General features: G+C 43.8%; 14 protein-coding genes and 1 non-coding gene across 26 annotated transcripts; 7 read left to right on the forward strand and 8 right to left on the reverse strand.

Moving 5' to 3' along the window:
• Window positions 1–1,537: 1,537 nt before the first annotated feature.
• Window positions 1,538–64,445, reverse strand: vit (vitrin). Of its 4 annotated transcripts, XR_013886972.1 has the most exons (21): window positions 46,878–47,270; window positions 40,518–40,657; window positions 37,894–37,953; window positions 32,824–32,980; window positions 31,468–31,601; window positions 30,108–30,185; window positions 27,503–27,718; window positions 24,859–24,921; window positions 24,701–24,763; window positions 20,928–20,996; window positions 19,435–19,497; window positions 15,232–15,282; window positions 14,674–14,739; window positions 13,666–13,722; window positions 12,798–12,854; window positions 9,166–9,313; window positions 8,658–8,761; window positions 5,445–5,671; window positions 3,098–3,611; window positions 1,741–2,254; window positions 1,538–1,672 (listed from the first exon to the last, which is right to left on the reverse strand). XR_013886972.1 is itself a non-coding variant. In XM_080191902.1 (20 exons), the coding sequence occupies exons 2-20, from the start codon at window positions 40,549–40,551 to the stop codon at window positions 2,076–2,078; spliced, it is 2,340 nt and encodes a 779-aa protein (XP_080048028.1). In that variant the 5' UTR covers window positions 40,552–40,657; window positions 64,352–64,445; the 3' UTR covers window positions 1,538–2,075. The 4 variants fall into 4 exon arrangements, 3 of the variants coding, with proteins under 3 accessions (XP_080048028.1, XP_080048026.1, XP_080048027.1); XM_080191902.1 differs by lacking the exon at window positions 46,878–47,270 and adding an exon at window positions 64,352–64,445 and having other exon boundaries at window positions 1,538–2,254; XM_080191900.1 differs by having other exon boundaries at window positions 1,538–2,254.
• Window positions 64,446–71,370: 6,925 nt separating this feature from the next.
• Window positions 71,371–71,562, forward strand: LOC145345815 (U2 spliceosomal RNA). The gene has a single exon (XR_013887192.1). It is a non-coding gene; the product is annotated as a U2 spliceosomal RNA (small nuclear RNA).
• A 3,123-nt stretch (window positions 71,563–74,685) lies between these two features.
• On the reverse strand, window positions 74,686–89,514 carry opn6a (opsin 6, group member a). The gene is made up of 6 exons (XM_080191903.1): window positions 89,250–89,514; window positions 87,482–87,687; window positions 84,772–84,871; window positions 83,665–83,769; window positions 77,510–77,733; window positions 74,686–75,479 (listed from the first exon to the last, which is right to left on the reverse strand). Exons 1-6 carry the CDS (start codon window positions 89,368–89,370, stop codon window positions 75,087–75,089), a joined length of 1,149 nt encoding a protein of 382 aa, XP_080048029.1. The 5' UTR covers window positions 89,371–89,514; the 3' UTR covers window positions 74,686–75,086.
• A 35,073-nt stretch (window positions 89,515–124,587) lies between these two features.
• On the reverse strand, window positions 124,588–181,045 carry spast (spastin). Of its 2 annotated transcripts, XM_080191904.1 has the most exons (17): window positions 180,696–181,045; window positions 175,027–175,110; window positions 166,517–166,600; window positions 160,218–160,313; window positions 155,144–155,331; window positions 148,329–148,468; window positions 146,728–146,821; window positions 143,592–143,666; window positions 137,717–137,788; window positions 136,923–136,998; window positions 136,696–136,787; window positions 134,631–134,710; window positions 132,956–132,998; window positions 131,946–132,025; window positions 130,210–130,280; window positions 127,686–127,726; window positions 124,588–127,383 (listed from the first exon to the last, which is right to left on the reverse strand). In XM_080191904.1, the coding sequence occupies exons 1-17, from the start codon at window positions 181,024–181,026 to the stop codon at window positions 127,255–127,257; spliced, it is 1,776 nt and encodes a 591-aa protein (XP_080048030.1). In that variant the 5' UTR covers window positions 181,027–181,045; the 3' UTR covers window positions 124,588–127,254. The 2 variants fall into 2 exon arrangements, with proteins under 2 accessions (XP_080048030.1, XP_080048031.1); XM_080191905.1 differs by lacking the exon at window positions 160,218–160,313.
• A 14,764-nt stretch (window positions 181,046–195,809) lies between these two features.
• Window positions 195,810–203,913, forward strand: dpy30 (dpy-30 histone methyltransferase complex regulatory subunit). Of its 2 annotated transcripts, XM_080191907.1 has the most exons (5): window positions 195,810–195,888; window positions 200,524–200,570; window positions 200,676–200,723; window positions 202,008–202,150; window positions 203,615–203,913. In XM_080191907.1, exons 1-5 carry the CDS (start codon window positions 195,879–195,881, stop codon window positions 203,685–203,687), a joined length of 321 nt encoding a protein of 106 aa, XP_080048033.1. In that variant the 5' UTR covers window positions 195,810–195,878; the 3' UTR covers window positions 203,688–203,913. The 2 variants fall into 2 exon arrangements, with proteins under 2 accessions (XP_080048033.1, XP_080048035.1); XM_080191909.1 differs by lacking the exon at window positions 200,676–200,723 and having other exon boundaries at window positions 195,822–195,888.
• Window positions 203,914–204,711: 798 nt separating this feature from the next.
• Window positions 204,712–234,752, reverse strand: psen2 (presenilin 2). The gene is made up of 11 exons (XM_080191906.1): window positions 234,576–234,752; window positions 231,592–231,780; window positions 229,836–230,071; window positions 226,170–226,311; window positions 222,561–222,628; window positions 222,246–222,466; window positions 220,364–220,462; window positions 217,866–217,943; window positions 216,088–216,222; window positions 209,430–209,548; window positions 204,712–208,564 (listed from the first exon to the last, which is right to left on the reverse strand). Exons 2-11 carry the CDS (start codon window positions 231,721–231,723, stop codon window positions 208,409–208,411), a joined length of 1,386 nt encoding a protein of 461 aa, XP_080048032.1. The 5' UTR covers window positions 231,724–231,780; window positions 234,576–234,752; the 3' UTR covers window positions 204,712–208,408.
• A 13,975-nt stretch (window positions 234,753–248,727) lies between these two features.
• Window positions 248,728–258,465, reverse strand: fam89a (family with sequence similarity 89 member A). Its single transcript, XM_080191910.1, has 2 exons — window positions 258,065–258,465; window positions 248,728–251,423 (listed from the first exon to the last, which is right to left on the reverse strand). Exons 1-2 carry the CDS (start codon window positions 258,323–258,325, stop codon window positions 251,139–251,141), a joined length of 546 nt encoding a protein of 181 aa, XP_080048036.1. The 5' UTR covers window positions 258,326–258,465; the 3' UTR covers window positions 248,728–251,138.
• Window positions 258,466–272,742: 14,277 nt separating this feature from the next.
• trim67 (tripartite motif containing 67) lies at window positions 272,743–319,674 on the forward strand. 2 transcript variants are annotated; one of them, XM_080191911.1, is made up of 10 exons: window positions 272,743–273,595; window positions 289,076–289,171; window positions 292,713–292,835; window positions 294,778–294,888; window positions 298,853–299,006; window positions 301,857–302,014; window positions 305,992–306,130; window positions 309,555–309,858; window positions 311,328–311,490; window positions 311,855–319,674. In XM_080191911.1, exons 1-10 carry the CDS (start codon window positions 272,792–272,794, stop codon window positions 311,936–311,938), a joined length of 2,136 nt encoding a protein of 711 aa, XP_080048037.1. In that variant the 5' UTR covers window positions 272,743–272,791; the 3' UTR covers window positions 311,939–319,674. The 2 variants fall into 2 exon arrangements, with proteins under 2 accessions (XP_080048037.1, XP_080048038.1); XM_080191912.1 differs by having other exon boundaries at window positions 301,869–302,014.
• A 694-nt stretch (window positions 319,675–320,368) lies between these two features.
• Window positions 320,369–330,436, reverse strand: fsaf1 (40S small subunit processome assembly factor 1). Its single transcript, XM_080191913.1, has 7 exons — window positions 330,340–330,436; window positions 328,948–329,315; window positions 326,539–326,595; window positions 325,288–325,383; window positions 323,532–323,612; window positions 322,264–322,283; window positions 320,369–320,549 (listed from the first exon to the last, which is right to left on the reverse strand). Exons 1-7 carry the CDS (start codon window positions 330,401–330,403, stop codon window positions 320,423–320,425), a joined length of 813 nt encoding a protein of 270 aa, XP_080048039.1. The 5' UTR covers window positions 330,404–330,436; the 3' UTR covers window positions 320,369–320,422.
• A 302-nt stretch (window positions 330,437–330,738) lies between these two features.
• On the forward strand, window positions 330,739–365,973 carry gnpat (glyceronephosphate O-acyltransferase). The gene is made up of 16 exons (XM_080191914.1): window positions 330,739–330,920; window positions 334,105–334,296; window positions 337,915–338,091; window positions 340,628–340,757; window positions 340,900–341,027; window positions 346,884–346,959; window positions 349,053–349,204; window positions 349,300–349,430; window positions 350,865–351,088; window positions 353,456–353,701; window positions 357,170–357,249; window positions 358,632–358,772; window positions 361,920–362,022; window positions 362,693–362,786; window positions 362,886–362,947; window positions 364,336–365,973. The coding sequence occupies exons 1-16, from the start codon at window positions 330,864–330,866 to the stop codon at window positions 364,377–364,379; spliced, it is 2,037 nt and encodes a 678-aa protein (XP_080048040.1). The 5' UTR covers window positions 330,739–330,863; the 3' UTR covers window positions 364,380–365,973.
• sprtn (SprT-like N-terminal domain) lies at window positions 358,684–382,553 on the reverse strand. Of its 6 annotated transcripts, none has more exons than XR_013886975.1 (8): window positions 382,261–382,553; window positions 380,637–380,736; window positions 375,615–375,743; window positions 373,210–373,456; window positions 368,756–369,602; window positions 362,476–362,572; window positions 361,404–361,597; window positions 358,684–358,789 (listed from the first exon to the last, which is right to left on the reverse strand). XR_013886975.1 is itself a non-coding variant. In XM_080191915.1 (5 exons), exons 1-5 carry the CDS (start codon window positions 382,527–382,529, stop codon window positions 368,833–368,835), a joined length of 1,515 nt encoding a protein of 504 aa, XP_080048041.1. In that variant the 5' UTR covers window positions 382,530–382,553; the 3' UTR covers window positions 368,487–368,832. The 6 variants fall into 6 exon arrangements, 1 of the variants encoding a protein (XP_080048041.1); XR_013886973.1 differs by having other exon boundaries at window positions 358,779–358,928; XR_013886974.1 differs by lacking the exon at window positions 362,476–362,572 and having other exon boundaries at window positions 358,779–358,928.
• A 348-nt stretch (window positions 382,554–382,901) lies between these two features.
• On the forward strand, window positions 382,902–386,669 carry exoc8 (exocyst complex component 8). Its single transcript, XM_080191917.1, has one exon. The coding sequence runs from the start codon at window positions 383,004–383,006 to the stop codon at window positions 385,167–385,169; it is 2,166 nt and encodes a 721-aa protein (XP_080048043.1). The 5' UTR covers window positions 382,902–383,003; the 3' UTR covers window positions 385,170–386,669.
• A 3,782-nt stretch (window positions 386,670–390,451) lies between these two features.
• Window positions 390,452–411,478, forward strand: selenol (selenoprotein L). Its single transcript, XM_080191918.1, has 9 exons — window positions 390,452–390,586; window positions 391,582–391,660; window positions 393,224–393,277; window positions 394,362–394,407; window positions 398,737–398,861; window positions 400,747–400,861; window positions 404,762–404,884; window positions 407,388–407,525; window positions 409,802–411,478. Exons 1-6 carry the CDS (start codon window positions 390,487–390,489, stop codon window positions 400,817–400,819), a joined length of 477 nt encoding a protein of 158 aa, XP_080048044.1. The 5' UTR covers window positions 390,452–390,486; the 3' UTR covers window positions 400,820–400,861; window positions 404,762–404,884; window positions 407,388–407,525; window positions 409,802–411,478.
• Window positions 411,479–412,917: 1,439 nt separating this feature from the next.
• epm2a (EPM2A glucan phosphatase, laforin) lies at window positions 412,918–429,363 on the forward strand. Its single transcript, XM_080191919.1, has 4 exons — window positions 412,918–413,219; window positions 414,221–414,395; window positions 419,392–419,633; window positions 425,881–429,363. Exons 1-4 carry the CDS (start codon window positions 412,979–412,981, stop codon window positions 426,159–426,161), a joined length of 939 nt encoding a protein of 312 aa, XP_080048045.1. The 5' UTR covers window positions 412,918–412,978; the 3' UTR covers window positions 426,162–429,363.
• A 1,295-nt stretch (window positions 429,364–430,658) lies between these two features.
• On the reverse strand, window positions 430,659–462,743 carry tbp (TATA box binding protein). The gene is made up of 8 exons (XM_080191920.1): window positions 462,620–462,743; window positions 460,949–461,134; window positions 451,268–451,596; window positions 443,626–443,713; window positions 442,730–442,821; window positions 439,080–439,247; window positions 436,977–437,071; window positions 430,659–433,722 (listed from the first exon to the last, which is right to left on the reverse strand). Exons 2-8 carry the CDS (start codon window positions 461,003–461,005, stop codon window positions 433,643–433,645), a joined length of 909 nt encoding a protein of 302 aa, XP_080048046.1. The 5' UTR covers window positions 461,006–461,134; window positions 462,620–462,743; the 3' UTR covers window positions 430,659–433,642.
• Window positions 462,744–522,299: the final 59,556 nt, after the last annotated feature.

The raw sequence follows: 522,299 nt of genomic DNA on the forward strand, positions 1-522,299 counted from the left end.
GCTGGAATAGTGTCCCCAGTTCCAGGGATATTGGTCACCCTCCTGTACCTTCCCAAATTGGCCTCATTCAGCTGTAGTACCCTGTTGGTGAATGGCATAGGGGTCTTTGCAGAGCTATTGATCCTGTTCTAATATCCATGTCCAGCAGGTGGGTTGCTGAATGGTGAACTGGAGATGGAGGTTGATTTCCCCACACCTATGCTTACTTGAAACACCCAGCATGTTTGCTGCCCATAAGGTTGAGCTGTGTGTTTCCATAACACTCACTATGTTTCACTTGCCCCATTGTGCCCAGCCTGAAGTGTCTGTTCAGGCCTGACAGTAACTCAGCACAGACTGAGGACAGAGGCTGGGCACATCTTTGACTCAGTACAACATGGAAACAGGCCCTTTGGCCCAATCACTCCATGCCAACCATGGTGCTCTCCCAGCTAATCCCAATTGTCCGTGTTTGGCCTATATCCCTCTAATCCTTTCCCATCCACATACTTATCCAAATGCTTTTTAAATATTGCTATTGAACCTCGACCAGTTTCTCTGGCAGCTCATTCCATACACGCACCACCCTCTGTGGGAAGAGGTTGCCCCTCAGGCCCCTTTTAAATCTTTCTCCTCTCACCTTAAACGTATGTCCTCTACTTTTCAATTCCCCTTCCCTGGGAAAACAACTATTTTACTGCCCTGCCCATCATGAGAATGGGAAAGGTCCATGGATCTCGAGCAGGCTTTTACAGTTTTGGGACAAGTGAGGATGTAAAATTGAACCCTTGTGTTCATCCTATCGATGCCCCTCACGATTTTATGAATCTCAGGAAGGTCACCCTTTGTTCTCCTACGTTCCAAGGAATAAAGTCCCACCCTATAACTCAGGCTGAGTAGTCCTGGCAACATCCTCAGAGATCTCTGCACACTTGCCAGTTTATCAATGTCTTTCCTATAACAGGGTGACCAAAACTGTACACAATACTCTAATGACTTACACAACTCTACAAGTTATTTAATGGATAACTTTGCTATTCCATCAATTTCTTGATCTTTCTCCACAGTACATTGTGCACACTTTCCTTTAAAAGGAAGGGGAAGTTGGATGAATATTTTAGAAAGGAGGTGGAGCCATTTCTGTTGGGAGAGAGTGCACCGAGCACCAGAATCTCTGATAGTGAACTGGTGATTCTGGTTTGGTTTAAGGTGAATTAAAGGAAAGACTGAGCACCTTCCCACAAGCTCAGGGCGTCCCAAAGCATTTTACAGCCAATGACATACTTTGGAAGGTCCTCACTGTCCCAACGTAGGAAATGCAGCTGCCAATTTGTGCACAGCAAGCTCCCACACATGATAATCACCAACAAATACTTTCCTGTGTTGAGTGAAAGATTAATATGGAGCAGAACATGGGTGGTTCCACCGGGTGCCTCTGGCAGGAGATGGTGAGGAGGACAGTATCATAATGCTCACTCCAGTTTTGGGGAAGGGGGGGAGGGAGGAGGAGGGAGGGGAGGGGGAGGGGGGAGGGGGGGGGGGAGGGGGGGGGGGAGGGAGGGGGGTAGCAACCTGGTTTCCTGAGCGAGTCCATGAATGCTGCCCTTGTGCTCCCAATTGGTTCCAATGCAGCAGAGTTAGCACGTTCCCCCACACCAGGCCTCACCCAGGGGGTGGAATGCGAGCTACCCACCTTTCTCGGATGGACGGGGTCTGCTTGTGGACCCGGATGGACCCGCTGCTGCTCTGCTTGTTCCCTACAGTGAGGGGGTGAAACAGAGAGCAGACAGGCTATCCTGCTCTGCATAGGTTGGAGCCCTCCAGGAATTTCAGGATGTGGTTAAGAATCAGATGGGCAGTTTGGGACAGTCGCTCCCAATGGACCAATGGGGAATTGGCTGCTCACACATGAATGGTCCCAGTAAAAACCCTCACATCTACGAAGCCTTTGGAAGTCTACAAGAAAAGCTGAAAGTTTGGAACATGTCCTATCCCACATGCCGGACAGGTGGGCGAGATTGAAGCTTGCCTTATACACAGTAAATAGATATTGAGCGGCTACTGACAGTGACTAAAGTCTGACTCTCCAGCTTTGCTCAGTTACGTGGCTGCGAATTAAATTCCTGACAGATGTTGTGCACAATCCGGGCCACAAATTGATGCAAGTTGTCGAACTCGTCAACAAAGAACAAATGGTCCTGGTCCGGGTCTGTCGCAATGTACGCCAACTCATCCATGGCTGCCCAGGCAATGCCCACAGCGTAGGCAATCACACCTGCAAAAGAGAAACCAGCCACAGGGATCAATAACACAGAATTTTACCGCACAGAAACATGCCCAACAGGCCCACACCGGCACTCACTGACACTAATAAATAACCTTACTACTCCCTCTTAATGCTTCCGCTTCATCTAGGATGAGAGATCATAGTTTCTCCTCAACTCTGTTTTAAATTTACTACCCCTTATCCTAAGACTATTTTTCCCAAAGGGTTGTGAATCTGTGGAATTTGCTACCCCAAAGTGTGGTGGCTGCTGGGACAGTGAGTAAATTTAAGGAGGAGTTAGACAGATTTTTAATTGGTAATGGGTTGAAGGGTTATGGGGAGAAGGCAGGAAAATGGGGATGAGGAGCATATCAGCCAGGAGCAAACAGCACAGCAGACTTGATGGGCCGAATGGCCTGATTCTGCTCCTATATCTTATGGACTACCTGTGGGATGTGGGTATCACTGGCTGGCCAGCATTTATTGCTCATCCCCAGTTGCCCTTGGAGGGTAGTTGAGAGCCAACCACATTGCTGTGGTTCTGGAGTCATGTGTCGGTCAGACCAGGTAAGGACTGCAGATTTCCTTCCCTAAAGGACATTAGTGAACCAGATAGGTTTTTCCAACAATAGTTTCATGGCCATTAGTAGATTCTTAATTCTAGATTTTTTTTTATTGAATTCTAATTTCACCATATGCTGTGGTGGGATTCGAACCTGGGTCCCCAGAACATTAGCTGTGTTTCTGGATTAATGTTCTCGTGATAATACCACACAACCACTGCCTCTAAACCACACACTGTCCCAGTGCCCAGTACACTGTCAGTGTGCACTCTCTCCCCCGTGTCCTTACCATTTCTCTGAGCAGCCAGTGCTGGAACCTGAACATCATCGTACGACCGTCCATCTGTGATGAGAATCATGAGCTTCCTTTTGTTGTCTTTGGACTTGCTGAAAAGGTGTTTTAGTGCGTAGCTGATGGCCTCCCCGGTGCTGGTTCCGCCACTCCAGTACCTGATGTTCTTGATGGCAGTGGTGACGGCCTCCTTGGTGCTGTGCTTGTCGAAGCCAAACTCCAGCCTCTGCTCGTAGGTGTACTGCACGGCCCCGATCCGCGTGGCCGTGTCCGAGATCTCAAACGCCTGGCTGATGTTGGCTACAAACTGCAGGATGGTGTGGAAATTGCCAGTGCCCACGCTGCTGGAGCCATCCACCACAAAACCAATGTCAGCAGAGTTGAGGCAGGTCTTGCTGCAGGCCAGCCTCTCGGTGTTACACACCCGTTTGACCAGGGGACTGACCGCCTGGTACAGCTTGAACCAGCTGGGCACATTGATGGAGAAGTAACCGCTCATCCTACACACAGACTGGGAGGAAAAGAGAAGAGATTTAGCTCATTCGCCAGCGTGGAAGAGTCAGTTACCAGGGGGCATGGGTTTAAGGTGCGAGGGGCAAGGAGATGTACAAGGCAGGTTTTATTTTTACACTGAGGGCGGTGGGTGCCTAGGACTTGTTGCCGGGGAAGGTAGTGAAAGCAGATTCAACGGTGACTTTTAAGGGGCATCTTGACACGTACGAGTTGGATGGGAATGAAGAACAAAGAACAGTACAGCACAGGAAACCCTCCGAGCCTCTGCCACTCATTGGTCTAACTAGACCATTTGTTTGTATCCCTGCATTCTCAGTCTGCTCATGTGACTAGAGGGAATATGGTCTCCAAAAGGGTGGGGGGGGGGGGGTTTAGTTCAGTCAGGCAGCATGGTCAGTGCGGAGGGCCGAAGGGCCTCTTCCTGTGCTGTCATTTTCTTTGTTTTATTTGTTCTATTTAAAAATGGGGTTGAAAAGTGGCATTGTGTCCACACGGTTTATCTGCCTTCTTCTGTCCCAGTGCAACATCCTGCTTCCACCCTCACTGCTTAACTGTTGTGTAGTTTATCTATCAGTATCACAAGTAGATTTACATTAACACTGCAATGAAGTTACCCCTCGTCACAATCCAGAACCTGTTCGGTTACACTGAGGGAGAATTTAGCACGGCCAATTGTGGGCTCCACTGTATCGTTTGCCCAGTTAAAAGGCTTCATTTTACAGTATTTCTGCCTAATGTAATTCGTGCTTTAAGCTAACGCAAGCTAATTTGGCCACATCAGCTTGGAATTCTGGGTTCAGCTTAGAAAATTGGCTATATTTGAAAGTGATCCATCTCATAAACAGTCTTCCTCATAAGCTAAACAGCATCATGGTCACAGATGCCAATTCTTTATGCAGCTAGCGACTGCTTGAACCCAGCTCTTTAAAAACACAGATAACCAAAAAGCTATATTGTTAATAACAGCTATATATTCAGTTGCTGTTTTGAATGCTGTACAAGCTTTTGAGGCAAGATCTTTCTCTCTCTTACCAATAAAATTAATCTCATTTGCTTTCTATAAAATGCTAATTCTAAAGGATGCTTAATAAAGAAGTTTCTACATCGAACCAGTCATGCTCAAGTTTATTCCAAAGATGAAAATAGACCCTACACCAGTGCACCTAACCAGCACATCTTTCGGACTGTGGGAAGAAACTGGAGCACCAGGAGGAAACCCACGCAGACACAGGGAGAATGTGCAAACTCCACACAGAGTCACCCAAGCCTGGAATCAAACCAGGGTCCCTGGAGCTGTGAGGCAGCGGTGTTAACCACTGTGCCACCCTCTGCATCTAAACTTAGAATTATAATAACTCCATTATAACTATTATAATAACTTATATATGAATTATAATAACTATTAAGTAGCAGTGCTTTATTGCACAAAATGAAGTAAAACAAACACCACACGACTGTGGTGAACACAAACAGGTCCCAACTGGGACAGTGGAAATAATGGACCCACTCAGGGGCTCGCCTTATACAGAGCTCAGTACATCAGCCCTACCTGGTGAGTTAATTACCAATCCCCAAGGAGCTCGTATTCAATGAGTCCAACAGGGAGGCCATTCAGTGATTCCCCCTAGAAGTCCTGGGGATTATTACAGATATGCCACTGTATTGATCGATTGATTCATACAGTAAGAAGCTGAGACCCCCATCTAGATCTCAATAAACATAGACACTGATAAGTGAGAGAAGTCCATAAACTGCAGTGAGCATCAAGTGGATTTGGAGACCATTCCATCACACTTTTCACACTATCCCAGAGATATGCTACAGACTTCACCTTGTCCACAAAGTCTGCCTCAACCATGTTCTGCCTCTCCTGCTGGTCTGCTCCTTCCACAGTGATGAAGAAGATGTTGATGCCAGATTCCCGGGCAAGGCGAGCGGCCTCTTCGACCTTGTCTGTGGGCCAACCATCGACCAGGATCACCACCACATTCGGGGCTCCACCGCGGTTCCCCTGCTCATTGGAAAAGAAGTTTCCAACAGCATGACTGAGGGCCCTTCCTGGAGAGAGAAAGATTAACAGCTTCAAATTATTGCCACCGTGCCATTTGCAATGCAATAAAGTTCAAAGTTTATTTATTAATGTCACAAGTAGGCATACTGTAATAAGTCTTCGGAGACAGAAGTCCCTTCACCAAAATCCCTTTATTTACGAACTCTAACAGCAGTACACACAGACTGCTGATTGATAGCACTGTCTCCGAGGGTGCCAGAGGAACTGACACGCCCTGTTAAGGACAAGGCAAAGACTCCCTGATTGGCCCATTAATTGGATTCTTAATCAGGGAGTTCATATTCCAATAGGCCAACCCCAATGGCCTGATTGAAGCCATTACATTTACATTCACACTGCAATGAAGTTACTGTGAAAATCCCCTAGTCGCCACACTCTGGTACACTGAGGAAGAATTTAGCATGGCCAACGCACCTAACTACCCTGTGGCGTAAATTACTGTTGCAGTGCATTGAAGCATATCCTGTAAAACGCTAATTCAAAAAGATGCTTAATAAAGAAGTTTCTACTTGAGTCATGCTCAAGTTTATTCCGAAGAAGAAAATAGACCCTACACCAATCCACCTAACCAGCACGTCTTTCAGACTGCGGGAGGAAACTGGAGCACCTGGAGGAAACCCACACAGACACAGAGAGATTGTGAAGACGCCACACAGACAGTCACCCAAGCCCAGAATCGAACTGGAGTCCCTGGCGCTGTGAGACAGCAGTGCTAACCACCATGCCACCCTCTGCATCTAAACTTGGAATTATAATAATTCCAGGAGCCAGCTGTTAAGGAACAGTGCTTTATTGCACAAAATGAAGTAAAACAAAGACCACAAGCCTGTGGTGAACACAAACTGGGTCAGTGGAAATAATGGACCCACTCAGGGGCTTGCATTATACAGGGCTTAGTACACTAGCTCCACCTGGTGAGTTAATTACCAATCCTCAAGGAGTTAAACCAGTTGACATTGACATGGGACTGCTGAATGAATGGAAGGAAGTCCAGCTTTCTATCCTTTGCACACAAAATCTCTCTACATTATTATAGTTCAGAGGAGGTTCACTGGAGATTCCAGAGATGAGGGGTTTGTCGTGTGAAGAGAGATTGAACCGTTTTGGCCTTTACTCTCTGAAGTTTAGAAGAATGAGGGGAGATCAAATTGAGGTATACAAGATGATAGAAGGTATGGATAAAGTAGACGTGGAGCAGACGCTTCCTCTTGTGGGGTATTCTAGGACGAGAGGTCATAGTCTTAGGATAAGGGATAACAAATTTAAAACAGAGTTGAGGAGAAACTACTTCTCCCAAAGGGTTGTGAATCTGTGGAATTCACTACCCCAAAGTGTGGTGGGTGCTGGGACAGTGAGTAAATTTAAGGAGGAGGTAATGGATTGAAGGGTTATGGGGAGAAGGCAGGAAAATGGGGATGAGGAGCATAACAGCCATTATTGAGTGGCCTAATTCTGCTCTGATATTTTATGAACTTGTGTATGTGAAACTTTAACATATATTGATATTGTGTGCGTTTAAACTGGAACTGGGTTAGATGCCATCCAGGAAGAATTGATTAGGGGATAGGGTGAGCAGAGTCAGAGTGGGAGAGGACTAGTCTGAAATGAAGTGAGCTGTTCTTATTTATTTTGATGATTAGCCAAGAGAGGTGATGGCCTAGTGGTATTATTGCCAGCCTATTAATCCAGGAACTCAGCTAATGTTCTGAGAATCCGGGATCGAATCCCACCATGGCAGATGGTGGAATTCGAATTCAATAAACAAAATTTGGCAATGACAACCACAACTCTCACCAACTTTTACAGATGCACCATAGAAAGCATTCTCTCTGGTTGTATCACAGCTCCTGTCTGCCCAAAGCTGCAAGGAACTACAAAAGATCGTAAATGAAGCCCAGTCCAACACGCAAACCAGCCTCCCATCCATTGACTCTGTCTACACTTCCCGCTGCCTCAGGAAAGCAGCCAACACAATTGAGAACCCACGCACCCCGGACATTCTCTCTTCCACCTTCTTCCATTGGGGAAAAAGATACAAAAGTCTGAGGATATGTACCAACTGACTCAAGAACAGCTTCTTCCCTGCGGCTGTCAGACTTTTGAATGGACTTACCCTTATATTAAGTTGATCTTTCTCTACACCCTAGCAATGACTGTAACACTACATTCTGCACACTCTCATTTGCCTCTCTATGAATAGTATGCTTTGTCTGTAGAACACGCAAGAAACAACACTTTTCACTGTATGTTAATACATGTGACAATAATAAATCAACTCAAAATATCTGGAATTAAGCATCTACCGATGACCATGAAACCACTGTCCGAAAAACCCATTTGGTTCACTAATGTCCTTTAGGGAAGGAAATCTGCTGTTCTTACCTGGGCTGGCCTACATGTGACCCTGTGATGGGGGATTAGGGTTTTGTTGTAATTAGGATACTATACCTTTGAAACCTAATGACAGAAGCCAGTTTTCAAAACTATTATTGTTAAAACATAGTCAGGGTTACTTAGACAGTAAATCAGTACTAAGTGATTATTTTAAACACAGCTAACGGTTTTCCCTGGGCTGAGAGATCTGCGTAAAACTCCAACAGTTACCATAGAATCCCTACCATGCACAAAGAGACCATTTGGCCCATCAAGTCTGCTCCGACTCCCCTTCCCTCCACCCTATCCCCATAACCCCCGTGCATTTACCCATGGCTAATCCCCCTAACTTTTGGGCAATAAGGGGCAATTTAGGATGACCAACCAATCAAACCTGCACATCTTTCAGACTGTGGGAAGAAACCGGAGCAAACCCACACAGACATGGGGAGAATGTGCAAACTCCACACTGACAGTGACCTGAAGCTGGAATTGACCTGGGTCCCTGGCGCTGTGAGGCAGCAATGCTAACCACTGTGACAACAGCTGGAAGGGAATGGATTGTTAATGTGAAGAGGTCATGAAAAATGAGGAACTTACCCACATTGGAGAGGCCACCTCTCTGTGGAATCTTTTCAATGGCTAATCTAAGATCATGCGGGTTTTGATAAGTCTGGAGGTTAAACTCTGTACTGGCGTTGTTCCTAGGGATAACAAAAAGTCAGTGTTCTCTCACATCTGGTAAATAATGGAAAGAGCTTGTATTCTATTGGAAAGGCGATGACCAAGAGATATTATTGCTGGGCTATTAATGGGGACCCAGGAAACCCATGCAGACACGGGGAGAATGTGCAAACTCCGCACAGACAGTGACCCAAGCCAGGAATCAAACCCAGTCCCTGGCACTGTGAGGCAGCAGTACTAACCACTGTGCCACCATACCATCTTATCTGGTCTACATGTGACTCCAGAGCCACAGCAACTCCCCTCAGGAGTTGCAATAAATGCTGGCCAGCCTGCGACGCCCATGTCCCATGACTGAATTAAAGAAAATATAGCCTCTTTCACAGTCTTTGTGCCCCTAAGTGCTCTTCTTCATTTTACTTACCCAAATTGGATGATGCCTATCAATGGGCCTGCTACTCCAATATCGAGGGCTTCAGCAATATTCATCAGAAACTTCTTCTGAATAGCGAATCTCCGCCTTCCAATGCTCCAACTTCCATCCATCAGAAACGCAAGGTCAATCTTGCAATCTGTAACAGCAGGAAAAGTCCCTTATTCCAAGGCTTGACAACTGGCTGAAAACTACACCGGAAAAGTTTCATTTCCTTCCTTGAGTTCTGGACACCATCTCCTCCCTCCGGCAGCACCACCATGAGCTGTACAAAGACTTAGATAATAAGAGAAGATGCTGAAAATAGCCGCAGCAGGTCAGAGGGCATTGGCAGAGAGGCAAAAGGCATCGGAACTCCAGTGAACTTATCGAGACTTTTAAAATGTAAAAAAAAGAGTTGAGAGGGTAGATGCAGAGAAATGATCTCCAGAGGGGAAAGATTTAAAAGGGGGCTGGAGGGACAACTTCTTCACACAGGGGGTGGTGCGTCTATGAAATGGGCTGCCAGAGAAAATGGTTGAGGCAGGTTCAGTAACAACATTTAAAAAGCATTCAGGTAAGTCCATGGATGGGAAAGGTTTAGAGGGCCAATGCGGGCAATTGGGACTAATAAATAAACTTTAAACCTTATCTAAAAGCTCCTTAAATGCCCCTATCGTATCTGCCTCTGCCCTGGCAGTGTGTTCCAGATATCTACCACTCTCTGTAAAAAAACTTGCCCCTCACATCCCCTTTGAACTTTCCCCTCTCACCTTGAGCATATGCCCCCTAGTAGTTTATTTATTTATTTATTAGTTTATTTATGCATATTCATGTCACAAGTAGGCTTACATTGACTTCTTTACAGTGTTACTGTGAAAATCCCCAGTCGACACACTCTGGTGCCTGTTCGAGTACACTGAGGGAGAATTCAGCGTGGCCAATGCACCTAACCAGCACGTCTTTTGGACTGTGGGGGGGAAAACCGGAGCACCCAGAGAAACCCACGCAGACACGGGGAGAACATGCAGACTCTGCACAGACAGTGACCCAAGCCAGGAATCGAACCCGGTTCTCTAGCATTGTGAGGCAGCAGTTTTAACCACTGTGCCACCGTGCCACCTGTTTTTAACTCTGGGAAAATTATTCTGACTGTCAGCCCTATCTATGCCCCTCAATTTTATAGACTCCCGTCAGGTCTCCCCTCAGCCTCCGTCACTCCAGGGAAAACAACGCTAGTTTGTCCAGCCTCTTCTAATAGTTTATACCCTCTAATCCAAGCAGCATCCTGGTAAACCTCATCTGCACCCTTTCCAAAGCCTCCACATCCTTCCTGCAATGTGGTAACCAGAACTCAGAACATTTTACAGGGATGATATTAAATCCTAGATTTAAATCTCTGCTAAATGCTAGACTTCACACAGAGCTTTCCATACATTACCAGCACAAGCAGTTACTTCCAAGCCAGTGGGATTGCTACAAGACAAAGTCATTGGGAACCATTACTGTTGCCAACTCTAGTTCAATCTTATGCTGGAAGTTTCATCACATGACTACCCTCCAACAGTTCCGCCCCCGAACCTCTCCCATTGGTTATCAATCCTCATGATGCCTTGCTCTCTACACCAATCAAAAAGGGAATAGACTGTTAGAAGAACATAAGAACTAGGAGTTGGTGTAGGCTATCTGGCCCCTTGAGCCTGCTCTGCCATTCAATAAGATTATGGCTGATCTTTTTGTGGACTCAGCTCCACTTACCCGCCCGCTCACCATAACCCTTAATTCCTTCACTGTTCAAAAATGTATTTATCCTTGCCTTCAAAACATTCAATACGAACATAAGAAATAGGAGCAGGCATAGGCCACCTAGCCCTTTGAGCTAGATCAATAAGCTTTCCCGCTTTCTCCCCATAACCCATAATTCCCTTGTCTATCAGAAATCTATCTACCCGTGACTTAAATATATTCAACGGGGTAGCCTCAACTGCTTCACTGGGCAGGGAATTCCATAGATTCACAACCCCTTGTGTGAAGAAGTTCCTCCTCAACTCAGTCCTAAATCTGCTTCCCCTTATTTTGAGGCCATGCCCCTTAGTTCTAGTTTCACCTGCCAGTGGAAACAACTTCCCTGCTTCTATCTTATCTATTCCCTTCATAATCCTATATGTTTCTATAAGATCTCACCTCATTCTTCTGAATTCCATTGAGTATAGTTACAGTCTACTCAGTCTCTCCTCATAAGCCAATCCTCTCCAGAATCAACCTAGTGAATCTCCTCTGCACCCCCTCCAGTGCCAGTATATCCTTTCTCAAGTAAGGAGACCAAAACTGTACACAGTACTCCAGGTGTAGCCTCACCAGCACCTTACACAGCTGCAACATAACCTCACTATTTTTAAACTCCATCCCTCTAGCAATGAAAGACAAAATTCCATTTGCCTTCTTAATTACCTGCTGCACTTGCAAACCAACTCCTTGAGATTCCTGCACAAGAACACCCAGATCCCTCTGTCCTAATTCTGTGCAGAGATTTTCTTACCAACTCCGAGATTTTTATAACTCAGAATCAAAGCTATTGGAAGAAAATGTTTAAAGTCTCCCCATGACTTGTCTCTTAGTGATTTTCTAAAGATGAATCTTTTAATTCCTGAAAGACCCCAGGACTGTCCAGGGAGAGCTGGCAACCCAACATGCCTAACCCGCAAAAAATGGCAGACTCCCATAGGAACCAAAGTGTCCTCGCCCATCCATCCCTATCTGGGAATGTTCTCCATCTATTCCTATCTCTGGGTGACTCTATATTCCGGTTTTACTGAAAAGGCAGGAAGACCCCCTCCCCCAGCCAGCAACACCCCCACGTCCCGCAAATGAATAAAAAAAAAATTCCAACCAACTAACAAGAACACATTCACGGGACAAACCCACACCACCGGTTTGCTTGTAAATTGACATATGACTGATTGAAAAATCCAATCAGCTCATCATTTTTGCTGGATCAGATCATAGATTCCCTACAATGCAGAAGGAGGCCATTCAGCCCATCGAGCCTGTACTGACAACAATCCCACCCAGGCCCTATCTCTGCAACCCCAAATATTTATGTTAGCTAGTTTCCCTGATACTAAGGGGCAATTTACCTTGGCCAATCCACCTAACCAGCACATCTTTGGACCGTGGGAGGAAACTGGAGCACCTGGAGGAAACCCACACAGGCACGGGGAGAATGTGCAGACTCTGCACAGACAGTGACCCAAGCCAGGAATCAAACCCAGGTCCCTGGCACTGTGAGGCAGCAGCGTTAACCACTGTGCTGCCAAGAAGGCTGGTATGGGCCCCAATACATTGCCCATTTCAATGCTTAACCCCCCATCTCCATTCTTATCAATGGGACTTTTCACAGATGATGAATTGGTGACAGGATGGTAAAATTCAAGTGGAAGCTCTCAAACTGCAGGACGATAGAGCAGGATAGAGATCAGTGCACGCAATTCACTTGTCACCCATTTAATTGGACATCTCTCCTGTCACCCGGAATCTCCGGGTTGAGAGCATTTGTTTGTAAAACTGATCTCGTGACTTCTGCAATAAGTTTCACCCTATCCTTTTACTCTTCACTGTGTCAAGAGGTAAGAAAGTGGCAGTACTTGGATCTCCGCGGGAAATCGTTTCCTCGATGAAGTCTTGGTCCTTTGTGTTGAAACCTGTGTAGGAAGGAAATCTCACATCAGTGCATCTGCCAACAGCAATTCCACTTTACCCACTAGACACAAATAGATGTCATCTTTCATCATCACATCCTCACTGCTAAATGCAGGATACCAGAACATCTCTGTGGTTCTTTGTCAGGACATTTTGACGATCCCGTGCACTCCCAATCGAGATTGAATCTTTACTCCTGCAACAACTGGGAACACATCCAGAACACTGCAGCCTGGATCCTAACCTCCTGGCCTTTGTGCAACCCCAACTGGTGGCCATGCCTTCAACTGCCTGCCTCCTGAATTCTGGACTCCTCTCTGCACACCCCCTTATCTCTTTGCCTCTCCTTTCCTCCTTTAAGACACGCGTTAAAATCTACAGTATAGAAAGAGGCCATCAACAATCTGGGTGCTCTGGTTTCCTCCCACAGTCTGAACGATGTGCTTGTTCGGTGCATTGGGCCGTGCTAAATTCTCCCTCAGTGTACCCAAACAGGCGCCAGAGTGTGGCGACTAGGGGATGTTCACAGTAACTTCATTGCAGTGTTTATGTAAGCCTGCTTATCAAGGTTCACAGCATGGAAACAGGCTTTTTGGCCCAACTTGTCCATGTTGCCCAGTTTCTAACACTAAGCTTGTCCCAATTGCCGGCATTTGGCCCATATCCCCCTGTACCCATCTTAACCATGTAATTGTTTAAATGCTTTTTAAAGGACAAAATTGTACCCGCCTCCACTACTTGTGACACTAATAAATAAACTCTGAAAACTGCAGCATTAGAAATTGGAACAACAGGCTTAAAAGTTAAACTCACCCCTCGTGTCAAAGTCAGATTTCCAAAAATTAATCTCGGTTTCATCTGTGTTGTAATCTGGATGTAACAAAACAAAATGTTGAGTTTTAGAGCAAGTCTTTGAAGAAGAAGATGAGTTGTGATAATTGTATTGACATTGTGTCCCCAGGGAGGGATCAGTGTGGTTCCCCTCCCGTATCAATGAGTGCAGGCCCCAAGGTTGCACTTATGACTCCAGTGCGGAGGGTCTCGCCCTGAGGTACTGGAGGTCACCCAAACTTTTGGGAATTTTCCCATCCCACTCGGCACAGGAATTGTAGCATGCGGACGGAGAGTGGACCGTGCAAAGCTTCGTTGGCACTGGGGCAGGATTTTCCAGACTTGGGGCAAACGGGGCTGGAAAATCCCACCCACTGACTCTAAAACTGTGCAGAATCTGGAGGGTTATGTTGGGAAACTTCAAAACAAGTAAACTGGGAGATGGAACATTGCCCTCTGTCAGTCATCCAGGAAAACAGCACCCACTCACACTCACATTCACATAGTTCCTTCATCCAGGTGAGGAAGAGATAACCAACAGCAGAGCCTATTTGGGCCGAATGGTCTGATTTTTTTTATGCTGCAGTTTTCTTTGATTCGTTGCTGTTCAAAGAAACTCTCAAACAGCTCCTTCTTTCTAAAAGGTAGGAGAGACACAGCACTGCTAATGGCAGCACAATGGTTAGCGCCAGGGATCCGGGTTCGATTCCCGGCTTGGGTCACTGGAGTTTGCACATTCTCCCTGTGTCTGCGTGGGTTTCCTCCGGGTGCTCCAGTTTCCTCCCACAGTCTGAAAGATGTGCAGGTTAGGCGGTTTGGCCCTGCTAAATTGCCCCTTAGTGCCAGGAGGTCTAGCTGGGGTAAATGCACGGGGTTACAGGAATAGGGTCTGGGTAGGATTGTGGTCGGTGCAGACTCCTTCTGCACTGTAGGGATTCAATGAAGTACTTCACAACCCATTAAATGGAATATTGTAATTATTGTACGTACTTTGCATCTTGATTGAGTCTGGGCTGGGTCCCCATGTCCTGCTTCCTCTCAGCCCAAGTCTTTGACCTTTGACAAAATAATGGAGACATTTATTAAAGATGTAGCTTCCCGGTTATTCCATGCGCCATGTTGAAGTGAAGAACATGCCCCTGTCTACATCAACAGAGACGAAGTAGAAAGGGTCGAGAGCTTCAAGTTTTTAGGTGTCCGGATCACCAACAACCTGTCCTGGTCCCCCCCACACCGACACTATAGTTAAGAAAGCCCACCAATGCCTCTACTTTCTCTGGAGACTAAGGAAATTTGGTATGTCCGCTACGACACTCACCAGCTTTTACAGATGCACCATAGAAAGCATTCTTTCTGGTTGTATCACAGCTTGATATCACTGCTCTGCCCAAGACCTCAAGACCACCATTCATTACATATCACAAGATGTTGTTCCCAAGTTGGTTAACCATTAGAATCATGGGAATGCGCTCATTATCTCCTCGTAAACAGTGATCTCGACCCTCTGCTGCAAAAGTGGGCCAGTATCAATGACTGAAATATACTTACCAGAGGCTGGAGAGTCAAACTTCCATGAAACCGGATCCTGGACTCTGTGGCCTACCAAATTAAACAGAGGTATTGCTCGACTGAAATAAATGACCAGCGTCTATCGAGTTCATCTACTACCGTCCCTGTAGTCACACAATACATTATTGTATACGTTATACACAATACATTATATAGAATGTATGCATACAGTGTAATTATTGGGAAGCTACATCTATAAAGGCCTAGACGGAATTTTTAAGTTTAAGTTCTAAGTTTATTAATTACAAAGAACAAAGAACAACACTGCACGGGAAACAGGCCCTTCGGCCCAACGAGCCCACGCCGCCATCTTAACAATGTATTTTTCCTACACCTCCCTTGACCCGTGTCTATGCTTATGGTACCCCCATTGGAAACCAGATTCAGGGGAGAATAATTTAGGGACAATTTGTTACACCAATCAGCCTAACAGCACATCTTTGGGGTGTGGGAGGAAACCGGAGCACCCGGAGGAAACCCACGCAACCACAGGGAGAATGTGCAAACTCCCACAGACACAGGCCCAAATCCATGTATCTGCACAGCTAGCAGTGATAGTCACTGAGCTGTTGTGGTGCCCATCTGCTGGTCCAGTTTTAAGCATACACAAATGACGCGAAGTACTAGGCCACTCTTGAAACATCCAAGAGCAGCCCACGCACAACCCACCGTGTGCATGCCCCTTGTTAGACAACAAGGTGGACCGACACACCTGCGGAGTAAAAGAGACAAAACATCAACACATGTAGCATTAGATTTCCAGTTACGTCCCGAGGCTCTGACCCTTATTTAAAACCGTCTCCTATAACCCTCCATCCCTGTTTCGCTTATGTGCTTATCTAAGTAAATCTTAAACAAGTCCAGCATGCCTGCCTCCACCACCTTAGTGTCACAAGTAGGCTTACATTAACACTGCACTGAAGTTACTGTGAAAATTCCATAGTCGCCATACTCCGGTGCCTGTTCGGGTACACTGAGGGCAAATTTAGCATGGCCAATGCATCCAACCAACACGTCTTTCAGAGCAGATGTGGGGAAGATGTTTCCATTAGTCAGAGAGACTAGGATCTGAGGGCACAGCCTCAGAGTAAAGGGACAACCCTTTAGAACCAAGATGAGGAGGAATTTCTTCAGCCAGGGGGTGGTGAATCTGTGGAATTCATTGCCACAGAAGGCTGTGGAGGCCAGGTCATTGAGTGTCTTTAAGACAGAGATAGATAGGTTCTTGATTGGTAAGGGGATCAAAGGTTACAGGGAAAAGGTGGGAGAATGGGGTTGAGAAACTTATCAGCCATGATTGAATGGCAGAGCAGGCTTGATGGGCCAAATGGCCCTAATTCTGCTCCTATATCTTATGGTCTTATGTACAATACACTCCCATTAACTTAAGTAAATTACTTTTCATCAATAGCATCAACTATTCTGTGGCAAATAGGAGCTCTATCAGAATATAAATGATAATATATTTTCAGATGTTTAGGACAGCTGTTACTGATCATTTTAAACTTCTGTCCCAGATGTGATAGCATTCACAACTTTGTAACACTGCTGCTTTAGTATCCTTAGGTGATGCAGAAACTCTGGTCCCTAAGAAGTGAACTACGAGAGACACAAATTCTTGGAACTATACATAAAAAAACAGAAGCAGGAGTAGGCCATTCGGCCCTTTGAGTCCGCTTCACCATTCATTATGATCATGGCTGACCATCAATACCCTGATTTCCACCCCTTCCCCCCATACCCCTCGATCCCTTTAGCCCCAAGGGTTATATCTAATTCCTTCTTGAAATCATGCAATGTTTTGGCCTCAACTACTCTCTGTGGGAGTGAATTCCACACATTCACCAACCTCTGGGTGAAGAAATTTCTCCTCAGTTCTAAAAGGTTTTACCCCTTATCCTCAAACTGTGACCCCCTAGTTCTGGATTCCTGCACCATTGGGAATATTATTTCTGAACCTACCCTGTCAGAATTTTAGAAGTTTTTATGAGATTTCCTCTCATTTTTCTAAACTCCTGTGAATATGATCCTAACTGACTTAGCCTCTCCTCATATGACAGACCTGCCATCCCAGGAATCAGCCTTGTAAACCTTCACTGTACTCCCTCTATAGCAAGGACATCCTTCCTCAGATAAGGACACCAAAACTGTACACAATACTCCAGCTGTGGCTTTACCTATGCCCTACATAATTGCAGCAAAGCATCCCTATCCCTATACTCTCGCTATGAAAGCCAACATACCACTTGCCTTCTTCACTGCCTGCTGTGCCTGCATGCTTACTTTCAGCGACTACAGCATATGGACACTAGGGTCTCATTGATTATCCAACTCTCTCAATTTACACGCATTCAAATAATAATCTAACTTCCTATTATTGCTACTCACATTTATTCACATTATACTGCATCTGCCACGCAGATGCCTACACATTCAGCCTGTCCAATTCATGCTGAAGCATCCCTGCATCCTCCTCACAGCTCACCCTCCCACCCAACTTTGTATCATCTACAAGTATGGAGATAATACATTCAGTTCCCTCTTCCAAATCATTAATATATAATATGAACAGTTAGGGTCCTGGCACAGATCCCTGTGGAACCCCACTTGTCACTGACTGCCATTCTGAAAAAAGACTCAATTAAGCTAACTCTTTGCTTCCTATCTGCTAACCAGCTTTCTATGCATCTCATGACACTACCCGCAATCCCATGCACTTTAGCTCCAGAGACCCAGGTCCAATTCCCAGTTTGGATCACTGTCTATCCATAGTCTGCACATTCTCCCTGTGTCTGCATGGGTTTCTTCTGGGTTTCCTCCCATGCTCTGAAACACGTGCTGGTTTGGTCCATTGGTCATGCTAAATTCTCTTAACTTTACATAGTACTCTGCTCTGTGAGACCTTGTCGAAAGCCTCCTGAAAGTCTAAATAAACCACATCCGCTGGTTCTCTTTGGTCAATTCTACTAGTTACATCCTCAAAGAATTCTAATAGATTTCTCAAGCATGATTTCCCTTTTGTAAATCCATGCTGACTTTGTCTGATTATACCACTGCTTTCCAAATGTTGCAATGTGGAGATGCTGATGTTGGACTGAGGTAAACTCCTTCATCAGGTAAGAAAGGAGCAGCTCTCCAAAAGCTTGTGATTCCAAATAAACCTGTTGGACTTTAATCTGGTGTTGTGAGATTTCTTACTGTCCCAAGTGCTGAGTTATGAAATCCTTGATAATGGACTTCAGCAACTTCCCCAGTACTGACATAAGGCTCAAGGGTCTATAGTTCCCTGTTTTCTCTCTACCTCCCTTTTTGAATACATTAGCTTACATTAGCTATCCTCCAATCTGTAAGAAACATCCCAGAGTCCAAACAATTTTGGAAAATGACCGATTCAATATTTCTGAAGCCATTTCCTTAAGGAGCAGGGCTCTGAAATACATTTCATAAATAACTTAGTAGTGGATGTTTTCAATATTTTTCTACAGGAGGAAGGAGACATTTAAATCCTCAGTAAGTGAAATTTGTTGAGTTGATTTCATTTTGTTTTCATAAGGGCCAAAGTTTCACTCACAAGAATAGTCCAAGGGAAAAGCACAGAAATGGCAGAGTAAAATCTAAACAACAATTTAATACCCAATATCAAATGCTAACTCCTGCTCTTTATGCTTGAGTCTTAATATTTTCTAAGGTGGGGTCACATTACCTAACATTGTAAGGAAGCTGATTTAGTGTCAGCATTGGAGAATAGATGAGTGAAAATCCCCTAGTCGCCACACTCCGGTACCTGTTCGGGTATACTGAGAATTTAGCGTGGCCAATGCACCTAACCAGAACGTCTTTCAGACTGTGGGAGGAAACTGGAACAGCCAGGTGAAACCCATGCAGACACGAGGAGAAAGTGCAGACTCCGCACGGTTACCCAAGCTGGGAATCGAACTCAGGTCCCTGGACACTGTGAGGCAGTGATGTCCCTGGCATTGTGCCGCCCTCAATATTTCAGTCAGCACTTCAACCTGGGCAGGATTTTCCTGCAGCTCCCCATTCCCAAAACTGGGATGAGGATGGTCAGGGAAAAGGGGGGCGAGTTGTGTGGAGCAGCCTACTTGCTTGGTTCCTGCTCCAAGCTAACTTTAAGCTGTCTTTAACAAGCAAGTCTAGAAGAAAAGACTCAAGTATACTTACTGCTCTCCCCAAGGCTGAGGATCCACTTCTCATAGTCTGAGGGCCCAGGCTTAGAGCTGTAACCTGAGGAACAAAAATTCACTTTAAACTTGGCCGTGATTGCATAAAGCCGCTGACAAGAACACCTCCGAGTTACATCAGAGCATTAAACCACTCATCCCGGTTGGGGCACATGTCCTCGTGAGCCCAACACAGATCAACAATGCCACCCCTAATCCCACACACCCTGAAACCCACACATATACCTGCAATGAATGGGCACCCGGGGAGAAGGTGCGTGAGTAGAATATTATCTGCTGTTTGGACAACACCAAATTGAGGGCACATCCCTCCGGGGGTTACAGAAAAACAAGCCTTTGTCCAAATTGTAAACATTTGCTGATAGAATATTGAGCTTGAGGGACTTCAGTAATGTGGAGGGATCAAAGAAGTTCTCTACAGAGCAGAGAATATTAAGGGTAGATGTGATAGAGGTGTCCAAAATCATAAGGGGCTTTCATAGAGTAAATATGGTTCAGTGCATTGTGTGTGAAGTGCCTTGGGATGTCCTGAGACTGCAAAAGGTACTATAAAAATACAATGGGTAGCACAGTGGTTAGCGCTGCTACCTCACACACTATATTTGACTTTACAACAACAATCAGCATTCACTTGGCACCTTTAACATCCCAACACAATTGATAACAGGGTTAGTGGCGGCACAGTAGTTAGCACTGCTGCTTCACGGCGCCAGGGACCTGGGTCACTGTCTGTGTGAAGTCTGCACGCTCTCCCTGCGTCTGCGTGGGTTTCCTCCGTGTGCTCCGATTTCTTCCCACAGTCTAAAAAATGTGTTGGTTAGGTAAATTGGCCATGCTAAATTCTCCCTCAGTGTACCCGAACAGGCGGTGGAATGTGGCAACTAGGGGATTTTCACAGTGACTTCATTGCAGTGTTAATGTAAGCCTACTTGTGACACTAATAATAAACGTAAATAAGGAGAAACTTTATTTCACAACAGGACAGAAGGTAACCAGAGGACACAGGCAAAAGGTAAATGAATCAGAAGGGAGATGAAGAAAAATCAGTTTAAGCAGTGAGTTGTTGTGATCCGGAACGCACAACCCCAAATGGGAAATTGAAGCCAGTTCAATTACAACTTTCAAAATGGAATTTGATAAATATTTGAAGAGCAAACATTTGCAGAGCAAAAGGGGGAAGAATAAGAGAGTGGGACTAATTGGATAGCCCTACCAAAGAACCAGTACAGTCCTGATGGGCTGAATGGTCTCCTTCTGAGACGTAAAACTCTGGATTAGATGTTGAAATTTGGTGAGGTTTTCCATACCATATCTCCGGCTGAGAATTGGTAGAATCAATGTGAATTCTAGCCTCCCTCCCTGTTCCTCTGATTGCCAGTGGAGTGGGGTTGGGATCGGGGAGGAGGAAGGGGTTGATTGGGGAAGGTTGTGGAGCAGATCACATGCTTTTGTTCCTTTGGCTGCATCCCTGACCTGGAGTGTCGTAGGTCTCCACGTCTGTCCAGGCATAAGCAGGGTCAGTCTCCAGCTCACCGTTAGCTGCTGCAGATACAAAAAAGCATCAGTGGTTTAAATATCATTCTGCTTCGCAGTATAGCTTATTTTAGCATATATGCTAAAATCCAATTCTTCTTTTATTCGCACCCCAACCCAGCCCATCCCTCCCTGCAGGAGTTCCCTTATCTTACAAAATTTGGAGGTTCATTCACTTTTAATTGGAACCAACTCAAAAGCATGCCACAGCCCTCTGGAATTCAATTTAATTTGCCCTCAATATTCCCACTGTAGTCCAAGGTTTTGAAACTTCATGGGGATTGTTGCATTAGCTTTTCGCTGAGTAATCCTTGAACTTCTCTTCAAAACTTCATAACTCTGGACTTCTCAACTCTATTATGTGGAGATGCCAGCGCTGGACTGGGGTAAAACAGAAAGAAATCTCATAACACCAGCTTAATGTCCAACAGGTTTGTTTGTAGCAAATGGCCCAAGCTTTTGGAACACGTTGTTCCTTTGTCAGGTGGGTGGGAGTTCTCTAACTCTAACACAGGCTTCCCTGCGTTCTCCAAACTAACTGCTGGTTTTCACTGTCTGGGTTATTGTGGTTTTCTTCCTCTAACTCCAAACTAGGCAACTCTTCTAACCTCTTTCCTATCACAAACTCCATCTCTAAACTGAGCATAAGCTTCCACCCACATTCCACAAGATGAACAATAAGGTCAGTATTTTCTCTGCTTAAGGTGCAGTCCTGACTAACACCTTTCTCCTTTTGCTCCCCCATCTCTGCAGCCTACCCCAAACCAAATCTACAGTAAGAAACATCCAGATCTGAACATAGATTAGCTTGCTGGACTGCATTTGCTTCAAGGCTGATGGGTTAGTTTCTCAATCAGATGTTTCCATTTAACATTTAAATTTCTAAAATTGAAAGTTGTATTCTAAACATTTAAATTATGAACTAGATATTCACAATATTTTCCTTCAAGATGAAAATGCACCACCCTCATGATGTGCTTTCAATGATCCCAGTTTAAATATAACAACTTATACGTCTATCACACCACATACATTGCACATACTAATCATCCCTCCATTGTCCGCATATCAGTCCCCCAGTTTGATAATGTGACTTTGTTGACTCTGTAGCCAGGATAATTTAGGATGAAAGATATTGGGCCGGATATTCCAATCTCCAGAGGATTACATTCGCTGGAGTTTGACAAAAGTGAGACGGGATCTCAGAGAAACTTATAAATATCTAACAGGGTTCGACAGGGTAGATTCAGAAAGAATGTTCCCAATGGTGGGGGAGTCCAGAACTAGAGGGTCATAGTTTGAGGATAAGGGGTAAAACGTTTTAGAACTGAGGTGAGGAGAAATTTCTTCACCCAGAGTGTGGTGAATGTGTGGAATTCACTATCACAGAAAATAGCTGAGGCCAAAATGTTGTGTGTGATTTCCAAAAGAAATGAGATATAGCTCATGGGGCTAAAAGGATCAAGTGATATTGGGGCGGGGGGGGGGGGGGGAGAAACGGGACATTGAATTGGATAATCAACCATGATCATAATGAGTGGCAGAGCAGGCTTGATGGGCCGAATGGCCTACTTCTGCTTCTAGTTTCAGGTCAACGAACAAAAGTGCACATCAGGATTCCGTGGAAGGTCAGATGCGCGGGTGTCTATGGGAATTGCCTGAGTAATTCTCCCCTGTTGCCCAGACTCCTGCAGGAATTTGTCCAACTCTTGAGTCAAAGTTGGAGTCTTCAAGCTGTTCCACGCTGTTTAGCTGGGATGTTATCCAAAGACGTGCAAGTTAGGTGGATTGGCCATGCCAAATTGCCCCTTAGTGTCCCAAGATGTTTACGTTGGGGGGCTTTGTGGGATAAATACGTGGGGCTACAGGCCTGGGTGGGGGCTGTGTCTGCGAGTCAGTGAGTGGCGAATGGCCTCCTTCTGCGCTATAGGGATTCTTTGATTCTATGAAATGTTAGACAAATTAAAAGCCCCTGGGTCACGACAGTACTGACATACCCTCCTCTACCCCGCCCCCCCTCCCCTTGACTATCTCCCTAACCATCCAACTACATTACTGGCCAGACCTGATTACCCACTACCCCTCCCGAATACCCTACTGTTCCCCCAAACAAACCACCCCACCACCTGATTACCCTCCCGACCTGAAGCAGCCTGACTTTCCACCTCCCCCCACCAGGCCCAAGAACCCCTCCCAATCACCTGAATACTCCACCAGTCATTTGCAAAGTCTGAATTACAAAACTCCGACACAGCTGTACCCAAATACACAGGCTCCCTTATATCACAGGAATTAATAAGGATTCAAAGCTTGAGGATATTTTCAAAAGCTTATTATTTTCTCACCGGTAATGATCTAAGATTTCCTTGTTTATTTATAAGTGCCACAAGTAGGTTTATATTAACATTGCAATGAAGTTACTGTGAAAATCCTCTAGTCACCACACACTCCGGCACCTGTTCGGGTACACTGAGGGAGAATTTAGCATGGCCAATGCACCTAACCAGCACGTCTTTCAGACTGTGGGGGGAAACCAGAGCACCCGGAGGAAACCCACACAGGGGAGAATGTGCAGACTGTGTACAAAGCCGGGAATCAAACCTGGGTCCCTGGCACTGTGAGGCAGCAGTGCTAACCACTGTGCTACAACCAGCGTCTCCTCACAATGACTGAACTGGCTTGAAATGGGTTGAGCAATTTTTACAATTTATTTGAGTGATGCGGGCATCGCTGGCCAGGCCAGAATATATTGCCCTCAAGTAGGTGGTGGTGAGCTGCCTTTTTGAACAGCTGCAGTCCCTCTGGTATAGTGGGTGCACCCACAGTGCTGTCAGGGAGGGAGTTTCAGGATTTGGACCCAGCGACAGTGAAGGGATATATTTCCATCTCAGGATGGTGAGTGGTTTGGAGAGGAACTTCTGGGTGGTGGAAAGAATAGCAAGAATGTTTATCTGAAAGAAAGACTTGCATTTCTATAGCGTCTTTCCAGCTCACAAGACAGCCCAGAGCGGATGAGGCCGGAAAGAGTTCTGGAATGTAGGAAATGTAAGTAAGTTTGAGAAGAACACGGTCGGACTAAACTATTTGCCCTTCATGCTGGAATGGCTTGTCTGGCTTCCCTGAGCAATGGTCTCTTGCCAGAGATGTTGCAGTGGCCTGCGTCACTCAGTGAGGAAGAGAGGAGAATTTGTACCAGTGGCTTACCCAACCATCCCAGCCACTCCGATCCTAGGCTATGCCCCACCTGAAGATGAAAGTTACGTCCTAAGAGCAGATGGGTAAGATTTTGCAGCCTCTCCGCGGCGTGTTTCTTGGCAGTGAGAGTTGGCTCACCGTTTGCCGGCGCCCTGGTCTCCCGATCCTGCCTCTGTCAATGGGATTTCCCATCGAATCCACTCCATGCTGCCAGGAAATCCCTGGCGGGGGACGGGGGCTGGAGGGGGGCTAGTGGGCAGCATCAGCGTGGATGGCTAGAAGATCTCGCCGATGTTACTGGGTCAGGACTTCTCCGTAACGACGCAATAACATAAAAATCACTCAGGGTTGACGTGGCTGTTATCAGAACGGACAGGAGCGCGGAACAAGAAGAACAAGGGAACGCGCGATTAAAAATAAAGGAAGGATAAATGAGAAAAAGAGGGGAGAAAGACCTCTGGAGTAGCAGAAGCAAGAAGTTGTCTGGTGTGTAGTTAAAGTGTGCGGATCCAACGTACCCAGACTTGCACCCAAACTGCCTGTCCTATGGACCGCAACGGCTGGCATCTGGCGGTGGACTCCTGGTGGTGACAAGAAGCAAGGTTTAGTGTTACACAGTGCGATCCCAGGCAAATGGCAGAAAGGAGAAGCGGGTAGGAGTGAGCGAGCCAGGTACCTGTGTTTGGGGGAGGATGATAGTCCCTGTTGGTGAACTCTGACACGGCCGAGCCTCGGAACGCTGGAAAGGAAAACGTCACTCTGTCAATCGGGATTTTTTTTACCTGCAGCTCATACTTTTTAAGAAACACTGCCCCGGTAGTTTGACTAACTGCCTACCTGATTGCTGTCCTCTGTCACGTGGAGAGAGGAAGTGACCTGGAATTGACACAGTTTATTACACGCCAATAGATATGGCACCAACAGTGAGTTAGCCACTGCCACCTCTTAAGTCAAGAGGACGAAAGCAATTCTCTATTCTGCCTTCTAACCAGCAAACCATTCTAAATTTAAAAGAACTCACAGAGAGGGAATCCACAGAACAACTCCAAAAGTTCCCGAAAGCCACAAAACCTGGTTATACTTCTTGCGTGTGATGGAATTCTATTATTATATTCTTGGTTATTGAATGGATATTGTATTTATTTGAAACAGCATTCCAGTAGAATCTTATTTTATTCGGTATGTTACTTGTTTAATTAAAGTTCCCTGTTAGTTAAATAAATAAACAAAGTGTTCATTTTCAAGCCACTGTCATTTATATCTGTTGGTTATATCTGCTAAACGTTACTGAAGGACAGTTCACACCTTCCCACACACTTTTAACACATTACGAGGTGAGGTATTCCTCTTTAGGGGATTCGGAGTTACGTCTTAAAGAGGAAATACCTCTGTGTTGTAACAATAGTCTGTCCATCGCCTCCTCTTAAACAGGATAAATAAAGAGGATATATCCTCAAACTATAAACCCAGGTCCCTGTTGGGAATCACTTTCCAATCACTTTACTGGAGGTCACGTTGGCAAAAGGAAATGTGACAGCCTCTTGTGCACAGCAAGATCCCATAGCCAGCATAATCTGATAATGACCAGATATTCTTAATCAATCTCACAAAAACAGTTTAAGCATTAGATAAGACTCCAATAAGAATAGAAGTAGCTTCTTCAGAGCAGTAGCCATGGCATATTTTGAAACTACTTTATAGGGCAAGCAGGGCCTCAATTTAATATCTCTATTTCTGACAGTGCGGCACTCCCTCAGCACTGACCCTCTGACAGTGCGGCACTCCCTCAGTACTGACCCTCTGACAGTGCGGCACTCCCTCAGCACTGACCCTCTGACAGTGCGGCACTCCCTCAGCACTGACCCTCTGACAGTGCGGCACTCCCTCAGCACTGACCCTCTGACAGTGCGGCACTCCCTCAGCACTGGCCCTCTGACAGTGCGGCACTCCCTCAGCACTGGCCCTCTGACAGTGCGGCACTCCCTCAGCACTGACCCTCTGACAGTGCGGCACTCCCTTCAGCACTGACCCTCTGACAGTGCGGCACTCCCTCAGTATTGTACTGAGGGTATCAGTCTAGACTACATGCTCAAGTCTCTGGAGAGAGAGTTGAGTCACCACCTTCTGACTCACGCTGCTGATTCCAATGTTGAATAGTTTACAGGTAAAAATCAATTATGTGCCTTTGCTACTATTCCTGACCATTGAGAGGTTGGGTGGTACAATCTTTGGCCTGTGACCCAGGGAGGGAGGTCAAATCTGACACACCACAAAATGAATGTGAAATGACTACCTTGAGATTTATATCATCCTTATACTCACTCTGACCCTTGACCTTGCTACAAGGGGAAATAACCAATCAGAATGCAAAAGCACTGATGTACTGTTGACCAGGCTCTGGTCAGACCATAATTGGAATATTGTGAGCAATTTTGGATGGAAGGAAGGATGTGCTGGCCCTGGAGAGAGTCCAGAGGAGTTTCACGAGAATGATCCCTGGAATGAAAAGCTTGACATATGAGGAGTGTTTGAAAACTCTGGGTCTGCACTCGATGGAGTTTAGAAAGATGAGGGGGGAATCTCATTGAAACTTACTGAAAGGCCTGAATTGAGTGCAGGTTAAGTGGATTGGCTATGCTAAATTGACCCTTGTGACAAGGGGTGAGCAGGGTAAATGGAGGTTGCGGAATAGGGAATAGAGCCTGGGTGGGATTGTGGTCAGTACAGACTTGATGGACCGAATGGCCTCTTCTGTACTGTAGGGATTCTATGATTCTATGAGTGGACGTGGGGAAGATGTTTCCATTAGTCAGAGAGACTGGGATCCGAGGGCACAGCCTCAGAGTAAAGGGACAACCCTTTAGAACCGAGATGAGGAGGAATTTCTTCTGCCAGAGGGTTTGGTGAATCTGTGAAATTCATCGTCACAGAAGGCTGTGGAGGTCGGGTCATTGAGTGTACTTAAGACAGAGATGGATAGGTTCTTGATTGGTAAGGGGATCAAAAGTTATGAGGAAAGGTGGCAGAACGGGAATGAGAAATTTAGCAGCCATGAATGAATGGCAGGGCAAATTTGATGCGTCGAATGGCCTAATTCTGCTCCTATATCTTATGGTCTTACAGATCTATTGTCCATTAACAAAACCTGACCAGACTGCCATCAGAGCCAAGACTTTTGGGCATACAACCTCTAGCACTTAACCAATCTTTCAGGATCCTCAAACCAACTTATAAAGTAGTGACAGTTTTCCGGAAACATTTCCCCCCCTCCAGCATTCACCGCCCCCACCCCCACCCCCCGGTTCCCCAGTGCCACTAACCTGCATCCCTAACTTCAAACTGGAATGGCTGAGAGGGGGCAGCCTGCCTGAAGGTGCTGGTCGGTTTGACGATCTTTGGCTCAGGAGATTTGCTGCTGGCGGCTTCGTGTATAACTCGCTGAGCTGGTTCGGCCTTTGGTGTGGTCGTACTACTGGTTCGTTCCACGGTAACAGCAGCGGTGGTGGGAACAGGGGGACTGGTGGTCTTCACCTTCCCTGTGTAAAAAACCCCAGTAACCAGGAAAGAAACTGATTCATAACGTGTCCATCTTGCAAAGTCAGCCATAACCCAAAAGGCCATTTTACCTCATGGTCTTGTTCAACTTCCTCCCTCCCCATCACATAAATAATCCCCCCTCCCCGTCACATAAATAATCCCCCCACTCCGTCACATAAATAATCCCCCCACTCCGTCACATAAATAATCCCCCCTCCCGCCATGTAAATGATTCCCCCTCCCCATCACATAAATAATCCCCCCACTCCGTCACATAAATAATCCCCCCTCCCGCCATGTAAATGATTCCCCCTCCCCTTCACATAAATAATCCCCCCTCCCCTTCACATAAATAATCCCCCCTCCCCTTCACATAAATAATCCCCCTCCCCGTCACATAAATGATTCCCCTTCCCTGTCACATAAATAATTCCCCCTCCCCGTCACATAAATGATTCCCCCTCCCCGTCACATAAATAATCCCCCCTCCCCTTCACATAAATAATCCCCCCTCCCCGTCACATAAATGATTCCCCTTCCCCGTCACATAAATGATTCCCCCTCCCCGTCACATAAATGATCCCCCCTCCCCGTCACATAAATAATTCCCCCTCCCCGTCACATAAATAATCTCCCCTCTCCGTCACGTAAATGATTCCCCCTCCCCGCCACGTAAATGATTCCCCCTCCCTGTCACATAAATAATCTCCCCTCTCCGTCACATAAATAATTCCCCCTAGCCCATGACATAAATGATCTCTCCCTCCTCGATCACATGGTATTTTTCAAATGCTCCCCCTCCCATTATGGGGATTAGTGGAATTGAGGATAATCGCATCAGATCAGTCGTGATATCATTGAATGGTTGAGTAGACTCAATGGTTCGAATGGCCTACTTCTGCTCCTATATCTTGCGGTCTTTTGCAGAACAGTAGGCCATTTAGCCCATCATGTCTACTCAAGGTCACAAGCGGGAAATATTGATGCTACTTCTTTGATTTTGATCTGATTTGATTTATTATTGTCACACGTATTAATATATTGAAAAGTATTGTTTCTTGCATGCTATTCGGACAAAGCATATTGTTGACAGAGTACATGGAGGGGAGAAGGAAAGAACAGGGTGCAGAATTTAGTTTTTCCAGTCATAGCTAGGGTGTAGAGAAAGATAAACTTAATGTGAGGCACCAAGAGAGAAAATGCTGGAAAATCTCAGCAGGCCTGGCAGCATCTGTAAGGGGACAAAAGAACTGACATTTCCAGTTCAGATGACGCTTTGTCAAAGCTAAAAGGCATAGAAAGTGGAAGATATTTATACTGCAGGATGAGGGAATGAAAGATGAGTCATAGCCACAGAAACAAGGGGAAAGGCTACTAATGACACTCCATAGAGAGAATAGAAGGTGTGGATGGCCAAATGGCAGAGAAGCTGAAATCAGAGAGTAAGCTGTGACAGATGAAGATGAGAGGAGGAGAGGAGAGATGGGTGGGAGAGAAGTAAAATTGAGAAAAGGGGGTATTAGGTAGGTAATATGATATAAAGTAGGTCCATTCAAAAGTCTGATGGCAGCAGGGATGAAGCTGTTCTTGAGTTGGTTGGTACGTGATGTTAGACTTTTATATCTTTTTCCAATGGAAGAAGGTGGAAGAGAGAATGTCCGGGTGCGTGGAGTCCTTGATTACACTTGCTGCTTTTCTGAGGTAGTGGGAAATGTAGATAGAGTCAATGGATGGAAGCCTGATGGACTGGGCTTCATTCACAACCCTTTGTCGTTACTTGTGGTCTTGGGCAGAGCAGAAGCCATCCCAAGCTGTGATACAACCAGAAAGGATGCTTTCAATGCTGCATCTGTAAAAGTTGGTGAGAGTCTTGACGGACATGCCAAATTTCCTTAGCCTCCCTTTCTACACAAAGGGGCTCTAATGCACCCTCCTCACCCATAAACCACACTCCCCCAGTCTACATTTACCTCACCCAGCAAAGACCACGGCTGACTCTAAGATCTGAGCTCTAGCCCAAATAACTGCATCCATTAGTGGCAATGTATAGGCCAAAAATTTCCCAACCTGCCCGCCATGGGAATTGCAGTGGGAGGGGGGTGTGGGGGACAGACCATGCAAAGCTCCATTGACCTCGGGCAGGATTATCCGGTTTTGGGGTGAGTGCAGCGGGAAAATCCCACCCATTATGTATGTGTCTAATCCATTGGAGACATAGGAAATATGGCTGATCTCTTTGCCTCAGTACCATACCAGGATTCAGCAACTTCAGGACACTTCCCTGAGTGAGATTATATGAATGAAGTATGGACGGGAGTGTTTAAGCAGTGCAATGCTTGTAACAGAGCTCATTGACCCACAACACCAGCTCCGCACCCAAATACTTACCAGTCCTGATTCTTGAGGCCCTCGAGGGCAGAAATTCCAGGATTGATGGATATGTCACTCCTTTCTGTTGTTTGATCCCTAGAGGAAGCGGCAGAAGGAATGTTTGTAAGCATTGACAGAATAGGAAGACAGAGTGCAGTTGGTACATTGAGAGCAGTTCAGGTTATCATAGACTCAGAGAATCCTACAGTGCAGAAGGAGGCCATCGAGTCTGCACTGACAACAATCCCACCCAGGCCCTATCCCCATAACCCCACACATTTACCCTAGCTAGTCCCCCGACACTCAGAGGCAATTCAGCATGGCCAATCCACCTAACCCATACATCTTTAGGCTGTGGGAAACTGGAGCACTCGGAGGAATCTCACACAGACACGGGGAGAACTTACAGACTCCACACAGATAGTGACCCAAGCCGGGGATTGAACCCGCGTCAATCTTGTCTTTTAAAAAGCATTTAGACAGTTACATGTGTGAGATGGGTATGGAGGGATATGGGCCAAATGCGGGCAATTGGGATTAGATTAGGGGTTTAAAAAAAAAGGGCAGCATGGACAAGTTGGGCTGAAGGGCCTGTTTCCATGCTGTATATCTCTATGGTTCTAGTTGGGGAACTTCACCCGCTTGTGTTGCCAGTCAGGGAAGAAGGATTTGATCCCCGATTTCCCTCACATCGATGATAATGATGGGACAATTCAGGGCTCTGTTTGACCTTTGCGCCTGCCCCTTTGATTGACTTTCCCATTGGGTGAGGCTTTACAACAGGAGTTTCTGAGCTGAACAACTCGCAATGCTCTCTACCCTTAATCTTACTTCCCATGCAGCCAAATTGACAAGATCAAGGGTAGCATGGAACAAGAGTGTTCTTCTATCTGAGCTTGCGAGTTAATGGTGGCACGGTGGCAGAGTGGTTAGCACTGTGGCCTCATACCGCCAGGGACCCGGGTTCGATTCCCGGCTTGGGTGATTGTCTATGTGGACATTCTCCTGTGCACATTCTCCCCGTGTCTGCATGGGTTACCTCCGGGTACTCCTGTTTCCTCCCACAGTCCAAAGATGTGTGGGCCAAGTGGATTGGCCGTGCTACATTAACCCTTAGTGTCAGGGGGATTAGCTAGGGTAAATGCATGGGGTTATGGGGAAAGGGCCTGGGTGGGATTGTGGTCAGTGCAGACTCAATGGGCTGAATGGCCTCCTTCTGCACTATGCTATAGGATCTATGATTCTGTACCCGAACAGGCACCGTAGTGTGAAGACTAGGGGATTTTAAAATTAACTTCATTGCAGTGTTAATGTAAGCCCTACTTGTGAGATTAATAAATAAACTTTTTATAAAAATGTGAGGCTCGGAAATATTTACCTGACACGACAAAAGACTCTCTCCACCTGGGGAGCGACAGGGACCGAACACCGTAGGCAAAAGTCCCTTTGTAACTGGAGCTGCTGGGGACCTTCCGCACATGAATCTTCCCCCCGCTGTTATCAATGACGCCACTGCAGCAGACCATGGACAAGTTAGCGCCTCCTCTTCACATTCCCATCCTCACTCTCAATCCCAGCCCTCGCTGTGTGATCTCCTCCAGCCCTACAACCCTCTGGGATCTCTACACTCCCGATTTCTGTCCCTTTGCAGAACACTTAATGCACTGAAATACCCTGAGGCACTTTGTAAAGACATTATCAAACTCAATTTAACACTGAATCACATAAAGAGATATTAAGATCAGGGCCCAAAAACTTAATTAAAACTATAGGGAGCATCTCTAAGGAGGGAGAGGTAAGATGGAGGAAATTCCAGAGGTTTATAGCAATCTGAAGACATGATTCCTGAGAGATCCTATGTATGCTTAGTCCTGATTGCTTCAGTCTATGCAAAGACTTCATTTTAAGATATTTCTGCCCGTGCAACTAACTGCTAAGCCGGACAATTGTGGCTAACTTGACTACCTGTAGAATTAGGAAACTAAAGGTTAGCTAAAAATTGACCGCATTCCTGAAGGGTACACAATGCAGGCAAACAACACAATAACCGCAGCTGCATGGATTGTTTTTCTAAGACGGAGACAGACTGCGAAAAACATTTCCAATAACGAAATAAGGGTTGAAATATAGTTTGGATTTTAGCGTGCGTGTTTTTCAGTTTGGAGATCCGTTCAGTGCGGTCAGGTTCAGAGGCTGGCCTGATGACTGTGAAATCATTATCGGAAAAACCCATCTGGTTCACTAATGTCCTTTGGGGAAGGAAATCTACTGTCCTTACCCGGTCTGACCTACATGTGGCTCCAGAGCTGCAGCACTGTGGTTGACTCTCAACTGCCCTCTGAACAAGGGATGGGTAATAAATGCTGGCCCAGCCAGCCACACCTGTCCCACGAATGAATAAAAGAAAACTCTCCAGCCAGAAGAGACATACTCTCAGAATCTGCTCTGCTGAGGTCACTGAGAATCTTCTATGTTTCAATGATGTTACCTCACATAGTTCTGAACTGCAGAGTGTCTTCATTCTACTCAATCTCTCCTCATAGGACAACCCTCCTATCTAGTGGACTGAAGAGGTACATAAAAACATGGGCCGAATGGCCTCCTCCTTCTGGCTTATTCTACAATTCTCAGCAGGTTGAGCCCAAGACAAGATAGTCAGTGTTGCCAGGACAGGAAATGAACACTTGTAAACTCTTACACAAAGCAGGCATTACGAAACTGGAGAATGATGTACCTGTGAATAGCTGCTCCACACACACTAGAAATGGATGCATAGATGTCAGTGCCCCACACGGCCTGCTTGGTGCCCAGGCACCCTGGTGGGCAGCGAGCCACAAATTCAGACACCTTTATCTTGCCCGCTCTGATATCACAGTCTATCTGAGGCACAGCTGGAGACGTAAAAACACACACAGGTTTTTCTCATTAACTCACCATTAACATGTTAGAATGTAACCGGTGATGACATCGGATCTGTTGTAATGTGACCAATGGTAACAAGCTATAAGGGTCAGCTGACCCAGTAAACCAATGACAGGACGATGTGATGATCAGCTGACTCAGTGTAAATAAGAACCTGTTGGGAATTGTGAGATAACTTGGATTGGACCAGGGCGAGGCACCAAGTGTTGGAGTCATGAAGTTTCTTTATTAAACCCTTTCTTTGAATTATAAGTTGGAATAAGTTTTGTTATACTTTTATTGTCTACACTGGAATTATTCTTTCTCGACTAACAATTTACACAATGAAAATTGGGCCTTATTTTGTTATAGTTGAACCTCCTCCTCCATCAGAGACCATGTCCTAACAAGATGACTACCCTGGACTTCCATTGGATTGGTCCATGATTATGTTTGGTAAATTATTGCAGTGGTTTGCCATTAGAATCATAGAACGCCTATAGTGCAGAAGGCAGCCATTCGGCCCATCGAGCCTGCACCGCCAACAATCCCACCCAGGCCCTATCCCGGTAACCCCACACACTTACCCTAGCTAGTCCCACTGACACTAAGGGGCAATTTAACATGACCAACCCACCTAACCTGTGCATTTTTGGTCTGTGGGAGGAAATTGGAGCACCTGGAGGAAACCCACGCAGACATGGGGAGAATGTGCAGGCAGTGACCCAAGCCAGGAATTGAACCAAGGCCCCTGGTACTGTAAGGCAGCAGTGCTAACCGCTATGCTACCATTGGCATCTACTGTATGACTGACTCTCACATTTGCCACCTGCCTTCAGGGCGTATTAGAAGGAATTACAGAGCAATAAACTAACCTGTTTGAGTATTTTATGAACGCACTTTCCATAATGACTTTATCCAGGTGGACCTGTTAGAATATGAGCTCCCTGACTGAAGCAGGTATATCTGGGAGGTATATCCTGCAGAGGTATATATAAGGGTGACTGGCACTCAGTGTTACTCTGTATGCAAAGTATCTGTCTGAGCATTATTAACACTCATAACCCAACCTGGATTTGGTGAAGGGGCACCGTGGGGGTGATTTCCCTCACTGTGGCCATCAAGCCCTGAGGTGGAAAGCCGGACCTCCTGGCCCAGAGGTAGGGATACTACCCACTGCCCCTCAAAAAACCCCCAGAGTCAAACCCAGAGTGAAAACAGTGATGGACCAGACAGAAGGATTCCTAACCAACCCGTACACAACATTGGTCAATTCACACCTGGAGCCTGCGTCCAGTTCTGGTCAGTCCCACCTCGAACACTGTGTCCATAGAACTATAGAATACCTACAGTGCAGAAGGAGGCCAGTCAGCCCATCGAATCTGCCAGCCTCTATGAAAGACTGTCTCACCCAGTCCTAACGCCACCCCAACCCCCTGCACCACCACCACCCGGCATTCACCTTGGCTGACCCATCTAACCCACACATCCTTTGACATTAAGGGGTAATCTAACATGACCAATCCACCTAACCTGCACATCCTCGGACATTAAGGGGTAATTCAGCATGGCCAATCAATCTAGTCAGCACATCTTTGGATTGTGGGAGAAAACCGGAGCACCCGGAGGAAAACCATGGGGAGAATTCCACACAGACAGTGACCTGAGGCCGGAATCGAACCCAGGTCCCTGGCGCTGTGAGGCAGCAGTGCTAACCAATTTGTGTCACCGCGCTGCCCCAGGTCTGGTCAGTCCCACCTTGGACACGGTTTCCAGTTCTGGTCTGAGTGGTAATAGTACTGATAGTTAAGAAATTCACAGAAAGTGTGTTCAACATATGAGGTAGGATTTTGGGGCAGGACCCCATTTTGGGATCAAATGGGGTTCACGGCCCTGCAGGAAATAAGGATTGTGGTACAATTAGCGGCCAGGAGGTAGATTCACCATCCTGTTAAGGATGGGCAAGAGGGCCAATAAGAGGTTGTACAGTTTGAGAGGAGCAGCGGTCAGCAGTTCAGGTTAAAGGGCGCGAGAGGAGGAGACCTCCACTTTAGTGCGTTCTCTCTCCAACTTTTAAACGTTGTTCATTAGAAGTTATCATAGAGACAATTGGAGAGGCAGGAACCTGTGTTCAATTCCAGCTTCCGGTCACTGTCTGTGCGGAGTCTGCACATTCTCCCCATGTCTGCGTGGGTTTCCTCCGGGTGCTCCCACATTTCCTTCCACACTCAAAAGATGAGTAGATTAAGTTGATTGGCCACGCTAAATTGTCCCTTAGTGTCAGGGGGATTAACAGGGTAAATACATGGGGTTATGGGAAAGACCTGGGTGGGACTGTTGTCTGTGCAGGCTTGATGGGCCAGATGATCTTCTTCTGCACTGTAGGGATTCTATGTTTCTATATGATTTATTCATGGCACAGAAAGTAGCCATGCCAGGTCTGAATATAAATTGTCCCATTGGTAAAACGCAGCGTGGGTTCACGAAGGGGAAGATCATGTTTGACTAATTTGGTGGAATTCTTTGAGAACATTACATGTGCAGTGGACAATGGGGAACCTGTGGATGTGGAGTATCTGGATTTCCAGAAGGCATTTGACAAAGTGCTGCACCAAAGACTACTACATAAGATAAAGATGCACAGTGTTCAGTGTAATGTATAAGCATGGATAGAGGATTGGTTAACTAACAGAAAGCAAAGAGTGGGGGTAAATGGGTGTTTCTCTGGTTGGTGATCAGTGACTAGTGTTGTGCCTCAGGGATCAGTGTTGGGACCGCAATTGTTTACAATTTACACAGATGATTTGGAGTTGGGGACCAAATGTAGTGTGTCAAAATTCGCAGATGACACTAAGATGGGTGGAAGAGCAAAGTGTGCAGAGGATACTGAAAGTCTGCAAAGGGATATAGATAGTCTAAGTGTGTGGGCGAGGGTCTGGCAGATGGAGTACAATGTTGGTAAATGTGAGGTCATCCATTTTGGTAGGAATAACAGCAAAATGGACCATTATTTAAATGGTAAAAATTTGCAGCATTCTGCTGTGCAGAGGGATCTGGGTGTCCTTGTGCAGGAATCTCAGGGAGTTGGTTTGCAGATGCAGCGCGTAATTAAGAAGGCAAATGGATTTCGTCCTTCATTGCTAGAGGGATGGAGTTTAAAAACAGCGAGGTTATGTTGCAGCTGATTAAGGGGCTGGTGAGGCCACACCTGGAATACTGTATACAGTTATTTGAGAAAGGATATACTGGCACTGGAGGGGGTGCAGAGGAGATTCACTAGGTTGATTCCGGAGTTGAGAGGGTTGGCTTATGAGGACAGACTGAGTAGACTGGGGCTATACTCATTGGAATTCAGAAGAATGAGGGGAGATCTTATAGAAACATATAAGATTATGAAGGGAATAGATAAGATAGAAGCAGGAAAGTTGTTTTCACTGGCGGGTGAAACTAGAACTAAGGGGCATAGCCTCAAAATAAGGGGGAGCAGATTTAGGACTGAGTTGAGGAGGAACTTCTTCACACAAAGGGTTGTGAATCCATGGAATTCCCTCTCCAGTGAAGCAGTTGAGGCTACCTCATTGAATGTTTTTAAGGCAAGGATAGATAGGTTTTTGAACAGTAAAGGAATTAAGGGTTAGTGGTGAGCGGGTGGCTAAGTGGAGCTGAGTCCACGAAAAGATCAGCCATGATCTTATTGAATGGTGGAGCAGGGTCGAGAGGCCAGATGGCCTACTCCAGCTCCTAGTTCTTATGTTCTTATATTCGCAGAGCCATCTGTCAATCCCACTGTCCCCTCTGCTCAATCCTATAGTTCATTTCCTTAAAGAGCCAATCCAATTTCCTTTCAAAATCATTATTGTTGTTGCTTCCACCACCCTCTGTGGGCAACAGGTCATTATCGCCCACTGTATAAAACATTCCTCCTTCATATTTCCCCCTCCATCATTGTTCAAAATCTTCAACCTGTGTCCCCTAGCCCTTGCACACTAATGGGAACAACTTCTTCCTGCCTACCCAATGCAAACCTGTCTGAATCCTGTACACAGCTAATAAATCTCCCCTCAATCTCCTTTGCTCCAGATTTTCCAACCTTCTCTGATAACTAGAATCCCTCATCCCTGGTACCATTCTGGTAAATCTCCTTCCGCACCCTCTCAATGACCCTAATTCATCCGGATACGATACACTAGTCAAGGCCTAACCGGAGCTTTATAAATATCCAACATGACCTCCCTGTTTTTTATTCAGTGCCTCTATTTGTGAAACCCACGATCCCATCTGCTTTGCTAATCAGTCTCTCTGTGTGTGGCATAGTGGTTAGCACTGCAGCCTCACAGTGCCAGGGACCCAGGTTCGATTCCCGGTTTGGGTCACTGGCTGTGCGGAGTCTGCACGTTCTCCCCGCGTCTGCATGGGTTTCCTCCGGGTGCTCCGGTTTCCTCCCACAGTCCGAAAGACGTGCTGGTTAGGGTGCATTGGCCGTGCTAAATTCTCTCTCAGTGTAACCCGAACAGGCGCCGGAGTGTGGCGACTGGGGGATTTTCACAGTAACTTCATTGCAGTGTTAATGTCAGCCTACTTGCGACACCAAAAAAGTTTGAGTTTAACGTGACTTCTGCATTTTTCTGTTGCTCTAGAGCCCAGCCTGCTTGTTCTTTCCTGGTAGGAATCATTCCTGCTTTCCAGGAATGAATCCGGTGTCAGTCTGCCTGGTGTATGTGAGACGATTTGGGTGGATTCGCTCCGAATTTGCCCTCTGCTGGGATTTTCCAGGCCCGCTGCAGCGAACAGGAGATTTGGCTGAGCGCCTGATTCTCCGTTCTCTCAGGCAGCGATGGGAACAGGGCGTGAACGGCTGGCAAATTCGGGCCCAGGTGCCTGCTGGACAGAAAGATTCACCCACGCGTTCGCTTGCTCTTCCGCGTCTTCTCCCTCACGCCATCTGTAAAAGTCAGCAACAGGACTGTGAAGGAAAGAGAAACAGGGAGAAGGTGAGACAGCATTTATTTACATTAACTTACATTAACACTGCAATGAAGTTACTGTGAAAATCCCCTAGGCGCCACACACTCTGGTGCCTGTTCGGGTTACACTGAGGGAGAATTTAACACGGCCAATGCAACCTAACCAGCACGCCTTTCGGACTGTGGGAGGAAACAGGAGCACCCGGAGGAAACCCACGCAGACACGGGGAGAATGTACAGAATCTGCACAGACAGTGACCCCAAGCCAGGAATCGAACCCAGGTCCCTGGCGCTGTGAGGCAGCAGCACTAACCACTGTGCTGCAATGGGACCACCCTGTCCCAGCTAATCCGTCATGCTCCAGCAAATACACATGCAGGATCCCACAATCCCGGCGCCACTCTCTCTGTCTCTCTCTCTCTCTCTCCTTCTGCTCATCTTAATGTGTGAAAATCTACCAGGGAGTAGTACTGGATCACAGCCCCGCAATCTGCCCAGGAACACCTCTGGGCACTAGGATTCCCGGAATGCCACCACAAGTCCCACAGAAACGGCGCAAATTGCGAGTTATGTCCCTGGCTACGGATAGGAATTAGGAGCAAAAGTTGGCAGATTCAGCCCTTCGAGCCTGCTCCGCCATTCAGTCAGATCATTGCTGATCTACCTGGTTCAAATCTGCCTCCCCACCTCTTCCCCATGTCCCCTTATCCCATTTCCTTGTTAGAAAACGTGCCCACAAAATCCGAAATTTCAAGAGCTCTACCAGAACGCGTTGGGGACTGATCATCGAAGTGATTCAACGTGACTTGAGACTGAACAAAAGGAAGGTTCTTCTAAGAATTGTAATTCCTATTGCACCTTTCACCGTTGGGTAAAACACCAGAGGCAATGTAATGCTGTAATGTAACATGAGGTGTGAACTGATTTGGAGAAAGAACCTGCGGTTGGTGGTTCATTTTTTTTTCTATTTGTTTATCGGATGTGGGTAACACTGGCTGGGCCAGAATTTATAGCCTTCGAACGGGGGACATTTAAGAGTTAACCACGTTGCTGTGACTCTGGAGTCCCATGTCGGCCAGGCCAGGTGAGGACGGCAGATTTCCTTCCCCAAAGGACACGAGTGAACCAGATGTACCCTTACGAAAATCACCAGCATTTGGGGCAGGATTTTGCAGTCGTTCCTGCCGGGGAGATCTTCTTGTCCCACTGACGACAACCCCCTCCACGCCCCACCCCCGTCGCAGGCTCCCTGACAATGGAGGGTGCGACTAACAGGAAATCCCGTTCAGCGACCTCCAGCTCCACAAAATACACGGTGGATGGTGGTGGTGGTGGTGGTGGTGCGGTGGAGGCTGGGGAGGAGGTGGGACTTTAATTGCAGATCTTTACTGAATTCAAATTTCCCAAACTTGTTACAACGCAGTGGTCGATCCCCTTTTGAGAAACCATGCTGAATCCCCCAAAGAGGATTCGTAATCCTCCCTCACTTCGTAAGCTGATAAAAGTGTTTGGGAAAGTATGAACTGTTCATCATTTTTAACATTTGGAGTTTCATTAGTAGAAATACTTGACATTCGCTTTAAGTGAACAATTAACAAGTTATTTAACCAACCGGGAACTTTAACTAAACAAGTAACACATCGATTAAAGTCACGTTCTACTGGAATGCTGTTCAAATAAATACAAGGACCATTCAGTGCCAAAATAAATAAGTGAATAATAACAGAATTTAGCGCTCTTAAAAAATATACAAACAGATTTTGAGGCTTTGGAAAAACCTTTGGAGTTCTTCTGGTGATCCTGCTGTCTGTAAGCTCTTCCTGATTTGGTACCCTTTTATAGATAGATGGAGAGTTCTCTTAAGAGATGTTCTAAGCTGGCAGGGAGCTGCTCTTTCCTCTCTAGGTGTTTAGAGGTGGCAGCTCTTCAATTGAACTCAACTGTAGGTAGTTGAGTTTCTCTCTACAGCTTTGATGATCTAATCAACTTTCCTACACCAGGATTAGTCTGATGTTGTCAACAACAGCAAATTCAAATCTGATAGGTTCCTGATAGCTGAGTGCCTTCTCTAAACTGTCAAAATTCAAAAGCTTGCAAAGCCTGTTACCAAGGCAATCCTGATGTTTTGTCCCTGTTACAAATGTTGCAGTCTGTGTACCCCATATGCCCCTGTATTTTAAACATCCAGGCACCGACACAAGACCAGCTTTTAAAGGGACCACACATTACAAACTCAACTTCACAACTATCTATTGTGGTGGATTCACCAGAACACTACCCTGGGTCTCTGGATTACTTGTCCACTGGCGATTCTAAGAGATATGGCGCTGACCACAAAAGAGACCAGAAAGAACAAGATTTAATTTCTTCACGCTCTTCCTGGTGTACTCGTTCTCTACGATCTCAAAGAAAAACACTGCGTCCTTCTGCAGAACGAGAACGCCAGCAAGAGCGTGAAGAAATCACATCTTGTTCTTTCTGGTCTCTTGTGTGGTCAGCGCCATATCTCTTCACAGGCATCAACTTAGACCGATGATTGGAAAGCTTCATTTCAGCTACCTACCCAAGGTGAAGGCTCCTACAGCGGATGAACACATTGCGAGGCTGAGGTGGGGTCACAAGGCACCCTGGAAGACTTGAGATAGAATCAATTCACGAACACTGGCGCCGTTGATTATTTGCAAACACGCATTGCATCGGCATCTGAAAAGAGAACGATAAAAACTGTTACACGCTTACCACAACAACCAGTTGCATTTATGAACAGGGCAGCACGGTGGCACAGTGGCTAGCACTGCTGCCTCACAGCTCCAGGAGCCAGGTTCAAATTCCAGCCTCGGTCACTGTCTGTGCAGAGTCTGTACATTACAAAGAACAAAGAACAACACAGCACGGGAAACAGGCCCTTCGGCCCAACGAGCCCGCGCTGCCATTTTAACATTGTGAGTTCCCTCTTCCACCCGTGACCCTTGTCTACTCTTATGGCACTCCACGTTGGAAACCAGATTGAGGGGAGAATAATTTAGGGACAATTTGTTACACCAATCAGCCTAAGAGCACATCTTTGGGGTGTGGGAGGAAACCGGAGCACCCGGGGAAAACCCACGCAAGCACGGGGAGAATGCGCAAACTCCCACAGACACTTGCCCAAATCTATGTATCTGCACAGCAATCAGCGATAGTCACTGAGCTGTCGTGTTGCCCGTCAGATGGTCCAGTTCAAGCGTACACTAACGACGTAAAGTACTAGGTTACTCTCGAAACATCCAAGAGCAGCCCTCGCACGACCCATCGCGTGTATGCCCCTTGTTGGACAACAAGGCGAACCGAAGCACCTGTGGATTAAAAGAGAAAAACATCAATACCATGCACATCTTACGCAAACATTCAAGGGAATCCCCAGAAGCTCAAAAGTAAAACAGAAAATATGTTGGAAGGTCCATAGGAATCAATTGATTCCCAGGAACGTCCCAAGGCCCTTGATCCTTATTTAAAACAGTCTCCTATATCCCTCCATCTCTATACCGCTCATGTGCCTATCTAAGTATCCCTTAAGCAACTCCAGCGTGCCTGCCTCCACCGCCTTACTTGGCAGTGCATTCCATACCCCCACAACCCTCTGTGTGAACCCTCCCCGTTTCTGCGTGTGTTTCCTCTGGGTGATCTGAAAGATGTGGTGGTTAGCTCAGTTGGTCAATTGCTAAAGTGCCTCTTATTATCAGGGGGACTAGAGAGGGTAAATGCGTGGGGTTAAGGGGATAGCGTCTGGATGGGATTGCGGTCGGCACAGACTCGATGGGTCGAATGGCCTCCTTCTGTACTGTCGGGACTCTATGATCCAATGATTCTATGATCTAGGGAAACACTCCAAGATATTTTAACAGAAGCATAAACAGACAAACAATAACACTGGGCCACCTTGGGAGATTTGAGGGCAGATGAGGTTATTTCAAAAGTCTCAAAGCAGGTTTGGGAAGGGCAGAATTGGAGAGGTTTATGGCCGGAATTCCAGAGCTTTAAGCCTAGGCAGCTGCCAATGGTGGAGTAATTTAAAGGCCAGAACTAGAGACTGGATAGGTGAGAGACTAGTCAGCCTTGAGAAGGTGGTGGTGAGCTGCCTTCTTGAATCACTGCAGGCCACGTGCTGTGGGTTGGCCCACAAAGCCGTTCGGGAGGGAATTCCAGGATTTTGACCCAGCGACTGCGAAGGAACGGTGACGTATTTCCAAATCAGGGTGGTGAGTGGCTTGTGGGGTGGGGGGGGACTTGGAGGCGTTCCTCATGTATCTGCTGTCCTTGTCCTTCTAGGTGGAAGTGGTCCTTGATGTGTAAACATGGGGAGATTGGTTCCCCTGGCTAGGGAATCCAGATCTCAGGATGAGGGGTTGATTATTTTGGACTGAGGTGAGGAGAAACCACTTCATTCAAAATCTTTGGGATTCTCTACCCCAGAGGGCTGGGATAGACAGATCTTTTTGTCTCTCAGGGAATTAAGGGATATGGGCAGGAAAATGAGGTTGAGGCCCAAGATGATGATGAGTACATGGGATGAGTACATGATGATGATGATGAGTACATGGGATGAGTGCATGATGATGATGATGATGAGTACATGAAGCCCATGATGAGTGCCTGGGATTTAATGGGATTGAGGGTTATAGATAGGTCTGGTAAGTAGGGGTATGATTGGCGCAACTTGTGGGCCGAAGGCCCTGTTTGTGCTGTAGTGTGCTATGTTCTATGTTCTAATAACCACAATTGTACTCGTTAAATCTGAGACTACTGGGGGAGGTAGCTTCCAAAGAACACAGTGGCATAGAGGGCACAGCGGTTAACGCCACTGCCTCACAGCACCAGAGATCTGGGTACGGTTCCCGGCTCGGGTCACTGTCTGTGTGGAGTTTGCATGTCCTCCCCATGTCTGTGTGGGTTTCCTCTCAGTGCTCCAGTTTCCTCCCACAGCCCGAAGATATGCAGGTTAGGTGGATTGGCCATGCTAAATTGACCCTTAGTGTCAGGGGGACTAGCTAGGGTAAATGCCTGAGGTAAGGGGGGGTAGGGTCTGGGTGGGATTGTGATCAGTGCAGAGTCAATGGGCTGAATGGCTTCCTTCTGCACTGTAGGCATTCTAACGATAAACTCACATGGAGGAAAACCACAGGAGCAACAGGGTTTAGTGAGGAGCTGTTCTTCTCGCACCTTAACTGTTCGTTGGGTGGAATCCTGAGCAGGTCACCCCTTGCCCCAGGTCACCTGACCATCCTCTTAAAAGGGCTATGCCCCACATACATAACAGTGCTCAATGGTGGAGTAGGCTCAAGGTCATATAGCCAATTTCTGCTCCTATTTCGCATACTGCTGGAGAGGATTACGGAGTTACAGAGTGTAATAAGTCCTCGGATGTGGAAGTCCCTTCCTTTATTTATAGGATCCAACTACACGATACAGGATGCTCTCGGTGTGCAGTCTACATCTGGAGCGCCAGAGGAACTGACACTCCTGTTTCAGTACAGAGCAGGGGGTCTCCCTGATTAGACCATTAATTTGGAGGGAGTTCATATTCAGGCAGGCCAACCCCGACTGCCGGATTAAAACGGTTAGCGAGAGCAACAAAGCAATGGGGCAATTTGGAAACAAGAATGAGAATTCGGAAATCGCGGTGTTTTAAATTGTGGCAATCACTCGATGAGTGATGCGTGGTTTGAGATATGTGTCACACTTCGGGTGTCACGAAGTTTTGTGTCAGATTTTTTTAAAAAAACAAGGAAGGACATATTTATATTGAGTTTTTTATGTTCCGAGGGCTTGATGTTGGTTGAGGGACACTTCTCAGGACGGGGGTGGGGGGGGGGTAGAATTCTCTTGCTCTTCTTTGCAACATTGCCCTTCATTGCAACATCTCCTTGACAGGGATGTTGGGGCCTTGGGTTCATCATCTATCTACAGCTGAGAGACAGGACCTCCCGCAGGACGGGCACAATCTACTTCCCTCCCATTCCAAACTTCCAGATTCCGACAGACCATTTTGAAGTTGGCGATATTATTGGAGAATTTAGTTTTTAATTAGCTTAAAGCTGCGCTGTTCCCCGTGGGTCATTTTCTCACTCATAGAATCCCTACAGTGCAGAAGGAGGCCATTCGGCCCATCAAGACTGCACCAAGCTTCTGACAGAGTACCTTACCCAGGTCCTATACCCGTAACCCAACGTACTTACCCTGATCATCCCACACGTCTTGGAACATTAAGGGGCAGCTTAGCACGGCCAACGCACCTAACATCTTTCGGATTGTGGGAGGAAACCGGAGCACCCGGAGGAAGCCCACGCAGACACGGGGAGAACGTGCAGACTCCGCACAGACCCTGACCCAAGCCGGGAATCAAACCTGGGTCCCAGGCGCTGTGAGGCAGCAGTGCTAACCACTGTGCCACCGCAGTCAATCACAACTTGAGACTCTTTATATAAGTACAGTAACAATTGCAGATCCAATTGTCGCTCAGTTTGTTGTGAGATTTCTCACTTCCAACAGAAACCAAAGCCAACATCATCAAGTCATACCATCCAAAATGTCAGTGAGCTGGTTGTATCTGTGTCCCTGCAGCAGGTAAAAAATACTTCATCATCTCATAACCAAGCTCAAAACTCTGCATTAAAACCACCAGCATCCCTAGTGGCACAGTGGTTAGCACTGCTGCCTCATAGTGCCAGGGACCCGGGTTCGATTCCTGGCTTGGCTGACTGTCTCTGCGGAGTTCGCACATTCTCCCCGTTCCCATGCGGGTTTCCTCTGGGTGCTCCAGTTTCCTCCCACCGTCCAAAAGACGTGCTGGTTAGGGTGCATTGGCCATGCTAAATTCTCCCTCAGTGTACCCAAACAGGTGCCGGAGTGTGTGGCAACTAGGGGATTTTCACACTAACTTCATTGCAGCGTTAATATAAGCCCCCTTATGACACTAATAAATATACTTTAAACTTTAGAAAGGGGTTTAAAGGCTGGTGTTGCGGGGTGGTAGTCATGATGTGGAGATGCCGGTGTTGGACTGGGGTCAACACAGTAAGAAGTCTCACAACACCAGGTTAAAGTCCAACAGGTTTATTTGATAGTAAAACCCACAAGCTTTTGGGGTTTGCCCCTTCGTCAGGTGAATGGAGAGCTCTGGTCTCTGGTGAGAACTCTCCACTCAACTGATGAAGGGGCAAACCCCGAAAGCTTGTTGGGTTTTACTATCAAATAAACCTGTTGGACTTTAACCTGGTGTTGTGAGACTTCTCACTGTGTTGCAGGATGGTCCTGTTCTCGGCTGCAGTACCCGCTGTCCCCAGCGGATGGCGCTTCTTCCCCAAACTAACTCAACATCCAAGTTCAACATTACCAAACTCTCAGTAAAATGCATGGCTCTAGGCAATTTCCTTCGTGTTTGTACTGGTTTTGCAGGCTCAACTCTCAGAGTCTGTATGGATGCATGTATTTCTCCACACATATTCTGCTACACATGTTCTCCTACAGACACAATGGAAAACAAATCCGAGATGAAGATTTCACACTATCCAGAGCAAATATAGAGGCACCCATAACATACAGACTGCACTGACACACATAACAAACACACAATACAGACACACAGAATATACATTCACCCAGAAATAAAGAGGCACCTAGAAATAGAGACACCCAAAACCATAGAGACAGCCAGGAACACAGAGACAGCCAGGAATACAGAGACACATAACACACAGACTACACTGACACACAGATACATAATACAGACAGACACAATATACATACACCCAGAAATATGGACACCCAGAAATACGGAGACACCCAGAAATACAGCGACACCCAGAAATATAGAGACACACAGGAATACAAGGACACCCAGAAATACAACGACACTCAGAAACATAGAGACACCCAGAACACATAACATACTGACTGCACTGACACACATAACAGACACATAATACAGACATGCAGTATACGCACACAGAAACATGCAGAATACAGAGACACACAACCACACATGATTCGTAATCATAGAGACACAACACAGACACACAATACACGGGGACAGAAATACACTCACCTTCAGTGAAGTACAGAGATGAAGACAAAATACATACATTCACAGACACGCAGAAAGGGAAAATACACAGAGATAGAAATATGGAAAGTACAGCAATAGATAAATACACAAAAATAGGGAGGCAGATAGATATAAACACATACTCAGACAGCCACCAACAGAAATACAGACACACAAAGAAGATAGAGATGCGCCAAGAAATATACTGAAACCACAGAAATACACAAAGAAATACTTACACAGCGAGAAGCATTGAGAAATAGTGACATACAAGCAAACACACACGCACACACAGATATACAGGTACACACACACAGATACACGGACACACATAAATACAAAGGCAGACATACACATAGATACACATGCAGACACATAGATGCACGGACACACACACATATAGATACACAGACACATAGATACACACACAGACACACAGACACATAGATACATAGATACACACACATAGATACACATACGCACACACATGGATACATACACAGACATACATAGATACACAGGCAGACACATAACTACAGACACATACACACATAAACGCACACACATAGATATACACACACACATATAGATACACATACAGACACATATAAACACACACACATAGAGGGATATCGAGTAGTTCAGGCAGCAGGTGTATCACTGAATCTCCGCACTGAAAAGTCCATCCTGAACTTACTGACTGGCTGCAGAGGTTCAAGGTGAAGGCTGAATATTATAAAGTTGCGGGATGCTGTTTGAACTCAGGTCCCTCTAACGAGATAAAACACAGCCAGGCTGCAGGGTGGTCAGAGAGAAGGAGGAGAATGAAGCCAGACTCACCGGTACAGGGTGCCAGCTCTGTGTCTCAGAGGGTCCTGTCCACATGATCAGACGGCCCGGGCTGGACACATTCAGCTCTGCTCAGCTCGGCACGATTGGCAGCTCCCAGAGCCTGGGAGTGACTGAGAAGGTGGGGAGAGGGCGGGCTACAATTCCCTGCTCCCTCCAGCCCGGCTCCTTCTCCACAAAGAACAGAGGCAGTATCCAACTCCAATAATAGCCTGGGACAGGAGGGGGGCTGACACCAGGAACTGTAACAGCAAAAAAACCCCAACAATAACACCAGCAATACACAACACCGGGACTGGAAGGGTTAAAGGAATGAGATCAGCACAAAGAGACAAGACTTGGACTCACTCCCTTGAGCATGGGAGACTAAAGAGTGATACAACTGAGGTGTTTGAGAGGATTTAATCATTTGAAGGGGTAGATACAGTGCAATTAGTTCTTTGTTCCAAATAAAGATGGTAACCCCACCCCCAGCACCATCCCCTGACACCACATCACATACCCTCATCTGAATAAACAGTACATTGAAAGATAAAACACAGGAGGCCATTTGGCTCACGGCGCTTGTGCTAGCCCTTAGAAAGAGCTGTGGAAATAGCCCTGCCCCCCAGGCTATTCGCCAATAATTCGGTATTTTGTCTTCAAGCATTTGCCCCATTCCTTTTGAAGGTTATTATTGAATCTGTTTCCATAACTCCTCCAGACAATCCATTTTCCAGACTCTAACACCTCCCGGTGCAAACTCCAACATCAGAGCAAAGCTCAGGGTGTGGGCAGCAGACTCACACCAACAAAACAAACCCTTCTTTATTATCAGACCTGTCGCTGTAACATCCCAGATCCAGCAAACAAGTGACCCGACTCAGCGAATACACTTTCACAAGTGAGAATAAATCTCAGAATGTACATCCAGGGGCTCCACCTGAGAACACGACATGACAGTAACACCATAATCCCTCAACTACAGCAACCCCATAACACCTACACTACAGTAACCCTATAATCCTGACACTACAGTAACCCCATAACCCCTACAGTAACCCCATAACTCCTATAGTAACCCCATAACCCCTACAGTAACCCCATAACTCCTATAGTAACCCCATAACCCCTACAGTAACCCCATAACCCCTACAGTAACCCCATAACTCCTACAGTAACCCCATAACTCCTATAGTAACCCCATAACCCCTACAGTAACCCCATAATCCCTACAGTAACCCCATAACCCCTACAGTAACCCCATAACTCCTATAGTAACCCCATAACCCCTACAGTAACCCCATAATCCCTACAGTAACCCCATAATCCTGACATTACAGTAACCCCATAACCCCTTCAGTAACCCCATAACCCCTACAGTAACCCCATAATCCTGACACTACAGTAACCTCATAGCCCCTACAGTAACTGCATAACCCCTATAGTAACCCCATAATCCCTACAGTAACCCCATAACCCTTACAGTAACCTCATAATCCCTACAGTAACCCCGTAATCCTGACACTACAGTAACCCCATAATCCCTACAGTAACCCCATAATCCCTACAGTAACCCCATAACCCCTACATTACAGTAACCCCAGACCCCCCACAGTAACCCCATACCCTCTACACTACAGTAACCCCATAACCCCTACAGTAACCCCATAACCCCTACACTACAGTAACCCCATACCCCCTACAGTAACCCCATACCCTCTACACTACAGTAACCCCATAACCCCTACACTACAGTAACCCCATAACCCCTACAGTAGCCCCATAACCCCTACAGTAACCCCATAACCTCTACAGTAACTGCATAATCCCTACAGTAACCCCATAACCCCTACAGTAACCCCATCACCAATACAGTAACCTCATAACCACGACAATAACCCTGTAACCATTAAAGTAACCATATAACCACTACAGTAAACCCATAGCCACTACAGTAACCCCATAATCCCTACACTACAGTAACCCCATAACCCCTACACTACAGTAACCCCATAACCCCTACACCACAGTAACCCCATAACCAATACACTACAGTAACCCCAAAACACCTACACTCCAGTAACCACATAACCCCTGCAATACAATAACCCATAACCACTGGAGTAACCCCATAACGCCTCCATTACATAAACCCCACAACCACTGCAATAACCCCATAATAATTGCAGTAACCCAATGACTCCTATACTACAGAAGCCCCATAACACTTACATACAGTAACCCATAAACAGATGGTATAGTAACCCCATAACACCTACACTACGCTAACCCCATAATCTCTAAACTACAGTAACCCCATAATCCCTACAGTAGCCCCATAACCACTACAGTAACCTCATAACCCCTACAGTAACCCCATAACACCTACACTATAGTAATCCCATAACCCCAAGACGGCAGCAACCTCATAACGCTACAGTAACCCCATAACCACTAAACCACAGTGAAGTAGGGAAAGGGTGAATGCATTTTATATCTGAAGGGAAAGGGTTAATGGATTTTGTACCTAGAATATGTCACAAACATAACCCTTCATCTGTATTGATTTTCTCAAGTTTTTATTGCTCCTGGCATTAATATAAGTTATTTGTTCATGTCTTACATGCTTTAATTCTCAAGGCAGATAGTTTAATGTGGCTGTTATTTTGTAGACTTTGCAACTCTTAACTATTTGTGTTAGTTGGACATCGTTACACAGATGGTAGTTTACGATACCGGCTTTTAACACCTGCTGATGGCAGATCGCGATATCGGCTTTTAACAGTAAGAGTCCTGCTGGGACAGCCGCGATCACACAAGTAACTTCAAAGACAGGGATGCCGGTACTGCTGCAGAAGGGTTTTGAATCGTGACCGGATTGAAGACTATGTCATGACTGCAGGACTGTAATTCCTGATTGAATCTGGGGCTGTATCACGACCAAGGAAGGAAAACCTGGAAATCTGGCAGGAATTAGAACTTTGAATTGTGATTCCTGCTGGCGCTCATAATGTATAAATGCCCACTTGTGTTTGTGTTCTATGAGAAGTCTGGTAGTCCCCGCTTCTCCCAAAGCTCTTGAATAAACACCAGAATTTTGAAATAAAAACCACTGTATTTTGACTCACTAACAGTCTCAGAGATATTATTTTACCTACAACATTTGGTGCCGAAACCTGGGATCTGTTCGCAGGCTCAGGTTGAACGGCTACAATCTGGGTACTGGGATAGATCACCGGACTTAATAGGGTGAGTCAAGCTACAGTGAGGGAATCATCTGTGATGAGAGTCTGTGATGGGAGACTCTGAGAGTGAAAGAGGTCTGAACTGAACATACACAGACAAGGAGGCATTTGTCTTTAAAACACCAGCCTGAGACCAGTTGTTGAGAGGGGAAATCCCCCACGTGATGGTCAGGAATTTGAAGTGGGTGTAAGAGACTGGAGAAAGATGCCTGGAGTGTGATGTTCAGATGTGAGTGGGAAAGAGACTGTCAGTGATCACCGGAGTTGAAGGAAAAGTCGGTTTAAAGGTTTAAGCTTATTAGTATAAGCGGTGATACGGAGGGCACTGATCACTCTTGACAGGTATTACTGGACTCTGATAAGAGCAACCTAGGAGTGGGAGAGCAAGATGGGAGAATAGAAGACTCCAGGTGGTGAGTATAAACTTATCTGTGTTATGACGGGATCACAAGGACAGTGGGAACCCCTGGGATCCCTGATTGAGGAATATATGACTGAGAGGGTCAGATTCATTAAACAGATGAAAAAAGCAGGTGGGACTCATCTCATCCATTAGACCAACAACGAAAATGGTTGGAAAGGAAAAGAAAGACAGAACTAAGAAAACTGGAGTTCTCTTGGTTCACCAATTGGCTGGCTTAATTGAACAAGTCTCAGTCTTGGATAAGAAATGGGCTGATGACAAAGCAAAAATCAAAACATTGGAATCACACAATAGAGAACTAGAAAAGAGAAACCAAATTTTTGAGAAGCATCTGAAATTGGGGAGCGACTCTTTAGAGTGTATCAAGAATGTTCGGGAATGCCCGAACAGATAGAGCCTTTTTACAAGTGTTTAAAGACAGGCTGTCACCAGATCACCAAAAATTCCTTCAAATGGGAATTCTTAGTACGCAGAACTATGATGAATTAGTAGAATGGGCATCTGGAATTAAAGATGGACCAGATGAGAAACCCTCTGGAGAAATCTTAGCTTTTGTATTTCAGTGAGTTTGTGGGATCTGGTTGCTTGTTGAATGTAGGTGGTTGTTGTTGTATTAGATTGAGAGCAGGAGTTGTTTGCTCTTGTGGAGTATTTATTGCAGGCAATATATGCAATGCTTTACACTTTGGTTTAACTTCAATGGGGTCGAGGACGTGTTAAAACTATTAAATTTTAAGCATAAGATTTCTTGAATTTATTTCTGTTTTGAGTTTAATTACAGTTTGTAAGAAAGAACATAAGAACATAAGAAATAGGAGCAGGAGTAGGCCATCTAGCCCTTCGCGCCTGCCCCGCCATTCAATAAGATCATGGCTGAACTGGAATGGATCAGTTCCACTTTCCCGCTTTCTCCCCATAACCCTTAATTCCCCTGTCTATCAGAAACCTATCTACTCGTGACTTAAATATATTTAGAGAGGTAGCCTCCACCCCTTCAACGGGCAGAGAATTCCAGAGATTCACCACCCTTTGAGTGAAGAAGTTCCTCCTCAACTCCATTCTAAACTGCCCCCCCCCACCTTATCTTGAGGCTGTGTCCTCTAGTCCTGCTATCCTTTCTAACCGGGAAGAATCTCTCCACCTCTATTCTATCCATCCCCTTCATTATCTTATACCTCTCTATAAGATCCCCCCTCAGCCTTCTAAACTCCAATGAGTACAGACCTAGTCTATTTAGTCTCTCTTCATAGGCCAACCTCCTCATCTCTGGTATCAGCCTAGTGAACCTCCTCTGCACTCCCTCCAAGGCCAATATATCCCTCAAGCGCAGCGACCAAAACTGCACACAGTACTCCAGCTGTGGCCTCACCAGTACCCTGTACAGTTGCAGCAAGACCTCCCTACTTTTATATTCTATCCCCCTCGCTATAAAGGCCAGCATTCCATTCGCTTTCTTGATCACCTGATGCACCTGCAGACTGGGTTTTTGTGACTCGCAAAGAATGAAGGCGACTGTCTTAATCTGTTTTTTTCTGTTTCTTTCAATGTTTTATTTTCATCCCAGTTTAGAATGTTGGATTTGAATAAAGGATAATGTGGGATGAATGTTGGAAGCTTCCATGTGTGTCTGTGTGTGTTTAATAAAGTGGTTGGGACGTTTATGTTTTCGTTTTTGTTGTTTAATGTTTTAATGTTCTTTCCCTAATTGTGATTTTACATCAGTGGGTTTGATACGGAGTTTAAATAAAAATTGGAAAGAATTTCAAAATCAAGGTACATAAATTGAAGTTTGAGATAACCAGTTTGAATTTTGAATAATCCTGGGTTCAAATTTTGTTAGGAAGAGATTTAAACCTTGAAGGAACCATGTGCTCTTTATTTTGAAGAAGTTGTTTGAGATTAAGTTAATTCCTTTGGCTCCTAGCCGAAAATATTTGTGTTTTGTTTTAAGTAGATGGTTCGTGAATGACATGCAAGATTGTTTGTCACAACCTAGTGATAATTGAGGCTTGAAGAGTTTCTCATTGTTAACTTTTAAATTAAAGTGATTGGTTACGCTTAAATGTTACAGTTTCTGACATTTAATTGATAGAGTAAATTGAGTGCACAAAATAACCAACTTATAAATGGGAAGTTGCCTGAACTTGTAAGAGGTAAATAAGTTTAATTTTGACAAATAAAAAGGTAATGGAAATAAAGTCTGTATGGGTTTTGTGTTTCAAAGAGGGATGTATTGCAACATGTTCTCAGTTTATGATGTAACTATTTGAATGTGGGACAATGTTACAAAGTGATATCTGTTTGTTTTGTGACTTTCCTATACTGAGTGAATGTTATCTGTGGTAATCATCATGTTCACACATAAAGTTTGTTGATACAGTGTATGCAAATGCTAATATGTTTTCTGAAAAGCTAAGGGCTCTGGAGAATGTCAATGACATTACAACAGATGATGGGATTTTTCCTAGTACTTAATAATTTGGGGTTATAAGAGATAAAATGCTTAAAGGGGAACAAATAAACCATTTGTACAAATTATGTTATTCATAAATAAATTGATAAACTAGACAGAATGATGGAGGAGTTTCCTCTATAATTTGTTAAACTGATAGAAAAACATGTGAATTACTTTTAGCTTGTACTTTGGTTACATTGTGTTAATTGAGTCATAGACAAACATAGTATGTGTATTCCAGAAGGGGATCGATTTTGAGCTGTGGCTGTGGAAGTTTAAATCTAAATGTGACAAGAGGTGTTTATTATGCAAATTTGGATCAATTTTAAATGACGAATACTTTGGAGAGTTAAACCTACCTCTTCAACACTTTTGGGTGCAAATTTAAATGTTATTTTCTTTTGCATTTGTATCAATGATTTATTATTGTCCTATGCATAATTCTGAACCTAAAATGATGTTTAGAATATGTGATTATTTGTATTCGTAGCGTGTTGTTGTCTGTGGCTTCTGGAATATCAATATATTGTGGGGATGTATTATTACTGTACATGCCAATGTCTAGGCATTGCTTGACTGTTGAGTGACTGGGGAATTACAGACAGACACTGGACCTGAGTTTGTGATCCGTTATGCTTCACGTTCAGGATGGAAGGGAGATGTGTGACCTGTGTGCCTCCAGTGTCTACAGACATGGCCGATACCCAGAGATCGGTGTGGCAGCACCTGACTGGACTCTTATCGATCAGGCGGATCAAATCCTGATCGCTTGATTGGCAATGACCAAAAGGGACGTGAAACTCAACCAGGAATGAATTACAAAAATGGTCACCATCGCCAACGATGACCAGCACAAGGAGAGCCACCACACCCGAGAAGGAAGGAAGGAAAACCAAAGCCAGAGAACGACCGAGACCGATGCACAGGTAAAGGCCAGTGTTTGCCTGGGTGTTTGCCGGTCACGCAAGGTTAAGTCAAGGTCTTGTATTGGATTTGAACTTTGGTATTTTCCTGTAAGATAACTTATTGTTGGTTGAGTGGGTGCTGATTGATTGTGTGGGCACAAAGAACCCCAAGTTGTCTTTTGTTTTTTTTGAACAGGGGGTGGGCCCATATGCTGGTAACATTTGGCTTTGGATTGGTCATGGGGCCATGCTGGGGCCTGGCCCAGACCAAAAGGGGGGAGTGAAGTGGGGAAAAGGTGAATGCATTTTGTACCTGAAGGGAAAGGATTAATGGATTTTGTATCTAGAATATGTCACAAACATAACCCCTCATCATTACTGATCTTCTCAAGCTTATATTGCTCCTGGCAGTAATATAAGTTAATTGTTCATGTCTTATGTGCTTTAACTTTCATTTTTATAAAGACAGATAGTTTAATGTGGCAGTTATTTTGTAGATTTTGCAACTCTTATCTATTTGTGTTAGTTGGACTTTGTTACACAGATGGTAGATTACGATTCCGGCTTTTGACAGCTGCTGATGGCAGATGGCGATATCGGCTTTTAACAGTAAGAGTCCTGCTGGGACAGCCGCGATCACACAAGTAACTTCAAAGACAGGGATGCCGGTACTGCTGCAGAAGGGTTTTGAATCATGACCAGATTGAAGACTGTATCATGACTGCAGGTCTGTAATTCCTGATTGAATCTGGGGCTGTATCACGACCAAGGAAGGAAGACCTGGAGGTCTGGCAGGAATTGGAACTTTGAATCCTGATTTCTGCTCAGTTCGTAATGTATAAATGCCCACTTGTGTTTGTGTTCTATCAGAAGTCTGGTAGTCCCTGCTTCTCCCAAAGCTCTTGAATAAACACCAGAGCTTTGAAATAAAAACCACTGTATTTTGACTCACTAACAGTCTCAGAGGTATTATTTTACCTACAACACACAGTAACCCCATAACCACTACAATAACACCCAAACCCCTGCACGACAGTAATCCCATAACAGCTACACTACAGTAGCCCCATAACCACTACATTACAGTAACTGTATAACTACTACACTACAGTAACATCATAACCACTACACTACAGTAACCCCATAACCACTACACTACAGTAACATCATAACCCCTGCACTACAGTAACCCCATAACCACTACACTACAGTAACATCATAACCCCTGCACTACAGTAACTGCATAACCACTACACTACAGTAACCCCATAACCACTACACTACAGTAACCCCATAACCACTACACTACAGTAACATCATAACCCCTGCACTACAGTAACCCCATAACCCCTGCACTACAGTAACTGCATAACCACTACACTACAGTAACACCATAACCCCTGCACTACAGTAACCCCATAACCACTACACTACGGTAACCCCATAACCACTACACTACAGTAACCCCATAACCACTACACTACAGTAACCCCATAACCACTACACTACAGTAACACCATAACCCCTACACTACAATAACCCCATAACCACTACACTACAGTAACACCATAACCACTACACTACAGTAACCCCATAACCACTACACTACAGTAACATCATAACCCCTGCACTACAGTAACCCCATAACCACTACACTACAGTAACACCATAACCCCTGCACTACAATAACCCCATAACCACTACACTACAGTAACACCATAACCACTACACTACAGTAACCCCATAACCACTACACTACAGTAACATCATAACCTTTGCACTACAGTAACCCCATAACCCCTACACTACAGTAACCCCATAACCACTACACTACAGGAACCCCATAACCACTACACTACAGTAACATCATAACCCCTGCACTACAGTAACCCCATAACCACTACACTACAGTAACCCCATAACCACTACACTACAGGAACCCCATAACCACTACACTACAGTAACCCCATAACCCCTGCACTACAGTAACTGCATAACCACTACACTACAGTAACACCTTAACCCCTGCACTACAGTAACCCCATAACCATTACACTACAGTAACATCATAACCCCTGCACTACAGTAACCCCATAACCACTACACTACAGTAACATCATAACCCCTACACTACAGTAACCCCATAACCACTACACTACAGTAACCCCATAACCCCTGCACTACAGTAACTGCATAACCACTACACTACAGTAACACCATAACCCCTGCACTACAGTAACCCTATAACCACTACACTACAGTAACCCCGTAACCACTACACTACAGTAACCCCATAACCACTACACTACAGTAACATCATAACCCCTGCACTACAATAACCCCATAACCACTACACTACAGTAACATCATAACCCCTGCACTACAGTAACCCCATAACCACTACACTACAGTAACACCATAACCCCTGCACTACAGTAACCCTATAACCACTACACTACAGTAACCCCATAACCACTACACTACAGTAACATCATAACCCCTGCACTACAGTAACCCCATAACCACTACACTACAGTAACCCCATAACCACTACACTACAGTAACCCCATAACCACTACACTACAGTAACATCATAACCCCTGCACTACAGTAACCCCATAACCACTACACTACAGTAACATCATAACCACTACACTACAGTAACATCATAACCCCTGCACTACAGTAACTGCATAACCACTACACTACAGTAACATCATAACCCCTACACTACAGTAACCCCATAACCACTACACTACAGTAACACCATAACCACTACACTACAGGAACCCCATAACCACTACACTACAGTAACATCATAACCTTTGCACTACAGTAACCCCATAACCCCTACACTACAGTAACCCCATAACCACTACACTACAGTAACCCCATATCCACTACACTACAGTAACACCATAACCCCTGCACTACAGTAACCCCATAACCACTACACTACAGTAACACCATAACCCCTGCACTACAGTAACACCGTAACCCCTGCACTACAATAACCCCATAACCACTACACTACAGTAACCCCATAACCACTACACTACAGTAACACCATAACCTCTGCACTACAGTAACCCCATAACCCCTGCACTACAATAACCCCATAAGCACTACAGTAACCCTATAACCACTACAGTAACCTCAAAACCACTACAGTAACCCCATAACCACTACAGTAACCCCATGACCACAACAGTAACCCCAAAACCGCTACAGTAACCGCACAACCACCACAGTAATCCCATAACCACTACAGTAACCCCATAACCACTACACTACAACCCTCCCCTTCCCTGCAACCTCCTCCATCTCAGTAAGAAGTCCCACAACAACAGGTTATAGTCCAACAGATTTATTTGGAATCACGAGCTGATGAAGGAGCAGCGCTCTGAAAGCTCATGGTTCCAAATAAACCTGTTGGACTTTAACTTGTTGTTGTTAGACCTCTTATTGTGCCCACCATAGTCCAGCGCCAGCATCTCCACCTCTTGTCCTCCATCTCATACAGCCCTCTTTCTCCACAGATCCTGTTTCATTCACCACATCCCTCCCCCTGTCTGTAACCTCCTCTAACTCTTATAACTCCCCTTTTCCCTAAACTCCTCCAATGCTTCAACCCACCTGCTCTCTGTAACCTCCTCCAGCCCCTATAACCTTCCCTCTCTCTCTGCAACCTCCTCCAGCACATACAACCCTCTTTCTCTCTCTCTCTGCAACATCCTCCAGCCCCAACAGTGTTCCCTCTCACTGTTAACTCCTCCAGAACCTAAACCCTCCCTCCCTCTGTAATCTCCTGCAGCCCCTACAATACTCCGTTTCTCTATAACCTCCTCTAGAATCTACAACCTTTCCTCTCTCTGTAACCTCCTCCAGCCCCTACAAACCTCCCCCCTCTGTAACCTCCTCCAGCCCCTACACCCTTCCCCCTCTCCGTAACTGCCTCCAGCCCCTACACCCCTCCCTCTCTCTGTAACCTCCTCCAGCCCCTACACCCCTCCCTCTCTCTGTAACCTCCTCCAGCCCCTACACCCCTCCCTATCTCTGTAATCTCCTCCAGCCTCCAGCCCCTACAACCCTCTGAGAAATCTGCGCCTGTCTGATTTTGACTTGTTGCCCCTAAGCTCTGGCATTCCCTCCCCAAATCTCTCTTTTGACATGCTGCTCGAAACCTGGTTCCCCTCTCCCGATATCTCATTAAGTGGCTTACTGTCAAACCTTTACCCGATAATGAATCTATTCATCACCTTGGGACCTTCTACCAGTTTACAGGCGGTGTATGAATGTAAACTCGTTGTTGTGAATGAAGTCCACATTCCAGGATTGAGCAGTCAGTAGAATTAAATCCACACCCCCATTAGGACAGACCACTATGATCCAGATGTGGAAAGGGTAACTCACTCTTGGAAACCTTTGACAACAACAACGGTTCCTAAAAACTAATATTTAAACTCCACACTATATATTTTGCTACAAGGAGCCAGTCCTGTGCTTTTATATTTTTTTACCACAGCCTGTTATTACCAAGCAATATATTTATAGAATCCCTACAGTGCAGAAAGTGGCCATTCAGCCCATCGAGTCTGCACTGACCACAATCCCACCCAGGCTCTATCCCCACACATTCACCCTAGCTAATCCCCCTGACACTAAGGGGCAATTTAGCATGGCCAATCCACCTAAGCCACACAGCTTTCAGACTGTGGGAGGAAACTAGAGCACTCAGAGGAAACCCACGCAGACATGGGGGGAACGTGCAGACTCCACACAGGCAGTGACCCGAGGACGGAATTGAACCTGGATCCCTGGCGCTATGAGGCAGCAGTGCTAACCACTGTGCCACCACATTATATATATATATATATTTAGTGTACTTTGCATTCAGCAAAGTAACTTGGTAACCTGTAACTTGGTAACATAGTTCAAGCATTTTCAAACAATTATTTAAAATGCGTTTCAAAATAGAATCAAGTATGTGTGAGAGCAGTTGGAGTGTATCACCGTACCAAATAATGATTTCAGGATTTCTCTTCAGAAGTTGGAAGAAAATGCTTTCATTTAGTATTGAGCCCTTCAATTAAATCTATAAATAAAAACATAACATTCTTTAGCTATTTCTCAGCCAGCGTGTGTGCTGAGAATCAATGGATTTTACGTCTTTGAAAAATGGCACAGTGGTTAGTACCGCTGCCTCACAGCGCCAGGGACCTGGGTTCAATTCCTGGCTTGGGTCTCTGTCTGTGCGGAGTCCGTACGTTCTCCCTGTGTCTGCATGGGTTTCCCCCAGGTGCTCCGGTTTCTTCCCACAGTCCAAAAAAACGCGCTGGTTAGGTGCATTGGCCATGCTAAATTATCCCCCAGTGTACCCGAACAGGCGCCGGAGTGTGGTGACTAGGGGGTTTTCATGGTAACTTCATCATACTTTGGAATTTAGAAGAATGAGGGGAGATGAAATTGAGTAAATAAGATGATAAAAGGTATGGATAAAGTAGACGTGGAGCAAGATGCTTCCGTGGGTGGGACATTCTAGGACGAGAGGCCATAGTCTTAGGATAAGGGATAGCAAATTTAAAACAGAGTTGAGGAGAAACTACTTCTCCCAAAGGGTTGTGAATTTGTGGAATTTGCTACTCCAAAGTGCGGTGGATGCTGGGACAGTGAATAAATTTAAATTTTTGATTGGGAATGGGTTGTAGGGTTATGGGGCAAAGGCAGGAAAATAGGGATGAGAAGCATATCAGCCACGATCGAATGGTGGAGCAGACGCGATGGGCTGAATGGCCTGATTCTGCTCCTATATCTTATGAATTTATTGCAATGTTAATGTAAGCACACTGGTGACACTAACAAATTTTTAAAAAAATGAATGAACAGTGAGATGTCTGCATTATCCAGCTCCCAGCCTGCGAGCCTTTCTTGCTCAGTTATCAGGTGGGAATGGGGATATTCATTGACCCGGAACTCCAATCACTGTGGCCCAGGAACCTCCAGCCTCCATTGTGAGGCCATTTGTCTAGACTCCCGGGCTGAAAGAATCTCCCCGTCCCATGCCCGCGGAGAGAATCATTTTCCTCATTAACTCAAAGGACTGTTGGCAGTGACTCTGACAGGACTGCTTCATAATGGGATGGCACCATGGGCGGCATGTTGGCACAGTGGTTAGCACTGCTCTCTCACAGCGCCAGGGGCCTGGATGTGATTCCTGGCTTGGCTCACTGTCTGTGCGGAGTTTGCATGTTCTCCCTGTGTCTGCGTGGGTTTCCTCTGGGTGCTCTAGTTTCCTCCCACATTCCAAAGATATGTGGGTTAGGTGGATTGGCCGTGCTAAATTGCCTCGCAGTGTCAGGGAGACTAGCTAGGGTAAATACATAGGGTTATGACTAGTAGGGTAAGTGTGTGGCATTGCAGGAATAGGGCCGGCGTAGGTTTGTGGTCGGTACAGATTCGATGGGCCGAATGGCCTCATCTGCACTATAGGGAATCTATGATCTGGCTTGATAGCAGAAAGTTGACAGTGAAACACAAATCAACAAAACCCAGCTCCCAAATTAATGCACCATAGAATCCCTGTAGTGGTCATTCAGCCCATTGAGACTGCGCTGACAACAATCCCAACCAGGCCCTATCCCCGTAACCCCTCATATTTACTCCGCTGACACTAAGGGGCAATTTAGCATGGCCAATCTACCTAACCTGCACAAATTTGGAATGTGGGAGGAAACTGGAGCACCTGGAGGAAACCCACGCAGACACTGTGAGAAAGTGCAGTCTCCACACAGCTAGTGACCCGAGCAGGGGATCGAACCCAGGTCCCTGGTACTGTGAGGCAGCGTTGCTAACCACTGTGCCACTGTGTTGAAAGCTGATGGGAGCTGCTGCAAAATTCCTCCTGGCCCATTCAATGCCTCCTGTTAAATGTATGTTTGTTTTCAGTCTCCAGTGTGACAGATGAATATAGTCCTATCCAAACACGTCAATCGTTAGCGATGCAAGAATAGCTTGAGGTTATAACACGCTGCCAGCCTTGGCTGACTGATCACACTCTCCGCTTCTGAGTAGGAAGTTGCTGGATTCCAGCCTGAATACAAAACCCAGGCGGCGTTCCCAGCGCTGAAGGAATGCTGCACTGTTGGAGGCGCTGCCTTTTGAATGAGATGTTAGATCCCTTTCTCTTCCCTGAATTCAAAGATCCCATGCCATTCCCTATTAAAGAGAAACTTGGTCCTGCTCAATCACTGGCACTGAGGCAGATCGTCTGCTTACTGTCTCCCTGCTGTTTGTTAAAAACTTCACTGTGAGCAAAGCAGCTGCCAAGCTGCTGAGGGCAGCAGGGTGGCTCGGTGGCACAGTGGTTAGCACTGCTGCCTCACAGTGCCAAGGACCCGGGTTCGATTCCCAGCTTGGGTCACTGTCTGTGCGGGGTCTGCACGTTCTCCCCGCGTCTGCATGGGTTTCCTCTGCACTCTCCCGTTTCCTCCCACAGTCCAAAGATGTTCAGGTTTGGCACATTAATCATGCCAAATTGCCCCTGGATGTCCCAAGATGTGTCGGTTAGAGGGATTAACATGGGGAAATGTGTGGGGTTACGGGAATAGGGCAGGGGAGAGTGGCTGGGTAAGATACTCTGTCGGTGAAGACTCAATGGGCCAAATGGCCTGAGATCGTGAAAAGTACTATTAAAAATACAGTGGGTGGCATGGTGGAACAGTGGTTAGCACTGCTGCCTCACAGCGACAGGGATCCGAGTTCGATTCCCGGCTTGGGTCACTGTCTGTGCAGAGTTTGCACATTCTGATCGTGTCTGCATGGGTTTCCCCTGGGTGCTCCAGTTTCTTCCCAACGAGGTGCTGGTTAGGTGCATTGGCAATGCTAAAATTCTCCCTCAGTGTGCCCGAGAGTGGCAACTGGTGGATTTTCACAGTAACTTCATTGCAGTCTTAATGTAAGCCTACTCATGATACTAATAAGTAAACTTTAAAACTCTGTTAAAAGCAGCTTGTGTGAGAATGGAATGCAGACTACATGTTAAAATGTAATCTCTCTCTACTAGACAAAAAACCATGGCATGTAAAATCACTGAGTTTCAGTATTATATAAAAAAAGACATTCCCACGTAAATATGTAAGGTCAACAACAGCCATGTAATGTATAGACCATCCTGGTTGTTCAAGGGAAGTGTCCTCACTCAGGATACTAACCAGGATTGGGATGAAGGAGGGAGCCAGTGGATAACAGCCAGAATAAAGAATGCCTTGAATTTGCATTCTTTATGGCAGAGAGAGAAACAGAGAGAGAGCGAGGGAGAGCATTGAGAGACAAGAACAAGACAAGGTCAGAGACACGGGGGAGAGACAGAGGGGGAGCGATGTTAAAGACCTAAAGACAAGGCTGTGAGAGAATCTATTCTGTGCCTCCTGTTGTCCAGATGTTGATGCGGGAGTTTATTCCGTAGATTTGTTGACTCTGTTTTATCTGAGAAATTACTAAACTTGATTTGGCTTTCTCTCACTAAAGTCCACTTGCAGCAAAGCATTGCTGGCAAGTTTGTTCCTGTTGTAAAGGGGTGAAGGGCCTCCAACACTCACCAGTCCCTCCCTCCAGGCCTACCATTCTGCCCTGTGTATCAGCTAAGTGCTTCTTGTTGGGTTTTGTGCAGTGAATTTCTGATAGGAGTTTGCTGGCATCCAGGATAATATCTGCCTTCTGCTCTTTGAAGCACAAGTTGTGTTGTCACCCGACCTTTACCACCTACAGAGTTGCTGGAAACCCTCATGAACTATTCTGCTATTCCTTTGTGTATGTGCGTGCATGTGGAATGAATGCTTTAGATGACTTGATTTTTCACTAAAATAAGTCAGAACCAAACAATAAGAGCCCCTGTGTGTGTGTCTAGATCTTTAATGGTGGCAAATTTCATGTGTAAGTAACCCTTCGAGTGCTGAGGGGATGGCACGGTGGCACAGTGGTTAGCACCACTGACTTACGGTGCCAGGGACTTGGGTTCGATTCCCGGTTTGGGTCACTGTCCGTGCGGAGTTTGCACGTTCTCCCCGCATCTGCATGAATTTCCTCCGGGTGATCCAGTTTCATCCCATAGTCCAAAACACATACTGGTTAGGTGCATTGGCCGTGCTAAATTCTCCCTCAGTGTACCCGAACAGGCGCCGGAGTGTGGCGACTAGGGAATTTTCACAGTAACTTCATTGCAGTGTTAACGTAAGCCTACTTGAGACACTCATGAACAAACCTCAAAACTCTAACCCAGAGAGCCCTGGAAGCTCAATCATCAAGCATGTTCTGGACAAAAATCAATAGATTCTGGAGAACAATGGCATCAAGAGATATGGGGATAGCAGGGGTTGATCCACCATGATCTGTTTGAGTGGGCCAAATGGCCTATATACCTGCTACTGTGTACAATGTTCTTAAGATATTTCAAAGCCAATTAATTACATTTGAAATAAATAAGTGATAATGAAGGGATAGTCAGTTTTTAGTGATGTTGGTTGGGGGATAGATAATAGTCAGGATATTGAGGAGAAAACTACTTCTCTCCTTCAAAGAGTGTCACCATGGGATCTGATACATCCATCTGAAAGGGGAGGCTCGGCCTCAGTTTAACACCCCGTCTGAAAGACAAACATTGGAACGCACAAACCCATGGGGGAGTATTGTCACTGGAGTAATAAGACAGAGACCCAGAACAGGACCTGGGGACCCAGGTTCAATCCCTGATTTGATTTGATTTATTATTGTCACATGTATTAGTATACAGTAAAAAATGTTTCTTGCGTGCTACACAGAGCATACCGTTCACAGAGAAGGAAAGGAAAGAGTGCAGAATGTAGTGTTACAGTAATAGCTAGGGTGTAGAGAAAGATCAACTTAATGCAAGGGAGGTCCATTCAAAAGTCTGACAGCTGCAGGGAGGAAGCTGTTCTTGAGTCAGTTGGTACGTGACCTCAGACTTTTGTATCCTTTCCCTGATGGAGCAAGGTGGAAGAGAGAATGTCTGGGGTGCATGGGGTCCTTAATTATGCTGGCTGCTTTGCCGAGGTAGCAGGAAGTGTAGACACCAAGGCAGATGGTGAAATGTGAATTCAATAAAAGTCTAATTTATTCATTCATAGGACATGGGTGTCACTGACTGGCCAGCATTTATTGTCCATCCCTAGTTGCCCTTGAGAAGGTGGTGGTGAGCTGCCTTCTTGAATCGCTGCAGTCCACGTGCTGTGGGTTGACCCACAATGCCGTTAGAAAGGGAATTCCAGGATTTTGACTCAGTAACTGTGAAGGAATGGCCGATATATTCCTAAGTCAGGGTAGTGAGATACATTCCCCACGTATCTGCTGCAATGCTGACCATGAAACCATTGTCAATTGTTGGAAAAACCCATCTTGTTCACTAATGTCCTTTAGGGAAGGGAATCTGCCATCCTTACCTGGTCTGGCCTACATGTGACTCCAGAGCCACAGCAATGTGGTTGACTCTCAGATGCCCTTTGAGATTGAGGGCAGTTAGTGTTGAGCAATAAGTGCTGGGCACAGCTAGCGAGCATTTTGTCCTGTAAAAACGAATAAAAAGAAACACCAGTTCCAAGCTCACATTACTCTTTGAGTAGAAGATTTTCCAACTCCATGAACAAATATCCATGAAATATTCTGATTTTTTTTTCCCTCACAAGTTAAACAGTCTGATCATGACTCCTTTGTTCATTGGTCAACAAACCCGGTGGATGTGTGAATGTTTTGGAATTTAAATATCCATCGTGACCTTTACAAGTTGGAACAGCTCAAATAAATAACAAGGCCATGATTAAAATGTGGGAAGGATTTGATTAGGGTGACTACAGAGAGGCTATACACAATAAAGGGACATCAGTTTACAGTTAGAGGCAGTCCCTTCAGCCTTGCAATCGTAGAATCATAGAATCCCTACCTTGCAGAACGAGGCACCACTGACTTACGGTGCCAGGGACCTGGGTTCGATTCCTGGCCTCGGGTCACTGTCTGTGTGGAGTTTGCACGCTCTCCCAGCGTCTGTGTGGCTTTCCTCCGGTTGCTCTGGTTTCCTCCCACAGTCCAAAAGATGTGCAGGTTAGGTGGATTGGCCATGTTAAATTGCTCCTTAGTGTCAGGGGGACTAAAGTAAGGTTTATTTATTAGTCACAAGTAAGGCTAACATTAACACTGCAATGAAGTTACTGTGAAATTCCCCTAGACACCACACTCCAGCGCCTGTTCGGGTCAATGCACCTAACTAGCATGTCTGGGAGGAAACCAGAGCACCCGGAGGAAACCCACGCAGGAGAATGTGCAGACTCCGCACAGACAGTGGCCTGAGCTGGGGAATCAAACCCAGGCCCTGGCACTGTGAGGCAGCGGTGCCAACCACTGTGCCACCGTGCCCCCCGGCTAGTGTCAACAAGCTAGGGTAAATTCATGGGGTTAACGGGCTACAGCCTAGGTGGGATTGTGGTCGGTGCAGACTTGATAGGCCAAACGGCCTCCTTCCACATTGGGATTCTATGAAAATAAAACTGAGAATTGGCTATAGGAATACAGAGTAAAATTTGGAAGTTTGGTGTTGACGCCAGCCTTGGAAGAGCAATAAGCAAGCAAGGACATATACCAGTAAACTGCAGCAGAACATGGGCAGGCTCGTGGGGTGGGCAGACAGATGGCAGCTGGAGTTTAATAGAGAGAAGTGCGAGGGAATACATTTTAGCAGATGGCACAGGAAACGCAACATAGACTTAATGGCACAATTCCAAAGAGTGTGCAGGCACAGAGGATAGGGGAGGGGTACAGATGCATCAATATTAAAAGTGGCAGGACATATTGGGAGAACAAATGGCATAGTGGACGGCACCCTGAGCTTCACAAATAGAAATACTGGGTGAGATTCGCCGATCTCCCAGCCGCGTGTTTCCTGCCAGTGGGAGGTGGTGTTGTTTGCTAACAGCAGGATTCTCTGGTCCCGCCACCGTCCATGGGAATTCCGATCAATGTCATGTCAACCCGGTGAGAAATCCGCAGGCGGGGGGTGTGGTACCGGTGGGACGGGAGAATCCCATCAACATGAACAACCAAAGAATTCCAGCCATTGGTCAGAAGAGTGGGGAAGTTCTACTGAACCTTTACAAAACTCCGTTTAAGTCACAACTAAAACATGTAGACCAAATGTTTCCTCTTGGGGGCAATCAACAAGAGGTCACAGGGTACAGGTGGAGAAGCGGTAGATTTAATACTGAGATGAGGAGGAGCTACTTCTCACAGAGGGTGGTGAATTTGTGGAACTTGCTGCTCCCTAGTGCGGTGGAGTCTGAATCATTGAGTGGTTTCAAGAAGGAGATAGATATATTTCCAATAAAATAAACAGGATAAAGAGACATGGGGAACTGGTGGGGAGGCCAGGGAGAGATCAGCCGTGATCTAATTGAATGGTGGAGCAGGCTCGAAGTTCTGCTCCTATTTGCTATGGTCCGAATGAGAATATTGCATCCAGTTCTGGTCACCACACTTTGAGAAGGGTGCAAGGCTCCTTGAGATGGTGAAGAGGAGATTTTCCAGAAGGATTTTAGTCATAACCAGTGAGGTTGGAGAAGTTCTTCACCCAAACAGCCAGCAATGTCTCCAAATTCTTGCAAAGGACGTGAATTCACCCCCTGCAGTCGCACCCCCCCCCCCCCCCCACTCCCCACCACCCAACCCCCGCCCGCACCCCCCCACCCCCGCCCACCCTCACCCCTGGCACAATCTCCTCTCCTTCTCACTTCCATGAAGCAACCTGGGGCACTTCCCTATACTGAATAACCACAAGTCATTGTTGTTACAGGGCTAGCATCATTACTGGAATGCTGGGCTGAATGGCCTCCTCCAGGAGGATGCTCAACAAAAGCTCCCCGTGACATTCTTCATACTTCACCTTGTATACTTCCAATCATGGAGAAATACGCTCGCCCCGAAACTGGAAAACCTTGTCCGAGGTCAACAGACCTTCCCCGTGTCTGCTCCGATTCCCGTGGCAGGTGGGTCGGTAAACTTCACCCCATAAAATACCCCAGCTCCAACTGGAAACTTTCATTTTTTTCTATTAATTTGTAGGACATCGGACATCACTGGCTGGACTGGTATTTATCACCCATCCCTAGTTGCCGTTGAACTGAGTGCCCACTAGGCCATTTTCAAGGGCAGTTGAGAATCAACAACATTGCTGTGGTTCTGGAGTCACATGTAGGCCAGGCCAGATGAGGATGACAGAATTCTTTCCCCAGAGGGACATTAGTGAACCAGATGGGCTTTTCTGACATTCGACAATGGTTTCATGGTCATCAGTAGATTCTTAATTCTAGATATTATTTTTTATTGAATTCAAATTCCACCATCTGCCTTGGCGGGATTCGAACCCAGGTCCCCAGAACACTAGCTGAGTTTCTGGATTAATAGTCCAGCGATAATACCACTGGGTCATCGCCTCCCCTTCTAAGTCTGAGGTCACATTCCAACCAATTCATAAGAACATAAGAATAGGAGCAGGAGTAGGCCATCTAGCCCTTTGAGCCTGCCCCGCCATTCAATAAGATCATGGCTGATCTGTCGTGGCTCAGTTCCACTTTCCCGCCCTCTCCCCATAACCCTTAATCCCCTTGCCTATCAAAAACCCATCAACCCGCATCTTAAAAATATTTAGCGAGGCAGCCTCCACCACTTCAACGGGCAGAGAATTCCAGAGATTCATCACCCTTTGAGTCAAGAAGTTCCTCCTCAACTCCGTTCTAAACCGCCCCCCCTTTATCTTGAGGCTGTGCCCCCTTTCTGAGCGGGAAGAGTCTCTCCACCTCTATCCTATCCATCCCATTCATCATCTTATACGTCTCAATGAGATCTCCCCTCATTCTTCTAAACTCTAACGAGTACAAGCCTAGTTTATTCAGCCTCTCCTCATAGCTCAACCCCCTCAATTCCGGCATCAGCCTAGTAAACCTCCTCTGCACTCCCTTCAAGGCCAAAATATCCTTGCGTAAGTGCAGCGACCAAAACTGCACACAGTACTCCAGCTGCGGCCTCACCAATGCCCTATACAGCTGCAGCAAGACCTCCCTACTTTTATATTCAATCCCCCTCGCTATGAAGGCCAGCATCCCATTAGCCTTCCTGACCACCTGCTGCACCTGCAGGCTGGGTATTTGCGACTCATGCACAAGGACCCCGAGGTCCCTCTGCACCGTCGCCTGCTGCAGTTTTTCGCCCCGTAAGTAATAGTCCTTCCTACCATTATTCCTACCAAAGTGGACCACCTCACACTTGCCAACATTAAATTCCATTTGCCAGTTCCTGGCCCATTCGCCCAGCCTATCTAGATCCTTCTGCAGACTCTCCACACCCTCCGCGCAATTTGCCGTTCCACCAATCTTGGTGTCATCAGCAAATTTCGACACCATACACTCGGTTCCCTCCTCCAGATCATCTATATAAATGGTAAAAAGCTGAGGCCCCAGCACTGACCCCTGGGGCACTCCACTAGTCACTAACCGCCAATCCGAATAGCACCCATTGACCCCCACTCTCTGCCTCCTATTTGACAGCCAATCCTCTATCCACGCTAACACCCTACCCCCAACTCCATGCCCCCTTACTCAAGAACAGCTTCTTCTCTCCTGCCATCAGAGTTTTGAATGGACCTACTATGTGATCTCTCTCTACACCCCAGCTGTGACTGTAACACTACAATGTGCAACCCCTCTGTTCCTTCTCCCCTATGTACTCTATGAATGGTATGCTTTGTCTGTATAGCGCGCAAGAAATTATACTTTTCACCGTATCCCGGTACATGTGACAATAAGAAATCAAATCAGATCACATATCATTTCAACTTGCCCTCAAACAGCATCTTCACATTCTGAGGGAAATGGTCTCAATAGTCTTTTACTGGTTGTGTTTTGGGCTTTTGCTGAACTGGAGGCCTCCACTTGATGAATTGAGTGATATTTACTCAAAGTTAGATTTGGGAATTAAGGAGTTAACCCCCAGCGGCAGTAGATCTATCAAACCTTTATCATACTGTTTGTAGTGTCTATAAGCTGTGTTTGGCCTTCTAAAAGCTTCTAAAGTCTGGGATTTGAACCTTTGAAAGGGAACTGTGGGCTGGGCTTCACAAACGCAGTGTTGTGTTGGTCTACACACAGGCATTTAGCCTTGACAAGATGCTTGTTCAAACATACTTGCTCTGAAGGCAGAATAAACAGTGGCTTGTCTCAATTTGCTGTGTGGGATCTTGCTGTGCACTGTGTGAATACAATATTGCAAATTACAACAGGCAGTGCGTCTTAAAAGTACTTCATTGAGTGCAAAGTACTTTGAGAACGCAAGGAAGTGAGAGGTGCTACATAAACGCAAATGGCCCATTCCCTCCCTTCTCTCACACTTGTTAAAGTGGGCATCCTGGGAACAGAGTGGGATATTGGGGACAGAGTGGGATATTGGGGACAGAGTGGAATATTGGGGACAGAGTATGATGTTGGGGACAGAGTGGGATATTGGGAGCACAGAGTGGGATATTGGGGGCAGAGTGTGATATTGAGGACAGAGTGGGATATTGGTGGCAGAGTGGGATATTGGGGACAGAGTGTGATATTGAGGACAGAGTGTGATATTGAGGACAGAGTGGGATATTGGTGGCAGAGTGGGATATTGGGGACAGAGTGTGATATTGAGGACAGAGTGGGATATTGGTGGCAGAGTGGGATATTGGTGGCAGAGTAGAATATTGAAGACAGAGTGGGATATTGAAGACAGAGTGGGATATTGAAGACAGAGTGGGATATTGAAGACAGAGTGGGATATTGGTGGCAGAGTGGGATATTGGTGGCAGAGTAGAATATTGAAGACAGAGTGGGATATTGGTGGCAGAGTGGGATATTGGTGGCAGAGTAGAATATTGAAGACAGAGTGGGATATTGAAGACAGAGTGGGATATTGAAGACAGAGTGGGATATTGAAGACAGAGTGGGATATTGGTGGCAGAGTAGAATATTGAAGACAGAGTGGGATATTGGGGACAGAGTGGGATATTGAAGACAGAGTGGGATATTGAAGACAGAGTGGGATATTGAAGACAGAGTGGGATATTGGGGACAGAGTGGAATATTGAAGACAGAGTGGGATATTGGGGACAGAGTGGAATATTGAAGACAGAGTGGGATATTGAAGACAGAGTGGGATATTGAAGACAGAGTGGGATACTGGGGACAGAGTGGGATACTGGGGACAGAGTGGGATACTGGGGACAGAGTGGGATATTGGGGACAGAGTGGGATATTGGGGACAGAGTGGGATATTGAAGACAGAGTGGGATATTGAAGACAGAGTGGGATATTGAAGACAGAGTGGGATATTGAAGACAGAGTGGGATATTGGGGACAGAGTGGAATATTGAAGACAGAGTGGAATATTGAAGACAGAGTGGGATATTGAAGACAGAGTGGGATATTGAAGACAGAGTGGGATACTGGGGACAGAGTGGGATACTGGGGACAGAGTGGGATACTGGGGACAGAGTGGGATATTGTGGACTGAGTGGGATATTGGGGACAGATTAGGATACTCGGGACAGACTGGGATATTGTGGACTGCGTGGGATATAGGAGGCTGAGTGGGATATTGGAGACAGAGTGGGGTATTGGGGACAGAGTGAATGAGATGCACTGTGACAGCAGTGTCCCATCTACAAGTTGCGCTGCAGCCACTCACCAAGGCTTCTTAGACAGCACTTTCCAAACCCATTTCTTCTCCCAGTTGCAAGGATATGGACATCAGATGCAGGGGAACACCATCACCTGCAATTTACCCTCCAAACTACACTCCATCCTGACTTGGAAATATATCGGCCGTTCTTTCACTGACACCGGGTCGAAATCCTGAACTCCCTCCCTAACAGCACTGTGATTGTACCTACAGCACATGGACGGCAGCAGTTCACAAAGGCAGCTCAGCACCACCTTCTGGAGGGCGATTAGAAATGGATAATAAACGCTGGCCCAGCCAGCAATGCCCATACAATGTGAAAAAGTTTTAGAAATCACAAGCTTTCCTGACTGCGGTTCAGAAATAGGTTTGCTGATTTCCAATCCAGAATCAAGCTGCAAAAGGTCTATTGTTAGAGCCCAGTGTGAAAAGGAAATTGAATGAAGCTTTTCAATGGAGTAAAATGAGCAAAACACAGTGGATGCTGGAAACAAGAACAGTAAAAGCTGCAAAATCTCAGTAAGTCTGCCAGCATCTATTGGGAGAGAAACAAGAGTTAATGTTTTGAGTGATGGACCCTTTGTTTGAACTGAAAGGAGAGAGTATGTGTTAGAAGTGTGAGAGATCGCAACAAATAGCAGCAACATTAAGAACAAAAGATAGAGCGTGAGAGGGCGAGGACGTGTTTTGCATTGAGGCAAATACACGTATGGAAGATGCTTCTTGGCCTTTTGGCTAAGATCAAGTGTAGTATCGACATGCTGTACTTGGTTGAAGTCGTTAGGTTACATTTCAGCTTCATTTGAAGCAATTTTTAAAAGCGGCATCTGGGCCTTTTGGCTAAGATGCAAATTAGATCAAGCCTTGGAGGAGGAGCTACACCTACTCCAATCAGCTTGGATCATGTAGATCAAGCCCAAGACAGGAGGTGAGAGCCCTGTCTTGTCAGCTTGGATCGGGAATGTCTCAACTTGTTGAGACTCTGAATTGGACTGGATTGGATTGAATTGGAATAGAACCAAAACAAAGAAAGCAGGGCTTTAAGTCAGAGGAGAAGGTTGACAAGGAATTTTGAGGGCTGCACTGCTCTCTAATGGAAGATAAGATCTACAGCTTGCCCAGGCTCCACTGGAGCATTGCAACAGGCCAAGGACCGACATGTGGATGTGAGATGCGGGTTGATGGGTTTTTGATAGGAGAAGGGATTAAGGGTTATGGGGAGAGGGCGGGAAAGTGGGACTGAGCAGCGACAGATCAGCCATGATCTTATTGAATGGCGGGGCAGGCTCGAAGGGCTGGATGGCCTACTCCTGCTCCTATTTCTTATGTTCTTATTATGTTCTTATGAGAGCTTTTAAATGGAGATTGGTCTGGGCATTGAGCATTGTCCGGTAAAGTTAGAACGGAATAGACGGTCCTGGGAACATGTGACAGGTTAAACTTGATCGGCTTTTTAAAAGAAAATAAAGCAGAAATGGTATTGGAGCTAATGTCTGTGTATTGTACATGCTGTCTTCAATAACTGGATGTCTAGGAAAGCAGAGAGGTCATGTTGGTGTTGTATAGAACTCTGGTGAGGCCACAGCTGGAGCACTGTGTGCAGTTCTGGTCGCCACATTATCAGAAGGACGTGAATGTACTGGAGGGGGTGCAGAGGAGCTCCACCAGGATGCTGCCTGGGATGGAACATTTAAGTTATGAAGAGAGGTTGGAGAGGCTTGGGTTGTTTTCAGTGGAGCAGAGAAGACCGAGGGGCGACCTGATCGAGGTGTACCAGATTATGAGGGGCATGGACAGAGTGGACAAGGAGCAGCTGTTCAACTTAGTTGAAGGGTCAGATACGAGGGGACACAAGTCAGAAGTGAGGGGTGGGAGGTTTAGGGGGATTTGAGTAAAAACATTTTTACCCAGAGGGTGGTGACGGTCTGATATGCGCTGCCTGGGAGGGTGGTAGAGGCAGGATGCGTCACATCCTTTAAAAAATATCTGGATGAGCACTTGGCACATTATAACTCTCAGGGCTATGGGCCAAGTGCTGGCAAGTGGGATTAGCTATTTCTCACGTGATGGTGCAGACGCGATAGCTGAGGGGCCTTTCCTCCACTGTAGTATTCTGTGATACTGTGATTCTGTCTTAATTATGTTGCCAACTCTGGCTACAACATATTCCAGGAGATATCATCACTTGACATTGAAACATAGAAACTGGAAGCAGGAGTAGGCCATTCAGCCCTTCGAGCCTGCTCCGCCATTCATTATCATCATGGCTGATCATCAAATTCAATATCCAGATCCCCCCGCCCCCATATCTTTTGATCCCTTTAGCCCCAAGGGCTAACTTTCTTCTTGAAATCACACATTTTGGGCTCAACTACTTTCGGCGGTGGTGAATTCCACACATTCACCACCCACTGAGTGATTCTCCTCACCTCAGTTCTAAAAAGTTTACTCCTTATCCTCAAACTATGACCCCCTAGTTCTGGACTCCCCCACCATCGGGAACACTCCTTCTGAAACTACCCTGTCCAATCCTGTTAGAATTTTTGTAAGTTTCTATGAGATTCCCTCTAATTCTTCTAAACTCCAGTGAATATGATCCCAACCGACTTAGTCTCTCCTCATATGACAGACCTGCCATCCCAGGAATCAGCCTGGTAAACCTTCACTGTACTCCCTCTATAGCAAGGACATCCTTCCTCAGATAAAGACACTAAAACTCTACACAACACTGTACACAATCCTAACCAAATTAGTCTCTCTTTATATGACAGACCCCAGGAATCAGCCTGGTAAAACTTGAGGTCTCCCTCATCTGGTGTTTGTGTCTCCTCCAACCCACACACTCCTGCAATTGGTTGTCCAACATGTCAATCACCATGCAGCATTCATTCTTAAGGGTGAAATGTCACCGTCCCACCCACCACGGGAATCGTAATGGAGGGGAGGGTGGACCATGCCAAGGTCTGTTGGCCTTGGGTGGGGTTTTTTGGTCCCTCGGGGCGAGCGCAGCTGGTAACTCCCGCCCCAAGGCTTCTCAATGTGGATGGATTCTGGCGAACCCCTGCCCCAGGCTTTGGATCAGGGCCTGAGCAGTCGGTGAATCCACACTAATCGTTCGTGTGGGTGACATGGGATCAGCAGCAGCAGTGTGACAGGGAGAGTTAATGATGGAGACTGATCATTGCCAAAACCAACCGTGTGACTATTGGATCCATCGCTTTTATTCCACTACAGATTAAACAGCACCAAGATTTTTTATTCATTTGTGGGACATGGGCATCACTGGCTGGGCCAGCATTTATTGCCCATCCCTAGTTGCCCTTGGAGGGCAGTTGAGTGTCAACCACATTGCTGTGGCTCTGGAGTTACATGTAGGCCAGACCAGGTAAGAACGGCAGGTTTCCTTCCCTAAAGGACATTAGTGAGCCAGATGGGTTTTTCCGACAATGGTTTCATGGTCATCAGTAGACTCTTAATTCCAGATTTTTTTTTATTGCATTGAAATTCACCATCTGTCGGGGTGGGATTTGAACCTGGCTCCTCAGAGCATTAGCTGAGCTTCTGAATTAACAGTCTAGCGATAATACGACGGGCCATCGCCTCCCCAACGAAGTGAAAGGAATGAAGACAAGGCAGGCAAAGGGTTAGAAAATGGCAGAAGGTTTATCCTTCATCAGACTGGATTATAGCAACAGATTACAAAAACATATCACACAGGCATCTGTTGGTCCGGGATTTACGGTTAGGTTTTACAGTGATTGACCTTCTCCCCCCCAGTGCAGTGCTACATGCTATCTTGCATCAAGGTCTCCATGTGTGAAGCTGGTCTTCACATTAAAAATGATGAAATTGTTACTTTAGCAGTGTATCTATCAAATGTTAATCAAGGTAAATCTAAAGATTGTATTTATTGTTCTGATGGGGCCTCACATCAGGGAAGTTTTCCCTGAGGTCTATGCTTACATCAAGCACTCACTGTGCAAGGAATAGAACAGCGTTAAAAAACCAACACTCCTGGCTAGTGAGTTCTTTAACCTTATCCCCATTCCCAGTATAGAATGGGTTCTATAGTGTTATAACCCTAACCCCATTCCCAGTATAGAATGGGTTCTATAGTGTTATAACCCTATCCCCATTCCCAGTGTAGAACGGGTTCTGTAGTGTTATAATCCTATCTCTATTACCAATATAAAACGGATATAGTTTTAACCTTGCCTGTCATCCAGTGAGTCTCAGTTCCAGTAAAAGATCGTTACATATCCCTTTGCCTCATGAATAAATAAGGAACAGATTCCTGGGTTGACTGTAGCAGTTGGAGACGGGTTTCCATCTCCCAATATATTGTGTGCGAAGGAGGTTTCGCAGAGTGCACTTTGAAATAAACAGCGCACTGTGGCACCTGTTGTTGGGCCTTTCTGTGCCAGCCCTCCCCTACAACCTGTCACATTCATAGCCGGAATTTGCACTGTTGGGAAAGTACCACAATTCGGGCTCCCCGTTATTCGGGCTCTGTAGCCCCGACATTGGGCTGTCTCCCACAACCTCCGCCGCCCACTCCTGGTCCCTTTCTGGCCGCTGTTTGATCCGTTTGAGTCTCACGCTGTCCTTATCGCTGGCGCAGAACAGGAGCACGTTGACATCACGGCGGAACCTAGCACTCATCCCAAAGTAGATGGCAGGGTTGTAGAAGCTGGCAGACTTGGCGAAGAGGCTGGCGAGGATGCTGGTGAGCTTCGGGACGTGCCGACCACTCGCTGACCACATGGAGATCACCGCGTACGGTGACCAGGCGATAATGAACGCAGTGCAGACCACCATGGAAACCTGGCAATGGCGGAACAGGGTGAGGTTAGAGAACAGCCCCTAACTGGGCACCATCCGCATCAGCATTCCCTCCCCATTTGTCCACAGCCTATTCAGCCTCGGGCTAAGTGGCAGGTTACATTTGACTCGCGGCATTGCCAACCACGGAGATTCCAAATGTCTCGATGTGACAATCAATAGCATCTCCATCGCTGAATCCCCCACTAACAACATCCTTGGGGTTACTGTTGACCAGAAACTCAACTGGACTCACCACATAAGCACAGTGGCTACCAGAGCAGGTCAGAGGCTAGGAATACTGTGGTGAGTAACTCACCTCCTGACTCCCCAGAGCCTGTCCATCATCTACAAGGCACAAGTCAGGAGTGTGATGGAACACTCTTCACTTGCCTGGATGGGTGCAGCTCCAACAACACTCAAGAAGCTCAACACCATTCAGGACAAAGCATCCCACTTGATTGGCACCACATCCACAAATATCCACCACTGACACTCAGTAGCAGCAGTGTGTACTAGCTACAAGATGCACTGCAGCAATTCACCAAAGATCCTTAGACAGCACCTTCCAAACCCATGACCACTTCCATCTAGGAGGACAAGGGCAGCAGATACATGGGGAACACCACCTGCAAGTTCCCCTCCAAACCACTCAGAGGGTGGGAGTGTGGAACTGAGCCACGACAGATCAGCCATGATCTTATTGAATGGCGGGGCAGGCTCGAAGGGCCAGATGGCCTACTCCTGCTCCTATTTCTTATGTTCTTATGTTCCATCCTGAAATGGAAATATATCACCGTTCCTTCATAATCACTCAATCAAAATCATGATGCCTCTGACAGCATTGGAAGTGTGGCCACACCACAAGAAGGCAGCTCACCACCAACTCCTCAAGGGCAACCGGGGATGAGGAATAAACACTGGCCACTTTCCAGTGTCACAGTCACACTCAACCAGTCCCACGCTCACCCGGAGCCACACTCACACAGCGTCGCACTCACCCGGAGCCGCACTCACACAGCGTCGCACTCACACAGCGTCGCACTCACACAGCGTCGCACTCACACAGCGTCGCACTCACACAGCGTCGCACTCACACAGCGTCGCACTCACACAGCGTCGCACTCACACAGCGTCGCACTCACACAGCGTCGCACTCACACAGCGTCGCACTCACACAGCGTCGCACTCACACAGCGTCGCACTCACACAGCGTCGCACTCACACAGCGTCGCACTCACACAGCGTCGCACTCACACAGCGTCGCACTCACACAGCGTCGCACTCACACAGCGTCGCACTCACACAGCGTCGCACTCACACAGCGTCGCACTCACACAGCGTCGCACTCACACAGCGTCGCACTCACACAGCGTCGCACTCACACAGCGTCGCACTCACACAGCGTCGCACTCACACAGCGTCGCACTCACACAGCGTCGCACTCACACAGCGTCGCACTCACACAGCGTCGCACTCACACAGCGTCGCACTCACACAGCGTCGCACTCACACAGCGTCGCACTCACACAGCGTCGCACTCACACAGCGTCGCACTCACACAGCGTCGCACTCACACAGCGTCGCACTCACACAGCGTCGCACTCACACAGCGTCGCACTCACACAGCGTCGCACTCACACAGCGTCGCACTCACACAGCGTCGCACTCACACAGCGTCGCACTCACACAGCGTCGCACTCACACAGCGTCGCACTCACACAGCGTCGCACTCACACAGCGTCGCACTCACACAGCGTCGCACTCACACAGCGTCGCACTCACACAGCGTCGCACTCACACAGCGTCGCACTCACACAGCGTCGCACTCACACAGCGTCGCACTCACACAGCGTCGCACTCACACAGCGTCACACTCACACAGCGTCAACACTCACACAGCGTCACACTCACACAGCGTCACACTCACACAGCGTCACACTCACCAAATGGGATCTTGGGGCTTTGTGCTTCTCTTGTGGGCAAAGTGTTGGGAATTAAATTGAACCCAGGACCGTGTTAGGAAATCTCACCCGGGTCACATCCTTCTCCAGCTTTCTTTGGCGTTCTCCCAGCTCAATCTCTGCGGTCAGGTTGCGATTTTGCTTGACGGTGTTAATGATGGAGATGTAGGAGAAAAGCATGATGGACATTGGCAGGAAGAAGCAGCAGGTAAAGATGGAGACAATGTAGGACTTGTGGGCAATGGAGAACACTGCCCTGGCCCAGTCGATCTCACACGTCCCATACATCCGTTCTGAGGGAGGGAGAGAGCCTGTTAGACATAGGTGGAGAAACGGATAGACTAGAACCATACCATCCTAGGCTGGCACGATGGCACAGTGATTAGCACTATTGCCTCACAGCGCCAGGGACCCGGGTTTGATTCCCAGCTTGGGTCACTGTCTGTGTGGAGTTTGCATATTCTCCCCGTGCCTGTGTAGGTTTCCTCCGGACGCTCCAGTTTCTTCCCACAGTCCAAAGATGTGCGAGTTAGGTTGATTGGCCATGCCAAATTGACTCTAGTGTCAGAGGATTAGCAGGGTAAATATGTGGGTTAACCGGAATAGGGCTTGGTTGGGATTATGGTTGGTGCAGACTCGATGGGACGAATGCCCTCCTTCTGCACTTTATGGATTCTGTGATTCTTACAGTACAGAAGGAGGCCATTCAGCCCATCAAGTCGGCACCAACTCTCCAAAAGAGTTTCCCACGCATTGCCCCACTAATTCTCTTAACCTTTAAAGTTTATTTATTTGTGTCACAAGTAATTGGGTGGTGCTACAGGTCCCCAAATAGTCAGCGGGAAATAGAGGAGCAAATATGTAACGAGATTACAGATAGCTCCAAAAAGAATAGGGTGGTAATAGTAGGGGACTTTAACTTTCACAGCATTGACTGGGACAGCCATAGTATTAGAGGGTTGGATGGAGAGAAATTTGTTGAGTATATTCAGGAAAAATTTCTCATTCAATATGTGGATGGCTCGACTAGAGAGGGGGCAAAACTTGACCTCCTTTTGGGAAGTAAGGAAGAGCAGGTAACAGAAGTGTTAGTGAGGGATCACTTCGGGACCAGTGACCATAATTCTATTAGTTTTAAGGTAGCTATGGAGAATAATAGGTCTGTCCCAAAAGTTAAAATTCTAAATTGGAGCAAGGCCAATTTTGATGGTATCAGACGGGAACTTTCAACAGTTAATTGGGGAAGTGAACGGCAAGGTTTTTTAGAGTGAAGGTTGGTAGAAGTAGGGAACCCTGGATGACTCAGGATATTGAGACCCTGGTCAAGAAGAAGAAAGAGGCACATGACATGCATTGGCAGCTGGGATCAAGTGAATCCCTTGAAGAGTATAGAGTATGTAGGAGTAGAGTTAAGAGAGAAATCAGGAGGGCGAAAAGGGAACACAAAATTGCTTTGGCGGATAAGGCAATGGAGAATCCAAAGAGCTTCTACAAATACATAAAGAGCAAAAGAGTGACCAGAGAAAGAATAGGGCCTCTTAAGGATCAACAAGGTCATCTATGTGCAGATTCACAAGAGATGTGTGAGATCCTAAATGAATATTTCTCATCAGTATTTACTGTTGAGAAAAATATGGATGTTTGGGAACTTGGAGAAATAAATAGTGATGTCTTGAAGAGTGTACATATTACAGAGGAGGAGGTGCTGCAAGTCTTAAAGTGCATCAAGGTAGATAAATCCCAGACCTGATGCAGTGTATCCTAGGACACTGTGGGAGGCTAGGGAGGAAATTGCTGGTCCCCTAGTAGAGATATTTGAATCATCGATAGTCACAGGTGAGGCAAATGTTGTGCCTTTGTTTAAAAAGGACTGCAGGGAAAAGCCTGAGAACTATCGGCTGGTGAGCCTCACATCTGTGGTGGGTAAGTAGTTAGAAGGTATTTTGAGAGACAGGGTCTACAGGCATTTAGAGACACAAGGACTGATTAGGGACAGTCAGCATGGCTTTGTGAATGGAAAATCATGTGTCACAAAATTTGATTTTTTTTTTGAAGGGGTAACCAAGGAGGTAGATGAGGGCAATGCAGTTGATGTTGTCTACATGGACTTTAGCAAGGCCTTTGACAAGGTACCACATGGTAGGTTGTTGCATTAAGTTAAATCTCATGGGATCCAGGGTGAGGTAGCCAATTGGATACAAAATTGGTTTGATGATTGAAGTAGGGAAAGGATTAATGGATTTTGTACCTAGAACGTGTCACAAACATAACCCTTCATCATGACTGATCTTCTCAAGCTTTTATTGCTCCTGGCATTAATATAAGTTATTTGTTCATGTCTTACATGCTTTAACTCTCATTTTTATAAAGACAAATAGTTTAATGTGGCTGTTATTTGTAGACTTTGCAACTCTTATCTATTTGTGTCAGTTGGACTTCATTACACAGATGGTAGTTTACGATACCGGCTTTTAACAGCTGCTGATGGCAGATCGCGATATCGGCTTTTAACAGGAAGAATCCTGCTGGGACAGCCGCGATCACACAAGTAACTTCAAAGACAGGGATGCCGGTACTGCTGCAGAAAGGGTTTTGAATCATGACCAGATTGAAGACTGTATCATGACTGCAGGTCTGTAATTCCTGAATGAATCTGGGGCTGCATCACGACCAAGGAAGGAAGACCTGGAAGTCTGGCAGGAATTAGAACTTTGAATTGTGATTCCTGCTGGCGCTCATAATGTATAAATGCCCACTTGTGTTTGTGTTCTATGAGAAGTCTGGTAGTCCCTGCTTCTCCCAAAACTCTGGAATAAACGCCAGAGCTTTGAAATAAAAACCACTGTATTTTGACTCACTAACAGTCTCAGAGATATTATTTTACCTACAACAATGATAGGAGACAGAGGGCTGCTTTTCAAACTGGAGGCCTATGACCAGAGGTATGCTTCAGGAATCGGTGCTGGGCCCACTGTTATTTGTCATTTATATTAATGACTTGGATGAGAATATAGGGAGCATGGTTAGTAAGTTTGCAGATGACACCAAGATGGGTGGCATAGTGGACAGTGAGAAAAGTTATCTAGGATTGCAACAGGATCTTGATCAATTGGGCCAGTGAGCGGATGAATGGCAGATGGAGTTTAATTTAGATAAATACATTTTGGTGGATTGAATTGGGGCCAGGTCCTACTCAGTTAACGGTACGGTGTTGGGGAGAATTATAGAACAAAGAGATCTAGGGGTACATATTCATAGCTCCTCGAAAGTGGAGTCACAGGTGGACAGGATGATGAAGAATGCATTTGGCGTGCTTGGCTTCATCGGTCAGAACATTGAATACAGGAGTTGGGACGTCTTGTTGAAGTTGTACAAGACATTGGTAAGACCACACTTGGAATTCTGTGTGCAGTTCTGGCCATCCTATCATAGAAAGAATATTATTAAACTAGAAAGAGTGCAGAAAAGATTTACTAGGATGCTACCAGGACTTGATGGTTTGACTGAGATTTTTTTCTCTGCAGCATAGGAGGCTTAGGGGTGATCTTATAGGAGTCTATGAAATAATGAGGGGCATAGATCAGCTAGATAGTCAATATCTTTTCCCACAGGTAGAGGAATCTAAAACTAGAGGGCATAAGTGAGAGGGGAGAGATACAAAAGGACCCAGCAGGGCAAGTTTTTCACTCAGAGGGTGGTGAGTGTCTAGAATAAGCTGCCAGATGTAGTAATAGAGGTGGCTACAATTTTGACTTTTAAAAAGAATTTAGACGGTAAGATGGGTATAGAGGGATATGGGCCAAATGCAGGCAATTGGGACTAGCTTAGTGGTAAAAACTGGGCAGCTTGGATAAGTTGGGCTGAAGGGCCCGTTTCCATGCTTTAAACCTCCATGACTCTATTATTAGGCTTATATTAACAGTGCAATGAAGTTACTGTGAAGATTCCCTAGTCACCACATTCGGCGCCTGTTCGGGTACACTGAGGGAGAATTTAGCATGGCCAATGCACCCTAACCAGCACATGTTTCAGACTGCGGGAGGAAACCGGAGCACCCAAAGGAAACACACACAGACATGGGGAGAAGGTGTAAACTCCACATAGACAATGACCCAAGCCGGGAATTGAACTCGGGCCCCTGGTGTTGTGAGGCAGCAGTCCTAACCACTGTGCCACCATGAAGAGAAAGAATAAGGGAATGCAATGAAATAAGATACGGAGAAAGAAAGATTTGGAAAGACAGATCAGGAGAAGGATGCTGGACAGAGTTCACAATCGAGAAAGAGATAGTTAGAAGTTAGGGGAGGCAATGACCTCGTGGTATTATCGCTAGACTATTAATCCAGAAACTCAGCTAAAGTTCTGGGGACCTGGGTTCAAATCTCGCCATGGCAGATGGTGGAATTTCAATTCAATAAAAAAAAATCTGGAATTAAGAATCTACTGATGTCCATGAAACCATTGTCGGAAAAACCCATCTGGTTCACTTTAGGGAAGGAAATCTGCCATCCTTACCTGGTCTGGCCTACATATGACTCCAGAGCCACAGCAATGTGGTTGACTCTCCAACTGCCCTCCAAGGGCAACTAGGGATGGGCAATAAATGCTGGCCCAGCCCATGTCCCATGAATAAAAGAAACAACTCAATACTACCCCATGTCCTTGCCTCAGCTGAAATGCTGGACAATCAGGTCCATTCCCTCATCAATGATGAAAAGCATAAGCAAAGTGAGACCATGCATTATTTACACTGCAACTTCAGCACACTTGAAGTGGCCTTCCCACAGTAAACCAGACAGCAAATAGACCCAGCCTCAATCAACTGATGAGTATTGGCTTCCCATTAAACAGGCATCACCCCATCTCAAGATATTTTTAAAATGAATAACAAATTTGTCCAGAGAATTTATTTTGAAACACAGTTCTTTAACATCTGCCAGGATTTTCCTGCCTCCCGTTTTTTACCAACAGCAGAGTCCTGGAAAATAATGTTTACTTCCTGAAGATTCCAGGATATAACTGGAGCCTGGAAAACTTGTCTCACTCTATGTAACAGAGTCCGGCTGTGCGTAACGGAGTCGCGCTGTGTGTAACGATGTCTCGCTCTGTGTAATAGAGTCTCACTCTAAGTAACAGAGTCTCACTCCGTGTAATGGAGTCTTGCTGTGTGTAACAGACTCTTGCTCCCTGTAACGGAGTCTCATTCTGTGTAATGGTGTCACGCTGTGTGTAATGGAATCTTGCTCTGTGTAATGGTGTACCGCTCTGTGCAACGGTGTCGCACTGTGTGTCACGGAGTCTTGCTCTGTGTAATGCAGTTTTGCTCTATGTAATGGACTCTTGCTCCCTGTAACAGAGTCTCATTCTGTGTAATGGTGTCACGCTGTGTGTAATGGAATCTCGCTCTGTGTAATGGTGTCTCGCTCTGTGTAACAGTGTCTCGTTCTGTGTAACAGTGTCTTGCTCTGTGTAATGGAGTTTCGCTCTGTGTAACAGAGTCTCACTCTGTGTAAGTGTCTCGCTCTGTGTAATGGAGTCTCATTCTGTGTAACAGTGTCTCGCTCTGTGTAATGGAGTCTCACTCTGTGTAATGGAGTCTCGCTCTGTGTAATGGAGTCTCGCTCTGTGTAATGGAGTCTCGCTCTGTGTAATGGAGTCTCGCTCTGTGTAATGGAGTCTCGCTCTGTGTAATGGAGTCTCGCTCTGTGTAATGGAGTCTCGCTCTGTGTAACAGTGTCTTGCTCTGTGTAACAGAGTCTCACTCCATGTAATGGTATCTCGCTTTGTGTAACGGAGTCCCGCTCTGTATATTGGTGTCTCGCTCTGTGTAACAGAGTCTTGCTCTGTGTAATAGAGTCTTGTTCTGCATAACAATATCACACTCTGTGTAACGGTGTCACACTGTATGTAATGGTGTCTTGCTCTATGTAGCGGAGTCTTGCTCTGTTGTAACAGTGTCACACTCTTTGTAATGGTGTTTCGCTCTGTGTAACGGAGCGCCACTCTGTGTAATGTAGTCTTGCTCTGTGTAACGGAGTCTCACTCTGTTATAACAGTGTCTTGTTCTGTGTAACGGAGTCTCACGCTGTATAACGGAGTCTCATTCGGTGTAACAGTCTCACACTCTGTGTAACAGTGTCTCGCACTGTGTAATGGTGTCACACTCTTTGTAATGGTGTCTTGCTGTGTGTAATGGTGTCACACTCTCTGTAATAGTGTCTTACCTGTGTAACTTCCCCATCCAAGCAGAGGTGATGCGGACCAGAAGAGTGCTGCAGCCCAGATCAGCGTCAGCGCTAGGATGATATTCTCTCGGCCGATATATTGTGCTGCAGGAACATCGGGAAGGTGTTAGATGGAGGCGCAGATTCTGAGACTCAGATTGACACTTCCTCTTTCTAACAATCCCACTGACATTGAATCCAGCCATGGAGCACTCCCTGGTGCTGCCCACATTAGGCAGCCTGAGACTCTCGGAGCCGCACTCAGATGGTTACGTCTCAAATCTATTTCTGCGTTCCCTGGGTAATTTGACCTTCTTCTTGCTTCTCTCTCACCCATCTCCATCTCAAGGAGCTGGTTTATCCCTCAGTCTGGCAGCAGCTCCAATCTCAGATCCACTTCCACCTCCCCATCCCCTTCCCATATCCCTCCCCTTCAACACCTTCTTCCTTCCCCTTCCGCCTCACCATCCCCTCTCCCCTCAACCCTCCTTCTCTAAACTCTTCCCTCCCCACACCTCCCCCTCACCCCCTAAACCCTCCCCTCCTCATCCCACCCCCTCACCATCCCCTTCATTCCACTCTCCTCATCAACACCCCTGTGATTCCCATTTCTCTCCCCCCTCGTTATCCAGCTCTCCAGCCCCTCCTCTCCCGCATCCCCGCTGGTGGTGGGTGTGTGGTGAAGGAGTGGGTGGTGGATGTGTGGGTGGGAGTGGGTGTTTGGTGAAGGAGACACTGTGTAAGACAGGACGGGACCCGTCCCACACTCTGTTCAGCCCCCGTGTGTGAGGGTGAGTGTCGTGCCCATCAGCCTCTAAGGGCTGGTCTGGATTTTAACCTGCACTCGGGGATTTATTTGTGAGCGTTTAGCGAGAGTGCAGACTCCTTACAAAGCCAGGCGCTGTAACCAAACAGGAAGATGCAGTGAGGAGTCACAGAGCTACTCTGCACAGAACATCTCAGGAAATCCGTGGGAACAAATTCACCTTTCCTTTTCACGGACAAGTTCCTGCGGGAAGTGTGAGTCGGAGCGACTGCTGCACTTTCCTCTCGGTGGGAATCCAGGATGGAGGAATGTTGACTTAATTTTAACGGAAGTAGATTTACCTGTGTATGGGTGGCAGCCTTTAATATACCGAATGACGCTAATCACTGTCAGGGTATAGATGCTGGCCAGGCCAAAGAGCAGAGTGAAGAAACCATCAATCTGAAACAAACAAGACTCACAATCAATCAGATCTCAATGTCACTAAAGCGGTGAATTCCCAGGGTAATGCTCTGGCGACACGGGTTCGAATCCCACCATGGCACACGGATGGAATTTAAATTCAATTAATAAATCTGGAATTAACAGTCAGGGTGGGGTTTTCCAGCTGGAAAACCGGACGCGCCCCAAAACTGGAAACTCCCTCCGGAGCCCAGTGGGTTTTAGTGTGATCTGCACCCCGCCCGCTGTGGTTCCCATGGCAGGCGGATTGGGAAAACTACCCCCCCGCCTTAGTCTCAGTACCATCAACCGTAAAACCACTGTCGATTGTCATAAAAACCCATCTTTCTTTTAAAAATCATTGCTGGGAAGTGAGCATCGCTACATCACTTCATTGCCCGTCCCCTAATTGCTTTTGAGAGGGAGCCTTCTTGAACTGTTGCCATCCATGCAGTGTAGATACACCCACTGTGCAGTTAGGGCAGCAGCCCCAGGAATTTGACCCAACAGCGAAGGAACGGTGATTTATTTTTAAGTCAGGATGGTGAGTGACTTGGAGCTGCACCCATCCAGGCAAGTGGGTAGTATTCCATCACACTCTTGACTTGTGCCTTGTAGATGGTGGATAGGTTTTGGGGGGTCAGGAGGTGAGTTACTCCCTGCAGGAATCCCAGCCTCTGACCTGCTCCAGTAGCCACAGTATTTATACGGCTGGTCCAGTTCAGTTTCTGGTCAATGATAACTCCAGGATGTTGATAATGGGGGAATCAGCGATGGTGATGCCATTGAATGTCAAGGGGAGATGGTTAGATTCTCTCTTGTTGCAGATGGCTGCCACTTGTGACATGAATATTATGTGCCACTTACCCCCAGCCCAGGCCTGGATACATTGTCTGGGTCTTGCTGCATTTGGACATGGACCACTTCAGTTTCTGAGGAGTCATAGAATCCTGCAGTGCAGAAGGAGGCCAATCGGCCCATCAAGTCTGCACCGACCACAATCCCACCCAGGTTCTATTCCCATAACCCTTCATATTTACCCTGCTAATCCCCCCGACACTAGGGTTAATTTAGCATGGCCAATCAATCTAACCCGCACATCGTTAGACACAAATGATACTGAACATTGTGCAGTCATTGGTGAACAACCCCACATCTGACCTTATGACGGAGGGAAGTTCATTGATGAAGCAGCTGATGATGGGGTGGGTAATTAGCCAGATTGGATTTGTCCTGTTTCTTGTGGCATACAGAGGCTGCAGGGACATCACTGCCTGCAGAATCAGTGGCACAGTGGTTAGCACCACTGCCTCACAACGCCAGGGACCCGGGTTTGATTCCCAGCTTGGGTCATTGTGCAAACTCCGCACAGACATTCTCCACATGTCTGTGTGGGTTTCCTCCGGGTGCTCCGGTTTCCTCCCACAATCTGAAAGACTTGCTGTTTAGAGTACATTGACCCGAACAGGCGCCGGAGAGCAGCAACTACAGGATTTTCACAGTAATTTCATTGCAGTGTTAATAATAAATAAAACACTGTGACTAATAAATAAAAGTTTAAACTCTAAAAGAACAGCCAGCACTGGAAGACACAGCAGGCGGGAGAGGAGGGGAGGGGAGGGGAGTTCGGGGAGTCAGAACGAGGTCAGCAGTGTCCAGAGAAATTCAGACTGTGCTGGAAGTAACACAGAAAGCAGGCTCTCAAAGTTCCAGAACATTGCCCCAACTCACTCTCTGAAACTCCCAAAATCTCAGCCAGCATCTGCTTCATTCCCCTTTAATCCCACCTTGAATCCAGTTAGACCTCCTGCCCGTGTTACACCCCCAGGTTGAGCTTGGAACCGCACAAGGGGCACAAGATATAGAGTCATAGAGGTTTATAGCACGGAAACAGGCCCTTCAGCCCAACTTGTCCATGCCGTCCCCTTTTCTTTAACCACTAAACTATTGACATTTGGCCCATATTCCTCTACACCCATCTTATCCATGTAACTGTCTATCTTAAAAGACAAAATTGTATCCCAGCCTCTACCACTACCTCTGTCAGCTTGCTCCAGACACTCACCACCCTCTGTGTGAAAAAATTGCCCCTCTGGACCCTTTTGTATCTCTCCCCTCTCACGTTAATCCTATGCTCTCTGGTTTTAGACTCCCCTACATTTGGGAAAAGGTATTGACTATTTAGCTGATCTGTGCCCCTCATTATTTTATAGACCTCCATAAGATCACCCCTCAGCCTCCTACGCTCCTGGGAAAAAAATTACCAGTCTATCCAGCCTCTCCTTATAACTCAATCCATCAAGCCCCATGTAAAATCTTGGCCAGTTGGGGGTTTAATTCCCTTGCCTGGCAGCATAACTGTGGGTGGGCGCACCGCCAGTCCATGCCTGTGCCGGCTGACTGGAATACCATGTGAGTGCACGATGATAGGTGCCTGATGTCACCGCGCGCTACTTAACGTGCTTCGGAGATGGGCACGCACCCACCCAGCTTGAACATGAAGCTTTCACTGCGTTCTTCAGGCTCATTGCTGACAGTTCTTCTCACTGAGTCACCATGCACCAGCTGAGGAAGATCATTATGATTGCGCTACCTGTCAGTACACCTTACCTGACAGGTCCAGATCGATGTGATCAGAAAACCATCATCTCGAAATACGTTGAAAATCTCGATTATTCCACGGGAGTATCCAAACAGAGAAATACTGGCATCCGACACGGCCAGGTTAAAGGTTAAATAATCGGTCACTTGTAGTGTAGTCCTCTGCCTGAACAGCACGAATATCACCACGCTGTTTCCAAACCAGGAGAACCAGCCTAGAGAGACAGAAATCGAGATAGACAAGATAGATTACCAATTCTAGGCCTCGCCTCCAATCAGCTTCCTGCCCTGTACTTTCAAAGAGACAACACCCAGAAGAGGAGAATGTGGCAGGCACAGTGGCACAGTGGTTAGCACTGCTACCTCAAAGCGCCAGGGACCCAGGTTCGATTCCTGGCTTGGGTCACTGTCTGTGTGGAGTCTGCATGTTCTCCCCTTGTCTGCGTGGGTTTCCTCTGGGTGCTCCGATTTCCTCCCACAGTCTGAAAGATGTGCTGGTTAGGTGCAGAGGCCATGCTAAATTCTCCCTCAGTGTACCCGAACAGGTGCCAGAGTGTGGCAACTAGGGGATTTTCACAGTAACTTCATTGCAGTGTTAATGTAAGCTGACTTGTGACACTAATAAATATGTTTTAAGACATTAAAAGAATATGTTTGACTGCAACTCAGTCTGGAACATCCCTCCGATCTCCAACACCGCCCCCTCCACATAAAAAAACTTCAACATCGGCTCAATAGTATAAACTACAGCCCCTTCCCCTAGCGAAGGCTGAGGGGGATCTGGTCGAGATATTTAAAATTGTGAAGGAGCCCCTTGGGTAGTTGTAGAGATGTTCCCAATTTGAATCCAAAATTAAGGGGCCATAGCTTTAAGATGGCCACAGGTAAATCCAATAAGGAATTCAGGAGGAACATTTTATCCAGAGAGTGGTTACAATGTGGAACTCACCTCCACAAGAGGAGGAATTGAGATGATTGCACGCGTGCATTTCAGCAGGAGGTGGATATAGACATGAGGGAGAAAGGAGATGTTAATGGGGTGAGGGGTGAGAGCAGCCAGTATAATTAAGGACCCCACACACCTCAGACATTCTCTCTTCCACCTTTTTCTGTCAAGAAAAAGATACAAAAATCTGAGATTGCGTACCAACCAACTCAAGAACAGCTTCTTCCCTGCTACCATCAGACTTCTGAATGGACCTACCTTATATTAAATTGATCTTTCTCTACACCCTAGCTATGACTGTAACACTACATTCTGCACGTTCTCCTTTCCTTCTCCCCCATGCACTCTATAAATGGTGTGTCTATATGGCACACAAGAAACAATACTTCTCACTATATACTAAGACATGTGACAATAATAAATCAAATCAAATGAAAACATCAGCTTGGGCTATTTCTGTGCTGTGCATTCAATGTAATGTGTATAATTCCGTATAAAATCTTACGTAATGCATGTAATTGTACGTGTTGTTTATGATTCAGAGGCACGGTGACACAGTGGTTAGCACTGCTACCTCACAGCACCACAGACTGGAATTCGATTCCTGGCCTCGGGTAACTGTCTTTGTGGAGTCTGCACGTTCTCCCTGTGTCTGCGTGGGTTTCCTCCCACAGTTCGAAAGACGTGCTGGTTAGGTGCTAAATTCTCCCTCAGTGTACCTGAAGAGGCACCAGAGTGTGGCAACTGGAGGATTTTCACAGTAACTTCATTGCAGTAAGCCGACTTGTAAACTTTACAACTTAATGTAGAGCGTGAAGCATTGCTACATACCAAGACTCAGCAGGTAGATGCCAATAATAGTCTCCCCGTGCTCTGAAACGGGGGTCTCCTTTGGCTGGAAAGTGCTGTTCTGATTCCTCCACTGACTACTGACGAGGTTGCGGAATGCCATTTTTGTCAGAGCAGTCACTCCCGGAGCTCTGTCTGGCCAGCGGCCACAGTGCAGAGCAGATCCACCGAAATCCACTCAATGGAGCGGGGCAGACAGAGAGTGGGATCCTCCGGGAAGCAGGGAGGTGCTTTTCCGGGAACCTATCTCTTGGTGCGATCTTACTCCTTAATCCGGCCTAAGAGCAGATTTAGAGCAAGCGTCAGCCCAGTTAATCGGCTAGGGCAGGGCGAGGATAACTGGGCAACGGGGAGGTTATCTTTAACCAAGGATTATGACATCACCTTGTAGTAAAGCTAGAGTGTGCGCGGAATGATCCGGGCCAGAGTGGTCGCCTGGCTCACTCTCATCCGGAAGGGAACTTCCCAGATTTTTCTTCCAATTTGGCAGTCTTTTTTTCCTCTGTTTCCTCACTTCTTTGCAGAGATGACATTATTTTTGCTGGGGAGCGCATAATCGTGATACACAAAGGTATTGCAGCTTGTGTGGGACTACCTGACGGGGCCAGAGAATTTTTATCAGTTTAAAATTTATTTATTAGTGTCATAAGTAGGCTTACATTAACACTGCAATGAAGTTACTGTGAAAATCCCCTAGTCGCCACACTCCAGCGCCTGTTTGGGTACACTGAGAGAGAGAGTTTAGCACGGCCAATGCATCTAACCAGCATGTCTTTCATGTCGACTGTGGGAGGAAACCGGAGCACCCGGAGGAAACCCACGTAGGCACGAGGCAACCTCTTTCATAGGGAGTCATCCTGGGTCACACTGAACACTTCAGCAGTGTGGTTAGCCTCAGGACATCCCAAAGCACATTACAGCCAATCAGGTCATCCCAAAACATATTACAGCCAATCAGGACATCCTAGAGCACACATTACAGCCAATCAGGACATCCCTGAACACACTTACAGCCAATCAGGACATCCCTGAGCACACTTACAGCCAATCAGGACATCCTAGAGCACACTTACAGCCAATCAGGACAAGTCAAAACACATTACAGCCAATCAGGGCATCCCTGAGCATATTCACAGCCAATCAGGACACCCCTGAGCACACTTACAGCCAATCAGGATATTCCTGAGCACACTTATAACCAATGAGAAACTTACTGAGGTGAAATTGCTGATATAATTGTTTGAAACCTGGCAAAAATTTGCGCACAGGAAGGTCCCAAAATCAGCAATTAACAAGCTATTTCCTTTGCAAGTGTGTTTGGTTGTAGGGTAAGTGTTAGCCCTGGACACTGGGGAGAACTCCCCTACTCTTCATTGAATAGAGGCATGAGAGCAGACAGCACCCAATGCCTCACTGAAAAGTTAACCTGGCATAAATCTATCTTGGGCAGTAACGCAGAGAATGGGCAATGGGGAATCACCTTTTACACTCCACTCATTTCCTAGGTAGAATCATAGAATCCTACAGTGTAGAGGAAGTCATTCGGCCCATGGAGCCTGTACTGACCACAATGCCATTCGGGCCCTAACCCCGTGCATTTACCCTAGCTAATCCCCCTGACACCAAAGGGCAATTTAGCATGGCCAATCCGCCCAACCCGCACTTTCTTGGCCTGTGGGAGGAAACTGGAACACCTGGAGGAAACCCAGGCAGACACGGGGAGAACGTGCAAACTCCACTCAAACAGTGACCCAAGCCGGGAATTGAACCTGGGTCCCTGGCGCTGTGAGGCAGCAGTGCCAACCACTGTGTCACCGTGCCCTTCATTAACTTTAATTGGGTGCAGAGGAGATGCTGCCAGGGATGGGATATTTAAGTTATGAAGCTAAGCTGCGTAGGCTTGGGCTGTTTTCTCTGGAACAAAGAAGACTGAAGGGCGACCTGATCGAGGTGTACAAGATGATGGAGTGGATAAGGATCAGCTGTTCCCCTTAGCTGAGGGGTCAGTTACGAGGGGACAGCAGTTCAAGGTGAGGGGCAGGAGGGTTAGGGGGGAATATGAGGAAAAATCTTTTTACCCAGAGGGTGGTGACGGTCTGGAATGCGCTGCCCGGGAGGGTGGTGGAGGCGGGATGCTTCACATCCTTTAAGAAGTAACTGGATGAGCCCTTGGCACGTCATAACATTCAGGGCTCTGGGCCAAGTGCTGATAAATGGGATTCATAGAATCCACAGAGTCCCTACATTGCAGAAGGAGGCCATTCAGCCCATCAAACCTGCCCCAACAACAATCCCACCCAGGCCCTATCTCCGTAATCCCACATCTTTATCCTGCTAATCCTCCTAATCTACACATCTTGGGACACTAAGGGGCAATTATACATTCATAGAGTCATAGAGGTTTACAGCATGCAAACAGGCCCTTCAGCCCAACTAGTTCATGCCGCCTTTTTTTTTAAACCCCTAAGCAAATACCAATTGCCCGCATTTGGCCCACATCCCTCTATACCCATCGTACCCATGTAACTATCTAAATGCTTTTTAAAAGACAAAATTGTACCCGCCTCTACTACTGCCTCAAGCAGCTTGTTCCAGACACTCACCACCCTCTGTGTGAAAAAATTGCCCCTCTGGACTCTTTTGTATCTCTCCCCTCTCACCTTAAACTTATGCCTTCTAGTTTTAGACTCCCCTATCTTTGGGAAAAGATATTGACTATCTAGCTGATCTATGCCCCTCATTATTTTATTGACCTCTATGAGCTCACCCCTCAGCCTTCTACACTCTAGTGAAGTCTATCCAATCTCTCCTTATAACTCAAACCATCAAGTCCCGGTAGCATCCTGGCAAATCTTCTCTGCATTCTTTCTAGTTTAATAATATCTTTTCTATACCAAGGTGACCAGATCTGTACATAGTACTCCAAGTCTGGCCTTACCAATGTCTTGTACAACTGCAACAAGATGTCCCAACTCCTGTATTCAATGTTTTGACCAATGAAACCAAGTATACTGAATGCCTTCTTTGTTACTCTGTCCACCTGTGACTCTATTTTCAAGGAGTTATGAACACGTACCCCTAGATCTCTTTGTTCTGTAACTCTCCCCAGTGTCCTACCATTAACTGAGTAAGTCTTGCCTTAGTTCAATCCACCAAAATGCATCACCATGCACTTACCTAAATTAAACTCCATCTGCCATTCGTCAGTCCACTGGCCCAATTGATCAAGATCCCATTACAATCCGAGATAACCTTCTTCACTGTCCACTATGCCACCAATCCTGGTGTGATCTGCAAACATGCCTCCTAAATTCTCATCCAAATCATTAATATAATTGACAAATAACATTGGACCCAGCAGTGGTCCCTGAGGCACACTGCTGGTCATGATGTGGAGATGCCGGCATTGGACTGGAGTGAACACCGTAAGAAGTCTCACAGGTTAAAGTCCAACAGGTTTATTTGGTAGTAAACACCACTAGCTTTCAGAACGCTGTTCCTTTGTCAGGTGGGTGGGGAGTTCTGATCACAAACAGGGCATATAAAGGCACACACAGTTTACAGAATACTGATTAGAATGCGAGTCTTTACAGCTAATCTGCTATTCAAGTCTTAAAAGTGCAGACAGTGTGAGTGGAGATAGCATTAAGCATAGGTTAAAGAGATGTGTATTGTCTCCAGACAGGACAGTAAGCGAGGTATTGCAAGCCCAGGCAAGTCATGGGGGCTATAATACACAGGAGGTTGATTTAACTTCCACTAGAATTAACAAGACTCCCATTTGTAATCCTGGCCTCTTGGTCACATTTTTTTTATTCACTCATGGAATATGGTCATGGCTGGGTGGCCAGCATTTATTGCCCATCTCTAATCACCCTTGTTCAGAGGGCAGTTGAGATTCAACCGCATTGCTGTGGCTCTGGAGTCACATGTAGGTCAGACCAGGTAAGGACAGCAGATTTCCTTCCCTAAAGGACATGAATGAACCAGTTGGGTTTTTCTGACAATCGACAATGGTTTCATGGCCATCAGTAGATTCTTAATTCCAGATTTTTTTTATTGAATCCAAATTCCACCATCTGCCATGGCAGGATTCGAACCTGGATCCCCAAAACATTAGCTGAGTTTCTCGATTAATAATCCAACAATAATACCACTAGGCCATTGCCTTCCCACGTATCTTTTTGTGGCTAGGTTTGTTTGATAAGTTTAAGTTTGTTTATTAGTGTCACAATTAGGCTTACATTAACACCGCAAGGAAGCTACTGTGAAAATCCCCTAGTCACCACACTCTGGCACCTGTTTGGGTACACTGAGAATTTAGCATGGCGAATGCACCCTAACCAGCACATCTTTCAGACTGTGGGAGCACCCGGAGGAAACCAGCACAGACACGGGGAGAACGTGCAGACTCCACAAAGACAATGACCTAAGCCAGGAATTGAACCCAGGTCCCTGGCACTGTGAGGCAGCAGTGCTAACCATTGTCCCACTCAGCAGGCGGAAAGAACAAAGAACAACACAGCACGAGAAACAGGCCCTTCGGCCCAACGAGCCCGCGCCGCCGTCCCATTGTCTCAGTGACCTATTCATGATTTTAGTCTACGCCTAATGTGCGAGGATCAGGGAGGTCCAATATAGGGACAATTTGTTACCCAATCAATCAGCCTAAGGGAGAGGACAAAAAAAAATTAAACATTTCAGGGGGCCGAGAATGGGTGGTGAACCTCTCATTCCCCCCCTCCCCTCCCCTCCAAGCCCGGCAGATTATTGCTGCTACTTTCCCTGCCCACAGTCTTCTCTTTAGACCAGGAGGCAAGATTTTGTTTTGATTTATTATTGTCACATGTATTGGGATAAAGGGAAAAGCATTATTTCTTGTGCACGACACAGACAAAGCATACCATTCACACAGAAGGAAAGCAGAATGTAGTCATAGCTAGGTTGGAGAGAAAGATCAACTTAATGCAAGGTAAATCCATTCAAAAGTCTGATGGCAGCAGGGAAGAAGCTGTTCTCGAATCGGTTGGTACGGGTTCTCAGATTTCAGTATCTTTTTCCCGACAGAAGAAAGTGGAAGAGAGAAGGTCCAGGGTGCATGGGGTCCTTAATTATGCTGGCTGCTTTTCCAAGGCAGCGGGAAGTGTAGACAGAGTCAATGGATGGGAGGCTAGTTTGCATGATGGATTGGGCTACATTCACAATCTTCTGTAGTTTCTTGTGGTTTTTGTCAGAACAGGAGCCATACCAAGCTGTGATACAACCAGAAAGAATGCTTTCTATGGTGCATCTATAAAAACCTGAAGCTCGACCCTTTCAATAGAATTCATAGAATTCCTACAGTACAAAAGAGGCCATTTGGCCCATCGAGTCTGCACTGACCACAGGCCCTACCCCCATATCCCTACATATTTTACCTACTAATCCCTTTAACCTATCATCTCAAGACACTAAGTGGCAATTTTAGCATGACCAATCAACCTAACCTGCACATCTTTGGACTGTGGAAGGCATCCAGAGGAAACCCACGCAGACACAGCGTGAATGTGCAAACTCCACACAGACAGTGACCCAAGCTGGGAATCGGACCCTGGTCCCTGGAGCTGTGAAGCAGCAGTGCTAACCACTGTGCTACCGTGCCGCCTTATCGATTTGATAATTCAATTATCAAATTTTCCAAACAATTTAACAGTTAAAAATCTTCTTGCAGCCTCAGTAATTTGGGAAGCTCTGTTTATTAAAAGTGAGACAGAGACAGATGGAATCCATAATTAGTGACTCTGTTTTTAGTGAATACGCAGTCCAGCAGCACCAGGGGTGGGGAGTGGATTGAGTCTCATTCTGAGCACTAATGGCCCCTGGCATTAAGCAAATGGCACCACAAAGTATCCACCCTCTGCCAACAGCCAGCCCTGCACTGATACCCAGTCATCATCCTGTGGCGATGTGGCCACATGCCACACATGGCTATATTCAGACTCAACCTCCACAGTCTAGGGTCGTTCAGCTATAAAAAGCAAACTTCGGCTGAAGCGGTGAAGTGGAATTTCTTCAGCCACAGGGTGGTGAATCTGTGGAATTCGTTACCACAGAGGGCTGTGGAGGCCGGGTCATTGAGTGCACTTAAGACACAGTTAGATAGGTTCTTAATTGGTAAGGGGGAGGGGGGGGGGGCCAAAGGTTATGGGGAAAAGGCGGGAGAATGGGGTTGAGAAACCTATCGGTCGTGACTGAACGGTGGAGCAGACTCGTTGGGCCGAGTGGCCTAATTCTGCTCCTATGTCTTATGAGTCTGCACGCTCCTCTGGAAAGCTCATGTGTGGACTTAAGCAGCTTATCCGCGAATACAGAGCTAATATTGGTGGGGAACTTGGGTTGATTGGGTGGGTGGGGAGGAAGATGGAGGTGCAAAAATCGAGCTCAACATTTGGACCTACTTGGCAGGAAGGGGAAGATCAAAGCCAGGCTGGGAAATGCACAGGATCTCAGCTCAAACCCTGGAATAATGACAAATTCCACTGACAGTCAAACCAAAGTATCCAGAAATAAAAGAGTCAGACCCCGGGTACTACAGCAGGTACACCCAGGAAAGGATCCATAGGGGCATGAAAGAAATGGTGTGTTTCTATGAGACCCACGAGCAGGGAGGAAAGAAATTGGCTTTGTCTGGATGAGGGATTTGGTGAAGACATTACAGGGCACTGCTACCTCACAGCGCCAGGGACCCGGGTTCAATTCCCGGCTTGGGTCACTCTCTGTGTGGACTTTGCATTCTCCCCATGTCTGTGTGGGTTTCCTCCGGGTGCTTTGGTTTACTGCCACACTCCAAAGATTGGGCCACGCTAAACTGACCCCTAGTGTCAGGGGGATTGGCTAGTGTAAATACAAGGGTTTAAGGGAATAGGGCCAGGGTGGGATTGTTGCCAGTGCAAGCTCCTTGGGCTGAATGGCCTCTTTCTGCACTATGTCATGTGATAAAATCACTAGCCAGAGTTGGCAACCTGATTGATAGAGGTTTCTGGGAGTGAAATAGAGGTGCATTCTCCAAAGTGATGTTGACCGAACCCAACATGATTGGGAAGAAGGAACTTCCCCTGAAGCCTCCCCAGCGGCTCCATAACCACCTTGTTTTTCCTGTCCTCCCTCCTGCAGGCATTTGAAGCCTCTGAACTCCAGGCCCTAGGCCTCCTAACTCCAGGCTCCAGGCCCTAGGCCTCCGAACTCCAGGCCCTAGGCCTCCGAACTCCAGGTCCTTGGCCTCTAGGCTCAAGGCCTCCAAACTGTAGGCCCTAGGACTCTAAACTCCAGGCCTCTCTCCTCCTCAGCAGTATTGTTGAGCCCCTCAGTTGGTCTTCCTGGGGAGAGAGCACTCCCAGTTCTAGAGCAATATTCAGGCAGAGCCAGAAGCACAGGCAGCAGCACACAGCTCCAGCTCCTCAGCTACAGGATGCAAGTGTTCCCAATTTCCTTCCAACAAGTGAGCAGGTGAAGGCAAACCACATAAAATGAAATCAGCTAAACTGAAGGACAAAGTGAAAGGGGCAGCCACTTTAAAAAGAGGGCAAACTGCCCCAAACCAAATAAACCAAAGTGTAAAGCTTTAAACATCAAATCAAAACGTGGTTAAAAGAGTTGATAATACGCCCCTTTGGAGCCCAGCGAGGATGGAAGGCCTCAATGGTGCCCACAGACACTGCACGCTCACTCTCCAAGAACAGCCGGCCGCGAACGTAGCCACGGTTAGAGAGGCAGACAGTTGGGTCAAACGACCCCTTCAGTCGCCCGCTGCCTGGGCCTGTTCATCACACATTGCACTCAAAGCAATGCCCTCAGTCTGCCTTCCTTGGCTCATTAATGGTGCAGAGGGGACAAAGCGCTGTTAGTGCAATACAGTGAGCAGGTTCAAACCTGATGGAATGCTGGCTTTTAACACAGAGGGTGGCATACAAACAACCAGATGTTTGTCACAGCTATACAGAGCTCCAGTTAAGACTCTAGCAAGAGGACTGTATTCAGTTTTGCACACTACAACTCAGGAAGGAAAATTTGGCCTTGGAATAGAACAGTACTGGGCTGAAAGGAGTTATGAGGCCAGGATGCTTAGACTAAGTTCCCATGGCTAGAGCAGATTAAGGGGTGATCGAACTAAGGTTTTAAAGAACAAAGAAAATTACAGCAGAGGAACAGGCCCTTCAGCCCTACAAACTTGCACCGACCATGCTACCCGTGTGAATTAAAACCCCTTACCTTTCCAGGGACCATATCCCTCTATTCCTATCCTATTCACATATTTGTCCAGATGCCCCTTAAAACTCATTATCGTGTCCACTTTCACTACCCACCATCCTCTGTGTAAAAAACTTGCCTCATACATCTCCTTTAAACTTTGCTCCTTGCACTTAAACCTATGCCCCCTAGTAATTGACTTTTCCACCTTGGGAAAAATCTTCTGACTATCCATTCTGTCCATGCCTCTCATAATCTTGTAGACTTCTATCAGATCCCCCCCTCAACCTCCGCCATTCCACTGAGAACAAATCAAGATTATCCAACCTCTCCTCGTAACTAATGCCCTCCATACCAGGCATCACCCTGGTAAATCTTTTCAGTACCCTCTCCAAAGCCTCCACATCCTTCTGGCAGTGTGGCGACCAGGATCGAACACTACGTTCTTTATATAGTCTTTAAGATGATTAACGGATTCCCAGGATTAATGGAAAGAAACTTGTTGAAGGAGGCCAGAACTGCGAGACAGCGAGGCCATTCAGAGACGATACCGAGAAGTACACACACAATGGGTGGTGGAAGTCTGGAGCTGTCACCCCCAGCATGCTGAGGTTCGAGCTCAGACAGATAGATTTTTGTCAGCTAAGAGTATTAAGGAATATGCAACCAAGGGGAGGTAGTGGCACAGCAGTACTGTCAGTGGACTAGCAATCCAGCGACCCCGGTAATATTTTGGGGGCCTGTGTTCGATCCTGCCACGGCAGATAGTGAAATAGGAATTCAATAAAAGAAATCTAGAATTAAAAGTCTAATCGTGACCATAAAACCATTTTCTATTGGTGAGGAAAAAAACCAACTGGTTCACTAATGTCCTTTAGGAAAGGGCACAGTCAGAAGTTTCACAATACCAGGTTAAAATCCAACAGGTTTATTTGGAATCACAAGTTTACAGAGAGCTGCTCCTTCATCAGGTGAGTAGAGAAGTAGGTTTCACAAACATGGCAATATACAGATAATGTTTGGAATGCAAGTCTTTGCAGGTAATCAAGTCTTTACAGGTACAGACGGTGCGAGTGGAGAGAGGGATAATCACAGGTTAAAGAAGTGTGAATTGTCTCAAGCCAGCACCTTAGGGAAGGAAATCTGCCTTTCTTACCTGGTCTGGCCTACATGTGAATCCAGAATCCACAGCAATGTGGTTGACTCTTAACTGCCCTCTGAAATGGGATGGGCAATAAATGCTGGCCCAGTCAGCGACACCTACATGAAAGAATTTTTAAAAAGGGCAGGTTGATGGAGTTAAGAGACAGATCAGGCAAGATCTAATTGAATAATGGGGCAGGCTGGAGACACTGAGTAACTGTGCTCCTGTTTTTATGTTTACACTTCTTCACAATGAAAGCAGTAAGTGTGGTTTGCAGACTCTTTGAAGTGAACTTGGAGGTTTCACATGCCCGGTACAGGATTCAAGCCTGTGCAATCTTTTATAAGCAGACTGGTTTCTGCCGTTTTGCCAAGAACGCTCATGTCAAGAGTCATGCAAGATGGAACAGATCGCCACACCTTCATCCTCAGCATCAATGGAAGGAACTAAGCTCCAGGGTAGAATGCACCACTGCTATCAAATATTGCAGGAGGTAACCTCCCCTCTGTGTATTTAAATAACATCTTGAACATCAAAATGTAAAGTTTAAAGTTTATTTATGAGTGCCACAAGTAGGCTTACATTAGCTACCGGAAAATGTTGTGAGGGACAGGATAGTGCTGATAGGACAGACAGATGGTTAAACGTTAGGTTTAAAGTTCTTTAAAGTTTATTTATTAGTGTCACAAGTAGACTTACATTAATACTGCAACAAAGGTACTGTGAAAATCCCCTAGTTCTCCCTCAGTGTTCGGGTACACTGAGGGAGAAATTAGCATGGCCAATGCAACTAACCAGTACATCTTTTGGACTATTGGAAGAAACTGGAGCACCCGGAGGAAACCCACGCAGACACAGGGAGAACGTGCAGACTCCACACAGATAGTGACCCAAGCCAGGAATTGAACCAGGGTCCCTGGCACTGTGAGGCATCCATGCTGAACGAGGTTTTAGAGCAACTCAGTCAAAGAATCTTTTAATCCCATTTCTATTAGCCAATAAAAGCAAGTGTTCAAAGAATTGATGAATGCTGGTGTTCAATTTCCACATGAGACTTCGCTAACCCTGCTTCACCTCACTTCATCTTCCCACATCCTTTCTAATCATTTTGTTTATCTAGTTTTGTTTCAAGTCAATCAGGATTGGGATGTGGAAATGAGAACAAAGCACTGTTGCTAAAATACGATCAAACGATTTCCTTGTGGGTGTCTCATTGTCTTCTCTCAGAGGTTAACCATCAAGTAGCTGACACGTAAAACACAGAGCTCAAAGGAATGTTTCATTGCCCCATCCCCCACATCAATTATATTATTACTGATGTCAAAGTTGAAATAATTAATTACTGAATATCAATCTTGGAATGGCTCTCACTATGCTGACATTCAGTTGGGTGGCTCGGTTGTAGCTTTCTCTTACTCAAGGGGAAATTTATCATGGCCAATCTACCTAACCCACACATCTTTGGAGTGTGGGAGGAAACCAGAGCACCAGAGGAAACCCACGCAAACATGGGGAGAATGTGCAGACTCCACATAGACAGTCACCTGCAGCCAGAATTGAACCCAAGTCCCTGGCGCTATGAGGCAGCAGTGCTAACCACTGTGCTGCCCTAAGGGAGGTGATGGCCTGGTGATATGAATCGCTAGACTATTAATCCAGAAACACAGCTAGTGTTCTGGGGACCAGGGTTCGAATCCTGCCACGGCAGATGGTGGAATTTGAATTCAGTAAAAAAAAAAATCTGGAATTAACAATCTACTGATGAACATGAAACCATTGTCAGAAAACCCCATCTGGTTCACTAATGTCCTTTAGGGAAGGAAATCTGCCGTCCTTACCTGGTCTGGCCTACATGTGACTCCAGAGCCACAGCAATGTGCTTGACCCTCAACTCCAAAGCTAACTAGGGATGGGCAATAAATGCTGGCCCAGCCAGCCACACCCATGTCCCATAAATGAGTCAAGAAAAATTGCAACGTTAGAAGTGTTATAAAAGTACACATTATTGCTATGGCAGCAGTATTTGTTTGCAGTACTGTAGTAAGAAGATGGCACTCATGCCAACATCCCAGTCCTTAATGTGTGTGAAAATCTTGGCAGCAATGTCAATGCAAGGGTTAGATGTGATATACACCCATCTACAGTTACAACTTACAAACAATCTATTCATAGGGACTGAGCCATCCAACCCTTCACGGCCTTGTTTTATAAACTAGGGAATGGAATTCCCACACTTGCAGTTTGAGAACAGAGGACAGACTGGTTAGCACCACTGCCTCACAGCACCAGGGACCCAGGTTTGATTCCCGGCTTGGGTCACTGTCTGTGTGCAGTCCACACGTTCTCCCATGCCTGCGTGAGTTTCCTCAGGATGCTCTAGTTTCCTCCCAGTCCGAAAGACGTGCTGGTTAGGTGCATTGGCCGTGCTAAATTCTCCCTCAGTGTACCCGAACAGGTGCGGGAGTGTGGCAACTGTATGTTCTTAACTAGGGGATTTTCACAGTAACTTCATTGCAGTGTTAATATAAGCCTACTTATGAAACTAATAAATAAACAAATATTTTTTAAAATTCTGGTATTAAAAATCAAGCGTCACTAAACAAGCATAATTCTGTCAGATTCTTGTGAAACCTGACTAGCTCACTCAGTTTCTTTAGGGAAGGGAACCTGTCATCCTCAACTGTTCTGTCTATGGGGTGAACTTTCCCATTTTATCCACCACAATAATCATAGAATCTCTAAAGTGCAGAAGGAGGCCATTCAGCCCACCAAGTCTGCATTGACAACAATCCCACCCAAGCCTTGTAACCCCACGTAATCCCCCTGACACTAAGGGGAAATCTCACTGTGACCTTTTCCTCATAACCTCAAATATTTATCCTGTTATTCTCCTTAATCTACACATCTTGGGACACTAAAGGGCAATTTAGCACAGCCAATCCACCCAACCTGCTCACCTTTGGACTGTGGGAGGAAACTGGGGCACCTGGAGGAAACCCATGCAGACAAGGAAGAGAACGTGCAGACTCCACACAGACACTGACCCAAGCCGGGACCCGAACCAGGATCCATGGTGCCGTGAGACAACAGTGCTAACCACCGTGCCACCATGCGCTCCTTATTCTGATTCTTAGCCGGGATCTTTGTTCACCTCTCAGGGACAACAGAAGAACTTTTTGTTCTTTTGGTGGATTTAATGTTAATAGGTTCTGATGTGGTTTCACTCTTGATTCCTTCAGTATAACTTTCAGTTTCCTGCAAGACAGAGTTCCAAAACTCACTTAGCCCACCTGAGGATACAGGTGAGGCACCTTGCACATGGCAGCAACCCATTCCTGCCCTCGTTGATTGTAAGGCATTGGTTGGAGCTGAAGAAAGCTTACCTCCTGCCCAGGAGTGGATTTAATGAGTATAAACAAAACAGGATCCAAGGTCTTGAAAGAAAGATTTTAGCCGGTAATTCTTTCTGGAACATTTATTTGGTCTCTCTATAAATCTTGTGCTTTTACATACACATGGGCATACTTTTGATTTGATTTGATTTGATTTATTATTGTATACCAATATACAATGAAAAGTATAATTTCTTGCATGCTACACAAAGCATACCGTTCATAGAGTACATAGGGGAGAAGGAAACGAGAGGTGAGAATATAGTGTTAGAGTCATAGCTGGAGGAAGATCAAATTTATATAAGGTAGGTCCATTCAAAAGTCTGACAGCAGCAGGGAAGAAGCTGTTATTGAGTCGGTTGCTATGTGACCTCAGACTTCTGCATCTTTTTCCTGACAGAAGAAGGTGGAAGAATGTCTGGGGTGCGTGAGGTCCTTAATTATGCTGGCTGCTTTTCCCCGAGGCAGCAGGAAGTGTAGACAGAGTCAATGGATGGGAGGCTGGTTTGTGTGATGGACTGGGCTACGTTCACAACTCTTTGTAGTTTCTTGCGGTCTTGGTCAGAGCAGGAGCCATATCAAGCTGTGATACATCTAGAAAAGATGCTTTCTACAGTTTCATTGGTATCATTAGTAGGCATACACTAACACTGCAATGAAGTTCATAGAATCATACAATCTCTACAGTGCAGAAGGAGGCCATTCAGCCCAAGAAGTCTGCACTGACAACAATCCCACCAAGGCCTTATTCCTGTAACTCCACATATTCACCCTACAAATCCCCCTGACATTAGGGGCAATTTAGCATGACCAATCAATCTAACCTGCGCATTTTGAACTGTGGGAGGAAACTGGAGGAAACCTATAGCCACAGGGAGAATGTGCAAACTCTGTACAGACAGCGACGTAAGTTACTGTGAAAATCCCCTAGTCGCCACACTCTGGCGCCTGTTTGGGTACACTGAGGGAGAATTTAGCATGGCCAATGCACCTAACTAAAGTGCCTTTCAGGCTGTGAAGGAAACTCATGCAGACACAGGAGAAGGTGCAGACTCCGCACAGACAGTGACCCAAGCCATGAATTGAAACCGGGCCCCTGGCGCTGAGAGGGAGCAGTGCTAACTACTGTGCCACCCTGTTAATATATGTATGATACATATACATGTTGCAATATAAATGTACAATATTCTTCTTGCACACACTCTATCACATCGAATACAGACTGATGTAACCTGATAGGATGGGAGGGTAACAGTACACAGAGAAAGTTCACATTGCCAAGGTTAGCTGTATGGTCTGCGCTGTGACAGGTAGCAAAAGCCTAGCTATGATGAACTGTGCCTTGAGGCACCAGGCAATTGGAGGCTGCGTCTGAACGGAGGTAAGTGAAGTGGATGACTGATAGCTGGAGCTGATGGTGCATTTACCCAGGGAGGGAGGCGGTGTGAGGCAGAGGTGATTGCTGAGGCGGCTGACAGCACAGAGATGAATGGGCCTTTTATAAACCCAGGCACTGAGAAAGCCAGTCAGAAAGGCACTGCCACCGGGGAGAATTGTGGACAGGAACAATCGGTTTCGCACGCTTCTTGAATAAGCCACTGCCGTAACATACCTCTGTCCAACATCCCACCTCGACTCAGCTGCCTGTAGAGTCTTTCATTCTGTTATCCCCATCAATCTAGCAAAGCAGCAACCCTGTCAGCAAGTGAAAAATGTTAACACCCTCCCGCCCCCACTCTGCAACTCCAGCCCCATCTGCCTGGAAAATATGACAGTGCTGTTTCAAATTACCTGTCACCTACGTTAACTGGTGTGCCCTGAAACTGCACAACAGGGCTCCCTCAATCCTCATAAATCCCATTTGAGAGAGGGGTGGGGAGGCAAAGGGGGAAGATGGGCCTAAATTATGCAAACCAAAGCAGCCAGAGATTTACAACATTCCAGTACAAACACGGTTCGCGCAAAAGAATTGGTCACACAATTAACCAACTTTCTGCTTTCATTTAACTCCCAGGTGGGGGGGGGGGGAGGAGAGAGAGATACATATCGACTTGTCAAAACTGCTGTGAGTAATGTCAGGCATTCCTGGGGGGTGGGGGTTACACTAACTATTAAAACAGCCCCAAGGTGAATTATAACATTCATTGGTGCAGTTCCCTGTTATGAATTTATGGTGCGAAAGAGAGTTCACAGCAGAAATCTGGCCATAAGTCAGCACTGGGAGACAGCTGGACGGACAAGGCCAACCCCAGCCCTCGCCCTTGGCCTGAACTGCCTCTAACTGCCCCCTCTGGTGTCCCTCTCCCCTCCTGCACCCGCCCCTGATCTTTTTTTTCCCTCCTCACCTACGTCTTTCTTTTCATTTATTCCATTCTACTCATCATCATTTTATTTATTTCACACGAGATGATCTCACTACACCTGCATTGTTACGTCTTTTAAACATCGTACAGAGCTCTGCGCTAACTTGATCGCGGGGCGACATTTCAGCTGATTTCTTACTGTCTGTTTCATCCTCCCCTGTTAATGCTGAAACGTAAGAATCCTCTTTCTCCTTCACATTCTGCTTTTCTAATTTTGGACATGCACATGATGATTTTGTGGGCATTGCAAGCAGCATGTTGAGCACAAGTCTGAGTCACCAACTCGACATGTGAGCCAGGCCTCAGGCTCCCATTAAACCTGACCTGTACTGATGGTGGATGCCTTTAAGAGGAGGTCCAGGGGCCCACACATGTGGCACAATCTTGGCACTCAGTAAGAAAGAGATATTTGTACAGGTGATCAAAAACTTGGTCAAAGAGGGAAGCTCAAAAGGAGCATCTAAAGGTGGTGAGAAGTGGTGGGGTGCTGGGAGGAGAATGAGAGCTGAGGTTCTGAGGAGCAGCCACCAATGGGTCAAATCAAGGCCAAAACTAGAGAAATGTAAGATTGGTTAGGGCAGCTGGCCCCCCTCCTCCTACACTGCCCACTCCCTCACTCCCATACTACACTACCCAGCCCGTCACTCCCCTCCTATACTGTCCACTCCCTCACTCCCCTCCTCCTACACTGCCCACTCCCTCTCTCCCCTCTTCCTACACTGCCCACTCCCTCACTCCCCTCCTCCTACATTATCCAGACCCTCACCCCCCTCCCCCCCACTACACTACCTCACTGCTGTCCTCCCACTCTGATTCAGAACAGTTCTTCACTGTCCTTGTTCCTCACTCCCACTCAGACCAGGTGCTGAGTAGGGTTACTGCCTGGAGATGCGATTACAGTGCAAGTGGCTGGGAGGGATGTCAATCATCACTGCAACAAGTTCCAACATCACCACTAAATACAGTCAATTATAGCATCTATATTTAACACTGGTCAAAATACTAACTGTCAGAATAACAAGCCATGAGGAGGGAAGGTATGTTACAATTCTCAATCTGTCTAACAGCTCTTTATAACTGGGGCGTGAGGAACTAAATGAAATGAATAACTCACTCAGACGCTGAACGATGGAATATTCACCCATTTAACAATAGCTTTGAATGTCTCTCCATTGAGCAGGTATTTCAGAGGAGACTCCTTGTACACAAAAGAACATTAAAGAAAACCTTATTATGTGTCCTGTTATTTGACACCATACACATGGAGATTCAACGTGGAAACAATTTTTTACAAGTTAAACTATGACAAAGGGAAATCTAATTGAATAAAAAAATACATACCCCAGCGCTTTCACCCTCTCTACCCCGTCCCTCACTTCCCTTCACCCACTCTGTGAGGTTATCCATTTTGGAAGGAAAAATACAAAGGCAAATTACTACCTTAAAGAACAGAAAATGAGGGTGGCATAGTGGCGAACACTACTGCCTCACAGTACCTGGAACTCAGGTTTGATTCCCGGTTTGGGTCACTGTCTGAGCGGAGTCTGCACATTCTCCTCGTGGCTGTGTGGGTTTCCTCTGGATGCTCCAGTTTCCTCCCACAGACCAAAAGACATGCTGGTTAGGTGGATTAACCCATACCAAATTGCCACTTAGGGGGATTAGCCGGTTACGGGGATAGAGCCTGGGTAAGATGCTCTGTTGGAGAGTTGGTGCAAACCCAATGGGCCAAATGGCCACCTTCTGCACTGCAGGGATTCTATACTTCTAGATTCATGATTCTAGTTGAGAGGGGAGAAATGCAAAAAGGGTCCAGAGGGGCATTTTTTTCCCCACACGGAGGGTGGTGAGTGTCTGGAACGAGCTGCCAGAGGTAGTAGTAGAGGCGAGTTCATTTTGTTTTTTGAAAAGCATTTAGACAGTTACATGGGTACAATGGGTATGGAGGGATATGGGGCAAATGCGGGCAACTAGGACAAGCTTAGTGGTTTAAAAAAAGGAACAGCATGGACAAGTTGGGCCGAAGGGCCTGCTTCCATGCTGTAAAACTCTAAGTAGGGTGGGAGGAAGGTTGCATAGACACCAGCAGAGACTAGATGGGTTAAAAAGCCTGTTTCTGCGCTATAGGTTCTACATAATTCTCTCAAAGCACATTTAAAAGGCAGTTCTTATCAAAATGGTGTAAAAGCAAGGCCTGACTCTGGCTGAAAATGAAGTCACAGAATTAAATGCACATTTTTTTTTCTCTTCCTCCCTCCCTCTCTCTGTGTACACAGATATTGCGTGTGGGGTTGAAAGCAATTAATTTACTCAGCTGCAGACTGAGGTCAGAATATTACTCCCAGAGAGAACATCAGACAGACAGCTGTTACACTGTTCACATCACACTCGCCTGTCACTCTTAGGTCATCCTGATGATTTAGAATCCTTTGTACCTTATCCACATGGGGCAATGTGAACACTTCTTTCAACATAAAAGTGAAATATAAGAATCTACATGCATTACATTATTCAAGTCCGTGCATCACTTAACAATGTGATGCAGGCGAGGCGATGGCCTAGTGGTATTATCGCTAGACTATTAATCCAGAAACTCGACTAATGTTCCGGGGATCCGGGTTCGAATCCCACCTTAGCAGATGGCAGAAGTTGAATTCAAAAAAAAATATCTGGAATTAAGAATCGGCACAGTGCTAGCACTGGTGCCTCATGGCGCCAGGGACTTGGGCTCAATTCTGACCTCTTTGTGGAGTTTGCACTTTCTCCGTGTCTGTGTGGATTTCCTCCAAGTGCTCTGGTTTCATCCTACAGTCCAAAGATGTGTGGGTTAGGTTGATTGGCCGTGATAAATTGCCCCTTATTGTCAGGGGGATTAAGAGGTAAATATGTGTGCGGGTTACGGGGATAGGACTTGTATGGGATTGTTGTTGGTGCAGGCTTGATGGGCCAAATGGCCTCCTTCTACACTGTAGATTCTATGATTCTGAAACCATTGTCGGAAAAACCCATCTGGTTCACTGATGCCCTTTGGGGAAGGAAATCTGCCATCCTTACCTGGTCTGGCCTACATGTCAATTTATTTTTATCAACCACAGCAGTGTGGTTGACTCTCAACTGCCTTCTAAACAAGTGCAACTAGGGTTGGGCAATAAATACTGGCCAGCCAATGGCACCCATGTCCTACAAACGAATAAAAAAAATTCTCAGATTTAACTGTTTCTCAGACCCCGCTCTAAACATAATATTTCACTTTATTCTTACTTCATACTTAGAAACATTAAATGATTTACTGATGAAAGTCATTTATATTACATATCCTTCCAAAGAATTTCTAGGAAAGGTCAGACTTGCGCCAGCGATAAAAATAAATTGGCATCAAAATCATTTGATTTATTTTCAGAATTCATATGTTAATATAACTTCTGGTTTTAGGAACCTGGGTTTTTTGATGTAGGTAAACAATTAAGAATCTCGCAATCAACTCTAACGTATTGTAGCTAAAAATGTGCTCTGCAGCTAATAAAGTTTATTTGTTATTACAAATAGGTTTACATTCAAGCTGCAAGTTATTGTGAAAATCCCCTAGTCGCCACACTCCGGCACCTGTTTGGATACCATAGGGGAGAATTTAGCACAGCCATTGCACCTAACCAGTGTGGTTTTTCAGACTGTGGAGGAAACCAGAACACCAGGAAGAAACCCACAGACACGGGGAGAACATGCAGACTCGAAACAGACACAGGGAGAACGTGCAGACTTCGCACAGTGACCCAAGCTGGGAATTGAACTGGTATACCTGGCGCTGTGAGGCAGCAATGCTAACCACTGTGCCATCATGCTACCCTGACAAGGTTATAGTGAGAAAACCTAAATAGTGGATGACCCATCTCTGGACCTCTTGGTAGAGCCATGGTTTCTGTTGTTATCTCAATAAAAGGCTTAGATTATTTATGTCATTCCAGATGAAATGAAGTTAAAAGCAGTTTGTAAATAAAGTAGTTCCTTTATGGAACCAGGGAATCTGGAGAGAGGACGATTATATCTACTAGAGATATAATTTGGTCACATGGGTCACGCAGTCAAAGGTGTTCTTTTGCTGAATGTTTCATAATTGTTAGCCTCAGTTAGAAATTTTGTCATGGAAGTTTGAAATTACTATATCTCAGTGAACGCAGAGGTATTAACATTAACAAAGAATATGGTTCCCTCTGATGATGAGAAGTGTACAAGATGCAGTAAGTTATTTTTTGATGAAACTAGAGGCAATGAAATCACTTTTAAAAAGAGAAGATCATCATTGAGACTGTCATGTGCAATTGCAGGGTAGAAGTGAATCTCTGAAGAAAACTGTTGAATTATTTTTCCTGCTTTTCAACAGAGGTTTGGATGAAAATGCTAACAGCCACTGTATCAAGAAATTAACTGAATTCTATTGAGAGGACATTCACACAAATCCGTTTGAAGATGAAGTAAAATGATTCATTCATTTAATTGATAATGATGAGCTCTGTGCTTTGAGGTCATCAACTGATTTGTATGGATCTGTAATGTGATGGTTTGCAGGCAACCTTTCCAAATGTGGGAAGCAGTCTGAAAATATTTTTAACAACATGTCACAAATGCTTCCGATGAACATTCTTTACCTGTATTAAAGAGTTAAAAATTATCTGTGAAGTACAATGAGTCAGGAATAGTTGACAAGCTTAGCAATACTGACGACTGAGAATGCATCCTGACAAAATTTTACCATTGATAATGTTATAGATGATTTTGTGAAGAAAAAGTGCAGAACAGAAGAAACAAGAAAATCTTCAAATTATGTCCCTCTTCCATATTCACTTAAGAACATAAGAAATAGGAGCAGGAGTAGGCCATCTAGCCCTTCGAGCCTGCCCCGCCATTCAATAAGATCATGGCTGATCTGTCGTGTCTCAGTTCCACATTCCCACCCTCTCCCCATAACCCTTAATCCCCTTGCCTATCAAAAACCTATCAACCCGTGTCTTAAATATATTTAGCGAGGCAGCCTCCACCACTTCAACGGGCAGACAATTCCAGAGATACACCACCCTTTGAGTGAAGAAGTTCCTCCTCAACTCCGTTCTAAACCGCCCCCCCTTTATCTTGAGGCTGTGCCCTCTAGTCCTACTGTCCTTTCTGAGCGGGAAGAGTCTCTCCACCTCTATCCTATCCATCCCATTCATCATCTTATATGTCTCAATGAGATCTCCCCTCATTCTTCTAAACTCTAACGAGTACAAGCCTAGTTTATTCAGCCTCTCCTCATAGTTCAACCCCCTCAACTCCGGCATCAGCCTAGTAAACCTCCTCTGCACTCCCTCCAAGGCCAAAATATCCTTGTGCAAGTGCAGCGACCAAAACTGCACACAGCACTCCAGCTGCAGCCTCACCAGTGTCCTGTACAGTTGCAGCAAGACCTCCCTACTTTTATATTCAATCCCCCTTGCTATGAAGACCAGCATCCCATTCACCTTTCTGACCACCTGCTGCACCTGCAGGCTGGGTTTTTGCAACTCATGCACAAGGACCCCGAGGTCCCTCTGTACCATCGCATGCTGCAGTTTTTCGCCATGTAAGTAGTAGTCCTTCCTACCATTATTCCTACCAAAGTGGACAATTTCACACTTGCCAACATTAAATTCCATTTGCCAGTTCCTGTCCCATTCGCCAGTTCCTGGCTCATTCGCCCAGCCTATCTAGATCCTTCTGCAGACTTTCCACACCCTCCACACAATTTGCTGTAACACCAATCTTGGTGTCATCAGCAAATTTTGACACCATACACTCGATTCCCTCCTCCAGATCATCTATATAAATGGTAAATAGCTGAGGCCCCAGCACCGACCCCTGGGGCACTCCACTAGTCACCAACCGCCAATCCGAATAGCACCCATTGACCCCCATTCTCTGCCTCCTATTTGACAGCCAATCCCCTATCCATGCTAACACCCTACCCCCAACTCCATGCCCCCTGACCTTCTTAATAACCTCTTGTGCGGCACCTTATCAAACGCCTTCTGAAAAATCAAGAAACACCGCATCCACCGGCTCTTCTCTATCCACTGCCCTAGACACATCCTCGTAGAACTCCAATAAATTTGTCAGACACGACTTCCCCTTAACGAAACTGTGCTGCGTCTGCTCTATCAAACAATTCTCCTCAAGATGCCTCGCTATTTTCTCCTTGATCACGGATTCTAACATTTTACCTACAACAGACGTTAAACTAACCGGCCTATAATTCCATGCCTTTTGCCTGCCACCCTTCTTAAAGAACGGCGTAACATTAGCCGTTTTCCAATCTTCTGGCACTTCCCCGGAATCCAGCGACGTTTGGAAAATAATCACCAAGGCATCCACTATCACTTCTGCCATTTCTTTCAGAACCCTTGGATACATTCCATCCAGTCCTGGGGACTTGTCCACAACCAGTCCCTCCAGTCTTTCGAGCACTGCCTCTCTAGTAACAATAATGTCATTCAGGCCCTCCACTCCTACCATCTTTCCATCGCTAACACCCAGCAAATTGTTCACGTCCTCCTCCGTGAAGACTTGTTTAACTTCTGTTCTTTTCAGATGGGACTATTTGTTGGTCTAATATCATGGCTGTCACATGCAGCACAGCAGTTAGCACTGCTACCTCACAGCACCAGAGACCTGGGTTTGATTCCTGGCTTGGATCACTGAGTATGTGGAGTATGCACATTCTTCCCACGTCTGCATGGGTTTCCTCCCACAGTCCAAAAGATGTGTGGGTTAGGTGCATCGGCCACACTAAACTACCCCCCCCCCCGCTTAGTGTCAGGGGGCAATAGCTCGGGTAAATGCCTGGGGCTATGGGAATAGGGCCTAGCTGCGATTGTGGTTGAGAAACTTGATGGACCGAATGGCCTCCTTCTGCACTGTAGGATTCCATGCAGACAGTTATAACCACTGAGTATTCGCCCTTCCCTCATCGCTGTCAATATTGGCCTTCAGAAAGTCTCTTTTGGACAAAGAACAGAATCCTGCCAGACAATTGTCAGCGAAGCCACTGATATCGGACTTGGACTCACTAAATTGAGAGTATTTGCTCCTGCACTGGACATTTTCCTGGCTCATTCTGCCCTGTACTGCGCTGGAGGCCTATCAGCTGATTTCTCCACCTCATTGTTTGCCGACCAGATCCGTGTTTGCTCGCCTCAAGGCGCACAGATCGTGATACTGGCCATCTCTACCGTCATGCTGACAACAGGTAGGCCTCAATTTCAATTGATGAATTACAGGCTTGTTTGCATCAGTTAACAAGCATTGAAGCAGTGATGTGTACTTTTCTACATTTTTGTGGCTTGTATTGTGTGAGCTGAGGGTGGGTGTGGAGCTTAGAAGGGTAGATACTTGAAGCAGAAATAGGCTATTTGAGCCTGCTCCACCATACATTATGATCATGGCTGATCATCGAATTCAATATCCTGATCTCCTCCTGCTCCCCCATATCCCTTGATCCCTTTAGCCCCAAGAGCAATATCTAATTTCTTCCTGAAATCGCACAACATTTTGGCCTCAATCACTTTCCGTGATAGTGAATTCCACACATTCGCCACCCTCTGGGTGAAGAAATTTCTGCTCACCTCAGTTCTAAAAGGTTTTACCCCCTAGTTCTGGATTCCCCTACCATCAGGAGCATTCTTTTTGAATCTTATAGCTTGATATCATGTGGTTGGGGGAGGGGGGGGGGGGGGGGGGGTGGTGGTGTGCAGCATAGGGGGACGTGTGTGATGGCACAGAGGCGGAGTGCAGAACCCTCAAAATTGTTAGTCCACTCTGGATCTTACTGCGTGCATATTGGTTGTCACACTTCCCGCAGCAACGACTGCACTGCAAATGGCTCCATGAGTTACAACATAGGGCAGCACGATAGCACAGTGGTTAGCAGTGCTGCTTCACAGCTCCAGGGACCTAGGTCACTGTGTGGCGCTTGCACATTCTCCTCGTCTGCGTGGGTTTCCTTCCACAGTCCAAAGATGCGTGGGTTAGGTTGATTGGCTATGCTAAAATTGCCCCTTATTGTCCTGCAATGTGTAGGTTAGAGGGATTAGTGGGTAAATGTGTAGGGATATGGGGATAGGGCCTGGGCGGGATTGTGGTCAGCACAGACTCGATGGGCCGAAGGGCTTGTTTCTGCACTGTAGGGTTCTATGATTCTACAAAAGAGCAAAGAAAATAACAGCACAAGAACAGGCCCTTCAGCCCTCCAAGCCTGCAGCGGCCATGCCGCCCAACTGAACTAAAACCCCCGACCCTTCCAGGGACGATATCCTTCTATCCCCATCCTATTCACGTATTTGGCCAGACTTAAAAGTCACTATCATATCTGCCTCCACTACACCTCCTGAGCAGCAAGTTCTAGGCACCCACCGCCCTCTGTGTAAAAAAACTCGCCTTGTACATTTCCTTTAAACCTTGCCCCTCGCACCTTAAACTTATGGCCCCGAGTAATTGACTCTTCCACCTTGAGAAAAAGCTTTGACTATCCACTCTGTCCATACCCTTCATAATCTTGGAAACTTCACCCCTCAACCTCCACCATTCCAGTGAGAACAAACCAAGTTTCTCCAACCTCTTGGAGTTGTTGTGAAGCACTTTGGGAACATCCTGAGATCATGAAAAATGCTATACGATTTTTTTTCTGCACTGCAGTGTTTCTACAAACCCTGTTCTGGTTATCGAATTCTTGCTGTTGATTTTATGCTGTTTAGCGGGGTGGGGAGGTTTGATAACCTTTCACACATTAGGAGCCTATCGGTCAACTAATTTAATTTCAAATCTGGAAGCTATACATCATCACAGAAAGAACTGGAAAAAAATCTATTATGGTTTTGCTCAACTAGGAATTCAGACAGGTTTGAAAACTGAGATATCACATCCTTTCGAGTCTCATAAATCACCTGGCCTTATGCATGGGCTGCTGGTATGGCTTACATTAGGACTAAGTCAGAACATGCCTGCGATTTTCATTGAGGGCTTAGCAAGTAATTGCTCAAGAATTCACTCTCTAATCTTAAAATGCTGAAATAATAGCAGCGCCTGGCAACTCCTTGAATATTCTGTTCAACAAATTGTGGCGCGAAGGGAATTCTGAAGTTACACAGACCCAGATTCTTATTGTTGGTTTACTGTACTCTGATCACATGGCCCACAGAAAGCCTTCATTAATTAATGTCTGAGCTCAGCTAATCTTTTCTCAAGCTCAAGTCAGTGTAGCTCCCAGTGTAGTCGTGTTTGGGGAAGGGGTGGGGGATGATTGAGAGGAGAGTGCAGTGGGGGGGGCAGGGTAGAGAAACACATGCACAGAGACAGAGAGAGAGAGAGATAGAGAACGGATATACACACACACACAGGCAGAGAGAGAGAGAGAGAAGGGGCGGCAGAGATAGAGAGACAGACAGAGGGCCAGAGAAAGAAAGAAAGAAAGAGAGAGAGAGAGAGCGAGAGAGAGAGAGAGAGAGAGAGAGAGAGAAGGGGCCAGAGAGAAAGAGAGAGACAGAGACCACACAGAGGGGGCACGAGAGCAAGAGAAAACCCAGCTCAAAAAAACCTGGCATGAGGGTTCTCAACTATTGTTTCATCCGTTCCTGGAGATTTATTCATATGACCACCCACCCCAAATGCTCTGGCATTCAAACATCATCACTTTCTTCTCCATCTCCAATTATTTTAGAATCAATAACTGAAAGTGTTCAAAGAAATTGGGGCAAAATATGATTTTTTCTTAACACTGTAATTTTGTCTCTTATTTTGCTTGGAGCAGTCTGAAGATTAATCTTCAGTTTGTGGAGTTTCCAGGTTTATCCCAACTGGGAACCAAAACCATTCCATATGGAGTGTATTTAACCCTAGAGGCTGTTGAGATGATCAGGGTATGCATAGCCATAAGGGCCACAGAGGATAAAATATTCATTTTCTAGCATCTCTAACTTGAATTAGTGATTAACACCACCGCCTCACAGCAACAGAGACCCGGATTCGATTCCTGGCCTGGGTCACTGTCTGCATGGAGTTTGCACATTCTCCCTGTGTCTGCATGGGTTTCCTCCAGGTGTTCCAGCTTCCTCCCACAGTCCGTAAGACGTGCTGCTTCAGTGCATTGACCATGCTAAATTCTCCCTCAGTTTACCCGAACAGGCGCCGGAGTGTGACGATTAGAGAATTTTCAAAGTAACTTCATTGCAGTGTTAATTTAAGCCTACTTGTGACACTAATAAATAAACTTTATTAAGATGTAGGTATTGTATGACATGAAGCAGGGTCACAGTGATACTTTACACAGGTTTGGATCAACTAAAGGGATCAGAGGAAAAATTTCCCATACTGTCCTGGGTTTTAGTTTAACCTTCTCCCAGGATATTAAGAATTTGCATTTCTATAACAGATATCATCTCAGGAAGTCTCAAAATGCCTTACAGCCAATTTTGAAACATAGTCCCTTGTAATGTAAGAGGCAAGGCGGCTAATCTATCCTACCTCCAGCCTGTGTACACCTGCTTCGTATCAAGGCCAGTAGAAAGTGTCCCGGTTTACCCGCGAGGCTGAATGACCCCATGCCTGACAGCTGGAATGTCAGGCTACTTCCTCCCACTGCTGTTAGGATGGAAGTGGAATGGTTTGAGATGGGCTTTTGGTAAGGGAACACACAGGATCCGCACTGAGAGGGATTCCCAGTGAGGGGGTCTGCTGTGCTGTCCCGTAAAGCCAAAAAAAGGCTTGAACTTGAGTGCTTTTCACAATTTCAGTTTTTACAACTATTGAGCTGTACTTTTGAACAGTAGTCACTGTTGTAAAGATAGAAAATGTGGCAGCCAATTTGTGCACAGCAAGCTCGAGGGACGAAATTTACCATGTCCACTACAACGCTCACCAATTTTTATCGAAGCACCATGGAAAGCATCTTTTCCAGACGTATCACAGCTTCTTCTCTGCTGCAGTCAAAACTTTTGAATGGATCTACCTCATTAAGTTGATCTTTCTCCGTTCCCCAGCTGTGACTGTAACACTACGTTCTGCACTCTCTCCTTTCCTTCTCCCCTATGTACTCTATGAATGGTGCGCATTCTGTACAGCACACAATGCTTTTCACTGTGTCCCAAAACACATGACAATAATAAAATCAAATGGTATCAAAGCACAGTACAGCACGGGAACAGGCCCTTTGGCCCTCCAAGCCTGCGCTGATCATGATTCTGCCTAAACTAAAACCCTATGCACTTATGGGGTCCATATCCTTCCATTCCCATCCTATTCACGTATTCGTCTAGATGCATATTGTGACCAGATGAATGGCTTTTTATTAAATGCCAGGATATTAGGGCAAACCCCCCTTTCAAACAGTGCTAAGCCGCCTTTCACATCTGACGAGAAGGAGCAGCTTTGATTCAATAAAAGCAAGTTACTGTGGATGCTGGAATCTGAAACCAAAAGAGAAAACGCTGGAAAATCTCAGGCTTTGACAAAGGGTCATCTGGATGCGAAACATCAGCTCTTTTCTCTCCTTACTGATGCTGCCAGACCTGCTGAGATTTTCCAGCATTTTCTCTTTCAGCTTTGATTTAATGCCTCATCCAAAACTTCAACAGTACAGCACTCCCACGGTACTACATTGGACATATATACATCATCCTGGATTTTGTGCTCAAGTCCCTATAGTGGGACTCAAACCCACAGCCTGCTGACTCAAGAGGCAAGAGTGATACAAATAATAGAAGCAACAGGGTATCGAGGGTGAAATTAGCTTGCGAAACATTGGATTCCTTTTGCATGGGTCAAACATCAGCTCTGTATCACTGGACCAAGTTCTATTATAGAAACAGGTCAGGCTACACCTTAGCGCACTTGTTTTAAAGGAAGATCTACTTATCGCAGAACATCCCAAAATGCTTCACAACCATGGTGGCACACTGGTTAGCATAGCTGTCTCACAACACGAGGGAACAAGGTTCAATTCCCAGCTTGGGTCACTGTCTGTGCAGAGTCTGCACATTCTCTGTGTCTGTATGGTTTTCCTCTCAGTCCAAAAGACGTGCTAGTTAACTGCATTGGCCATGCTAAATTCTCCCTCAGTGTACCCAGACAGGCGCCAGAGTGTGGTGACTAAGGGATTTTCACAGTAACTTCATTGCAGTGTTAACATAAGCCTACATGTGACACTATTAAACATAAAAGACTTTAAAAAGTGATTTACCATTTTAAGTGTTGGCAACATTGGTACAGAAGCAAATACAGCAACAATATGTAATCAGAAAGGCTCTGCAACGGTGGCATTTATCTCCAGTTACTCTGTTTGTAACTGGAGTACAAACAGTTTGAGTTGCACATAGCCACAGTCAGATCCTATCTGAAGGGTTGCCTTCAGTTTGGGGTGGTGTACTGAGAAAGGATATATTATCACTGGAGGAGCTTATGGCACAGACACATCAGGATCTTATCTGAGCTCAGAGTTAAATTGCAAAGCAGAATTCTATAAGCTTGACTTGCATTCCCTTACGTTTAGGAAGTTAATCTAATTGATGTGCTTAAAATGTTTAAGTGATGTGACGTGATTGGGGCAATGCAGAGAAGCCATTTCCTCTGATGGATGAATCAAGAACAAGGGGGCATAACCTTAAAATAAGAGCTAGGCTGTTTAGGAAAGAAATCAAGACGTATTTCTTCCTCCAAAGTGTGGCAGAAATCTTGAATGCTCTCTCCCTTTGCCCTTTAGATTGGACACAAAAGATCAGTAACGTCCTTTAGGGAGGGAAATCTGTCATCCTTACCTGGACGAGCCACATTTCATTCCAGAGCCACAACAGTGTGGTTGACTCTCACCTGCCCTATGAATAAGGGCAACTAGGTTTGGGCAATAAAAGCATGGCAATAAAAGCATGGCTCAGCCATGCCCACATCTCACCAATGAATAAAAATTGTACTTAGAGTCGAGGTAACTAAAGACACAGTCTCCAAGGCTGGGATGAAAATCTCTCTCAAATTTCTTCCTCTCCATCTTGCCATTTTGCTCTCTCCTCCACTAAGATACTTCTTTAGACCTATATCTTTGACAAGTATTTGATTTATTGTCACATGTATTGGTATAAAATGGAAAGTAATGTTTCCTGGGCATTTTGCAGACAAAGCACACTGTTCATGGAGTACATAGGAGAGGAGAAAAGAAGGTTGCAGAATGTAGTGTTACAGTCATAGTAGCCTGGTCTACAGGCTGGCATAGGCTCGGTCAGAGCAGGGGCAATACCAAGTGTGGTACAACCGGAAGGATACTTACTATTTTTGTTATTCATTCATGGAACATGGGCGGCACTGACAGGCCAGCATTTATTGCCCATCCCTAGTTGCCCTTAAGGTGCTGGTGAGCTGTCTTCTTGAAACGCTGCAGTCCAATGCTGAGATTGACCCACAATGCCATCAGGGAGGGAATTCCAGGATTTTGACCCAGCAACATTGTACATCTATAGAAGTTGATGAGTCTTAACAGGCATGCCGAATTTCCTTAGCCTCCGAGAAACTAGAGAGGTTGGTGGGTTTTCTGAACTATAGCATCAGCATGGGAATCTAGTTGATGACCTAGAAATTTGAAGCCCTCGAGAATTTCCACTTCATCCCTATATGGGGATTATTACGACTATCCTCATTGAACTCTTCTGCCTCAGTTGTAATGGGATTTCCCTAGAGCTGGCTGATGTGTTAAAGCTTTGAGGGAACTAAAAGGTAGGCGTAAAGAATCTACTTCTACTCATGGGCTGCGCTCAGAACAAGGAGAGTGTAAATATATGGTAGTCATTGACAGAAACAATCAAGAACACAGGAAGAATTATTTTAGCTTGAGAGTGGTGAGAATCTGGAACTCAGCTGACAAGCTGTTCCCATCATGAATCTGTAAGCAGGTTGCATGGAGGGCAATCCATTCTGGTGAAGCTGGAATCTGTCACTGGCAACCCACCAATTTCTGCACTTTCACAGCACTAACCCTGCCTCTTCTCTGGCCTGGATTGCAGATGCTCACTTCCCCTTCCACTTTGACTGAATGCCATCTAGTGAGGCTCATATCTTAAATTATGAGCCAATTTGCATATAACAAAATCCCAGTAAGTGGCAAGATAAACAACCAATTATTCTGAGCGAAGTGTTGGACCGCAACACTGGGCAAATCAATAAATAATCTACAAAGTGCTTTACGAAGGTAGTAAAACCTCCCAATGTACTTCACGAGTGTTATCAGACAAATTTGATGCCAATCCACATACGATGTTAAGACAGGTGGCCAAAATCCTGCTGTGACCAAGACCACAAGAAACTACAAAGGGTTGTAAACATAGTCCAGTCCATCACAGAAACCAGTCTCCCATCCAACAACTTCCCACTGACTTGGAAAAGCAGCCAGTATAATCAAGGACCCCACGCACTCTGGACATTCTCTCTTCCACCTTTTGTTGGGAAAAAGATACAAAAGTCTGTGGTCATGTACCAAACGACTCAAGAACATCATCTTCTCTGCTGCCATGAGACTTTTGAATGGAGCTACCTTGGATTAAGTTGAGCTTCCTCTACACCTTCGCTGTGACTAACACTACATTCTGTACTCTCTCTCTCTCACCTTCATCCATTGGGAAAAAATACAAAAGTCTGAGGTCATGCACCAACCGACTCAAGAACCATTTCTTCCCTGTTGCCATCAGATTTTTGAATGGATTTACCTTAAGCTGATCTTTCTCTGCACCCTAGCTGTGACAGTAAAACTACATTCTGCACTCTCTCCTTTCCTTGTCCCCTATATACTCTATGAATGGTATGCTTTGTCTGTAAAGTGCGCAAGAAACAGTACTTTTCATTTTACACCAATTCATGTGCCAATAATAAATCAAAGATTTGTCAAAGATACAGATTGATAGAAGTGTCTTAAAGGAGGAGAGCACAAAGTGGTGAGATGTAGAGGGGGAAATTAGGGCTGAGGTAACTGAAGACACAGCCTCCAAGGTTGATGAGATGAAAATCTCCCACAAAGTAGGATGTGATCTTTCATGTCGAACTTAAAGGGCAAAGGAGGAGAACATTCAAGGTTTCTGCCATACTTTGGATATCACCAATAGGCAGCTTATAGATGAGGCAAAGGGAGCAAAGAACAGATCTGCAGTGGGCTCCTGATCTAGTGGTGCCAGGATGGGAGAAGTCATTACTGGAGATTCAGTGGTCACAATCAGATAGGAAGAGCAAAAGCAAGGTGGATGGTCCCACTAGGCTAGAAAATGGAGGGCTAATGGAGGCAGTAAATGTGGCTGACAATGCCAAAGGCTTCAAAAGAATGATGAAATTTTCAAGTCAGAGAGTGGTATTTGTGACTTTGATGAGGGTTGTTTCAGTGGTGGGCTCAGAAACTTTACTACTTTGCACAATAAATTACAAAAATGTGACTTCTGAAACCTTGCATTGTGAACAGAAACATTTCCAGCAATTCCAGGGAATTGTATCTTTTCTCCTCCCCCTTCTCTATCTTGACTGTCAATGTATCCTTATTTCCTCAAAGGGGACAATCTTACAATTAGAAGTAGGTCATTCAGGAAGCACATTTTCACACTAAGAAATATGGAAATATAAGATTCACTCCCGCGAAAAAGCTGTAGATACTGGGGTCAATTAACACTTAAGATTTGAATTGATAGGTTGTTATTCATCAAGGTTCACTAGATTGAGTCCAGAAATATGAAAAGCAACTGAACAGTTTAGGCCTATACTCTCTGGGATTTAGAAAAATGAGGGTAGATCAAATTGAGGTATACAAGATAAAAGGTGTGGATAAAGTAGGCGTGGAGCAATCAAGGATGAGAGGTCATAGTCTTAGGGAAAGGGGTAACAAATTTAAAACAGTAGAGGAGAAACTAGCTCTCCCAAAGGGTTGTGAATCTGTGGGATTTGCTACCCAAAGTGAGGTGGATGCTGGAACAGTGAATAAATTTGTGGAGTTAGACAGATTTTTAATTGGTAATTGGTTGAAGGGTTATGGGGAGAAGGCAGGAAAATGGGGATGAGAAGCATATCAGCCATGATCGAATGGCAGAGCAGAGTTGATGGGCCGCATGGTCTAATTCTGCTCCTATATCTTATAAACTTATGAACCAAAGGTATCAAAAGATGTGGAGCAATGGTGGATAAATGGAATGTGGTACAAATGAGCCATGATCTGATGTTCCAAAGCTCCTTATGTCATCATCATCATCTGCTTTTTGTTTCATATTCCCAGCAGTTCTGATTTTCTTTAAAAGGCAACGCCACTTTTCCCATTTGAGAATATACACAGTGACTGCAGTTAGCATTCCTGTACAGCCTGCTGTGTTGCTAATCCCAGTCACAAAACCCTAAAAGTGAGTTAACACTGTACTTGGAATTGTTAAAACAATCTGGGAGGAATGCAAGTTACGTGATCAATCGTACACATGTCTTGTCACAGGGCAAAGTCTCCAAAGGGGCAGCAACCTATTTCACAAGGACTGTTCTTTTAAATTAAATAATTGCAATCAGTTTTTAGGATTCAAGAACTGTTTTAAAGAGAAATGCTACGCGTTTTGGCTATCTAGTATCGACATGCTGTGTTTGGTTGAATTCATTAGGTTACACTTTAGCTTCACTTGAAGCAATTTTTAAAGCTTCATCTCGGCCTTTTGGCCAAGATGAAAATGAGATCAAGCATTGGAGGAGGAGCAATGCCTACTCCAATCAGCTTGGATCATGTAGATCAAGCCCAAGACAGAGGTGAGAGCCCTGTCTTGTCAGCTTGGATCAGGAATGTCTCAACTTGCTGAGACTCTGAATTAGACTTGATTTGATTGAATTGGATTAAAAACAAAACAAAAAAAGTCTTTAAAATACAATTCACAAGAAGAGCCAGGCATTCAGGAGAGACATCAGGAAAGAACTTTTCCATATGAAGGTAAGTGGAAACCGGGAACTTATACCCCTCAGAAAAATGGGTACAAAACATAGATGCTGGTGGAGGAGTTTGATTGGGGCTTTTGAGACTGAGATTGATGAATTTGTGCTGGGTAAGGGAATCAAAAGAAATACAAAGACAGATAAATGGAGTTGGGGATCACCCTTTGGTCTAACTAAATGGTCACGCAGGCATGAGGGGCCTCTTCCTGTTCCTTGGTTTTGGGAGGAGTTTTCTCATAGGTTCAGATTTCATGCAGCTCTATCGGGGAGGTTAAGGGGGACTGGTGAGCCCAAACTAGTAGCCACACACAAATGGCTGAAGGCACTCGATACTGAAGTGCCTATGGGTCCCTGACAGTACTGTGGACATGTGCTCAAGAACTTGCCACGCCCCTAATCAAGCTGCTCCACTTCCGTTACAACACTGGCATCCACCCAGCAATGTGGAAAATTGCCTAGGTGTGTCCTGTCAGAACAAATCCAACCCGGCCAATTGCTGCAACATGAGTCTACTCTTGATCATTACTGAATTGCTAGAAGGGGTCACCAATAGTGCTTTCAAATGGAATTCACTTAGCAATAACCTGCTCATGGATGCTCAGCTCAGTCCATTTGGCTCCTGACCTCATTATAGCTTTGGTTCAAACGTGGGACAAAACAGCTGATGGGGATGAGAATAACTGCTTTTGACACAGGCAGCAATTGAGTATGGCATCAAGGAGCCCCAGAAAAACTGGAGTCATAGGATCCCTACTTCAGAGATACAACCTCAAGAGAGAACATGAAAGCGGTTAGAATGAGTAAGAGACAATTAATTTCGGCAGACTGTGGATGGATTCAAATTGCACCAGCTCTAAAAGAAATACAGAAAACTGTTCCTTTGGATGTTTGCAAACCTGATGGATCAGTTTGGAGCTGGTTAGGTACATATTGCTGTTCACACAACAGAGCCTTTTCCCTACCTTCTCCCAGTCACTGAAATTGCTGCACAGGAGGCACCTATTCATACCATGCCAGCTCTTCAAATGATTTCACTCCCTCCTACCCTTTCCCCTCTTTTGTATTCTTCCCTTTTCAGATTATTTATTCAATTCACTTCTCAGTGATGCATCTGCCTCCACCATTGTAGCAAAGGATTAGACTGTTCTAATAACCCAAGGAAAAACTTTCTTCCAACTATCCCTTTCATGCTTCTTGTGAGAATCCTCAGCCTACACCCCATCACAGGATCAGTGAGGGAGAGGAGGCAGAGGGGCAGGGTAAAGAAGTGTTAAAAGACCGGGTTAAAATCCACAGTGCATTTCCTCACTTTGAAAATGAGAGGAATGACGACATCTACAGGGGAATGTGTGGCAGTGCGGATTATTTTAAAATAGAACAGCACTTTAACTGCTTGCTTGTCAAATCTGAAGCTTGCAGCATACGTTGCTGGAAGGCCAGGAAGCAATTCAGTATCACATTTACCCATATCCACCCCATCACCAAGAGTGCCATCTCTGTAATACTGCCATCAGTCCCTGCCATTAAAATCTGTTACTGACACCTTCTGTTAATCTCTAGGCTGGGATCATTCCAGTGGTTTCCTGGCCAACCTCTCACCTCCCACTCTCTAAATTTGAGCAAATCCAGAACTTTTACAGATGCATCACAGAAAGCATCCTTTCTGGTTGTATCATAGCTTGGTATGACTCTGTCCAAGACTGCGAGAAACCACAAAGGGTTGTGAAGGCACACCAGCCTCCCATCCACGGACTCTGTCTACACCTTCCGCTGCCTCAACAAAGCAGCCAGCATAATTAAGAACACCATGCACCCTGGACATTCTCTCTTCCACCTTTTTCCGTCAGATATAAAAGTTTGACGTTATGTACCAACTGACTCCTTTCCTGCTGCCGTCAGACTTTTGAATGGACTTACCTTGCATTAAGTTGATCTTTCTCTACACCTTAGCTACGCTCTGCACTCCTTTCCTTCTCTACGAACGATATGTTCTGTCTGTATAGCACACAAGAAACAATACTTTTCACTGTATACTAATACATATGACAAGAATAAATCAAAACTCTGCCCTTAGTGCCTTAACTTGTGTAAAATCCTGTTCACCCATCACCCTGTGCTCACTAAACTACATTTGGTTCCTATCCAGCAACATTACTGTGATTGACATGACACTCCCAGCTCAGCAATATCCTCCAGCCCTGCAATGCTCAGCAATCTCCACGTTCCTTCAATTCTGGTCCTTTGCACATTGCTGATTTCAAAATTGCTCTGTCATTAATGGCTGTACTTTCAAATACCAAGCCCCTAAGCTCAGGAATACCCTCCTTAATTCTCTCGACCTTTAAGTCATGAATTAAATCTATCTTTGGCCAGACTTTTGATCGCAGTTCTAGAATAGATCTATGCAGTTTGGTGTGAAATTTTCAAAAGTGTGAGTTTTTGTTAGGAATTGGTTACCAACCTTCCAATTAAGTCCTAATTTGATGTCTAAGTCACGGAAATATAAAGGGGCTGCAGATGGCACTGTTGGTTGAAGGAGAATGGTGTGTGGAATTGGATCAAAGAAATAAAGGTAATTCATGAAGAAATTGAACATTTGTCTCCTTTACTTAAGGGTGGCACAGTGGCTAGCACTGTTGCCTCAACACCGGGCACCAGGGTTCAATTCCAGCCTTGGGTCACTGTCGGTGTGAAGTTTGCACATTCTCCCCATGTGGGTTCCTCTTGGTCTTCCAGTTTCCTCTCTCAGTCCAAAGATCTGCAGGTTAGGTAGATTGGCCATGCTAAATTAGCGTCCCAAGATGTGTAGATTAGGGGGATTAGTGGAGTAAATACTTGGGGTTATAAGGTAAAGGCCTGGGTGGGATTGCCCCTTGGTGTCAGGAAATGATGTGGGGTTACAAGTATAGGGCCTGGCTGGGATTGGCAGTGCAGAAGTGATGGGCCAAATGGCCTCCTTTTGCACCATAGGGATTCTATGATTACTGAACTACAACCGAAAGGCTCAAACGTTTAAGAGACTAAAGGGATCGTACAAATGCAAGGTTTTGTCAAATTTAACACTGGGCCATTTTCTCTGCTGTTTACCAAGGGTGCAATGTTACTTGTATTATTAACCTAACTGATGCAGACATTCTCACAACCCTTGCTAGTTCTGATGCCTGACAGGCCTCTTGGGTTCTGCAACAAGAAAAAAAATCACAAATTTCAACTTCCAAACATCGAATTAAAAGTTTTATTTACCAATATATTAGACACGAAAAAACAAATGGATCAAAATAAATCGCTCATGCACGTGGATACAAAAAATAAAAAGTGCCAAAAATACAATATTTACTAGTTGAAACATTTTACCTTTCCCTAAACCGGTTTCAGCAGTACCAGGGCACTGGAAGGACAGTGCTAAAATAAAACAAACAGAATCGCTGCCTACTCCTGAACACCATGCTCATATTTAAACTTCCTACTCACGTCAAGTTCAATGCAATGATGTACAAATCTGTTAAAATGTCAAAAAGTTATCAAAGTTAGAAAGAGACCACACATATCAATTCATTGCTCTCTGCTAGTTAATGGTCATGTTCACAAGAATGTTGGCAGCATAGGTTTGCAGTCAGCAAGCTTACTGCTGGAAAGTTGGAAATAGAAAAAAGTTACAACTTTCAAAGCACAGATTAAACCCAATAGCAAAAGGTACAAGGTAACAAAAGGTACCTTTAGGTTGTTTAATATTTCAGTGCTCTCTGAATTCTAGGACACTTACCACTCCAGCTCTGTAATCGCTCTCACTACCTTTGGCCGCGGGTCCTGCATTCGGACGTTCTGAAGCACAAGAGCTTTCAAAGATTACCAAAAAAATAAAAAGGCCTTTGAAATTGTTTGGTCTGGAGTTTCACAGGAAAGGGACCAACTGCTCACCGCATGATCAAAGGTACAAATGGGTGGTAGCTGCACGGTTTAGGAAATTACAGCCATTTTGTGAGGTAGAGTTGGTACAAAAGTCCTTTAAAACTGGCAAACCTACTCCAGGAAACTCCCCAAACTTCCCAGCCCAGTTCACACTTCCCCCTGATCAGGATCCCCACCCATTCAAGTGCAATTGTAAAGTTATCAGAATGAAGGTACTTCTGCTTGGAAAGACTGATACCACAAGATGTTTGTTAAAGGACAAATGGCAAGGGTTCTGATAATGTCACATTAATGCTTTACTAACAAGGTCACCAGGAACGTTCACAGAAATGAAGTGGGTAACCTGTTACCAATTCTTTAAATGGCCAAAGTCAGGTAAGTATTACTGGTCTAGGGTTAGGGAACCGTTTGGTCTGTACATTTTAGATTTCAGAGTAATGCCTTTCTGGGAAAGAAAGTCTCGCACTTATAACGTGCCTTTCATTCTATCAGTGCGCCGCAAAGCACTTTGCAGTCAATTGAGTATAGTCACTGTTGTTACACAGGGAATTATTTGATACTATTAAGAAGTGTGCCAACCAATTTTGGAATCATGAGTGAACCACCTGTGACATGATTCACACAAGGCTGAACGTGTGGCCTGTTTGATCAGGGGCATCACACTAAGTCAAGTGATTTTCAAGGCTAAAGAATGGAATTACTCACAAGTCTTCGTACAGGAGATCAATAAAAGGGACTGTTTTAAAAAAATGACACTGGTAGTTTCATATAAAGGTTCATTAAAGGAAATGGACGCAGACTGTTTCTGGAGTCCTTCCTCCATGTATCCATTTTTCCTGAGTTGCAGCAGAGGGTTGACAGAGACATGGAAGCGTAATGGGTAGGAAACCAACACCAAATGTGCTTCTTAAAAATAAAATGTGTGGCAAATCCCCTATTGAACTGCTTGCAATGTGTTACAAGGAGGAAAATTATACCAAGCATCACATTTATATTAAAGATAGACATATTGAAGGGTTGAGTCTTTGCCTCAGTATTGTGAAATCCTTGTTAGGAACATTTAATCCACCCCACCCCGATGAAAGTGTTTTCAGTGGGTTCAGTTACAAGAAGAAATTATTTACTTAGAATACTAACTGAAGTATTAGTTTTGATAACATTGAATTTTTTAATGAGCTGTTTATCATGTAATGGTAGGGAAACTAGAAGTTTGAACGTAATCATATCTTGCTATTCCTCCAGCACCTGTTTGGTTTTTTGTACCAAGTCTACCAGAGAACAGCTGCACTGAAATACCGAACAACTGAAGCAGAATGATTTATCTTGTTCTGAAATCAAGAGACCAGCTACTTGATATTAGGGGAAGAAACACTTTCAGCACCTGGCAAGCATTGCAAATGGTCTTCTTTCAAAGAACCCATTTCCAAGTGTGCAACCAGCAACTTATTTGGCACTGCTGAACAAGACATCAGTTAGGAATTAATAATGCCGTTACACCTTTCGGAGTGAATTAGGCATAGGAGCAAAGGGACCAAACACACTAGGGCAAGCAAATGTACGGCAAACTTAAGGCACAAGTCTTCCTACGGTTGTGCTTCTACTGTGTATACTCTGAACAGGGACCGACTTGTTTACATCAGAGACAAAATATACAAATCAAATATTTTTCACCTTGCTAGACCCTAAACTCCACTTTCACTGACAGCCAGCTACATGGTCCCAGATCCAGAGGCACAAAGATTCCTGAAACTCAATTTTAAAAAGGATATAGCACGTCATAGAAAGGGTTCCGTTTTGTAAACTTGTCCCGTCAGTTCTAGTGCTCCAGATTCTGCATAAGAATCGGTGATGAAACAACTCTGGGTGCTCTGTTGAAGGCCAGAGGAGGAGCGTGCCAGTTGGTGCTGACAACTGATGTTGCACTCTGATCAAGAATAGTCCCTTACAGCAGTGATCAGAGCCCATGCTGGTTTGACACCTCATGAATTAACAGCAGTGTCTCCATATTCCTCATTCCAACGTTTGTATCCCTCCAGAGTCTGAGGGCCCACACTACGTTTGATCTTCCTCCGTGAATCTTCAAAATCAGATAACCTAATCTTTCTCACCTGGACAGGCAGAAGAATACAAGGTACAAAGTCAGGTCTAGTTAAGCAGCATGTAATGATCAACATTCCCTTGGTCCTCACTAATGCGACGCCATCTGAATCTCATCTTTCGATCTCCTTGTAAACATACTATGAGCATCAATAACCAAGAGCTGTTTACTAGTAAAGGAACAACATGATGAAAATCCCTGTCTTTGAAACGCTGCTGCAATGAAGCAATCTACTGTGTAGAAAGGCAAGTTAACATCAGCAATTTTATACGCGGGGAGTGGTTTAAACATTGGAGTCAAAGTGAGCCTTACCTCACTAGCAGCCATATTCCTCACTTCCTCTGGCTTCAGTTCTGAAGGAAAAGGAAAACATGTCATTTTGACAGTTCAAAAATAACATACATAACCAGCTCAGCGCTAAGACTAAACAAAGTGACTGTGACTGACGGGTGGCATGGTGGCAGTGGTTAACACTGCTGCCTCAGGGACCCAGGTTCAATTCCTGGCTTGGAGCATTGTCTGTGCAGAGTCCTCACATTCTTCCTGGTGTTCCAATTTCCTCCCGGTTGGCAAGACATGCTGGTTAGGTACGTTGGCCATGTTAAATTCTCCCTCAGTATACCCAAACAGGTGCTGAAGGGTGGCGCCTAGGGGATTTTCACAGCAAATTATTGCAGTGTTGAAGTAAGCCTACTTGTGACACTAATAAATAAACTTAAAAATTTTAAAGCTGTCAAATTGTCATAAAAACCCAGCTGATTCTTAACCTTGTGGGGCTGGAAACCTGCATTTTTTTACTCAGTTTGAGCCTGGTGAGACTCCAGTCTTGTAGAAACATGGTTGACAAACTAACCTCTGAAATGGTCTAGTAAATATCTGTTGTATGAAACCATTAGCCTCAGCTTGTCACTAAGGATGGCCAATAAATGCTGGCTTTGTCAATAAATCCCAGAATTCAGGAAATTGATTTAAAAAATGTTTATTGACACACTGCATCAACCAATGAGCTGCAAGTGGGGCATGATTGAAGTTTTCAAAGTCAAAGTGATAACTTTTTTTTTCAGCATACGCAGCAATCACCAACCCACGCAATAGCTTCTGCAGTGGCTGAATAGAGGTCTGAGCCCTCTGAACTTGGCCAGGGTGCAGTCTTCAAATTTCAAGTCACTAACTGGATGGCAGCACAACTGCAGTCTGGATTCTGTATTAGAGCTACAACAGTCTCCCACGTACAGCACTGTGCATTTGCCAGCAAAATATAATGAGTGGGGGATAGTTACATAATAGAACAAGGTAAAATCTATCCTTGCCACTCATTAATGTCACTAGTCTCTTTTCAGTTAGAGCCTTATTTAGCAAATCTTCAGCTGCCAGAATGCTAGAATAAAGGACTGTGAAGGAGGAGGAGCGGGCAATTCGGCCGCTTGAACTTGCTCCACATTTCATATGACATTGGCTGATCTGATCTTGCCCTCACTTTCACCTTCTTGCCCCTCCCCATAACCCTTCATTCTGCTAGTATTAAAAACCTGTCTATATCATTAAATTTGTTTTGTGTTCTGACATCCACTGCATTCTGAGGTAGAGAATTGCACAGATTCACAACCTTTTGAGTAAAGTCATTCTTCCTCATTTCTGTTTTAAATCTGCCACTTCAGACTAAAACCATGGCCTCGCGTTCTAGAATGTCCAAAAAAGGAGAAACATCCACTCAATCCCCTCAGCATCATATATACCTCAATTAAATCTCTTCTAAACTCCAGCGAGTACAAGCCTAAACTGCTCAATCTTTCTTCATAAGACAAGTCCATCATGCCAGGAATCAATCTAGTGAACTTTCTCTGAACCATCCATAATGTATTTACAGCCTTACTCAAGTAATGGGACCAAAACCGCATTCAATACTCTAGATGCAGTTTCACTAACGCCCTATACAGTTGCAACACTTAATTTTATACTCTATTCCATTAGCAATGAACTCCAAACTTTTGTTTGCCATTCTTATTACCTTACCACTTGCATACTAACTTCCTGCAATTCATGCACAAGGTTCCTCTGCACCAAAGCACTTTCTTCATTTAGATAAAAAGTTGCCTTTTTATTCCTTCAACCAAAATTGATAACCTCACACTTATGCACATTAAGTGGGCCCACTCACCTAAACATCCATTTGTAAATTTCCTTATTTCGTCATTGCAACTTGCTTTCCCACCTGTTTTAGTATTATCTGCAAATTTGGTAACAGTAGATTCTATCCCTGCATCTAAATCTTTAACATGGATTGCAAATAGGTGGAATCCAAGGACCAAACCCTGTGGCACACCAGTTGAGAAAATGACTCATTTCTCCCCACTCTCTGCTTCCTATTGGTTAACCAATCCTCTAGTTAAGCTCATGTATCATCCCCAAACCCCTGGAATCTTACATCGTGTGGCACAGAGTCATACAGCCTTTTCCATGCTGTAAGCCTCTTCGACCTAACTTGTCCATGCCGCACTTTTTTCTTTAAATCCTTAAGATAATTTCAATTGCCCATGTTTGGCCCGTATCCCTCTATACCCATCTTACCCATGTAACTGTCTAAATGCTTTTTAAAAAACACAAAATTATACCTGCCTCTACTACTACCTCTGACAGCTTGTTCCAGACACTGTCAATAAATTTCCAAAGACAATGGAGGATAGATACTTAAAAGGAAACTACTTGCTGGGTTTGGGAAAAAACACAGGCATGGGATTAAGTGAATAGCTCTTTGAAAAGGGCCAGTGTGGGCACAAAGGGTAGAATGGCTATTTTTCATGCTGTATCTTTTTTATGCCTCTGTTACACAACCTACCTCGAATTGGACCCAATGCTGCGTCCTTCGCCAATGCAGTCAGGTCACTCCCTGAATACCCTTCTGTCTGTCTGTAAGGAGGAGAGGAAAGATGAAAAATATGTACGTACAAACATACGGACAATGAGATTCAGCACATGTTGAAAATATTCAAGGCCCATTGGATTAAACAGAGAGCAGTAAAGGCTAAAAAACTTTTTAACTCACGCTGCCATAGTGTTGAGTGTGAAACATTGGGCCATAACCCAGCAGTCTGAAGTCATGGCAAAGTAGAATTACAAGAGCACTTATCTGCTCTGGAAAACTTTGTTGAAACCTCAGCTGGCTGGAGCTGCTTGGAGCTTGCAGCAAAAAAGAGTTCTCAAAAACCACATCGCACTGCCACACCACTGGGCACAAGGAGGCCACATCCCCTTTTTTCAATGCACCGGTTGCCATGAAGCAGGAAGGTTTAAAGGCTGCAGTGAAACTGACAGACCAGGGAGAGATAAGTGGATGGAATTTGGCTGGTCAGGTCCGAGGCAGGTGCAGGGAGAGGGAGAGAGTCAGGCCTGTAAATTGGAGAGGAGTGAACCGTGTTGGTTCCCAGTCTGGACATTGACAATAATGCTGAGTTTGAAAGAGTGAGAAGGAGTAAAACTATTTGAGTAACTATTGGTATAAAACTGGCAAGACCAAAATTAGTGATTTAAATCCCTTTTTTGGATTGGTTTCCAGTGCAATCCAATTGTCCAGGGAAAGTTAGTGCTTTTGGACATTGGCACTTAAAGCCTTACCTGGAAACTTCCAAGGGAGATTCCCCCAGCATATCTTTGGGATAGTCAGCAACTCCAACACTGGGGAGCCACGAAGGTAGGGGTCATTATTTCAGTCCAAGTTTGTGGAAGGGGGATGAAAAGAAGTACAATCAACTGCTAGCTCACGTGCACTACAGCCCTTCGGAGAATGAATAGATCGATGTTGGAAAACATCAGTGGAGGAGTTGCACAGGAAGGGGCGTAGCCAGAAGCTTAAAGCACATTAGCTACATTTACATTCAACGGGCACGATCTTACCTGTGGTTCATGCCACGCTCCCACTGCTACAAGGTCAGAGATTTGGCAGACCGCCAAACCGCTGTTCACCACAGCAGGATGAGAAAATCCCGCCGGCATGATAAGTGGTAAGATTGCAGCCGTTATATCTCATTAGGGCATCTTGCAATTGTTTTGGACATTGACATTTTTAATGTTCAGCCACCTTGCCATCTGCACGTGTCATGCATTACCAGATACGTCATCTCCATCTCCCTCCCCCACCCCCCATGTCCTTTGACAGAGATATATATTAAATTTGTACATGACACTGTACATTATCCTGGGAGAAGATACAAAGCAGATTTACTTGAATGACTCTAATTACTGGTTTAGGCCAGATACTCAAACGAGATGAGAAAAGGTTGCATACACTTTGGCTTCTCTCGACTCAGGTTTAGATAGCCGATGGCACCCCAAATCGAGATTAATGAGTAGGCATAGACATTTTACTTTTTCTAATGGAGAAATTTAGAACAAAGGGCCACATTAAAGCCACTTAAGGTGAATATAGGATAGCTTGATATTGAGTCTCAAGAAACTCAGTTATGGGACTGTCACCCCCCGCCAAAAATCAATGCACGAAACAAAATATAAATACTCCAAAAATGGTTTATCCAGGCTGCCCACTTCAACAGTTTAAAGGGATTATGAATGACTTACTTGGCCAGGTGTTCACGGTCTCTTTGGCTCAGTGGATTCCCATGTTTGGCCAAAAGATTTGTAATTAGCAACAACCGTGTCTGGGGAAGAGGATGACAGGAGAAAGATAATGAAAGTTACACTGCAAAATTCTTCAGAAACTTAAACACGTTGTGTTATGTATCACTTCTGTGCTTCTTCTGATAGAGTATTTGTTTGGAGAATTTATGTAGAGAACCCGAGCAAAGTGGATTAAAATAGAGATTCCTATACCCATGAACACTTAATGGCTTCCATAATGTTACAAACACGTAATGGGCCTAAATAATCAAAACAAATGCTCCAGGGAAGCCTGCTCTTCAGTCATCCAGATCACCCCTAGGATCGAAATCCACGGCCCTGACAGCTACCCAATCATAGAATCCCTACAGTGCAGGAGGCCACTCAACCCATCCAGTCTGTACCAGCCACAATCCCACCCAAGCCCCACTCCTGTAACCCCACGTTTACCCTGCAAATCTCCGGACGCTGGAGACAACTTAGCATGACCAATTAACCTAACCTGCACATCTTTTGCGTGTGGAAGGAAACCAGAGCACCTGAAAGAAACCCACGCAGACATGGAGAGAATGTGCAAATCCCACACAGTGACCCAAAACAGGAATTGAATCCAGGTCCCTGGCGCTGTGAGGCAGCAGTGCTAACCACTGTCACCCATAATGCAGCTTTGTAAGTTCATATTTGCTAGAAATAAAGTGCACAAAATAGGAGACTAAAATGAGCTAACAAGGTGAGTGCAAATATAAGCATTTGCAAGCGTTTACTCATGAGTGCTGCAATACTTAAAGCTCATCCTGATATCTAACATTACAACATTAGGGTTAGTCACAGTGAGAACATAAACCCATTAGTCTAAGGATCCTACAAATTCTGTAGCATATGTGAGGAGAGTTGACAAATTAACACTAATGCACACAGATAAATACACTGTTTAAAACTAGACTGAAAATGTTCCAATGTAGTTCACATACCTTTTCATTTGGCAGTGAGACAAACACCCTCTTCGTAAAACGTCTGTAAGAGAAAGGAACAGAAACTGAAGATTGCTTGAATAAATAATTACACTTCTATGAAGATCACCAAGTGCTTTTAGAATGACTTGATATAAGGCATGCTTACCAGGATTACATTAGGCATGGACTAACTCATCTAAGTTATCTTCTTTATAAATTTGAGCATTCATAGAAACATAACAGCTAGTGGTAATTTGGTCTATTGTGCTTGTATTTTTGAAAGAACTACCAAGGAGTCCCACTCTCCTGCTCATTTCCCATTATGTGGGGATGCCGGCGTTGGACCGGGGTAAGCACAGTAAGAAGTCTCACAACACCAGGTTAAAGTCCAAGAGATTTACTAGGTAGCACACGCTTTGAGTGTCACTCCTTCTTCAGGTGAGTGAAGGAGCAACAGTCTGAAAGCTTGTGCTGCCAAATAAACCTGTTGGCCATTTCTCATTGGCCAGCAAATATTTCCCTTCAAGTATTATACAGGTCAGGGGCATTAGCCATGGTATCTGCTATACTGTGTACAATTACTTTACAGCAAGGTTATATAAGCAGTGTTCACAATGCAGATTTGGACAAACAGGTATAGATATCTTGCTTATCTTCTGTTTTAGTATTAGTAAAGTTTATTGATTAGTGTCACAAGTAGGCATACATTAACACTGCAGTGAAGTTACTGTGAAAATTCGCTAGTTGCCACAATCCAGTGCCTGTTCAGATACACTGAGGGAGAACTTAGCATGGCCAATGCACCTAACCAGCACATCTTTTGGACTGTGGGAGGAAACCAGAGCACCTGGAGGAAAGCCATGCAGACACAGGGAGAACATGCTGACTCCCCACAGACAGTGACCAAAGCCAGGAATCAAACCCAGGTCTCTGGCGCCGAGAGGCGGCAGTACTAATCACTGTGCTGTTGTCTCACCACATAAAAGTAGAAAATGAAGTGCATTTAGAGTCGTCATAAAATCCCTACAGTGCAAAAGGAGACTATTCAGCCCACCAAGTCTGCACTGACTCTTCAACAGAGTATCTTTACTCATTTCCCTATTTGTTTATGCCACTAATCTTCCTAACTTATACAACCTACACATTTTGGGACACAGAGGTAATTTAACATTACCAACCTACACATCTTTGGAAAGAGTGAGGAAATCCTTTGAAATATGGGGAGAAAGTGCAAACTTCACACAGACAGACAGTCACCCAAGACTGGAACTAAATCCAGGTCCCTGGCACTGTGAGCCAGCAGTACTAACCACTGCCTCACCCTGCTGCCCCATAACTTTGACAGTTTTTGAATGAATGTCAAAAACACAGCCTTGTTAGCCAAGTTACTACAATAGAACCTTTTAACAAAAAGTTTTGTTTGCCAGAATAAAAAGGTCAGAGTTGCTCAAACATTCGCTGGCATCTGATTAAAGTGCACTTTCTCCCCCAGTTCACGCGTAACTCATTGAGCCAGCAAATTCCTAACGCTTAAATTCTGCCAACTTCAAAGAAAATGTCATTACAAAAACAGATTCCTTGGCTTCATCAAAATTCCACCCAGAATGGTCAACTGTGCATCTACAACAGAGCAGGAAAGTCTGCCAAACATGGCATTCCTCACCTCAGTGCTACGGAGACACAGGCTACTCACCTAAGGACAGCCTCATCCAGCTCCTGCGGCCTATTTGTTGCTCCCATTACTAAAACTCTGTCATCCCCACTGGATTGTACCTAAAAGTAAGGGAGATCTTGTCAATGTACAATATGCCAAACATATTCATAGGGTGTGACCTTACTGGCTGTTCATGCCACGCTCCTGCTGCAGCGAGATTGGAAAATTTGACGCCCAGCTAAATTCCTGTTCACTGAGCGGGACGGGAAGATCTTGCTGTTGTGAACTTTGGTAACATTCCAACCATCATTTTTCTTATGAAAAGGGACATTAATGTTGAGCAACAAAAGCAACTAAAAAGCTGTCTTGAGGAGATGGCGATACACCATTGGTAGCTGTTGGATACAGCTGTGGGATTTGTTAGGTCACTTTGGAAAGCAGTGAAGGGTCAACTAGGTTGGCACAAGGCACAAATCATCTACAGACCCTGACCAGGCAAGAATGGCAGATTTCCTTCCTTAAAGGACATTAGTGTGCCAGTTAGAGATTATGACAATCTAACAGCCTCCATGATCATTTTTACTGATACTAGCTTTTTAAAATCACCAGATTATTAAAGCAAAATTCAAATTCACAAACTGGTGGGATTGGAATTCTCATTTTCTGGATCACTAGTTCAGTAGCTTTACCACGACACTATGCTGCTCGTAAGTTCCATCAGAGGAATGAACCTGGAGGACCATCTCTGTGAGAATAACCACGTCAAGGAGTTTCAAGAGCCTCTGGTTGAACATTGTGGGGAATAAGGGGACGTGGCTTGCACTTGAATTCAAAAGTAATCTGAGACTAGCCAATCTGTGGAATAGTTTCTCTATGGAAAATGGTGCAAGCAGATAGCTTTGATTCATCCAAACAACATTAGATAGCTAGCTCACTAGATTACTTGCAGTGGTTTATTTTGCTTTGATTTCCTTTAATTTTACAGGTTTAATATTATTTTTCTTAATTTGATTCAGATGTTTTAGGGGACCAATCCCTTCCTCTATATTAGTTAGATCATCCACACATTTGGACTTCACTGGAAATAAAATGTGCAAAATGGAAGGCTGATCTGCACACAGTCACCTCAAATCAAAATTAGGCCTGAGTTAATGTTACACCAACAAGGGGTTTGGAAATATGGATTTGATCCAACACTGGTTGCAGTGGTCAACAAAACTGTGCTTCTCATATCTAATTTCTGTTTGAAATAACAGAGTTTGTTCACGCATTCCAGAGAGGAAACTGAATGCAGTGTTAGAATGGCTTCCTTTCGCTGAGGTCAACAGTATGTCTTGGTTGAATAGGACACAGAGATGCCACCGCACAGAGGAGAAATGTCTCTGATTCAAAGTAGCAGTTTTGATTGGCAGCCCCAACCCCAAAGTAAGGAAAAGGTTAGAAGCCAAGATACTTCGTCCCAACAGGAATAAAAGTAGGCTACAGTAAGATAAAGTTGAGGAGTCAAGGAGGCAGAAAACACACCATAACTGCAATGAGAAGAACTACTACTTGTAATAACAAGGTTGCTGGTCTGCAAAAATGAATTTGACGCATTGAAAGGGTCACAGTGGCATCCTTTGTTATTGCTTAGGTGATTCGCAGTACTGTGAAATAGACAAAATTTTACTGAAATATTCTGTACTGTGCATGAAAGCCAGCAGTTTGATTAAAAATTGACCATATCTCACTAGTGTTTAAATCAGATATGCATTTGCAAGCTTGTAGTAAGTTGTACACACAACGACGGGTCTTCATAATCACAGCCTCAATCATTTCACTGGATATTGGGCAAACTATGTGACAGGAGAGTTCAGTGATGCTGAACCTAAAAGTACACTAAAAACGTACACCAGTAACATCCATTGTGACTGCAATGCGCAGAATATTATGCCTTCTTGTGCTCCTCAATATTTGGCAAAGTCAACCACTCGCTGACTATGTTCCTATTGTCCAACTTTGGTCAGATTCAAATCTAGTTCTTGGGATGAAATCAATATTATAATCCTTACCAGCCTACCCCTAAAGAGTCAACACATGATAGAGTGTGGCCATCTGTACTCACCCCATCAAATTCTATTAAAAACTCTGTCTTTAAGCGTCTGCTTGCATCATGCTCTCCTTCTCTCCTTTCACACAGGAGGCTGTCTATTTCATCTGCAAGGAGGATCAACACATGGGTAAATAAGACAAGATCGCAGGCCCAATAGGCAGAACTTGCAAAATGCCAGCACTGCAGTAGCATAGTGTTTCCAGAAACAATGCCTCACCAAATGTTGGTATTGCACTCACCAATGAAAATGATGGATGGCTGAAGCTCTCTGGCTGCTGAAAAGAGAGCTCGAACCAACTTTTCTCCCTCTCCAACCTAAAACAGAAACACAGTTCCTTAGAAAGTGATCAAACAATTCAGCACTCCTATTAAAATAATTGTAAATTCCCAAAACGTCATTAGCATCAAAAGCCATTCTTAACATAAACTGCAATTAGAAGGCTGAATACCTAAACATTTAATTAAATTCAGAATCCTTACAACACAGGAAGAAGCGATTTGGCCCACTGAGTCTGCACTAAACATAATCCCACTTGGGCCTCATTCCCATGACTCTAAACTCTTGACACTAAAGGGAAATTTAGCATGGCTAACCCGTACATTTTTGGAGTGGGGAGGAAATCGGAGCACCCGGAGGAACCCCATGCAGACATGGAGAGAACGTCTGTGGAGTTTGCACAATGACCCAAGCCGAGAATCGAACCCAGATCCCTGGTGCTGAGAGGCAACAATGCTAACCACTGTGCCGCTTCAAAAGTTACAACAAAATCTATTTCTTAGTCTGATTTCTCTGTTTCAGCCTCCACGAGATATCAAAAATCTGGCATAAGTGAACAGCTATTTTGTTTTAAGACAGGGTGTGGTATTTTCCTGCCAAACCCACTGTGTTTCAGTTTCCATGTCACATACAATCCCCAGGTGAGACATTTCATCCTTCCTCCCCGCTTTCAGTTTGCAAAGAGTCAAAAACAGAACCAATAAGCAAAAGCTAACAAAGTGTTCCTAAAATTCACAGACTGTCATGGTTACTCACGTATTTGGAGGTTAGGCTCGCAGCACTGATATTGAAGAACGTTGCATTGGATTCAGAGGCCACGGCCTTTGCCTAAATTGAAACAATGGGAAACAATAAATGCTTAATACATAACACATCTTTTAAGATGCACACCAATTCCTTTTAATCGGAACCTCTGACCAAAGACTCCAAGAGCCAGGCCATTGTGACACTGTTACTGTCAACGTAACAGAAATCAATGGTAACGCGCTTGAAAGCATCTTGTCCTATGACCGTGTTAGAAACTTACCGTGTGGTACATTACCCCAGCTGGACATCACAGCACTGCCCGTAATTGAGTGCGAACAACTTGGATTTATCTTGTGTCTCAAGATGGTTTATGTTCTACAGATTTCTTTGAAGTTTATGACTTATATGAACAAATGCACACAGCAAGATCTCCCAAACAGCAAAATGATGCATGACCTGTTAATCTGATGAACAATCTTGGAGACCATCTGCCGGGAGCACGTAAAGGACCTGAACTGAAATGGCAAATGCCTGCAGATAGGTCATAAACCCAGTCACTACTGTGTGTTGCTAGCACAGTAATGACTAGACAAATATTCTTTTGGCTTCCAAGGTCTCCCAAGACCATGAGAGGTGCTGCTCATTAGCCTAATTTTTACAGTCATTCTATCACAATTAAACAGATCTGTACCTTTATACTTAGAGATATGAAATTATACCTCATGCACTGTAAACCATAATACACAGATGATGAATATATAATTACGATATTGCAGATTTAAAGGACAACTGTTCTAAAAGGTACATATCAAACTTCTAAATTGAGTTTAGAAGTTTTGTTTTCAAACTGTAAGTGTGGTTAGACTAGCACGTTTCTGTGTTCGTTCAAAACTTGTCAGACTCATCACCAGAGGCGGCAATGAAGAATCATTAAAACACAAAAGGCCGGAAATTTCCAGCTATTCTCATCAGCAGGATCTTCCAGTCCCGATGGCAAATCCTTGGGGTGCATTGCATGAAGCTACTGTGCCTTTAAGAAATGTATGCGTCATGTTTCTTTTGTACAGGATCTGTTGTAGCAGTTCTATGCACTCATTCTATGCACTTTTGTCTGCATCTGGCAGCACTCTGTTGTTACTGCAGCAATATAATTAATCTTAATTACGAGACAGTTTGTTTTAATCTGGACTAACGCAGGGTGGTTATTTTAACATTATCTCCTGGACTATTTCAGAGTTGGGTTCGATTAGGTCGACTGATGTATAACCAGGTGACTGTGTGGAGTTACGCTTACACAGAGATATCAAGTCAGTCTGCCATTGGGATCTTTAGAGAAAGGTCACTTTCTCCGTCTCTCTTTCTCTGTCTAGAGGCTGAAACTGGAATCTGTCAGGAAACAAGTTGCTTTCTCTGAGATTCTGCTGTTTGGGAGTAGATCTTTCTCTGGTATGAGAATCAGAAGACAGAAGTCTGTCTGAATCCCTGTCTAGGGGTGTTAAAAGGCTGGAAACCAACACCATGTGAGCATTTTTGTCTTTTCGGATCTAATTCTGAAAATGGATGTATGTCTATCGGTTGCGGGGGGGGGGGTGCATTGTTTTAAGTTGGAATTATAAAGATTGCTAGTTGTTAAATATCACATTGTCACGTTGAAATATTTGAATTTGTAAAAGTTAATCTAATTATTTTTGTTACATTCTGTGTTCTTAAATAAAGTTTTTTTTCAATAAAAGCTTCTGAGTGGGTCAACTGAAACATACCTGAAACGTAACACCTTATGCTCACTCCAACGTCAAAATCAGAAGGAAAAATTAGGGTCTAGGCTAACTTCATAACATACCTTGGAGATTCTAATTTGGTCCCTAACAATAGAACAGGAAACTCTGATGACAGCAGCAGGGATCAGAAAAACCTGCCTCCAGCCAATGGCAGGCTGACTCAGTCATTGTAAAACACACATGTCCACAATCTTCTAAAGAGTGAAAACCCTTCGGTTTCTAAGAGAACAGGAGATGGGAAGGAAACTTCAAAGGATCACAACATAATTAACTTTCTTGCTCTTTTGAAAGAGTGACTTCTTAAAATTTAACATAGCCATTTTTGCATTTTTCAATTATACAAGTTAAGCAGCAAGAGGGCATTTTGCGTGGCAATGTGCCGAAAACCCGAATGAGTCAGTTGCAGCTCATTGCTCCGAGCTGACCCAACTACACTGCATGAAACAGCTATGTTTCTCTCTGCCGCCTGGAGTTACAACCCAGCAAAGCATTTAGAAAATCCTCCCTGGTTTGCTAAGAGGAAACCAAGCCATCTTTTAAGTGTTGTTACCTACAGTTTCCACTGAGGAAAGGGGACTATGCTCTCCTAGAATCTGCTCTAACTATTGAATCCACCTACAGAGCAAAAAAAAAGACCTTTTGTCTTCACAAGTCATCCCTTCTGCTGAATCGAGCATTACCCCTCCAATTCAAAAAGAAATCAAGCAATCGACCCCTGCGATGATATCTCAGGGACCATTCTGACATCTCATTTTGAAGTAATTTGATGTATGAAGCAAGTTTTCTTTACACAGAGGATAATGGGTACCTGGAACTTGCTGCCGGGGGTGGGGGAGATAGCGGAAGCAGATACGATAGTGACTTTTAAGAAGCGAATACATGACAAATACATGAATAGGATGGGAAGAGGGGGATACAGTCACCAGAAGGATAGCAGCTTTTAATTGTCAGGCAGCATGGTCGGTGCAGGCTTGGAGAGCCAAAGGGCCTGTTCACATACTGTAACTTTCTTTGTTCTAATTTCTGCAATGGTTTTAAATGGAGCCACTCATCAATTAAACCACGCACACACACGTCTTTATGTGATTGATACCTAAACAGCATATTTTTAAGTTTAATTCCAGTCTGTGTTTAAGAAGTAATGAATAATTTTGCTCTTCCCACCAACTTGAGCAGGTGTCACAATCACCTAAAGTTTCTTTACCTTCTAAAGACTTCCAGACGTAGTGCGTGTTTGATTTTGCAGTGTGTCGTTTGTACGTACAGCAGCTGGTCACCACCAATCACGCTGTCAACAAGCTGGTTTGCCAATTCAGCAGCACCACGGAGGCACGGCTGACACTACACAATAACATTAGCCAACACATGGACCAGAATTCTACCGTCCCACCCGTCACGGGAATCGTGACAGGCAGGACACAGATCATGCAAAGGTCTGTTGACCTCGGGTAGGATTTTCCAGCATTGGGGTGAGCACAGCCAGAAACCCCACCCCATGGTGTCCCACATTTCCCAGATGTTAGAATTGCCATAGAACCAATAACTTTTAAATGATATGATGTGGAGATGCCAGTGTTGGGTTGAGGCGGGCACAGTAAGAAATCTTGCAACACAAGCTATTCACGAGCTTTCAGGGTGCTGCTCCTTCATCAGGCGGATGAAGAAGCTGACGGAGGAGCAGCACTCTCAAAGCTACCAATTCTAATAAGCCTCTTGGACTTTAACCGGATTGAGATTTTTAAGTGATAGCAACTGATTGGAAGTATCACAGAATAAGATTTCAAGTTAAAATTTTTAATGTGTAACAAACTAAAAGCAACATTGGGTAAATACTGTTTCAGTAGGCAAATTATACTCTTGAAAGTTAAATGGGGAAAAAAAAGTTTAATGACTGAAAATAACCACACCCCCTATATGGATATACTCTGTTCCTTAAGCAGACACTTCATATTCCAGTAAGCAGTTGAAAGCTATTCTCATCTCCAGATGGTTCATTTTCTTTCTCCCTTTTCCAGCCAGCTTCTGAATTGCCTTTCAAGTTGAGCATTACTTTTGGAGATTTTGTTCTTTAGCCAAAACTAGGTGAATCTTCCAGCCTCATTTTTCTTTGTTTGTCCTATTTGAATACTCATTAACTTGGTCTCTACAACCCAAGTAAGAGCTCCCATCTATATTCTATGTGGTTGCCTCCATCTCTCTTGCTTGCTCTCGCTCTCAAATTCTTGCATACTTGCCTGAGTTTCAGGAATATCTTAAAAATCTGCATGCTCATACTATAATGGCTTGCTTTGTACTCTTCCCACTTCAAAGCCTATCTCTATGGCAGCATGATTTACATGGGCATTGTATCCAGGTAGAAATGCAAATCCAATCTATCTTGGAATTAAACTATAATCATCAACAAAATCTGACTATCCTAATAGCTCCTTGAGAGACTTGGAGCTAAAGTCTATCCAATGTGGTAACATTCGTTATTTTCAGGTGCAAACATCTTCCCAGTTGGACAACGTGGGCCCCCTTTCACCACCAGGTCGCCCAAACTTGTTGGGTAGACACCTCCCACCCCCATTTCATTTCTCCACTGTACGCTAATTTAAAGAGACATACCCAAAATATACCAATCTTACAAACTTCATATTTGTAAGAGTCACCAAGGGGTTCACAATCTGCAGCTGCAGCTAGACCCATAAGGAATGTAAGCTATTTTGTGTTTTTGATTTCCATGGCTGTTGTTTTAAAGGAATACCGTACAGTGGTGGGGACACAGTGAGACTGTATTATCAAACAGCATTTCTAAGTGTAGGCGCATTTGGATCCACTCAAGATTATTGAATACAAGCCAGCAAATCTTTGTCTGCAAGATCTGCTGTTGTATATACAAGCTATAAAAAAACAAACACAAATTACACTCAAGCTGAAAGCTTACAAAAAGCAAGGAAGCCATGGATGACTATACCACCTGTTCAAGCTACTGAAAGCAAGGAAGAAGAATCTAATCATCAATCCTTGGACAAAGATTGGTATTAAACTTAAAACAGATTATCCCTTAGAACAACTCATTTTAACAACACCTTAAACGTAACACCTTTGCTGCACAGGGAAGAACCCCATAGTTATATAGCATCTGTGAGATCTTCTGTATGGTTTGCCCAGTTAAAAGGCTTCATTTTAAAGGTATTTCTTCCTAACGTAACTAATTGTGCTTTGCTTTAAGCTAGTTTGGCCACATCAGCTTGGAATTCTGGGTCCAGCCTAGTAATTTAGCTGCATTCTCTGCAAATACAATGTAAGATAAACAAGCTTGCTCATAAAGGTAAACAGAAGCTTTCAGGGCCACAGAAGCAAGTTGTTGGTGCAGCTGGAGACCACTTGTACCCAGTGTTTTAACAATGTAAGTATTCAGTTATATTGTAGACACAAATCAATGTTTAGCTGGTTCAATCCAGATTACTTTCCGAGTGGTTTAATCCAGCGCTGGCTTTTGATTGCTCTCTCTCTCTCTAGTAATCCTTATTTCACTTTCTGTAAAATGCTTATAAAAGATGCTTAAATAAAGGAGTATTTACTTCAGATCAGTCGTACTTAAGTGTACCTGAGGTATTAAACAGGCCCTACAGCACCCTTCACGTACTTTTTGAAGTGCAGTCACTGTTGTAATGGAGGACATGCAGCAGCCAATTTGTGCACAACAATGTCACACAAACAACAATGCGATAAACGATCAGATAGTTTGTCTTTGGGTGTTGCTTAAGGGATAAATATTGACTGGGAAGCAGAGATTTTTTCTAAAAATCACATCCTTTTTGAATTAGTGCCATATTACATCCACCCAAGGGAACCCTAGTTTAAAGGTCTTATCTTGGAGGGCACCTCTACTTTAGCTTCCTCAGTGTGGTGTTAGTGTGCCAGCTTAAATTATACATCAATTTGTGGAGAGGGCTTGAAACCACAATCTCCTGATTCAAAAGGGAAAAGTGCAGCCCACTTGAGACATGGCTGAAGTAACTTATGCATTTGGATAAGTTAAACTAAAACCAGGAAAAGGATAGTGTAGTAGCAAGGATGCATTAATGCTGTACATTGAAGTATATTTAAAACGTACATACCAGCATTGTCTTCCCATTCCCTGGTGGGCCAAATAGCAACAATCCTCGAGCAGGAGCTCTCAGTCCAGTGAACAACTTACAGAAATAAAAAGGCAGAGGGGGAAAAATGATTAGAACACAGACCATTGCTTAGATCAGAAATCTCTAAGAACAGGCATTGTGAATACAGGAACAGGAATGTGTTGTTGCAATTATATACAGCCTTGGTGAGGCCACACCTAGAATATTGTGTGCAGTTTTGGTCTCCTTTTCTGAGGAAGGATGGTTTTGCTCTAGAGTGTGTGCAGTGAAGGTTTATCAGGCTGATTCCAGGCATGGTGAGACTGATGTATAAGAAGAGATGGAGTAGGTTAGGATTGTTTTTGTTGGAAATCAGACAAATAAGGGGGGAAATCTTACAGAGACTTATAAAATTCTAACAGGACTAGACAGGGCCGATGCAGGGAGGATATTCCTGATGGTGGCGGGAGTCCAGAACCTGGGGTCACAGTCTGATGATTTGAACTAGACTATTTAAGACATAGATGAGACATTTCTTCACCCAAAGAGGAGTGAGCCTGTGCAATTCATTACCACAGGAAGTAGCTGATGCTAAAACATTGAATGTTTTCAAAACATGGCTGGATATAACACTTGGGGTGAACGGGATCAAAGGTTATCGGGAAAAAAACAGGATTAGGCTACTGAGTTGGATGATCAGCCATGGTCATGATGAATGGCAGAGCAGGCTCGAAGGGCCAAATGGCCTCCTCCTGCTACTAATGTCTATGTTCACTAATGGAAGAACTTGCATTCGAAAGAAAATATTTCACATGATACGAAAATGAGACCCTGCAGCCAATAAATTGTTTCTGAACTGCAGCAAAACGTATGCTTATTGTGCAAACCACTTCATTCCATTGCACAACCAGTACGATTTCTCAGTCTGGACAAGCTCTCAAGGTGAGGCCCTTCCCATATGCAGTCACTGGAATTGTCCCAGAACATAGTGAATGAGAGCACACAGCAGCCTAACACAGAGAAACTTCACCCCTACAGGAACTCCTAACCTGATTCAATATATAAACACACAGTAATCCCTAACCAGTCCAACAGAGAATTCAGGAGGAACGCCTTACCCAGCACTCAGAATGTGGAATGCACTGCCACAGTGGTTGTAGCAAAGAGCACAAGTTGCACGTAAAGGGAATTTGGAGAAGTACATGAGGGAGAAATGAACAGAAAGATGTGCTTTTAGAGTTGGATGAATAGGAATGGGAGGAGGAACATGTAGAGCATAAACATTTAATGGCCCGTTTTTGTGCTGTAAATTCGCTGTAACTATCTGTAAAACTGGAATTTTTTTTAAAAGTCTGAGAGGTTTGAGAATGCCTTCCTTATGGAAGTGGACAGTACTCACTTTCCCCCTTAATGGGAATGAGGGCTGTAAAACTCCATTAGAGATTTAAATTATTTGTATGGGTTGCAGAATCAAAGTTATTGTTGAAATAAAAATAGTTTTGTTCACAATTCTGCTCGAATCTTCTCAAAGCACGTTACCATCGAGACAATGGTTTAGGGTGGATTCTTAATTAGATCTTATTAATCTATGCGTGCTTGCAGAGAAGTTTAATGGGAATAAACAGAGGCAGCTGTAGCTTTTCTGAAGGCTACATCCATAAGAACATAAGAAATAGGAGCAAGAGTAGGCCATCTAGCCCCTCGAGCCTGCCCCACCATTCAATAAGATCATGGCTGATCTGTCGTGGCTCAGTTCCACCTTCCCGCCCTCTCCCCGTAACCCTTAATCCCCTTGCCTATTAAAAACCTATCAACCCGCATCTTAAATATATTTAGCGAGGCAGCCTCCACCACTTCAAAGGGCAGAGAATTCCAGAGATTCACCACCCTTTGAGTGAAGAAGTTCCTCCTCAACTCCGTTCTAAACCGCCCCCCCCTTTATCTTGAGGCTGTGCCCTCTAGTCCTACTGTCCTTTCTGAGCGGGAAGAGCCTCTCCACCTTTATCCTATCCATCCCATTCATCATCATATGTCTCAATGAGATCTCCCCTCATTCTTCTAAACTCTAACGAGTACAAGCCTAGTTTATTCAGTCTCTCCTCATAGTTCAACCCACTGGATTGTGTGCACTAACAGGAGATGAGAGCGAGTAAGATCTTAAAATTAAGCAGAAAAAATATGACCATCATTCACCAGATGAACTGCAGGTGAGGCCATCTCAATTTGGATTTCGTGAGGAGAAAAGCAACTGGAAGATTGGCATCATCTTTCAGATAGTGGAATAAATCTAAGTGGCCCCTCAATACCATTGGGGTATAAAGCAAATCAGCAGAGTTAGTTTGGAAGCTATGGGAAGGTTTTTATATCTGTCTGCATCCTTAACGAGGAGCTGAGTCATCCATAGTCACAAGATTGCAAAGGAAAAAGTGGAGGCTCACTTAGCCAAAGCGCAAATGTAAGGACACCGATTCAGCCTTACCTCGGAGGAATAGATGAAATATCAATAACTAAAGTGAATTCTGGAAGACTGTGGCATACCTTTTTGGGTTGGTCCCAGAACAATGAATGAATCTTCAGGATTTCTTAAAGTAAGGGAACTCTTGTATAAGAATTAGAACTGAATTTGTAGCACAAGTCTTTATATGCTTTAGGGTTGTTTTAATAGTAATTACATTTATTTAATTTTTGATGTAAAGTTGTTGTTTACATCTGGTGATGTAGTTCTGGTGATGTAGTCTCATCTGTTAATTATCATTACACTAAAATCTCCTCACGACTAATGGCCTGTAAGAGTCAGTCACAGAGATGATTTTGTATAGATTCAGCTTAGTTTTGGGTGGGAATGAGAATGAAATGACACTCATCATTCTATCTCAAGACATTGGGACTTGTGTGGGAAGTAAAACAAAAAAGGCCACAGGAGCGGTTAGCAATTCTAGGATTGGGCTAATAGGAAGGGAGTATCATTTCCTTCTCCAAATCATTTACTTCCTCCGAATCTTTCCTAACAGATAGCTCAAGTCGGAAAGTTCAAGATGGTTGATGTTGAAGCAAAATTTCAACAAAATACAAATCCAAAACAAGGCAAAAAGCAACAAGCACTGCAAAGATTCTCGGATTGATGAACTTTGCTTACCTCGGGCCTGAGAGACGGAAGAATGACTATCTCCTGCAGTGCCTGCTTTGCCAGCTCCTGCCCAGCAATATCTTCAAAACGGACAGATGGCGCACTGTTTAAAAAGAGACATTTATACTTTCCTCCAATTCATCTAGAATCAGCTGGGGCCTTACTGACATCTTTGCAATTATTTGTTGCAGTCAGGTTTGCACCTACGTCTCTGGAATAACAGGCCCAATCATCTCCCTTCAGCCACCCCGAGTCCCAAAACATCCACAGAAATATTAGCATCCACATTCTCAGGGAACAAATTATTGAATTGTGTAAACAAAGCACATGTTGCAAGATTTTGTAGCAAAATAAATCCTCTATTTGTCACACTGCTTTACAATACAGTACATGCACCCTGCTAATCACACTCTATACTCACAGCAGCAACCATTGATATAAACAGGCTATTAAAATACAAACTAAAACCTGCAGGGTTCTCAATGATCAAAGGGGTCAATGCACAAGAGGACACAACCCAGCTATGCAAACAAGCAAAATCCCATGATCAACGACAGATTCAAAAATCAACTACCAATGGGGTCCATTCAGCAGGTTTCTGTTCTCCCAGGCTAGTAGGGAAGGTTGGGGGAAAACATGAAATTGATCACAAATGTTATGATTGCTCTAAGAAAGCATGAGTGCACAGACGCATGGGCAAAGACAGGAAGGTGATGTTTCCTTGATAAAAAGGTTGCGATTTGATCAGGTAAATTCATCCACAAAGTTCACAGAGCACCTGCAGGTACACCTTGAGGGGAAAAAAAAATCTCAAACTCAGGTTTGTATCTGATTCGCAGCCCAGTTATAGTGGAACGCAACATGGAGATAATTTTGTAGAACTTGTAAAAAAGTATTTTTTAAACAGGTTTATCAAATGGTATTTTCAAATCACTGGGAAGTCAAACTGGAGCAAACATTGTGAACAGATTATTTTGAGAAGAAATGCTTTTGAAGGATAGATAAGGGAGGTGTAATAATGTTACTGGACTAGTAACTCAGAGCATGAATTCAATTCCCACCAATCTGAGACTAGGCAATAAATATCAGTCTTGCCTACAACAGCTTCATCCTGGGACTACATTATATTCAGAAGTATAAAATACCTGGCATTGCCAACACAAGAGAAAAGCTCTTCCTCTTTTCTGAAGAGTGCTACAGCAGCTTTATAACTACTTCTGAGGCTAAGCAGGGCCTCAGTTTAACAGCTCATCAAAAGATGGCATATCTGCCAGCGCAGCATTCCTTCAGCACTGCATTTAAGTGCCAGTCTAGCTGATATGACCAAGTCTCTGGAGTGATGTACTGTAAAAAAAAACAGACATGGCCAAAGTTGGACCTTTCATTGGATGTCAGAGTAAAATCCCTACAGAGTAAAAGGAGGCTATTTGACACATCAAGTCAGCACCAACTCTCCAAAACAGCATCTTACACAGGTCTCTTCCTCCTCCCCACCCCCCTCCACCTTTACTAGCAGTAGCAAGGTTTCTCCGATGCAAATGCAGTTTTTTGTGCCTTCATGTACAATGAAGCTCAAATTGTCATCATATGGCACACAGTTAGTTAGTTACCTGTCCACCACTTCGTTCAGGATGAGGTTTGCCAGCTTACTGTCGACATTTCGAAAATTTTTCAAATCCTTCTTCTTCCGAGGGGTTGCAACAGGAGTGGTGGGTTTGTTTGGTCTGGCGGTGTTTTTTGTACCCGTAGCCTGTAAAAAGGCAAATCTTTCAGCACATCAATCTTCAAAGAAAAAGCACGTGAAACTCTCAAAAAGCTGAAAGAATTAGGCTTCTAATTGCACCCTCCCAAATCCCATTTCTGTAGCCTCCTTCAATGCTTTATATAATCTTCCCTCTCTCTAACCTCTTGTACCCTTACAACAACCCTAACATCATTCAGTACAGCCAACACAGTTTTGTGGGAGAGAGAGAAATAGCATTTCACAAATGAATTAGCACTCAGGATGTACAAGCAAGGGGGATAAAGGGGAACCAGTAGATGTAGTACATTTGGGTTTCCAAAGGTCATTCAACTAGGTGCTGTAAAAAAGGTTGCTACATAGGACAACAGCTTATGATGTTGGGGGTGATATATTAGACTGGATAAATGATTGGCTAACTGGGTCAATTTTCAGGTTGGCAAATTCTAACTTGCCACAGGAATCAGTGCTGGGACTATTTGTGATCTATTAATGGATAGAATGAAGAGACAGACTGTATTGTAACTCAATTTGCCAATGATACAAAGATAGTTGGAAAAACAAATTTTAAGGAGTACGTAAATGGATATAGATAGGTTAAGCAAGTGAGTAGAAGATTAGCAGATGGAATATAACGTGGGAAAAGGTGAGGCTGTCCACTCTGGCTGGAAGAATCGAAACGCAGATTATTTAAAATGGAGGGGCTGCAAACCCTGCAGTACAGAGTGTCCTTGTGCATAAATCACAAAAAGCTAACATATAGATACGGCAAGTAATTAGAAAGGCAAATAGAACATTGTTCTTTATTGTACAGGGGTGAGGTACATGCGTAGGGAAATCTTGCTACTACCATATAGCACTTTGGTGAGACCACACGTAGAGTACTGTGTACAGTTTTGGTTTCCTTACTGAAAGGAGGATATATTTTCATTGGAAGCACACCACAGAAGGTTCAATAGGCTGATTCCTGGGATGAAGGGGTTACCTTAAAAGGAAAGACTGAACAGGTTAATTTGAGGTTAAGAGTATGAGAAGTGAAACATATATAGGACAGGTGAAACATCTATTAAAACATAAAATTCCGAATGGGTTTGACAGGGTAGATGCTAAGAGAATATTTCCTCTCATAGGGGAATTTGATCTGGGGCACAGAGTTTAAAAATAAGATCTCTCTCATTTAAGATGGAGACAAGAAAAAAGAAAATTACAGCACAGGGACAAACCCTTTGGCCCTCCAAGCCTGCACCGACCATGCTGCCCCACGTGAACTAAAACCTTCTACCCTTCCAGGAACCATATCCCCCTTTTCCCATCCTATTCATGTATTTGTCCAGACACCCTTTAAAAGTCACTATAATACCCGCTTTCACCAGTTCCCCAGCAGCAAGTTCCAAGCACCCACCACCTTCTGTGTAAAAGAACTTGCCTCATAAATCTCCTTTAAACCTTAGCCCTCGCACCTTAAACCTAAGCTCCCTACTAATTGACTCTTCCAAGGAGGGATTTCTTCTGAGTCATTAACCATTGGAACTTTTTCAGATTGTGATAGAGGCTGGGTCATGGAATATATTCCAAGGCCGGGTTACACAGATTTTTATTAAAAAGGCAGAAAAGTAGAGTTAAGATCTTGGCTGATCTGATTATCACCTTATCAAATAGAGCAGATTCAATGGGCTGAATGGTCCATGCCTGCTCTTATTTCTCATGATCTTACGAATCCTCTTTCTCTCTAACCTTACAGCCCCCTCCATCATAGCATTCATCCAAATCCGGGCTTCATGTATTGCTGCATTCCTTCATCCATCATTAGTGGCTGTGCCTTTGGCTATTTATGTCCTGAAGTCAGGATTCTTTCCCCAAATCCCTCAATCCTTCTCTCTCTGCCCCTCCCTTAAAAACCTCCCTCTTTGACCAAACTTTGATCACCTGCCCTCACGCCTCATGCAGCTCGATTTCAAATTTTGTCTGATAACACACTTGTGAAACACCTTGGGGCATTTTATTATGTTAAAAACTTCCCAAGGCATTACACAGGACTGTTATCAGCCCAATTATAACACAATGAATGTTATTCTATTGACGCTTAAAAAAAAGCAGATTTTTCAGTTAATCTTGGGAAGTATAAAATTAGAAAAGAAGGTTTAGCACAGGATGTAACAGCACCTTCTTGCCCGGACCAAAATCCCTCCTCGCATGCCAATCTAACACAGTCTATTACTTCCTTCTCAAATCCAGGTATATATTACAGTAACTGGCCAGAACCTTTCCGAATTCTGCAATCAACTTAGCATTAATTACCATTCATGGTGAAGCATTCGTCATTTCGATAAAACCAAATTTTTCATTTCTCTTAAAAAATCTAATATTTAAACTTGAAATCATTGCCCCTTCGATTTATTCATCAAGTGTAAGCCACCGACATCAACCTAGTCTATTTCCTATAACATTTTGAGCACCTGTATAAAATAAGCTCAGTATTAAACATGTTGACAAAAACTGTCAGCGGTAGCCCAGTTAGTGGCACATTTGGCTGTGGGTCATAAAGTTACGGACTTCGGTCCCAGCCCTTTTCTAGGGGTGGCAGTGATTAGCACTGCTGCCTCACAGTGCCAAGGACCTGGGTTCGATTCCCAGCTTGGGTCACTGTCTGTGTGGAGTTTGCATGTTCTCCCCGTGTCTGTGTGGGTTTCCTCCAGGTGTTCCGGTTTCCTCCCACAGTCCAAAGATGTGCAGGTTAGGTCAATTGGCCGTGCTAAATTGTCCCTTAGCGTCCTAGAATGCATCAGTTAGAGAGACTAGTGGGGTTAATACGTGGGACTACCAAGATAGCACCTGGGTGCGATTGTCGTCAGTGCAGCCTTGACGGAAGGAATAGCTTCCTTCTGCTCTGTAGGGATTCTACAATTCCAGAATCTTCAGCAAGTAATTCAGGCTGAAACCTAGTGTATGCTGCACTCGAGTTACATCTTTGCGATAGGCTGCCTTCAAGAACACTTATAACCTTCAAATTATCTTGCAGCCTGTGCACCTCCTTGCTGCTGAGAAGGTACTCCAGTATGTTTTAGTGAAGTCTGTTCTAGATCAATAAACCTTCCATTACACAGATCCTTCCTTCCATTCTCAGTCAATCTGATTTTCTAACCAAGCCTATCAAAATAAAAAAAAATTTCATCCTGTACTCAAATTAGTTGTCCTGTTTGCCTACATGATACCATTTCCAAATAGAGTATTGCAAGAGGAGCATTGATGTTTTGAGGCAGAGTGAAGTGTGAAAAGGAAATCTTTCTGCAAGTCAAGCCAGGATCCAAGGGTTTGCAGAGGTTTGAATGAAAAAGTTTTAAATGTTTATTTATACTAGTCACAAGTAGGCTTACACTAACACCACAGTTGCTGCGAAAATCCCCTAGTCGCCACACTCCGGTGCCTGTTTGGGTACACTGAGGGAGAATTTAGCATGGCCAATGCACCTAACCAGCACGTCTTTCAGGCTGTGGGAGGAAACCAGAGGACCCGGACGAAGTACACAGATACGGGGAGAACATGCAAACTCCACACAGGCAATGACCCAAGCTGGGAATCAAACCCATGTCCCTGGCGCTGTGAGGCAGCAGTGTTAACCACTGTATGACTGTGTAATGGTAAGTGCAAGAAAGTAACCCAGACAGCAACTGTTAGCCATGCAGGAGGGCACAATGAATCTATTTTCTTTTAGTTGGCTTTGACTTCTTGCAAAGGATTAGGGTGAACTAAACTCAGGAAGGACAAATGCTAGAGCAAGGAACCTGTAGCAGATATGCCAGGAAGGAAAGGAAATTGTACCTACTCATATCATCGGAAGTTTTCAATATTTCAAAGTAAAAAAATTGAAGCTTGGACCATTAAAGGGGAAGTAATGTTCGTGCCACGCAAGTGAATCTTCAAGAGAGCGTCTAACCATTTTCCACTGGCATTCAATAGCATTACCACCATTGAATCCTGACAATCAACATACCATTGAGCAGAAAGTGAACTTGCCATATAAAAACAGGTCAGAGACTAGGAATTCTGCATCAACCAACTCATCTCCTGACTTCCCAAAGCCTGTCCAGCATCTACAAGGTCATAAGTCAGGAGTGTGAAGAAATACGCTCCACTTGATAGAATGAGTGCAGCTGCAAGGAAAAGTACCCCATCGGATTGGCACTCCATGCATAATCTAAAAAGGTTCGCTCCCTCCACCAACAATGCACAGTGGCAGCAGTGTGTACCATCTAATAGATGCACTGCAGCAACTCATTGCAGCTTCGACAGCAACTTTCAAACCCATAACCCCTACCACCTAAAAAGACGAGGGTAGAAGATTCATAGAATATCAACACTCACAGGTTCCCCTCCAAGCCAAACACTGACTCAGAACAACGTTGCCGTTTCTTCAATGTTACTGGGTAAAAATCTTGGAATTTCCTCCCTAATAGCACTGTGGGTGTACCTACACCATATGAACTGCAGCAATTCAGAAAGATGACTTGCCACCATCTTCTCCAGGGCAATTAGGGATTGACATTAAAGGCTTGCCTAGCCAGCAATACCCACATCCTTTCAATGAATGGAATAAAGAGACCCTTTCTAACAAGAGGGTTAGAAACAGGAGAAAACAGTGGCTGCAATTCAAAAGAGAAGCATTTAGATGTCCTGAGGTTGTGGTGACACCATAGAAATGCAAGTCTGGGTTTTCTCTTCTAACTCAATCTGTGATAGGTGCAAAATCCATAATTTAAAATTAAGAATTCTGCAGAAAGTAACCCTTAATTCAGAATTCCTGCTGAGCAGCTTGAGAAGGCACTGGAAAAGAAAAAGAGCAACCAGGGGAAGTTAACTTCATTCCTTTAAAGTACAGAGGCAGCATGGTGGCTTAGTGGTTAGCATTACTGCCTCAGTGCCAGGGACCTGGGTTCAATTCCCACCCTGGATCTTAGTGACTGTGTGAGTTTCCTCCGGGTGCTCTGGTTCCCTCCCACAGTCTAAAAGACGTGCTGGTTAGGTGAATTGGCCATGGTAAATTCTCCTTCAGTATACCTGAACAGGTGCCGGAGTGTACCGACTAGGGGATTTTCATGGGAACTTCATTGCAGTGTTAACGTAAGCCTGCTTGTGACACTATTAAATTAAATTAACTTTAAAGTATAAGTTATTCCACGTTAGTACCTGCAGAATTATATGCTTACTGATTAGCTCTTCTGTAGGTCACAACATAAGACTACCAGAAATTCCCCAAAGATTTGCAGCACTAAGATTGCAATTTCCAATGATAGGTGTCTTAAAGCAATCCCAGCCTGTATTCCAATCATAGTTGATAGGACAAGGTGCCTGTGGTTTGCTTTCACAGTTCATGAGGGCATCTGAAGCCTGACTTACAAAATTAGCTGTATCCATCTATTATGTTTAAAATGGAGCAGATCAAATATATAAATGCATTTCAGGCCAGCAAGGACAAGACTGAAATTAGCACAAAGCTTGACCAGCTGGATATATACTTTAGAAAGAAAGAAGTAGGGATAGAAGGAAAGAACAGAGTGACAATATTCGAAAGCTCTCTCAAAGAGCCAACACAAATAGGATGGGTTGAATAGCACTTTCTGTGCTCTAAAACTCTGAGCTCACATAATTAAACTGAACCGGTCACCTAGTTAAATTCACAGTTCAGCCAAATGAACGATGCCTTTAAGACCTAACAGCAGTCAAATATCAAAGCAGGTGACTGATTCAAAGTAAAGAATCATGAAGCTGAAGAGAAATTTACATCTGCGATGAAAGGAGCTCAAAAAAAAAGTCAAAATTTGGAAGTGTGGCCAAACAAGTGAACTTTAAAAAATTTAAAGTCAACTTTAAGGCTCAAGGCTGACAAAGCATTAACACTGCAGTGAATCTGATTTACATCCAACCCATCACTCAACGTAAATAAATCAAAATAGGCCATGGCTCATTGCTCAGCAGCCTGAGGATCTCAGAGCGTATCCTTGTACACTATCAGAGATGAATAAACTGAGCATCCAAGCAGACGCCACACTGGCACTGCAAATTTATTGGTAAGAAATAAATAAAACAATTAAAATCAATTAAACATAACAGAGGAATAAACAAAACACTGCATTGTCCACTCCTCTGGCTGTCTCTTCCAAGTGTTCCTTCCTGCTATCTGCTCCCACAAACTCTCTCTTTCTCCCAGTTTATAGCCTGTCTCCTTCTGGACATGCCATGCACCCACTCACTGTTCCAGAGACAGCAGCTCCACTAGCCAGTGTTTCTTCTATTGTCAATTTACTCAATTAAGTCTATTATCAGAAGACCTTGTATTATAATCAAATGGTTTTGGTTCAGTCAAAGCTGCATGTTTGATCCAACCTGGTATTTGCTAAAGTATAGTTCTAGAATCCACTCTACTGCTTTGCACAACTAAAATGTGAAGTTTACTCATACAAAGAACTGTTAAACCGCCTGCCACTAATGCAGCCAAGCACATCTCACAAACTTGGAATTACAAAGTTCCCTGAATCCAAGCAGAAAATAATTCTACTCCCAGGAATTCTGTCAACCATCATGGATCTCATAAATGAATCAGGTTGACTGGTCAATCAACAGTATATATATTGTGGACGTGTATGACCAGGACAAATACAAAGCAAAAACCGTGATCCATTTTGTTACCTTGGCGGTTGAGGTGCTGGGTTGAGATGTCCGTGAAGTCCCAGCGCCATTGGAGATTCCACTGTGGCTCTGAGCCCTCTGATGACCTCGCTGCCCTGGGGAAGTGATTTTTGCTGTATACTTGGAACGAGGGAGGGAATTGCTCGCGTGGGTCAAAGGATCCTTTCTCTTCGGGACAGCTCCGCTTTCTAGAGTCAAATAAAGGCACAGTTGGAGTCAAAACAAGAGACCATATGACCAATAAACAGAAAATAATCAGCTACAATTACCCAGTACAGAGAAGTAATAATGTTCATCATTTTTCAAGGGCATTTTTAAAAATGCTGAAATGTGTTGCAATACAATACTATGGCAGCAGATGGCGGTGTTGGCTGCTCTTGCTTCTTAGCAAAGAGAAAAAAATTCATCATTTATTCCTACAAATGGCAGATTTCACTTAGCTCTTTTTAAAAGAAGCCTAGGTAGTCAAATACACCAAGAAAAATTAAATCTCGCTCTGGATGGTAGTAATCCAAAGCCCACAATTCAGTATAGATGTACACCCAAGCATTTGACTAACAACTGCTCAACTGCCCAAGGTCACAGCAACAGGATTAGGCCCTTCGGCCCCTTGAGCCAGTTTCAACAATCATTTAGATCATGGATGATGGCTCACACCTCTGTTTCATGGGCATATGAGAGCTCTGCAGGAACTTAATGGCCTGACACGATTAATATGACAGTGAAGATAACGAGAAATATTTCCTTTTTAAACCAAATCAAGAAAAATCATAAGCATAAAAATCAAAACAAGGGCAAGTCTCAACAGCAACACTACCTACCCACCAAACTGAATAACAGTGTGCACTAGAGGTTTGCAACTCACTAATACTGGAAGCTAAAGCTGGTGCTGGCAAGTTTATCTTCAAAGACTGGGCATAAAAATGCACTAAGGACTAAAATAAAGGCAAGTGGGACCACCAATTAGGAAGACACTGTCACTTAAAATATAACACAGCTAGCCGGGTAGACAGACAAGTGGCAGGTGGAATTTAATACAGATAAGTGTGCAGTGATGCATTTTGACAGGAGAAACAGGGAGAGGCATGTACCTGAATATGCAGAGATAGTGTTACCTGAAAGTTCACGTGCACAGGTTTCTGACAGTGGCAGGACATACTGACAGAGTAGTTAACCAAGTATATGGGATCCTAGGCTTCATAAATGGCTGGAACTTTCCAGCTGTTTAGGTTGGTGGGTTCTCCCTGTTGCACCAATGGCAGCAAGGGATATATTCAACAGGAAATCCCACTGACAATGGCGGAAGACCCCACGGCTAGCTAATGGTGGGCCACCTTCACTGCCCTAAAATGCACAGCAGGTCCAAAAGCAGGGAAGTTATACTACACCTTTACAAAGCTCTAGTTAGGCCACAACTAATTACAACAAGTTTTGATCACTACACTTTAGGAAGGAAGGGACCTCGAGAAGGTACTGAGGAGGTTTCCCAGAATGGTTCTGGGGTGAGAGATTTTAACTACAAGGTTAGGTTGCAGAAATTGTGGTTGTCTCCTTGGAACAAAGGGGATTGAAGGGAGATTTGAAAGAAGAAATTGACTGGTTTGGATACGGCAGATAAAGAAGAGCTATTCCCACTTGCTGACGCCACAAGGTCTGGGGACACCAATTTAAAGTTTTGGGCAAAGGAATCCAGGAAACGTGAGGCAGAATATTGCTATACCATGACATGGAATTCCACGTCCGTAAGGAAATGGGGGAAATAAGCTTACAGGGATGGCCCCAGTGAGTGGGACTGATTTGATTGCTCTGCAGAGCCAGCATGGACTCTATGGGCCAAACACTCTTTCCGTGTTCTAACAACTCTACAACTGCATATGGCTTTTGCACGTTGAAGTATCCATGATTCAGTCCCTCTCGCTCCTTGTTTGTTATTGTCCAGTCATAAACTAACAATAAATCATTGTCCTATGCAATGTCAAATTATATGAAGCTACACAACTACATCAGAGAGAATGGAATAGAACAACAAAAGTACTTCAATGGCTGTAAAATGATTTGAAATATCCTTAATTCATGGAAGATGCTAGATAAATGGAAGTCTTTGCTTTAATTAAAATTGGACTTGCATGATTTTGCATACAAAAGAGAAAGGTGTAATAGAATACAACCATGCAGACTGGTTAAATCACTCACATATTGTCATACCATTTCCAATGCCCTTTTTTTCCCTAGAATCCCTACAGTGCAGAAGCAGGCTTTTCAGCCCATCAAGCCTGCACCGACAAACAATCCCACCCAGACTCTATCCCCATAACTCCACGTAGTTACCCTGGTTCCTTTGACACTGAGGGGCAATTTAGAATGGCCTAGTGACCTAACCCGCGCATCTTTTTAAATGAACCTAGTTTTAAAAAAATGTACTGAAATCAGGAAGGGTCTTTTAACCTGTGAAAGCTGCTGTCTTCATTGATCAGTGTGCAACATCCATTGCCATGACTTCAATCACTACCCCAGTGAAGAAAGGCCTATCCCAATGACAACCAAGTGAAAGCAGCAGCAACTCGCTTTTACGTCTTTCGCGCTTCGGAGAAGAAAGGGAAATGATTCATAGTCTCTTCCTGAGGGTTAAGAGACAGGATTAAGCATGGTTGAAGATGTGAATCTCTGAAGGTGTTAGAAGGGAAGGCAGTGAAAAGGGAGAAGTTTAGTGAAAGAGAACAAGATTCATTGATGCTGCCATGAGGGAACCTGCATCTGCACAGAACTGCAGTCAGCAACAGCAGGGGAAATGGAGCTGCATGGCTGGAGGAGCCTGCAGTGGGTAGGACAAGGTTAAACCTTGTAAAGATCCGTAAATGACAACAAGAATTTTAAGTGTGATCAGGGAGGGAGGGAGGCAAGGCAATAAATCTCAGCTAGGATGTTGGTAATTGAGGAGTTGGACACAGTGCAGAGGAGGATACACACTGTTGGGATTTCAAGTTTATGACATGAGGCTGTCAAGAGGTGGGGAAGGGAAATGTTGGCTCAGAATTTCACAGGATAAGGTAAGGAGCAAGCCAGCTTGGGGATCATTAATACTGTAAATAAAAACCATTGTACTGCAGTCAACATTAAAGTCTACATTATTCAAACTCTGGTGACCAGGATTATAATTTTGTTTGTAACAGCACTGAATTGTCTGGATGTCTCCAAGGATCACTTATTGAGAGCGCTTACCTCCCCACTTTAAACTCTGCCAGTGGACATCACCCAGCTACATGCCCTTTCTTACGCAGCTGGATGAGTTCAGTAGCACTTGCTGTTTCAGCACATACTTGTATCCTCTCTTTCCTGACAGCTGGCCAACAGTCTTTTAAACCCATTTCCACTTTAATGACCTTTCCTGGCAATTTAACAGCAACAATTTTGTTCCAACAGTATAATCTAGCCATGTAGCATCGTCCTGGAACCCCCTCACTTGTATTTACTTTGCAAATCACAAACTGCCCCAGTTAGAGGTAAAGACTTTCTTTAGGTTATAGAATGCAGAAGATGTTTATCACTTGTAAACGATACAGGCTGAGAGGTCTAGTTAAAAGTGTGGCTTTAAAAACAAAGAGGCTTTAGCTACACATGCAGTTGTTGGTGAGTCTGTGGAGCTTTTTCAGTAATGGTCAACACATTCAAACTTGTATACACATGCCCAAAAATGTAGAATACAAAGTTCTGGGAAAGCAGAAATTGCTGTGCCGAAAATTTAAGTACAATAGAATAACAAAATGGTCACATACAAAATCTGTATTTTTGGATAACTATAATCTAGATAGCTTTAGCACTTATAACATCAAAATGCAGAATCATTAAAACTTGTAGCTCAGGAGGAGAACATCTGGATTATTATGCTTGTGCAAATTCTTTTTATATCAATTAGTCAAACCACTCTGCCCCTTTCCTGTAACCCTACAATTTTCTCTCCTTTAAGCATATATTCAATTACGGTGTGTCAATGGCAAGGCCAGCATTTATTGCAAATCCCTAATTGTCCTTAACTGAGTAGCTTGTTAGGCCATGTCAGAGGTCAATTAACAGTCAGTCACAAGGTCAGACCAGTTAAAGACAGCAAATTATGTTCCCTAAAGGATGTTAGTGAACCCGATGGGTTTTTCATGACAATCCAGTAGTTACATGGAGTTATTAACTGAATTTAAATTTCATGGCTACTATGGTGGGACCTGAATTCATGTTTCAAGGTAACTCGTCCAGGTCCCTGGATTACTAGTCCAATAACATGACCACAACACTACCATCCCCTTTTGAAATTTACCGCTGAATCTGCTTCCACCATCCCTTCAGGCAGTGGATTCCAGATCATGACTCGCTCTGTAAAAATAATTCTCCTCACCTTAAATCAGAATCCAGATTTCCGAATCTTTGCCACGGGAAACAATTTCTCCTCATTTTGAATCATAGAATCCATACTATACAGGCGGACATCAACCTAACCCATCTCTGGACCGTGGGAGGAAACCCATGCAGGCATGGGGAGAATGTGTGGGGTCTGCACGATCACCCAAGCCAGGAATTGAATCCGGGTCCTTGGCACTGTGAGGCAGCAGTGCTAACCACTTGTGCTAAACTAGGATTTAGTGCTAAAACCCTTCACAATTTTGAATGTACTGAATCTCCATAAACAAGTCTTTCACACGAGCCATCACAGAACCTTCAGACCAAGGGAGTAAAAGCCATCTGGTTTTCTGGCAACCGTTCATCCTCACAATACTTGAACTATGAAGGTTAATTTGTTGATCCAATTTGCCAAGTACAGTGCCACAGGCAAAGGAATAGCGGCTGGGAGAAAATTAGCACAACACTGTATCACCATCATTCACTTTGGGCCTGACGACACTCCTTTTGAGCAGGCATTGGCAAGTTGACCCAAGGGAGTCATCCCTTAACCATGGAGCACTTTGTATACAACCTATTCAAAAGGCAACTGCAATTTCTAGGAAAATATATATGTATATATTCTTCATTAAATCAAATGGTTTGCCATCTAAAAAAGCCAATGTTTTGTTGAGCAGAGGAAACCCACCTGACTGGATCCGTGCACTAGGGCACGGCAGGCCTGGGATGTCTCTACACACCTCCCTCTCGGGCTTGGAAAACCTCGCACATGCTAGCATCTGCTCTATACAACACAATAAGTGGGCACAAACAACAACAAAAAAGAAAATAAGTACAGACAGAGCAAACAAGTTAAATAGATTGTGCTGTAGAATTTTAAACTGCGAGGATATTTTATATCAAATTAAAGAGCAAATTTGGGTATGTGCTTTCACACAATTCTTGTCAACGACATGCACTTTTTGAAGAATATCATCCATCCAGATTTTGGAAAAGGTGCAAGAAACATATGTTGGAACAAGGTAAGAAAATCAAAGGATGTAAAAAGATTTTCATTTCCAAACCCTCATTATATCCTGACTGTCTATTCCACATAGGCTCCTGAAATCTAAACACAAAGGGGTTTTAATCACAGTTCCAGGGCTAGTAAATGCTGGAAGTTCCTCTCAAAGTTTACCTACAAGCATTTACTTTGGAGGTCAACAAGCCCCATCCATCCTTGAGTTGACTTGGTTCTGCACCATCTCCCACAATTCTAAGCACACTGGTTAGAATTCAATTAGTTGTTGTGAGGTCTAAAACCTGAGCTCCCTATCAGAACTTGGACTGCAGTAGTTCATAGCGGCCCATTACCAGCTTCTGGAGGATAATAAATGCTGTCCTTGCAAGCATCACTCACAACCGTTGGGAGTCCTGGTTCAGGACTCTCTCAAGGACATGCAGATTCAGTTGGCAGTTAGGAAGGCAAATGCAATGTTAGCATTCATTTCTAGAGGACTGGAATGGAAGAGAACGGATGTACTGTTGAGATTGTGTAAGGCTCTGGTCAGACCCCATTTGGAATACTGTAAGCAGTTTTGGGCCCCATTCCTAAGGAAGGATGTGCTGGCCTTGGAGGGTGCAGGGGAAGTTCGCAAGACTGACCCCAGAAATGAATATAGAAAAATGATGGGGGGCCCGGGAGGGGTAATTGAAACTTAAGATTACTGAAAGGCCTGGATAGAGTGCATGTGGCGAGGATGTTTCCACTGGCAGGAGAGGGCATAACCTCAGAGTTTGAAAGTGAGATGAGGAGGGATTTCTGCTAGAGGTTGGTGAATCTGTGGAACTCACTGCCTCAGGGGGCTGTGGAGGCCAGGTCATTGAGTGTACTTAAGACAGAGCCAGATAGATAGGATCTCAATCAATAAAGGGACCAAGGGTTATGGGGAAAAGATAGGGAGAAAGTCAGGATTAAACGGTGGAATAGACTCATTGGGCCAAATGGCCTAATTCTGCTGCTATATCTTACGTTCTTATCCCCAGAATGGTCTCTTGGATGGAACAGGAAATCAGGGCACTTGAGGGGTCAAAACTTAATTCACGTGGAAAAATAGCTGCACGCCACTTCATTTTCAGTCAAAGGCAAAGTGGAAAAAAAGGAATGAAACATTGCATGTTAGTCAAGCAGTTCAGGAAGTGGCTGAAAATTTTTTTCTTTCATTTTTGAGGAAGTTACTTCAGAAATCCAAATCAGAAAGAGTGCCGGGAAACAAAAGCTCACATTGCAATTCAGCAGAAAAGCAGCATTCGACAGTTAAAAAGGTCCTACAACACCCTCGCAGTCTTCTGCGCACTTATTACAATCAAATTTAACAAAACGGCCGACAATTGATTTTCAAAAAGTAGAAGCAACACCAAGCTTTATTGCATGCTTCAATGCTTGGCTCATTAAAACTTTAACCACCTTTCATCTTCATTGACTTGTTAAAAACCTGGGCGAATACACTTTGCTACAAAAACCCCAACGATTAAATGCAATTCTTCCACTCTCATCCCCCACTAAAAATTCATTTCCTGCTGAAAATGGCCAAACATCCTGAAATGTGACAGAGCTACTTGGTAGAAAATGGAAACATGTTAATGTAGTGATGATCTGCCACTGGATTGCTAAGTTTAATTGCTGACAATGGATAAATAAAGCAGCCTGAGGAAATTGCTCCTCTTCAAAGCACTGCACAGGGGCCTATATACCAGGAGTTATTACTTGACTTGAGTACACTTCTTGACGTACTAATCTAAGTGCAAGTTTCCTGGTGCCTCTAAGTGGGGATGGGGAATTAGAGCTTTATTTGTTAAAAAAGACTTGTCTTTAATACAAATTCCCCATCCTCTTTTTACTTCAGCCACCCTTGCCTGAAATTTTGGGGCATTTCTCACCATGGAAAGAACAGTGAATGACTAAGGATGTTTAGCCACTATTGTGAAAATCTACCCACAAAATGAAATTGTTTGTCATTTGTATCGGAAATATGTTCCGCCACACCACTTTACCTGCACCCCACAAGTCAATAGGTGAAGATTTGGAGAAAGAATATTCACAATGCTGGGGTAAGGAAGGGGGTCAACATTTTCACACTCAACCACCGGTGTTGAGATATGGACCCAAATCTGGATTGATTGCAGAGTTTTGCCATTCTGCTGCCTTGCAAATTTCCCCAACCTTGGTTGCAAAGCACTCTGGGATATCCTGAGGCCATGAAAGGCACTACATAAACAAAGGATGCAAAGTCCTTCTGAAGTGGAGTCACAAGTCGTAATGTAAGAAACACAGTGTACAATAAGCTCCCACTAACATTTTGTTATGACCAGATAATCTGTTTTAGTGATGTTGACTGGAGGGGTAAATACTGGCTCGGACCCCAGTAAATATACAAAGCATCAAGATTAACAAAATTAAATTGCTATCAACTGACAAAATTTTGATTACTGAATGTATTTTTAAACTGATGTTCAGCATCTAATTACTTCAGCTAGACAGCAGTAGGATGTTTTGATGATTCAAAAACACATCAATTTCCATGTGTATGCTGATGACCCCCAGTTTCATCTCACTAGTTCTTTGTTTTTTAATTCATTCATGGGATGTGAGTATCACTGGACCAGCTTTTATTGCCCATATCTAAGTGGCCTTGAACCGAGTGTCTCGCTTGGTCATTTCCGAGGGCAGTTGAGAGTCAACCACATTCCTGTGACTCTGGAATCACAAATAGACCAAATCAAGCAAGGACAAGGACATCAGTGAATTTTTACGACAATTAACAATGATTTCATGGTCATCATTAGACTATTACTTCCAGATTTTTACTGAATTCAAATTTTATCATCTGCCATGGTGGGATTCAAACCCAGATCCCCACAGCTCTACCCTGGGTTTTTAGATTACTTGCCCAGTGACAATATCACTGCCTCCCTGTTGTCTCTCATACATTCAGTACTAGATGAGCAGAAATGTCCTTCAATTAAATATTGGGAAGGCTATACGCAGACCTCACCACAACTCCAAATTCTTGTCACTGACTCCGATCACTCCCCCTAACTGGGAAAGGCTGAACTAAGTGTCTGCAAGCTGGGCATTACATTGGGCCTTGAGACAATCACATTTCAGTGTTGTCATTAAGACCAACATTTTCATCTGTTATCATCCAACTTTGTCCATCTCATGTGTCGCTTGTTACCTCTGGATTGGCCTCTTTTACTGTATTGATGGCCAGCTTCCTAGATTCTACCCTGCATAAACTTGAGGTTTGCTGTCCTACTCGCACTAATCCCATCATCCCTGTGCCTGCTGACCTACACTGGTGCCTAATTAGGCAATACCACAATTTTATAATTCTCCTCGTTTTCCAATCTTTCAGTGGGTTGACCCCTCCCTATCTTTGTAATGCCCTGTCATACCCCATCCTGTCTGACCTGAGTATCCGTGGTTTTAATATCTCCACCATTGATGCCTTTAACTCTTTTGAGCCCCATGCTCTATAATTTCCTCTCCAAGCTTCCCATCTCTACTTTGCTTTCCTCCTTTAAGACAGTCCTTGAAGTCTATTTCTTAGATCAAGCTATTCACCACCTGGCCTAATATTTTGACATTTGGCTCAGTGTCACGGTGTCACACTTTTTTTTATTTGTGTTTTTTTCAACACAGACAGAAAATATTGCCAACATTGTGACTGTGATATCCTAAAATCAGAACAGACTTCCTGCAGAATATACCCCCAAAACATAGGAGAATTACCTGCAGTGTCAAGTCAGAAAGGTAAAAGGTCTGGAAACAAACTAAGGAAATGTGGGGATGAGGTGAAAAAAAGTTTAACAAATATCTCATTCTTCAGAGGGGACAAAGGTCCTGAAGATTAAGGTGCAATATAACTGATGTGTTGCATAAAAGATGCAAGAAGTTAATAGGATATATAAGACAAAAACTATTTTCTCTGGTGAGAAAGTCAGAAAAAAATATAGAACCTTAAATACAGAGCTAGGCTCTTGAGGATGTCAGGAAGTAATTTGTCACGCAAGGATTAGTGGCAATCAAGATGGACAGATTTTTCTCAGGCAAAAGGTTTAAAAGTTATGGAACTGAGGCAGGTAGATGGATTTATGATTCAAAAGAGACAAGGTCTAATTAAATAGTAGAACGGGCTCAAAAGGTCTACATTCTTTCTACATTCCTAACAAACATTTGGACTTCAGTCTTGAAAGCACCAGTTGCCATTATAATTTGCAATGCAGTCAGTGTTGTATGCTGTGTATCGCTGATATCACCAAGCAAATAATTTAGCACAGTACAACAATCTCTGCAGTTCCGACACTTGACCACACAAAGGATTAATTTACTACTTTTTCATCAGTGTTTTTGTGTACACAATTCTGAAGGCAGTGATACTGACTTATTGGGCTGCTAACTGGTGGGAAATGAAGTGTTCTGCAAAAATAATTGTGTAATCCCACACATGATCATTCAGTTTCAATTTCTCTTCTTACTCAAGTTAATTTCAACCCACAGATCAATGTTCCCTTTAATAAGCAACTTCCTATCATTTTTACTTTTGCTTCAGACAGCTTGTTGACTTAAAGCTCATGACTTGATTAACAAATAATTCGGGGAACTGACTAAGGAAAAGTTAATCGTGGCCATCGTAAAGCTTTGCCTATTCCCTTTGACTGCTGGTCACAACAAGGAGAGACAGGAGTCAACTATTCTTGTTCATCTTTTACGCTTCACATCTGTTTTGAGATGCAAGCTGTTGAGATATGCTGGAGGGTTTTATCTTGCATATCTTGGGGAGTTAAGGGTTACTTGTAAGCTGAAGCACAGGCTTGCCAAGATAAACAGTGTTAGAATGTAACCGGTGACAACTTTGTATTGGATGTAACGTGCCCAATAGGAACAAGATATAAAGGTCAGCTGGCCCAGTAAACCATGGAACCAATTACAGAGTGATGTAATGTAGAGTTGTGGAGAGCTTGGGGTGGCCCAGGGCAAGGCTCCAAGTTTGGAGTAATGATGTTTCTTTATTAAACCCTTTCTTTGATTTATAAGTTGGAGTAAGTTTTGTTGTATTTTCATTAGCTGCATTTTGAAGAGTTCCTTCTGAAGTAACAAACAGGATGGCTTAAATGCCAACAGAAGAATGTGTGGCTGGCCTTTTTCTTTCAATGTGTTATCTACAATAATTGGTTATGTAAGGAAATACGGAACATTAATGAAGTTTGGCACAAATTAAGGTATAATTGTGGGAACTATAGTAATAAACACAGGTACAGGAATTTGTAACATCGAAAGATAATGGCTAAGAAAGCCAATTTTCATTCAAAAGATTCAAGAACAATTAAGTCAGGAAGTTTAGTCTGAGGGATATGGCTTTGGAGCCAACAACAACTTTTTATGCAAGTAGGCCATTTTTGAATGAACAGGTATGCCAATATGGTCCTATCTGAGACAAGTACCTACAACGTAGGCGAAACACGGTGTATAAAGGAGCATGGTTTGCAACACTTCTCCCCAGGGCACAGATGATGGAACTAGAGACAGAATCATTCTCAGTGTACAGGGTAGGTTGAATATCCAAGTTGTGTTGCATATGAAAAATCTGTTCTGGATACGCAATCATCAAATGCTTGCTTTGATATATTGAAAATCAAAGAAGAAAATAAGATAACTAATAACTGAACATTAGCGCAAGCACACTGCTGGGCCATTTTGGTGTGTGGTTGAGAGTTAACCACATTGGTCAGGCATTAGATAAAGATGCAAAAAGATCAAGTGGATAAATTTTTCAATAGAGGAAATAGTTTCTCTCCATTTATCCTAGCAAATCCATTAATCATCTCAGTTCTACACCTTTAACCTATCCTCAATTAAACCCACGTATAAAGAGAATCCTATTTATAACTTGCAATTATTGACACAATTTTTTTTTTACTTTTAAGCACACAAGTAGTACACACCCAGCAACTCCAGGCGATCCTTGGCCATAATCAAGTTGGTTGTCATTTTGCTCTGTAGCCGTCGGGCTCGTTCAATCTGCTCACCTGCAAAGTAGGAGATTATCAGAGGATATTTAAAGACAAAAATAAAACATGTTAAGAATTGCTATCATATAACTCTCAGTTACTGTCAGTAAATAACCCATGCAGAATATACCTTGATCATTCAAATGTCAAAATTAAATACAAATTTTAGACAATTGGGAAACAAATGTGTAACTGACCAATTGACTGGCTCTGAAAGGGCATTTTGGCTATTAAAAAAGACAGCTCAATACTAGCTACCACTGCATCCCATTTCAATCTACTCTTTACATTCCATGACTTCAATCACCTTCCTAGAACAGGGGGCCCGTAGCACCACACATTCCTCCCAACAAGGTGTGCAGTGGTTAGCACTGCTGCCTCTCAGTGCCAGGGATCGATTCCCAGCTTGGTGCAGACTCCGAATAGACATTCTCCCCGTGTCTGCATGGGGAGAACACCTTCCTCTGGGTGCTCCTGTTTCCTCCCACAGTTCAAAAGACACGGAGGTTAGTGCATTGGCCACACTAAACTCTCCCTCAGTATACCCAAACAGGCACTGGTGTGGCCTCTAGGGGATTTTCACTAACTTCATTATAGTGTTACGGTAGACTTTCCTTGTGGCACTAAGATAACTGCAGCCCAATTAAAATAGCATATAATTCAAAACGCCCAGCTTACTTTCATATACTGTGTTCTAAGGACACAAAACCAAAGTTCTCTTTACTTCACCTTTAAAATCTATGTATTGGAATAACGTATCAAAGAGACATCCTTTACCCCTTATCCTTTACCTTCTGCTCTCCAAGCATCTCAATCTGTGTTGGCCGCATTCATCTTAATTCCTCATGGCTTCTTAGCAAACGATATTTAAGAGTATATAAACCACACCCACTGCATAACCTGCATTCTCCATCCCTCCCTTAGTTCAAGAATTCTATGAGGGGTTGGTCAAGGGTGAATTTGTCTTAGAAATCCAAGACTAACCTGGATTAGCTTCCATCCCTTCAATTTTTTAGTAATTTCATCCTGTATCAAGTCACGTAATTTATCAATATCTGAAGAAAGACCAAGACTTCTATAACTATCCAAGTCTTTCTTACTTTGAACAGATAAGTAACACATGTAATTTTCTAGTCTGTTGACACAATTTGCTTTTCAGTGTGATTTTGGAAAAACTACAAAACCTCCATTATTTCTACAATCAGAATTTCAAAGCATCAGGTCCCAGTTTTATGTTGACCTCCCGTTCAAGTAGCTTCTTTACTACCATTTCTTTGAACTCCCTCCATCTGGTTCACATTTTACAACTAATATCCATATGCAGGAGTTGATACGATAACCGATCGACCTGCATTTTATTACCTGCCCCATGAGCACATTAATTGAAGTAAAGAATATGGAGTTAGAACACAAGAATGTCAGAAATAGGACAATCGAGCTCGCTCTGCCAAAAGTGCATCCAATTTTGATTTGAGCATATTTACTGAGTGTGCAGAGTTCTGAAGTAAAAGTTAAGATTCACAAACCCATGAAGGAAGAACTTTCTCATCTAGGTACTAAATTACTAACCCCTTATTCTACTATTCTGATCTCCAGTTCTGAACTCTCAAGGGAAACATCCTCACAGAGTTAATCAAACCCTTTTGAAATTTTACACATTTCAAAAGAGATGACCTCTCATTCTTCTAAACGCCAAATAATTTAGGCTCAGTGTTCAACTTCTCCAAAACAGCATCACTCACTCAGTAAACAACCCAACTCCACAATATGGAATGATGTAACGCTTTCAGTCACATGTCATGAAGCAGAGAGCTGAATTTGTTCAGTAGAACAGCAGGAAGAACTGAGGATAAACCCCAATGGAGAATGCTTGGGGAAAAGGTAGCAACATTTTCAAACAAAAAACAACTGGGACTCTACTCCAAACTATGGGCATACTCCTGGGTTCAAATAACTAAACAAAGTCATGTTACTCACATAGTGATAGGCTGACCTCACCTTATTTATTCTTTTGCAAACATGTTCCACGTTATTCATGTTAGGTGATCATTTTGCCCAACATCCATCTATATTCTTGCTTATGACGTCTCATTCATCATTCCCTGTTCCCCTAATTTTTGACCTCCAACTAATCTCATCACAAACGTCAGGAACATCTTTATGCTGGGCACCTTGTGGTGTTCTGATCTGAACAATTATCATCTTTGAACGTTAGCCATTATCCCAAGCATTTCTCTGGTGCACGTTTCACTTCACACCTCTTCACTTTGAAGCTGCCATTCCAACATCTTTATCAAGTCTGAGTTGAACCATGCAAATCAGTACCTTTCTTTTAGCCCCTCATCAGTGCTGTTATTCAAAAAGTTATGATTGGGCATTATACTATTACTTCTTTCTCTCATCTGAATTAGCATACCTGACTCTTGGTTTTTACTTGTGAACACGAAATATTCACACTCGCTTTCTTTCCATTGTTAACAGTGACATTCTAGAAACTTCTCTATTTTGACTACTTCCAATATTGGGAACTCAAACTAAAGAACTAACCACCCAAATCGACAGTCAGCATAACAGGCCACTAGGCAATCCCCTAACGAACCAAATTAGTCACAAAATAGTTGCATCTGATTGTATCACAGCTTGGTATGGCTCCTGCTTTATCCAAGGCCACAAAAAACTACAGAGTTGTGAACGAAGCCTAGCCCATCACAAACCAGCCACTCATCCGTTGACACTTCCCACTGCCTCGGAAAAGCAGCCAGCATGATTAAGGACCCCATGCATCCCGGACATGTTCTCTTCCATCAGGAAAAAAATACAAAAGTCTGAGGACACGTACGAACAGACTCAAGAACAGTTTCTTCCTTGCCGCCATCATGGACCTACTTCACATTAAATTGATCTTTCTCTGCACCCTAGTGTGACTGTAACACTACATTCTGCACTGTCTCTTTTCCTTCTCTATGGACGGGATGCTTTGTCTGTATAGCGTGCAAGAAACAATACTTTTCACTGTATCCCAATACATGCGAGAATAATAAAATAAAATCAAAATTAAAAAGGCACGTTTAAAGTGGCTGACCGTCTCATTACATGCCATAAAGAAGTGACAAATGAGAAACATGAGTTTGACAAAGATTTAGTGGAAGGTTGGGGTGACTAAAGATAGAGGGGAAGAGTTCAGCTTTGATGAAACTTGTGAAAATAGGGAGAGGTCTAGTAAAGCAAATAATTCCAGACTGCAGAGGTCATGACAGCAAAATGCACTAATTGTTGGATGGAAAGACTGGGTTAAGCAGAATAGATAAGCAGAAATAGTGAGACTGGGGTATAGGATCCAAGGAGGTTGCAGAGACAGGCAAGAGTTTTCTCTGCTTAGGAGCAGCAGGTAATCAATTTCTTCCACTGTTGTCTGCTTAGACCAAGATATCTAATGCCAGAAGATTAATTTGCCTTAAACCCAGCAGCTGGTGAGCCTGCAGCACCCACACCAGTTCCACTCAGATAACAGCTTAATCTGGGCAGGACATTCAATTCAATTATCACAAAAGGTTGTGGAAATTTAAATGCTAGGGGCTAGCGCCCAAAAAAAAAATTTCATTCTCAATCATCGTATAACTTCACATTAGCAAAACTAGTGCATCAGAGATTGCAATTATTTGAAAGCAGTAACTCCAGGCATTTTAATGTTTATATTTGCAAGTCTCCAACAGACCTATCTTGTCCAAGCTCTTTTGGTAACAAAAAACATTTTATGTAATCAGGCCAATAAGCCTGATAAGCTCCCTACCAGGAGGAATGGCCTTTAGTGTGGCTCGACTTTTCAATCTGCCTGACTGTGGGTGGACCCACCAGGAATTACAAACCTGTCAGCGTAGCTTGAGTCATAGGAGCATAAACCTTCCAACCACACTAGTGTAATCCCTTGAAAGGGTGGCAAAGGGAGAGCCACAAATTCAAAGAGGGTCTGCATTTATATAGTGTCTCTCATGATCCAAGTCACTTCACAGGAACGTTATCAAATAAAATCTGACACTGAGCCACGTAAGGAGGTACTGAGATAGGTGGCCAAAAGCTTGATCAAAGACGCTGGTTTTAAGGAGCATTTTAGAAAAGGAGAGAAAGGTAGAGAGGGAAGAAATTAGAGAGCCTACAGCCTTGTCAGCCTAAGGTCCTGCTGTCAATGGTGGAGAGACTGGCAGTAGATGAATGGAGGCAGGGGAATAGATGGAAATGTTGCAGAGGTGGAAAGAGACAGTCTTAGTGATGGGCTAGATGGGTGTCTGGAAATTCAACTCTGAGTCAAACATGGTTCAGCCTCAGATGTAGCCAATGAGGGGGAAGAATCAGTACCGAACGAGTTTGGGGTCCTTCCCAATATAAGAGATATTGGAAGTAAACTTCTGTTCATCCAGTACTGAAAGTTGGAAAAGCAGTATGGTAATTTAAGGACAGTGAAGGAACAGAGTGAGGTATTGGGGTGGGTGGGGAGATACGACCGATCTCATCAGCATACATGTGGAAACTGGAGCGTTTTAAGATAATGTTGCAGAGCGGCAGCATGTAGATGGGAATTAGGAGGAAGTCAAACAAATCCTTGGGGGACATCTAACGTAATAATGCAGGAGTGAGAAAAGAAGCCACTGCAGGTCATTCTCTGGCTTACATCAAAATAGAACCAGATGTGGTCTCAAGGTCCTATACAAGTTTTGGTCAATTGAAACTTGATCAAGATCAGAGTGCAGAAATTCAGAACATGAAGTGTGGCTGATCACAGTTCCGATGCAAGACCTCTCCATTAAGTAATAAGCCTAATGAGGCTTATAAGGACTGTACCATCAGCAAAAAAATGGAGAGAGTAAGCTATCTTTCAATAATCAGGTTGGTGCCTAGAATTTCTCCAGATTCTGTTGTGGCCCCTTCAGGCAAACTTCCAAAGGGGGCAATCAAACACAATTCAATACCAGGCCTCATAGGATAGCGTTAGAATAGGTTTTAAGGATTGTCTTAAAAAGGAGAAAGAGAGACAATGTAGGAAGGAAATTCCAGCTCTTAGGACTCAAACAGCTAAAGGCACAACCGCTGATATTTGAGCAATGAAAATTGGGGTATACATTAGGCCAGAGAATTGTATGACAGGCCACAGTGCATGGGATACGAGGGGACAAGGACATGGAGGAATTTGACAAGAGAATGAGAATTTTAAAATCAAAGCATTGATGGGTCAATATTCAACGTAAATCAGTAAGCACCCCCGGGATGCTGGATGAACAGGACTCCATGCAAATTACGGTAAAGGCAGGAAAGCTTCAGATAATCTCACATTTATAGGTCAGCCAGGAGAACACTAACGTTCTAGAGATAACAAAGGCATGGATGAAGTTTTAACAGACAGTGAGCTGAGGCAGGACAAAGACAGGCACGTTACTAAGGTAGAAGTAGACAGTCTTAGTGACAGAGAGGAACAAAGTCAGAAGCTCAGTTCAAGATTAAACAGAATGACAACGTTGTAAACTGATTCCACCTGAGGCAACGGCCAGGGGAAGAGTGGAATGAGTTTTTGGTAGGGCTAAAGACCATGGCTTTGGTCTTCCTGATATTTAGTTAGAGGGATTATTTGCTCACTCAGGATTGGATGTCAGGCAAGCAGCATGACAGAATGGGATGGTGAAAGTAGATTTGCAGGGTTGGGGGGAGGGGGGCACCCAGAATGGTGGAGGAAGGAATAAGAGCAAGATCTTTGAAGGACTCCAGTGGTAATGGTGCTGGAATGGAAGGGAAGGGAATGACAGTGATTGCTTTTCACAAGTATTTCAGAGGCTGCAGAACGTTTTGGGGTGTCCTAACATAGCAACATTATCTAAATGCAAGTCCCTTCCTTCTTTAGGCTTGCCAGTTCCTTCAGGACAAATATTTAATTACTTACTCAATGAAAAAGAGCTAATCATCTTGACATAAACTCTTAAAAACATTAGACACTATATATTTTGTATTCTTGCTTTTACAGTCCAAGCTGGCAAAGATATAATGTGTCAGAAGTCTATTTTAGACAAAACTTCAAGTTTGCAGCATTTTGCCATGACTGCAATCCTTTGTAATTAATAGATCATGGAGCCATTAAATCTGGAATTCTTTTCCCTAAACTAATGATGGGTCAATTAAAGTTTAAGCCTGAGCAGGATAGATTTTTATTACAAGTGGCAGAAAATATGGATTTAAGCAGAGCGGAGATACAGATCAGTGATGCTCATTGAGTGGAGTGGAACAGGCTCGAGGGGTTGAATGACCTACTTCAGTTGTGTTCCTTTATCCATAGCAGTGAATTACTGCATCAGAGTGTGTTTACTGGGGATGCTGCTTTGCCATGACCAGATACTTAGAAATGGAGAATGGTCAAATGACATGACCATTTTCATTTACAATCATGGGTGATCATTCAACCTTTTGTATCATGTTCTAACATTCCACATTTTTCTGCATCTCCCTCTAACTACCTGCTTTGGTTCCGCGGCCCTTAAAATCTATCAATCTCCATCTTGAAATTTTCAATTGATCCCTTAATTTTTGAGGAGAGTTCCAGCAGCAAGCCAAAGGATCAGGGAAGAGAGGCAGTGAGCCAGAGGCAACTAGAAAAAGTTAACATATTTCTTTTATATAAAGCCAAAATAAATTCCATTTCATTTATGAACGTAAGAATTTAGCTGTGTAAAGCTTTTCAACTTATAGCATATAACATTTTAACATTTTTTCCTGATGGGAAAAGAATACAACTTTTACATGGAATCAGATTTTCCCATTGTAACTGCTTAACGTTACTTCAAAGTTGGACTTCCTATGACAAAGTTAATTAGCTCTGCTGCCTCACAGCACGAGAGGACCCAGGTTCGATTTAAGCCTCGGGTCAGTCTGTGCAGAATTTGCACATTCTCCCCGTATCTGTGTGGGTTTTCTCTGGATGCTCTGGTTTCCTCCCACACTCCAAAGATGTATGGACTAGGCTGATTGGCCACGCTGAAATGACCGTAGTCTCAGCAGATTAGCAGGGTAAACATGTATTACGGGAATAGGGCCCCAAGTGGGATTGTGGTCAGTGCAGGCTCCATGGGCCAAATGGCCTCCTTCTGCACTGTAGGGATTTTATTAGCACTTATTGCATTGTGCAGGGAAGGGAGCTTCCATACATGAACGATCATTGTATGATGAATTCCGTATCGAGTTTGAAAGGGATTTAGTCAAGTCCAAAATTAGGATCTTAAATCCAACAGAGCAAACTATACGGGATGAGTTGGGATAGAGAGATTGGTAGACTAGATTAAAAGATTGTGATGGCAGATAAGCAATGGCTTGCATTTAAACAATTAGTTCTTACTTTGCAACAAACGAGCGTGGCAAAATTATACATTCCCTGAAGGAATAAAAATCCCATGGGAAAAGTGGTCCACCATGGCTAATGAGTTGAGGTTTATAACATTGTCAGAAATAGTAATCCTGAGGACTGGGAGGATTTTAGAATTCAGCAAAGGATGGTCAAACTGATAAAGAAAGTGAAAGTAAGGTAATGAGAGTACACCAGCTAGAGACATAAATATAGTAAAAAACGAATGGATCAAAGATTATGGAGAAAGCAGGATTATGCTACTGAGTTGGACGATCAGCCATGATTATGATAAATTGCAGAGCAGGTTCAAAGAGCCAAATGGCCTCCTCCTGCTCCTATCTTCTATGTTTCTAAAACAAACCAGAAAATATTAGCAAGAGGAAACTTGGGTCCCTTATAGGCAGTGGCAGTAGGAAATGGCAGAGGTTTAAATTGTTTGCTTTGCCTTCATTGTGGAAGATCCACAAAACATTTTAGAATTGCTGGGAGTTAAGGATCTAGACAAATTAGAAACTTAAAAGAATTTAGTATTAGCAAATAAATAGTGCTGGAGAAATTAATGGGACTGAAAGCCATCAAAGAGTTTCCTGGGCCTAACTGTCTTCATCCTAGAAGTTTTAAGGAGGCTGTTACAGAGGTAATGGGTCAGTTTTATCTTCCAGAGTTTCATATTATTCAAATTAAGAATCAACCCTGCAGACTGGAAGGTAGCAAACAAAGCCTCACTATTCAATAAATGAATGAGAGAGAAAATGGAAAACAGTCATCCTAACCTCAGTGGTTATACTAGAAACTATGTGCATTGACATGGAAAACATGATTAATAAAAGTGTGTTGATTCCACCTGAAAGGGAAATTATTTTTAACAAATTTTGAAATCATCACTGATTTTGTTATGAGCTTTTTCCCATAGTTAGCCATTCACTCACTACCTATTCCCTCAATTCTCACTTTCCTTGCTCTTGCTCCAAAGCCACCTGGGTGGGACAATGCAAAGCCTTCCAGTTTGTCTGCAACCTCATCCATTACAGCAACAGAACAGCATTTGTTAATACACATGCCTTACCTGATCCAGAGATCTGGATTGCAATCCCATGCTCCAATTCTGCAATCCCCTTCTTGTACCACTCCACAGCTTTTTCCTTCTGTCCTGTTCAAACATAGGACCAGGATTACAACCATCACCCATAAACTACTGAAACAACATAGCACAATGCCCTAACACAACTCAAAACAGTGTGGTTGAATTTAGCTTAACCCTTTGAGGACTAAAGGCACTCTGAGGTTTTTCTACCATCGGTGCTGTCACCAGCATTTCAATAAACTGTATGACAGCGGACATTTCCATATCTTGTTTTATTTGAACAGTAAAAATAATCGAGTTATACAGTTACTGCATTGCCTAATCAAACCCAGATGTTTGCCTGGAGCATGCACTTGGAGAAAAACAGGGTCAAGTATTCTTGGTATGAAAACGATAGAAAAGGAGAAATTGAGACCTTACTCAAAGGACACCCAAGTGCATACATATTACTTAACTGGTGCAAATCATCTGCTAAAAGCAAAAAAGAGATGCAATGCAACCATCAATTGTGTCAATCTTTGTGTACTCTTAATCAAAATTACAATTCCCACAGCCTGCTCAAAGCAGCTTACAGATTTTATCTTATTCAAATTTCATGAACCTGGATATTTGAAAAGTGCTGGCGCCTTGTTGGTGGATACGTCAAAACACTCACTGCATGCAGCTCATGACACTCCGTGGTATGAACAAGAAAAACACACGCCCAACAATTCACTGCCAAGTGTGAAATATCAAGATGCAGAAAAAGTTGGAGGGAAGGGGAAAGAAGGGAGAGAATGAATGAAACAGAAGAGGCATTGTGGTCAACATTCTTCATGCCATTTTGAAATTATTTACGCGCGTTTGATTTTTTAAAATTTCCGATCTATATTCCTCTCCACAGCCATAAAAGTTTTACAATGTTGCAACATGGGCAGAGAGTTTAAAACAAAAAGCTATTTAACAAAACAAACTAATTTCAATATAAATGGTGTAGATAAAGACAGAACCTCATGCTCCAGCTTAGGTTCTGATTACAGCTCTGAAGATGAGGTTACAAGGGAGTCAGTTTCAATGAATTAGACAACATGCTGGTTAATCTGAGGAAGCCGCACACAAGAGTTAAGAAAATTGCAATTTTCAAATCAAGTTTCTTACTTTGCCCATGGAATGTGCCTGCTACTGGCAATGGCACCATTTATTCCCTATTACTAACTGTGCTCCAAGAGGTGGTGGCAAGTTGCCTTCTTGAACCACTACAGTCAATGTGGCACAGTGGTTAGCACTGCTGCTTCACAGTGCCAGGGGCCCAAGTTCAATTCAATGCCTTTAGACATACTATCCACATAACCCCACGTGTAAAGAAATTTCTCTTCTTCGCGATCCTTGAGTTTTGAAATTGTGCCCCCTGGTTCCAAACTCCCCTACAAGGGAAACATCTTACCTGCATCTACCCTGTCCATTCCTTAAAAGTATTTTGCAGGTTTCAATGAAAACAATTCCCATTCTTCAAAACTCTAAAGGCCCAGTTTGTCCAATCTCTCTTCATAAGACAGTACCACTATCTCCAGAACAAGTTTCAGATTTAGGAGGATTCAAAACAATAAAGAAATGATATATCACAAAGTTAGAATGGTCTGTAACTTGGAAGGGAAGTAAATTAGGAAGGGGCTGCTGAAGGAGCATCAGTAGGCTGCAGTGCATCTTGTGGATAACAAACACAAGTAGCTACTGTGAGGCTAATGGTGGAGGCAGTAAATGATTAGTGAGGTGCGTGGGGGGGGGGGCAGCAATCACACAGCTTGCTTTGTCCGAGGTGCTGTTGAGATTTGACTGTAGTTGGAACTGCAATTATCCAGGCAAGTGGAGAGTATTCCATCACGCACCCTGTCCATGTCTCATAGATGGTGGAAAGGCTTTGGGGACTCTGAATAGAAAGATATTTACAGAATCCAAACTGAAATAGGATTAGATGGCAGAGGATAACTCAACCAACCAATCTGCTCAGATATAACCCGACTTCTATTTACATAATTCCAACTGGGAAACAAGCCATTCGGCCCAGCCAGTACATGCCAGCATTATCTTTCAAAAAACAAATAATTCTAATCATGTTTACACTCTAATCTCCATATGCCCCCAAATCCCTGTTCCTTCATTGACTTATCTAACACTGAATATCAATACAGTTTCTGGTGTCAGTCATACATACCCTAACTTAATTCCAAAGCCTCGGAAACCCGAGGGAGGAGCACTATCTTTCTATCCGTTCTAAAGCTTTACTCCCTCCCCCCACTTACTGGAAATAATCTGTTCCTGTCTACTTCTCCCATCTTCTCAATTTCAAACACTTCCATCATATCATAATCTGCACTGTTCCAACAAAACAAGTCAAATGTTTTTTGTATTTATATATTCTCAAAGCCAACAGAACTGTGCTGTTAGCTCACTTGGCTTCCTCTTTTCCATCAAAATCCTTTTCCTACTTCCATTACAAATTCCTGTGTCCACACTGATCTGTAGTAGCACTGACAGGGGTTAGTTATTGCACCTAAGCTGTTTCCATAATAAATGTGGAATAAGTACTTATAACAGAAAATCCTGGTGAGAAAAGCACATGGATACTTTAATACATTTAAAACGAGATGATGGTATAATCACACTTGCACTGTACCTGCGGCAAAATAGAGATCAATGAATATCAGCACCTCTATCATCATCATCATCTTATTAATTACAAAAGTGCTGTAATCAGTTACCACAAAAAAAGAAAGGACTGCCACTGCTACAGCATCTTGCATAACCTCTGGATATCCTAAATCACTAAAGGCACTCAAATACTTTTGGAGGACAGTCATTATTGTAACGTAGGAAATGAGGTAGCGAAGTTGCACACAGCAGGATCCTGCAAACAGCAAAGAGATAAATGAGCAGGTCATCTGTTTCTAGCGTTGGCTGAGGGATTAAGTTCTGTCCAGTAATTACAATGAAACGCTTGTCCAGTTGCATAGTGTGGTGAGCTGCCACACAAAACAAAAATTCAGCACAACCTTGTCAGCTTTTATCAGGTCTTGCCCAGCTTACTAGGTGGAGTTATTTAGGAACAGACCACTGCATTGGGAGACAACGTAGAAGGCACAAAGTTGAGGCACAGAAAGTCAGCAGCAGCCTGTACTATCCACTTCTCACAGCTAAAGCATGAGTTGGCACATTAGCAGCAATATTTTTCACTACGACCTCAGGACAGTAAAACAAGTTGACAACCAAGGACATATTTTCAAGTACTTCATACTGTTGTAAAGGGATGTTATACCAGATAACTAAATAGTAGACTTTAACAAAACAATAATAGACTGGCAGCTTTTTGTACGTAATCACACAGTCCAGCAAGTTAAACTTCTGTTTTCAGCACTTCATATTCATTTTCCTCGATAATCTTTGACAGAATAAGCATCTGTGTGCTAATTTAGTTACGATGTGATGCTGCATTGGAAACTGGAAGAAAGGGGTCGCTGAGATTACTTGACTTTAATTCTATGAGATTTTGTACACAGTAAAGCTGCAAATTTATATTGTTTCATCACATCATACTATTTAGTTATCTGGTGCAACTTGCACAGCATCACTGATTGGATTCCTAGACGGTGATACATGCACCAGACCACAATGCACAGTAAAAGTGATGCATGCATTATGCCAAAACAGTGGTGCAGTAACAAATTACAATGGCATGCAGCACAAAGTAACACATGCACATTTGAAATCAATGCAGCAACGCATACTTAGACAGAGTGTACCACAGCAGCACAGTAATGGGTGGGGTGCAGTACAATGCAACACAGCAGTGCATAGAGACAATGCAATACAAGATGACAGAGCCCAATGTATGCACAGTGTGAAGTAACATCAACATGGTAATAAATGCAGCACACTATGAAGCACTGAGTGACATAGTAATAGCATGCTTTGACATGATGCAATGCAGCAAACAATAATGCATGCACATTATAATGCAACCACAGATGTATGCACTGGAGTAACGTGCCATGCAGTGAGCAAGTAATACATAGTAAAGCATGCATGACATTAAAATGCCTCACCATAAAACAATACTGAGAACTATATGCACTACATTGCAACTCAACAATATAGTAATTCCCAGATTTGCAATTCAAATGACTACAAAGCTGTCAGGATTCACCATCATGACACTGAATGTGACAGCAATTTCTGCCATCTGCACATGCGTGATGAAACACAAAACCAGACAGTTGTCAGGAATACCCTGCTTCGTACAGCCTTCTCAGGCACAATTAGCACAAAAATCATTGAGTTGACAAAAAAAATTCACTTTATTATGCGTTATTCTTGCTATTAAAAAACTGAATGTTAAATCATAGAATCTTGTTGAATTAAAAGTAACCATCTCATTATAGTTGAACAAACCCTCCTGACAAACTAAGTCATTAATTACATTCATAATAACAAAACCAAGGATTTTTAAAATAACTTAAAATTTAATGATATTTCAGCTTCTGCCATAATCCCATACATCTCTCACTGTAAAAATAATAAGTGAATCACAGCTTTTTGCTTTACTTTTGGAATTCTCCAATCTGACCGCCTGCTCAGCCTGCTATTCCGGGGGGGACATCATAGATCCCCTACGGCTGGCCCCAGAACGAAACCATCACAGAACTCACTTCTTTCACATCAGTGGCGAGCACTGCCACATCATTGCTGATCGCAAAATCTAAGCCAATGTAATGTCACAACATAGTAATGTAACATGCACATTACAGTGCAATAGCACATGACACAGTGAGACATGCACTATCCAAAGTGCAACATCACGTGATATAGCAAGGTATGCACTACGTTACTGTGCAGTGCTATATGGCAAAGCAAGATACTGACACGGGGGCATGCATTACATTACTGTGAAACATAAGACACAGTAAGGCACACGTTAGTGCAACATGATACAGCAAGACATTACAATGCAATATGACAAAGGCATACATCACATTACAGAGCAACATTCACATTACAGTTCAACACTGTCATGCACGTTCTACATCATGACATGTAGTAACACCAACTACACAGCACAGTGGTTAGCACAACTGCCTCACAGCACTAGGCAATCACGTTTGATTCCCAGCTTGGGTCACTATCTGTGTGAAGTCTGCACATTCTCCCCATGTCTGCATGGATTTCCTTCAGGTACTCTGGTTTCTTCCCAAATTCCAAAGATGTGCAGGTTAGGTGGATTGGCTATGCTAAATTGCCAATTGTAGCACCCCCGATAATAAACTGGCAATTTGGCAGTTAGAGAGGCTATCAGGGGTAAATAAATGGGGATATGGCCTGGATAGGATTGTTGAGTGTGCAGGCTCGATGAACCAAATGGCCTCCTCCTGTCATGTATGAATGATTCCAAGTGATGCAGAAATATGCCTGTACTACATTATAAAAGCAATGTTATAGAAATTCAACATTCTCGTAGGAAACATTAAAAAACAATGTCAGGCAGTTACAATGCGCATTGTGCATGAAACAACACCGTCCTGTCAGGCCTTCACCTGCAGCAGAGGGGCAGGGCACTGACACAACAACCCTTACAATTGTCCAACAAAAGCCTCCCTCCTTCTGACCCGAACCTCGCTCACCTTTGTCGTCCTCGTCGATCTTGAGGGCGGTGGAGATGTAGTCGAAGGCCAGCTTGTGGGAGTGGCGGATCTGCTCGGGCTCGGCCGTGGCCACGGACGGGGCTGCCTTGCGCGAAGCCATCTCGGCCAGGCGCTGGCACACATAGGCGAAGAAGAGCCAGAGGTGGAAGGCCAGGAAGCGCAGGAAGCTAAATGCGGCCACCAGCGGGTAAGCGAAGTAGTAAAGATTCCGCTTGTGGAGTGAGAGTCTGTCGCCGCTGCTGCTGCTGCCTTCTGGCGGAGCTCGGGCCGCTACCTTCTTCTTTCTGCCGCGTCCACCCGGAGAATTCATCCACCCACCCTCTCTCCGCCATCCCCCACACAGCGCGCCTGCGCCGCCGCCGCCACTCCCCCATTGTCCAGCCCTCCGCCAATCACAGAGCGCAGTTGCCGGCCTCTAGCCAATCGCAGAGCCCAGCTGCCGGCCTCTAGCCAATCGGGAGGCAGCTGCACCAACCTGCCGGGCTCTGCTCCAATCAGCGCCCCGTGCTCCGCTGTTCCAGGTGTAGGCAACAGCCAATCAGAACTCGGCGGGTTCCGGGCGGGTCCAATCAGGCGGCTGGTTGGCTCCTCATTGAAAACAAACCATTGCTGGTGCTGAAGATGCTCAGCAGGTCAGGGAGCATCCTGATGAAACATATAACATGTACAGCACAATACAGGCCCTTCGGCCCTCAATGTCATGCCAAGCTATGTCCAAACCCAAGATCAAACTATCCCACTCCCTATCATTCTGGTGTGTTCCAAGTACCTATCCAATAACCACTTGAAAGTTCCTAAAGTGTCTAACTCCATTATCACAGCAGGCAATGCATTCCACACCCCAACCACTCTCTGAGTAAAGAATCTACCTCAGGCATCCCTCCTATATCTCCCACCATGAACCTTATAGTTATAAGAACATAAGAAATAGGAGCAGGAGTAGGCCATCTAGCCCCCTAGTAACAGCTACATCCATTTGAAGAAATACTCTCTGAACGTTCACTCTATCTATTCCCCTCAGCACCTTATAAACTTCTATTAAATCACCTCTCATCCTCCACCGCTCTAAACAGAAAAGCCCCAGCTCCCTCAACCTTTCCTCGTAAGACCTACCCTCCAAATCAGGCAGCATCCTGGTAAATCTTTTCTACACTCTCTCCAATGCTTCCACATCCTTCTAGAGAAAAATGGAGATAAAACAGGCCGGAAAAGGAGCTCCAGTGTTTGGGTGAAGAGCAAATAATGATTAAATAGCTAAAGAAAGGCAAAAGAAAATAAAGACGTGGAAACGCAGTTGACCCGAACTCGCATGCAAGGATATGTTGGGAGTGTCACTGCGTCGTCATAGAATCATAGGGCTGAATTTTCCCATTCTTCCTGCCACAGGGATCGTTGAGTGGGACACAGACCAGGTAAAGATCCGTTGACCTTGGGTGGGATTTTCTGACTTTAGGGTGAGCCCGGCTGGAAAATCCCACCCATTGAATCCTTACAGTGCATAAGGAGACCATTCAGCCTATCGCGTCCACACCGACTCTCTGACAGAGCATCTGACCCAGGCCCTATCCCTGTAACCCCATATATTTAGCACACTAATCCCCCTAACCTGCACATCTTTGGACTGTGGGAAGAAACTGGAGCATCTGGAGAAAACCCATGCAGACATGAGGAGAACAGTCAACCAAGGCCAGAATTAAACCTGTTGCTCTGAGGCAGCAGAGCTAACCACTATGCTATCATGCCACCCATCATGAAAAGGTGGCTCATGACCCCATTTCAACACCCAAGGACAGAAGCAGAAGACAGATACAATAGAAGTCATGCATCTGCAAAGGGACTAATTGAGAGGAGTTTTGGGCTACTCAAGATTAAGTTTTGTTGCCTGAACTGCTCAGGGGAAGCACTGCAATATCCTGCAATATGCTCAGGGGAAGCACTGCACTGGGACAGGGGGAGAGGGGAGGAAGAGACAAGTAATGTCTTTATTGTCATTGTGTGCTGCTCACTGCACAAACTGGCTCTGTCAAGAGAGGATCCATTGGAGGAAGGAAGCTCCACAGGCTACAGAGGAAGACTCAAATGATGGGTCTGATGAGGAGGCCGAAGGTGATGATGTGGATGCAGAAGTGAGGAACCTTCTTGGAGGCAAAGAAACCAGAAAGGCCTTGATTCTCTATGTTTTTAGCTTGGCAACCAAGGCATAGCTTGGAAGTGAGGGCAAGCTGAGCATTCCTGAAGAGGCCACCCTGTCACCCTTATGTCAAGTAACAAACTCCAAAGTTTTTAGCTCTTCCCATATGTCACAAATCATTCCCATGCTTAGCACTTATGAAAAACATGAAGCACTTTCAGGCCACGACACCTAATGACGTTTTTGTACAATTTGAGCACATCAACTGTTATCAGCCTGTCTTCTGTCTTTATTAACACAATTTGAACATAGAACACATATCAACTGAAGTTATACCACATGACAACCCCTCTAGACTTAATTAGACATTAAGTCTAATGCCTTAAACTCCATATAATTAGACTAATGGTCTAATTAGTCTAATGCCTTAAACTCCATTTCTGAGTGCTGGGTGTGGGCCCATGAGCACCTGCTTCCCCCATTTGCTGGCAGCAATAGTGAAGGCAGCCTACTAACTGTGATGCCCTGTCAGCTCCGTTGACCTTGGCAGACATTCTCTGTCTGGTATGGCAAATGCAGGCACCACCTGGGAGGGAGTGTCCAGTGCTATGGCTGGATACTCCTCAGTACCCAGGACCTTGTCATATGCCCTGGGCACTGGCAGAGGGCACTGCAAGATGCAGTGTAGCTGCTGCCTTCATATGGAGTGCCCTGAGAGGAGGCCATAGCTGTGACACGAAGATTGTCTGTTAGTGTGAGGTTGATTTGAAACAATCTCGCTCACCATCAATGAACGGACACCCAGCGGGGAGGCTAAGTGCCTCTCACACAACCTACTGAGGTCACTGCTAGTATGCAGGCTTGCAGCTCCAAGCACAATCACAGAAGCCCTGATTCTGTTCCTGGAGCTTTCTCTCCATGACATTGTCCCTCTGTCAATGGAGAAGAGCGTGCACTAGGAATTCCAGGTCAATGCAGTGCTCAGGACTCCTCCAAGACAGAGACCATGGTACTCAGACTCCTAGGATCTCTGCCAGATCTTCACATGCATCCCACAGGACATCAGCATCTGTCATATAATGGATGAATCTAGGGGCTCATCATGTGCCTTGGACTCACTCCGACTGCCAAGTTCCCTTGGTACTCTCTGCCTCTGTCAGCTCTTCATATGAGTGTGATGTGTCTTTGCCATTGTACACTACCACATGAACCAACATGCTATTACCCACCAACATGCCTGCATTTGCACCGGTGCTTTGTGCAGGGAAAGGATGTGACAGAAGTACATTTGCCCACAGCTCCTCTTTGGGTGTCAAGGGGCAGTCCTCAGGATCTGAAAGACATCCATACAAAGTTCCACGCAAAGTTAGTAATCGCCCTTGCAGATTGCAGAAGATCATTGAACCTTTTATGGCACTGGATCCATGTGAGGCGTACAACATTGTGTCCAATCACTTGGACAGCCACCTCCATCCAGGCTTCTTTGTGTGGTGGGGTAGCCTCGTCTCACCATCACTGCCTCCACAAGAGTACACAGGCACTCATCAGAGAATTGAGGGGCAGAGTGCCAACTGGCATTGCTCTCCTTCCTGGCAATCCCAGCATGTGCTGCCAAATATTAGACTTTCTCCCGGACAACTCCATGAGGTTCCTCAGGAACTTCTGGCAGCTTCCAGGGAGCTGTGTGTGCAGTTTGTAACACCCCTCTCCCCTGCTGACAGTACGATGTCAATGTCCAGTTGCAGTTCACAATTTAATTGGCCAGCCAGCTTGAAATTGTCAGCTGTGGTCGTGGCCACAAGTGGATATTGCATCCACCTCCGGACTGGCCAATCATGCGTACAAAAGGAATGCAAAATTCAGGCCTTTCATTTATATAGCAACTTTTTCCAATTACACTAATTAGCACGTTCTTGGAACATTTTAGTATATTAAAGCTGCTATGTACACAAGCTGTTGTGTATAGAAAGGAATTTTATTTGAATTCACTGTCACTGTCCATTCCCAAAATTGGACTATGCACCATCTATGAACTGTAATGTAGCTTTTCCTGCTTATTACTCAAGTAAATGAGGCTCTGGCATCGGTCAGCCAACCCCTAACATGATGCCTGTTTCATGAAAAGTATCAGACACTACCATAAAATTCCTTTCTGTTCATTCTGTAGATTCACAGGCTCTATCAGTCCAGAATGCAAGCTAGAAACCAACAATTCACTTAACAAAGGCCTGGCAAATCAATAGTCAATGTATAATAGAATATATACAGAAACTTTTATTTATTTGTTAGTGTCACAAGTAGGCTTACATTAACACTGCAATGAGGTTACTGTGAAAATTCCCTTACTCACCACACTCTGGTGCTTGTTTGGGTACACTGAGAGAGAATTTAGCATGGCCAATGCACCTAACCAGCATGTCTTTCACACTCTGGGAGGAAACCGGAGCACCCAGAAAAAGCCTATGCAGACACGGGGAGAATGTGCAGACTCCGCACAGTGACCCAAATCGGGAATCGAATCTGGGTTCCTGCTGCTGTGAGGCAGCAGTGCTAACCATTGTGCCACTGTGCCACTCACAGTACAATTTTGCCAATGATATATTAAAACAAGAAAGATATTTATCTCCAGGTTATCTACAAACCTCCAATTATTAATTTCATACATGAAAGTATCCTGTATGGAATCAGTAATTTAGGTACCTCTGCTAGCTTCAGACTGATTGATGATCATTATCCTACATAAAGTGATACTCTAGACTTCTAGCCACAGAGCTGTCAATCAAAGACTACAGTCAATCATTGATCCAGCTGCTGTTCTTGTATCGCAGACTCAGCTATCAATTAAAACCAGAACTTCAAGCTTGCTTGTTTCTCTGCTCTGATGCAACAGATCCGTCTCAGGAAGCTCAATGATAATAGTTGATGTATTTGCTGAACCAAAATGTATATTTCCACTGCTAGCAGAAACTACTGTATGTACTGTCACTAGCGATACCAAAATTACGGCTGCAAAATCAGGCGGTTTCTCAGCTGCAAGAGGTGATACACTGTTCACTAGCGGCAGGATTTTCTGGTTAGGGTTAGGGTTAGCCTCCCCACGCAATAGCGAAACGAGCAGCGGGGTCGCACTCCCAATACGACCAAAGAACATAAGAACATAAGAAATAGGAGCAGGAGTAGGCCATCTAGCCCTTCGAGCCTGCCCAGCCATTCAATAAGATCATGGCTGATCTGTCGTGGCTCAGTTCCACATTCCCGCCCTCTCCCCATAACCCTTAATCCCCTCTTTTATCAAAAACCCATCAACCCGCGTCTTAAAAATATTTAGCGAGGTAGCCTCCACCACTTCAACGGGCAGAGAATTCCAGAGATTCACCCCCCTTTGAGTCAAGAAGTTCCTCCTCAACTCCGTTCTAAACCGCTCCCCCCTTTATCTTGAGGCTGTGCCCCCTAGTCCTACTGTCCTTTCTGAGCGGGAAGAGTCTCTCCACCTCTATCCTATCCATCCCATTCATCATCTTATATGTCTCAATGAGATCTCCCCTCATTCTTCTAAACTCTAACGAGTACAAGCCTAGTTTATTCAGCCTCTCCTCATCGCTCAACCCCCTCAACTCTGGCATCAGCCTAGTAAACCTCCTCTGCACTCCCTCCAAGGCCAAAATATCCTTGCGTAAGTACGGCGCCCAAAACTGCACACTGTACTCCAGCTGCGGCCTCACCAATGCCCTATACAGCCGCAGCAAGACCTCCCTACTTTTATATTCAATCCCCCTCGCTATGAAGGCCAGCATCCCATTCGCCTTCCTGACCACCTGCTGCACCTGCAAGCTGGGTTTTTGCGACTCATGCACAAGGACCCCAAGGTCCCTCTGCACCGTCGCCTGCTGCAGTTTTTCGCCACGTAAGTAATAATCCTTCCTACCATTATTCCTACCAAAGTGGACCACCTCACACTTGCCAACATTAAATTCCATTTGCCAGTTCCTGGCCCATTCGCCCCGCCTATCTAGATCCTTCTGCAGACTCTCCACACCCTCCGCACAATTTGCCGTTCCACCAATCTTGGTGTCATCAGCAAATTTTGACACCATACACTCGGTTCCCTCCTCCAGATCATCTATATAAATGGTAAATAGCTGAGACCCCAGCACCGACCCCTGGGGCACTCCACTAGTCACCAACTGCCAATCCGAATAGCACCCATTGACCCCCACTCTCTGCCTCCTATTTGACAACCAATCCTCTATCCACGCTAACACCCTACCCCCAACTCCATGTCCCCTGACCTTCTGCAATAACCTCTTGTGAGGTACCTTGTCAAACGCCTTCTGAAAATCAAGAAAGACCACATCCACCGGCTCTCCTCTATCCACCGCCCTAGACACATCCTCATAGAACTCCAGTAAATTTGTCAGACACGACTTCCCCTTAACGAAACCGTGCTGCGTCTGCTCTATCAAGCAATTCCCCTCAAGATGCCTCGCTATTTCCTCCTTGATGACGGATTCTAACATTTTACCTACAACAGACGTTAAACTAACCGGCCTATAATTCCCTGCCTTTTGCCTGGCACCCTTCTTAATCAACGGCGTAACATTAGCCATTTTCCAATCTTCCGGCACTTCCCTGGAATCCAGCGACGTCTGGAAAATAACCACCAAGGCATCCACTATCACCTCCGCCATTTCTTTCAGAACCCTCGGCTGCATTCCATCCGGTCCTGGCACTAGCAAAGAATCTGCCACTAGCAAACAGCTGGAGAATTCCGGCCTAAATCAACAAATGATCACAGTCAAAGTTGCTTAATTTTGGTCATAACAAAACTCAGACATTCTCCAATTATAATACACTAATCAGATTTACAATTCTTTCAGGTTTAAAGTTTGCTGACAACACCACCGTAGTGGTCAGATCTCAAACAATGACAAGACAGAGTACAGGAATGAGAGACAGAATCTCGTGAACTGGTGCAGCAACAATAATCTCTCCCTCAATGTCAACAAAATGTAGGGGATAGTCATCAACTTCAGGAAGCTTAAAGGAGAACATGCCCCTGTCTACATCAATGCGGACGAAGCAGAAAGTGTCGAGAGTTTCAAGTTTTTAAGTGTCCAGACCACCAACAACCTGTCTGGTCCCCCCATGCCAACACTATAGTTAAGAAAGTCCACTAATGCCTCTACATTCTCAGAAGACTAAGGAAATTTGGCATGTCAGCTACGACTCTCACCAACTTTTCAGTTGCATTATAGAAAGCATTCTTTCTGGTTGTATCACAGCTTGGTTTGGCTCCTGCTCTGCCCAAGACAAGAAACTAGTAAAGGTCGTGAATGTAGCTCAATCCATTACGCAAACCAGCCTCCCATCCATTGACTCTGTCTACACTTCCCGATGCCTCAGCAAAGCAGCCAACATAATTAAGGACCCTATGCACCCCAGACATTCTCTCTTCCACCTCTTCTTTTGGAAAAAAGATACAAAAGTTGATACATGCCAACCAACTCAAGAACAGCTTCTTCCCTGCTGCTGTCAGACTTTTGAATGGACTTACCTTGCACTAAGTTGATCTTTCTCTGCACTCTAGCTGTGACTGTAACACTACATTCTGCACTCTCTTGTTCCTTCTATATGAACGGTATGTTTTGTCTGTTTAGCGCGCAAGAAACATTTCACTCTATGTTAATACATGTGACAACAATAAATCAAATCAAATCAAATTCTTCAGTTACATCTACACACTAAGCAGAGTTACCATTTTCCAATTATACCATTCTATCTCTTCATGAAATGTCTTCAATTATAAACAAGGCTAGCAGCAGATCGCAGAAGTCAATAAGCTGAGATTTGTCAATTCTTTTCCCTCTAGAGAATCTTAACTTGGCAATTTGGATCAAATAGAGACAGCTTACTCTTAAAGAAATGTGTTTTCCTTGAAATAAATACCATCAGAAAGAAAACACTTCAGTTAACGGATTGTCACCACTCTTTGAGAGTGTATGAGCAGGTTACTTTGTAGAACAGCTGTATAGAAAAATCCTTTTGAAGTTGTTTTCCTGGCTCTAACAGTGAGTTTACCAAATTTGACGACTGATTGTTTCAAGCCACAAACATATTTTCAAAAGATTGCCAAATTATTTTATAAATATTGTATTTAATTTCTATCATGTGGCAAAAATGGTGGTCTGATCACTTCAGTTTTGTGAGCATCAAATCCTATCATATAGCACTGATCTACAAGTGTCTCATAAGAACATAAGAACATAAGAAATAGGAGCAGGAGTAGGCCATCTGGCCCTTCGAGCCTGCCCCGCCATTCAATAAGATCATGGCTGATCTGTCGTGGCTCAGTTCCACTTTCCCGCCCTCTCCCCATAACCCTTAATGCCCTCTCTTATCAAAAACCCATCAACCCGCTTCTTAAAAATATTTAGCGAGGCAGCCTCCACCACTTCAACGGGCAGAGAATTCCAGAGATTCACCACCCTTTGAGTGAAGAAGTTCCTCCTCAACTCCGTTCTAAACCGCCCCCCCTTTATCTTGAGGCTGTGCCCCCTAGTCCTACTGTCTTTTTTGAGCGGGAAGAGTCTCTCCACCTCTATCCTATCCATCCCATTCATCATCTTATACGTCTCAATGAGATCTCCCCTCATTCTTCTAAACTCTAACGAGTACAAGCCTAGTTTATTCAGCCTCTCCTCATAGCTCAACCCCCTCAACTCTGGCATCAGCCTAGTAAACCTCCTCTGCACTCCCTCCAAGGCCAAAATATCCTTGCGCAGGTGCGGCGTCCAAAACTGCACACAATACTCCAGCTGCGGCCTCACCAATGCCCTATACAGCTGCAGCAAGACCTCCCTACTTTTATATTCAATCCCCCTCGCTATGAAGGCCAGCATCCCATTCGCCTTCCTGACCACCTGCTGCACCTCCATCCATCTTCATTTAACCCTATCAGTGTAACCTTCTATTCATTTCTCCCCCATGTATTTATCTCAGTTCTACTAAATTATATCTGTGCTGCTCATCTCAACTGATTTGGAAGTTCTGCATTCTAACCACACTGTGTAAAAATATTTCTCCTAAATTTCCAATTGGATCCATTAGTCACTATAATCATACTTACGGCCTCCAATTTTGGTTTAAATGTCTTCTCTACAATTTATCCTGACAGACACTTTCCTAATCTTAAAGATTTCCATCATGTCACTCAGCTTTCTCTTTTTGTAATGCATCAGGCATTGCAAGTGTATGGAACAAACAAGAGGGATCAGTTTCCTGCTTGTGATTTTTCATCTGGTCATGTGTATGTAAAATACATTACTCCACTGTAACTCTTGGCCACGTTAGACAAAATCTTAAGGGGTCTAAAGTTGCCTGTTGGATTAAATTTCAGGAGCATTCACCAAGGTTCCACTGATTTTTATAGTCCGATTGGCAATAAACAGAATGTTGATCAATGAATACAGTTTGACTTTAAAACAATTATATGTCATCAAAGTCTGTACCACGCTGTCAATATTCTGGACACATTCCAACAGCTTTCTAGAGGCTCTGAACAGAGCCAGAGTATACTACTGCACCAGATTGTACTGCACAGCATGAGGCAGTGGAAACCTCCTGTTTGCTAGATTTGATAGCTCAAAGAAGCTTATTAATAATCATTATAAACAATACTTGGTTATAAACCGATACCACTACTGAATTATAAACTAGATAAATGAACTCAGAACTTACGCCTATTTGATCCTATCTACCTTTTGACCTGCTACAGCCTAGGAAAGGATATATATAATTGCCATAAAGGGAGTGCAGCCAGGGTTCACCAGCCTGATTCCTGGGATGGCAGGGTTGTCATATGAGGAGAGATTGAGTCAACTGGGGCTGCATTCACTGGAATTTAGGAGAATGAGAATGGATATAATTGAAACATACAAAATTCTAACAGGGTCAGGCAATCTAGACGCAGAGATGTTGTTTCTAAATGTAAAAGGTCATCAGTATGCTATTACAGGGCCTTGTATAAAGTTTTGATACAGCTGTCTGAAATAATGAATGTTGCAATTGGTGATGTGAAAAACATTTGTCTCCCCTTTAACTGAAAGGTAACCTTACAGGTTCAGCAACATGCTTGTTGAATACTTCACCACATGATATCTCCCTTCTTTTCCTGGAGTGGGATTAGTCTTATTGCCTCCTGTTGAGAGTTTCAGGTGTAACCTTCAACCATCTGTCTACTCACTGGAAAGCTGCTGAGTGTACCAGGGATGTTTCCCACCCCCTTTGCTACTTCCTTACCGTGGAGGTGGCACGGTAGCACAGTTGTTAGCACTGCTGCTTCACAGCTCCAGGGTCCTGGGTTCGATTCCCGGCTTGAGTCACTGTCTGTGTGGAGTTTGCACGTTCTCCTTGTGTCTGCATGGGTTCCCTCCCGGTGCTCCGGTTTCCTCCCACAGTCCAAAGATGTGCGGATTAGGTTGATTAGCCATGCTAAGAAATTGCCCCTTAGTGTTCTGGGATGCGTAGGTTAGAGGGAGTAGTGGGTATAATATGTAGGGATAAGGGGGTAGGGCCTGGGTACGATTGTGTTCGGTGCAGACTCGATGGGTCAAAGGGCCTCTTTCTGCACTGTAGGGTTCTATGGTCTATGATCTATGGGGCAGCATGGTGGCACAATGGCACACTGCTGCCTCACAATACCAGGGGCTCAGTTCAATTCCAGCCTCGGGTGACTGTCTGTGCAGAGTCTACACATTCTCCCGTATCTGCGTGGGTTTCCTCCGGGTGCTCTGGTTTCCTCCCGCAGTCCGAAAGATGTGCGGGGTAGGTTGACTGGCCGTGCTAAATTGCCCTTTAGTATCAGGAGATCAGCAGGGTAAATATGTGGGGTTACGTGGATAGGGTCTGGATGGGATTGATGTAGGTGCAGACTTGATCAACAGAATGGCCTCCTATGCTTATGAATCTACCCCTGCTTCAACTCATCAGCTGCTGTAATCCTAAGGCATGCCTTTGTTATCTTTAGACTTGACTATTCCAACACGTTCCTGGCCGACCATACATTAAATCCTCCATAAACCTTTGCTGTCTGTGACCTAACTCAAATCTAATCCCATTCATCTCTCACTACTGTACTTTCTTACCTAAAATAGCTTCCAGTTTAACAATGCCTAGATTTTAAAATTGTCATTCTTGTTCTCAGCTCTTTCTATGGCCTCACGCTTGCCTGTTTCTATAATTTACTTCACTCCTCAATGCTCCCTCTAATATTCCTTCACCGTGTGCCCATTTATTGCAATGCATAGTCCATTTAAAATTTAAAGTCCATCTTAAAGTGAACACAGCTTGCGCGTGGCCTGTTTCTCCGCTGTGTAGTACAATCCCAGTTGCTGCATAGTTGTGCAGTCACTCAGCCTAGAGGAAACATGCCTACTGCAAGATGTTGGCAGTTCTACTAACTTTTAGAACTTGTAATATCTATGGATTTTAATCTGTAACCACATTTTAAATTAAATGCTTCGGTTTGAATTTCTGCTCCTTGGAATATTTTGCAGGAGACAAGTTGCCTGAAGAAAAACAAAATTGTTTTATTGTTTTGTGACTAAGTTCCTCCAAGCCTAGAGCTGAAACAGCTTTACGTCTTAATAACTCGCAATACAATTTGGTGTTTTTGAAAGCCAGTTTGAAGGAATAGCTAAAAGTAGTCTGAAGTGAAGATGACACAAAGTTTAAACAAACCACACATTGCTTTAAATGATCTGTACCATATGTTGCGAGATTGGGTAGAGTAATTGTAGATTGGGAGGTAGGCAGCTAGAATTTTTTGTTTATAAAATTGTAAAATGCTGGGGTGGGAGGGAAAGCGTTGTGTGGTCCCGTTAAAAGGTAGTCTTTTTCTGTGCTTAGGGATTTAAAAATACAAGTGCACAGAGAGCCCAAACTGAAACATTAGTATTGAAAGGTCAAGCAGCAGTTTTACCAAGACAACAGGCTTTTGATTTTAGTCAATCAATGTGAAACAGGCACTTAGATACCAAAAACCTATTATTTTTAAATCTGATGTTTTGACAACCTACAGCCAATCCAATTGTGGGAAATATTGATATGACATCATGGGTATAAAAGAAGGGGACAGAGGGCCAAAGAGAGGAGAGCAACTGCCACAGCTTACAGTTCTCAGCTCTCAACTCTCGAGATAGAGAGAATCGCTGGCTCTCATTGCTGTGGGCAGCATGATAGCACAGTGGTTGGCACTGCTGCCTTACAGCACCTGTGACCCGCGCTCAATTCCAGCCTTGGGTCACTGTGTGGAGTTTGCACATTCTCCCCGCATCTATGTGGGTTTCCTCCGGGTGCTCTGGTTTCCTCCCACAGTCCAAATATGTATGGGTTAGGTTGATTGGCTATGCTAAATTGATTCAAGTGTCAGGAAGATTAGCAGGGTAAATTTGTGGGGTTAAGGGAATAGGGCCTGGGTGGGATTGTGGTCGGTGAAGACTCGATGGGCTGAATGGCCTCCTTCTGCACTGTAGGGGTTTTATGATTCTTCATCTATGTCATAGAGAAAGCACCATTTGGATAGCAAAGGTACCAAAGAGGAAAGAAGTTGCAGACAGGAGAATCAAGAGAGAAAACCCAGAATATTTCAGAAGACACAAAACCTGGTTGTAATTTAGAAAGTGACTAAATTATATTTTGTTAATGAGTGGGAATTGTATTTAATGGAACAGCATACCATTCAAATCTTCTTTTATTCGGGAATAGTTAATAGTTAGAAGGGATTTGTTCAGTTTGTTAATAGTTTAGTTAATTTGCTCACTGTTAGTTATATAAATAAATTGTTGAGAGAGAGTAGCAGGAATTTATTTTGTATTTAACCACTAGAAGTTGCTGAAGAACAGGTCACACCATTTCATACATACTTTTTACAGATTATAGGGTGAGATACTCCTCTTTGGGTGTTTCAGTGTTAGTTCTCAGAGGGGGCATCAACTTCCACCTTATCAGAGGAAAACCTTTATTTACTGATATTTGTAGATTTACGTTAAAATATGTTGACAAAAGAATGTGACTTTATTGATGGCTTCTCTGTATGTGGAAGAAGTGTGCATTTGTGTGTAATGTAAACTCTGAGGAAAAGGGATGAACACTTGTCTTTAGTCTGCATGGAGCTAGTTACATGGTGGGCTGACATGATGATTTCCATTCTATAGCCAACAGAAGAGGTGAATCTCCCAAAACATTTTTTGGAACATCTCCCAAAAATGAAGGCAGAATGAGGGATGAAGAGATAAAAGTTGGGGAATCAGTGTCTTTGTTGGCAAACTGATGCCATGGCTTCTGGAGTATGACTATTCTGGACACGATTCAACATCACCACAAAGACAAAGGAAAGACATTGGCTGTGCTGGCAACACCAAGAGTTCCTAGGATCTTGAAAGATTTGAAACCTCTGATAAAGGGTCATCTGGACTTGAAATGTCAGCTCTTTACTTCCCTTACAGACATACATTGGATCTTCCAGCATTTTCTCTTTTGGTTTCAGATTCCAGCATCTGCAGTAATTTGCTTTTATCCAGCGAGAAATCTCTGTGTTGTCTTCACTGCTTCTTGTTAAGTATACGTGAATCTTTTCTTAATAAATTCTACTTGATTCATAAACATTAGTTAATTTCTACCTTGTAGGTCAAGCACAACTGAGACCCTCGTGTTAGAAATTAAAAATCCAGAGCTTCGAGGGTTTTTTTTAAATTAAAAGGATTGTATATCTTAAAACCTTAAATCTTACACTACAACCCTCTGAGAGCTCTGCACTTCTTCTCTAATTTTAATTAGCCTGTCACTAATGATCTTGCCTTCAGTCTTCAGTGTTCCAGGCTCCACGCCCCAAACCTCTCCAATTCATATTAACTTGATTGTTCTCTATATCCTAACTATGATTGTAACACTACATTCTGCACCAACTCCCTTCCTTTTCCCCATGTACTCTGTGAACAGTATGCTTTCTCTGCATAGCATGCAACAAACAATACTTTTCATTGTATCCCAATACATATGGCAATAATAAATCAAATCAAATCAACTCACTTTCCACACTTAACCTACCTTTAGACCAAGCATTTGGTTATCTGACCTAATATTCTCTTATGTGTCTGGGTGTCAGATTTTGCTCAACAGTTTTCCTGTGAAGTGCCTTGGAACTTTGTAGATGTTTCGGGGACACTGTCTAAATCCAAGTTACTATTGTTTTGCACGCTAGCACATTGTGATTGGGCCAAATGGCCTAATTCTGCTCCTATCTTTTATGGTCTTGTTGATATAGAACAGGTCTGAGATGGTTGGAAATCATTCATATATTCAGCCGCACTAATGGTAGTTCATGATGTTAAACTAAAATTGTTCCAAGGCCGTTTTTTAACCCAGTTAATAGTGGTTTCCCCAGCAGCACAGTAGTTACAACTGCTGCCTCACAGCACCAGGGACTCAGGTTTGATTCCCGGCTTGGATTACCATCTGTGCGGACTCTACATGTTTGTCCCGTGTTTGCATTGATTTCCTCCAGCTGCTCCGGTTTCCTCCCATAGTCCGAAAGACATGATGGTTAGGGTGCATTGGCCGTGCTAAATTCTCCCTCAGTGTAACCCTAACAGGCGCTGGAGTGCGGCGATTAGGGGATTTTCACAGTAACTTCATTGCAGTATTAATGTAAGCCTACTTGCGACACTAATAAATAAATTTAAACTTGAGCACCGCGACACTGAGGGACAACACCATGTCGACAACACCGCCCCCTCACCTCCTCCTCGCGGCCAGCATTGAGCATGCGCCTGGCGGGTCTCAAACGTCACCAACCGCCACGCCCGCGCGCAGCAGGAACAGCTCCGCCCACCCGCCGGCCGCTCAGCCAATCGCCGCCTCCCTCGCCTAACGTCATGGCCAGACCAATCGGCGCTGGCGATCAATGCACCTCGGGGGCTGACCAATCAGCGAGCTCCTCTCAGCGGGGCAGCGCGTAGAAACGGACAACAAACATGGCTGAGGGTGAGTCCGAGTCTTTGAAGTTCGTTGGCCTTTCTTTAAACTAAAACTGTCCGGCTGCTTATCATTAATACCCAAAAAGGGGCTGGGGTGGAAGAGGAGGGGATGATGGTGACCCGCGCTAACGGCTCAAGTGCTTCCTTGAGAGGAAGGCGCTGAAGCGGCGCTCGCTGAATGAGGATCCCGCACAAAGTGCGGCCAGGCCGCAAAGCCGCTCCTGTTTTCAGCTTTCCTTACCAGCTTGTTGGTTAGCGTTCGCAGCTGTTTAGAGTTTATTTATTAGTGTCACAAGCAGGCTTACATTAACACTGCAGTGAAGTTACTGTGATAATTCCCCCAGTCGCCATACTCCGGCACCTGTTCGGGTACGCCGAGGGAGAATTTAGCACAGCCAATGTACCTAACCAGCACGTAAATACAATTGGGGGCAACGGGTAAGGGTTTCCAAGGGAAGAGCAACTGCTAAATATCAGCACAATGATCTCGTTATAGACAGCTTGGACTCCAATCACAGTAAAGTACTGCTGATGCCAGAAACCTGAAATACAAACAGAAAATGCTGGGGGGAGGGGACCCCAATCCAGAGTTTTGAGTTCTTATGACTTGTCTTCAGAGCAACATTTTGACTCGTTGGTTGCTGATTTCCCTCAGCTACTTACAATTTAAGTTGTTAGATAAAGACTAAATACTGTGGATGCTGGAACCTGAAATAAAACCCAAAAATGTTGGAAAATCTCAGTAGGCTGACAGCATCTGTGGAGAGAGAACAGAGCAGTAATGAAGGGTCATCCAGACGCACAACATTGGTTCTATTCTCTTTCCACAGATGCTGTCAGACCTGCTCAGATTTTCCAGCATTTTCTGTTTTTGAATTGAAGTTCTTGCCCATGTGCTTAAACCCCTCACAACTCTCTTATCTCTAAATTACTCCAATTTCACTTGTCACCTCCTTGTACCCCTTGTACTATCAACAAGCTTACGTTCCAGTCAGGAATTTGTCCTACCTTAGCTCTGCATCCTTTTAAAGATCTATTTTAAACCCATCTCTTTGATAAAACGTTTGGACACTGTTCTATATTAATCCTGTTGCTTATTGCCCAGTATCTTTTCTGCTCTGTTGGTTAAGTGCCTCAGAATGTTTTCAGACATTAAAGATGTTATTGGAAAGTTAATTTAATACTTGAAAGTAGCCCCTGAGGTGTTCTTTGGAATTAATATTACTATCTACTCCTGTAGTAGCATACTGGTATTGTCACTGGACTAGTCATGAAGGAACCAAGGGTAGGTTACGCTCTGGGGACCAGGGTCCGAATCCCACCAAGGCAGATGTTCAAATTTGAATTCATGGAGAAAAAAAAGACATTTTAAGACAAAAGCATATTTATGTAGCGTGCTGGGGCCGTCTGTCCCGACTGTCTGCCCCTCTACTGCGGCTACGTTCGCGGCCAGGTGTCCCTGGAGAGGGAGCACGCAGTGTCTGCAGGCACAGTCGACGCCTTCCACGCCCGTTGGGCACCGCAGGGACTGAGGTGCCTTATAGACCCCAACAATCACATTTTGATTTGACGTGTCTTAAGTTTCCTTTGTACTTTTTGTTTCTGTTTGGGCCGTTCCCCTCCTTTTGGGGAGCCACCCCCTTTTTCTTTGTCCGAATGTAATTTGAGTTTGTTTACTTGGTGCGACCCGAAAGACTTGACATCTTACTTAAGTGATATCATTTCTTCAGTTTGGCTGTCTATCACTACCCCACTGTCATTGTACACGTTGTGTCCACATTTCTGGAAGCATGCATGAACCTGTTAAATAAGAACATAAGACTTAAAATATACAAGTGGAAGTAGGCCATTTGATCCTTTGCATCTGCATAATTATCCAACTCCACTTTTCTGCACAAACCCTGTGACCACCTAACATTGGGCCACAGCTAAAGCAAAGCCCTGTGACTTTCAATTCATTTGCTGATTTCATGTTGGTTCTTCCTTGAAATCAACCCAAATTGAATATTAATTTTGTCAGTCTTCATAGTAAAGAGCAATGGTAATGTACATATTTTTGGGAAATTAATGAGTCAAGGACTGGAACTTGCTATGGTTGATATAATCAAGGAAATGGTCTTAGAACAAACAATGGGATGAAATTATGGAAATAATGTGGATGGAAACATGAAATTATGAATAGACAACTGTGACTTCCTTGATTTTATTTACAACAGTATCTCCATCTATGAGCCATCATTACCTGCAACCAGCCCTTTTCTTTAATAAAAGGTTTTCACTATTTATTCAATCGTAGAATCCCTATAGTGCAGAAGAGGCTATTCAGCCCATCAAGCCTGCACCCACTCTGACAGGGTATTTTACCCCTGGCCTTATCTTGTAATTTCTCATGACTGAGCCACCTAACCTACTTGGGACACCAAGGGGCAATTTAGCTTAGCCAATTCACCTAACCTGCACATCTTTGGATTCTCTAATCATTAACCCTTGCAGGTTTATTTTTGTATTCCCTATTTACAGTGCCTGTTCTTTTTTGTCTTCCATTGGCAAAATGGCTCAGATTTTGCAGTCATTGACAAAGGACCAGCATTTGACATTTATTATGCAGGCAGCTGTCACCGACTTTTTGTGGATTTTAAGTGCAACTTGAGATTCACAGAGATCATTTCCAGCATAATGGGGTTAATGGGGTTTCTGTGGCATATGTGAGCAAAGCAACCAACAGCATATTTCACAAACCCATCTGATTGAAAAGCCCTCACTGAAACAAGCAGTGTAAATCAGGAAATATAAATTAGATTTAATTCATTACAAAATCACATACAGAAAGTGAAATAGAGAGGAAAGAAAAATGAGATTAAATAACAACCTGTATTTGTATAGTGTAATAAAAAGTCCTGAAGGACGTCCCAGGTCCATTACAAAACCATATATGATAAATGAGATGTTAGAAACAAGAATTGAAAGGAATAAAGTAGAGAGACCGAGAAGTTTAGAGAGGGAATTCCTGCCCAAGGCATATGAACATAGTGAGTTAACAGGTGTCGGCCATTCAACCCTTTGAGCCTGTTCTGCCATTCAATAAGATCATAGCTGATCTGACTAATATTCTGCCTAACATCAGTAACCCTTCACCTCCTGGTTTATGAATCTATCTGCTTCAAAATCTTTCAAAGACTCTGCTTCCACTGTGAGAGTGGTGTATAGGCTCCCTAATTGTAACTACGTGATTGGATAGAATATAAAGGAACAGATAATGGGTGCTTGTCATGGGGGATTTTAATCTACACACAACCCACAGCCTAAATACATTTGTAGAATGTTTCCAGGGTAGTTTCGTAGAACAACATAATCTGAAGCCAACCAGAGAGCAGGTATTGTGCACGACATGGCCACTAATGGTTGAGTGATGTCATAGAGGCCAGAAAGGTATGGACTGCCCTTTTGTTGGTTCTGAAAACATATTGCTTCAGAAAATAATATGAATACACTCAAAAATTCACTACCTTTCTGACTTGACCTTTTTAATCTAAATGAAAACAAAAGTTTCCATTAAAACAACTCTGCTTTTACCACAAGCCTCTCTAATCTTTGAACCAACACACTGCTGCTATCAGGTGGCCTGTGGACAATTCCCTATACAGTTTTAAGTCCTCTCTTTTAGATTGCTTTCATTTATCTATATCCTCTCATTAATGTTGTAATAGTATTTTGAATCAATAGGTCTTCCTTTTTCTACCAATTTCCATATACTTTCTGAAGACCTTGTACCTGGAATATTTAATTTCCAGTCATGATTAACTTTTGCCATGTCTCTGTAATGTTCAGCATGTTATACCCTCCACACTCTGTTTTAGCCTCTAATTTACTGTTTATTTTCATTCTGTTAGTATATAAATTTGGCTAAAGACCAATATTTGTCTTTCTTATTTGTTTCTTATTTGTTACTTCCACTATAACCCCTTTAATTATTTTCATATTCTATTATCTGGGAGGATCTATATCATCTTTTGTGACCTGATTCTGATCTTGTCTTTCTTTATCTTCTCCGTCCCACTTTTAAGTCCTATTTGTCCTATACGCTAGGATCTTGGTCCCAACTAGGTTCAGGTGCAGTGAGTCCCATTTGTACAGCTGCCTTCTGACCCTGTACATCAGTGTCCCATGAAGTGGGACCTTTCTTTCCCAAAACAATTTATTTTGCCGCATCTTCACCTTCCTGTGTGTTCCAGTGCCAATTAGCATATAGCTCAAATAATAACAGGTTACTGCCCTTGAACCCTACTGTTATTTAGCATCTAGCTCCTGGCATTCCCTCAGCAGGATTTCCTCCAATTTCTTCCTCCAAGTCATTGGTCCCGACATGAACCACGCAACTGAATCTTTCCTTTCACGTTGGGATATTTCTTATCCTGGCACCAACTTGGCAACAGAGATTCTTGATTGTGGTTCCAGAGAATGCCATCAATACCCATAACAGTTGTTTGTCAATTTATTTAATGCATAATTTACATAATTCAGAATTGATGGACCATTCAGTATTGCAGGAACTCCCTCTAACCCCCTGGGTGTTATGCGGATAAAGAGCCTTTCTGAAATGTTCCATGTTATAATTTTAATGCCAGTATCTTTATTTTCCTAGAGCATGGCGACACACTTGCAGAACCAAACCTGGAAGGACAGATGCAGGTAATACCAGATTGGAATAAGTGAGACACAAGAACATATATTTCTTGGTTTTTGCTTGGGTAGGACAAAAGTAGTATTGTTCTCAGATGAAGTATTTTTTTTCAGATATCAGAAAATCCTCATGCGGAATATGGTCTCTCTGAGAACGTGCAGGTACTGAACTGAGCCATGTGGCAGTTTATTCCAGGGGCAGGTTCATGTACAGTCAAACCTACGTGCATGCAAGTTATCTTCAATATGTATTTGCAATGCCCTATATAACCACACGTGCTTGGTAAACCTTTCTTAGCCTTCCTTAAAGGTTTCCTAATCTTTATAGGGCTTTGTTTGTGGCCAGTTTCTTGAGTCATCAGTGAATATGATATAAAGCTAATATGGCATGGGATTTTAAAATACAGTTCACAATGAATACTACAGGAAAATATAATTATTTTATGCTCTCGGTCGTTTCTTTCTGAATGCTGCTTAGCTCTTCTATTTGCCAGTAGCATTTGTTTTCCTTAACTATCTACCATCTGTGACCTTTTGTCCGATTTTGTATGTAAATAGGTTTGACTGTGCAGACTATAACCATTTACAAGAAGTGGCATTATATTGATGCTTAAAATTCAATAGTGAGCTTGCACATATGGCTGAGTTATGGACTATTATAAATCATGCAGCACCTCCTGGTTTATTATTTTTCATTAAACCTTTCCTAACCTCTTTAGAGCTGTCTGGGTGTGTTACCATTTCAGGCAGCATCCAGTGAGTCAACATCGTGAGTCATAAAGAGCTGTTATGGTTTGGGATTTGAAAATAGTTTTTCTGTGAACGCTTGGAGAAAGTATATTAACTATTTACTATTTTTTTTAAGGTTCTTGGCTATTCTCTTCGTCAGCCTTACCTGATGCTTATTAAGTTACTCTTCTGTTGTAAAGTACATTTGGGCGGGGCAATGCTCTGTTGTGAGGCGCTTACATTGAAATGGCCATATAAATATGTTGTTTGTGTTGAGATATGAGCAATGGACACTTCAGTGAGACAAAGGTGGATGACAAAGAATTTCATGTAGCGGGCTTGCATTCAGTTATACAGCATTATGCCATAGATTTGTTCCCCATCGCACAAATAATTTATGACCTCTAGTACATTGCGGTTGAAGGTGTTTCCCACAAGAGTTGCCCTGAATCCTGCTGGCTTAATAAAGCCAGGTCTAAATGGTGTTTGTCGTAGATCATTGGCTGTCCTCTTGCTTATGAAAGTGGAGTAAAAGGGTAAATAAAGTTGGATAATTATATAATTGTACTTTTAAGAAATGTTCTACAGAAGAAACTTCATTTGTATTGATCATTGGTAGTTATCCTGTTTGGTATACAAACTGCATTGGAATACTTTGGTTGAAGATGCATTGTGAGGATTAAAGTTAAAGCTGCACATTTTTCTTGAATGGTACAGAGGATAGTTGAAAATGAAAAACTGAACGCGGAGAAAACATCTAAACAGAAAGTGGATCTGCAGTCCCTTCCAACCCGGGCATATCTGGATCAAACAGTTGTACCCATTCTTTTGCAAGGCCTTTCAGTTCTGGCAAAAGAAAGGTAAGATGTTTATGGAAAGTGAGTCTATACTGCTGTCAGGGCTGTAGGATGGCTATGTTGGGTTAAATCACCTATTATATAAATTGTCACGAGGACAGTGAGGATTCTTTCAAAAATTACAGGATGAATGGACCTTATATTTCAATGCTATTGCTCTGTGCTTTGTCTTGTAATATGAGGTGAGAAGTGTTAATGTAAAGAAACATCAAGTGTCTGTGAATTTATTAATGTTGTGACTGTCACTCCTGGTAATGTGGCAATGGTCGTAGTTGCTATTTAGCAATTCAATAATTTGTATATTGTTCAGAGTCTGCCTATCAGTCCAGGATTCCCACTGTCCTCATTTTGGTAATCTTTACCTTAGTAATTACAATCCTAATTTCAAAATGGGTTCAGTAGCTGTGATATGAAATGCATTGTTGTTTGTATCAGAATATGTATACAAGCAATGGTCAATTAGGTCATTAAGGAAAAATAATGTAGCTATGTCCTTTTGAATAGGAAATATAATCAATAAAATATACATGTTGAGGTCTGCATGGAGCAGCAGTTATATCCACAGTAATGTGCTTTATTTTGAAAAATGTGGTATAGATGTTGATACATTCCTCTCGGATCAGATCCATTCTAGACTTAATGCAATGGAAATTCTTGTTCTCGATTGGAAGGGTTATTGATAAATTAGGCGAATCAAATTAGTAACAATACCATAGAGGAGGTATTCCTGGAGTTGAGAAACCAGAGAACAGGTCATCTTAGACTGGATATTGTGCAACGAGAAAGGAATAGTTGGCAGTCTGGTTGAGGCTTCTTGGGGATGAGCAATCATAATATGGTACAATTCTTCATCAAGATGGAGTTGATTCTGAGACTAGGGAGAAATTGGGGATAGTATTCAATCCAAGGAAGAGACACGCAAATTGGCCAGAAATAAAAAGCAGCAGACTTGAGGCTTGGGAGCAGTTTAGAATTCAGCAAAGGAGGGTAAAGGAATTGATTAAGAAGGGGAAATGCGGGGGGAGGCAATGGTACAGTGGTATTATCGTCAGACTATTAATTAAGAATTCTGAGCTTAACAGATTCCAAAGGAGCCTTTCCTTCATATTTCCTGTGGTTTAAAGCAAATGAAGTTAATTTCTTAGCAAGTGTGACCAGAGTCAGCAGGTTATACTTTAAGATTAATCCATTGCTATGTAATCTTAACAATCCATAAATTATATATGAAAGAGGCACAAAACTTTTGAAACATTTAAAGTGTATTGTTAGTAACCCTACAATGCATAGCTTGACGTGCCTTCATCTTATATTGCTCCTGTTTTTAAAATGTATACTTGCATGTTTTGTTTTTTAAATTACGTAAACTAACTTCTACACATGAGATAAGATTCACACAATTTATAAAAAGTTAAACTTGGTTTACTGTAAAACAACATGACTGCTAACTCAGTGATTTCTGTTTTCCAGACCTCCCAATCCTATTGAATTCTTGGCTGCTTACCTTCTGAAGAACAAGTCACAATTTGAAGAGAGAAACTAGCTTGCACAGAACTGAAGACTTCACCAGTCCCATGCAGTTGAGAAGGGGAAGCCGACTGAGAATATCACGGTTTGTAAAAATGAAAGGAAAAAAAGGAGCCAATGCAAAAGACCAGAATGTGCATGAAGTGGCCCATTATCAATATAAAGAATGGTAACTGCATCGTTCTTCACCATTTTCTGTTATTTATGTAAACATTATGATAAATAAACCAATTGTGTTTTTACATTGGTTCAAAAATAGTTATTTGCTTCATTCAATATTGAACTTCCAAAAATACTACTCTACTGTAATTTTCTTTCGCAGAGAACACCCAAGTAAATTTCATAAGTGTGGCAGTGGTATTTGAGGGCTTAAAGGATTAAGTTTAAGCAATATGGCAAAAGGGTGCACATGAAACAAGATCTGGCTCAAATTATCTACACTGGGCAGAAAACTAAATAGGACAATAGACTAGTAATAGGGAATCTTCAACTGCAGTGTACTCCTACAGTGAGAATGATAGAATTCTGTGGGTGAATGGAGATTAAGTGAGGTGGTGTAAGAGATATGAAAACACCAGGAGGTAGCATAAAAGCAAAATACTTATAAAGATACTAAAAATAAAATGAATTGGAGAGCAACTAAGACCACTGAGATGAAGAAAGGTCCAAGTCACAGAGGATGCAGGGATAGTGAAGCTATATGAGTTTATGTTCTGACAAAAGATGATGAAAGTAACCAGGTAGGTTAGGACACAAATATCAGGGAAAACAGAAAAAACATTAATTATGAAAACATTAGCAGTACTCAAAATTGATGTAATTGGGTCTAAATGGAATGCATTCCTTGGATGTTGAACAAAATGAGTGGACATAGAGGCTTTGAACACAATTTTTCAATCTTCTAAAATATAGAATGGTGTCTGAACTGGTAGGTAGCTAATGCAATGCTTCTGTTCAAGGATGGAAAAGACATAAACTGGGTAACTATAGATCAGTTGCACAGATGTTATGGGCATCTAAAAATGCATGGCAGACTCATGGTCAGAAAACATCTTTTTAATTAAAAAGGAAAATCCAGTTGTGTTTGACATTTGAGACACTGGATAGATCAAAGGAATGCAGCAGACGTGGAATGACCTTTCAAATGGTAACAAATAAATCGTCAAAAGTTAGACATAAGTAATGAACTGCAACATATCAATGGAAAGCTAGTTACCAGTAAACACAAGTTAGGTATTTCTCAGTTTGGAGATACTTTTGTGAACACGGCCTTATAGCCGGCTCTTGGGAATATAATGTTAAAATTGATACAAAAGTAAGGAATTTGGGGTAACAGTGAGGAAAGCTGTATCAGGACTGCATAATAGGCAAGTGTCACAAATTTATAGTCCACCATTGATTCCTTTTCAAGTTCATTCCTATGTTCTGGAGTTGACACTCACTGGTTGATTTCTAAGAGAATATCCAACAAGATATATCTATCCATCCCATTGACATATAAACTAGATAAGTTCCTCATACATGACCTCGCATGATGGTTGAGTCATTGGACTGATACATTTTGATGAGATGAGGCCAGAACCCAATATTATTTCTCAGGCAGCAACTAAGCACCTGTTGTTATTGGACAACAAATTTTATGAAATTGGGCACACAATATGGAGCAGACTAAAGTTACACTCAGAGCCTCTACACTAAAAATCACAAAGTAACAGACACAGATTAGCAGGCAAGAGCATGCTTTTAGAATGCAAATGAGGGCTAGCACACAAGGGAAGCTGGACAGGATGGCACCTACAGGAACTAAATTAAAAAACACATCCCCATCCCACCAAATCAGCACTTCTAAACCAGTCAAACAACCTATGGAAACACCTAAAGATCAGCATAGCTAAGGAGGCATCCCTGGCCCCTCAAATTTCCTGAGAATAATCACACACCCATTGTTCAAACCCCGGAGATTCTAGACCATTAATAACCACTCAGACAAAAACGATTAACGCACACTTAAAACAATCATCCCAACACTTGAAAACATCGAGACAGGATGGCTAAAGTCGAATACTGTAAATAAAGTATTAGCATTTGAATCACATACTACACCAAAGCTCAGGTATAACTGTAGCCCGTTGCGGCGGGTCTTTAGAGTGCTTTCGGGACAGTTCGATTGTACATTCTGACTGCACCTCCTTCGACTTAAAAAGAAAATAAAGCTGTGCCATTATTGAACTACACCCTGGGTCTGTAGTGGTCGTTTCGCCCACTCACGCTAATACACCTATAGCGAGAGTTGATTTGTTTTTATACTCTTGTGGGATGTGGCATTGCTGGCCTAGCCAACATCTACTGTTCATCCCTAATGGCCCTTGAGAAGATAGTGGTGAGCTACCTTCTTGTACTGATGCAGTCCCTGTGTTGTAGATACACCCACAGTGCTTTTAGGGAAGGAATTCAGGATTTTGACCGTGAAGGAACAGCCATATATTTCTAAATCAGGATAATGAGTGACTTGCAGAGGAACTTCCAGGTGGTGATGTTCCCACATATTTGCTGCTCTAGATGGTAGTGGTCATGAATTTGCTTCATTCAGTTAGGGCAACTTATTCATTTAATAATACAAAATAAATATGCTACATTTCCCTTAAACACATGATCATTTCATTCTACCTAAGGTCACTTCTAATTTACGCTGCATCTTAACCTGAGGCAGGACAAAATAAGCCTTCTGTTTAAAAGCCTGACCCTCATTCTGCATCTACAGGTCCAAATTATTAGCATTAGATGAATCGAAAGTCAATTTTTTTTGCACGGAAGTAATGAGTGTTCAGCTCCAACTACCGCCCACGTGGAGGAGAATGGACAGATCACGTATATGTTCTCAGGTGGAATCTGAATCCACAGCCTGTGAACTTGCTGAGCTATGCTGGGGTGGCGGGGAGAGGGGTACTTCCAGAAGGTCACGAATGAAAGACCTTAACTGCATTACATTTTCTGCATAATGTATTGTTATGAATCTTGGAATAATATCAGTCCAGATCGATAGCACTACTGCCCCACACAGTGTTAGGGGATCTGGGTTTAATCACTGTCTGCGTGGAGTCTGCGTGTTTCCTCCCACAGTCCGAAAGACGTGCTGGTTAGGTGCTTTGGCCGTGCTAAATTCTCCCTCAGTGCATCCAAACAGACGCCAGAGTGTGGCAACTAAGGGATTTTCACAGTAACTTCATTGCAGTGTTAATGTAAGCCTACAGGTGACACTAATAAACAGAAGGCACTCACTTGGTCCATTATGCCTGCTAGAGGTCTCCGATGGAATTATCCAATCAGTTCCTTTCCCTTGCGCTATCCTTAATGCCCTGCAAATCTTCAAATATTTACCCAATTCTCTTTTGTATGTTATTAAATAATTACTTCCACTACCCTTTTAATCACAATATTCCAGATCATAACCTACTCTCAAAGACGACTCACTGGTGCGCTTTGATCTTCCTGCCATTGCAACCAATTTCTACCCTTTTTCTCATTCTTCTAATGTGATGTGAGGGTGATTTTTGTTTTAAGCTGTGGCACGTTGCAAGGTACTTTTATGTGAATTGCCAATATAGATTTTCTCTCTCCTGAACCCTAGACAACCAAGATCAGTTTTGCGAAGCTTCAGTCCTGGTGCTTGTCCTTGTTAGACTGGAACATGAGCTGCAGTGTTGATTGGGTAATCATATAGCCCTATCCTAGGGCTATGCGTCTGTCGGGCAAAGCTCCATCCAGGGAACAGGATATTGCAAAATTTACCACTCATTCTAAGCTTTAAAAAAACTGCAATTTATACAATGCATTTAGTAAAACATTTTATAGGGTACTCTCCAAATAACTATAACTGAGATTATCGTGAAATTCTATTTTACTTAGACTGTACAAAAACCTGAGGTAATGTTTTGGTGAGATTGCTGGGTACATATCACTTCCTTATACAAACAGTATTGGCAATTTGGTGCAAATAGTCCAGAGAGTGATCACGTTGTCACAGTTCTAGTGCCATTAAACGTTTGTTTTAAAGTTATTTTAAAATGCTCAAACTGAGCTTTTCTCTACAAAGGTGGTTCATCGGTAAACTTAACATGGAGGTGACTCTTCCTTCATTAACCTGAGGGTCACTGGTTCTGCAATATTATATAATTCACACCAACAAAGTGCACCATTCTACCTTAATATTCATGATCAAAAAGGGATAAATTAACACTGAGGTAATAAACTCAGTTCACTGTTAACTCTGCTCCACCAAACACTCTCCCCTCCACCTCATATTCAAAAAACAAAATTCCTCATTGACACAAGATAGAAAAGTAGTTTCTGTATTTTTCAGTTTGAAACCACCCTCTGCATTACACCACATTTTCCATCCCCCTCTCTAGTCTTCCTCCTCTATTCACCTTTCCAGCTCTTTACATCACAGACACTAAACCCTTGATGGGAAAGGTGGAGTAACATAATTAAACATGGGTTTTTAAATTACTGATAAACCTACTTTATATAGATAATTTCTATAAAGACACTTTGCAAAATTCAATCTTGCACACTTTGCTTGTCAGACTCAAAATGGTTAGAACAATTGCATCATTAATTTATGAATATATAAATGATAATTCTTTTCTGTAACATCAGTGCTCCTGTTTCCCTAGCACATGGCTACCATCTGTTCGAATGAAGTGGGGTTTTAAATCGAGGGGGGTCCTTTGCTTCCTAGATATAAAACTGGTGGAAAGCAAGCCGGTCCATGAAAGGCCGCACCAGGTTGTCAGTGGAGAAGTAGAACACCAGGCCAAAGGTGATTGAGATGGGGAGCGCAGGCAAGGCCTTCTTGAACACCGCCAGTAACAGGAGGGTGAGGCACAGTCCCTGTTGAAAGCAAAGAGAGAGGGCATGACTTTGCCGCTACCAATGCACCTAAACGAGACAAAGATAGGATTGCCAATGAAGTTTATAGTTGTTTATTAGTGTCACAAGTAGGCTTACGTTAACGCTGCAATAAAGCTTCTGTAAAAACCCCTAGTCACCACACTCCGGCCTGTTCGGTTACAGTGAGGGAGAATTTAGCATGGCCAATGCACCTAACCAGCACATTTTTCGTTCTATGGGAGGAAACGAAGCACCCGCAGGAAACCCACGTGGACAAGGGGAGAACGTGCAGACTCCGCACAGTGATCGAAGCCGGGTCCCCTGGCGCTGTGAGGCAGCAATGCCAACCATTACATAACTGTGTTGCCCACTCTGCTGGGAAGTATTCCCGGAGCAGTCATCCCATGACCCTGTCCTTACTTTCCCATCCATTGGTCACCCCACGTCTGTTCTTACATCAATCAACCAATCCTCCCAGTCTGAAAAATGTGCTGGTTAGGTGCACTGGCTATGCTACATTCTCCCTCAGTGTACAGGCACCAGAGTGTGGCAACGAGGGGATTTTCACAGTAATTTCATTGCAGTGTTAATGTAAGCCTACTTGTGCCACTAATAATTAAATGTTCGGTTACATTGCCCAATTGGATGATTCTTGACTTTTCAGAGTTCTTCCCCCACCCTCCCATGTCCAAACTCTTTATATCTTAGAAAAGTGTTCAAAAAATAAATTTAAAACTTTTTAACAACTTCTTCAATTTCACTCCTGTATTTTCTGCTTGCAGCTGCCTCCCTGGGATATTAACCTTTAGTTCCTGGAAAGTCGTGAACCTCTAATGAAACATTAGAATCGCTCCTCTTAACTTACGATCAGAATGGCGATGAAGCAGGCCAAGGTCGTGTTCCAATCTCCGCTGGCACCCGCTGCGGCCTTCCCCACTAGGACACTGTAGAAGATGAAGTCCCCCAAGCCAAGTTTCACACCCTCTGTGAACAGATTTAAAAGGGTACCAGAACTGAGAAGTTATAACTATCAGGAAAGATTGAACAGGTTGGGCCTTTTTGCTCCAGGAAAGAGAAGATAGATAGATAGAACAGTACAGGCCCTTTGGTCCTTGATGTTGTGCCGAGCTCTGTCCAAACCCAAGATCAAGCTATCCTACTCCCTATCATTTTGGTGTGCTCCATGTGCCCATCCAATAACCGCTTGAAAGTTCCTAAAGCGTCCGACTCCACTATCACAGCAGGCAGTGCATTCCACACCCCAACCACTCTATGAGTGAAGAACCTAACTCGGACATCCCTCCTATATCTCCCACCATGAACCTTATAGTTATCCCCCCAGTAACAGCTACATCCACCCGAGGAAAGAGTGTCTGAACGTCCACTCTATCCCCCTCATTTTCTTATAAACCTCTAATAAGTCGCCTCTAATCCTCCTCCGCTCTAAAGAGAAAAGCCCCAGCTGCCTCAACCTTTCCTCATAAGACCTACCCTCCAAACCAGGCAGCATCCTGGTAAATCTCCTCTGCACTCTCTCCAATGCTTCCACATCTGTCTTATAATGAGGTGACCAGAACTGCACACAATATTCTCAATGTGGTCTCACCAAGGTCCTGTATAGTTGCAGCATAACCCCGCGGCTCGTAAATGCAAACCCCGTTAATAAACGCTAACACGCGGCTCTATCCATTTGAGTGGCAACCTTCAGAGATCTGTGGATATGAACCCCAAGATCTCTCTGTTTCTCCACATTCCTCAGAACCCTGCCGTTGACCCTGTAATCCGCGTTCAAATTTGTCATACCAAAATGAATCACTGAAAATGAATCAAATGAATCAGAAGGCCTGATAGAGGGCTTTGAAATTATGAAGGGATTTAATAGGGTTGACATTCTGCTTCTGAGGAGTCCAAAACTAGGGACCAGGAAGATTATAGTCCCTAATAAATCCTCTCTGGAAAAGCTTCTTTGCCCAGAGAGTGATTTAAAATGTGGCACTTGCTAGCTACAGCATAGAGCAGGTGGTGCAAATAGATGCGTACATTTAAAGGACAGCTGGGTGAGAAAAGACAAGAATGATTTTTAAAATGATTTCACAGGATGTGAGCCTTGCTGACGAGAGCAGCATCTATTGTCCATCCCTAATTGCCCTCAAGAAGCTAATGTTGGGCCATCACCTTGAACTGTCCAGGTGGTTTAAGTGCACACACACATTGCTATTGGGGAGGGAGCTCCAGAATTTTGACCCAGTTACACTGAAGGAACAGTGATATAATTCAAAGTCAGCATTGGATGTGGTTTGAAGGAGAACTTGGAAGTGGTGGTGTTCCCGTGTATCTGCTGCTTCCGTCCTTCTGAACATAAGAAATAGGAGCAGGAGTAGGCCATCCAGCCCCTCGAGCCTGCCCCGCCATTCAATACGATCATGGCTGATCTGAAGTGGCTCAGTTCCACTTTCCCATACCCCTTAATCCCCTTGCCTACCAAAAACCTATCTACCCGTGTCTTAAATATATTTAGCAAGGCAGCCTCCACCACTTCAACAGGCAGAGAATTCCAGAGATTCACCACCCTTTGAGTGAAGAAGTTCCTCCTCAACTCCGTTCTAAACTGCCCCCCGCCTTATCTTGAGGCTGTGCCCTCTAGTCCTGCTGTCCTTTCTGAGCGGGAAGAACCTCTCAACCTCTACCCTCTCCATCCCCTTCATCATCTTATACGTCTCAATAAGATTCCCCCTCATCCTTCTAAACTCCAATGAGCACAAGCCCAGTCTATTCAGCCTCTCTTCATAGTTCAACCCCCTCAACTCCGGTATCAGCCTAGTGAACCTCCTGGCTGGTAGAAGTTGCCAATTTGGAAGGTACTGTCAAAGGAGCCTTGGTGAGTTCCTGCCGTTCATCTTGTAGTGTCAGTGGTGGAGGAAGTAAATGTATAAAAGGTGGTGACTGGGGTGCCAACCTAGCAGGCTGCTTTCTCCTGGATTGTGTCAAGTTTTTTTTGAGTGTTGGAGCTGAATTCATCCAGACAAGACTTGGCGAATGATGAATCGGGGAAAGGATGTGTAGATAGTTTGAGTCATGTAGAGATCGAAAAGGAGCTGGTATTGGGGTTCTTGAGAAAAATTAAGGTAGACAAGTCCCCAGGGCCTGACGGGATATACCCAAGAATAATGACAGAGGCAAGGGAGGAAATTGCTGGGGCTTTGAGAAAAATCTTTAACTACACTACCAGAAAGATGTGGAGACTTTTGAGAGAGTACAGAAAAGATTTACCAGGATGTTGCCTGGTATGGAGGGCATTAGCTATGAGGAGGAGTTGGAGAAACTTGGTTTGTTCTCACTGGAACAACAGAGGTTGAGGGGTGACCTGATAGAAATCTACAAGATTATGAGGGGCATGGACAGACTGGATAGTCAGAAGTTTTTTCCCAGGGTGGAAGAATCAATTACTAGGGGCATAGGTTTAAGGTGCGAGGATTAAGGTTTAAAGGAGATATATGAAGCAAGTTTTTTTTTACTGAAGGTGGTGGGTGCCTGGAACTCACTGCCAGGGGAGGTAGTGGAAACAGATACGACAGTGAGTTTTAAGGGCCATCTGGACAAATGCATGAACAGGATGGGAATAGAGGGATATAGTCCCTGGAAGGGTAGGGGATTTTATTTCAGTCAGGCAGCTTAGTCAGTGCAGGCTTGGAGGGCAAAAGGGCCTGTTCCTGCATTGTAACTTTCTTTGCCTTGACTCCTGACTTGTGCCTTGGACAGGCTTTGGAGAGTCAGGAAGTGAGTTACTCACCACAGAATTCCCCGACCTGTGCTTTTCATAGAATCCTTACAGTTCAGAAGGAGGCCATTTGGCCCATCGAGTCTGTACCAGCTGCAATCCCACCCAGGCCCTGTTCCTGCAGCCCCACACATTAATCCTGCTAATCCCCCAACACTAGAGTCAATTAAGTACAGTCAATCAACCTAACCTGCACATCTCTGGAGTCTTTTCACTGGTTCAGTTCGTTTTCTAGGCAATGATAATTCCCAGGAGATTGATAGTTAGGGATTCAGCAATGGTAATGCAACTGAATGTCAAGACACGTGTGGTTCGACTCTCTCTTGTTGGAGATGGTCACTTCCTGTCACTTGTGTGACACAAATGTACTTGTCACTTCCCAGCCCATGCCTGGATGTTGACCAGGTCTTGCTGTATATGGAAATGGATTTCTAGGTAACTGACGAGTTGTGAATAGTGTTAACATTGTACAATCACCAGTAAACATCCTTACTTCTGACCTCACGATGGGAACACAGTGGTTAGCACTGCTGTCTCACGGCACCAGGGACCTGGGTTCAATTCCCGGCCTCGGGTCACTATGTCGAATCTGCACATTCTCCCCAGGTCTGCGTGGGTTTCCTCCAGGTGCTCCAGTTTCCTCTCACAGTCCAAAGATGTGGTTAGGTGCATTGGACATGCTAAATTCTCTCCACGTATCCGAACAGGCGACTAGGGGATTTTTACAGTAACTTAATTGCAGTGTGAATGTAAGCCTACTCATGACTAATGAATAAACTTTAAGGCCATTAATGAAGCAGCTGAAGCGAGTTGGGCTGAGGACACTGAGCCTGAGGAACTTCTGTAGTGATGTCTAGGGACTGTGATGATTGATCGCCAATAACCACAACCATCCTCCTTCCTGATAGGAAAGGCACAAATTAATGGAGAATTTTCTCCCTGATTCCAGTTTTGCTAGGGCTCCTTCGAATGTTCTTTTGAAGACAGGGGCAGTCACTTTTGCCTCACCACTTCAGTTTGTTTCAATTGTCTGTGTTTGGATCATGGCTGTGATGAGGTCAGGAGTTCAGTCATAAGTTCTACTTGATAGCACTGTCGATGACACCCTTCATCACTTTGCCGACAGTCAAGTATAGGCTGATGGGGTGGTAATCAGCTGGATTGGACTTGTCCTATTTGTGGATGGGATAATTTTCCACATTGCCTGATAGATGCCAGTGTTGTCGCAGCTTGGAACAGCCAGAACTGATTCCAAAACACTTACTGTCACAACTGATTCATAACATTGTCTTCTGGCTGGGACCTTAAAGCAAGATTGGACATCAAAGATCTCCCTGCCTCATTATTGGACAAAAAGCCAGAGGTATTATCCTGATATCCTGGCCAACATTCCCCCCTCAAACAGCTTGGTATCAAACAGAGCAACAGTTTGGCTAAAAATGCGGCTAGTTCCAGAGACCAGGTCTTCAGAGGTATTGGCAAAACAATAGCCCTTGCAGCATTCAGTGCATTCAGCTATGTCTTGTTGTAGAAACTCAAAAAATAGAAGCAGCCATTCGGCCCTTCGCGCCTGCTCCAGCATTCATTACGGTCATGGCTGATCATTAAATTCAATATCATAATCCCCCCTTCTCTCCATATCCCTTGATCTCTTCAGCCCCAAAAGCTGTATCTAACTATGACCCTTAGTTCGGGAACATTCTTTCTGAATCTAACCTGTCTAACCATGTTAGAATTTTCTAAGTTTCTATGAGATCCCCTCTTACTCTTCTAAATTCCAGTGAATGCAATTCTAACCAACTTAGTCTCTCCTCCTATGACAGGCTCGCCATCCCAGGAATCAGCCTGGTAAATCTTTGCTGTACTCCCTCAATAGTGTTAGGGTGAAATCTAAGTGATGGACACAAAATGGTTACCTGGCACACAAAATGGACTCTGGGAAGGGACATTAAGAGGCACTGACTTTGGGCACAGACATTTACACAAATAGTTAAAACCTGTATTGTTTAAATCACTGCAGGAAACTGGTCAGACCTTGAAGCGCCTTAAAATTTGAGATAAGAGTAGACCCAGAACAATGAGTTTGATAACGAGATCAGACACTGATGGGGACATAAATATATATAACAAAACCACTGATAGAGGACAAAGCTGCATAAATGTATCTACTCTATGTACAATGATGTGTTAACTAACAATGTCCGTATCTATCTGCTTATAACCATGTGTTAACTGTCGATGTCCGTATCTGTCTACTCAACTTATAATGATGTGATTACTGTCGATGTCCGTATCTGTCTACTTAACTTGTAGCAATGTGCTAACGGCTAATGTCCGTACTGTCTATTCTCTAATAAGTATAAAAGATGCTCAACTGCCAGTTGAGAAGATGGCTGTCAGTACTGCAGAGTACCAGCGCTTCTCCCAAAGCTTTTTCTGAATAAAACTGTTTTGTTGGACCTCCAAGTCTGACTCTGAAGTGGTGAATTTCCCACAACAATGGCAAGGACAGGAAAGGACACCAAAACTGCACACCATGCTCCAGGTGTGGCCTCACTAACACACTGCAGTAAAACATCTCTATCATGTGGAGTGAATCAAATTGGCTGAAGATTGACACAGGCAATGCTGGAAATCTCAGGAGTCGGGCAAGACCAGCATTCACTCAGCACTTCTGGATCGAAACCCTATTAAAGTGAGATGTAGATGGATGGGACTGGTCCAATCTAGTCGTGGGGATTGAATCAATAGTCCATTGGACCAACAAACCATCAATGGCCCATTCATATATATTATAGACATTTTCTGTGTATAGTCTACTTAGCAGCTGTACAGGTGAGCTGAAATTTCAAATGTGTATTTATGTTTATATTTTTGACAAGGCAAACTTGCTTTTTATAGGACATAGTGGGGTGAGGAATTGTTTCCTTAGAACCCATAAGGGGCAATTTAGCACGGCCAATCCACCAAACCCACACATCCTTTGGACTGTGGGAGGAAACTAGAGCACCCGGAGGAGACCCTCAGAGACATGGGGAGAACATGCAAACTCCACACAGGCCGGAACTGAACCCGGGTCCCTGGCACTGTGAAGCAGCAGAGCTAACCCCTGTGCCGTATTCTGTTATTGAAGTTATATGGGTGAGGGTGCTGCAACTGCAGCGCCAACGTGACGTGGTTTGGCTGAACCCGATGTGGTTTGATCCATGGTCAGGGTCAAATCTGTTAGCGATGGTTTGGAATCAGTTCTGGCTTTAACATCTGTTTGTTTAATCAGCTGTTTGAGAGGGGAATGTTGGCTGGGATAGCAGGATAACTCCTCTGGCTCTTTGTCCAATTACGCCAGTGGGAGGCAGGGAGATCTTTGATGTCCAATCCTGCTTTAAGGTCTCAGCCAGAAGACAATGTTATGAATCAGTTATGACAGTGCTATTGGCAGAGCCACGTGGGGACTTTGGTAGATAACAAATTGCTTTTCCATCATACCTTTAACACAGGAAAATGAATCATAGTGCTTCACAGGAGCATAGTCAAACAGTAAGTACATCAAAGAAGGGGGTATTAGAAGGTATGACTTGGTTAAAGAGAAGATCTTAAAGGAGAGAAGGAGGGGAAGAGATCCTAAGGAAGGAATTCCCGAAGCTATACATAGACAGTTGGAGCCAATTATCATGCAAAGTTGGAGATGAAAGGGGTGTGGGGGCTGGGGGAAGGATGGATAAATAAGCAGCACCAAGTCACATACTTTCTTCCTCTAGTTCCTCTGCTCCAGCACCCAAATGACGCACCCCTTGGATTTGCGTCTGAGGCAGATCAGAAACATCATCCAGTCCTCGGGCAGCATGGTTATTTGTCTCAATCTCCACATCAGGATAATTGTCTACACACCAGAGAAACAGAAAGGAGTCAGCACCTAAGCTGAATGGAAGAATGCAAGCTTAAAAACTCCAGTAAAAATAAGACTCCACATGTACACAGTCAAATTACAGTGAGAGAGAGTGTGTGTGTGCGTGAAGGTGAAGGAGGACTGGCTGATATTTATCCAAGTTAGGAAAATGATGGAAATATAACTGAAGTACTGTGATGACCCCTCATGACTTGCATGGGGGAAATCACTGATTGTCTTCCCTGTAGAACTGGTTCAATACGAGCTCCCTGGGGATTGGTAATTAACTCACCAGGTGGAGCTTGTGTACAGAGCCCTGTATAAAGCAGGACCCTGAGAGGGTCCACTGTCCCAGTTGGAACTTGGCTGTGTTCACCACGGGCTTCTGGTTTTTGCTTTATTTTGTGCAATAGAGCACCATTGTTCTCCAGCCGACTCCTGGAGTTATTATCAGCGCTATGAAGAAACAGCGGGGGAGTGAGACGTCTCTCAAGTGACTAGAATACAAAGGGATAAAGTAATGTTACAGCTTCACAGCGAGTTCAGTTAGATCTCCACCTAGGAGCATGGCATCCCAAAATATATATGGATTTTGGAATGGATACTGTGCTGATTCACCAGAGAACAATGTTAGGACTGATAAGGTTATGTAACAAAAGTTCAAAGTCTAGGCTTCTATTTTCCCTAAATTTGTAAGATTAAGAGTGAACTAATCAACATGTTTTATGGTGATTAAAAATGTTGACAGGGTGGATAGTGAGAAACTATTTCCTCTGGGGACAGAGATCAGAACAGGGATCATAAAATTGGAGCTAGGCCACTCAGGGGTGATGTCAGGAAGCACTTCTTCATACAGAGGGTAGCAGAAATCTGGAACTCTCTCCCTGACAATGAGCTGATGAGGCTGAGAGTCCAGTGAACGTTTCAAGCAGATTGATTGTTGGGTAAGGATATTCAGAGTGCAGGAACAAAAGTGGGGGCATAAAGTGAAAATAGAGAGCAAACATCATTTAACTGAATAACATATAGGCTTTGAAGGGCTGCATGGCCTCTTCAGTGGGGAGGTGGTACTGTCGCTGGATTAGCAATCCAGAGGTCCAGAATAATGATCTGGGGACCCGGGTTCAAATCCCACCACGTCAGACGAATTGAATAGAAATCTGAAGTTAAGAATCTGCTGATGAAACCACTGAAACCATTGTCGATTGCAGGAAAAACCCATCTGGTTCATCAATGTGCTTTAGGGAAGGAAATCTGCCATCCTTACCTGGTCTGGCCTACACGTGACTCCAGAGCCACAGCGATGTGGTTCACTCTCAAAAGCCTTGGGCAGTAAATGCTGGCCCAGCCAGTGACGCCCACATCCCATGAACGAATAACGAAAAGCATCTTCACCACCCAGTTTACAGCAATGGCTCACCACCACTTTCTTAGGGGTATTTCGAGACAGTCATTTCAAAAAGCCAGCACAAGCAATGTGGGCTGAAGGGTTACCCTCGAGCTGCCAGCATGATTAGAATGTGATGACTGAGATAATTTATATAGCAATAGTCTGGTAGCTGCATTCTACAAACTGTTCACCCTGCTGGATTCTTAGTGCCTCACTGCAGTTCCTTCAACGCCAGTCTAACACCCACCTGTATTACAGGTATTGCTCAGATGTTCCTCAGTGCCCAAGTCTCGTTTTGCCATCGTCACCAACCAAACCATGGTGGCTGCAGAGAAAAGGAAGCTGGTTATGACAGTGTTCACTTCAAGTCAAAACATGTTTGACTTGTCCTCATTCTAGTTATATTCCAGACTCCGTAGGTTGGGTCTGTCACCTGGCACTCCTGAACAGAATACCTCGTAAATGTCCTTCACTGGGAGCCTGAATTATAGAATCGACCTTGGAAATGTGGTTAAGCCAATGGATCCACACAAAGAGACCAATGTATTGGAGCTGACAAAATCAGTTGTTCAAACCCCAAACAAGCACTCTTGTTACTTTTCTGTGCGGCCGTCACAGTTATTCCATCTCGATTACACTCAACCCCCAACTCAATCTCTATTACACTGAACCCCAACTACCAATTACACTCAACCCCAACACCCAACTCCATCTCCAGCTGTTACACTGAAACCCCGACCCCATCTCGATTCCACTGAAACCCCGACCCCATCCCGATTCCACTGAAACCCCGACCCCATCCCCGTGACACTGAAACCCCGACCCCATCCCCGTGACCCTGAAACCCCGACCCCATCCCCGTGACCCTGAAACCCCGACCCCATCCCCGTGACCCTGAAACCCCGACCCCATCCCCGTGACCCTGAAACCCCGACCCCATCCCCGTGACCCTGAAACCCCGACCCCATCCCCGTGACCCTGAAACCCCGACCCCATCCCCGTGACCCTGAAACCCCGACCCCATCCCCGTGACCCTGAAACCCCGACCCCATCCCCGTGACCCTGAAACCCCGACCCCATCCCCGTGACCCTGAAACCCCGACCCCATCCCCGTGACCCTGAAACCCCGACCCCATCCCCGTGACCCTGAAACCCCGACCCCATCCCCGTGACCCTGAAACCCCGACCCCATCCCCGTGACCCTGAAACCCCGACCCCATCCCCGTGACCCTGAAACCCCGACCCCATCCCCGTGACCCTGAAACCCCGACCCCATCCCCGTGACCCTGAAACCCCGACCCCATCCCCGTGACCCTGAAACCCCGACCCCATCCCCGTGACCCTGAAACCCCGACCCCATCCCCGTGACCCTGAAACCCCGACCCCATCCCCGTGACCCTGAAACCCCGACCCCATCCCCGTGACCCTGAAACCCCGACCCCATCCCCGTGACCCTGAAACCCCGACCCCATCCCCGTGACCCTGAAACCCCGACCCCATCCCCGTGACCCTGAAACCCCGACCCCATCCCCGTGACCCTGAAACCCCGACCCCATCCCCGTGACCCTGAAACCCCGACCCCATCCCCGTGACCCTGAAACCCCGACCCCATCCCCGTGACCCTGAAACCCCGACCCCATCCCCGTGACCCTGAAACCCCGACCCCATCCCCGTGACCCTGAAACCCCGACCCCATCCCCGTGACCCTGAAACCCCGACCCCATCCCCGTGACCCTGAAACCCCGACCCCATCCCCGTGACACTGAAACCCCGACCCCATCCCCGTGACCCTGAAACCCCGACCCCATCCCCGTGACCCTGAAACCCCGACCCCATCCCCGTGACCCTGAAACCCCGACCCCATCCCCGTGACCCTGAAACCCCGACCCCATCCCCGTGACCCTGAAACCCCGACCCCATCCCCGTGACCCTGAAACCCCGACCCCATCCCCGTGACCCTGAAACCCCGACCCCATCCCCGTGAACCTGAAACCCCGACCCCATCCCCGTGACCCTGAAACCCCGACCCCATCCCCGTGACACTGAAACCCCGACCCCATCCCCGTGACCCTGAAACCCCGACCCCATCCCCGTGACACTGAAACCCCGACCCCATCCCCGTGACACTGAAACCCCGACCCCATCCCCGTGACCCTGAAACCCCGACCCCAACCCTGTGACACTGAAACCCCAACCCTGTGACACTGAAACCCCAACCCTGTGACACTGAAACCCCAACCCTGTTACACTGAAACCCCAACCCTGTTACACTGAAACCCCAACCCTGTTACACTGAAACCCCAACCCTGTTACACTGAAACCCCAACCCTGTTACACTGAATCCCCAACCCTGTTACACTGAATCCCCAACCCTGTTACACTGAAACCCCAACCCTGTTACACTGAAACCCCAACCCTGTTACACTGAAACCCCAACCCTGTTACACTGAAACCCCAACCCCCATCTCTGTTACACTGAAACCCCAACTCCATCCCTGTTGTTACACTGAAACCCCGACTCCATCCCGATTCCACTGAAACTCCGACTCCATCCTGATTCCACTGAACCCCAGCTACCAATTACACTGAACCCCAACACCCAACTCCATCTCTATAACGTTGGAGTCCACTAGTATTTGTCATGTTCTCACGTATTTAGAGATGTTTCCTTGCTTTACAATCAAATGTGTTGTTCGGTTGAAAGATCATTCAAAGTGTGATGTTGAGATTGAAAGGTGCCCTTACATGAGTATATTAAGGCTGGGAATATTGGTTCATTCCTTTCCTGGGCTGTTTCCACTAGCATCCTCAGGGGCCCTTTGGGACATAGCACTGCTATAAGATCTGCAGGAAAACAGAAAGAATGAAGCATCAAATCACAGTTAACTCATAATCGAAACTGATTCGGGCAATAATCATCAAATCGCTATCATGCTCACATGCTACCCTCAGTGCAATTAATGCTGATATTAACAAATATGCTGCTTTGATTTCTATGCTCCAGACATTGTGTGACCAATAAATAAACAACTTCTGTAAAGTGATCGCAAAGTGTTCCCAGCCAAAGAAGTATTTTGAAACGTAGTCCATGATCATCCTCAACACCGGTGCCCCACAAGGCTGTGTCCTCAGCCCCTTACTATAGTCCCTGTACATCTATGACTGTGTGGCCAAATTCCAACCAATTCGATTTTCAAGTTTGCTGATGGCACCACCAATAATCTCTCCCTCAATGTCAACAAAAAAGGAGATTGTCATCAACTTCAGGAAGCATAGTGGAGAACATGCCCCTGTCTACATCAACGAGGATGCAGTAGAAAGCTGATGAAAGCTTCAAGTTTTTAGGTGTCTACATTACCAACAACCTATCCTGGTCCCTCCATGCCGACACTATAGTTAAGAAAGCCCACCAACTCAGAAGACTAAGGAAATTTGGCATGCCAGCTACAAGTCTCACTGTCTTTTACAGATGCAGCATAGAAAGCATTCTTTCTGGTTGTATCACAGCTTGGTATGGCTGCTGCTCTGCCGAAGACCACAAGAAACTACAAAAGGTCATGAACATAGCTCAGTCCATCACGCAAACCAGCCTCCCATCCGTTGACTCTGTCTATACTTCCCACTGCCTCAGCAAAGCAGCCAGTATAATTAAGTACCCCACGCACCCCGGACATTCTCTCCTCTCTTCCACCTTTTTCCATCGGGAAAAAGATACAAAAGTCTGAGGTCACGACTCAAGAACAGCTTCTTCCCTGCTGCCATCAGACTTTTAAATGGACTTACCTTGCACTAAGTTGATCTTTCTCTACACCCTAGGTATGATTGTAACTTTACATTCTGCACTGTCTCATTTCCTTCTCTATGTAAAGCATGCTTTGTCCATATACTGCGCAAGAAACAATGCTTTTCACTGTATTCTAATACATGTGACAATAATAAATCAAATCAAAATCAAATCTGTTGTTATGTAGGAAATGCTGCAGTTTATTTGTGACAGGCATTAATGGTTAGCACTGCTGCTGCACAGCTCCAGGGACCCAAGTTCATTTCTGGCCTTGGGTGACCGTTTGGAGGTTGAACGTTCTCCTCATGTCTGTGGGGGTTTCCTCCGGGTGCTCCAGTTTCCTCCCACATTCTGAAAGAGGTGCTGGTTAGGTGCATTGATCCAGACAGGCACTGGAGTGCGGCGACTAGGGGAATTTCACAGTAACTTCATTGCACTGTTAATGAAAGTCTTACTTGTGACTAATAAATAAACTTTACTTTAACTAACCTGTGGCGACATGTTGGCACAGTGGTTAGCACTGCAGCCTCACAGTGCCAGGGACCCAGATTCAATTCCCAACTTGAGTCATTGTCTGTATGGAATTTAAAGAATTCTTTGCCCTTTGCCTGTATGGGTTTCCTCCAGGTGCCCTGGTTTCCTCCCACAGTTCAAAAGATGTACTGGTTAGGTGCATTGGCCATGCTAAATTCTCCCTCAGTGTACCCGAACAGGCGCTGGAGTGTGGCAACTAGGAGATTTTCACAGTAACTTCATTGCAGTGTTAATGTAAGCCTACTTACGACTAATAAACAACTTTACTTTTACTAACCCGATCATGTATTTTGCAAGTTTTACACGTACCATAAACAGATATTGCACCAAGAATGACCCAGGCTGACCATTCAGGGAGGTACTTAATGAAAACCAGGGCCATCAGTGCACTGATCATGATGAGGTAAGCCTGCTGGAGCTGAAGAGGTCCCTTCCAGTGGATGCACACCATTCCTACTGCTCCAAAGTTCCAAATAATTAGGATCAGAGTGGGATAGTCCATGGCCACATTGTATGTCTTAAACACTTCCCTAGACAGGAGACAAACTGAGCTGTAATCACAGAAAAGTGCAACAAAGCGGTGAAAGTTGTAGAAGATTTGGGAGCAAAAGTGCAAATACATACCCCAGGTAGATGTACGTGAAGAGGAAAAGCAACAGAAGAGAGGAGAGAATCAGCCATCCATGAATAAACTAGAAAACATGAACACAGTGGTTAGGCAAGAGTTTTGGGGACATTTAATCCGTCTGCTTCCGAATCGGGAGAGAATCTTTGAGGAAAATCCTCCCCTTTTTCAACCCGAGTGTGACCTGTACCAGCTGAGGTTATTCACCAACATTTACAGATGGACTATAGAAAGCATCCTTTCTAGCTTGGTGTGGCTCCTGCTCTTCCCAAGATGGCAAGGAACTCCAAAAAGGTTGTGAATGCAGTCCAGTCCATCACACAAACCAGCCTCCCATCCCCAGACTCTGTCTACACTTCCCGCTGCCTCGGCAAAGCAGCCAGCATAATCTAGGACCCCACACACCCTGGACATTCTCTCTTCCGTCTTCTTCCATCAGGAAAAAGACTGAGGTCACGTACCAACTGACTCGAGAACAGTTTCTTCCCTGCTGCCATCGGACTTTTGAATGGACCTACCCCATATTAAATTGATCTTTCTCTACACCCTGGCTATGACTGTAACAGCACTCTCTCCTTTCCTTCTCCCATATGCACTCTATGAACAGTATGTATAGCGTGCAAGAAACAATACTTTTCATCATATACTGATAAATGTGACAATAATAAATCAAATCAAATCTCAACCTTGCCCCTCATCTCAAGTTGAATCACCAGCAGTCAGCTCTCTCCCCTCTGGTCATCTGGGATGATGGTGACTTTATACAGCCCATCATATCACACAATATAAACACAGCTCTGTATGCACCAATTAAACACGAAAGAATTTCAATTATATAGCACCTTTCACAACTTCACTTCACCCCAAAGTGCTTTACAGTCAATAAAGTCACCTTTGAGGTGCAATTACTATTTGTAACATAGGAAACACAGCTGTCAGGTTGTACACAGCAAGTCCCAGAATCAACAATGTGCCGATGGTTAGATCATCCGTTCATTGGAAGATAAAATATTATCAAGACTTGGAGATCCTTTCACATTCATCTGAGAGGATAGATATAATGTCTCATCTAAAAAAAGATACCTCTAATGGCACAGCATTCCTTCAGTACTGCACTGGGAGCATCAGCCTGTACACGTGTTAGTGTAAAATATTGCATGTTACAGATGGGGTGTGTATTTAACTGTGTAATGACTACACTGTATAGGCAACCACAGGGAGCTAGGCTGAAACTGCTATTCCTCTTGGCAGACCCAAACCTGCCCTTCCTCTCTCTCTCTCTCTGCCAAATCTGCTACCGCCTTCTCCCACCCTACAATGTGCAGTGGCATTGAGTCTTCCAATTCTGGCACCATTAAGTGGATACTGTGAATCCCTGGATATAAGACATAGGGGCAGAATTAGGCCACTCAGCCCATCCAGTCTGCTCCCCTGTTCAATCATGGCTGATATTTTTCTCATCCCCATTTTCCTGCCTTTTCCTCATAACCCCTGATCCCCTTATTAATCAAGAACTTATCTACCCCTGTCTTAAAGACACTCAATGATCTGGCCTCCACATCCTTCTGTGGCAAAACGTTCCACAGATTCACCACCCTCTGGCTGAAGAAATTCCTTCTCATCTCTGTTTTAAAGGATCGTCCCTTTAGCCTGAGATTGTGCCCTCTGGTTCTAGTTTTTCCTACTAGCGGAAACATCCTCTCCACGTTCATGCTATCCAGGCCTTGCAATATCCTGTAAGTTTCAATAAGGTTCCTCCCTCATCCTTCTAAACTGCAACGAGTACAGACCCAGAGTCCTCAACTGGTCCTTATATGACAAGCTCTTCATTCCAGGGATCATTCTTGTGAACCTCCTTTGGAGCCTTTCCAAGATAGCACATCCTTCCTTAGATATGGGGCCCAAAACTGCTCACAATACTCCAAATGGTGTCTGACCAGAGTCTTATACACCCTCTGAAGTACATCCCAGCTCTTGTATTCTAGCCCTCTTGAAATGAATGCTAACATTGCATTTGTCTTCCTAAGTGCTGACTGAATCTGCACCTTAACCTTAAGGGAATCTTGAACAATGATTTCCAAGTCCCTTTGTGTTTCTGATTTCCTAAGCATTTTCCCATTTAGAAAACATACTATGTTTCCATTCCTCCTTCCATTATATTCCATTTGCCACTTCTTTGCCCACTCTCCTAGCTTGTCCAAGTTCTTCCGCAGCTCCCCACTTCCTCAATACTACCTGTCCCTCTACATATCATTGCAAACTTAGCAACAGTGCCTTTAGTTCCTTCTTCCAAATCGTTAATGTATATTGTGAAAAGTTGTGGTCCCAGCACCAACCTCTGAGACACACCACTAGTCACTGGCTGCCATCCTGAAAAAGACCACTTTATCCCTACTCTCTACTTTCCGCCAGTCAGCCAATCCTCTATCCATGCCAGGATCTTACCCTTAACACCATGGGTACTTAACTTATTTAACACTCTACTATGCAGCACCTTGTCTAAGGCCTTCTGGCAATCTAAATAATCACATCCATAGGTTCTCCTTATCTAACTTCCTTATTACCTCTTCAAGGAACTCTAACAGATTTGTCAGACATGATAAAGCTGTGCTGACTCAGTCTTATTTTATCATGTACTTTTCATCTTTAGTAATGGACTCTAAAATTTTGCCAATGACCGAAGTCAGGCTAACTGACCTATAATTTCCCATCTGTTGTCTGTCTCCCTTCTTACACAGTGGTGTTACATTAGCCACATTCCAGTCTTCTGGTATTCTCCCTGCCTCCAGTGATTCCTAAAATATCACCACCAATGCCTCCACAATTTCTTCAGCTATCTCTTTTAGAACCCTGGGATGTAGTCCATCTGGTCCAGATGATTTATCCACCTGAGAATGAGCCAGCGGCAGACAGGCTCTACTTGGTCAAGGAGCTTCTCTATGAGCTTGTTCTTGTTCAGCTGCTAGAGACCCTGTAAATGCCTTAAAAATCTCTAGATCCCTACAGGACCACAAACCCCCAGTTGAGATCCTGCTACCCTATCATGTTAGAGCCCTATCTCCAACTCCTAACCCCGTTACTGAGACTCCACTCTGCAGATGTGGACAAACTAGATTTGCCCTACAATTTGTTTAATTTTTGCATTCCTTCATAGGACGAGGCCACTGCTGGCTGAGAAGGTGCTAGCGAACTAGCTTCTGCAGTCCACATGCTGTAGGTACATCCACAGTGCTATTAAACAATTCCAGAATTTTGACCCAGCGACTGCGAAAGAATTGTAATATATTTCCAATTTGGGATGGTGAATGGCTTGGAGGGGAACCTCCAGTTGCCGATGTTTCCCAAGTGTCTGCTGCTCTCGTCCTACCGGAGGTTGCAGGTTTTTACAGTTATGTCAAGAGGGCCTTGGTGAGTTGCTGCAGTGCATCTTGTAGATGCTACGCACTGCTACCACTGTGCATCAGCCGTGGAGGGAGTGAATGTTTAAAGTTGGTGGATGGGGTTCCAATTTAGCCACTCCTTTGTCCTAGGCTCTTAAAATTAAGGGAATTCTACAAACCTGTCTCTTCTTGTCAAATGTTTAACGATTTCAAATTAAAAACCCCTACCTTGTAACATCGATACTTGTAGAGAAGGACAAGAATTATCGTCATTACGACAATGACACTGATCATTATTAACGTGTTCAGGATGGAGTTGAGGATACGTTGTCCAACAGAGTCAGTATCCTCCGTAAAAGGCGTGTAGATTCTGTCAAAGAAAAAGTGGAAACAGAAGTTAGTGGGGCTTAACGTGTCCCGATCCATTACAGGTTTTCCCGAGCAGCAGCACCAACAATAATTTGCATCGCTATAGCGCCTTAAACATGATAAAACATCTCAAGGCACTTCACAAAAGTCTTCCAAATATGGCACCAAACCATGTAAGGAGATAATAGCAGAGAATGCTGGAAAATCTCAGCAAGTCTGACAGTATCTGTGGGGAGAGAATAGAGCCAACATTTTGAGCCAGGCTCTGAGCTCTGACAAAGTGTCATCCGGACTGGAAACACTGGCTCTATTCTCTCTCCACAGATGCTGTCAGACTTGCTGAGATTTTCCAGCATTTTCTGTTTTTGTTTCCGATTCCAGCATCCGCAGTATTTTGCTTTTATCCAAGGTGATAACAGGACGGGTAATTAAAATCGTGGTCAAAGGGGTAGCATTTTCAGCAGCATCTTAAGAAAGAGAAGCAGAGGGATTTAAGGAGAGAAATCCAAAGCTTAAGATCCAGCTGGTAGTGATAGGTCGATAGATATATCTGCAGATCCATGGACATTTTGTTGTGCCAAGTACATGTATGTTGCTGTTGAAGAGCCTAAACTAGGAAAACTTAACAGCAGCTGATGGGCAGCACGGTGGCCCAGTGATTAACATTGCTGCCTCACAGCACCAGGGTCCCAGGTTCATTCCAGTCTAGGGTCACTGTCTGTGTAGAGTTTGCACATCCTCCCTGTGTCTGGGTGGGTTTCCTTCGGGTGCTCCAGTTTCCTCCCACAGTCCAAAGATGTGCAGGTTAGGTGGATTGGCCATGCTAAATTGATTCTTAGGGAGAGGGAGATTAGCAGGGTAAATATGTAGAGTTATAGGAATAGGGCCTGGGTGGGATTATGGTCAGTGCAGACTGGATGGGCTAAATGGCCTCTTTCTGCACTGTAGGGATTCTATGATTAATCAGCTGACCATTAAGGAAGACTTTTTCATGCAACGAACAATCTCCCTACAAGTGGCATTCTTGGGGAGTTTTTTTTCTACCAAACACACTGAGTTAGCTATTACAGACTCTGAAACAGGGCCAGAGTTTTAACATTTTGTGGAACTCAGCACTCACAGAGAAAATCATCTGAGTTTACTGGACTGTGAGAGACTAAAATTGGAGCTATTCCCAAGAAGTTTCAGACTCGGAGATGCCCATTCATAGAATCCTATAGTGCCAGGGGGAGGCCATTCGGTCCATTGACTCTGTACCAACCACAATCTCACACAGGCCCTATCCCCCTAGTCCTATGCATTTATTCTGCTAGTCCCCCTGACGCTAAGGGGCAATTTAACACAGCCAATCCACCTAACCCACATATCTTTGGACTGTGGGAGGAAACTGGAACACCTGGAAGAAACCCACGCAGACACAGGGAAAATATGCTGACTCCACACGCTTATGCCAAGAATCGAACCTGGGTCCCTGGCGCTATGAAGCAGCAGTGCTAACCACTGTGCCACCGTGCCGCTCTGAACAAAGAATCCATTTGAAATGGGTAGCTCTCTACGCCCGGGGGTCTGCTCCTTCCAGACTCCATCTGCCCTACCATGGCCTGAGAACCTGATTCAGGATCACCAAGGTACCTGATACTCCAACCATCAAGTCATAACCATCAAATCCGAAAGACGTGCTGGTTAGGCGCATCGGCTATGCTAAATTCTCCCTCAATGTACCCGAACAGGCGCCGGAATGTGGCGACTAGGGGATTTTGACAGTGACTTCATTGCAGTGTTAATGTAAGCCTACTTGTGACACTAATAAATAAACTTTAAATTTTAAAACTTTACTTTTTAACTCTGACTTTCAGCTGAAGCTGGCATATTTGGACTACATTCATGGACAGTGATTAATTATTGTTAAGTCTTGTAGACTCCTCTATCCTCTCCCAGATCAGGCACCTGAACACAATGAGTTATGAGGATAACAGGTTTCCATGTCTGAAGGATTACACCAGCTTGACCTATGCTGGGATCTTCAGAGGAGGCAGCAGCCTGGGTAACACTGACAAATCGTTGTAAAGAGCCTTTCGCTCAGCTCTGTATGATCAGGTGGGGCAACTGGGAATCATACAATACCTTTGAATCACTGTGGACAAGAGAAATGATCTTCCTTTTAGAACCATAGAACATAGGATGCTGGCCTTCATAGTGAAGGGGATTGAATATAAAAGTAGGGAGGTCTTGCTGCAGCTGTATTTCTTATGTTCTTATGTTCTTATTACAGCACAGAAACAGACCTCTTGGCCCTTCTTGGCTGTGCCGAACCATTTTTCGGCCTAGTCCCACTGACCTGCACCTGGACCATATCCCTCCGCAACCCTCTCATCCATATACCTGTCCAAGTTTTTTCTTAAACGTTAGAAGTGAGCCTGCAACAGAAGATTTTCTAATAAAGTAAAAACAATTACGTTGGCTTGCCCCAGTATCGGTTAAAAAAAAACTTGTACCAAACTTGTTCTGACCCACACTTAGAGCACTGTGCTCAGTTCTATTTTCTAGTTTGTAAAGAAAGGACACAGAGGCTCTGCAGATGATGCAAGTATGAAAGCAGAAGTGGGAATGGTTAGCACTGCTGCCTCACAGCGCTGGGGACCCAGGTTCAGTTCCAGCTTCGGATCACTGTCTGTGTGGAGTTTGCATATTCTCCCCATGTCTGTGTGGGTTTCCTCCTGGTGTTCCAGTTTTCTCCCACAGTCCAGGTCCTCATCCCCATAACCCCATGCATTTACCCTGCTAGCCCACCTAACCCACACATCTCTGGAACGTGTGAGGAAACCAGGGCACCCGGAGGAAACCCACGCAGACGTTGGGCGAACGTGCAAACTCCACACAGTGAGCCAAGCCAGGAATCGAACCTGGGTCCCTGTTGCTGTGAGACAGCAGCACTAATCACTGTGCCGCCCCTGTTGGAGTAATTAAATTTCTTTATTAAACCTTTTACTTTGATTTTTTGGAGTAAGCGTTGTTTCGTTTTATTGCCTATAACTGAACAGTACCTTCTGTTGGATGAACAAATAGCATTGATGTATTTAACAGGAAGCTAGAGAACCACAGGAGGATGTAAGGATGAGAAGGAAATGTTACTAGAGTTAAATGAAGATGATGGGAGGGGATTTGTGTGGATCATAAACACCAGCACGGAGCTGTTGGACTGAGTGGCCTGTTCGCAGGCTGTAAATTCAATTCAGAAGATTTACCAGAGGGATCCTCAAATGAGGAATCACTTTTGCTGCCTCCCAGTACCGGGGTTCAATTCCCGTGTCTGCTTGGATTTCCTCCTGGTGCTCCGGTTTCCTCCCACAGTCTGAAAGTGCTGGTTAGGTGCACTGGCCGTGCTAAATTATGCGTCAATGTACCTGAACAGGCGCCTGAGTGGGGCAACTAGGGGATTTTCACAGTAACTTCACTGTGGTGTTAATGTCGGCTTACTTGTGATTAATAATTAAACTTTAACCTTTTACTTGGTGGGACACTTACAGCTGCCCATCCTTCTGCGTGTAGAAGCTGACGGACTTGATTGTCACCACCACCACTGCCATGCACAGCGTGACAGGCACAAAGAGCATGATGACGTGCTTTGCCCCGTACTTCAGGATCAGTTCCTCCTCTTCCTCCTCCTCTCCTTCTCCACCTGCATCTCTGCTTGCGGGCCCACCCGCTGCGCCAGTTCTCCCCTCCACAGGATTTGTGGGCTGGTTGGCTGCCGATCGGTGCTATGCAGGCAAAAACAACACAAGGCATCATTAACAGCTGTGTTAAACTTACACAGAACCTTGTACAGGGAACCACACTTACAGCATACAAATCCAGTCTTCACAATACAAAAAAAAACTTAACTCAGCTACTGAGGGAACTGCAAATAATGAATGATAAGAAAGGGGGCGGCACAGTGGTTAACACTATTCAATCCCGGCTTTGGGCAACTGCGTAGAATTTGCACGTTCTCCCCACATCCATGATGTGGAGTTGCTGGCATTGGAGACTAGGGTGGGCACAGTAAGTAGTCTCACAACCCCAGATTAAAGTCCAACAGGTTTATTTGGTAGCACAAGCTTTCACAGCACTACTCCTTCATCAGGTGAGTGTCTGCGTGGATTTCCTCTGGATGCTCCGGTTTCCTCCCACAGTCCAAAAATGTACAGGTTAGGTTGACTGGCCATGTTAAATTGTCCCTTAGTATCCCAGGATATGTTGGGTTGGGGGGATTAATGGGGTAAATACGTGGGGTTACAGTCTGGGTAAGATGCTCTCTCTCTGAGATAGTCAGTGCAGACTTTAGAGGCTGAGTGGCCTGCTTCTGTACAGTAGAGATTCTATGATATCAGACTGAGAGGTTAGACCCATAAGGGAAAATTGAATGGGGCACTTCCTCTAGAACGTGAGGGCATCCGATAGGGGTCTTTAAAATTATGAAGAGGTTTGACAGGGTGGACGCAGAGAAGATATCTCCATTTGTGAGTGAAACCAATCGATGGGCCATAAACATAAAAGTTACTAACAGGGAATTTGGGTTTACTTAGGCATTGATAAGAACGGAGAACTCACTATTAAGGAATGGCTGTGGCAAATAAAAGAGATTGCTTAAGGGGAAGCTAGAGAAATACATGAGGGGGAAAGGAATAGAAAGATATAGAAACATAGAATCCTTACAGTGCAGAAGGAGGCCATTCGGCCCATTGAGTCTGCACTGATAACAATTCCACCTAGCCCCTATCCCCATAACCCCACATATTTACCCCACTAATCCCTCTAACCTACGCATGCCAGGACACTAAGGGGCAATTTAGCCAGGCTAATGCACCTAACCCACACATCTTTGGAGTGTGGGAGGAACCCAGAGCACCCGGAGGAAACCCACACAGACACGGGGAGAATGTGCAGACTCCACACAGACAGTGACCTGGGACAAGCTGGGAAATTGAACCCGGGTCCCTGGCGCTGTGAGGCAGCCGTGCTAACCATTGTGCCGCCCTGCTGATAAGGTATGCTCAGAGGGGTAACAGAAGCTACAAGCAGAGAATAACAATAACATAGACTAGTTAGCAACTCTTTATGATGTGTGTAATTCTGTGGTAATGGATGTAATTCTGTCATGTATGTAATTCTACAAAATGTATGTAATTCTGTGTCGTTCCCTGTAAATATATCCACGCTATTAGTCCTGAACTTGCACAAAGACTGGCATCGGCCTGTACAGGAGGGATGGCTCCCTCTGGCCTGTTGGTGTGCTTACCGGGTTAGCCTGTATGTTGGCGGAGCCAGGCGCCCCGTCCCTATCCTGGTAGGACGGCATCGTAGAGGTGTTGGCTGACATCAGAGCCGTCCTCTCAGTGTACAGTTCGTCTTCACTGTCTGATGAAATCATGAACGAGCTGTGGGCGAGCACGAGTGGGTAATCTCGCAGATGCTAGCTGGGTTATCTCTGAAAAAGACCAAGGAAACATGTGCAATCAGCTGGAGAACACTGCAGTCAAACATTACCCCCAGATGTTAGTTTTGCTCATCAATCTGTATTCCCTCCACCATGGTATCCCTCCCGTGGAAGGAACTGTTTGCGGTAATATAACAGTGAGAGGATGGATTCAGTAATGCACCTACAAGAACTGGCATTGGAAAGCTGGCCACAAGGAGTTGATGTGGGGGGAGACTGGGATATATGTGTGTGTGTGTGGGGCAATATCAGTAACGTAACCACAATACTGAAGAGAAAGAAATAGACACTCTTGTTCATCATAGATCTCCAAGAGTGGCACGGTGGCACAGTGGTTAGCACTGCTGCCTCACAGCACCAGGGACCCGGGTTCAATTCCCAGCTTGGGTCACTGTCTGTTGGAGTTTGCACATTCTCTCCGTGTCTGTGTGGGTTCCATCCAGGTACTCCGGCTTTCTCCCACAGTCCGAAAGATGTGCTGGTTAGGTGCACTGGCTATGCTAAATTTCCCTTAGTGTCCTGGGATGCATAGGTTAGAGGGATTAACGGGGTAAATATGTGGGGTTATGGGGATAGGGCCTAGGTGAGATTGTTATGGGTGCAGGCCTGATGGGCCAATGGCCTCATTCTGCACTGTAGGGTTTCTATAGAAGATGCTGTCTGACCTGCTGAGAATTTCCAGTACTGCCCTATGAAGAGAGAACAGAGCTGACATCTTGAACCTGGGTGACCCTTCATCAGATAAAAGGAAACCTCTACTTGTTCCCCTCTAGTTTAGAGATACAGTGTGAGCATATATGTTGAGGCACAGATTGGTTCACAGCGGTAGGAAGCTTTGAGCATTGGATTACTGAATCTAACCTAAGTGGGTTGCCAACCCTCTTGGGTATTTTCCTGAAGGCTTCTCGATATTTTCTGGATGGAATTGACGTGGGGAGGGGGGGGACGTTTAGTCGGAGGGACTTGTATCTGAGGGCACAGCCTCAGAGGAAAAAGACACCCTTTAGAACCCTGAGATGAGGAGGAATTTCTTCAGCCGGAGGGTGATGAACCTGTGGAATTCATTGCCACAGAAAGCTGTGGACGCCCGGTTATTGAGTGTATTTTAGACAGAGATAGAAAGCAGCCAGCATAACCAAACACCTCACACACCCCGGACATTCTCTCTTCCACCTTCTTCCAAAGGGAAAAAGATGCAAAAGTCTGAGATCATGTACCAACCAACTCAAGAACAGCTTCTTCCCTACTGCCATCAGACTTATGAACGGAACTACCTCGCACTAAGTTGATCTTTCTCTACACCCTAACGATGACTGTAACACTACCTTCTGCACTCTTTCCTTTCCTTCTCTATGAACGGTATGCTTTGTCTGTCTAATGCACCAAGACATTTTTCACTGTATCCCAATACACGTGACAATAATAAATAAAAAAAAGGTTCTTGATTGGTAAGGGGATCAAAGGTTACACGGAAAAGGCAGGGGAATGGAGTTAGAAACTTATTAGCCATGATCGAATGGCGGAGCAGACTCGATAGGCCGACTGGCCTAATTCTGCTCCTATATCTTATGGTCTATGGTTTCATCATGGGACTTTCCATCCTCACCACTGAGTTCCCAACAGGGAATTTTCACAGTGACTTCACTGCAGTGTTAATGTAAGCCTAATAACACTAATAAATAAACTTTAAATTTTATATCCATTCTCATGACAACAGCACAGCCAAGTAGAAATCAAAAAGAAACTTTTCATTATTAAATTGAGTGACAATTTCACTATCAGTCAGACTACACTTTATTCCCTATTTCCAATATTTGTCAATGTAGAAAAAAAAAACCCGATGATTTTTCTCCTGGGGCTTTAGTTTATTGGCAGGAATGCGTACAAGAGTTTAATCGTTACTTCCTGCACTCTCCAGGACAATCCTGTGGAGTGGTTAGCAACCAAAAAAAAAGACATTCTGAAACAGTAACGGCACCTCCTCATTATTTACCAACCCTAGCACGGTGGCAACAGTGGTTAGCACTGCTGCCTCACAGCGCCAGGGACCCAGGTTCGATTCCTGGCTTGGGTCACTGCCTGTGTGGAGTCTGCGTGGGTTTCCTCCAGGTGCCCCGGTTTCCTCCCACAGTCCGAAAGACCTGCTGGTTAGGTGAATCGGCCGTGCTGAATTCTCCCTCAGCGTACCCGAACAGGCCCCAGAGTGGGACGACTAGGGGATTTTCACAACAACTTCATTGCGATGTTAATATAAACCTGCTTGTGACAATAAATAAACTTTAAACACCACACCATTCCTCCCTCACCCCCGAAAAAAAATCTCAGCGGAGAAAATTCATTTCCAAAATCATTGCAGCCCCCAATGAAAATCTGGCCTTTAACCTGAATTCAATTATTCAGTGATTGAATAAGCTGTTCAATCACTTATTATTGCAGAGGCACCACTGCCTAATTATTTGAAGCATTCACTGCTCTCAAATTAACAGCCTTCAGTCTATCACTCGATGAAGGGGCAGCAGAAAATCAGTGACAAACAAAAGGAATCACAGCCTGCAGCTTCCAATGTTTACAGACAAGATGAGGCCTCCCGGCAAACTCTGGCCCAGTTGCACAGGCTCCCGGTAAGCTGTGTGGCTCCATCTCTCGCCCCCACGGGAAATGAGGAAGTGCTTTAAAAAAAAATTAATCAAATCAAAACAGCAGCCTTGAAGTGTCGACAACAAGCACCGAGAGGCCCAGCTCCCAGCCCCACTACCGTCCCCCCCCCCCAGCCCAGTCTCCCTTACCTGCTGAGGTGTGTGTGGAGTGAGGAGGGGGGGGGGCGGGGTGGTGTGAGGAGAACCTGCTGAAGCTCAGAGAGTGTCTGTCAGACAAGCAGCCATCCTGTCAGGGCTGGGGGGGGCGGTGGTGAGAGGAGGTAGCAGAGAGCAAAGCAGCTGATCCGACCACAACAAGGGCAGAGTCTGCTCCTTCCCACAAGCCCAACATCTCATGAGACTTGGACGTTGCTGAGCTGTAAGCGTGAGACTAACCCCATCCTCTGGCTGTACGGTAGCAACTGTGCTACACACACACACACACACACACACTCTCTCTCTCTCAACCAGCCTCGCAACAACAGCTGCAGGATTTTTAAAATCCTGTCCCATCTGCCTGAGGCACCTTTCAACTTCAAGTTTAACTTTAATAATAAATAAGTAATAAATAATAAATAAATTCACGTTTAACTTTAATAATAAATAAACTTAGTTATTTATTACTATCACAAGTAGACTTACATTATTTAGTATTATTAATTAGTATACAGTAAGAAGTATACATATATTTGATTTAATTTATTATTGTCACGTATTAACATAGTGAAAAGTATCATTTCTTGCACACTCTACAAACAAATATTTGATTTCATTTATTGTCACATGTATTGATATACAAAGGTATTGTTTCTTGCACATTATCAGACAAATATTTGATTTGATTTAATTTATTATTGTCACATGTAGTAGCATACAGTGAAAAGTATTTCTTGCACACTACAAATAAATATTTGATTTCATTTAATTTATTGTCACATGTATTGATATACAGTGAAAAGTATTGTTTTTTGCACATTATATAGACAAATATTTGATTTGATTTAATTCATTATTGTCACATGTATTGGCATTGTGAAAAGTATTGTTTCTTGTGTGCTATACAGACAAATATTTGATTTGATTTATTGTCACATGTACTGGTATAGTGAAAAGTATTGTTTCTTGTGTGTTAAACAGACAGATATTTGACTTGAGTTTTCAACGGTTATTTATGGAATTTGCTTTCAGCACCTTTCCAAATACTGTTCTAGATCCCAAGATCTGAAAATTATTCTCTTCATTTACCCTCTGGATCTTTGCCAATGACTTTCAATCTGTGACTTGTACTTGATGATTCACTCGACAGAGGGAATAATTTTCCTCCACCCACTCTTATCAAAACCTTTCATAATTCTGAAAAGTTCTATTTTGTCATCTCTTAATCTTGTAAATTCCCTGAAGTTTTAACTCTGGGTGGAATTTTCCACCCATATTGTTATGCTGGTGAAGATGGTATAAGCTCTTTAAAACTCCCTGCTGTGTTGCATATGTATGTGGTTTTGGCGTATGATAAATATAACCATTTGCAAATTACAAATTCATTATTCTCTTGAACTTTTAATGTGATTGATCTTTACCTGCAGCAAACAGATTGAAATGAATCTCTTTTTCTTCATGTTAGTCCTTCTCTACAGTAATCGTATCAAAGACAAAATGGAGCTTTTTATTTTTTAATGGAACACGGGCCTTGCTGGCGAGGTGAGCATTTGTTGCCCATCCCTTAGCTCAAGGACAAGTTTAGCTATTGTTTTGTGCATCCACTAATCATTGGCTGTGTCATTTCAAATATCTTTATTATTTACAACCCATCCCTAAAATTTCCCAATTCATCATTATTTCTAAATCAGCTCACCTGAAATATGGAACGTATTCATTTTATTTTCCTTTTGTCAGAATGTTCAATCCAATGGTAATTTTTTGATTTGATTTATTATTGTCATATCTACTGTGCTACCGTGGGTGGCACGGTAACACAGTGGTTAGCACTGCTGCTTCACAGCTCCAGGAACCTGGGTTCAATCCCGCCTCGGGTCACTATCTGTGTGGAGTTTGCACATTCTCCTTGTGTCTGTGTGGGTTTCCTCCCACAGTCCAAAGACGTGCGGGTTAGGTTGATTGGCCATGCTAAAATTGCCCCTTAGTGTCCTGGGATGCGTCGGTTAGTGGGATTTGCAGCTAAAATATGTGAGGATATGGGGGTAGGGCCTGGGTGGGATTGTGGCCGGTGCAGACTCAATGGGCCGAATGGCCTGTTTCTGCACTGTAGGGATGCTATGATTGTCACATGTATTGGTATACAGTGAAAAGTATTGTTCCTTGTACATTATAGACAAATATCTGATTTAATTTATTGTCTCATGTATTGATATACAGTGAAAAGTATTGTTTCTTGCACATTATATAGACAAATATTTGATTGATTGCATTTATTATTGTCACATGTATTGGTGTAGTGAAACATATTGTTTCTTGCATGCTATACAGACAAATATTTGATTTGATTTATTGTCACATGTACTGGTATAGTGAAAAGTATTGTTTCTTGCATGGTATACAGACAAATATTATTTGATTTGATTTATTATTGTCACATGTATTGGTTACAGTGAAAAGTATTGTTCCTTGCGTAATATACAAAGCATACATAGAGGAGGAAAGGAGAGGGTGTAGACTGGTCATAGAACCCCAACAATGCAGAAGGAGACCATTCGATCCATTAAGTCTGCACGAATCACAATCCCACCCAGGCCCTATTCCAGTAACCTCACATGTTTACCCTGCTAATCCCCGACACTGGGGTCAATTCAGCAAGGCCAATCAACCTAGCCCGCACATCTTTGGAGTGTGGGAGGAAACCGGAGCACCCAGAGGAAACCCACGCAAACACAGGCAGAATGTGCAAACTCCACACAGACAGTGACTCAAGGCCAGAATTGAACCCAGGTCCCTGGCGCTGTGAGGCAGCAATGTTAACCACTGTGCCACCATGCTGACCTGGTGTTACAGTCACAGCTAGAGTGCAGAGAAAGATCAACTTAATTTGAGGTAGGTCCGTTCAAAAGTCTGATGGCAGCAGGGAAGAAGCTGTTTTTGAGTCGGTTGGTACGTGACTGCGGACTTTTGTATCTTTTTCCCGAGGAGGAAGCTGGAGTAGAGTATGTTCGGGATGCATGAGGGTCCTTGATTTTGCTGTCTGCTTTGCCAAGGCAGCAGGAAGTGCAGACAGAGTCAATGGGTGGGAGACTGATTTGTATGATGGACTGGGATATGTTCACAACGCTTTGTGATTTCTTGTGGTCTTGGGCAGAGCAGGAGCCATATCAAGCTGTGATACAACCAGAAGGAATGCTTTCTATGGTGCATCTGTAAAAGTTGGTGAGCGTCATGGTGGACATACTAAATTTCCTTAGCCTCCTGAGAAAGTAGAGGTGTTGCTGGGATTTCTTAACTATATCATCAGCGTGAAGGAACCAGGACAGGTTAGGAATGTAGGAATTAGGACCAAAAGTGGGCAAATTCGGCCCTTCGAGCCTGCTCTGTCAGTCAGTCAGATCATGGCTGATCTCTCCCTGGTCTCAAATCCACCACCCCACCTGTTTCCCATATTCCCCTTTCTTTTAATTTATTATAAATATATCTATCTTCTTCTCAACCATTCAACAATTCAGACTCGATGGGACAGCGAGTTCCACAAATTTACCACCCTCTGCAAGAAGTAGTTCCTCCTCATCTCAGTTTAAAGTCTACCACCTCTCAACCTATACCCTGTGACCTTTTGTTCCAGTCCTCTTGTTAACACTGCAATGAAGTTACTGTGAAAATCCTCAAGTTGCCACACTCTGGCACCTGTTTGGGTACACTGAGGGAGAATTTAGCACGGCCAATGCACCTAACCAGCACATCTTTTAGACTTGTGGGAGGAAACTGGAGCACCCAGAGGAAACCCACGCAGACACGGGGTGAATGTGCAGACTCCACACAGACAATGACCCAAGTTGGGAATTGAACCTGGGTCCCTGTCTGTCTGAGGCAGCAGTGCCACCAAAGTTTCTGGGTTTTTTAAATTTTAAATCATAGGATCCGCAGAGTGCAGAAGGTGGCCATTTGACCCATCAAGTCTGCACCGACAACAATGCCACCTAGGCTCTGCGCCTGTAACCCCATATATTTGCCTTGCTAGTCCCCCTGAAACTAAGGGATAATTTAGAATGGCCAAACCACCTAACCCGCACATCTCTGAACTGTGGGAGGGAACCGGAGCACCCGGAGGAAACCCACACAGACTTGGGGAGAAAGTGCAAACTCTGCACAGAAAGTGACCCAGGTCAGGAATTGAATCCCAGTTCCTGGAGCTGTGGGGCAGCAGTGCCACCCGTGCCACCCCCTCCCCCCACCACAACTCTTGGAGGATCCTTCAATTTGACGAAAAAAATGAACCCCAAAGAAAAGACCAGCTGTTGTACAGAACCCCAAACTTGTGTTGCCAGCAAAAACGTTTCAGTTTGTTTTCCACAATGCAATAGGCCCTTTAGGTAAGATCAACCATCTGATCAAGCCTAAGATTCAGTGCAATGCCTCATCTTGTCAGCTTGGATCTCGTTTGTCTCCCTTGTGGGGACCTTAAATTGGATTCAGTTGGATTTTGAATTTGGTTTTTGGAGCAAGAAAGGAACTGATTTGGGTTTGTCCGGTCCATTCTGACCATTGGCTCTGTAACTTTAAGAATGGAGTAAAAATATATATTTTTAAAAATACCACACTGAGACTCTTCATAATGCTAATTTCTGTGCGTTGCTACAGCACCATCAAATTCCCCTTTTATTTAAGATAATGTTTTTGTCTTGAGGCATTTCTTTATTCCACTTTCTACAGAAATAATCCCAAATAATGGATCCAGGAATGAGGGCCTTCAGTTATGAAGATGGAATAGAGCGATTAGGTCAGTTTTCCTTGGAGAAGAGGAGGCTGAGAGATTTGGGAAAGGTATCCAAAATCATGAGGGTTCTGGACAGAGCAGATAGGGAGAATTTATAATCATAGAACACTACAGTGCAGAAAGAGGCCCTTCAAGTCTGCACTGAACACAATCCCACCCAGTCCCTACCCCCATATATTATACCCACTAAACCCTCTAACCTACACACCCCTGGCCACTAAGGGGCAATTTCTTAGCATGGCCAATCAACCTAACCCACACATCTTTGGACTGTGGGAGGAAACCGGAGCACCCAGAGGGAACTCACGCAGACATGAGGAGAATGTACAAACTCCACACAGACAGTGACCCAAGCCGGGAAACGAACCCAGGACCCTGGAGCTGTGAAGCAGCAGTGCTAACCACTGTGCTACCGTGCCACGATCCAGAACAAGAGGGCACAGGTTTAAAATAATAGGCTAAAGAAGCAAAAGTGATATGGAGGAAAAATAACTTTTACACTCAGCACAAGGTTGAGTTCTGGAATGCACTTCTGAGAGTGGGGCAGAAGCAGGTTCATTCAAAGTTTATTTACTTATTAGTCACAAATAAGGTTTACATTAACACTGTAATGAAGTTACTATGAAATTCCTCTAGTTACCACAGTCCGGTGCCTGTTCAGGTCAATGCAGCTAACCAGTTTTTCGGAATGTGGGAGGAAACTGGAACATCTGGAGGAAACCCATGCAAACGCTGGGAGAGTGTGCCGACTCTGCGCAGACAGTAACCCAAGCCAGGAATCAAACCCGGATCCCTGGCGCTATGAAGCAGCAATGCTAATCACTGTGCTACCATGCCGCCCCATGCCAAATGAAGGTATTCGAGGGAATTAGACTGTTATCTGAAAAGGAAGATTATGTAAGGGTACAGGGAGAAGGCAGGGCGGCACGGTGGTACAATGCTTAGGACTACTGCCACACAGCACAAGAGACTCAGTTTTAATTCCCAGCTTGGGTCACTGTCTGTGCAGAGTCTGCGTATTCTCCCTTCGTCTGCGAGGGTTTCCTCCGGGTGCTCTGGTTTCCTCCTGCAGTCCATAGGACACGCTGATTAGGTGCATTGGCCCGAACGGGCGTCGGAGTGTGGTAACTGGGGGAATTTCATAGTAACTTCGTTTCAGTGTTAGTGTAAGCCTACTTGGACACTAATAAATATGGAAGAATGCAGGAGAATGTGATTAAGTGAATTGTTCATTCAGAAAGCCAGAGCAGACACACTGGGCCCAAGGGCCTCCTTCAATGCTGTAATTCACTGAAACATATGTCAGGTACTGTCAAAATTGTAGTTGTTTGGCCTAACCAGTCATGTTTGTTTGCCCTCCAAATAACCAGTGTCCTAATTCCTACATGCCCCATTATCTTGCTTTCTTGGATGAGAAGGGGGATTTAGTGGTAGGGGATGGGGATATGACTGAAGTCCTGAATAACTTTTTTGTTTCTGTCTTCACGGAGGAGGACGTGAATAATTTGCCGGGTGTTAGAGATGGAAAGGTGGTAGGACTGGAGGGTCTTAATGACATTACTGTTACGAGAGAGGTGGTGCCCGACAGACTGGAGGGGGCTGATTGTGGACAAGTCGCCAGGACCGGATGGAATGCATCCGAGGGTTCTGAAAGAAATGGCGGAGGTGATAGTGGATGCCTTGGTGGTTATTTTCCAGACATCGCTGGATTCCGGGGAAGTGCCGGAAGATTGGAAAGCGGCTAATGTTATGCCGTTGTTTAAGGGTGCCAGGCAAAAGGCAGGGAATTATAGGCCGGTTAGTTTAATGTCTGTTGTAGGTAAAATGTTAGAATCTGTCATCAAGGAGGAAATGGCGAGGCATCTTGAGAGGAATTGCTTGATAGAGCAGACGCAGCACGGTTTCGTTAAAGGGAAGTCGTGTCTGACAAATTTACTGGAGTTCTATGAGGATGTGTCTAGGGCGGTGGATAGAGGAGAGCCGGTGGATGTGGTCTTTCTTGATTTTCAGAAGGCGTTTGACAAGGTACCTCACAAGAGGTTATTGCAGAAGGTCAGGGGACATGGAGTTGGGGGTAGGGTGTTAGCGTGGATAGAGGATTGGTTGTCAAATAGGAGGCAGAGAGTGGGGGTCAATGGGTGCTATTCAGATTGGCGGATGGTGACTAGTGGAGTGCCCCAGGGGTCAGTGCTGGGGCCTCAGCTATTTACCATTTATATAGATGATCTGGAGGAGGGAACCGAGTGTAGGGTGTCGAAATTTGCTGATGACACCAAGATTGGTGGAACGGCAAATTGTGCGGAGGGTGTGGAGAGTCTGCAGAAGGATCTAGATAGGCTGGGCGAATGGGCCAGGAAATGGCAAATGGAATTTAATGTTGGCAAGTGCGAGGTGGTCCACTTTGGTAGGAATAATGGTAGGAAGGATTATTACTTACGTGGCGAAAAACCGCAGCAAGCGACAGTGCAGAGGGACCTTGGGGTCCTTGTGCATGAGTCGCAAAAACCCAGCTTGCAGGTGCAGCAGGTGGTCAGGAAGGCGAATGGGATGCTGGCCTTCATAGCGAGGGGGATTGAATATAAAAGTAGGGAGGTCTTGCTACGGCTGTATAGGGCATTGGTGAGGCCGCAGCTGGAGTAGTGTGCAGTTTTGGGCGCCGCACCTGCGCAAAGATATTTTGGCCTTGGAGGGAGTGCAGAGGAGGTTTACTAGGCTGATACCAGAGTTGAGGGGGTTGAGCTATGAGGAGAGGCTGAATAAACTGGGCTTGTACTCGTTAGAGTTTAGAAGAATGAGGGGAGATCTCATTGAGACGTATAAGATGATGAATGGGATGGATAGGATAGAGGTGGAAAGACTCTTCCCGCTCAAAAAAGACAGCAGGACTAGGGGGTACAGCCTCAACATAAAACGGGGGCGGTTTAGAATGGAGTTGAGGAGGAACTTCTTCACTCAAAGGGAGGTGAATCTCTGGAATTCTCTGCCCATTGAAGTGGTGGAGGCTGCCTCGCTAAATATTTTTAAGACGAGGGTTGATGGGTTTTTGATAGGAGAGGGGATTAAGGGTTATGGGGAGAGGGCGGGAAAGTGGAACTGAGCAGCGACAGATCAGCCATGATCTTATTGAATGGCGGGGCAGGCTCGAAGGGCTGGATGGCCTACTCCTGCTCCTATTTCTTATGTTCTTATGTACTCGTTAGAGTTTAGAAGAATGAGGGGAGATCTCATTGAGACGTATAAGATGATGAATGGGATGGATAGGATAGAGGTGGAGAGACTCTTCCCGCTCAGAAAGGATAGTAGGACTAGGGGGCACAGCCTCAAGATAAAGGGGGGGCGGTTTGGAACGGAGTTGAGGAGGAACTTCTTCACTCAAAGGGTGGTGAATCTCTGGAATTCTCTGCCCATTGAAGTGGTGGAGGCTACCTCGCTAAATATTTTTAAGACGCGGGTTGATGGGTTTTTGATAAGAGAGGGGATTAAGGGTTATGGGGAGAGGGCGGGAATGTGGAACTGAGCCACGACAGATCGGCCATGATCTTGTTGAGTGGCAGGGTAGGCTCGAAGAGCTAGATGGCCTACTCCTGCTCCTATTTCTTATGTTCTTATATCTGTCCAGCCTTGTCATTGCTGTTTGCAGGACCTTGCTGTGAACAAATTGGTTGCCAGGTTTCAACAACAATTTGCATTTATACCATTAACGTAGTGGTCTCCTTCTGCACTATAGGGATTCTATAGTAAAACATTCCTAAAGCTCCCCACTGGAGCATTATAGAACACAACTTGTCATGAGAACCCCACGTCACGAGGTATTAGGGTATGTGATCAAATTCTTGGTCAGAAGTAAAGGAACTTAAAGACAGATGAGATAGTTTAGGGACAGTGGCACAATGATTAGCACTACTGCGTCACAGCACCAGGGACCCTGTGATTAGTGGTGTGCCCAGTGGTATGCCTCAGGGATCAGTGTTGAGACTGCAATTGTTTACGACTTACATGGATGATTTGGAGTTGGCGACCAAGTGTAGTGTGTCAAAATTCGCAGATGACATTATGATAGGTGGAAGAGCAAAGTGTGCAAAGAATGCTGAAAGTCTGCAAAGGGATATAGATAGTTGAAATAAATAGGCAAAGGTCTGGCAGATGAAGTACAATGTTGGTAAATATAAGGTCATCCATTTTGGTAAAAATAACAGCAAAATGGAATATTATTTAAATGGTAAAAAATTGTAGCATGCTGCTGTACAGAGGGACCTGGGTGTCCTTGTGCAGGAATCTCAAGGAGTTGGTTTGCAGATGCAGCAGTAATTAAGAAGGCAAATGGAATTTTATCCTTCATTGCTAGAGGGATGGAGTTTAAAAACACTAAGGTTATGTTGCAGCTGTATAAGATGCTGGTGAGGCCACACCTGGAGTACTGTGTAGTTATTTGAGAAAGGATATACTGGCACTGGAGGGGGTGCAGAGATTTACTAGGTTGATTCCAGAGTTGAGAAGGTGGGCTTATGAGGACAGACGGAGTAGACTGGGGCTATACTCATTGGAATTCAGAAGAATGAGGGGAGATCTTAGAAACATACAAGATTATGAAGGGAACAGACAAGGTTGAAGCAGGGATGTTGTTCCCACTGGCAGGTGAAAGTAGAACTAGGGGGCATAGCCTCAAAGTAAGGGGAAGGAGATTTAGGACTGAGTTGAGGAGGAACTTCTTCACAAAGGATTGTGAATCTGTGGAATTCTCTGCCCAGTGAAGCAGTTGAGGCTACCTCATTTTTAAGGCCAGGATAAATTTTTGAACAGTAAAGGAATTAAGGGTTATGGTGAGCAGGCGGATAAGTGAAGCAGTGTCCACAAAGATCAACCACGACTTTATTGAATGGCAGAGCAAGCCTGAGGGGCCAGATGGCCTACTCCTGCTTCTAGTTCTTATGTTCTCACGACCCAGGTTCGATTCCTGGCTTGGGTTACACTCAGTGCGGAGTTTGTACGTTCTCCGTGTCTACGTAGGGTTCCTCCGGTTTCCTCCCAAAAGGTGTGCTGGTTAGATGCACTGGCTATGCTAAATTCTCCCTCAGTGTACCCAAATAGGCACTGGAGTGTGGCAACAAGGATATTTTTCCAGTAACTTCATTGCAGTGTTAATGTAAGCCTACTCGTGACACTAATAAATAATAAAAAATTCTATGGATTAGGCAGCTGGAGGCACAACCACCAATAATGGAATGTTTAAAATAGAGGATGCACAAGAGGCTGTAACTGGCGGATTCAAAGGCTGGAGGCAGTTGCAGAGGTTAGGATGAGCAAAGGCCTGGAGGCGATGTAAGCACAATGAGAATATTAAGATCAAAGCTGTTTAAACAGGAACCAGCATTGGTCATCAAGCATAGGGCTGATGGGTGAACACGGCTCTGTGCAAATTAGGGCAGCAGTTTTGATGAACTCAAGATTACAGAGGGTGCAACGTAAGGGAACAGATAGAATAGTTGCGTCTATAGGTTGAAAAATTCATACATGAGGATTACAGCAGCAAGTTAACTGAGACTGGAGTTAGATGGTGTTAACAAGATGGAAGTAGATAACCTTGAAGCAGTTATGAGGTCAGACGCTCATCTCATGCTCACATCGAATACTGGGCTGTGAATGATCTGGATCAGCTTCAGACTGTGACCAAGGAAAGAGTCTGTGGCAGAGACCAAAGACAAAGGTTTCAGTCTTCCCAATATTTAGTTGGAGGAAATTTCTGCTATGTTTGACATATACTTTTAACAAATTTAGGGAAGGCGATGGCCTCAAAATATTATCACTAGACTATTAATCCAGAAACTCAGCTAATGTTCTGGGGAGCTGGGTTCGAATCCCACCACAGCAGATGGTGGAATTTGAGTTCAATAAAAATATCTGGAATTAACAATCTACTGATGACCGTGAAACCATTGTTGATTGTTGGAAAATACCCATTCAGGTTCACTATGTCCTTTAGGGAATGAAATCTGCTGTCCTTACCTGGTCTGGGCTACAGCAATGTGGTTGATTCCCAACTGCCCTCTTAAATGGCCTAGCAAATCACTTACTCAAGGGCAACGAGGGGTGGGTAATAATTGCTGACCAGCCAGTGACACCCATGTCCCACAAATAATTTGAGGTAATAGGAGGTCAAGAGTTAAAGGTAAAGTAGAACTCATTGATATCAGAGAACTTGATGTCATGTTTTGGATGATGTTGTCAAGAGGCAATCTGCTTCTTTTGATTAAAACCCACAAGAAGATTGGGTTGCCCCAATATCAATCAAAATATCTAACAAAAGTGGCTTCTTTTTAAAGAGTGCACAAACAATAGAAACCCGAATTGGAAACTTGATTAATGATAATTTTGTCACCCACATTGGCACCACACACAGATCGGGTCCTATGAGAGGCCTCAAGCATACTGACTAGCATCACGTGCTTCTTCAGAGCCACCCAGACACAGGATATAAAGGCAGGCAGCCAGAGAAAAGGGGCAGTTTCTAAGTCCAAGATCTTCAGACTTAAAAGCTATGCAGAAGTGGGAATATTTCCCGTTTTGTGCCTCGGAGATATGTAGAGATGACATACCAATTTCTAGTTCTAAACAGAGGCCTTATTCAATGCTTTGAAATGTCTATGCAGCCACAAACGTTTAGTTTGTCTCACCACACTCAAGTTTGACCAACTGTACAAAAAAAGTCAACAAAAATCAGTCAAATACTTAACATATGAATACTACATTTCCCTACATTAACAGTGGCTACACTTCATTTGCTATAAAAGGATTTAGAAAATCCAGAGATCATGAAATGCAAGTTATTTTTTAAAATCTATCCTTAAATGCTGACTCTGTCCACTTTAATCACTAACTCTGGTTCCATCCCCTCTACGATCTTTGCATTAAATGAATTGCTTCTGATCTTTTTATCTAGTCTCATCCCATTGAAACGCAGAAAATCTCAACCAAATTGTCCAGGGATAGGCAGAATTCCTGCGATATCTTGCAACAACCCTCAAGCGAGTCCCTGGTGCTGTCTGTGGGATAAGCACAGACAGCTAAAAAGTTCAGCCTCTCCTCACTAACTAAAATTTCAGAGCTGAATTTCACAGATCGCTACCCTTTCCCACCCACACCAGATTTAAAACTCTTGACTTGCGAAGTTTGCCAGAACCGTATTAATGCACCCAACAGGAGCACACCATAACGTCAAAAACATACTGACCACCCACAGAAAACAACTTGCCACAATTAAGCTTTTTAACTCTGGATATTTTGATCTATTATGCTCTACCTCTGTTACTAAAAACTACAAAAAAAACTTCCCTCTCCATCATTTTTTCCTCGATAAAGGATGAGCCCGGGATTAAGCCAGATTTATTTTGTTTAATGTGATGGGGTTTTCAGCTTCAATCTCTGATTCCGGCTCTTGAGATAATCTGTCAATTTATCAGTTTAGATCAAGGAAGACAGCAGGGATTTAAGCAAACAGGAAATTGAAATTCAGCATTTATAAAATAAATACACCAGCAACTCCCAACTATATACCGTGAGTTGATCCTAATTTTGCAAGTTTGTTGGGTACATATTGGTGAGTTACAATGATTTTCATCCTACAATTCTTGGCCTGCTGCACGAGTGCTCAATTCATCAAACGCTTTGCTTCTCTGTAGAGGAGTTTTGAATTTGGATGTAAAGAAAACCACCTCAAAAGGTTACTCATGACAAAAGTTGGGAGTAGCAAGGAGGGTTTAAAAAGTCAAGACAACAAATTAGCAGAATGTGTAGAGATAAACACAAGAATGACGAAATGGAAGCCATTCAGCCCCTTGAGCCTACTCTAACATATGAAAAGAACATGGCTGATCCAATTGTGGTCTAACTCCGCTTTCAATCTAACTCAGCCTTGAATATATTAAGTAAGCCTGCTTCACAGTTCTCTGGGAGACAGAATGTCACAGATTAACAGCCTTTTGGGAGAAAAACTCCTCCTCTCTATCATAAATGAGACACCCTAGTTCTGGGCTCCCCACAAAGGGAAACATCCCTTCAGCTTCCACTTGCTAAGTTCCCACAGAACCTTACTTGTTTCACTTAGATTCACCTCTTGGTGAATCTAAGCCTTTTGGCTCATCTTTTTCCTTCATCCCAGTAATCAGTCAAGTGAATCTTCACTGAGCTGCTTCTAATGCAATTATATCTTCAAGACCAAACTGTACACAAATACACCAGATGTTGTCTCATCAAAATCTTGTAGCAATACTTCCCTACTTTTATACTCCAGCTTCTGCTGCCTGCAATAAATCAACAATTTTCCATTTGTCTTACTTACTTGCTTTACCTGCATGCTGGCTTTGTAATTCAGGTCCCTTTGTACCTATGTCTTCTGCAGTCTCTCTTCCATTTAAATAACGTACTGCTTTTCTATTCTTTCTGTCAAGTGGACAATTTTATATTTTCTCATATTTACTCCATATGCCAAATGTTTGTCCACTCAACCTAAATTACCTTCAATTTAAGACAGAAAGGGCAAGAGATGCTTTGGAAGGAGTCAGAGGATAGAGAAGATAATACTCCACAGAAAGACCCTGATTGTGCAGCTAAACAAGGGATCTAGATATTCAAATACAACTCCTTGAAAGTGTATAGATAAAATCATGAAAAATGCCAACAGAATTTGGGGATTTTAGATAAAGTGGGCAAAGAAATTAGTGATGATAAAATTATACAAAAATGGTTAAACCACTCTTTATAGTTTTAAGCATCCTGTTATAGAATGCAGGAACTCAACATTCAAGCAGACCATTCATGGCCAAGGACTCTACAATGGGCTCTGGGCTACTGTTACAAAATGTGCTCAGTTTGATCTATCGAACTATAAACAATGAAATATGTGACTTGCACTGAATTAGGGAATGTTTATTATTGTCACAAGTAGGCTTGCATCAACACTGCAATGAAGTTACTGTGAATATCCCCTACTCGCCACACTGATGCCTGTTCGGGGTACACTAGGGAGAATTTAGCACGGCCAATGCGCCTAACCAGCACGTCCTTCAGACTGTGGGAGGAAACTGGAGCATCCAGAGGAAATCCACAGGGAGAACATGCAAACTCCACAGACAGTGATCAAAGCAGGAAATGAACCTGGGTCCCTCTTCTTGTGAGGCAGCAGTACTAACCACTGTGCTGCCCTAAGATCTTGGGCCTTCTGACACAAGCAAGAGCTTGCAACTGTGGAAGATATGGAGGTATATACTGATTCTGCAGGACCAAAATACACCCTTCAAATTGTCCAAGCAGACCAAGGAATGCACACGCACACAGAATTACACCTAAAAAGCACTGGAGTCCAAGAACAAATGACCTGTTAACAGTTATTTAGTTTTATTATCCTTTAGGAAAACATGCCTTTTTCAATAGTGTTGTGCATTTGGTCATTGCACACAAGAAAATAAAGATTTCTTTAAAAAAAATTCACTGCAAAACTTAAAAAAAATGAAATGCATTTAAAAGTTTGTGTACAGAACTTCAGGCTGGGCATCCAAAAGTATTTTGTTTCTTCACTAACAGATGTAATGATATAAAGTTCTTCTCAGGTATGTTTGAACCATTACAAAGTGAGGCACCTTACAATGCATGCAGACTGTGTCTCTCAAATAATCTATAACAGCAGCAAGAGAAACTACTGTTTTAAGAACTAACATTTGGAAATGCAGGTGCAAAGGACAAAAAAATGTTTTATATTAAAAGTTTTATACTAAATGTCTCAGCTGCTTTCTCTGGGTACATATTTCTGTAATAGCAAATTGGAAGACTTATTGATTTTGCAGTCTTTTGATTACACTATAAATTATACATGTTAGCCAAAATTTTAAAACGATGCCACAAAGTATCTAAATCAACTGGTTGGTTGGGCAGGAAGCTAGACTAGACAGTGTACAAGTGTTAATATCCTTTTAACACATTCTAATGGTCAGTCCTGTGATAAAATGATGTTATATTTCCCTGCAATGCTCCAGAATCCCAGTTATTCCCACTGAGATGGTGCACTGATATTCAGTCTTAACATCTGATTCAGGACAACCATAGAGCTTGAAATGTAGGTGCAAAACCAGGAAAAAGGCTTGTGCAAAAGATCTCAAATTGTACATCTATCTTCTTATAAAAGTGACCAAAATATTTAAATACAAGTGTTTAATTAGAATTCTGCACCAAACTTTTATAAATTAGAAATAATGTTCAAAAATACAGCTGTATTGACAGTTCAAGGTACCGAACCTCATACAAAAATCAGTCATTACAAAGATTAATAAAACATGGAAGAAATAAACCAAATGCATTCTCATTATAGAGTTCTGTACAGTTAAGAAATTGCACTTTTATTTTGAAAGTGCTAGCTGCATATTTATCTTCCATGTACAGTATAATAAAACTAATTTAATTCAGAGATTATAAAAGCTATTGATCTCCCCAGTGAAGCTTATACTTTTGTTGGGTTTTCATTGTGGATAATTTTACCTTTTTAACCACAAACCTCAACAAGAAGTTTATAAAAAAAAATAAATAAATAAAGTTCATAATAAATGCTACATATGACTGGGGAGATTAGTTCCTGCCAACAATTCAAGTAGAGTGCTACATTTAGGTGATAGGATTTGGTTCTTTCCCATTTAACACGAGGCTCAAACTTAATGCAGATTGTTCTGCAGTAAAATATTGCTGTTAAGTTAATAAATGCAAATCGCACTCCTTTAGTCATCACAATTATGTGTTGGTAGAAGAGTCACGTTTTAAATCAATTAGATTTTGGTAGTACTGAAACTGTTCTTAACTATACTTACCAATTCTCAGGAATATTTCTCCAAGAGATTCATAACTCCCAGACCATCATCTAGTCTGCATATCACTTGCATTCGATCAGGTAATGAAAAATCAACTGTACTGGATTAGTGTGGAGGCCAGATCTGTCAGTCATCAATATGAATATCTTAATTTAATAACAAAGAAATTTTTACTGCAAGTCATTTGACCAGCTAAATACACTACATATTGACAACAACTTAACCATTATCAGTTTACTGGGATCCAGATTGTTGGACAGCTCTTTGAACAGGTAGCAAGAGTGTCTGGCATGCAGATTGGCATCAAACTCTTAGCCAATAGCATTAATAGTCAGCACAAAGTATTAATAGTTGGCTGGGACTGGTCTTTCATTCTAGCGTAACATGATTATTAAGGATCAGTCCTATGTCACTGTGATATTGCTCATCCCACAAAAGGGATTATTAGGGCAAAAAAGTGGTTGCTTTCAGTTTACCGAAGGCAGTTTTATAAAATTACTTTATAATTTCTCAGCCCTTAATGAAGTAATCACAGTGTTTTGCTTGATGACCAGATCTGCCACTGTCTCTTTAATTGCCCATTGTGGCCCAACAAACACTAGTTTCAGCATCTAGAAACATTGGGCATGTGCAATCCCACAGGAATTTTAAATACCTCTTGCGATCTGCAAAAAAAAAGCCTGTCTCAAAAAAACTGACTTTTTCTAAAAAGCATTTTTAAATACCAAACTGCCAAAAGATTCAATGTATGGTGTTTAAAAAACCATAAATTAGCTTAATTAAATCTGGTTACTAAAAGATTATTGTCCCTCTTTCCATCCACCCACCATCTTTCAACCCAAACAATGCTGACCCTCACTGGAATCAGTTTTAAAATCTACAACAGCACAATGTCAGAAACAGTGTAAAGGTCAAAGCTGTATATAGTTACTATATAGTGATATGAAAAGAATCCTGCATCCACTGGTCTCGGGAATTGAGAGTTTTAGGCACTGCAAGATTTGTTTCCAATTTGTCAACCTTCCCATTTTCGACAGTGCTCTGCTCCTGGAAATACTCCTCTTCTTCATCAAAGTATCCATTTTCCAATCCATAAGAGCAATCAGAATTAGCTGCAGCTGACAAATCCTGGCATGTTCCTTTATATTCCTGAATGGATTCATAGAGAGACCACAGCTGACACAGCAATGACATATCCAACTGGCGCAGACCAACCTGTTTTTTTTTAAGGGAATAAGAGGCAAACTTTTAAATCAGCGACACAGCAACTTGGTGCACCACAACCACTAAAATTCCAAACTAGCTGAAATTAAAATTTTCAGTAGATGCATGAATGGATCACAAAATCCCCACAGTGCAGAAAGAGGCCATTCAGCCCTGCACTGAACAATCCCACCCAGACCCTGTCCCCATAACCCACGTTTACCCTGCTAATCTCCCTGACACGAAGGGGCAATGTAGCACGGCCACTTCACCTAACCTGCACATCTTAGACCGTGTGAGGAAACCAGAGCACCTGGAGGAAACCTATGCAGACGTTGGAGGAAATTCCACAGACAGTAACCCGAAGCTGAGAATCAAACCTGGGTCCTTGGTGATGTGAGGCAGCAATGTCCACAATAAATTTATATCCATCGAGATAGAATTTCAATTTTAATTTGAAGCTAAATTTTGAGGGGTGCACGCTTTGGCAGAAAACTATATCATGGCATAGTTGGGGCAGATCCAGGCAATTGTTCAAGAAACAACATTACCAACCCTAATTGATCACTTTTCTAAATGACTGGGGCTAAAACTTACTGGTCATTCCAATACACTCCTACAAGTCTGAAAGGCTTGCAAAAGGCAGCCAAGAATAAGACTGAATCCCTGGCTTTTCCATCAGTTTTTGAAGATCTTTCTTTGGGATTGGAATTCTATCTACTCCCAATATCTTCCCCCTTCCCATCCCAAATCAAAGGGAAAATAAAAACAAAAATGCTGGATAATATCAGCAGATCTGACAGCATCTGTGGAGAGAGAATAGAACCAAAACACTGTCTGGACGATCCTTTCTCAGAGCTCTGACAAAGGCTCATTCTCACTAAAAACATTGGCTCTATTCTCTCTTACATATGCTGTCAGACCTGCTGAGATTTTCCAGCATTTTCTGTTTTTGTTTCAGATTCCAGCACCCACAATATTTTGCTTTTATCACCGGGAAAATAGCTGGACAAGAGAAATTTTCTGGATTCAGTCTGGGGATCTGCATGTCAATATCACTCATTTTTCAACATGCTTATTCTCCTCCATGTTTGATTCCATGGTCATTCATTTAAAATAGGTATACCAGCCTGCTGGTTAATAATGCATGTGGGACCCAACTGAGAAATAGCACCATGGTTTGTGCCATCACTAAAATTGCCTATTTGCATCTCTGTAACACCTGACAAGAGCAAGTCTTCTGCTGAAACACTCATTCATGACTTGTTACGTCTGGATTTGACTTTTCCAATGCACTTCTGGCTGGTTTCCCAAGTTCTAACTCCAGAAATTTGAGGTCATCCAAAACTCAACTACTACTTCTTAATTTGCAGCAAGTCCCATTCATCTATCACCCATGTCCACTGACATACACCAACTCCCAGTCAAGCAACAGATTGACTTTAAAATCATCCTTCCATGATTTTATAGCTCCCCAGCTCTGCAATAGCTTTGGCTGGTCCAAGTTAATGGAGCAGAAAAGGTAAACAAAACAGCAAATCAGTATGGGAGGAATTTTTAAATGCAAAATGGTGAGGGCACTAAAAGTTTTACTCTTGGATGGTATAAATTTTAGTTTTCTGTGGATAAAGTAAAATTAAAACTTATGGGAAACTTAGAAAAATAGGGCCAGCAATACAAATAAAATTATGAGCAACACAGAAAATCTACTGGGGGAGTTAAAGAGATTAGAAGTGCTAAAAGGGAACATCCTCTGGAATAAATCTTTGTACTCTGGCCATCTCACAATTAAAATTCCTCTCATATTGATTTGCTGTTTTTAACTTTTCTGCTCAATTAATCTGGACTAGGTAAAGCTATAAGCAGTAGAGAATATTAAAGGAAATAATAATAGTCTCAATACAAGTAAATATTGTTCAGGATATTTTAGGGCCACTGAAGAATTAAGGAATGGAGCATTAAATACCCAGCATCAGATTTTATTCAACGGTACAAGTTAGAACATGGGTCTACCAGAGGAGGATATGTAACAATCGGTGCAGGAAATTGTAGGAAGTGTTGATTCTAAAAATAAGTTAGTAGAACACAAGATGGACGAATCATTAGGCTCTGACAACATGCACTCTGGGCTGATGAGAGAAATCAGTTGAAAAGGAGATAGAGGCTCTGATCATAATTTATTAATCTTTCTTGCAAATGCAAATTGCAAGAACTCTGAAGTGTAGCTAATAAGGGAAGAAAAGGTTACAAACTTTATGCATTCTCAGACAGTACTGGTCATTCCAATATGTACAAGGTGGACTAATCCTGGGATTTAACATTAATACCCACTGGTGATCTGAATTGGATATTCATGTCTTTCACACACCTCCATTTGTCTTATCAATTATTTCCCAAGCTGGCAGAAGAAACATCAAAATGAACTTAGAATCAAAATGGAACTGCTTTATTTCAAAGCGTGAACAGGCCGAACACTAATAAAATTACAATGAATACAGCTTTATGTAATAATCACACCCTCTGCTACTAAAGAGTGTTTATTAATACCCGTTAACAAGCCTCTCTAAAAGTGGCATAGCTATCATATATAACACAAGTCAGACAATAATGTCAGGGGAAACTGTTTTAACCAGGGTAGATCTCAAGATCAGCTACCCAGAAATTTTACCTTTCTCCACTTTTAGGGAGATATTTAAAGAACCGGACTTGTTATATTTATAAGTGCCACCATCTCACATCAAGTAGTGGAAAACTTGGATATTTCATTTAGTTACAATTTGGACTAAGGAAAACAACTGAAGGATTCTGCAGACAAGATCAGCAACCCAATCCCCAGGAAGACTGCAATCAGTAGGAATTAGGTTGCTAAGCTGCAAAGAAGAGCCTAGTTCCTATTACATGAAGTGTCTGTCGAGAACAAGTAGTCAAGATGAATATGTTTTGTCTTTAACTCTTTCGTAGGCTGTTTCTTGAAAATTTAGAAGGCTCCATCAAACTGGTTTGATAATTCAGTGTAGTATGGGCATCTAACATGAATCAAAATAAAATTTAACAAGGCACTTCACAAACAGGTACATAGAAACTGATGGCAAAACAAGAAAGGAGAACACAGTCCAAAAATTTGGTGTGGAGATGCCGGCATTGGACTGGGGTAGACAGTGAGTCGTCGCACAACACCAAAAAGGTTAAAGTACAACAAGTTTATTGAGTAGCATGAGGTTTTGGAGAGCTGCTCCTTCATCGGATGAGTAAAGAGTTGTGTTCAAAGTTTGGATAAGGAGAATTTTTAAAACTGGACAGATTAAGAGCTCCAGATAGTGGCACTGAAGCAACTCAAGGTTGTGCCAGGAAATGGAAAATGAGTCAAGGTATAGAAGATTAAAGGAATGGACCATTCAGGAAGGGATGCAAAGCTGGAGCAGATTGCAGAGGAAAGATGTAAAAGGGCCATGGAAGGACACGTAAAGAACTTTCTTTATTGTATCCTCTGAAGTAAGATGGACGCATAGTGGAAATCCTAAACATAAATACAAATGTGGGGGCAACAATGCAACAATTCTCTGGATAAACAGGTTGTTGTTTGTTAAAAGAATACTATTCCATTTTATTGTACACATTAGGTCACACTTTGGCTTACAGCCTAAGGGAACTGACTTTTCACTGTTTATGAGAAATGCATCTGGTGAAAAGCCCGAGAGGCACCAGGGGACTGGCAGTCCATCTTTGTTTCTGTGGCAGAGAGAGTTGACAAAATATAAAACAATATCTCATTGGGGAAGGTGGGTGGGGAAGAAGCAAAAACAAAGGACAATCTGAGAATACATCTGCAGGTTCAAACAACTTGGCATTAGTCAATGCCAACAGGACACTTTTACACCTTTCCCAAAGTGACAACAATGGTTGAAATTTACCCCATCAGAAATCCTATGAACAGATGAAAATCTTTAAAGATTACATGGTAAGAATTAGGTTAAGTGTTAGGCAATTATTTTCTCAGCAGAATGCAGGCAATTCTTTTCACAGCAGACCTATGGAACCAATGCTTTGCATGGCTGATTTACTGTCTGCTTTCGATAAGGAGCTGGACCAGCGATCACATTGTACAAGCGACAGTTGTGATGAAGATCAACATGAGATGATAGCTCTTTCTCTCTCCACAGGTTTTGCCTGACTGCGGAGTACTTCTAACATTGCATTTTTGTTTCAGATCCCAGATCTGTTGTACATTTCCCTTATACATGATATATGCCCCAAACAAAGTGTCATGGTCAATGCAATAGAGGATTTCGGTTGCCCAGAGGGATAGATGTACATATCAGAATTTCTTATTTTGCTAAAAGGCCTTAAATCTAGTATTTTGCCTCTTCCATTAAATTATGTGACTGGCACCTGAAGGTAATGAAAGGGGAATCACAACCATATCTGACAGGCTAAATGGATCTGATTTTATCTCTGTGCAAATATTTTGTACATCCTTAGATAATGGAAATTTCCTTCACCATCTAAGCTTTCAAATGCAACTAACAACTCAGCTTAAGTAACAACTGTTTCAATTTGGAACACGGGGGCGGGGGGTTCAGTTGAATCCCTGCCCCACACTAACATATTAGCAATCCCAGGCAAGATTAGCTAGTAACCAGCACCTCTCCCCAGTGTCTGTCAGGGCATTCAGACATTATGCTCACTCCCAGTGCAACAGACTATCACAATAATGTGCTCTACCCCATGTCTGACAGTGCACTGTGCCTCTCCTCATTATCTGAAAGTGCACACAAATATTGCACCCCTACCCCAACTGTACATCAATATAGTGCCTGCTTCCCCAGCCCAAGTACTTCTGAGTACTACCCCAATATGGTGCCAGTGTACCCCAATATGTACTCCTATACTGCACCGCTACCCAGCCTGACAGTCTACCCCATTAGTGTCCACGCCACAGCCTGTGTACCCCAATAGTGCCCCTCCCCAGCTTGTGTACCCCAATATAGTGCTCCTCCCCAGCCCGTGTACCCCATTATAAGAACATAAGAAATAGGAGCAGGAGTAGGCCATCTAGCCCTTCGAGCCTGCCCCGCCATTCAATAAGATCATGGCTGATCTGTCACTGCTCAGTTCCACTTTCCCGCCCTCTCCCCATAACCCTTAATCCCCTCGCTTATCAAAAACCCATCAACCCGCGTCTTAAAAATATTTAGCGAGGCAGCCTCCACCACTTCAACGGGCAGAGAATTCCAGAGATTCACCACCCTTTGAGTGAAGAAGTTCCTCCTCAACTGCGTTCTAAACCGCCCCCCTTTATCTTGAGGCTGTGCCCCCTAGTCCTACTGTCTTTTTTCAGCGGGAAGAGTCTCTCCACCTCTATCCTATCCATCCCATTCATCATCTTATACGTCTCAATGAGATCTCCCCTCATTCTTCTAAACTCCGAGTACAAGCCCATTTTATTCAGCCTCTCCTCATAGCTCAACCCCCTCAACTCCGGTATCAGCCTAGTAAACCTCCTCTGCACTCCCTCCAAGGCCAAAATATCTTTGCGCAGGTGCGGCGCCCAAAACTGCACACAGTACTCCAGCTGCAGCCTCACCAATGCCCTATACAGCTGCAGCAAGACCTCCCTACTTTTATATTCAATCCCCCTCGCTACAAAGGCCAGCATCCCATTTGCCTTCCTGACCACCTGCTGCACCTGCAAGCTGGGTTTTTGCGACTCATGCACAAGGACCCCAAGGTCCCTCTGCACCATCGCCTGCTGCAGTTTTTCGCCCCGCAAGTAATAGTCCTTCCTACCATTCTTCCTACCAAAGTGGACCACCTCACACTTGCCAACATTAAATTCCATTTGCCATTTCCTGGCCCATTCGCCCAGCCTATCTAGATCCTTCTGCAGACTCTCCACACCCTCCGCACAATTTGCCGTTCCCCCAATCTTGGTATCATCAGCAAATTTCGACACCCTACACTCGGTTCCCTCCTCCAGATCATCTACATAAATGGTAAAAAGCTGAGGCCCCAGCACCGACCCCTGGGGCACTCCACTAGTCACCATCCGCCAATCCGAATAGCACCCATTGAGCCTCACTCTCTGCCTCCTGTTTGACAACCAATCCTCTATCCACACTAACACCCTACCCCCAACGCCATGTCCTTCGACCTTCTGCAATAACCTCTTGTGAGGTACTTTGTCAAACGCCTTCTGAAAATCTAGAAAGACCACATCCACCAGCTCTCCTCTATCCACCGTCCTAGACACATCCTCATAGAACTCCAGTAAATTTGTCAGACACGACTTCCCTTTAATGAAACCGTGCTGCGTCTGCTCTATCAAGCAATTCCCTTCAAGGTGCCTCGCAATTTCCTCCTTAATGACAGATTCTAACATTTTACCTACCACAGACGTTAAACTAACCGGCCTATAATTCCCCGCCTTTTGCCTGCCACCCTTCTTAAACAACGGCGTAACATTAGCCGTTTTCCAATCATCCGGCACTTCCCCGGAATCCACCGACGTCTGGAAAATGTCCCCCAGCCCGCGTACCCCATTACAGTGGCCCCAAGCCTGTGTACCCCATTATAGCGTCCCTCAGCTTGTGTACCCAAATACAATGCCCCTCCCCACTCTGAGTGTACCCAAGATTTCCCCCCACTTCTCTCACCATCTCTTTCCGGAGCAGGGCCAATGCAGCGTCCAGGTTAGCGGGTTTGCTGGGGCGGTTACTGTGGCGGCTGCTGGCGGTGCGGGCCCGGCTCAGGTCCTCCTGGATCATGCAGCGCTTGGCGTACACCCGCTCCATGTCGCGCCACGAGCCGCCGCTCGAGTTCAGCAGCCCGCTCAGGCTCTTGGGCAGCGGCGGCAGGCCCTCCAGGCACGTCGTGTTGGGCACCGAGCCGCCGCCGTTCACCAGCTTCCCCGCCATGTCAGCTGCTCGCCCAGACGGCTCTGAGTGGGAGAAGGGAGTAGGGGGATGGGTAGGGAGGGTCTAAATCTGACTGGGCGGCACTCACATTGCGCGGCCCTGAGCAACAGCCGTTAACAGGCACCCTTAGACACTGCGCACGCGCGGCTCTGAGCGGCAGCCGTTAACTCGCTCCCTCAGAAACTGCGCACGCGCGGCCCTGAGCAACAGCTGTTGATCCGCACCCTCATACGCTGCGCACGCGCGGCCCTGAGCAGCAGCCGTTAACTCGCACCCTCAGACACGTGCGGCCCTGAGCAGCAACCCTTTAGCCACACCCAGCCGCCTTGCGCAGTTAACCGCCTCCCCTTCCAAACGTCACGTGGGCCACCGCAGCGAAAATCCCGCCATCTCCCTGTCCTGATCCCGCCTCCAGTCGGTCCGGACCGCTATTCCGATTGGTCCGAGTGCCTGCCAATGGAGCCGGCGCCGTCAAATGGCCGGCGCATACTGTTTTGGGGCGGGATTTTCGTGCCATTGCGGGGTGGGTGGTGGCGGCTCTGGCGCTGGAGAAAAGGTCGCTTCAATATCTTTGTAAAGATTCAGTGTACTCTTACTGAACTCAGATCTCAACTGTGCCCTTAACATAACTTCTAACGGTGGCTGACCAACTGTGCTTTTTAAAAAACATTATTTTAATTTTGATTTATTGCCATAAGTATTAATATACAGTCAAAAGTATTGTTCCTTATGTGCTATGCAGACAAAGCATACCAACCATGTCCTCTTAGGTGAGCACAAATGATCCAATGCCACCATTCCTGAGGAAAATTTATCCCTCAACCAACAATTCTAGAAGAGATCATCTGGTTATTATCACATTTTTGCAGAAATTTGCTATGCAGACTTTGGATGCCAATTTGCCTACGTGACCACATCTAAAGCCCTTTTATTGTACGTAAAGTGCCTTGGGATATCCTAATGTCAAGGCACTATATAAATGCAAGTTTTTGTTACATCCCACCCCTCCTAGGTCTATGTTGTTCCATTCACACAACACAGTTTAATATTCAGCATGGATAGCCCGGGAAATTACCGACCGGTGAGTCTGACCTCAGTGGTTGGTAAGCTGATGGAGAGGCTTCTGAGGGACAAGATTTACGAACATTTGGAGAGGTTTGACATGATCAGGAATAGTCAGCATGGATTTGTCAAGGGCAGGTCGTGCCTTACAAGCCTAGTTGAGTTCTTCGATAATGTGACTGAACACATTGACGAAGGAAGTGCCGTGGACGTAGTGTACATGGACTTCAGCAAGGCGTTTGATAAGGTCCCCCATGCAAGACTTCTTGAGAAGGTGAGAGGGCATGGGATCCAAGGGCCTTTGGCCTTGTGGATCCAGAATTGGCTTGCCTGCAGAAGGCAGAGAGTGGTTGTGGATGGGGCTTTTTCTGAATGGAGGTCAGTCACCAGCGGAGTGCCTCAAGGATCTGTTCTGGGACCCTTGTTGTTTGTCATTTTCATAAATGACCTGGATGAGGAAGTGGAGGGATGGGTAAGTAAGTTCGCTGATGACACGAAGGTCGGTGGTGTTGTGGATGATCTGGAAGGATGGCAAAAGTTGCAGCAGGACATAGATAGGATGCAGGACTGGGCGGAGAAGTGGCAGATGGACTTCAACGCGGATAAATGTGTTGTCGTCCATTTTGGCAGAACCAACGGGATGAACGAGTACACTATTAAGGGCAGAAGTCTGAGTAGTGTTGAGGAGCAAAAGGATCTTGGGGTCCGGGTCCACAGGACTCTTAAATCGGCCTCGCAGGTGGAGGAGGTGGTCAAGAAGGCGTATGGTGTACTGGCCTTCATTAATCGAGGGATTGAGTTTAGGAGTCGGGAGGTAATGCTGGAACTTTATAAGACCCTTGTCAGGCCTCATTTGGAGTATTGTGCGCAGTTCTGGTCGCCTCACTATAGGAAAGATGTAGAAGCTATTGAAAGGGTGCAGAGGAGATTTACAAGGATGTTGCCTGGACTGGGAGGCATGCCTTATGAAGTTAGGTTGAGGGAGCTGGGACTCTTTTCCCTGGAGAGACGAAGGTTGAGAGGCGACCTGATAGAAGTTTACAAAATGTTGAGAGGAATAGATAGGGTGGACTCTCAGAGGCTATTTCCCCGGTTTGAAATGGTCGCTACGAGAGGACACAGATTTAAGGTGCGGGGAGGGAGGTTCAGAAGTGATGTTAGGGGTAAGTTTTTCACTCAGAGGGTGGTGAGTGAATGGAATCGGCTGCCGTCAGTGGTGGTGGAGGCGAACTCGCTGGGGTCTTTTAAAAGACTTCTGGATGAGTATATGGGGTTTAATGAGATTGAGGGTTATAGATAGGTCTGTAGGTTGGTAGGTGATGTGGTCGGCGCAACTTGTGGGCCGAAGGGCCTGTTTGTGCTGTAGTGTTCTATGTTCTATGTTCTATGTTCTATGTTCTATGTCTGCTAAGACTCCCCAATTTTTACAGATGCACCATCCTTTCCAGATATATCACAGCGTGGTATGATTCCTGTTCTGACCAAAACCACAAGAAATTACAAAGGGTTGTGAACATAGCCCCAGTCCATCATGCAAACCAGCGTCCCATCCACTGACTCAGTCTACACTTGCCACTGACTCAGAAAAGCAGCCAGCATAATCAAGGACTCCACTTACCCCAGACATACTCTCTTCCATCTTCTTCCATTGGGAAAAGATACGAAAGTCTGAGATCATGTACCAACCAACTCAAGAACAACTTCTTCCCTGGTGTCACCAGACTTTACATCAGACCTTTTGATGGTATCAGGCAGGAACTTTCAAAAGTTAATTGGGGGAGTCTGTGGAAAGGCAAAGGGATATCTGGTAAGTGGCACGCTTTCAAAAGTGTGTTAACCAGTGTTCAAGGTAAACACATTCCTCTTAGAGTGAAGGGCAAGGCTGGCAGAAGTAGGGAACCCTGTATGACTTGGGATATTGAGGCCCTGGTCAAGAAGAAGAAAGAGGCACATGACATGCATAGGCAGCTGAGATCAACTGAATCCCTTGAAGAGTATAGAAGGAGTAGGAGTAGAGTTAAGAGAGAAATCAGGAGGGCAAAAAGAGGACATGAGATTGTTTTGGCAGAAAAGCAGAGAATCCAAAGAGCTTCTACAAATACATAAAGGGCAAAAGAGTAACAAGGGAGAGAGCAGAGCCTCTTAAGGATCAACAAGGTCATCTGTGTGTGGATCCATAAGAGATGCGCAAGATCCTAAATGAATATTTCTCATCAGTATTTACTATTGAGAAAAGCTTGGATATTAGGGAACTTGGGGAAATAAATAGTGATGTCTTGAGGAGTGTACACATTACAGAGAAAAAGGTGCTGGAAGTCTTAAAGCACATCAAAGTAGATAAAACCCCAGGACCTGATGAAGTGTATCCCAGGACATTGTGACAGGCTAGGGAGGAAATTGCAGGTCCCCTAGCTGAGATATTTGGATCATCGATAGCCACAGGTGAGGTGCCTGAAGATTGGAGAGTGGCAAATGTTGTGCCTTTGTTTAAAAAGGGCTGAAGGGAAAAGCCTGGGAACTACAGGCCAGTGAGTCTCCCATCTGTGGTGGGAAAGTTGTTGGAAGATATTTTGAGAGACAGGACCTACAGGCATTTTGAGACGCAAGGACTGATTAGGGACAGTCAGCATAGCTTCGTGAGTGGAAAATCACGTCTCTCAAATTTGATTGCGTTTTTTGGTGAGGTAACCAAGAAGATGGATGAGGGCAGTGCAGTTAATGTTGTCTTCATGGATTTTAGCAAGGCCTTTGGCAAGGTACCACATGGTAGGTTGTTGCATAAGGTTAAATCTCACAGAATCTAGGGTGAGGTATCTAAGTGGATACAAAATTGGTTTCTTGACAGAAGCCAGAGGGTAGTTGTAGAGAGTTATTTTTCAAACTGAAGGCCTCTGACCAGCAGTGTGCCTCAGGGATCAGTGCTGAGTCTACTGTTATTTGTCATTTATATTAATGATTTGGATGAGAATATAGGAAGCATGGTTAGTAAGTTTGCAGATGACACCAAGATTGATGGCATAGTGGACAGTGAAAAAAGTTGTCTCCAATTGCAACGGGATCTTGATCAATTGAGCCAGTGGACTGACAAATGGCAGATGGAGTTTAATTTAGACAAATGCGAGGTGATGCATTTTGGCAGACTGAACCAGGGTAGGACTTACTCAGTTAATGGTAGGGCACTAGACACAGTTACAGAACAAAGAGATCTAGGGGTACATGTTCAGAGCTCCTTAAAAATGGAATCACAGGTGGAAAGAGTGGTGAAGAAGACATTCAGCATGCTTGGTTTCATTGGTCAGAATGTTGAATACAGGAGTTGGAATGTCTTGTTGAAGTTGTACAAGACATTGGTAAGGCCGCATTTGGAATACTGTGTATAGTTCTGATCACTCTATTTTAGAAAGGATATTATTAAACTAGAAAGAGTGCAGAACAGATTTACTAGGATGCTATTGGGACTTGATGGCTTGAGTTATAAGGAGAGGCTGGATAGACTGGGACTTTTTTTAATCTAGAGCGTAGGAGGCTAAGGGGTGATCTTATAGAGATCTATGAGGGGCACAGATTAGCTAGATAGTCAATATCTTTTTCCAAAGATAGGGAAGTCTAAAACTAGACGACATAGGTTTAAGGTGAGAGGGGAGAGATACAAAAGTGTCAAGAGGGGCAATTTTTTCACAAGAGGGTGATGAGTGTCTGGAATAAGTTGCCAGAGGTAGTAGTAGAAGCGCGTACAATTTTGTCTTTTAAAGAGCATTTAGATAGTTACTTGCATAAGATGGCTATAGAGGGATATGGACCAAATGCGGGCAATTGGGATTAGCCATGATGTGGAGATGCCTGCATTGGACTGGGGTAAATGTTACTGTATTGGGATTAGCTCAGGGGTTTAAAAAAAAGGGTGGCATGGACAAGTTGGGCCAAAGGGCCTGTTTCCATGCTTATATTAAGTTGATCTTTCTCCACATCCTAGCTATGGCTGTAATACTACATCTCTTCATTCCTTCTCACCTATGTACTCTATGAAAGGTATGCTTTGTTGGTATAGCACACAAGAAACAATGTATACTATTTATATATGTACTGAATATATATGCATATATTATGTATATATAATTTCACTGTATATCAATACATGGGACAATGAATCAAATGTGGATGTCACTGGCTAAGTCAGGATGGTGAATGACTTGTAGGGGAAGTTGCACATGGTGTAGTTGGTTCCTGTGCATCTGCTGCCCTTGTATATCCAAGTGATAGACATTGTGGGTTTGGAAGGTGACGTTAAGGGAGCCTTGGTGTTTTGCTGAGTGCATTTTGTAGATGATACACATGGCTGCTACTGTCCATCTGTGGTGCAGGGAGTGAATGGTGCATGGGTGCCAATCAAGCAGGCTGCTTTGTCCTGGATGGCGTTGAAATTCCTGTGTGCTGTTGGAACTGCACTCATTCAGGCTAATTAAGAGAATTTTGTCACATTCCTTTCAGCCCTTTGAGTCTGCTCCACCATTCACTAAGATCATGACTGATCTGGTTGTGGTCTCAACTCCACTTTGCTGCCAGCCACCATTAGATAAGCCCCTCATCTCAGGAATGAGTCAAATGAGCCTGCTCTGTACTGCTTCAAATGCAATTTTTTTTTGCAAACAAGGAGACAAAAACATTCTAGATGTGGTCTCACCAAGACTCTGTACAACTGCAATATAACTTATTGACTTTTATATTCTATATGTCTTGCAATAAACACCAACATTCCATTTGCCTTCCTAATCACTTGTTGTACCTCCATGCTAAATGTGTGATTCATGTTCAAAGACAGCCACATCCTACTCTGCCACTGAGTTCTGCAATCTGTCTCCATTTAGATAACATATTGCTTTTTTATTCTTCCGGACCAAATTGACAAGTTCACATTTTCCCACATTATATTCCATTTTTCCCCATACACTTAATTCGTTTATATCCCGTTGCAAACTCTCAACCTCCTGTCAACAATTTACTATCTTGGTATCATCCACAAACTAAGCTGCGATACATTTGGTCCCTTCATCTATAACATTGACGCAGATAATAAATAGTTTAGCTCTCAGTACATTTTAAAGCGGGTCAACCCAATAAAGACCCATTTATCTCTATTGTCTGCTGCCTGTTAGCTAACCAACCCTTTATCCATGCTGGTATGTCCCCTTCCCACAAACACACACTTGTGCCTTGTACATGGATGAACAAGTTTGGGGAGTCAGGAGGTGAGTTACCCTGTGCAGAATTCCATGCCTCTGACCTGCTGTTGTAGCCACAGTATTAATTTGGCTGGTCCAGTTCAGTTTCTGGTTAATGGTAACCCCAGGATGTTGATAATGGGGATTCAATAAAGGTAATGACATTGAATGTCAGGGGAGATGATTAGATTTACTCTTGTAGGATATAGTCATTGCCTGGCAATTTTGTAGTGCGAATGTTACTTGCCACTTGGCAGTCCAAGCCTAAATGTTTTCCAGGTTTTGCTGCAAATGGGCATTGACTGCTTCAGTATCTGAGAAATCACAAATGGTGCTGCACATTGTGCAATCATCAACAAACATCCCCATTTCTGACCTTACGATGGAGAGAAAATCATTGATGGGGCAGCTGAAGATGGTTGGGCCTAGGACTCTAACCTGAGGAACCCTTCAGCAATGTCAGCCTAGGATTTGTGTTTAAGCTCTGAAGTGAGACTCAAACTTTTTAATTCAGAGACCAGAGCATTACCAATAGAACCATTACTGACCCAGTGAGTGATATCTTAGAACAAAGAAAGAACAAAGAAAATTACAGCACAGGAACAGGCCCTTTGGCCCTCCAAGCCTGCATGAACCACGCTGCCCAACTGAACTAAAACCTCCTACCCTTCCAGGGACAATATCCTATTCATGTATTTGTCCAGACGCCCCTTAAAAGTCACTACCATATCTGCTTCCATTACCTCCCCTGGCAGCGAGTTCCAGGCACCCTCTGTGTAAAAAATTTGCCTCTTACATCTCCTTTAAACATTGTCCCTTGCACTTTAAACCTATGCCCCCTAGTAATTGACTCTTCCACCCTGGGAAAAGGCTTCTGACTATCCACTCTGTCCATATCCCTCATAATCTTGTAGACTTCTATCAGGTCACTCCCTCAAGCTTCATCGTTCCAGTGAAAACAAACCAAGTTTCTCCAACGTCTTCTCATAGCTGATGCCTTCCATGCCAGGCAACATCCTGGTAGATCTTTCCTGTACCCTCTCCAAAGCCTCCAATTCTTTCTGGTAGTGTGGCGACCAGAATTGAACACTATATTCCAAGTGCGGCCTAACTAAAGTTCTATAAAGCTGCAACATGACTTACCAATTTTTAAACTCAATGCCCCAGCTGATGAAGGCAAGCATGCCATATGCCTTCTTGACTACCTTCTCCACCCACGTTGCCACTTTCAGTGGCTTGTGTACCTGTACATTCAGATCCTTCTGCCTATCAATACTGTTAAGGGTTCTGCCATTTACTGTATATTTCCTATCTGTATTAGACCTTCCAAAATGCATTATCTCACATTTGTCCGGATTAAACTCCATCTGCCATCTCTCTGCCCAAGCCTCCAACCAATCTATATCCTGCTGTATCCTCTTGATAATATAGGCTAGCTGCATTGTCATAATTATCATTGATGATGGAACCCTAGTTTCTATTTTTGTCTGCTCACTTTTAGACTCTTATTTTCCAAGCAATATGTGTCCTAATACATCATTTCACACTTGTCTATATTTAAATTAATTTGCCAATTACTTCCCCTTTCTGCAAGTTTATTAACAGCTTGTATTTTGTTGCATTCTTCTCTTAGCTTTCGGTCTTGAGTATTTTTCACCTATGACCTTTTGCAGTTGAGTTTTGAGCACTGCTATTTAGGTATTGCAGCCTCTATCTCTTCACATAACTCTGAAGTGTCCCTATATATTTATTTTCTTTTGATTTATTATTATCACGTCTATTAGTATATAGAGAAAAGTATTGTTTCTTGCATGCTACACAAAACATACTGTTCATAGAGAAGGAAATGAGAGAATGCAGAATGTAGTGTTATAGTCATTGCTTTAGTATAGAGAAAGATCAACTTAATGTGAGGTAGGTCCACTCAAAAGTATAGTGTCAGCAGGGAAGAATCTGTTCTTGAGTCATTTGGTACGTTAACTCAGACTTTTGTATCTTTATCCAGACAGAAGAAGGTGGAAGAGAATGTGCGGGGTACATAGGGTCCTTAATTATGCTGGCTGCTTTGCTGAGGCAGTAGGAAGTTAGACAGTCAACAGGTGGGAGACTAGTTTGCGTGATGGATTGGGCTACATTCACGGCACTTTGTAGTTTCTTGCGGTCTTGGGGACAACAGGAGCTATACCAAGTTGAGACACAACCAGAAAGAATGCTTACTATGGTGCATCTATAAAAGTTGGTGACAGTCATAGCTGACACGCCAAATTTCCTTAGTCTTCTGAGAAAGTAGAGGTGTTGGTGGGTTTTCTTAATTATAGTGTTGGCATGTGGATACAGGACAGGTTGTTGGTGATGTGTTCATCTAAAAACTTGAAGCTCTTGTTGTAGGTAAAATAATACCTCTGAGACAGTGAGTCAAAATACAGTGGTTTTTATTCCAAAGCTTTGGGGAGAAACTGGCTCCGATTAAGGCTTACCAGACTTCTCATAGAACACAAACACAAGTGGACATTTATACATTATGAGCTCCAGCAGGAATCACGATTCAAAGTTCCAATTCCTGCCAGACCTCTAGTTCTTCCTTCCTGGGTCGTGATGCAGCCCCAGAATTAATCAGGAATTACAGTCCTGCAGACAGGACACAGGAAATCCCTTCTACAACAGTACCGGCATCCTTTCTTTGAAGTTACTTGTACGATCGTGGCTGTCCTAGCAGGACTCTTCCTGTTAAAAGCCGGTATTGTGATCTGCTATCAGCAGCTGTTAAAAGCCGGTATCATAAACTACCATCTGTGTAACGATTCCCACTAATACAAACAGGTAAGATTTGCAAAGTCTAAAAAGTAACAGTCACATTTAACTATCAGCCGTTATAAAAGTTTCACATACTTTAACATGAACAAATAACTTATATTACTGCCAGGAACAGTATAAGCTTAAGGAGATCAGTCATGAGGAAGAGTTATGTTTGTGACATATTCTAGGTAGCAAATCCATTAACCCTTTCGCTTCAGGTACAAAACGCATTCATCCTTTTCCCTACTTCACTCTCGACCATTTCTACTTTGTCCTTGTCTCTGTCCATTTTGGAGACTTGGATCGTTGAACTTCTGAATTGTCTTGTGCTGTTTCTCTGGATCTTTGATTTGTGATATCTGAATTAATATTTTCTTGTTGATGGCCTATTGGTATTATTGCTAGGCTATTAATCCAGAAACTCAGCTAATGTTCTGGGGACCCAGTTCAAATCCCACCACAGCAGATGGTTGAATTTGAATTCAATAAAAAAAATCTGGAAATAAGAATCTACTGATGACCACGAAACCATTGTCGATGGTTTGAAAATCCCATCTGGTTCATTAATGTCCTTCAGGGAAGGAAATCTGCCGTCCTTACCTGGTCTGGCCAACATGTGACTCCAGAGCCACAGCATTGTGGTTGACTCTCAACCAGGGATGGGCAATAAATGCCGGCCAGCTAGCAACACCCATGTCCAATCAATAAAAAAAGTACCCCATTCAACCTGACCTCTGATTTAAAATTTCTATCGTAAATACCCGGAACCTGAGTGCAATACTGAAACCCTCTTTTGTTTAGTAATTGTTCATTTAGGCACAGATACTCCCAACCCCCACCTTCCATTATCTGCAAAGGGATAGGCACATCCTCAGGTGCATTCTGTTTCTCTGATCTATAAGTATTCTTAGGATAGCACCTCGTCACAAGAAGTGACAAGCCTTTTCCGCTCATTTTATAATTAAGTTAATTTTTCCCTGTATGTAAGAGGCTCAGTTCTTGTTTTCAAAACAGAGTTTGATAGATCCTGGATATTAAAGATATTAAGGGATCCAGGGACAGTGCAGGGTAATAATGTTGAGGAATGAAAGGTTATTACAAAACACTTGGGCAATCTCCTCATTATCCTCCAATTGATTATCTCTTTCCCTACAAAATATGTACACCACAGTCTCCCCCTCAGAAAAGGTTCTTGGGTCTTCATACTTAGACTACTTGGTCTGAAATCAAGTTATAATTGCATCACCTATGTCGCAGCGGTATCTTATTAACATTGTACGTGATCATTCCGCTGGCTACAACCGGTGATTCATATATTCATAGCATGACATCGGAACATAGGAAGTACATGCAGTAATAGGCCCCTTGAGCCTGATTCACCATTCAGCTAGATCATGGCTAATTTTCTATCTCAACGTTATTATCCTGCACTGTCCCTGGATCCCTTAATATCTTTAATATCAGAAATCTTTCAAACACTGTTTTGAAAACATTCAATAACTGATCCTTCACAGCACTCTGGGGTAGAGAATTACAAAGATTCACCACTCTCCAAGTGACAAACTGGTAGCAATGCTGCCTCACAGAGCCAGGGACAGGGTCGTGAATGTAGCCCAGTTCATCACTCAAACCAGCCTCCCACCCGTTGACACTTCCTGGTGCCTTGGAAAAGCAGCCAGCGTTATTAAAGACCCCACGCATCCCAGACATTCTCTCTTCCACATTCTTCGATCAAGAAAAAGATATAAAAGTCTGAGGACATGTATCAACAGACTGAAGAAGAGCTTCTTCCCTGCTGCCATCAGACGTTTGAATGGACCTACCTTGCATTAAGTTGAACTTTCTCTATACCCTAGCTACGACTGTAACCCTACATTTTGCACTCTCTCCTTCCCTTCTCGATGAACAGTATGCTTTGTCTATATCGTGCAGAAGAAACAATACTTTTCACTGTATACCAACACATGTGACGATTATAAATGAAAATCAAATCAAAATGCTTTGAGTAGGGATTCCCTATTTTGGCAATAAATATGTCATAGGTGAATTGTGAAACCCCCGATAACTAGTAAATTGTTAACCATTTCAGAAAGCCAGATTTGCACGAGCCACAAAACTATTAGCCATCATACAGCCAGTCATGCAACAAAGATGGCTGCTCGTTGCGTGGCTCCCAGATTTTCAGAGGCAGACCAGGAGCACTGCTAGATGCTGTGGAGGAGAGACATGACAAAGAAATAGAAGATAAAAAGAAAAAGAACTATTAGTCTTGTGGTAATTATTTGTTGTGAGATGATGCAGAGAGGATACAGGTTCTCCAGCTCTATCTGTGAGGGTTCCTTCACTTTGTCCACTTGTAAACAACCATGAAGCCAGGGTAAAATAAAGGACCATCACTGAAGGCACTTTTGTCATGTTAGCAAACAAACATTAATTCTTGCAAACCTGAATGTGCATTATTTCAGAAAAAATAAAGAGAGATCAGAGCAAAAGATTTACTTTAATTCAATCTTCCAGGTTTTAGAGTCAGCATATGGGAGGTCACGGATACCAATGTTACCCAGGGGAAGCACATTTGCAGTGTGTTCGGCTTAGAATCGTAGAATCCTTACAGCACAGAAAGAGGCCATTTGGCCCATTGAGTCTATACTGGCTCTCCAAAAGCGCATCCTACCCAAGTTCTCCCTCCCCTCTGCTCTATTCCCATTAACCATGGCATTTAGCATAGCCAACCCACCTAACTTGAACATCTTTGGACTGTGGGAGGAAACTGGAGCACCTACACAGACACAGGGCCAACGTGCAAACTCCACAGTCATTCAAGATCGGAATTGAACCCAGGTACCTACTGCTGTGAGGCAGCAGTGCTAATCACTGTGCCACAATGCTGCCCTTACTGAGGAGCTTCAACTAAGAGTCACTAAGCTGAAGACTGAGCTGTGGACACCCCAACGTATCAGGGAAGCTGACAGCTTTCTGGACGTTTTGTTTCAGGAGGCAGTCACACTGCTTAGGATAGAATCTTATGGTTTGTAAAGTGGTCAGGGACAGAAGGGTGAGACTGCTGCTGAGGCAAGCAAGGGGACTCAGTGGACAGGAGTGTCAACCTCTGCAATTGCTCAACAGGTTTGAGGTTCTTTCAGCTTGTTTGGGTGAGAATGGAAGCTGCAAGGTAGATTGATCTTCTTTTCTGTAGCAAGGAGCAAAAGTTCAGACAGCTGTGTTACCTGCCCAATGCTAGGGCTGGGACATTTGCTCAGGGCTGGAGAGGAACTTGCAGTGGCAGGAGGAGGATCCAGTACTCATGATCCATTTAGGGACCAATGACATAGGCAGGACCAGGAAGGAGGTTCTGCATAATTGGCATGAGGTGCTAGACATCAAATTTAAGAAACAGAACTTCAAAGGTAATCATTTTGGATCAGTACCTGAGCCATGTTTAAATTGGCGTAGGACACATCAGATTAGAGAAATTTATACGTAGCTCAAAGACTGTGTGGGGAAGGGGAGTTCCAGTTCATGGGACATTCACACCATTTCAGGGGAAATTGGGATCTGTACCATTGGGAAGGTCTATACCTGAATCTTGCTGGGGCTGATGTTCCAGCGAGCCATATAACTGGGGAAGTAGAGAGAGTTTTAAACTCAATAAGGGGGCAAGAGATCAAATTTGAGATGTGGCATATCAAAGAGTAGAGACAAGGCAAAAGACAAAATATGGGAAATGACAAACAGAATATGACAGGAAGGAACAGAGAGTACAAATCTAAGAATAAATCAATAGGTGAGGCTAATAATACAAAAATAATAAAAGGTCAAAACTTAAGGTTTTGTATCTGAATGGACATAGCATTCAAAACAATATCAATGAATAGATAGTGCAAATAGAAATGAATGAATACAATGTGATAGATCTGGAAGATGGAAAAGGGCATGGAATGCTGGAAGTGGTTGTACTGCTCCAGTAGAATCAAAGCCAACAGACAGAATCACAGAATCCCTACAGTGCAGAAGGAAACCATTCGGTCCATTGAGTCTGCACCAAACACAAGTCCACCCAGGCCCCATTCCTGTAACCCTCATGCCCTAGTTAGTCCTCTTGACACTAAGGGGCTATTTACTGCGGTCAATCCACCTAACCTGCACATCCTTGGACTGTGGAAGGAAACCAGAGCACCCAGAGAAAACCCACACAGACAAGGGGAGAACATGCAAACTCCACACAGATACTGACCCAAGCCAGGAACATGCTCATTTTGCACAGTTTATGGCAGCATTGTCTCTGCCAAGACAGGGCAAATGTACACATGAGCCTTGAGTGCTGCTGCACTGTTCCTCCCAGGGATGAATGAACATTGCTCAAGAATCATCCGGCAAGACTGTTCTCTTCCTGTTGGCGAACATTTCAGTGTTTACCAGCATTTGGCCTCTGATCTTTGTGTAAGCATTCTCCAAGGCAGCCTTCACAAAACATGACAGCACAGAGTCACTGAGCAGAGACTGATAGTCCCGCACACGAGGACGGCCTCAACCGGGATCTTGGGTTCATGTCACCCTATCTGTAACCCCCATGATTTGCTTGGGTTTGCAAAATCTCACTAACTGTCCTGGCTGGAGACAATACACATCTCTTTAATCTGTGCTTAACACTCTCTTCACTCACATTGTCTGTACCTTAAGACTTGATTATCTGGAAAGACTCGCATTCCAATCATTATTTTGTAATTTGAGTTTGTGTCTTGATAAGACCTGTTTGTGAACAGAGCTCCCACTTACCTAGTGGCGTTTGCTACCAAATAAACCTGGTGTTGTGTTTACCCCAGTCCAACGCCGGTAGCTCCACATCACGACCACCAATATGGCCAGAGTGCACATACTGCCGGTCACTACCCCCGATCCTCGGAGGAATGCACATGCGCAGTAAGCCGCGGTGCTGCCTGTCCTCCGGACGAGAGTGCACGTGCCCCTTGAGCGGCAGTGCTGCGGAGGAGGTGCACATGCGCATCGAGCACTGGCGCTGGCGGAGGAGTGCATGCGCAGTGAGAGGAGGCGATGGTGGAGGAGTGCACATGCGCAGTGAGAGGCGGCGCTGGCGGAGGAGTGTACATGCGCATTGAGCGGCGGCGGCTCTGGCGGAGAAGTGCACATGCGCAGTGAGAGGTGGGACTGGCAGAGGAGTGAACATGGACAGTGAAAGGTGGAGCTGGCGGAGGAGTGCACATGCGCAGTGAGAAGTGGAACTGGCGGAGGAGTGCACATGCGCAGTGAGAGGTGGAGCTGGCGGAGGAGTGAACATGCGCAGTGAGAGGCGGCGCTGTCCCTGGTGCTGAGCGGGGGTCTCTGAGCCTCGCTTCCCGCCCACTCCCCCCTCACCCCCGGCCCCCGCTGCATGGCTGACATGGAAGAGGAGCTCAAGTGCCCGGTGTGTGGCTCTTTCTACCGAGACCCCATCATCCTGCCGTGCTCACACAATGTGTGCCTGCCCTGTGCTCGCACTATCCTGGTGCAGACCCCCGAGGCCGAGCCGCCCTCCCCGCAGGCCCGGGCCCGGACCTCGGCCTCGGACTATGACTACCTGGACCTGGACAAGATGAGCGTGTACAGCGAGGCGGACAGCGGCTACGGCTCGTACACGGGCTTCGCGCCGGCCACCCCCAGCCAGAAGTCGCCGAACGGGGTGCGGGTGTTCCCCCCGGCGCCGCTGCCGGCGCCGCTCCGCCACTCCAGCCTGACCTGCCCGCAGTGCCACCGCAGCGCGCTGCTGGAGGAGCGGGGGCTCCGCGGCTTCGCCCGCAACCGCCTGCTGGAGGCCATCGTCGGCCGCTACCAGCAGGGCCGCGCCGAGGCAGCCCAGTGCCAGCTGTGTGAGCGGGGCCCGCAGGAGGCGGCCGTCCTGTGCGAGCAGTGCGACGTCCTGTACTGCGAGCCGTGCCAGCGGCGGTGCCACCCTGCCCGCGGAGCCCTGGCCAAGCACCGCCTCATCCCGCCCAGCCAGGCCCGCCGGGCCCCCGGCCCCGCCAAGAAACAGCTGTCACCTCCACGCAAGATCTCCACCTGCACCGAGCACGAACTGGAGAACCACAGCATGTACTGCGCCAGCTGCAAGATCCCCGTTTGTTACCAGTGTCTGGAGGAAGGCAAGCACTCCAAACACGATGTCAAGGCACTGGGGACCATGTGGAAACAGCACAAGGTAGGAGGAGGAACTTCTCACTCACCTGGAGGGGAGAGGAGCTGAGGGATGGACCCTCGGCTTCAAAATGATTAGTTTATTAGTTACTGTGAAACTCCCCTAAGAAGGGTGAACAGTGATAATCATCATAGGATGGCACATTGGTTAGTATTGCTGCCTCACAGTGCCAGGGACCTGGGTTCAACTGGGTGGAGTCTACACGTTCTCCTCATGTCTGCGTGGGTTTCCTGCGGGAGGTGCTCTGGTTTCCTCCCACAGTCCAAAGGTGTGTGTGTTAGGTGATACTAAATTGTTCTGTAATAGCTCAAAATGTGTAGGTTAGATGAATTTCAATGTTAAATTTGTGGGGCTACAGGGATAAGGTGGGGAGGGGGCCTGGGTAAGATGCTTGGTCATAGTTGGTGTGGACTTGATGGGTTGAATGGCTTCTTCTGCACCATACGGATTCTATGATTTCCACTGGGGAGGTTATAAAACATTTTACACTCAGATTTTTATAATGTAGCTGATAAAAGTGGTTCATGGAATCAGTTTCTTTGCTTGGTTGTTAAACAGAGATCATTAACTCTTCTCTGTTAATAGACAGGATGGGGGCAGAATGTAGTTGGTTTTTGAAGCAGTATCTTGTTGGTGGCACAGTGGTTAGCACTGCTACCTCACAGTGCTAGGGACTCAAGTTTGATTTCCAGCTTGGGCCACTGTCTGTGTGGAGTCTGCATGTTCTCCCTACGTCTGCATGGGTTTCCTCCAGGTGCTCCGGTTTCCTCCCATCGTTCGAAAGACATGCTAATTAGGTGCATTGGTCATGCTAAATTCTCCCTCAGTGTACCCAAATAGGCATCAGAGTGTGGCAACTAGGGGGTTTTCACAGTAACTTAATTGCAGTGTAATTGTAAGCCTATTTGTGATACTAATAACTAAATAAAATCTAGTTTGGCAGCTGTTGGATGCCCTAACACCCATATTCGCAAGTGGACATGATCTATCAGAATTGGCATTCCCTTATTATTAACATCATGTGGAAATGAAGAGAATGAATTTGAGAAGCATCTGTCTCTCACTGCATGAAGAAATGCTGACTTGTCTCTTCCCTGTCTCATCCCCCTTCCAATTCTTGATTAGAATCGATGTAACTGTACAATTTTTCACAGTTCAATCAACAATGACCTTGGCTCTGGAGGATTTAGCAAGCCAGCTTTTATTTGTGAAATTAATCTATCAATTGATTTGCTGAGAACATGGTTCATGTGGTTAGAAGTTTTGCTGACTGCATCAAGATATAGTTCAGATCGGTTTCTTGAATTCTGTCTTCGGACAGAAATCTGTCTGACGCGAGATTCTCAAGCCATCTAGTAGAGAAGACAGTGCTTTCCTTGAATCTTTTATTTTCCAAGTACCTTCTAAGTAGATTGCAATCACGGCTAAAAAGCTCCACCTACCCTTTAAAAGGAGAGGGCCAGTGCATATCAATGCAAGTATCCCATGCTGGACATCAATCCAGTATTTAGAGTCAACACTCATGTCTTTGCCCACCCGGGTTGGAGCCTGGACCCTTCATCTTCTGACTCAGAGGTTGGAATATTCCCACTGTGCCAATGGTAATTTGTCTAGGTATTAATAGGTGGTTGGATGCCAACACAGTGTACGTCATATTTTCTTGGTCTAACAGAAATGGAGTTTGTCCAGCAAATTGTTTATTTGCTTGCAGTGGGCCGTGACAGTGAGCCTGAGCTAAACGTGCTATCCATTCTCGAGCAAGTTGATGTGTCAGCTGCACTTAACTTTCCCTTTGCACATTCATACTGAGTAGGTTCCCATCGGGGGAATGGTTTGAGATGAGAAGAAGTAAGGAAAGAATAAATTGAAGCACAATATAAAAGAGAAAATGTGGCTAACTTTAAGTGACTTTTGGGGACATTGTAGCCCAAGAGGTGATGACTGTAGTTAAAATCCTTTAAAATGTTGCTTTCCTTGAATCATCACCTCAAGCAGCCTATGTCTGGTCCATACCAGTGATTTTGTGTTTGAGATTTTTACCCTAATGGTCTATATCTCAGTCTAATTTAGTCTATTGCCGCGAAATTAGATTTGTTTTATCATAGATTTCCGGTTTGATAGCAAAAAGCCTCGACATGTTGAGCAAAAGCTGGTTAAGAATTTTGATGTTCTGTCCAAGGGGAAATAAATTACCTCTTAAAACTGTTGCACATTAGATAAGAAACGATGAGATGTTGCCCAATACATTCCAAGATGACTTTCACCCCTCTGTATTGGAATGCTTTTCATTCTTTGTGATCAGGAGTAGGTGTAACTAAACAGACAATATGGTTGTCATTCCTCCCACCTAAAATTAGGAATTGTATATTTAAGGCAGTAACTTTGGCAGCCCTTGACATGTAGCTGTCAGGTGTAGAGCCCAAACACTTCTCCTTCTGACTCAAGAGTTGAGAATATTACCACTACACCAATTGGTTCTCGTTCTGACATGAGTACCCTGCTGGATGTCATCTCAGTATTTAGGGACTACGTTCTCATTTCCACTCACCAGGGCTGTTTAGAATGGTGTTTGAACTCTTCACCTGCTGACTCAGACGTGAGAATATATAGAGAGTTGAAGAAGAAGTCCAGCTTTCTCCTTGTTTGGTTTCATAGAATCATAGATTCCATACATTGCAGAAGGAGGCCATTTGGCCCATCGGGTCTGCACTGACCACAGTTCCAATCAGGCCCTATCCCCACAACCCCATGTATTTACCCTAGATAGTCCCCTTGACAGTAAGGGACAACTTAGCGTGGCCAAATTCACCTAACCAGCAGGACTGTGGGGGGAGTCTGGAGCACCTGGAGGAAACCCAAACAGACACAGGGAGAATGTGCAAACTGCACAGTTAAAGTTAAAGTTTAAAGTTTTATTTATTAGTCACAAGTAGTCTTACATTAACACTGCAATGAATTTACTGTGAAATTCCCCTAGTCACCACACTCCGGCATCTGTTTGGGTACGCTGAGGGAGAATTTGGCATGGCCAAGCCACCTAACCTGCACATCTTTGGACTGTGGGAGGAAACTGGAGCATTCGCAGGAAATCTACGAAGACACGGGGAGAATGTCTGTATGGAGTTCACACAGTGACCCAAGCTGGGAATCAAACCTGGGTCCCCAGTGCTAACCACTGTGCCACTTTGCCACCCCAACTCTCCAGCGTTAACGAACTTACACTTTGTGTTTGGCATTGGTATAGCGAGACAAGAGCATCTTGTATTCTAAATTAAAAATCGTACTTAAATTATTAGAGGAAGTGGAATCAGAATCTATATATTCTATCCTCATGGTAGCACAATCCACTTCATAGTTCATCTGAATCATAAAATCCCCACTGTGCAGACGAACACAATCCCACCCAGGCCCTATTCCTGCAACCCCATACATTTACCCTGCCAATCCCCTGACACTGGGGTCAATTTAGTATGGCCAATCAACCTAACCAGCACATCTTTGGACTGTGGAAGCTAACCGGAGCACCTGGAGGAAATCCAGGCAGACATGGGAATGTTGAATTATATTTGGAATGCAGCCATTGTCATCTAGATAAATGTAGCAGCCAACTTTTTTTTATTCATTTAAGGGTTGTGAGCTGCAAGGGTGTGGCCCATCTCTAATTGCTGTTCATTAATGGGCTGCAATAGCATATTTTGTAATCTTCAATGTTGGAAGAAGCAATGATTGGTAGATGCATTTCACTAGAAAACTGCTATCAGTTCACTCGTGTATTGAACCAACCTGCTGGTGTATAATTGACCATGTCAATCCAGTGTTTGTCAGTGACTTTCTCTAAAAAAAGATAGGGTAGAGCATATACTGACAAGTGTGAAATCAGTGTCCTCTACACACAATGAATGCTCATTGTTTCAGACCCTGGACAACACTTGTCATTTGATCAGATATTGAATGCCAAGGGGGCTCTCCAGATAGGAAAGGATGTGACACAGGGTCGATTTAGAGGAGTGATCACTGATGCTGACCCTGAAAGAATATGCAGAACCAAAATTAGTAACAACTCTGGAGAATTCTGAATCTCAGTTATTGACATCATTAAAATTTTTCCTGAACTGCCCCCAATGGATTTGACAGGGGAGGCACAGTAGCACGGTTGTTAGCACTGCTGCCTCACCATGCTAGGGACCCAGGTTTGATTCCCAGCTTGGGTCGCTGTCTGTGTGGAGTCTGCACGTTCTCCCTGTGTCTGTGTGGATTTCCTCCTCGTGCTCCAGTTTCCTCCCACAGTCCGAATGATATGCTGGTTAGGTGCATTGGCCGTGCTAAATTCTCCCTCATTGTACCCGAGCAGGCGACAGAGTGTGGCGGCTAGGGGATTTTCACAGTAACTTCATTGCAGTGTTAATGTAAGCCGATTTGTGATTAATAAATAAACTTTAACTTTAGTATTTGCTTGAGATAGAAGTATAGACTTTTTTTAGTGCAGGAAGGAGGCTTATTGCAGCCCACCATTTCTCTGAAAGTGCCATTGATTTAATCCCGACTTCTTGCCTTTTCTCGGGACCGTTTTTAAAGCTTTTAAGATGGAATATTTAGCATTCCTCTGGATGGGTGCAGATACGACAGTACTTGTGAAGTTTAGCACAATCAAGGACAAAGCTGTCCATTTGATAGGCACCCCGTCCTCGTAGTCAGTATCCACCCTCTCCTCTACTGGTGCATTATGGCCACAGTGTGATCCATCTTCCATATGCCCTGCAGCAACTCTTCATGCTTACTTAGACCTCTACAACCTAGAAGAAGAAGAGCAGCAATGTAATGGAAAAATAATCACCAGAATATTTTTCTCCTAATCGCACATAATCTTTCAAAAGATATGACTCAATAGACAAGCTATTCAAGTTATTTTCACCAACCACCTACATAACTGTCACCATGCATTGCACTCAGATGGTAAAGTGGTTGAGATGGTTATTGTTAGTCTGAATATTTTATATAATACAGAGCAACAAAGCCTTACTGTGAAGTTATGCATATCAGAAATCCTGCTTTTAACAGACTTGCTATAATGGGTACTTAATATAAAGGATTAGTTGTTTCATTTCATTAGGGGAGGCAGTGGCATAGTGATGTAGTCGCTGGACTAGTAATCCAGAGCCCCATGTAATCCTCTGGGGTCCCGGGTTCAAATCCTATACAGCAGATGGTGAAATTTGAATTCAATAAAAATCTGGAATTAGAAGTCTAATGCTGACCAAGAACCATTGTCAGTTGTTGTAAAAACCCATCTAATTCACTACGTCCTTTAGAGATGATGTGGAGATGCTGGCGTTGGACTGGGGTGGGCACAGTAAGAAGTCTCAAAACACCAGGTTCAAGTCCAACTGGTTTATTTACAGGCTTTGAAAGCTCGTGATTCCAAATAAACCTGTTGGACTTTAACATGGTATTGTGAGACTGTTTACTGATCTTTAGAGAAGTAAATCTGCAGCCTTTACCTGGTCTGGCCTACATATGATTCTGAAGCCACAGCAATGTGGCTGACTCTTTAAAGGGATGGGCAACAAATGTTGATTTGTTATCATTAATTATAAATCCATGACTGAATAAAAAAAAATTAGCACATTAAAGCAGGAAGCAGTTGTACTGAATTATTAGAGGAAGTGGAAGCTTTATCCTATCCTCAGGGTAGCAGAATCCACTTCACAGTTGTTGAATTATATTTGGAATGCAGCCATTGTCATCTAGATAAATCTGCAGCCACTTTTTTTTATTTATTTAAGATATGTGAGCTTTGATAGTGAGACCCATCTCTTATGAGAAGGTGGTGGTGAGCTGCCTTCTTGAACAATTGCGAACCCATGCGGTGCAAGTACATCCACAGTGCCATTAGGGGAGTTCCAGGATTTTACATAAGAACATAAGAAATAGGAGCAGGAGTAGGCCATCTACTTCGAGCCTGCCCCGCCATTCAATAAGATCATGGCTGATCTGTCGCTGCTCAGTTCCACTTTCCTGCTTTCTCCCCATAACCCTCAATCCCCTCTCTTATCAAAAACCCATCAACCCGCGTCTTAAAAATATTTAGCGAGGCAGCCTCCACCACTTCAACGGGCAGAGAATTCCAGAGATTCACCACCCTTTGAGTGAAGAAGTTCCTCCTCAACTCCGTTCTAAACCGCCCCCCTTTTATCTTGAGGCTGTGCCCCCTAGTCCTACTGTCTTTTTTGAGCGGGAAGAGTCTCTCCACCTCTATCCTATCCATCCCATTCATCATCTTATACGTCTCAATGAGATCTCCCCTCATTCTTCTAAACTCTAACGAGTACAAGCCCAGTTTATTCAGCCTCTCCTCATAGCTCAACCCCCTCAACTCCGGTATCATTCTAATAAACCTCTGCACTCCCTCCAAGGCCAAAATATCTTTGCGCAGGTGCGGCGCCCAAAACTGCACACAGTACTCCAGCTGCGGCCTCACCAATGCCCTATACAGCTGCAGCAAGACCTCCCTACTTTTATATTCAATCCCCCTCGCTATGAAGGCCAGCATCCCATTTGCCTTCCTGACCACCTGCTGCACCTGCAAGCTGGGTTTTTGCGACTCATGCACAAGGACCCCGAGGTCCCTCTGCACCGTCGCCTGCTGCAGTTTTTCGCCCCGTAAGTAATAGTCCTTCCTACCATTCTTCCTACCAAAGTGGACCACCTCACACTTGCCAACATTAAATTCCATTTGCCATTTCCTGGCCCATTCGCCCAGCCTATCTAGATCCTTCTGCAGATTCTCCACACCCTCCGCACAATTTGCCGTTCCCCCAATCTTGGTGTCATCAGCAAATTTCGACACCCTACACTCGGTTCCCTCCTCCAGATCATCTATATAAATGGTAAAAAGCTGAGGCCCCAGCACCGACCCCTGGGGCACTCCACTAGTCACCATCCGCCAATCCAAATAGCACCCGTTGACCCCCACTCTCTGCCTCCTATTTGACAACCAATCCTCTATCCACGCTAACACCCTACCCCCAACTCCATGTCCCTCGACCTTCTGCAATAACCTCTTGTGAGGTACTTTGTCAAACGCCTTCTGAAAATCTAGAAAGACCACATCCACCGGCTCTCCTCTATCCACCGCCCTAGACACATCCTCATAGAACTCCAGTAAATTTGTCAGACACGACTTCCCTTTAACGAAACCGTGCTGCGTCTGCTCTATCAAGCAATTCCTCTCAAGATGCCTCGCCATTTCCTCCTTGATGACGGATTCTAACATTTTACCTACAACAGACGTTAAACTAACCAGCCTATAATTCCCTGCCTTTTGCCTAGCACCCTTAAACAACGGCGTAACATTAGCCGTTTTCCAATCATCCGGCACTTCCCCGGAATCCAGCGACGTCTGGAAAATAACCAGCAAGGCATCCACTATCACCTCCGCCATTTCTTTCAGAACCCTCGGATGCATTCCATCCGGTCCTGGGGACTTGTCCACAATCAGCCCCTCCAGTCTGTCGAGCACCGCCTCTCTAGTAACAGTAATGTCATTAAGACCCTCCAGTCCTACTACCTTTCCATCGCTAACACCCAGCAAATTATTCACGTCCTCCTCCGTGAAGACAGAAACAAAAAAGTTATTCAATACCTTAGCCATATCCCCATCCCCTACCACTAGGTCCCCTTTCTCATCCTCTAAAGGACCAACATTCACCCTAGCCAGCCTCTTCCTTTTTATATATTTATAAAAACTCTTGCTATCCTTTTTTATATTAAGCGCGAGCCCAGCTTCATAGTTTCTCCTACCCTTCTTTATCAACTTCTTTGTCAATCTTTGTTGACATTTAAACCTCTCCCAATCCTCTTCTCGCCCACTACTCTTAGCTACTCTAAATTCCTCCGCTTTTAGTTTAACACTTTCCTTCACCTCCTTCGTTATCCACGGCTGATTACCTCTCCTCCTACGGTCCTTTTTGACCATCGGAATAAATTTCTGCTGAGCACCAAGAAAGATCTCCTTAAAGATCCTCCACTGCTCCTCAGCAGACCCTCCCTCCAACGCGCTCCCCCAGTCCACATTCGCCAATTCTTCTCTCATCCTACCGTACTCCCCTCTATTCAAACAAAGGACGCGTGTCCGGGAACCCACTTTCTCCTCCTCCATCTGCACCAGAAACTCCACCATACAATGATCACTCTCCCCAAGAGGATCCTTCACCGCAAGGTCCCTAATTCTACCCGCCTCATTACATAGCACCAGATCCAAGATAGCTTGCTCCCTCGTCGGCTCCAACACACACTGTTCGAGGAAACTATCCCGGCAGCATTCCAAGAACTCTTCCTCGAGCCCCCCGCGTCCAACATGGGTCGACCAATCAATATGCAGATTGAAATCCCCCATAACTACGGCCGTCCCATTCCTGCACGCCGCACTTATTTGCACGTTAACAGCCCGCCCCACCTCCAGATCATTATTCGGGGGCCTATAGACGACACCCACCAGCGTCTTCCTCCCTTTGCTGTTCCTAATCTCCGCCCACAACGATTCCACGTTCTGCTCCTTGGCTCCAATATCATCCCTTGCTACCACCTTGATGCTATCCTTAATCAGCAGAGCTACACCACCCCCCTTTTCCCTCCTGCCTATCCTTCCTAAACACTTGATAGCCCTGTACATTCAGCTTCCAGTCCCTGTCACCCTGCAGCCACGTCTCTGTAATGGCCACCAGATCGTATCCATTTGTGTCGATCTGCGCCACCAGCTCATCCACTTTATTCCGAATGCTTCGTGCATTCAGATAAAGTGCCTTCATTCCAGCCTTCACCTGGACCCTATTTGCCGTAACGCCACCAACTATACTCACGCCCCCTACTCCCTCTATTATTGGGACATCCTCGGCCTCTTCCCTTACCTGTACCCTCTCCTTAACTTTAGACCTCATAACATCACCTACCCTCGCACCCTCCCCCCCCCCCCCAATTAGTTTAAAGCCCCGTCTACAGTCCTCTTTACTCGATTCGCCAGCACTCTGGTCCCAGCACGGTTCAGACCAACTCCATCCCACCCGAACAGGTCCCACCTACCCCAATACTGGTGCCAATGCCCCATAAATTCAAACCCATTCCTCCCACACCAGTCCCTGAGCCACCCATTCACTTCCTTAATCCTGTCAACCCTACTCCCGTCTGCACTCGGTTCAGGCAGTAGCCCAGAGATAACCACGTTGTCGGTTCTACTTTTTAATTCCATTCCCAGCTTTTCATACTCCCTCCCCAGATCCTCAGTCTGCATTTTGCTTACGTCGCCGGCACCCACATGTACCGCAACGACCGGATTCTCACCCTCCCACTCCAGGTTCCTCTGCAGCCCAGCTGCGACATCCCGTACCCGAGCACCAGGCAGACAACACACCCTTCTGTGCACTTTGTCATTGTGACAAAGGACAGTGTCAATACCCTTCACCCCACTATCCCCAATCACTACTACGTTCCTTTTCCCCCTCTCTTTGCCTATGTCCTGCTGCATCACTGTACCGTGTGCAGTTTGCTCACCAACCTCACCTGCCTCATCCTCATCCAGCCTGGAAGCAAGAACCTCAAACCTGTTATGCAGATTAAGAGGCTGAGGCCTCCGCTCCTCACCCCTCTTCCTCCTCCCAGCAGCCCCCTCTTGTCCCTGACCCTTAGAGTTAGCCAATCTAGGGGGGGTGGATGTCACTTGCACCCCATTGACAATGGCACCCTCTCTCCCCTTGATGAGCCTCAGTGATTTTCAAAAATTCATTTGTGGGACGTGGGCGTCGCTGGCTGGTCAGCATTTATTGCCCATCCCTCATTGTCTTTGGAGGGCAGTCAAGAGTCAACCACATTGCTGTGGCTCTGGAGTCACATGTAGGCCAGACCAGGTAAGGACAGCAGATTTCCTTCCCTAAAGAAAGGAAATCTGCTGTCTGTTTGATCCGGCAACTGTGAAAGAACAGTGATATATTTCCAAGTCAGCATGGTGAATAGTTTGGAGGGGAATTTTTTTGTCCGTGTTTGAAGGACATGGCTGTAATGAGGTCAGGACATGAGTGGCCCTGGTGGAACCCAAACTGAGCATTCGTGAGCAGGTTATTGCTAAGCAGGCGCCACTTAATAACACTGTTGGTTACCTCTTCTATTAGTTTACTGATGATGGAGAGTAGATTGATGGGGCAGTAATTTACCAGGTTGGACTTGTCCTGCTTTTAGTGTAGAGGATATACTTGGGCAATTTTGCATATTTCAGAGTGTATGCTGGTGTTGTAGTTGGAATTGACTAGGAGTGTAGCAAGTTCTGGAGCATAAGTTTTCAGTACTGTTGCTGGAATAGTGTCAGAATCCATAGTCTTTGCTGTGTCCAGTGCCTTCAGCATTTCTTAATATCACATACAGTGAGTTGAATTGGCTGAAGACTGGCACTTATAATGCTGGAGACTTGGGGAGTAGGCCAAAATGGATCACCTCCTTGGCGCTTCTAGCTGAAGATGCTTCAGGGGCAGCATGATGACACAGTGGTTAGTACTGCTGCCTCTCAGTGCCAGCGACCCGGGTTCGATTCCAGGCTTAAGTCACTGTCTGTGTGGAGTTTGCACATTCTCCCCATGTCTTCATGGGCTTCCTCCAGGTGCTCTAGCTTCCTCCTGCAGTCGAAAGACGTGCTGGTTGGGTGCATTGGCCATATTACAATCTCCCTGAGTGTATCCAAACAGCTGCTGATTGTGGCAACTCGGGGATTTTCAAGTAAATTCATTGCAATGTTAATGTAAACCTACTTGTGACACTAATAAATAAACTTTTTTTTCTGCACAATGCAATAACGTTATAACTCAGAAATCCGTCCCTTGGCCCAACCAGTCATATTGGGATTTATCCTTCACCCATTCCTATATCCATTAAACTTGTGTTCCATCATCCACCGATCTAATCTAACCTTCGTACTGACTTGGCTTCTCTCTCGCTCGCTCATTAACTCGAAGTCAACTTTGTAGATTTGCAATTATGTGTGAAGAACTCTGGGTGGAATTCTGCCAAAAAAATTCTAACTGTTCAACACGTGGGAAAACTGGAGTAATTCACACTGGTTGTTTCAGTGGGAGTTCACACTAGAATCTCCCACGCTCTGTGCACTGCAGAGGCAACCAGTGTGAATATCATTAGATTTCATGGAGCTGTCAGCCTCACGTTTGCTGGTCAGCTCGATGACTTGCCAGCCTGAGACCCCAGCAGCGCTGCGATCCCAACACCCTCATGGCCTGATCATGGCTCTCCTGACCATGCCTGGGCCAGCTTCAACGTCCCCCCCACACACCCACACCCACACCCACACAGTCCTCTGCCCCCATTCCCGGACAGCCCCAATCTCCAGGCCTCCCCTCCCTCGCAGTGCAAACACCCCGGCATGCAAACTCCCCCTCCCCCAACAGCCCGCCCCAATTATTGGCCTCCCTACTGCCTCTATCGATCCCAATGGCAGGGTGGGAGCAGGACCACTACCCCTATTGTTTGCCCTTTTGGCACTGCCCTATGGCAGGGGACACAGGCTAGAAGTGCCAGGGTTCCTCATGCCCACACAGAGCATCACTGCCCGACCTCCTGGGGGGAGGGGGGTGGGGGTGATTGCAGGCACCCCCTCTCCTCCTTCACTCCAGCCTGGTTGGGCCTCTAGCTCCTGGAAGGTGGGGAGCTACTATAATCCCCGCTGGAGTGAAACACCCTGGTGGGGTTCGAGTTGCTAGCGCGTTCGGAGAATTCACTCCCGAGCCCAATAATAGCATTTAAATAGATGAAGAAGTGGAGGGCTGGGTCGGTAAGTTTGCTGATGACACAAAGGTTGGAGGTGTTGTGGATAGTGTGGAGGGATGTTAGAAGTTGCAGCGAGACATTGATAGGATGCAAGACTGGGTGGAGAAGTGGCAGATGGCGTTCAACCCAGAAAAGTGTGAAGTGGTTCATTTTGACAGGTCAAATAGGATGGCAGAATATAATACTAACGGTAGGACTCTTGGCAGTGTGGAAGATCAGAAGGATCTTGGGGTCTGAGTTCATAGGATGCTCAAAGCAGCTGCGTCGGTTGAAGCTGTGGTTAAGAAGTCGTATGGTGTAGTGGCTTTCATCAATCGAGTAATTGAGTTTAGGAATCGAGGGATAATGTTGCAGCTATGTAGGACTCTGGTCAGAACCCACTTGGAGTACTGTGCTCAGTTCCGGTTGCCTCATTACAGGAAGTATGTGGAAGCTATAGAAAGGGTGCAGAGGAGATTTACAAGGATGTTGCCTGGATTGGGGAGCATGTCTTATGAGGATAGGTTGAGGGAGCTTCGTCCCTTGGAGGGACGAAGGATGAGTGGTGACCTGATAGAGGTGTATAAGATGTTGAGAAGTATTGATCGAGTGGATAGTCAGAGGCTTTTTCCCAGGGCTGAAATGGTTGCCACAAGAGGACACAGATTTAAGGTGCTGGGGAGTAGGTACAGAGGAGATGTCAGGGTAAGTTTTTCACTCAGAGTGGTGGGTGCATGGAATGGGCTGCTGGCAACGGTGGTGGAGGTGGATTCAATAGGGTCTTTTAAGAGACTTTTAGATAAGTACATGAAACTTAGTAAGATAGAGGCTTATAGGTAAGCCTAGTAACCTCTAAGGTAGGGACATGTTTGGCACAACTTTGTGGGCCGAAGAGCCTGTATTGTGCTGTAGTTTTTCTATGTTTCTATGTTCTATTCAAATACTGACCCCACCTCCCAGCCGATTGCTTGTGTGGCACAGACGCTGTCAAAAATCCAGCCCTGGGCGAGGCAAGTGTGATGTGAACTCTCGTGAGAACCCCATGAATCGGCCGATGCACAGTTCTTTCTCCCAGCCCTTGCCCTAAAAAATTAGCAAAGTGGGATGGGAGAGTCACGGGCTCTATTTCTAAACCCCTTTCATTTAATCTTGTATCTCTGAGGCCTTTTTGTTGACCTTCTGACTACAGAAAGCAGTTTCTTTCTATCAATCACATCCTGCCATAATTCTATGATGAAAGGAAGGATTGGGGGGCGGGGGGGTGGTGGTTTATCCCATGAGGAAAGATTGGACAGGTTGGGCCTTTATCCATTGGAGTTTAGAAGATTGAGAGCTAAACTTGTTAAAATATATAAGATCTTGAGAGAACTTGTCAGGGTAGATGCAGAAAGGATGTTTCCCCTTTTTGGGAGAGACCAGAACTAAGTGATATAATTTAAAAACAACAGGCCTTCCATTTAAGATAGAGATCAGGAGAATCTTTATCTGAGGTTTAGTTCTCTGAATCTCCTTTCTCCAGAGAGCAGTGGAGACAGTGTCATTGAATATTTTTAAGGCTGAGTTAAATAGATTATTGATTGACAAGGGGAGAGTGGAGATAGAAAAAGTAGAAGTTATGGGGAGAAAGCAGGAAAGTGGAACTGATCCACTTCAGATCAGCCATGATCTTATTGAATGGTGGTGCAGGCTCGAAGGGCTAGATGGCCTACTCCTATTTCTTATGTTCTTAATTGAAGCCACAATCAGATTCAGAGTCACAATCAGAGCTTATAGGAAGGTACACTTCCTGCTGCGTCAGCAAAGCAGCCAGCATAATTAAGGACCCCGTGCATCCCAGACATTCTCTTCCATCAGGAAAAAGGTACAAAAGTCTGAGGTCACGTACCAACCAACTCAAGAGCAGCTTCTTCCCTGCTACTGTCAGACTTTTGACTGGGTGTACTTTGCATTAAGTCACCTTTCTTTGCACCCTAGCTATGATTGTAACACTACATTCTGCACTCTCTTGTTTCCTTCTCTATGAATGGTATGCTTTGTCTGTAGACCGTGCGAGAAACAATACTTTTCACTGTTAATACATGTGACAATAATAAATCAAATCAAATCAGGTGGTGGAGCAAGCTCAAAGGGCTGAAAGGCCTACTCATACTCCAAATTTATATGTTCATAATGCTGCCTTTTGTATTGTTCTTTAATTTGAGATGTTCTAATTTAAAGTTTATTTATTAGTGTCACTAGTAGGCTTGCATTAACCACTGCAATAAAGTTACTGTGAAAATCCCATAGTCGCCACATTCCGGTGCCTGTTCTGGGGGTTCACTGAGGGAGAATTTAGCATGGCCAATGCACCTAACCAGCACATCTTTCGGACTGTATGAGGGAACTGGAGCTGGAGCAACCGGAGGAAACCCTCGGGGAGAATGTGCAGACTCGCCACAGACGGTGACCCAAGCAGGGAATTGAACTCGGGTCCCTGGAGCTGTGAAGCAGCAGTGCTAACCACTGTGGCACTCTGCTGGTTAATGATGAAAGCTCCACTTTTCAAGTGTTTCTTAATAACTTTTTTTCCCATTCAGCAGCATTCTCGTGAATCAGTGTTGTACCCTCTCAAAACACTCAAAATCCTTCTTGCATTGTGAAGCCCAATACTGAACGTGGTACTCTAACTAAGGTCTCAAAGTTTTATATCTGATCACTACCTCTTGAGATTAATTCTGTTTTTCAACTTCAGGTCTATATTCTGTGCACCTGCATCCAAGTCTCTGTACTCTTCCGTAGCATCCTACCTGCCTCCATTCAGAGGGTTATTGCTCCCTCTTTTTTTGTCAATGCATCCCCCCACTCTGACTGACATTGAATTACATCTACATTGCATCAAGCTTTCTTTGGTTTTACAGCAAATTAATTGCATCTTCTATTTTGATACCGCCTACAAATTTTGTGTCACTCCCTCTAGGCCTATATCTATTCCTGCACAAGCAATAAATCAGAAAAATGGACGTTTAATTTGTTTTTGATGATGTTAGTTCAGGGAAGAATGCTGGCAAGGATGCAGAAGAACAGTTTGCTCTTTAAACATTGCCACTATTCATTCAATCCAGCTGAACATACGGAGTGTTGACGTCTCATCCAAAAATTGACACCTCTGACAGTGCAGCATCTCCTGGCTTTTCAGTGATGTGTGAGCCACACATTGTGTTCATATGTGCTGGCCCCCAAGGGCTGAAACTGTAGACTTCTGATTCAGGAGGGGAGACTTGTGGGCGGCACAGTGGTTAGCACTGCTGCCTCAGAGCACCAGGGATCCAGGTCTGATTTCTGGCTTGGGTCATTGGCTGAGCAGAGTCTGCATCATCTTCCCATGTCTGCATGGGTTTCTTCCAGGTGCTCCAGTTTCACTCCACAGTCTGAAAAACGTGCTGGTTAGATGCATTGGCCATGCCAAATTCTTCCTCAGAGTACCTGAACTGGTGCCGGAGTGTGGCAACTAGGGGATTTTCACAGTAATTTCATTGCAGTGTTAATGTAAGCCTACTTGTGAGACCAATGAATAAATTTAAGCTATCAATAGAGCCAACCTGATGCTTCCATCTATAACATAAAGGCAAGGTTAACAAGTGACTTTGAAAGATCTAAATTGGAATTTATTGATTTAATGCAAACCTTTGTTTTCCTTTTCTGTAGGCCCAGCTGTCTCAAGCATTAAATGGTGTGTCTGACAAAGCGAAGGAGGCCAAAGAGTTTTTGGTGCATTTGAAAAGCATGGTACAACTAATTCAGGTAAGTTGATTTTAAGAATTGTGGCATCCTGCGCATGGCCTCATTGTGAAACCACAAAGCTTTCTAGAAAGGAAATAGTCAAATACTCATGTTTTCATTCATTGGATTCTGGGTGCTTCATTTCCACAATATGAAAATGGCTGTTACCTTTCTGGGAAGATGTGCTGTGAATGAGCAGTTTGGATAGCTGGATGGGGAATCAAGGAAATGCTCACATCTTTGAATTAAGGTTCCTGTCTGTTCGATTAGCATGTAAGTTCTGATCCCAGTCGTATCTGTATATGGATACTGTAATGCAAGTTGGCCGAGGTGAGTGCGAGATCGACATTGGGTGTAGATTAGGAAGCTGGTATGGATGGTGTTAATTTAATTCAAGGAGTTGCAATAAAGTCAAAGGGTGCAGCAGATCTACCTCTTTCTTTAATGGGTGATAGTAGTAGAGATGTAGATGGAGAAAGGAGTGCTATGATTAGCCAAATAAGAGAATAAAAATAAAAGTTTAAAATATCTTCAGAAAATAAAATCCAGATTTGTAGGCAAAGGTACTGTAACTGTGAGCCAGAGATGAAAAGAATCTGGACACAAACAGAATTCTATTACATTTAAGCGCTGAAAATTATTTTACAGTGTAACTTCATTTATTGTTAAAATGTCATTTTTAAAATTTAAATTCTTTCAATAGCGCTGCTTTTAGTTTCTTTTTTTTCACCATATCAGGCCCTGGTCAGGTGGGCAGAGATTGGAGAATTCCTGGCTCTGCGAATCTAAAGTGGCTGCCCGGAGAGGGAGTGTAGGCTGGATTAGAAGTCGGGCAGGCAGTCCCAGAAGAGTTGGGGAGGCTGCCAGGTGCAGAGGCGGGCTGAGCAGAAGGCCTGCCTTGGGGATCTGGCAGTGTCCAAAGTTTTAAAAAAAAAGGAACAGAACTTGAAACATCCCTTCAGCCCACACCTTTCATCCTCCTCACATCCCACACACTCCTCATGCCCTATCCATGCCAACTTATGCTGCCTCATGGCCTCATCCACCCTCATGCACCCCCATTCCAAGGTATGCCATCAAAACATTCCTCTCATGCCTCCTTTGCCAAGATATACCCTCCACTCCCCCATGCCTAGGTATGCCTCCCACCCCCCCCCTTGGCCCTTCAAAGCTTCTCTGGACAACTTCCCTGGACTGATGCTTCTGACCCTTTGGATTTTCCAGCCATGCTCACCTCAAGACCGGAAAATCCCACCCAAGGTCAGTGGACCTTTGAATGGTCTGTGTCCCACCCGCTATGATTCCTGTACGATACCCTGCCACAAAGGGCACCTGACCTCCGCCAAAGTGTTCTGGAACCAGATCCAAAGGTGTAACTGACCTCTCTCAAGGGTACCCTGACTATTCAAATTATTACAAAGTTTATATCTGTTTTTACTGTTTAATCTGTAAACTTTGGGGATTTTCACTTCAAGACTACCAAAATAGGCTGCACAGTGGTTAGCTCTGCTGTTTTTCTGCACCAGGGACCTGGGTTCATTTCCCAGCTTGGGTCCAGAGTATGCATGTTCTCCCTGTGACTGCATGGGTTTCTGCTGGGTGCTCCAGTTTCCTCCCACAGTCGGGCTGATTAGCTGCATTGGCCATGCTAAATTCTCCCTTCTCCCTCAGTGCACCTGAACAGGCACTGCCAGAGTGTGGTGACTAGGGGATTTTCACAGTAACTTCATTGCAGTGTTAATGAAGCCTACTTGTGACAGTAATATATAAACTTAAGCTTAAAACGTAAAAAAAATTCCCACTGCAGTGGAGGCAGCTGATGAATTAAATGGTCAGCAGTCTCTATAAAACATACATGCATGGACGCACACCTCCCCTATTGCCACCACCGCAAAAATGGGAAGTGTCATTGTAAAGTTTTGATAACAGTAAAATGTTTCTAGGAACTTTGTTTAAGGTTGACAAATGTTTATGAAGTTTTAAACTAGCCATTTTTAAAGTGGTCAGTTTGAATTTCTGTTGGACAATTAACATTCAAGGGTAATCGGGCAATAGGAAAGCAGATGTTTATGGGAAGGTATACTTAATGTATTTATGACTCCACTGGCGTTGCTTAATCTGAAGTATCTTCAGAGAGTATTTTAGAATGTTAGTGACACTAATCTACCATCTATTACAGAATGTACACAATTAACAATGTGTAAATTTAATTGCAATTGGATTAAATCTTTTCCAGTGAGGAGAAAAAAAGAAACAAATATACTAATTACAAATCCAGCAATTTCAATATAGTACAGCTCCATCTTCAGTAATCTGTATTCAAAGGTATTTCAGTTTTGAAGGATTAAGTTCAATAGTGTGAACTTCGGATGACACACAAGGCAGGTTTGTACAGCCTTGATCGTCCTGACACTGTAAAATCCCACCTGAGGTCAACAGACCTTTCCACGGTCTGCCCCTCACCCACTCCGATTCCCATCATGGCTGGAACAGGAAAATTCCAGCCATTATGTTTAAGCAGACTTTAATTAATCTGTATAAGTAGTAAAAATTCATTCTCTGATATTATCGGAAGTGGTTTTAACTGTTGATTTTAATGTGGAGCTTGGGTTAAGATATTTTGACAAGAGGATGTGACTTTATTTATGACTGTTTGATATCAAAAAGAATGTAAACTTCTGGAGTCTGAAGAAGTATGTGATGGAGCTGTGTCTCAGTTTATGACCCGTAAAGCTGTGGTAATATGAGATGAATGGCACCTGATAGCCTATAGAGGAGGTGAATTTGGACCATTTCCAAAATGGAAGACTCGAATAGTGAGTAGTGGGGATCAACATTGGAGAATTATGGTCCATGTTGGCACAGTTTTACCTTGCTTCAATGGTACATTTCTTCTGAGACATAGTTCATCATTACTTCTGAGACTGAAGCAAACAGACAGCTGTGCTGCCAGCATTCAAAGAGTCCTAGACCCTTGAGGATACAGTATTCAGGCTGTCCAGGCAGCACGGTGGCACAGAGGTTAGTACTGCTGCCTCACAGTGCCAGGGACCAGGCTTTGATTCTCCCCATACATGCATAGATTTCCTTGGGGTGATTTGGTTTCCTCCCACAGTCCAAAGATATGCAGATTAGTTGGATTGGCCATGATCAATGCATGGGGTATGGGGATAGGGTGTGGCAGTGGGCCTAGGTAGAATGCTCATTTGGAAGGTCAGTGCACACTCAATGAGCCAAATGGTCTCCTTCTGCACTGCCAGGATTCTATAGTCTTCACTGCTTCTTGCGAAGTATATTTACATTTTACTTAATCAATTCTGCTTCATTTACAGACAGCAGTTTGTACTTGTTAGGTCAAGCACAATGGAGGCCCTTGTGTTAGAAATCAAGAATTTGGACCTTAAGAGTTTTTAGTTAAAAGGGTATGATTCCTCAAAACTGTCAAGTATTATACCATGTTCAAGGGTGGGAGTTGGGATTTTGAGAGGGGCTCTCCACTATGGTGAAAATCTGGGCCATGTTATTTCTAACCCTCACTGTAGTTCTATTTGTTCTTTTGTAGGAGAATGGTGTGGAGGTCGAAGCTTGCCTTGTGGCACAATGTGATGCACTGGTTGATGCATTAAATCGTCAAAAAGCAAAATTGCTTACTAGAGTTACCAAGGAGCGCGAGTTCAAATTAAAGGTGAGTTCTGGATAAAGTGGTGATTGTGGCAAATGACAATTGTTATGAAATAAGAGATACAAGTAGCACAAATGAAGCTATTCAACCCATCATGCCGGTTTGCTCTTTGAAACAGGTCCCCAGTTAGGATCATTCTGCTGATTTTTTTTTCTCTCATAGCAATCACTGTAATTTTTTCCCTTCCAAGTAAATATTCAATTCTTTTTTGAAAATTAATGGTGAATCTGTTTCACTACCCTTCATGATCATAATGCTTTGCTGTAATGAAAAATACTTCGCCTCATCTCTTTTGATTCTTTTGCCAATTATATTAAATCTGTGTCTTCCAGTTACTGATCCTCCTATCTCTCTTCCACCAAAATCCTTCATAATTTTGAAAACCTTTATTCAATCTCCCCTTAACGTTCTCTGCCTTGAGAACAATCCCAGCTTCTCCAGCCCTCCGCATAACTATGGTGCATCCTTTCTGGACATATCACGGTTTGGTATGGCTTCTGCTCCAACCGTGATGACAATAAACTGCAAAGGGTTGTGAAAGTAGCCCAGCCCATCACTCAAACCAGCCTCCCATCCATTGACTCTGTCTACATATCCCACTACCTCGGGAAAGCAGTCAGCATAATCAGCCATACTGTCTTCCACCTTCTTCCATTGGGAAAAAGATACAAAAGTCTGAGATCACGTACTAACTAATTCAAGAACAGCTTCTTCCCTGCTGCCATCAGACTTTTAAATGGACCTACCTTATATTAAGTTGATCTTTTTCTGCACTCTTGCTGTGACTGTAACACTACATTCTGCATCCTCTCATTTGCTGTTCAACATCGTGGGTTCAATACCCGTACTGAGGTTGTTCGTGAATGCCCTGCGCTCTCAACCTTGTCCCCTGCCTGAGATGTGGTGATTCTCAGGTTAAATCTTATGTTTGATTCCCAGCTTAGATCACTGTCTCTGCAGAGTTTGCACATTCTCCTCATGTTGGCATGTGTTTCCTCTGGGTGCTCCGGGTACCTCCCACAGTCTGAAAGACATGCTGGTTAGGTGCATTGGCCATGCTAAGTTCTCCCTTGGTGTACCTGAACAGGCGCCAAGTGTGGCGATTCGGGGATTTTCACAGTAACTTCATTGCAGTGTTATTGCTTGTCACACTGATAAATAAAAAACTTCAAGTCACCATCAGCCAGATCTCTCTCAAAGAAGAGAGTATCCTATGGTCCTCTGGGACTATGGTGACATTTCACGTCATTCTCACTTTGTAATACGCCATGTTCTATCTTTCTCTACGTACCTACCAGTTGGGTTTTATGACAGTTCAGCAGCTTGTGATCAGTTTGCTGATACCAGTTCTTTATCCCACAGTTTTTAAAACTGAGTTCAAATTATAAAGCTGAATGGTGGGATTTGATCTCTCTCAGCCTCTAGATTGTTAGTCCAGAGCTGGGGGATTACCAGTGCAATAACAAAATCATCTTACATATCACTAATTTCAGATATCATAGTTTCATACAAGTGTGAGTGCTCAGAGAAAATGAGGAATAGAAGCAAAGCTTTCTTTTTTTTCCCCATAGGAAGCACCCTTGCTTCACCATGAGCAGCACTGCAGAAGCTATGCCAATGTTGGGTAAAAGGAGGTATTCATTATGGTCTTGGTTCTCCAGTGGGGTTGCCTAAACACATTCATTAAGTCTCTCCCACTGTCCTGAGTGAATGCTAAATGCTTGCAAATGAGATTTTTATGGTAGTGGTGTTCGCACAATTGATTTTTTTTTGCATGCTTTTATTCTTTCACTCCCCAAGTAAATATTGAGAAATGGATATGAACACACAAGACCCGTTTTAAGCTAACAAGCAAACATTATGCTGTACAAATTTCTGTTTTTCCAATCGTGTATACTTTTAATGTATTGAGTTAGATTATAAATATCGTACCCACGCTTTACAGGTTGTTCGGGAACAGATAAGCCACTGCACGTTGAAACTTCGCCAGACAACTGGTCTCATGGAATATTGTCTAGAAGTATTAAAAGACAATGATCCCAGTGGATTCCTACAGGTATGTAGTGTGCATCTATTTGTAATTATGCAGCAGAAAGTCTTCCAACATTAACCTACCAACATTAACATTTATTTCAAAGACACACATGGAAAGAGTAGAAACCTATTTTTGTGCAAGACAAACTATTTAAATTTCTATGTAGAAGGAAATCCTGAATGATCTTTCTCCATTGGAATATCATGTATTTCTCACAGGTGCACTTGTTCAGTACTTTGGCATTTGTTCACTTCTAATAAATTAGCACCTTATTTTAAAGTTTAATCTATTTGTAATTCAAAAGGAAATGTTAATGGAACAAGGCTTGTAACACTAATCCTCCATTTGAATCACAAAGGAGAGGCATCAGGATTTTGTAGTATATGAGTGGGTCTTGTAAGAAGGGCATAGAGTGCAATAATAAAAAAGAATAATGAATTTGTACAAAACATTGACCCACAGGACTACTGTGCAGCTTTTGCGCTCTCTGCTCTAAAGAGAGAGTGTACGGTGTGCGTTCACCTAGGTGATGTCAGGGATTGAATATGAGGAGAGGTTGATCATCTTCAGAATATTTCCTACAGGAGCAGCGGAAGCTAAGTGGAGATTTTAATCATATTTTTGAAAATATAAGAAGCAGTTTGGTAGGATGAACAGGGAAAGGCTGTTCCATCAGTTTTGGAGGGGATTGATAGAAATCAATTTGAAATTGTCATTTGAAGGAATGACAGGGGAATTCCCTTCTGAAAAGGGTTGTTGAAATGTTTAGCCACAGGGCGTGGTTGAAGCAGCAGCCACTTCATCTTCTGAAATGAAATTGAATGAGTATTTAAGCAGAGAGATTCAAGCTGCAGGGAAGGAGCAGAAGTAATGGGATTCATATTGCATATATTTTGCAATGAACTTGCACAGACACAGAAGGAATCATTTTAACTTTGGTCAATGGTGTGAAATCAATGATCGCACACATTAGTTATACATTATACTTTGTCTGTATTGCTTTGTGATGAAGTCACTAGAAGAAAGAATCCAGTGCAATGTGTAATGGCAGCCAATTCAATATCACCCATTCTACACCATTGAGTTAGAAACAGGAGTAAGCCATTTGCCCCTTTGAGCTGCTCTACCCTTTAATAAGATGATGACTGATCTGGTTGTGATCTCAGCTCCATTTTCCTGACTGTCCCCCATTACTCTTGACTCCCTCCATTACTCTTGACAACCTTGAATAAATTTGAAGATCCAGCCTCTTCTACTTTTTGGGGAAGGTAATTCTAATGACCCTTTGAGAGGAAAAATATTCTTCTCATCGCTGTCTTAAAAGGGATCCCTCTCATTGTTAAACCATGTCCTCCAAGTTCTAGTTACCACCACCACCACCGCCCCCCCGCCCCCCCTAAAGGAAACATCCTTCCGGTATCCACCCTAACAAGTCCCCACAGGATCTTGTATGTTTCAGTAAGATCACCCCTGATTCTTCTAAGTTCCAGTGGTTAGAGATCCTAACCTGTTAATCTTTCTTCATAAGATAAGCCCTTCATCCCAGGAATGAGTCATGTGAACCTTCTCTGAACTGCTTCTAAAACAATTATATCTGAAGTTTAATGGCCTCCTTCAGTAATATTAGCACTGACAGAAAGAAAATGTATAGGTTCACATTTCCTTTTTAACCATTTCGTTCATTCCCAGTCTCAGATGTACCATTTGGGGAGATGTGAAATGAAAGATTTGATTCTATTTGTGGGTTTGCAATCCTTCCTCTTGCCGTTCCCTGCCGGTTATCAAATTCAATGTTGATTATTTCTTTTTTAATTCTCCTACAATTTTTAAGCTAATTCTATCAATTCTCCTTAGTGCTCTGAAGATGTCTTTATTTTTCACTGTAGTTTCCTGGCACCAAACTGGTCGTCACTGAAATGAGTTGCTTAAAAACTATTATATCTCTATCGTTTTCCAGCTTTGTTGAAAGTCACTGATCTGAAACATGAACTCTGTTTCTCTCTGCATAGATGCTGCCAGACTTTTTTTTAAATCTTATTTATTAATCACAAGTAGGCTTACATTAACACTGCAATGAAGTTACTGTGAAAATCCCCTACTCACCACACTTTGGCGTCTGTTTGGGTACACTGAGGGAGAATTAAGTATGGCCAATGCATCAAACCTGCACATCTTTCGGGACTGTGGCAGGAAACTGGAGCACCCGGAGGAAACCCACACAGACACAGGGAGAACATGCAGACTCCGCAGAGACAGTGACCCAAGCTGGGAAGCAAACCAAGGTCCCTGGCGCTGTGAGGCAACAGTGCTTTATCAGACCTGCTGATCGCTTCTAGCGTTTACAGTATTTTTGCTTTTGCAGCATCCGTTGGTTATGTTGCAGTTTTATAGAATCGTAGGATCATAGAATCCTTACAGTGCAGAAGGAGGCCATTCAGCCCATCAAGTCTGCACCAACAACAATCCCACCTAGACTCTATCCCTGTAACCCCACATATTTGCCTTCCTAGTCCCCCTGAAACTGAGGGGCAATTTAACATGGCCAATCCACCTAATCCGCATGTCTTTGGACTGTGGGAAGAAACCGAAGCACCCAGAGGAAACCCATGCAGACATGGGGAGAACGTGCAAACTCCACACAGACAGTGATCCGAGACTGAAATTTAACCCAGGGCCCTGATGCTGTGAGCAGCAGTGCTAACCACTGTGCTACCATGCCACCCACAAACTCCAGTTATGAGTTAGAAAGAATGACATTCTCGAACAATGTTTGTACTTTTTATTTAATATTAGGAAGCATTATGCATTTGCATAGAAAAACAAAAGACTATGAAATAATGATATAATTTTAAAGGATGTGTGGGAAAAGAGAGACTGGGGTATATATACATACACACACACACACACACACACACACACACACACATCTTCGAAGGTGACAAGTGAATTTGAGAAGCTGTTTAAAACAGCAGATGGTCTTTATCACCAGAGGAATAGAGAAGAAAAGCAAGGAAGTTATGATAAACCTTTGAAAAAATACTGATAAGACCTCAGTTGGAGCACTGTGTTCACTTCTGGGCACTGCACTTTAGAATAGATACCAAGGTGTTGGAGCAGGTGCTGAAGAGATGTCCGAGAATGCTACCAAGTATGAGGGGCTTCTGTTATGTGGCCAGACTGAGAAGTTAGTGTTCTTAGAGTGGAGAAGGTTGAGCTGATTTGATGGAGAAGGTTGAGCAAGAATGATTTTGATAGAGTAAATGGAGAAATTGTTTTGAGTTGCAGAAGGCTGGGTAACCAGAGGACACAGAAGTAAGGTGATTGGTAAGAGAACTGGAGGTGACATGGAAAAAAACATTTTATACCTTGAATTGTTATGATCTGCAATACACTTGCCTGAAAAGGTGGCAAATGCAGCTTCAATAATGACATTCAAAAGAAAATCGGATAAAATATTTGAAGGAAAAAAATATAGGGCTATTGGATTAGAAAAGAGGAGTAAAACTACCCGGATAGCTCTTTCAGCACTTGGTCCATAACCTGTATGCTATTGGCATTTCAAGTGCTCATCTAAATGCTTTTTAAATGTTGTGAGGATTCCCTCCTCAATCACTCTTTCAGACAATGATTCCCCCACTCTCTGGGTGAAAAAGGTTTTCCTCAATTGCCTCTAACTCTCCTGCCCCTTACCTTTAATCTATGCCCCCTAGTTATTGACCCCCCCCCCCCCAATTAAAGGGAAAAGTTTCTTCCTAGCTATGTCCATCTTAATTCTGTACACCTTAATCAGGTTCCCCCTTCAGCTTTCCCTGCTCTAAGGAAAACAACCCCGTCCTAACCAGCCTCTCTTCATAGCTAAACTATTATCTGAATTGCTGCATCCTATTGCCAATTCCATATTTGAACATTCACCTTAAAACAAATCTGAATCAAAAACTTCACTGTTAAGCTTGACGATGCATTATATTAAGTGCTGTGGTTCTAGATTTCAGATGCTTTAATCAAGCGTGTGCAAGTGTCTCAGGAGCAGTGGGTTAAAGGAGCTTTGGAGCCCAAAATAAACCCTGAATTTGACCTGACACTCGACAATGGCCCATTACTGCAATCAATTCACCAACTTGATTTTATTCAAATGAAAAGTAAGTAACAATGTATGAAGCAATAATGCAATATGACTTTAGGTTAAAATTTGCAAGCGAGCCTTTTGGTTTATGGCAAGAACGTTATATGATACACTCAGATTCACAAGCCGTTGTGGTTGTAAGACATTTTGTTACACACAAGGTTTGAGGTTTCACATCACATCTGATTCAAAACTTTTTCCAAAATATTTTCCTTAAATTGGAGTTTTATATTTCCTTCAGTCTAGCTGTGTCCTGTAACAAGAAGGAACAAATTTAAGAAAATCACAACCAAAAAAATACAATGGAGGCAGCATGTCCTTGGAGTTTTATGTAAAACCTTTGAAATGTTTGAGAATGTGAAGGGCAATTATATTTGTGTTGCTTTGGTTATGATATTGTACAGGACTGATAGAGTCCATTATTTCTTTAAGTACATCACAAAGCAGAGAGAAAAGGGACAAAGACCATCATGGTGGCACAGTGGTTAGTGGGACATCATGGTGACAGTGGTTAGTACTGCTGCCTCACAGCACCAGGGACCTGGGTTTGATTTCCGGCTTGGGTCACTGTCTATGTGGAGTTTGCACATTCTCTCCCTGTCTGCATGGGTTTCCTCCAGGTGCTCCATTTTTCTCCCAAAGATGTGCAGGTTAGGTGGATTGGTCATGCTAAATTGCCCCTTAGTGTCAGGGGGCCTCACAACACCAGCTTAAAATCCAACAGGTTGGTAGCATGAGCTTTCGGAGTGCTGCTCTTTCATCAGATGAATGGAGAGGTGGGTTCACAAACATGGCATATATAGGCACAAACTCAATTGCAAAGTAATGGTCGGAATGCAAGTCTTAATAGGTACTTGATTACAGGTATAGACAGTGTGAGTGGAGAGAGGGATAATCACAGGTTAAAGAGATGTGACTCAAGCCAAGACAACTAGTAGGATTTTGCAAACCCATGTCAAATGGTGGGGGTTACATGTAGTGTGACATGAACCCAAGATCCCGGTTGAGGCTGTCCTGATGTGGAACTTGGTTATCAATTTCTGCTTGACGATTCTGCGTTGCCATGTGTCGTGAAGGCCACCTTGGAGAACGCTTACCCAAAGAGATATAGTAATATTGTAGAAGTTGATGTGCCTGTCTTCTCACTTTCCTGGGTTTCTGCCCAGTAGACAAACTGAAGCTGTCAACAGCCTTCTGCTGCTTCCAGATAGGGAATGCATGGAATCATGCTCAGTCTATCTGAAGCAGGTATTACTCCTGCACCCCCACCCAATTTGTCTGCATGCTTCAAGTCAATTCTAATGGGGTTTAAGGGGGTAGGAGTGGGGATATTGTCCTCCTTGGGGGCAAAAAAACACTGGTCATGGTAATAAAATGAACCTGCAAATACTGACAGTTTTGGGTTCCATATTTGAGTTATGTTCTGTCCAATTTCGACTGACCTAGGGGCAGTGGTTGGGGGTGGGTGGTGTCGTGGCGGTGCAGGAGGAAATCATGTTGAGAAGTTGAGGTCAGGGACCTATTTAAAGCCCTAGCAACATCGAGCATTGATTTTGCGCAAGTCATTAAAGGCTGGATTACAGAACAGTCACATTAGCAATATTGTTCCTTCTTGTTACAGGACACAGCTAGACTGGAGGGAACATAAAACTCCAATTTATCTTTAAGGAAAATACTTTGGAAAAAGTATTTGAATCAGATGTGATGTGAAACCTCAAACCTTGTGTGTAACAAAATGTCTTACAACCACAAGAGCTTGTGAATCCAGCAATATAGTTCCAAGTCAGGGTGATATGTAGTTTGGAGGGGACCCTGTGGGTGGTGGTGTTTCCATACATCTGCTGCTCTTGTCTTTCCAGGTGGTGGAGGTCACGGGTTTGGGAGGTTTTATTAAAGGAGTCTTGATGAGTTGCTGCGGTGCATCTTGCAGCTGGTACACACTGCTGTTGTTGTGTGTCAGTAGAGAGGGTGAATGTTGAAGGTGGTGGATGGGGTACCACTCAAACAGGTGCTTTGTTCTGGATGGTGTTGAGCTTCTTGAATGCTGTTGGAGCTGAGTTACTCGCTTCAGAATTCCCAGCCACTGACCTGCTCTCATAGGCACAGTATTTATATGGTTGGTCTAATTCAGTTGCTCACATCTGACCTTCTGATGATCAGATGGTAATTGATGAAGCAGCTGAAAATGGTCTACAGAAAGAAGAGCAGAGAATCCTCTTGCTAACGTTCATCCCTCAAGCACTACAATTAGGCAAGTTAACCTGTTGTGAGTTTCAGTACTGTTTGCAATAACTCAGCAAATTGGGTGCTTTATAAGAATTCCCAACAATGCAAGAGGCTATTTGGCCCATTGAGTCTATACCAACTCTCTGACAGAGGATCTTTCCCAGGCCCACCACATTATCCCCATAACCCCTCACATTTTACCAGGCTAATTCACCAAACCTACACATACCAGGACACTAAGGGGCAATTTAGCATGGCCAGTCCATCTAATCAGCATATCTTTGGTGTGTGAGTGGAAACTGGTGCACCCAGATAGAACACACGCAGACACGGGGAGAACATGCAAACTCCACACACAGTCACCTGAGGCCGGAATTGAACCCAGGTCCCTGGCTCTGAGAGGCAGCAGTGCTAACCACTGTGCCACCATGCCGCCCACAGAATGGTGAATGCTTATACACATTTCTCGCGATGTGACAACGCATTTTTAAAATATATATTGGTTCCTGGGATGTGAGTGTCACTGGCAAAGCCAGCAAATACTGTTCATTTTTTTTGTGGAACTTTGTGGAATTGGGAACTGATTGTAGGTTTATTAATGCTATTGTACAAAGGCAGAGTTAGACTGAGGTGTGCTTAGTTCCTTCTGCAGTGCCACCTGCGCCAATACTACAACTGGAGAAATGTTGTACTCACAACAACAATGCCACACTTGCATGGAAGGCACCAGCACTCAACCAGACACCGATCGAAGGCTATATCCTTGAACTTGATGATGGAAATGGTGGACGTTTCCAGGTAAGTATTTCACTTTTCATGTGGTGACAATATATTGGCAGCTAAAAAGAAAAAATTGATTTTCAGAATTGTTAGCAGTGAATGTTAAACTTGTGCAAAGCTTCCTTTGAAAGTCAGCAAATTCATCCTTTTATAATGATGTTTGACAGAAATGTGAAATATTTTTATGCTCACCGATTCTTTCTCAATCTGAAATCTACCTCATTCTCCCCAAAAATTTCTAAGTATTGAATTTTTTTGAAAAGTGGAGTAATTCATGCTTTTTTTTCGGTGAGTGAATCTCCCACACACTGTGCAATCAGAGATCACTAGCGTGAATATCATTAAATTTTAAGGGGCCCAGTGGACCCCCAGCCATTCCTGGGCCCCCACCAATCACCCTTAGACCCTACACCAGTATACCCCATGCCTGGTGGAGAGTGCCAAGATGCCCCCTGGGAATTGGCACTTTGCTTCTTGGGCAGTGCTGGGGATAACTGCCAGGGGCTTATGCCCAGGGGCACTACCACCCGGACCTGAGGAGCGGGGCCCTGATTTGCTCACCCCCTTCACTCCAGTCAGGCCACTAGTTCCCCGTAAATGGGGAAATAGTGTAATCCCTGCTGGAGTGGAATACTCTAGTGGGTCAGGAGAGGGCTAGCAGGTCCAGAGAATTCAGTCCTGGGCCCTCTAATCTCATTTAAATTAGAGGGAAATGATTATTTAAATCATTTCTGCGTCCCCTTGCTGATTTCTGGCGTGGAACAGATGCCGCTGGAAATCTGACGCTGGGAAACGTTATCATGGCAGGAACGTGAATCCTGCGCGTCGCCTTCTACGAGATTCTCACAGCCCACTGAGCCAATTTTTTAGTGCAGTGGGATCGGAGAATCTCCCCCGGGGTCTGGCTCGACTTTTCACAAAGGGAAGATTTTCCCTTGGTTGCTGTTTAGAGAGAAATCGCGGATGTGTTCTTTAAGAACGCATTTTAATTCACCAGAACAGTGCATTGAGTTTCTTCCCTTTGTTTGATAAGTGCACTGAGCCATGATGATCATTTAATGAATAGAGCTATCAACTTTATTCTCTAATAAACATCCAGTTACAATCTTTTGGAATTATGGGATTTTCAATAGCTCAGAAGTTTGCCCTGGGCTGGTTTCCATTTCATTTTTATTAATGAATTCACATCCATTCATCATCAGTTCTTTCTGTTATAGAAGAACAGTAAACAGACTCCAGTTCTGTAACAGGAGACAGAGCAAATCTAAGGGCCATAACATAATTATTGCCAGTTCTTTCCCACAAAGTTATCACATCATCATAGTTCTATACATTGGGTAGGAATATTTCAGGTTATGAGCTGAACATATTTGAGAATTGCACTTGTTTTAGTAGTTATTATGAGCGATGTATTTGGGTTATATGTCCCTATAACATTAGCAAAATTGAATCTTTTGTCATTTCAATTCTAATTGCAGGGTTTTGATTGCAAAATTGGCTGTCACTGAATATTATCAAAACCACTACAGGCAAATAAAACTTGTTAAAAACACACATTTTCCCTGTAGCTCCAGCTTGTGTACCCAGTACCTGGTAGCAAAAGCTAAATTGTGTTTCAAGGCTGTCAAACACCTCTGTGGTGAGATGTTAATGAATTATTGTTGCAGCTTGTTACCAACACATCTGTGTTCAGCCAAGTAACACATTTGCCTGTGTAATGTTCCACATGAATGAATGGATCTTGGCCCTTCCATATGTTGTTTCAAGTAATCAGAATGCTGGACATGAATGGCACAATTATTAGTCATTCAGTATGGATTCCAACATATTAGCCCTACTGATTGACAGCAACTGCACAGATTGCCTGCAAATAAACCTTAAAACTAAAGGAAATCTCACTGAAATCCATGGTAATGTATTGGATTCCCAGACTGATACATTTTGTGTGTAATGTAATCTGTAACTAACATTTAGATTTATCTTTAAATGGCTGCTGTCCAATGGAAAGATATATTAGTTAGAGTTCCTAGAGAATATTTTGTTTAATTGATACTCAAGCATTAGAAACCTTTATGGCTAAAATTCGGTATTCTCCTGATTCTCAGATGTAAAACAGGAACAATGTGCACCAATATTTGGGCGTGAGGACTTGTGCTTGATCTGTACTGTGAACCATAATGGTGCCTGCTGTTTCTACTGAGCTACTAAATCACCATTGGATTAATCTAAACATGTAAAGCAGAATTTGTGCTTGTTTCAGACTCTTTCTATGAAATGCATGAAAACCTAGGTTAACTATCTGTGGGATTCTCTGGCTGTGCTCACCCCAAAACCAGAGAATCCCACCCAATTTCAATGGACCTTTGTGTGGTCTGCCCCCCTACCTGCTATGATTCCTGTGGCGAGTGGGATGGGAGAATTTCTTCCCTCTATTGTAGATTCTCAGACTAACATTCCCTGTAATGTAGCATCTCACCTGAAGAAGGAGAGACACTCCGAAAGCTTGGGACAACCAAATAAACCTGTTGGACTTTAACCTGGTGTTGTGAGACTTCTTAATCTACAGCATCTTAACCAGCAGTTGGGGAAGTTGTTGGTTTCATCCAGTCTGACACCTTCTCCCAGCATTATAGCCCTATTCCGGTTTGCTGTTAGACCCTGCTTGCCTCCTATCCCTGTTCATTCCCCTCTATCCCTGGATTTAATAAAGTCCCCCCGGCTATCAGCCATCCCAAATTCTGAATTGTTATTGGACAAGCTGTCATGTCAGGTAGCAGCAACTTCTCATTAAAATGAAGCCCAATATCTAATGTCAGGTGAGCCTCAGGGCTCCAACTTAAGCCCAAGAACAGGCACAAATTAATCTCCGCTCAATATGTTTGACTGCCCCATCCTCTCTGAAGGAGAGTGATATGGGAAGTTGCCACATATGTGAGATCCAGAAGGGATTTTTAAAATTTCTTTTTTTTGGCTAAGATAGGTGGAATTAATTTTTGCACTCGATTTGTAACATAAAATATTGTGAGCAGGATGGTGGACAGTGGTTAGCATTGCTGCCTCACAGCCAGGGACCCAGGTTCAATTCCTGGCTCAGGTCACTGTCTGTCCAGAATCTGGAGCTTCTCCCCTTGTCTGCGTGGGTTTCCTCTGGGTGCTCCAGTTTCCTCCCACAGTCCGAAAGATGTGTTGGATAGGTGCATTGGCTGTGCTAAATTCTCCCTCAGTGTACCTGAGCAGGCGCCAGAGTGTGGTGACTAGGGGATTTTCACAGTAACTTCATTGCAGTGTTAATGTAAACCTACTTGTGACTAATAAATAAAATATTGAAATCACAGAATGATTTTTTTTCTGTAAATTTGTTGCCTGATATGGCTAAGAGATGACTTAAGAGAGGCATATAAAATGATCAGAGGATTAGTGAGAGCCTTTTTCCTTGGATGGAGATGGCTAGCATGAGGGGACATAGCTTTAAATTGAGGGGTGATAGATACAGGACAGATGTCAGAGGTAGGTTCTTTACTCCGAGTAGTAAGGGCGTGGAATGCCCAGCGTGCAACAGTAGTGGACTCGCCAACATTAAGGGCATTTAAATGGTCATTGGATAAACATATGGATGATATTGGAATAGTGTAGGTTAGATGGGCTTTAGATTGGTTTCACAGGTCAGTGCAACATCAAGGGCCGAAGGGCCTGTACTGTGCTGTTATGTTCTATTGCGTGCAATATTAATGTACGACCACTCACTGCTGAAAGAAAACTGGTTACCATCTTCATTTCAGAACAGCAGATAAAAATGCCATAAAATGAACACTTTAAGCATTTGGACGCTATATTTCCAAGTAATTTCTTGACTGGTGTCACGGATGATGCTCTATTATATGATAATTGTAATTTATGTGTCACTTGTGCAACAAGGAAACTAAAAGCCCGAAGTGCTGTTGTTCTGATCTTGCATTGCCATCCTTAGCTAACTACCAGTATACTTGCAATTTCAGGAGGTGTATGTCGGCAAAGAAACTGTGTGCACGGTAGATGGACTCCAGTTCAACAGTGCTTACAATGCAAGAGTAAAAGCCTTTAACTCAGCTGGGGTTGGACCTTACAGTAAAACCGTCGTGTTGCAGACATCTGAGGGTAAGGAATAGCCAATAGCAATTTAATCTTACAATGTTAATAACGTCTGTGTAATTGTTGTTTGACGCATCTGTCAGAATTTTACAGTATTATCCCCGAATTGTTTTAACTGTGTGTTGGACATCTTAGGTTTTATGTCATGAAATGATCTTGATTCACATCTGAATTTATAAACAGCATGTCCCTACTGCTGTTCGCAATGAGCAAGGTACAAACTGTACCCAATGGCCCATGCTTAGAAAACACAGTTTTTACCATCCCACCCGCCACGGGAATTGGAACAAGCATGGGGCAGAGCATGGGAAGATCCATTGACTTTGACTGGGATTTTACAGTTTCAGGATGAGCAAGGCCATAAAATCCCACCCAGTGTTCAACATTAGATGGGATTCTGTGATTGGAAAACATTTCCTAACTAATCGTCAGTGTGCTAAGAATTATGACAACCAATTTAAGATGGTCAGCCAGGTTTCCAATGTGGCGCACTGGTGTGTAATGGAAGCTTCATATGTGAAGACACAATGCCATGTTCTTTGAGACAGGAAGAACACGTTCACACATTGTGCCTGTTTCAGCTAAACAAAATAAGTGACAGCCATTCGCTAGTTCAATTTTCAGGGCAATTGCCTTGGCCAATTAAAGTCAAGCTGCCTGGTTTAAATTTAAAACAATACTTGTTAGTTAACTGTCAATCATCATCAAATGGTGTATTTTCCATGACAACTCCTCTAACAATAGGGTCCACTTACCAACAATTAGCATTCTCTTCTCGTACAGTATAAAGTTGTTACTTCCCTTGGATTTGTAAAGATAACTGCAAGATGAAAAACTTTGACAAATTATATCTCCTTTTTTAGCAATACTCAAATTCTGTACTACGAAATGACTGTTATAGGAGTTGTTAGTGTTCAAATCAGAGCTCCATGTAACAGGCCAAGAACTATTGAACTATTGCTATTGCGTTCAAAATTAATCTGAAAAGTCACCTTGGAACAGAAGCAATGAAGCCTCAAAGAAATCTTGCCTGTGGAATTATAGCCCTTGCAGAGATTCAGATGCAGAGTTTGCTAATTATTGTCCCTGAAATGTGTGCAAAAATGAGGTGAAGGAGAACGAGGAGATGCTTTTATTGTTCCAGTAATTGCTCTATATATTTTATCCTTTATTGTGTTCTTCCTCTTACTGTTCAAATGATTAAAGGCCAATGTGAAAGAGCAAAAATGTAATGGGCAGAATTTTACAAGAAGAATTCTTAGTGTCTAGCTAGTGTAAAAATGGGAGAGTTGCAGATCTGATTTTTGGGCAAGATTTTACTCCCAATCTAATGCACTGACTGCGTGAAAAAATGGGCTGTGGATGGGCTTAAACTCACCAGCCAGCTTGATCAAGCAGCAGAGGGAGCTATTGCACATGTGCAGACCTCTGTGGCTGCACATGCTCAACTCCGTAAAAAGTCTGACAACACCAGGTTTTAGTCCAACCGATTTATTTGATAATATACTCACTAGCTTTCGGGTTAGCCCCTTCGTCAGGTGAATGGAGAGTTCTGGCCTCAGACAGAGCATATAAAGCACAGACAGTTTAGAGATTACTGATTAAAATGCGAATCCTTACATCTAACCTGCTGTTCAAGACCTGAAGTGGCTGATAATGTGAGTGGAAGGAGCACTGATCACAGTTTAAAGAGATGTGTATTGTCTCCAGACAGTACAGTAAGTGAGGTTTTGCAAACCCAGGCAAGTCACGGGGGTTACAGATAATGTGACATGAACCCAAGATCCCTGTTGAGACCGTCCTCATGTGTGCGGAACTTGGCTATCAGTCTCTGCTCAGCGACTCTGCGCTGTCATGTGTCGTGAAGGCCGCCTTGGAGAATGCTTACCCGAAGGTCAGAGGCTGAATGCCCGTGACCACTGAAGTGTTCGCCAACAGGAAGGGAACAGTCTTGCCTGGTGACTGTCGAGCGATGTTCATTCATCCGTTGTCGTAGCGTCTGCATGGTCTCCCCAATGTACCATGCTTCGGGACATCCTTTCTTGCAACGTATCAGGTAGACAATGTTGGCCGAGTTGCAAGAGTATTTACCATGTACCTGGTGGATGGTATTCTCACGTGTGATGATGGTATCCATGTCGATGATCCGGCATGTCTTGCAGAGGTTGCTGTGACAGGGTTGTGTGGTATTGTGGTCACTGTTCTCCTGAAGGCTGGGTAGTTTGCTGCGAACAGTGGTCTGTTTGAGGTTGTGTGGTTGTCTGAAAGCAAGAAGTGGGGGTGTGGGGATAGCCCTGGCGAGATGTTTGTCTTCATCAATGATATGTTGAAGACTCCGGAGAAGATGTCGTAGCTTCTCCGCTCCGGGGAAGTACTGGATGACGAAGGGTACTCTGTCCATTGTGTCCTGTGTTTGCCTTCTGAGGAGATCATCAACTCCAACAGCAGAGGCCTGACAAACAGAGAGAGAGAGCTGTCAGGCCTCTGCTGCTGAAGCCAGCTTCAACTCAGTCGTTTCCCCTCCCCGCCCCCCCGCCCAAAACCCCACAAGGGTTTGGCCAATCGCAAGCTCCACACCACCACCGATGGGCAAGACATGGTAAAATTGCGGACAGTGAGTCAGCGTTTCCATATCATAAAGTTTTAGGGGGAAAAAATGTGTTCTCCTTTTAAAATTGCTTGCTTCCTGCATTGGAACTTCCCTGCAAAATACAATAGCACCCAGAGAGTGAGCAAGTAGCCTAATCACATGGCACTGCTCATGTTGCTTTATAATAGATTGCTGGGGCTGTGATATATTTAGAGGAAAACTAAAGCAACACTCTGCTATCTCCTTCGTTGCGCAGTGAATAAAACATTACCCAGTGTAGCACTCACCTTACCAGTCAGAAGGTTAGAATTTGGATTTTTTTATACTTTTTTTGGAGTGAGGGGTACTACAGTTCACCTTGACATCCATGTGTTGGGCAAGAATATGATCAGTCAGACTTCCTACTCATTTTAAGTATGTTTACATTAACACTGCAGTGAAGTTACTGTGAAAATCCCTTAGTCACCACACTCTGGTGCCTGTTCGGGTATAGTAAGGAAGAATTTAGCATGGCCAATCCACCTAACCAACTCATGTTTCAGACTGTGGGAGGAAACTGGAGCACGCGGAGGAAACCAAGCAGACACAGGGAGAATATGTGGATTCCACATAGACAGTGACCCAAACCGGAATCGAACCCAGGTCCCTGGCACTGTGAGGCAGCAGTGCCAACCCTCTGGATTAACCTGCCATTGTCACCTGTTAGGCTCAAATAAACAGTAGCCACCTTCATAACTTGGCATAATTCTGCAGAAGAGGAGGGACTGAGATGGAGAAGCAGGGTCTGTCAGAATATGTTACTCGCTGTTTTGAAGTTGCTGTTCTATTATTCCATTTCAGTGGCTTGGTTCACCTTTGACCCCACTTCTGCCCATCCGGATATCCTTCTGTCTAATGATAACCTGACTGTTACGTGTAATAGCTACGACGATCGTGTCGTACTGGGATCTGTCGCACTCTCCAAAGGAGTCCATTACTGGGAACTGTCTGTCGATCGTTATGATAACCATCCTGATCCTGCTTTTGGAGTGGCGCGAATTAATTTAGTAAAGGATATGATGTTAGGCAAGGATGATAAGGCCTGGGCCATGTATGTCGACAACAATCGCAGCTGGTTTATGCACTGCAATTCCCACACAAATAGGTAAGTGGTTTATTTTATGACTATACAATATTTCAGAAAATAATTCAGAAAAGGTGGTTATTTGTGTTGTCTCACCAGGAATTAAAAAAAACACTAATTAGTTCATTGGTGATCTTCCTGCCAATTTAGCCTATGTACAGCTCAAACCCACCATGTGGTTGGTTCTAAATGCTCTCAGGGCAACAATAGCTGAGCAAATCCCAAGAACAAACAATTTAAAACTTCTAAAAAGTGCTGTTCTGTCATTTTCATTCCATAATTTAGTCGATTATCAACTGCACTAATTGAAAATTTTCTTTGGCTCACCTGAAAGAAGTAATTACTTGGGTGATTCAGTTGGGATGGCACAATAGTTAGCCGAAAGACGTGCTGGTTAGGTACATTGCCCATGCTAAATTCTCCTTCAGTGTACCCGAACAGGCACCAGAATGTAGTGACTAGGGGATTTTCACAGTAACTTCATAGCACTGTTAATGTAAGTGTACTTGTGACACTATCAATAAACTTAAAACATCTCAGTCCACGTTGTCATATTTAACACAGTTGGACTGCACAGGATTCTCATCTAGCTTAGTCAGGGTGGGAGGTCTCGACCACGCTGTGCATGTCAGTGGAACTAAGGATTATCATATCAGATCAGTCATGATCTCAGTAACTAGTGGAGCAGACTAGATGGGCTTAATTACCTACTTCTGTTCTTATGTCTTCTGGACATGCTGCATTGAGGGAAACCTGAGCTCAGGCTGTGCCGGTTGGCACACAATCCACACTGTCACAGGTTGAAGTGCTCCTGACTTCTGATGGTCTGTATGCTTTTCAATCCTTATTGGTTGTGTTGAACTGTTTTCCTGCCAAAGGTGCAAAGGGCATCCTGCCAGTTAATAATAAGAGGTTGTACTGGGAGCAGGACTTTATCAGCTAGAATTTTTTGTAGATCCTTTAGATTCCTCTCCCGGATGTCAGATTGAAAATCCCTGATGGTATAGCATTTGTTCTTTTTTTAATTGGCACATTTAAAACACAATTTTCTCTTTCAATTGTGTTTATTGTTTGTTCTTTGTTTAGTGATTAGTGTCACAAGTAGGCTTACATTAACATTGCAATGAAGTTACTGTAAAAAAAAATCCCCTAGTCGCCACGCTCCAGCACCTGTTTGAGTACACTGAGGGTGAATTTAGCATGGCCAATGCACCTAACCAGTGTCTTTCAGACTGTGTGAGAAAACCGGAGCACCTGGAGAAACCCACAGAAACATGAAGAACGTGTAGACTCTGCAGAGACAGTGACTCAAGTCGGAATTGAACTTGGATCCTTCGCGCTGTGAGGCAGCAGTGCTAACTGCTGTACCACAGTGTGTGACACTAGTCTCAATGCAGTGCAGTAATAGAAATATCAGATGGGAAAGTTGTTTAATTCAATCAAAACAGTTTATGTCGGCTTGAATAGAATATTCATTTTACATATTCTAGGACAGAAGGTGGGATTTGTAAAGGTACAACAATTGGAGTTCTCCTGGACCTAACCAAGCATATCCTCTCATTTTACATCAACAATGTGCAGCAAGGCCCTGTGGCCTTTGAAAATTTGGAAGGTATCTTTGTTCCTGCTATCAGCATCAATAGGAATGTCCAGGTAAGATTGGATCACGATGCAAGATGTGCCTTTGCTAGACTCCTTTATTCCGGTGTTAACAAGAGAAGGTTTTCACACTTCTAGATCTGACTGAAAATTCCTAACTGAGCTGCTACTTCATTCAAACCAAAGAATATTGTAATTTACAATTACTGGGGTCATTTTGGGTCCAAAAATGTGTGGGTTAGGTTGATTGGCTATGCTAAATTGAACTTAGTGCCAGGGATTCACAAGGTAAATAAGTGGGGTTGTGTGAGTAGAGCTTGAGTGGGATTGTGGTGGGTGCAGACTCGATGGGTCGAATGGCCTCATTTTGCACTGTAGGAATTCTATGATATTTTAAGATGTGTTTTTCTTCCAACAGGTGACTCTTCATACAGGATTGGAAGTTCCAAACCATATCAAACAAGGGAAATCCTGTAGCCCCAGCAGCAAGTCTAAGTATTGACTACCAACAGACTGGCAGTCCATACGCATATTAAAAGTTTATTCCAAAACTCCCAGTCCCATATATAAAAAACAGATCAAAAAAACCTTAAAATAAAATCTACAATTCCTGTAATTACAAATGAACCTCTGTTACTTCACACTAGTGAGACATGATACTCAGCGATGTAACATCCTAAATGGTTTTCACTTTTTAATGGTATGTATTCTAACGGTTGTGTTCAAGAAGCTACAGGAGTTACAGCCAAACAGGAACTCCAGTTTCTTAGCAAAAGAAAAGCTTTCTAAGTAGCAGTTGTGCAACAATCTCTGTTACCTTTTTTAAAAAAAGTACTTCAGATTGTGAGACCAGAATTTTCTTCAGGTGTGCAGCATGAAAACAGTTTGGATGTATTTGGATAAAGGGAATTAGCTCTCTTTTAGCAGCAAAGGACATTATTTGAATGGTGAGCTATTCCCATCCCTCAAATCAAACCATCTGCTTCCTGCTTTCCTCACAGACAATGTCAACCAAAAGAATCAAAACGTACAGGTTGACGGACAGACCTGAGACACGGGTATCTAACCTGGTTAGGAATGGACAGGCTCTGTGTGCCTTGGGGAGTTCTATAAAACGTCAGTGCCCTGGCATGCTGCACATTGTCCACAAAATGGATGATTAAGCAGTTTGCTCTAGCAACCAGTGCATCTGGGATTTGCTGAATGCATCTGTGCACAGCTGACTGACAACACCTTGTGAAGTCTCCAGTAACTACCTGGAATCGCTCCCTATCAAACATGTGCCGGGGCAATTTTCACAGCAGCTGAGTTTCAGCCTGCCTTCCTACAGTAAAAACCAGACAGGAGAATCATTTGTGCACTTGTCTAAAGATAAGCGTCCTGCAGCAGAAGTTTAACTAGCAGAAATAGAGCAAACAGACAGTCTAGAAAAGAGAGTTGTTTCTGTACAATTCTTCCCATGGTTTCATAGCTTAGTTGCCAGGGGCTGAGAGGAGATGGGAAGATGCCTGCCAGAGCATCAGTCCTTGAGTCCAGGGTAAACTACATGTATAGAAAGGTTAACTGGTACATGGGATGGGAACAGTTGTGGAGAAAATAGAAGGGGAAATGGAAGAGAATTTTTTTTCCCAAACATTTTTGGGCTAACCTTCAATTTCAGCAGGAAGCTTGTAATGCTTCTTCCAATTTTCCTTTAATGATTAAGAATTATAAATAATCAAATGATATTGTGTTTTCATTACCACTTTCATGTAAAGCAAATTCTTAAAAAGTTAGAGTGCCAGGACTATTGTTTCTAAAGATGAACAGTTTATACTTCTCCAGTGCAAACTGACATATTTACTTTGACATTTGCCAATACAAAGATATAGCTAGTTATTAAATGAATGAACTAGCTTTATACTGGTCTGTACTGACATCTCTATACCACTGATGTATGTAATCCTAATTTATTTTTCTGATTGCTGAGGTGGTATCCTCTTGTTTGCCTTCGCCGATATAAGTATTTTCATTGATGGAGGACAGCTGAATGGGAAAATCCCAAACTTGGTGCCGATTCTCCAGGAGTGGAGAGGAAGGGACATGTGAATGGGCTGCTGCTGAACATTTTCCAGTGCCTGGTGCAGAACAGAGTGAGCAAACACTTACATCCCCCTGCCCAGTCTTGGTCTGCGAGTGGCCTAAAGGACCTTTTTAAATTAAAATCACTGAAACATTTTAGCACCAAAATCAATGCACTTGTTTCTTTTTCAGTTTGATGTATAAAGTATTTACAATATGGGAAGAGAGTTTATGGAAAATAATATGCAAGAAAAACTCTTGCAAATCTGTATGATGTAAACTAAATGTGGAAGGTTGTAAAATTAATAGGTGTTTTGTGATTGTGCTGGTGTCTGTTTTGTTAATGTATCATTTTGTTTGGTTTCAAAGGTGGCAGCCACCTGAAGTGTTTAAAAGTGTTGTGGAAGATTGTTGCTTTGCATGTATAGTTGAACAGAATTCGCCAATGTTTGTGGATATTTCCTCGATTATGCACTTTGTGGCACTACTTAATTTGGCAATGTTCAAAATTTAAAAGTTTTAAATCGAATTACATTAACTTTAAAAGTTAAAAATTTTAACATTCAACTGACCATGGCCGATCACATTATAGCAATCGGCACTGCCACCTTTTACTTCAACGATAGGTCTGCATTCTAAAGACCCGAGGGGCAGATTTTCCATAGGAATTCTCACCATTTTCTGCAGATCATCAATAGAAATGCTGGAAAAAGAGCAGGGATAGTCACTTGTGTCAAGGTTGGGACAGGAGATCGTGGAAAACTCTCTGGTGTATTCTATGCCTTGGCCGATTTCCAAGAAGCAACATTCCCTCCAGAACCCACTCTCCCAATCCACCAAAAGGTTTGCCCATGTTCCCTTTGCCAAGTGATGCCAAGTTCACCACTTCAGGGAAGTCCTCAGGCATGGCAGCTAGTCAACTGCCTTAACCTTTAAGTTTTGTACATACTTAGTGGACCCTATACTCGGTGAGACCATTTTTTTTTGAGTGTGGGAAATGACATACCTTTGGCAAAGAGTTCCAATTTTAATCCCTTTCAGGTTATGATTTTGTCGGTGAGCTGATTTGACTATTTTAAAATTTGGTTTCTTAGATGTGCAAAAAAAAGGAAATATTCACTGCACTTTATTCTTTAGGATTTACTTTTTCTGCCAATAGCCTGCACCTTGTGAGTTAATTTATGAATAGCTTTGTGCTACAAGTTTGAAGTGTATATTCCTCTTATTGGAGCAATTCTGCTTATAAATTACTGAAGAGCTATTGAATGAGTATCAGCTTGCACAGTGAGTTCCAGCCTTATCTGGAGTTAGCAAATTGTGAGTTCATTCCCCATATTCAGTGGATAACCCAGCCCAACACTTGCTGGAGGGGCGATGGGTGACATGATGAACCCATAGCTGGAAGGTCAAACTCCTCATTAAACTCAGTACCATTAAAGGAACAGAATGACTGGTCAGTTATTGATTTAATTGCTATTTGTGGGTTCTTGCTGTGCAAGTTGGCTGTTTACCAATTTAATGATTATGAATTGTTTTGATAAAATGTTACATAAAAGCAAGTCCTGTTCAGCATCTCTCATCTTATCTCAGAGAAAAATGATCCCAAAGGGTGTCCTGATCCGTCACGTCTCAATATCACAATGGTATTTCAGATACAAAGTAGGATGCTATGATTCACCGTTAAGCTCAGTTTAGACCTGCTACAATCACTTGTCTCATTTGAGTTCACTAATGGTCTTCATATAGTGTGGAATTGCTTCTATGAATGACCTCAAAGCGTTGTGTTACCTTTTGTATCATCTTTTTGATTTTTGTCGGGTAGCAACAGTTGTCTCTGTTGTTTGACGTGCAACAAATTCAGGAGACAAATTAGCAGAAGGGTTTTTTTGCCAGAAACAAATTCTTCCTCCCATCTCCAGGATATCTTGTGGAATCAGAACAGAAAGAAAGAGCTCCAGCTGTGGAATCATCCTTCTAATCTTGCCTCCCTGAAGGAACGGGACTGCTCATTGGGTCAATATCTTCACTTAAACTGAGACAGATTTCTGACATCCTATCTATTGAAGTAATTATTGAATATTCTTAGATCAAGATCTTCCCCTAAACGGGTGGATGTCTCCCAGGCATTTCACAAACCTTCCACTGATTAGTTCTCTAACACGAAATGGAAAATAGCTGTAGAATGAATTTATTCACAAGGAGTTTGACTGCTCCCCACGTGCCCACCCCCCTTCCTCTTGAAGTCTGCTATCTTGACTTACCATTTCAGATGTCTGCTCCAGTTTCCCTCAAATTCACTAAGTACTCTCTCACAAGTGAATCAAATGATCCTTGCAGTCTGGAGTATTCCTTTGCAACCCTATGTCAATCAAATGACAGCACAATCCTGGATAATAACAAACACTTCACTACCTGCACCAGACTTGTGATTTTACGAGTGTGCCTGCATGCGTTTGGACCAGGCAGTCACAGACAAGTTGGCAGAAGACCCATCTTGTCAGCTGCAGTTAGATATGTTCCCTATTTCTTAATGGTCATTATTGTTGGTCTCCTCTGTGCATAGACAATACATGGGACGGTGAATAACTCTGCTCTCCAGCATTCTCAAGACAATGTTTTGGAATTTCTGAAGTTATGGTGTATGGTATGGTCCTTTAAATTCATAAGGGAAGCCCCACCCCCACCATTTGTCTCAGAGGCAGTATGTGCAGGCCATCCATCTTTCAAAAGTAGAACAAAGTAAAAATAGGGAAAGGCATGCACTACTAGTCTTTTCCACAGCCTCCAAACATACTTAAACCAATTAATTACTTTAAGTGCAATTACTGTTGGAAATGTGGTAGCCAATTTGTGCACAGCAAGCTCCCACAAGATAAATGACCAGATCGTCATCATCATCATTTTAGTGATGAAATACAAATATTAACCAGGATAAAACTGGAAACATAGTATACAAGATTGTAGGGATTATAGAATATGAAAACAAAAGGGGTAGCACTAAACCCCACACCAATCATTGCTTAGGCCACAGCTGGAACATTGTGTCCAACTTTGGTGCCTTAAAGACTCATTAGGATCATACCAGGAACGAGAGGCATTGGGTAGGAGGAATGCAAGATATTTTTTTCTTTGAAACAGAAGTTAGGATATCTGAGAGGAGTTTAAAATTATGCAAGGTTAATAGGAAGAGCTATTTCTATGGTCTCTGAGTAGATAACTAGAGGTTTAAAAAATTGAGTCATCGAACAAAGTGAGAGGGTAAAAGATTTGAATGATGGAACAAAGTATCAGAGTAATTTCTTTATGCAGAAAATTGTTAGAGCAAGGAATGCCCTATCGGAATCAGTGGATTTATAAAAGCTTTTAAAAGGGAAATACATGAAAATTTAAAAGATGAGAATATAGCTAGCTGGAGAGCTTAGAAAATCAAATGGAGTGAATGGGCTGAATGGCCTCCAATACTGTAACATTTTACTCTATGATTCCATTGTTTGAAGAATAAAGTTCCTGTGAGGTTCAGAATTTTTTATTTCACACTTTTTTCTACTGTGGGAATGTATTCCGTGGATGTTGTGTGAATAAAGTCCACAGCAATGAATTGACGTGAAACACATCAGTTAAATGCCAGGGTAATTCCCTTCAATTGATTATTTTAATCCTTTATGAAGATTTTTTTTCCCCTCAGCTCTTTTTTTAAAATAAAATTTCTGATGTGGTTGAACTGTGATTTTTCAAACAGGTTGCAGCCAAGTATTAGTTACTTGAGAAGTGATGTGATGAGCTAGCGATCCAAAGCGTTAGGTAGTGAGTGGCTCCTCACAAGAAACCTTTCCCACTTGCACAATATAAACGTTTGACTGACTCGGAATGCAGATTAATGCTGAAATCACAAAAGTGATAGGTTTTTAAATTTCATTCTTTATGAAGCGAGTTCATTATGTGAACCTATTTCAAATGCGGTTTTCTTAAAGCAGAGCTGCTGAACTCTTTATTGATGAGTATGTAAACTCAGATTTTTAAACAAGTAAAATAGTCAAATTTTTAATATTGCAATTTATTTTGTAATAGTCTGTTTTGAATGTATTGTTATAAATTGAGTGAACCATTTTATGTATTTACAAACTATTTGTAATCTGTATTACCTTTTAAAAAAGGCACACTATGCAGCAGGATAGACAGCACTAACGGGTACAGTGGCATGTTTACCAGCTGAACCACTGCCAGCCTTTACAATGGTGACGAATACACACTTCTCTGAACATGTTTACTACATAATGGCGTTTGCTAAACTCAAATTATAAAGATTGTAATACAAAGTTTTATATAATAGTCCAATCTATTAACGAAGCAGTATTGAACAAATGGAATCTTTACATATTTAAGCTTTTAGTTAGTGTTGATGTTAACTATTGTTGATTCTGTGGTCACCCAGTTCTGGGTACAGCTCAAATAGCAATGGAGGATGGTAATTTAGTAATCATTTAAGTGAAAGTTTAATTCTTTATTGTTCTGTTGTCATTCTCTCTTTTCTTGTGATGTGCATCTTAAGCATTTGGAACTAGTCACTTATTGGTACTTATTTAAAACGTCAGCTTTTAGTAAGAAACATTTAACTTACTTCAGCATTTTAACTGTTATGAACTGATACTCGTGTTGGTTATTAATGTTTTTAAGTGTTACTATTTTTAAAATAGATTTGATAATAGCCTCACTGTGGAATAGGAAAGTATCTATTCACGGGCAGGCTTAGTAAAACAAGGTTTCAGACACAGCAGAAATTCAGGCAAGTTATCTCTCCCTGCCTGTGCTTTTTGGCCTTGAACGTAAGAAAACCTGTCTCAACTACAGCTGTTAAAACTGTATGACACAATTGGTCTTACTTTTAGAAATGTTGATTAAAGAGCTCTTTAATTGCTCCATTCTATAAAATTAGATTGAATGCAATAAAGTCCTCATTCAGAATTTCCCCCAAATGAAATCAGCAATTTATATGCTGAATACTGAACTCTCACAGGCACTTTGCTGAAACTCTTGAACATATGCTTCCCTTTGGAGAAATCTTTCTATTCATAACTAAATTACTTGGGTAAAAGATAATGACAAAATATTCCCTTTAAGTTAAATGCAGTGACAAAGACTCTTATAAAAAGTGCATATTTTGCTCCCTATTAAAAGCACTAGACAATGTTCTTAACTGGATTGTCTGATGTCTGATATCTGTAATCATGTGTTCCATACAGTGCAGCTACTTCCTGCAGATTTACTTTTCAGAATAACATTTACTTGATTTGATTATGCTCATCTTGACAAAGTGTAACTGTACACTTTAACTTCAGACTGGAATCTGGTTAAGCATAATACCTGTGTGAGGGTCATCCATCAACAGACCTTTGCTTCTCTCAATCAACTTAACTATCTGGATGTACCATATTCACTTTCTTTCGTCAAAATACTAAGTGAAACACATTCAAACTCAATTTATTTTTCTCTGTTTCTGAAGTGGAATGTGTTTTTTAAAAAACAAAGTATTCATGAAAATAGCATTGTTTTATGCAACTCTAAATTGCAACACTACATCATTTAAACTAAGGTTTGGAACTGCAGAACTAATTTGTTCTTAAACAGAGTAAAAGCCTCGTGCACAAATAATGTCTGAGGCAGCTAGGACGTTTATGAAATATCCTCCCATGCATAGATGGAAATTCTTGAAACTATGAGAGCACAATACTTGTCTTTGAGAAAGTATAGTTCAGTACTGTGTTTTATATTTTACCGTCAGTAGCTTGGGGATGCTCCAGGTCACACTGAAGTTAAAAACTAATGAGCTCTCTCCACTAATGATTCCATCTAATGTATTAAAGACCTTTAAATGAGAACCCAGTCGTCAGGAACTTTAGCGGCTGGTCCGCTGATTTGTTTTGTTGTGACTAGTGGATATTTCCTCAGATTTAAACTTTTTTTTATGTGCAATGGATAGTTTGGTATTTTTTTCCCCGTTTTTATACATAATATTCTGTTACTGTCTACTCATTGCTCTCAAACTAGGTATTACATAAATAGTGGATGTCTGTCCTGTATACTTATAGTCAGTCGCATGTTGATGTGCCAAAAATAGTGTGTGTAGTCTGTATAAATGTTAATTGAATAAATCTGGTTGTTACAGTTCACATTGACTCACGTTTCATTGGAGAATTGAGATTTTATAATAAACTTGCTGTCAGATTTACAAATCAGGATTTTTTTTTGATGCACTCAATAAAGAAGAAACGCAGGAAAACAGGAATAGAGAGACCACTGTCTTAACCCAAAGATCAATAATTCTCAATTGCACCCCCCCCCCAGTAACCTATTCAGTTTTTTTGCCATCTTGGATGATCAACATCCTCTGAAAAGTAATCAAGTGCAACCTAGTTCAGGATTAAACAATCTGAGGCTCTTTAATTTCTCCTAGCTCAGAACCCTGTGGTTTGGTAGTCTGCACTTCAATGTCCATCATTTGCAACATTTAACAGAAAGGACCCAACTCAACTTACTCCATAAGGATAATTTAAGATATTGAAGCCCATATGCCCTCTGCTAATGAAAGAATGGGCAGATTTCAAGCTTGCAATTCCTGACACACTCATTCCATCTGGATGATCAACAAGCCTGCATTGCGAGCAAGATTTCCTCAGTTATTCATCTACACTGTTGGTCCTCTCCAATTTTTACTGTTTCCAAAACAAAAACTTATTCAAAACTGTCTGTGAGCTGGAGGTGGTTATTTGATCACATCTACTGGAGGTGAAACAAAACTTAAATCTCAAACTTGGCAAATTTGATGCCTAATCCCCGTAACCAAACAGTGCACCCAAAACAGACAACTGAGCTGCAAACAAAACATTTGTGACTAGAATGGAATTTATTTTTGGAAATTGCAACAAGTTTACATGCGTTTTGATTTGCTTTGGATTCTCTTGATGTCACTGCCCCTGAGAATCAGTCTTCCATTCTTAAATCGTCCCATCAGCCCAGTAGGGATAATTTCGGACCTCCTCTTCCTCCTGCAGGAACTAAATACCAATTAATTTTAGAGGGACGCTTCACACAATCTGACACTCCTATCCAGTAGAGGTTATTGGTGAATGGTCTCACCAATTCGGGTTAATTAACGTGCATTTCGAGAGAGACTAATGTAGAAAAGCATTTCATGGAGGTGCAAGAGAAAAAGAAAATGCAAACTGAGCAAAAGGAGGAGGGATCAGAAAGGTGGCCATCAGCCTGGTCTGTGTGTTTGATTTTTGAGGTCACAGAAGTGGGGCAACCAAGAATTTTAAGAGAATTCCAGGTTATGCGGCTGAGAAAGCTGAAGGCACATTCACTAATGGTGAGGAAAAGATCAAGGTACAGTAGGGATAAAACACATGTTACAGAAAGGCCATGGGGGCAGAGACAAGGACGAAAACTAAGACTTTGGGAGACAAAGTACTTCAATGAGAATGAAAGCAATGGGGGATCAAAACTTGGTGCACTGGAGTTTTTAGCCAGTTCATGTGAAAGCATCCCATTTTCCTGAGAACAGTCAGTGGCTAAGCATATCATTGAAAAACAGCACCTCTAACTCTGCAGTACTCTGTTATTATAACATCAATCCTGCTCGAGACTCTGGAGTAGGGCTTCTGGGACTAAGAGACAAGTGTGCTATCTATCAAACCATGGGCCACAGTAGCACAGTGGTTAGCACTGCTACCCCTTAGCGCCAGGGACCTGGGTTCAATTCCTGGCTTGGGTCATTGTGCAGACTCCACATAGACATTCTCCCCTTGTCTGTGTGGGTTTCCTCCAGGTGCTCCAGTATCCTCCACACTCCAAAAGACACGCTGGTTAGGCGCATTGGCCATGTTAAATTCTCCCTCAGTGCATCCAAACAAGCACCAGAGTATGACGACTAGGGTATTTTCACAGTAACAGTATTAATGTAAGCCTACATGTGACATTAATAACTAAACTTAAAAGGGGATATATGTCCTACAGGGATATCTGCCAGACTAGTCCAGTAGCAGTTAGTGAGACCACCAATAAGAGGGCAAAAACTACTTGACCTCATTCTCATGTAGCCATCTGGGCAATGGATCTGTCTGTAACAGTATTGTTAAGCATAACAAAATCCCATCTTCTTATAAAGGATACACACCATCATTTTGTATGGCACTACCATTTGCTAAATAGGATAACTTGGAACCATATCCATGCTCCTTCACTATCCATTTACTGGAACTCCTTCCTAACAGTACTGTGGGCACAGCTACACCAAATGGATTGCAGTGGTTCAAGATTGCAGCTCACAATCATCTAAAGGTCAATTAAGATGGCAATAAATACTGGTTTGGCAATTTCACATTCAGTCATCAGAACGTTTCATTGGAAAAATCTGCACTCTAACAACATAGAAATAGAGCTGGCTGCTAACAACATATCTGTGTAAGCAGATTGATAATGGGAATTCTGGAAAGGGACAACACTGCTTGAGGCCAGTTAGCGAGCCACTGACATGAGAGAAAGAAGCTTCAATGATCCGTAGTTGAGTGACAATCGATGGAACAAGAGATGAATTCTTGGATGAGATGTGATGAATTTTAAGAGGGCATGGGGTCAGCACAGAAGAAAATTAAAAGCGCACAGGCAACGAATATTAAAATTTGCAGGAAACCTGAGACTGAAGTCGATAGTTTTAAATGAAAGCATTAGAGGCTCAAGCTCTCTCAGTCTACTGGTTGTATAACTCACCTTTCTTCTTTCTTTCTCTTCTAGAGTGAAACAAAAGATTGGAAAACAGGAGTGAATAAACGTGTCACAAGATGTCTGTTAACCACAAACAGTACAAATAATACAAACATACCAAATAGGAGCACAAATAGGCCATTTGGCCTCTTGCACTTGCTCTGCCATTCAATAAGATCATGGCTGATCTGCTTGTGTTTTAATTTAGCCCCCAATAACTTTTCATTCCCTCGCCCAACAAGAATCTATCTAACTGCGCCTGAAAAATATTGATGAACCCACTTCAACCACCTGAGACCCTCTGAGGAAATACTTCTCATCTCTGTCCTAAAAGGGTGACCCCCTAATTTTAAAACATTGCCCTCTCGTTCTAGACTTGTCCACTAAAGGAAATATCCTTTCCACTTGCACCTTGTCAGGGATCTTATTTACTTCAATCAAGTCATCCCTCACTCCTCTAAACGCAAAGAGAAACAAGCCCAGCCTGTCCAACCTTCCTTTGCAAGACAACTTAACCTGCACATTCCAGGTACCAATCGAATAAACCTCCTCTACACTGCCTCGAATGCATTTACATCCTTCCTTAAATAAGGGGAACAAAACTGCACAGTATTCAAGATGTGGTCTCACCAATGCCCTTCGTAATTGAAACATAACACCCTTACTTTTATGTTCAATTCCTCTTATAATAAACAAAAGCATTCAATTACTTGCTGTACGTGCATACTAACTTTTTGTGATTCATACACTAGAACACCTTGATCCCTCTGCACCTCAGCATTCTACAATCGATCTCCATTTAATTAATCTGCTTTTTATTTTCCTGCCAAAGTGAACAACTTCACATTTTCCCACAATATATTGCATCTGCCTGATTTTTGCCCACACTCAACATATCTGTATCCACCTGCAACCTCCTTACGACCTCTTCATGATAAACTTTCCTACCATCTGCGTCATCTCCAAATTTAGCTACCATGCCCTCTCTCTCTTAATCTAAGGTCGCTGATATAAATTATAAAAGATTGAGGCCCCAGCATAGACCCCTGCGTAACTCTACTTGTCACATCCTGCTAAACAGAAAAAAAAACATTTATACATAGTCTGCCAGCCAGTCTTCTATTCATACTGATGTTACCCAATATGTTAAAATCGTAAGAGTTGTTATTTAACTATGCTCTGAAACTTGTGTCACAAGTAGAACAATGTCTGAAAAACATTACATATAAAAAATACTTGGCTGAAATAGCGTACTTTGATGAAACAATACTAACCGTTTCCTTCGGTTTCATTGCAGCTTTACTTTTTATCATTTCCTGGTAAATTTTGTAATTTATATATTCACGTTTTGGGGGCTGGAACAGAAGCAAAACAGGGAAAAAAGATGGTAAACATCAGGATGTGATTTTCAAATTCTAACAGTTACTACAATTGCAATGTGTCATTTACATGTGAATTTCTGACGTAAGCATTTTGTGAATTCATAGAATCCATACAATATAGAAGGAGGCCATTCAGCCCATTGAGTCTGCACTGACATAGATCATAGGGCCCCTTTCTGCACTGTAGGGTTCTTCGGCCCATCGAGTCTGCACCGAACACAATCCCACCCAGGCCCTATCCCCATACCCCTACATATTATACCCACTAATCCCCTCTAACCTATGCATCCCTAGACACTAAGGGGCATTTCTTAGCATGGCCAATCAACCTAACCTGCACATCTGTGGACAATTCCACACAGGCCCTATTCTTGTAAGCCTAGATAATCCCGCTGACACTAAGGGCAATCTCACCCAGACCTGTTCCCCATAACCCCAAGTATTTACCCACTAATCCCCCAAACTACACATCTTGGGACACTAAGGGAGAAATTAGCTCGGCCAATGCACCTAACCAGCATCTCCTTAGAGCGTGGGAGAAAACCGGATCACCTGGAGGAAACCCATGCAGACAGGGAGAATGTGTAAATTCCACACAAACGGTTGTGCAAGGCTGTAATTGAACTGGGTCCCTGGCGCAGTGAGGCTGCAGTGCTAACCATTGTGCCACTGTGTTCTACATATATGAATAAAAATAAATACATTAACATGTAGGATCCTATTACACAGGACAGCGGGGAGATCATCTTTTCCCTTTCTTTGAATAGTATTATGGGATCAGCGATAGAGCAGATGAGGTTGCTGTTTAACATTTCCAAAAAGGTGACACCACTGACAGTGAGACATTCCCTTGGTATTGTACTGCTAAATTTAGTGTTAATTTATTAGTCACAAGTAGGCTTACATTAACACTGCAATGAAATTACTGTGAAAATTCCCTCATCGCCACACTCCTGCGCCTGTTTGCATACACGAGAAAACCTAGCATGGCCAATGCACCCAAAAAGCATGTCTTTGGACTGTGGGAGGCAACCGGAGCACCAGGAGGAAACCCACTCAGACACAGAGAGAACGTGCAGACTCTGGAATGTCATTCTGGATTGTGTGCTTAATCATGCATCTAACTTGAACCCAGCTAACAGAATAAGTACACACAAGCTTTGTATAGATAACTGCTAGCACTAATGGTGGGGGGGGGGGGGGGGGGGGGGGGTGGAGGGGGAGCGTTGTGCAAGCTTTGTCTCTCTATATGCTACCACTATAGAACCTTAGGGCTGTACTTAGTGGCAAAGACTTGAAACCCATGTTCCCATTTGCTCATATTCCATTACTAAAAGATATTGTTTAATTTGTCATTCATCTGCTAATAAGGCCACAACTCTTTGTAAAGCTCTGGGCCCATGAAATTCATTAGAGAGCAAAGCAGCGAGTAGGAAAATAAACAGAAATAGCTGTCTGGGTTCAATGAGCTGGAATGCCAGGGTAAAGGGCAATACAACCTCTACTCTGTTCTGTAAGAACTGGATGAAGAACAGAGATCAACAGATAAATACATCAATCTTTGAGGCAAACTTTATCCAGGAGGAAAGAGTCAAGGTTGGAAACCACAGCAGATTATTTACAAACATTTATTCACAAAGTGACCTACTATAGCCCCAAGCATAATAGCTCGCTCTCGTTCAAACTCTCGTTGCTGTTCTTTTCTGTATCCTGAGAGACCAAATCTGTGCACTTCCAGACGAGCCTGTAAAGAGAAAGGCATTAACAATCAGTCTCCATTTTATTTACTTTAACGTTGTCTTCCCTGCTGAATGACAGTGATTTCTACTGGGATAATGATCTCAGGGTGCCTGGCACGCCTTTTCCCCAAACGGCTGTCATTCTCATGTGAGCCTAGGTGGACGAGTCAACAATGAGGTGCAAAGCCAAGTAAGTACAATGCTATCTATACCAGAGAGCGATCGGTTCAAGCAAGATTTTCAAAGTAACACAGCTTTCAGGAAAAGGTGCTTTTTTTTTTAATTCATTCATGAGACATGGACTTCACTGGCTGGCCAGCAATTATTGTCCATCCCTTGGTGCCCTAGTTCACAGGGCAGTGAGAGTCAACCACTTTGCTGTGGCTCTGGAGTCACATAAGGCCAGATCAGGCAAGGACGACAGATTTCCTTCTCTAAAAGGACATTAGTGAACCAGATGGGTTTTTTCCAGACAATGGTCATTAGCAAATTCCAGACTTTTTTTATTGAATTCAAATTCCACCATCTGCCGTGGCAGGATTCAAACCCATGGCTACAGAATATTAGCTGAATTTCTGGATTAATAATCTAATGATAATACCACTAGGCTATTGCCTCCCCAATCCAAAATAACCACTCTGCCACACCCACAAGAGCTAAGAAGCTAATTGCGCTGTTGTTTGAAAGCAGCAAATCTATCACAGGCCTAGAAGTAAACCTGGGACCTTGGTACAACCACAGAGATCTCTACTAAAGCAGTCTTCACGAAGTTTATTTTACGTCTCTGTCCATTAGCCATTATAGAATCATAAAGCACAAAACATTACTGTTAAACCACCATACCTATGTGATCCTACATCTCTGCTCTTTCCCAATAGTCTGGGGATTCTTTTTCCTTTGAAGTTATTCGATCTACTTCCACCACTCCTTCAGGCAGTGAATTCCAGATCATTAAAACTTGTGGCAAAATGAATTATCTTTATTTCATCTCTGTTCACCTTCCATCCCAACCAACGTCCCATTCCCCCGTCACCAATTATTAGGTTTAAATACAACAAAAGGTTCAGAACACAGAGCTGCTAATCACCATTTTTCTGCAGAGGACAATGTTCTAGTGTAGTCTGTATTCTAGAATAAAAAGGAGCTGAATCAAGACTTACCGTCTCCAAGCTAAATACTTTTTGTTGTGTATTGTTCTGCTTAACATTTTTCTTCACCTGAACACATGAAAATAAAAATAAATGAACTCAAAATTTAAATGCACCCAAGCAGAAGTCCACCATTGCAATAGCGATCACATCAGTTTAGAAAACGGGGTAAACCTTCTCCCCACAAATCCTGTAAACAAAAATTTACGTGACAGAGAGAGTAGAGATGGAAGGAGAGGTTGGGAGAAGTGGCAGGATGGATAGTGAGTGAAAGAGAGAGAAGCAGTTGGGTAAGATATTAAGTGGGTCCCAGAAACTTAGTCAATGTCAACCATTTTACCCTTAAGGGGAACCAGCCATCAACCCAGTTGTTGGAGAAAAGTTGAAGTTTATTTATTAATGTCACAAGTAGGTTTACATTGACATTGCAATTACATCACTGTGAAAATCCCCTCGTTGCTACACTCCGGCACCTGTTCGGGTATACTGAGGGAGAATTTAGCATGACCAATGCACCTAACCTGCAAGTCTTTTGGACTGTGGAAGGAAACTGGAGCACCCGGAGGAAACCCATGCAGACACAGGGAGAATGTGCAGGCTGCACAGTGACCCAAGCCAGGAATCGATCCCGAGTTCCTGGCACTGTGATGCAGCAGTGCTAACCACTGTGCCATCTAGGAAGTAATTAAAGGTCAAGTTAGAGAAGCACCAACATGATCCCAGGGATCATGTCTTGCTGCTGGAAGAGATGGTCTGCCAGGTGTCATTTCTATTTACTCACAGTTCTAGGAGCACAAGGACCCCAAAAAAAACACAAAGCGTAAGGAATTTTATCTCATCAGCCTAAAGTAATGCATGAAATGGTGCGACACAAGGACTGTACATAGACGCAGGCACAGCTCTCTTTGTGCCTGGTGCCATACAGTAATGGTTCATATCACGCTGCAATCAACAGCACAACAAGCTGGAAATCCACAACACTGGGAAGCACTGGCTAAGACTAGACAAGACACATAGTGTTACAAAGTTAGGTAGAGTAATTGTAGACTGGGAGTAGGCAGTTAGAATTTGGTGTGTGTAAAATTGTAAAATGCTAGGGAGGAAAACATTGTGTGGTCCCGTTAAAAGCTGGTGCTTTTTCTGTGCTTAGAGATTTAAAATGCAAGTACACAGAAAGCCCAAACTGAAACATTTGTATCGGAAGGCCAAACAGCCATTTTTAACAAGTCAACAGGCTTTTGAATTTAGCCAATAAATTTGAATCAGGCACTTAGATATCAACAATCTATTAAAATTAAATCTGATGGTTTTGACAACCTAGGACCAATCCTATTGTGGGGAATTTTTATATGTCATCACGGGTATAAAAGGTGGCAGTAGGACAAACTGGAGGAGAGCAACTGCCACCTGCCACAATTAACAGCTCTTGTCTCAGTTCGAAAGCGTCAGTCAGTCACTGGCTCTCATAGCTTCACAACTGTGTCTGCGTGGGTTTCCTCTGTGTACTCCAGTTTCCTCCCACAGTCCAAAGATGTGCAGGTTAGGTGGACTGGCCGTGCTAAATTGCCCCTTAATGTCAGGGGGACCAGCTAGGATAAGTGTATAAAGATAGGGCCTGAGTGGGATTGTGGTCGGTGCAGACTTGATGGGCCGAACAGCCTCCTTCTGCACCGTTCAATGTTTAGAGAAAGCACCACTTAGATAGCAAAAGGTACCAAAGAAGAAAGAAATCCAGACAAAAGAATCAGAGAAGGCCCAGAAGGTTCCGGAAGACACAAAACCTGGTTGTAATTTAGGGTGACTAAATTCTATTTTGTTAATGAGTGGGAATTTATTTTTTTTTGAATAGTGTACCATTACAATCATGTTTTATTCGGGAATAGTTAATAGTTAGAAGGGATTTATTCAGTTTGTTAATAATTTAGTTAAATTGTTCGCTGTTAGATAAATAAATTGTTACATATTTTAGTGTGAGTGACAGCAATTTATTTTTCCTTTAACCACGAGAAGTTGCTAAAGAGCAGGTCACACCACTTCACATGAGGCAAGGTGCTCCTCTTTGGGTTTTCGGCATTAGTGCTTGGGGAGGGGGGGGGGGTGAAATCAATCGCCGCTTTATAACAATATCAATGAGTGAGCCTGCCCAGAAGAAAGGCAAGAGATCTCACGCTCCTTCCAAACTCCTTCTCCAAACCAAGACCGTGGGTTGGGAGCCTATTTTGTACTGGTGCAGATTTACCATTTAAAAGCAGGCAGAAATGGTAAAGGAAAGACAGGAAACAACTGGCACTCGAGATACAGAGGAGAGAAAGAAAACAAATATGCAGGAGGAGGTTGCACAGATTGTCTAGCACTGTTAATGTAGCTGAGAAAACTTCCAGTATTTTAAAATGATGTTTAAAATGAAATTCAGAAGCTTACTTTGTTTTTTTTCATAGCCGGCTTCTTTCTCTTGCGAGACTCAGTAAAGGTTACGACTTCTACTGACCCCTGTTTGCTGTTGGTGACACTTCCGTTGTTTTCTTCCTTTGCTGTTGCCTGCACCGCACAGTCAGCCATAGAATTGAGAAGTTCAGCATGCAACTTGACAAGACACTTTGGAACCCTGCGTGCTGAGTTGGCTACTGTCTTTGCAACTGACTGACTTGTTGTGGGTAGTGTGGTGTTGCAAGGCACAAGCTGGACCTCTGAGCAAAGTGTTTGCTCTTCATTCTTCTTTTGCTTGCATTTTCTCCTTTTCAGCTTTGCTTTTCCTTTCCTGTCCGTCGTTTCATTCACTGTCGTTTCTTCTACAATAGTCAATTTGAAAAATACCATTCAAAGAGGTTTAAAGCAAAATAGCCCTGCAGTTTCCCAAATGCACACGGGGATTATGTTTCACAAAGTCACCCACTGGTGGTGAAGCACTTTGGTACTTGGCCATCAGCAGCAGCTCTCTCCTCTCATCCACCCCCTGGTTACAGATCACCAGCTCAAGTCTTACTCCAGACACTTAACCTCATATCCCAGGCCAGACAGTAACTGTTTTGATGAACTGTTGTACCAATCAGAAGGCTCATCTTTCAGATGAGATCACAGAATCATAGAATCCCTACAGGAAGAGGCCATTTGGCCCATCAACCTGCACCAAAAACAATCCCACCCAGGCCCAATACACATAACACCACATATTTACCGTGGCTAATCCCCTGACAACAAGGGACAAGTTAACATGGCCAATCCACCTAAACTACACATCTTTAGACTGCGGAAGGAAACCGGAGCACCCAGTGGAAACCCACACACTGGGAGAATGTGCAAACTCCACGCAGTCACCCAAAGCCAGAATCAAACCCAGGTTCCTGACACTGTGAGGCAGTAGTGCTAACAACTGTGTCACTGCATTACGCATGTTAATCTGAGGCCTTTCAGTCTTCACCTGTAGATGCAAATGATGCCATGGCAACCTGTTGATAATGCCAGGACAGCCCTACCAATTACTCAGTCACCATGGCACAGAAGGAGGCCTTTAATTCCAATCCACGTTGGCTTTCTGTAGATCAATTCAAAGAATCCTATCCATCCACACTCCAAAAGCTTAGTCCCCTTCAGCACCCATCCAATTCCCTCCTAAAATACTTCATCGCTCCTGAGTTCCAGCTCATTACCACTCATTGAGTAAAACAGGCTCTTTGTCACATTCCCCCCATGACTGGGAATTGGTCAATCTCCTCCCCACCGTCTGGCCGGGGGTAAGGGAGCCTAAAGCAGAGGGAGTTTTTTTTCCCCCTATTCTCTCTCTCTCTCCCATACACAGCGATCGGCCACCCTCACCGCACTGGTAAAGCCGACTCAGAAACACATCCAGCGACAATCCTTCACTCTTCTCCTCCTCCATGTTGGCTGTCGCAAGGCCACGGTACGTGCCCAACGTCAGACGTCGGGAGGCGGATCCTCTTCACGTCACCGCGCTGCGCGCTCGAAGCGTTCTTGAGCACTTGGTGGGCGGGGCTCCCTGGTCGGCAGATTTGGCAGTGGGCGGGGCTTCACCGCAGACGGAGGCTCACGCCATGCGCGGTGGGCGGGGCTTCGGGATAGGTGGGTCTCCCTGTGGCGGCGCTCCCGTAGTGGCTGCTGAGAGGGGGGCGGGGCTTCACCACGGCAGGTGGTGGGCGGGGCTGTGGCTGCCGTTGAACGGCAGGCGCGGCTCGCGCTGATCGCGGTCACTCCCTCTGTCACTATCTGAGTCGTCCGGGCCTGGTGTCGGTCTGTAATGTCGGCGCTGAGTTGTGCCGGGCTCTGGACCTCAGTCTCTGTTTCTAGCGGAGGCCGCGGGCAGGTCTTATTATGAGACGCAGATGTCTCATTTGGCCGCAGTCAGCATGGCGAGCCCGGCCGTGGAGTCTCTGTACCCGGTGAGTGGGGGGTCTGCCTGGGTCGTGGGGCGATGCTGAGGGCCCCCAGTGACTGGGGAAGGGCTTAGTGCTGCTATCACTGGGAGGTGACAGGCACATTCTCTGCACCTTGTTTGTAAGCGTGAAGGGAGGGTTGTACCGGGATGTGAACATGAGGTATCTCCTGGGCCCTGACTCCAGGAAGTCAGAGGTTAAGGCAGTTGCTGCAAGGAGATAGCAAACCCCTGGCAGTGATGAGCTAGTGAGGGACTGAGGCAGGAGAGGCTGTGAGATTGCAGGCTTTAATATGAGAGATGGAGATCCTGTACTAACTTCAAAGGGCTGAGAACAAACATCCCTCAGAGGGACAGGAAGTACCTGTCGCAAGGAATTAAGAAATACTTTTTATATTTGTTTAATGCTGAGACAGTCACTGATTGGGATCGTTAGAGATCAGCTATTCTGATTCAGTCCTGACAACCCAATCTTGGAAATTAGATACCTCTTCGTCTTGGATCAATAATGAGGCTAAATATGGAAGCTGTTTTCAGGATTGAATTTGAAGGTTGTCTTTGGGACACTGTAACTCAGTTACTCGTACCTCAGTAATAACGCTCCTCTGATTTAAAAGGCTGTGGATTCCCTTGCTACTCTACGGCACAGTGGTTAGCACTGCTGTCTCACAGCGCCAGGGTCCTGAGTTCAATTCCTGGCTTGGGTCACTGTCTGTGTGGAGTCCGCATGTTCTTCCCATGTTTGGGTTTTCTCCAGGTGCGCCGGTTTCATCCCACATTCCAAAAGGTGTGCTGGTTAGGTGCATTGGCTGTGCTAAATTGTCCCCCAGTGTGTGTGGCGACTAGGGGATTTTCACAGTAACTTCATTGCAATGTTAATGTAGGCCTACTTGTGACATTAATAAATAAACTTTATACAGAGACACAAAATCGGGACTGACACTCAGTTCTGAGGGAGTGTTGAACTGTCAGAGGTACTGTGCTTTGGATGAAATGTTAAATCTGTTCTCTTAGGTGGATGTAAAACATCATTGCGTTTAAGAACCTAGGAACTAGCTAGGGACAGGAGGAGGCAATTCAGCCCCTCAAGCCTCTGCCATTCAGTATGCTCAAGGCTGATCTAAACTCAGCCTTAATTCCTCTTTCCTGCCCATTCTCCATAACCCTTCAACCCTTTACTAATTAAGAATTTGTCTATCTCCTTAAATTTACTCAGTGTCCTGGCATCCACTGCTCTGGGGTAGCGAATTCCTCAGATTCATAACCCTTTGCGAGGGGTAATTTCTGTTTTAAATCTGCTACTCCTTCATCCTAAAACTGTGACCCTTCTAGATTTCCCTACAAGATGAAACATCCTCTCTACCCTATCAATCACCTTTATTATTTTATATACCTCAGTTACATGTTCTCTCATTCTTCTAAGCCCTAGTGAATATACACCTAAACTGCTCAATCTCTCTTCATAAGACAAACACCTCAGCTCTAGAATCAATCTAACGAACCTCCTCTAAACTGCCTCCGATGTAACTATATCCCTCCTCAAGTAAGGGACCAAAACTGTACACAATACTGCAGGTGCTATCGCACTAATGCCTTGTACGGTTGCAGTAACATTTCCTTGCCTTTATACTCTATTCCTTTAGCAATAAATGCTAAAACTCCATTTGCAAAGTTAAGCCACTACTGTGTGGCATCTCTTTACCATTAGCAAGGTACCAAAAGTGTGCACTTATTTGAAGTGTGATTTACAAGGATATGAGAATAAACTCTTGTGTGATTCTGTTTAAGAACTTTGCCTACTTTTGATTGCCAATCCAGAATGAGCTAATGGTGCAATTCTGTAAATTTACCCTTCATTATTTAGAACCATGCAGTGCAGCAATTAAAAAATATTTATTCTACAAATGTATGATTGCCTGAACTCTTAGATCACAGAATCACAAAATTTTTACAGTGCAGAAAGAGGCCATTTGGCTTGTATGATTTTTGCACTGACTCTGAGTAGTTCACTTACTGCCATTCTCCTGTCTTTTCCCCATAACCCTGCACATTCTTCCTTTTCAAATAACCGTCTTAATTTCCCAGGAATGTCTTGATTGAACCTGGCACCCATCACATTCTCAAGCAGTGCATTCCAAACTTTAACCACTCACTACATGAAAAATGTCTTTCTCATATTGTTTCTGCTCCATTTGCAAAATACTTTAAATCTGTGTACTCTCGTTCTTAATCCTTCCAAGTTTCTCCCTATCTATTCTGTCCAGATCGAGGGGGATTGAATATAAAAGTAGGGAGGTCTTGCTGCAGCTGTATAGGGCATTGGTGAGGCCGCAGCTGGAGTACTGTGTGCAGTTTTGGGCGCCGCACCTGCGCAAGGATATTTTGGCCCTGGAGGGAGTACAGAGGAGGTTTACTAGGCTGATACCGGAGTTGAGGGGATTGAGCTATGAGGAGAGGCTGAATAAACTAGGCTTGTACTCGTTAGAGTTAGAAGAATGAGGGGAGATCTCATTGAGACGTATAAGATGATGAATGGGATGGATAGGATAGAGGTGGAGAGACTCTTCCCGCTCAAAAAAGACAGTAGGACTAGGGGGCACAGCCTCAAGATAAAGGGGAGGCGGTTTAGAACGGAGTTGAGGAGGAACTTCTTCACTCAAAGGGTGGTGAATCTCTGGAATTCTCTGCCCGTTGAAGTGGTGGAGGCTGCCTCGCTAAATATTTTTAAGAAGCGGGTTGATGGGTTCTTGATAAGAGAGGGGATTAAGGGTTATGGGGAGAGGGCGGGAATGTGGAACTGAGCCACAACAGATCAGCCATGATCTTATTGAATGGCGGGGCAGGCTCGAAGGGCTAGATGGCCTACTCCTGCTCCTATTTCTTATGTTCTTATGATTTTGAATATCTCCTTCAAATCTCCTTTCAACCTTCCATGGAAAACCATGCTAACTTTTTCAATCTAGTTATTACTTGAACCAGTAACTGGACCTACATAAGATAAGGGTAAAGTACTGCGGATGCTGGAATCTCTACTCTTACAAAGGGTCATCCAGACTGGAAGTGTTTGGCTGTATTCTCGCTCCACTGTTGCTGTCAGACCTGTTGTGATTTTGAACATTTTCTGTGTTTGTAACTGGATCTATATGTTTCTTTTACCTCTTTAATTCAAAATCATGTTTTTTGCATGATAGCAGAAGGATATGACACTGAATAAAAGAGATGGATTTGAAGACTTGATGGAAGAACGCAGACACAGCAGCGATCTGAGATATGCTATGCGTTGTTACACTCCAGTCGTTTATAAGGACCTTGTGCCCCGTACCCCTAGTGCTCTCAGGAGTATGGTACTGAAATCTGACCAAGTGCAATATGTCATCAAACAGGTAAGGGTCTGCACTGAATTTCAGTGGATTCCGTTGTATTAACAAATGTGAAATTTAAATAAGGTTTTAGCAGTACATCTGTTTTGTCTTCCAAAATCCAGCTACATTCAAAGTAATCTTGTTAATTAAGGTAATGTTGGAGCTGTACAGAGTGTTGTTAGACCACAGCTGGAATACTGTGTGCAGTCCTGGTAACCTCACTACAGCAAGGATGTGATAGGGTACAAAGGAGGTTCATCAGGATGTTGCCTGGAATGGATCATCTGAGTTATAAGAAGAGACTAGACAGGCTTAGGTTGTTTCATTTAGAGCAGAGAAGGCTGAGAAGGACAGGACTGATGTGTATAAGATTGTGAAGGGCCTGGACAGGGTGAGTAGGGAGCAGCTGTTCCCCTTGGTTGAGGGGTCAATCACGAAGGGGATTCAGAGGTGATTTGAGGAAAATACTTATCACTCAGAGGGTGGTGGGAATCTGGAATGCACTGCCTGGGAAAGTAGTGCAGGCCAGAAACCTTACAACCTTTAAAAAATATTTGGATGAGCAGTTGAAATATCATAACATTCAAGGATATGGGCCAAGTGCAGGAACATGGGATTAGCGCACCTTTGGTTGTTGTTGGTGCAGACTCATATAGGTTTACAGCATGGAAACAGGCCCTTTGGCCCAACTTGTCCATGCCACCCTTTTGTTTTTAATCCTTAAACTAATCCCAATTGCCCACATTTGGCTCATATCCCTCTATACCCATCGTATCCATGTAACTACCTAAACGCTTTTTAAAAGACATAATTGTACCTGCCTCTACTACTACCTCTGGCAGCTTGTTCCAAACACTCTCCTCCTTCTGTATGAGAAAATTGCCCCTCTGGACACTTTTGTATCTCTCCCCTCTCACCTTGAACCTATGCCCTCTAGTTTTAGACTCCCCTACCTTTGGGAAGAGATATTGACTATCTACCTTGTCTATGCCCCTCATTATCTTATAGACCTCTACAAGATCACCTCTCAGCCTCCTATGCTCCAGAGGAAGAAATCCCAATCTATTCAACCTCTCTTAATAACTCAATCCATCAAGTCCTGGTAGCATCCTAGTAAATCTTTTCTGCACTCTTTCTAGTTTAATAATATCCTTTCTATAATAGGGTGACCAGAATTGCACACAGTATTCCAAGTGTGACTTTACCAATGTCTTGTACAACTTCAACAAGACATTCCAACTCCTGTATTCAGTGTTCTGATCGATGAAACCAAGCATGTCAAATGCCTTCTTCACCACTCTGTCAACCTGTGACTCCACATGATCTTTGTTCTGTAACTCTCCCCAGTGCCCCACCATTAATTGAGTAAATCCTGCCCTGGTTCAATCTACCAAAATGCATCACCTCGCATTTGTCTAAATTAAACTGCATCTGCCATTCATCAGCCCACTGGCCCAATTGATCAAGATCTTGTTGCAATTGGAGATAACTTTCTTCACTGTCCACTATGCCACCAATCTTGGTGTCATCTGCAAACTTACTAACCACATGTCCTAAATGCTCATCCACATCATTAATATAAATGACAAACAACAGCGAACCCAGCACTGATCCCTGAGGCAGGTCACTGGTCACAGGCCTCCAGTTTGAAAAACAATTCTCTACAACCACCCTCTGGCTTCTGTCAAGAACAACAAGTTTATTTGATAGTAAACCCACAATCTTTCGAGGTTTGCCCCTTTACCCCAGTCCAATGCCGGCATCTCCACATTCTGTCAAGAAGCCCATTTTGTATCCATTTAGATACCTCACCCAGGATCCCATGAGATTTACCAACCTACCACGCGGTACCTTGTCAAAGGCCTTGCTAAAGTCCATGTGGACAACATCAACTGCACTGCCCTCATCTACCTTCACCTTACTTCAAAAAACTCAAATCAGATTTGTGAGACATGATTTTCCATCACAAAGCCATGCTTACTGTCCCTAATCAGTACTTGCATCTCTAAATACCTGTAGATCCTGTTTCTTAAAATATTTTCCAACAACTTACCCACTACAAATGTGAAGCTCACTGGCCTGTAGTTCCCAGGCTTTTTCCTTTTTAAACAAAGGCACAACATTTGCCGCTCTCCAATCTTCAGGCACCTCACCCATGACAATCAATGATTCAAATATCTCGGCTGGGGGACCCACAATTTCCTCCCTAGCCTCCCACAATGTCCTGGGATACACTTCATCAGGTCCTGGGGATTTATCTACTTTGATGTGCTTTAAGACTTCCAGCACCACCTCCTCTGTAATATGTACACTCATAGAACATAGAACATTACAGCGCAGTACAGGCCCTTTGACCCTCAATGTTGCGCTGATCAGTGGAACCAATCTAATGACCTTCTAACCTAAACCATTCCAATATTATCCATATGCCTATCCACTGATCATTTGAATGCTCTTAAAGTTGGCGAGTCCACAACTGCTGCAGGCAGGGCATTCCACGCCCTTACCACCCTCTGAGTAAAGAACCTACCTCTGACATCCTTCCTATAATTATCACCCCTCAATTTAAAGCTATGCTCCCTCGTGTTCGCCATCACCATCTGCGGGAAAAGGCTCTCACTGTCCACCCTATCTAATCTTCCAGGATGATTGATTATCCTGGCACATCACCCATCTACCTGTCAGAACCTGTGGTGACAACTTCCCTGTAACTAGTGTCTGTCACACTCTCTGGATGCTCTGCAGTGCATCCACCTGCTGCTCAAAGAGAACACTGCAGTATGAGAGGAGCTGCAACTGGATATATTTCCTGCAGACAAAGTTGTCAGGGAGACTAGCTTGCTCAATGACCTTTTCTGCGCTGCATGACTCTGACTGTTCCTCCATTGTTGGACCTTAGTCCTGTCTCTGGATTTCGATTATATTTATATTAAAACCATGGCATCCGTACACAGTGATGTCACTTTGCATTAGTGCTACAGTCGTAGATCATTGCATCCATACAAAACTGTCAGTGCTGCAGTAGAATTTGAGATATTCCTGCCTCCGTGCCATCCTTTTGCTTTCACTCACTGGGGAGAGTAGTTAAGAATCAGGAACAGTGTGCACATGTGATGGGTGCCTGGAATGTACCGTCAGAGGACGTGGTGGAAGCAGGCAGATTAGCAACGTTTAAGAGGTATTTGGATGGGTACATGAATAGGGAGAGAATAGAGGGATACAGACCAAGTAAGAGCAGAAGACTTTTAGTTTTGTTACAGCATCATGATCGGCACAGTCTTGGAGGGCCAAAGGGTCTGTTCCTGTGCTGTACTTTACTTTGTTCTTTGTATTAAAAACTAACTTTAGGGCAGTGGATCTTCCACTGAACGTGGCGGAGTTGATATATCAATAGTTGTCTGGAACAATTACTGTGAATCATTAGTAGCTGTGAATTTAGAGAGACATCTGCATACATGAAAGCATCAGCAACATTGTTTTATCAGGTACAAAGCCATATGTTTTGTGGGTTTGAAGCTGTCTTTGAAACTTGCAATGTTAAATGCTATGTAGCCTGTTCATGTGGATACTGTTTGAGGGGACTGGAAAATTACTTTTATTAAGCTCTGTAATTGCACTTTTTATGTTGTATTTGATCAGTTGTCAAAAGAAACTGGTGAATCTCCAGATATCATTAACGATGAAGCAGCTGACATTTTGGAGAAGATGGGCCATGGCCTTCGGTTAAGTGTAGTCCGATTCTTTGCATTTACCCTGAGCAAAATCTTTAAAGCCCTATTCCAGAAAGTGCGTGTGAACGAAGAAGGAATTCACAAGGTTAGTTTCTATCTTCTATGATCTTGTTTTTCACTAATCATTTTGTTCACATTACTGAAAAAGTGATTCAGATATTACTTTTGTCTGCAAAAATGTACTGAATGTGGTATTGCACTTTGGAAATAATATTTCTAAAATTCCCTGAATACCCCCTGTGTTTCTGTTCCCTCTGCTTTTCTGTTTAAGATAGTTATGTGCTGGGTACATTTTTATGAGTGGCAATAGCCCTATCTTTCTGAAGTGGCTTTTTTCCTAACATTAGTAGCTGCACCTTTTTGCCCAGGCCTGACAGTCAAGAATTCACTCCCTCAATCAGTCCCCTTCATCGCTCCCTAAAGCTCACCTTTAGCTGAAATTTGGTTACCCTTCTTAATCTGTCTTTGTTTGGTACTGTTTCCATTTTCTTTTCTATCTAATGGAACTACATAAAAGTTTAAAATTTATTTTATTAGTGTCACCGATAGGCTTACATTAACACTGCAATGAAGTTACTGAAAATCCCCCTAGTTGCCATACTTCAGCGCCTGTTCTGGTACACTGAGGGAAAATTTAGCATGGCCAATGCACCTAACCAGTACATCTTTCAGACTGTGGGAGGAAACCAAAGCACCCAGAGGAGACCCACGCAGACACGGGGAGAACCTACAGACTCTATTCAGATAGTGACCCAGGGCAGGAATCGAACAGGGGTCCCTGATGCTGTGAGGCAGCTGTGCTAACCACTGTGCCTGCTGGCAATGAAAAAATTATCTCTCTCCTCTAAATGGTGCCTGTCTCTGGCTTGCTGGACAAGTGAATCCTGCTCATGCTATGCTGAAAGTAGTGGTCAGCTTCCTCACTATTGCTCCACAGGCCAGAGTCTCTGACTTTAAGACTTACCCTCCTGTACAATGTTCTCTGATGCAGGAAATCTATAAATGCAGCTTTAATAGTAAATGCTATAGGATAGCAAAGAAAATAACACTTGAACATAGAATCATAGAGGTTTACAGCATGGAAACAGGCCCTTTGGCCCAACTTGTCCATGCTGTCTTTTTTTTTAAACACCTAAGCTAATCCCAATTGCCCGCATTTGGCCCACATCCCCCTATATCCATGTAACTGTCTAAATGCTTTCTAAAAGACAAAATTGTACCCGCCTCTGTTACTACCTCTGGCAATTTGTTCCTGACACTCACCATCTTGTGTGTGAAAAAATTGCCCCTCTGGACACTTTTGTATTTCTCCCCTCTCACCTCTCACCTTAAACCTATGCTCTCTAGTTTTAGACTCCCCTACCTTTGGGAAAAGATATTGACTATCTAGCTGATCTATGCCCCTCATTACTTTATAGACCTCTATAAGACCACCCCTCAGCCTTCTATGCTCCAGAGGAAAAAGTCCCAGTATATCCAGCCTCTCATTATTCAATTCATCAAGTCCTGGTAGCATCCTAGTAAATCTTTTCTGCACTCTTTCTAGTTTAATAATATCCTTTCTATAATAGGGTGACCAGAACTGTGCACAGTATTCCAAATGTGGCCTTACCAATGTCTTGTACAACTTTAACAAGGCGCCCCAACTCATGTAGTCAACGCTCTGAACGATGAAACCAAGCATGCTGAATGCCTTCTTCACCACTCTGTCCACTTGTGACTCCACTTTCAAGGAGTTATGAACATGTAAACTAGATGTCTTTGTTCTGTAACTCTCCCCAGTGCCGTACCATGAACTGAGTAAGTCCTGCCTTGGTTCAGTCTACCAAAATGCATCACCTCACATTTATCTAAATTAAACTCCATCTGCCATTTGTCAGCCCACTGGCCCAATTGATCAAGATCCTGTTGCAATCAGAGATAACTTTCTTCACTGTCCACTATGCCACCAATCTTGGTGTCATCTGCAAACTTACTAACCATGCCTCATTCAAATCATTAATATAAATGACAAATAACAGTAGAGCCAGCACTGATCCCTGAGGCACACCACTGGTCACAGGTCTCCAGTTGGAAAAACAACTGTCTACAGCCACCCTCTGGCTTCTGTCAAGTATTTTGTATCCATTTAGCTACCTCATCCTGGATCCCGTGAGATTTAATCTTATGCAACAACCTACCATGCAATACCTTGTCAAAGGCCTTGTTAATGTAAAGCAAAGAACATGAGAGGGCTTTCAGCACCTTGAGCTTGCTTCGCCATTTAATAAGATAGTCGTTTATCTGGCAGTAACTTCAAATCTGTGTCCTGCCTACCCCCAATAGCCTATCACCCCCTTGCTTACCAAGAATATATCCACTTCTGCCTTAAGAATATTCAGATTCTGCCTTCGCCGCCTTTTCAGGCAGCAAGTTTCAAAGACTCACGACCCTCTGAGAACTAATTTCGTCCCATCTCAGTTTTTTTTTAAACAGCAACATACAAAGTTTGTCAAGCTTTTTCCATTCCGATGGATGGTGCACAACTTGCAATGCTTAATTTTGTAAGGACAGATACTTTTCTTTGAAGTGGAATTTATCTGTATTTAATAAGAATCTGTAAATGTGTTTCCTTATTTCAGCTACATCAGGCTATCCAAGAATACCCAGTTGTTCTGCTGCCAAGCCATCGCAGCTACATAGACTTCCTCATGTTGTCATATATTATGTACACCTATGACCTTTGTTTGCCGGTCATTGCTGCAGGAATGGGCAAGTATCAATTTTCATGCAAAAGCTGGGTATATTTAGTTTAATTACTGGAGACTCTGGAATCTGACATCACTTGATAACAAAATCTGTTTTCTTTCTAATCTTAACTTTATGCACACTAATGATTTTGTTTCCTTCACAGATTTTATGGGAATGAAAATAGTGGGAGAGATGCTGCGAATGTCAGGTGCTTTTTTCATTCGTCGTTCATTTGGAGGAGACAAGCTATACTGGGCAGTTTTCTCTGAATATGTGAAAACAATCCTGCGGGTCAGTCTTCTGTTTATTATGATACACTAAGAGATGAATCGGTATTCTTTTGGAGTTGCTGACATGTTACCACCTTGTTGAATCTGTCTTAATGTTTCAATGCAACTGTCGTACTGATGCTGTTGGGCTGTTCGGTGATCTTATCCTCCTGTATTAACTTAAAAGTACTAATTGCAGCACAGTAGGAAGCCATCTGGCCCGCTGTATCTGTTGAATTTTTGCTAGAGCAATCTAAAATGAATCCCAACATCCACTCTTTTCATGGTTTCAAATTTTAACCACCTTTCCCTTAAAGGATGCAATCATCTCCACCTCAGCTCCTCTCTATGGTAAAGCAATCCATGCTCCAACTCATCTCTATGCAAATATGTTCTGGCAATTTTCAATTGATTATCCCTTCTCATTGTGCTTCTAACCTGAGCAAATAATTTTCCTTATTCATTTCATCAAAACTCTTTGGAATTTAAAAAATCTGTAATATGTTTCTTAAATTTAATTGAATTATCTAAGTAACATCCTAATGGAGCGGTACTCTTGTTTATTCTACAAAATGGAATGCAGATGAACAGAGTATTGCACTTTTTAAAGTGCTGTTGCTATGCATCAGTGATGATGTAACTGAAAATTTATTTGCATTTGTCCAGCACTAACCAGAAATACCATTTTTAACATCAGGTACGTTCTCACTTGCAAAAATAATGGTTGAGAAAATTATTTAAACTACAGCCTACATTAAGTATAGATGTCTGTCTCTGGTGTTTTACAAGTAGTAATAGATGGAGAAGGGAGAAGAGGAAGAGGGGCAAAGTGGGGGGAGCACTATCATGGTTAAAGAAGAGTCAAATGGGTTTTGATTGCAGTAAGACAAATGGCAAGGTGGAAATGCTCAATGAGGAGGTTAGAAGGCCTGGGACTAAGGTGCATGAAAATTTAGCTGCCAAATTGTGAGCAGCAAATGAACAGCAACTTATTTAGTCCCTTTAGGATAGCGTGGTGGCACAGAGGTTAGCACTGCTGCCTCACAGTGCCAGGGACCCAGGTCAGTTCTGCCTTGGGTGACTGCCTGTGTGAAGTTTGCACATTCTCCCCATGTGAGTGGGTTTCCTCCAGGTGCTCCGGTTTCCTCCCACAGTCCAAAAATTTGCGGGTTAGGTGGATTGGCTATGCTAAATTGTCTCTTAGTGTCCCAAGATGTGTAGATTAGGGGGAGAAGCGGGGTAAATATTTGGGGTTATGGGGAACAGGTCTGGGTGGGGTTGCCCCTTAGTGACAGGGATTACATGGGGCTACAAGGATAGGGCCTGGGAGGAATTGTTGTGAGTGCAGCCTCAACGGGCCGAATGGCTTCCTTCTGTATTGTAGGGATTGTATGATACTTTAATGTATTGAGACGTCCCAAGACACTTGCAGGAGCATTATAAAACAAAGTGTGACGAGGAACCACATGTGATATGACCAAAAGCTTGGTCAAAGAAGTAGCTTTTAAGGAATGTCCTAAAGGAAGAAAATGAGGCCGAGAGGCAGAGTGGTGTAGGGACGGTATTCCAGAGTTTAGGGTCTCAGTAAGTGCTAAGAGGCTTGGTGAGTGTGTGTAAGAAGTAGGTGGAGGGAGGGATTTTTGATAAGAGAGGGGATTAAGGGTTATGGGGAGAGGGCGGGAAAGTGGAACTGAGCCACGACAGATCAGCCATGATCTTATTGAATGGCGGGGCAGGCTCGAAGGGCCAGATGGCCTACTCCTGCTCCTATTTCTTATGTTCTTATGTTCTTATGATTTGTGGAGAGGTGTGAAGGTATAACTAAAATCTTAAAAGTTAATTCTTTGTACAAATACATTGGAATTCATCAAAGATAAGATTAGAGATGCAGGAGGTGAACATAGGCCACAGCATTTTGGATGAATTGTAGCTTATGGAGGATAGAACTGGGAAGACCAGAAGTAAGAGTATTGGAGAAGTATAGTCAGGAAGTGATAAATGTGTAGATTAAGGTCAATGGCTGCATCCAGAATGGACAGGACAGAAGCCTGATTGTAATGATTCATACATGAAGTAGTGGGTAAGTAATTGAAGGAGTGATGCATTTCTGAACTTCAGAAAGATTCAGAATGTGGAGGATGGAGAGCAGTTGGGAGGGTTCAGAGCATTTCATTTGATTATGGGGTGTTAGCAGATTTTAAAGTTATAGCAACAGAGCAGAACAGAATATGAACAGGTTATTGATGCCAGTGATAAGGGCTTGCTGCAGTTATACAGAGTCTTGATGAGACCACATCTGGAATATTGTATGCAGTTTTGGTCTTATCTGAAGAAGAATGTTCTTGCTATGGAGGGAGTGCAGCGAAGGTTTATCAGACTAATTTCTGAGATGGGAGAACTGACATGAGTTTAGAAGAATGAGAGGAATCTCAGAAATCTATAAAATTTTAACAGGACTACAAAGGTTAGATACAGGAAGAATGTTCCCAAATGGCAGGGGAGTCCAGAATCTGGGGTCACAGTCTGAAGAAAGAGGATAAACCATTTAGGACTGAAATGAGAAATTTCTTCACCCAGAGAGGGATGAACTTGTAACATTCTCCACCATTGAAAAGGTCAAATCACTAGGGCTAAATGAATCAAAGGATTTGGGGATAAACAAAAAAAAAGGTTACTGAGTTGCATGACCAGTCAGGATCATAATTAATAGCAGAGCTGGTTCAAAAGGCTGAATGTGCCTGTTTTCTACATTTCTAAGAGAGGGAGAAAGTGACTGGTCAGGAACTGGAACATGAAATAGTCATTGACAATACGAATAAGACTGGGGGAGATGGAGAAGAATCTATTGAATAAGAAGAGTCAAGTGCCTGGAGGAGGCAATAAAATGTCAGGATTTTCACTTTTGATATCTGAAATAAAGATGGAAGATACATTGGGAGGAAAGACAATTTGTCATGTCTAAGCAAATTTAGAGCGTTTCATTCTCTGCAGTATTCTCAGACTTAACAGGGCAGAGGTAAATGGACTGAGACCTTTCCACTTCACTTGTATAGAATAGGAGTTTTCTATTGGTAGTGAGAAAGAGCTAAGAAACACACATGAACTGAACTCAAATTACCACCCTCCCACCTTGAATTATTCCTTCATTTTTAAAAGCAGTTCTTCTGCCACTTAATTGGGAACATGAATTTTTCTGTGATTTGCAGCTGACTATGGTACATGGCTAGAGAGATCTGTGGGTGCAGCTCTCCCAAAAAAATTCTAAGGGCGGTTTTCCCATTCCGACCCACTAATTTTTTGACGGGTCGGGAGACACGCGTGTGCCAATTCACGGGATTCGCGCGTGCATGCACATGGCCTACTGCCAGAAATTCTGCATGGTCAGGATCACACAAGAAATCGGCAGCAAGACCAAGTAAGTCATTTAAATCTATTTTTAATGTAATTTGGATGTGATTATTGGGCCTGGGACTGAATTCTCAGGCCCGATACATCATTACAAATTCGATCTGGCAAGGTTTAGAGTAGCTCCCCCAGTTTTGGAGTGAAGGGGCAGCAAATGGGGTCATCCCCAGGAGTTCAGGTGGTGGGGGGTTGGTGCCCCCTCGGTATGGGCACCCTGGCAGTGCCAGCCTGTGTCCCCTGGCACTGCCCAAGGGGCAAAGTGCCCATGCCAAGCGCAGCACCTTGGCATTGCCCATCAGGCATCGGTCAGTGACAAGATGGTAGCGCCCAGGGGCACGGCCTAGGAGACAATTGGCGCAGGTGAGGGAGGGTTCCGCTGCCACTCTGCATTGGGATCCGGTCAGAGCTGGTGGGAGGCTAGAGTTCGGGGTGGGCTGGGGAGGGTGGGAGTTGGGGCTGGCCCGGGAATGCTTGTGGGGACTATGATCAGACCATGGTGGGAGCTGGGGGACAGCATTGCAGGGGTCCTCGGCTGGTCAGCAATTGAGCTGGCTAGCAAACAGGATGTCTGACAGATCAGGGCCACTGCGCATATACAGAGTTCCAAAACTGTCAGAGTCCAGCGCAAATAGGCCCCGCCTCCTAATTTTTCCAATTTTGACCTCTGCCCTGCACAGAGTGGGGGAGCTACTCTGAACCACGTCAAAGTGAAATTGTAACGGTGGGGTGGAAGATGCTATCGGGCCCGGAGAATCTCATTTAAATTACATTAAAAATAGTTTAAAATGACTTAGCTGATCTTCCTGCCGGTTTCCTGCATGGTCCTGACCACACTGGATTTCTGGTGGTGGGTGAAGCGCAAGCATCATGAACGCCTGCAACGACTCCCGTGAGTCGGCACACACTCGCGTCTCCCAACCCGACCTGCCAAAAAATTAATGGGTTGGAATGGGAGATTTGCCTGCAGAATGTTTTTGGGAGAATTGCCCCCTAAGTGTCGAATTCGCGTGAAAACTGGAATAATTCATGTTAGGTTTTTTCAGTGGAAGTTCAGGGAATAATCTCCCACACTCTGTGCATTGCAGAGGCCCTTGCGCTGGCCCCTGGGCCCAGCCCCGAACCCCCCTCCCCTCCCAGTCTGTCTCCACCGATTTCTCCCTCCTTGTCCCCAGATGGATGATTTCCCTCTCCCGGCTTACCGCACTCCAGCCTGCCCTGATCGCTGACTTCCCTCCTTCCTCCACGCTGCCAACTGCAGAGTGGCAGCGGGACTCCCCCACAGCCACCAGTCACGCTCCTAGGGCCACCCCCATATACCCCACCTCCTTGGCACTGCCCCAAGCCTGATGGGCAATGCCAAGGTACCCCATGGAAATTAGCAGTGCTCAAGGGCAAAGTGTCAATGTGCAAGTGCCCAGGGGACACACTCTTCCCACCTGACCCTATGGGGGGCCTGGATTGCCCCCTCCCACTTCAGTGGGGTCAGGCTACTAGTTTGCCATTAGTGACGAGCTTGTGTAATTCCTGCTGGAGTGAATTATGTTGGCAGGGTGGGAGACGCTAGCATGCCTGGAGACTTCAGTCCTGGGCTCACTAATCACATGTAAATGAAATTGAAATAACCATTTAAATGGCCTGCATGTTTCCCCACCGATTTCCAATGCAGAGCAGACATCGCCAGAATTTCAGCACTAGGAGACAGGATGCTTGCGCAAACCCCGCAATGGGATCCTGTGATGGGATCCTCCCGGCCCACTACGCTAAAAGATTAGCACAGCAGGATGGCAGAATTGCGGCCTGCATTTTAAGTTCCATCAGAATAACATCACTGATAAAACTATTTCATTCCACCTGCTGTTCTTAAATTCTTTCTGTAGCCATATTCAGTATTTTTTCAGAACTTACATCCTTGAAAAAATGCTCTCAGATTAAGTAAGAATTGAATTGCTTTTAAAAATAGCTTAATTCCAGTTTGGGGGAGTAATTTTGAGTGTAGTTAACGTGTATCTGAGCTCTTTCTCATTACCAGTAGAAAACTCTTTACTTCTATACAATATAAATGTATGTGTCTATTTATGTCTGCCCTGTAAGTCTGGGATAGTCCTTTCTACTGTGACAAAAATGCATAGTGATGATGGAACTGAGGAGATATAGTATTTTCAGTCATAGGAGCCATTTGTTCACCAATCCTGCACGATCATTGTAAAGCCTTGCTCAATGAGAGCACTGGTATTAGGATCATCACAAGAATGTTATTGTACTTCTGGTAGTGTTGAATTGCTGAAGGAGTCTACAATGTGAAAAGTCCAGGTGAAGTAAACACCTGCCTTATTATCCTCTGCTTACTGCATTAGAGAGAAAAGTTCTGTGGGGTTCTTTTTGTCTCTGGGAAAAATAATTATTTGCTGCTAAATGGACTACGTTTTTCTATACCAGTGCAAGCCGGTATGTTAACTGAACACTCATTTTTCAGAACGGTGATGCTCCTGTTGAATTTTTTGTAGAGGGGACTAGAAGTCGTACCGGAAAATCTCTGATTCCCAAATTAGGTGAGCTTGGGGGTATATTTCAGTGGGGTTGAAGGGCTGCTATGTCACTGAAATTTTCTGGTCATGCAATCTTAAACCATACAGGTCCAAAATGTTGTGATCTTTGCACTGTTTTAAATATCTGTTATCGTTGTGAAACTAACAAGAAGTGTCTGGGACCACCTGGCAATCCTCTTCCGCTTTTTCCAAGAGCCCTGCTATTGTGTGCATGCCTGCACCATTCACAATGCAGCACTGTAGAGATGGCCGGTCACTTGCCACAGATGAACTATAAATTGATGTAAAACCTAGACCATAATTTATTGTATCCAGTTTAACAACTTGCCATTGTGGCCTTTGAATTCATAACCTTGGGTTACTAGTCCCAATCTAGAACCACTACTAATGTATCCTTGTAAAAACTGTATGTTTGAGCTAGAATCACTACAGTACAAAAGGAGGCCAATGTATGAACCATAATCCCACCCAGGCCCTATTCCCATAACCCTCATTCACTCTGCTAATCCCCCTGGCACTAGGGTCAATTTAGCATGGCCAATCAACCTAACCTACACAGCTTTGTAGTGCGGGAGGAAACTGGAGCACCCGGAGGAAACCCACGCAGACACAGAGAGAATATGCAAACTCCACACAGTGACCCAAGCTGGAATTGAACCCAGGTCCCTGGCACTGTGAGGCAGCAGTGCTAACCACAGTGCCCCCACCAGCCCGGCACACCCTTGCACAATTGTCACTTCAGATTTTGGGCTTTCTGTAGACTATGAACCACAATGCTTGGAGTGCCCTTTATCAGTGATTTCATTAGAGAAATAAGAGGAAGTGATGGAACTTTCCACAAAGCATCACTACCTCAAATATTTCTGCCACAATTCAACTAGACATGGTAAACTTTTAAGAAATATTATTATCTGTTTCTGAAGACGAATGGAGATGTGACAAAAAAAGACGCGCAGGATCAGCAAATGATCCTTGGTGATTGCTGAAATTTCATGCTTTCTGGGTTTTTAAGTTGTCTCCAACTTAGTTCATGGAAAGAGAATTGAAAGTTCTGTTTAAAATTATATTGGAGTACCACTGTTGTTCAATGCCATTTTAACAACATTGAGTATTAAATAGTCATGAATATATACAACAAAAACAGAAAATGCTGGAAAATCTCAGCAGATCTGACAGTATCTGTGGGGAGAGAACAGAGCCAGCGTTTCAAGTCTAGGGCAACTGCGACATTCCTCAGACAGCCCTTTAACAATGTGTACCTCTGTTCTGCCATTCATGCGTTCTGACTACTTAATGTTCACTTTTACCACCACCTCAGCCTTCTGCATCCTCATTTATATCCCCTTTGTCCCATTTTAACCCTCCTCCGCCCACTCCTCCCTCACAATATAAATCTCTGTTGATTCACTTTGCTCTCAGCTCTGACAAAGGGATATTTAGACTTGATCCGTTGGCTCTATTCTCTCTCCACAGATGCTGTCAGATCTGCTGAGATTTTCCAGCATTTTCTGTTTTGTTTCAGATTCCAGTATCTGCAGTATTTTGTTTTTTTTTTGAATATATACAACATTTATTCAGACATAACTAGTACTTACATTAGTGTTGTGAGAAATGAAAAAGCATACAAGAAGAGGAAAGAAGCAAAATGTGTGTACGTTACTTGAAACTCCCTGGAGTAACACAGAAATCTGCCAGAGGTCACTCCATAATGTACTTCAAGTACTTAGTAAACAAGTACCTCAAAGACTGAGTCAGCTAAACTCCGATTAACTGCGGTATAGTTTTCAATTTGTAATGGTGCTGCCAATCTGAATGTTCTTGAATTTTTTTTAAGCAGTCAGTATAAAACTCTCGGCATCACAACCTTAGCTGACGTGCAACTGCTGCAGGATTTTTAAATAGTGTGCTCTTTAAGACTAAAAAGTCCACCCATACCCTGGTATCCATGGTCCGGGCAAGCTAGAGCAAGTCAATGTTATTGGTTTAAGGCTGTAGTATTTGTAAAACAATTTGATAACTATTTTATGACTGCTGTGATATTGTCCATATAATTTTCAGTACTCTTGTATCAATTCTTAAGATGTTCTTGTTTGTAGGATTATTGAACATTGCAATTGAACCTTTCCTGATGGGCGAAGTTTTCGACATGTACTTAGTTCCCATAAGTATAAGTTATGAACGAATCCTGGAGGAATCCCTCTACGCGCATGAGCTTTTAGGAGTACCAAAGCCAAAGGAATCAACTTCCGTGTGTACAGGTTTCTTACTGTAATGTCTCCGTTTTCACTTTTTCTAGTAACAACATGATTACAAATAAATGATCAAACTGATTTTCTATTCTAGGGTTTGTTGAAAGCCAGGAAGATCCTGAGTGAAAACTTTGGAAGCATACATGTTTACTTTGGACAGCCCGTGTCAGTGAGATCACTAGCAACCGGGACAATCAGGAGATCTCAGTACAACTTGGTCCCCAGGTCTGTTCTCAATACTTAGAAACACAGAAAATAGGTGCAGGAGTAGACCATTCAGCTCTTCGAACATGTACAATTGATTTAATATGATCATGGCCGATCATGCACTTTCAGTATTCCACTCCCACTTTCTCTTCATACCCCTTGATCCCTTTAGCCGCAAGGGCCATGTCCAGCTTCCTCTTGAATGTATCAACGAAGTGACCCCAACAGCTTTCTGTGGTAGAGAATTTCATAGGTTCACAACTCTGAGTGAAGAAATTCTTCTTCATCTCAGTCCTGAATGGCTTACCCCTTATTCTTAGACCCCTCAGTTCTGGACTTCCCCAACATCAGGAACCTTCTTCCTGCATCTAGCTTGTCCGTTCCATCAGAATTTTATATGTTTTTATGAGATCCCCTCTTATTCTTCTAAATTCCAGTGAGCACAAGCCAAATCCATCCAGTTTCTTTTTGTATGTCAGTCCTGCCATTTCAGCAATCAGTCTGGTGAACCTTTGCTGGACTCCCTCAATTACAAGAATGACCTTCCTCAGACTAGGCTCTGTATAACTGCAGCAAGACATCCTTAGTCCTATACGCAAATCCTCTTGCTATGGAGGCCTTAGTAGGAAAGAATAGTAAAAGTATACCTTGTGTCCTTGCAAGATAAAAGATTTTGGGTGGAATTCTCCCAAAAAAATTCCAAGTGCCAAATCTGCGTAAAAACTGGAGTAAATCCTGCTGCTTATTTTTAGGAGGAGTTTCAGAATGAATCTCCCAGACTCTGTGATGCACAGAGTGCACAAGCGTGAATTGTGATGAAAAGTTGGGGGCGATACCTATTCGCGCTGGCGAAGTGCTGAGCTGACCACTGCGCATATGCTGATCTGTCAGCTTGAACAGTTGACCTGATGTCTAGCAGAAGAAAGGCTTGAGAATATTATGCAAAATAAACCATATATCCTAATCTACAGAGTGCAGAGGTATGATAAATAGATAGCACAGATTATAATTACAGCCTGATGTGAGTCACCCACCTCAAAGAAAAACTGCTGTAACATGAGAATGGGATCTCCTCCTGTTTAACGTGGGAAATCATTACCATAATACGATAAATGCAATGCATTACTTTAATAAGATCTGTTGGTTTAATCTGGTAAATATATTCATTCCAAGTTCATAACCACTCAAGAAGCCAAACCAAACATATATAAATCTCTTGAGTATATAGCGCACATGCACTCATTTCTTGAGAGAAAGTTTGACCACTGTATACGTCTGACCTGTTTATACTTTATTTTTGTACACTCATGTTAACTAAGGTGCTAGGAAGAGGAAATTAGAGGAGGGCTTGTATGAGCAAGATGAATTCCCAATAAGAAGCCAAGTGACATTGTGCTGTTTGACACTAGTAAGAAAGACCTTATTTGTATGTTAATTTTGACATTTATACAGGCATATTCCTCGGAAACCATCTGGAGATATCTATAGGTTTCTCGATGCTGTTGGCCATAGAATGGTGATGTTGCAGCAGAAAAACATGGTCATTAGTCCCTGGACATTGTTGGCTACAGTGATCATTCAAAATCTGCCCAGCCTGCCTCTTTCTGATCTCATCCGGCAGACACTATGGCTCAAAGTGATTGCAGAAACATTTGGTGCTTTTATTGACTGGCCCAGTAAGTAATAAAAGTTTGCTTTAGAAATATTTGTTTTGATGACACTGTCTTAAGTCATTTCTAACCTCTACCTGTCTCACCAGGGTTTTAATACTGTTTTACGGGGTCATGTATCTGCTCCACACAAAATGTTTTCCAAAAATTTACAAATGATTCATTATCTAAACACATTTCCAGCAATCATGAGTAGCTCTTGATTTAATTTTGTTAGAGACGAGAAGATAGTGGGATTATTTTACTTTCTCCTTGCCTCTAAGTTGTCTGCTGCAAGATGTGTTTTCGAGGGAGTATTTTAAGTCTTTTTGAGTGTTGTGATTTTTTAGGAACAACCACGAAACAGGCTTTCAGGTAAATTTAAACCAGAAGAAAGATATGGGCCCTGTTTTAACATTTTGATTCTAAGTGTTGGGAGGACTTGAAACTGGGAGTGTTTCAGATCTGACTTTTAGACCCATTCTCTAGCACCCTCTTATGTGCTCTGCCTGCAAAAATATGAGCGATTCTGAATCATGCTGCACAAGCCTGTGGGTGGGGCTTCAGTGCCCAAAATCCTGCAACTCCAGTCGGTGTCTCCAACTGTGCATGTGCAGAAAAACAAAATGATAGAACGTGGCTCCCCTGTCACATCACTCCCAGGCTGGATAATGCCTCCCTCTGGCCCCCACAGACATTGCTCCAATCCCACATTGTAATCTCAGGCAGAGTGTCAGCAGACCTCCCTTCAGCTCTACTGATCTCAGGCAGAGTGTCAGCAGACCTCTCTTCAGCTCCACTGATCTCAGGCAGAGTGGCAGCAGACCACCCCAGATCTGAAGCAGAGAGCCATCGGCACCTACCTCCTCCCTAACTGGAGTACTTAAATCAGATTTCTGTGGAGCATGTCTGTTTCGCACTGACTCCCTTTGGGTAAACGTGGTGGTAAACAGAGAAGTGCCGATAAGGTTGGGCGTGCAGTCCATTATAAGCATGCAAATTCATTTAAATGGCCGTTGAGCCCATTTTGGGCACAGTCCCGATCGCGGCCACTTTCGGGCCTTGGTAAAGGGGAAACTGGTATAGAGGCGGGTGTGGATTGCGCTACTGGCCTCATGCCTGATTTTTAGTACATTTTTGCATCCAAAAATGGGCACACGCAATGGTAAAATAAGGCCCAATGAGTGGAATTCTCCCCAACATATTCTAAGTGTTGATTTTGCAGGAAAACTGGAGTAAATCACACTAGTTTTTTCAGTGTGAGTTCACACTAGAATCTCCCACACTCTGTGCAGTGCAGAGGCTGCCAGCGTGAATATCAATAAATTTCAGGGGTTAGGGCCTATTCACCCTGGAGAGGCTGAAACCTGTGGGCCTCTGTGCATGCACAGTGGCCCCAAACTGTCAACCTTCCCTTTTGCTGGCCAGTAGCACTGCCTGATGTCCAGTAGGCAGTGCTCCTGGCATGGGTACTTTGCCTCTTGGGTGGTGCTGGGGGCATAGGCGGATAGTGCCAGGGGGCCCATGCCCAGGAGACACCGTCCAGCCCTCTGGGGGGCCTGATTGCCCATTCTTCACTCCAGCAAGGATCAGACCACTAGTTCCCCAACTAGCTAGCTTGAACCCCATTGGAGTGAAATACTCCTGGTGGGGTGGGAGATGCTATCGGGCCTGGAGAATCCAGTCCCAGGCCTGCTAATCACATTAAAATAAGATGTAAAGTACTTACCTGCCGTTATGCTGGTTTCCAGCACGAATCAGATGGCACCAGAAATCCGACGCTGGGAGGAGATGCGCATGCAGCAGGAATGCATGAGCAAGTCCTGCACTTAACCTGACGTGAGATTCTCCCACCATGCTATGTTGAAAATTAGCACAGCGGGGTGGGAGAATCTCTCCCAATGTTTATTCGAGCACCCTGAGAGGTAAACGCAATGAAACTCACTCGTACGCAGAAACGTACAGAGGAAAACCCTCCCCACCTCCAATCTACCTCACCCCCCCACCTGCTCTACCTCTCTCCTACTCTACCTCTGCCTTTCTGCCCTCACTCTCCCTTTCTCTCTCAGACTAGTTGTTCAGGCAGGATTCTATTCTTGCTGCAGTTATGGTTCATTTTGTCCTGTTGGTTTTCTGTCTCTCTCTCTTTGGCCCTTGAATTAATCAGATTTGTTATCGTCACTTTTTATCTTTACATTTCAAAGCCTCTTATTCCATCTAAGAGTCGCTGCCCAGCAGGCCTGGCAGCACCTGCAGCATTTATTGAGAGATGAATACTGCACTAATGCTCAAGTGTTCTTACAGTTATTGATATGCATTTGATGCCATTTTAGCAGGTATCCAATTTTTGTTGTTCTACGTGTTTAGATTCAACTGAATTTTGTTGTATTCTAGGAAATGTAACAAACGAGAAAGTAATTCGCTCCAATCTCGCCCTACGCCACAACATAGTAAAGACGGTCAAAGACCAAGTTGTGCTTTGCCAAGAGGGGACCCCAGCTGAGTTCACAGTTGAAAATATTTTCAAGTACACTGTCTCAGTGCTGATGTGTGCATCCTATAGAAATCAGATACTACATATTTTTGTGCGCCCTGCCTTGGTGGCAATTGCATTTCAAAATGCACACAGTTGCAGGAGAGGTAAATCTTTTTTTTTAAATGTTTATGGTCACGTATCTCAGATTGGTTGGCACAGTGGGTTATCCTTTTACCTTTGGAATCTAGATTCAAATTCGCTTCGGGCAGATAGGATGAAGGCCTCTATTTGTTAGCGATGACGAATAAATGTGAAATAAACTTGAGCTACTTTCTGTTGTGGGTTCACAGCTCAAATCCCGCAATAGTAGCACTGAATCCCAAGACAAGTGGCATAGAGTTTGGTGAAGTCTAGAACTATGGTCAGAGGTTGGGTAAAGACCCATTGTTGGTGTGGGGGAAGATGGTGGGAAGAGTTCTGGTAAAAAGCTGAATGTTTCTTTTTATTTGAGTAAGTTGCTACTGAAAAACAACTACAAATACTTTTACCCTTCAGCAAAGAAATCAGTTTACAAGTGAATTGGTTTAACAGATTGATTACCTGCTTATATTACTGTACTCGAACATCTGTGCTGATTTTCAAAGCACAAAATGTTTTGAATCTGCTTCCATGCACTTGATTGGCTTCCTTCTGCTACCATACCTCGCTTGTTACTTCCCCTTCAGCCATTTTCCAGTTCCCAGCCTGACCCCAAAATCCACATTATTCTGCATGGTTTCACTGAATTTCAGCATCAGAGATAGCCTGTTTCCCAGCCAAAGAGTTTGCCTCTGGCAGTGACCATCCATTTGCCTTTCTTCTCTGCAATCGATTCTGCGTGCCACCTGCATCTTAATTTATATGAAAATACCTCTTATCAGTGCATCCTTTGACATTCTGCCCCTCGAACAGTTGTTGGGCTTTACCGGTTCGCCACATCTATCCCCAAACTTAGATAACTTATGGGTTTTAGTAAGGTGTTTGATAAGGTTCCCCATGGTAGGCTGATGAAGAAAGTAAAGAGGTGTGGGATAGAAGGAAATTTGGCCAATTGGATAAGTAACTGGCTATCTCATAGAAAAAGTCTGACAACACCAGGTTTTAGTCCAACCGATTTATTTGATAATAGACTCACAAGCTTTCGAGGTTTCCCTCTTCGTCAGGTGAATGGAGAGTTCTGGCCTCAGACAGAGCATATAAAGCACAGACAGTTTAGAGATTACTGATTAGAATGCGAATCCGATTCGCATTCTAATCAGTAATCTCTAAACTGTCTGTGCTTTATATGCTCTGTCTGAGGCCAGAACTCTCCATTCACCTGACGAAGAGGGAAACCTCGAAAGCTTGTGAGTCTATTATCAAATAAATCGGTTGGACTAAAACCTGGTGTTGTCAGACTTTTTACTGTGTTTACGCCAGTCCAACACCGGCATACCCACATATCTCATGGAAGACAGAGGGTGGTGGTGGAGGGAAAGTTTTCAGACTGGAGGCCAGTTACCAGTGGTGTACCTTAGGGATCAGTGCTGGGTCCTCTGTTACTTGTGATTTTTATCAATGACTTGGAAGAGGGGCTGAAGGGTGGGTTAGTAAATTTGCTGATGACACCAAGATTGCTGGATTAGTGGATGAGTTGGAGGGCTCCTTTAGGCTGCAAAGAGACATTGATAGAATGCAGAGCTGGACTGCAAAGTGGCAGATGGAGTTTAACCCTGGTAAGTGTGAGGTGATTCATTTTGGTAGGACAAACTTGAATGTGGATTACAGGGTCAATGGCAGGGTTCTGAGGAATGTGGAGGAACAGAGAGATCTTGGGGTTCATATCCACAGATCTCTGAAGGTTCCCACTCAAGTGGATAGATCCATGAAGAAGGCTTAGTGTGTTAGTGCTTATTAACAGGGGGTTTGAGTTTAAGAGCCGTGGGGTTATGCTGCAACTATACAGGATCTTGGTGAGACCACATTTGGAATATTGTGTACAGTTCTGGTCACCTCACTATAAGAAGGATGTGGAAGCATTGGAGAGAGTGCAAAGGAGATTTACCAGGATACCGCCTGATTTGGAGGGTAGGTCTTATGAGGAAAAGTTGAGGGAGCTGGGGCTTTTCTCTTTAGAGCGGAGGAGGATGAGAGGTGACTTAGTAAAAGTTTATAAGATGATGAGGAGGGTAGACAGAGTGGACATTCAGAGACTATTTTCTTGGGTGGATGTAGCAGTTACTAGGGGGGATAACTATAAGGTTCATGGTGGGAGATATAGGAGGGATGTACAAGGTAGATTCTTTACTCAGAGAGTGGTTGGGGTGTGGAATGCACTGCCTGCTATGATAATGGAGTCAGACACTTCAAGAACTTTCAAGGGTTATTGGATAGGCACGTGGAGCACACCAGAATGATAGGGAGTGGGATAGCTTGATCTTGGATTCGGACATAGCTTGGCACAACATCGAGGGCCGAAGGGCCTGTACTGTGCTGTACTGTTGTATGTTCTATAATGATATATCAGTACTCCACACTGATTTCCATCTTCCTATGCCGACTTTATCTCCCTGCAAGATCTCTGACTTCAAGTATGGATCACTCCTATTGTCTCTTCCCTAATCCCTGGCACGGTGGCAGTGGTTAGCATCGCTGTCTCACAGTGCCACAGACCGGGATTCGATTCCCAGCTTGGGTCACTGTCTATGTGGAGTTTGCACATTCTTCCTGTGTCTGCATGGGTTTGCTCCGGGTGCTCCAGTTTCCTGCCACAGACCGAAAGACGTGCTGGTTAGGTGCATTGGCCATGCTAAATTCTCTCTCGTTGTACTCAAAAGGTGCTGGTGTGTGGCAACTAGGGGATTTTCACAGTAACTTCATTGCAGTGTTAATGTAAGCCTCCTTGTGACACTAATTAATAAATAAATAAACCAGATATGTCTATCCTGATAATGATTATGTAACCAAGCCAAAGTAACTTTAATTCTCCTTGTGCCTGTTCACATATGCATTTTGGCTGCCGCTCTGGACTTCTTTCTTCACTTATCATTCCACCCCTTTTTTACTTTTCACTTTATCCCTTCCAGAACACACACTCCGGTCATCATGCCTCCTTTTATTGCTCCCCTCTTAGGTCCCCTGCCTTCCCAAATCCCTACCCCATCACTTCAAACGTACTCCTCTAACCATCTAAGACTTGACTCTGACCACCCTTCTGCTCACCTAAGACTACATTTGTTTACAAACCCCTTGCCACCCATGAGGTCATTATGGATGATTGTATCAACATGACAGCTTTGATTGTATCTGGCTAAGAGCTAATGACACCTATCTCCTAAAGGAAGCCTCCATGCCTGGGAATATCTTCCGTCAGCTGTCCCATCCACACTAGTGCCGTGGAGACTTGGTTCTTGCACCATATTAATATATCTTTTGACTGTTCTCTATCCCCCTCGCACTTTCTCCTCTTTTGAACATCCCATCTTATTCCAACCCTCTCAGTCTTTAAAATTAGATTCCTCCTTGCACACCATTAAGAGAAAGTTCAGCATGTCGCGCTTTAGATTCTAAATGAAAATGACAGGTTGCAGGTAATCTTCTATTCTTTCTTTCAGAGGATGTCTACAGCTGCTTCAGCTATCTGCATAAAGTATTCTCTGACGAGTTTATTTTTTTGCCAGGAGATCTCGTCAAGGTAATGTGATGTGCCATGTGTGATGTAAAGCAAGGCTAAGAATAACTTGTGTAAGACAATTTGCTTCCAAATGCATTTCCCACACATTCACTCCCCAACACAGAGTTTAGAAATGGATGTTTCTCATACACATGCTGAATGCTGGGGTGTCAGGTGGCTAATCTCACCCCATTGCCAGCCTCCCCATTGCTGGCCCCGGCCTCCAATCCCCAATCCCACCACCAGCTCCCACTCCCCCAAGCACAGTACACCCTATTCCCTCCCCACGTTCCTCCTACCTGGTTTCACCCTGCCCCTCAGGGTTTGCTCCCTTGTAACTGCCCTATGCCCAGTGGGCATTGCCAGGGTCCTGGCAGACATGCCCAGGGGGCACCCACCCTGCCCCAACCTCCTGGGGGTTCTCAATGGCCTCTGGTCGCACCAGCGAAGCCATCATGTCTGGTCTCTGTTGCTAGTGATCCATGCTGGTATGGACCTCCACCGCAAGGTTGGCGGCGGTCAGAAACTTAAGCAAGCCTGGACAATTGCATATCAGGCTCACTAAATAAATGGAAATCAGCAGTTCCATATTGTAATCAGCCTCACGCTGTTCCCCAGTGCAAGGCTGATTACATCCAAAAAATGGACTGGGAAGATCGGCCAAACGCCAATCACATTTCCTGTTTTTTTTCCCTCCCACTGACATTTCCCAGCCTGCTGTGCTACTCGAGCAGTAAGAAGTCTGACAACACCAGGTTTAAGTCCAACCGATTTATTTGATAGTAAACTCAAGCTTTCGAGGTTAAACTCTTTGTCAGGTGAGTTTAATCTCGAAAGCTTGTGAGTTTACTATCAAATAAATCGGTTGGACTTAAACCTAGTGTTGTCAGACTTCTTGCTGTGTTTACCCCAGTCCAACACTGGCATTTCCACATCATGACTACTCGAGCAGCGCAGCAGGCTGGGAAAATCGTGTCCCTGATAATTACAATCCCGTAAAAGCAAATTACTGCGGATGCTGGAATCCAAAAACAAAGAACAGAGGTAACAAAGAGCTGGCAATTCTGTCAAAGGATCATCCAGACTTGAAACATTGGCTCTGTTTTCTCTCCACAGATGCAGTCAGACCTGTTAAGATTTTCCAGTATTTTCTGTTTTTGTTGTTATAATTAAATTGTCTTGTAGGTTTGAGTTACTTACTGCAAAAAAGATCTCACAAAAGAACTTGAGAATGTAATAGCAAAGTCTTTTAAACATTTACATACGGTGAATGTTAAACGATTAACTGTGAAATTACAGAATTTGAGAGTCAGATTTTGTCATGGGTGACCTCTTGTCTTGCTCACTTGTGATCAAGATTCTGTGCCTCAGCTTAGTATTGTCACTATTTTGTTTCACTGCAGGACTTTGATGAAGGGCTGTACTTGCTGGTGAAGAGCAGTGCCATTCAGGGCTCCCACACAGACCTCTACATTTCTGAGAAGGGCAGCGTCACCATTTCCTTTTTGTCAGACATGTTCAGACCTTTTCTGGAAGGTTATCAGGTCAGCTGGTGAATTTTCTGTTGACATATTTAATTTTACTTTTTAAGGTTCACAATATATTCCTTCTCCTTTGACTTTTTTTTTCAGCTTGAGAGCCAGATACTTCTAATAATTAAATTGGATTCCTTTAGATTTCTGTGGTCACATTCAAATATCCTGTCATAAAGAAATCATAAACAAGTTCCACTGGTTTTTCATAATCTCTTTTATATTCATCAAATATTGTGAAATAATTGCAACAGTTATTGCAACAATGATTGTACCTTGTGGTACTTACTGTATTATTTTTATTCATTCGTGGGACATGGGCGTCACTGGCTGGGCCAGCATTTATTGCCCATCCCTAGTTGCCCAAGGGCGGCTGAAAGTCAATCGTATTGCTGTGGCTCTGGAGTCACATGTAGGCCAGACCAGGTAAGGACGGCAGATTTCATTCCTTAAAGAACATCAGTGAACCAGATGGGTTTTTCCAACAATTGATAATGGTTTCATGGTCATCAGTAGATTCTTAATTCCAGATTTTTTTAAAATTGAATTCTAATTTCATTGTCTGCCATGGCAGGATTTGAACCAGGATGCCCAGAACATTAGCTGAGTTTCTGGATTAGTAGTCCAGCCATAGTATCACTAGGCCATTGCTTCTCCTATTAAAAATGTATAAGTTAGAATTAAGCGAACAAGTCAGCCAAAACGTGTTCACTCAGGGTAGTGAGTAATCACTTTTCGAACATGAGACATTTTTCCAGTACCTTTTCCAATTTCGGGACATCCCAAAGTGCTGCAAAGTGAATTAAGTGACTTTTGAAGTGCATTCACTGTTTTGATGTAGGGAATACGGCAGCCAAGTTGCATAGAGCAAACTGGCACAAACAATATGATAATGATGAGTAAATAATCTAAGTGATGTTGATTCAGGGATAAATTGTGACCAGGATGTTGACTGAGCCACAGCCAACGTTAACAGCTGTAAAGGCAGGTGCTGACATAATGTGAAATAGCACCAATACTGGGATAAATTCACAAGCTCCAGTGATGTTAAAGTAGTCTTTCCCAATGTTTACTAGGCAATAACACGAACCAATGCAAATATAAGTCACAACAGGAGTTATTTAAAGAAAGGATTGAGAATGAGTGTGAAAGAGAAAAATGTAATGTGCCCAGGATAACAGGGAGCCAAAGAAACATCCCTAATTACAGATTAGCATTCATCCAATTTGTATGTGAACATGTCTGCCCACACTCAGTCATCTGGAATTAAAAGGTCATGTCTCTCAAGTCAAATAGGTTTTATGTTCTTTCTACAGCAGAACAGATACAAATGTGATTACCATGTTCCCTGTAACATTCTTCCCCCATATTTTGCATGATGGTTAATAGAAGCATAGAATCCTTAAAGTGCAGAGAAGCCACCATTTGGTCCATCAATTCTCTGAAAGAGCATCCCACCCTAGCCCTCCTGTCTGCTCAATCCCTGTAACCTCACACATTCACCATGGCTAATCCACCTAACCTACACATCTTTGGACACTAAGGGACAATTTAGCATGTCCAATTTCCTCATTCTTACGTGTCTTTATATGGATATCACCAAAAGAATCTGCCAGAGTTTCAATAATTTAAGTTAGTTTCAGTCATTGCTATCTACTTCTCAACATAAGACCTCCCAATAAAGACGTAATGTTCATACCTGCTCTGCTGCATACCTGGTTTTTCAACATCCTGCTTCCCATGTATTAAGAAAGGATCAGCTTAAGGAGTTGCTCAGTCTTTATACACTGCATGTCAAATGTTTTTTATTTTCTCATTTGGCTTCAGCCAATGATGATTAATCTTTGATCCATTTGTGTCTATTTCCTCACTTAGAATTCTGTCTCGTTTTTACACCTTACACAGTTTATTTCTGCAGCGGTTGACATTATCCATCCTTTTCCTTAAGTTCACAATACTCACTGCCCCAAATAGAACTAACCAGGGGCTTAGCTTTGTTAACACTGAGAGATCATTTTCCCAATTAACTGAATGCTACTAAAACAAACCCACTTCACCTTGTGAAACCAACCTGTTCTTTTTTTGGTAGTTGGTACTATCTGTAACACTGCCCTTATTTTATACCAATAACACAGATCTGTGTTAATCGCATTAACTGCGTGGGGTTACAGAATCACAGATTCGTTAGTCATTCGACACATTATGTCTTCACTGGCTGTCCTAAGCAGCAGTTTACCCAGTACTACATCATGGCCTTTCCTCTGTAGCCCTGCACATTCTTCCTTTTCAGGTAATAATCCAATGTGCACTTGAACCCCTCAGCTGGACCTGCCTCCATCAGAATTTCAGGCAGTGTATTCCAGCTCCTTGCCACTCTCTGACGATGTTTCTCCTCATGTTACCATTGCTCCTTTTGCCAATTACTTTGAATCTGTGCTCCCTTTTTCCTGATCTTTCCACCAGTGAGAACAGTTTTTCTCAAACTACTCTGCCTGGGTCCCTCCATAATTTTGAATCCCCTGTCAGATTTCTCCCCAGCTTTTCTCCTCTCCAAGGTTAATGTCAGCAGCAACATTCAATCTCTGTTAACTTACTTCAGATGGTGTTCAATGCTTTCCAGGCTTATTACTGATCTCGACTTACCCTGAGATGGTGCTGCCTTCTTGTATTGATGAAAGTGTAGGGTTATTGCCCACCTGTGCAGTCTGCAATCTTCTGACTATTCTTGGATCTAGTATGTCGCTGAATGTGTATTGAATGTGTATTGGTGTTTTTGGAGCAGGCAAGGAGATGGATTAGGGTTTGCTCCTTTCACTCTGCACATTGCCTTTGTGACTCTGAGAAAAGAATAAGATTTTTAAAGATTTAAATGAATCCTTAAAGATGCTGGAATATACAGCACTTACTAATGTAATTATTCTGTAGTGCTCCATAGTAGGTTTTGCAAGTCTTATGACATGGAAAGATATTTTCAACTTTAATATTTTTTATTTTTGCTATATTTTAAAGTTTGACTTGCAACTTAAATACTAGTTTTTAAAATATGAGGTTGAGTTATTTTATGCTAAACAGTCTTCTGATCCACTACAAATTCACAATTTTTAAATTTAAAAAATATCTCACAGTTCTCTCTCTAAATAGAAATATTTCTATCTGCAGGTTATTTGCAAATATCTGCAATGCACAGAATTCTCTGACCCCTTTACTGAGAAGAAGTTTATCTCTGAAATACGAAGCTATGCAGCAGAAAACATTTTAACAGGTATTTCACCTTAAAATATGTTTGTTTCAACTGTGATTTTCCTTTTAGTTGGCCCTGGAAGATCTGGATTTCCCCTTCAACAGGGAAAATGATAACCTGAGTTTCATTTGTGGCTACAATTTAAAAGTGTGTTTTTAAGTTGCATTTAATTGTGCTGAGGGTGACTGTTGGGTGGAAGGAGATGTGTTGGCTTTCACTGCAGTGTTCTTCTCAAGCACACCTTAGGTACTGATAGGACAGATACCTTAAAAAGCCAATTAATGTGCCTGGTCTCAAGTGCACCAGTGTGAAAGACTTTGTTTGGTGAGATTACCAATTATAGGGAGCTCGACACTGTGGATGCACCTTCTGGTTTCCTTGTCTGTTGTGGCTGGTTAACTTGGATGGTTAGCATGTGGTGCTAATAATGCCAAGGTCGTGGGTTCGATCCCCATACTGGCCAAGTATAATTACCTGTGTCTGTGCTGTCCAGGCTGATTTGAATCAAAACAAAATGGCTCACGTGCCTACAAAGTGTGTTTCACTGTTGAGTATGACTTAGTATAATAATCTGTCAACAACAACAACAAGTTCTTGGTTAAAGGGTGAGTCATCTCATGGAGATGATGAGTGTATTAAAGCAGGATTGTGTATCTATTTCCATTATAATCTGAATCTTTCTGAAACATAGGTGCCATAAAACATAATGAGGTTCTTTCGGTGGATATGCAGAAAAACGCACTGTCTGCTTTGGTCCGGCTCGGTGTCATGGAGAAACTGAAGATGTACGTATTAGAAAAACACATTACTTTTGAACAGTACTACTTGAGAATGTGCGGTGTCTTTGCGAAGATCTAACCTGACATTGGTCTGATCCTTTACAGAGCTAATGGCAATGTCTATAAGGTGAATAAGCAAGCTGTCACTAGGGTGGCGAACATGTTAGGTAAGGAGGGCCAAATTTTTGCTTTCACACCAAAGATTTTTGTTTTTTAATCTCTCTTTGAATAACAATGTTAAAGATTTGTGACATTTCACATATGTGGCAACATGTACATAGGATTAGAGTAGGCCAATTCGCCCCTTGAGCCAGTTTTGTCATTCAGTACATTCATCTTTTCCCAAATTCCTTAATATCTTTGAATAATTAAAATCTGTCAATCCCTCAAGTTAAAATTAGTAATTGATCTAGCATCAATTATTGTTTGTGGAAGAGTTCAAAACTTCTACCATCCTTTAATTATAGTCGCGCTTTCTAATTTCATTTCTGATGGGGCTAATTTGTAGACTGCCATCTTGTTTTAAAAGCCTCAACCAGCAGAAATAATTTCTAGCATCCTTATCAGTTCCCCTTAATATCTTGAAAACTTTGTTCAATTCATCCCTTAGCTTTCGAAATTCAAGAAAAAGAACCCTAATTTGTGTAATATTAACCTTGGAGGCGAGGTACAATTCTGCTAAATCTATTCTGCAATCCCTCACATCAATATTCATAGAATTTATGGTGCAGAAGAGGGCCATTTGGCCTGTTGAGTCTGCACAGCTGGCACAGCGGTTAGCACTATTGCTTCACACCAGGAGCTCGGGTTCAATTCTGGCCTCGGGTGACTATCTGTATGGAGTTTACACGTTCTCTGTGTTTGCGTGGGTTTCTTCCGGGTGCTCCAGTTCCCTCCCAAAGATGTGTGGGTTAGGTTGATTGGTCATGATAAATTGCTCCTTAGTGTCAGGGGGATTAGGAGGATAAATATGTGGGGCTGGGTGGGATTGTTGCAGACTTGATGGGCCAAATGGCCTCCTTCTGCACTGTAGATTCTGTGAACATATTTCCAAGGCAGGGTACTCAGAACTACTCCAGCTGTGGTATAACCAGGACTCTGCATAGCTCAAGGATATGAAGTAGAATTTCTCTGTCATTGATGAATAGTTGTTTGGATTGGAGACAGTTTTGACCTTTTTGAATTTCTAGTGTAGGACCTGATTTAGGTGTGATGCTGTGTTCCGCTAAATGTTATACTTGAGGCAGCTTATTACATTATCCTCGCCCAATTCCTGACACACTGTAGGGGGTCAGTTTAGTAACTGCAGTATGCAGACATTTCATATAAAGGTTCAAACTCAAGTCACTCTCACCTGGTGGGTGAGGTTTGATTTCTTGATGCACCTCCATCACTTTAGAAAAGCTGTTTATGCTAGACTTTCTGTAAAGTTAGACTTCAGTCTTTTTTGTTTCATTGAAGTTAGCTAATGCAGGCACAATGAACTGAATGATCTGTGCTGTATAATTCTGTAGTAATTTAGAAGGCCCTGTAACCATGTGATTTTTATTTGCAGCACCCACCATTCCAGTAAAAAATGCAACAGCAGCCAGGCTTTGAGTGCAGGCAAGTTGCTGTGTGGCAATTTCCAGGACAGCTGCACCTCCATTCCTCTGGTGGCAGGTGGGAAGATCTTTTATTTTTTGCATCCATGAAACCTGGGTGCCAGAACCCAGCCCATTGGAAGGAAAAGGCACAGGAAATGAATGGTGAGCTGACTGCTGGCTTGGGAGTCCAGGGTCAGGAATTATTGCTCTGCTCCAAACAGCAGGAAGTCCCTGTAATGATGAATTCTTAATGCTTACGCTTTGAATTGCCTTCACCTATGGTATCTTTTTCCCTTTTTTTAAAGAAAACTAAGTTGTGCAAGTGGCGATTTTGTTACATGTAAACATTAATATACTCATCCTAGCACCGAAATGTGTTCTTAACAGTTTTCACAGTTACAAGTCCAACAAAACCTAAATGGAAGAGTTTACAGCTCAGTTTTTCATGTCTCAGAGTAATATCACATTTATTTTAATTTCTTTGAATGCCCATATATAAATCCAGGGATTGCTAGAGACATCTGAGATACCATTGTGGGCAAAAATGTTCCTGTTGAAATTTCTTAAACAGCCAAAGTAAAACAGTAATACCGGCTTAAAAAATTCCTGATTCATATTTCAGTCCAATTCTGTTTTTAAATTGACAAATGGTGGAGTTTCACATCATTTACAATGTTAAAAGACCAATTCAAATGGAAATTGAATCATTGAGTAATAAATTCCTTTAAACTTTTGTACTTAGTATACAAGATAATGCAACAACAGAAGCTTTAGCAATGCAGAAATAGCAAAGACAGTGATTTAACCTCATCTAGACAGTGGGAATCATCAATATTCATACTTTTGGAATTCCATCTAAAAGCAAATGGAAGTCTCATATTTCATCTTCATGTGGCAAATGTCAGTCTACTTTTAAACAATTTTATCAGTCACCGTCCCATGACATATGAAACATACGAGAGCCATTGAAAATGTCCCAAATGCAAAGTTCTTCCTGTTCAGTTAAGGCCAGTTTAGTGGATGTATCAACTGTTAGTAATCCTGAGGATGTGAAGAAACAAGATGACATAGTCAATCTCTATATACATCTGAGAAATCACTCCAGTATTGGAACTGTAATGTTAGGAGGTTGAGCAGATATGTGGTTACTCCAGAAGTGAGGGAGTGTGATAATGTCACTGAATTTTTGGATTGCTTCTGAAATAGAGTTACATAATTGCTCCAAAAATTTGATCACTCCTGAAAAAGGGCCATGTAGTCACTCGAAATTACAGGTTATATGGTCACTCCAACAATTGGATCACTTCTGAATTTTTAGTCACTCCAGGATTTACATGCACACACTTAGATAACTTCTGGAGGCCATGTGATCCCTCAAGACTTGAGGGCAGTAGCTTCACATGGTCACCTCAAATTGGTTTCCCATGAAATAGGGTGATGGGCACGCCAGTGAAGTCATTTTTTTTCCCGTATAATGAAACCCAACTGTTTCAATGAAAAACCTGTTCTATGAAAATCAGTTTGTTAAAGAAACTAAGTATGTTTGTTTGGATGTATAACGTCCCTTAATAAATTAACAGTGCTAATCAAAACATGCATTTTATTGATATTGTAGTCACCTTGTTTTTTTTTTAAATTTTGGTTTAGTATGCCGTGCCCAAGGGTTTTCATTTCATGGTTTGAGTTAAGAGAGAAAATGCTGGAAAATCTCAGCAGGTCTGGCAGCAGCAGTAGGAGAAAAGAGAGCTGACCTGTCAAGTCCAGATGATCCTTTGTCAAAGCTTTGGACAAAGGGTCAGCTGGACTAAGGGTCAGCTGGACTCAGTGTCAGCTCTTTTCCCTCCGTACAGATGCTTCCAGACCTGCTGACATTTTTACAGCATTTTCTCTTTTGGTTTCAAATACCAGCATCTGCAGTAATTTGCATTTATTCATAGTTTGAGGTATTTGTGCTTACATCTGAATTTTCTTGCATGGTCTCTTCATCCAGCGAAGTGAAACTTCTGAATTGCTTCTAATACAATTATATCCTTTAAGGAAATTGAAGCAACAATATTGCAAAAAAAGGTCTCATTCAAGTGCTAACAACTGTAGCAACACTTTTTATACTTGACTCCCCTTGCAATAAACACCACTCCATTTACCTCGTACTTACATTTTTATCTTTTTAACTTTGTATTTAGTATCAGCGTTTTGCTTCATGAACATGTTGAAACAAGAATAATACAATAAGCTGCCTCATTGTCTCACAAGCAATCTCAGCAAGTGCCCAGGTACTGGCAAGAGATTTTGTCACTTGTCATTGACATTTTCTATGTTAACATTACCTTTCTAGCCACTTTTTTTTCCACCTCAAGTTACATCAGAAAGAAACATACAACCAAAAGAACTCTCTTGGCTGTGAAACTATGCAGCAATGTATAATGTTTGAAGCAAGAGCTCTGTCTTTGGAATTGTCCCATTAAGTGCACAGCATTGGATCAGGTGAGAAAAGTTGAGGAATTCAGTTTCACAGCTGGCAATTCTTGCCTGATTTAACTGCATCAAAATACTGGTGAGGATCACAACCAGCTGGAACAGTGGTGCCAAAATACACCTGCAACATGAGATCTGGGCACCCTGATCTGTTTAATGAAGGGACCCCCCTCCCCCCACAACACTATCCACTGTCTCTCCACTACTGCGTGGATAACCTCAGTGCTGTTTACTGTACAGTTCTCAATTCTATACTGCTATCACACTGACCTTACAGCATCCACAGCCTTTTGGGAGAATTCCAAAATTTACTAACCCATGTGCAAAAGTAAAGTTTATTTATTAGTCACAAGTAGGCTAACATTGCAGTGCTAATGAGTTAGTGTGAAAATCCTCCAATTGCCACACTCCAGCACTTGTTTGGGTGCACCGAGGGCAAATTTAGCCTGGTTAATGCACCTAATCAGCACATCCTTTGAACTTCCTGGACAGACTGAGTCTAAATCTAAGATGGTGATGACTGAAACCAATTAGACATGGTCTTAGTCTTTTCACAAGGCTATGACAAAGCACTGCACAAGCAGGTTCTTTGGTATTGTTGATTGCATTGAGAACTGGTTGGAAGGGCACAGATTTGTTTGGAGACTTGTTACAAGTAGTGTCGCAGTGGGATGTGTGATGGGAACACTGCTGTTTATTTTTTATGATCCAGAGGTAGCATCGGAAGCTCGAGAGTTTGCAGCTGACACTAGGATCTGCCTAGGTGTTAGGATACTCAATGCAGGCAGATCTTGGATGGGCTGGAGAATTGGGCTTCTGACTAGGGAGTGGCATTTTATTTAGCAAGCTATACACAAACCAGAACAAATGCTCAACATACATATACCCTTCAAAGAAAGATAATAAAGTTGAAGACAAAGATATGGGCACACTGATGCAAAATGTTGAGTGCATTCACAACTGACCCTCAGTCAACACATCCAATTTTGTCTTTGGAGATGACCTTGATTAGGCCTCAGTGGAATAGTGTGTCCACATGGTGTGATATTCAGTCTGTGTGAAGAGTGCAGAAGGAAAAGCATAAGACCATCATAAAGCACCTTAGTTATCGTGATGAGATGGGAATCTAGACTCAAGCATGGACTATGGGGTGAATTGCTCTATAACAGGTGGGAATAATTAATTGTAATAACTAATTGGGACACCATTTTAACAAATTGGGAAGAACCAGGAATCTCAATTTCCAAGGCCAAATCTCAGGTGATGGTTTTCCAAACCCCCAAAATAGAACACTGGACTTTCTGAAATCTTTCTGTAGCAAGAGCCAAGCCTGTTTCTAGCTGGGGGGCTCTAACCAAAGTTAGGTAATGATAGTAATAATGTAAATACTAAACAAGGCCAGCGTGATCTCCTGACCTAGATGAATCAAAGAGATATTTCCCACCCAAATGTAAATGTGGAAGAGGCTGCGTGGGCAAGAAGGCCTTTTGTTTGCAGCTTCATTATGGCTTTATTCTCGATACTTACCAGAGAAACCATCTGTGAATCCCTTCATTATAAACATGTTGATCAATTATCTAACTGAGGGATTACAAATCAAATTTTGCAACCAATCCTCAATTCAAATATTCCAAATACATCAATCTGGAATCAGAACAATCAACTTTATTAGTGCATAATTTAAAAAGTATTTTCCAAATTGAAAAGGTTACAAAATCTGCATAATATTAAATGTTCTGCAGTAAAGTGTAAAAGCATAGTTTACATTATTCATTAAATTTCACTGGCAACATCTTTCAGAAATAATTACATTGAGTAAATAAATATAACTATCTTTAAACTTCTTACTAAGATATACAGTTAGTACAGAGGGGCATAAGAGGGGAGGGTTTAAATGCGTAAATATTAACCTACCCCTTTTCCTGGAGATTTTAACTGACATTGACAACATTGAAATAAAGCTCGTGATCCACATCTTCACATTCAAACTGTCACTGGAGACAGGAATCCAGGTGTTGGTTAATTTCAGATGGCAAGACAGCAGACTGACAGACAGGGCAGTTAACAGGCACACAGCTGGTGCTGGTATTGCCAGCTGGGCTGCCCATCTGTGATCCCATGCCATTCCAGCTGTGCCAATTATGGGAGTCTGCCTCACCAGACATGCCAGCTGTAACAGATTGGCTGCCCGGTCTGTCTGCCGGTGATCTCTCAAAGGCGCGAATGATCGACTCTCCAGGGAAGGACAGCTCAGTGCAAACTTTCTTGCCAGTGGCAGACCAGCCAGACTGTTGAGGATTCCTGTGCAGTTCAGAGCTGGGCCTTTTTTGGCTACTTTTAGGCACTGTCACCTTTGCAGAGTTCGTTGGTTTTTTCCTGCTGATCTTAACAGGTGAGCCATTGATACTGATAAAGGCCTCAGTGTTGCTGACAGACCTTTTGGGAGCTCCTGAACCGATACGGTTGCTAGGACTTTTCAACAGCCACCCTGTGAGGGCCGTGGGCGATCCAGCACCCAAGCGGACAGGCTCAGACAAACTTGCAGCAGCCGGCAGAGAAGTTCTCTGCTGATTAGATCCAGCAGGCCGAGATATTGGTTCATGACCTTGGGAAACAAACTGGGAGCGCGGACTTAGCAAATTGCTGCTCTCAGGAATCCTCCCCAAGGGCGTGCGTGGTGAGTTCAAGCTCTTGCCTCCGAGGACATGGCCTTTTCCGTTGAACGGAATGACTGAACGAATGTCCACAGCTGGAGATTTATCTGATCAAAAGAGGACAAAAGATAAATGCTTACTGACTTTGGCTGGTCACATTTTTACTGAGTAAAAATCAGAAGCAAAGCATTGAGATCGAGGCCATGCAGTTGTCTTCAGGGAATAAAATACAAGGTATTACAAACTATTATTGAAATCACTGGCCATCAATCTGCACCATTAGTTTCAGTTTTGTGTAAATTATGCTATAGATTGTGCATTATATTGATTGTAACAATGGAGGTTTAATAAAACTAGTGGAGGCATTAATTGTATGATTACTACAGCATATATATGACCAGCAAATGTGGGTTGTGAGAGGAGGAATATACCTGTACTGTTTCAGTCTTAAATGAATCTAATCCCAGTAAATATTGGCCCTTGTTTTCTTCTTCACCAACTGACTATCAGGTATAGAACAAAGTAGCAGCTGCTTAAAGGTTGAAGACTAGGGAAATTTCTTTCCATCACAAGAAAGATTACAATCCTATGGACATTGTGGAAAATGGCAAAAAGCGTGAATAAATTGTCAAGATATGATTACCCTCCACAATATTCTCAGACTCTGAAACAGAGCCATCATGCAAACCAGCCTCCCATCCACTGACTGTCTCCACTTCCCGTTACCTTGGAAAAGCAGCCAGCATAATCAAGGACCCCACACACCCAGACGTTCTCTTTTCCACCTTCTTCCATTGGGAAAAAGATACAAAATTCTGAGATCACGCACCAACCAACTCAAGAACAGTTTCTTCCCTGCTGCCATCAGATTTTAGAATATTAAGCTAATGTTTCTCTACACCCGAACTATGACTGTAACATTACATTCTGCACCCTCTCCTTTCCCTCTCCCCTATGTACTCCATAATGGTATGCTTTGTCTGTATAGTGCAAGAAACAATACTTTTCACTGTATCCTCATACATGTTAGGTGGACTGGCCATGTTAAATTGCCCCTTAGTGGCAGGAGGACTAGTTAGGCTAAAAATGCATGAGGTTATGGGGATGGGGCCTGGGTGGGATTCTGGTCAGTGCAGACTCAAAGGGTCGAATGCCAGAAGGAGGATTCTATAATTCTATGTGACAATAATAAATGAAATCAAATCAGTGGAAGATTTAAGTGGCTGTGTAGACAGGGGTTACATTCCTATTATGGAGGAAACAAGGTGCAGCCTTGCATTGTTGCCTCTTACCAAAAGTAAAAATCAGAAGCAAAGCATTGAGATTGAGGTGATGGTTAGCTAGACATTGATAACAGTATGGATATTTGTCCTGATGGATGAAATTTACAAGCCTTTGATAGATTTTGAAAGACAGAAGGTGGTTCTATGGAAGAATTAATCATGAACTTTAACAGCCAGTACAAAAAGTTAAAAAAAGTCAATTTAGAGATCCCACGTTCAGTGTTAGCATTGGAATTGCTGGTTAGTTCCAGCATGTGACATATAGTTAGACTCCTGCCACTAACTGAGGTTCAGATCTCAGATTTCCTTTGGGAAGCTGCTTTGGAAAAATTCCTGTGGAAGCAGCAGACAAATGGCATGTTCAATAGAAGATTCAATGATTGCCATGTTCAATATCACCCAGATACTGGACTTGGGCAAATGAGGGCAAGAGGATCTTTTGTAGATATGGATATTACAGAACAATAACAATTAGGCAAAGGAATCCCAGGAACGCCTGGAGAACAGTTAACAGATCAGATCGTTGTGATGGACTGCCTAAAGCAGGAAAGCAAGATCCTCAAACTGATGAATCAAACAGTTCATTGTTGGATATGCTTCCCATGAAAACGAACAAGTGAAATTGGGCATTGAGCATGATACGGCAGTGTTTTTGGATCTGCAGTTTCCTCAATCAGGGCATTATTTCATCCCTCCAATACTTCTTGTGGCTAATACAACTCATTATGACTGGACATCTTCAGCTTTGGAGTTCTGTTTCATGTGTCAATTTGAACAGCCTGTATTTATGATTTGGGCAGTCCAACACATAATCCTTATTTGGAATAGGTTAATTGTCTGTTTTTTCCCCTTCAAGTGGAATGCAGGATGGAATACATCAGGGTTAAGGTGGGGATTGCTCCCATTCTCAGGATATGGACGTCACTGGCAATGTCAGCATTTATTGCCCTTAAGGTGGTGATAAAACCTTCCTGCAATGACCATGGTCAACATGATAAAAGTGCTGCCCTGGTAGTATAGTGGTTATGTCATTGAACTAATAATGCAGAGGCATGGACTAAAGATCTAGAGATGAGAGTTCTAGTCTCACAATAAATTTTACATGAAGTTTTAAAAATGTTGTAATTAAAAAGCGGGTTTGTTGGAAACAACCACTTTCCTTTAGAGCAGAAAACCAACTTGCCATCCTCACCCAGTCTGGGTCTATATGTGATTTCTGTCCCACACTTAGATCAATGCTCTGAGGGGTGGGCCAGCCCTATGAGAAAGGTAGCTTGCAGACAGGAGAATCAGGTCCCTTAAACATATATATGGGATATAGTGTGCCACATGGAAAACAGTGCCTCGATTTAGTGTCCTTTCTGGATAATTGCTAAAAAATACAGCAAGCAGTATGAACGAGACTGGAGATAGGAGTCAAACCAGTTAGACCTTTGAGTTATTTTTAAGGACCTCAAAAGAAAAAGGACAAAGATGTACGAAATAAATCCCATAAACCAAATCTCAGATTAACTTCTGTGTTCTTTCTGTCATGTGTTGGCACAGAGACGTGGTGAGTTACAGTAATTCCAGCAGTCAGTCCTGATGAGATTCCGGGTTAAATTCACCATTGATATCAATCAATCCAAAATAATGGGTCAGTCGGCAAGTTCAACATTTTAGCATCCCAAGCACAAGAGTTAAACCAGCTGAACACCATTTTAAACTCTGAAAATAAGAAACCAGAAACAGAACATCTGTTTTTATTCACAGTAACCATAATCATTTTCCCTTAAAATGAATAAGCAGATAGTGTTATAGAGACAGAGGTTTACAGCATGGAAACAGGCCCTTCAGCCCAATTTGTCCATGCCGCCCCCTTTTTTTTTTAAAACCCATAAGCTAGTTTGGCCCACATTCCTCTCTACCCGTCTTACCCATGTAATTGTCTATAGAGATCTAACTGTCTGAAAAGTAAAGTTTTAAAAAATGCTGCAATTAAATTGGACACAATTATATTGGTCCATTAGTCAGATAGTACAATTTTTTTTATTCATTCATGGCACGTGGGCATCGCTGGCTGGCCAGCATTTATCACCCATTCCCAGCTGCCCTTGGAGGGTAGTTGAGCATCAACTGCATTGCCTCGGCTCTAGAATCACTTGTAGGCCAGACCAGGTAAGGATGGCAGATTTCCTTCCCTAAAAGATATTAGTGAACAAGATGGGTTTTTCCAACAATCGACAATTGTCAGTAGATTCTTAATCCCATATTTTTTAAAATTAAATTCAAATTCCACCATCCGTGGGATTCGAACCCAGATCCCCAGAACATTAGCTGCGTTTCTGGATAAACGATCTAGTGATAATCCCACTAGGCCATTGCCTTCCCTGCCACACTGTCAGACAGTATAAATTTTGTTGATGCTGCCACCCACCCAGAGACCCATTACCTCCATGTTGTGGCAGTTTTGATGGCTTCCCTTTCTTTGCCTTGTAGTTCTCAGGCTCTTTGACTTTGGTATAGGTTCCACCGCAAGTCTGCTGATGCTCAGCCCACCAAGGATCGCGATCCGACGGTGCTCTGTTCATCGCCCGCTTAACATAACCAAAGTATGGCCGCCTCTTTTGACAGGGCCCATCACAGCGCCACCAGTGTTGTCGGTATTCATCCACCTCATCGTGGAAATTGTGATAAATCTGAAAGAAACCCGCTTTTCTAACACTGAAAAAATGAAACTGCGTATCTATCAGTTAATTTGTGGTTTCACTTGTGGCCAATGTGAAGGCATAAAGATAGTTTTAACAATTCAGTCATTAAACCAGCAAAGTATTACAAAGCACTTTCATCTTAACACCTGTTGCAAAACGTGCTGTTTAAACTAAACAAACCTGCACACATGCAGAGTTCCAAACCCCACAACTACAGATAAATTATTATAAGTGCAATTAAATTAAATAACGTCCATTCCCAGCATTTAATAAATTGCACCAACTATCAAAAGTTGGAGCTTTAACTCAAGTTTTTAAGTATTAAATGTACAACCTGCAATTTTAAAGTCATTTCATGCCAGCATTTGTTGCATCATCCCCATTGTCCTTGAGAAGGTGATATAAAGCTGCTTTCTTGAACTGCTACAGTCCATAGTCATACAGCACGGAAACAGGCCCTTCAGCCCAACCAGTCCATGCCAGCCATGGTGCCCTCCCAGCTAGTCCCAATTGCCCACATTTGGCCTATATCCCTCTATGTACTTTCCCATCCATGTACTTATCAAAAATGCTTTTTAAATGTTGTTATTGAACCTGCCTCAACCACTTTCTCTGGCAGCCCATTCCATACACACACCACACTATGTGTGAAGAAGTTGTCCCACAGGCCCCTTTTAAATCTTTCCCCTCAAACTTCTACCCACTAGTTTTCAATTCCCCTTCCCTGGAAAAAGACTGCGTTCATCCTATCAATGCCCCTCATGATTTTATAAACCTCAATAAGATTACTGCTCATTCTCCTACGTTCCCAGGAATAAAATCCCAGCCTGGCCAACCGCTCCCTATAACCCAGGCCCCACTAGTCCTGCCAACATCCTTGTAAATCTTCTCTGCACTCTTTCCAGTTTATCAATATCTTTCCTATAACAGGGTGAGCAAAACTGCACACAGTACACCAAGAATGGCCTCACCAACAACTAAAACGACTGTAACAATGTCCCAGCTCCTTCCTTAATGCCCTGAAAGTGGCCAGTGTGCTAAGTGCCTCCTTCACCACCCAGTCTACCTGCAATGTCATGCAGTAAGGTACACACAGTGCTGTTAGGAAAGGAGTTCCAGGATTTTGAGTGGGAAAGAAACAATGATATAATTCCACGTCAGGATGGTGTGGGGCTTGGTGGGAACCTGGTGACGGAAGTTGCAAGTTTGGACAGTGCTGTCAAAGGATTGCTGAAGCACCTCTAATATATCGTACACATTCATGATGAAGTTGGCAGGTGGGGTGTCAATCAAGCGGACTGTTTTGTTCTGGATGGTGACAGATTTTTGGAGTCAAGCTGAGAATATTCCATCATAGTCTTGACTTATGCCATCTAGATGGTGGACAAACTTTCGGAGTCAGGTGGTGGGTCACTTGCCTCAGAATTCCCAGCCTCTGCGCCGATTTTGTAGCCACAGTATTTATGTGGTTGGTCCAATTCAGTTTCTGGTCAATGGTAATGCCCAACATGTTTATGGTGGGGGTTTCAGTGATGTAATTACATTGACTGTCATGGAGAGATGGTTAGATTCTCTCTTGTTGGAGATAGTCTTTGGCACTTGTTTGGCACAAATATTATTTCCACTTGTCAGCCCAGGCCCAGATATTGTCCAGGTCTTGCTGCATTTCAACATGAACTGCTTGAGTATCTGAGGACTCATGAATGGAGAACATCGTGCAATCAGTAACACGCCCATTTCTGACCTTATGATGGACGGAAGGTCATTGATGAAGCAGCTGAGGGTGGTTGTGTCTGGAACACTGTTTCTGCTGGATTGACCTCCAACAACCATAACCATCTCCCAGATGACAAAAATCTTGGTCAAAGAGGGAGATTTCAAGGAGCATCTTAAATGGAGAGAAAAAGGAAGAGAGGCAGCAGTGCTTAGAGATGGAATTCCAGAGCTTAGGCAGCTGAAGATATGTTCACCAATGGAAATCAGGGCTGTACACGAGTCAGAGTTGAGAAAGCACAAAGAACTCAGATGGTTGCACAGCTGGAGCAGCTCACAGACAGATAGAGGGGTCAGAGACGACTTAAACATTCACAACTGGCACGGTTAGCTAAAGAATAAATATGGATCAGAACTCCCTCTGGGTACTTACGGTCACCTTAGCTCCACTCATCCTGTTGACCCTCCTCATGTGTTTGCAGAACTCAGGGCCATGGGACTCATGGTCTTTGTCATTATTTGTGACAAACAGCAAGGCGTGGATCATTTCATGTAGCAGCGTCTATTGACAACACAAAAACAGATGAGATTACTCGGTTTTGTTTGGTTAGCCTTCCAAGAATGTTCACAAAGGACAAACTTTAAACATGAAACCGCCATCAGTGGACGCTGATTCAGAGTTTACACTTTTTAAATAGTCTGAGTACAAATGCATACAAATGGACATACATGAATAATCTTATTGTCCACTTTCCTTCCCACCTCCATAGCCAATGAATTAACCAAGAATCTATACAACTCAGACTTAAAAATATTCCATGACCCTGTCTCCACTGCTCTCTGGGGTAAGTTCTATAGGCATAGGACCCTCAGATTTTTTTAAAATACAAATTTAGAAAATATACATCTTAAATGGGAGGTCCCTAACTTTTAAAACTGTGTTCCCATTCTAGCCTCTCACATAAAGGGAAAGACCTTCTCAGCATCCACCCTGTCAAGTCCCCTCAGGGTCTTATACAATCACCTCCCATTCTTCCAAATTCCAGTGGAAACAGGCCCAAACTGAACTCATTAGATAAGCCACGAATCAGGTCACTGAACCTTCTCCAAACTGTTTCTAAGGCTATTGTATCCTTTCTCAAATGAGACTCAAGATGTATACACTGCACCAGATCTCCCCGACACCCTGTACAACTGAAGTAAAATTTCCCTACTTTTATATTCCATTCCCCTTGCAAAAAACATTTTACTCACCTTCCTAACTACTTGCTGTCCATGTATTCTAGCTTCTTGTGATTCATGCACATATCAGGACACTATATCATACAGTGTTGCAATCTTCTTCCATTTACATATTATGCTGCTACTCTATTCTCGCCAAAGTGGACCAAGTTCACATTTTCCCACACAGTGCCATCTGCCAAACATTGCCCACTCATTTAACCTATCTATATCCCTTTGTAAAGTCTCTACACTCTCCTCACTTTATTTTCCTACTCAGTCTCATCATCCACATCATTGATGTACATTATAAATAGTTGAGGCCTCAGCACTGACCCACTTGTCACATATTGCCAACCCAAAAACAACACATTTATCCCTCCCTCCTTCCTGTTAACAAACCAATCCCATATTTGTGACAAAATATCTGTATAAGCGAAAGATTAAAGTATCCTGCCCCACCCAGTTAAGAAAATTAAGTCTTTGGCCCATAATTTAGAAAAATACAGAGCACGTTTTGGAAATTTAAGTCTAATGATAGTCAGAACCTAGTTTTCCAGATATTCTCTCGTCTTTTCACTACCTGAAGATTTTAAGCAGATTTTTTGTCATCCCCCTGGAAACTGCAGAACGAACAAATGATTATGCCACAGAATCAGGAGGCCCTGGATGCTGGGGCCATGAATGTCTCCTTCTGTGATGCATAACCTCAACAACAAACAGACCGGATGGACTTTCATTCAGATGTTGATAATTCAAGTGACTTTACAACTCAACACCTTTTTGAAAAAAGAGTCACTTATGCATTTTCACAGCTGTAGGTTTTAAATACTGGTCAATGTGCCATCATCCCCTTCACTCTTACCCCTGTGTGAACCCAATCATCTTTGTGATGATTGCCATGATTTGGGTTTTGAGATTTTCGTTATTTCCAGTTAGACTTTTTAATTGGTCCTGTGGTTGCAATTGTCTGGAATACACCCTCCTCATATGTGAATAAACAACAGTGTGTGATTGAGGGATTTAAGAAATATCTAACTCCACACACTAAGTGCACAGTACACAAGTTTCCTCTACATGATAAACAGTTACCAAAAAAAAGGACTTTATTTCCACAACAGATGGCCAATATCTATTTTTGTCTTACAGAGTGCAGTACCTCTATATCCCTGCACTCCAGTAAATATGTAATTTGCTAGCTATCTAAACCTTTAACTATCATTCAGTGACTGCAAGTTCAAACAAGCCCTGACATCCATTGGCAAAGTGGGCAGGGAAATTTACAGCCAAACCCCTGGATCAAGTACAATCTTTACACGTGCACATGCAACCCAGCCTCTATCTTTCAGAACCGCCAATCTGTAGGGTGAAACTTCAATCTACCCAATCAGGTTTCCTGCTCACAGCAGGCACGTGAATGCAGAACAACAGCCTCTTCCCTGAATGGAAACAAAAGCATGAAGAGTTTGACATGTTTCGCAGCGAATGTTCAACATCTGGAGCATTGCAATATCCTCCTACTGTATTGAAGACCGCCAATAGCCAGTAGTGCTTAGACTGGGAGGATCCCGCAGGAACACCCCCAAGAGTGAAACTGATTTAAACAGCTGCATGCATGCTTTAACAGTAGTGACGCCAATTTAATAAAACCACACAACAAACCAAATCTGACACAATGATGTCTTGAGTAGCATAAAAAGACAGAAGCCAACAAGCTACAAGCACAGACATTAATGGAATAAACCTGGCATCCCACCTTGTATTTAATAGGAACGTAGAATTAGGAGAAGTAGACAAATGTCTCTCTGGCATTCAATCAGATCATGGCTGATCTCTCCTGCTCTCAAATCCACCTCCCCACCTGTTCCCCATATCCCTTTACCTGTTTTATGCGAAATATATCTATCTCCTTCTTGAAACTGCACTATGGAGCAGCAACTTCCACAAATTCACCACCCTCTGTGAATAGTTGTTCCTCCTCATCTCAGTTTTAAATCTACCACCTCTCAACCTGTACTCTCTGACCTCTTGTTCTAGATTGCCCCATATGAGGAAACATTTGGTCTCCATTTACTCATCAATCCTTTTTCAAATTTTATATACCTCGATTAGATTCCCCTCTCATCCTCCTAGATCTTGGAAGAATCACTACGGTGAGAGGCCATTCGGTCCATCAAGTCATGACCGGTACACCTTTTTATCTTATCCAGTATCTATCCCATAATGCCATATATTTATCCCACAAATCCTCCTACTCTACACATGGCAGGACACTATAAGGCAATTTAGCATGGCCAATCCGCCTAACCTGCACATCTTTGAAATGTAGGAGGAAACTGGAACACTCAGAAGAAACCCACACAGACACAGGGAGAATGTGCAGACTCCACACAGACAGTGACCCAAGCCTGGAATTGAACCCAGGTCCCTGGCACTGTGAGGCAGCAGTGCTAACCCACTGCGCCATGTGCCATCCATTCTAGCAAGTACACCCAAACTGTTTAATCTCTCCTCATATGTCAACCTTTTCATCCCCGGAATCAATCTTAATATCACTGCTTCAGAATGGTGCACATTTTACTCATCAGACCTTTCACAAATTAGATACAACAGGCTTGACATCTAACTAACACCAGGTAAAAGAGGTATAGGAGCTTGTTACTAACCTGCATACTACACATCCAGAAACAAGCAAGAAATCAGCATCTTAAAGAAACAGTCAATGTTTTTCTTTATTCTTTTATGGAATGTGGGTGGAATGAGACAACATTTGTCGCCCATCCCTAATTGCCCTTGAACTGAGGCTTGCTAGGCCATTTCAAAGGACAGTTAAGAGTCAACCATATTGTTGTGGCTCTGAAGTCACATGTAGGCCAGACCAGGTAAGGATGGCAGATTTCCTTCCCTAAAGGACATTAGTGAACCAGAGGGGTTTGCAGGATAATCAACAATGGTTTCATGGTCACTATTACTTTTAACTCCAGATGTATTTTGAATTTAAATTCCACCAGCTGCTGTGGTAGGATTTGAACCTGTGTCCCAGAGCATTAGGCTGGACCTCTGGATTACTAGATCACTGACATTACCATTATGCCCCAACATGCAAACAGGAAACACACCAACAACTGGTTCCCTACCATCTCTTTCCCTCTCACCTGGCACCACTCAACACACAAATTCGTTGCCCTTCCCCACTCACCATCCTTTTGTATTTTCACACATACTTAATTCAAAACACCTACCTTGAACAAATAAATGTCCAGGAACAGCGATGAAGGTTACAGACTGAAGTTAGACAGAAATCAAACATTCCAGCAGGACATGATGTACTCTGCGCTGCTGCTAGCACAAGTTAATAAATAGCCCCTGAAGGTGGCAAGACGTAGAATTGGCCTAGGAATTCAGTTTGGTTCAAACAGCTACAGGGATGTACATAAAAAGAACTGCATTTATAAAGCACTTGCAAAACTCTCTCTAAATGTCCCCCAGTGTTGCATGGTGAACCAAATTATTTATCCATTAATGGGACATAAGCATGAGTTGTGTTACAGAAATAAACCATCCCAGTCATGCATGAATATGGTTTGGATGCATCCCATTTTCTCAAGTCTGGAATTGGATTTGAGAATTTATCCTTCTATTGATTTAAAATTTGAGGGCAGCTTTGAACTCAAAGTACTTTTGTTTTAATCATTTGCAGGACATGGCCATCACTGGCTGGCCAGCATTTATTGCCCATCCCTAGTTACCCAAGGGCAGTTGACAGTCACCCACATTGCTGTGGCCCTGGAGTCACATGTAGGCCAGACCAGTGACTCCAGGATGGCAGGCTTCCTTCCCTAAAGGACATTAATGAACCAGATGAAACTGTGAAGTTTAATGCACTTTCCACCCTCCGTTATTCCCATCAGCATCAGAAGTGGACCTTGATTCTCAAATAGCCTTACACCACAAAGTCCCCATTTAGGAACAATAAGGCACAGAATCACCACAACGGTACCTAGACTGAAAGGATTAAATCATCAAACAACTACTATCGAACTGAACATTTGAGAGGCTGAATGTCTCACTTGTGTTCTTTTTACAGCAGGCCCACAGCCACAGAAATGGTTCAAACGTATTTAATGCCCGAACAGAGAGAGTCCAGACCGTGCTGGAATCGAAGTCAGTTCACCCTTACCAACCAGCAGCGAAACATTAGAAAATATGGTACTGTATGCTGCTCAACACATACCTCAACCAAGTCTCGCCTGGGTCGCAGCTTCAATAGAGGTTCACTGATGCGTATGGAGCACAAGCCTCCTTGCCCCTCATACGAGCACACCCCCGCACAACTGCAACAAATCCACAATGGGCCAGCACTAATTAATGCAGCACTGAAGATATTAGTAAAAAACAGTCAACGGGCAAAACAATTTTTAGCATGGCCTCCCGTGCAGCTAAGTCAAGGCATTTATCAGTCAAGACATTAGGTATAGGAGTTGGGACATCATGTTACAGTTGTTTAAGTCATTGGCGAGGCCTCATTTGAGAGTATTGTATAATTTGGTCACACTGTTGTAGTAAAAACATTGATAAACTGGAAAAAGTGCAGAGAAGATTTATGACGATGGTGCCAAGACTAGTGAGCCTGAGCAGTTGGCCAGGCTGGGACTTTATTCCTTGGAATGTAGGAGAATGAGGGGTGATCTTATTGAGGTGTATAAAATCATGAGGGTCATTGATAGGATGAACTCAGTCCTTTTTCCAGGGTGGGGGAATTGAAAATGAGAGGGGAAGATTTAAAAGCAACCTGAGGGGCAACTTCTTCACACAGAGGATGATGCGTGTATGGAACGAACTGCCAGAGAAAGTGGTTGAGGCAGATTCAATAACAACATTTAAAAAACATTTTTGATAAGTATATGAATGAGAAAAGGTTAGAAGGATATGGGCCAAATGCAGGCAATTGGTACTAGCTGGGAGAGCTTTAAGGTCAGCATGGACCAGTTGGGTTGAAGGGCCTGTTTCCGTGCTGTACTGCTCTATAATTCTAAGTCAGCAAACACATTTTAGTGAAAGACAAAAACAAAGTAATTGGTGAAAGAGTCAAAATTTCCAACTTCAACTAAAACAGAATTATTTTCCCCACAGAAATAGCTAAAAGGCATCAGGGCACCACTTCCTGATTCACTCTATAATGCTCTCACCCCCAATATTGCAGGAATATTGCAGTTTGAGCATGTATGCACAGTGATTAGCACTGTCGTCTCAGTATATATTGACACAGACATCAAGATCCCACTTCTTGCTGTGTTTACCCCAGTCCAACACCGGCATTTCCACATCACGGCTACCGCCTCACAACACCAGGGACCCAGGTTCAGTTCCTGGCTTGGGTCACTGTGCGGAGTCCGTACGTTCTCCCAGTTCTGTGTCGGTTTCTTCCCACAGTCTGAAAGACGTGCTAGTTAGATGCACTGACCACGCTAAATTCTCCCTCAGTGTACCCGAACAGGCACCAGAGTGTGGCAACCAGGGGATTTTCCCAGTAACTTCATTGCAGCGTTAACGTAAGCCTACTTGTGACATTAGTTAATAAAGTTTAAACTATATTATAGATTTGAGCACATTTGCAATGGGGCACTGAGGGAGTGCAGCACTGTCTGCAGCACAATCTTATAGAATAAACATTAAATAAAAGGCTCCTTTGGCCTATGTTAAAATGGAAGAGTTTGTGGGGAGAGAATGGGGGGATTTGGAATGAGTGGGCCGAGGCCGAGCGGGGAGCCCATCCCCGCTGAAGCTCTCTGCCTCCCCGCCCCCGGCTGGCCCGGCAGTGACAGCGGAGCAGCCTGCAGCCCCGGGCCGTTACTCACAGCGTCATCCGCGGGCTCCAGCGAACCTCGACTCCGGCCAAGCGGCCCCAGAAATACAGCTCGTTAAACTGCAGGAAGAGGCCGTGCAGGTCGGGGTTTGGGTCGATTAGCTCCCACTCTTCATCCACCACCGAGGCGGGAGCCGGCGGCCGGGCCGGAGCGAGGCCGGTAGCGCCACCCGCCTCCTCCTCCCAGGCCGCCTGCAGCTGCAGCGCCAGCAGCAAATCCTCCTCCTCCATTAGGCCAGCTCCGTCCACACTAACAGACATGCGCACTACAGCCTCCCTTGCACTAACAAGCATGCGCAGCGCAGCTTCCCTCCCCGGCCTCCCTGCTCCCGGCCAATCACATGATAGAGCCCGAACAATGGGTGAACAGGAAACCGTTCTGCAGCGACCAATCGAAAGCCACAATGGAGGTTAGTAACCAATCAGGCCCCTGGGCCGTCCGACCAATCGGGCGGGCCATGGAACCATCCGACCAATGGGAAGGCAGATAGCAGGTTGAACTGACCAATGGAAAGCCACGGCTGGCGCTGCGCGCTGATAGCCAATCAGGGAGCGGTTTTCCGGGCGCGGCCAGCCAATCGGAGGGCGGCTTTCCGGGCGCGGCCAGCCAATCGGAGGCCGCGGGAGGGGCGGCCCGAGGCCTGGCTGTCAGTTGGTGAAGTGGGGCCTGGGGAAGTGAGAGTGAGCGAAAGGTTCGGCCGCGGCCTGATTAACCCTTCCCGGCCCCGGGTGAAGATGGCGGCGGATGTGGCCTCCCGGCTCCGGCGCCAGCTGGAGGCCCCCCGCTTCGAGCCGGCCCAGTATGTCAAGCAGCTGTCGCAGCAGTCGGACGGCGACCGGGACCTGCAGGAGCACCGGCACAAGATCCAGAGCCTGGCGGACGAGACGGCGCAGAACCTAAAGAAGAATGTCTACAAGAACTACCGGCAGTTCATCGAGACGGCCCGGGAGATCTCCTACCTGGAGAGTGAGATGTACCAGCTCAGCCACATCCTCACCGAGCAGAAGGGCATCATGGACGGCCTCACCCAGATGCTGCTGGCGGCCGACAAGGAGCAGCAGCAGGGCCTCCGCCAGCTGCAGCCGCCTCTGGGCAGCGGCGGGGGGGCCTCTTCCTCCTCGGTCACCTCCTCCTCCACCTCCTCCTCCGAGGCCTTCCTCATCCTGCCCCGGGAGGCCGAGGAGCACAAGCAGCGCACCCTCACCACCTTGCTGGAGAAGGTGGAGGGCTGCCAGGACATCCTGCAGGCCCCGGGCCGCTACCTGGTCTACAATGGCGACCTGCTGGAGTGCGATGCCGAGAGCGCTGCCCAGGTGCAGCGGGTCCACACCTTTCTCATGAACGACTGCCTGCTGGTGGCCTCCTGGCTGCCCAGCCGCCGTGGGGCTGTGCGCTACCGCTATGATGCCCTGTACCCACTGGACAGCTTCGCTGTGGTCAATGTCAAGGACAACGGGCCTATGCGTGACATGTTCAAGATCCTCATGTTCCCTGACACACGGGTCTTCCAGGCTGAGAACGCCAAGGTCAAGAAGGAGTGGCTGGAGATTCTCGACCAGACCAAGAAGAACAAGGTGCTGACTGAGCGCCTGGAGGTGGAGAAAGAGGAAGCCAAAGCCCGGGTGCTGTTGGCGGAGGAAGAGAAGCAACAGAGGCCTCTCTCGCCTAAGACTAACCCGTTTGAGGAAGAACCCGACCCAGCTATGGAATTGGTGGACCTGAGCTTGGAATGGATTCAGGAGCTGCCTGAGGACCTGGACGTCTGCATTGCTCAGCGGGACTTTGAGGGGGCTGTCGATCTGCTAGACAAGCTGTCCGAGTACCTGAGTGGAGCTGCAGGCCAGCCTGGCGTGCGTCAGCTACGGAGTCGTGTGGATCAGCGGGTTCGCCGACTGACTGATGTGTTGGTGTATGAGCTGTCGCCTGGGCGCTCACTGCGAGGAGGTCCACGGGCCACCCGACGCGCTGTCTCACAGCTAATCCGACTGGGCCAGTCGACCAAGGCCTGTGAGCTATTCCTGAAAAACCGGGCAGCTGCTGTGCAGACAGCCATCCGGCAGCTGCGCATTGAGGGTGCCACCTTGCTATACATCCACAAGCTCTGCAACATTTTCTTCACTGGCCTGCTGGACACAGCCAAGGAGTTTGAAATGGACTTTGCTGGTGACAGTGGCTGTTACTCAGCCTTTGTGGTGTGGTCACGCTCGGCCACCCGGCTCTTTGTGGATGCTTTCAGCAAGCAGGTGTTTGACAGCAAGGAGAGCCTGTCCACCACAGCCGAGTGTGTGGAGGTGGCCAAGGAGCACTGCAGCAAGCTCAGTGAGATCGGCCTGGACCTCACCTTCACTCTCCAGGCTCTGCTGGTCAAGGACATCAAGGCTGCCCTCCACAGCTACAAGGGCATCATCATGGAGGCCACCAAGCACCGCAACTCAGAGGAGATGTGGAGAAGAATGAACCTGATGACACCTGAGGCCCTGGCAAAGTTGAAAGAAGAGATGAAGGCCAGTGGCATCACCAATTTTGATCAGTACACTGGTGATGATTGCTGGGTCAATCTCAGCTACACCATCGTGGCTTTCACAAAGCAGCTGATGGCTTTCTTAGAGGAAGGGCTGAAGCTGTACTTCCCCGAGCTCCACATGGTCCTTCTGGAAAGCCTACGCGAGATCATCCTGGTGGCTGTGCAGCACGTTGACTACAGCCTGCGCTGCGAGCAGGATCCGGAGAAGAAAATCTTCATTCGCGAGAATGTTTCCTTCCTGTATGAGACCGTCCTCCCCGTGGTGGAAAGACGTTTTGAGGAGGGAGTGGGGACACCAGCCAAACAGCTCCAGGAGCTCCGCAACGGATCTCGGATCATTCGTGTCAACCCAGAAAGCACCAACTCCTTTGTGTAAACTTCAGATGCATTTTGTGGATGAATCAATTATTGCAGACATTCCCCGTGCAGCCACACGCTTTTTTGTACATTCATTGCTTTAACACTAATGCTGCATAGATACGTCGGACTCATCATGAACTCGCTGCCTTATTTCATATATGGCACGGAAATTAATATTCTCTATTAGTTGTGAGCTAATTTTCAATATCATCTGCCCTGTACAGACTAATTGTTTTTGTCCTGTTGTATTCCACTAGTAAAAACACTTTGTGGCAATAATGGTGTTGGCTTTAATCCAAACCTTTGTATAAAACAAATTGAACATGTAGGGAAAATCTTTACTAGCGATCAGATTGCAGGACAGATGGATTGTTTTTGCATTCAAAATTCAAGACCAGAGGCATTTTCTTTCCTAAAAGGTTTTGTTTCGAGAATAATTGTACCTTTTTTTTAAAAAAGCTGACAGTTGTCTTTGAGTCCTGGGAAAATAAACCTCTTTCAGGAAAATTAAAACAAGTGGAGGCCTTAGTTTCATGGAAAACTGGAATGTTGAACACAAACTGGCCTTTATCCTCTGCATTGATATTACTCTCCACATAAACAACTTATTCTAATCTCTCAGTCCTGCATTTCCAAGCAACTAGTCCCCTTATGAAAGAATTTGTGCCAGAGAATTGCATGTTCTAACTACTCCCATATGTTTAATCTGTTAGTTCTGGCAGTTGAATGTCAATTTGCAGCCCATTAGAATAGGCACTAGCTTCTTAAATTTATTTATTAGTGTCACAAGTAGGCTTACATTAACATCGCAATGAAGTTACTGTTAAAATCCCCTCATCGCCACTCTGGCACCTGCTCGGTTACAGTGAGGGAGAAGTTAGCATAACCAATCCACCTAACCAGCACGTCTTTCGGACTGTAGGAGGAAACCCACACAGACAAGGGGAGAACGTGCAGACTCTACACAGATAGTGACCCAAGCTGGGAATCGAACCGGGTCCCTGGCGCTGTGAGGCAGCAGTGCTAAACACTGTGCTGGCTGTCTTCATGAGATGTGATGGCATGAAAGAGTTGAGCTACTGCATACGGTATTTATTTTTAGATATGCTGACTATAGATGCATATTATTGTCCTTAGACTAAATACCTGTGGTGTTTTTTGAGATCTGTTGTGTTCAGTTAGCATATTGATGCAGATCTACTGGATCACAATCATCCACTTGCAAAAGGTTTGTGAAAAGTTGTGGCAAAAATCCAGTTCCATCAAAGCAAAATGCTCTACCTCTCCTTAAAGATGTGCCTTAAGCCAAGTTTTTGATCGTCTCTTCTAATACTCATGCCAAATGATAATTCCCCTGGGAAACACCTTGGAGGATTTTAACTATGTCAAAAATGCAATATAAATGAAGTTTTTTTTTTGTTGAGACTCTCAGAAGGGTTACATGTTATTCCTGGATTTACACTAGTCCATGTTAAAATTAAAGATGTCCAGTTAAAAATAAAATATATCTGTCCATTTGCTGGCATCCAGACTGAACATTTTGGTATCTAATGATTGGATTGTTTTGATCTGTTTTCAGCTTTAAGGAAACGTGAGGAGCCACAGGTCGTCTAATTTATGTAGAAACAAATACTTTAAACATGAGGTTTGACTTCCCAGAGCCAACTTAAAGGGATCACACAAGGTTTCAAACTTTAAGGTTTTTACAATTAACAAACTAAAAGTGACATGTTGGTGTGCTGTTAATACTCTAAACTACATAAAGGATATTAATGTCTTATCATGACCAATAATCCCATACATACTCTAGAGCCAGTTTTCCACAGAATTGCAATCTTTTTGGGAAATAATCACTTTCACCTTAAAATGGGTTCGTGTCTCTCCTGTTTCGTTTTCACGTTTCCTTTGCACTTTGATTTTGTTCGGGCTGTTTCCCCTTCCCTTTGGGGAGCTGCCCCTTTTACTTTGTCCTGATTTAACTCGAGTTTGTTTATTTGGTTTGACTTTAAAAGAGGTCAAGTCATAATGCCCAGCGACCATAACAGGTCTTCTCCAGACCTCTGAGAGTAAGAGTCACTCTGGTGATTTCTTCCCCAGCCTTGGCAGGGCAAATCTAATGCCTTGGATTGATTCCTTCTCTTTCCTGACATTCTGTCTGATAATTAACTGAGAAACCTGCTCTCCCTGCAGACCACAGCAACTGTTGTTATGTGTCTGAACAGGGAAAGAGAGTGTCAAAAGTCTATGAAATAGAAAGTGCAATAACAGCATTTGATTCTGCCTTTGTTTTGAAGCGTCAGACTGAATGGGTGTATTTTCAATAGCACATGACCTGGGTCCCCCGCCCCCAGTTTCCATGCTAACCACGACTCGGGCAAAACTCGCAGCAGATCACACTTTGCTTCTCAACTTTACTTGGTCACAAATAGGTTTACATTAACACTGCAATGAAGTTACTGTAAGAATCCCCTAGTTGCCATGTTCCCGTGCCTGTTTGGGTACACTGAGGGAGAATTTAGCATGACCAATGCATCTAACCAGCACATGTTTTTGACTTCCTCACTGGGGAGGAAACTGGAGCACCTGGAGGAAATCCATGCAGACACGGGGAGAATGTGCAAACTCCACGCAGATAGTGATCCGAAGCCAGGAATCGAACCCCGTTCCCTGGCATGGTGAGACAGCAGTGCTAATCACTGTGTCACTGTGCTGCCTCTGCCACTTCTTTCTATAAAATACCTCTCACCAATAGCCATGAACTTGTATTTTTCTGTAGTTTCTTTCCTATCTCTCCTCATGCCCTCACCTTGTCCTTGAGACCCATGTCTTGCACCCTTGATCCGATTTCCACTAAACTGCTGGCCACCCAACTTCCCTTCCAGGTGTCCACATTAGACAATATTCTTAATGATTCTCTTTCTTTAGGTGAAGTCCTTCTCTCCTTTAACTCTATCACCATCAACCCTCTGCTCAAAGAAGCAACCTTGACCCCATCACCCTTGCAAAACATTATCCCATCTCCAACCTTCATCTCCAAAGTCATTGAAAATACTGTCTTCCCCCACTAAATCCATGGCAGATCTCTGTGTTTGAACCCCTCCTTGCACCTTTGCCAAAGTAGATCTTAATTAAATCACAGTTGACTTTTTATTTGTTTGTGGGACATGAGCATCGCTGGCTGGCCGGCATTATTGCCCATCCCTAATTGCCCTTGGAATGTAGTTGAGAGTCAACCACATTGCTGTGCTGTCTCTAAGCTAGACTATTCTAATAGACCCCTGGCCCACCCTACACAAATCTAAGTTTATCCAAAACCTTGTTGCCCTTTTCATAACCTGCATCAAGAACAGCGCTTACTGACTTACACTGACCTCTGATATGGCAATGGCTCTGTTTTACAATTTTTATCCTTGTTTTCAAACCGCTCCATTGTTTCACAAGTAGGCTTACATTAACACTGCAATGAAGTTACAGTGAAAATCCCCTAGTTGCCAATTTCTGGTGCCTGTTCAGGTACACTGAGGGAGAATTTAGGATGGCCAATGCACCTAACCAGCACATCTTTCGCACGTCCCAACCAGGACAATGGAATAATGGACCCACTCAGGGGCCTGTTTTTTACAGAGCTTGGTATACCAGCTCCACCTGGTGAGTTAATTATCAGTCCCTAGGGAGCTTGTATTCAATGAGTCTGACAGGGAGGTCAATCAGTGATTCCCCGTGCAAGTACTCGGGGTTATAACAACCCCTCCAAAATAATCCTTGGCCTCAATATCAAATCCTAGCTTTTTCCTGACTTTTGGCTGTGTTGTTCTTTAAGTATATGCTGGTGTTTACTCGTGACTTGAACAACAGGTGAAATCTTGAAATGAAAACCACCATTATTAACACTGAAGAAATTGATGGAAGGAAAAGGGACAAATTTAAAGAAAAGGGGAAGGGAATAAAAATTAATAAAAATTATGAGTGAAACAAACAAACGACCACATGTGGGATATTGGGAGCATATTTTGGGCCCTGTATCTAAGGAAGGATGTGTTGGCTGTGGAGAGAGTCCAGAGGAGTTTCACGAGAATGATCCTGGGAGTGAAAAGCTTGATATATGAGGAGGGTTTGAGGACTCTGGGTCTGTACTCGATGGAGTTTAGAAGGATGAGGGGGGAATCTCATTGAAACATACAGAATCCTGAAAGGCCTGGATAGAATGGATGTGGGGAAGATGTTTCCATTAGTAGGAGAGACTAGGATCTGAGGGCACAGCCTCAGAGTAAAGGAACAACCCTTTAGACCCAAGATGAGGGGGAACATCTTCAGCCAGAGGGTGGTGAATCTGTGGAATTCTTTGCCACGGAAGGCTGTGGAGGCCGGGTAATTGAGTGTATTTAAGACAGATATAGACAGGTTCTTGATTGGTAAGGGGATCAAAGGTTATGGTGAGAAAGCGGGTGACTGTCTGTGTGGAGTTTGCATGTTCTCCCTGTGTCTACATGGGTTTCCTCCAGGTGCTCCAGTTTCCTCCCACAGTCCAAAGATGTGCGAGTTAAGTGGATTGGCCATGAATTCCCCCTCAGCGTTAGGAGGATTAGCAGGGTAAATATATGGGGCTATAGGGATAAGGCTTGGATGGAATTGTGGTTAGTGCAGGCTTGATGGGCTGAATGGCCTCTTTCGGCACTGTCTGGATTCTATGAATGGGGTTGAGAAATTCATCAGCCCTGACCCAATACTGGAGCAGACTCAATGGGCCAAATGGCCTAATTCTGCTCCTTTATCTTACGGTCTAAACGTCAAAAGAAAGACCCCTGGCGAGAACTTACAGTGTTGCTTGTCCCGAGATCGTAAAATCCCACCGGAGGTCAACACCTCTGATTCCCATGGCGGTAAAATTCCAGTAAAAAGTCTGACAACACCAGGTTTTAGTCCAACCTATTTATTTGATAATATACTCACAAGCTTTCGAGGGACACCCTCTTCGTCAGGTTCACCTGACGAAGAGGGTGTCCCTCGAAAGCTTGTGAGTATATTATCAAATAAATAGGTTGGACTAAAACCTGGTGTTGTCAGACTTTTTACTGTGTTTACGCCAGTCTAACGCCGGCATACCCACATCATGGGTAAAATTCCAGCCTAGGTATTTTCATTGCAGTGTTAATGTAAGCCTACTTGCTGAACCTAATAAGAGTGCCTGCAGGGCATGAGCAGAGAGGCAGTGGGGCGTGGAAAGAGTCACAGATTGACTGTAACCAATGCACACAATGTTGCCTCCCCCTCGGGGCTGCTCCTCCTGCCGCCCCCGGGCCAGTGCGGAAGTGCAGCCTGAGGCAGCGCCGGCGATGGAGGGACCCGGGGAAGCGGAGCTGCTGGGGGCGCTGGGCGAGCTGTCGGAGGCAGGCTCCGAGATCCTGGCGGCGGCCAAGGCGGAGAGCCACGGAGGTGAAGAGTTCCCGGGTTCAGGGCTGGCCCGGGGAGGTTACACGGGGACAAGGCAGACTGTGCAGCCACAGTGCTGCATTAACCCCAAGCCCCTGACTCTGCTCCAGGCTGTTGTGAAGCGTCTGGGGAGAGGAAGGGAGGGCAGGGCTGGAACAACATCAGAAAATGGAGAGGCCTGAGGTTCCTCTCTCCTCATCTCTTCCAATCCATTGGTCCCAACGCCATCCCCACCAGCGCCTTATAATACAGGGAGAATTGAATGGCTAAAGTTTTTTTTACAGTTTATTAGTATCACAAGTTGGCCTACATTAACACTGCAATGAAGTCACTGTGAAAGTCCCCACAACAGCGCCCCCATTCAGGTACATTGAGGGAGAATTTAGCACGGCCAATCCACCTAACCAGCACGTCTTTCTGACTGTGAGAGGGAACCGGAGCACCCGGAGGAAACCCACGCAGACGCGGGGAGAATGTGCAGACTCCGCACAGACAGTGACCCAAAAGCCAGGAGTCGAACCTGGGTCCCTGGCGCTGTGAGCCAGCAGTGCTAACCACTGTGCCACTGTGATGCCCAGGCGAGAATTCTACACTGAACCATCAATGCACACAGCAGTGGAGTCTGAGTGTTGGAACACGGGGTTCAGTGGTTGGGTTGATGGGGATCATCAGATTGCAATCTCCTTACAGAATGGAGAGTCTGACTGTTAGAACATTGGGTTTGGTGATTGGGGAGGGGAGTTGGGGGTGGGGAGACAATCCCAAGATGGTGCACATCAGTAACTCCATTTCTGCTGATTTCACTTCTTAAGATGAAGGCTTGAGTGTTTCTCAGATTTTGGAATTACTTCATTGCAGTCAGAGTAAACTTTCCTCATCTGTCTTGCTGTGCCCTGTGGCAACAATGCATCTTCTTAATCCCACTCAGTCCATCTTCAGCATCCTATGTTGCCCTGAACTTATCCAATTCCATGCCTCTTGTGTGTTTTCTCTTCCAGAAATGTTGCAAGAGTTTGTTTCCCAGAAGATAGGTCGGCTGGGTAGAATGATTCACTTGTATGCAAATTTTCTCAACAGGTAAGTAACGGATGTAAACCTCTCATGTGTTTGGTGATTTTCTGCATACGCTCAGCAACATGAAGAAATAGCTTGTATTTATCTGGCACCTTGCATGATCCTAGCATGCCCCAAAATGCATTGCAATCAACTAAATTATTCTATTGTAATATACGAAAAACTACTGCCAATTTGCAAACAGCAAGATCCCAAAGACACGGATCACATTGCTGATGTTAATTGAAGAATAAATATTGGCCAAAATGCCAGAGAGAGGTTCCCTGCTCGTCTCAGAATATTGCCATGGAAATGAAAGATGGCGCATCTGACAGTGCGGAGCTCCTCCCTGGGGAGGGGAGGCAATGGCCTAGTGGTATTATTGCTATATTGTTAATCCAGAAACTCAGCTAATGTTCTGGGGACCTGGGTTTGAATTCCGCCACAGCAGGTGGTGGAATTTGAATTCAATAAAAAAAAACCTGGAATTAAGAATCTATTGATGACCATGAAACCATTGCCAATTGTCAGAAAAATCCATCTGGTTCACTAGTGTCCTTTAGGGAAGGAAATCTGCCCTCCTTACCTGGTCTGGCCTACATGTGACTCCAGAACCACAGCAATGCCATTGACTCTTAACTGCCCTCAGACAACTAGGGATGGGCAATAAATGCTGGCCAGCCAGTGATACCAATGTCCAATAACTGAATTTTAAAAAAAGCCTGGATGATATGTTGATGTCTCTATAGAGGGGACTTGAACCAATAACCTTCTGAAGCCAGGACTGACACATCTCCAAACAATGTGGTGTGGTCATTTTGTCAAGCCATGTCAGTTACAAGTAAAAACAGAAAATGCCAGAAATACTCAGCAGATCTGGCAACATCTGTGGGGAGACAAATGGAGTTAACATTGAATATGAGACATATTGCAGTTTTGCCAACACGCTGAATAATGTACACATGGAATCGAGGGGAAACAATCAGGAGCAAGTTAAAAATCTCAGCAAATCTCTAAAAAAAACAAACCTCTGATTGTCATGTGCATTAGTATACAATGAAAAGTATTGTTTCTTGCATGCTATACAGACCAAACATACCATTCATAGAGAAGGAAAGGAGAGAGTGCAGAATGTAGTGTTACTGTCATAGCTAGGGTGTAGAGAAAGATCAACTCAATGCGAGTAGGTCATTTCAAAAGTCTGACAGCAGCAGGGAGGAAGCTGTTCCTGAGTCGGTTGGTACGTGACCTCAGACTTTTGTACCTTTTTCTTGTTAGAAGAAGGCGGAAGAGAGAATGTCCGGGGTGCGTGGGATCCTTAATTATGCTGGCTGCTTTTCTGAGGCAGCAGGAAGTGTAGACAAAATTAATGGATGGGAGGCTGGTTTGAGTGATGGACTGGGCTTCATTCATGACCCTTTGTAGTTTTTCTTTGGACATGGGCAGAGCAGGAGCCATACCAAGCTGTGATATAGCCAGAAAGAATGCTTTCTATGGTGCATCTGTAAAAATTGGTGAAAGTCGTAGCTGACATGCCAAATTTGTCTTTAGAAGATAACTGAAGAGTGTTTTTCCTCCTCACTGAAGCTTGCATGTGCAGAAGAGAAGTGATGCTGAAGACTTGTGGAAGACCTTTTACCAGTGAGTATTCAGGACATGAGAGTTTGAAATTTGTGTTGCTTCTTTAACAAGTGGAATAACCAGCAGAAGCAGGGGAAGCCATTCAGCCCTTCAAGATTGTTCCACCATTCAGTGATTGATCTATATCTGAACTCCATCTACTTGAGTTCCATAACCCATTTCCAAATTCCTACCACCTTTTCTCTGAATGAGTACTTCCTGACAGCAACTCTTGAGTAGCCTAGCTCTCATTTTAAGATTAAAGTCCCCTTGTTGTGGTCTCTCCTACAGGAGGAAATAGTTTATCTCTAGCTGCCGTTAGCATCTCTAATCATCTTAACACCTTAATCTTCTATAGTCAAAGGAATGCAAGCTATGTAGGGTGATGAGGTGGAGGGTAAAGCTTAATTGATGTGCCTGGGGGGGTTACCATTGACCAGAAACTCAACTGGACTCGCCACATAAACACAGTGGCTACCAGAGCAGGTCAGAGGCTAGGAATACTGCAGCGAGTAACTCACCTCCTGACTCCCCAAAGCCTATCCATCATCTACAAGGCACAATCAGGAGTGTGATGGTATACTCCCCACTTGCCTGAATGGGTGCGGCTCTAACAACACTCAAGAAGTTTGATATCGTCCAGGACAAAACAGCCTGCTTGGTTGGCACCAGATCTACAAACGTCCATTCCCTCCACTACCAACGCTCAGTGCAGACTGCCGTTACTATCTACAAGATCCATTGCAGCAACTCACCAAAGATCCTTAGCACCTTCCAAACTCTCGACCACTTCCATCTAGGAGGACAAGGGCAGCAGATACCACCACCTACAAGTTCCCGTCCAAGCCACTCACCACCTGACTTGGAAATACATCGCTGTTCCTTTGAAGTCGCTGGGTCAAAATCCTAGAATTCCCTCCCTAATGGTGTTGTGGGTCAACCCATAGCACATGGACTGTAGCAGTTCAAGAAGGCAGCTCTTAAAGTGCAACTCGGGATGGGTAATAAATGCTGGCCTAGCCAGCGACGCCTATTTCCCATAAATGAATAAGAAAAAGAATGTAGTGATATGTTGGGCACTAACTATATGTTTTATATATGGCAGCTCTGCTTCTGTGCGGGATCGGGTGGAAGATTTGATGCAGTTTGAGGTAATGGATTTTAAAATGTATATTGACACACGTGGTGACCGTCAAGGTAATGATTATGTGCACTGCCGCCTGTTCTGTATAACCACCTCTTCTATATAACCACCTCACCATGGCTGTTTCACAATATCACAGGCAATTCTAACCAAAGCCATTGAGTGTGAATCCCGTGGGATATGGTGAAATGCTGAATTTGTTCCCCTTCTGATATTGACTCCAGTGGAGGATAACAATAGACCAGAAGATGTAGTCTATTGGAGGCCATTCAGCCCATTGAGTCTGCTCCACCATTCAACAAGATCATGACTGATCTGATATGATTATCCCTAACTCCCCTTTCCTGCCTTATCCCCTCGATTCCCTTACTGATTAAAAATTTGTCCATCTCAGCTTTGAACCTGGCCTCTACTACCCTCTGTGGTAAAGAATTTCACAGGTTCACTACTCCCTGAGGGAAGAAATTCCTCCTCATCTGTGCTTAAATGGGTGACCTCTTACTCTGAGGTTATGTCCATTGGTCCTAGACTCTCTCACGAAAGGAAACAACCTCTCAGCATCTATCTTGTCAAGCTCTCTGGGAATCCTACCTGTCTCAATAAGGTTACTTCTCATTCTTCTAAACTCTAATGAGCATAGTCTCAATCTCTTCTCCATAAGAAAATCTCTCCATACCTGGGATCAATCTAGTGAACAGTCTCTGGACTGCCTCTAATATATCTTTCCTTAGATAAGGGAACCAACACTGTTCATAGTATTTCAACTGTGATCTAAATATAGTTGTATAGTTTTAGCAAGACTTTCCTATTTTTATATTCCATTTCCTTTGAAAGAAATGGCAATATTACCTGTTGACCTTGCAAGCTAGCTTTTTGTGATCAATTCACGAGGACCTCCAAATCCCTCCAGCAGCTTTCTGCAGTCTTTTTCCATTTAATATTCGGCTTCTTTATTCTTCCCACCAAACTGTATAACTCCACATGTTCCGAAGTTATATTCCATCTGCCAAGTTTTTTCCCATCCACCTAACCTGTCTATATCCCTTTATGGACTCTTTGGGCCCTATTTTACCATTTTTCATTCTTGGTGCTGGGCAGACTTGAAACCGGGAGTGTTTCAGATTCAACTTTTAGACCTGTTCTCAGGTGCCCCCATACATACTCTGACCTGAAAAAATGGCAGCGCTTCCGAATTGCGCTGCACAAGCCTGTGGGCAGGGCTTAACGTGCCCGACACCCTGCAGCTGCGATCGGCACTTCCAACTGCGCATGTGCAGAAAAATGAAAGATCCCCTGCCACATCACTCCCGGGCTGGATAATGCCTCCCCCTGGCACCTACACACATTGTCCCACCCCGACAACATTAATGACCCCTTCACCTCCCTCTCCCTCCCCCACTGATCACACGCAGAGTGGCAGCAGAACCCCCCGCCCCCCGCACTGATCACACACACAGTGGCAGTGGACCCCCCTTCCCTCCATTGATCACAAGCAGAGTGGCACTGGACCCCGCTCCCCGCTACCCCCCCCCCCCCCCCCCCCAACACCGATCACACGCAGAGTGGTAGTGGACCCACCCCCTTTCCCTCCAATGATCACACGCGGGGTGGCACTGAACTTACCCCTCCCCCCCCCCCCCCCCCACACACACACACACACACACACACACACACACACCGATCACACACACAGTGGCAGCAGAACCCCCACTCCTCCCCCCACCCCTCACCGATCACACACAGAGAGGCAGCGGAGTCCCCTTCTTCCCCCCACTAATCACACGCAGATTGGCAGTGGACCCCTCCTCCTTCCTCGCTGAGCAGAGGCAGAGTGGCAGCGGACTCCCTCCCTTCATTGACCTGAGTGGAGCCATCTGACCCCCACCCCCTCCCCCAATCTGAGTCGGAGAGCCATTTCACCCACCTCCCCCTCACCGATCTCAAGCGGAGAGCCGTCGGACGCTTGGCACTGACCTCCTCAGAAGCTGGAGCGCCCGAATCAGATTTTTGCGGGTCATGTCTGTTTCGCGCCGAATCTAGATGGGCGAACGTGGTGGTCAAGGGGAAAGTGTCGGTAAGCTTGGACGTGCAGCCCATTAAGTCAATTTAAATGCATGCAAATGTGCCCGTTTCAGACGCGGTCCCAATTGTGGCTATTTTCGGGCCTTGGTAAAGGGTGAACTGGCGCAGAGGTGGGCGTGGATCGCGTTACTCGCCTCACGCTTGACTTTACCAAATTTTGGCACCCAAAAACAGGTGCGATTTAATGGTAAAATCGGACCCTCAGTGTCATTCTCACCACTTGCCTTCCCACCTATTTTTGTGTAATCCGTAAATGTGGCAATAGTACATTCACTTCCCTTATCCAACATCTGGTGAGATGTGAAAGTAGCATTGCATCCGATCCCCTGACAGCTGTTTAGATTAAGACTTCCTTCCCCGTCTCCAGAGTTTTGCCTCGATCCCAACAAATCTCTTGACAATAGATTCACATTACAACTGTGGCAGTTTTGATTGCAAAGTGTGTCTTTATAGCTCAGCACTGCCCTTGCTGTGTTACGGTATAAATGCGGCCTGACTCTGTGCCAAGGGGTGGGGATACATCCTGAGATAATACCAGTTATTTCCAGACCTTAACACCTTGATACCCTTTAGGCTTAGCGTTGGGATGCGACTGTGTAAAGTTGTTTAGAATGAATCATAGAATGATTACAATGCAGAAGGAGACCATTTGGCACACTAGGTTCGACTGGCCTTCAGGGCACAATTTATAGAAACAGAAAATGGGAACGGGAGAAACAGCCCTTTAAGCCTGCTCTGCCATTCATCAAGATCATGGCTAATCATCCAACTCAACAGCCTAATCCTGTTTTCTCCCCATAACCTTTGATCACATTCGCCCCAAGTGCTACATCCAGCCACCTCTTGAATACATTCAATGTTTTAGTATCAGCTGCTTCCTGTGATAATGGATTCCACAGGCTCATCACTCTTTGGGTGAAGAAATGTCTCCGTATCTCCGTCCTAAATGGTCTACCCCAAATCCTCAGACTGTGACCCCCTGGTCCTGGACTCCCCCACCATCAGGAACATCTTCCGCGCATCTAAAGTCCTGTTCGAATTTTATAAGTCTCTCCTGAGAGTCCTGTCTCATTCTTCTGAACTCCAATGAAAACAATCCTAACCTAGTCAATCCCTCCTCATACATCAGTTCCACTGTCCCTGGATTCAGCCTGGTAAACTTTGGCTGCACTCTCCTGAGAGCAAAACATCATTCCTCAGAAGGGGAGCCCAAAAGTGCACACAATACTCTAGGTCTGGCCTCAACAAGGCCCTATATAATTGTACCCAGTGATACTCCCGCCTTCTCCCTGTTACCCTGCATGTCCTTCCTTTACAGATAAGAATCCAATTCCCTCTTGGAAGTCTTGAATGATTCTGCCTCTACCATTCTCTCAGGCAGTTCATTCCAAAACCCAACCATTCTCTACATGGCAAAGATTGTCCTCACGTCCCAGTCATTTAAAATCTGTGCCCTCTTGTTCTTCATTTTTCCACCAATGGGAACATTGGCAAGATGTGGAGACATGGCCACTCACTGATGAAGGAGCAGCGCTCTGAAAACTTGTGATTCCAGATAAATCTGTCTGTATTCTTGTGTTGTGAGACTTTATCCTGGACTTTAATCCGGTGTTGTGAGACTTCTTACATTGGCATTATTGTCCAGCATGTAGCTGGTGGTTATCTGCTTGCCCTTGTGATGATGGAACGGGCAAGAAGTTCCAGGAGTTTGATCCAGTGGCAATGTAGGGATAGTGATATTTGTGCATTTTATTGTAGCCCATGATCTATAACGGTGACACAGTGGTTAGCACTGCTGCCTCACAGTGCCAGAGACCTGGGTTCAATTCCCAGCTTTGGGTCACTGTCTGTGTGGAGTCTGCACGTTCTCCCTGTGTCTGTGTAAGTTTCCTCCGGGTCCTGGTGTTGTCAGACTTTTTACTGTGTTTACCCCAGTCCAACACTGGCATATCTACATCATTCCCCCTGCAGTCCAAACATCTGCAGGTTAGGTAGATTGACCATGTTAAATTGCCCCTTAGTGTCAAGAGGATTAGCAAGGTAAATATGTGGAGTTACAGGTATAGAGCCTAGGTGGGATTGTGGACGGTATGGGCTAGATGGACCAAATGGCCCCCTTCTGCCATGTAGGGATTCTATGATCATTCTGTAACCGTTTCTAACAAAATTGTATTGGTGAGCTAGGCTTGGGGTGGGAGGAACAGGTTGATTTTTCATTCCTGCCACACTAACTGTCATGTCTCTGTGATTTCAGCTGGAATGGAACAGCTTCCTTAGTGATGTGGATGCCAGATTGAAGGCCAACAGTTTCCAGGCCCAGCTGACATTGGGAATGCAAGTTCCTGGAGACATGGCATTCACTGATGTGAGAACTGGAAAGTAAGTGCTCATACTAACTCTGCGAACACATGGAAAAATATTCCAGGAAATAATCTCCTGATACGTTGCAAGAAACCTCATCAATTAGCCACTTAATGATCCCTTTATAACTCACCTGCTTTCGAAAGTCACATATGTAATACGTGCAGGCCTAACATGATGGGCGGCACAGTGGTTAGCAATGCTGCCTCACAATGCCAGGGACCCGGGTTTCATTCCTAGCTTGGGTTACTGTCTGTGTGGAGTTTGCACATTCTCCCCGTATCTGTGTGGGTTTCCTCCAGGTGCTCCGGTTTCCTCCCACAGTCCAAAGATGTGCGGGTTAGGTTGATTGGACATGCTAAATTAATCCTTAGTGTCCCGGGATGTGATAGGTTAGAAGGATTAGCAGGGTAACTAAGTGGGGATGGGGCCTGGGTGGGACTGTTGTTGGTGCAGACTCGATGGGCCAAATGGCCTCCTTCTGCACTGTAGGGATTCAATGATTCTATATTCATTCGTGGGACATGGGCATTGGTGGCTGGGCAGTATTTATTGCCCATCCCTAGTTGCCCCTGAGCTGAGTGGCTTGCTCGCCATTTCAGAGGGCAGTTGAGAGTCAACCAGATTGCCGTGGGTGTGGAATCACATGTAGATCAGACCAGATATGGATGGCAGATTTCCTTCCCTAAAGAACATTAGTGAACCAGGGGGGTTTTTCTGACAATTGACAATGGTTTCATGGTCGTCAGTAGATTGTCAATTCCAGATTTTTTTATATTGAATTCAAATTCCACCATCTGCCGCGATGGGATTCGAACCCAGATCCCCAGAACATTAACTGAGTTTCTTGATTAATAGTTTGGCGATGATACCACTCGGCCATTGCCTCCCCTGGTGGCATGTAACCTCACCTATTTATCCTGCTAATCTCCCTGATACTAAAAGGGCAATTCAGCACGGCCTAACCCGCACAACCTTGGACTGTGGGAGGAAACTGGAGCGCCCGGAGGAAACCCACGCAGACGTGGGGAGAAGGTGCAGTCTCCACACAGTCACCCGAGGCTGAAATTGAACTGGGTCCCTGGCGCTGTGAGGGAGCAGCGCTAATCGCTATCCCACCATGCCGCCCCTTCACTTGCCCTTGTTTTAGGCACCTATCACTTCAGCCAAACTGGTGGGGAGAAAAACAAAACGGACAGAAATCAGCAACTGTCAACAAAATGTCTTGCAGATGGCACTCAGAAACCAGATGGGCCACATGTGTCCCCTGGACCACTGAATGCCCACCACTGATTTGATGGATAAAGAGTCCAGCTTTGGCATGGAATTGTAGTGTAATCGGAAGATTACGGGTTTGAGTTCTGCCTGAACTGTATGAATCTGTTATTAAGGGGGTTGAATTGATTATTTAGGAGGGACACTTAGAAAATCTAGATGCAATCAGGCAGAGTCAACATGGTTTTATGAAAGGAAAATCACATTTGACTAATTTATTTCTTTGGAGAATCACAAGCAATGTGGATATGGGCAGCACGGTGGCACTGCTGCCTCACAGCACCGGGGACCCAGGTTCGACTTCCAGTTTGGGTCACTGTCTGTGTGGAGTTTGCACTTTCTCCCCGTGTCTGCATGGGTTTCCTCCGGGTGCTCCAGTTTCCTCCCACAGTCTCTGAAAGACGTGGTGGTTAGGTGCATTGGCCACGCTAAATTGCCCAGGATGAGTAGGTTAGAGGGATTAGCAGGGTAAATATGTGGGGTTATGGGGATAGGGCCTGGGTGGGATTGTTGCCAGTGCTGACTCAATGGGCTGAATGGCCTCCTTCTGCACTGTAGGGATTCTGTGTTTCTATGAAAGTTGGCAGTGCAGAGACCTGGCTTCTCCTCATTTTGGTTTCCATTTCAGACAGGTTCAACTCGAGGAGTTTCTCCAGTGCCGGGAGAAGCTGCTCCTGGTCTTGCTGAGGCACTTTGCCTGATTACCATGACGAGATCACCTGATGCAGCTTGAGCAGAATCAGGTACAGAACCACCCCTCCCCCGCCCCTCCCCCACCCCTCCCCCTGCCCCCTCACCCCACCTCTCCCCCTCACCTCCCCACCCCTGCCCCTTCCACCCCCCCCAGCACACAGCATCCATGTATAAAATGGAGGATAGTTTTCAATCAGACAAATAATACTAATCCGTGCACTGGCTATTCAGGGCAGAGGTGAGCATTTCTGTGGAAGAGTCAATTTGGACTCGAAACGTTAGCTCTGTTTCTCTCTCTGCAGATGCTGCCAGACCTGAGCTTTTCCAGCACTTTCTGTTTTTATTTTACATTAAGTGTGAGCACCTGGTTATGATGCAGTTGCCTCATCCCTCTCCAACTGGTGTATGGGGGAGTCGGTTAGCTCAGTTGGCTGGACGGCTGGTCCGTGATAGAAACCCTGCAGCACAGGAGGAGGCCATTTGGCCCCTACAGGGTTAAAAACAAACTCATATACCAGTATCAAGAGAGCATCGCAGTGTTCCTCTCCCTTAGTGTCCTGAGTAATAATTAACCTGCAATCAACATCACAATAAAAAATAATCTGGTCTTTATTGCAGTCAGTGGGATTTTGTCAGTGCGCATTAACTGCTGCAGTTCCTCCATTACAACAGTGATTACACTTTAAATAGTATTTCATTGGGTGTATAGTATTTGGGGTGGCACAGTGGTACAGTGGTTAACACTGCTGCCTCACAATGCCAGGAACCCAGATTCAATTCATGGCTTGGGGTCACTGACTGTGCGGAGTCTGCACATTCTCCCCATGTCTGCGTGGGTTTCCTCCGGGTGCTCCAGTTTCACCCCACAGTTCGAAAGACGTGCTGGTCAGGGAGCATTGGACATGCTGAATTCTCCCACAGTGTACCCAAACAGGCACCAGAGTGTGGCAACTAGGGGATTTTCACAGTAACTTCATTGCAGTGTTAATGTAAGCATACTTTTAATGTTAAAGCAAATTACTGCAGATGCTGGAATCTGTAACCAAAAGAGAAAACACTGGAAAATCTCAGCAGGTCTGGCAGCATCTGTAAGGAGAGAAGAGAGCTAACGTTTTGAGTCCAGGTGACCCTTTGTCAAAGCCGAGTGGCTTTTTTTTTCTCTCCTTGCAGATGCTGCCAAACCTGCTGAGATTTTCAAACTTTAATATTAAACCTTGTTATCGGTCAAAATCTGACACTGAGCCACATAAAGAATTTGGACAGATGACCAAAAGCTTTGTTAATGAGCGCCTTAAAGGAACAGAAAGAGTCTGAATGGTTCAGGGAAGGAATTCCAGAAGTTCAAGCCTGGGCAGCCTGAGGCACGGCCACCAATGGAGAAGCAGTTAAAATCATGGTTAAAAGAGAAAAAGAAAACAAATTCTTGCTTTTATACAGCATTTTGCACAGTCAGTGGACATCTCAAAGCACTATTGTAGAATCCCTACAGTATAGAAGGAGGCCATTCAGCCCATCAAGTCTGTACCAACCATAATCCCATCCAGGTCTATCCCCGTACCCCCATATATTTACCCTGATGATCCCTATAATACTAAGGAACAATTTAGCATGGCCAATCCACCTAACCCAACCATCTCTGGACTGTGGGAGGAAACTGGAGGAAACCCACGCAGACATGGGGAGAATGTGTAAACTCCGCACAGACACTGACCCAAGCCAGGAATGGAACCTGGGTCTCTGGCGCTGTGAGGCAGCAGCACTAACCATTGTGCGGTGTTATAGGACTATACTATACACCCAGGGACAAATACTATACACCCAATGAAATACTATTTAAAGTGTAATCACTGTTGTAATGGAGGAAATGCAGCAGTTAATGTGCGCTGACAAAGTCCCATTGACTGCAATAATGACCAGATAATCTTTTATTGTGATGTTGATTGCAGGTTAATTATTACCCAGGACACTAAGGGAGATGAACACTGCGATGCTCTCTTGATACTGCACTGAGGGTATCAACCTTGATTTGTTTGTGCAAAGGTCAGAATTCGAAGACCACAGGAATCTGGAAGGTGTTTGTGGGGCTGGAGAGGAGTGAGGCAGTGAAGGGATTTGAAAATACGGATGAAGATGAGAAGGAATTTCTTCAGCCAGAGATTGGTGAATCTGTGGAATTCATTGCCACAGAAGTCAAGTCATAAGACAGAGATAGATAGGTTCTTGATTGGTAAGGGGATAAAAGGTTACAGGAAGTAGTTGTTGCCAAAACATTGAATGTACTCAAGAGGCGGCTAGATACAGCACCTGGGATGAATGGAATCAAAGGTTATGGGGAGAAAGCAGGATTAGGCTAATGAGTTGGACAATCAGCCGTGATTGTAATGAATGGCAGAGCCAGCTCAAAGGGCCAAATGGCCTCCTCCTATCTTCTATGTTTCTATGTTACGGGAAAAAGGCGGGAGAATGGGGTTGAGGAACTTATCAGCCATGATTGGATGGCAGAGCTGACTTGATGGGCTGAATGGTCTAATTCTGTTCCTATATCTAATGGTCTAATAGTTTAACTTTATTTGTTAGAGTTACAAGTAGGCTTACAATAACACTGCAATGAAGTTATTGTAAAAATCCTCCAGTCACCAAAATCTGGTACCCTATTTGGGTACACTGAGGGAGAATTTAGCATGGCTAGTGCACCTAACCAGCACATTTTTCAGACTGTGGGAGGATCAGAGCACCCAGAGGAAACCCACGCAGACACAGGGAGAACATGCAGCCTCCGCACAGACAGTGACCCACGGCCAGAATTGAACCTGGGTCTCTGGTGCTGTGAGGCAGCAATGCTAACCACTGTGCCACCGTGCCCCCCTATATTGCAGCGTTATAGGACTAGGGACCAACAGTAGGCGAGCAACCCAATTTCTATCGGTCCACTGTCGGTGGTCCCATCTTCTGCACCTTGGCCCTTGGTTCTTGGGATATCCCCCTTAAACTTTACCACCCCACTTTTTTCCTTAAACCCTACCTCATTAATCAAGCCGGTTCCAATGCCTCCTTATTCGGCTGAGAGGTTTGGCTGCTACCCAGTGTTCCGCTAAGTTGCATAGCAATCCAGACCATATTGCGCTGTGAAGAGGCGACACCAGAGAGAGAAAATGTAGAGGACATGTCGCTGATAACAATGGTTCTATGTAAATGCAAAAGTAAGCAATGCACTGGGGATGCTGGAATCTGAAACAAGAACAGAGAGCATGCTGGGAAACCTCAGCAAGGCTGGCAACATCTGCTGGGGGAGAAGAGAGAGTTAACATTTAATGCCTGTTCTGATGTGAAGACTTGAAGACGTTAACTCTGTTTTCTCTCGCCCCCATACCTAAGGAAGAATGTGCTGGTCTTGGAGGGGATCCAGAGGAGGTCCACAAGAATGATCCCAGGAATGAAGGGTTTGTCATATGAGGAGTCTGCGTCTATAGAAGGATGAGGGGGAATCTAATTGAAAGTTACAGAACACTGAGAGGCCTAGATAGAGTGGACGAGGAGAGGATGTTTCCACTCGTGAGACAGACTAGAACTCGAGGGCACAACCTTAGAATGAAGGGGTGGTCCTTTAAAACTGAGATGAGAAGGAATTTCTTCAGCCAGAAGGTGGTGAATCTATACAATATCATTCCCACAGGCTAGGTCATACAGACAGAGATAGATAGGTTCTTGATCAATAGGGGGCTCAAGGGTTGAGGGGAGAAGGCACGAGAATGGGGATGAGAATCATATCAGCCATGATTGAATGGCGGAGCAGACTCGATGAACTCAATGATCTAATTCTGCTCCTTTTTCTTCTGGTCTTCAGGTGTCCAGTTGACGGGCTAACCTTTTCCAGCGTCCTCTCTGTTCTTGCTATCTAAATGCAAACTGTTATTGAATGGAAGCCCTGCTAACTGTTGTGTTTGGCACAGAGCTGTCTAGATGCTGTTCCGCTGAAGGTGCTGGTGATCTCGTTTGGCTGCCGTGAAGGGGCTATCCAGTGGCTTCAGGAGACCAAGTGTCCCTACAACATGTTGTTGGATCCCACTCGCCAGGTGCTTCACGTTTTAAATGCTTTCAACAATTCGCAGAGTAAAGATGGTGATCCCAGTGGTGATATGGTAGAATCATGCTGCATTCAAGGAGGCCTTTGGGCCCATTGTGCCAATACTGGCTCTTTGAAAGAGTTATTTAATTAATTCCACTTTCCTACAGCCCTGCAAACTTCACCAATTCAATTCCCTTTGGAAAGTTAATATTGAATCTGCTTGAAATACTCTTTCACAAGATGCACGGCAGACCCAGTTCATTGGCGATGATCTTACATTTGTTTTGTCTGGTTTTTGACTCCCTGCCAACGGAAACCTGTAACCTCTCATATTTATCCTGTTAGTCCCCTTGACACTATGGTCAATTTAGCATGGCCAGTCAACCTGATCTGCACATCTTTGGACTGTGGGAGGAAACCGGAGCACCTGGAGGGAACCCACGCAAACACGGGGTGAATGTGCAAACTCCACAAGACAGTGACCCAAGCTGGGAATTGAACCGGGTCGCTGGCGTTGTGGGGCAACAGTGCTAACCACTGTGCCACCGTGTCACCTATATAAATGCAATATAAATGTTGCTGTTGTTCTTTGCCTCCCTTTAGTGCTCCTTTGTCACACAACAGAAGCTGGCCAAATGTGAGTGATTGTGGCCTCGTTCCATGAGGTCCTGGGAAATACATAACCAGGTTCCACAGCCTTCCTGCCTTCACCAAGGGGTGTTGGCTAATCTTGAGGGGAAGTTGTAACAAGATACAGTTTTTTTTCTCTTTTCTCTTTTTTGTATTCTTTCATGGTACCTGGGCATCGCTGGCTGGCCAGCATTTATTATCCATCCATATTGCCCTTGTTCAGAGGGCAGTTGAGAGTCAACTACATTGCTGTGGCTCTGGAGCCACATGTAGGCCAGACCACGTAAGGACGGCAGATTTCCTTCCCTAAAGGACATCAGGGAACCTGGTGGGTTTTTCCGACAATCGATAGTAGTTTCACGGTCATCAGTAGATTCTTAATTCCAGATATTTTTTATAGAATTCAAATTCCATCATCTGCCGTGGCGGGATTTGAACCCATGTCCACAGAACATGAGCTGAGTTTCTGGATTAATAGCCAAGCAATAATACCACTAGGCCATCACCTTCTGATTTTGTGCAGTATGATTCTATCAGAGTAGAATTTACAAAGCTCTGTCTTCCCGCCAACCTCACTGGGTGCAGTACTTAAAGGTCGGAGGCAGGAGCTGTGGTTTTTGATTTTTAATCCACCAATCCACCCCAGGTAGTGAAGAATATAACAGCAAAATTTTCTATTTATATAATGGGCAGGATTTTCTGGCAGCACTCACCCCAAGACCAGAAAATCCCGCCCGAAATCAAAGGACCTTTGCATGGTCCGTGTCCCACCCGCTACAGTTCCTGTGGTGGGCAGCCAGGAAAATTCTGCCCAGTATCATTAATGTAGTCCCATAGTCCTTTATTGAACCAAATTTGACACTGAGGACACAATATTAGAACAAGTGAGAGAAAGTTTGGTTTCAAGTAGGCTGTCACCAGCATCTCCAAGCAGGAGAGAGTGAGTTGATTTAGTTTATTATTGTCACAAGTATTAAGATACAATGAAAAGTATTGTTTCTTGCACGCTTTACAGTCAAAGCATACCGTTCATAGAGAAGGTAAGGAGAGGGTGCGGAATGTAGTGTTAACAGTCATAGCTAGGGTGTAGAGGACATAATGAAAAGTAGGTCCATTCAAAAGTCTGCTGGCATTCAGGAAAAAGCTGTTCTTGACTTGGTTGGTACGTGACCTCAGACTTTTGTATGTTTTTCCCAATGGAAGAAGTTGGAAGAGAGTATGTCCAGGGTGCGTGGGGTCCTTAATTATGCTGGCTGCTTTTCTGAGGCACCGGGAAGTATAGACAGAGTCAGTAGGTGGGAGGCTGGTTTGCGTGATGGACTGGGCTACATTCACAACCTTTTGTACTTGGGCAGAGCAGGAGCTGTACCAAGCTGTGATACAACCAAAATGTATCCATCTCTAAAAATTATTGAGAGTCATAGCGGACATGTCAAATTTCCTTAGTCTCCTGAGAAAGTAGAAAATAGACACTTTATAGACATGGGAGATTGTAATCAGTGTCTCAAAGCAGGAGAGAGTGGGAGATTATAATCAGTGTCTCAAAGGAGGAGAGAATGGGAGAGAGGTGAAGTGGTTAAGAGAGGCAATTCCCGAACTAAGGGTCTAAGGGGCACAGCTGCCAGCAGTGGAGTGACAAAATTCGAGGATGCTGAAGATCAAAAGTGGAGGAGCACACATAAATCAGAGGGTTGGGGTAGCTCGGGGAGGTTCCAGATACAGAGAGAGGACCATGGAGGGATTTGAAAAGCGCAATGAAAATGTTCAAGTTTAAGCATTGATAAGACCGTGTAGGTCAGCACGGATGGTAATCAAACATCTAGACCATTGTGTCCTGCAGGATTGCAGTCCTGTTTGACTCTCACCTGCTTCTTTTGCAGTTGTACCATGCATTTGGTTTGGGAGCGTCAGTGGAAAAGGTCTGGAATGTTGCTGTACTTTCCTACTACGCTGAGCAAATCGTCAGCAATCGCTGCTTACCAAAGAAAATGGAAAACATTCAGGATGATCCTCACCAGGTCAGTTAAGTGTCACCTGCTAAACAATCCAATAAAGGTTATACTCAGATGCCCACCTAACTTAACTGAATGTTGAGCAACTCCAGCATCTGAACTGGCATTTCCAAAATGGAGCCGCAAGCTAGCCTTCTGCCAAAATTGTGCTATGCTGTTCGATGTAGTCAATTACGATCAGAAATTGGAAACTGAGTGAGAGAAAACATACAGGAAAATGTTGGGTTCTCCTTGCAACCCCCACCGCGCCCCCTTCCCCTTCCGCCCCCCAGCTTCAGTTAGTTGCATACATTCGCCAGTGTGGGTAAGTTGTGGATTTAAATCCACACTTGAACACCAAAGTCAACGTTGACAAATCCAGAGCAGTACTGAGGGAATGCTGCATTGGCGGAGGTTTTATAGAATCCCTACAGTGCAGAAGGAGGTCATTCGGCCCATCGAGACTGCACCAACAACAATGCCACCCAGGCCCTATCCTGTCACCCCACGTATCTACCCTGCTAATCCCTCTGACCTACGCATCCTGGGACACTAAGGGTCAATTTAGCATGACCAATCAGCCTAACCCACACATCTTTGGACTGTGGGAGGAAACCCACACAGACACGGGGAGAATGTGCAAACTCTGCACAGATAGTGACCCAAGCTGGGAATCAAACCTGGCTGTCTGGCGCTGTGAGGCAGCAGTGCTCACCACTGGGCCACCGTGTCGCCCAATGTGCCATTTTCTGATGAGGCTTTCAACTGAGGCCTAGTTTGCCCTTCCAGATGAAAAATCTCATGACAGTATTTGAAAGTCAAGGACAAATATCTTCTCCCCAGTGCTCTGGCCTGTATGCATCCCTCAACCAACATCGTTAAAAGAGATTATCTGGTTATTAGCGTATTGCTGTTTGTGGGATCTTGATGTGGGATCATTTACTTTAAAAATGTTCCATTATCCAACAAATATATATTCTATTTCCCAGTTTATTATTTAAATTTAGTGCAACTTTATCTTTTTAAACTTTTAACTGAATTTCTCGCTACGTACAATAATTAGACACAGCTCAAGTTTCAAGAGATATAATAGAGGTGTTCAAGATTATGAGAGAGTTCTGTTAGAATTAAATAGGGAGAAGCGGTTCCCATTAATGGAAGTGTTGGCAACCAGATTTAAGATAATCTGACTTAATGTCAAAAGTATTCCTGACCTATAAGAGACTTCAGGACGTCCTGAGATTATGGAAGCTGCTAAAAAATGTATATTTGCATTTATTTAGCACTTTTCACAACCAGCATTGATATGCTTTACAGTCAGTGAAATATTAGGGTGGCGCAGTGGTTAGCACCGCTGCCTCACAGTGCCAGGAACCCGGGTTCGATTCCTGGCTTGGGTCACTGTCTGTGCAGAGTTTGCACATTCTCCCCGTGGGTTTCCTCTGGGTGCTCCGGTTTCCTCCCACAGTCCAAAAGACGTGCTGGTTAGGTGCATTGGCCATGCTAAATTCTCCCTCAGTGTACCTGAACAGGTGCCAGAGTGTGGAAACTAGGGGATTTTCACAGTAACTGCATTGCAGTGTTAATGCAAGCCTAGTTGTGACACTAATATATAAAACATTTGAAAAAAACAGTGTAAGAATAGCAGATTTCCTTCTCTAAAGGACATTAATGAACCAGATGGGTTTTTCTGACAAGTGACAATGGTTTCATGGTCATCAGTAGATTCTTAATTCCAGATTTTTTTTTCCTATTGAATTCAAATTCTGCCACTGGATCCCCAGAACATTAACTGAGTTTCTGGATTATTAGTCTAGTGATAGTACCACTAGGCCATCGCCTCCCCTACTGAGGCTGACAGGAAAGGGCCTCACTTCACCATGTTGCCTTCAGGTTGCTAGTTTGATTTATTATTATCACATGTATTGGGACACAGTGAAAAGTATTGTTTGTTGTGCATTATACAGTTAAAGCATACCGTTCATCGAGAAGGAAAGGAGGGGTGCAGAATGTAGTGTTACTGTCATAGCTAGAGAAAGAACAACTCAGTGCGAGGTAGATCCATTCAAAAGACTGATGGCAGCAGGAAAGAAGAGGTATAAATAGAGCATTGTTAGAAAGATTAAAAGAGTTAGAACGAAGTTTTAGAAGCTGGGAATGAGAATAAAAGATAGAATTAGAAGGTATGCTGGGCACAGCTTGCAAGAAGTGGCCTCATCCAGCGCCTTCTTGAGAAATCAATGTAGTAAAACCTGGCAGGAAATGGAGAGGGGGTTTCATTATTTATTTTTCTTCCCCAACAGCTTGGCGGGGACTTTGGTTTGAATCAACAAGGGACCTTGATCTTCTTCCATCCCAGCAGCAGCCCTACTGATAGGCCTGACTTATCAAAGATACTGCTCGCCATGGGATAGAGCTGTTTCCACAGGAAAACCTGGAACTTGAGAGAGAGCTTTCACCAGGAATGCCTCTGATTCTGCATTCCTGCTCTTTGCAAAACCAATCTGACAAAATGACTGACAAATAATTAGAGATTAGATTGCCTGTCTTAAAGCAGCAAGGGTTGCATTCTCTTTGGTGACTCAGTTTTGGCAGTTAAGTGGGTCGTGGGGTGGGGAGGGGAGGGAGTTGAGATATCCAGGAGATGACTGCAGACAGACTGTGATGAGTTGTTCCACACAATTACACTGAGGGCTGACTTATGACAGAAGCCTTCATGGTGCTTTGAAGGAAATCATAGAAGATAGGAGCAAGAGGTGGCCATTTGGCCCTTCGTGCTTGCTCCACCATTCATCACGATCATGGCTGATCATCCAACTCAATTGCCTAATCCTACTTTCTCCCCATAACCTTTGATCCCATTCGCCCCAGGAGCTATATCCAGCCACCTCTTGAATATATTTAATGTTTTGGCATCAACTACTTCCTGTGGTAATGAATTTCACAGGCTTATCACTCTTTGGGTGAAGAAATGTCTCCTCACCTCCATCCTAAATGGTCTACCCCGAATCCTCAGACTGTGACCCCTGGTTCTGGACACCCCCACAATTGTGAATATCCTTCCTGCATCTACCCTGTCTAGTCATGTTAGAATTTTACAAGTCTCTGTAAAATTTTCTGCCTGCCCCCATTTGTCTGAATTCCAGTGAAAACAATCCTGACTTCGTCAATCTCTCCTCTTTCATTAGTCCTGCCATTCCTGCAATCAGCCTGGTAAAGCTTCACTGAAATCCCTTGAGAGCAATTGCCTCAGGTTGGGATCCATCCATCCATTCTGATCTTCCATCTCTGTAAACGATAGCTGGGGAAAAATTGGAGGCGGTGGGGGGGGGGAACCCTCTGATATTTACTTTTGCTTTACCCCATTCCCTCCCCAGCAGGAGGCTTATTTGGAACTGAACGCATCTGAAGTGGGGAAGGATGGGTTAAACCTTGGGTAGAATTGACTTGGGAAGTTGAAGTGCTTCCTGAATGGTTATTATGAAATAATTGTCAGAAATTTGGTGCCTTTGGTAGAGGGCGCAGGCTGTGATGCACAGCCGCCTCACTGCTGCTGTTAAAATGGGGAGTCAGGTCCTTGCCTGTTTTGTGTGTATGAAGGTAGTGTGGTCACTCAGCATGTCTGAACGGCACTGCTTGATCCAATTGCAAAACAGGTAAGCACATCTCCTTAAAAGGTGAATTCTCAACTTAAGAATGTACCATCCGTGAATGTTAACCTGGCAACGGGCTGGATTTTCCTGTTGCACTCACTCCTGAACAAGAAAATCCCGCCCATGGTCAATGGACCTTTGCCTGCGCTGCTTCCCCCGTCCCGCCCACTACAATACCCGTGGTGGGCCAGACGGGGAAATTCGGCCCAATATGTTTAGAAAAAAAGTAGAATACAAACTGACATTGGATTTCTGCAGTGTTGTGAATCCAAAGATTGTATTTTTTGAATTTTGAAACAATAAATACTTGTTCACAAAATGAAAGTCGTTCTCTGTCTGAGGGGCTTATTCCACACTCACTACTTACTTGTGAAAATGTTAAGTCTCTCTCTCTCTCTCGGCTTTCCGGTTAGTTGATTGGATTGCAATGCTCTGCTATTTTGGCACAGATGTTTTGTCATGGGGATTACATCTATCAGAGGTTGCCACGTGTGAGTCTGAAAATAGGGGCTATGAATATAAGACGGTCACTAACAAATCCAATAAGGAACTCAGGAGAAATTTCTCTAACCCGAGAGTGATGAGAACATGGAAGTTGAAGGACCAGGGCGATATGGTGGCACAGTGGTGAGCACTGCTGACTCATAGCACCAGGGCTCTGGGTTCGATTCCTGGCTTGGGTCACTGTGCAGATTCTGCACATTCTCCCCATGTCTGCGTGGGTTTCCTCTGGATGCTCCGGTTTTCTGCCACAGTCCGAAAGACGTGCTGGTTAGGGGGCATTGGCCATGCTAAATTCTCCCTCAGTGTATCCAAACAGGCGCTGGAGTGTGGTGACCAGGGCATTTTCACAGTAACTTCATTGCTGTGTTAATGTAAGCCTACTTGTAACACAAATAAATAGGTGAAAGCTCCACATTCTCAGCTGACAGTCGGTGCTGTAAGGGAGAGTGCTGTGTGGTTGGAGGTGCTATGGCTTTTGGCTGAGACTTTAAACCAAGGCACTAACTGCCTGTTCAAGAAAGACCTAGTGGCATCACTTGAAGAAAAGAGGCAAAGTTTCCCTGGTGGCCGAGCCAAGATTCTTCTCCCAGCAGCCAAAGTAACTGGCCTTTTGTCTGATTTTGAGGGATCTTCCTAAGCACAAATTGGCTACTCTATTTTCTTACCTCCAAAGGCGTATTGGTTGTGAAGGACTCTCGGATGACATGAAAGGCACTATATAAATGCAAGTCTTTCTGCAACTGGACACAATTCAGTGACGTGTTTAGGCAGCTTCCAGAAAAAGACCAGGGCATTTCTGACACAGGCCTCCCGCAATCTCTTGCACAGACGAATTGGAAAGGATCCTCTGTTCTTTCCATCCTCACTGCTCTAAGACTATAAGATACAGGAGCAGAATTTGGCCATTCAGCCCATCGCGTCTGCTCTGCCATTCAATCATGGCTGATACGTTTCTCAACCCCGTTCTCCCGCCTTTTCTCTGTAACCTTTGACGCTGCAGGGACAGGGATTCAGCCGAAGTTTCTGATCTCTCTGGTCTCTCTCTCACTCACTCTCTGGTCTCTCGGTGTAGACAACGTAGTTATTTTGGGCAGGCAGAATGATCTAGCCAGTCTCTGGTCTCTCGGAGATCTCTCTGGTCACAGGGTTATTTTAAGCAGGGACAGGGATCCAGCCACACACACTGCTGCCAATCGCTGTTCTCTGGGCTCCGCTCTGCAGCGGCAGTCAGTGTTGGGTGCTGCGGAGGGAGGACCGCTGCTGCCTCCCCGGGATTTAGTCCTCGCTTCTCCCGGGCTGTGGGGCCGGGCCTGCGGGCTGGCAATGCTGCTGAGGTTTGGGCTGGTGGTGACCCTGGAGCACCGGGATGTGCAGCTGTTTGTCTGCGGCTCCAGGCCGGAGCTGGGCCACTGGGACCCGGAGCGGGCACTGCCCATGGTGGCGGCTAGCAGCGCCCTGAATGAACCCTCCTTCTGGAGCGCAGAGGTCCCGCTGCAGGAAGGCAGCACAGACACCTTCTGGTTCAAATTCGCCAAAAGAATCCACGGCCACTTCATCTGGGAAGGTACAGGACACTGAGCACAGACATTAGGCATTGGCAGACACTGACACTGAACACAAGCACTGAGTACAGGCATTAGACACAAACACTGGGCGGATACCGGGCACTGGGGACAGACATTAGGCACTGGCAGACACTGACACTGGTACTGAGCACTGGCAATGGGGACAGACACTGGGCACATTGGCTACTGGACACAGACACTGGGCACTGGAGACAGACACTGAGCACAGGCGCTGACACTAGGGACAGACACTGGGCACCGGGGACAGACTGAGACAGGTACAGACACTGGACACAAACACTGGATAAGGGACACAGACATAGGGCACAGTCACTGGACACAGACATTGGGCATAGAGGCTGGACACAGACACACTGGACACAGACGCTCAGGCAGGCTGTATGAAGCACCATGTGGGGAGTATTTTATCCAGGAAGCACTATATTCACTGCTCTTCCAGTCTAAGGCTGTCTCTGTCCTTCATTTATTCACTGGTGAATCAGTCAACAGCAAATCCTGGAGAGAGATGGCCCATGGCTGGAGATCTGGCAAAATCTTTCACTTCACTCAGTGGTAATTCTGAACACTGGCTTTGCGGACTGGTTGGAAAGGTACGGTTTTTGGACTGTGGGAGGAAACCGGAGCATCTGGAGGAAACCATGCAGACAAGGGGAGAACGTGCAAACTCCACACAGGCAGTGATCCAAGGCCGGAATTGAATCCAGGTCCCTGGTGCTGTGAGGCAGCAGTGCTAACCACTGTGCCATCATGGTAATCTGTTGTGGTGTTGTTGGTCGAGGGATAAACATTGGCCGAGAAATCCCAGGACTTCCTCAAACTGGTGACTGTTAGAACCTCCATATCCAGGGTAGACTGGGCCATAATTCAGTGGATCTGAAAGATGGCCTCTCCGATAATGCAGAGACCCCGCTGCGGGCAATGATTGATTTCTGAAAGCACCACTCAGTCCAAAGAGTGATCTCCCTTTGTCCTCTTTTAGGAAATGGGCCATTACACGATCGCTGTTGTGAATATGATGAGAAGAACTTGGTGGATGGCGTTTACTGCTACCCAGTCGGACATTATATCGAGGGCAGCGGGTGCACAAACGAGATGAAGCACACGACAGATTTCTACTTCCACATCGCTGATCACCAGGCTATGCACTATTCCAGGTAAAGCAGCCAGGAATGCTGAATCTTGTTTTGATTTGGTTTGATTATTGTCACATGTATATAGTGAAAAGTATTGTTTCTTGCGTGTTATGCTGACAAAGCATACCGTTAAGAGGAAATGAGAGAGTGCAGAACGTAGTGTTACAGTCATTGTTAGGATGTAGAGAAAGATCAACTTGATACGAGGTTGGTCCATTCAAAAGTCTGATGACAGCAGGAAAGAAGCAACACGGTGGCACAGTGGTTAGCACTGCTGCCTCATGGTGCCAGGGACCCAACGAGTTCAATTCCAGCTTTGGGTCAGTGACTGTCTGAAGTTTGCCCATTCTCCCTGTGTCTGTGTGGGTTTCCTCCAGGTGCTCCGGTTTCTTCCTATAGTCCAAACTGGTGCAGGTTAGGTGAATTGGCTATGATGAATTCTCCCTCAGTGCATCCGAGTAGGCACCAGAGTGTGACGACGCGAGGATTTTCATAGTAACTTCACTGCAGTGTTAATGTAAGCTTACTTGTGACTAATAAATAAACTTTAACTTCAGAAGTTGTTCTTGAGTCGGTTGGTACGTGACCTCAGACTTCTGTATCTTTTTCCCGACGGAAGGTGGAAGAGAGAATGTCCGGGGTGCACAGGCTCCTTAATTATGCTGGCTGCTTTGCTGAGGCAGAGTCAATGGATGGGAGGTTGGTTTGCGCGACGGCAGTCCAGCTGCTCTGCCCCATAGTGGTACACAGTCATTTAGGATGTTTGAAGGTTACATCGATACATGGAATGTCAAAATATTTACAGCTCAGAAACAGCCCATTTTGACCAACTTTTTGCTCTCAGCTCTGATGAAGGGTCATCCAGACTCAAAACATTGGCTCTACTCTCTTACCACAGATGCTGTCAGACCTACTGACATCTTCCAGCATTTTCTATTGTTGTCTCAGATTCCAGCACCCTCATTATTTTACTTTAATTTTTGCTTTGACCGACCTTTTCCTCACTGATGGTAATGCAGCACAACGGCCCTCTTTCCATCTCACTGTAACAACAACTCTGCTTTTTCATCCTCTTGTACTCATCTAATTTCCCCTTAAATGTATCTATGCTACTTGTCTTAATGACTCCCTGTGGTAGTGAGTTTCACTTTGTCATCACTTTCTGTGTCTCTCCTACACGCTCTATTGGAGTCACTGGTTCCTTTGATATTAATTTTGTGCTATGTTTGGTTTGCTCTATTTTTGATAAAAGTGTCTTTCAGCAATGTCCGGTTAGTCAGTAAGAATTAGGCATTGTCTCAGACACAGAGCTTTGACTGATAAGCCCCATGGGTTTCCTTTGTCCCTGTATAGATCTCAGCTATGTAACAAAACAGGAGATGGGCAACATATGGTAACATAGGAACGTAAGAATTAGGAGCAGAAGTGGCAAAATTCAACCCTTCGAGCCTGCTCTTCCATTCAATCAGATCATGGCTGATTGCTCCCTGATCTCAAATCCACCTCCCCTCCTGTTCTCCATATCCTTTTCTTCTGTTTATTTTATCAGAAATATATCTATCTCCTTCTTGAAACCATTCAATGATTTGGACTCCACCGCGTTATGGGGCAGAGAGTTCCACAAATTCACCACCCTCTGTGAGAAGTAGCTCCACCTCATCTCAGTTTTAAGTCTCCCGCCTCTCACCTTATACCCTGTGACCTCTTGTTCTAGATTGTCCTACAAGAGGAAACATTTGGTCTACATTTACTTTATCAATCCCTGTTAAAATTTTATATACCTCGATCAGATCCCCTCTCATCCTTCGAAACTCCACGAGTATAACCCCAAATTGTTTAATCTCTCCTCATACGTCAACCCTTTTATCTCTGGAATCAATCTGGTGAACCTCTTCTGAACTGCCTCCAATGCCACCATATCCTCCCTCAAATAAGGAGACCAGAACTGGACAGAATACTCCAGATGTGGTCTCACCAACACCCTATACAAAACTTCTCTACTTTTATACTTCAGTCATTTTGCAATAAATGCAAACATTCCATTTGCCATCTTTATTACATGCTGTACCTGCATACTAACTTAAATGTCAGTAAATGCCCTACTAGGATACCTCTTCCAACATTGATTCTTGTGCCTTGTAAATGGTGGACAGGCTTTGGGAAGGCAGGAGATAGATTGCTTAACCCAGAATTCCCAGTCTCTGGCTGGCTCTTGTATCCACAGCATTTTTTAATTATATATTTGCCCTCTAATGGGCTAATTACCTTGTTTTAGCATCTTAACTTTGACTTTCCTATTCATTGGTATGGTGGCACAGTGATTAGCACTGCTGCCTCACAGCGCCAGGGACCCGGTTTGATTCCCAGCTTGGGTGAACGTCTCTGCAGGAGTCTACACATTCTCCTCATGTCTGTGTGGGTTTCCTCCGGGTGCTCTGGTTTCCTCCCACAGTCCAAAGATGTGCAGGTTAGGTTAATTGGCCATGGTAAATTATGCATTAGTATCAGGGGGATTAGTAGGGTAAATTTGATTTATTATTGTCACATGTATTAGTATATAGTGAAAAGTATTGTTTCTTGCATGCTATACAGACAAAGCATACTGTTCACAGAGAAGGAAAGGAGAGAGTGCAGAATGTAGTGTTACATTCATAGCTAGGGTGTAGAGAAGGATCAACTTACTGCGAGGTAAGTCCATTCAAAAGTCTGATGGCAGCAGAAGAAGGTGGAAGAATATGTCTGGGGTGCATGGGGTCCTTGATTATGCTGGCTGCTTTACCGAGGCAGCAGGAAGCGTAGACAGAATCAATGAGTGGGGTTCTGGGGATAGATGGGATTGTTGTTGGTGCAAGCTTGATGGGCTGAATGGCCTCCTTCTGCAATGTAGGAATTCTATGAACTGTGAAGCTTCACATATATCCTTGTATGGGAAAAAAGATAGGTATCTGATTTGTACCTTTTCCATCTCCTGTACAAACATTTACCATTGTTTGACCAGTGGTTTTATTTGTCAATTATTTCTCTCCATTTAATCTAAACAATGTTCCTTTTGATCCCACTCTGATTTTTTTGTCAAGTACCTTGGTTCTTGGTTTTTCTTTCTCCCTCTTCTGTTTTTACACAATCTAATTATATCGTGCTCAGCACTTCCCAGGCGTTCTCCTATATTTAGGTCATTTACTTTCTGTCTCTCATTATCCAGAACTAAATCAAGTTTATTTGCTTTTGGAGTAGCAACATAATCAATTGAGAAAAAAACATTCTGGACAAGCTTCCCCTTTTTCAATGTAACAGTTTTCCTATCCCTGTCTTTCTCTGGTTAATTAATTAATACAAATTAAATATTTTTTCAAGCTTATATTTTGGTGCTTACAGTAAAGACTGGAAAATGGAACAACATTTCTTCCAAGCTCTCCCCGTTTAATTCCACACCCCATCCTCAATCAACCTCAGAACGTCACCCCCAACTACACCATTGGGAAAGTTGAAATCTCCTCCTATAATTACCCTGTTGTTATTGTTTTTACACACCTCCGTAAATTGTGCACACATTTGCTCCTCAATTTCCTGCTGACTATCTGGGGGGTCTATAATATTCATCTAGCAACATAGCTGCCCCTTTTCAATTCCTAAACTCTACCCACAAAGCTTTATTCAATGCCCCCTCCAGGATGTCTTCTTTCCTTACTGCAGCAACTGACTCCTTAACTAATAATGCAATGCCTCCTCCTCTTTTACCTGCTCCCCTATTTTGCCTGAAGATTCTATATCCCAGAATGTTGAGCTGCCAATCCTGCCCCTCCCTCCCTTAACCACATCTTTGTTATGGCCACTATGTCATAATTCCATGTCTCAATCATCACCCTTAACTCATCCATTTTACTTGTAATACTCCTGACATTAAAGTGGAGGCCATCCAGCCTTGCCTTATTCCCCCGAAATTTAACATAGCTGTACTCCCAATAACTTACTTTTTTGCACACTCCAAACCACTCAGTGTAGTTTGTAAAATTCAATGATGAGATGTGTGCGTCACTGGCAAGGTCATCGTTTGCTACCTATTCCTAATTGCCCTTGAACCGAGTGGCTTGCTAAGCTATTTCAGTGGACGGTCAACCACATTGCCGCGGGTCTGGACCCACATGTAGACCAGATTGGGTAAGGATGGCAGATTTCCTTCTCTAAGGGGCATTAGTGAACCATTCTATCTACAAAAATCCTACCTACTCTGGAGCCCTCATGATTTTGAACAGCTCCATCAAATCTCCTCTCAACCTTCCCTTCTCCATGGAGAAGAGCCCTAGTCTTGCAAATCTATTGTAACTCAAGTCCTTCATGCCTGGAATCCTTTTCATTCTAAATCCTTCACATCCTTCCTAAAATGAGATTCCCCATGCTGGTTAAGTGCATTGGCCGTGCTAAATTCTCCCTCAGTGTACACGAACAGGCGCTGGAGTGTGGTGATTAGGAAATTTCATTGCAGTGTTAATGTAAGTCTACTTGTGACTACAATAAATAAACTTTTAAAAAAATATACCATAAGACCATAAGACATAGGAGCAGGAGTAGGCCACTTGGCCTATCAAGTCTGCTTCACCATTCAATCACAGCTGATACTTTTATCATCCCCATTCTTCTGCCTTTTCCCCATAATCCCTGATCCCCTTATTAATCAAGAACCTATCCATCTCTGTCTTAAAGACACTCAATGACCTGGTTCTCACAGCCTTCTACAGCAAAGAGTTCCACAGATTCACCACCCTGTGGCTGAAGAAATTCCTCCTCATCTCAGTTTTAATATATGCTATCCTTACATAAGGATGTAATATATGTGCCTCTTATATAATATATATTTAATATACATTATAACAAATATATGCTCTTTCTATAGTTACAGTTAGATGTAAACTGACTCTTTTACTATTTGAAGATGGGTCCCTTGTGAAGGTTAACTTAGTTAAAAGTGTTATGTTACAGCTGGAATATATGAATTGAGTGTGGTTCTGATTGCCTGCAGGATTCTGCCCAGGATTTGGCTTGGCAGCTGTCCGCGACAGGTAGAACATGTGACTGTTAAACTCAAGCACGAGCTAGGGGTGACTGCAGTAATGAACTTCCAGACGGAGTGGGATGTGGTTCAGAATTCATGTGGATGTAACCGCAAAGCAGAGCCAATGAGACCTGAATTCATGATGGAACTCTACAAAGACACTGGTTTAGCCTATGTGTGGATGCCAACTCCAGATATGAGTACAGAAGGTAAGTGACTTGTCTATCATAGCTATATGATCCTTACAGTAAGCAGTGAAAAGTGGCTGCATATTGAAAAATAAATTGAATCCCTACAGTGCAGAAGGACGCCATTCAGCCCATCGAGCCTGCACCAATGACAATCCCACTCAGGCTCTATGTCTGTAACCCCACATTTTTACCCTAGCTAGTCCCTCTGACACTAAGGGGCAATTCAGCATGGCCAATTAACCTAATCCGCACATATTTGGAGTATGGGAGGAAACCGGAGCACCCAGAGGAAACCCACACAGACATGAGGGGAACATACAAACTCCGCACAGTGACCCGAGCCAGGAATGGAACCCAGGTCCCTGGCACTTTGAGGCAGCAGGGCTAACCACTGTGCCACCTATACCACTGTGCCCAAGTGCTGCCCATATAGAATATAGAACACAAAATATGGGCTCACAGATAATCAACAACTTGCATTTATGTAGTGACTTCTGACAAAATCCCTCGGCACTTTACATGAACATGGCCAACAATCCTAATTTTGTACCAAGTCAAAGAAGGAGATATGCAGGCAGATGACCAAAAGCTTCGTCTCAAGAGATGGATTTTAAGGTGGGTCCTAAAGGAGGAGAGAGGGATTGGAGAGGCAGAGAAGGGAATTCCAGATTTCAGGCCCTAGGCAGCTGAAGACAAGGTCACAATGGAAGAGTGAATGCAGTGCAGGGGGAGGGAGAGGGAGGTGAAAAACAAAAGCGTCATGATACAGGAGCACTGAGGCCATGGAAGTTAATGGGTCTGGAAGAGATAAGGAGGGGACAAGGCAGTGAAGAGATTTGGGAACAAGGGTAACATTTATTACATCAAGGCATTTGGAAACTGGGAGACAAGACAGGTCAACAAACTCACTCACAAATTCCAATGTAGCAAATTTACCCTTCCTCATTTGAAAGTTCCCATTTCAAAAAAAATACCTTTAGGGTATTTTTATCCTGTTCCTTGATCATTAAGAATCCTAAAAGATGGAGTAAAGTTAATCTGAATGTTTGATGACAAGTTGTACTTTTGGTTATTTGAATGACAACAAATGAAATATCTTCTCAAGAGCTTGTTTTTGTTAAATATGAACACATCCAGAAAATTAGTCTTTTCAGCTGAGTAATGCACCCAGATATCATAGAATCCCTACAATGCAGAAGGAGGCCATTTGGCCCATCAAGTCTGCACTGACTTTGGAGAGCATCCCATTCTATCCCCATAACCCCACATATTTACCTCATTAATCACCCTAACCTACGCATCTTTGGATACTAAGAGGAAATTTAGCATGGCCAACGCACCTAACCTGCGCATCTTTGGACTGTGGGAAGAAACCGGAGCACCCGGAGGAAACCCACACAGACACGGGGAGAACTTGCAAACTCCACACAGAGAGTGACCCAAGCCAGAAATCAAACCCAGGTCCTCGGCACTGTGAGGGAGCAGTGCTAACCACTGTGCCACCCCATTACATAGCTCTTACATCAAAATTTCCTCCAACTATCAGGAAAACCAAAACCCCTGATTTCTGTTCCAGCTATAAATTTTATTTCCTAGTTATTGACCTCAGCTGGTTTGCAGCTGACTCAGACTGTTTCCAACCTTGGTGTCATATTTGACCCAGAATGAGCTATCAACCACATATTCATGGCACGGCAAAGACTGCCTATTTCCACTGCCATGCTATCACCCAGCTCTGCCTTGCTTTTTGTATTCATTCATGGGCCGTGCTGGCTAGGCTAGCAGGGATTCTGGGCTGATCCTGGGGATGGCGGGACTGATGTAGGAGCAGAGATTGACTGGGTTAGAATTGTTTTCACTGGAGTTCAGACGAATGAGGGAGATCTCATTGAGACTTATAAAATTCTAACAGGACCAGACAGGGCAGATGCAGGAAGGATGTTCCCGATGGTGGGGGAGTCCAGAACCAGGGGTCACAGTCTGAGGATTTGGAGTAGACCATATAGGACGGCGATGAGGAGACATTTCTTCATCCAAAGAGTGGTGAGCCTGTGGAATTCATTACCACAGGAAGTAGTTGATGCCAAAACATTGAATGCATTCAAGAGGTGGCTAGATATAGCACTTGGGGCGAATGGGTTCAAAGGTTATGGGAGAAAGGAGGATTAGGCTATTGAGTTGGATGACCAGCTATGATTGTGATGAATGGCGGAGTAGACTCGAAGGGCCAAATGGCCTTCTGCTCCAATCTTTCTGTTTCTATGCTTCTATCCCTTAAACTTGTTATTCAAAATTCTTATCATGTCCTTATCACTGTCTGACCTGCATCAGCATTAAGCAATGTCTGCATTTTAAAATTCTCATCTTTGTTCTCATCCTTGGCCTTGCCCCTTCCTATTTTTGTACTTTTCTCTCGGCGAAAAGCCCTCTGGACTACCTGCGCTCCTCTAAGTCTGCTGTTTGGATGATCACAGTTTTTATTGCTGCACCTGTACCGGCCATGCCTTCAGTTGCAAACTTCTTAAAGTTGCTACTTTTTGTTGCAGTTTTTACACATGCTCCCTCCCTTCAGTTCTCGACACGTTAACTCTGTTCCTCCCCTAATAGATCCTGGCAGACTTGTTGAGTTTTTCCAGTGTCCTCTGTTATTGTATAAACACAAATTTGAAATCATTTTTGTAAATTATTTACCCCTCTCCTGTTACTCTACTTTAGGGTGGCATGGTGGCACAGTGGTTAGCACTGCTACCTCACAGCACCAGGGACCCGGATTCGATTCCCAGCTTGGGTCACTGTCTGTGTGGAGTCTGCACGTTCTCCTTTTTTGCATGGGTTTCCTCCGGGTGCTCCAGTTTTCTCCCACAGTCCAAAGATGTGCGGGTTAGGTTGATTGGCCATTGCTAAATTGACCTTAGTGTCAGGACTATTCGCAGGATAAATGCATTAGGTATGAGAATAGGGCCTGGGTGGGATTGTGATCGGTGCAGACTCAATAGGCCGAATGGCCTCTTTCTGCGCTATTGGGATTCTATGATCCTCTGTAAAACATGGTAACCCCAATTGTACATAGTACTTCCAAGTATTGCCTAAGCAAACTTCCATACAAGTTTAATCATAGCTCCGTTGCTTTTAATCTGGCCTTATTGACTAGGGCTATTCCTATGTGATTTGTACTTGTCACATTTTATTTGTGACTTTATTCTTTAAAAATGCAATACCTCACTCTTATCTATGTTGAAATTCAACTGCCATTTATAAGGAAGTTTTTAAAATTGTTTTCTTATAATCTGTTGCAATCCTCCTAGCACGAGGGGGCACGACTTTAAATTAAGGGGGGGTAGTTATAGGACTGATGTCAGGGGTAGGTTCTTTACCCAGAGGGTGGTGAGGGACTGGAATGCCCTGCCAGCTGCAGTTGTAAATGCGCCTAGTTTGGGGGCGTTTAAGAGATCTGTGGATAGGTTTATGGACGAAATGGGATTGGTTTAGATTAGTGGGTTAGTGTTGTTTTTTTTTAAAAGCTGGTCGGCGCAACATCGTGGACCAAAGGGCCTGTTCTGCGCTGTAATGTTCTATGTTCTATGTTCCTCAGTTTTGACTAGTTCTCCAAATTTGATGTCATACACAAATTTAGAAATTGTGCTTCTGATTTCAAAATCTAAATTGTGGATATATTTTGTGAAGAGTCCAGGTCTCTGAACTGATACTTGTGACAACTCCACTTTCCATCATCTGCCACTCTGAATAACTAAGAACGTGGTGGCATTGGAGGCAGTTCAAAGGAGGTTCCCCAGACTGGTTCTGGGGATGAAAGGGTTGACTTATGAGGAGAGATTAAACAAATTGGGGTTATACTGGCTGGAGTTTAGAATGATGAGAGGGGAATCTGAGGTGTATAAAATTTAAAACAGGATTGATAAAGTAAAAACTTAGACCAAAGTAAATGTACACCAAATGTTTCTTCTTATGGGGCAATCTAGAACAAGCGGTCACGGGTACAGATTGAGAGGCGGTAGATTTAAAACTGAGATGAGGGGGAGGAGCTACTTCTCACAGAGGGTGGTGAATTTGTGGAACTTGCTGCCCCATAGTGCAGTGGAGTCTGAATGGTTTCGAGAATGAGATAGACATATTTCTGATTTTAAAAAAAAGGGAGAGAGTAATATGGGAAACAGTGAGGAGGTGTATTTGAGACCAGGGAGAGACCAGCCACGATGTGATTGAATTGCAGAGATGGATTTGTCTACTTCTACTTCTAATTCCTATTTTCCTAAGTACTCTTTACCCATACTCTCTGCTTTGCTTTGGGATGAGCTTGGTATCCACTTTACAATGGGTCTCCACTCCACATTTGCTGACCCTATTCATTCATTTATTATGTATTACCTAATCAAAGGCCTTTTGAAAATCTAGGTACACTACATCTACCTATGGTCCCCAAGATACGCCCAAGAGACAGTGAAGAATGGAGGGTACATAAAACAGCACAGAAACAGGTCATTTGGTCCACTGCCAATACTCATATTCCACCGAGCCTCCTCCTCTCCCTTTATAGCACAGAAACAGGAGTTGAGAGGGTTGGTTTATAAGAGACTGAGTAGACTGGGGCTATACTCAGTGGAATTCAGAAGAATGAAGGGAGATCTTATAGAAACATATAAAGTTATGAAAGGAATAGATAAGATAGAAGCAGGGAAGTTGTTTCTACTGGCAGGTGAAACTAGAACTACAGGGCATAGCTTCAAAATAAGGGGAAGCAGAATTAGACTGAGTTGAGGAGGAACTTTTTCACACAAAGGATTGTGAATCTGTGGAATTGCCTGCCCAGTGAAGCAGTTGAGGCTACCTCATTGAATGTTTTTAAGGCAAGGATAGATAAATTTTTGAACAGTAAAGGAATTAAGGGTTATGGTGAGCAGGTGGGTAAGTGGAGTCGAGTACACAAAAAGATCAGCGATGATCTTATTGAATGGCAGAGCAGGCTCGAGGGGCCAGATGGCCTACTCCTGCTCCTAGTTCTTATATTCTTAACTCAATCCATCAGGTCTATGTTCCACAAGAGCTTCCTCCTCCATTTATTTCATTTGATCAACAAAGACTTTATTCCCTCCTCCCTGAAGTACTTGTCTAGCTTCCTCTTAAACACATTATCCATTCCTTATAAGTTGCACATTCTAATCATTTTCTAGGCAAATACATCATTGTCTTAGTTATTATGTAATTCCTGACAGTGATAGCTCAGAAGTCCCACAAACCCAAGAGGCATTCCATTTCCCGTAGAATAGAGTCTCTACAGTGAAGGAGGCAATTTGGCCCATTGAGTCTGCATCAACAACAATCCCACCCAGGCTCTATCCCATAACCCCACATATTTACCCTACTAATCCCACTGCCACTAAGGAACAATTTGGGTGGCATGGTGGTACAGTGGTTAGCACTGCTGCCTCACAGTTCTAGAGACCTGGGTTAGATTCCCGACTTGGGTCACTGTTTGTGTAAAGTTTGTTATGTTCTCCCCGTGTGTGCGTGGGTTTCCTCTGGGTGCTCCAGTTTCCTCCCACAGTCCAAAGATATGTGGGTTAGGTGGATTGGCTATGCTAAATTGCCCCCTAGTGTCCCAAGATGCATAGGTTAGAGGAATTAGCAGAGTAAACATGTGGGGTTACAGGGATGGGGCCTAGGCGGGATAGTTGTCGGTGCAGACTCAATGGGCTGAATGGCCTCCTTGTGCACTGTAGGGATTCTATGAATTTACCACAGCCAATCCACCTATCCAGCATGTCTTTGGCGTGTGGGAGAAAACCAGAGGATGTGCAGACTCTACAGACAGTGACCCAAGCCAGGAATTGAACCTGTGTCGCTGGTGCTGAGAGGCAGCAGTGCTGATCACTGTACCAATGTGCCACCCCAGTTTTGCTCAAATGTAATTAATTAATGCATCCAAATTATAAGATGCGCAATGTAAATAAAGCATTACCTTGTTTGATTTGCTTTCCTTCCCACAATCTTCTGTATTGTTAAACGACGTGATGAATAAAGTTAATAAAAGGCTTCATTTGGTAAACCACTTCTTGATATGATGGGTCACTCACAACTAGTTCCACACATATTTTAAGCGTTCCTTTTATTTCCTTCCTTGGACTTGCAGTTAAACTACAAAGTGATCAAATTACCCTTCTTCTGACCAGTGAAAGATTTTATGACTTCAAAGCAATGAAACTTCCTGACAAACTTTCTTGGTTCTCTCTGATTTGTTTCACATTAGGCAGGGTGAAGATGCTACCTCAAGCTGTGTACTTGCTTCATGGATTGCTGGAGAATGGCCACACTGTCTACATCCATTGCAATGCAGGAGTAGGTAGATCAACTGCTACAGTGTGTGGGTATCTGATGTACATCATTGGATGGAGTCTTAGAAAAGTTCAGTACTTTGTGACCTCCAAACGACCTGCAGTGTACATAGATGAAGAGGCTCTGATACGCGCCCAGGAAGAATTTTATCAAAAATTTGGACATGTTCATTCTTCTGTGTGTCACAACTGTTAGTTATTACTAATTACACCTTAAAAAGACCATCTTTAAAGATGGGTGGTGAGTTGTGTTTTCTTTTTAAATTGAGTGCACATTTTGATTTGAATGTTAGGGTAGCCCAACACTTTTGAACAGACAATCCTTGCAACCACCTAGAATCAGTTAATACTTCCATTTTCCATTGCCTAGCCAGAGTTCATGCTTTTAATTTCATAGAATCAGAATCCCTACAGTGCAGAAAGAAGCCAGAGGACCCATCGAGTCTGCACCAACAACAATCCCATTCAGGCCCTGTCCCCATAACTCCCCATATTTATTTGCCTTGCTAGTCTCCCTGACACTAAAGGGCAATTTAGTATGGCCAATCTACCTAACCCACGTCTTTGGACTGTGGGAGGAAACCGGAGTACCTAGAAGAAACCCACACAGACAAGGGGAGAACCTGCAGACTCCCCACACACACACACACACACACACACACACTTACCTAAGCCAGGAATCGAACCTAGTCCCTGGCACTAATGCTAACCACTCTGCTGCCCATGTTCCAACAGGAGGAAGAGAAGTACTTATATGCAGTTCTAAAAAGTATTGGGAGTAGGCCATGTTTATTCACCAACACTGGGTGGAAACTGATTTGATTCTGTTACACTATCCCAAAGAAAGTATTGTTTAGTTATTTACAATTCTCTTTCCAAAAACCTTACTGGGGCATGCAGCGGTTGTGGAATTAAATCCCATTCAGTAACTTGCCATTGAAAGGTATGTGAAAGATGGCATCAGGAACCTTGCCTTGTGATTTTCTCTTTCTTGTGGAGAACATCCACGGCTTCACATAGCACTGGCTAGCCAAATGGCAAGTATGGAGTAGCAAATGTTAAGGTGTCAGTTAGTTGTATCATCAGGTAGCCACTTACCTTGAGAGATCAATTTATTGGAATACAACGTGGATTCACACACATTTATATCAGAAATTAGGGAACATCAGTTTATAGTACAAACAGGCCATTCCACCCAACAGATCTATGGCAGTGTTTATCCTCCACAAGTCTTCTCCCATCCCTTTTAGCATCAGAATATCCTTCTGTTTTCTCTATCCATATGGTTAGGACTGTTGCCTCACAGGGCCAGGGATCTGGATTCAATTCCGACCTTGGGTCACTACCTGTGTGGAATTTGCATGTTCTCCCCGTATCTGTGTGGGTTTCCTCCAGGTGCTCCGGTTCCTCCCACCGTCCAAAGATGTGTAGGGTTAGGTGGATTAGCCGTACTAAATTGACCCTAGTGTCAGGGGGATTAGCAGGGTAAATGCATGGGTTTGCGTGAATAGAGCCTGGGTGGTTGGTACAGATGCGATGAGCTGTATGGTCTCTTTCTGTACTGTAGGAATTCTATCAGTTACTTAACTCGCTTTCCCTTACAGGCATCTATGCTATTCACCTCAACTACTTCATGTGGTAATGATTTCCAAATTCTCATCAGGCTTTGGGCAAAGGAACGGAATTCCCTATTGGATTTATTATCACAATCTTACATTTATCACTTCATGTTTGTTTTAAATTCTTTTGATGGACTCAACCCCTCCAAACCTACTGAAGGAAAAATAAGTGCTGTACTGCTACTAGCTACCTTTTCGTCTGTCCTGCATCCCAGTTTCTGAGAAATTACCAGATGGGTGGGTGATTTGTTCATCCTTTTAGCCAGGGACTGGTAGATGTCATACAGGGACCTATGGGAGAGCGACAAAACAGGTATGTAATAAAATACAACAAAGCCACAGAGTTAGTGTTATGATAAGCTATAATTATTGTAACTTATGACTATTGTCATACACAGGCCAATGAGCCATGGACAAGCACACATGACAATACTGAGTCATGAGAAAGGAATGAATATTTGACTGTACCATTCAGAAAAAGCACAAACTGCAGTAACAATCATATATTAAGGATTGTGTGTGAATACTTCCTATTGTCATTTTTAAAAAATTTGTCACAAGTAGGCTTACATTAACACTGCAATGAACTTACTGTGAAAATCCCCTAGTCGCCACACTCCAGCGCCTGATTGGGTACACTAAGGGGCAATTTAGCGAGGCCAATGCACCTAATCAGCACATCTCTTGGATGGTGGGAGGAAACCCACGCAGACACAGGGAGAATGTGCAAACTCCACAAAGTCAGTGACCCAAGTGGGAATTGAACCCAGGTTCCTAGCGCTGTAAGGCAGCAGTGCTAGTCACCGTGCCACCAATTTTATATTATCGAACATTGCAATTGCCCGTGTAAAATCCCATAACAGTACAATAAAATCCCAGTAACAAGTTGTTGTCAGTCAGTGCTGCTGTAGTTTGAATCTCTTCCAATTTGGTTGACATTTTTATAGGCTCAGGTTTCATGTTCAGGGGCCCTGTGACAGTATTCGCTGCTGACCTTGAAGATAGCTGTCAATAAAGTTCAAGTAGTCTCTGTGGTATGAATAGCCTCTTTCCTGCCATCAGTGTGAATCTGGCACTAGGTCAAAAGGGACCCTCAAGGGTTGAGCAGTGATGTCTTCAAGCAAGACAAGCAGCCAATTATGTTGACATATTCCCACAAACAAAACAAGAAGCAAAATGCACTCAATTTTTCCCTACTTGTTTTTTTTTTACAGAATCATAGATTACCTTACAGTACAACAGGACATTCAGTCCACCAAGCCTGCACTGATAATCCCACCCACAGGGCCTATTCCTGTAATTCCATGCATTTACCCTGCCATCCCCCCTGACACTAAGGGGCAATTTAACATGGACAATCAACTTAACCCACGCATCTTTGGATTGTGGGAGGAAACCCATGCAGATACAGGGAGAACGTGCAAACTCCACAGAGACATTAACCCGAGGCTGGAATTGAACCCGGGTTACTGTCTGTATGTGCTCCCCGTATCTGTGTGGATTTCCTCCAGGTGATTTGGTTTCCTTCCACAGTCCAAAAGCTGCGCTGATTAAACGCATTGGCTGTGCTAAATTTACCCTCAGTGCACCCGAACAGGCATTTGAGTGTGGCGACTAGGGAATTTTCACAGTAACTTCATTGCAATGTTAATGTAAGCCTACTTACGACACTAATAAATACTTTAGTGTACACCCAGGCTGCTGTTTTACTTTTCAGTCTTGTATTCTGATGTGGAAAAAGAACAGCTCTTCAATAAAACCTGTTGTGTGTTTGTTTGAGTCTGTGTGTGCAAACCAAGTCTTTTTCTGCTAAAACATAGTTAGGACATTACAAAAAGGAAACTATCTTGCATTTATATACTAGCCTAGATTTTGAGCTCAAATATCCAAGTGCGGTTTGGTATCACAACCTGCTGACTTACCTGCGCTTCCACATCAAGCTGCAGGATTTCACGGCCTCATTTGTCCTGAAACCATAAAAGTCTGCCCAAGATCAACGGACCTTTCCATGCTCCACCCCTCACCTGTCCCAATTCCCATGGTAACATTCCACCAAAGGTTAGTATGTAGTTCACTATTCTATGGACTATTTCAACATCTTTCTGTCAAGTTGTTTAACTAAGATCAAATGATTTAATTCAACATCATTCATGGAATACAAGTGATTTCCATTCTTCATGAAACATTTTTACAGGGTCTCAATTCATTAATCATTCACCAAAGAAGAAATGTACTATAGGAGGAATGTATTAAAACACATCATATTTAACCCATCATCACTTTGAAATTTGCAACAATGGAAGGGAAAACCAAAAAGCTTGCATACACGATAAAATTATCAATCACAATCAGTTTTCAAAAGATATATTAGCAAGCAAGCAAGCAGTGAATCTTCAGTTTATCAAACTGAGCTGTCACAGATTGCCAGCCAAGAATTAATCCTAGTTACTTTTCACCTCAATAAACTTTTGAAGCAATTTCAAAGTCTTGTAGCAAAACTTGATTAATTATGGCAACTATAGTTTACTGGTAGCACTCACCTTGGAGGTTAGAGGTTGTGGGTTAAAATCCCACAGTGAGAATCTGAACACAAATACCTATGTTGGCGTGGTACTATGCAGTACTAAGGGTGTGCTGAAGCATTGGAGGTAAAAAGTGCATGTAAAAGATCCCAAAGCACTATTTTAAGGAAGTACATTCTCTCCATTGTCTTAGCCAATACGTATCACTTAATCAACATCATGGCCAGCACCAACATCAAGGGGCAGCACAGTGGTTAGCACTTCTGCCTCAGTGCCAGGGACCGAGGTTCAATTCCAGCCTTGGGTCACTGTCTGCATGGAGTTTGCACTTTCTTCCTCTGGGTGCTCCAGTTTCTTCCCACAGTCCAAAGATGTGCAGGTTAGGTTGATTGGCTATGCTAAATTGGCTATGTCGGAGGATTAGCAGGGCAAACGTGTGGGACCAAAGGAATAGGACCTGGGTGGGTGCAGACTTGATGGGCTGAATGGCTTCCTTCTGTACGGTAGGGATGCTATTCTATGATCACTAAAAATCAGATTCTCTAGCCAATGTTGGTGTTAGTGGAATTTTATTGTATGTAAATTGGCTGCTCACATTAGTGACTACACTTCATAAGCGTTTCACTGAAGTGTGCTTTGGAAGTTCCAAAGGTTATGACAGATGCTGTCTTTCTTTTGAGCTTTATCATGTATTCTCAACTTTGCCATGCAGTCACAAGAACAGCAGAATATCTTACAGCAATGTTAAAGCAATGATAATTCCGGTTGTCTATAAATTCCGATGAAGAAATGAAACTGCACATCTGGCTAGCCAGACAAAGGATAATAATTCAAAGAACAAAGAATTGAGAGACTACTAGTGTAGAGGATTCAAATTCAAAATCCGACATGAGATCCATGATCAGAAAGTGACAATAAAGCTATCAGATTGTTGTAAAAAAATTGCAACTGGTTCACTAAATCTTTTTCGGAAAGGAAATCCACCACCCTTACCTGGTCTGCCACATTATGACTGAATCTTAACTGACCTCTGAAATGGCCTAGTCACCCACACGAATTCTAGGGACGAGCAACAAATAATACCTAAAATAATTTTCTGAAAGGAAGCACATAATGTTGTAATGGATTTTCTTATAACCTTGGCTCTAAACAGAAGTCATTAAAGTTTAGACTAACAAGTTTCACGTTTCTATTTCAGTTCAAAATATTCTATGATTGACTCGTTTGTCCACTTTCTACACAATGAAATACTGCAGGAAGGCAGCAGTGTGTGTTTCCAATAAAACATCAATCATCACCTGTACCTTCTGGAGTGGCAAGCGAGTCGGATTGTCACATTATATCTAGTTTCTTACCTTAAAATGGAGTCTCACCCATCTTGCCTGACTTGACCCAGGCCAGGAGAGATCTGTGTAGTGCACCAGGTTCTAAGGCCTCCAGTTGAGGTCAACTCAATTCAAAGTTGGGTAAATCACACTCCTTTTTAAAAGGCATTAGCTGTCATAAACCAGGCAAGTTTAACGATCCAGCACTGTGACCAGCCAGGGAGAAGGTAAGTGTTTAAGGTAAGTGGATAGTGAAAGAGGTGGAGTTGGGGGATACCCGTGGACAGATTCATCACCAGGCAAGACTGTTCCCTTCCTGTTGGCGAACACTTCAGCAGTCACGGGCATTCAGTCTCTGATCTTCGGGTAAGTGTTCTCCAAGGTGGCCTTCACAACACATGACAGCGCAGTCACTGAGCAGAAACTGATAGCCAAGTTCCGTACACATGAGGACAGCCTCAACCAGGATCTGGGATTCATGTCGCACTATCTGTACCCCCCATGACTTGCCTAGGCTTGTAAACTCTCACTTACTATCCTGTCTGGGGACAATACATATCTCTTTAACCTATGCTAATGCTATCTCCACTCACGTTGTCTGCATCTTTTAGACTTGAATAGCAGGTTAGCTGTAAAGACTCGCATTCTAATCAGTATTCTGTAAATTGTGTGAGACTTTATATGCTCTTCTCTAATCAGAATCTTCCACACACCTGATGAAGGAACACCGTTTCTGAAAGCAAATAAACAGGTTGGACTTTAACCTGGTGTTGTGAGACTTCTTACTATGCTAGGAAAGTATACAGGTAACAGTATGAAACATTACACCATATAAGTATAGAAAAAGCACAACAGACCAGCTGCTCTCTACCTGATCATTACAGGCTTTCCTTTCCAGTTGTATTTCTAGAACGGTAAACAGATTTCCTTTTTCTAAAAAGGAAGAACAGCTACTTCTTAAAAGTATTTAAAACCAATACATTAAAAGAAAACCATTTATTCCGTAGCACTGAACACTCTTAGCTCGGTCTGAAAGTTGGAGCTTCAAGACAACAGGATTTCAGCACATAATCTGACATTTCCAGTGCAGAACTGAGGGAGGACTACATTGTCACCTCTTTAGAAAGGATAGCAAGCCAGACATGACTCCCCCCCACCTCGCCAGTGGATTTTGTGGTACAACTTGTAGAGCAGGGGACTTCTGTTCAGTGTCAAGTCATTTAATCCTTCAATCAATATGACCAAAATAGACTTTCACATCATTAATTTCTTGCTGTTGGAGAACTCATGCTACGCACAAATTGGCTGCCACATTTGCCTACATTGTGCCAGCAACTACACTTCAAAAAAAAAGCTGAGAAGCATTTTGGGACTTCCCAAAAAATCTGAACACTCCAGAGATACATGGATAGAAAGCAATCGGAATGTGTTAACAAATTTACAAAATTTGAAGCATGGTACTTCAGGAGCAATTAAAACATGGTGCTCAAAAAAATCACTATATAAAAAGAACTTGCATTTATATCAGAAGCAGGGATTGAACCCATCGACATTGATAAAAAAATGGGAATTTTAGTTATGTAGGAACAGGGTAGATCACTTATCCCCTCAAACCCGAAATCATAACCAATCAGCAAGTTTCATGAAATTCTACTCAGTTACAAGGAAACCAGCATCAAAAGTTAGATATTCAGCTGTCTGCACAACCTTGCCATTAATAATCATGACAAATATATTTTGTCTTGAATGGAAAAAAATTTAATGTAAAAATTGCAGTTGCAAATCAGCTGCCAATTTGGGGAACAAGTCTTTGATCGTGCTTTAAAAAGCAAGATATTTTCAAATAAGGTTGAATTAAAAAATTGAGCTTGAAAATACATTAACAGAGATACATTTACATGGCTTACATCTTATAAAAAGTTCAATATAAATAACATGCAAAACAAAATGTTCCATTGGTTGATAAAATCCCAAGTAAAAGACAACTCAAGTTTCTGACAATGATTTTCAAAAACTACTCTCATAGGGTGGTCAGAACGGTTAAGAAGTAATTATTTTACTCCTAAATCATTGCATATAATAAAATTTGAATCACCCTATGTAAATGTTGCTTTGGAACACCAGCAGAAAACTGCGTTCAACTATACAGGCTATACAAGGCAGCAGGCAAGTGAAATGGTCCTTCAGAGTCGGAAGTCTTTGAGAACAAAGTTATGTCGTCTTCCTGAAACCTTTCAAAATTGGATAGATGTTTTCAAATGCTTCGTAGATCTCTGCACGAACTTTTGCACCTTCAAAATACAAATTATATATCAATTGGGACAACTGGAAAGAGGTTTTTCAGTTTGTGAACAAAAATAAACACAGCTGAGGTGAGTAGCATTGATACATTTAAGGGGAAGCCGGATAAACATATGAAGGAGAATGCAATAGAAAGTTATGCTGATAGGGTTAGGTGACATAGAATGGGAGGCACCTTGTGTAAATAGAGGACCAGTTTGGACAAATGGCCAGATTCTCTGTTTGTTTTACACTATTCAATCCAGTAGGATGTTGAAATCTGAACTAATTAGATTACAAATAATTAGCTTCAGAGCTGAAATGTTTTCATTACCTTCATGATGGAGCATAAGAACAATAATAGGTTAGTGATCAAAACACATCCTCAAATTATTCAAAGTCATTATATGCAGTAAGTCAGCCTTAGTGAAATTGAAATCTAAGTTTAACATTAAAAAATTAAAAGTACAATGGAATTCAGGCATTAGAAAATATTCAAAACAAAAATGGGATGAATAAAATTTCTATTAGTTTCAATTTGTCAACAGTTTAAATTTATTTTATGAGAGTCACAAGTAGGCTTACATTAACACTGAAATGGAGTTACTGTGAAAATCTCCCAGTCACCACAATCCATTCAGGTACACTGAAGTAGAATTTAGCATGGCTGATGTAACTAACCAGTACATCTTTTGGACTGTGGGAGGAAACTGGAGCACCCAGTGGAAATCCACGCAGACACAGGGAGAACGTGCAGACTCCGCACAGACAGTGAACCAAGCCAGGAATCGAACCAGGGTCCCTGGGGCTATGAGGCAGCAGTGCTAACCACTGTGCCATCATGCTGGTTCTTAGGTACTAGTGACAACTTAAAACGTCACAATTGGAAATGCAAAGAAATATTTTGTGAAAGTTACACATTTTTGTAGAAATGCCTTTTCTCATTCTGGAAAGATAGTTCAGGTATTTTAAGATTTCTAATCAAGAAACCAAAGAACTGAAACACTGTCTCATTATTTTAGGCTTTAATTGTTGCACAGCAAGGTGTGACATGTCTGTTACATAATTAGTGAACAGGAATTTGACGAAAATGTCTAAAAATGCAGATGCTAATGAATCTACATTAATCTAAAAGCTCAATCAATGGGCAGAGGTGACAAACAAATTCTACACAGATCAGATTCTCCCAGTGCCAGGGACCCAGGTTCTATTCCCAGTTTGGGTGACTATGTAGAGTTTGCACATTCTCCTGTGTCTGCATGGGTTTCCAATTTCCTCCCACAGTCCAGAGATGTACAAGTTACATTGATTGGCCTTGTTAAATTGCTCCATAGTGTCAGAGGGATTAGTAGTGTAAATATGTGGGGTTACAGGGATAGGGCCTGGGTGGGATTGTTGTCAGTGCAGGTTTGATGGGCCGAATGGCATCCTTCTGTACTGCAGGATTCTATGAAATTCCACGCAGATCGATGTAAAGGCATGAGATTAGCTGAGGTTAAGTTTTTTTTAAGTTTATTAGTGTCCCAATTAGGCTTACATTAACACTGCAACTAAATTACTGTGAAAAACCCCTCATCGCCACACTCTGGCACCTATTTGGGTACACTGAGGGAGAATTTAACATGGCCAATGCACCTAACCAGCACATCTTTTGGACTGTGGGAGGAAACTGGAGCATCCAGGAGAAACCCACACTGATAGAGAGAATGTGCAGGCTCCACACAGACAGTGACCCAAGCTGGGAATTGAACCCAGGTCCCTGGCACTGTGAAACAGCAGTGCTAACCCCTGTGCCACCCTCATTAGAACACAGAATGCTAGAGAACAGGGCAGGAAAGATGGTGGACTTTTGTGGATGGATTATTGAACTTATTGGTCAAGGCCTCACATCCAATCAAATAAAAATGAGAAATTTAAAAGGCAAGGACATTGAAGTTAAAGGCGTCAATGTTGAAGTCATATTTAAGCAGTGCTCACTACGAGAAATATACACAATTATTGGAGGGAGTTCAGAGAAAGCTGCATAGCTGACTACTAAAGGGCGAGATATGAAAAGATGGACTCTTTTAGAACGGCACCATTTTGCTTCAGCAACATTTTATTTATGCTAAATACAAGGATAGTATCATAACAGTTCCACGCACAATGACATTTCCACACACAACAGGAGTTTGTTTGTATCAGAACAAATCCTTGACATAGGTTAAGGCAGGACAATGACTAGGGGCTGTATCAAACATTGAAGAACTGTCTAAGCCTTGCTCAGACTTGGGTGGTTATCGCAGTCAGGTGATTATATGAGTGCAACTGGGTGAGGACTCTGTTCAATTGCACAGCTGAACTCATCATTGGAGAAAAGATGAAAGTGAGAGAAACAGTGAGGAAGAAAAAGCGAAAAGATGAGAAATTGATCATTATCAAACCATACAGAGCAATGGACAAAGGCAACAGCATGCAGAATTACCAAAGATCCTAACCCAAGTTATCAAGACTTAATCACTAGTACAGCAGAGTTGAGCCACTAGATGGACTCCTCAGTCAATAAGGCCTGAACTATGAAGGAGGATTGGTGAAACCTGGAAAGGAAAAAAATTGATCTTGGAATTGTGCAAGATAGTCAAGGAAATGTAAAAAGTGAACCTGGAAGATCGCTTTAAGTTCTGAGCAGAGGACAATGGTTCAAATAAATCAACCATAACATTTAGATGCAATTAAGAACGTTCACATTGCATCATCAACAAAAAGAATAGATATCCAGGAAATGTAAATGGTGGGAATCTCAAACAACTGGATGCCTAGATGGATGTAAAAATGGACCGAATTAGCCATTATTGTGAGATATGCAAAACTAAACACAAATGCAAAGAGGATTCCACCAGCCATTACTGGCATTTTCCTTCTATTAAAAAATGGATCAAAAAAGGAAAATAAAGTTATTAGGAAATAGAAATAAGGCATTTAATTTGAATCAACGCAGTATTCTGAAAAAGTGAACAATCTGGTTTGTCATGAGAATTTACAGGACTAGAAGGGACGATTCTGGTCCATCTGTTCAGTCCGAAGACTTGAAAAATATCATGCAGCCCTATTCAACATTTCCATATAATCCCTATATTTTATGTAAAAACTAAATATCCATTTCTCCCATTGTCAAGTTCATGTCATGAGCTATGTGAAGTTAATGTAAAGGGGAGAAAGAAGCATGCAAAGTCAGCAGTCAGTTATGAAAACCATCCAAATAAGGCAAACAAGTGATGCAACTTACCCGTTAATACAACTTTTCCAGACACAAATATTAGTAGTACAATTCTCGGTTTGATCATTCGGTAAATTAATCCAGGAAACAGTTCAGGCTCATAACTACAATGAAAAGGTTGATAATTAACCATACAATACAATTAGAACTTACTGTGGCATATTACTGATCAAACAGATTATTAGCTCAATATACATGGGTGGATTTTTAAAATTATATTTATCTCGCAGATCCTAGTTTCCTTTCATTCCAGAGTGGGGGTAGAATAGATGCAAGGCTGTAAAGGTCACAAATTTGCATTCCTGATTGCACACACAGTTGAATAAAAATGAATAATACTATATAGGTCAAAGGATGGACCAGTAGATGGTGCTATGAGGTTGGGACACAAGAGGCAACTTTTTACATCTGCTATACATTTGTTGAGAGTGATCTAACCTAGAGTCAAAGATATTCATATTTTCTTGACTGCAGGGTTAACCTCCTAGACAATTTGATAGCTACCATCAAGTCTCAGTTTATAAAAGGGCGAGAGCCAATCCACTATAACTGAACCACACTGTACGAGCATTAGCAATTGATGCTGCAATCTCCAAGCAGAGGAATAGGAGGACTAAGTCACAGGATGCATTGCAAGCTATGAAATATGGATTGGCCAGAAACAAGGGTCTGCTCCAGATTAACAGATGCAGGCCCCACTCTAGTCATCAAGAAAAGATATGCTGCTTAAAATAACCCTGGTTAACAGCTACTTAGCAGCTCAGCAATAACAAAACCCATTTAAGGCACCTACTGACCTTTTTAAAACAATGAATCAATAGGGGGAAACATACCTTAATGAAGTTAATCAGATTTCTTTAAAATTTTAATTTGTCTTTAATTCCCAACACATTGTGTAGTGCATTGCTGCTTAGTTTAACTTACTTCATTACTGACCTGATAACTATGTTAAAGATTCAGCCACTTGCTGCAAATATTTTAAAGTTCACTCTCATCGTGACAGCAGCACCATCAAGGCAAATATTTATTATCTATGCTGAGAAAATGGTGATCGGCCACCTTTTTGAACTGCTGTAGCAGTCTGACACAACTGAGCGTCAGTTAAGAGTCAACCAGTGTGGGCCTGGAGACACAATGGGTAAGGATGTCTGGTTTCCTTCCCTGAAAAAAGTTAGTGGACCAGTTGGATATTGATAATATTCTGACTTTATAAAAAGGAAAATCTTTTGTCAGAATGCTTTTTGTTTAAAAAAATGCCTTGGTGTGATTTAACTTGTATTGATTGGACTGTTTGTAGAGGCCTCTGAATTAGTCCAGTGACATAACTACTATGCTATAATGCCCAGGCAACTAGAGTTACATGGCAGGCTATAGAACACACAAAGACACACAATATCTACAAATTGTTATGTTAATCCCAAATACATATTAAGCACAATAGCAGAAAAGGCTAAAAGGACATGTGTACACTTCCCTTGGTCTAATCAATTGGGTGTATTCATTCTCGGCTAACACCAGAATATAAAACTTTAAATTCTTATTTATTTTAAATATTCTGCACACTGCAACAATGACATGTTAATGCATCTTCAATGCTAAAAGTGTTGTAAGAAAGAAATGCACTTCAGTTCAAAATGAGCACAATGCGATGACTTAGAGCACACATTTAATTCTAGTAAGAAATAGAATGCAGAATTAACAGAAATGGTAAAGCTCCATTTCCTTTCCACAGGTGCTGTCAGATCTGATTGGATTTTTCAGCATTTTCTGTTTTTGAGCAAGTTGGCGACAGTGTCAGAGGGGAAAAAATCTGTGAACACAACACATGTTAAAATTGAGGGATGATTGCATTACTGCATAGGGAATGCCAGTCTAGATTGTGTGCTTAGGTCTGTGGAGTGGGGCTTGAACCCATCCTGAATCAAAGGGGGGGTGGTGTGCCAACCCACAATGAAGATTAAATATCAATTTATTGTCATCGTGATCCCTGTATCTTTGCATTTGGAAGTTTCCTTTCATCACAAAGTAGTTCATGAAAACATGACTATTAGTTTTAATTTTTATTCTCTGAATACAAATAGGATTCCTGGCACTTCTGTCAATGGTTTTTACCTGCTAAATTGCTGGTGAGTGAGCACCAGACCCTCTAGCCGAATGGGAAATTTCACATCGCAACTGCCCACCATGTTCTGAATCTTAAAATCCAGAAACTTAGCTGGGAATCCCAATTTCTGTACAACTCTGGCATATTTTCTTGCAGCCAATCGTGACTGTTCTTCACTGCAACAGAAGACACGGGTTAGTGCTTATTATTGAGCAAACGATTATTGTCGTCACTGCCAGCAGCAATCAGGAACAACTTGACTTTGTGGCGTGGAGATAGTTGTTTTGTTTAGATGACACTAATATCAAGTCAAAAAACAAAAACCTCAGATACTTTAAAAATAAACACAGAAAATGAGAGTAGAGAGAGGTGCTTCAGATCAAAAATCTTTCATCAGGATGCTTCATCAATCTGAAACATTAGCCCTACTTTGCTCCACAGATGCTGCCTGGCATGGTGAGTATTTTTGACATTTTAAATTGATGTACTGACTACTATGCTCATAGCTCCTTATTCTAAGTAATGCTCTGAAAAGCCATTAACAATAATTTCTCATGTACACTATTGTTGGCAATTATAAATTGGAAAAGGAAAATTGATTTTTAACGCCGATTAAATTCCCACTTCTATAACCCATGTAATCTGGGGAAAGGCACCTCTGCAGTCATTCACAGTTCTCACATGCAGATATACTGTTCAACAATCTGTGCACAGCAAAATTACCTTAAAACATTTCTCAAATAGAACTTTAGAGTTAGGTGAATTGGCCATGTTAAATTGTCCGTTAGTGTCAGGGGATTAGCAGGGTAAATATATGGGGTTGCAGGGACAGATCCTGGGTGGGATTGTGCAGACTCGATGGGTCAAATGCACTGTAGAGTTTCTAAGACCGATCGTACAAGGAACCCCCAGCTTCTGTCATGATACTACTGACTTCATTCAGAAGCTCAATACCCATGGAGCAGTTGAACCAGGAACCCTCCTCATCAAATGGACATCTCAGCACTTTACACCAGCATCCCCTACGACAATGGCATTGCTGCAACTGCCTCAGTACTCAACACTGACAACTGCCAATCTCCAGACACAATTCTACAACTCACTCACTTCATCCTGTACCTCAATGTCTTCAATTTCAACAACCAGTTTTTCCACCCAGACACACGGAACAGCCATAGGGACCAAATTCGCACCTCAATACGCCAACATCTTCATGCACAGTTTCGAACAAAACCTCTTCATCGCACAGGACCTTCAACCAACACTATACACTAGATACATCAATGACATTTTCTTCTTTTGGACTCATGGTGAACAATCATTGAAATGACATGACGACATCAACAAGTTCCATCCCACCATCAGTCTCACCATGGACTACTCTCCAGAATTGGTTGCATTCTTGGACACATGCATCTCCATTAAGGATGGTCACCTCAGCACTTCACTGCACCATTAGCCCACGGATAACCTCATGATGATCCACTTCTCCAGCTTCCACCCTAAACACATTAAAGAAGCCATCCTCTATGGACAAGCCCTCCGTATACACAAAATCTGCTCAGATGAGGAGGAACGCAACAAACATCTACAGACGCTGAAAGACACCCTCGTAAGAACAAGATATGGGACTCAACTCATCAATCAGCAGTTCCAACGCACCACAACAAAAACCACAGCAACCTCCTCAGAAGACAAACGTGGGACACGGTGGACTGAATACCCTTTGTCATACAGTACTTCCCTGGAGCAGAGAAGCTATGACATCTTCAGAGCCTTCAACATGTCATTTATGAATGCAAACACCTCGCCAAGGCCATCCCCGCATCGCCACTACTTGCCTTCAAACAACCGTGCAACTTCAAACAGACCATTGTTCGCAGCAAACTACCCAGTCTTCAGGAGAACAGTGACCACGACATCACACAACCCTGCCACAGCATTCTGTGCAAGGTGTGCCAGATCATAGACATGGACGTCATCATCGCACATGAAAATACCATCCGCTAGTTACATGGTACATACTCATGCGACTTGGTCAACATTGTCTACCTAATAAGCTGCAAGAAAGGATACCCCGAGGCATGGTACATCAGCGAGACCATGCAGATGCTACGACAATGGATGAACGAATACTGCTCGATAATCACCAGGCAACACAGTATTCCCTTCTTGTCAGGTAACACTGCAGCATTCAAGGGCATACAGCTTCTGATCTTTGGATGTGCATTTTCCAAGGCAACCTTCAAGACACACAACAATGCAGAATCACCAAGCAGAAACCATAGCCAAGTTCTGCATGCGTGAGGAGGACGGCCTCAACTGGGATCTTGGGTTCATATCACACTCCCGGTAACCCTCACGATTTGCCTGGGCTTGCAAAATCTTACTAACTGTCCTGGTTTGGGACAATTCATACCTCTTTAATCTGTGTTTATCCCTGTTTCCACTCATAGTGTCTGTTTCTGTAAAGATTTGATTACCTTGTTAAGATTTGCATTCCAATCATTGTCTTGTAATTGAGTCTGTATCTGTATATACCCTGTTTGTGAACACAACTCTCCACTCACCTGATGAAGGAGCAGCACTCTGAAAGGTTGTGTTACCAAATAAACTGTTGGATTTTGACCTGGTGTTGAGAGACTGCTTACTGTGCCTACCCCAGTCCAATGCTGGCATCTCCACATCATGATTCTATGAGTTAATCTTAAACCGTCCTGTACACTTGGAGGCCAACAGTGGAGTGGACACAACAGATCCAGGTTCCCCTGCAGCACATCCACTTTTAATAGATTACTTTCTATGGTGGGGGTATAATACGAGTGTCCAGAGTTTCGTGGTATTTGCCAAATTCAAGCAGTTAGGACTACCAACATTAATAACACATTCTCACGCTTGCATTTGCTACACAAAATATGAAAACTGTGCATGATTAAATAATTACACCTCCACATGAATTCTTAACACAAGGCACAGTTGATGTACAGTGGGCATATTTGCATTCTATAGAGTATTGGAATTGAAAATGCATCAGAACAAGTGTCTATCAGAAAGTCAGTTGTGGCATTTAAAAAGGAATTAAACAGAAAAAAATGAAGGGGCATAGACAAAAAGGGCAATGGGCCAAACCACAGTGTACTTTTAATTCCCACAAATATCTTTAAACCAAATTCTTCTTCAGAAACATATTAAGGAATCCTTTCAGAATGAACTACCCAAACTCTTAAATGGTTGTAAAAACAACTGTTTTGAAACAACCATTCCAATCCCTTTCTAATATTAAATTAAATATTAAATAAAGTTTACTTAATGACAGCAAAAAATCAAATAGGTTGCAAGAAAAAAATCTTCCCTTTCCATCAACGGGAGAAATGATCTTTCTTTTCATTAAGGCAACATTTGCCTTAACTGTAAATACATAATGATCATTTTGACACAAGGGTGGCTGCCCCTTCTAAAATTACGCAGGAGGAGGAACATGTACAAAGGGAATTATTTTTATTGAGACTTAACATTAGTTTCTTTGATAGTTGTTGCTACCTCTTGAGAAAAAGATTAGAGTTGCCAAAAGTATCCACTTAAGGATTATCTTTGCATAGCATCAACAAACATGAACTTTAAAGCTGGTTAAGAACAGTATCAAGTGATTTGTCCTTACCTCTTAGCGCCAGTACACACCATTTTCCCAGAGCTGAAAATAAGCGCAGTTGTACGAGGTTCCCGGATTCTCATGATGACAGCAGCAAAACGCTATAACAGAGATAAGTACTGGTTCTCTTAGTATTCCAAGTATTACTGGACTGTAAGGTCTAGCAGCACAGAGGGAAGCAATCTATAGCCTGACAACAATCAATGCAGTAAACTCTTGAGGTAACCACTTCCTGCACCTGCCAGACTTTGCACTGACCGACCACACACAGCTCCTGGAATAAATATTTTGGTCACAACACAAGTGAAGAAATTTCTCATCTCACACTCTAAGATTATGACCCTGTGTTCTAGGATTCCAGGCAAGGGAAGCATATGCTCAGCACCTACCCTCTCAAACCATTTTAGGAAGTCTACATGTATCAATGAGTTATTGAAATGGAAATAGTTCTAGTCACCAACAGTAGTCATTGTGACGTACACAATTTTAAGGAAAACATTGCGGCAGTAGGGATTGGTCAAGACTCCAGACCCATTTTAGTGCAAGCTTTTCTTTGTTGGAATTCTACTTTCTTCAGATATCATAGCCTCTAATTTCATCTCTAAGAACTGTGTTTAATGTTCTCAAGCTGACAGCTTTAATTACTCTATCTGGTGTCTGTCATTAAACATGAATTTTGCAAACTTTTGTTGTATTGAAAAGGAGGGGAAAATACTGCAATAAGGGAGAGCACTTTGAACACTGGGGAAAGGAAAATATGTAAAAAAACCACCTCCTCCTCTCTTTCTTCTCACCATAACACTATAAATCTCCCTCTTTAAATGCTGAGTTCATGTGAGAAAGCAGATTCAACACTTCACTTCGCTAAATCATATACACATACATGCATTTACACAAACACCCACCTTTGGATTATATTCAGCATTTCTTGCTCGAAGAGCTATTGTCTTCAAGTCCAGTTTGCAACCCAGATTGACTGTGGACACTATATTTCTAGATACAAAAAGTATTTAAATTGTTCCATTAAATAAACCATTTAATTTAATAAAAACATTGCAGTCCTTTCAAAATTAATATTTTTCATTAGTGCACTAATTTAATATTCAAGAGTGAACATTTTTCGGTATATTTCACATTTGAAGTTGCCTAGGCAAACCAATACTAAAAGTAATTATGGGCTAATTCCTCAATCTCACATTCAGAAGAAATTAACTTGTCCAATTTTAGTTGGTGATTGTATCACATGCAGTTCAATTGCAGTACATAAGCAGTTAAACAAAACACGATAGCAGCTCATATCCCCACACCAAGCTAATTTTAATACAGTTCAACTTTTTATGGTTACAAACTGGCACGAAAAATAACTCAAACAAGTTGAATTCTTGAGGAGGGAGAAGAGAAAGAGTGAGAGGTCTAAAAGTAAATGTCAGTTTAATATGTTTAAGTCCAAAATTAAACAGCTGAAACAGTCTAAGGTAGTTAGGAAAAAGAACCAAAATCTAACATGACATGAAAGCTATAGCAAAATCCTCAACTTTTGTTAAAGAAGAGAATAAATTGTTCTGTAAAGGCAGCCAATGAACCGATGGAAGGGGTGATTGATAAGATGTGCATTTCTTTAGCACCTTTCATGATGGTCTCAGGACATCCCAAGATGCTTTATACCTGGTAAAGGACTTTTCTTTTACGTATAAAGTATTAATCTGGTTGCAAATGCATGAAACACAGCAGTCAATTTATGCACAGCAAGTTTTCATAACGTGAAATCAAATGTTTGTTGACGGATAAACATTGGTCACAATAGATAATCAAGTTTGGGTTGAACTGGCTTAAATGATCTGGGATCCCTTCTTTATGGCCTAGCTTTGCATTATTTTTTATAATTCTCATTGCTGATAATCCTTAGAGGGTGGTGCATATATAGAATGAGCTGCCAGAGGGTACAATTACAACACTTAAAGACATTTGGACAGGTACATGGATCGGAAAGGTTTAGAGGAAAATGGGACTAGTTCAGTTTAGGAAACCTGGTCGGCATGGATGAGTTGGGCCAAAAGGCCCATTCCATGCTGTATATCTCTATCACTCTTCTAAACAAAATGAAAAGGAGACTTCTTGTCCACTTATTTCTACCTCTGTTTCACAAGTATTAGAATCCAATTCAGATGATTCACTTTTTTCCAAAACAGAATAGTTGGCTTTAAAATTTAACCTGAAAAATTGAACTGATATTAAAATGAAAAAGGGATCTTGCATATCTATCTCCCTTAGCTTAATACATTGCTCCAAATTGATTAAAGAATAATGCAACAGGTATAATCGACATTTTTTCATACACAGCCTGTTTTTCACAAATAAATTTTACTTTATAAAGCTTTTACAATTTGCCATGTAGTTTTTGAAAATTTGAAAAAGCTACTATACAAAGATCTTGGAAGCAAAGGAAAATAGTTCATCACTACAGCCAACTGACTAGAGTTGATGCATCCTAGGAAATTAGGAACAATGCATAAGATTATACAATCCAATCTCATTTAAAAACAGCTCTGGACAAAAGTAAAAGGCCCAAACTCAGAGCTTTGGCAGAAGCAGAAGTTTCCACTTCAATGAAGGTATTACAAAAGACAATTCAGATTTAATATTTTGTGAACTATGCAATTAAAATTATATTTCTTTTTTTAAGCACTTACTTTGGAAATCAAATTTTAGACATAGTATTTTTTCAACAATTATATATAGCACCCATTGACCAAACTGCATAATCTCAGCATAGTATAATCCAACTAAAAATAGCATCATACAGTGCACAAAATATTGACACTGCTCATTTCATCACCATCGACAACTTGCTCCACACCGTAGCTATGACTGTAATACCACATTCTTCACTCTCTCGTTTCCTTCTCTATGAATGGTATGCTTTGCCTCTATAGCACGCAAGAAACAATACTTTTCACTGTATCCCAATACGTGACAATAATAAATCAAATTAAATTAAATGGTACTTATGAGTTTACAGTGAAACACATGGGCCTGTACCAAATGTTACGTAAGTTCTGAAAATTGAATATCAACTCAGCTATTACAGAATTGGGCTAATCACTGACATGCACATTTGATTCAATGGTTATGAAATAATAATTCAAATATCAAGTACATAATGGCAATATGCCACCAATCTCTTCACTTTGTGCAGTTTCAGCAAAAGGGAAATGTCACACCTTACAAAATTAAATCCTTAAACTTCACATCTTAGGATACTGCACGGCTGTAAGGAAAGATTCATTTAAAGTATTTAGTTAAATGCTGCTCTGAGCTAATCTAATAAAGAAAATAGTTTGATTCAATGAATGGGATTTCTGCTCAAAAATGTGAATGATTTGAATGCTTAGTTTTTGCTACTTGCCAAAGACTTAGACCAGTATATTTACTTTAACCTGCATGAAAATTCATCAGGAATAATAACTGCAACAAGAAATGAGAAAATATGGTCCTGTATATACTAAAAGTGTCTGCATATGGTTGCCTTCAAGCAATTCAATCACCAAGTGATTCACCCAGAGACACAAAAGAAAAAAAGATGCGAAGAGCAGAACAGGTGAGAGAAAGCAAGAAAAGATAAATCATAATTGTTGTTGCAAACCACAAATATCAAGTCTGAATGTTTCACAAATTTCAGTAATAAATAGAAACATGGAAATCTTTTTTCTATGTTCGAAGTTCTAGGTTGTTCAATCAAATCGTTCTGTTTCTTGTGTTAATATCTGTCATTGACAAAACTAAAGATTCCAAGCTAGAGGAAGCAGGTATCCAAATGGACAAAAGGCAGTTTTTGTGAGGGTTGGCCCCTATATTGGTGTCACTGATCACACCAGCTTCAACCACTCTATATTTGATAGTACCTTCAGATCTTCTCTCAACACATTTTCCAAACAAAACTGGGATATTAATAGTATACATTGGCAAGTTTTTGACGATCTTTGGAAGGTTAGAGGAGTACGGTGTGGAGCAGCTCTTCAGAAACACAGATGCATTTTCTTCTTGGGCTTCAACAAACATCTTCCCAGTTTTTGTTGTTGCATCTTTTACCTTACTTCAAAGATTAGGGATGTACTCTTCAGTCCTCTTGCCACAGTCATCAGTTATGCCTGTTATGGACTCAAGAATTTGGCATTTGTACATGTAGACTACAAGGGAATGTGTTTTTCCACAGTATGACCTGATTCAGGTGCCACATAAATGCCACCTGAATCTGACGACATGCTCCTTCAGTATTTTCATGTGCTCCCCTTTCATGTTTTAAGAGGTTGTCTGCAGGCACACTTAAATGAAAAATCCAAATCAAAGTATTCAATATTTTGGTGGTTGGGTTGGAACGACTCCTGGACAGCATGTGCCATTTGACACTTCACCATGGCAAGCTATGTTCAGCAACTCTTTCAAGTAAAGTAGTTTATTTATTAGTCACAAGTAAGGCTTACATTAACACTGAAATGAAGTTACTGTGAAATTCCCCTAGTCACCTTCATCACACGCCAATGCCAAGACTTTCCTTTTTCTCTCCCCAGATACTGCCAGACCTGCTAATTTTTTAACCGCATTTTCTGCTTTCATACTCAGGGGAATTTCACAGAAACTTCATTGCAGTATTAATGTAAGCCTTACTTGTGACTAATAAATAAACTTTTAATTTTTCTTTCCACAGCTGTCCATTACAATGCTTATATAATCTAAATTCAGACAATAACGTCAGTGCATGGTAGGGCTTTTATCGCCATACACTTGGAAATTTCGCAAATGTTCTTCTGACCTTCGGGGTTTCCCCAAGATCTGTTTGGAGGTCAGAGAAACTCCCGTGAAGTTTTCAGGGTCACAATACACACTCTTCTTGCAATATTTAGGATTTCATAGTGTTTGCAATTTGAATTAATTAGAAAAAATGCTCTTGCAACATCCAAGCAGTAGTTTTTAAATTCACTCAAGCTATACAAAGCCATAATATCACACTTTTGAGATAACAACTATTAAACACCATCAGCTTGCTCATTATCCAATGCAATGTAATGCAAAAGAGCACGTTAGATCTCTAGGTGATGCTACCAACTGCAAAGAACACCATAATACTTCAGGAAATATTTGAGTATTTATGACGTCCCTTATACCATCCAAGCATGTCAAATAGGATGCAGTCATTGGACATTCTTGCTGCACCCGTCTTTCGAGATGTAGACTTGAAGTTGCTGTATCCATCTTTGTACAAAACTAGGGATATATAATCCGGATAATAGAGCCAAAGACATGCAGTTCATCAGATTTCCACAATATATCAACAACTACTGATGTCAGAAAATGTATTTGGTAGCTTTCAAGCTCACTAGGATCACCATGAGTTTTTTTGAAGGGGTAACCAAGAAAGTAGATGAGAACAGTGCAGTTGATGTCTACATGGACTTAGCAAGGCCTTTGACAAGGTACTGCATGGTAGGTTGTTGCATAAGGTTAAATCTCATGGGATTCAGAGTGAGGTATCTAAATGGATACAAAATTGACTTCTTGACAGAAGCCAGAGGATGTTTGCAGAGGATTGTTTTTCAAACTGGAGGCCTGTGACCAGCATTGTGCCTCAGGGATCAGCGCTGGGTCCCTGTTACTTGTCACTTATATTAACAAGAACAGAGGAGGCATGGCTAGTAAGTTTGCAGATGACACCAAGATTGGTTGCAAAGTGGACAGTGAAGAAAATGATCTCCAATTGTAATAGGATCTTGATCAATTGGGCCAGAGGGCTGACGAATGGCAGATGAAGTTTAATTTAGATAAATGCGTGGTGATGCATTTTGGTAGACTGAAGCAGGGCAGGGCTTATTCAGTTAATGGTAGGGCACTGGGGAGACTTACAGAACAAAGAGATCGAGGGGTACATGTTCATAGCACCTTGAAAGTGGAGTCACAGGTGGACAGAGTGGTAAAGAAGGCATTCAGCATGCTTGGTTTCATCGGACAGAACACTGAATACAGGAATCGGTAAGTCTTGTTGAAGTTGTACAAGACATTGGTAAGGTCACACTTGGAACACTGTGTGCAGTTCTGGTCATCCTATTACAGAAAAGATATTATTAAACTAGAAAGAGTGCAGAAAAGATTTACTGGGATGCTACCAGTCTTGATGGTTTGAGTTATAAGGAGAGGTTGGATAGACTGGAACCTTTTTCTCTGGAGCATAGGAGGCTGAGGGGTGATCTTATAGAGGTCTATAAAATAATGAGGGGCACAGATCAGCCAGATAGTCAATGTCTTTTTCCAAAGGTAGGGTAATCTAAAACTAGAGGGCATAGGTTTAAGGGGAAACATACAAAAGTGAACAGAGGGGCAATTACTTCACACAGAGGGTGGTGAGTCTCTGGAACAAGCTGCCAGAGGTAGTAGTAGAGGCGGGTACAATTTTGTCTTTTAAAGATGGATATATATCGAGGATAAGCGTGTAGAGGGATATGGGGCAAATATGGGCAATTGGGATTAGCTTAGGAGTTTAAAAAAAAGGGCAGCATGGACAGTTGGGCCGAAGGGCCTGTTTCCATGCTGCAAACCTGTATGATTCCATAACTCTTCTTTTGGGTAAAAACTGAGTACACATACTTCAAATAGATCTGTGCAGAAAGTGACTCCAAGGCAAGTTGGTAATTTCAGTCACTGGTCAAAGTGCACTGCATCCCTTTACCACTTATATCTAATGCAGTTTTTCAAAGTCACATGTGCTGCAGTAGGCACAGGCATTAGCTAAACAATTGAATGCAGAATCCAGTTTAGCACCCCCTAAAAACTCATTTATCCATATAACTCTCACTACCAGCTGGGTCAGAAATCAAATGTTCATTTTTGACTTTAAGAGTCTCCTAGGTTTGTTGATAGCACTAAACTCAACCATGGCATCAACCAATTAAAAAAAAATGTTATTTCTTGTCCTTTTTGGGTAAACACAATCCAGTTCTGCTGCTCACTGCAAATTATAACACAATACAATTTTGCAGCATCTCTTGACAGGATTCAGCAACTGCTTTAGTAGTCTTTTCCTTTCACTCAGTAGTCAGATTCTCCCTGCTGTGTTAGTGGGCAAGTGACTAACAAGCTTTAGTTATGGTTTATAATAAGGAAATCATTAGCCATGTCATCCGCTACCTACTCTATCCTGGTGGCAATCACAACAACCCAGTCTCAGGTTTGTGTCAGTAACATCTAACATGTGACTGAGTATCTTGACCCAATCACATATTCTCCAGAGATCAATGTTTTATTCTGGCACTGACAATTTTCCTCAAGAAAGCCAAGGGCTGAGTCCATGACTGTTTCCCCAATAATGTTGAACAATTCCCCAATAATGTTGAACAGTGCAATTGTAAACATTGGAGGAGGCAAACTAAAAGCAAATTACTGTGTTGCTCTGATTAACAGTGACATGTAATTGATGAATCTCAGGAAGGAAGCAGAGAACAAAGCACCCTTGCCAAATGATTTTGAAGCTGAAATATTAACACCTTCAATCAACCATAAAAGGAGAACCAGAATGCGCATAGACCTTACGAGCCAAGGCTTTAAAATCCTTGTGATCACTGTTGAAGTGTAATGCCAACATCGTAGAGTTTTATAAAAAATCCATTGCAAGAATTCCTCAGGGAGCAATTTTCAAATCTCAACTTTAGTGCATCACTCACTCCAATTTTACTTTTGCTCATCCTTTCAATCAAAGATCACTGGATGTCAAAGATCTGCAATTTCCATGATTTAAAAGGAACAAAATATTTCTCTGCAAATTTAGTAATTAAATGATATCCAAAAAGTTAGTTTTGATGAAAGACATTTCGTCACCATGACAGAATTGTACAACATAGTCCATTGATCCATTGCTTCAGTGCCAACCCTTTGAATTAGCCAATTAGCCTCTGCACTATTCCTATAGATTTGCAATTTTTCTTCGCAATACATATGTACGATTCCCTTTAGGAAGTTAATATTGAATCTAATTTCATCATAAAAAGGAACTTAAAGTCAACAAAACGCATAGAAAAAAAACAATTTTAGAAGTTTACTTTCTAATCATGCCAAAGTAGCTGTGTCCAAGAATCTGTACCAGCAGGATCTCCATTTAAAAAATTCAAAACCAAGTAATGCTTTCTGCTTCCAATTTCTGGTGCTTACAATTTTAGACAGAACCAAGAACAGTTCTGGTTGTTCTGCATGAAACTACCTACAATGGGCCCATGATAACCACAGTTCAGTACATTTTGCAAATTCTGGTGCTAGTCACCCTATGCTGTTTTAGGTAAGATCACAGCATTGCGACTGAAGTATTTTTCAGAAACTGAAATTACAGCACATCCAGCAGGCAGTAGTGATGGTTTACCCAGTATAACTCCCGCTAATTTTCGATAGTCTTTATCTGGGATTGCCTAATGATATCAACTGACTCAGTAAGCATATGAACGATGTCCACTAACACCATAATAAACAATTCCAAGTACCTCCGAAAAAATGTCTTAAAAGTGCACTTACTGTAGCTGCGGTACAATTCCTGAACTCTCAGAAGCAGGGGTAGCAGGTGTTACGGGTGTCATGGGAGTCATTGGTGAGGGGTAATGAGATGTGATGCCTGGTAAAGAAGTTGTGGTCATTGTCTGTGAATGAAACAGCTGTGGTGGCTGGCTGGAAGTAACTTGTGTTGCTAGTTGAGATGTTGTGGATTGCTGAGCTGCCTGCTGTTGTTGTCTCTGCTGCTCTTCCAACAGAGAGATACTATTGGAGCTTTGAATAGGCTGTGGAGTCAGGCCAGTGCCATACGGCATCATAGGACTGAACATGGGCAACCCTGGCGTCATGGCACCCTGGAAGGAAAAGAAAAAATAAGAACTGGAAGCCATTCTTACATTGTATACTTCCAAATATTAAAATTTAAATCTCCATAGCCTCATCATTCCCTACCTCTCTAAACTCCTCTAGTGCTACATTTCATCACTCCACCATTGGCAGCTGCACCTTAAGGTGTAAAGGCTGGAATTCCCTCCCTAAATCTCTATGCCCCCCTCAGTCTCAAATACATTCCTTAAAACCTCTTTGACCAAGTTTTTGATCATATCTCATGTTGCCAGGTGTCAAATTTTATTTGATATGAAAGGTACTGCTGTCGTAAAGAAATGCATAAAATTTAGCGCAGCAATACTGGAGTTAGATGAAGATTACAGAAGGACTGAACACTTAGAACCATCAGAAAAGATGAGGGTCTCAAAGCAAAGCCACTTTGAGTTCAATTCCTTAATCTTCTTATATATAGATAGCGTATGCACTTAAATGCTACGACTGATTGAGAAATTGATAGAAATGGAATTCCTCAAAATATCTGTGAAATTTCTGGACATTCATTAAATAAAAAGAATGTGACTCAAGTCAATAGTCTAGTCAACGTAGGCAAAATTGTGCAATGTAATCTCCAAAGCATTCATGAAGTCTGGAAATCCAAGGTGAAAAACAGAATTAGACTTACCCATTCAAACCATAGGAGCAGGAGGCAGCCATTTAGCCCTCGAGTCTGTTCGTTCATTCAATTCAATTATGTCTGAATGTACCTTAACTATCACCTGCCCTGATTCTATAACCCTTAATACCTTTGCCTAACAAAAACTCAAACTAGAGTCATGGTTGTGACCAATTATAGTCCACTGTTGTTTATAGTTAAATAATAAGATGACAGCTTTGTTTAATACCACTGCCAACTCGGGCAGTATGGTGGCAGATGGTTAGCATTGCTGCCTCACAGCTCCAGGGACCTGGGTTTGAATTCCAGCTTGGGTCACTATCTTTGTGGAGCTTGCACGTTTTTGTGTGTCTGTATGGGTTTCCACCGGGTGTTACAGTTTCTTCCCACAGTCTAAAGATATGCAGGTAGGTGGATTAGCCAGGCTCGACTGCCCATTAGCGTGCCAATATGTGTAGGGGAATTAGCAGGGTAAATACAAGGGGTTATGGCATAGGACCTGCGTAAGATGCTTTGTCAGAGTCGGTGCAGACTCAATGGGCCGAATGGCCTCCTTCTGCACTGTAGGATTGTACGTACGCAACTCTTGCTAATTTGACTTTGACAAAAGACTGATGAAACCGTTTAAATGAAACAGTCATGGATTCAATTACCATGACAAATTACTTTCCATGTCTGTTCAGCATGTTATCTGTTGAAACCCTCACCCAAGCCTTTGTGGCCACTAGGCTTGACTATTCCAACACATGCCTGCTGGGCTCTATTACGATGAAAATACAAGGTTATGGAGAGAGTGCAGAAATAATTCACTTTTGGAGTCTTCGAGAAAAGATCTACTATAGACAAAATTAATTCAACAGCCTCCTCACACTGCAAATTTTACGGTTCCGGAGAATGCAGTGCTATTGTTCTTAAAATCATAGCATAACCTAAGGAGCGGTTAGAACATTGAACATTACAGCGCAGTACAGGCCCTTCGGCCCTCGATGTTGCACCGACCAGTGAAACCAATCTAATCACCCTCTAACCTAAACTATTCCAATATTATCCATATGTCTATCCAATGACCACTTGAATGCCCTTAAAGTTGGCGAGTCCACAACTGCTGCAGGCAGGGCATTCCAAGCCCTTACTACCCTCTGAGTAAAGAGTCTACCTCTGACATCCGTCCTATATTTATCACCCCTCAATTTAAAGCTATGTCCCCTTGTGTTAGCCATCACCATCTGAGGAAAAAGGCTCTCAATGTCCACCCTATCTAATCCTCTGATCATCTTGTATGCCTCAATTAGGTCACCTCTTAACCTTCTTCTCTCTAACGAAAACAGTCTCAAGTCCCTCAGCCTTTCCTCATAAGACCTTCCCTCCATACCAGGCAACATCCAAGGTCTTCACCTGCCAAAATTATTACCACGTTACTTCACAAAATGAACAAATGCACTTGGTACAAGTCAAGTACTAATTTGATGAAGAATTCTATTATGAGTCTGAATACGTTTACCCTACATAATGGCAAGGATAAGTGGAAGGTTGGTATCCTTTGGTTTTGACATTATCCACCACAAATGCAACTTAACATTTCAAAGGAACTCTTCTTTCCCACGCTCCCCAAAGCAAAATCTAGACAATAATTTTCACTCTGAAGTGGCAAAATGCATCATAGAATCCCTATAATGTGGGAGGCCATTCGGCCCGACAACAATTCCACCCAGGCCCTATCTCCACAGTCCCATGTATTTACACTGCCCCTGACACGAAGGGGCAATTTAACACGGCCAATCAACCTAACCCACACACCTTTGGATTGTGGGAGGAAACCCATGCAGACACAGGGGAGAATGTGTAAACTCCACAGAGACAGTGACCTGAGGTTGAGGTTGAACCCAGATCCCTGAAGCTGTGGGACAGGTGTCTCTTTTAAGGTACCAACTTAATAAACAAACTCAAATTAACTTAGGGACAAATTAAAAGAGGCAACTCCCCAAAAGGAGAGGAAACAGCCTAAATGAAGAACATAGTTAAAGGAAACTTAAAACATTAAATCATAATGTGATTATTGGGGTTTATATTGCACCTTTTTTCCTCAGGCACAAATAAAATGTCGAGTTAAATGCGCTGAATGGTATCATGTGCAACATTCAATCCTCTACCTTCAAAACAGTGGACCATTCTAACTCTGCTTCATTCATCACCATAATGTCACCTTCTCCTTGTTCCATTCCTACTCATCTCAATCAATGGCTTCTCCTGGTCAGCTCCTGCATATTCTAAAGTTCTATCCTTGATCTGTCGCTACTTGTCATAAATAGGCTGCCTCCCATGGACATCAGCCTTCATAAATACATCAGATAAGAGGGAGGCATGGTGGCAAGTGGTTAGCATTGCTGCCTCACAGAGCCAGGGACCTGGGTTCAATTCCTGGCTTGGGTCACTGTCCGTGCAGAGTCTGCACGGGTTTTCTCTAGGTGCTCCAGCTTCCTCCCACAGTCGGAAAGACATGTCAAATCCTTCCTCAGTGTACCCAAACAGGACCGGATTGTGACGACTTGGGGATTTTCACAGTAACTTGATTGCAGTATTGTAAGCCTACTTGTAACTAATAAACTTTAACTTTATTTTAAAACTCAATACAAAAGAGTCACATGAATTTGAAATGCTAACCTTGTTTCTCTCATCACAAATGCTGACAGACCTGAGCTTTTCTGGCACTTTTTTGTAATTTAAGACTCAAACTACACCTTATTGCCACAGTATACTGTTACACCAAATCCAAAGCATCGTGTTAGAAGGGTGGAATTTCTGAGGGGAGCCAATCCACTAACCACTGTTTAATTACTGTACCCAATAACATGCAATTTAGATACATGACCCAATCCAGGAGGTGAGATTCAAACCTACATACAATGTCGACAACATTTGGCAGGAGTAACTATGACTCTCTTAGAAGGGTCTCACTGGAGAGTCAACTCTGAGTAGTTACCACTGTGGTCGTTTTGGCGTGTTTGTCGACCAGTGACTGTCATGCCTCCTCGCTGGCCCCCCGGTAACCTTGGTAGCTAGCTACCAAGGGTCAAACCACTTAGAGAAAAACCACATGAAGACTGTGGATCTGCGAAGATCGGATATTGTCAGTATTGCCATCAAAAGAAATGAATAATCTGCCTACAAAGGAGAAGTCTGGCTGGGTTATGTCCCGGGTAAACAACCACCCTCAGATGAGTATGTAGCCGCTCACTGTGAGCACTTCAAAATTTTAGGTTACACAAGGTCTAGCTCAAGAGAGCTAGTTGTGAGATCCAACTCCACTCAAAACGGAAGAGACGGTCTTGGGACCCGGTCAATACTAACGGCACTATTGGGTGATGCACTCTGGCCCCAGACCCCAAGAGAGTCAACAACCACAATAGTTGAAGACAACAAACCTATTGTAGAAGAGCCGGTCTGGACGACCCATTCAGCGGATGATGTAGTGATAACTACACTCACCTTCTGTAATAGGGCATATCAAGCCCTGAATACGAGAACGGGAACGCCAGCTAACACTGCCGTAATTGGTAACGATGTCGGTACTGAAAATGAGGCTACCTTCATTGAAAGAGTTACTATTGAACCATCTCAAGACTGGACAGAGGTTAAGGAAGTGGTCATCCATTCTCCCACCTATGCGTTATTCTGCAGGTCCTGTGATACCATCCTTCCAATGGACGGAGCATTCAATAAATACCTTAAGACAATACATAAGATCAAAACAATTCGAACTAAATGTTTGCGATGCGGTAAATCTGGGGAGTATCATACCATTGCTTGCCACTACCCGAAATGCAAGGGTGACCTTTGACCCTTGACAGTCAGGCAACATTAGTGCAACGCATGTGAACTTACCTTCACGTCAGAAAGGGAACTCTCACAGCATGAAAGACACTGTCATCCTGTTCTTCGCTTGAAGAACGCACTGCCAGTTCTGACCAAAAGGGGAAGGCAAACATCTGTACGGTCCAAGGAAGAAGCAGCTCTCCTCGAGGAGTTGGAAGTGAGATTTGCTGGGTCCCAGTATATCAGCACGGTTTTAGCATCTAAAAGGCTGAAACAAATCTCAGATAAACGCAGGCAACTTGCAGAAAAAGATGCAAGGTGGCACAAGCTGCACCACTGGCAGTTATTGTGGAAGAACCCTTGGACTCCGAAGAACCGGAACTGGAACAGGCATACATCCCACGTACAGGATTCATCAACCGACTCCCGGCCTTTGTCCCTAAACATAGTGATGTGGAAGACCAGCTCACACAGGCCGAGGAGCTCCTGAATGCGAGGAACGACCTCGACAGTCGTACCCTGGGAATAGGTTTAATGGAGAGTATCACTGACCTTCTAATGAATGGCGCGAAAGACAAGCAGGAGAAGGACAGTCCCAAGGTAAGTATGCATAAGAAGGAGAAAAGACCCAAGACTGACATTAACACTGGTGCGAAGAAAAGATGGGTAAAGCATAAAGCAGTTTTTAGAGCAACCCAACTGCTCCACAAGAATAATAGGCGTCAACTTGCTCCTCACATCATGGGGATGCCAACAATTACATTATGTCCACTGTCTACTGAGGAATTGGAGAAAAGCTTCCGGGAGAAACTCTCCAGTAGAAATAATAAAGCAAACATTAGCAAATTTGCCACTTACAAGAGCAAAACAGACAAGGGGGAATTGATGAAGCCAAAGTCAAAGAAGTTACCCAGGCGATTACAGGAATTAAGGAGGCTAGCGTGCCTGGACCGGATGGTCAGAAGATTGAGGACATCCGTGATATACGTGAACCGGACACCCTATCTCTTCACCCTTTGTCTGACATCAAAGACAATCCCAGAATGCATGAAACAGAGTCGAACTGTCTTAACCCCCACGTGAGAATCAAGAGCGCCTTAAAAACAGAGACAACTGGCGCCCAATTACCATTGGCCCAATGTTGCTATGCTTCTTCACAAAGATCATGGCTAACAGGCCGAGTGACACCATTGATATCAACTCACGTCATAAAAGGTTTGTGCCAGTGACTCCCAGCTGCAACGAGAACATCACCGTGTTGCAAAATATTATGAAGGGAGCTAAGAAAAATCATAAGGTCCTGCGGTTGTTTTTTGTTGATTTGGCAAAGGTGTTTGACTCAATTGGTCACAAACTACTCCTGAAAGCATTAGAGCATGTAAAACTCCTACAAGCCTTTACAGATCTCATTCAAGACTTCTACACTGGCAACGTAACGGTGATCGAGGGCGATAAGTCCACAACCACCCCAATAAATATCAAGAGGGGTGTAAAGCAAGGAGATCCACTCTCACCCATCCTGTTTAACTGCTGATCTGCAGTCTTGAAGAGGCTAATTCAGGTGTCTTTATGACTCGAGCTGGAGCACCAGTCAATTGCTCAACCCTGTCCTATGCAGATGACACTGCTCTCCCAAGAGATTTGTACGTCGGAATGAGGTGAAACCTGGGGATTTCGCAGTCCTTTTGTGATCAGACATGCTTGTCTATCAACATCAATAAGACAAAAGGCTTCCGTTTTACGAATAAGAGGAGGACCTTCCTGTTCAATCATTATAAGAATTGGCAAATTCAGAAGGAAACATATATCCCCCCCAGGTGAGACTGAAAACTATTTGGGTGATCCATGGGTAAGCGTGGACAAAGGTGACTGGGAGGTGAAACTGAAAGTCTGGATATCCAGTTTATAGGCTGCGGCCCTCCGGCCAAGACAACGCGTAGAGATCTTGACAGTTTATGTCACCCTGAGACTGTACTTTCACCTGATCCTCTCTGGAGGTTTCACAAAACACACTCATCAGGCTAGACCAAATCATCAGTAATGCCGTCAAACAATTCCTACACTTCCCCCCCAAACATAATAGATGGCATCCTTTGTTCCCATGTAAGGAATGCTGGTCTGGGGATTCCCAAACCCTTAAGTTCAAATTCCATCTGCAGTTATTCGTAAATGGGAATCATTATCTGCTTCCACAAATTGGATCGTTCGTGCTTCTTTTCAGTATTGTGAGCAGAACATCGGGGATAACATCCAGGAATTATCAGTTCTCAGTGTCTTGAAAGAAATTAATGACTTTCTGCCCGATGCTGATGAAGGCAACAATGACACTACAGATTCAATGGATATGATCAGGTCAGTAATGCGAATACTCAGTGAGGAGGAGGCAGGTCCCAAGAAGCCACTGAATAAATATGTGGGATGGAGGGAATGGGAGTTTGACAAATGGCAGCGACTGCAGTGTCAAGGTGTTGGGATCCACTACTACAGTAATGACAAAATATCCAGTAGCTGGATTAAAACTGCATTTCAGTTGAAATCCAACCGGCTCATTAATAACTACTTCTACATTGCAATCTGTATCTTACAAAGGCCACTCTAGCAAGAGGAAAACCCTTAGCTATCAAAACCTGCCGACGTTGCGAGGCAGGTACTGAAACAATCGGACATATTTCTGGCTTCTGCTCATTTGTCAAGAATAGTAGGATAAAGCGCCACAATAAATTTTTGGACCAACTACGCAATTATGTCAGAAAACACGGCTGGCCATCTTACTTTGAGCCGCGACTCATTGTCGAGGATGGCTCCCTCTGAAAACCTGACATCATTTTCAAGAGGGAAAAAGACCAACATAATCGCTGTGGTGGATGTGACCACCTGGTTTGAAGACAATTGCGGAAGTTTGGAGAAGGCATGGGAGGAAAAGTGTAGAAAATATAATCACCTGGGATCTGAAATAATGAAATTGACTGGAAGCATTGAACCACAATTCCGTGTGTTTGTGATGGGCGCAAGGGGCAAATGGCTTGAAAAAATAATACCTAATGAAGTTCCTTGGTATCAAGAGGGTTCAATCATTCACCCAACAAATCTCAAGACTCACCTTTTCTTTAACATTAGAACTGTTAGGAATATTCAACGACAGGTGAGAGACCTTAAACTACAGCTTGCTTGACTGTTTGTCTTTAAGCCTTTACGGAGATCATATGAACTTACAAGGAGGACTCCCATGCTTGTTATTGTACATAGCTTTGTTCGTTTTCACCTTGTTAAAAATAATGCTGTTTCACTTCCAGGTATCTCAGTCCACGTCAGTTCGGCTGGCGCGCGAGCCACCACAGACGTGTACGCACGCGTTCAGTTGTGCGGTGGTGGCTCCAGGATGTTGATATATGGTGGCTGTGCTGCTGGAGGGGCTTCACTATTGTGTCGCACATAACCCTGTGCGGGTGTCTCTGCAGTCCATCCTAGAGGTTGCAGTGCGTATGGTGATATGGCAGGCCTGCTGGCGTGATGTGGTGGTATCCTTTCGTTCAGTGGTATCGCCGACTCCACTTCTGCGATCCAGTCCGTTTCAAGTGTTCTAGCTGCTGGTTTGGCCCGTCACTCACCGCCAGACCATTCCGCCAAGGGTGCCCCTCCTCTATAGTGATTTCTGCCTAGTCCCTTGGTTGGGTGCAATGACTCCGGCATCTGCACTCATCCTCACTGTGGCGCTGGTGTGCATTTCGGTTGCTACCCCGTGCTTCATGTCCATCATAGTGCGCTCGTGATGGATCGTTTTACGGACAGCACGTAAGCACAGTGGTTAGCATTGTTACTTCACAGCTACAATGACCTGCATCCGATTCCTGGTTTGGGTTGTTGTGCAAATGCCACACAGACCTTTTCATGTCTGCGTGTGTTTCCTCTGGGTACTCCGGTTTCCTCTCAACCCAAAAATGTGCAGACCAGGTTGATTGGCTTTGCCAAATTGACCATTAATTATTTTATGCTGGTTTGCATTGCACTTCGCAGACTAGCTTAGTAGCTCTGGATTGGCCGGTCTACATCGCACCTCATAGACTGGTACAATTTTTTTTGTACATAATTCGTTTCATTATTTTAAAATTTTCATTAACTATTAAATATTTGTCATTTTAAATTTGGCCTGCCCCATCGTTCCTCCCTCAACTTACCCATTTTCTTGGAGGCATGGAGTAGTTCACTGGAGCAATTGACCACCTGACTGTTTAGGTCCAATTAGATTGTGGGATGTCAGTGTAGTTGTTTAGTTTAACCTCTGATAAGGCCCTAGAACCCATTCCTCAGCATAGATCAGCGTTCCCTTTACTGTGGTTTTGCTTGAGGTAGACAACAATATCGATGAGCGACATAAAGACTCGAAAATAGCACTCATTTTGACTGTACCAAAATACTGTACCTAATAACATGCAATTTAGGTATATGACCCAATCCAGAGGTGAGATTCAAACCTACATACAACGTAATAACATACGTCAACATTTTCACACCTAATATCTTGCATACTCTACCCACTGGTCTTACACAAACTAATTGGGTACCTCATTAGCAGCATCTTACCCCAAATAACCAGCACCCCTGTCCTTGCAATGCTCCAAAGCGTTTGTCCTCATCCTTAAATTCCACCACTGTGTTCCTACAATTTCCACCAGGCTTATATTACAAATGCACCACCCACTTCTGACTCTAATCTATCATATATGCACTCCTACACCTGTTCATCAGTGATAGTCCCTTCCATCACACTCCTAAACAGCACTGCCACATCATTTCAGAAGTTATTGCAGGCACCACCCCTCAACTTCTTGGGGTATCACTTGCCGCAAACTTTGTGGTGCAGGAGAGGTGTCAGCAAGTTGCAGTGAACTTACCGTTGGTGATGATAACCCTTGTGCATAGGGAGGCAGGCCATTGTTTGACTGATCCATGGCTTGAGTGTGTTGTTGATACCCACCGGATGGAAACGATCAGCTTTCTTGGTCAACTCAAAAATCAAGACTTAATTCGAAAGCAATTTCGGCAATAACTCATCACTGTGCTCTGCAATCAACCAGCATCTGTGACCAAAAGAGTTACACTGAAGATTCAGAATCTGATAATGGAATGAAATCTGAGGGTTAGTTTCCTAACCTGCCCCTCCCACTCCTTGTCCACACCATTCCACTCCTCGTCCCCGTCTCCTGCAGCCCCCCACTGCTCCTCATCCCCATCTCCTGACCTCCCTCACTGCTCATCGCCCGTTTCCCGCTCCCCCTTCATCCCCGTCTGCCGCCCCCCGGCTCCACCTCGTCCCCATCTCCTGCCACCCCCACTCCTCCTCGTGGGGAGGAGAGTGGGCGAGGAGTGGGGGGGAAGTTGGGATGGGAGACATGGACAAGGAGCAGGAGGGTTGGGGTAGGAGACGGGGATGAAGAGCGGGGAGGTTGGGGTGGGAGAGGGGGACGAGGAGCGGGGGGGCAGGGTGAGAGAGGGGGACGAGGAGCAGGGTGAGAGAGGGGGACGAGGAGCAGGGGGGGGCTGGGTGGGAGAGAGGGACGAGGAGCGGGGGGGCTGGGTGGGAGAGAGGGACGAGGAGCGGGGGGGGCTGGGTGGGAGAGAGGGACGAGTAGCGGGGGGGGCTGGGTGGGAGAGAGGGACGAGGAGCGGGGGGGGCTGGGTGGGAGAGAGGGACGAGGAGCGGGGGGGGCTGGGTGGGAGAGAGGGACGAGGAGCGGGGGGGGCTGGGTGGGAGAGGGGGACGAGGAGCGGAGGGGGGCTGGGCTGGGTGGGAGAGGGGGACGAGGCGCGGGGGTTGCGGGCTAGGTGGGAGAGGGGGGCGCGGGTTGGGTGGGAGAGGGGGACGTTGGGGTGGGAGAGGGGTCAAGGAGCAGGGGGGGCTGGGTGGGAGAGGGGGACAAGGAGAGGGGGACAAGGAGAGGGGGGCTGGGTGGGAGAGGGGGACGAGGAGCGGGGGGGCTGGGTGGGAGAGGGGGACGAGGAGCGGGGGGGCTGGGTGGGAGAGGGGGACGAGGAGCGGGGGGGCTGGGTGGGAGAGGGGGACGAGGAGCGGGGGGGCTGGGTGGGAGAGGGGGACGAGGAGCGGGGGGGCTGGGTGGGAGAGGGGGACGAGGAGCGGGGGGGCTGGGTGGGAGAGGGGGACGAGGAGCGGGGGGGCTGGGTGGGAGAGGGGGACGAGGAGCGGGGGGGCTGGGTGGGAGAGGGGGACGAGGAGCGGGGGGGCTGGGTGGGAGAGGGGGACGAGAAGCGGGGGGCTGGGTGGGAGAGGGGCACGAGGAGTGGGGGGAGGGAGCTGGGGGGAGGGGTAGTGGTGGGGGAGGAGGGAAAGGGAAATCTGGGACATTATTTTTCTGCAGAACACCATCAGCTGTCGGGGCCCGGGTTCCCCCTGACCCCTCACAGATCAGCTCAGCTGCAGCAGCAGCGAGTGAGCCGGGCCTGAGCTGGGCCGGTGGCTGCAGCTGTCCTCCCAACCTGGGAGCTATGCAGCTCGGTGTAATCCCGCCCAGCGGTTCCCCCTCTCTGCCCACACAAAAACCACTCACCAAGTGAGGGTGAGGTGAAGTGAGGACAGGACGGGACGGTGGGGCCGAGCGGCCCTCCTACTGCTCGCGTGCTGCGCTCCTCCTCCCGACAACCGACCCGAGCGCGCGCGCCCTTGCGCTTAGTGGCTGTGGGGGATGCGGGGCGGGGGTGTGGAAAAGAGAGCGCGCCGGCCATTCCCAGCCGCCACCGCGCGGGCGCGGGGCGGGGCTCACGTGACCTGGGCTCAGGCGGCAGCGGAAACGGCCGTTGGGCGCTCGAGCGTTGAGTTCCTGTTTACTCGCCGCCCCCACTGAGCCGACGGACAATCGCTGCCTCATAATCTTGGCACGAACCGAGGGGCAGCAGATCCTTCAACTAAGACCGCGACTCGGACGAAAACAGAGTGCCAAACTACACAGCCAAGTTTTAAAAAATTAGTTTATTTATTATTAGTGTCATAAATCGGTTTACACTAACGCTACAATGAAGTTACTGTGAAAAATCCCCCTAGTCGCCACAAGCCGGAGCCTGTTCGGGGGGTGGTATGCTGAGGGAGAATTTAGCATCTTTAGGACTGTGGGAGGAAACCAGAACCCCGGAAGGAAATCCAGGCAGGCAAACTCTGCGCAGACAGTGACCCAAGCCAGGAATTGAACTGAGTTTTTTCCAGCGTTTTCTATTTTTATTTCAAACTTCCAATTTTCACGGTATTTTGTTTTCATTGCTGGAGGCAGCAGCAAGTGTACCTAAAATATGGTGGCAGTTTAATAAGATCCTGACCTGACAGAAGTGCACCCGAAGCAAAGGGAGATTGCCTTAAAAAGCTCAGTTGCCAGCCTCAATGGAATGCAGAGTCAAAGGACCTACCCCCATCACAAATGGCTCAGCAAAATTTCAAAGAAAAGGAAAATGCTGAAGGGCAGAAAAAAACCCACTATGCAGACGAAAAGTCAAACCTGATCCAATTTAGAGCCAGAGAACCTAGCCAAATTGGAATGGTGAGCAAATTTCTGTGAAATAGGTTGATTTACCTTTAAAAGTCTCAGAGCATTATTCAGACACAGCTTACTGAGTGTTTAACCAGTGCAGCTGATAGAATGCTGTAGTTGGTACAAAGTCAGCTGCCTAACACATGGTGGCTGGGCGCGAATGAATGAAGAAAGAAAAACAGCAGCCAGAGCTGCAAGTGAGCTGTTTGGCCCAAATGACTTGTTTTGAAGACTTGACTGGTTTGAAGAGTCAGGCCCTCAATCATTGTGGGAGCCTGACAAGGCCTGATAGACCAAGGAAGGAGCATTGACAGGCTGGTTACAGTACCACCACCTTGGAAGAGCGGAAGTAAAACTTGTACTCCCCTTATGGAGAATAGCTATGGAGGATAAATTAAAACTACCAGACCAATTTAAACAAATGCAAAGGTCAAACTAGGTGCAAAATTGGGCATCATGGAGAAGTTTTGTAGATTGCATAAGTACACTGGGATTCGGGAGGAAATCAGAGGAAGTCTGAATTGACATAATTTTATATGTCTTTGATGAACTTACTGATGAAATAACCCTAATGCAAGGCATTGATAAATCCTCAACCAACTTTGATGAGATATTGAAAGCTTTTGAAAGTATATGAATTTTTAAGTTGCAGAGTGTGCAGATTTAAAAAGGATAGAACAACCCCAGTAAAGCAACAAAATGGTAAAGACGATACACAACCAAACCACATGATGGTCACAGATCACGACAGTGCAATGAAATGCACAAGCCAAAGAGTTTAGTGCAGGTGAAAAAGGAGATAAAACAGACTTTTTTTAAAAGGCTGTTGCATTATTCAAATTGCAACAGCAGGTGGCAGCACTAAGCCATCTGGTTTTGATAGAAGATAAAGTTGTAGAGCTTTCCAATCTTCGAGCAAATAATGAATGTACAACTAGTATGATTACAGAACTGAAACAAGCCAAGGCTTTGCTGGAGACTGACCTAGCTAACTGTGAAACTAAGTTGAAGGACAGGGATAAAGCTCTGCTGCAAGCAGAGAAAAAGAACAAATAATATTGGAAAATGAGTCAAAGGCCTTTGTGAGCTTAAAGAGGGCATGAATAAAGATCGCTGCAGCTCTCTGCCATGTATACCTGGTCCAGCCTAATGTGACTCCAGATCCATAGCAATGTGGTTGAGGCGGGAGTTGCCCTGGGAGTCCTCAACATGGATTCTGAACCCCATGAAGTCTCACGTCATCAGGACAAACCTGGGCAAGGAAAAGCCAGAGGCTGGGAATTCTGTAAATGGTAACTCACCACCTGATTCCTTAAAGCCTGTCAGGATCACTTGTCTGGATCCAGCAATATTCAAACAGCTTTCTTGATTGACACCTCAACTATCACCTTCAACATTTACTTTGTCCACCACTGAGGTACACTGGCAGCAGTGTGTATCACCTACAAGGTGCACTATAGCAACTCACCAAGGCTCCTTTGACAGCATGTCCCAAATTTGTGACCCCTATGCCTAGAAGAACAAGGGCAGCAGAAGAATGGGAACAACATCCAAGTCACACACCATCCTGACTTGGAACCATGTCACCATTCCTTCGCTGATGCTAGGTCAAAATCCTGGAACTACCTCCCCAACAGCACTATGGATGTACCCACACAACATGGTCTGCAATGGTCAAGTTGGTGGTCCACCACCACCAACTGAACAGAAATTAGCAATGGTTAATGAAAGTGCTGGCCCAGCCAGTGATGCCCACTTACTGTGAAATAATCTAAAAATTCCTGCTGGTTACCACCCACCACTTCCCTTAGCTGATGAATTGGCACTCCTCCGTCTTGAACACCATTAGGAAGAAGTGCTGAGGATGACAAGGGGATAGAATGTCCTCACAAAGAGTGGCATGGTAATAGTACTACTGATTGAGCTGGCATGTCTTAAAGAAGATAGCTGCTAGACTGGGTATGTAGCAGGTTGTGAGGGAACCAACAAGAGGGAAAAACCTACTTCATCCTCACCAATCTACCTGCTGCAGTTGCATTTATCTGGGAGTGACCACATAAGAACATAGGAAATAGGAGCAGGAGTAGGCCATCTAGCCCTTCGAGCCTGCCCCGCCATTCAATAAGATCATGGCTGAGCTGTCGTGTCTCAGTTCGACATTCCCGCCCTCTCCCCATAACCCTTAATCCCCTTGCCTATCAAAAACCTATCAACCCGCGTCTTAAATATATTTAGCGAGGCAGCCTCCACCACTTCAACGGGCAGACAATTCCAGAGATTCACCACCCTTTGAGCGAAGAAGTTCCTCCTCAACTCCGTTCTAAACCGCTCCCCCCTTTATCTTGAGGCTGTGCCCCCTAGTCCTACTGTCCTTTCTGAGCAGGAAGAGCCTCTCCACCTCTATCCTATCCATCCCATTCAACATCTTATACATCTTAATGAGATCTCCCCTCATTCTTCTAAACTCTAACGAGTACAAGCCCAGTTTATTCAGCCTCTCCTCATAGTTCAACCCCCTCAACTCCGGAATCAGCCTAGTAAACCTCTGCACTCCCTCCAAGGCCAAAATATCCTTGCGTAAGTGCGGCGACCAAAACTGCACACAGTACTCCAGCTGCGGCCTCACCAGTGCCCTATACAGCTGCAGCAAGACCTCCCTACTTTTATATTCAATCCCCCTTGCTATGAAGGCCAGCATCCCATTAGCCTTCCTGACCACCTGCTGCACCTGCAGGCTGGGTTTTTGCGACTCATGCACAAGGACCCTGAGGTCCCTCTGCACCGTCGCATGCTGCAGTTTTTCACCACGTAAGTAATAGTCCTTCCTACCATTATTCCTACCAAAGTGGACAACTTCACACTTGCCAACATTAAATTCCATTTGCCAGTTCCTGGCCCATTCGCCCATGACAAAGAAGTTGATAAAGAAGGGTAGGAGAAACTATGAAGCTGGGCTAGCGCTTAATATAAAAAAAGATAGTAAGAGTTTTTATAAATATATAAAAAGGAAGAGGCTGACTAGGGTGAATGTTGGACCCTTAGAGGATGAGAGGGGGGACTTAGTGGTAGGGGATGGGGAAATGGCTGAGGCCTTGAATAACTTTTTTGTTTCGGTCTTCACGGAGGAGGACGTGAATAATTTGCCGGGTGTTAGAGATGGAAAGATGGTAGGAGTGGAGGGCCTAAATGACATTATTGTTACTAGAGAGGCAGTGCTCAAAAGACTGGAGGGACTGAATGTGGACAAGTCCCCAGGACTGGATGGAATGCATCCAAGGGTTCTGAAAGAAATGGCGGAGGTGATAGTGGATGCCTTGGTGATTATTTTCCAAACATCGCTGGATTCCTATCTAGATCCTTCTGCAGACTTTCCACACCCTCCGCACAATTTGCCGTTCCACCAATCTTGGTGTCATCAGCAAATTTCGACACCATACACTCGGTTCCCTCCTCCAGATCATCTATATAAATGGTAAATAGCTGAGGTCCCAGCACTGACCCCTGGGGCACTCCACTAGTCACTAACTGCCAATCCGTACAGCACCCATTGACCCCCACTCTCTGCCTCCTATTTGACAGCCAATCCCCTATCCACGCTAACACCCTACCCCCAACTCCATGCCCCCTTACCTTCTGCAATAACCTCTTGTGCGGCACCTTTTCAAACGCCTTCTGAAAATCAAGAAACACCACATCCACCGGCTCTCCTCTATCCACCGTCCTAGACACATCCTCATAGAACTCCAATAAATTCGTCAGACACGACTTCCCCTTAACGAAACCATGCTGCGTCTGCTGTATCAAACAATTCTCCTCAAGATGCCTTGCTATTTTCTCCTTGATCACGGATTCGAGCATTTTACCTACAACAGACGTTAAACTAACCGGCCTATAATTCCCTGCCTTTTGCATGCCACCCTTCTTAAACAACGGCGTAACATTAGCGGTTTTCCAATCTTCCGGCACTTCCCCGGAATCCAGCGACATTTGGAAAATAATCACCAAGGCATCCACTATCACTTCCGCCATTTCTTTCAGAACCCTTGGATGCATTCCATCCGGTCCTGGGGACTTGTCCACAATCAGTCCCTCCAGTCTTTCGAGCACTGCCTCTCTAGTAACAATAATGTCATTCAGGCCCTCCACTCCTACCATCTTTCCATCTCTAACACCCGGCAAATTATTCACGTCCTCCTCCGTGAAGACCGAAACGAAAAAGTTATTCAAGGCCTCAGCCATTTCCCCATCCCCTACCACTAAGTCCCCCCTCTCATCCTCTAAGGGTCCAACATTCACCCTAGTTAGCCTCTTCCTTTTTATATATTTATAAAAACTCTTACTATCCTTTTTTATATTAAGCGCTAGCCCAGCTTCATAGTTTCTCCTACCCTTCTTTATCAACTTCTTTGTCATTCTTTGTTGATATTTAAACCTCTCCCAATCCTCTTCTCGCCCACTACTCTTAGCTACTCTAAACGCATCCGCTTTTAATTTAACACTTTCCTTTACCTCCTTCGTTATCCACGGCTGATTATCTCTCCTCCTACGATCCTTTTTAACCATCGGAATAAATTTCTGCTGAGCACCAAGAAAGATCTCCTTAAAGATCCTCCACTGTTCCTCAGCAGACCTACCTTCCAATGCGCTCCCCCAATCAACATTCGCCAATTCCTCTCTCATCCTATCGTACTCCCCTCTGTTCAAACAAAGGACGCGTGTCCGGGAACCCACTTTCTCCTCCTCCATCTGCATCAGAAACTCCACCATACAATGATCACTCTCCCCAAGAGGATCCTTCACCACAAGGTCCCTAATTCTACCTGCCTCATTACATAACACCAGACCCAAGATAGCTCGCTCCCTCGTCAGCTCCAACACACACTGTTCAAGGAAACTATCCCGGCAGCATTCCAAGAACTCTTCCTCAAGCTCACTGCGTCCAACATGGGTTGACCAATCAATATGTAGATTGAAATCCCCCATAATTATCGCCGTTCCATTCCTGCACGCCGCATTTATTTGCACGTTAACAACCTGCCCCACCTCCAGATCATTGGGGGCCTATAGACGACACTCACCAGCATCTTCCTCCCTTTTCTGTTCCTAATCTCCACCCACAATGATTCCACTTTCTGCTCTTTGGCTCCTATATCATCCCTTACTACCACCCTGATGCTATCCTGAATCAGCAGAGCTACCCACAACAGAGTCCTCATGGTTAAGTCTTGTCTTTACATCAAGGATATCCTCCATTGTGTTATGTGGCACTACCATCATACTAAATGGATAGATTTCAAACAGATCTCAAAATTGGGCATACTTGAGGTGCTGTGGGTCATCAGCAACAGTAGAATTGTATACAAGTACAATGTGTAACTTTGTGTTTTGGTATTCCCCCTCTGCCATTACCTTTAAATTGAGGGGGAAATCAATCCTGGTGCAATGAGGGGCGGCACAGTGGTTAGCACTGCTGCCTCATAGAGCCAGGGACCTGAGTTCAATTCTGGCCTTGGGTAACTGTGGAGTTTTCAAGTTCTCCCTGTGTCTGTGTGGGTTTTCTCTGGACACTCTGTTTCCTCCCACAGTCTAAAGATGAGCAGGTTTAAGTTGACTGGCCATGCTAAATTGCCCCTTTCTGTCAGGGGGACTATCAGGGTAAATGGATGGAGTTACATGGAGAGGACCTGGATGGGATTGTGGTTGATGGGCTGAATGTCCTCCTTCTGTGCTGTAGGGATTCTGTGATTTCTATAAGTGCAGGAGCAGTACCTGACATACCTATAAATGAGGTGTCAGCCTGGTGAAACTACAACACAGAACTACTTGCATACCAAACAGCAAAAGCAGCATGCGATAGACAGAGCTGAGCGATTCCATGACCAGAAAGTATGCCATTTGATTGGCATCCACCACCTTCATCATTCACTCCCCACACCACAGGCAACAATGGCAGCAGGATGTACAGCTATAAGATGCACTGCAGCAACTCATTGAGCCTCCTTCAACAGTACCTTCTAAACCTGCAACTGCTACCATAGCAGGGTAAAGGCAACAGATACTGTGCATTCTCTGTTAGGAATACAGGAACTTCTTCTGCAAATTTATCAATCACTTACTTTGAAAGCAAGCTTCTGTACATGTCAACCATTCAGCTGACCAAAGTCAAGATTTGTGTTTACTTCGAAACATAATCAAAATTGACCATGCTTCTTAAGCAAAAGTAAAAAGTTAGTTGGCATATTCCATTTCCCATTTTGATCCTATTAAATGAAACAAAAACAAAATCTTTTAGCAAAATATGACCAATAGTAGAAAGCATAAAATCATTACAAAAGAACTGTCAAAAGTTAGTTGGCACCTTCCATTTCCCATTTTATGACTTCTACTATTGGTCATATTTTTGCTAAGAGCTTAAGCAAAAGTTGGGTGGGCTGGAGAATAATAAGGGTTTTTATAATGTAACTAAAATAGTTACTTTGTTGTTACATTGCTCAAAGTCCCAAACTATGTTCCAGAAAACACCTCCACTCCTGGATTCAGTGGAAAGCTCTGAGGAAATCACCAACCAGGCATCACAGACATCACCGTGCTATCCACCAGTGCAGAAACACACACCTCGGTAGGTGGAATTAGCAGACAGGTTTTGAGGTCACTATCTGGTGAGCACCACACAGCTGCTGATGCACCTCAGGTGGAGGCAGGAATGTCCAAGAGATTGGCCAGGTGGAGGTCTGATGGATCCCAGGAAACAGCTCCCCAACCAGGTGTGGACCCACTGGCAGAAGTTCTCCCAAGTCTGCTGGACATGCAGAGGCAGAGCTGAAGATTGCAGGAAGGGGTGGTTAGCAACATTCTGGCAACTGCAAAGCAGCTTGGAGGAGTTCCACAGCCTTCAGGTGCAAAGAATGGTGCCGACATTGCATGGCACCCAGGCTAACACTGCAAGGGTAGCAACCGCATTGGAAAGCCTGGGGCAGAAATTTGTAGCCATTGATGGCAGAGTCTAAGACGTGGCTGAGTCTGAGGACCATGGCTGAGGACCTGGGGAGCATGCTCCAGACACAGAGGGCCATGGCTGTGGGCTTCGAGAGCGTGGCCCAGTCACAGAGGGCAATTGCACAGGTAGTCCAGACCTGGTGCAGATGCAGAGGTCTACTGTTGAGGGCTCTCACACAATGATGCAGGCAATGTTGGATCTTCAGGACTGGCAGTGCCAGGTAACAGAGGCTGCTGGAGCTCACTCCATCTGTTCCTCTGTCCCATGGAGTATCCTAGAGGCCCATGGAATGAGAAAGCACTGGAGGTCATCCCAGGGCCTCACTCAGATACGAGCCCAGAAGACATAGACATAGAGATATACAGCTTGGAAACAGGCCCTTTGGCCCAACTTGTCCATGCTGCCCTTTTTCTTTAAACCCCTAAGTTAATCCCGATTGCCCGCATTTAGCCCATATCCCTCTAAATCCATCTTACCCATGTAATTGTCTAAATGCTTTTTAAAAGACAAAATTGTACTCGCCTCTACTACTACCTCTGACAGCTTGTTCCAGACACTCACCACCCTCTGCATGAAAAAATTGCCCCTCTGGACACTTTTGTATTTCTCCCCTCTCACCTTAAACCTATGCCCTCTAGTTTTAGATCCCCCTACCTTTGGGAAAAGATGTTTTCTAGCTGATCTGTGCCCCTCATTATTTTACACACCTCTATAATCACCCCTCAGCCTTCCACGCTTCAGAGAAAAAAGTCCCAGTCTATCCAGCCCCTCCTTATAACTCAAACCATCAAGTCCCGGGAGAATCCTAGAAAATCTTTTCTGCACTCTTTCTAGTATAATAATATCCTTTCTACAATAGGGTGACCAGAACTGTACGCAGTATGTACACAGTGTGTACAGTTGCAATGTCTTGTACAACTTCAACAAGACACCCCAGCTCCTGTATTCAATGTTCTGATCAATGAAACCAAGTATGCTGAATGCCTTCTTCACCACTCTGTCCACCCTCTGCGACTGAATCCTGAACTTCCCAGCTCACAACCAGCAAGGATAGACAACGTCACCTCCACAATCCTCAACACCGGTGAGGCACAAGATTGTGTTCTCAGCCCTCCGCCATACTCCTGATGCATCTATGATTGCGTGGACAAATTCCCCTCCAATTCGATTTTCAAGTTTGCTAACGACACCACCGCAGCGGGTCAGATCTCAAACGATGATGAGACAGAATACAGGAATGAGACAAAGAATCTGGTGAACTAATGCGGCAACAACAATCTCTCCCTCAACGGTAAGAGTCAGACTTACGCAGCAGCAGAGCAGCATCACAGCTTGCCTCACAGTGAGCCACCATCACCCTTCCACCTTGACAAGTCAACCAGCGACACGGCCAACCAGATCCATCACCTTGGTGTGATGTCAGTGAGACCTTTGGAGGGGGGAAGTTTGAAGTGCTTCTCTGGGGGGTCTGGACAAGGATTCTGAAAGGGTAGGCAAGGGACTTAGCAGGGTGGACAGGGTCCTTGAAAGTGTGGGCAGGGTTGACAGGGTTCTTGGAAGGAACTAGGTTCTGGTTGGAAGAGGCAGCAAGGCCCCTTGTGTTATGTGGCATAAGGGGGGAGGGGAGGGTGGTTGCTGGGCTGGAGCTGAAGGACTCCAAGCGTCCTAATCGGAACATCTGGCAGCAATGAGGGCTCCCCGATCCTCCTGGCATGCTGAACTGTCTGTCCTCCATTCTCTTCAAGCTCTTCCCCCATTCCCTCCTCCTCAGACGAATATACATAGTCCTCCTCCAGAATGTTGCCCTGCAGCTGCACAAGGTTGTGGAGGGCACATTTGTGGGCTTTGCAAGTGCCATCATAGCCAGTCCCTCACGGACTTTTCAGCAGCCAGTGAGAATAATGGCCACATGAGCCCCAAACCAGTGGTAAACCCAACCTGCGCCCCTCTAGTCTTGCCAAGCCCTCCCCCACCATCCATCCAACCTTGCACCACAGCAGTGATCATCCCCAGCACTGGTGCCCCACAAGATTGTGTTCTCAGCCCCCTACGATACTCTTTATACACCTATGATTCTGCAGCCAAATTCTCTTCCAATTCGATTGCTGATGACACTACCGTAGTGGGGTCGGATCTCAAACAATGACAAGACAGGAATGAGATAAAGATTCGGGTGAACTCGTGCAGCAACAATAATCTCTCCCTCAGCGTCAACAAAATGAAGGAGACTGCCATTGACTTCAGAAAGTGTGAAGGAGAACATTGATGTCTACATCAATGGAGACAAAGTAGAAAGGATTGAGAGCTTCAAGTTTTTAGGTGTCCAGATCATCAACAACCTGTCCCTGTCCCCCCATGCCTCCAATTTCTCCGAAGACTAAGGAAATTTGGCATGTCAGCTACGACTCTCACCAACTTTTACAGATGCACCATAGAAAGCATTTTTTCTGGTTGTATCACAGCTTGGTATAGCTCCTGCTCTGCCCAAGACCTCAAGGAACCACAAAAAGTCATGCATGTAGCCCAATCCATCATGCAAACCAGACTTCCATCCATTGATTCTGCCTAAGCTTCCCGCTGCCTCAGCAAAGCAGCCAACATAATTAAGGAGCCCACGCACCCCAAACATTCTCTCTTCCAGCTTTTTTCTTCAGAAAAAGATACAAAAGTCTGAGGTCACATACCAACCAACTCAAGAATAGCTTCTTCCCTGCTGCTGTCAGGCTTTTGAATGGACTCACCTTACATTAATTTGATCTTTCTCTATACCCTAGTTATGACCGTAACACTACATTCTGCACTCTCGTTTCCTTCTCTATGAACGGTATGTTTTGTCTGTATAGTGTGCAGGAAACACTTTTCACTCTATGTTGACATATGTGACAGTAATAAATGAAATCAAAGCGGCTAACTTATCCTTCTGCACCCCAGAGATTAGTGGCCTCCTTGTTAGTCCTTGTAATCCATGTTGCTTGGTACACATTTCAAGGGCCCAGTAGTGATTTGCGGCCATGTGACTTCCCACCTTGGGGGGGGGGGGGGGGGGAGGGGGGTGCATGGGAAGATTTTGGAAGCAGGGATGATTGCATTCCAAACTCACTACTGAGATTGATTTTTGATTTGATTTATTATTGTAACATGTATTGGGTTACAGTGAAAAGTATTGTTTCTTGTGCGGTTCTCTTGGGACAGAGGACCAGACAAAGCATACTGGAAATAGAGAAGGAAAGGAGAGAGTGCAGAATGTAGGGTTGCAATCATAGCTAGAGCATGGAGAAAGATCAACTTAGTGTGAGGTAGGTCAATTCAAAAGTCTGATGGCAGCAAGGAAGAAACTGTCCTTGAGTCGGTTGGTACGTGATCTCAGACATTTGTATCTTTTCCTGCCAGGAAAAGGTGGAAGAGAGAACGTGCAGGGTGTGTAGGGTCCTTTATTATGCTGGCTGCTTTGCTGAGGCAGCAGGAAGCCAAAATCGATTTCATGCTAATCAGCTTCATGCCCTTTCTGGGTGAGATATGGTTTGCACCAGCAGAAAGGGATTGGGAAAATTGCAAACGGTTTGGCGCCAGGCCAAATGCCCATAGGCTATTTTCCTGGATTAGCATGATCTGCACCAGGCACAACATGGTCAGAAAATTGTGGCCCCTATTTCTCAACCCCCCAAAGGGAAAATCCAGCCTCTGGTCTCAACCCTTGTCCACAGCTTTGGAAGTCATTAGACTTTCAACAATTCTTTACCACACTTAATTCTTTATTTTTATATTGTTTTCTCACACTGTATGTCTTCCATAAACTTTTCTTATTCCCATTGTTTCTTAATGTCCGCTTCTTGCTTTTATTCTTTCTGTTTGACCACTCCATAAGACGATAAGACATAAGAGCAGAATTAGGCCACTTGGCCCATCGAGTGTGCTGTGCCATTGAATCATGGCTGATATTTTTCTCATCCCCATTCTCCTGCCTTTCTCCCATAACTCCTGTCCCCCTTATTAATGAAGAATCTACCTAACTCTGTCTTAAAGACGCTCAATGACCTGGCTTCTGCAGCAAAGAGTTCCACAGATTCACCACTCTCTAGCTGAAGAAATTCCTCCTTATCTGTTTTAATGGATCGTCCCTTTAGCCTGAGGTTGTGCCCTCTGGTTCTAGTTTTTCCTACTAGTGGAAATATCGTCTCCAAGTCCACTCTATCCAGGCCTCATAGTATCCTGTAAGTTTCAGTAAGATCCCCTTCATCCTTCTAAACTCCAACGAGTTCAGACCCACAGTCCTCAACTGTTCCTCATGCAACAAGTTCTTCATCTAGAGATCATTCTTGTGAATCTTCTCTGGACCCTTTCCAAGGCCAGCACATCCTTCCTTAGATATGGAGACCAAAACTGTGCACAAAATTCCAAAAGCTATCAGACCAGAGCCCTGTTCTTGTACATCCCCTTTCTTGTATTCTAGCCCTTTCAACATGAATGCTAACATTGCATTTGCCTTCCTAACTGCCAACTGAACCTGAACGTTAACCTTAGAGAATCTTGAACAATGATTCCCAAGTCCCTTTGTGTTTCTGATTTCCTAAGCATTTTTCCATTTAGAAAATAGTCTATGCCTCCATTCCTCCTTCCAAAATGCATAACCTCACACTTTTCCACATTGTATTCCATCTGTCACTTCTTTGCCCATTCTCCTAACCTGTCCAAGTCCCTTTGGAGCCCCCCCCTCCGCTTCCTCAATACTACCTGAAGCTCTACATATCTTTGTATCATCTGCAAACTTAGCAACTGTGCCTTTAGTTCCTTCCTCCAAATTGTTAATGTTTATTGTGAAAAGTTGTGGTCTTAACACTGACCCCTGAGGCACACCACTAATCACCAGCTGCCATCCTGAAAAATACCTCTTTATCCCCACTCTGCCTTCTGCCAATCCTCTATACATGCCAGGATCTTACCCTTAACAACATGGGCCCTTAATTAATTTAACAGTCTGCTATATAGCACCTTGTCGAAGGCCTTCTGGAAATCTAAGTAAATCAGTGATTCTCCTTTATCTAACTTCCTTGTTATCTCCTCAAAGAACTCTAACAGATCTGTCAGACATGACCTTCCCTTGACAAAGCCATGCTGACTTAGTCCTACTTGATCATGCACTTCCAAGTACTCTGCAATCTCATCTTTAATAATGGACTCTAAAGTCTTGCCAATGAACAAAGTCAGGCTAACTTGCCTATAATTTCCCGTCTACTGCCTCCCTCCCCTCTTAAACAGCGGTATTACATTAGTTACTTTGCAGTTCTCTGGTACCCTCCCTGCTCCAGCGATTCCTGAAACATCACCATCATTGCCTCCACAATTTCCTCAGCTATTTCTTTTAGAACTCTGAACCACTTTCAGACCTTTCAGTTTCCCCAGAACTTTCTCCTTAGTGATGGCCACTACACTCACCTGTGCCCTCTGACTGTCCTGGAGCTCTGGCATCACACTGGTGTCTTCCACCATGAAGACTAATGCAAAACTATTCAGTTCCTCTGCTATTGCTTTGTTTCCTATTATTACTTCTCCACTGGTCCAATGGCTATTTTTGCCTCTCTCTTACCTTTTATATATTGAGAAAAACTCTTCCTATCTTCTTTCATATTGATAGCTAGCTTACACTCATATTTCACCTTCTTCCCCATATTGCTTTTTTAGTTGTCCTCTGCTCACTTTTAAAGGCGTCCCACTAATCTTTGCCACTTTGTATGCTTTTTCTTTTGCTTTTATGCTATCCTTGACTTCCCACATCAGCCACGAATGCCTCGTCCTCCCCTTAGTATGTTCCCGCCTCCTTGGGATCAATTTCTGTTGTGCCTCCCGAGTAACTCTCAAAAACTTCCGCAGTTGCTGTTCCACTGTCTTCCCTGCTAGGCTCCCTTTCTGATCAACTCTGGCCAGCTCCTCCATCGTGTCTCTATACATTCCGACTTTCCTCTGCCTCACTGTTACTCAATCTCTCATTTAGACATTGTGCATGTTCATTCATTGATGTACTTGATTTGAACTCATTTATTATATATTAAAAACTTTAAAGTGAGCCCAAGACTCCAAAGGGGTCCATTTAGAAGGTACTGTAAGCTTAACACTATGTCTAATTAATGATAATAGGATGATAACAGTGGTTAGCACTGCTGCCTCACAACGCCAGGGTCCCAGGTTCAATTCCAGCCTTAGATCACTGTCCGTGTGGAGTTTTGCATGTTCTCCCTGTGTCTGTGTGGTTTCCTCCGAGTGCTCCAGTTTCCTCCCACACTCCAAAGATATGGGGGTTAGATTGATTGGCCATGCTAAATTGTCCCTAGTGTCAGAAGATTAACGGGGTAAATGTGTAGGGTTATGGGAATACGGCCTGGGTGGGATTGTGGTTAGTACAAACTTGATGGGCCAAATGACCACCTTCGATACGGTAGGGATTCTATGATTCTATGATATTACATGAAAGATCTCAACACAACAAAATTCCCTGTTGTTCCCTTTAAGTAAATAAGCCTCTTGTGCCCTCACATGCAAAGAAAAGGTTAAGTTTTAACAGATTGAAATGACTAGGAAATATTCACTGTCAAGTGGTAGTTCATGCAGAAATCCAAAATTGCGTGATGAAAAGCAGCTAGCAGGCCCAAGCAAACATGAAGGTAGAAAAGGAAAATCTTCCATAGGAAGGCTAAAAGAGCAAGTAGAAGCCTGATAGCATTACAGACAAATGTTGCTGTACATTAAGTGATCTACTAAGTAAGGAAGAACGATGGAAAACAAATGACAGAAGAACTGGGAAGGAAACATGCCAAAATGTTCCCAAAACTGTAATTATTTACGGATTAACAGTCTGAATCGCATAAGAACAAACAAAAGTTGAAAAAGCAAGACTAGTAAGCATCACAAACAGCATTCCTTGTCTTGGGGAAGTGCTATAGAAAATCTACAAGGTTATTATATCTTTAAATAGCATATTAACATTATCCAGTCACCCTATCCCCACAGTCTAAATATCTTTGGCAAATGTAGATATTGGTTTGTTTTAAATGTCACAAGAAGTTGTATCATTGGGTGTGAACATTTGTAAGCCAAATCTACCTTTATTGTAGTATTATGGTAATATCACTTCCATAAAGCCATTATTTACTCTATTAACTATTATAATTATTCTCATTTTTGGCCTCAGCAACACCAAGATTCTTATCTCTTAAAATCATAGACATACACAGTAGAAGGGGACAATTTAGCACATTATGTCTGTGTTTGATTTTTTCTGCCACAATCCAGAATTAATTTAGGGCCCACCTCTCTTCCCACAGAACTCTACTTCAAACATTTAATTATTTATTCTTGCCTTAAGGCACAGTATTCTATTACACAGTTCCTGTCTGTGACAACACATTTTATACTCTTGCAGGACTCTGTATTAAACTTCTCTTAATCTCTCTTTTTATTTTCAATGAGGATTTTAAATTCTTCTGATTTCTCAGCTATGTTGATGCTTTCAGAACCATTCATAATTTTTAAATCTACGTTTAATTTGCTTGAGTTTTCTCACCCCTAATGGAAATATACCCAGTGTTGTAAGCCTCTCCTCAATAGTATCATCCTAATGAATCCATGTAGTGCTACACTCTATAGCTTTATATATATAGCTCTATACTTTATATCTAACTTACTGCACAGAAACAGACTATTCAACCAATTTATTTGTGCTAGTGTTTATGCTCAACAAGAGTCTACTCCCATTCTATTTCATTTAAAGCCACTTGCATACCCTTCCATTCATTTCTCCATCAGATACCGACTGAGCTTCCCCTCAAATATATTTGTGCTTTTTGCCTTAACTCCTTTTGCTAGCAAATTCCACATTCTTCAAGTTTCTCCTGAATTCCTTATGACGATTTTTTTTGACACGTGGTTTTGGATATCCCACAGGTGAAAACATCTCCACTTTTTGCCCTACTAAACCCATAATTTTAAAGACCTCAATGATGTTACTTTTGAACCTTCCTTTTTCTAGAGAAAAGATCTCCAACCTGCTTAGACTTTCCTGATAGTTATAATCTCTGTTCCATTATGGTGCTAAAATAAATTCTTACTGTTATTATCTGTGTTGTAGCTACGCTCTTGACCAGGTTCCTGTTTGTCACTCTCAGCACACTTTCCGTATGTTTGTTCACATCCCCAAATTCATCCCAATGAACATCTTTCCTTTCTCCCTTTGGGATTGCGTAGCAGTTGTTTATCTCCTTCCTTTTCTCTTTCTGATTAATTTGTCAATCCATTTGGGGTTATGCTTGTTTGGTCTACATTCGCTCACTCCTTGTATATGTTTATCCTGCATGCTCAACATTATGCCTTTAAGGCTTTCTATTCTTCGACTGAAGTGATGTTGGACATAGCCTTTGTTTTAATTTATTCATTCTTAGGATGTAGGTGTCATTAGCCAGCGTTTATTGCCCACTCCTAATTCCTCCTGAGAAAGTGGTGGTGAGCCATGTTCTTGAACTGCTGCAGCCCAAGTGATGTGGTTGCATCCAACCCACCCTCTGCTACCTTAAAAGAGGCCAACCCATCCTCTCTTGGTAGCAGCAAAGTAAGAAGTCTCACAACACCAGGTTAAGGTGCAACAGGTTTATCTGGAAGCAAGAGCTATCGGAGCTGGTGTTTTGAGACTTCTCAACGTGCCTACCCCAGTCCAATGCCGGCATCTCCATATCACAGTAGCAACAAAGGTTTAATCTAACAAGGTTCCCCTCCTTTTGGGTACCTTTGGCAAACTCAATAATTATATTCAAAAAGGAGACAATTCAACAAGACATTCTTGAGAAAGTTTATTAACTACTAAAAAAAAGGGTAGGGAGAAATAATAAGACACATGTATCTACATTCATACGGATCAGAAATAAATATAAAGAAAAAGTTATATGCAAGTTCTTGTGTTGCAAGCGGTAGAAGATGATGCATCGCAGCCATGACAACTGGACTTTGTTATAATTGGCTTCTGCTGATGAACTGTTGGGTTTTCGGTTCAGGTGTCTTGTAGTTGGATAGAGTTTTCAGCTATTTTCCAAACTGCATTCCTGTGCTGGCCCTGTCTTGGACACTCTTGATATTACCATCAGTGTGCGTAGTAACTTACAGCTACTGTTCCTCAGCACACACAGACAGAACTGCAGGCAAACAGAGAGAGTGTCACAAAAGAATGCCCATTGGCAGGCAGGCAGCCTAGCTTTTAACCCCTAGATGTATATTCCAATGGTCTGTTATGTACTCATCTATCTAGGCCATTATAGCCAAGGAGCTTGAGATGAAATAATCTCTTTGTTTTCCAGCGATAATAATACATAAGACATAGGAGCTGAAGTAGGCCATTCAGACCATTGGATCTGCTCTGCCATTCAATGAGAATCAGTCTTAGAACATATTTTCCAAGTAATTTTCTGGCAGCAGAGGAAGGTGTCCCATTGTTCCATTGCGTCTCCCTGCAGCCAATCCTGTTAGTGATTTATGGGACATTCATCAGCCATCTTTTGTGTCACCTGTTTTAAACATATACAACTCAGGTCCTTTTGAAGTCCATTTTCATGTGTTACTCCAAGTTTTTTCTAGCATCATAACAGTAATAATAGACGTCAATTTCAGCTTGTTGTCCTTTTGCCTCCAGTTGCAATTTATTCATTTTAGTTCTTGTCCAGACCACCAATTTTTCAAATAGTTTATTTATAGACTTGATTTACCTCTGTTATATCTCAAAGACTAGGGTTGACTTGTACACAAAATAAATGAGAAGTATTTTTTGGTGAAAAATCATGAGTCGACTGTTACTCTAGTACATATAATATCTGGTCATTACCATATTACTGTTTGTGGGACCTTGTTGTATGCAAATTGGTTGCTTTGTTTTCCTACATCACAATTTAATTGGCTCTAAAGCGCTTTGTGACAACTAAAGATTGTGAAAAGCACTATTAGAAATGCAAGCTCTTTTTTCTTACTTTATAGAAAATGCTTTTAAAAGAACTCTATGCATATAAAACTGATTTGTTAATAGTTTCAAATTATACTCTTGAAATAAATGATACCTTGTGTACGACAAACCTATTCAGATATTAACTGGAGCAGACACTAGTTACCATAGACAGTGGAGGTGATTCTCTCACCCCGCTGTGCTAATTTTCTGGAGGTAGAGATACTGGCGTTGGGCTGGTGTAAACACAGTAAGAAGACTGACAACGCCAGGTTAAAATCCAACAGGTTTATTTGGTAGCAAAAGCCACTAGTTTTCAGAGCGCTGGTCTTTCATCAGTTAGGTGGGAATTCTTTTCACAAACAGGGCATATAAAGACACAAACTCAATTTACAAAATGCTGATTGGAATGTGAGTCTTTACAGGTAATCAAGTCTTAAAGATACAGACAATGTGAGTGGAGAGAGAGTTAAGCACAGGTTGAAGAGATGTGTATTGTCTCCAGCCAGGACAGTTAGTGAGATTTTGCAAGTCCAGGCAAGTCGTGGGGGTTACAGATATTGTGACATGAACCCAAGATCACGGTTGAGGCCAACCTCATTTGTGCAGAACAAGACTATCAGTTTCTGCTTAGCGACTCTGTGTTGTCATGTGTCGTGAAAGCCACCTTGGAGAATGCTTACCCGAAGATCAGAGGCCAAATGCCCGTGACCGCTGAAGTGTTCCCCAACAGGAAGAGAACACTCTTGCTTGCTGATTGTCGAGCGCTGTTCATTCATCTGTCGTCATAGTGTCTGCATGGTCTCCCCAGTGTACCATGCCTTGGAACATCCTTTCCTGCAGCGTATCAGGTAAACAATATCACACTATCTGTAAGCCCCATGACTTGCTTGGGCTTGCAAAATCTCACTAACTGTCCTGTCTGGAGACAATACACATTTCTTTAACCTGTGCTTAACGCTCTCTCTACTCACATTGTCTGTACCTTGAAGACTTGATTACCTGAAAAGATTTGCATTCCAACCATGATTTTGTAATTTGTGTTTGAGTCTTTATATGCCCTGTTTGTGAACAGAATTCCTACTTACCTGAGGAAGGAGCAGTGCTCAGAAAGCTAGTGGCTTTTGCTACCAAATAAACTTGTTGGACTTTAACCTGATGTTGTCAGACTTCTTACTGTGTATCACCAGCCCAACACCGGCATCTCTCAGCGCCAGAATTCTGGCATCATTAGATCCATGCTGGAAGACTAGGTAAGTGATTTTAATATTTTAGACCCGTTTCTAATATAATTAGCGGGCCCAGGACTGAGCTTTCTGGGCTCGCCTAGCATCTCTCACTTCATCAGAGTATTTCAGTGCCAAGGGGGTGGAGCCTGTGGGGGCAGGGCCTGAACAGGGGCAGGGAATGGGGGTTGGGTCTGCACTACGCGGGGGGTTGAGGGGGATCATCATGGGGGTGCTGGAGTTTGGGGTGGGCCGGGGGGGAGGGGGGGGTGGGGGGGTCTGGCTGCTGAAGGGTTGGCACTGCCTGGGGAGGAATCAGGCCGCTACGGGTGGGTGAACTGTTGGTGGGTGGGAGGGGGGACTGGTGATTGGGCCAGGACTGGAGGAGGGGGTGTTGGGGCTGGGCCCAGGAATGATCGGGGGGGGGTGGGGTGGGGGCAGGCTGTGATCAGCCATGGGGACATTATAGTTTGATGAACGATTTACTAAGACTTCATCATAGCAAAAGTGATGTCAATTAAGAACTTAAGCCAGTTTTGGATCTAATAATTTAGTAACTGCCAGCCTTCATCTGATCTTTCCTTTTCTTAATTTTTAATAGAAATACAGAGGAGGCAATGACCTAGTGGAATTATTGCTAGATCATTAATCCAGAAACTCAACTAATGTTCTGGGGATTCGAGTTCAAATCCTGCCATGGCGGATGGAGGAATTTGAATTCAATACAAAAAAATCTGGAATTAAGAATCTAATGATGACCAGAAAACCATTGTTGATGTTCGGAAAAACTCATCTAGTTCAGGGAACGCAATCTGCCGTCCTTACCCGGTCTGGCCTAATGCCACTCCAGAACAACAGCAATGTGGTCGACTCTTAATTGCCCTCAAGAATGCAAGAATTCCTGTAAGAAGTCTCACAACACCAGGTTAAAGTTCAACAGGTTTGTTTGATAGCAAAAGCCACTAGCTTTTGGAGCGATGCCCCTTCATCAGGTGAGTGGGAATTTTATTCACAAACAGGGCATATAAAGACACAAATTCAATTTACAAAATAATGATTGGAATGCAAGTCTTTACAGGCAATCAAGTCTTAAACTACAGACAATGTGAGTGAGAGAGCGTTAAGCACAGATTAAAGAGATGTGTATTGTCTCCAGACAGGACAGTTAGTGAGATTTTGCGAGTCCAGGCGAGTCGTGGGGGTGACATGAACCCAAGATCCCGGTTGAAGTCGTCTTCATGTGTGTGGAACTTGGCTATCAGTCTCTGCTCAGCGACTCTGCGCTGTCGTGTGTCATGAAGGCCACATTGGGGAACGCTTACTCGAAGATCAGAGGCCGATGATGGGGAGCAGGCGGGTAAGTAGAACTGAACCACTGTCAGATCAGCCATGATCTTATTGAATGGCGGGCAGGCCCGAGGAGCTAGATGGCCTGCTCCTGCTCCTATTTCTTATGTTTTTATGAATGCACGTGATCACAACAGGAAGAGAACACTCTTGCCTGGTGATTGTCGAGCAGTCATCTGTTGTCATAGTGTCTGCATGGTCTCCCCAGTGTACCATGCCATGGGACATCCTTTCTTGCAGCATATCAGGTAGACAGCATTGGCCGAGTTGCAAGAGTATGCATGTGTACCTGGTGGATGGTGTTCTCACGTGAGATGATGGCATCCATGTCAATGATCCGGTACATCTTGCTGGGGTTGCTGTGGCAGGGTTGTGTGCCGTAGTGGTCACTGTTCTCTTGAAGGCTGGGTAGTTTGCTGCAGACAATGTTCTGATTGAGGTTGTGCGGTTGTTTTAAGGCAAGAAGTGGGGGTGTAGGGATTGCCTTGGTGAGTTGTTAGTCTTCATCAATGACATGTTGAAGGCTCCGGAGAAGATGTTGTAGCTTCTCTGCTCTGGAGAAGTACTGGAAGACGAAGGGTACTCTGTCCACTGTGTCCCGTGTTTGTCTTCTGAGGAGGTTGATGCGTTTTTTCGCTGTGGTGCGTTGGAATTGTCGATCGATGAGTCAAGCGCCATATCCTGTTCTCATGAGGGCATCTTTCAGCATCAGTATCTGTTGCAATCCCCTTATCTGAGCAGATCCTGTGTATACAGAGGGCCTATCTGTAGGGGATGGTTTCTTTAACATGTGGAGAAGTGGAGCATCATGAGGTTATCCATGGACTTGTGGTACAATGTAGTGCTGAGGTGATTGCCCTTAATGGAGATGCGTGTGTCTAAAAATGCAACTGATTCTGGAGAGTAGTCCGTGATGAGTCTGATGGTGGGATGGAATTTGCTGATGTCATCATATAGTTGTTTCAGTGATTGTTCACCATGAATCCAAAGGAAGAAAATGTCATTGATGTATCTTGTGTATAGCATCGGTTGAAGGTCCTGTGCAGTGAAGAGGTCTTGTTCGAACCTGTGCATGAAGATGTTGGCATATTGTGAATTTGGTCCCCATGGCTGTTCCATGTGTCTGGATGAAGAACTGGTTGTTGAAGATGAAGACATTGTGGGCCAGAATGAAGTGAATGAGTTGTAAAATCGCATCTGGAAACTGGCAGTAGTCAACGTTGATTACTGAGGCAGTTGCAGCAATGCCATCATCATCGGGGATGCTGGTGTAGAGTGCCAAGACATCCATTATGACGAGGAGTGCTCCTGGTTCAACTGCTCCACGTGTGCTGAGTTTTTGTAGGAAGTCATGACAAACACTGGGGGTTCTTTGTACAATGGGTTTCAGGATGCCTTCAATGTAGCTGGAGAGGTTCTCGCACAGGATCCCATTGCCCGATACGATGGGACGGCTGGGTGTGTTTGCCTTGTGTATCTTCGGGAGGCAGTAGAGATCTCCAACACAGGGAGTACGTGGGATGAGAGCACGGAGGGTGCTCTGAAGGTCCAGATCATAGGTCTTGATCAGTCTGTTGAGCCGACCAGTGTATTCTTTGGCCAGATCTGTGGGTAACTCTCTGTAGTGTTCCTCGTTGTTCAGTTGTCAGTACACTTCTTTGCAGTAATGCGTTCTGTTCAGTATGACGATGGCCCCTCCTTTGTCTACTGGTTTGATGACAATGTTGCAGTTGGTCTTGAGAGCGTGGACGGCATTGCATTGTGCTTGGGTGGTGTTCAGGGTTGTCTTGTGAGTATGAAACTGGTGTTGACGCACCTTCTGATGGCTTGGGCATACATATCAAGTCAAGGGCAGTGGCCTTCCGGAGGAGTCCAATTCAACTATTTCATCTTCGGTTGCTGCACTGTAGATCTCTCTGTCTGCTGTTCCAGTTCATTGGCTGTCTCATTGCGTTCGCTGTTGGCCTCTTGGGGTTTGTGGAAGAACTCCCGCAGTCTCTTCGCCTGATGAATTCCTCTGTGTCTGCTGCGAGACTGATGGAGTCTATTTTGGTGATGGGGCAGAAATTGAGCCCTTGGCTGAGAACTTTGATTTAATCTGGTTGAAGTGTGTAATTCAACAAGTTGACTATGGACTTCCCTGCAGTGGTACTGTTTTCTACTGTGGTACCAGGGGAAGCTTGGTCGCTGCTGGTGGTATTGCCAAGTTTCTTAAGTTTCCTGATCTTGGTGTGCATGTAGATGGTGTAGTTCCTTTGTCTCGTCTGCTTGGCAGAGTTTTGCTGCTGGTCTGCGTCCTGAGCGCAAGTTGACACTATGGACTCTATCTTGGCTTTCAGGATGCGGCATTTGCTGTAGAGCTGGTATATGAGCTGGTTGAGAAGTGTGAGAGAGGTGCGACAGCAAGATCTCTCAGCATAGTCTGTGTTATAGGTTGACCTGAGTGTTTTCGTGATCTGTAGTCCTTTCGGCATCTTGTCTGCTTTCTTGCAGCTTTGTGGAAAATTGATGTTTGTGTTGATATGCGCGATCTTCTTGGAGATCCTCTCCACTTGGAGCCAGCAGTGTGCGGTTTCAATAGTAGTCATGATGTGGAGATGCCAGTGTTGGACTGGGGTAAACACAGTAAGAAGTCTCACAACACCAGGTTAAAGTCCCATAGGTTTATTTGGTAGCAAAAGCCACCAACTTTTGGAATGCTGCCCCTTCGTCAGGTGAATGGGAGTCCTATTCTACCCAGACTTCTCAGTTGCAACCCTGCCACAGCAACCTCTGCTAGACATGCTGGATCATCAACACGGATGCCATCATCTCAAGTGAGAATGCCATCCACCAGGTATACGGTACACACTCTTGCAACTTGGCCAAGATGAGCCTCTGACCTTCGGGTAAGCATTCTCCAAGGCAGCCTTCATGACACACGACAGCAGAGTTGCTGAGCAGAGACTGATAACCAAGTTCTGCATACATGAGGACGGCCTCAACCGGGATCTTGGGTTCATGTCACACTATCTGTGACCCCCACAAGTTGCCTGGACTTGGAAAATCTCACTGACTGTCCTGTCTGGAGACAATACATACTTCTTTAACCTGCGCTAACGCTCTCTCCACTCACATTGTCTGTACCTTTAAGACTTGATTACCTGTAAAGACTCGCATTCCAATCATTATTTTGTGAATTAAATTTGTGTCTTTATATGTCCTGTTTGTGAATAGAACTCCCACTCACCTGATGAAGGGGCAGCGCTCCAAAAGCTAGTGGCTTTTGCTACCAAATAAACCTGTTGGACTTTAACCTGGTGTTGTGAGACTTCTTACTGTGTTTACCCCATTCAATGCTGGCATCTCCACCTCACAACAATTACTGACCAGCCAACAACGCCCATGCCCCACGAATGAAAAAAAACGTTATTATAGAAAGGGGACCGATGGGGTGTTAATTAGTCAGATTGGATTTGTCCTGCTTTCTGTAGATGGAACATACCTGGCCAATTTTCAACATTGCCAGATAGATGCCAGTGTTGTATTTGTACTGGAATAGCTTGGCTCAGGCCTGGCTAGTTCTGGAGCACAAGTCTTCAGTATAATTGCCAGGATGTTGTTCAGGCGCAGATTGCAGTATCCAGTGCCTTCAGGCACTTTTTGATATCATGTGGAATGAATCAAATTGGCTGGAAATTGCCAATTTGGTATTGGAGTCCTCAGGAGGAGGCCAAGATGGATCATCCACTCTGTCTCAGTGTCAGTAAGTCTGCTGTTTTCCTGGCTTCTCTTTCCTGTATTCAGCATTTTTATTATATCTTTAGGCAAGTTGTATATTCATTCCAGTGGACTATTTACCTCTCTCTCTTATGGGATCAATTGCTGTTGTTTTCACTGTTTTATGCTTTCTGATTAAGGTATGAATCCACTTGGGTTTATGCTTGTTTTGGCTGCATGCTGGTCCTAGAATTTGCATTTATCCTGTATGTTCTGCATTATGCCTTTACGGGTGTCCTGTTGTTCTCCACTGAAGTGTTGCAAAATAAATTAATTTATTAAAAACTCATTTATTTTCTTGAAGGCTTTTAAAATTGTATATTGCTTGTTACCAAGAATTCAAGAATACAGCATCTGTCTCAAACAAAGGTTGGTGAGTATCAACCCATCTACATCCTCCCCTTCTCTGTGAACGGTACGCTTTATCTGTATTACACGCAAAAAACAATTCTTCTCACTTCATACCAACACGTGACAATAATAAATCAAATCAAAAATCAGGTATAAACATAATATTAGAGGAAGCATCAGGTTGTGTATTGGTTCAAAGGCTTGGTGACTATGATCTGCTTCATATGCTGTTCCACGAATCTCATCATCTAGACTAGAAGTGAGTGCCTCTTCAGCCACTTCTTGGCCTGTTCTCTGTAGGATGTCAGCTACTTGTTATCCAGAATATTTGCTCTCGTCCTCAGCCTACCAATAGGAATTGTACGCAAGTTTCAGCTGTGACCAGATTGAAGGAATTAGGCAAGAGTTAGCATTCCAGAGATGTCTCTAGGTGGCATGGACCGCAGTTCTGGAAAAGCTCAGCAGGTCAGGCAGCATCTGTGGAGGGAAAAAGATGGTTGAAATCTTCTGTTCTGGAATGTAGGTTCAATGCCAGGAGCGGAAGTCAGTGATTTCCACTGCAGGTGCTTGATTGCTGACTATGTGTGATCTTTCATGCAGCATGGAACATATCTCATGACAGGTGGGCAGGAAGCTGCCATCCCCACCATTCATGAGGTCGAAGGTCTAAGCACCATATTTAAAGGGGACCTTGACAGCTGTTCACTCACTTCAGACCAGAAACTTCATGTCTGTCAGTCAACAATGAATGAGAATGTCCTAGAGGAGAAAACAATGTGCAGCTCTATGATTGAAACTCTCCTGTAAGCCATCCAGGAAAGGGGAGAGTTGCTGTTCCCCCAATGTTTAGGTTTTGAAATAGGACCAGTTTGTTTGTTACATCTGGCCTTTTGTAGTCATGTGACTATACCATGAGGCTGCTTCTGAAGGTAGGCATCTTAAGGCATTCAGTAAAGCTTCTCACTGAGAAGACACTCATGAAAACTGTGATCCTTATACATGAAACATGGAGTGAAATGCTCCGGTCTCCCAGCCGCGATTTCCCATTGGCTGGAGGTGGCGCATTGATTCTGTGATCCTACTACTGTCATTGGGAATTTGCATTGACGTCACCCCATGCCAGCGGGACTGGAGAATCCTGTTGGGGTGAATGGCCCAGGTGTAAGAAAATGGAGAAGAAAATAGATGTTTGAATTTTGTTTGAAGATGTTTGGAAATGATACAGAGAAAACACTGAGAACCCAGGAACACAGGAAGGATTAATTTATCAAAAAGCTGCTTTAAAAAAGATAAAAGGAAAAATTGCAAGGAAAATACTTGCTACAGAGAAGACAGAAAGGCACACAGAAGAGTTCAATTCTGCAGACAGCTCCTGCAAAAAGACAAAGGAAATACAGATGTGAAAGGACAAAAGAAATACAAACAAAGGCTAGAGTAAAAGTGGCTGCAGTAAATTTTCCAGTAACATTGTTCAGTGATATGTGGTAGAAATGGCTGTTTTTCCACCCACAATGGCAAAACTAAGATTGCAACAGACTTAATTAGCAAGGCTGAACTATAAATCTAGTCAGTCACCCCATGCATTTACCCCACTAATCGCCCAACCATATTTTTGGACTGTAGGAGGAAACCGGACCATCCAAAGGAACCGTAGACGTAGGCAGAGTGTGCAAACTCCACACAATCAATCATCCAAGGCTGGAATCAAACCTGGGTCCCTGGTGCTGTGAGACAGCAGTGCTAACCACTGTGCCACCATGCCGATTTGTGACTTTTGTTTCTTCATTCATGTTGGCTTTAATGGCTAGGTCAGCATTTATTGCTCATCCCTAACTGCCCATGGGGCAATGATAAGCTGTTGTTTTGTACTGCTGCAGTCCATGTGGTGAAGTACACCCACAGTGCTGTTAGGGAGGGACTTCCAGGATTTTGATCCAATGACACTGATGGAACGGAGATACATTTCCAAGTCAAGATGATGAGTGGCTAGGAGAGGAACTTGCAGGTGGTGGTGTTCCCATTTATCTGGTTCAGCTTTGATGTGAACATGTTCCTGTAGAACTGAGTAATTTACCTTCACCTTGTACATTTGATTGCACTGACATAGTCAGCAACCATCTTGTGGTTTACTTGAATACTGTCTCTTTTTCTCTGGGATCTTCTGTTTCACTTGCTCTGGAGTCTTTTGTTTCCTTCTCTCAGAGTTCTTTTCCTGCCCTTTCTCTGGGGTTGATTACTCCTGCTGAGTTGAGAAACTATTATGTCCCATATATGAACTGGAATGCAAGATCTTCCTGCCATTGCATTGGGCTGCCAGGCTAATTTGACCTCTTGGTCTGAGTATCATGCCATTGTATAGCTTCAAGCTTACTTTCAAGGGGTTCATTTTTGGATCTCCATATTAAGCCACTTCACACAGATCTCTGATAGTCATTATGTTGCAATGATGCATCTGTGTCTATCTGACATTTTTCTTGATACTCTCCCTCTGTGGTTATCATTGTAACATTTGTAAATACTGTGGTTACAAGAGCAGGACAGAAGCTAAGAATCCTGCTGACAGTAACTCATCTCCTGACTCCCCTAAAGCCTGTCCACAATCTAAAAGACACATGTCAAGAGTGTAATGGATCACTCTCCACTTGCCTGGATGACTGTACCTCCAACAACACTCAAGAAGTTCGACAGAACAGCCAGCTTGATTGGCACCTCCCTCCACCACTGACAAAAGTAACAGCAGTATATATCATCCACATGATGCACTGCAGGAACTCACCAATCTAGAAGGACAAGGCATCTTAAGGCATTGTCATGCTTCTATAAGGGTGGTGGCTGAGAGGATGATGGGGCTACTGAAGATGAGGTCCCACTGTCTGGACCACTCCAGAGGGTGTCCTGCAATACCCTCCAAAGTGAATGTCATTGTCATAATCAGCTGCACAACCTGGCGGTGGTAGAAGGGGACACACTTGAGACAAGGGTACTGAGGTAGCTCCACACACCTCAGAGGAAGATTCTACGGATAGATCTGATGAGGAGCCCAAGTGGGTACAGAGTGAGGACAAGGAGATAAACATGATGAACCTTCAGGTGGCAGGGAGGCTTGGTTCAACACTCCTTCAGCTCGGTTTGCCTCCTATCTCAGTACAAGGGCGCCACCTCCTTCACATACGATACAAAGACATGACCCCAATGTCACCTCACAACTTCTAATAAAGTTTGCAGCTCCTGCCATCTATCATGAGGCACTGATGAGATCAACACTTACAGAAAACATGAAGGGCACTTAGGGCATTGAAACAACAACTTGATTTATATTTTTTCCAGAGGTTCAATCAAGGAACAAAATATAAAATAGATACCACAGTTATACAAAAAGAATATATTATAGAGGAAATGTTCAAATTTGGGGCAAAGAAGATGTCGTACTATGAGAGAAACACACAGAGATGATAGGCAGCTCCCCCACCAGTGTGAGGTAGGTTTGGACCTCCCTGCTCACCACTGATGGCAGGTACCTAACAGAGACTAAATGCCGCAACCATTTCTCACACTGAATGTGACCTGAGTTCACTGTCAGTGTATAGGCTTGCAGAACTCATGGAACACCTGATGAATTTCCTGGAGCGCTCAGTGTCTATGCAGTGCACACGCTCGTCATGGATTCCTCCATGTCAGAGAGCATGATTTGCAGACCCTTATGGATTTCCACCAGATCTTCCTGTTGGACATACAGCGGGACATCTGCAGCCTAATGGATGACTCCAGAGATTCATCATCTGCTTTAGACTGACGTGACTCTGATCCCTTGCAATCTTCTGTCTGCAGGCGCCTGGGGCACTCTCTTCCTTTGCCAGCTTCTCATACAAGTGTACCGTTCCTTTACCACAAGTTCTCAAGGGGAATCAAATCTGCCTTGTGACTGGCAAGGAACACTGCAAATGCAGTTTCAGGGCTCAGAGTGGAGTTCTACATTGTCCTTTTAAGATTAGAAAATGAATGATTGCTCTACATGTCAGGAGAAACAATTGTGGACACATCCAATTGTTAATGATCTTCCTTGGTGATTTGTAATGTAAGGAAGCAACAGGAAAATTAGCCTTGACCGCAAGAGGGATTTGAGTGTAGGATTTAAGAGGGGTGTGTGCAGTTGATTGAACTCTGTCAGACTTCATGTGGAGGTTTATTTGGCCTGCTCGTCTGCTTATCAAGGGTGGCAGTAGACCTCACAGAAAGGGTTTGCAATGCATATGGACTTTGTGAGGGCATGGGCAAAATCCACTTGCAGATAGATGCTCAAGATCACAGCAGAATAGAGTGCTGTGCAGGTTCTAACATGTGCATTTAGTGCCGGATTCTGCATATTAGCATAGTTTGGCGCATGCAAAGGACCAAACAACTAGCAGACAGATGGTAACCAAGGCAATTTAATTCAGCTATCATAAATCTAGGTACGTTAGAAAAAGTATAATGTCTGTAACCAAAAAGGAGCTAGGGCCTTTCAGTCAATATAGGATAGAAAACTAAGAAGTTAAAGAGATGCATTGGCAGCTTACATTGCCTGCAACTTGGTAGCTGTAAGATTGGCACAGGCCTGTCTGCCGTGCTGAGGTCCCATTATGATCTCTACATATGGCTAAGTGATATTCTGGCCCTAGTCAGCTCCATTCCCTTCACCATGCTTGTCATTGAAGGAGACATCTTGGTCCTTTGTGTTTCCCTCAGCCAGGACATCCCCTGTTTTGGCACTTGGCTGTGCATGATGCAGCAAGTATCAATGATCCAGGACACTCACTGTGGTGATTATTGGAGAGCCCTGCTATAACTGAAGCTCACTTTCAGGAGGCCTATTGTCTGTTCAGTCATAGAATCATAGAATCCTACAGTGCTGAAGGAAGCTGTTTGGCCCACTGAGTCAGCACCACAATCCGACTTGGGCCCTATCCCCGTAACCCCATACATTTACCCTAGCTAGTCCCCCTGATACTAAGGGACAATTTAGCATGGCCAATCCATCTAATCCACACATCTTTCGACTGTGGGAGGAAACCAGAGCACCTGGAGGAAACCCACGCAGACACGGGGAGAATTTGCAAACTTCGCTCAGACAGTAACCCGAGCCGGTATCCAAACCAGGAATCCTGGCATTGTGAGTCAGCAGTGCTAATCACTGTGACACTGTGCTACTCAGTCATGGACCTGGGTGGAGGTATATGCAGCATTGTAGCTCTCAGCAGCAGTCAACGTATGGCGGTAAAATGGCATCATCATCCTGCTCTTCTTGCCTCCAAGGAGTCAGCCCTCCAATCGCCGAGGTCCTTAAAAAAACCTGCAAAACCTGAGAGTGAGTTGAGGTGGATGTGTTGTGAGATCTTCTTGGAAGCCAAGCACAAACATGCAGGATTTGCCTTCTATGATTACATACAAGCTGCACATTTGAAGAGTGGAACACCTTTCTATTGATGAATGTGACTGGCTCTCAAGACTAGATTAAGGTGTGCAAATTGTGCGGAGGGTGTGGAGAGTCTGCAGAAGGATCTAGATAGGCTGGGCGAATGGGCCAGGAAATGGCAAATGGAATTTAATGTTGGCAAGTGTGAGGTGGTCCACTCTGGTAGGAAGAATGGTAGGAAGGACTATTACGTGGCGAAAAACTGCAGCAGGCGACGGTGCAGAGGGACCACGGGGTCCTTGTGCATGAGTCGCAAAAACCCAGCTTGCAGGTGCAGCAGGTGGTCAGGAAGGCGAATGGGATGCTGGCCTTCATAGCGAGGGGGATTGAATATAAAAGTAGGGAGGTCTTGCTGCAGCTGTATAGGGCATTGGTGAGGCCGCAGCTGGAGTACTGTGTGCATTTTTGGGCGCCGCACCTGCGCAAAGGTATTTTGGCCTTGGAGGGAGTGCAGAGGAGGTTTACTAGGCTGATACCGGAGTTGAGGGGGTTGAGCTATGAGGAGAGGCTGAATAAACTAGGCTTGTACTCGTTAGAGTTTAGAAGAATGAGGGGAGATCTCATTGAGACGTATAAGATGATGAATGGGATGAATAGGATAGAGGTGGAGAGACTCTTCCCTCTCAAAAAAGACAGTAGGACGAGGGGGCACAGCCTCAAGATAAAGGGGGGGCGGTTTAGAACGGAGTTGAGGAGGAAGTTCTTCACTCAAAGGGTGGTGAATCTCTGGAATTCTCTGCCCGTTGAAGTGGTGGAGGCTGCCTCGCTAAATATTTTTAAGACACAGGTTGATGGGTTTTTGATAAGAGAGGGGATTAAGGGTTATGGGGAGAGGGCGGGAAAGTGGAACTGAGCCACGACAGATCAGCCATGATCTTATTGAATGGCGGGGCAGGCTCGAAGGGCTAGATGGCCTACTGCTGCTCCTATTTCTTATGTTCTTATGTTCACCAAGGAGCTCTCAAGACCACATGTGTGTAGTCAATAGCACCCTGTGGGAAATGTGATTGTTGCAAATCCCAAAGCTCTTGCAGCCTGACTTTCAGGATCCAGGCAGAATTGGTGTGCTCCCTTGAATAGGGCATCTATCACTCCCCTTATGCACTTGTGTTTTGCTGACTGGGAGATGCCACATAGATCCCCAGTGGAGCCCTAAGGTGGCGGTGATCTTCAGTGCCCTGGCATGGAATTCCATCCAAGTTCTTGTGGTCACAGGTCATCATGGAGAAGCTGGCAGGTGTGTGCAATTACATTCCAGGACGTTCTGTCACACCTCCAGCATTGCCTTCCGATCATTCATCAAGAGCTGCACCACCTGTGATATGCCAGTGGTCTGGCTATTGCTCACCATTTCAGTGGATCCTGTTTGCCAGCAATCTGATCCTTTTGCTGCTGCTGTAGTTCTTCCTGGCCCTATGTCATCTTGCAAAAGGTCTGCCTTCTCATCATTTGGGTGAGAGCCAATGGAAAGGCAAGGCTTCAGACCATCACCAAACTGTGCTGATATGAAGTGCTTTTGAAATGTAGTCACCATTGAATCCAGGAAATATGGCAGCCAATTTGAGCATAACAGGCTCCAGCAAACAGCAATGCAATAAAAACCTGATAACATTTATTGTGATGTCGACTAAAACATTAATGTTGGCCAGGGCACTTGGGGTAATTCCCACGCTGTTCAAAAGAGTGTGATCCTTTATTTACACTGAGAACAGCCGATGCCTTGGTTTAAAATTGTGATAGTCCGGCACCCTCTTGTGTTTCTATGTCTACATTACACAAAATCGCCAATCATACTAAAGACTAATAAACTATATGTAGTTTCAGTTATTTGAAGAAACATTACAGGATGGCTCAGCAACAGATCTACTTTAGGGGTTTATCAATCATTACTCATATTGACAGTCCATGTACAATTCTAGGAAGCGTAGTGGAGGACCTGCCCCTGTCTACATCAACGGGGATGAAGTAGAAATGGTCAAAAGCTTCAAGTCTCCATTTGTCCAGATCATCAACAACCTGTCCTGGCTCTTCCATGCTGAGCTATAATTAAGAAAGCCCATCAATGCCTCTACTTTCTCAGTAGGCTAAGGAAATTTGGCATGTCCACTATGATTCTCATCAATTTTTATAGATGCGCCACAGAAAGTAACTTTTGTAGATGTATCACATGGCTGTTGCTCCAATCAAGACTGCAAGAAGCTACAACTCCAGTCCATCATGCAAACCAGCCTCCCATCCATTGACTCCATCCCGCTACCTCAGAAAATCAGTCAGCATAATTAAGGACCCCGCACACAGCGGACATATTCTCTTCCACCTTCTTCTGTCAGGAAAAAGGTATAAAAGTCTGAGATCATGTACCAACCATCTCAAGAACAGCTTCTTTCCTGCTGCCATCAGTCTTTTGAATGGACTCACTTTATATTAAGTTGATCTTTCTCTACATCCTAACTGTGACTGCAATACTAGATTCTGCACCCTCTCCCCTCCTTTCCTTCTCCCCTCTGTACTCTATGAATAGTATGCTTTGTCTGTATAGCATGGAAGAAACAATACCTCTCACTGTATACCAATACATGTGACAATAATAAATCAAACCAAATTCCTACATACACTACTAGCTGTTGGTCACATGTTGCTTTACATTCTGGATCCCTTTTCATTTGTATATTTCTTTAAAGCACTGTTACAACATCCCGCTTTTCCCCCCTAAGATTACATACAGTAAGAGTGAAGATACATTGCACAATAGGATGGGTTGAGAAAAGTATTTACACCAAAGATAGATCTCTGTTTAAGAGTCTGTATAACATAGAGATGGATTATTCATCCTCTTGGATCTTGCGATGGTATGACCTTAATAAAATCTCGACCTATCACTTCAGCTTTCTTAGCTTTTACATGAATTGGTATCCTGTGTATTATTGGAGTGCTGACTGTTTTCAAGTTGGTCTTCCACAACTTCACTTTCCAACCTTATGTTTGGATGTTCTGCAATTCCCTTAGCTGACTTCTGTTTCTCGGTGTTGTGACCTCATGGGGTCTAGGCTCACTGTACATTTTGGGTACTTTGCATGGTTGGCCATGTTCTTTGGATAGGATGCATGATCTGAACCATTTATCCTAACCTCGGACTAAACAGTTATGCACCTGCATATTGGTCTTGTGCCATCTTTAACCTCCCTAACCTGCCTTTGGTTCATGATTTCTCCTGGTGATGGTGCGCCTGTGTCTAAAGGTATTGCTTTTAAGTTCTTGGTTTGTTTCCCTGCATGATTAATGCTTTAATGGTGCACATCATTTGCTTGGCAAAACCATAGGACTTGGGATAGTGTTGTGAGGCTGTCACATGGTTTATGCCACCATTTAGTATATTATGGCCCGTTTCTGATATGATCTCTTAAGACATACCAAACAAACTGAATATTGCATTTATTATGTCCACCACAAATGTGTGTCAGATATCCTTTAATTGTCTGATGATTGGAAACTTGGAAAAGCAATCAGGGACAGGAGAAAATCATCACAACGGATAGTGAATAAATCTGTTGAAATTTTAGACCAAGAGTATGATGAAATCTCGTGAGGACCTAGAGGTGCTTTGAATTAGTAGTTGGTGACTCTAGCATATTTCACTCATCTTCAGTATCTTCTTGATTTTGTTGTTGATCCCTGGTTAATACACAGTTCCCCTAGTCAGGTGCCTTGGGTGTTCATTTTATTCCCGTTTGCCTCTGGTATGACTGTGACAATATATCCTAGTGAAGTGCATCAGGTATAAGCACCTATTTTCCTTTGAAAATCAAGTCTCTGGAATGCATAATTCATCTCTGTACAGCCAAAAATATATGATACATCTTATCAGGCCAATCTTCTACAAAGACTGTCCATAATGCATTCAGTCATGGATTATTTGCTGTCTCCTGCTGAAGTCGGTTGCATGTGTGTTGACCAAAACTCATCAGATCGACATTGAGTTGCATCTTCTACTTTGATGTCTACATTGTCTACTTGTAGGTCTAGCAAAACATGACCAGTTTTTTTTTGGAATGTATTCATGGTGGCTGTAGGAGACCACAATTCCCATACAGCTTGCTTGCTTTCTGAGTCCTTGCTATCACACTGATACTAATGGTTACTCCTAATACTTGCAGGTATTGTTGTTCATCCACAATGCATCCATATTTCTGCCATCTTATATCAGTAGAGTCAATATCATGATTTTCTTTTCTCCCTTTCTCCAAAAGGTCTTTGTAATAAGTCCTTGGAGGTGGAAGTCCCTTCATCAGAAGTCCTTTATTTACAAGATCCAACACTATACAGAATGCTCTCAATGTGCAGTCTCCATCTGGAGTGCCAGAGGAACTGACACTTCTGTTTAAGTACAGAGCATGGACCAATAATTTTGCCCTTAGTCAGGGAGTTCATATTCCAGCATGCCAACCTCAACTGCCTGATTAAAATCATTACAGTCTTTTATGAAGGCGATCAGTGTTGAAGCTATAACTAGCTATATTATCCACACAGACACCTCAGCTTCCAAAAAAAATCACAGTCCTTGCCCTTATCATGGCACTTGCTGGTAAACTGATCAATTGATTCTTGTGCCCGTTGTAAATAAGCTATCAGACCCTAATGGTGAATCCTGAAGTTCACCGTTACACAACTCTGATCCTTCAGCATGTTCCAAATTTGACAGGATCGTTCTGAACCTACTCAAGCATGCCTAATGTTCACTCGATGCAACCCCTCATTCCCAATGGCTATCTTTATTTTCACCTGTTTACTTGTTTATCCAGTTCTGAGACTAATAAATCTAAAAAGCATAGTCCCATCCTATGTTTGAACAGCCTAAATTCAGATAGGACATCTATAGACCCCCAATTCATTCCAGGAAATTTGGTGGCCATCTTCAAGATGTCTTTTGTCTTTTCTTGGACACTCCCGATGTGTAGGGGATTTGTAGCCCATGGTGAGAATCACCAATGAAGCTGCTGTGATTTTTAAGGATCCCAGGCACCCCAGACATTCTCTCTTCCACCTTCTTCCGTCAGGAAAAAGATACAAAAGTCTGAGGTCATGTACCAATTTACTTAAGAACAGCTTTTTCCCTGCTGCCATCAGACTTTTGAATGGATCTATCTTACATTAAGTTGATCTTTCTCTACACCCTAGCTATGACTGTAACACTACATTCTGCACTCTCTCCTTTCCTTCTCAATGTACGGTATGCTTTGTATAGCATGCAAGAAACAATACTTTTCACTGTATACTAATACATGTGACAATAATGAATCAAATCAAATCAAAAATTATTTTCCTTTTTTTGGCTGCAGTTCAAGCTTTTTCCCATTTTGCATGCTTTTGTCTTTTATATGGGACTGGCACCCGAGGACTTGTAAATGCCCCTGCAGCTTTTAATGCCTGATTCAAAATTGACTATACAATATGACTTTGAACCTATTTGTTGCTCCCATTTGCCACCACAGAGCTATTTCACAAATCAGGTACTCATTGTTCTGCAAAGCACTGCCTATAGAGGGACTCTGCCTTCTGGATTTCAGTGCATATAAAGCTCAGGTATTGCATTAAACCTGTCTCTGGCTTTTCTTGTGCTCTTTAAGTCTTATGTTAACCTAAACGTATGATTCTTAATTTTAGACTCCACTATAAGTGGAAAGAAAATGTAGCTGGAATTTTCCGGCTGTTCGTACTGGTGGGATTCTCTGATCCCGCTGGCAGTGCACCCCTGCCTGTGAGTTTCCCTCCAGCGTGGGGGTGACGTGACAGCAGCACGCTGGAGGGAAACCCGCAGAGAATCCCGCCGCTAGCAAACAATGAGCCATTTCCTGCTGGCCAGAAACACATGGCTGGGAGGCCGGAGAATTCCAGCCTATATGTCTGCCCTTACACCATCATAATTGTAAAGACCTTCAACAGGTACCCCTCAGACATCTTTTCTAGAGAATAAAACTCAGCTTTTTCATCCTTTCTTGGTAGGTATAACTTCCCAGTTCTGATTTCATCCTCATAAATAATTTTTGCACTTTATCCAGTGCCTCTATATTCTTTCTTAATATACAGACCAGAACTGTGCACATAACCCTAAGGATTGCTGCTGAATAAAGCACTAGGCAAGCTGAATTGCCCTCCTCCATTTTATGAAAAATGAACTGTCATAATTAAAGAAGGCTGTTTTTTCCAACTGTTTCCTGCTATTCCCATCTTATTTCTAACTTATGCACTATTACATTGCAAGATGCATTTATTAAGTTAACAATATACCCAAAAGGTTCTGTAAAAATAGAGTCAATGACAGTCCTTTTCCATAAATTTCAAATGTTTAATCTTTTTTCACAACTTAAATGCTTGATAATGAATCCACAATTATGTTTTCCCTTCAAGGCATCTGTCTAATTTTTAAGTTAAATTATAACAATAGATTCCATCAAAACATTCTGATATCGAAATTTTTCCAAAGATCACAAAGGATTCTGATTCATCTCGATGATTGTTTCTGATGAATTGACAGCAACATAAACTTCCAAATGTTGCAATGCCAATACCAATACAAATTCAGTATTTTCTTCTCGATGGTGGAATATTTCTGTTGATGAATATTCAACTTTCTTGAAAAATATCCTACAAGTTCTTCAGTACCTGTGTCATATTCTTGTAATAATACAACACCAATGCCCTTATCAGTTGTATCAATAGTCAATTTAAACCGTTTGGTAATTTGGTGTGGCTAAAACTGGCTTTAAATAGCTTTTAGATTTCTGAATGCATTTTGGCAGTCTATTTTCCAGTTAATCTTGTTCTTTTTTAAGATTGCAGTTAATGGGGTAACAAACTTTCTGTAAAATTCACTCTTGCCCAGAAATTGTAGAATTTCCCTGAAGGCTCCCTGTTGAAGGTTCCAGAAATTCTGTAATATTCTTTTTCTTTGCATCTCATGAAGCCATCTGACCATGTCCAAGAGTATGTCCTAAATATGTGACTTGTGCTTTTGCTAATTCAATTTTCGCCAAGTTCACCACTACTTCTTGTAGATAATTGAATAGTTATTTCCATTGTTGTAAGTGCTGCTCCCATCTTTGACTGAATACCACCAAATCATCAATGTATACAGCACAATAACTCAGCCCATTAGTAATCCTATTTGTATGTCTCTGAAATGTTGCTAGTGCACCTTTTATTCCAAATGGCGTGACTTTGAACTGATAAAGTCCATTTGGTATCACAAAAGCTGAAACCTCTTTCACCCCTTCTGCTAGAGGAAATCCGGTAGCATGGTGGTTAGCATTGCTGCCTCATAGCACCAGAGACCTGGGTTCAATTCCAGTTTGGGTCACTGTCTGTGCATATTTTCCCCATGTCTGCTTGGGTTTCCTCCAGGTGCTCTGGTTTCCTCCCACATTCTGAAAGACGTGCTGCTTAGATGCATTGACCCAGACAGATGCCAGACTATGCCGACTAGGGGAATTTCACAGTAACTTCATTGCAGTATTAATGTAAACCTCACTTGTGACTAATGAATATACTTTTCTTTTTTGGCAATAGCTTTTTAGCTAGTCAATTTTTGTAATGAACTTCAACTGTCCCATTTTCTCAATGCAGTCTCCAAAAATGGAGCAAGATATGAATCCAATTTAGTTACCACATTCATATTTCAATGGTCCACACAAAGTTTCGGCTTCCATCCAACTTTGGCGAACTTCAGTTATTACAACTCAATTCAATAATGTCATTTTTGAGCATGAATTCAATTTCTTTTTGCACTTTGGAATAACTTTATTGGATTCAACCTATAAGAATGTTGTTAATTGGAAAGAATTTCCCACATCTACATCATGGCTACATTTGTTTTTCTCAGCCTATTCCCACATAGTTCTATATAGCACTAATAGCTCTTTCAAATCACTTTGATTCTTATCTGAAAAATAACTTGAAAGTTTTCTCAAATTTTTATGTACTTCCTCATAATCCAATTGAATTCAAGGAAAGTTGCTATCAGGATCTTTTAATTGTTCTTCCTTTTCCCGATTCATCACCACCTATACTTCTTGTTTTTGGTAATCTTTCAGATAATAACATTCTGGAACACACTGTGCCTCTGTTTCTAAGTAAACTCAGAATATATATTTGATATATTTTTACTTTATCTTTGGATCTCTTCACTGTAGCTCTACTAATTTCCTTGAGCATTTTGAATGCTTCAGCTTCATTCTCCTCTAATCCTTCTCCTTGAATAATCTTATTAAAAGTAGTTTTGGCTAATTTCAGTCTCCTACCCTGCCTCCTAGATTCCTCTCCCTGTTTCAACATATGCACCTGTGATCTTGTCACACACTCAGGAATAGAACCAGGATTTTCTAATGGCAATACTTCTGTGAATTGTTTTCCATTTACTGTTCAGCTACAGTAGGCATCACTGGCATCTGTGACCCAGCTATAACATTCCCTAGAATAAATTGTACCTCTGCAATTTCGCCACTACTCCGACAATCACTTGTCCTCCCTTCGAGCTCTTCTGAAATTCACCTTGTACAATGGAATTTTCTTAGCTTCTCGGTGAATCTCATTTATTCAGACTTCTTGTAAAATTCCCTCTGGACAACATATATCCTTATCCCATAACGTTAAGGATTGACTCACTTCAATATCTCTTAAAATTTGAACATCTTTTCCACTTCCGTCTTGTACATGTGAAAAGACTTTTCCCTCATGGACAGACTCTGCCACCTGCTGCTGAACATGACTTTGAATCAGCTGCGCACGCATTTATTTTCACAACTTCAGCTAACACTTGCTTGCTGTTTGAATAAATCCTACCAGTTTATCTTGGTTTAAAGTCTCTGACTTCCCAGCACCCTTTTCATTTCCTACTAGACAAATAGGTTTGCCATACAATCCCCAGCACATTGACTATGTTTGGCCAATCATATTACATAAGAACATAAGAAATAGGAGCAGGAGTAGGCCATCTGGCCCTTCGAGCCTGCCCCGCCATTCAATAAGATCATGGCTGATCTGTCGTGGCTCAGTTCCACATTCCCGCCCTCTCCCCATAACCCTTAATCCCCTCTCTTATCAAAAACCCATCAACCCGCTTCTTAAAAATATTTAGCGAGGTAGCCTCCACCACTTCAACGGGCAGAGAATTCCAGAGGTTCACCACCCTTTGAGTGAAGAAGTTCTTCCTCAACTCCGTTCTAAACCGCCCCCCCTTTATCTTGAGGCTGTGCCCCCTAGTCCTACTGTCCTTTCTGAGCGGAAAGAGTCTCTCCACCTCTATCCTATCCATCCCATTCATCATCTTATACGTCTCAATGAGATCTTCCCTCATTCTTCTAAACTCTAACGAGTACAAGCCTAGTTTATTCAGCCTCTCCTCATAGCTCAACCCCCTCAACTCCGGCATCAGCCTAGTAAACCTCCTCTGCACTCCCTCCAAGGCCAAAATATCCTTGCGTAAGTACGGCGCCCAAAACTGCACACAGTACTCCAGCTGCGGCCTCACCAATGCCCTATATAGCCGCAGCAAGACCTCCCTACTTTTATATTCAATCCCCCTCGCTATGAAGGCCAGCATCCCATTCGCCTTCCTGACCACCTGCTGCACCTGCAAGCTGTGTTTTTGCGACTCATGCACAAGGACCCCGAGGTCCCTCTGCACCGTCGCCTGCTGCAGTTTTTCGCCATGTAAGTAATAGTCCTTCCTACCATTCTTCCTACCAAAGTGGACCACCTCACACTTGCCAACATTAAATTCCATTTGCCATTTCCTGGCCCATTCGCCCAGCCTATCTAGATCCTTCTGCAGACTCTCCACACCCTCCGCACAATTTGTCTTTCCACCAATCTTGGTGTCATCAGCAAATTTCGACACCATACACTCGGTTCCCTCCTCCAGATCATCTATATAAATGGTAAAAAGCTGAGGCCCCAGCACCGACCCCTGGGGCACTCCACTAGTCACCATCCGCCAATCCGAATAGCACCCATTGACCCCCGCTCTCTGCCTCCTATTTGACAACCAGTCCTCTATCCACGCTAACACCCTACCCCCAACTCCATGTCCCCTGACCTTCTGCAATAACCTCTTGTGAGGTACCTTGTCAAACGCCTTCTGAAAATCAAGAAAGACCACATCCACCGGCTCTCCTCTATCCACCGCCCTAGATACATCCTCGTAGAACTCAAGTAAATTTGTCAGACACGACTTCCCCTTAACGAAACCGTGCTGCGTCTGCTCTATCAAGCAATTTTAGGCTGATTGATTGGGTAACAAATTGTCCTTATATTGGACCTCCCTGATCCTCGCACATTAGGCGTAGACTAAAATCATGAATAGGTCACTGAGACAATGGGACGGCGGCGCGGGCTCGTTGGGCCAAAGGGCCTGTTTCCCGTGCTGTGTTGTTGTTGTTCTTCTTCTTCATCAATTCCCCTCAAGATGCCTCGCCATTTCCTCCTTGATGACGGATTCTAACATTTTACCTACAACAGACGTTAAACTAACCGGCCTATAATTCCCCGCCTTTTGCCTGGCACCCTTCTTAAACAACGGCGTAACATTAGCCGCTTTCCAATCTTCCGGCACTTCCCCGGAATCCAGCGACGTCTGGAAAATAACCACCAAGGCATCCACTATCACCTCCGCCATTTCTTTCAGAACCCTCGGATGCATTCCATCCGGTCCTGGGGACTTGTCCACAATCAGCCCCTCCAGTCTGTCGAGCACCACCTCTCTAGTAACAGTAATGTCATCGAGACCCTCCAGTCCTACCACCTTTCCATCTCTAACACCTGGCAAATTATTCCGTGAAGACTGAAACAAAAAAGTTATTCAAGACCTCAGCCATTTCCCCATCCCCTACCACTAAGTCCCCCTTCTCATCCTCTAAGGGTCCAACGTTCACCCTAGCCAGCCTCTTCCTTTTTATATACTTATAAAAACTCTTGCTATCCTTTTTTATATTAAGCGCTAGCCCAGCTTCATAGTTTCTCCTACCCTTCTTTATCAATTTCTTTGTCAATCTTTGTTGACATTTAAACCTCTCCCAATCCTCTTCTCGCCCACTTCTCTTAGCTACTCTAAACGCCTCCGCTTTTAATTTAACACTTTCCTTCACCTCCTTCGTTATCCACGGCTGATTACCTCTCCTCCTAAGGTCCTTTTTGACCATTGGAATAAATTTCTGCTGAGCACCAAGAAAGATCTCCTTAAAAATCCTCCACTGCTCCTCAGCAGACCTACCTTCCAACGCGCTCCCCCAGTCCACATTCGCCAATTCCTCTCTCATCCTACCGTACTCCGCTCTGTTTAAACAAAGGACGCGTGTCCGGGAACCCCCTTTGTCGTCCTCCATCTGCACCAGAAACTCCACCATACAATGATCACTCTCCCCAAGAGGATCCTTCACCGCAACGTCCCTGATTCTACCCGCCTCATTACATAACACCAGAATTACAATGAAAGTTTTTTTATATCCCTTCCACCCTCAGCACTATATTCCTAGTCTGAGGTGAAGTTTCCTTCAAATTTCCAGCTGCCACTTCTCTTGACTCCCTACCTTCTCAACTTCCCATTTTCTATCTTTCTCAGATTTACAAAGGTGAGAGAAAGGTTTTCTGTGTGTCAGCTCATATTGATTGGTCATGTCTGCTGTCTGCTTAGTAATTTTAATACTGCCCTGTCTTTTTGTCTATGATATCGTTATTAATCCCCCCCGACACCCATCCCCCCCCAAATAAACACACACCCCTGGCTCCCTAACAGTATAAATATCACCCTATTTCCCTATTTTCTATTGTCAGCTCTAAGGATCATCCTGACTCGAAACAATGGCCCTATTCCCTCTCCACAGTTGCTGTCAGACCTGCTGAGATTTTCCAGCATGTTCTGTTTTCATTTCAGATTCCAGTATCTGTAGTAATTTGCTTTTGGTTTTAAACCTTTGTGCTCCCCACACAAATTCTTATAACTGAGGCAGTAAATCTTTAAATTCTTCCAGAATAAATGCTTCTCTACAGACTTCATAGGTTTATTCTATTTTTTATGCTCTTATGCACCTGTCAAAATTACTTTGACTCTTTCAAATTCAGTATAAGTTTGTCTAGGCTGTTTTGATACATTTCAAAACAATTACTTGGGGCAGCACATGGCACAGTGGTTAATACTGCTGCTTCACAGTGCCAGAGGCCTGGGTTCAATTCCAGCCTTGGGTAACTGTCTGCAGAGTCTGCATGTTTTCCCTGTGTCTGTGTGGGGTTTCTCTGGGTGCTCTGGTTTCCTCCTGCATTCCAAAGGTGTGCAAATTAGGTGGATTGGTCATGTTAAATTGCCTCTTAGTGTCAGGGAGATCAGCAGCATGAATAGGAGAGGGGTTATGGGGATAGAGCCTGGGTGGGATTGTCATCAATGCAGGTATGATGGCCTGAATGGCCTCTTCCTGCACTATAAGGATTCTATGATACTATGATTATTTTGCCTATATACCTCTGGTACTAATTCATAAAACTATGGATAGCTTTCTTCACTTCATCATATTCCCCAGATATCTCTTCTGACAAAAATGTATATATCATGTTAACCCTACCTATTAAGCTACTCTGTAAAATTAATAAACAGATTTCTTTCAGTCATTTCATTTGTTTAGGTTTCTTGATTGAATTTTAAATGGTTCAACGGGCAAAATCTTTACCAAACCATGGCAAAGTGTTGTTTCTGATAGGAAAGCCATTGGTTTTTTTACAACACTCTGCCTGAAAAAAATCAAGGGGGCATGGTTCAATCCATCATGCAGGGGGGCCCGATTCCAACATGTCAGCAAAACCCAAACCTCCCATCCCAAACTGCCAATTCCACAACACATTCTCCCCCTTCCGCAGCCTCATTATCGCCCTCTCTCCCCCTTACCTCCCAACAGCCATCGCCAGCATCCCCAGCTCCCATGTCTACGCCAACCAACCCCCACACATGACTGACTATATTAAGATATTGAGACTGACAAGGGTTCTGGTCAAATACAAGTATCTGAAGTTTTTTACTAACCACAACTGTATACAGCTTTGATCTGGTCTTAGTCCTAACGATTACATTGGCTGATTACTTGACTACATGCTTGACTCATTCGATGTAAATAGAGTTTTGCTGATGCATGGTCACAGGCAGTTGTGAGCAACTGCAATAGAGATAGTAGTGAACGTCAAACATGGAAGCTGCACTTTTATACTCCTGCCCATGCATGTCATAGTGTCGTCAGCTCAGCAGCTGATGACATGGCTACATATAGTGGAACAATGAAAATTGGGTATATGCAAGAGGCCAGAACTGGAGGAGTACAGAGATCTCGGAATATTGTAGGGTTGGAGGAAGTCAAAGTTTAAAGAGTATCGAGGGATTCACTTGGAGTTTTTAAATTTACCTAGAATTAGAAACATAGAAACTAGAAGCAGGTGTAGGTCTTTCAGCCCTGCTCTGCCATTCATTTTGATCATGAGTGATCATCAAATACAATATCCTGATTCCCCCCTTCCCCTATATCCCTTAGTCCCTTTAGCCCCTGAAACTGAAATGTTTTCAGAGTGTGCAAATTCCTTATAAACGTGAACTGCTGGAGGAAGATGTCTAAGCATGCAGGCAACCAGATGTAACTAATCATGCATACAGCTGTTGCCTGGACAGGAGAATTGAAGTTTGAGTCAGGCAGTGTCCATGGGGTACTGCCTGTCTGTAACTAATACTGTAGCTACTCTGAGATTAGTAACTGAAGTATGCATTCAGCACTGGAGACATAAGCTACAGCAGTGAATGTGAGCAAAATTAGAGGCTAGAAGGTGAGAAAGAACAATCCCATTCAACTAACAAAGTGCTTTGCTTGTGTCCTGCCCAGAGGGTGAGGGAAACTCTGGAATTAAGCCAATACCCTATGATAAATCCCATGACTTGCACGGGAAATCACTAATTGATCGCTCTGTAAGACCCATTGAATATGAGTTCTCTGGTAATTAAATCACCAGGTGGAGCTTGTATACCTAGCCCTATATAAAGCAGGCCCCTGAGTGGATCCATTATTCCAATGTCCGATTTGGGGCCTGTTGTGTTCACCACAGGGTTGTGATTTTTGCTTTGCTTTCCTTTATTACTTTATTTTGTGCAATAAAATACTGTTCCTCTACAGCTGATTCCTGGAGTTATTATATACCCCCACCCTTTCCCAATTAAATATGGGAGTAGTGTTTAAATGCTTCAGCAGCTGAATCTTACAAGAAATTAGGAGCTTTTGGGGCAAAAGAAATACATGGTATCGAAGAGGAAACCAACATTCTTAGAGCCATCTGTTATAAATCAGCACTGTTCTCAAATGTATTTTTTCAGAAGACAATACAGCCCATGCAGACAGTGATCTGAAACTTAATCTTGCATGTCTGGCAGACAGAATTTAGCGTGTTACAAGGAAACAATTCTCCCTTTCATTGTACTAACTAGAATCACATCTTGCAAACTTCAGAAAATGGACAAAAATTAGCTACAACAGGTTAAGCTTTTGAACTGTTTTGTTCCTTCAAAGGCAGGTAAGAAAGAGGTCAGCAATCTGATGTAGTGAATGATTCTGGAGAGGGTGAACTAAAAGAAGATGTGTCTTTCAGTCAGAAATAAATGATCTTGCTCCTCAGTAATACAAGCTATGAATTAAATAAGTAAAAGTTTAATGAACCCAAATTAATGGCAAGCTAAATTGGATTGCAAAAAGCACAAACTATGGGCCAAGATTTCTAGGATAGTGGGGTTTCCCTTCTGCCCATTCAAAGAGTTGACAGAGACACATCACCACCAATATTGCTTGACCCTCAGCCATTTAATGCTGCACCAAGTCTTAATTTTCTGGACGCAGGACTTCTGCCTCTCAATCGGGGGGAAGTCCCACCTTCGAAGGCTGCTGGCCAATCTCATTAACTGGCAGTTCCCTAGACCCTGCAGCGTCAGAATCTTCTGTAGACAGCACTAAATAGGGAACCTTCATTTCTGGAGGAAACAAAAATTGTAATTTTTGTTTGGTTTCTTGTTGGGACTTCACCCTCCCTGCCAAGAATAGCAGATTTAATCTGGTAGGAAGCAGTCGTCCCATTAGGAGCTCTGCTGGGGCAACACCTGTTGTTATGCGCAGTATGGTCCTGTAATCTAGTTTGATTTCTCTCTCCCTCCATGATATCTTAAATCATGATCTAACTGAATGACAGGTCAGGCCACAGTGGGTGAAAGACCTATCCCTCTTACTATTTTGCTAATAGCCCCTGAATTCTAACAGCATTGGCAGTGGGATGCTGACTGTGAGCATTTAATCAATTCTATTAGAAGTACTGTGATCAAAAATGAAAGGAATGTGACTAAATGTCTACCATCTCAAAGCTGTCCAAGCCCAGATGATGTATAAAAACAAAAGCAAAATACTAAAGATGCTAAAAATCTGAAATTAAAATGCTGGAAATACTCAGCAGGTCAGGCTGCATCTGTGGAGAGTCAAAGTTAACAGACTGGATTTTCCTGAGTTGGAAAGACTTCACATACCTTTAAAAGCGACGAGTGGGACCTGGTTTCCATGGCTGCTGATGGTTTTTTCCTCATACCATTTGATGACAGGTGATAAGATGCAGTTCACACGTGTCAGATACCATTAGAGAATATGGGATTCTGGAAATCACTGCTAGTAAAGGACATGCCATTATTGGAAATTGTGTTTTGCTGAAGCTCTGCCCTAATGTCTCGACCATAGCCTGGGTAGTCATGGAGCCCATGTGGTGGGCATCCATTAAAAACATAGAACCCATAAAGGGCCCTGCAAAGTCATGCACCCAAGGCCTGCCAGGCCATTCCCACGGGGAGACTGAGGAGAGAAATTTTTGATTTTTCTGGCACAGGTCACATCACCTCACCATGTCTCTGGTGTCAGAGTCAAGATGGCCACTGGACGTAACTCCTCACCAGCATTTTCATTTTTCATACTCCTAAGAGAGCATTGTGCAGTTCTGCTAATATTGGATGTCATCCTGAGGTCAGAACAATTACTAGGACCCCCAAAAGAATGATCCTGTCCTCAACACTAAGTTAATCTCCCTTTCTGAGGTCGGGTTTCATTTCTTCAGAGGGTCACCTTGGAATTCCCTGTGAAGGATCATGAGCCTTATCTTAGATGTGGCTGGATCTTTTTGGACCCAGGTTTTAATCAGCTTTGTTTTAGTTAAAGTTTATTAATTAGTGTCACATGTAGGCTTACATTAACACTGCAATGAAGTTACTGTGAAAAGCCCCCAGCATCTGTTCGGGTACACTAAGGGAGAATTTTGCATGGCCAATGCACCTAACTCGCACATCTTTCAGACTGTGGGAGGAAACCTGAGCACCCGGGGGAAACCCATGTAGGCATGGGGAGGACATGCAGACTCTGCACCAACGGTGACCCAAGCCGGGAATTGAACCCGAGTTCCTGGCGCTGTGAGGCAGCTGTGCTAACCACTGTGCCATTGTGCCATCTTTTGCTGATACTAGCAAAGTCTCCAAAAATTCAGGGTCACCATGACCTCTTCCAATGCTGGCAAAGGACCCAAGCTTGTGAGCAATGGTGGGAGAGGGGATTGGGACTCAAGGCATCAGCATCAGCTATCTAGGATGGTGTTCTAGAAGCTATTCATAGGCTGCCAATAACAAGGTCCAGTGCTGGATCTGGGCAGGGATGATAGAGGGGAATTGCCTTGTCCTCCTTGAAAAGGCACAGAATTTATGATCGGTAACTATAAAAAACGTATACCAAAGGCATATTGCTGGAACATTTTCACACTAAACACGATCACCAACGCTTCTTTCTCAATCTCAGAATACCATTGCATGCGCTTGTCATTTCTTACCTCCATCCATATGGATTCTACATCTTCGGATTCAAGTTAATTTCTTGCTTATTGCACTTACTTCATCTCGTAAAAACAAAGCTACCCTATCACTATTTCCTTTCTGCCTGTCCTTACGAAAGGTCACAAACCCTGAATATTTAATTCACAGGTTTGATCTCCTTGTAACCTTGGCTTTGTAATGGCTATAAGATTGTACCCATTAACCTCAATTTATACTATTAATTCATTATCTTGTGTGAATACTAAAGTAAAGAGCTATTCGTCTTTTTACCATATTCCCTCCTTTGTCCCTATTTACAACTTTTTAAAATGTTCCGGTCACACTCTGGGTATCATTACTTAAATAGTTGCCTTGCAATGCTGCCATATCCCTTTGCTTTGTAAGCTGACATATACCATGGAATGCTGGAAATATTCAGCAGGTCAGGCAGAGTTAATGTTTCAAGTTGATGACCTTCATCATAACACAAGAACGCAGGATCATCAGTCTGAAACCTGGTTATGAGTTCAAGCTCCACACCTTACTACTGGAAGGACGTGGAGTCTCTGGAAAGGGTGCAGAGGAGGTTTACCAGGATGTTGCCTGGCATGGAGGGGCTGGGTTACGAGGAAAGGTTGGAGAAACTGGGACTATTCTCCTTGGAAAGGCGGAGATTGAGGGGGGACATGATAGAGGTATATAAGATACTGAAGGGAATAGATAGAGTTAATAGTGAGAGACTGCTCCCTAGACTGGGTACAAACACGAGAGGTCATGATTTAAGGGTGAGGGGGGAGAGATATAATTTGGAAGTGAGAGGAAGGTTCTTTACGCAGAGAGTTGTGGGGGTATGGAACGCGCTACCGAGTAGGGTGGTGGAGGCAGGAACGTTGGACTCGTTTAAGGTTCAGTTAGATAGGCACATGAGTGAAACAAGGATGGAGGGTTATGGTAGGGGCTATTAAATAAGGTTAGAACCTCGGGAGACACCGGAAAAGCAGGCTTGTAAGATTAACGTTTTTGTCTTTTTATTCCGCAGGTGGAGGTCCACCTCGTGTCAAACGAGGGGCATGCACACGGTGGGTCGTGCGTGGGCTGCTCTTGGAAGTTCCGGGAGTGGCCTAGTACTTCGTGTCGGTGTGTGTGCTTGATCCTGGACTGGTAGACGGGCGCCGCAACAGCTCGGTGACTAGCACTGCTAGCTGTGCAGATACGTGGATTTGGGCCTGTGTCTGTGGGAGTTTGCGCATTCTCCCTGTGGTTGCGTGGGTTTCCTCCGGGCGCTCCGGTTTCCTCCCACACCCCAAAGATGTGCTCTTAGGCTGATTGGTTTTACCAAATTGACACTATTCTCCCCTGAATCTGGCTAAGTTAGGGGTTCCATTCGTAGACACGCAGGGTAGAATAGGTGTAGGGTGATGCAGCGGCGCGGGTTCATTGGGCCGAAGGGCCTGTTTCCCGTGCTGGGTTGTTCTTTGTTCTTTGTTCACACAAGAGACTTGTTCATAAAAGTGTAGGCTGACATTCCACTGCAGCAGTGATGGTATGCCATCTTTCCGCCGAGACTTAAACCAAGGCTCCACCTGGCCTCTCATCTCAGATGGACATAGAAGATCCGATGGTATTATTTTGAGCAGGAAGCCTTGGCCAAAATCTATTCCTCAATCAACATACAAAAATGAACTATTATGGGTGGCGTGGTGGCACAGTGGTTAGCACTTCTGCCTCACAGCACCAGGGACCTGCGTTCGATTCCTGGCTTGGGTGACTGTGTGGGCCTTGTGTCTGCGTGGGTTTCCTCCAAGTGCTCCGGTTTCCTCCCACAGCCCAAACATGTACGGGTTAGATAGTTTGGCCAAGCTAAATTGCCCCTTTGTGTCAGGGGAACTAGCTAGGGTAAATACATGGGATTATGGGGATAGGGCCTGGTAGTTTGGCCATGCTAAATTGCCCTTAGTGTCAGGGAAACTAGCTAAGGTAAATACATGGGGTTATGGGGATAAGGCCTAGATTCTGGTCAGTGGAGACTCAATGGGCTGAATGGTCTCCTTCTACACTGTAGGATGCTCTGATTCTATGTTCATTCCCACATGGCTGATTGTGAGAAATTGTGTACAAAATGGCCATTGTATTTCATACGTTACAACGATGGCTACATTTCAAAAGTAGTTCATTTGCTGTAATGTTCTTTGGGGAAAAATGCTATCAAAATGTACTCTTTCTTTTCTGATCTAATATTTGTCTTTTTTTTATTCATTTATGGAATCTGGGCATCGCTGGCTGGGTCAGCATTCATTGCTCATCCCTAAGGGAATTTAAAAGTTAACTACATTGCTGTGGCTGTGGAGTCATATACAGGCCAGATCAGGAAGGATGGCAGATTTCCTACCCTAAAGGACATTAGTGAACTAGATGAGTTTTTGTAACAACGGTTCCATGGTCATCACCAAATTTTGAATTCCAGATTTTTATTAAATTCAAATTTCACCCTCTGCTGTGGTGGGATTTGAACCCAGGTCCCAAGAGTGTTACTAACAAGCTCTGGATTACTAGTTGAGTAACAATACCACTACACCACTACCTCCCTCTGATTGTTATTGTTTTACTATTTGTGAGACCTTTCTATGTGAGAAGTGTCTGCCACATTTCCTACATTACTATTGTGACATCTTTTTTGATATTTAAAGTGTGAGGAATTTTAATATGTTCAAATCAAGACACTTAATTTATCAGCCACTTCAAGAGTATTTAAGTCTCCTTGATCAATCCAAGGCCACAGTGCCCTTGGACCTGACAAAGTGTGGTGTGCGTTCAGCACTTAGTTCAAATAGCCCTACTGAGTTCAGATTTTCCTTCTATGTGAATCTGTCCCACCCCATATCTGCAAAAATTGAATCTATTGTAATTAGGGATGGGTCTTATGCATCCAGGCTCCACTTGTCAGTTTTAAAGGTATGTGAAGCCTTCCCAACTTGTAAAAATTCACAGATGCAGCCTGACCTACTGAACATTTCCAGCATTTTCTGTTTTCATTTCAGATTTTCAGCATCCGATCTACATTATAATCTGTGAGTTTCATATTAAGAGGAACTAATCACCCCAAAAAGAGCTTTTGACACTCAATGGTAAATCCCTTTCAAAATGGAGTTGGTCAAATTATTTATTGGTGGGATCATTAAAGCTCCCAATCTCCTCTTCATTCAGCCATTGCATCCCCATTAATCCTAGGTAGGTTTTTGCTACTTGGATTGTCATTGGAACATTGCTATAATCTTTAAAATACACCATATTAATGGAAGTTGTTTCATCTGAGTTTCTTGGTTTTATCTTCTGTCATCTGTGACAGCATTGTTGAACAATTTATTCTCATAAATTTGCTTTAGTTGCAACCTCAATTGTTTACATTAAGTCTTTTTAAAACATTGTGTTCCTGAATCCCAGATCATGTTCAACTTGATCATTATGTGATTTTTAAATTCCAGGGTTAATGTAACTTCTGTTTGCCATACATTATCTAGGAATTGCCTCTCATTGGTATGCTGGGTGCAAGGTGTTAGATGCTAAGAATTATATTAAACAACAGTTAAAAGGTCAGTAAGAAAGTTTATTATAAAATTTTAAAACTATCCCTGACCCATTTTCTGTATTTTTCTTCTTTAGGTTGTCTTTGATTTGAGTTAGTTTATTATTGTCACATGTATTAGTATACAGTGAAAAGTATTGTTTCTTGCGTGCTATACAGACAAAATATATCATTCATGAAGAAGGAAGGGAGAGAGTGCAGAATGTAGTGTTACAGTCATAGCTGGGGCATAGGGAGAGGTCAACTTAATGAAAGATAGGTCCATTCAAAAGTCTGATGGCAGGAGGGATGAAGCTGTTTTTGAGTCGGTTGGTACATGACCTTAGGCTTTTGTATCTTTCTCCTAATGGAAGAAGGTGGAAGAGAGGATGTCAGGGGTGCATGGGGTCCTTGATCATGCTGGTTGCTTTTCTGAGTCAATGGATGGGAGGCTGGTTTGTGTGATGGACTGGGCTTCATTCACAACCCTTCGTGCCAATTGTCAAATTTAGTTTTTGCAAGGATGAGTGCTTAAGCCCAAGTACTTTACAATTATTGTCAATGACTTAGATAAAGGAACCAAATAATGCACCCAACTTTGATGCTGATACAAAGCTAGGAGAACTTAAAAAAGATTGCAAACGATTACAGAACAGTTAAAAGGATGGCAGATAGAATATAATGTGGGAAGTGCATAATTATCCATTTTGATAGAAGAATAGGAAAGCAGAATATATCTTTTAAAAGTCTAAATGTTGGTATGCTGGGAGATTCAGCAGCTCGTGTACACAAATCATGTTGTTTGTTGTAGCTACATGTAAACTTTAAGGAAAGCAAATGAAATTATTTCAAATTATTGCAAAGATCTTGGAGTATGAGTGTGAGGAAGTTGTGCTGCAATTAGGTAGTGCTTTGGTAAGAGCACATTTGGAGGGCTGCGTACAGTTTTGGTCTCCTTACCAAGAAAAGATATACTTGCTTTGGAGGGAGTGCAATGAAGGTTCACTAGAATGATCTCTGGGATGAGAGGGCTTTCCCGTCAGGAGAGATTGAGTTGAATGGGGTTAATTTCTCTGGATTTGGAAGAATAAGAGGCAATCTCACTGAGGTGTAGAAAGTTCTTAAAGGGGCTTGACAGAATAGGTGAGGCATCTTCATAGGCAGTCACTTAGCGTCAAGGGTGACTTGCTTCCACACTGAAAGGAGTCCACAGGTAACTGAGGAGTCAAATGTGTGACCTACAGTCTCTGTCACAGGTGAAGAAGATGATGGTTGGAGGAGGGAGTGGGTGAGGTGTCTGGGTCGCAGACAGTGGTTGGAGAAGAGAGTGGGTGAAGTGCCCGGGTTACAAGTGGTGATTGGAGGAGACAGTGGGTGAGGTGCCTGGGTTACAGGCGGTAGTTGGAGGCAGTGGGTGGAGTGCCTGGGTATAAGTGATGATTGGAGGAGGGAGTGGGTGAGGTGCCCAGGTTATAGGCAGTGTTTGGAGGAGGGAGTGGGTGAGATGCCCGGGTTACAGACAGTGATTGGAGGAGGAAGTGGGTGATGTGCCCAGGTTACAGACAGTGATTGGAGGAGGAAGTGGGTGATGTGCCCAGGTTATAGGTGGTGTTTGGAGGAGGGAGTGGGTGAGGTGCCCGGGTTACAGACAGTGATTGGAGGAGGAAGTGGGTGATGTACCCAGGTTACAGACAGTGCTTGGAGGAGGAAGTGGATGAGGTGGCCAGGTTATAGGCGGTGGTTGGAGGAGGGAGTGGGTGAGGTGCCTGGGTTGCCACATGTTTTTGTTAGCTGTTGTGCTTGGCTTCAGCTTGCTCTCTATGATGAAACTTCCTGAATGTTTTCTCACTATTTTGGGCAATATCGGATCAGGGATTTTCAAGTGTCAGTGAGGATGTTACACTTTGTGGGTGTCCTTGAATCATTTCATCTGCCCTCCTGGGGTTTGCTTGCTGTGTTGAAGCTCTGAGTAGAGTATTTGTTTCAGGAGTCTCATGTCAGACATATGGATGATGTGGCCTACCTAGCAGAGCTGATCAAATGTAGTCAATGCTTTGATGCTGGGGATGTTGGCCCTAGCAAGAACACTGAGGCTGGTGCGCCTAACCTGCTAAAGTTTATTCATTAGTGTCACAAGGCTTAGATTGACACTGCAATGAATTTACTGTGAAAATCCCTTAGTTGCCACACCCTGGCACCTGTTTGGGTACACTGAGGGAGAATTTAGCATGGCCAATGCACCTAACCTTTTGGCCTGTGGGAGGAAACCCACACAGACATGGGAAGAATGTGCAGACTCCACACAGACAGTGACCCAAGGCAGGAATTGAATCTGGTCCTTGGGGCAGCTGTACTAACCACTATACCACAGTGCCACTTGCCATACTTCTCCAGGGTTTTGTGTTGCCTGCTGTATGTGGTTCACATCTCTGAGCCATATAGGAGGCTAGGTATTCCTGCCATTCTGTAGATCATGAGTTTGGTGCTGGGTCTGGGGTCCCAGTCTTCAAACACTCTCTTCTCAAGTGATCCAAGGTTGCACTAACACACTGAAGGCAGTGTTGAATCTTGTATGGGGAGGGAGGGGTTGCATTGTTATGTAGCATGTATAGGTTGGTAGAGAAAATCTGTCTTATAGATGTTAATTGTAAGGCCTATGCTCTCATACACACCAGTGAAGGTGTTGACAATGGCTTGGAGCTCGGCCTCCCAAGTGTGCACAAATGCAAGCATTGTCTGCATGTTGTAGTTCAATGACAGAGGCTGAGACAACCATGGATCTGGCCTGCAGGTGGCAGAGGTTGAAATGGTGACACAATTCTGCAATATCCTTGCCTTAACCTACATAAGACATTGTTCTGTAGCTTAGCTCCACTCCAGCAGGGAGCTTGTTGAGAGTGGGATGGAGCTTTGAACAAGGAAGGTTGCGAAGAGTGTCAATGTAATGTCACAGCCTCACTTGATACCAGTCTGAATGTGATTTGGGTCTGTGATGGATCCATAGGTCAGGATTGCAGCTAGCATATAATCGTGGAGCAGGTGGAAGATAATGACAAACCTTTGGGGGCAGACAGAACAAAGGAGGATGCTCTGTAATCCCTTATGTTTGACAGCGTTGAAGGGCTTTCTGAGGTTATGTACAATGTTTGGTTCTGTTCCCTGCATTTCTGTTGTAGTTGCTGGAAAAAAGGCCATGGAGGCAAATGGGGAGTCTAGAACTAAAGGTTAAAGTCTCAGGATGAGAGGCTTGACATTGAAGAAGAAGGTTGTGAGTTTTTGGATTTCCGTGTCCTAGAGAGCTATGATCTGCAATCAATGAGTATAACTGAGCTCAATGGATTTTTGTGCATTAAGGCAATCAAGCAAATAGGAAAATGGGATTGATGTAAAAATTCAACCCGAACCTTACTGAATGGCAGAGAGACTCAAGTGGCCATTTGGCCTATTCCTGCTTCTATTCATTGTTATTAAACCATTAAACCATTCAGGACGTCCTTCGGTTGTGAGAGGCATTACATAAATGCTAGCTTTTTTTGTGTATGAAGAAAAGGTGTACTAAAATAATGCTCAGCCACCACAGACAGATTGGCTACCTCTGTCACTAAGGTGTTGCCAACCATTTGGGGTAGCACAGTGGCACAGTGATTAGCACTACTGTCTCACAGTGCCAGGTTTGATTCCTGGCTTGGGTCACTGTCTGTGTGGACTCTGCACATTTTTCCAGTGCTCCAATTTCCTCCAAAATGTGCGGGTTAGATGCATTAGCCATGTTAAATTGCCCTTTAGTTTCCCAGGATGCTTAGGTTAGAGGGATTAGCAGGGTAAATATGTGGGGTTACAGGGATAGGGCCTGGGTGGGACTGTTATTGTGCAGACTTGATGGGCCAAATGGCCTCCTTCTGCAATGTAGGATTTCTGCACACAGCGTTGCACTTATCTGGTGATTGATGCCAGTCAAGCTAATTTTACTGGATCCAGAATCAGCAGGAATCCATGCTAACCTGTACTGAAGGGCTGGCACTACAACACAGTATTGGTCAGCTCTGACCTTGTGCCTGTCTCAATTTCCTTCTAAGCATATTGCAATATGGACTCAAGGGAATGTTGCAGTGCTTTTAGTTTTCCAAGTTTTTCTGTCTGTTTCCCTAGCTGGAAATGGTGACGCACTTCTTCAATACCCTTACCTTAATTTACAGGAGATCTTGTCTGTTATCTAGAGCTGTGTTGTCCAATAGAAGCTATTGCTTAGTCACAGTTGTGGCAGTGTTTGAACCGCATGCACTAATTTTAGAAGATGTCTTGTATACTCGCAAACAATAAAAGTAAGCATACTTCATATATACAAATAACAAAGAAAAGTACAGCACAAGAACGGGCCCTTTGACCTTCCAAGCCTGTGACGATCATTATGCCCTAATTAAACTAAAACAAAAACCTCTGCTCTTACTCGGACTGAATACCTCTATTTCCTCTCTATTCACGTACTCATCCGGATGCCTCTTAAATGTTGCTAATGTGCCGGCTTCTTGTGTTTAAGCTTATTTATTAGTGCCACAAGTAGGTTTACATTAACATCACAATGAAATTATTGTGAGAATCGCCAAGTCGCCACACACTGGCACCTGTTCGGGTGCACTAAGGGAGAATTTAGCATGGCCAGTGCACCTAACCAGCACGACTTTCGGACTGTGGGAGGAAACCAGAGCACCCGGAGGAAACCCACACAGACATGGGGAGAACATGCAGACTCTGCACACATAGTCACCCAAGCTAGGAATCAAATCTAGGTCTCTGGTGCTGTGAGGCAGCAGTGCTAACCACTGTGCTGCCCAGTGCGATCCAGGCACCCACCACTCTCTACGTGAAAAACTTCCCCGCACATCTCCCTTAAAGTTTCCTCCTCTCATGGTGAATCTGTGTCCCTTTGTAATTGACACTTCCACCCTGGGAAAAAGCCTCTGACTATCCACCCTGTCTGTGCCTCTCACAATTTTGTAGACCTCTATTAGGTTTCCCCTCAGCCTCTGTCTTTCCAGTGAAAAAACCCTAGTTTATTCAACCTCTCCTCATAGTCAATGTGCTTGAGACCAGGCAACATCCTGGTGAAAAATCTAATGCAATTCGGTATCAAGAAAGTAAAACACTTGTGACTTTCAAAAAACACCTTCCCTTTATTAACAAACACACAAAATAGTTAAGTTCACATGCTGTGAAGATATTATTAAGATGAATTGATCAACAAAGATTTTACTAATCAAAAATGCAATTACCACATCTGGATTCCCAATTAGTTACATGTAGCAATTGGCTAATGTATTTGACAAGACTCAACCTAGATGAAATCTGAATGCTAGTTGACCTCCTGTAGCTCAAAAGCCTGTACTGGTATGCCTTACCTCTTCTTTGGGAACAATAGTTCAGGCATATGGATTTGACCAAAATGAAGTCTCCTTCAGAAGGAATCAAACTCTGCTTGTCTGGGGGAAAAGAGGGTAAGTTTCCCTTATTGCTCAAGGTGGTGTTATCAATTACACATATTTAAACAGGAAATGAGTAATTAAACTGAATGTTGGTCCTCTAGAGAATATGATTGGGGCATTAATAGTTGAATAATCATGCTCACTGGAACGGTTAAAAGATTCAATTTATCAGAAAAATAATACACACTGCTAGCTATGAGCAAGTACCCAAATGCACAAACTGTATGTTCTCAGTTCTCAGGCAGAAACATCACAGGTGTCAACCCTCACAGACTGTAAAACAATGTGGGACTGTTCTTCAATTTGTTCAGACAACTAGATGGCCTAAAGATAACATATGGAGCCAATACTGTTCACTGCTTTAACATAGGGTTTATCTGTCAAATCTCCCTGGCCTGAAGGAATTCATCAAGCACCAGGGGCCTTAGACATGGGGAGGATAATTGATATCTACAAATCAGACACAAGTTGTTGTGTCAAGGACCAGTTAGCATATTCAAGCCTTTGCACTAACTGAATATTATAATCAGGTAGACATACACATGTTGTGATTGGTTAATAGTAGTCATATCTTATGCATGATGTAAACCTAATCAATACTTCTGAGCAGATAAAGCTAACTTCTATACAAATGTACAAGTCTGATTGATATATGCTAATTATTTGTAATCAAATCTGGAAGTATAACAGTTTGTGTAACTCTGTACCCAGTGCTCTGGACTGCACCACCAGCTAGCGCGTTGGTGCCATTGCTATAACTCATAAATAAAAGGCCAATTTTAAAACTGTGAAATTTTTCATTTGGTCACTTGAGGGGAACAAAGCAGCTGACCATCACAGCACCACAACAATAGATAATACAGAATTAATAGAAAATAATGAAATGAACAGATGTTTTGATTCTGTATTCACAATAAAGGAAGGATTCTATACAAGAATTATTCCAGTAATAGTTGTAAATCAGGAGGTGGAGGGGATAGAGGAACTTGTTGAAATTACAATCACTAAGGAAGCAGAACTGAGCAAACTGATGGAGTTGCAAGCTGACAACGGTTTGGGTCCTGATGAACTTTGACCTAGGATCTTAAGTAGCCAATGAGATAGCAGGTGCATTGGTGTAAATTTTCCAAGTTTTGTTAGATTCTGGAAAGATTCTATAAGACTGGAAAGTAGCAAGTATAACCCCTCTATTGAAGACAGGAGGGAGGCAGAAAACAGGAAATCATAGACTAGTTATCTTGACATCTGTCATGGGGAAAGTCATAGAATCATGGAAACCCTACAGTGCAGAAAGAGGCTGTTTGGCCCATTGAGTCTGCACCGACCACAATCCCACCCAGGCCCTTCTCCCATATCCCTACATATTTACCCACCAGTCCCTCTAACCTACACATCTCAGGACCCTAAAGGGCAATTTCTTAGCATGGCCAATCAACCTAACCCGCATGTCTTTGGACTGTAGGAGGAAACAGGAGCACCTGGAGGAGACCCATGCAGATACAAGGAGAATGTGCAAACTCCACACAGACAGTGATGCAAGCCGGGAATCAAACCCAGGTCACTGGAGCTGTGAAGCAGCAGTGCTAACCACTGTGCTATCGTGCCACCCTTAAATATTAGAATTGATCATTAAAGAAGTTATAGCTGGGCAGTTAGATAAACTCAATGTAATTGGAAAGAATCAGCATGGTTTTATGAAAGGGAAATTATGTTTACCAATTTATTAGAGTTCCTTGAAGGGGCGACATGTGCTGTGGCTAGATGGGAGTTTGTAGGCATGCTGTATTTGATTTCTAGAAAGCATTTGCTAAGATGCCACATCAAATGTTATTGCATAAGATAAAAGCTCATGCTGTAAGGGATAACATATTAGCCTGGATTGAAAGTTGACTGACTGGCAGACAAAAGAGTGTATGCATTAATGGGTCTTTGTATGATTGGCAGGGTGCAAAAGGTGGAGTCCCGCAGGGGTCTGTGCTGGGGCCTTCAACTTTTTACAATTTACATCAATGAGTTGGATGAGTAGGTATGAAGACAGGCAACACAAAGATAGTAGGGAAGTATGGTGTGAACAAGACATACGAAGTTTGTAGACGGATATAGGTAGGTTGAATGAATAGGGAAAAAATCTGACAGTTGGAATATAATGGGGGAAAGTATGAAGTTGTTCACTTTGGCATGAAGAATAAAAAGGTACAGTATTTCTTAAATGGAGTCTGGGGTGCAGAGGGATTTAAGTATTTTCATGCATGAGTCTATCATGAACCATGCTGATGTCACTTTGCAAGGGTGTCCCTACTTGAATCTGAGATTCATGGTGATGTATATTTTTGTTCTTGGAATGGTGAGAGGAGTCATGCGAAACCCCAGTGAGAAGAACCAGCCCAGTCATCATATAACAACTATTAAAAACTATTTATTAAATTAAAGACAATAGAGAAACAGCATCCAAATTGAATGAATCTATAAGTCAAATCCAGCTTATAATTACCGTGCAATACGAAGTTGAGGATTAAGTCTGGGAAACCTCATTTTCTGGTACAGTGAATACATTTAAATTGCCTTTGCAAATGTTTCTGCACTGCCTTGGCACTAAGACTTAGATGTGGGCCTAGCCTCCTGGTTGTAGATTTTAAACTGACCTCTCGGCTGCTAGATGTGAATTCATCTCTCAGCTGTGAGATGCAACCTGGCCTCCCTGCTGGCTAACATATTCCTCTTTGATTCATCATTTTATGTATTTGGCTATCTGCGCTTCTCAAATTCTGTGATTCTAGAAATTAGCATGAGTGTATCTCCACTGATCACTCAGTCATCTAGGTGAGCTGTTTCTTACCAGTAGGGCGATTTATACCTAGTTCTGTCTAGATACCTGCTAATCTTGTTTAATCAAATGACATTAAAAACTCAGCTAATGTTCTGGGGACCCGGGTTTGAATCCCGCCATGGCAAATGGCGGAATTTGAATTCAATAATAAATGTCTGGAACTAAGAATCTATTGATGACCATGAAACCATTGTCGATTGTCGGAAAAACCCATCTTGTTCACTAATGTACTTTAGGGAAGAAAATCTGCCATCCTTATCCAGTCTGGCCAACTTGTGACTCCAGAGCCACAAGCAATGTGGTTGACTCTTGGCTGCCCTCTGAACAAGGGCAACTATGGATGGGCAATAAATGCTGGCCAGCCAGTGATGCCCATGTACTTCAAGTGAATATAAAATCTTGTAACTGGGAAAATCATATCTTTTGAATTTCCTTTGAATGCTAACTGTTGCTGTCACTAGGCAGGTTTCTCCCTGTTGCTGGGCAGGGCGCATTCTATCATGTCTTGATAAATTCATGTTACTGTTGTTATTAGGCAAATCCTAATGACAAGTCACAAAACATTCGTATCCAGGTGCAGCAAATTATCAAGGAGGCTAATGAATGCTATCCTTTATTATGAGATGAATTATTCATAAAAGGGTGTTATGCTTCAGTTATACTGGGCATTGATGAGACCACATCTTGAATCCTGTGTGAAGTTTTGGTCTCCTTATTTCAGGAAGGACATAAATATGTTGGAGGCAGTTCAGAGGAGGTTTACTAAATTGATACTTAGAATGAGCGGGTTGCCTTATGATTTTAAGTTGAAAAAGCTGCACTTGTTTCCACTCGAGTTTTGAAGAG

Source organism: Carcharhinus amblyrhynchos, chromosome 7 (genome assembly GCF_965287045.1).
Source record: "Carcharhinus amblyrhynchos chromosome 7, sCarAmb.v2.hapA, whole genome shotgun sequence".
In the NCBI taxonomy this organism is placed as follows: domain Eukaryota; kingdom Metazoa; phylum Chordata; class Chondrichthyes; order Carcharhiniformes; family Carcharhinidae; genus Carcharhinus; species Carcharhinus amblyrhynchos.

What these genes read in the sequence shown, in the direction of transcription:
- vit (XM_080191902.1), bottom strand. Translation starts at nt 40,551, where the DNA reads ATGTGTTCATCCGCTGTAGGAGCCTTCACCTTGG. An exon ending in GTTTGAAGTTAGGGATGCAG is followed by an intron (nt 24,922 to 27,502) that starts GTTAGTGGCACT and finishes TTTCCTTTCCAG; the next exon opens with CGTTCCGAGGCTCGGCCGTG. An exon ending in AGACTCAATCAAGATGCAAA is followed by an intron (nt 13,723 to 14,673) that starts GTACGTACAATA and finishes TGTTACATCCAG; the next exon opens with ATTACAACACAGATGAAACC.
- opn6a (XM_080191903.1), bottom strand. Translation starts at nt 89,370, where the DNA reads ATGGCATTCCGCAACCTCGTCAGTAGTCAGTGGAGGAATCAGAACAGC. An exon ending in CATCTACCTGCTGAGTCTTG is followed by an intron (nt 87,688 to 89,249) that starts GTATGTAGCAAT and finishes CTGTCTCTCTAG; the next exon opens with GCTGGTTCTCCTGGTTTGGA. An exon ending in AGGCTGCCACCCATACACAG is followed by an intron (nt 83,770 to 84,771) that starts GTAAATCTACTT and finishes ATGTTCCTGCAG; the next exon opens with CACAATATATCGGCCGAGAG.
- spast (XM_080191904.1), bottom strand. Translation starts at nt 181,026, where the DNA reads ATGAATTCTCCGGGTGGACGCGGCAGAAAGAAGAAGGTAGCGGCCCGA. An exon ending in GGATCGCCTGGAGTTGCTGG is followed by an intron (nt 160,314 to 166,516) that starts GTGTGTACTACT and finishes TGTGTTGTATAG; the next exon opens with AGCAGATGCTAGCATGTGCG. An exon ending in TAGTGCACGGATCCAGTCAG is followed by an intron (nt 155,332 to 160,217) that starts GTGGGTTTCCTC and finishes ATTTGACTCTAG; the next exon opens with AAAGCGGAGCTGTCCCGAAG.
- dpy30 (XM_080191907.1), top strand. An exon ending in ACCTGGAAGGACAGATGCAG is followed by an intron (nt 200,571 to 200,675) that starts GTAATACCAGAT and finishes ATTTTTTTTCAG; the next exon opens with ATATCAGAAAATCCTCATGC. An exon ending in GTCTCTCTGAGAACGTGCAG is followed by an intron (nt 200,724 to 202,007) that starts GTACTGAACTGA and finishes TGAATGGTACAG; the next exon opens with AGGATAGTTGAAAATGAAAA.
- psen2 (XM_080191906.1), bottom strand. Translation starts at nt 231,723, where the DNA reads ATGATTTCATCAGACAGTGAAGACGAACTGTACACTGAGAGGACGGCT. An exon ending in TTCACGTACATCTACCTGGG is followed by an intron (nt 222,467 to 222,560) that starts GTATGTATTTGC and finishes TCTCCTGTCTAG; the next exon opens with GGAAGTGTTTAAGACATACA. An exon ending in AGAGGAACTAGAGGAAGAAA is followed by an intron (nt 209,549 to 216,087) that starts GTATGTGACTTG and finishes ATCTGTTCACAG; the next exon opens with AGGGTGTGAAACTTGGCTTG.
- fam89a (XM_080191910.1), bottom strand. Translation starts at nt 258,325, where the DNA reads ATGGCGGGGAAGCTGGTGAACGGCGGCGGCTCGGTGCCCAACACGACG. An exon ending in CCCTGCTCCGGAAAGAGATG is followed by an intron (nt 251,424 to 258,064) that starts GTGAGAGAAGTG and finishes AAAAAAAAACAG; the next exon opens with GTTGGTCTGCGCCAGTTGGA.
- trim67 (XM_080191911.1), top strand. Translation starts at nt 272,792, where the DNA reads ATGGCTGACATGGAAGAGGAGCTCAAGTGCCCGGTGTGTGGCTCTTTC. An exon ending in ATCCCAGTGGATTCCTACAG is followed by an intron (nt 294,889 to 298,852) that starts GTATGTAGTGTG and finishes CTGTGGTTCTAG; the next exon opens with ATTTCAGATGCTTTAATCAA. An exon ending in TGATTTTATTCAAATGAAAA is followed by an intron (nt 299,007 to 301,856) that starts GTAAGTAACAAT and finishes AGGTGTGCTTAG; the next exon opens with TTCCTTCTGCAGTGCCACCT.
- fsaf1 (XM_080191913.1), bottom strand. Translation starts at nt 330,403, where the DNA reads ATGGAGGAGGAGAAGAGTGAAGGATTGTCGCTGGATGTGTTTCTGAGT. An exon ending in CGGCTATGAAAAAAAACAAA is followed by an intron (nt 326,596 to 328,947) that starts GTAAGCTTCTGA and finishes TCATGTGTTCAG; the next exon opens with GTGAAGAAAAATGTTAAGCA. An exon ending in AAGAGAAAGAAAGAAGAAAG is followed by an intron (nt 320,550 to 322,263) that starts GTGAGTTATACA and finishes ATTGGTATTTAG; the next exon opens with TTCCTGCAGGAGGAAGAGGA.
- gnpat (XM_080191914.1), top strand. Translation starts at nt 330,864, where the DNA reads ATGTCTCATTTGGCCGCAGTCAGCATGGCGAGCCCGGCCGTGGAGTCT. An exon ending in CCGTGGAGTCTCTGTACCCG is followed by an intron (nt 330,921 to 334,104) that starts GTGAGTGGGGGG and finishes TTTGCATGATAG; the next exon opens with CAGAAGGATATGACACTGAA. An exon ending in ACGAAGAAGGAATTCACAAG is followed by an intron (nt 338,092 to 340,627) that starts GTTAGTTTCTAT and finishes TCCTTATTTCAG; the next exon opens with CTACATCAGGCTATCCAAGA.
- sprtn (XM_080191915.1), bottom strand. Translation starts at nt 382,529, where the DNA reads ATGTCTGTTAGTGTGGACGGAGCTGGCCTAATGGAGGAGGAGGATTTG. An exon ending in TGGAGCCCGCGGATGACGCT is followed by an intron (nt 380,737 to 382,260) that starts GTGAGTAACGGC and finishes GATTTGTTGCAG; the next exon opens with TTGTGCGGGGGTGTGCTCGT. An exon ending in CCAGGCGAGACTTGGTTGAG is followed by an intron (nt 375,744 to 380,636) that starts GTATGTGTTGAG and finishes TGTTGTCAATAG; the next exon opens with ACGCTGCTACATGAAATGAT.
- exoc8 (XM_080191917.1), top strand. Translation starts at nt 383,004, where the DNA reads ATGGCGGCGGATGTGGCCTCCCGGCTCCGGCGCCAGCTGGAGGCCCCC.
- selenol (XM_080191918.1), top strand. Translation starts at nt 390,487, where the DNA reads ATGGAGGGACCCGGGGAAGCGGAGCTGCTGGGGGCGCTGGGCGAGCTG. An exon ending in AAGATTTGATGCAGTTTGAG is followed by an intron (nt 394,408 to 398,736) that starts GTAATGGATTTT and finishes CTGTGATTTCAG; the next exon opens with CTGGAATGGAACAGCTTCCT. An exon ending in ACTGATGTGAGAACTGGAAA is followed by an intron (nt 398,862 to 400,746) that starts GTAAGTGCTCAT and finishes TTTCCATTTCAG; the next exon opens with ACAGGTTCAACTCGAGGAGT.
- epm2a (XM_080191919.1), top strand. Translation starts at nt 412,979, where the DNA reads ATGCTGCTGAGGTTTGGGCTGGTGGTGACCCTGGAGCACCGGGATGTG. An exon ending in CGGCCACTTCATCTGGGAAG is followed by an intron (nt 413,220 to 414,220) that starts GTACAGGACACT and finishes GTCCTCTTTTAG; the next exon opens with GAAATGGGCCATTACACGAT. An exon ending in CAGGCTATGCACTATTCCAG is followed by an intron (nt 414,396 to 419,391) that starts GTAAAGCAGCCA and finishes GATTGCCTGCAG; the next exon opens with GATTCTGCCCAGGATTTGGC.
- tbp (XM_080191920.1), bottom strand. Translation starts at nt 461,005, where the DNA reads ATGGATCAGTCAAACAATGGCCTGCCTCCCTATGCACAAGGGTTATCA. An exon ending in GTGTGTACTGGCGCTAAGAG is followed by an intron (nt 439,248 to 442,729) that starts GTAAGGACAAAT and finishes CTTCTGTTGCAG; the next exon opens with TGAAGAACAGTCACGATTGG. An exon ending in TGGAAAAGTTGTATTAACGG is followed by an intron (nt 433,723 to 436,976) that starts GTAAGTTGCATC and finishes TGTATTTTGAAG; the next exon opens with GTGCAAAAGTTCGTGCAGAG.